Source organism: Gasterosteus aculeatus, chromosome 16 (genome assembly GCF_964276395.1).
Source record: "Gasterosteus aculeatus chromosome 16, fGasAcu3.hap1.1, whole genome shotgun sequence".
NCBI lineage: Eukaryota > Metazoa > Chordata > Actinopteri > Perciformes > Gasterosteidae > Gasterosteus > Gasterosteus aculeatus.
In genome coordinates this window covers 8,399,906-8,970,570 of record NC_135704.1, presented here as the reverse complement: position 1 = coordinate 8,970,570, position 570,665 = coordinate 8,399,906, and the positions used below count along the sequence as shown (strand labels likewise).

The window sequence follows — 570,665 nt, the reverse complement described above, 5'->3', positions numbered from 1 at the left end:
ATGCAGGACTTGATACTCCCTGAATGAAAGGACCAGATTACTCGTCCATCCCTGGACCTGAGCTCACTTCCTGTTATCACCGCAATGGCCTCAGCCGTGGAAGCGTAACAGACTCGTGTAATCATAAATCCTTCTCGTTAGGAGGCGATCTAATCACTCTCGCCTCTGATTAGTCATTAACCGTCCCGTTAGTGAAATGGTGAGACGCAGGTGGGTGGGCAAAATGCTCGGATCTCTGGGGTTTGCTTTGACTCCTTAACGATTGCTTGATTAACATTGTTTCAGTCCTTCGGCATGTTTACACTCACCTGCCGCCGGGGGGGAGGGGGGGGAGTCAGAAAACACCGCTGCAGGGGGACAGCAAACATGGGGATGAGGGAAGGAGACTGCGGGCTACAAAGGGAATAATGAGGTGGCATCGAAAAAATCCACGCAAAGAGAAACACAACACCGTTTAGAAGAGGAGAGGACTGGCTGTGAAAAGTGGGGGCGAGAAAAAATGAATAAGAACATTTTCTGACAGAACTGTGGACATCTCGCTGCATCGACCATCATCGAGGATGCGCGGGGCCGTTGTAGTCTCTGTTACTCATAGCAACACTGCATACCATGACCATAGGCTGACTGACGATTGGTCAGGCTGCCACGCTCTGGTAAGTGACCTCACCGCTGTGTGACTGAGCTATTTTGATAACCCAGCCGGTCCCGGCGTTCCACGTCGGCAACGCCACCGAGCCCGTGAATGAACAAGCCGCGAGCTGCCGCCTGCTGACACGCAAGGGGCCCGAGAGACGAGGGACGTGCCCCCTGCCCCTGCCACCAAAACCCAGCAGGCCCCCTCGTGTTCCTCCAGCCAGCGGTCTGAGATCACTGTGATCCGTTAACATTCAACATGTTACCTGCTGCCCGCAGCGATAGAATGCACGGCCCCTCCTCTCTGTTCCTACACTGTCTGCACCGTATGAGACTGTTTATCGCAGCTTTAAATAATGCAGATGGTAATATGATAAGTGAACAGCCGATGTTAGTGTCCTGCTCAAACACACACACACACACACAGGTGATGCACACGCACACCCACAGGTGAAGGCCGACACGTGAGCAAACAAACCGCACATAGCGCTCGCGGTGCAATCAATAGGATTGCGTTTTTTCTCCAGTTGTTTTAACGTAAGAGTGGGCAGATTTGGGGTTTTGTGTTCCCATCATGCCCAAAGCGCTCTGCGTTAGTCATGCCACAGAGTTTCAGGGCCGGAGAGCCAGAACATCGACCTGCAGAGCTTCCGTAGTGTGCATGTCTAATGCAACCCAGTCTGGGAATACTGCCAGTCTACTGTTACTCCAGCAACAGGGTTTATCACACACACACACCCATACACACACACACACACACACATACACACGCACACAACCAGAGAGAGCGGGAGTGTAAGACGGGGAGAGAAACAGAGCTTCGTGGCGTGTCCCTGATCTCTGCTAGCGTGCGCGAACACGTCCAACGTAGACGAGGCCTGCTTGTCAACAGTCGCAGATATGCGCCGCTCATCCCATTATTTTGTGTCCCGCGTAGCGCGTGTCATCCCAAAAAAAGCTCCCTGCCGTAAAAAGGCCTCCATGTTGCTGATGCTCTACAGTCGTGTCGTGCATCTGCAGACAGACTCAAAGGATGAGAGCACACCTAACAAGGAAAGAATTGTCAAACAAACCAAATAATGAAGCGGGCTTACAACGATATCTATGTGATATTTTCAGTTAAACGTTCAAAAAAATCAAGCGTTTGCTGGCTGTAATGTGAGTATACGTTGGGTCGTAGTCATCTATGAGGTCTATGAACCCCTTTTTAGATTTTGACCGCATCGGTGTGATCAAACAAGCAATTCTACGCTTTGGGAAATCGCAAGGATCATTTTTTACTTTCTGACATGTTATTGACCGAGCTAGAGAAAAGAATTGGCTTCTTTAGTCAATAAAGAAAATAATTGTCCGTTGCTGACCGAAATGACGAATGAAATTAGTGGGCCCAAAACAAGCCGACCCAAACAAAGGTTGTATGTGTTCAGTTAAAATCGACTGTTTCATGTGAGCCTATTTTTGCATTTTGAAGATTGGGAGCAAAAGAAGTCCTGTTACTGACTTAAATTTTGTGATGCAAATCCTCCTAAAATGTATAAAGATGTAATACACTCTCCTCGTACAAGTAGTCTGCTATTCACACATAAAACAGCCCTCTCCCTCAAACCGCCTCTTAAAGAAGAATGTCTCAGTTGGAAAATACATCTTCACTTTAAGAGTCTAAAATCAGTTCTCAGAAAAGTCACACACACACACACACACACACACACACACACACACACACACACACACACACACACACACACACACACACACACACATAGTTTTAGTACCACGAGCCTCAGGGGAAGAGTGTGAAACATTACGAACACGCTACGTAAGAGTGGTCCTTCTCAATATTTAATCAACATACATTCCCAATCTAACCCAAATGTTTAATCATGACAACTGGGGATTGAATGAATTGGTGCCTAATTGCTCACAATATTAGTTGGCCTAAATGTGTGTGTGTGTGTGTGTGTGTGTGTGTGTGTGTGTGTGTGTGTGTGTGTGTGTGTGTGCGTGTGTGTATGTGTAACCAGACGTAATTTGAATTGTCAAAGGTAGATCAGCCTATTTGTTCATGCCATAAGTTACTTTGCTAGTCGTGAACACTATTAAAACTTGATGTAAACCTGCATAAAGAAAAGGAAATGAGAATCCAACTTTTACTTCTACCTCGTATTGATATTAGTTTGTTTGGACAAAATTCAAACAAAATATTACAAACATCCCAACAGCACCACAATAATTGTTTCTAATTGTAAATGCTCAAAGGGCCTTTATACTTTCTTTTATCCTTCTTTTGTTCACACATCTTTGAATAATTACAATTTGCATCATATCAACCCCCACTATGATCCTTCGGGGTCCATCAGCCCAGCAGAGTACAAAAACTGATACTGATGTGTTTGTAAGTGTCTTCAAGGGAACTCTAACTGATGTTACACATTAAAGGTCAGTTTCATCAGGGTTATCTAAGTGTGAGCTTTATAAAAGAAAACATGAGTCACAAACTGGGGGTGGAGTTTGAAATACATGGTCATTTGCCAAGCAGGGAGGATCAGTGAAGGGATTTGCATTGTGGGAAATGTAGGATTAAAGGTTTTTGTGAACCTATACTCTGGACCAAAAAAACAACAGCTGGATTACTAGCCTTTGCTGCTTTGACTTCAGATTTTCACTTATTGGAAGTACAATAGTAAATGTATGTATCCAGTTAAAACAAATGCAAATACAGCCAAGTAAGGGCTTAAAAAAACGGAATAAACAACCAAGACACTGGATAAATGATCATGAATGTAGAAAATCATAATGTCAGCAGTGACATTCAAATCAATCTTGAATTGTTCTTCCGGATAAATAATTAAATCAATATATTTATATGGCCCCAAAACAAGTGACATTTCATCTGTTAAACAACAAACCTTAAGGAGATCATCAATTTTAATACAATAGTCAACTCTTAGTTATTTGCACCAGAGTTGAGTTATTTCTTCATGTGCTTCTATAATTAAATATTTCACTGAGTTAACTTTCCCAAGTTTGATTCATATAACTAATGCAACGTTTTTTGATGGGAAGTATGACATCTCCACAAAAACATGATATAAATCCCGAAATAATAATTGCATTTTTTTTAAAACAACACAATTATTTTGTAGTCCTCTGTATACTTGTATGTCGGCATACATAGTGTGTACCGTATAATACGGAGTGGACGTCTCGCTGCTGTCCGACAGTAACATGCTCACTGGCACACAGACCTGACCTAGAATTGCTACTTAGAATTCGGGCTAAACCATCGAGCAGAAACGGAGGGGGGTGGGAGAGCCGACAGGAAATCTTGACTGGGATGTAATGGAGTAGGACCACTGGAAAGCTCGGGCAAAAGGGGGGGAGGCATATTTCTATTTTATAATGTTCCCGTGATAATGTTGTGATTTGATTAGTGTACGCTATGAATCCGTCGTTCGAGGAAAGGAGGAAACCCAGCTAGCACTCCAGGTGAGTGTTCGCTTGTTCGAATTCAGGTGGAAAAGTCTACGGTTCCACGGCTCGCCTCCTGGCAACGGGCACACGCGGAGTCCTCCTCCCGGGGACATCTCACTCCGGTATCCGTTCTTCCGTGCCTCTCTCCCCGAAGGCTGGCTAGCTTAAAAAAAAAAAAAGAGAGAAAAAAAAAAGAAAAACCCTCGTCGTGTCTGGTGTGGCAGACGGGGAGCATCCCTTTCCACCGTAAATGCCGATTTCTGCCCCGGCGCAGCAGCAGCGGATTACACAGGATGTTTTCGGCGTGGCGTAAAAGCCGCGGAGAAATATTGTTTTTTACCCCATTATACCGGAGGACCGCCCGTGCTTCGTGAAAATGAGAAAAGGATACAATGCAGCATGCATGTTCTGCATTCTTCGGGAGTACCGCGCCGCTGGTATTGTATTTCCTTCTTTATTATTTTCTAAATAAATACATCTTTTGATATGATTTGTGGACGCGCAGCGGCGTTACAGGCCTCTGCTGCTGATTGTGTCGACCAGTCGTATCATCCGCCGAGCGGTTTAATTGTTACATTGTTACCGGAGCACTACTTGAAAAAAAAAAGAAGCGTTTGCCCCGAAGAGGCCCGGATTGTTTTATCGGCGGATGAAAGCCCCGAAAGGAATCCCATGCAGTGGGGTTTGATTTATTTCTTTATTATTTTGCCCTTCTCTCTCTCTCGACGTGCTTGTGGCCGACGTCGTTGTTCTCTCGCTCTCCGCCGCCGTCCAGTGCCTCCCTCTTCGGGGAAGACTTTGTTTGCGCTGGCCGACGCTCCATGAATGCAAGTGCTGAAGTCCTCCCTTCCCCCCCACTTCTCTGGCGAAACAGGAACAACTTCTTTTAGGGGAAAAAAAAAAAAGGAAAAAAAAAGTTCCTGGAGTTTTCAAGCGCCATGGAATCACTTTGTCCGCCGAGTTGTCCAGTGAGGCGCCGAGATTTCATGCGGGAGTCTCTTTGGTTGTTGTGTGCTTCAACATCAACGTTAAGGCAAACGTTTATTTACAGAGTTTTAGGTTTGCGTGTGTGTGTGCGCGTGTGTGTGTGTATTTTAGGAAGACTTCCTCGAGTTAAGGCACTTTTCGAGAGCAACTCCTGCTGTGCATGTGAGCAAAAGATGGCAAAGAATGTGTTGAGTTTTTGTTTTTACCCACATTTGTTTTTTTAATGTTTCTTTTTCTTTAATAGCTTGTGAGTAAACGAAATCCACAGGTCCTAAGTATACACGTACTTAGTAAATGACACCTGGTGGCAACCAGGCGATAGTAAGTGTCACCCAATTCCTTTTATTTTCCTGTTTTCTTTTTAGAAAACATTTGGCATGGACTCAAAAGGTGTATTCAGCATCATATTGCCTTCGTTACTGCTCTGTTGTAATTCCGCAGAGAAAAATCTCAGTGGCTTTTGTGATTTATTTTTCTTTGTGTGCAGTTTGCACGGTGTCGTCCAGAGTGACCTCTGGGTTAACAGGTAGGGGCTCAGTATCCGGTCCCGGGACCATCCTGGAGCATACCTGCCGGTTGCTGGGCCCGATGTGCCGACCTTCCCAATGCAGGACTCTGGTTGGTCTCTGATTGCTAGGCAACACTGCTGTCTGCCATCGAGTTGTATCTGTTGCATTGGCTTTGTCCTGTTTCATTAATATATATATATATATATAAAATCTTCAATGGCCACTACGCTTATTTGAATTATTGAGGTGTCTCATTTTCACTCCCACAGTGGATATTTCGAGGGAAGTCCTCTTTGATGCAAAGGAGCAAGGAAGCTCTCAGAAGAGTATCATACGCTGTTTTGTAGTCCCTTATGTGTACACGGGTCGATAACTAAAGTATAAATGAGTGTCTGGGTTTAAAAAAAAAAGGCGACGAGAAAGCGCGGCTGCCCCTAATGACCCGAGCTTTCGGGCCGGTTATGTTTGCTGCATGTTGGTCTTGTCAACATGAGCGACTGAGTGCTTTTCCGTGCTGCTTTCCCTGTTTGCGTTGCACCCGATGAGCTGAGTTGTCTCCCTCTGTTCCAGGTGTGAATGACTTGTGGCTGTAAGGTGTCGTGAGTGGCCCAGGTTCCTGCACGGCCTCACTGGCTGACTGCTGGGAGGAGTCAAGTGGAAAGCAGACATCCGTGCCCAGGGGACCCGAGGCCTGGTTCTCCATATGAGGCCCTGCTGAAAGGGCAGGGGGGCTTCTGAGGTAACCCGGCTCAACTCTCGCTTTTTATTTTTTTCTTCTCACTTTATCACAGAGTTTCTTTCATTGCAAACACATCTACCCTGTTCTCAAAAAGCGTACGCCCATAACAGACTGCACATAAATGCCGTTCTATCATCCCCGTTTTTTTCATTGCCGTAGTGCTCATAACTCGGTCGACGGCGGTCATATTTGGCGACGGTTTGCAACAGACGAAAGCCGATGCGCGATGCACTCCAGCGTGGGTTGCATTGTTGGAATATGTTCTATTTCGTGACTGTTCCGTGGCTTTTGAAGTGCTGGTTTTACTTGTGTCTGCATCCTGTTGCATTGCCGAATGCCACTCTTATCCATCATTAATATTGTTGCCTATTCCACGGGGTAAAGACGATCCCAGAGCTCTGCATTCAATTTCATGAATGGGTAGTTACTTGGTTGGATTATTTCTAAGACAAATTAACTCAAACAGGTCAGCTATGACATGAGTACCACTTGTCAGCTCGCCGAAAAATCTGCATTTTATCCCCCGTTTCTTATTGCCAGAATGATACATTTTTGCATGCAGTGGACACTTTCTGAAAAGAATGTCTAAATAACTAAAACATAATCTAAAGACTGACATTCATTTATAGCTGGAGTGCACTGTGCCAGTCTAGCTTCTCTAATAAGTGTGTGTGAGATACTCTTTTGCATGCAACTGTATGCTAAAATCAGTGCAGATGCAAAATTACAATGTCCAAATTATTTCACAGAAGAGTAAACTGCTCACTATCATAAAGGGAGTAGTGAATTGGTGAATGCGGTAGTGATTTGACACATTTCTAGCAATAATTGGTTTTCATCACGTGTAGGAATCGCCATGGCAGAATGCAATCTTTCTGTCTGGTACTCTACTGTTACAGTTTACACCTCTTCATTACATTACAGATCATTTAGCAGACGCTTTTATCCAAAGCGACTTACATTACACTTTAAACCCATGGCTTTTTCACATTTTTGCCCAGGGAGCAATTAGGGGTTAGGTGTCTTGCTCAGGGACACTTCGACATGGAACATGGGGCAGCCTGGACTCGAACCACCAACCTTGTGCTTCCCAGCACACCTTCTCTAACACCTGCACCACGACGACCTTCATAAACTATAATTTCTTTCTATTCATATAACCAATATTAACCTTTTAATTACGTTTGGCAGCAAAGACCAACTGGCGCCATAAGTTACCGACAGGTCAACGCTGCTGCAAAGGAGCGCTAAGAAGCCGGGCACAGGCTTACCCTGACATCCGTCACTATCTCGTTGCCGTGTATCTCTGGATGTGCCCACACGCGGGGCTGCAGTCCGATGAGCGAGGCCGTGGTTTCCTAAAGCGGTTGCTCCTGCTCCGCTCTTGACGCTGGAGGAAAATGACGTCACTGCTTCGGTCTCTCAGCGCGATGTTTGGTCTTAGTCTCCCGTCTTGCACATGCTGAGGACACAACGCGCTGCATATTTATCTGCTATCTAATGCAAAGCGCGTTGAAGCAAAAACCACCGTGAGGTGAAGGGCTCGGGGAAATGGATGCGGACGCGTCCTCGTGTTTCCATGCGTTTGTTTGCTTTAAATGAGTTTTAAATGAATTAAAACTCGCCCACCTCGTGAGTCGCCCGGGTCGTGAGTGCCAGCAGGTTCAGCGTGATGTTGAAAGGTTGCTTTACTTACTTTACTCAAGAACTGTAAGTTAAATTGTCAATATACAATTATTTACAGTTTACTTTTGATATCGGCAGCATGACATGAAAATATGTGAGTATGAGAAACAAAAAGAGAATTCTTCGCCTTCGGGAATCGCCTTCTCCCAGTTCCAAAAAAGTATTGCATATAAATATTGGCGAGTGGATTTATGCGGCAAATATGATCAATGGTCCTTCCAGTAGGTGGTGATGGTAGTAGTGGTCAGTTTTCACGTCTCTTCAGAATAGGCCAAATGGTGATCTGATCTAATACATTAAACCAGCATTGACGCCTTTATTGTATTTATTAAGTAAATTAGGCATCGACCAGACGTGACCAAACAATATTAAGTTTTATTGCTATTACTATTCCTGTAAAATGGACACCAGACAGTTTTATAACAAGCATGTAAACGTAAACTATTATAAAAATCAGTCGACCGATTTTGAGAAACAAAAAGGTTCCGTCTCAGACAATAAGATCTTGATTTGGTATCAGAATTAATATGCAGAGAGAACAAGTGGAATCAGTTTTCCCTCAAAATGAACACATTCACAGCACTTGTGAAAGACCAAGGTTCAAATTACAGAAGCGATACACGGCAAAATACAATAACGTGTCAAATGAGATAAGACGATACAGAAAATGTGATGAGCATTTGGAAAGCACACATATGGATATTATGGTTTTATTAAAGTAACAATCAGAGTGTTCATTAAAAAAAGCCTCTCTGAGACGTAAGTTATTCGAAACAGACTAGTATTAAATGCTTTAGAATGGTTAATATGAAATATCTCATTTATGGCCACGACCGGCAAAACTTTCAGCGAGTAGACAAATAAGCGCACAAGTTGTTTGTGTTCTCAGTTACGCTTTTAATTTACTCAAATTGTAAGCCGTCTGATATGGAGCAGTCAACACAGATAAATTATGATTATAAAGCCAGTCGGCTCCACGTGGGCCCTCATTTTTAAAACCCATCTTTCAGGACCAGCCATTTGTAGTGCGTGTTTAACTGCTTAGTGTGCCTTTTCCCAAACAGCCACAGCTATAAATACGGTTGTGTTTTTCTACCAGCTGCATTTCATATCTTTCTTGGTGCAGGCGGCGGTCGCAGTCTGTGTGGACGTGCGGTGCGATAGTCGTCCCCTAGTGGCTCCCCGGGGGTGCGTCTGACTCCGTCACAAAGTGCCCATAATTCTGCTTTCATGTTTCTCTGCCGTGATTGACAGCTACTGAGGGCGGGAGGAGGAGGAGTCCTCTCAATCGGTGCCACTCTCTCAGGTGGAAACCGCGGGGCTTCGCTGACCCTCTGTCACCTCCGGCTAACTCGAGCTAAAAGCAGCCACCTCGCCACCACCCCCCCCCCCAGCTGCCAGATTGGCCGGTTAGCGCACGATAGCGGAGCGCAATAACACGACAATAACCAGCGGAAGTTCAGAGAGCCGGCTGCCGTCAAGCTGTACTGTTTGTCTGGGGATTTTTGGGGAAGGAACACAAGATCTCAGATTTTCTGCCATTTGTCAAATTCCCATGAAGCTACGTACACGGAGCACATTTCAAAAAGCTCGCTTTGAATTCCAAATCAGTTTTGCTAATTTCACAAACCTGCGATAAGCATCTATCAACCGCCGCAAATCCTCATTGTCGAGTGTTCTTTGACTGCACTGCCAGTGTAAGTCCTTTTTAATTTCTTTGGTTTGTGATCTTGATAATTAATGCTCTGCTTTGCTCAGAGTCACATTTGGTTTGTGGGGAAAAACAAACGGCTTCACAGACTACTCTGTACGCAAGTGGTGCCGTAACCAAGGAGACCACTACAAACGGGTTGATGTCAGACTTTACAATTCTGGCTTTGCAGCCGATTCGCCACCAGTTTGTTGACACTTGCGTCGTTCTGTCGGCAAAGAGAACCAACTGTAGGCGACGGACGTAAAGGCCGCTTTCTGCTCACCTGCACGCCGTTACAGTCTGGTCAATACGACGCGACCGTGCGGCCGTTCTCTCGGTGATATCGGCCCGACTCAAGGGGCGGCGATCCGCAGGGACCTCCCGAAAACATACGATATTGATCCCTGCGGTGCTGATGCTAATGCGCTAACATCTGTTGTGAATCTTTGAATGCTCCAATTCTGTTATTTTTTGGGGGGGTTTTCTGGTCGCTTTTAAAATATTGGATTATGAAGAGCAGATTCCCTCCTTTCTGCTTCTGCCGGGTTCAGCTGCAAAATAATCAGTTTGGTTTTACAAACGGCCGCACTCTTTTTAAACGGCGGGTTTTAAAACTAGATTTGAACTGTTCAAATCTCCATCTTCGTCTTCTGTGTTTTGTCGGTTTGCTTGTTGTCTAGTAATTTGAACCCTGTCCTTATGCTCATACCCATAAACACATAATGTTAATGTATTCTTTGCCTTTTTTAATGAGGTTCAAACACCTTGAATGTAATGAAACACACTAGAGCCTAAATGTAAATTCTAGACTCCCAATCGTGACCCCGAATTGTTACATTCACCCCCCCCCACCCTCTTTGTAGCCACCTTTTTAGAAAAATCGGCTACCAGAACTACAGTATACAACCTCATGCAAACTGAGGTGTGACTGACACCACCACCACCACCACCACCACCTCCACTGAGAAGATGAGCTGTTGAGGGTGAGGGAGGTTCAATTCCTCTCCAGTCTGAGGACTAATAGGCAGATTGCAATTTCAGGCCACTTGGGTTACATTTACTACCTACATCATCATGTGGGTAAAAGCCGGGTAGACGCGTCTCGTTTCAGGAGCGTTCATAGTTCCAGAGTCACGCAAGCTCCGACTCATGGGAGCAGCAGCTGCCATAAACTCGCCCAGCAGTTTTCAGTGCATCTCGGCCATTTTTAGGACCGCTAACTACTGCCGCATGTGGGTGTTTCCGTGTGCAATAGCATGAGTATGTGCATGTATGCTGCTCTGTGCCTGTATATATCTGATTGGGCCGGCCTTAGCCAGTGTGTTTAAAATTCCACGGCAATGACACACACACACGCACACGCGCAAAGTGGGGTAATTCAGGGACACAATCTGGCTCATATTCTCTCCAAAGTGCTAATTTTGGTGTACAATTGGAGACGAAACGGCATTTGACTCGTGTAGTCTTTTTCTTTGCCGCTGTGATTAAAATATGTCTACGCTCGTTTGATGTCATGCCAGGTCAGTGACGGCGCCTGAACAGGGTCTGACAGGTTGAGAAGTCTTAAATCATTTGATGCTAGGGGAAAAAAAAGGATTTCGGGCCCCACGTCTTAAGATTGAATTAGTGCTATAAACGGTTGGTTTTATTTGCATGGTGTAGGCGTTATTGACTGCTGCCTCTAACGTGGGGCTGCTGCTTCTGTGCCGTCTGTTGTGAGCTGCTACATCAACGCAAAAGAGGCTTTTGACCACAAGCGAGGCGCGTTCCCTCAATGGTCCGCTCGGCCTCTGAAGGCCCGTTGGGATTTCCCACAATGCACTTAGCCACAGGGAGACGTCCTCCCAGCGTGAACAGGGGAGGAATTTGGCCCGAGTGTGGGAGCGACCGTCGCAATGGAGGGTGGGGGAGGGGGCGGGAGGGGGTCACGGACCACAGAGCATGGTCAAGGGGAGGGGAGGAGGGAAGGGGGTCTGCACAAAGAGCAGCAGACTCATTCTGAGCAAATGGAGTTTCTGTTTGGCTTTCTTCTTTTGGCCACAAATCTGAAGAAGAGAGCGTCTCTGTTAGTGGTTGTTAACCATTTTTAACCAGCGGTAACCTGATATGCATAAAATATTGTAGCTTAACGCAAAAAGGTTTAATTCACTAGATCTGAGGATGATATGGAGCATATGCCGAGTGCTGTAGACCGCAAGAAACCCCAAAAAGAGGCCGCAGACAGAAAACCGGTAGTGCAGCTTGGACCACGAATCGACAAGTAGCTGGAGCTCTCTCAGCTCTAAAAACAAATTCTTTGTCAGTTTGACACGCATGGAAACCAGAGCTGATTGCAACTTTGCTAGGATCCATTTCTATATTAGACATATAGAAAGATCTACGTGGACCCACGTTTCACTCAAACCTAATGTGAACCAGTCCCAACATGTGTCCAGGGTGGGGTCTCACTCATTAGACCGGGGAGGTACTCTTGTTACTGCTGATCAGTCACAGTGCAGAATGCCATTGTGCTTAACAGTAGGACGGTCACCATCAACTTCTAGCTACTGTGGCCATGTCCTGCTACGCTAACGTTCGCAACCCACCGAAGCGCAAGCAGTTTGTGGTGCACTGAAGTGCTAATTGTAAGCAAAAGGAAGCATAGTTTTATGTGCCTGACTAAAGGAGAAATCTGCATCCATATGTGTGCTTCACCTCATTTAGGCCTTTCCTTTAGGCTTTTATGGCTCACACATCCGCTGTTCGCTGCAGGAGAGACTTTAAAGTTATTTTCCACTCAGTTGTCTGAAATTGACCAACCTGGTGCTTTATTGCCTTTGCAGTGTCCCAAAAGTTGCAGTATATGCTTCACTGTTGTTGTTTTTTTACATCTAATACATGCAAGTAAATGTGTTTTCAACTACCTCTTATCATTACACTTTGTAAACACTCATTGTCTTTGGCATTTCACACTAGTAGGCGTCTGATAATAACACACCCTGGATTAGAACCCACGTTTGTCTTGCACGAGGTATTAATGGCATGTTGTTGCCATTTTTTGCAGTCTCTTTGTCTTGTATCTAGCAGAAAGGTGTGTGTGTGAGTGAGAAAGACACACCCACTTAGCCGGAGATCCAGAGACGTGGGGCAGATGGACAGTGATGGAAGTGCAGAGTGAAGTGTGTGTGAGACGGAGATCAGAGCCGGCCGGAGTGCTGAGTGCCAGTCCTGCTGCTGGCGCTGGCTGCCACACATGGCCCCGTGCCCAGGCTACCCCCAACAGATGTGTCGCCAGTGAGTCAGCTGTGTGTGTGTGTGTGCGCGTTTCAGACACAAACACCCACCCGAGTGGCTTGTGTAAAAGCCCCGCCCCCTCCTGCCGCAGCTAAATCTGTATCCCACCCTCCTTCCTATCCTCCCGCGTTCACTGCCGCCTCCATCATTGTGATGGACGCGGCTGGGCTTCTGTCACCGCGATGTGACATGACCGAATGTGACGTTACACACATGTCGCCTCCCCGGGGGGCGGAGGAGGGCGTCGTCTGCGGACCGGAGGAAAGGACAGACCGGCAGAAAGACTACCCGGGTGGAGAGGGATGGTTGATGTGCAGCTATCGTACTCTAGGATCAGTCCGGAGAACGCGGAAATGCTCTTGTGTTGTGTGCGTCGCGGCCGGGTCGTACTCGTGTGAGTGTCTGTACGTGCGTGGTGCGTCTGCCGTGACAGGGCCCCTATGTCAAATGTTCACTCTGTGGCGTCACGGCGCTTTCTTTAGTCCCACTTGGCATTCCGGACATTCCGTAAGTAATGAGTCACGACTGCTGACTGCAGGGTGCGGCGTATTTCCCTCAACAGATGACCACACAGGTGTTTTCATCAGCCTGGCAACCGGCAGGTAGATTCTTTTATTTATCTTTTTTAAAAGTAGAGTCAACGCAGTTCCTTCTGTATGCGGTCGTTCACTAGCAGCCCGACAGGTACGCGTGGGAAGTAGTCCTCAACGAGGTAGAACAGGAGATCTTATGAAACTACTCGCAGCTGCTGTCCAGGATGTTGTCGAGTTTTGAAAAGTATCCGGGTGAAAAACGCAGCTCACTGATGCTAAATTTCCCTCCACTGCCCCCGAAACTATTGCTGGGGGAATAAACGTGGACGTCAACGTGGCTTTGGTTGGTAGTCGTAGCTTTCAAGCTAGCAGCTTTATCAGCCATTTCTCAAATCAAGAAGCACTCCATAGAAATATGAAGTTGGCCCGTGGCAATGGGCCGAATTACCCGGCACGCTGTCAACTTTTTATTATGTTTTAATATTTTATTTTTTTATTTATGGCGAGTCCCATAGGAAATAAAATGCATGATTTTGTAGGAATACTTCATTGTTTTTTTTTAGCTTTTGATCCTCTTACATCTTTTTTCTACAAAGCGTTGACTTCATTCAACGGTAATATGATTTTAATGAATATGGGGTGCGTGTAACTTATGTCCTTTTATAGAAAGAGATTAAAAGGCTTTTCTGTTTAAGAGGGCTTGCTGCTCCTTCCTTCAGACCGCACAGTTCCTTGCTGATGGCTTTGCATATTTGTACATTCTCACAGAAAAATATGAGGAGAGGTGGAAACAATGTGTCTGCTATTGGCCTAAACAAATAATGGGAGAGGGAGAAGGGGAGAGAGAGAGAGAGAGAGAGAGAGAGTCTCTTCATTGTGACTGCAAAATGGGATTTGCATAAATAAGGCTGAAACATCAGCAGTCCCTTCACCAGCGGGGCTGAGATGAGGGAAGAGAGTTGCTGTGTGGATTGGCAACACGGTCTCGGCTTCCACCCCCACCTCCCCCCATACCAGTGGACCCTCTACTGGTATAAAGCGCCCAATCTGCCTCTGGGAGGAATTTGGGTGACGTAGCAGGGACGGTCTGCTCTCCACAGTGCGCTCAGCCAGCGTACCACAACTGTTACATAAGCAAGAAAGGAAACGCTCCCTTTTAATGCCACCCGCGTTCGGGAGAAAAAAACCTGAACCTAATTGAATTGAACTACTCTGTGCCCTCTTTTCATGTGGAACCTCATATTGATATCAGAGGCAGGAAGCTGGTTTTTATAGCCTCATTATACGGTTTCCCCACTAACTAAGTTCACTGCGGCTCCACTTGTGCGCTGTGATGGACAGTTCACCGTCTTTACTGGAGACGGAGAAAAAAAACCTCATTCTGTGATTGCCTCTACGGCGGTTTGTTGTGGATGGCGTGCGCGTCTAGTGTGTGTACGTACGTGTGCGTTCCATATGACAGTCATGTCAGCAAGCTCCCCAATTAGTGTCTTGTTAGCTTCCGATCGGACCGAGCAGGCGATTGACGGCTCATGCTGGTTGCGGCGGCATGCGTGCACATGCTCACTTTGCACACATTTGCGTGTGATTAGGGTTTAGGTTCAGATATCAGCTCTGAGGGCCGGCGTGCCGGCTGGGGGCAGAATGCGGTAGCAGCGTGGTTTGCCTTTCAATAAAATGAGATCTCCTCCTTTTAGCAAACTGAACACACGTCCCAGTGGGCCGCAAAGGGCTTCCCACCGTGCCTCAGGGCCCCCCCGCGGCACATCGGCTCGGACGAATGTCTCCACCTGAGTCAGGGCGGCAGAGTCACCACGCCCCCCCCCCCCACCACCACTGTCTTATGATCGAATGGCAAGGGGGGATTTAGTGCAACAATTTTTCATTTTTTTGCAAATAGCTGAAATCTAGAATCCAACATTCAATCTTACTAGATTTAGGGAAGGTGTGCAGAGCTGGAAATGTGAGCGGGATTCTAATTTTGTCCTCAAGCTCTCTGGTTGAATTCATTTTTATTTATTTTCTTGCCTTAAATGTCATTTAGGAAATGAAGTTTGTCATTGTCACCATATTTGAGCAATTATCTGCCCACGGCAGTATTTCATCCTTTTTAATGTGGCCATTTGGAATAGCTCTGAACATTCATGTCCTGTGGTGGGAATCAGTCTTTTTGAAGCAAACCATGGCCGTTACATAATTAAAAACTATATATATATATATATATACACACACACACCCTACCCTTCTTTCGCAAAATCCTGGATGTTATTATTGTCTGTTTTGCTTAGTGCGCTTGTCTGGCGGCTCTTTTCTGCTCAAGTCAGTGCTTCAGTTTGATGAACAAATTATAGTCAACAGCACAGTTAAGTGGCATCTATGTTTCTTCTCACACGTTCCTCGACTTCCCCGTATTTGAAAGTCCGCTCTGACAAAAGAACCCAACTCCAAAAAACGCCACTGAACCCTCGCGAGCAGAATGTGTGTTTTGCTGATGGTGTTCGTTATTTAGACCCACTATAAGGACTATTTGAGCCAAAGCCCTACTTTGGCATTTCCATCAGTTTCTGTGAGGTCAAAAATGTTTATATTTTGCCGTTTGTATTAATTCTACACATCCCAACGTCCAGCAATCAATAACATGCCCATTGCTCCACCGTGTGTTTGTACAGTTAAACATGTACACCAGTGCGATCACACACGGGGTGTAATTTGGATACACAGGGCCCCTTTGTGCTTCCCCCTCCGCCTCTGCAGAGCCGACGGCCTCCGCGTGCGGTGGTGATATGTGGACCCTGGTGGCTGTAAATCACTTCTCCTCAGACCGGCGAGTGCTGCCGCTGTAGCAGGAGTCAAGTGTATATGTCTGGTTCCCAGTGCCCCCGCCCCCTCCCTCCCCATTAACCCCTTCCCCCTCCCCCCGGAACACTCCACCTCCTTCTCCCCAAGGGAACTCTGGAGCCAGTTACAATGTGGAGTGTTTTTGGAAGAGCTCCTAAATATTTTCGGGATGACAATGTAATCCAACCGACTGCTTCTCTCTCTGCGACGCGGTGCTCGTACTGGACTCACACAAGCGGGATCGCGTGGTCGGTCGGCGTGGCCCTCGACGCGGCTCCCGCTCTCCCCCGTTTGCTACTGTCACGGCTCCGCGCTGGTGTTTGCAAAGTTAACGTGATATCCCGCCCAGAGCAGTTTTATCAAGGATTAACCCGACGGACGCGGATTAAGGGCTGACGCCAATGTTGATATTTAAGAAGTCAGAAATTTTGAGAATGGCAACCAACCGTTTATTATTCTATTTTTATATGAACATTACAAACTAATTAGTACGATAAGGATCCCTCCGATGTAACTGTGCTGTGTAGCTCACCGTTGGACCCAACACACACATTTCTGCTGCAATTTCTTTATTATCAGCCAACATATGCAGTATACAGGCAGTTGTGGCCATTTTATCCGTTTAGCTCCATGAAACATGCAGTGATGTTACTATTTTATTCTAAAATATTGTTCCCTACACAGATTCAGTCCTTGCCATTAGCTGTTGATGATGGTCCCTTGTCATATAAGCCCACTATGGAGATGGAGATATTACTGTAGGACACGTTTCTGTGAGCATTGTGATGTACACTACAGAGACGGCATTAACCCACATCAGTACAAACCGTGTCATTGTGCCATGGTATCGTCCAGCTTGTTGGGAAAGGGACTGAATAATGCATGCAGTGTTACTGTGTTGTTTTCGACTATTATAAAATGGCGTTATTAAATGTGTCTGCATAACGGGCTCCCCAAAAAGCTTGGAATTGCAAAAATGATGCAAGAAAAGAACAATGAGAATCAGAAGTGCTCACTCTCCAAAAAATGTAATTATTGCAGAAATCTCCAAATGTCATTTTGGTACCTTAACACAGCATATAATGTTCCTCAGGTTTAAAAACGAATTTACAATCAATTCTAAAGTGGTAAAAAACAAATCTCTGTACTCACTTTGGGTGTGTTCAGACTATGGCCTCCTTTTTCCAGTTTTGTTAACAGTTCCATCTCCTCTCTCTCTCTCTCTCTCTCTCTCTCTCTCTCTCTCCTCACAGTGTGCCCGAGGGCCGTTGAAAGCCCCCTTGGGGGAGTTTCATAAATACACACCGAACAAGAAAAGACTTCTGGACTATCGGAACGTCTCTACACACCTTCTCTCACACACTCACACACACACGTGCACAAACCACCCACACAGACACGGACATAGAGAGAATGTTGGAGGTCCAAGAGGAGAGGCCAGCGGCGGCAGGTACAGCAGCGACACATTTCAACAAGAAGGAGCGAGGGAAGAAAGAGCGCGAGGAGGCCAAGGACGGTCGGGGAAACCTCTCCAGCATCGGGAACCCGGTTCCCGGCTCCAGGAACGTGCGCGCCAAAGCGCCGCTCGCACACACCGGCAGTCCTCACCAGCTCATCACTCCACCCTGTTCTGTAGTCCTGGGAGCCCCTTCAATGCACTCCAATAGGCTAAAGAACTCCCCGTCCACCAACACGCAGAGGTGAGTGTACTGTACAAAAACCACCTACGGGGCGCTGTGTGCTGTTGGTAATTGTGTGTGTGTGTGTGTGTGTGCGATCCTGATGATTGTGTCCTTATCAGCGAAACACTGAAGGAAATGTTGATTATGCATTTGGTCCAGACTTTCAGCAGCACAACCGCTGCGCAAGCAGAATTAGTTAAGTCAGTCATGTTTTCCCACTTCAACTCCACTAAAAAGAACCTGTGACCAGTCATTTCTCTGCTTATTTAATGCAGAGTTAAGCAGCGGTTGAGTTGATATGATGATGGTTGCAGATTGATTGCATCCTTCCTGCCAGTGTTTGGTATGTTCTCGCACATATTTATCATTTGCGAGGTGCATATTGTGTTATGTTTTGAATTTAGTTGCATGTGTGGAGAAAACGTCCATGGCCCTAAAGATTTCTTTCCCCCTACTTATAAAACTCAGGGGTAAATGTGAGCCATCCCAACTATTAGAGTAAAGTGAGTGAGCAACCACCTTTAAGGCCTTTTGTTATTGGTGGGTTTGTACACATCCGTAGTGAAACTGCGCATCATTCTTTTACCTGCATGGTCTTTTAAGGGTAATCCAGCGCTGTTCTCGGGTTAGGGAGTACACCAACGTTAGAGGTTTTCCCTGCTGACTCATGGTTCTGAGCCTCTGGAAACGGCTGTCTGGACTGCCAGAATTCTGCTAGCTGTGTGTCTGTGTGGACGTACAGAAAATGGGCTCAGCTGCAACTCTGCTCTTTGGACATGTTGGCATGTTATTTCATGCTACTTACTACAAGTTTGTGTGTGTGTGCGTGCATGGGTGTGCGTGCTTGCTCACATTAAGAAGAGGAAGAGTGAGACAGAAAAAGAGATCAGGGTGTGGTAAGGTAGTTCTCTGCCAGTTGGATGTGTCCTGCCCTCCGTGCACTCGCAACCAGTAAGCTTTGTAAATAGTGTCTTTACTCTCTGTTCCTCCATGTTTAACTGTGCACAAGTCATTTATAATACTAATAGTGTTTCTACGTATCAGTGCAGGAGGTCATAAAGACATTTTACCAGTTGCAGAGGAAAAAGTAATTGCATTTTTGCATTTTTCTTTTGGCTTTTTAAATTATTATTAATGATGTCTTATGTTTTTTTCTTTCTTTCTTTCCTCTGTCTGGCAGCCCTAAACCTAAGACGGAGGCCATGGTACGCTCACCTCCCGTCATGTCCCCCTCCACCGCCACCCAGATAGACTCTAAAATGCCCAATCAGGGTAAACCTGGGAGCACTGGCAGCCAATCACAGGCCTCGCCCTGCGACCCCAAGACCCTGGGTTCCAAAGGGGCTTCGAATATGACCGGCGGCATGGGGCTGAAGAATGGCCAGGGTCTGACCTCTGGCCCGAGCTCCAAGGTTAAAGTCAAAAGGGAGAGAAGCACCTCAGTAGAGTCGTTTGAACAGCCAGAGAGTGGCACACCCACCAGTGAGGAAAAAGGTGAGAACCAACCAGTGGAGCCAGTACTCTGTATTATCCGACTACATCCTGAAGGAAACTGGGATGAGAAATGTTGATCAGTTCAAATCTGAGACTATGAATGTTTTTATTCTCACCAGAATGATCAAACAGTTGGATTGAGCCTGGTGGGAAAGACTCGTCAGTTACTTGATGACGTCTTTACTTGCTTTTATGCTTTTCTTTTTTTTTTAAATCCCGTACTACTGCGTACCTTTTATTTAGAAAAGGCCTGTAGATAGTCATTTATTTTCTTATTGTCTAGCAAAGGAAACAGCCGGAGACCATCAAAAGATATTCTTTGTAGTCACACAGATAAACCGGGGCCCACTGATGGTTGTGTGTGTGTTTGTGTTCGCAGACAGCAGCAGGGTGAAGAGGATGTGCGTGGCAGAGAGGAGGCAGCCGTACAGTGGAGCCGACTGGTGCTCTGGGGGAGAAAGTGACGAAGATGACAAAGGATTCTTCAGTAAGTGTGTTAGCGTGTTCATTCGAGCATCCACAGAAGCCGCGCCGTTGATCAACTTGACAGATGGCAGCGCCTCGGTAGAACCACATTACCCATCGGCCAGTCCTGGTCTTAAAGCCGTGGTCCTCTTGTCTCCCTGCAGACTGCAACTCCAGTGACGTGAAGCCCCAGGACTCTGTCACACATTCTACCTCCAATGCCGGACTCAGTCGTTCCTCCACGCCCTCCCATAATGCACTGGGAGGCCAAGGCTCGACGACGGAACCTGCGAGTGGCCAGAAACCAGGCACAAAATTTGTTTATGTCTTCACCACGGAGATGGCTAACAAGTAAGGAGGCTAAGACTAAAAGTTTGCATGTGTCCTGGTTTGATTCATACTATTGTAACTCTATTTTGCCATTCAATGTTGATTTTGAGTGCATTTCTTGTACATATGTATAGCATACTGTTATGTTTGGGCAATAGTTCTACAGTTAAAGCTTATCTCTGCACGTTTGAAATGTGTTTATGTAGGTTAATTTATCTCGATACACCCACAAATCCATTTTTGAAAGTTTAGCTCAAAATGAAATGAAATGTAATTAACAATGCCTGAAGTTTATCTCTGTGCCTTTGTTGTTTGTGTGTGGCACTAAGATGCTCTCTTCCCACCACTTCTCTTCCTTCCTTCTCCCAGTCATAGCCTAAATCCATTGTGTGTATCTGAACATGACGCATGTATGTTCCTCAGTGGGAGCTAAGTTCCTACACGTAGATCAACACTCCATTGGGGAATTAGCGATCAAAGATGTGTGGGAGTGTGTGTGGTGATAGAAATAGTTTGCTTAGTTTGTTGACCTTGGCATTGTCCCATTTAGTCTTCATTCATTCAGCCCACTGTCGTTCAAATGGGAGCTTACAGATACACTTATTGTGTCTGATGACCGGTATCTGACTGTCTGTCTTCTTGTCCACAGGGCGGCTGATTCAGTTCTAACTGGCCACACAGAAAACATAATTGCCTTCCACATGAAGAACATCTCCAACAGCAAGGACAAAGCTCACCTCCTGCTGGTAAAGATTCCTTTCAATGCGCATGTATGTCCTTTTTTCACACCAGCATCTAGCATGTCATAACCCAAACCCATTTCTGTCACTTTTCTGCTATAGAACAATGCAGCAAACGCCCTTCGAAATGACTCCAAGGCTCCCCAGCAGCCCCCGTCCCACGCTCAAGATCAGAGCCACCAGCCCGGATCCAAACCGTCCTTAACTGGCATGGCAGAGCCAACCACACCCCAGCCTTCCAACCAAGGGAACCAATCTGGTGTTCTTCCGCAGGAAGGGTCATCCTCTGCAGGCATGGAATCCAAAAATCTTCCCGGCAGTAGCCCCAGTAATGCTGCTGCCCCAGGTGACCAGGCCCCCATCGCCCTACCTGAGGCAGGCCTCAACCCTCAAGCAGCAGTTGAGGGAGGGCAAGGTGGAGGCTCTGGTGGTTCTGGTCTGACACCCCAGCAGCAACAGCAGCAGCAGCAGCTGGCCCAGGAGCTGCTGAACATGGAGGCCAACACAGAGTGTCTGTCACAAGAACAGTTGGAGCACCGCCAGCGCTCCCTACAGACCTTGCGAGATATTCAGCGCATGCTTTTCCCGGATGATCGGGATGCTCCACCAGCTGTGCCCCCACAGTCCCATGGTGGGCCCCACGATGGAGGCCCTGATGGTGCACCCCGAAGGTCCGAGCAGGGTCCCTTACAGGCCATGATGGCGCAGTCTCAGAGTCTCGGACCGCCCGGCGGGCCAGGGGGACCCCGCCCACAAGGTCCACCCTTTGGCCCACCCCATGGCCCACCCCATGGTCCCAGGGACATGCCCCCATTTCCGCAAGATGAGATGGGGGCGCACATGGGGGGTCCAGGGGGCTGTGGAGAGGGAGATCAGATGACGCCAGAACAGGTGGCTTGGTTGAAGCTACAGCAGGAGTTTTATGAGGAGAAGAGGAAGAAGCAAGAAATGCAGCACCGCCCCCTCCCTCCGGACATGATGATGCACCCCCATGGTCCTCGCGGCATGATGCGAGGCCCCCCGCCTCCCTACCAGATGGGTCCGGGAGAGATGTGGGGAGGACCAGGTGGTCCTCCAGAACACTACCAGGAGCGCATGGGCATGGGCCCTGGCCCGGTCCCTGGCCCCCGGGGAATGCCCCCACATATGCAGAGAATGCCCGGTTTCTCTGGCATGATGAATCCTGAGATGGATGGACCCCCGAGGCCTGGAATGGGCTGGCCTGACGACATGCCTCCCCGTATGGGGGATGCACGAGGCTTCCCCGGAGGACCTGGGGGAATGTTTGGCGGTCCAGGGGGCCGTGGCGAGCGTTTTCCGAATCCTCAGTCAGTCCAAGAAGCAATGTTCCACCAAGGTATGGGTGGGGAGAAGGGCATCCCTCCAGGGATGATGATGGACATGCAAAGGATGATGGGGCACCAAAGAGGCGGAATGGAACCTGGTAATGGCATGGGGATGTTTCCCAGAATGCCCATTGATGGTCCAATGAGTCCGTCTTCTAGGCTCCAAGGGATGGGGGGAAGGGAAATGGGACCCGAGTTTGGCATGGGGCCTGGCCCCGGGCCAGGACCTCATATGCACCCTGCAAAGCTACGAGATCCCTCCATGAATATGAGTCCCGAGGAGATCATGAGAATGAGAGGTGGAGGACCTACAATGGAGAACATGGGTCCACAAGGCCGGCCCATGCAGGGTCCTCCCTTCCCTGACCAGTCACAGCAGGGAGACTTCCCTATGGGGCCTGGGCGGCCCTTCCCAGGGGGCCCTGGAGGAATGCGGGGTCCGCATGTAGATCAAGCTTTTGGTCCGGAGCACAGATCTACACCAACAGGAGGCAATGGCCGTATGAACCACCTCCCTCCTGGTGGTGGCCCCTCACAAGGTCAGAGGGGCCGCAAGCCAGCAGATCTGAATGTCCAAGCAGGAGGGGGAAACTCTCCCAGTATCAACCCACTCAAATCCCCCCCTCTGAGGCAAGTGCAGTCCCCCATGATGGGCTCTCCATCCGGAAACCTTAAATCTCCTCAGACGCCGTCCCAGCTGGCTGGCATGCTCACTGGTCCCACAGGCCCCGGTGCCCCTCCGCCTCCGCCATCTTCAGCACCAATGAAATCCCCCCACTCCATGATGGGCTCAGCTGGTGCCTCTCCTGTTCATATGAGGTCTCCTTCTCTTCCAAACCCCTCTCCAGGATGGGCATCTTCACCAAAGCCACCCATGCAGAGCCCTGGAGTACCACCTCAGGGTGGCAAACCCCCCCTCAGCATCACCTCACCAAACATGATGGGTGGCATGGAGCAAGGTAGGAGTCTCCTTAATCCATTTTCTGTTAGGAAGCAACTGTTCTTTTTTACTTGGTTAATATATATCCAATCCCCGTCCCCCTCCAATTTTCAGAGCATATTTGATTTAAAAATTGGGCTTTTGTAAATGGTTTGACGTTTAATTGTATTCCCATCTTTAGTCAAACATTTGATTTTTAATATTGCATAATTAATGTATGACCCCCTGTTTTAAATCTGTATTCGATTATTTTACAATCGTACAAAATACAAATGTGGAAGCTGTTTATCAAGTAAATGTCTAAGTTACCACATCTGTATGAGGGTGGGGTTGGTTGGGTTATGGACCAGCGGCTCCCTCTTGTGGCAACACGATTATATTTCACTGAGCCTCGAGTGGCACATACTACCACTCCGTCTTTACAGATAATAACAATCCGCCAGAGAAGTCTCAGCTATTTATCATCTCATGTCTTGTCTTCCCTTCTCATCATGCCGTCCTCCAGGTGGTAACGGCCCTCCTTCAGCCCCACCTTCAGGAGGGCCCTCATCTGGCCCCATGTCCCTCCCAGGCAATGTTCAGTCTGGCAGTCCGTACGCCATACCGCCTGAGCCAACTCTATCCCAGAACCCTCTTTCCATCATGATGTCACGCATGTCCAAGTTCGCAATGCCCAGCTCCACCCCACTCTACCATGATGCCATAAAGACTGTTGCTAGCTCTGACGATGACTCGCCCCCAGCTCGCTCCCCTAACCTGCCTTCAGTGAACAACAACGGTGAGACATCTGAAATATTTGTTGTTTTAATTTGCTCTTTCAATTGCACCAGCTCAGTGCATGCAGAGAATACACAATCACTTATTTTTGTCTTGCATTTACAGGTATGGTGATGAACCACCAAGGTAATCCACGTATGATGGGACCAGGAAATGCTGGACCCATGTCTGCCCTCAGCCCTCTGGGCATGAATCCGATGGCGTCTCAGCCCCTCTCCCACGGCATGCCCCCACAGATGCCCTCTCCGAATGCCCCCAATATGGGCCCAGGCATGATGCCTCATGGCATGATGATGCCACAAAATCCCCAAGACCCCGGTATGGGAAACCCCCAAATGATGCCCCAGGGACGCATGGGTTACCCTCACCGAAGCCAGGCGTACCCTCTCACCCAGTCCCCTTCCCAGCAGGGCCCTTTCTCCCCGCACAATGGTCCTGGTCCCCAAGGCTTCCCTGGCCACCCGATGGGCTTCCAGGGAGAAGGAGGCCCCATGGGAGGACGGATGGGGAACATGCCTCACGGCGGAGGGGTCGATGGGGGCATGTGCAAGCCCAATAACTCTGGAGGGCCAGAGTTCAACAGCATGCAAGGTGGATTCAGTGACGCGGACCTTCACGAGGTGATGCGGCCGGGAGCGTCCGGTATTCCCGAGTTTGACCTGTCCAGGATAATCCCATCAGAAAAGCCCAGCCAGACTCTGTCTTACTTCCCCCGAGGTGGGGGGGACAACCCCGGAGGGAAACAACCGCACCCCGGAGGCTTTCCCATGCAGGGCATGATGGGAGATGGTCCGCCGAGGATGGGGATGTCGATGCAGGGGATGGGGGGGATGCCAGGGGGGCCCGGTGGGGGAATGGGCCCCCAAGACATGCCGATGGGCAACCCGGGCCACAATTCAATGCGGCCCCCAGGATTCATGGGCCAAGGCATGATGGGCCCCCAGCACCGGATGATGGGCCCTGGGGGTCCAGGAGTGATGATGCAGGGGAGACAAATGGCCCACCCGGGTCCTGGCGGCTCACCTAACATGATGATGTCGCTGCAGGGCATGGGCGTCCCTCCACAGCAGACAATGATGATGGGGGGTCAGATGAGGCCACGTGACATGGACATGGGGTTCAGTCCGGGCCCCGGAATGTTTTAATCCTCCAGAAACCTTGTACGTAGAATGTTCTTGGACAATACACAAGGATGGAGTTAAGGCGATTGGTGTGTGGATAGTGTTCAGAAATAACTGATGAACTCAAGTAAAGGAAGTATAATGCAAGAGCGAGGACGTACGCAGAAACGAACACAATGGAGCTACGCAGTCAATGAGCGATGTCCTGTGGGAACTGTTCCTATGGAGACTCGGACAGGCCCACACCGGAGTACTTTTTCCACAAGAACATTGAATTTTGACTCATGAACTTCAGAATGTATGGGATTGTTGTGCATCAGTTTTCGCAAAACTCTTCTTGTGTTTTTTGATTATCTGACTATAAAGATGACTTTCAACATCGAAGAGGAATAAACCTAACTCAACGTCAGCGTGGAGATGCTACAGTATATGTCTACTTTTTTGAAATAAAAAAAAAACAAATTTGTCATGAAATGGTATAGAACAAGAGAAAGGAATAAGAATTTGTGCTTTGTGAAGACTTTAGTGGAACTCCATCTTGTCTCTCGCTCCATTGTTTTGACTGTTTCTGTACAGTATATACGTGAGCGCGCGTGTGTGTGCGTGAGACTGTATGTTTGTGTGGTATGTATGTGGTATGTGTCCGTATGTATAGGCATTCTATCAGTGACCTCTCAACTCCTCTCACCCAACTTTCATGGGGGGAGGAATGCCCCCTAAAAATACTGTACTGTTTACCATTGGTGGGCTATTCGAATTTTAGTCTATTTTAATTTCCTTTGTAACTCCAGTGTATAACAAACCAAACTATGACCTCATTAAGATAATAGTATTATTAAAAAAGCACAAACATGGAACGTCTGCAGAAAGCGTCTTCTTTCTCTATTTTTCACCATTGAGCGCAACACAATTAGTGTGAGCGTCCCGGCAGCTTTGCAGCACAATCACCCCCGACCCCCATTTAAAGTTGTCAATGACGTTGGACTTGGTGCACCAAGAATTTCAGGACTCAACTTGTGCCAACATGAGTAATACTTGCTAACACCCAGACGTGCTTTGTGTGTTCTTGTTCCTGTTTTGCTCACAACTCTTGTTGACTCTGGGTAATAATCGTTCCCACAGCAATAATCCCCCCCAATGGTCAGCAGAATGGGACAGGAGCGGCTGAATGCCACAGCAAGTACGCCAGATATTCTAGAGCTGGTTTGGTAGATCTGACACAACTTTTAGAACGGGAAGTGTGGCGCCCAGTGTGAAGACGTACTGCTGACCATCCAGCTGACTTCCTCTTTTCTCTATTGTATACGCTTCTCATGTGTTTCTCCATTAGCTTTGGTGCAGAGAAGCCTACCAGGGCTGTGGTGATGGACTACAAATAAAAGATATTGTTTTGGTACATACATGTTGTCTACGGAGTGTGTGTGTGGGGGTGTCTGCGTGGCTGTTGACTTTTCACATCTTGTTGCTCACGTGGAACAAGTGGCGTCTTTCATGGTACACGTCGAACCGGTTTACCGAAACTGGGCTTGACCAAAGAGAGCAGGTCACAAAGAAGCAATGTTGCCAAGAGGACCTTTTATCAGGAGCTACTTTCACAGGACACCACGCTTCAAAAATAAGTGCGAGCATGGTTGTTGCATTCGAGCTCTACTATTTGTACTTTTCTAATCCGTTTCAAAATTCACCAAGGCCAAAAAAAACAACTTATTGATATCATTATATTCATTGAAATCTTTGAGTGCATAATGTTTGCTTTTTATACAGCAGGGCACTGGAAAGTCTCATAGAGGAAGTACAATGTGTGTTGTAACAGGTTAATGTGATGGGAATTTATTCCTCTATAAATTAATCCCCACATTAAGGCAGCTTAATTTTTCATCCTCCAAACTAAACGTAACAGAATTATTCCGCTTCAGCAGATTCTACATGTTTATGAAGACATTCACCTCCGACAAATGAAGAAGCCCCTACAATTGATCCAGTGTATGGACTCATTAGAAACAAAATGATTGAATATGAAAGATTTTATTGTCAAACCAACCCAATTGGAAGAACTATTGCTCCAGATTACGGCATTGGCGCCACATAATTCAAAAAAAAAAAAAAACCTGTTTAGCCAACCCTGAAGTAGTTTATTACCCTGTGCCTCAAATGAAAGTAAACATTTGTCATTTTCTTTTAAAGATTCATGACTGTTAGAAACCGGGTCGACGTTGATGGTATTGGTGTTTTTTTCTTTTCTTTTTCAGAGCCTTGATTGTTCAGTGCCTGCAAACAAACCTGGATGCACAAAGCATGTCGTGTCACACGCAAAGTTTGCGAAAAAATTTTTTTGCTTATACTTGTCTACATGCCAGAGCCATCAAATCCATCTACTTGAATCTGAACATTTCACTGCCTTGGTTACACAGAGATGAGGAACTATGACATAAGAGTCTGATGCAAAACATGATGTGCTTTCCCTGCAGGTGGTGAAGGTGGTGGCCGGATGGAGTGAGAGTGGAGGAAGTAGACCAAACATGATGTGTGGTTCCCGTCAGAGTGTGATGCAGTGATAGCGCTGTGCTGAGGGTTCAGGATTCAGCCGCCCCCTTGGTGCTGTTACACCGCGAGCGGTGGACCTCGGAGCTCAGTGAGTACGCTGAGAGGACCTGCTTGAACTGTTCCAGGGGACAGTAGACTCCACTGCAACCCGGGAGAAGTTGATCCTACCAAGAGATAACCACCGTAAACGTGAAAAGGGAAGAAATGTAAATGCTAAACAGACGCATAGTCAGACCCTACCTGGCCTACGTAGGACACTTTAACAAAGGGCTTGTTGGTCTGCCGGTGTTGGTGCAGCTCTACGGTGATGTCAGCAGCAAACGGTGGCCATTTCATGTCGAAAATCCCCAGAGCCATCAAACACGGAATCAAAGTGGTATCATGTGCGGAGTACAAAAACAGCTTCCTGATGGAGAGGGACGTTCAGCAGACAGCTTAAAAAAGGACCAAAACCACAGTGGAGTTCGAAGCTCACAAGTTAGTTGGTGTGTCCACCCAGAAGGGTCCAACCTGTCTGCCTCTGATGAAGTGCCCTCAAGTTTCCCCTCAATGTTGGTTAACAGCGAGTGCAGAAGGGGTCCCACACACAGCTGCAAGTTCTCCATGCTAAAAACAGAGCACAAGATAGTGAGCTGGTCTGTGTAGAGAACTTTTTTTTTCTTCTCAAAAGCCCCTCCTACTTGGTTTAGTCTAACCTGCCGTTGTGTTCATAGACATGGCACATCATGTCCACAGCTCTCTGCTCCACTTTGCTCTTCCAGGTGCCCAGCGCTGATGGACAGGGCAGGCCGTGCGTCTGGTAATGCGCAGAGACGCGACAGTCAGAATAACCTCTGCAGCGTAGCAACACAAACCTCCAAAAGAAAAAACACGCCTGAAGATTCATTCACTTTTGTCATGAGATATTTTGCTTTACAGGGTACTACCTTCATCGTAGTTTTTCCCCCCAAATCAGCACCTACTGTGGGCAACTTACAGTCAAAGCCTGCTGACTCTGTTATTTCAGCTTATTAAATTGTCTAGGAACCCATCTTGCATAAGCAGCGGCTTGCCAGGGGGCCGAGTGTATTAACCCCGTGCATGCTGATGGCTTGTGGTGAGACCTAATAACAGTCATACGAATCGTGACGCGGCGGTGTCACCTCTCTGGCGACCATGTCGTCCCTAATGAGGATGAAGTCGACGGGCAGGCGAGGGGCGATGCCCAGCGCGCTGTGGACGCTCTGCAGGTCCGCTGCGATGTCTGGCAGGGTGGAGGCCTCTGCCCAGCGGGGGCTGCACACAGAACACAGACACAGCGGGACAACCTGTCAGGGGCATCTCAATTCTGGATTACAGTTTGGGGTTAGCGAGTGCAAAGGATGTTTAAGTCTTGTGTAAAGAAAAAAAAAAAAATATATATATATATACACTCAATGTACAGTACCTTGCAAGGATTTTGAGCAGCTGGCATCCGTGGTAATTCGGGTAGAGGATTTCCGAACCGGCGTCCGTTGTGAAAATAGGGACAGTTTCTACATGTAGAAAAGGAGATTGCGATCGCTGATTGGATGAGATCCAGGAAACCGAAGAGCATCTTGCACGCGCGGCTTTCTAACACTACCTGTCTGTTTTTGCAGGAAGAGCCCTGCTACGAGGCACCTGGCGGATTCAATGGTCCTCAGAATGTTTGTGGAACGCACACTGAAATAGAAATACAGTTCATGGACGGCAGCCAACTGATGCAACGCTTAAGAGCACAATGCATCATGGCTGTCGTGTACAGGAAAGTGCAATGACCCCCGCTGGCCTTCACGATTGGCAACACTTACTAGACCTCAGCAGGGCTAAAGGTGGAGCTGAGGAAATGGGTCTCCTCAACGTACGTCCTCCTCAGCCTCTTGCCCAGCTCGTACAGCTGCTGCATGCCCACCGCGGTCAGCTGACCGGGGAACGTGCCACCCTGCCAATTGCGACAAACAGGATCAGGTTGTATTTATTTTTTTTACTCATAAGCGTGGCCTAACACACACACACACACCTGCGATGGCATGCAGGAATCCAGAGTGAATGTGCTACGGGGGATGGCAGGAGTCCATATTGTAGGATTTAGTTAAACCCAGTGCAATAAACCTCTTTAGCAAAGCGTCTAACGGAGCGCAGAAGGCTACTCTATAAGTACCATTTCTACGGGCAGCGGCTGGCCAACACGTCTCGCTGGAGAACGCGCCGCGCACAGTCCAGCAGCGGCACAGAGAGGCGTTCAATGGCCGCTTTAATGTCATTTGTGAGGCTTTGTAATGAATCCTGAAGGCCACTAGAGGGAGGGAGGTTTCTAAACCACAAGGGGCTTCACATCAATGAAGCAAAAAAATAATATTCTAAAAACACACTTCAACTTCAGGCCTTCGACAAAGCATATATTAACTGAGCAAGTTGGCATCTGGCATGGCAGAAAAAGTACAGTGAAGGTTGACCTGAACTATGGCAGATTGCTTAATGTCACAAAGCCCACCTACGTTCAGAACTATGGCAGATTGCTTAATGTCACAAAGCCCACCTACGTTCAGAACGTTCTTCCGATAGCTCTCTTCTACTGGAGCTGGTGGTCTTGGGCCCCCATGAAGGTCTGTCACCTTGTAGTTGATTTGGGTGTGTGCCGGAGGCTCCAAGAGGGTTGGCACCCATTGGACCTTGACCCAACATAGAATATTATACACAGAAGATGCAACATTAGATCCTTCTTATGTAGATATAATGTAATGTAATGTACTTGACGATCTTGTAAAAAGAGTTATACCTCCATAACACCAGGTATCGACTTCAGCGGCGTTCGTGCACCATGTCGGAACAGGACTTGAACCAATTTCAGTTCGTAGGGAGAAGGGGGATTCGTATCAGCAGAGGTGTGACTGCAAACCAGCTGGTCCGATTCAGCTTTCTTCTGGTACCACAGCATTGAACCAAAAGCCACCGACATCGAACCCAGAACACTTGCTTTGGTCCAAAGTTTCTTCATGGCTGAACTGGGAAATAAAAAGACACTTTGTATGAGTATCTGAATTAACTACACCTGCTTTACTGTTTATATAACAGGAAAGATTAAGAAGAACTTGTTTAAGGACAGTGACGTCTTGCAGGAACAACACCTGTGTCTGTGTAACCCCAACCCATATCTGTAAAACGGGCACTTACTGTTTAGAACACATTACATTCTTCACTGAAAAAGCTCTGACCTCGTATTTGTAGAACTAGTTCTTTTCCCTTGGCTCACATTATCTGGGTGAACCAAAGTGGATTTGTCCTCTACCTTCTCTGGTACTTGGCTATGCTCATATCACATCACACCAAATGGAGCATGTTACCGGTTTATAATACTTTTATACAAACACACATATTGCTTTGTAGTTTATTAAACTTGAGGATGCACTGATATTGATATCGCTGGATCAAGGACAATGAGGCTGATCTATCAGATTCAATGATTACCTGCTATAGTGGAATTCTACCATCTCCAAGGATCAAATATAATCAAGCTATAGCAGATATAGTATGTTGCAAAATGTATTTGCTTATATAAGTGAACCGGGCATATCAATCAAACCACCATAAAACCTCCCCAGTTAATTATATTAAGACAATTTCTGCTTTCTGGAAGTGTAACTATGCAAAAAATACATTGAATGCCAACTCTTGGTCAATTTAGGATGTAACGTTACAGATGTCCAGAAATAACATGCGTTTTTAAAAATGGACATTTAAGGCACATAATACCATAAATTCTAATAATACTACAAATAGGTGGTACTTTTTAACCCTTGTAATCATCGTCAAATACAATTGTATGCTCACTGTACAAACTCCTATCCACCTTCTTAGGTATGCAACCTTGCACGCACCTTACAGCAACCTTACACGCACGCGCACACACACACACACACACACACACACACACACACACACACACACACACACACACACACACACACACACACACACACAGGGTACTTACAGCAAATGTTACGTTAACTTCCTCTTAAAAAGAGAAAAGGAAGTTACAGCTACATTGCAATAGCTACACGCACTAGACTAAGTTAACTGAATAAAAATAGCAGCATATAACGTTACCGTTTGTTTGGAAATGCTCATGACAATCTTAAACTAAAGGAATTCTAATTAAAAGAAAAAAACACTCAAATCTGAGAGCTAGGACCAGAGATAAATGGTAAATCAGTCGTCACCACACTTTTTAAAAGTTTATATAATGGACGAACCTGTGGCACGTTATAACCTCCCGTAAAGCCCCAACGCGTCGCAGAGGAAATTATCCATTTAACGGTTCTTTTCACACTCGCAGGTTTACCGAAAATACATATTGAGTTTACACAACTCCCCCTAAATACCGGACCATTCGCGCTATCTCAAATCAAACATTGCGTCACCCGTTTCAACACGAAGCCGTCGCTGAACGAAGCGCGTTGAGAGAGAGAACATCTTTCCACGCGACACCGGCTAACGTTAGTGGCGTGACAGCGTGAGGCGGTGACCTCATCCTAGCTAACCGCACCATGACAACGAAGCGCACAAGTTAGCCCACTAAGCTAGCGACTTACTTTCTGAAGCGGAGGTCTTTTACTTCCCGTAACTGAGAACACGCGGCGCTAGGTGAATTATATGTTCTCTTGACATTAAGCCAAACTCTCCACCACCGCTTCAAGTCGATGTCATGTCGGGAACTGTAGGGAAATACATGGCACTGTACGGTCAAAGTGAAGGTGATTTTTGTGCGAAGAGAACTACATTTCCCAGCCTGCACCATGGGATTGGTCTTCTTCTTCTTCTTCTACTTCTAAAATAAAAGATGGAAAAGGTTACGCCATCTATAGGTGTATCTGCAGGACGTTAGATAAGGCACAAAATTACAAACAAGAGACTTGTCCTCAGCAAATGTACATTTTCTATTCATAAAACAATAATTATAAATAATATTTACATTAATAAAAAATCTCGATTTATTTGATTGGTTAAAACATTGAGGCTTTTAAATTATTCGTCATATCATTTTATATGGGGTAATAATGACACACACGTGTACATTAAGTGTAGAGAGATTCAGAGTTATGACTTTTGAACATTATTAATCATTTTGAATTTTAGCCTCCTTTGTGTTGTATTATTTACACTTTTACTCGTTAACATTCGAAAGTCAATATTATCATTTTTAATTTGACTGCCACAGTTACTCATTGCATTACAGATTACAATTTTCCAAAAATATCATGTATACAGCAATAAAATAGTGAGGAATATCTACTACTGTTCAATGCATCCTGGATGATAATTCTAAAGTCCAGAGAATGGATTTTCTGCTTTTTTTGCTCAAATGTTGATTCATTTTTGATAATGCGATAATCACTTCTTCCACCAAATATTTCCTCCCAGAGAAGGGGGATTCAAATTATATTTAAAAGGGACTAAATGTGTGTTAGCACTGAATATTATTGTATTATTGGGGTTACAGTTTTGTTGTTAGTAGCCAATGGGAGTGTATAAGAACTGCATTTGTAGAAGCACTTTAATTAGTTGTTAAGAGTAAAAACTGCTTTTACAAATGCAGTCCTTTTCGACAGCATTCACACACGCACACAAACACGCGCACACATAATTTTCCGGTGGCAGAGGATACCATGCATGGTGCTTGTTTGTCCCTGATTACATGAATCTTACAACAATTTGGGATTTACTCTCCTGCCCAAATACACTTCAACATGTAGACCAAAGTCTTAACCACCAACCTCCTGATCATTTTACGACCACATAAAATCCTGAGCACAGTGGTACTGATATTCGGTCGTAGCAAATACCTCCATCAGGTACCATAAAGCGTTGCCTCAGCTTTGCCATCGTTGATAGAGAGAGACGTTTTTTTGGCAATGTGAAGTAATTACTCCGCTGCAGCTCTTGAATATAATCTGTGTGTAGCATGATGTCATTCAGTGATATTAAAATGCGGATAACATTGTAGAGGTGAATGTGATCCGCAACAAACAAATGAAATGTCAGCATCTACTGGAGCTTTTCTTTTGAATCAGCTTGTGACGGATCAAGTTGGATACCAGCACTCAGCTTCCTGGCAATGACGGCGAGACAGTCTTAGTTTGTGTAAATACTGCACACCCCGGCCCAGTCTGTCCTCTGCAGGTCCTTCTGACAAAAACAGACTGGAAAATTCATGTGGTGATACTGAAATAAAACTTCAGGAAACGTATACTCAAATATGCATGAACATTATAATCTCATCAATTTCCCCTTTATAATTTAGTTCTTATCAGTTCTTTTAATAATAACAGGAATTTCTGTGCAGTAATAATAATAATACTACTACTAATAATAAGTCAGTCAATTAGTAACACAAATCAGATGTTTGACAAAGATCTAAGAAAAACTTGCTTTAATCACACCCCTTAAGGACAATAGAGCAGAATGTACAGTTGATGATTTATTAATTTGTGATGAGTTAATGATGACATTTATTGCGGTCTGTGTAAAATAACAAAAAAGAAAAAAAAAGATTTTTCTTGTTTCATGTGAATTTACTGTGCAAGATAAACTTAACCAACCTGTACATTGATTTTTGCAAAACAACGGAAATGAAATAACATACAACATAAAAAGATATCAACCGAAACGTACAGGACGAGTTCACTATTTACATCAGGACAGAAACTGAAAAAGTGCAATGTTTCCACCTAGTGGCAGGATCTCCTCACATCCAGGCAGGACCTCCTGTTTCCTCTTCAATCCCCCTGGATTGGGAACATCTCAGGAGGCTATTCTGCACACATTGACTCCTGTCACAGAACTTATGAATACAGTTTTAGTCACTTTCTTTTAGATTGTAAAGGGATTAAGATGCATTTTAGGACCTGTATTGTGCCATCAGGTAACAAGTCTAAATGTACAGTTTTTGCAATGGCTTTTTCAATAAATCTTTTAAAAAACATCATATGGACTATATTTATTTTTACGCTCTTTAAGGCACTTTACCGTGACTCACTGTGCTCTGCAAAACAACATAATAATCGCGGCAAGCTTCACAGTTTATTGCATATTGTGTCCCGGTGTGCCTCAAAATATCTCATCTCATTTAGTTTGCAGCGTCAGGGCAAAACTATTGTAATTCATTGAATAGTTGAGGCGTGATCCATATTTTGCTTTCCAAGCGGTTTCCCTTGGTCATTTCCCTCCAAGTAATTTTCAGTCATTTCTCTTTAGAAAAATATCACTTCATTTTTTACTCTTAAAAAATCTTTGCACTAAAACATCAATATGCAACAGCCATTCACACACTCATTTAGAAAATATTTTTCTTTTTTGCAGTTTGGTTTTAGGAGGCAGATCTTTTCCCAAATAACATCTGCTCACAGAGCGCACATCAAGTCCACACAAGTCCTCCGACAGACCTGTGTCCCTCCCTCCGGTGAACCTCCAGTCCGTCCTCTACGATTGTGCTTCTGGTGTCAATGCCAGAATTTCCACAGTTAACCTCATGCTTTTGACCCCTTCCCTCATAAACAACCCTCAGACTCGTTCTAAACTTTCTGTCCCCTCCCTTTTGTGTTGTGAGCCTACACTGCCAGGTCGTCCTGCCGAGCCCGGCTGCTGGTGCCGCTGGTCTTGCTCAGGCGGCGTTTGTCCTTCGTGTAGCTGGAGTGCAGCAGCGGCGAGGGGGAGCAGCTGGGGGGCACCTCTGGGGGCGCCTGGTCGAATCGCATCCTCTGGAAGTCTTTCTCATCCTCCAGGTCGTCGCAGCTGTGGTGCCGCTCCGTGGCCAGGTTGGCGGAGTTTTGTTGCAGCGCCATCCTGTTGCTGAAGGGGTGCGAGGCCATAGAGGTCATGGGCTCCATGGAGCTCGAGGCCGCCAGGCATTGGCTGAAGTCAGGAGGCGGGGTGCAGGAGGCCGGGGGCAGTGGGGGGCTGTTGGGCTCCAAGGCCGCGGAGACGGCCGCCGTCACAGCTTTGTGGCTGCTCTTCTCCATCCTCTTCTTGCGTAAACACCTCCTGGCGCCCTTCCAGCTGAGGTGGTAGAGCTCCAGCACGGAGAGCAGCAGGGACACGCCGGCCACCACCAGCATAAAGACGATGAAGACATTCTTCTCCGTGGGCCGGGACATGTAGCAGTTGACGGGGTTGGGGCAGGGCCAAGACTTGCACAGGTACAACGCCCTGAGGAACACCCCGTAGATCATGTACTGCACCACGACAAATGTCACCTCCATCACCGTGCGGATCATGATGCTCAGGATGTACGTCTGCAGCAGCGCCCCTTTCAGGCGAACGCGGCCGGTCCCGTCAGACGCCACCATTCTCCCGCTCACCTTCTGCTGGAGGTACTCCTTCTCCCCCCCCAGGTCTTCTCCCCCTTCCCCCCTCTCCTCCCTCTCCTCCTGCTCCACCCTCCGCTGCTTCTCCTCCCGACGCACAATGTGCATGGCGTGGCCCATGTAGATGAGGGACGGCGTGGAGACAAAAACAATCTGCAGCACCCAGTAGCGGATGTGGGCGATGGGGAAGGCGCTGTCGTAGCACACGTTGGTGCAGCCGGGCTGCTGGGTGTCGCACAGGAAATCGCTCTGCTCGTCGCCCCAGGACGACTCGGCCGCCGTGCCCAGCACCAGGATGCGGAAGATGAAGAGGACGGTGAGCCAGACCTTCCCGACCGAGGTAGAGTGTTCCTGGACCTCCTCTAGGAAATTCCCCAGGAGACTCCAATCCCCCATCACTGCTCACAGGCCGAACACACACCTGAGACACAGAGACTGGAGCGGGAGGAGAGGAAGTGCGAGGAAAGAGGGTGCACGAGAGGGTGAGAAGGGGAAGTCACTGAGGGGGGGGAGAGGTGGAGGATGAACTGAGCAGGGAGGAGGGCAAAGGGGAGAAACATGGACATGGTCAGTCAGTAGACGAATGGCTCCACTACATTGCTGCAGATGAAATGACCTGAGTGTGCGGGGCATCACAAAAATAGCTTCTCTGCCTGTGAATTGCTTGCGGACCGGACAATGTGGCATGAGAACAACCACTTTCCCATGAGCGAGAGAGAGGGGAGAGAGAGAGAGAGAGAGGAAGGAAGGCAGAGGGAGTTTGAGAGTCATTTCAAAGTAAATAATGAGGTTGTTTTAAGAAAAATGACTCAATATTACAGTATGTGTGGGATTACATTCCCCATGTGCGATTCCAAATGATGTACGACTGACAGTCAGAGAGTGTAACAGGCCGCCACGGGGCGAGTCAAAGCTAGGGGACTTTGTCCTTTAAACGCCGTGACCCAGCCTGAGCCGATCGTGCCTGTGGCCCGTGGCCGGCAGACTTCACCAACAACGACAGCTTTGATGTCCGCTGTCCTCTCTGCGACAGTGAAAACCTCCTACGCGCTGCTTTCTGTATCTGTCTGACAGCGTCAATCTAACCGATGTGTGCGTGCGCGCTTTCACCTGCAGCATTAGTAAGAGTTTGGGCGAGACCCAAACATGGCAGTGACAGGCTGGCGAGTCTCAGCCAATAATTACCCTACAAGGCAGCAGACCAGACAGCTTTATTAGTGCAATAAAGTGACCCCTATCATTGGGGAGGGGGTTACGAAAACCCATCAAGCCCCATTGAAGGGCCGCCTCTGACCTCTGAATGCACCACGTCCCTCTGCCTGCCGCCAACTTTTACTTTGAGATCCAAGCCAGATTAATTAGAACATACTTTAAGGAGGGCTGAAGGTAAGTGGTTGACAGCTTTTTCCAACACGTCACACATCTGAAGTTACTGCCCCACTTGGCAAGGTTATGGAGAACATTCCTGAAAGGCCGTGTGTCAAGACAAACTGTTATTTTAATGGTCTGCCCCGAAGGATATACAGTATAATCACTACAATCACAGCGTGTGAAAAAAAGGCAAACACTGAGTTAATATTCTCTCTTACCACCTATCAACTCCCTCCAAGTGTTTTCCACCAGCAGCTGCTCCCATAACCAGTTCCTCCCATTGTACAGTCCACCGCGCGGGGCTTCGACTTGTCTCACTGACACTGTGTGAGAGACAGATGGTCTACACGGCCCTCAGTCCGTCTCACCCCCTCCCTCAGTGTGTCTGTGAAGTATATATATGGCAATAAGAAGGAGAATCAGAGTGTTGACCTTGTAATCTGTGAAGTACAAAGAGGCAGGAAACAACCCCCCCCCCCGATCAGGACACGTGGGAGAGGTTCGATCTCTATCCACTCACGAGGCCGATGCACAGCACGGGGAAGTTTTACTGTCTGACACTTGTTTTCCAGCGTGCACGTGGGCCCGTTCCTACTCAGGGAACTGGTTTGAAGCTCCCCTGATGAAGCTAAAGATCTTTACAGGCAGTAAATCACTGAGGCAGAGAAGTGGGGGAGGAAGGGAGTGAGAGTTCTGCCAACACAATAGCAGGAGCTACAGCCATGTTCTTATCAGCGCACACTGACAACAGGCTTTCCTCACTCGTGCAGACCCTGGTGACAACAACGTACCCCCCTGGGCTCGCTCAGAGCTAACCTTACTGATAGGATCACTTGGAGTTTGGATCAGTTTCATGACGACTATTCATTTCACATCAAACACGGAAAGGAAAATCTGAGTAATCTCGGTGGGAGACAACCTACTGCAGTGTGTTCATTTGGCGTCTGTTTTATGAGTTTAAGTGTGGAAACTTTAATATAGGGAAGGATTTACTAATCTGTCACTGGTGCAATACAAAGATTCCCAGATCCTTTAGCAGCTATATTAATATCTAACAATATTCTGCAACAATGTATAGCCCTTTAAAGAAAATATATACAAAAAATAGGCAAGTAAAAAGAATAGAAGAAGAAAACAGTACATCTAATCATTTTGCCTTAGTGGAAATGAAATTATGTCATTTTGATTTTCCCGAGTTGAACATGTCTGCAACAAGTGAACTGGCTCATTCAAGTCTTTTAAAACCAGACCAACCTCATGTTGTATGTAAATGATTGGGGGACACCAAAGTTGTCCGAATTCATCCTCATGAACGAATGCACCATAAAAACAACATCTCATTGCTTATTACATAAAATACACAATACTATATCATAGTAGACAAAGTGGTGCTGAGGTAAACTGGGGAGAGGCCGTGTTTCTCTGTCTCCTTCCCTCAACAGCGTCTTCCCCTCCTCAGAGGAAGCAATATCAAACAATGTGATTTTCCGAAGGACGAAAAGGAACGAGATATTAAAATGTTCCAGCCGAGACCTTCCAGTCAATTCCTCTTCTTTAAAGAGTACCTTTTGCCGTTGATTGTCGATCAAACCCATGATCTCGTTGGTCCTCTGGCAATAACCAAGGATTTACTGGGGTGCATTGTGCCCTTTGCTGAGTGGTCTGGTTCGCTGTAAACCATCATGGCTGTCATATTTGTTTATAATCGCTGTGGGAGAGTAATGGAAAATCTGGTTGTAAAGTAACGGTAAACTACGCAAATGAGGTATTCTGCACCTCTGAGTAATTTACGTCTGACGTTATACCCGAGCCTCCTTGTGCGTTTGTGTTGTTGAGTTAAAAGGTTTCCACGGAGACGAGGTGTGAGGGGTATTATAAACAGACTGAGCATGAGAGATGACTCTGTTGTATCAACAGTAGCCAACGCCAGTGTCCACTCTGTCCAAACTGGACCAACCACTTTTATATTACATGTATTTCAATTTCAAGTCAGACGTGCATGCTCGACGTTTAGCACATCTGGATGGCAGCCAGGCAGCTCGGGGAAGAGAGAAATTGCCGCAATTAAACTGCATCACGGCAAAATGACGGCTGCTGCTGCTGCGGAGAAGAGTAAAATGATTATCTGTGTTTCTCCCGCCGCAACACAACAATAAATCCAGCGGTGTGTTGGAGCGGCCTCATCGTTGCCTTAGAGGGCAGTGACTCTGGTTGAAGAATCCATCGGGACTCAGGCTGGAGAAACCCCCCCCTGCACAGGACGGAGGTTTTATAGGATCATTAAGCTGTGTTTTTATTGCCGTATGATGGCACATGGAGCAATGGATTCATATTTATGTCTCTCACATCTCTCAATGTGTCAAGGTTGTGACTGAGACGCCGCTTTTAACCCTCGGGGTATAAAAACGTATTTTCAGACCAAATAAAAAACTGATGATGATGATTTCTCTTTTCAAATTGAGTTGATGTGTTTAAAAACACAAACTCTGCCAACAGTAGCCGGTCGTCCTGCGCCTGCAGTGTGTCCACGGGCCGGAGACAACAGGGGGCAGGGTTGAATCAAACATTTATTCAGTGATCTGCACCTTTCAGCACTAAGCTGTGTATGACAGACTCTGCATCCTCATTCAGGACCAGCACCCAGTCACTGCTCCGCCTTGTCCTCATAAACAAATGGAGCATTAGGTGGAGGAGCATACATTTTAATGGGGGATGTTTAGACTAACATTAATGCAGGAAAAGCCTTTACAGAGCCTACAATATACTTGTTATAAGTGTCTGAGAGGATTTGCTTGAGATGTTGAAATGTTTGCAAAATGAGGGTTTAAAAGAACCATTCTCCGACAAACTAATTGTTTTCATTAGAATGTAAAACACATTAAGGAAGCTCATTTGTTTCCAGGAAAAGTGTCGTCATTATTTGACATTTTCTAGAGGGATACACTAGACACACCTGCGTACGCTGGAGGGGCCTGAAGTCAGATACTAAAAACACCTGCACAGCCAAATTTGGGTCGGCGAGGAGGATTCTGGTGTAGGACAAATGTACAATAACACGATCCTATTGTTACAAATTAGACAAAAATTGTATTTCTGGCCTGCTTCTTTGTATTATATCTGCTGTGAGTGGATTACAATAACAATAAATAACTAGAAATGAAATGAAATACCTGACATTCACTGAGGTGTGTTTTTGTGAACCAACACTACGTTGCAGGAGGGATTTTTTGTTTTAGTTTTTCAAAATGAAGCTGAAAACTGGTTTTACTGCATCTCTGCTGAATTTTCAAGAAAGAACTCAGTTTTGTTTGATGAATAATTCATATAACTTACCAACTGACTAGTAATGGCTGAGAATAATGACACCATACTGGTATAATATGTTGTGCTCCCATTGCTTTAACATGAAACTAGATGGCTTTTATGGAGTAAACATGTTTTGAGGTTCAGTTATTATAGGTTTCCCTGTCATCATTGCTCTCTGTATCACAATCAGGATTAAAAATGAATGGTCATCTCACGATTCCAAAGGTACGCATCAATCAGCTAGTTTCAGGTATTATGGACCTTTCAAATAGCACTGCATGCAAACTTCCCCCATGATACATTTAATTCACCTTAGTGAGACGTTAACACTTATCTGAAGTTTGTTCATCATCAGTGTTTCTTTCTTGTTTTATTTCTCACTTAATTGTTGGTTATCAGATCTCTTCTATGCCGGTTGTGTGGTCATATAAATCTTTTTCTCCAAAAACTCCCCAATAAAACAAAGTAACTAACTTAGATAAACTCTACATTTCAGCTCATATGAAAGGACCACTTAACAAAAAGCCCCTGACAGCAGCTCTGTAACCAAAATATCTTGGTTGCTGTGAGAGCTCAGTGACTGTGGAAACGCCACGGCAGAGTAAGAGAAAGCAGCATCAGACCTGCCACACGGCTCCTCCGGGCCGGCACACGTATTCAGGGTTTGCATCCGTCTCAGCTGACCTCAAGAGATCAGACATACGGGATGCCGAACATACCCAGCATTCAGTTACTAAGCTCAGTGATGGTTATTTTTACTCTCTGCTTGATTGAGGCAGCTTCATGGCATTATCTGGGACACAATGGAAGTAAATGAAGCCTATTTATAGACTGTGATTATAAATAATCAGTGCACATAAGTGTAAAAGTTCACGTTTAAATATGACATGGCTTTTAAACTGGGACCCAAAACCTTTGGTGGGTAAATCCCAGCATATACTGCAGAAGCTGTTCGGCTGCAGGGCCTCATGGGTGTGTGCGTATCCCTCCCACGGGATTACGATAAATGACGAGCATGTTTAAGTCCAGCGGCATTGCCGTGGTGGCGTGGTGGGTTAGAGACAGAGACATCCGATGCGGGATGAGGGCGAGAATGCTTCCAATTCACGCGAGTCACCTGTTGCCACCGCTTTCAGGCCGACACGGATCCAGGCTGCCATACATCAGTCTCCCCAGCGTGAAGCCGGCGGGCCGATGCGCTGCCTGCTACCTTACATGGCTGTCTGGGCTCTTCATCTGCCCACTACTGTACACAGACTCACAGCCCTGCTATGATCTATTATTTCACTGCATATGGCATCAGACTGGAGCCCTCAGGACCACCAGCTGTGAGGTGTGGAGGAGGATTCTCCTGACCGGCACCCCTGGATAGCTGCTCTTATTCAGGGGGTGAAAGATTGTGACTTGTTTCAGTTTAGTTTTTCTTAACTTATATTTTTTACGCAGATCTTGTTTATAGGTGATGTAAGATAATTATTGGCAATGGACACAATTTAGTTTGTAAAGTGAGCCTGACAGCTTTTTATTCTGAGGGATATTTTCTTAAATCGTCTGTTGTGTTTAATTCATTTGAAATATAGTTTTTAAATCATATTTTAATGATTGTGCATGAAGGTGGGATTCAGTATAATGTCACAGAGCGGCTTCATTTTCGGGTTGAAACAAACAGAGATTGAATCGGCTTTGTCTTTGATTTATGATGGAAACTCATTTGAGCTCCTGCAGTTTCTTTACTTTTTGAATAATTTGTTAACTCATTTACTTCAGTATTTGTCATTTTTACTACTTTTTTACTTGTATTTCATTGGATATATCGTGATTTTGACCACACTCTGTGTATTCAATATCTACAGTTACTTTTCAAGTTAAGATACCAAAAAGGCGGTTGCATTGCTAATACTAATCAGGTGATATTATATATAAGGCTGTACTGAGACCATTTTACCAACTAACTTTACTTTTACATTTGCACCTACTCCATTGTAAGACTTTGACACTGTTTGCTCTGGAGCCAAAAAACCCTCAAAGTGTTCAAGGTGTGTGCACACATTGCTGGTGGCCCTGCGTGATTCTCCAGTGCTGCACTGTTTAATACATTTGTCTCTTTTGAGAGTTATGAGGCGAGACGATGAAGAGAGAGAGAGAGACATGCAGAGTGAGACGAAAGCAGGAAGAGCGATTGAAGCGATGTCTTTACCTGCAGTGGACAACAAGGACACTATAACGTCTCACCTCGCTCTCACATATTTCATCGCTAAGAGTCTGCTGCTGTGGTTTTGTGATAAGATGCTCAGTAGTGCCAAGTGTTGATCTAAATGTCTGCGTCCACCAGTCGTCCACCCGAGTAAGACTTGTGTTTGCGTGATAATTGATGGCTTACCTGCTCTCCTGCTGTTTCCTGGAAGGCTGTTTTTTTTCTCCTGATTTGTGCTCTGATGAAACAAGTCTTCCTTGAGCTCGGAGGACAAGCGGCAGGTGATGGTGGAGATGGTGGAAAACCGGGCCTCAAGTTGATGGCGTCTGAGCTGAGTGCGGACCCAACGCCAAACTGTTAGTCCACGCGAGGGGCAGGAGAAGAAAAGCCGTGGCATCACAAGAGTGTTTCCCCCAAAGGCCCTCCCTTCTGTCTCTCCTCCTCCATCTCCTCCTCTCCCCCTTCACCCCCACCTTTTTGCTTACATCCCTGGTGCTCTATTTTTTTTGCTGGGAAGCATTCTTCGGCAACGGGAAAGGAAGTGGAATTGTTTTCTGGGATCAATAGCAAATCCGCTCGGAGTGAAGTTGCAGAGAGCTGTCGTTTGCTGCGCGGTCCTTTAGGTTTACAGCTCGGTTGTCTGTGCTGTGTCCTGTGCCAATATTGAGAGGAGTCTATATATATATATATATATATAGAGAGAGATATAAGCCATTAAAGTAAGGCAAAGACAAACTGGTGACGAAATATTACAAATTTGCTTTTATCTCTACTTCTGATACTGTATTTCCAAAGGTTAAAAAGAAAAGAGTAGAAACAGAAGAAACAGTCATGAAGTCAGGTGTTTGGAGCCATGAGATCCAAAACCATCTGCCGCATTTTGGGACGCAAACAAAGAGTTACAGACAAAAGTGAAATAACTCATTTTCCTCCTCGTTTTTTTTTTTTTTTACGGGCTGTTGGTTTTAACCCGGAATAATCTCTCATAAACGCAGAATGCCTGGAGATATGCTGCGCATTATATAATAGGGATCTTTTAGGTTGCATTTGTCCTTGCTGACGGGCCAACGTGCAGTCAAATGGCTTTAATTTTGTGGTGAGGGCAGGCAATGGACACTCAAACACGGACAGACAATTCTATAGAACATGACAAATGATGTAACTTTGTTCCTACATTGCATTGTTGCACATGTCTTCTGCTTAAGATGTGTCAAATTCACTCTCTGGACTTCTATTCTAGGTGTTTAATTTAAAGAGAAATGAACATATTGGCTTTTTTTCTGATAGAGGAATGATACCACTTTCATGCTTGTTGGGTGGATTTCAAGATGATGGTTAGCTTAGCATGGCTACTGGAAACTATTCTTAACCATTATGTTTATCTAATTTTAGTTAAGTCATATCTGAAACCAACCAAACACTCAACACTAACTGTAGTGGTTGAAGTTCAAGGCTGTCCAGGAGGGTGTCTGATTAATGTTTGTGCGTGGCGGACGAGCGCACGTGTTGGTGCGTCCCCCCCCCCCCCCCCCCCCCCCCTCTGTCTGTCGTGTACTCGAGTGCTTGATGGAAAAAGCCAGCATTGCCAGGACGCATCAGCGTGACCCTCCCCGACCTCCGCCTGCCGCGCTGCTCCTGACACCGTCCCATTTCAGCCTCGTCCAAGCGAAGGCCGGATTGATGGACATGTGCACTTGATCGGTCACCTCGACCTCACATAAACTCTACAACTCATCTCTGCGATCCACCGGAGGTTGATTCTGTGACAGCAGCTCCCGAGCGGGAAAGCGCGAGGAGGGAAACTTTTGTTTTTCAGCCGAGGTGAACACGCAATGTCGGCACAAACTGAGTCACGGGCCTGAAACGCAGCACTGGCATGTTGTCATTGCATTTACTGTAGTTGATGGTGTGTAAGTCGGCTGTTGACTTGTTGTTTTTTGTCGCCTCCTTCATACTTATTACATACATACATACATACATGTTAAAAATCATGAGTTGGAAAATTCTGTTTTGTTTTGTTTTTTTGCACATTTGTCTTCTCCTTAACAGTTTCCTCAATGACATTTAACGCTGCTTGTTTAGAAAAAAAATAAAACAATACATTGGAATACAGTTTTTTCAGAAGCTTTTAGGCCAGATTTATTTTATGAATCTCTATGCATCCATTTTTCTTTGTAACTCAGTGATAAATCATCTTAAAGTCCACAATAAGCTTTTTGTCTACAAATCAACAACTCAAGCGGACAGGTTGAACACACAAACTGAAGATTTTCAATAAGAATTTATTTTCAACTTTTTAAACTGTGGACTAAGCAGTATTTTTGAAAAATTGTGTCCATTTGCTCCAAAGGTGTCTATTTGAGGTGTATTCCTGAAAGATTAAGAGTTAAAAGATCCGTGGTGTTAAATGTCTCCGTACCTTTCAACTGTCGGTGTCTGTGAACTCGGCTGAATAAACTGGATTGAGGGGCAGGGGAGTTATTTTCAGCCGTGCATGTGTTCACCCGCAGCTACTGTGCAGCTCTCTGATGTGCTTTAGGACAACGAGGGAGCTCTATGACACGGAGGCATAAGCCTTTGACTACACAGGCCATCATTGTTAGTTGTATCAAGTAAATGTCAACTTGCAGCTCTTAAAGATGGATTTCATTCATTCATTAATAATGCAGCAATTCATAATTTAGTTAATTTAAAGTATTGAGAATATTTTTTTAAAGGTCTCTCAGGTCAACACAGGACAAGTTAAACAAACTGTATCAATGTCTATTTGGTTTAAGAAGATTCAACAGCATCAATCCCCACTCTCCTCTCACCAACGCATTTCACATTGAAGCCAAGTTATTAATACACACTGCGTTTTCTGACAGAGAATCGAGCCCATGTTCATTGGTAACGTATAAGTATTCATGCTGTTTGCTTATAATGAGCCGACAGAGCTGACAAAACAGGTGAGGGATTGCGCGTGAAGCTGACACGGCGGACATGCTTTGTGTATTTTAGACTTCTGTCTATCTGTTTCCAACTCAGATTTAGACTGATGTTATTCCTACCAGCTGCTCTTTGACCTCGCCGCTGAGTGAAATGCAGTACCACAGTGAAGGCATAGATGATGATGATGAGCTTGTGAAGTTATGTATGAGTCACACGTGCATTACTGTGTGTGTGGGACCCAAATAATGCACATTTTCCGCCGACCTGCAAACGGTAAACTCAGCATTAGAAAGGCTTCAGTGGGGTGGCCTCCTCTTGTACCCATCAACACGGCTCGCAGTCACAGCTTATTGGAACACATCAGAGACATTGCTTATTTCTGTTAAAATGTCAGCTGTGAAAAGAACCTGCTGTATCGCTCAGGCTGTAGATAAAACATATTGATGTTTTTATTCCAGAGGTTTTTATGAGATTACTGTGTTTCTTTGTGCAGACTCGGTTTAACAAAGGTTTAAGAAATTGAAAGCAAACATAACCTCGTTGGTTCCTCCTCCACCTTACCGAAATCAAGGTTATCAAGATATGGAGCGTGCCAGAGGAAACATGGACTCTTGTATTCACCCCCCCCATCACCACCGCGGACTTACAGCATCCCGGTGTGCAGCGGCGGAGAAGGAGCGGTCTAAACAAATGCAGGAAGAGGGATATCTACAAGAACCTTCCCCCAAGACAACTCACTCACACACGAGGACAGACGCCTGATGCATTTGTGCGCGCGCATGCGTTTGTGTGAACAGATTGACTTTGTCCGGCGTCCACGTTTTATGTGAGTGTACGAGGATTGAGGACAGACATGGGGTGTATGCGTGTCTGTGTGCCCAACATACATCCCCGAAAACAAACAGTGAATGAAAGGGCCGTATTGTTCATCAGGTCCAGCAGACTTGAGACACGCAGGCAGCAGCCAAGGGCCACGAGAAGCCCATTCAGGCTTTCAATGCAGCCTCTTCCTCCTCGCTGAACCTTTGACTGGAATCATTCTAAACCAAACAAATAAGAGATTTGTATTTTCTATAATATACTATACTGTGAGAATGTTAAACTTTTTTTTCCCCCGTTGGTCATGTTCACTGTTTAAGTGGCCGCTTCATTTGAGGAAGCAACAGTAAATTATAAATCATTTCTCTGGAACGCGTGTGAGAAACTTCTTTGGGCGGTCGCCAGTGGACGGTTGACCGTGTGTGCCGGCACTCCTATCCGCAGATAACATTGTGTTGGGCGGCCGACTGACTTTGGGGACCCGGAGGCCTGAAATCACCCCGTGCCGGACCATGTGTTGCTCTGATAGTGACAAGGAGGGTGTTTCCCTTCTCTGAAATCTACCTCCAGCCCTTCAGACAGCTCTTCCTGTCCCGAGCGATATGTAGACCGACACTGTTCCCTCTAACATGGCATTTCTCAGGAGCCCGGGACACCCTTCATGCAATAATCTCAATTATTCTGATCCTCCTTTTGTTTTGTTCCCTCGTAGGTTTAGAGGTCTGTTAACACCTGACTTCCTACCAGGGCCAGTATTGTGAGGATCAATAAATAATCAAGTGTATCCTATTAAATGACCCGAAAACTTCACGCATGTGCAAAGGGCCACAAACAACGCATGTGCAAAGGGCCACAAACACGCACAGAAAGTCCATTCAGTGTGAACCTTATTTCAAACATAAAAAATATTTCCCGGAGCTGATGGTGAGAGAGAAACAAGTGTTTGATCCTGTTAGATTCTGCTATGAATCACACAACAACCAGCAAGCCGAGCAACACCAAGTGATGACAAGTGTGGTTCCCTGATCTCTTCCTCACAAAAATAGTTGATACTACAAACCTACAACAATTTGCAACTTTCTTAACCTGTCGTTGCTATGGTGATTATGTTTGTCAAGACACCCGTAGCAAGTTAAATGTTGACATACACGTTGCGGTATTTCATTGATGTCTCCCCTCTTAGTTTATTTAAGGCATTTTGTTCTGAACCATTTACGGCCTAGAATTTGATTTTTATGTCTAACATCCTGAATTTATTCAAATTGGTTGGTGGAATTCACTGATACCACATGCGTTCAAACCATTCAGACGAGTGAAATGTAAAATCAAAGTATCTCACGAGACTCCATCCACCATACAGGCATTTCAGAATGTTTTTGTTTTTCTCCTTAGTAGTGACTCATTGTGAACTACATCCCCAAATATCCTTGACGGTTAGCTTAGTGCCAAATGTTTCTATTCAACAGCATTCAAAATCAGTTTTTACTCTGTGCAATGACAATAAAGTTGAATTTGTAACACAAATCAATGTTAATCTACAGGAGTCCAACAGAGGAGACCATTCACTTTCCTTTCTGTCCAACTATCATCTCGAGGGCTTACATCCTAATCATCCTAAACCTCACTCTTTCTCATCCAGCCTCTTGTATCCAGGCAGCACTTACATCCTCCCTCCATTAACGCCCATGTCCGCCCCCCCAGCCCTTCTCCATTGTGTGCATGTCGATTCTCCTCTCCCTCCCATGGATGCCGGCGTTAGACAGAGCGGAAGCTGCCCTTCCACTTCCTTTCTTCACTGGTGAGAACAATTCATGCCTCGTCTCTCACCCCGTCTCTCTCTGTTTTACACCCAGACTACATGAAGCTGCCAGGTTGCTTGGTTTCCTGACGCATGGTCCGATCTAAATAGTTCTGGGAAAGGCTAAACAAATTTTTAAATACAGAAGTTTTCTTTTAGTAATAATGTCTGTGGGACCAGCATGTTTGTAGAGGTGCCTTTGGGCAAACTAAAGATCCTTTGTAGGGCACATATGGGAATAGTCACACAGCTACAATTACACACAAGGCCCCTCAGACATGCGCAAACTGTGTCTGATGTTAGACACCACAGGTGGCAGCAATACACAGTAATTGGATTGATTAGTCAACAAGTTGATCTGGTGCAAAACATTAGGACCAGGAAATCGAAAGGGCACAAGAAAGCAAGTAAATTACAGCAAACTGGACAAATGTCTGGTTTACAAAATTGAGAAGCATCATATCATTATTTAAAGAGGTCCTCGAAAAAATTCATCACATTGGCAGCAGGAAGAGTCACTGAACGTGTCAATGATTCACTGACGACATACACAAGAACACAGAGATAACCTGGCCCCAAAAATAATCCAGTCAACCGATGAGCCTTAAACCAGTTAAACCCCCAGTACACCATACAAATCCCTTTCCCCTGCTATTGTGTATTTTATGCTAAATAACTTACGGGAACAGCCGGTGTGAACAGAACACAGGTTCACCAAAACTTCCCGTGTGACACACCATAAGCATCAGAGACGTGAACACTGGACTCACACACCCGAACGAACGCACAAGACAATAGTGGCGACTATAAACAGAGTCCCTTTCACAGACACAGGAGGGTTGTCTGGGTGTTGCAACAGGACGTGGAAGTGGAAACCTTAAGCACAAATGCAGGTACTGAGTCCAAACAGTCAAATCTTCTCACCATTTAAACTCACCACTCTCTCTTGTAATCGTACCAGCGATCAAGTCGTATTTAACTCTCGTGCAAACTGTCATACAATAGGCGGTGAAAAATATTTATGGAGGAACAAACTTCAGTTTTTTAAGAAAGACACTTTTCCTTTAAAATGACGCATTTTACTTTATCAGCTCTCCAAATTGTATGTGTTAAGAGTGCTTTTGTGCACCAGTTCCTGTAGAAAACCTCAGTTCAGAAGGGACAGCGTGCCGGACCCAGTCAAACAAATCCAAGACCAGCTGGATGGCAAGAAACCTGCCCTCAAAAACACCACGCTATGTCTGCGGAACAGATAGGACACGTGTGTGCATTCATCTTACTCAGATTTTTGTGAGTTCAGATAAGCATGCATCTAAACTCAGTTTAACATCAAGCTCTAAAACTGTAGCTTTTAACAATCTTCTGATCAGTTTCCGTTGGCTGTTACAGCAGCGAGTGGCCCACAGTGTCCCTGTTGTTTACTTTGTACAATTTACATGCCTTTGAGGCTAGTTTCAAACTTTCTCACCACCGCAGGAAAGAAACAGTTGCCTGGTTCTCAGAGGAAATGAGAAAGTGCCCGGAGACAAATGTGTGAAAAGGGTTCTTATAACAAAGTAAGCTGTTTTTTGCTTGTTGGCGTTTAAAATCTCCGTTCAAAACAAAGGGAAGTGCTCTAAACAGATGACTCATGAAAAAAAAAGAAACTAAAAACCTATGAGGAGGAGAAATGAGGGCTTTGTCACTGAGGCAGCAGGTCACTAATCCACAAAGAGAAATGGTGGCACGCATATGGGCAAAAAATATGTATGGAGGTTTCCACTCTGAATAAACAAGTGTTTGGAAACAAGTGTCTCTCTGTCTTTAAGCGTAAGCCTCGTGCCATTAAGGTCGTGGTTTTTCGCTCAGTCATGGGACCGCGCTGCCCCCAGGTCACCACCTATCTGTGGAGGCCATCGCTGATATCATCTCTTTAAACCTGCTGTGAATGCCTCCTTTCTGTGAATGTGAACCTCACACAGACAATTAAATTAGTGACTGAGGAAAAAGATAGAAACATCAAGGGCTTGGAGTCATGACGTTTTTCTTCAATATGCTGTGTGGTCATCTGAATTTTGAAAGACTATAATCCAATAGAAGCCATTTGATGGTTTCGTTAAAATAATACCTGGAAGAATGATTCCTGATACATCGGATACTCACATATTTATTTTAGGGAAGGACATTTACTTGTGGTGGAGTATTTGCGCAGTGTGGTTTTTGTACATTTAGTCGGACACAAAGTACACAATACAACCTGCACAGCACGAGATGTTTTAAAGTGAAAGTTGCTTTAATCAACATTCACACACAAGTCTCCATTCACAGAGATTCTTCTGAATAACGTTAAAAGCACATTGCAGTTCCTTGATTGCACTCGCTAATTATGAGGCACGACCGTATGCAATGTATCGTCCTTATTGAGAGGAGGACTATTATTAGTTTTTGGTGTTTTCACAGCATTCAGGTGCTATAAGAACATTTGGGTTAATGGCAGTTATTTTTTGTTGTATAGGGACTGCTTTTCTGATGGTGTACTATTAAGCTCTAGGAAGAATTGCTGTCCACCGAAACTGCTGAGGTCATAAAATACAGCAGTCTTCATGCATTACACACTTGAGACTCAACATTACTGAATAGAGGACTTAGAGCAGATTTTTGCCTGTTCGCTAATGAAATGGAGTTTCAGACTTATTTTAAGACCTCTCAAAATATAAGTTAGTTGTGAGCATATGATTGATGACGGAAGTCAGAGGGATTTCCCGCCTTTCATTAAAGTTTGTATTCGCTCTTTTAAGCAGAGGTCAGAGCTGAGTCAAAAAGCCCACTTTAAACACTATCAACTTCATGCAAATATACCATACATGTAACCTTTCTTTCAAAAGGCGCCACATGAATAAGCTCAGCAAGCTTGCAGTTAGTAACGGCCGGTTCCCCCTTGCGGCAGTCCTTGTTGCTGATAACGCCCTCTGTTGTCCCGAGAAGAGTTCAGACGGAGAACCACGGACCAACCACGAGCATCAGCAACGACACGATGAGGCCAAACCCGAACTGCAAAGGATTGAATCCAGAACCCCCGAATGATCAGAAACTACCTTGTAATTTTAGTATTAATCCATTATCATCCGATCACGAGAGGAAATCATTGCTGCTCATTATTTGGCACATGGGTAAAAGAAAAGGTTATTTTCAGTGGAAAAACACACTCGTCCTGAAAGGTGTTTTTGGGTGAGGGAGCGGTGGGACATTGTGTGAGAGGTTACCACGAGGCCAAAACAAACCACGTGTTGGATTCAGATAATGCATATTGTTGAACGAAATACGTGTCTGAAATTGCGTCAGATTGATAAGGCCTTACGGCAGTAAGATTCCAGCTGCTGCCTGACTCTCAAAGGCCCTGCGAGCAGGAAGCGCACGGCACCATCGCACCATAGGCAGATCGCGGCACGATATGCTTGTTAGCGTGTTAGCATTCTGATTAACGGCCATTTGCTGCCCTGCTTCGGCGGCCTAATCTGGCCTCACGCCTCACTGCACCTGCTCAATAGAGTCCGCACCCTGCATCATGACATCATGTCTTTATGTGAAATCCCGGTGCCATTCACGGGCCCACCGTAGGGCTTAGCATGCAAGCGTCCACTATAGCAACACACAGCTCTTTAAAGGGAGTCCCCTGCTCCCCCGGCTCAGTGGATACACCCTGATGCCTCCACAGAGCTCTGAACATGGCTTCCGTACTCCAACCCGTCGCGCTGAGCCCACGTGCCGCCCCGGGGCCCAGAGGAGCCAGTATTTGGGCTTTTTGTTGAGGACATTTGTGTGTAAGATATCACTGCTCCTGGATGTATGGACACTAGCTTTAGCTATCCAGCTAACACAACACACTCATGTTCCTGGATGTCATTCAGAGAGGGACTGTAGCAAACATGTTGGGCACATTTAACAAGATAGAGCCTCACACTGGTTCTAAGATTACATCATCCATTTGTGAAAGGCTGCGGGATCAGTGAAGCTCAGTGTGGAGGCCAAACCTGCCACAAACCAACCAATCAGAGAGCAGACATTGAGAGGTGGCGTCTCCAGTTCACCTGCCCAGTGATGTCACATAGGACAGAGAACGCTATTGGTTGAGAGACGGGCGAGAGTCGGCTGTAATAAGATCGGCAGAGTGGAGATGCGTCCATAAAAGGAGTGAAGACTATTAAATGATGATTTCTGATTTTGTCGATGTCTACATGTGGCCCGTATGAGGTCACCTCCATTGTAGTCACACAAGGAATTGAAAAATGTCCCTGTTTTGTCAACACTGTATAAGTGTATATAGTATACAGTGTTGACAAAACAGGGATATTTTTCTAAATTACAAATGAAAAAGATAAAGAAAAAGCATCTTTTAATAATTCAACATATTTTAAACAATTCCTTGTGTGACCACAATGGAGGTGACCTTATACGACACATTTTCTATCCACACAAAACCAATCTCCAAAGAACAAAATATTAAGCAATAGTTTTTATTTCTAATAAAAGGTCATGTTGAATTGATGGATTATATTGGTGCTTTGGATAGATATACTCAAGAAATCTCTGTATCAAAGGGAAATCAGACATCAAAGAAAACACCATGTTTCAAACTTTATTGGCTCCTGGGAATAAAGAACAATCATGGAACCTGGAAATTAGATTGTGCAAAGGGAAATGTTTTGTGTGACCATAAAAAAATGTCTCTGACTGTTTCAGACTGCCATATAATTGCTTTTTTCCTTCCTTTCAATATGATGCATCAGTGGGTGCCGGTAATTTGGATAAGAGGAAAACAAAAGCTTTCTTCAAATAAGCTTGACCAAACATGTGGTTTATGATGAAACAAGTTAATGTTGGCATAAGGAAACCACATCATTGTAGCATTGTGCATTCCAACAAAGTTTGTACTAATCAAATGTGGGTAACAATATCCTGTTCCCCATTTGCCCAGAGTCTAATATAAAACATATGGACATGGAAAGACTTTTGTTTAACGTTAAATATGAGTTTTTAAAACCATCAAAAGCTTAAAATGTGACCAAATGGAAATCTTTTCTTCAACAGAAAAGCCACAACAAATAGGACTTCCAGCAGTGGAAGCTTTAGTGTAAGCTTAGTTTGATTTGTATAGTTAGTTTCTCTTTTATATGAGACAGAATTTAAAAAAGGCATGAGAACAAAAGAAATTCCCCAAACAATAAAATTAATTGATGCAAAACTTTAGAAAAAAAGTTTTAGAAAAAAAGTTAATTATTTCTTGATTTTATTAGTATGTGATCATGATAAGATACAAACATGATAAACGGCATAGTGTAAAAATACCATTGGCGTGCTTGTGTGTGATTAAGTGATACTTATCTGGTAAGGTATCAGATCTACTAGTCAAAATCCATGAAGACGATTTTTACATCATTCATTTCATCCCTAATATTTTCACTTGTCAAAAAAATATGTTGATTGCATTTGTGCAAACCTGGAGGGGTTTCACAAAGAGTGTCGTCTCTGCGGTCTTTTTCACTCTGTTCAAACATCAGCGGTGATTCAGAGATCAGAGACCGCGGCGAATGTTTTTCTTCTCCGAGTTGGGAAAGTTTGACTAACCTCCATAATAGAGACATTTCAGTGTGCGCTTTCACTCAATAGCTCAGATTCTTCACATTCCTGTTGAGTGACACAGATATACATACATACACACACACACACACACACACACACACACACACACACACACACACACACACACGTGCATACAAACACACACAAGGCTTCACTGAAAATGAATCCAGATGTACTGTTTAAATGAGAAGAAAAAGATTACAAAAAAGAATTAAAATACGTAAATGGGATTTTTTGAAAAAAAAAGGGGGAAAAAAAACAATATGTATATTGATTGGTTTGTCACTGAATCTAGTTAAGAAATGGTTTCCATCCTTTGGTTATTGAGTTTTGTAAATTAAAACATTTTAACAATGAGAACAGAATGTGTGAATTTCTAGGAGAAAACGAGTGTGAGTCCAATTTTTCTATTGAAAAGAAAACAAAAGAAACAAACGCCACCATTTAATTCTGAGGAGCTAACTTTTCTTGGAAAAAAGAGAAAGAGAGAACTATAAACGTATGATCAAAATGTTTTTTGTTTTATTTTGTTGAAGAATACTGTCACAAAAATCACATCAATCTTTCTTATATACATTTTTGATGTCTTGTAAATTTGAAGCAGTGTGGAAAAAAATGTAAACAAAAATATTAATTGAAAAAAAAAAAATAACCCCGCCTTCCAGTAAACAAAATCAGAAAATAATTTTTAAGGCTCAACGTTCGAGCGTTCCTGTTATTTTAACCCAAAGTTTAGATCAACCTGCTGCTGCCAGAACTCAACAGCCGAACAAACAACAATGTGCTGCATTAATGCAGGAGCACATAAAACTCTCCTTTATCGTCTCCGAGCTGGAGGCACATCAGCTGCTGCGGTTGTTTCATGCCTCTACATACATGTGTGAGGACATTGCCCGCGTGCAGCCGGCCTGCTCTGCTGTGGACCCGGTGCCCCGGCCGCACTGTGTCCATGTTGGTGTGGGAGCCTGAGGCCTGCTCCCATACATCCGCGCTCTGGCTCTGTTGATCCTATTGTCTCCTGCGTCACCACACGTCGCCCGGCAAATAAAGGCCGTCTGGCTCCAAGCTTAAATATTGCAGCAAACTAAAAACCAACCATCAGAGCCGATTCATTCACATCTGCTCAGTGGGGCGACAAGGACGGGGCTTTAGGTGGGAAAGAGGGCAGAAAAAAGTTCACTTTTCCCTGCCGGGTGCCAAGAGAACGGGACAGGACTCAACTTCGCGGGAGCCGCAGCTGTGGCAAGTTGCCCATTTGATTACATTTAACCTGTGCCATACATTAAAGAAGAAAGGATAATTTATTATATATTGATCTCTTTTTACATTTTTAATTTAAGAATTTTCTATAAAAAAACTTAAAGAGCTAAACAAGATACTTTTTAGTTTTCACCACTCTTAATGTAGCTAATTCTTTTTACATTGAGAACAAGAAGCCGTCCAGCCGACAAAAACTATATTGCGCAAAACATTCTTTATTTGATATATCAAACCTAACATGTTTTATTCCAATTTAATTAAAAAAAAAATTGACACAACTTTTAGTTTGAAATTTGTCAGGCTTTGTATATGAATTGCGTGTGGTGGAACAGAATTATGACTTATATTTGATTTTTGACTATTTTTCCGACATTCCTTACGTACGGACCTCTCTAATCCCGTCTCCCTGTCTGCCCCCCACTGCCCCACCCTCCCCGTTCGTCTGCCCCCTCTGTGTCTCTTCCTACCCCACCCTTCATTCCGCAGTGCTACGGACCGATCATGGGTGACTGGAGCTTTCTGGGTAATATTTTAGAGGAAGTTAACGAGCACTCTACGGTGATCGGCCGGGTGTGGCTCACGGTGCTCTTCATCTTCCGTATCCTCATCCTGGGCACGGCGGCGGAGTTTGTGTGGGGCGATGAGCAGTCTGACTATGTCTGCAACACGCAGCAACCGGGATGTGAAAACGTGTGCTACGACGAGGCCTTCCCCATCTCCCACATCCGCCTGTGGGTGCTGCAGATCATCTTCGTGTCCACGCCGTCTCTGGTGTACGTGGGTCACGCCGTGCACCATGTGCACATGGAGGAGAAGCGCAAGGAGCGCGAGGAGGCGGAACTCAGCCGGCAGCAGGAGCTGAGCGAGGAGCGTCTCCCCCTGGCACCCGACCAGGGCAGCGTCCGCACCACCAAGGAGACCAGCACCAAGGGCAGCAAGAAGTTCAGGCTGGAGGGCACCCTGCTGAGGACCTACATTTGCCACATCATCTTCAAAACACTGTTTGAGGTGGGCTTCGTGGTGGGACAGTACTTCCTGTACGGCTTCCGCATCCTGCCGCTGTATAAATGCAGCCGCTGGCCCTGCCCCAACACGGTGGACTGTTTTGTGTCCCGGCCCACGGAGAAGACCGTCTTCATCATCTTCATGTTGGCCGTTGCCTGCGTCTCGCTCTTCCTCAACTTTGTGGAGATCAGTCACCTGGGCCTGAAGAAGATCCGCTTCGTTTTCCGCAAGCCGGCCCCGGCCCCGGCTCAAGGGGAGGGCACGGCCCCCCTGCCGCCACCAGGAAAGAACTTGCCCCCTCTGGCTATGCCAGCCCTTCAAAGAGCGAAGGGTTACAGGCTGCTGGAGGAGGAGAAAGCTCCCATGACTCAGCTCTACCCGCTTACCGAGGTGGGCATGGAGGCTGGCAGAGGGCTCCCACCCTTCCTGGGGCTGGAGGAGAAAGCGGAGGAGGTGCTGCCAATGGGGGGCATCTCTAAGGCGTACGACGAGACTCTGCCCTCCTACGCCCAGACCACCGAGACGGCGGGGGTGACGCTACGCCAGGAGGCCGAGGAGGTGCAGCCGGCAGAGGCAGAAGCAGAGAGAGTGGAGAAGGGTGCGGATGAGGATCTGGAGGTAGAGGAGGCGGGGAACGGGGAGGGGGTAAATCCAGAGGAGACAAGGATGGAGGTCACGGATACGATAGAAGACACCAGACCGCTGAGCCGACTGAGCAAAGCCAGCAGCAGGGCCAGGTCAGACGATCTTAACGTATGAACATGTGACACAGAGAGAGAGAGCACATGTACACCTGCACACACCAAATGTTCAACTAAAGAGAGAGCACGCACACATCTAACTCAAGACGACGCACACTCTTGAACAGGCAGGTTGACAACCAACGCATGAAAAAACAAAATCAACAGGGATAGATTTAAACCTTCAGAACACAGGCTACAATTCTAATTGAGGCAAAAATCTGCGTGTTTGTGATCAGATGAAACATAAAGTAGAGGTTAAAGACGGCAAAAGGCACGGGTGAGACTGCCCCCAAATACACAAATCACAGTCACAGCTGGTACATTCAGAGGTAAACAGCGCATTGAGAAGAGGAAGAAAATTTTCATTTTCAGGTTGAGGAGAGCGTACCATTTGTTTTTTGCACAATCGGCGGTTTAGACTGTGTGCAAGGCCTTCGACCCTCGTAAAACCTCATCTATGCACCACTTACATGGGATTATTTCAAGTGAAGAGAGATGTGCTTACATTTCACGGCATCTCTCCTTTTCATGTTTATATACTTGGCAGCACGGCCAAGAACTGAGTTAGTGAGGAAAACCCCCGAAAAAGACCACATGTTGAATGTCTTTTTCAATGTGATGTGTACATTCCTTTATTTTAGACGCGTGTTTTGTAGCCTTTATGTAGAACTGTGTACTTTGGCAGCGAGCAGGGCTCATTTTGACCTATCAGAGAATGAACCATAGTAGCGACCTCAGGCCAAATCCTCTCTTTTCGTGCTGTACAAACAGGCGTCCGGGCGATAAAGATCGTGCACCATCAGCACAAAGCATTGTTGGAGGCCAGACAATAAAAGAAACCGTGCTCATCGATGAAAACAAGCATCCTTGACCTGGCTGTGAAAAAATGGTTCTACTTAATTTCACGTGATCACAGCATGTCGTTACCTCACGAGAAAATAACAATACTCACTGCATGCTTTCAAATGCAAAGAGAAACAAACAACTAGGGGTGACTCCCGCTGTACATAACGCCCCATCTCGTGTCTGATGATGTGCACAATGTGCAGAGCGGCTGGTTTCAGTTATTTCACTGTCTGGAGGAATCACACAGGCTATAATTGTGATTACAGAATTTAGTTAATCTCAAAAAACACAGCGGAATCATGCATTAATCAGAGTAAAGATACATTTCTTTGTGAACAATGAGCAAGAATTTCAATACAAAACTTGTCAAGCCTTAAAGCCTTAAAGTATGCCTTGGGTTTCTCACAAATCTTCCTCTCACATTCTCCGGCTTTGTTTATTGGAACAGCTGCCACTGTGGGATTTCCTGTGCCTTATTTGCGATTGTAAATCCTCAACAGTCGGAAGATTGTAACACGTGCTTATTTTGCTCTGGTACCTATGTGAACTTGATTTATTTTATATCTTTTTTTTTGAGTTTCCTTTTGTATGCGTCGCCTCAGCACCACTTACTAATCCCCAAAATCCGCTACAGACATGAAAACTGTCTCCATTATGCAGCGCTGCTGGTTATACAACAAGATTTTAAAGTAAACAGCTGATAATTGAATGATATTCAGGCGATATTAGGGCATTAAGGTTTATGTTTGCAGCAATGAACAATGTGACACAGCGCAGACTCACGCTGTGAGACACATTTTAGCATTTGACCTTCTCACAGTTTAAGGGCGACGCTGGTTCTTGTGTGCATTGATACGACCGTTAATGTACGTTTTTCATATTTTAAGACTGTTGCATTGACTGTATGTTTGTAAGAAGACATGATTAATTTTTGGAAAGAACAAAAAGAACAACATTTTTACTAACTTGTAGTCTTCTTTGCTGATAGATGTGTGGCAGTATCTTCTTATGGAATGTGAACCAAAGCAATAAAAAGTCACACGTGGTCAAGAAGTGTTGTTTCAGTGTTTTCCTGCTTTGCACACACACACACACACACACACACACACACACACACACACACACACACACACACACACACACACACACACACACACAAAGAGGGCATCACCGTAGCACTCAACGTATTATTATGACACGGTTAAAGTTAAAAAGTTAAATCATTATGGTTCCCTTTGTTTTACATAACCGACAGTTGTTAAACGACAAAATGAACACGGATCTTAAATTGTGGCTGAAGAGTGGTAGGAATATATTTTCAACATTTGAAAACCAAGCAAGATATAGAAAACAGGATTTCTTTTAACAGAGTTAGGATTGATTCTTGAGGACTGATGGAAGCTTGAGAGGTAAATTAATAAACCACCACTATGAGGCAGTATTGTTCAAGGTATTTATATTGCCGGACCCGTTCTTTCTCTATTGAATCAAACGCAGGTTTGGTGGTTAAAGTGTGCAGATCAATATAGTAACTGAGCGTATATGTATTTGGGTGGCCGGATGAGTTTGGTAGAATTCTAAACTTGGTCATGTGGTAAAACGTTGGGACGATTCTGCCACGTTGAAAACAGTCAAACCGAAGAGAAAAACGTTGACTGGCAGGAAGGAAACTATCTCATTTTACAGATAAAAGTACACAAAAATGTGAGAGAAGAGAAATGTCAAAGCTGTAACATAATGATATCAAACTGACTGCATTAACATTGTGTTCCAAATCACACATTATTTGTGTTTTTAGAACACACTGCAGCGTCATAACTTCCTCATAACATGGCACCTTGAAGAAGATCAGGTTAATAACGGCCCAAACAAGCGAGGTGGCTTGATGCTCTGCAGAGTACGACAGGGCGACGTACTCCACAGTATGGTGGGATGAGTATCGGAACACACAGCAGACTGTAATCGGTGACACATTAGAAGGAAAGGCTTCGGGTTTGTACACCCACACACTAGCCAGACTTTTCCTTTTTAGGCCTGTGATTGAATTCTCATGCGCATGAAGCTGTAGTGTAAGTTCTGTCGAGAAGATTTCACTTTTGCATTTCTAGAACTGTTGTTTATTTTGCATATCTGCCACCCACCCCCCTCACGCATGCTCACTCATTATGTCCTTGCTGTTTGGGTCTGTCAATCAAGACATCAGCTTTTCTGACCAGCTCGTCTTTAACAGTCAATAGCAAAGCGACACAATTAAGCCCTTACCCCATCGTCTTGCTGATGTCTCTTTTTAAAAAGGATTTCTCTGATCTCTCCGCCTTTGGTATGTTCGTGTTTGCTGTTACGCACCCTCTTTGTCGCCTCTTCTTTTCAGCCCTTCACTAATTTATAACCTTCATCAACTCATCATTCTATCGGCCTAATCTGCCGCCACCATCGCCCATTTCTGGAGTCCACGTTGCGGCTGCTCAGCCCTCGACCGCAAATCTCCCTCTACAATCAAACAGGTTCGGCCTAAGTGAAGATGTTAAGTACATTTTACTTTTAAAGTTCAGAATTATGATAATAAGAGAAAGGAACCATGCTATTTGATCCAAGGCCTCACACACTCTAGAGCAGTTCAGTACATGGTGAGCCACATTTCTGCAATATACTGTATTCAACCAAAATCTTGATGAAGAGGTCACAACACACTGTGCATCCCCATAAACACACACAAACAAAGGGCATACTGCTCACACAGCCATAGACCACCGTCACAAGATCCGCTTCCTGTGTAAAAGCTGTTGCATGTGTCTGAGGGGGAGTGCTGGCCTAGTGTTCTTCACACTTGAACACACCAGCACATGCTGCTAATCACTACTAGCGAGTAAGTGTAGTTTCTTTATTCATTATCCTGCGTCTGGGTTTGCAAACTATATATTCTTAACGATTCTTATCAGCACTCCTATTAATGATTTACGTTTTGTGTTTATGTTTGTTTAGTTGCTCTGCACATATTTTTGCGATGTCACATTTCATTTTTCATTCTGTAATTTCTGGTTGTATCTGTCTATTTTGGCCAGGACTCTTTAAAAGAGGACTTTTAATTTCGGTGAGGCTTTTTCTGTTGAAAATAAAAAATGAAATATTTAAATATGATGTTAACAATAAAACTATCTTTTTGTCTAGGTGGGATGGAGAATTATTTCTGCATCAACTGGAAATTTTCTATCATATGTTGCATGTCCTGGATTTCCTCACTAGCAGGTAATGTTCATTTACAACCCTCTTACCCTGACAATAGATGTGAGCAGATAACTTGACAAATTTGGGAAATAGGTTTATTGATTGTCTTTCCGAGAGTTATCTGAGACGACATGGCAAGAAAACCAAGAAACACTTTCCCCAAAAGTAAAATTTTAATTTTAGTAGGAAATGTAATGGTGCCAAAGTGGTGAAATCTAAAATGTGTCTTTCCCAACACAGAGAGAAGCACCATCTCAAGGGAGGTTGGCAGCAGGGTGATCCTGCCCTGCAAGACCGAGTCAAACGTCACTCTCGTTCAGCTGACGTGGAAAACTAACGGGGTCACGCTGTTCAGTTTCCAACCACCGGACAACTTGCACATCAGTAATGAATCTACCCACCGCAACATAAACATAACAGACAGTCCGCCGAAAGCACTGCTCATTGAGAACGTCCAGGAGTCTCACGCAGGAAACTATACCTGTGAGTTCAACACGAACGCAAGATTTCAGGAACAGAGATGGGAGTTAATAATTACAGGTGAGCTGATTCAGTCCTAAACAAATTAGGGAAAAGTAATCCCAGTGCTGGGAAAGAGTAAAAAAATGTTACTGGGCAACTGATTCTATACGATACAACACGTACACAACCCGAGTATCTACAGAGTAAAGACAGATGAGACATTCACTCGTACCAAAGAGTCTCACAGGCATCACCAGGGCTGACTTCATCTTTGTTGTGCACTGTGCAACAAAATAAGTTGTATAACTCCCTTCACTAAAACGTGTTTTTCTTATGCACAGTGATGTCGTAGCACACAACGTTAGCGTCTGCGGCCTATTGAAAGGCAACAGGACATGCAAGCGCCGCCACCACTTCCTCTATGAAACTATGAGCTCACACGTGCAAGATCTTCTGATGGGTCTGAGCTTTATTTAACTTCCTCGTAGACTTACCGTATGGTTTAATTCCGTTTTTTTCAGCTCCGGGAAAATCAGAAAACACGCTGATCATTACAGTGGCATCTGCTGTTCCATGTGTGTGTTGCCTGATCTTTATATTAGCTTGGATCATTCTGCACAGGGTCCGCATTCAACATGCAGAGTAAGTTGCATCCCGCCATTCTTTACCACGTGATCCTATGCTCACAATGACGTACGACCAGCTGCATTAAGCATACATATAAAACAAATGTCACTCTCTTTCAGGGGTCGTTCTCCCCCTGCAGAAATGGTAAATATAATAATTAGCAATTTTCCATTTGAGATGTTGACAATGAATTAAAATGCTAAATAACATCACTACAGGAGAACTATTGCAATATGTTCTGCAGGATTACTGAGATCAAACTGAACTATAATTATGCTTTGAGTCAGAGTTAGCATTTTCTTTATTTTTGCTGTTTTTTTTAACACCAGGAGAGAGAAGAAACTATTTATGAAAACTGTCTGAGAATTGATGTTCGTCAACAAGGTAGCCACAATCATCCTCACCGTTGCCAACACAGGCCTCGATGATCTCAGCGCCGTACAAACATCTAAAAGGGAAGGCAGTGGAAGTGTTTACCTGTGTTTGTTGATGGGTTGTATGTCTTTCTGTACCATACGTCTACCAATACCTATGTGTTAAGACCATAATGTAACTACACAGTGTGATTAAATAGAGTTGTATCAACATCTGCATGTAATCAATACACGAGCGACAAATCGAATGAATTCAGACGATTCAAAACTATTACTAAGACCTGAGTATAAATGTATGACAGCAAATAGAAACAATGTACTCTTAATAACTCTTAATTGGAAAAGTCATTTGCAATCCAATTAATGAAAAGTAGGGCTGCATTTCAAAATAAGAGAAAATAAATAAAATGTTAAATGTTAAAATTGTACATGTTCATACAAAGTGTTTCAATTCAGAAAAATAAAGTAAAGGGAAGTAAGGCCCCTTTTTCTGTTTCACATTTGGATTCATTCATTCATTCTCAGAAAATGATATATCTAAACACATTAGAATATTTTCATTCCTCCACTATTTTGGGGGAAGTATGAAGAGATTAGTGTTCGTCCGTTATAGATTAAATGCTCCACTTTCATCTTTATGGTTACTTACTTTTCTTTCACTTTCTATCTCACTCGTCTCCTTCAAAAATATTCCTATTTCTTTTTCTTCCCTGCGTCTTTTTATTTGTAATATGCCGCTATCTGTCTTATCGAAGGTCGAGCCCAAAAGTGAAAGTACTTTACGACTCTGAAATGATATGTCACTCATAAACTTTAATCATTGAATGGCTAAACTGCTTAGACACCTATTTACTATTTGTGAAAATGTATTTTTAATATAATTAAAAAATATACCATTTGATGTGCAAAGCCTTTTGATTTTGTGGATGAACAATAGTGGGGGTGTCAAAATGTATGTCATAAGACATTTATGCCTTATTCTACTAACCCATTGCATTAGCATTTCATTTTACTTTATTTTATTACTTGTGCACTGCTGTCTTGTTGTCTATTGTCACATTGTCTGTCACGCACCAACCGCAAAGACAAATTCATTGTATGTTTGACATATTTTGGCAATAAATGTTTCCTGATTCCTGATTTAGCACAATATTCTCAGGTTTTAATTCAATAATCTCAAGGTTCTTAATTCTCACGAATACATTGTTGATCAGTCACATATTTTATTTTGGGCATGTAGACATTCTTCACAATCCTTTGTTGATGAAGTTGATGCTGTTGTTGTGAAATCACACAAGTGGTGTCAGCAGTGGGTCCTTTGCAGTGAGACATCTGTCTTCTTGTTGCCTCCACGTTTATCCACAAGGTGCCTACAGCAAACAATTTGAGACATTTGATTAAAATAAATTACAAATGAGTCTGAAAGGAGCTTTACGTTATCTGCTCTTCATAAAATGGAAAAAACATTTTTTTAAGTAGAGGGTTTTTTGTACATTATTATCGGTGAGAATAAAGGTTAGAATTTGAAGGTTATAAAAACAAATTTAAAAATACATTTTTCTTCTCCCTCAACTTCAAGTCTCTGCTTCTTGGACAGTCATGGACATGTCTGTCCACTCCTGTCCTGTCCTCAATTAACACACAAAAGATTTCCAGAAAATATTTTTCTACACTTAGCACTTAAACTTATGTGTGAGCAGTACTACTGTTCTCCGTACCTTAGAAAGGTCGCCATATCATACATGCAATGACTCCAAGAAGCAGGATAATCAAAAGCCCAAATAGCTCCACCAGTTATGGGGTTCTGAGGGGAGACAGGACACAAAAGCCAAAAGGAAAAACTCATATACTGCACATTCCCAGTTATTGCGGTATATCTACATGCATTTTGTTTTTGTTTTGCGTTTTTGCCAAACCATGTGGTATCTCAGCTTCTTTTATCAGATAAAGTTAGACCAGGAGGTTTGAAAATAGTCTTTCTGCCTGCTTTAATGAGCAAGTCATGACTGATGAATGTCCAGCTTTAAATGTCAATGCGCAACTGATGATTCCTTGTGAAAACATTTCATTTTTATAGAAGAGAACCAACGCTTAGGATGGGAAAGTCAAGACATGCTTTAACTTCTCAGCAGTGATATTCTGAGACGTTCATTATTTATTGTTTAGCTGGCAGCGTTTCCTCTCCAACTGTCTGGGTTGTTGGTAAACCGTCTCAAGCAGCGTTCCTTCAGCTTCTGGATACAAAGACGTTCCACAGCCTGGTTTCCAAATATCTGCTGAGATTCAACTCCAGGCCGTGATATCAGAGTCTCGCACATAGGTTTACCTCCATAAATTATTTAACGGCAATCTCTCTTTTTGTTATTGACAAAAATTGAAACACACAGGAACAAAAACTCAGATCCAAACTAAACTCAACCTCACCAGGAGTCACATGCACATAGATGTAGCTGTGTTTTTTTCCATACAGGTTGGATGCTTCACACTGGTAGAGGCCATTCAGGTCAGAGGTCATGCTCAGAAACCGTAGCGTTGCACCTTCTACTCTGACAGCAGACTGAAGCCCAGAACGGTCGGATCTGAAAAAGACAAACAAGACTCAGCAGACAGCTAAATAAAGACTTACAACCAGCAGTCCGATCAATGTTGAGTTGTGCCGAAAGTGGAAAGTTATGATTATTTTTTGGAGCTGTAGCATTGGGAGAGAAGGTGAGTGTGAAGAGCCGACCAGTGATGAACATGAACTGTGACTTTGTAGAAAGTGTGTGAGAAAGACAAACATACCTAAGTAACTACTTGAATGAATTCAGACGATTCTAAAACTCTTGTCTTAATAACTAAATAAAAGTAGGGCTGCCTTTCAAAATAAGAGAAAATGATTCAAATTAAAATGATAAATAAGTGTTTTAATTCACAAACAGCGTTCAACATGAAAGTATCGTTCGGTAAGATTGACCGATTAAAAACTGGTTCATTCAGCTACTGTACCTGCTCCAGGTAAAATGTGCATGTGGGTTGGCTTCAGTCTCACATTCAAATACATCCTCCGATTTCCTGTTGATTTTCACTTCAGTGGGTGCAACTGTGAGAGGAAATGAGCTGTGTTATTGAAACCCACAATTATAACTGTTAATTAGCTTGAAGCGTTCACAAATGTATTGTATTGATGTATTTGTGCTCATAATATTACAAAAAGCTCTCTAGCTCTGTAACTTGAATCTAAGAAGAGCCGTGCCATAGCCGCCTTAGCGACATTTAATTTTACCTGAAAAATGACAAGAAAACGTATTTATTCTAGTCGTATAATATTCATTCCGGGAATAACTTTGAACCGCTTCAGCCTCAGCAGAGACCCAATCAGCCAAAACAACTGAGAGCTCATGTGATGGTGAACAATGCAAACATTGTCTTCATCCACTACTCTTAAACAATTCATTTAATTAATTGAATAACCAAGAAGGACAATGATAAATGAAGATGAATACGCCACACATTGTAAGGGAGTGATGAAGCGTGTGTGTACTCACAGTACATCTGTATGTTGAAAGGCAGCCTCTCCTCTTTTGACAGGGCTGCATTAGTGACAATACACTCGACCAAGTGACCGTGGATTTCTCTGCTCGGCGCTCCAGACAGCGAGCTGACTGTGGTTGTCGTACCGTTGTCATGACGGGTGACGTGAGTTGTTTCTGTCACTTTTTCTGCCAAAGTACCTTTGAGCCAACGCACCTCTGCAGCAGGTTTGGAACCAGCTGCCTTGCATGTAACGAGGGGAACTTCTTCTTCACCCAAAATAGGACGATTATCCTCAAGGCTTGTGAGCGGAGGCACTAGCAGAGTAAGAGCAAGTAAGAGACGTCCACATGTGAGCATGAAGGTCAACACGGTTTCCTCTCACACACATTTATACAATGAAACATACCAAGCACGTTTAGAAGTATCTTCGTCTGGACATTTCCGATGGGGAACAAAGTGAAGATACACGTGTAGGTGCCTTCATCTCTCAAAGTGATGTTGGAAAACCGTAGCGATCCGTTGTAGTCGCTAACGTTCCCTAAAAAATCTAATTGTTTATCCACTCCGTTGATGAACTTCATTCCAGTTGCAGGGTCAATCACAATGAAATTCTCCTCCTCAGGTTCCTTCCTCCATGCAATGTGGCTGAGTACAGAGTCATCAGGATCGATGAGTTTGCACGGCAAGATGTCCGTCCGTCCTTCCACCACAGTCACATTTCCTCCAATCACCTGGGGAGCTGTAAGGTAAATAAAATCACATCAAGAATCAGATTCCCAGTTAGGAAACACAAACCAGTTGAAACACATGGATTGATTCACACCAGTGCTGAGCAGAATCTCTCACAAGCCTAAACTGGCAAAAAAAACCATCGGGCTGGAATTGGGTTGGGAACCATTGCAACAGACTACCTGTTCTTTAGCATGTTGGACACACCAGCATGACGATTGTCCCTCAAAATGTATTTTTTTTTGAGTTGGCTGAGTTACAGAACTGTGATTTTCTGAAAGACGCATTCAAGCCCAATCGGCTCATTGACTTCTATGCTGCCCTCCTAAACGACATGTACACTAACATAAAAAAAACATGCAATGAAGATGTTTACACTTTTTGGCAGCACGTATATTTGGGAGCAAACCTTTTCACACATGAAACACCTGGAAACACTGATGAAATCAAGATTGACAGATGAACATCTGCATCAGTGTTTGAGACTGGCTGTGACTAGAATGGAACCGGACATTCAGCTTCTTACCATGCAGGCCCACAGTTCACACTGATGAACATAAGCTCACTTTTCTGACTTGAATGAGTCATTCAGAGCATAAACAAATGTAATCATAATAAAATCTACTGGGATGAAATCCATCTCCAAGAACTTTGAGAGACTGCTCATTTGAGTCATTTAAGTAAGAGATTCTGCTCTGACAACTAAGCTAATATTTTACCTGTTAAGCTGAACAGAAAGTTAATGTTCAAAGGACTTTTTTTCTGTGAGGGTTATTAATATTTGGTTATGTGTGGCTTTCTGGAAAACAATAAATGTTTACACTTAGGCACCCCTGCGATTGTCACACTTTTTTTGTTACAAACTGACCCCGGCCCCCGTCAGAGGGGGGAAAAGTTATGTGGCCCTCACAGGAAAAACTGCTCTAAATAGTGAATGGACTGTATACTTGTATAGAGCTTTTCTAGTTTTCCGACCACTCAAAGCGCTTTAACACTACATGACATCATTCACCCCTTCACACCCATCCATACACTGATGACAGGAGAACCATACACAGTGACACCTACCATCAGTAACTAACATTCACACACTGTAGTCGCAGCTACAGGAGCAATGTTGTGTTAAGTGTCTTGCTCAAGGACACATCGACATGCGGGTTAGCAGAGCCTGGGATCGAACCGACAACCCTCTGATTGGAGGACGACCGTGCTCCCCACTCACCCACAGTCGTCCACAATCGCCCACACAATGTCACACCCTCCGTCAGACCATACTGTGTAGTTTAACGATTTATGGATTTTGTTATTGCAAAGACCAATGTTCTGTGGCCCTGAAGGTCAAAAGAGAACATCACTGCTTCAGAAAATCAAAAAATTAACAAGATATGTTCCATTGTATTTAGTGAAAAAATAAACAGCGAGTTAATTAATAAGTCCATGCTAGACTTTTCTTAACAGATTTAAAGATCCTGGTGGGCTGACTAGATAGAAATGAAGTTACAAAGAAGGTGAATTACGTCCTCGTTAGTTGTTTAAAAGAAAAACATGTATCAAGGCTTACATACCTTCAACAACTGTGGTCAGGATGAACGCAGTCCAAACTAAAAGCCTCCCGGTACTAAGGAATGAGTTATCCATTAGTTTGCTGTACTGTAGTGAATGATAAAGTCGCATTGCAAGCCATAAGCTGGGGTCTGCACGCACCTCCCTCTTCACCAGATTTATGGACGTTTTGCAAACTCACAAATTCACTACCGCCGCCAACTATTATGGTGTTTATTATTTATTAAAATTGATAATGTTGGTATAATACTTTTTAACGACTAAGAACTATTAAAGGTCTGGGATAGGAAAAGGGGACACATGAATCCAAAGTGCCTATGTTTTAATCTTATAAGAAGGACCAAACTTTTTGATAAAATAATCACCCATATTATGGAGTACATATAAAAGAGATGCTCTGTAGTTTTACCTAAAGGCTTAACCACGGTATTATAAAAAGTATAAAGTTATCCTTATTGACACACCTATATATGTGCAGGTGTTGGTTTTTCTTAATTTATATGCGCATGTCACCTAAAACTGTAAAACGCAAAATATACATGTTGTGATATATGAGATGTGTTTGTGTAATGGACCAAAGTGACAGCAGTTCTGCGAGGAGATGTGATGCACAAGTGCAGGTGGATGCTTCCCTTCTTTGTGTTTTTTTTGGGGACTTTCATGAATCTCCGGACTTTCTGGTATTATAAAAGGGAGAGTCCAACCGGAGAAGAGAGGATTTTTGGGGTTGTCGGACTCCGGTGAGCCGCTGGGTCACGTGAGATAAATCCACTACGGACACTAGCACGCACTCAGTCCACACCTCACAACACACGGGGAGGGACACAGACGTCCTCAGGAGCTCCGCTCCAGGCCGGGCAGGTCCCGTGTAGCTTGGAGAAGATGTACAGTGGTCCGCTTTTAGCGGAGTCTAAATTGTCTTCCGAGCCCTTTCCTCTTTAAGCCTAATTTATGCTTCTGTGTTTTCAGAGAGACGCAAGGACACGCAGACGCAAGAGCCCCTTGCGTGTCCCTTGCGTACCTTTTCACACCTCCTTGCGTGCTTCAACCCATTTTTCTAGACTAGCGCCAAAATCTACGCAAGCTTCTCACAGCCCGCAAGGCTGTGATTGGTCTGGTAACTACATCCTTTATGGAGTCTCACAGAGTCTCTGCCATTATTGAAACGAAGAATGTTTATGAGAGAACGGATCAGATTGAAGAGCTTTTGTCGGAAGAAATCCGTAAATATGACCACTTCTACAACCCGTCATTGGCGGACTATAAGGACGCGCGGATGGCCTCCTGTTAACATATATGAGTATATGCCCTCCATTGTCACAATCTGTTATATTTACTGGTAACTATACATTATATACAGTATTGTGTGTTAAGCGGTAGCCAATAGGATGCCCCTGAATGGACATGTGACCTAACAGAGGTCAAGTGAACCTGCGTTCAATAAAGACGACTCAGTTCAAGTCAAACAGCCATGATGCTCCACTTGTGTTATTTGTACTGCGATAATATTCGGTCTAGCATTGGGTATGAACGCCGGGACCGTTGAGCGAACCATCTCTGCTAACACCTCCGATTCATGGAGGGAGATCTCCGCAAACGTCGGTTTTGTCCACTGATCAGTGATAGAAGTGTAATTATTAGATTCCAATCAATCCGGTGATTGTTATAGTCAAAATCGCTGAATTTGTGTATTTTCCTGCTCAAATACGCAATTGCGCAACCCCTCATAAACCTGGTTGAGCTGCTCATGTTTTTGCTCAATTTAAACACGTGCAATGAATGTCTCTATACATCACCAATGTAATGCTTGTACACAGTTGTATCACATGTCCTCACATCCCATAGTCTGGGTCCTGTATTTCACATGTGTTAGTCTTGCTAATCTGACATAACGGCGGAGTTAAAGAGCAGTAAGGAGGCAGCTGGTCTGGAGCCTCCTTCCTGCTTGTCACTGCTGTGGGGGCGGAGTCAGTACCTCTGCCCGCCTGAAGGGGGCGTGTGTGAGCACGTGCGCTCGTTCTGCAGTTGTTTTTCTTCACTATTACAGACTGATAGCATAGTTAGCATGAGCGAACGCTTGTAGCGAACGCCAAGTGCTCATTATCGCTCGCATTAGCCGCACCGTCGTATAAGCCGCAGGGTTCAAAGCGTGGAGGAAAAAGTAGCGGCTTATTGTCCGGAAGTTACGGTAAAATATTTTGTTACCTGTACAGATGACAACTGGGTTACACAGTTTGAACTTTGTGAATTGTTCAGTTCCAGATGTTGCACCCGGCCAGTTCTTCCCTACAAGACGACATTGGTGTCAAACAGGCAGAAAATCTTCCAACGTTGCAGAGGAGGAACAGTTCTTTATTGTTTATTGAGCACACATTGTCCAGAAAGGTTTGTTCCCCCTTTTTTGTTTTAGCTTTTATTTTTGTTTTCTTCTTTAGGAATAATCATTTGAGACAGTTCTTTATTATAACCCGTTTCCTTGTTTTTGTTTGATTCCACATGTTATTACTCATCCAATGAGCAGGTTTGTGTGAAGATAAGGATGTACTGAAGGAAGTTGTACTCATAAGCTCTTAATTTTTGATGAAGTTGAGGTTTTGTGTGGATTGAATGTTTCACTCTTTCCAACATCTTTCATTTCCTGTTCGTCTTTGCACTGAACTTCATCCTTAACGGGAGCCTCTTAAAGTACTGACTTGTGATTCTTACTGTATTCTACACAACTGTGTGGTTGGAGTGGAGCCACCTGTAGAGACAGAAGTGCAAATAAACTCATTATTGCTCCAAGAAACAAAAAGGCGGATGTGCTGGAAATAGGAGACATTAGAACGGAATAGTTTGAGTAATGAAAAAGTCCTTCTGACCTCTTTTCCACACTGAAGATGAAACGTGACGTAACTCAGGGTCTTTCTTTCCTGGTCCTGGTCTGGGATCTTGGTCCAGCTTCTTAATGCAGAAATGAAATTGAGACCAGTGATGAGACTCCAGTGCAGCTTCCAGTTGATTCAGACACATTATTATTTGAAGCAGAGACAAACATTAATACTTTTTGTAAGTAAACGATCTAATTCATAAAAGTTTAGGGTTTATATATTCCATCATGCGTTTAAAAGGAAAAGGTTCTTCAGCTAAAAGTGTTACTTTAAGAATGAAAATTAAATAAATTGTTCTGAAGAAACACTGTGAGTAAGATGTGTGATTGTGACTATATTAGTAGGGCTGCAACTATGGTATAACACATATATTAAATGGAAGTATAAACATCAGAAAATACCTTCACAATGTTCTATTTTTTGTAATAGTCAAAGGTTCTGTTTCGTCCTTTATTCTCACAATTATAAATTTGGGGACAATATGTTGATATTTTACCTAAAGTAATGACTTACTGTATTTGATAAAAAACAATGTACTATCCATTTCTAGTGATTGATCAATTGTCTTATTTTTATTGTATAAGTAGTGGAATTGACATAAACTGAGAGCCAACAGCTGAAACTGTGGCAGATGTTTTGTTCCTGCATCTTTCCATCAGGTTATTTTTCTATTCCTCTTATTTCATCTCATCCTTCTCTCCTTTCAGTTCATCTCCATCTCTCATTTTCTTTGAACATTTACTGATCTCTTTTCCTTTGAGTTTGTCGCCCTCTGTCTCTCTTTACAGGTTCTTCTACCTTTACCTCCAACTCTCCGTCCTCTCTTCTCTTTTTCTCCTTATTGTACCTTTTCTTCTGCAGCATTTGTTGCTAAAAAGTCAGATGTATTTGCTTCTGACCTGTAAAACTATATTCAGGAAACTTAGAAAAAATATTTCCAAAGTTGTCTCTCTGCAGACTCGTGTAATATATTAACGCAAAGAGGAAGTCCGTATTCAACCTTCTATAAACGCTTCTCATTCAAGAGCCGCTTAACGATCGATGTGCCTGTAGCTCATGAAACGTTAATAAAAACATGTAAAATGGGTTAATATGTAAAACTTTTCTAGTAATTAGAAACTCTCCGCTCTGCATCTGCCAAACTACTCGTCCCTCCCTCACTGAGAGCAAAACACTCGACTAGATCTCGACGCTTCGCTGTCCTTGCTCCGAAATGGTGGAACGAGCTCTCTGAAGACATCAGGACCGCAGAGAGCCTTCACATCTTCCGCCGCAAACTAAAGACACACCTCTTCAGACTCTACCTCGACTAAAAGACCAACAAATAGTAGCACTTAAATTGTACTTATAACGCTATCTATAGCAAATTGTAAATTGGCTTATTTGAGGAAATTGCACTTTCTTGTTTCTTGTTCTTCTGAGTTTGTAAATATATTGTTGTTGCAAATAGTGTTGTGTTCTGGTATTTTGTCCATATTCACTGACTAACACGGCCTACTGGACACTTCAGGGAATAAAGCTTTATGCTTCATGTTAGTCACATTTTCCATTTCCTGCTTTGAAAAGTCAAAAGCTGCTGTGGCTTTTTGCGATAATTCATCCACTTCATTTCAAATCTCCATGATGCAATAGAAACATTTACTAGAATGAAGATTAACATTATCACAGAATTCAGTAAATGTAGAACATACAGAAATGTCCAGCGATGTAACTGTCACACTACGATCACACAATGTGCACAGATGGTGACGAGGAAGTCATTGTCCACAAAGATGAAGAGGAAAGGACTTGTGTTTATAAACTGCTTCAAAATGAAGTCATAGTGAATAAAACACATACAATGTGTAACTTTTGTCATGTTAATTACTGCTACTACACTTTCCACACACAGCAATGAATGAAAACTATTACTCACCTGTAGAGACAAACAGCTGTGATGAAGAAACTAAGAAGAGATTCAGTTGCAGTTGTGATATATAACCACAAATAACTGAATTCTGCACAAAATCACATGTGAATTAATGTAGGTACAGTTTCAGGTTTGAAATGCAGTGTGTCTGTGGAGGTGAATAGTTTTGTGCTCTACTTACCTTCATGTTCCTCAGACACCGTTAAATTCCACTCAATACTCCTCGTACCTTTATAGTCATATAAAGTACATCTGTAGATTCCTCGATCGTCAGGCTGAACGTTTGAAATATTCATCTTTGAGGGGAAGTTTGTGTCTATTGTCAGTCGGTGTGAAGTGAAATTTGAAAAACTCTTATTCAATGAGACATGAAATACAAAAGATGATCCGCCTTTGGTCCAATGGATTAGCGATACTTTTGTCTTGGACACGTTGCAGGTGAAGGTGACGGACTCTCCTCTGTACACCGATATTTTCCTCTGCTCAACTGCATTACTATCTAACATTGAAAGAAACAACCAATCAATACAAATACAATCTGTAATTAAATGTAGAGAATGAACATAAATAACAAACACAAATGTCCTCTGTACCTGCAGAGACTTGGCACATCGTGAACAGTGTGATGGAGAGAAGAGCTGCTTGGTTCAGGTGGAACATGATGACCATCAGACAGAGAAAGACCGACTGCAAGTTTCACACCTCGATGTATTTGTGGAGGAGGCGCAGAGAAAAGGAAGTGGTTAGTTGTTAGTTCGGCTGCTCACAGCTCAGCTTTGTGCTGTAAGTCAGAGGAACAAAGAGACATTAAGTCAACGTGGGAACCAAACAATTAGAAAGCTGAGGAACAAACTCCAATAAATATATTATAAGTAATCTTTATGTTCTTCATTATTGTTATAAACACAATTTAATTATTACAATTACATGAAATGCTCAACTGCAGGAAAACCACTTCTGATGGTTCTAAACACCTTTTGGCCGCATCGTGACTAAACTACTGAGTGGCTTCTTACAAGTGATGGACGCTAAAGTAATGGATGCTTTTCATGTTTTAAAAAACAGTAACATGGGACATTTACAAGCGAATCATTTTCCAACATTTTTGTTGTCAGTTACACACGCCCTGTGTATTGAAATTCTTGTGCTTGCCTTTTCTGGAAATCCGACCAATTTTAAAATAAAAATACAATATTTACATAAATGTAAAAATTAGGTAAGGATAAGGCAGAAATGAGGTGCGGAGGAAAAGTGAAAAACTGAGCAGGTTGTAAAATAAAAACTTAAATGAAATGAAATGTGTGCAATATAAAATAACAGTACAGTAACAGTAAGTGAAATCCTAACAAGCTAAAGTGCAGACCAGTTGTGGATTAGGTTATAGAGTCCTCTCAGCTGTTGATGGCTCTAATGGCAGTGGGGAAAAAAGAGTTTTTCAGTCTGGTGGTCCTGCATTTGGCACTTCTGTACCTCCTGCCTGAGGGTAGAAGCGTGAACAGACCATTTTGAGGGTGGGTGGGATCTCTGAAAATGGAGGCAGCTCTCCTGCGAACCCTGCGGTGGTAGATGCTCTGCAGAGAGCATTGTTTAGTTTGTTTAAATGATTTATTATTATGTATCTTTTTTTCCCTCCACGGATAATAAATACCACTATTGCATTATTTTTGTTAATGTTAAAAGCTTTTAAAGTAGAACATACTTAATCAGGGCGGCTTGTTCTTAATCGTGTCCACTTAGTTTTCTCTGTGTTCTCTGACTTCCTGCTACAATCTAATAACAAGCAGCTCAGGTCAAATAGTTTATCTGTGTCTACGTGTTATTCTGTGATAGTTTGTCAACCTGTTCAGGGTGCGCACAACGTTTTCCTATTTTCTACTGGGATTTGCTCCTTTTCAACCTTGTAGATGAAAAGTGATCACAGACAATGGATGGAGAATTATTCTTTAAAATATTGTAAACCTTAAAAAAACCTTCTGTATTTTCCTGCATCATCATGAAGAGTATTAAAAATTCAGTTATATTGCTAATAAGAATAGAAATAGAATACTTGCTACATGTGTGTTTCCCCAACGGAGTTCACAGCTTCTACTTTGAAATATTTTATTGATTTGATCACAAACAACTTTTACAACCACACATCACTAATTACATGAAGTCCTTTCTCTCTGCAGATGTCATTAAGATGTCTCCTCTTCATCGCCCTTTGTGCTTAAACCAAAGACAGTGAAGACATTCTAACAATCTCACTGTTTACTCTTCAGTGTGCTCGCATACTATGACTATGAATCATATCAGCAACACACACTCAGAGACGCCACTGAAATGATCAGAGATAAACCTGTGCTGAGGTCTCTGAATGTGATGCACTTTGTTTGAAAGGACCTTGTGTAATTCTCTCATGAGACACTAGAGGGCACCGACCCCCAACTGAAGCCTGTTAAACTCACATCTTTGCCTTCACAATAAACCACAAACATGGAAACATTCAACACATCACACAACAGATAAACCATTATGAACATTAGGAAACACAAAGAGAAGCATAAATACACAAGTGGAAACACAGTCCTTGAAGTGACCTACTGGTTTTAATGTAATAACGCACAAAGGAATCGGTGTGATTGACGTCCTCTGAAGCTCTTGGTTTCTTGTCTGTTGTTTAACGCTCATTGAAATGTGTCGTCAGCTCAGTGGAGCCCATAGATTGAATTGAGCCTCTCTGTGTACTGACTCCGCCGCTTGTTGTTTCCTGATGGGGGCATCCTTCCGGGGGGTGACTCCATCCTTTTTTTCCATAGAGTCCTTTACAACCATTCTTAGTCTGTCCCCTCGCCTAATTCAAGAATTCTTATAAAGATAGCAGGAAATTCACCCAAATATCTGTCAAGAAAATAATAATGATGACATTTTGGACAGACTTGGATGTAAACTGCAGCTTAACAGCAACAGTAATTCAGCTTTATATGCCTATTCTTCTTATATACATATTCATGGTATAAGACAAAAGGGGAAGCAAAATAATCTAGACACGTAAATTATTAATTGTAAAAGAGTGGGACATTGTTTAGATAGGAGGATGGATGAGGGCACGGCCGAGCTGGGCGGAGCTACTGTTGAGCTGGGCGGAGCTACTCTTGACGTGACAGCCAATTGCTGAGAGCTGTAAAGAAGCTGTGACCACCTCCTGACACAAAACACACCACTTTAAAAAGAAAGACACATTCTTCCAGAAATCTCGACTAAACTAACTAGTTGTTCAGGAGGAGGGTCTCTATAACATTACATTACATTACATTACATGTCATTTAGCGGATGCTTTCATCCAAAGCGACGTACAATAAGTGCATTCCACCATAGGTTACAAACTCAGGAGAACAAGAAACAAGAAAGTGCAATTTCCTCAAATAAGCCAATTTACAATTTGCTATAGATGAGTGACGTTACAAGTACAATTTAAGTGCTACAATTTGTTAGTCTTTAGTCGAGGTAGAGTCAGTCTGTCAGTCTGTTCTGGAACATACCACTATCAATGGACCAGTTCATTTCGTAATTGTACCTTTTTCTGTTGGTTATTAAATCTGTGTTGATTTTAACTTGAGCTGGCTGATTCCTTTGATCTTGCACCACCGGCAAAATTGTGCTGGGCCACATGATCTGATCGATGTTTTGATCCCACAGAAACAAAACTCTGGCAGCTTATTGTAAAAATAAACTGGACTAAAACGAACCACATCCCACACAGATTCCATTTAGTGAGCAACGCCCTTTGATTCCAGCGATGGAACATTAGTGGGGATGTCAACATTTAGATCATCACAAGACCTTTACTTCGTCGTTTTAGGACATAATCACAAATTAAATGGAATATTTTTATAATCCAATTGTATTAGTAGTACTAGCTGTAGAAGTAGGTTTAGCATCAATAGCAGTAGAAACAGCTGTAATACTAATAGCCATAGTAGTATTTGTAATAACATTAATAGTAATTGTAGTATTAATAGCTGTGGAAGTACTAGTAGTATGGTAGTAGAAGTATCAGTTGTAGTACTACTATAAGTACTAGTAACATGCTTAGTGATTGTAGTAGTATTTGAAAGAGCAATACGTATTTCAATGAAACCGCTTCATGGTTAAGGTACAGATAATCATTGAGGCTTTTATTTTGTAATGATGGAATTGGGTGAGGGGGGGTTGGGAGACAGAATGTTTGTTATTCAAACTAAGAAGTTTTTAATTAATAGGCCTCATCACAAACATTACAGTAAGAATTCCCTCCATGGGGCTTTTATTTTGAAATTATTGGATTGGGTGGGGTGGTGTAGATAGAGGGAGAGGAGGAGAAATAGACAGACCGACTGACTGAGTGATTAACAGTGAGAAGAGGTCAGGGGGGAGGAGGGGCGAGTGTCTTTATCATATTGGTCTGTTGACAGAAAGCATAGCTGCGTCATGTGACTCCACTAATGAGGTAATAAGAGCAGCTGTGAGTCACAGACAGAGATAGTGCAGCGTGTGTGCGAGTAACCACGGCAACGGTGCACTTATTGGATTGGTGGGGTGGGGGGGTGTAGATAGAGAGAGGGAGGGTGAGAGGGTGAGGAAGGGAGGGGTGGTGAGGAAGAGATAAAGAGAGAGAGAGAGAGGAGGAGAAATAGACAGACCGACTGACTGACTGAGTGATTGACAGTGAGTAGAGGTCAGGGTGGAGGGGGGAGGGGGGGCGAGTGTCTTTATCATATTGGTCTGTTGACAGAAAGCATAGCTGCGTCATGTGACTCCACTAATCAGGTAATAGGAGCAGCTGTGAGTCACAGACTGTAAATGTAAATGTTAAATGTAGATCTAAATGTTCACTCTACATATCAGACTTGACGACTGAACATGACAATATTTACGGCGCGGCAAGACAAGCTGGCAAGTCTGGATGAATTAGCTCTTGTTTTAGAGCAGGGGTGTCAAACTCATTTCAGGTAGGGGGCCACATACTGTCCACGTTAAAGTCATGCGGGGGTTCACGGGCGTGCAACGTTGCGCAACCCCCCTTTGACGGGACCATCGGCAATTAAAGACAAAAATGTAGTGTTGAGTTCTAATTAAAGTGCAAGTGCAAAAAAGCAATCCACATCTAAAAGTAGCACTTCAAATCTTATGAAGCACCTGTTGAAACAACACTCTTCAACAAAGCTAGTAGCGAAAGACCACAGCCCTATGGATGCTGACAACCAAGGCTAGAATTGGAAAAACTGCAATAACGTCATGTCAAGAAGGGGTGTCTAGACAACGAAGTGAGCGCAGCAGGAGGGCCGCAGCAGAAAGTCACGGAGAGATGGCGATGTTTTACGAGTGTCTTAAAAGTGTCCTACTAGTGTTTCACCACTGTTTTGTTGTTCAATTTGACACGGGCGTGTGGCGGAGCCAAATGCAGCACAACGGCACGGAGTGTTTGGTTAACGCTTTTATTAAACACGGCCTCACAGCAGGCGTTCGGGCACAATGAGAGGCAGAGCAGAGTTCGGTCCTCAGGATCGGGGAGGAGATGCCCGGAGACAGCTGGTGCGATCGCTGGGCCGTTTGGGGATCCGGAGCACAGGAGCAGAAGCACCGGGCAGTCCAAGGAGCAGGCAACAGAAACCCGAGGCGCTCAGGCAGGACTCGGGGTCGGGGACAGAAGGCTGAGGTGCTCACCGGGGCGGAGACAGACGAACGGGTCGGGAACAGGCAGGGTCGAAACCGGGAGATCAGTCCAAGGTAGAGTGCTGGAGAGACTTGCATAACGCGAAGAACAATCTAGCAATGACAGGCTGGGTGTGCAGTGCTTATGTAGCGGGGCTGATTGTGAATGCGAAGCAGGTGTGGAAGGCAGGAGAGTGACTGATTGTGGATGCGGGGCAAGGAGTCCTCCGTCTCGTCAGGGCCGGCTGTGGATGTAGCAGTGCGGGTATTGGGACGGAGCCTCTTGGCTGCTGGGCAGGTCCTGGAGGGCTGGTCCGGGTGTTGCTGGTGGAAGCTGGTGATAAGTCGTGGGTCGACAATAAAACCGGCGGGGACCCAGGATCTTGTCTCCGGACCATAGCCCTCCCAGTCGACCAGGTACTGGATGCCCCTCCCCCGGCGGCGGGAGGGGATGAGGCGTCGGACAGAATAGACAGGACCTCCATCTACAATGCGGGGAGGTGGGGGGGCCGGGATGGCGGGAACGAGAGGGCTCTCCACCACAGGCTTCATCTTAGAGACGTGGAATGTAGGGTGGACACGCATGGTCCGCGGAAGCTTCAGGCGGACTGCAGCAGGGTTGATGATCTTGAGAATCTTAAATGGGCCAGTGAACTTCTGGGCCAGTTTCTTGGAGTCGTCACGAAGGGGAAGGTACTGGGTCGATAACAAGACCTTCTGGCCTACCCGGTAAGTGGGCGCAGTGGAGCGTCGGCGGTTAGCAGAGGCGGAGTATCTAGTCACCGACCGCTGGAGGTTGGCCCTGGCCTGGGCCCAGGTGCCCCGACATTGGCGGATGAAGGTCTGTAAACTTCAGGGACGGGAAGCGGGTGCAGGAGTCCAGCTGGAGCCTGGTTGGAGGACTTGTTCCGGTTACAGACGGGGCAGGCTTTTACAAACTCCTGGACGTCTTTGTTCAGGGACTCCCACCAGAACCGGCGCCGGAGAAATTCTCTGGTTCGCTGGATCCCTGGGTGGCAGGTGAGATGGGTACTGTGGCCCCACTGGAGCACCTCAGACCGGAGTTGCCTCGGGACAAAGAGTCGGTTGGGTGGGCAGGCGCTGGGACCTGGCTGCTCCTCCAGAGCTGCCTGGACCCTCTCCTCGACTCCCCAGGTGATGGCAGCCGCCAGGCGAGCCGGGGGAAGGATGGTGTCCGCCTCTGTAGTACCCTCCTCCTCCCCCATCAGAAATAGGCGAGACAGGGCGTAGGGCTTGATGTTGCGGCTACCTGGTCGATAGGAGAGGGTGAAATTGAAACGGGTGAGGAAGAGTGACCAGCGGGCCTGCCTGGAATTTAGTCTTCTGGCCGTCCTGATGTACTCCAGGTTCTTGTGGTCGGTCCACACCAGGAACGGCTGTTTGGCCCCCTCCAGCCAGTGCCGCCACTCCTCCAGAGCCGCCTTTACTGCCAGGAGCTCTCGGTTGCCGATGTCGTAGTTTCTCTCTGCGGGGTTCAGTCGGCGAGAGAAGAAGGCGCAGGGGTGGGGTTTCTGGTCGTCGGCGGCCCGCTGCGACAGGACGGCCCCTACGCCAACATCCGAGGCATCCACCTCCACTACAAATTGCCTTTCTGGGTTGGGCATGCGCAGGATGGGGGCGGAGGTGAAGCGGCTCTTCAGGGTCTGGAAGGCGGAGTCGGCCGCAGGTGACCATCGGAAAGGGACCTTGGGGGAGGTGAGAGCCGTGAGAGGGGCTGCCACTGTGCTGTACCCTCGGATGAAGCGGCGATAGAAGTTTGCGAACCCCAGGAACCGTTGTAGCTGTTTTCAAGACTCTGGCACCGGCCGGGCGGTGACAGAGGATACTTTAGCCGGATCCATGCGGATGTCCCCCTGACCGATAATGTACCCAAGGAAGGACACAGAGGGGGCATGGAACTCGCACTTCTCGGCCTTGACGAAGAGCGAGTTTTGCAAGTCTTTGGAGGACCGCCTGGATGTGGTGGATGTGGTCCAGGTATAAAAAGACAAACTTGTCAAGCATGTCCCGTAGGACGTCGTTGACCATGGACTGAAAGACGGCAGGGGCGTTGGTGAGGCCAAAGGGCATGACCAGATACTCGTAGTGGCCGGTGGGCGTATTGAAAGCCGTCTTCCACTTGTCCCCTTCTCGGATGCGGACCAGGTGATAAGCGTTTCGAAGGTCCAGTTTGGTGAAAACGGTGGTCCCCTCCAGCGGGCGGGTATCGGTTCTTTATCGGTTCTTTACCGTGATGTCATTGAGGCCCTGATAGTCTATGCAGGGTCTCAACGTTTTGTCTTTTTTTTGGACAAAAAAGAACCCAGCCCCAGCCGGGTTGGGTTCCAGGAGGGACGGATGATGCCGGCGGACAGAGTCGTTGATGTAATCCTCCATTGCCTTTCTCTCTGGGGCCGAGATGGAGTAGAGGCGGCCCCGGGGAGGGCTAGTGCCAGGGAGGAGGTCAATGGCACAGTCATACGGCCGGTGTGGAGGCAGGGAGGTAGCCTTTGACTTGCTGAAGACCTCCTTGAAATCGTGGTACTCAGCCGGGACGCCCGCCAGATCCGGGGCTGGAGTGGGGCAGGATGGGGGCTGGGGAACGAGGGCTTGTTTCAGGAAGACTTGATGACAGGCTGTGTTCCACCCCAGGATGGACCCTGTCGCCCAGTCGATGTGCGGGTTATGACGGCGAAGCTAGGGGAACCCCAGGAGGAGCGGGATCCGAGTTGAGTCCAGGATGTGAAAAGAAATCGACTCATGGTGGTTCCCGGAGAGCAGCATCTGGACAGGGACAGTCTGGTGGGTCACCATTCCGAGGGCGTGACCATCCAGGGCATTGGCGGGCACGGGCTGAGGCAGAGGCACTCTCTCAATCTCCAACTGCCGGGCTAACTCGCTGTTGATAATGGATACGTCGGCCCCCGAGTCAATGAACACCGCCAGGGTGTGGGAACCCCCTGGCACCAGCAGGCGGCAGTGGCAGATTGGTCTCTTGATGGGGGACAGTTTGGAGGGAGGGCTCACCGGTGCGTCCCCAGTCACTGGTGAGCCTTGGCTTTTCCCGGGCACTTGGAGACAAAGTGTCCCTCTCCCCCACAGTACATGCACAGATTCAGTCTGCGCTGGCGCTCCACGGTTGACAGGGTGGTCCGGCTGAGTTGCATGGGTTCCAGGTCCTCCACCAGGGATCCAGATCGAAGGGATGAAGCCTGGTGTGGCGGACTGCTGCGGCGGGGTTGGAGGCGTCCAGCCCCTCCCTGTCGCCTCTCCTCCTACCGGGCAAGGATGCGTCGGTCAACTCGCCGAGTTAGGTCTATGAGCTCATCCAGGGAGGTGGGTAGGTCGGACATCAGAAACAATTATATTTGAACAACGGCTCGGGGACCGGAGTCCGATTCCTTGGTGTGAGGAATTGGATGTGTGGCGGGAGTGCGTGACAATAGACCGAAATGCGGGACCGTCTGAGAGCCCTGTATCATTTCCCGTTAAAAGTCAGACAGTCTGTCTGTCCCATCAGAAGGGTCCGTCCTCTGCTATAAGGCCCTACCCTTTCCGTAAGGAGTTAATTTCGTTGTGCTTTCCTATTTGCGTTGTGCGTTCCTATTTGCCATTGTGTTTCGCACTTAAGTGCCACCGTCCCCACCCACTCCTCTTACGTTTGCTGCTTATTCCTGATGATAGCGTGCCAAAGAGTAAATTTTTGCGTGCTTCCACTTCGGAAAGTAGCACTTCCATCTCGCTCAAGTTATTTTTTTACCATCTTACTCATTCTTTTTTTCTATATCTTCTGATCATGCAGAGAGGGGAACCGCAGATGCAGGGCTCATTTAAATATTATTTGCATATTTAAGTAGGGGCGTGGACAGGGAGGAGTCGGGTACTCCGACATGTGCGCTCAATTCCACGTTGATTGAGATTTACAAAGGAAATGGGCTTGGATTCATGCGTTCTCACACATTGATACATCCGGATATTTTTGTGCGTGCGAGGGCATTTGAGTTCGATCGTACGCCATTTTTCAGTAAGAAATCCATGCAAGTCTTTGTACATCAGGCCCCAGGTGTCGAGTGAGAATTTTTCTTACATTCGACTTTGCACGGACTGCAGTGCAGCCGATAAGATGGTCAGAGGTGAATAAATTGATTGCTTAGGTATGTTGTTGATGACATGCCTCCTCTGTCAACTGTCGAGTCAATTGCCTTCAGGCAAATGATGTCTGGAGCCACGGGTGGCAGTGTGTTATTGTGACAGGGAGTCTACATATGGGGGCACAGGTGTAATTGACACAGGTAATGATGCATGGGGGACGGGGAGATCACACGGTTTTTACCGCTAGTTAACTTTGTTTTGTATATTTGCACAATATTCTCAGGTTTTCATTCCATACTCTCAAGGTTCCCAATTCAAATTATTCACGAAAACATTGGTCAGTCAGCTAGTTTCTTTTGGGCCTGTAGACATTCTTCATAATCCTTTGTTGTCATCAACAGTTGATGCCGTTGTTGTGAAATCACACACGTGGTGTCAGCACTGGGTCCTTTGCAGTGAGACAACTGTCTTCTAGCTTGTTGCTTCCACGTGTTCCTACAGCAAACAATTTAAGACATTTGATTAAAACAAATTACAAATCGCTCTAAAAATAGCTTTAAAATATCTGCTGAAAAAACATTTTTATCATGAAACTGAAAAAAAACTAATACAGTAAATAAAACAGGTAAAAAACATTCTTTTAGTAGATGTTTTTGTACATTATCGTTGGTTTCTAAAAGAATTAGTAATAAAAAAGGTTATAATTTGAAGGTCAAAAAGCAAAGCACAAATGCACTATAACAAATTTAAAATACGTTCATCTACCTCTACCACTTCCAGTGGCTCCAATTCTTGGACTGTCGCCGTCTCTGCACGCGTGTCCTCTCCTGTCCTGTCCCTAATAAACACACTAAAGATATAAAATACATAATACAATACATTATAAAATACATTTTCTACACTTAGCAGTATATTAAACTTAAGTGTGCAGTACTACTGTTCTCGGTACCGTATAAATTTCCCCGTCTTGTACATGTAACACAGAGCAGAGACTCCAACAAGCATCATGATGATCAGAATCACAAATAAGATCCAACAGGCACGGCAGACTTCTGAGGAGAGACAGGACACAAAAAAAGTATTAAAAAATGATATACTGTACTGTATTGCCAGTTAATCACGTGTACCTACTTAAATGTTGTTTATCCTACTGTTACGTCCCCCAGCTTGTGTTTGTTGCTACATGTGTTTGGGTTCATGCAGTGTCTTGATTACAGATGAGCCACACCTGAGCAGAACCTGTGTTGGCGCTACAAAGGCTTCCTGAGCGTTCTCGGAGGCGCACACAGATCCTTGAGAATGCATAACGGCGCTTGCTGCTGCCAAGATCGCCGTTCAGCCGTCCACCCGGCAGTGAAAACGTTCCGCATTTGTATTTTGTTTTAGTTTGTTGTTAAGATACCTTTAATATCCATTTTGTTAAATAAAATACCCCTAGCTTATTGTCACAAACAGACGTTCCCCGTCTCCGGAATACTAAGGTCCGAAGCTCGGGATATCAGTCACCCCTCTGTGGCACGTGACAATGGTTTGTGCCACTCAGGATCAGCCCACTGAGCGGGCACGCCCACTCCTGCTTAAGGAAGTTTTTCCTTTAGTTAGCACATCCTTATTAGATATTATGAATCTGTCTTTGTTGACAGGACATGTACCACAGTCCTTCAAGGTAGCTGTAATTAAACCTCTTCTTAAGAAACCTACTCTTGCTTCAGAGGTGCTGGCTATCTACAGACCTATCTCTAATCTTCCCTTCCTCTCTAAGATCCTTGAGAAATCCGTCGCAAATCAATTATGTGACTTTCTACAAAACAATGCTTTGTTCGAGGATTTCCAGTCAGGATTTCGAGTGCATCACAGTACAGAAACAGCACTGGTGAAAATTACGAATGATCTTTTACTTGCATCGGACCAAGGACTCATCTCTTTTCTTGTCTTGCTGGACCTCAGTGCCGCATTTGATACCATAGACCATTGTATCCTGTTGCAGAGACTAGAACATTTAATTGGTATCAAAGGAACTGCACTCAGCTGGTTTAAATCCTACCTATCGGACCGATCCCAGTTTGTGCTTGTAAACGGTGAATCCTCAAAGACCACCAATGTTGGTCACGGAGTCCCACAAGGTTCTGTACTTGGACCGATCTTATTTACCCTCTATATGCTTCCTTTGGGCGATCTTATCAGGAAACACCGCATAAACTTCTATTGTTATGCAGACGATACTCAACTTTATCTGTCGATCAAGCCAGAAGAGACGGACCAGTTAGTTAGACTTCAAGAATGTCTTGGAGACATCAAAACTTGATGACCGGCAACTTCCTGATGCTAAACTCAGAAAAAACGGAAGTTATCCTGATAGGCCCAGAGCGCCTTCGAAGCCAGCTGTCACGTGATACAGTTTTTATGGATGGAATTGCTCTGGTACCCAGCAGCACCGTCAGGAATCTGGGAGTTCTCTTCGACCAGGATATGACCTTCAACTCGCATATAAAGAAGACTTCAAGGACTGCCTATTTTCATCTACGTAACATATCAAAAATCAGGAACTTCCTGTCTCAAAGTGATGCAGAAAAATTAGTTCATGCGTTTGTCACTTCCAGACTTGACTACTGTAATTATTTGTTATCAGGCTGCTCTTGTAAATCTCTTAAGCCTCTCCAGTTGATTCAGAATGCTGCAGCACGTGTATTAACAAGAACTAAGAAAAGGGATCATATCACTCCTGTATTAACTTCTCTGCACTGGCTCCCTGTTAAATCAAGAATAGATTTTAAGGTACTTCTCCTCACCTACAAGGCACTTGCTGGTGAGGCACCGTTGTATCTTCAAGAGCTTGTAACACTGTATTGCCCTACAAGGCAACTGCGCTCCATAGATGCTGGGTTACTTGTTGTTCCTAGGGTTTTAAAAAGTAGGCTGGGGGCCAGAGCCTTCATTTATCAAGCTCCTCTTTTGTGGAACCAGGTTCCACTTTCAGTCCGGGGGGCAGATTCTGTCAGCTCTTTTAAAGTAAAACTTAAAACGTTCCTCTTTGATTCTGCCTATAGTTAGGGCTGGCTCAGGTTAGTCCGGACCAGCCCTTAGTTAAGCTGCTATAGGCTTAGAATGCCGGGGGAATTCTTAGGACACACCAAGCTCCTCTTGCACGCTCTTGTTCTACCATAATTCACGTTTTATTAATGCACATGACTAATTCAGCTTCTTTCCGGGAGTTTTTTTTTGTGCTTTCTTCCCTATCAGGTCTCCGTAGATCATGGTTCCTTCGGGACCCTGGTCCTGACACCTACCGTGGCCATGCTGACGCCTGCTGCTGCCATCATCATCATCATTATTTTAGATATTAATCATATTACTTTACTCATAAACCGACATTACCCTCTCCTAAAATCTCTGTGCTCTCCCTCCCCACAGGCTTCTGTGGATGGTGGTTCTATGTGATGGTGGTTCTATCTGATGGTGGTTGCCCCTGCAGTGGTCCTGCTGTGCGCCTGGCTTACTACTCACAACTACTTCATTACTATCATTTCTGTCATAGGAATTGCATGTATTATACATTGTTCATTCTGTACACATGGCATCCATTGTAGTCTGTCCATCCCGGGAGTGGGATCCCTCCTCTGACGTTCTCCCTAAGGTTTCTTCCCTTTTTTCCCTCTTGTAAGGGTTTTTTCATTTTTTGGGGAGTTTTTCCTGTGCCGATGGTGGGTATCGGGGCAGAGGATGTTGTATGTGTACAGACTGTAAAGCCCTCTGAGGCAAATTTGTAATTTGCGATAATGGGCTATACAAAATAAAATGACTTGACTTGACTTGACTCCCACCAACGCACCTGTGGCTCGTCTCTCATCAGGAGAGGTTGGGCATTTAAGCTGCCGAAGCCTCAGAAGCTGGTGCGAAGTCTTGTGCATGTTGCCATCACATTCTGAGCGTTCTCTTGATATCCTGTTTCTGCCTACCTGTTATTGACCTCTCGTTTGTCCCAGACCTCGTTCACGCCTGCCTGACCCTCGACGGTACCTCCGCGCTCCCGGCTTTCGACCCCTGCCTGTTCACCGGACCCTACCACGCCTGATCCTTGTCTGTACCCCGCTAATAAAACTGCGCTCTGCGCTTGAGTTCACTCTGGTCTCTTGTGGTGCGTTACACTTATTTTGATACGAGCCGGTTTGTGTGTGTCTCGCCTTTATGTTAAGGGTGGTATGCGACCGCCCGTAACACCTACTCTACTTTCAGTGGTTTCTCAGCTCCTTTTATCAGATGAAGTCAGACTAGGAGGTTTAAAAACATGATGAAACCTGAAAGGAAACAATACTTGCTTACTGAATCTTTCTGCCTGATTTAATGAGATTTATAATTAAGTAACTAATGAATAATGAATATTCACCCTTCCAATTTCAGTGTGCAACTTGGTCATTCATTTCACTTCATTTTTTTTTTTTTAGAAGAGAGCCAACGGTCAGGAAGGGAGAGTAAATACATGCTTTAACTTCTCAGCAGTGATATTCTTACACTTTCATTATTTATTGTTTAGCTGGCAGTGTTTCCTCTCCAACTGTCTGGGTAGTTGGTAAACCGTCTCAAGCAGCGTTCCTTCAGTTTCTGGATACAAAGACTTTCCACAGCCACATGTCATACGTATCAAATGCTCCAGTGTGTCCTGGTTTCAAATATTTGCTGCAATTCAACTCCAGGCCCTGATATCAGAGCTTCTCCATAGGAGCTCATAGGTTTACCGCCATCGATTATTTAACTGCAATCTCTCTTTTTGTTATTGACGGACAGAAAAAATGAAAACACATTTTGACTCGAAAATCGAAACACACAAAAAGGAACAAAAGAACACTGACACGAAAACTCACATCCAAATATAAGTCGACCTCACCAGAAGTCACATGCACATAGATGTAGCTGTGTTTTTTTCCATACAGGTTGGATGCTTCACACTGGTAGAGGCCATTCAGGTCAGAGGTCATGCTCAGAAACCGTAGCGCTGCACCTTCTACTCTGACAGCAGACTGAAGCCCAGAACGGTCGGATCTGAAAAAGACAAACAAGACTCAGATGACAGCTAAATAAAGACTTAATAAAATAAACCAATTAGGACTCTGAATAATGTTATGTTGATAAAAGTGGAAAGTTTTGATTATATTTTGTAGAAAGACAAACAACGTTTAACATGGAAGATAATAGGGGTGTAACGATTCATTCACTGAATCGATTAATCGATTTATATTCCTGCGGTCCAACTGAATCGATCTTTGCAAATCGGCATTCCGGACGACATATATCGATTACAAATCGATTGAAATGGTACATAATCGATTGTATCGATACTTGGAAACTGCACATTGGATTTAAGTACAAAAATGGTATGGATGTGTGTTTGTTTGTTTGTTTTTTAGCACTTTAGACACGGTAAACGTTACTCGATTCAGTCTGCCTGTCTGTGACGACATCAGTACGCAGCGGCAGCCGCGCGAAACTCTGAACAACAACAAAACACGGCGTGGAGGAGACGACTGCGAGCGAGACATTTACAAACCAACTTATCGATCCAGCGTGTGGAAACATTTGGGCTTTTGCAAACACGGAGGTGTTTTAAATAAGTCGGTGGCTGTTTGTAGAATATGTAGAAGCCAAATAAAAAAACACGGAAACACGACAAATCTTTCCGGCCATCTGCTAAGGCGCCGTGGGATTAAACAACGCCGACAGTCAGGACCTCTAGCAGCGTCACCGCTGCAGCAGCAGCAGGTAACTCCAGCTTTGCAGACACCTCAGGCCTCCCCAGCACCAAACTCAACATCACAGTAACAATTGCCAAGTTTATCTGTAAAGATCTGCGACCCTACAATGTGGTTGAAAATCCGGGGTTCTGTAAATTGATCCAAACATTGTGTAATTATTGTGTAATGTTTACATTGAAAATGGCACTTGATTCAAATAAAAAGGTTAATACATTTGCCATCAATTGTTGTTTGCTTGTTTATAATAATCCATAACTAATTTAAACCTTATTTTCTTACAAGAAACAACAGGGATCTCAGAAACTTTGCCTGCACTGTCCAGTAAAGTTAGTGAATCGATTTCAAGTCACTGAATCGAATCGAATCGTTCTAAATTAACCCAGATCGTCCATGAATCGAATCGGCAACCATGAATCGCGATTCGAATCGAAGTTAAAATAAATCGTTACACCCCTAGAAGATAAGTATTATTTGGTTAAGATTGACTGTTGAAAACTGGTTCATTCAGCTACTGTACCTGCTCCAGATAAATTGTGCATGTGGGTTGGCTTCAGTCTCACATTCAAATGCATCCTCCGATTTCTTGCTGATGTTCACTTCAGTGGGTGGGACTGTGAGAGCAAATGAGGTGTGTTATTGTTATAATAACCACAAATAATATAAATATAATGAGAGAGAAAGAGATCTACAATGACCTTTACAGCTGGTTACAGCTCCTCATTTAATAAAATACATACAAATATATATGCAAACTTGTATTCTCGTTAGACGTCTGATCCACCTGCGGGAAAAGAGCTCCACCCATTCAGCTGAATTATTTCCCTATATCGGTTTAATGAACTGGCCGTCTTAATAGTTTTTATAGATATTCTTTTCGAGCAAAAAAATAATCCAAAATATCCTAATTAGTCCAAATTAGCTTCCAGGTTTAGGCTTTGGTTTTGTGAAGAGAGATTTTGAATGGCCTGGGGGACATCAACTCAGAAAATTCCTTCAATAATTACAATAATATATTATTATGTTACAGAACTGTGATCAAAGAGTAGTTCCTATGCTCAAGAGAGGGTTTTGCCTCTCGGGTGTATTAGAGGGAATTTATCTGGTTTGTAGTGAAAAGAATGTGGGCGTGGACGAGAAAAAAAAGGAAAACATCTGCCCACCAAGTAGATTTAGTAACTGGTTCTCAACACACGGACAAGCCATTCCTTTCTTCCTAGTTGGATTAGATTATTAGGGGTTTCAGTTTTGCCACATACAGTGACTGATAATTACAATGCGTAATAAGATGTGGCATTAATTACATTTATTTGGCTTGAGGAACAAAAATACCACAAGCTAAAAATGTGTGTCACCGTGATCAGGGAACTAAAGAAAGTTCAGAACCTTGGTTCTGGAACCTGAAAAAACAGATTTAAAATCCTTTTAGTTATGTGAATTAGAAAGAGGTTCAGGCACTAACAAAGAATCGTAAGTAGTGAATGGCTCGTTCGCTTGAGTGTGCAGAGTTTTCACGTGACATTTTATTTCTCTTTAAATGTTACAGTGTTATGTGAATATGAGGTGTTCATACAAATCAAATAGTAAGCTGTAACCGTGGCGTCATAATGAGGTTATTCAACTACAGTAAGACAGAACAGAAGACCCAGGTATGAAATGCACGGCCCCATGCTGATATTTAGCTTGTTTATTGTTTAAATGTCTGTTTTTAACGTTTTAATCAATGATCTCAATTGTTTTCCAATTTCCTTTTGCTTCCTGTTTTGATGTTTTTACCAGTTTTATGTGAAGCACTCTGAACTGCCTTGTTGTTGCTCTATAAATAAACTTGCCTGCCTGTGTTAAATGTGCCAGTCAGTAAGAAAAACAGCTGGCGATGCTGCTGTGGTGGCAGGTTGTGTTTGGCTGCAGAGGAAACAGGAATAGAGTAGTTCAGGAAATGGTGCCGATGAAGAGGAATAATTGCTCATTGAGTTTAACCATTGGAAAAACCAGAGGAAGAGGAGTAGAAAAATAACATTCCAGTAGGTCTCCATGATGGAGCTCGTACATTCTTGGTTACCAATCGCTGTCGGTGTGTACGGACATTTTTGTGCTCAGAGAACCAACGAGTAACCTGAGCGTGTCAACTGACTTCAGTCCTTCTACACTGGATCAATGACATGGAACACATGTTGCTCTTCCTGGATTGACCAAGTCCTTTGTCTTAATTCTGTCCTCATGTAGTCTTGACCCTTTACTTTCTTTCACAGGAATGTGAAGAAACACTAGCAAGAAAACCACGAGACAAGAGGAGAGGTCATAACAGCATGAATGTCACGAGGAAGAGAACTGTTGATCAGCATCAAGAGCTCACAGAGGTTTTGTGCTCATAATATTACAGACAGAAATCTCTCCAGCTCTGTAACTTTACAAGTAGAGACGTTTTTTTCTTGCTGCTTTTACCGCCTCAGCAACATTAAATAGTACCTGAATAATGTGAGAATGTAGGCTTTTTTAGTCGCATAATATCCATCCCGGGAATCGTTTAGAACCTCACAGCGACAGCAGAGACCCAATCAGCCAAAACAACTGAGAACACATGTGATGGTGAACATGCAAACATTGTCTTCATCTACTGCTTTTAATTAATCCATCCATCCATCCATTGTCAAACCGCTTATCCTGCACACAGGGTCGCGGGGGGGCTGGAGTCCATCCCAGCCAACTTCGGGCGATAGACAGGGTACATCCTGGATTGCTCGCCAGCCAATCGCAGGGCCAACACAGAGACACACAACCATTCACACTCACATTCACACATCTACGGGCAATTTAAAGTCCCCAATTAACCTGATCCCCAGAGCATGTCTTTGGACTGTGGGAGGAAGCCGGAGAACCCGAAGAGAACCCACGCAGACACGGGGAGAACATGCAGACTCCACACAGTAAGGCCACTGGGTGGAATCGAACCCAGGACCTTCTTGCTGTGAGGCGACAGTGCTAACCACCACGCCACCGTGCCGCCCCCTAATTAAATGATTAAATAATTAATAATAATTAGTTAATAATTAAAAAAATAATTAAATAGGAAATAAATTCCTAAACGCCAATGATAAATGAAGAAGAATGCTCCACATTGTAAGTGCGTGATGAAGCGTGTGTGTACTCACAGTAGATCTGTATGTTGAAAGGCAGCCTCTCCTCTTTTGACAGGGCTGCATTAGTGACGATACACTCAACCAAGTGACCGTGGATTTCTCTGCTCGGCGCTCCAGACAGCGAGCTGACTGTGGTTGTCGTACCGTCGTCATGACGGGTGACGTGAGTTCTTTCCGTCACTTTTTCTGCCAAAGTACCTTTGAGCCAACGCACCTCTGCAGCAGGTTTGGAACCAGCTGCCTTGCATGTAACGAGGGGAACTTCTTCTTCACCCAAAATAGGACGATTATCCTCAAGGCTTGTGAGCGGAGGCACTAGCAGAGTAAGAGCAAGTTAGAGAAGTCCACATGTGAGCATGAAGGTCAACGCTGTTTCCTCTCACACACATTTATACAATGAAACATACCAAGCACGTTTAGAAGTATCTTTGTCTGGACATTTCCAGAGGGGAACAGAGTGAAGATACACGTGTAGGTGCCTTCATCTCTCAAAGTGATGTTGGAAAACCGTAGCGATCCGTTGTAGTCGCTAACGTCCCCAAAAAATTCAAATCGTTTATCCACTCCGTTGACGAATTTCATTCCAGTAATGGGTTTAATCAAAATTAAATTGTCCTCCTCAGGTTCCTTCCTCCATGCCATCTGGGTGAGGGAGTCCTTAGCGTTGATGAGTTTACACGGCAAGATGCTCGTCCCTCCTTCCACCACGGTCACGTTTCCTCCAATCACCTGGAGAGCTGTAAGGTAAATAAAATCTCATCAAGAATAGGATGCTTAGTTAGGAAGCAAAAAACAGTAAATAATGCCAAATAATTTTGCTGCACCAATTAATAGATTCATCCAAAATAGTCTTATGTACGCTGACTTCCAAACAATGACTGATGTGTAATTTCAGAATCTCCAATCTTAGTATAGGAAGGTCATTTAATTTTCTGTAAAAGTGCATACAAGTCTTGAACGCATATACTTTCAGCATTGTGGGGACCTATTGAACAGTAAATGTATCATACCTTTAATATTCAAAAACTAGCTTTTTGATTGTACACATGTAGAACATTTGGGGGGGGGGGGGCGTGGCAAGGCGTCTGTCAGGTGTCAGCAGAAACACTCATTCGGCACTTGACCTACCCACCAGCTTCCAATTTAGAAAAAACATTTGTTTTCACATGCAGCTCAGAGAGAAGACAGAAAATAGCAGAGAAAGTTGATTTTGAAGCACTGAGTTGAAGGAGCAGCGATCAAAGTTCACAGAGCCTCAGATCTTCATGGATTAGATTAATATGATAAAGATGAATAATAAAATAATAGTGATCCATTTGAACATGGTTAAGTGTATTTACAGACACAGTGTGGTGGGACAGGTGAAAAAAAAGTAAACTAAATAGTCAGTTGTGTTAACATACGTTAGGAAATGTGTTCAACTGTTCCATTGTCCTGTACAGAAACCGAGATGTGAATACAGTTTTATCGCTTTTTTCATTGAGTTCCAGTGCGCAGAACTGATGCCCAACTGTGTTTTATTCCTCTGAAAGTATATCCGGGCTAGAACAGCTTACATCCGTTAACAAGTTGTTTCCGTTTTGTTTGTATGTATATACTACATGTGTAGTTTGTGTGTAAATTGTTGTAATGGTAATTTTTTATTGTGAAACATAAAAACATGCACATTGTGTAAATAATGAATCATGTTAGAATTTTATATATAGTAAATATATGGTTTGAAATACAATACTTAATCTTAATGAATCCTTTGTACACATCCCATGAAGCTTGATCTGTAATTTTATTTAACATTATGGTGAAAGTACAATGAAAGGCAAAACTTCAACTCAAATGAATGTGAATACAACATTTATCTACTATTTAATCAATATATTCTATTACTGTTGGGAAGACACCATGTAAGTAAACCAATCAACCAATCAAGCACCAAAACAGTTTGTCCGCAGGAGTTGTAGGATATTAGAAAAAAATACACGACCCGGTTAATAAAATTAATAAAAATGCATATAGTGTAAATCAGAATACAGCCATGATTTTGAAACTGTGTAATCAATAAAGTAATGACAATACTGTAAAACCACTGTAACTCTGCAACTGTAATAGAATAATACCAATGTACAGTTATTATTGTATTTGATGTAATCAACTGGAATGCATGCATGTAATACTTAAACAACAACTGATATTGACTAAGGATCATTCGAAATCCGAGTTACATTGAACTCACCAGAAGACCACTCCCAGAGGTGTGGACACTGACTTTCACACCTTTAAGCATTGTTATAAATACCTGTAGGAACCATTGTTCTAGTTCGCTGGTGGAGGCAACAGACGGGCACTAGGGATGGTCAAAGGACTGACCTGGGGCCTGTTGGTTGCTGAGATGTTCTTTTTACCACAACAACATCTCCTTTATTAAATACATTTGATTTTAACCTTTTGATCAGCGATGACCTCTGTCCGTCCGGCGTTTCTTCATTTTTGAACACAACAGAGTAAAGATAATTAATTAATGTATCTGCACATGTAGATATATATGGTTGCTGCGAAGGTGCCACGTCATTAAAAGCTCATCGTTTCCTTGACGTTAGTTGTATAAAAGAAAATCATTTATTCATGGCTACGTACCGTCTACAGCTGTGATCAGGATCATTGTGGTTAGAAATAAGAGCATCGCGCTCCGCCGCAAGATCACGTCATCCGTTACACGCGATCCCGATCTGCCTCCTTCCGCACCCGCGGAGATTGAGGCGCGCACCCGCTTTAGTTCATTCAAATCATTGCGTGTTTGGCGGCTCTCTGGTAGACATTTGAGCTAATTTGAGCTAACCTTTAGCTGTTCGTTAGCATTGTGCTGACTAGGAATTACCCACAAGTCATTGCAATGGGACGTCACGTCCCAAACGGCATGATTTTTTTTGTGAAAGCGCCTGAAAGACGCTTGAATCATAGAGTAAAAATTAAATAAATACCCTCAGTTGTAAATCATATTTTCTGACGTTGTCTTTGTGACGTAACATGTGGAAGCAAAGTGTTGTCCCCTTTATATCCACACAATTTAAAGCCCTCGCCCACAACGAGTAAACAGGTGACGTCAGTTGAGTCTCTGAGGGGTCGGCTGGGAGATGAGAATTGGGCCTGTCAACATCTTTTTTGACATTGTCAAGGTGATGTGGTAAGTTGCAGCAAAGAGCAAATTTACACCACGACAAGCCCTTCTGTCGCTTGACAGCAGAAGCCCTTTAAGGTGAAAACTCACATGAAACTCACATGGAAGTCATTTAAGTTGTTTTGTGAAAACATTAAAAACCTAATCCAAAATGACTGCTAATTTCATGAGGAAAGAGCCTGGAAGGCGTTTAAACATGGAGTAAAAGGTATGAAATAAATACCCTCAATTATACTATTATATACTTTTATCTTGTTATGGTGACGTGATATGTTGCAGCACAGAGGTGTCCCATTTATATTTACGCTATTTCAAACCTTTACACACTCTGGCTCGACAGGAAAAGCCTTATAGATCAAAAACATGAAATGGAGCCAGAGATGCTGATCTTATTATTATTATTTAGGAAGATATGCGTTACCTTTTGAGCATTTATTTTAGACCGAGAAAATACCATTTTCCGTTCATTTAAATTAAATTAAAATAGCTTCTTTTAGCTAAAAGTAATGTAGCAATTCGACTGCAGAAGACATTTATCAACACAGTCAACAAAAACTACTGCAGCAAAGAAAACATGGTCTGTGTACTCCTCCCTCCTGAATGTGTGTGTTGCGGACTGAAAGATAACATCTTCTTATTTATCTGTTTGCTACAATATGTTGGATTCATGTTAAAGACAATACAATTCTGATTCAGAAGACATTTAAATTTGTGGGGAAAAAAAGATATATATATATATATTTACCAAATGGTAAATCAACCAAACATCCCCCAATCCCCCTGCAGTACGAGCGCAGACGCCCTGTTGAAGACCTCTGCAATAAGCTATTTTTGGCAAATATTAGTTCTCTTTTTGCACAACTTTCTTTGCATGGTTCCAACAAAGTGATTGCACATTTTATTTGTTTTTGTCTGATGGACCAATCTGGTTTACATGAAATCAGCAATCAGCAACACACACTCAGAGACGCCACTGAAATGATCAGAGATAAACCTGTGCTGAGGTCTCTGAATGTGATGCACTTTGTTTGAAAGGACCTTGTGTAATTCTCTCATGAGACACTAGAGGGCACCGACCCCCAACTGAAGCCTGTTAAACTCACATCTTTGCCTTCACAATAAACCACAAACATGGAAACATTCAACACATCACACAACAGATAAACCATTATGAACATTAGGAAACACAAAGAGAAGCATAAATACACAAGTGGAAACAGTCCTTGAAGTGACCTGCTGGTTTTAATGTAATAACGCACAAAGGAATCGGTGTGATTGACGTCCTCTGAAGCTCTTGGTTTCTTGTCTCTTGTTTAACGCTCATTGAAATGTGTCGTCAGCTCAGTGGAGCCCATAGATTGAATTGAGCCTCTCTGTGTACTGACTCCGCCGCTTGTTGTTGGTTCCACTGGCTGTGCCGGCCTGCGGTGGATTGAGGGTCGTCTACGGAGGAAGGAAGTGAAGAATGTAAGTTCAACGCCGTAGCAGAGACAGGAAAGGAAAGAGGACGACAAAGTTCTTCTGACCTCTCCTGCTGAGTGGAGAGGAAACTGGTCGTGACTCTGGTTTGATTTTCTGGCTCTGATTTTTCTGAAAAGATCAAGTTCAAAGTTAAATACAGTTTTGTGATAACAATTTATTCACAGTCAATGACGGAATTACTAGTCAGATTCTTTACTTTCAAGTACTAGCGGTACAATCTTGAATGACTTTGTCAAATTACAGAAGTACTTTCACCGTGTTGTTCCCTAATTCAAACGTTTGGGCTGGAAAGTTGGATCTGTATTGAGTTCAAAGCTACTTGAGTAGGCATGCAAAAATGGTAAAAGAATAATAATATAAACAAAAAGAGCTAAGTTTCCCCAAGTGGAGGCAATGACCACCTTTCATGTGTGTAACTTAATTTGTGAGCTTTTGTATCTTCCACTGTGAACCAAAGTCACACAACCAAACTCCACCATTGTTGAGTTGAGTTGCAGACCGAGCCCCTCTCTGGCTGGGAGGTAGGTTTAGGTGTGTCTCTCAGGCTGGAGGCTGAGATTTTAATGCACCAGGTGGAGAGGATCTGGCGATCAGGGGGGTTGGAGGCACTCACTCACAGGACAGTGAAGAGCGAGCAGTGTGAGAAAGCGAGATTGAAGAGCTTGGAAGGAGGAGACTGCAGGAATAAAGCTTGCAAAGACTGAAGAAGGAGCCGGTGAGCTTTTGAGTGGCTGACTACTTATGGCATCAAATGCAAGATCAAATGTTCATATGTTCAAATGTTCACACATTTAGTGTGTGTTTTAAAAAGTATTCAAGCTAAAAGTAATTGGATAAAAATTGATTTGTGTGTATTCAGCGGAGTTAAAATCTGCTAAAGTTTAAAGGTTAAAATCATCATTAAATAGTGTTTTAAAAATGTATTTAGTATTGGGATACTTTAAATTTGGGTTGTCTTTCTACTTATTTTGAGGTTAATTTCCAGTAGATTATAAATTAACTATGTGATTTTGGGTATGTGAATTGATTATGGTTTCTTGGGTTATATTTCTTTGACCTTACATCAAATACAAGCAAATCAGCTGTTTCATAATTGGTTTGTTTCTTCAGATGATGTCGATTACATAACTTGTTATGGGTCAGCTGCGGTTTTCTCCCCATCCTGTGTGTTTGTACCTTCCTTTTCCCCGGTGTGTCTGTCTGTGCTGTTTGTCTCCACCTACAAGAGGCGTGGCCAGTCATCCAGAACCGTCCCCACACAGCTGATCTCCATTCCACCATTCACCCCTACAGTATTTTAAACCCGGGCTTTCTGCTTCTCCAGCGCCAGATCGTTATACACCCCTGTGTGGTAACTTGACTTCGTATCCTGGCTCCCCACGACTTTGAGTATTCATACTGTTCTTGTGCTGATCCCTGATTCCTTTGTCCAGATTCTGCTGTCCCTCCTCTGACCTGCCGTGCCACCTGCCTCCGTCCCTCTGGCGTCCCCACCATTGAAATCCCCCGTCATTAAACTCGTTCTACAGATTATCAGTCCTGTGTGATCTCTGTGTGCTGGGTCAAATCTCCTTCCTAACATAACTAATAATTAATAGGTACGCCCTGTGCTGTGTTTTTGACAGGAGGTTATTTTTGATGTGCTAGTCGGTATTCCTCGTATGTTAACAGTGTTGTTTGTAGGAGGACTAAAGCAGAGCATTAAGCTACTCGGTGAGATTCTATTAACTGCTGTATCAAAGGTCAGGACGGACACAATGTCAAGAGCATCACAAAGGGCATTTTTGATTTTTCATGGGATGACACCAATAAGTCAGGAATTGAAATCCACCTCATTTTCCAGAACAGACGACAGCTCTGCATCAGGAATGAGAAAGATTCTCCGAAAAAATTAGGAGAAAAGCACTTTTGTTGTTAAAGTGCTTTTTAAATCACCGGCACCTCCCCAGTGTGTTAAAGCCCTTTGTGTACTTTGTTCCTTGTCGCGTCATTTTATGTAGTTGGTGTTTGTGAATGTTCTATCCTGAACATCTTGCCTGTTCCTGGTCCGTGTCTGCGTTTTTCAGTGTCCGTGTTTTTTTGGATTTCGGATTTTTGGATTAATTAAAATGACCTTTTGTTGTCAAAACTATGCGTTTGAGTCCTGCCTCTGCCTACCCGATTCGTGACAGTAACAGTTCGGGCAACCCTACTACAATTTCACACAATGTGCACAGATGGTGCTGAGGAAGTCATTGTCCACAAAGATGAAGAGAAAATAACTTGTGTTTTAAACAGTTTCAACTTTTGTCACAACAATTACTGCTACTACACTTTCCACACACAGCAATGAATGGAAACTATTACTCACCTGTAGAGACAAACAGCTGTGATGAAGAAACTTAGAAGAGATCCAGTTGCAGTTGTGATATATAACCACAAATAACTGAATTCTGCACAAAATAACATTAGGAATTAAGGAATTAATTTAGGTTTGAGGTTTGAAATGCAGTGTGTCTGTAGAGGTGAATTGTTTTGTGCTCTACTTACCTTCATGTTCCTCAGACACCGTTAAATTCCACTCAATACTCCTCGTGCGTTTCTCTTCATATAAAGTACATCTGTAGATTCCTGCATCGTCAGGCTGAACGTTTGAAATATTCATCTTTGAGGGGAAGTTTGTGTCTATTGTCAGTCGGTGTGAAGTGAAATTTGAAACAGTCTTATTTGATGAGACTTCAAACACAAAAGATAATCTGTCTTTGGTCCACTGGATTTGCGATACTTTTGTCTTGGACACGTTGCAGGTGAAGGTGACGGACTCTCCTCTGTACACCGATATTTTCCTCTGCTCAACTGCATTACTATCTAACATTGAAAGAAACAACCAATCAATACAAATACAATCTGTAATTAAATGTAGAGAATGAACATAAATAACAAACACAAATGTCCTCTGTACCTGCAGAGACTTGGCACATCATGAACAGTGTGATGGAGAGAAGAGCTGCTTGGTTCAGGTGGAACATGATGACCATCAGACAGAGAAAGACCGACTGCAAGTTTAACACCTCGATGTATTTGTGGAGGAGGCGCAGAGAAAAGGAAGTGGTTAGTTGTTAGTTCGGCTGCTCACAGCTCAGCTTTGTGCTGTAAGTCAGAGGAACAAAGAGACATTAAGTCAACGTGGGAACCAAACAATTAGAATGCTGAGGAACAAACTCTAATAAATATATTATAAGTAGTCACTTTTCTCACTTTGTTTCTCATTATTGTTATAAACAGAATATAAGAAACACACATGAAATGCTCAACTGCAGGAAAACCTTTTAGCCACATTGTGACTCTGAACTACTGAGTGCCTTCTCACAAGCGATGGATGCTATCAGGAACCATAAACAGGTCTTGAGGATAAAACTCCAATGGTGCTCAATGTGAAATAAAAGTGTTACCTGCTATCACCCAATTTCTTCTGGGATCTGCTCCCCTGCAACCCTGAAAATACAAGCAGTCACAGATTTAGGACGTAATTCAGAATGTCTATACATGTCTTTACGTGAAGTAAATCTAAATAATGAGCATTACAAACAACAACAAATAATATATAACGTGTATTCAAATATTTTGGTAATGCACACAAAGTGATGGTGATTGATGATTGATTTATTGATTGATGATGATTAGTGATTAGAGTTATTCAAGCAAGTGATAACAAATAGAGAATAACGTCATTGACTTGAAATGACATGTTTACCTTTAGACCATCAAACCTAGCTGATGATGTCACAGAAGGCTGTTATTTTTATAAAACAAAATAACACATTCATTTGCTTGGAATGACTCACACACTCTGCAGAATGTCAACAGGAACCGGAACTCACACTTAGCAAAGGCGTCAGAGGTGGACAGGTTTCATGTACTTAACGCTACACAAAGATAGAGCACTCTTGATCATAACTGTCACTCGCATCGATCAGGTTTTAGTTAATGGGGTTTTTCTTTCTGTTTAGATGTCTGCTACATAAAGCATGACAAAGGCCAGGCAATGTATTTCCCAGTCTTTTCAAAGGAGAGTTAATTATATATAGAGACAAACAGGGAAACACTGTCATTGGTGAATAGTTGAGCAGGTGCTTTAGTTGTTTCATTGCATCAGCAAAGGCTGCTGTGATTATCTGTTTCCACTCCTCTTACATCAACAAAGCAGTAGGACATTATGCATTGTGTGTGTGTGTGTGTGTGTGTGTGTGTGTGTGTATTCCATTCCTCTGAATTGCATTCCCCATCTTTTTTTCTTCCATTGTAGCAACATTTAGATACTATTGAGAACTGGTGAGGTTTTTTATCACTCGATTACCATGAATACAATGAAATATACAATACAATAAAAATTGACGCAATGGAGTTACACTGTGAATCTTGAGATATGCTATAAAGTGCCCAAGCCCGCCCCCCCCCCACTCTCTCTCTCTCTCTCTCTCTCCTACAGTAATGGCGATCAGCAGGTGTCTATAAGTTATATTCACAGGGGACTGAGTGAGAAGAGGCCGACGAGCAAGAAAAAGAACATCAACATGCTGCAGGCTCATATGATTCCATTGATGTATACAAAAAGTCATCTCCAAATAATTTGTCTTTAACACATTAACACTGAACCATGATTCCCATTAATTAGCTGGATTCATTGCATTCGTTTCTTCCTGCTCTTCAATATTTGCAACTAGTGAAACATGAGGCCACATACATGTTATCACCACTACAGAGTGAAAGAGGGCTCCTTAAGCGTGACCATGTTTTCAGATTCTACACGGCTCGCCCACACACAAACACACATACAGGAAGCCTCAAGAATACATCCTTTTTGTGTGTCTTTGACTCTTTCATTGATGGATGTTTGAGAGTATTTGAGATGCTTCTCAGGTAGGAACCCTGGCAGAACACACTGTGTGTGTGCTTGAGTGTGAGCGCAAACTGAAAGAGCGTGTGACAGGATGACCCGTGCATCAGCTTTGCATTACATATCAATCAAGCTGCAGTCAGAAATATGCCCTCATTTTGTGTACATTTTTTAGAAAGGCATGAAGAGGCGAAAAGTGTACTGAATTGTGTGTCAGTGGTTAGGAAACAGATACATGAACTGTTCTACAATCAATCATTGATTTCAACTGGTCTAAATTCAATGTCATATAAAAATTGTTTGACACGTCTGATGGACAAGTACAAAGCGCAGGCGTCGAGAGGGCGGGTCTAGCACCCTGAGTGCTGCGTGTGGTTAAGTGCCAGACTGTGGTTTCAGTTAAATGTTAATAAAACCAGTTGTGTTGTTGTGTCTCTCTCTCCGTGCTGTGTTGCATGTGTGCAATATGCTGCAGGTGAGCTCTGCTGAAGACTGAATGGATGATTGACAGGCAGCGTGTTCTCTGTCAAATTTTCATATTCTGTCAAGGAGAACTTTGAACAGGAAAGGTCGTTGCACCAGGCTTTCCCTGGAGCGAGTTGTAACATCATGGACCTCAATGCCACAGTGCTTCTTTTGCAAAGGAGTCCCCCGTCCCTGGTAGCCATTAGTAAGAATGCAAGTTTGAAGCACTTACGTATTCGCTTTCCAATTCAAAAAGAATAACATTAGCATTTGCAATGGTTAAGTCATGTTCAGAAGCATAAGAACGTGTGAATGGGAGTTAGTGGACCAGGACATTCGAACAGGCTCCTCTCACTCATGTTGGGTGAAACCCTGTGAACACACAACGCAAAGTCTCCTTACACGCAGCTCGGATAACACGTTGGATGACAAACTTATTTGTTTGGTTCAGCTGTTAAAGTTGGCGTGTTTGCTAGAAGACTGATATTTTCTTTTAAGTATTAACATTTTGCATCTGGAAAGTCACAACAGTTTAGTCGTGTCATCAACATGCTGACTTTAGTTCAGGTCATTGTTTCAGTGGAAGTTTTGTTTTGAATCTCCCAAAGGACATTACAAACCACAAAAAAAACTTTTCACCTCCTTTCATACGATATCCTGCATCCAGGGAGGCAAAGAATGTAAAAAAATATGAAAATAAAAGATCTCACAACAAATACACAATATTCAGTTTTTCCCTGTTTGTTTTTCAAGCTCTGACTGCCCTTCATTATCACACCAGCAGGGCTTGACGTTAACATTTTTGCTCACCACCCACTGTGGCTACAGTGGTTTTCCAGTTACTAGTAACCACTCAGCAATTTCATTAGCCACAATTTTTATTGTTGGGAAACTGAGTGTAATTTAATTTAAGTCAACTACAGTTTGCTACAATTTACTTGAAGAACTCGACTTACAATCGTTTCAAATGTAAATGACCATTGTAAACACCCAAAGACTATCAAGACTACGTCACCTGTACGAAAGGAGCTTTACCAAGTGTGTAAAGCTCCTTTTGTATGAAAACATATGCTAAGACAAAGAGAAAAAGAGTAGCTTGTTGTATATAACTGGTGCAGAGGTACTTTGTTGTCTTTGTACAGTTCTTAGTTGCAATGCTTTTGATGTTGCCAACGGAAACTTCATGGTCCTATTGTTTCCGCTGTGAAATCCCTCGTCCCAACAACAAAAAAGACCTCTTAACATTTCACTCCCGCCCACTTTTCGTTGAACAGTCTTTTCTTTTTCTTTGTCTCCACTTCATTTTTTGGTTTCATCACCAGTTTTTCTCTTTTGTGTGTTTTCCCTCTGGGTTTTCCTACACCTACTCTGTTCCTCCACATCCTTCACTTGAACCGCCACCTGACACGTGTGTTCACGCATCTATGTTGCTTAGTAATGAGCGTACGGTGGCCGAGAGGGGAAAGCGACATGTAATGTCAAAAATGTATGTTACCCTTCACAATTTTTCCTTGAACGAACAAGGTTATAGATTGCGGGGAAGAAGAATTGAGCTGGAGTGGCTGGAGGCAACGCTGAAACTGTCACGGTGTGGTTTCCTGTTTTATTTTGTAGTTTCCTGCCCCTTGTGTCCCTGGGTAACTTCACTTCCTGCCTTGTCCTGTCATTCCCTGTGATTGTCTGATTGTTTCCACCTGTGTCCAATCACCTGCACCTCCCAGTGTATTTAAGCCAAAGTGTATCATGTGTCCTTTGTCGCGTCATTGATTGTTCAACACCGAATGATGATTGTTTGCATGTTATGCCTGCTTGTCATTCCCTGAATGTCTTGTGTGTTTCTGGTCCCTGCCCGCGTTTTTGTCCCCTTGGCATTTTTGATTTTGACGATTAAAGTATTTTTCTTATCAAGTCTGCGTTTGGGTCCTGCCTCTGCCTACATCCCGTTCGTGACAGAAATAACAGAGGGACAAATGTATCAACCGCATGCTACGTAACAGACAAAACCAGAACCCATTTTTCAGTGAGGCTAAATGACACGAGTCGGAGGACATACACACACGTTGTTCCCTATTGATTAGGCAGACTGCAGTGTCTCCCCTATAGGTTTACATCTTTATGTGGGGCGCTCCCCTGTTATATGGGAAACAGTGAACTGGCAGCGCTTGGTTATTAAAACATTGGCCAAATAACCTGATTTAGACTTAATGAGCAAATACAGAATCCCTTTGTGTTCATTTCTAAAGTCTCGCATTATATCTCAGTTTGGTTTGTTATAAACGTCAGAGATGTAGTTATGACACTGCATACCAAAGCAATAAGGTACGAGAGGCTGTACTTTATAGCCAATAATGTAACAGTTCGCGGTTGTTGTTAGGCCTGACACGGATTATAACCCATGATTATTGTAATTATTCAAAGGTATGCAGCGTCATAACTACATCTCTGTACAGGGTGGGTATTTCAACATGCAGTATTTCCTGATGTATATTTGTAAAGGGAAATCTTGTACCTATTTTAGAAAAGTATTCTATTTTTAGAACATAATGTAATTATTCATATTATGTATGCAGTGTCAAAACTACATTTCTGACGTTCATAATAAACCAAATCGTTCAAAAATCGGTTGAAAATTGAGCACATTACGGTTACTTAAAAAGTACATTCATCAACACCTACACAATGTTATGGGTGAGCGAGCTGACTGTACCAAGATGGCCGCCATATGAGGGACGTTCATTCGCGGACGAGACATCTAGCCGTTATATATATATCTATGATGAAGGTCCTCATTTAACGTTTTAGCCTATGTGGAATTTGCATGAGGATGAGGAGGCGGGTCCATGTCGCTAAATACACAACTAAGATGGGCTTGTGTCCTTATGAAAAGGATCCTACCACCGACCACCGAGGAACCGACCACCGACCACCGGAAGAACCAACCACCGAGGAACCGACCACCGAGGAACCGACCACAAACCACCCAACCTGACGTTCTAAAAAGGAACGTGCCACCGACCACTTTCGCACCCGCGCTATTTATCTGGGTAGGTTTTTTTTTGTGTGCGTGTGTTTCTGAACGACGACAAGCCGGAATGAAAACAAGTAAAAAAGAAACAGGGGTAAAATAAATCAAGTAAAGATACCCAACATTTCTACTTAAGGTAACAAAGTACTTGTACATCGTTACTTGACACCTCTTATATTTACACCATTTGAAGCCCTTACGCTTTACAGTAAAAGCCTTATAACTCGAAAACATATTAAATGCAGCCAGAGATGGTAATGTTCTTATTATTTTATTTAATTTAGGAAGATAAGTGTTCTCTTCGAAGCATTTATTTTCAGGCTGAGAGAAGAACGTTTATTTTAAATTAAATTAAAATAGCTGCCTGTTTTTACATGGAACATACCACTATCAATGGCCCAGTTCATTTTGTAACTGTAGCTGCTTCTGTTGGTTATTAAATCTGCGTTGATTTTAACTTGAACTGACTGATTCTTTTGATCTTGCACCACCGGCAAAGTATCAAATTGTGCTGAACCACGTGTTCTGATCGAGGTTTTGATCCCACAGAAACCAAACTCTGGCAGCTTCATCTAAAAATAAACTGGAATAGTTCACCTAAAATAGAATAATTGTAGCTATTGCTTATGTTGTAGATGTGGAAAAAAACGAACCACATCCCACACAGATTCCATTTAGTGAGCAACGCCCTTAGATTCCAGTGATGGAACAATATGTCAACATTTATATCATCATAAGACCTTTACTTGAGTCCTTTTTATGGGCCTAACGTTAATCGTTTAGGAGATAATCAGAAATTAAATGGAATATTTTTAGAATCCATTCAATCATTGAATATTAAATACAACATAAAACCAATCATTGGAAGGGACGGCAGGTGATGCACCTCTGTGCTAAACACGGCCGCAAGGTGGAACCACAACCCCAAAGGTGACAGATATTTACACTTGATCATCTCATTTGAGGGAACGCCTGTAACCAAGATAACCTGATATTGGCCTCAGGTACACAAAGACTGCAGACTGTGAATATAACATATACCAACATATAGATATTGTATCTCCTTGTATCAATAAATGTGTTTTGGGATTAATTAGTGGAACACAGGAAAAGGCACTTGTTCCCTTCCTTATGCGTCCTTACATGGCGCTCTATGGGGGAGGTGCAGCACAACTCTCTCAGGGGAGAATAGTAGTGTGGCCTTTTACACTGTAGTCAGGCTTCACATATGATGTGGTTTTGCACTCACAAGCAGCAGATTATTTATTAAAGACACACAGTAAAAAAGAAGCCAATGCCCAAACATCCACAGTGTAAAGTTTGGTAAAGGACGGGCCAAGCTTCAACATGAACACACCCATGAAGACACACATCTACAGGCCCCGTCTTGAGGGTGGAGTCATACATCCTGCTGTGGTTTACAATGTCCTGCTGTTGCCAGATGGTGTGATAACTGAACCTTCCAGTTGCTCTGCTGCCGTAACACTCTGTACGTATATTGTTGTATGTGTACACACTGTATAGACCATGTTTTTATATTATAGCATGTGGGAATAAAGAAGAAATGGTTGATTGTTGTGACCGCAGTAAGTCTGTCAATGTCTCTACGAAAGTATTGTAATTAAAAAAGCAGACGTTGAAAAAAACCTGCCTCCATAGTAGTGTGTAATGAGATGAGATGAGATGTTTAGATCACTGCATGCCCCCATGGCCGTGTTCACAAGCCTTAAACAATTATGAATGATGAAAACTGGGGTGTTATTAAATTATATAAGAGATACAAAGTAACAGCAAAGACATTGTTTTCCTTCTCAACACATATGCGTTTCCATGGGAGTGGCCTTGTGACAGCTGCTGGTCTAAACGGTTGTAACTGAAACCCCCCAGCTGTCGTCTGCTCAACTGCTTATTGTGTACACACTGTAAAGACCATGTTTAGACTGACTATAGTCAGGCTTGAGGCTTCTGCATAGCTTTAACTCACAATTGTTTAATTCATATAACAGCTAACAACAATGTATAACTTATTAATCTAAACATAACAAATATCTAATAACACGCAAACTACAATTCTAACACTATTCACCTCACATTTAACCCTTCCACTAAGCGTTCTTCTGCTTAAATTACACTAAACACTACTACTGCGTACACTCACACACACACACACAGCAAGAAACAAATGGCCACTAACATTTTCATTCGTGAAGTATTCATAGTCCAGAGTAATTGGCTTGATTAATTGAAAACTTAATACAACATAAACTTGAGGTTATATCTCCTAATACAACCTCTCACTGGTTGTCATGCAAGCATCAAGGCCTCAAGGGATTAAGACAAACTTTTTATACTTTTATTTACTAGTATTTTTTAAATTACTTCTCACTACGCAGCACATTCGTATTGTGATTCTGATCACGTTACATCTCACGTAGCTGCATGAACAAACCGCTTCCTCCTTTTTACACACATAAACTTTTAACACGGTATAAATATGTTTGCAGGTTGTAAAGTTGACAGTGTTATTACAATATGAACTAAAACAAAGAACCCCACTCATCCCACACACCGTGTTTCTCACAGTGAAAAAAACTAAATCAGACTTTGGTCCGAGCCGTGTTGGTTCCTCTTTAGCCTCCCCGGCAGTAGGTGGCGCCCCCGTCGGCCGTAGCGCTCCCCCACAAATCCCGCAAATTATCAGTTTCGGACAATTAAGGTGGACGTCATGAGCAACCCAATGCTGTTTACGTGCCCGTATGGGGACTATTTTATCTCTACACCACTGAAAAGGGATCGTCGTGGCGCAGGGGGTAGAGCTGGTGTGCTGGGAACCGCAAGGTTGGTGGTTCAAGTCCCGGCTGCCCTATGTTTCAAGTCGAAGTGTCCCTGAGTAAGACACCTAACCCCTAATTGCTCCCTGGGCAAAATGTGAAAAAGCCATGGGTTTAAAGTGTAATGTAAGTCGCTTTGGATAAAAGCGTCTGCTAAATGACCTGTAATGTAATGAAAAGAGATACACAAGGTTTGGTGGCTACAACTGTTTTGTGCTGAAAGGCAGATATTTACTTACTATTTGCCGGCCCTCCGCTTCGCGTCACCAAAGAGAGAGTAACAAACTCATTTAAATTTCAGAATTGTAATTGCGTTACTTGATTTAAAAAAATACTTCGTTACATGCTCGTTACTTTTAAAAGTAGTGGAATTACAGTAACACATTACTTTATAACATGTTCCTCCCAACTGTCTGGGTTGTTGATAAACCGTCTCAAGCAGCGGTCCTTCAGCTTCTGGATACAAAGACGTTCCACAGCCACATGTCATACGTATCAAATGCTCCAGTGTGTCCTGGTTTCAAATATTTGCTGAGATTCAACTCCAGATATCAGAGCTTCTCCATAGGAGCTCATAGGTTTACCTCCATCGATTATTTAACTGCAATCTCTCCTTTTTTTAGTGACGGACAGAAACAATGAAAACAGAATCAGACTCAAAAAAAGAAACAAATATGAAAAATAGAAGAACACATTTGACAAAAACTCATATGCAAATTAACTCGACCTCACCAGGAGTCACATGCACATAGATGTAGCTGTGTTTTATTCCATATAGGTTAGATGCTTCACACTGGTAGAGGCCATTCAGGTCAGAGGTCATGCTCAGAAACCGTAGCGTTGCACCTTCTACTCTGACAGCAGACTGAAGCCCAGAACGGTCGGATCTGAAAAAGACAAACAAGACTCAGCAGACAGCTGAATAACGACTGGTTCTTTCAGCTACTGTACCTGCTCCAGGTAAATTGTGCGTGTGGGTTGGCTTCAGTCTCACATTCAAATGCATCCTCCGATTTATTGCTCACTTTAATGGGTGAGACTGTGAGAGCAAATGAGGTGTGTTATTGTTATAATAATTAGAAATAACATAAATATAATGAGAGAGATCTACAAGGACAAAGACCCTTCACAGATGGTTAGAGCTCCACATTTAACAAAATACTGTGAATATATACAAACTTTTGTTGTCGTTAGACGTCTGACCCATCAAGGGAAAGAGCTCCACCCATTCAGCTGAATTATTTCCTCATATCTGTTTAATAAATTGTGATTTGAGATCAATGTTATTTCTCACATGGAGGTTGAAAAGATTATTTTCCCCAACGGTTAAACCAAGGTCAGAGTGATGCTTCACACAGAGATGATAAGAGGCAGTTGAAACTAAACACAGGATCCTTTTATGCAAACAAGGTTTCTCATTGGCTCAACACTATCAAAGGTGTCCTGTTTGCATTCAGACATAGAGGTGAAGGGGAGTTCCACCAGTAACTGAAGAGCAGGTGTGGAGCCAAAACGGCAAAAGACAAAAGTCCTATTGTGCTCAACCAGATGGCAGCTTTGTACGTTTGCAATGGAAAGGTTTTAGCGTATCAAATTGCCAGTGGTCATTTGCCTGGTTATTTGCATTGAGCTATCCTCTACCATGTAGTTAAAAATAAAACACTAACATTTAACCTGTACTTTGTCTTGTTTGGTCCCCGTCTTAATAGTTTTAATAGATATTCTTTTCTAGTGCAACAAAATAATCTAAAATGTCCCAATTAGTCCAAATTACAATCCAGTTTTAGACTTTGGTTTTGTGAAAAGAGATTTTGTAACATAAACTCAGAAAATTCCTTGAATAATTACAATAATTATATTATTATGTTACAGAACTGTGATTAAAGAGTAGCTTCTATGCTCCAAAGGGGTTTTCCCCTCTCGGGTGGAGTAGAGGGAATTTATCTGCTTTGTAGTGAAAAGAATGTGGGCGTGGACCAGAAAAAAAAGGAAAAAATGTTCCAACCAAACCTTTCTTGGGAAACTCGTGACTTGACTATGTCCACAATGGCATCCTGTTTGCTTTGCCTTCCTGAACCTTCAGAGATGTATAAAAGCTCCCGTTCTCCCCCAGAAACATCTGGCTCCTCTTGGGAGAAAGAACCATCTGCCCCTATTCAGCTGAATTGTTGTCATTTGACTTCTGTTGTACTTACGACTTGTGATTTCTGTATTCTTTTTCATTTTTCCTATATTCTAGTTAGTAAAATACTTAATCACAAGCGAGTCTCTGATACTTTTGATTTCTCACAAGGGCTAAAATCCACAATTTCCACCACAGTTCTGAAGACAAGTGAAGAACTTTCCTACATACGGACAAGCGTTTCCTTTCTTCCTAGTTAGATTAGATTATTAGGCATTTTACATTTGTCCACATATAGTAAAACTACACTTTAGCAGTGTGATAATTACAATGCGTAATAAGATGTGGCATTACACAATTAGCACAGCATCGGTGTTTTGTGGCCATACCATTCACACATTTCATGTCGTTTTCACACAATATGCAGTCAGTGAACACATGTCCACAATGCTTACATTTTTCTTAACAGACAAGTCATACCTCCCAACAAAACGATGGATTGTTTTAGTAGTATTCACAAATATTAAAACACACCATCCCACAATAGCAAAAACAATATCCCAAAATGTAGATACAGTATAAAAACCTCTGCTTCTGCAATGATATCAGTTGAAAAACAATATATCTCAGCTGATAATGAACAAACTATTGAATAATTGACACACAGCTGATTTATGTTGGGTAAATTGGGCCAACGACAGCTGATTCCAGTCTGGCTTATTTAAGGAGGACTTGGACTTGTTTTTGGAAACAGAAACAGAAAAAGAAAAAGACAAACACTGTAATGTCTGGACGAGGAAGAGAAAGAGCAAGGGGCCCAGGGAGAAGACCAGTTCCAGTGAGAGGTGCAGGTGAAGAAGGAGGTGCAGGAAGAGGTGCAGTGAGAGGTGCAGTAGGAGGTGCAGGTCCAGTGAGAGATGTAGAAGGAGGTGCAGTGAGAGGTGCAGGTGCAGGAAGAGGAGCCGGCCCAAGGAGAGAGCAAGGTAGTAAGAATGTGTGGTGGTGGCATTCCAAGGGCTACAAGAACAGTAGTCAGTGATGAAATTTGTGCCACTATCATTGACCATGTAATCAACCACGGTCTCTCACTAAGAGAGGCTGGTGAAAGAGTCCAACCCAATTTGAGTCGGTCAACGGTTGCCTCCATTATTCATCTTTCAACAAGTATTGCATTTTACATGGTTTGTTTCTATTCTCATTTGACATGTCAATAAGGTCATACAGTAATGTACCTTCTTTGGTAAACAGTTAAGAAAAAACAACTGATTTGCTTTTTACTGGAATGCGTTTGAATGTGAACATTACTGTACATGTGCACATGTTTTGTTCTGCCCCTTTAACTGTGTGAGTGGGGGAAGAATGCCCCTTTCTTGATTCACAGGTGTGCGGTGCTGGTTGGCTGTTGGCGAGGAGGCGTGGCCGCTGAAGACCTGGGGACTAATCAACTAACTAGCTGGTGGCCTATATAAACCAGCCTGGTTGCTGCAGAAAAGGAAAAGGAGAAGGCGAGTGGTTTTGTATGGCCTGTCAAAGATGTTGTTTTGTTGAATCCTGTCGGGTGAGATCCCGTTGTGCTCTCCTGGAGTTCTGGAGAAGGGGTGGGTAGATCTGCCCATGGGTGTACATTTTCATCACGTAGGAAAATCTTTGTTACACACACCATGTTAGCTGGGTGGGGGTCACCCCTGTAGTTTAGGCCATAGAGAGGTAAGCTGGTTGGGGATAGACTGTGTTAGGCAGGGAGAGGTGTTTAGAAGACTACTGATTACTTTGACCCCCGGTCCCCAAATTCTCTTCTCCTCCCTTCCTTGGTTGTGTGCGTGCCTTTGTTTTGGTGTTGTCTTTTTGGTTTACTAAATGTCCCACAAGGATCAAAAGTGCGTTTCGTGTGTCACGTCCCTTTATTTTTGGTCAACTGCACGTCACACTCCTTCACCGTCCACCGCTGGTTACACTGGGTGCGCAGGCACAGGCATTATGTTCTCCACCTCCAACGAGCTCCACCGGAGGTGAAAACATAACATGGGGGCTCGTCCGGGATCTTTTTGAATCAGCCCGTGCACACACACTGTGTTTGTAGCTTTGGATTGTGTAAATGTGGTAGTGCAGCGGTTCCCAAACTCAAGAATGCCGCGGCCCGCTTTGAAATCTGAATCTTTTGTGGCCCACTCAAACCTTTTAATCACAACTCTGATCAAAACATAAACTAGCGATGATTAAATGACCGTAAGAATTTAATTTTGATTCAAAATGTATTAACCGACAATGTATGTTTTGTATACCATTTTCTCCGGAGCTCATGTGCTGTGTTTTCCGCAAAATAAGGCGCATAAGATACTGCAGTCTATCAGCGCAAATCGCTGTCAAAATTCGAGAGCGCAAATCCGGTTGATGCGCGCGCGTAAATCAAACATCTGCCAGCAAAAGTCTGTCTCGCGCGAGTTATTTGCTCGCTTGCGAGACGTGAACTTCGTGTGCTCGGTGTCCTTTCTGACAGTGAGGGGGCGGAGCCAGTCACCATGGTCTCTACACGTGATTGGTTACAAACCCCGTCTTTGGATTGGCTGGAGCGATGCAATCACACAACTATAGAAGCCCATTTCGCACTGAAGAAAGGGGATAGAAAGTCGAAATTATGAGATAAAACGTTGTCAAAACACAAACGACACCTTTATGTAACCGTAGATGACAACCAGCTACAACCATCATTACCGGCACATTAAGACCAATGCGTCCAGCTCGCAGACCGGCTGGTGATTTGCCGCCGTAGCAGTCAAACGTTTGGCGTCGGGGCAGGTGGATGGGGGGGTGTGGGGAGGTGGAGACGGTGCTTTCAGGGTCCGACTTTTTGGATAACCCTACATGGGAGGGTTTTGAGAATTGTAGTGGATTTAGAATCCTTGGCCGTCCAGTTGGGTGTCTCTGTGCCAAGCGGTTTTGTTAAGGCGGATGCACGTGCTTTGGTGTTGGCCGCACTGCTTGAACAGCAGGTGCTAGTTTTGGCTCAACCTGTGTTTGAGGAGGGGGTGGATACTCCGGGGTCCCCGCATAGACCTCCTGATAGTGATGTGTCAGTTCATTTTCTCGTGGCCACGCATCGGGACTTGCATAGGCTCAGCCAAGGAAACAGAAATGATTCGTTGAATGCAGGTCACGTGGAAAATGATCCTTCTGCCAACCAAGTGGTACCAGTGCTGAGCCTATGCAGGTCACGTGAAAATTGAACGATGAACAAATCATTGACCCGAAGACACAGCGTTAAACATCACAACACTGTCTGCATGAGAAGTAGAGCGTGGATACCCGACCCGAGCCAGTCGGTACCCGTCGGGACCCGACGGGTCGGGCCGGGTTTGGATAAATATTTAGAAAATATAGTCTGACGTTCGTGAATGTGTCATTATTATGAACAGTTGAGGCATTGACTCCGTGGGGCTCAGGTCGGGTTCGGACAAAATAATTTAAAGGCTGTCGGACTCAACTCTGTCGGACGCAGGGTGGGCTCGGACAGAAAAAGTCGGCCCGATCCATCTATGCTCTAACGAGAAGGCTTCACGCAGCCACTGCGCGGCGACCTGCCGCCGCCAACTTAATTAAGCCGCCCGCAACTAGTGGCGGCCCTCGCACAAAGTCCTCAACTCGCCAACACTCCGAGAATCCCGCACACAATCTACAAACCATAGTTGGACGTCCGCATGGGGCCGCACCACTTCACGCGAACACAGACGAGCATCGGAGACGTGAATCCAAAAAGTAGACCTCTTGAGCCGTGAACGATCCTTCCGTCGCATCAAATTAAATCCCTGCAGCAAATGAAGTCCCGGTGGGTTTCTCTCGCTGTGGTTGGAAGCAACAATCCCGCTTGCAGAGTCTCGGGGTAGAAAAATGAACGATGAACGAATCATTGATCTACTCGCTACCAGTGCTGAGCCTATGCAGGTCACGTGAAAAATGTACGAATCATTGACCTGAAGGCTCGGTTGGCAGATGAACAAAACATTGACCCGCAGGCTCGGTTGTCAGATGAACGAAACATTGACCCAAAGACACGGTGAACGGTTCGTTCATCTGCCGGATAAAGATCTTGAGATCGTTTTTCACGTGACCTGCATTGGTTTAGTAGAGGAAACCGTTACCTTATTCCCTTTCGCGTGACCGCTGTTTTTAGTATAGAAACGTGAATTATATTCGTTCACAAGTCATAATGACTGGTTTTGTTATTTTCACTTTACATTTACACTTACAGTTTAGGGCAGTGTAATTGTTTGCCGTGATAATTGAATGCTAGTGTGAAAATAAATCATCCAGACTGTCACAATACATTATTTTAATGCAGGAATTTGATTCTACTTTAGTGCATTTGAACGCATAGCAGTGGCCTTAAATTGGCCTAGGGATGTGTGGCCACTATTACTTCAGTGTAAATTGTCTGGTAAGGCGCAGGAGGTGCTGAGTACCCTCTCCCTCAATGATAGTCTTAACTACGACATTGTTAAGGCTACTGTGCTCCATGGATATGAGCTTGTGCCAGAGGCTTATTGCCAAAAGTTTCGACGGCACACCAAATCCACTATAAAAACCTTTGTCAAATTCGCTAGAGAAAAAGAGTCACTCTTCGACAAATGGTGTTTGGCAAGTAAAGTTAAAACTTTTAAAAGTCTTCATGAATTAAGTTTATTGGAGGAATTTAAAAACAGCCTTCCAGAGCGGTTGGTTGTATACATTAACGAACAAAAGGTTTGTAAGTTATCAGAAGCCGCGGTGCTGGCCGATGAATTTGTGTTAACACATAAAACAGTGTTCCCCACTCATGGTAGTGAACCTAGACCAGTTGTTTCTGCACCTGCCTATAATTCCCCTCGTTACGCGGTACATGCACGGCCATTTCAAAAGGAGGAGCGTGCATGTTTTTACTGTCATAAGGTTGGGCATGTCATTGCAGATTTGTGTGACTTTAAAACGCAAGTCCCCACCTTCAACCCCTAAACACCCCAAAGGGGTGGGGTTGATCAAGATGGCTACCAAGGGCACGGTACAGGAGAGTTCTGCAGTTCAACCGAGTGGTTGTGACCCAACGTATGACCCGTTCATATTTAAAGGCTTTGTTTCCTTGACTGGTGATTCTAGGGACCAGGAGCCCATTTTGATATTGAGAGATACTGGGGCGGCTTAGTCTGTAATTCTCTCAAGTGTTCTGGCTGGTCAGATGAATCTTATTGTGGTTCTAGTGTATTGTTGAGGGGGATTGAAATGGATTGTGTCCCTGTCCCCTTACACACTGTCCATTTGGTTTCAGATTTGGTGAGTGGATGCTTCAGAGTTGGGGTACAGTCCCACCTTCCCATAAAATGGGTTGCTCTAATCATGGGTAATCATCTAGCCGGAGGTAAAGTTGTGCCGGTGTTAGAGGTGCAATACAAGCCAGATGTGCCGTCTTGTGGAGATGTTTTGGCCACTACATTTCCTGACGCATTTCCGGCGTGCGTAATTACGCGTGCCCAGTCGCGTCGCTTGGGTAGCATGGTTGACTTAACTGACTCTGTGCTTGCCCCTATGTGGACTGGAGAAGAAGTCCCGTGTCCTAATTCTGTGATCCCAGGTAGTTCAGATAAGGTTGCTGGTGAGGTAGAAAAGACAATGGTTTCCTCTGGTGACGGTTTAAGAGTGCCGTTGACTAGGGAGAAGCTAATAGCTTCCCAGAAAGAGGATCGGAGCTTAGCTAAATGTTTTGCCACGGTTGTGAAGTTGGAGAAAACCACAAGACAGGTGTGAAATATTACATTGAGGACGGTCTAATAATGAAAATATGGAAGGGAAGGATTGGAAGGGAAGGATTGGAGTTCGGTTTTCCAGATTGTAGTTCCAGCCTTGTTTTGGACAAATGTAATATCTTTAGCTCATGATATTCCCTGGTCTGGTCATTTGGGGGTGGCTAAAACGTATAATCGCCTCCTCAGTCTTCTTTTTTGGCCGGGAATGAAACAGGATGTAGCTTGTTTGTGCCGTACATGTAGTACGTGCCAAGTGGTAGGGAAGCCTAACCAGGTAGTTTCCCCGGCTCCTTTATGCCCGATTCCGGTGATGGGAGAGCCATTTGAGAAGGTGTTGATTGTGTTGGTCCCTTACCACGGACTGAGTCTGGAAATCAATTCATAATCATAATAATGTGCACCGCTACTAGGTACCCTGAAGCAATTCTTATGCGTACAGTCACCAGTAAGGCAGCGGTGAAAGCACTGATTAAGTATTTCTCTACTTTCGGGTTCCCAAAAACTACACAAACGGATCAAGGAACAAATTTTACATCTAAATTGTTTGAGTGAGTGTTGAAGACCTTGTCGGTGACCCATCAGTTGTCTAGTGCTCACCACCCGGAGAGTCAGGGTGCGCTGGAACGTTGGCATCAGACCCTAAAGGCCATGTTAAGTAAATACTGCACTAATATGTATGTATGTATGGTAAATACTGCACTAATTTGTATGTATGTATGTGTCTCCTTAAGCTTCTTATCATCTGCTGTGAGGCTAATGTCGTAGTACTCTGCCAGTACCAATTAGAGACAAGTCTCCCCCCGGATTAACGCCAATAAACCCCCACCAAATCAACAAACAATCAAAACACTAAACTTACCAGCGGTCTTTGGTCACAGTGCGCTTCACACAGAGTAGAGTAAAAAAAAAGTTCCAAGTTGTTAATAGGAGTTGTTAATGGACGAGCCCCCAATTTGTTAGGTTCCCTACTAGGGTCCGGCAACATAACAAAACAAATGGGATAGAAAATAAGGAGCGTAGCAGCCAATAGTAAAGAATTTATTGTTCTTGACATGGTGGCAGCCACATGCTTACTTTTCTTTTTCCCCCGACCCCGCCCTAGATGATCTGCTTTTGATGGGGCCGGCTCTGATGGTGCACCCAATCCAGATGAATTCCCAATCAAGTTGTCTGCTGGGCTGCCTGCAAAACACGGAAAGACAGATACAGGCCACCAACAATGGCCAGGGATGTAACACCCCCACCACTAAAAATCAACATGTACAAAAACCTGAAATTTAGCAAAAAATTCTTATTGATGTGTGCGAGACAGAGTGTCTGCCAGAATGTTAGCACACCCCTTCTTAAAATGAATATCCAAGTTGAACCCTTGTAGGTACAGTGACCACCGCATGATGCGCTGATTGGCATTTTTCATCCTGGAAAGAAACACAAGGGGATTGTCTACAGATAATTCCTTGGACTTCATGGCTTGGTTTATGCTCTGATATGCACTTCTTCTTCTTCTTCTTCTTTTCGTTTACTGGCAGATCGCAACCAACTTAAAAGGTGCAAATACCGCCACCTACTGCACTGGAGTGTGAGGCCGTTCACGGCCTCCCTTCTATATTCTCAACCCAATGATCATAGCCACCATCTCTGCTGTGTACACCGACACATTATCAGTGACTCTTTGACAGATACTCACACGGAACTCAGGAACATGCACTCCTGCACCCACTCTACCACCATTCACTACCTTAGATCCATCAGTATACGCCCTTACAAAACCATAAAAACGTTTACAGACATACCCCTCCACACACACACTCACGTCCCCCTTGCCCCACTCCCTCCTCTCCTCAATCATGCCTACATCCACTCTTGGCATCGGGAACATCCACGGAGGGATGGGCCCCAATGCAGTCGCCGGCCTTATCTCTATCCCCTCCAAGCCATGCTCTTTCACTTTCTGCCCAATTGTCCACCCATACATCCTCAAACTACTTTTGTCCCTCTCCCAACACTCCCTAGTTGCCACAACCGTCGTGTGGCTTTCAGCACACCCCTTCAGCCTGCCCCAATATGCCAGTGCCAACTTGTCCCTCCTCAAGCGCAATGGCAATTCCCCTGTATCCACCTGCAACACCACTACCGGAGTGGTCCTGATAGCCCCCACACACAGCCTCAGTGCTCGTGATTGCACCCTGTCCAATCGCTGTATCACCGTCTTGGCCGCAGCTCCATAAATAAAACACCCATAATCTATTGTGGATCTAACCAGTGCCTGATACATACCCAACAGTGTCCTCCTATCTGCCCCCCAGTCTACACCTGCCACAGCCCTCATCAGATGCAGCACCTTCCTACACTTCTGTTCTATAAACTCCACATGTTTCCTGTCCAAATTCCTGTCCATACATATGTAACCGAACCTCCCCCACCCTCCTCCTCGAGTACACCATGAAACACGATTTAGTCACAGACATCCTAGAACCCCATCTCTTGGACCATTCCTCTACCACATCCACCGCCTCTTGCATCTTCCTCATTACAAACTTCTCATTCTTACCGCTCTTCCACAAAGCCCCATCATCTGCATATAGTGCCATACCCATACCTCTCCCTACATCCCTAAACACATCATCTATCATTATTGTAAACAACACAGGGCTAATCACACTGCCCTGTGGGGTGCCATTAGCAACCTCATACCTCTTTGACAATATCGTCCCAACCCTCACCTGTATGTACCTGTCAAACAAGAAATCCAGAATCCAATTATACATTCTGCCCTCAACTCCCAATGCACTTAACTTCATTAACACCCCCTCTCTCCACATAGTGTCATACGACTATATCTATATCAAAGTACACCACCACCATCTTCTCCTTCATAGCAAGTGGGGGTCATCGTGGCGCAGGGGTTAGAGAAGGTGTGCTGGGAAGCACAAGGTTGGTGGTTCGATTCCAGGCTGCCCCATGTTCCATGTCGAAGTGTCCCTGAGCAAGCAAAAATGTGAAAAAGCCATGGGTTTAAAGTGTAATGTAAGTTGCATTGGATAAAAGAGTCTGCTAAATGACCTGTAATGTAATGTAAAAGTGCCTTGGCTATCTCTGTGCTAACCACCACCAGTGCATCCATAATAGACCTTCCTCTCCTGAACCCACTCTGTGCTTCACTCATCAATCCCTTACTTTCCAGGTAGAATATCAATCTTTTCACTATCATCTTTTCCATCAGTTTACATAAGTTTGAGGTCAAAGCTATTGGTCTATAGCTATCCACCTTCCCTGGATCTTTACCCGGTTTAGCAAACGGCAGTACTACCGCCTGCTTCCACCCATCCGGCAGCACCTCAATCCTCCACACCTTGTTAAACAGCCCTACTATAGCTTCCATTACATTATCAGGGGCCTTCTTCCCCATCTCATAGCATACCCTATCCTCTCCTGGTGCCGAACGCCTGCATCCCACCAGTGCCCTCGTCAGCTCAAACTTAGTGAATTCCGCATCCATCACCTCCTCCGTCCCTGCCTTCTTATGCAAGACTTCTCCCTTTTGTTTTAACATCTCACATCTCCTCCCCTTACTCTCCTCACATAGGTGCTCGCCACTGTGAACCTTCCCAAATGCTACCCCCAACGCATCCGCCTTTTCCTTACCTGTCATAGAAATTGCATCCCCCCACCCCCAACACTCGTATTTCCGCATTTCCTCCTTTTACCCAACATTTTCCGGAACATTTTCCACACCCTACCAATGTCCGTCCCCCTCCCAATGGTAGAGCAGAACTCACGCCATGCTTCCCTTTTAGCTCTCTTTATCGTTCTCCTAGCCTCTGCCCTTTTACGTTGATACTCCAACACCTTCGTATCTGTCATGCTTCTCCTCAGTGACCTAAACTCCTTATTCCTCTCACGTACTCTTTTGGAACATTCATCAGTCCACCACGGTACCACCCTCCTCCTACCACCTCCCTTACTGACTGGAATAGCCACCTCTGCTGCTGCCACTAGCATACTTGTCAGTTCCTGAGCACATTCATTCACTGATCCCTCCATCGTCAACTTCCGTCCTGCCCCCTCACACAAGTACTTGAACTTGATCCAATCAGCCTTCTCAAAACACCACCTCTTGCCATGCTCTCTTCTCTGCATACACACACCAGCCTCAAACCTACCAACAATAGGGTAATGATCACTCCCTACAGTGGAGTCTCATCACTCGCTACTCACACCTCCCTGCCATAGACGCAGACACCCACATTAGATCTAAACAGGATTCAGTCCCTTTCCCTATATTTACCCTAGTACCACCCCCCTCATTAACACATACCATCCCACAACCCTCCATATATTCCTACACCACTGCCCCATTACCATCCGTGTGTCCACTTCCCCATATCTCATTATGTGCATTAAAGTCCCCACACCAAATCACCTTTCCACCCCTACCACACCTACCCATTACATCTAGCTGCTCTGCACTTAGAGGCTTACAAGGGTTATAAAAATGTAACACAACTATGCCGCCTTCATTCCTGCACACCTCTATCCCAACACACTCTGCATCGTTTACTTCCACTACTCCGTATGCCAGTCCGTCCTTAACAAGCGTAGCACATCCCCCACCTACACCCACTATCCTATCCTTCCTTACAGCATGAAACCCTGGAATTCCAAACTCTAGCATTGGTTTTAGCCACGTTTCCTGCACACAAATTACATTTGGCACCACATCTAACCCATATACATATCTCTTAAACTCCTGCCCGTTAGCTACTAAGCTTCTTGCATTCCATTGTAACAGCACCAGTGACATCACTTACTACTGCTATCCACATCCCCACTCTTGGGCTGTGCCAACATCCCATGTAACATCTCCCCGGTTACTTCCATAATCCCCATAAACTCCTTAGCAGCCCTAACAACCATCTCAATCCGTGCCGACTTTTTCTTAACCTGTTCACTCTTATTAAGAATATGACACATAAATGCCAAAAAATCCACCCGTTTCACCACCAGTGTCTCTTCTGTAACTGGGTTGACACTTGAAGCACCTTAGCGGCGCCGGCACATACTCCCTCACAAAGTAGCTCACATACCCCCGACACACACTACTGGGTATATGCCCATCAAACTCCACAATCACAGTTGGGCTCTCCTCTCTGTTCACTTTGTTTTTATTTGTCATTCCTTTTGCCTCCACTACCCATCCTCCCTTTACTTCTTTTTTGAATTCCTCCATTGTTATATCCAGCGGTACCCCTGTAATCACCCCCCTGCTCTTAGCCCTTCCACCCGGTACATGATACTTCACCTTCGCTCCATTCAGCAACGTCAACGCCATTAACTTGCCTTGCTGCGCCCAATTAACAGCAAAAATCAACACTCTCCCATGCCCAACACACCTCGCATCTCTAACATGTCCGGATTCAACACTTTCCTCGTAGGGTCATCGAACACAGCCATAACTTTCCATTCCTCCACCTGCTCTCGCCTCTTATCCCTTTTCATTCTCTCCGCACCCCTCTGGTCATCCCCATCCGACATTGACTCCCTGTCTTTCCTACTACGCTTCTTCTCATTCTTCACCTTCCACTTTACATTATTACCCGCATGCATTTCTCCCTCCTCATTGTCCGACCTCTCACTGCCCTCCCGCATATCCACCTCGCTTCCACCCGAACTACCCGCCATGCCAACCTCAGTCACAGCGCAGCTGTGCAATCAACCATCCAGGCCGCCTGTCGGATCAGTTCTTCTCTGATATGCACTGTCAACTGTGATACCTTTATATAGACAGGTGTGTGACTTTCTCAATCATGTCCAATCAACTGCATTTAGCGCAGGTGGACTCCAATCAAACAACAAACAGGATGCACCTGAGCTAAATTTTGAGTGTCATGGCAAAGGCTGTGAATACTTATGTACATGTTATGTTTTCGTTCTTTATTTTTAACAGATTTGCAAAGATTTGTAAAAAACAGTTTTCACTTTGTCATTATGGGTTGTTGTGTGTAGAATGTTGAGCAAAATAATGAATTTAATCCATTTTGGAATAAGTGAAGTACTGTGAATACTTTCCGGATTGGGGGTGGTGTCTGTGTGTTCATGGGGCAAAGGGGGAAGCAGAACAATCTGGACACCTAAATTCTTATAACGTGTCAAAGTTATTTGGGGCGACAAGTATAAACAGGCTGGGTGTGACATTGTTTGGATTGGAGGACGAACGACAATTGTACCTGCTTATGTTGGTTATTTAATCTGTGTTGATTTTAACTTGAGCTGGCTGATTCTTTTGATCTTGCACCACCGGCAAAGTATTAAATTGTGCTGGGCCACGTGTTCTGATCAAGATTTTGACTCCACAGAAACAGAACTCTGGCAGCGTCTTCTAAAAATAAACCATTAAAAATAACCACATCCCTCACAGATTCCATTTGGTGAGCAATGCCCTTTGGTTTCGGTGATGGAACAATAGTGGGGATGTCAACATTTTTATCATCATAAAACCTTTAGCTGAGTCCTTTTTATGGGCTTAACTTTACAGGTTTAGGACATAATCAGAAATAAAATTAAATTGAATCCATTCAATCACAAGATTTTCAATGTGACTTTGGGTACAAGGGTACAAAAATATAGAAAACATGAAGATAATTGGGGATCAGCTGAGCCTCAAGAGATCAAGAGGATATCCAGCAGAGCTCAGACTGTAAATGTAAATTATAGTGGTTACAATAAACACAACTTGTGTTCTGGGAAATCACCACCAACTGAAGTGACTCATCAAATCCCAAATAGTTCAGTGGCTCCAGAGAGGAAACTATTTCACCAAGTTTGGCTCGACAGGGTCTGTGGAAATACTTCAGTAGTTTGTATTTATAAGAAGGCATGTGGTTGGAAAAGCACTTGTTTCCTTCTTTAGACGTCCTTACTTAGTCACAGAGGAGACTGATAATCAAAAGTTCTTTTCATGGGCTTAGTCGGGGGTTCGCTGTCTTGTCTTGATTTAAGAGTTAGGTAAGGGGGGAAGCAGGATGTGCCAAGCAGGCAGACACGAGTCTGACAGGATGGGGAGTCAGTTTATGTCCTGGCTGAGGAATGTAAGGTCTGCGGGTCAACTAGAAGATTTACCAGCCAAAGGGGGGTTAGAGACACACCAACACTATTCAACATACACACTCTGTTTACGATGTTTACGTTAAGTCAGGAGTCTGGACATTGGATGTGACCGGATCTTTAGATGCGGGAGGTGGAAGGTCCTCCTCTACGCCAGTTTAGGGCCAATAGAAATCTTTCCTTCTCTGTCTTTCAAGGGTTATAAAACATGATGTTCTTGCTGATGTTAGTGAGTTGTTCTTCCGGCCTGTGTGCTGCCTGAACTGCTCCTGCCTTTGCAAACGCAGCGCTGATACTTGACCTGTGATCTGACAAATAAATTTCCCAGAACGAGAGAAGTCATTCGGCTGAATTTTTGATAACCCCGACCAGGCTCCAAATCTTGAACACGTATTCTTACAAGACGGAACATAGCGCTCTATGGGGGAAGTGCAGCACAACACTCTCAGAGGAGAATAGTAGTGTGGCCTTTTACACTCTAGTCAAGTTTTACATGTCATGTGGGTTTTTTCACTCAGCAGATGATTTATTAAAAACACACAGTAAAAAAACTGGCAATGCCAAAACATCCAGTCAGTGTAGACGTAGTAAAGGATGAGCCAAGCTTCAACATGAACACACCCATGAAAACGCACATCTAAAGACCCTGTCTTTAGGGTGGAGTAATGTTTATCCTGCTGTGGTTTACAATTTCCTGCTGTTGCCAGATGGTGTGATAACTGAACCTTCCAGTCGCTCTGCTGCCGTAACACTCTGTACGTATATTGTTGTATGTGTACACACTGTATAGACCATGTGAAGTCAAACAAGGTTTTTTCTTCATTGAATATGCATGGAGAGCAATGGTAGGTAAATTGATGGGAGGGAACCCAAGTAAAAGGTAGGGGGCGGAGCTATTTACTGAACTTTGAACTTTGGCGGGCGTGGGGGGTCAAAGAGAACAAACAGCTGACGGACAGGACGCAGCTGATACAGCGTTCAACCGTGCGGAGTGAGGTCCCTGAAGGGCAGCTGCACGTTCTAAAATCCTGCGCAGTTTTGCTACATTTAGATTTAACATTTAGATGTACCTTTAGATATAACATTTAACATTTAGATTTTACATTTACATTTAACATTTATATTATTTAACAATTTTGTGTTACTGCCAAACATTATCCTTGGAAAAGTTATTGCATGAATTTACATCAATTTCTCTCTAAATGTTTGTAAAAGTGACATATGTATATTGTCGTGCTTTTGTGTTCATATGATAATGCTAAATGTAGCAAAGCGGCGCAGGATTTTAGAACGTGCACGGAAGATAGGAGCACGGGGAAGAACTTAACAGACCATGTAGAGGCTGACTATTGCCATACTTCAGGCTTCTGCATAGCTTTAATTCCAGTAAAAAGAAATGAATAACGACAAGCTGAACACTGCATACAATAAAAGGAATGATTTAAAAGAAAACCATGAAAACATTTCAATGGGACAACAAGACTGGGAACTACTGCTTTAACCAACCACTACTACTAGTACTACTAGAAGCTTCAATAAAACAAAATACAAAACACAAAATAATATAGCAAAAGTAAAGACATTTTTAAAAAAATTAAAAGAAGGATTGACAACTTTCTATTGGGATGTCCAATCAGTGTTGAAGGTAAATGTAGTTGACTGTAATAATAAGTTCCTCAGTGTGTGACATGGACCGAGAAAGCTGACTTCACGCTCCACAAACTTAGTTACTTCCTGCCTCCTGAGACGTAGTGGGAGGAAAGAACATTACAAACTACTTCAGCTTTCACCGCTCTGTGTAGCCAGTAAGGTGTCGTACTCTAGACCGGCGGGAAGTTGTGTAAATAAAATGGAAAAAAATCCATCAGGGAAGGTTGAAGATCCTTCCTCCAAACAGAACATCACATAATGGCTGGATGTCATGTGTACACTAATTAAAGAGTTTATAATCTAACATACTAACATAATAACTAATATATAATAACACACTAACTACAATTCTAACACTATTCATGATCTCACATATAATCATTACATTTACATTACGCTTTTATCCAAAGCGACTTAAATTACATTTTTACCCCTTGGTTTTTACATTTTTGCCCGGGGAGGAATTGGGGGTTAGGTGTCTTGCTCAGGGACACTTCGACATAGGACACGGGGCAGCCGGGGCTTCAACCACCAACCTTGCAGTTCCTGGCGCACCCTCTCTACCCCTACACCATGACGACCCTTCCGCTAAGCGTGGTCTTCTGGTTAAATTCCACTAAACACTCCTACTGCACACACACACACACACACACACACACACACACACAGCAAAAAACAGATGGCCACTAACAATCGTGAACTCTTCATAGTTGAGTAGAAAAATTGGCTATATTAGCATGTAGACCTAATGAAGTCAAATGTATTGCTTCTTAACACGCAGCAAAATAACATTGTGATTGTGATCATGTTTGTATACTTGCATCAGCTAGTACATCTCACATGAACAAACTTAGCTCAGGTAAAGACAGGTTTTATATTAAATACAGAATGAGTATGTTTCCTTCTGTAAACAGTTACAATTTCGATACAAGTGCAACGTTTTACACAATATTTTTGCAGTGTTTGTAACAGAACTTCTTTTTACCTTCATGAACCTTTAATGTCATAAAATCCTCTTTTGCTGACTTTTGAGTAAAAACGAAATGAAAATACGACCAACTAACATTGAGGTTGTAAAGTTGACGTTGTTATTAAGAATATAAATTGAAACAAAGAACCACATGAGATGTGTCATGAAGCAGCCGGGTGGTCGACTCATAGTGGCACAGATTATATTGGACCGATATTCATACTGTTACTACTACATATAAACATACATATGTATGCCATTAGGTTCAGGAAACTATACATGAGAAAATGTAACTGAGATAACGGAACGACATTTGCGAAATACAGACTTCAATCAGGAAGTATGGAAAGAAAGATGATGTTGAAACAAAACACTAGACAGACAACATGTTTTATCTCAGGTAGGTGATCTTAGCTCCTCTGACACAAAGCTACAACGCACACCACTTCTTTCAGTCAACGACAAATCTATCACAACATAATAAATAAAATAATAACCAATAATCAAACAACCAGTAAAAAACTAAACTCATCAAACTCCTTCAGGACGTCGTGGTCCAACAGAAAATGTGTGTAAATGTTTAACTGAATAGTTAATTGAGTGGTGGCCGATCATTTAGAGAACCACCATCATACGTATTAACACACAAAGACAACAAGTCTGCAAACACAAAATAGTGTGCGTTGTTGTCGTTTGTTTAATAATTATACAAACAGTATTTTTGGTTCTACACTATATTCCATGGTAGCCGCAAGTTTGATGCCCTGCAGAACTCTCTTTATATAAGATGTTCACGAAGTCTCAAACAATAGCACTAAAGTGAAATACATTTTTAAAAAGTAGTAAGTAAGTAGTAAGTTTCTTAATTAACTTTGTTTTGTATATTTACACAATATTCTCAGGTTTTCATTCCATAATGTCAAGGTTCTCAATTCAAATTCTTCATGAATACATTGTTGTTCAGTCACCTATTTTCTTTTGGCCGGTAGACATTCTTCATAATCCTTTGTTGTCATCAACAGTTGATGCCGTTGTTGTGAAATCACGTGGTGTCAGCAGTGAGACAACTGTCTTCTAGATTGTTGCTTCCACGTGTTCCTACAGAAAACAGTTTAAGACATTTGACTAAAATAAATAACGAATGAGTCTGAAACGAGCTTTAACATATCTGAGAAAACATCTTTATCGTGAAAATGAAAAAACTAAAACAGTCAATCAGGGGTCTTCAACAGGGGGTCGCGGAGGTACCGCAGGGAGGGGGGGGGGCTCAACATTTTTGGTTGATGAGACAATTTTTTTATATTTCTTTAATTAAAAAAAAAAAAAAATCTCCAAATTGAAATGTCTTCAGAATCAGAATTGTATTTATTGTCTTTAAATACACATTAACATGAATCCAACATATTGTAGCAAACGGACAAATTGATGTCCGCAACACACATTCACCTACACACAGCAGCTCTCTCAAGCTGGGCACCGGTTCACTCACAGCTCCTTTCATGCAAATACCACAGCACTGGCACCAGCCAATCAGATCGCATTTATGTTCACATCTAGCGCGAAGCTCAAAAATCAAAGATAGCGGACCAAACTCCGTACCTAAAAGTTGTTTGTTGGACTTCTTTTGGGTTAGATTTTTTTTTAAATACCGAGAAATAGACACTTGTGGCCTGGCCACCCTGTACCTTGCACATGTTAAAAATAAAAATGTTAATGAATATATGAACCTGTGTATCATTTGAATAGCTTAGTATTGAACGCACAATAACATGGTAGCTATGTTTATACATGGCACTAGGCCCAGTATAATATAAACACAATTTCATGCAATTTATATAGGGGTCCCTGCACCTCGCATACATCTCGCCATCAGTTTGGGGGACCTGGGCCTGAAAAACGTTGAAGACCCCTGCTGTAAATAATACAGGTAAAATATTTTTTTTTTTTTGTAGAGGGTTTCGAAACGAATTGGTAATAATAAATGTTATAATTTGAAGGTCATAAAAAAGATCCCAAATTCACATTTTTCTTCTACCTCGGCTCCCAGTGGATGTGATTCTTGGTCCGTCGTCGCCTTTGCACGCAAGTCCTCTCTTGTCCTGTCCCTAATAAACACACAAAAGAAGATGTACAAACTACAAAATATATTTCTACTCCACACAGCAGGTATATTCAACTTAAGTATGTGCACTACTACTGTTCTGTACATTCGAAATTTCCACATCTTGTAACACAGAGCAGCGACTCCAATGAGAATCATGATGATCAAAATCCCAAATAAGGTCCAACAGGTACGGCAGACTTCTGAGGAGAGACAGGACACAAAAAAGAATACGGTGAAAAAGAAAAAAATATACGCTGTACATTGCCAGTTAATCACATGTACCTACTTAAATGTTGTTTATCCTACTCTACTTTCAGTGGTTTCTCAGCTCCTTTTATCAGATGAAGTCAGACTAGGAGGTTTTACAACCTGATGAAACCTGAAAGGAAAAAATAGTCTTTCTGCCTGCTTTAATGACCAATTTTGCCGTAAAGATTTATTATTAACTGACTGATGAATGATGAATATCCAATATCCAAATTTCAGTGTGCAACTTGGTCATTATTCATTTTGACTTCATTTTTATAGAAGAGAGCCAACGGTCAGGATGGGAGAGTAAATACACGCTTTAACTTCTCAGCAGTGATATTCTGAGACGTTCATTATTTATTGTTTAGCTGGCAGTGTTTCCTCTCCAACTGTCTGGGTAGTTGGTAAACCGTCTCAAGCAGCGTTCCTTCGGCTTCTGGATACAAAGACATTCCACAGCCACATGTCATACGTATCAAATGCTCCAGTGTGTCCTGGTTTCAAATATTTGATGTGATTCAACTCCAGGCCCTGATATCAGAGCTTCTCCATAGGAGCTCATAGGTTTACCGCCATCGATTATTTAACTGCAATCTCTCTTTTTGTTATTGACAGACAGAAAAAATGAAAACAGAATCAGACTCGAAAATAGAAACACACAAACAGGAACAAAAGAAGAACACTGACACAAACTCACATCCAAATATAACTCAACCTCACCAGAAGTCACATTCACATAGATGTAGCTGTGTTTTTTTCCATATGGGTTGGATGCTTCACACTGGTAGAGGCCATTCAGGTCAGAGGTCATGCTCAGAAACCGTAGCGCTGCACCGTCTACTCTGACAGCAGACTGAAGCCCAGAATGGTTGCATCTGAAAAAGACAAACAAGACTCAGCAGACAGCTAAAAAAAGACTTAATAAAATAAACCAATAAGGACTCTGAACAATGTTGAGTTGATAAAAGTGGAATGTTCTGATTATTTTGTAATAATAATAATAATGTAGCATTGGGAGAGAGGGTGTGAAGAGCCGACCAGTGATGAACATAAACTGTGTCGTAACCTTTGTAGAAAGACAAACAACGTTTAACATGGAAGATAAGTTCTGTTTGGTAAGATTGACCGATTTAAAACTGGTCCATTCAGCTACTGTACCTGCTCCAGGTAAATTGTGCATGTGGGTTGGCTTCAGTCTCACATTCAAATGCATCCTCCGATTTCATGCTGATGTTCACTTCAGTGGGTGGGACTGTGAGAGCGAATGAGGTGTGTTATTGTTATAATAACCACAAATAATATGAATATAATGAGAGAGATCTACAAGGACAAAGACCTTTACAGCTGCTTAGAGCTCCACATTTAACAAAATACTGTGAATATTTATTAAACTTTTATCGTCGTTAGATGTCTGACCCATCAGGGGAAAGAGCTCATTCAGCTAAATTATTTCGTAATATCTGTTTAATAAACTGCATGGAGATATTTGATAGTTTTTGCATCAGTGTTATTTCTCACAGGAAAGATTCCAAGGTCCGAGGTCAGAGTGATGCATCACACAGAGATGATAAGAAGCAGTTGAAACTGTAAACACAGGATCCTGTTATGCAAACAAGGTTTCTCACTGGCTCGACACTATCAAAGGTGTCCTGTTTGTATTCAGACATGGAGGGGAACTCCACCCGTAACTGAAGAGCAGGTGTCCCTGAGGGCAGGTGGAGCAAAAACTGCAAAAGACAAAAGGTTTTGTTGTGCTCAACAAGATATCAGCTTTCTACACTTGCAATAAAAAGGTTTTAGCGTATCATTTAGGCTACTAGAAAATTGCCAGTGCTCATTTGTTTGTTTATTTGCATTGAGTTATCCTCTATTTTTGCAACCAAACTGTCACGGTGTGGTTCACTTCCTGATATATTTTGTAGTTTTCTGCCACTCGTGTCCCCGGGTAACTTCACTTCCTGCCTTGTCCCGTCATCCCCTGTGATCGTCTTAATAGTTTCCACCTTTGTCCAATCACCTGCACCTCCCTTGTGTATTTAAGCCGTGTGTCTCTTGTGTCACTTGTCGCGTCATTGTCTATCGTCGTGGATGTGCGTAGTTTCCTGCCTGCTGTTTTTCCCCTGGTTCCTGTGTGTTTTTGCCTTTTGACTATTAAAGTCTTTTGTTTTCCGAGAAGTCTGCATTTGAGTCCTGCCTCCCCCACGCATCCTTGACACAAACAACACCATGTAGTTAAAAATAAAACACTAACATGTTTTTCTCTTTTTACCAAACTGAATTTTGTCTTTTTTGCGGTCTTAATAGTTTAGAGAACTTCAAGTGCAACAAAATTATATTGATTTGAAGGTGTTGAGCTTCACGTAACATTTTATTTCTTTTTAAATGTTAGTGTTATGTGAATATGAGGTGTTCACACAAAACAAATAGTAAGCTGTAACTTTGGCGTCATAATAAGGTTATTCAACTGCAGTAAGACGGAACCGAAGACCCAGGTAGGAAATGCACGGCCCCACGCTGATATTTAGCTTGTTTATTGTCTAAATGTCTGTTTTTAATGTTTTAATCAATGATCTGAAACGTTTTCCAATTTTATTTTTGCTTGTGTTTTAAAGTTTTTAGTAGTTTTATGTGAAGCACTTGTTGCTCTACAAATAAACTTGTCTGCCTATATGGTAAATCTTAAATGTGTGAGTCAGTAAGAAAACTAGCTGGCGATGCTGCTGTGGTGGCAGGTTCTGTTTGGCTGCAGAGGAAAGGGAAGTAGTTCATGAAATGGTGCAGAGGAAGAGGATAATTGGCTGGTCATGGTGTTTTCTCTCCATGTGTTTAATCGTTAGGACGACCAGAGGAAGAGGAGGAGAAAAATAACATTCCAGTAGGTCTGCATGATGGAGCTCGTACATTCTTGGTTACCAATCGCTGTCGGTGTGTACGGACATTTTTGTGCTCAGAGAACCTACGAGTAACCTGAGCGTGTCAACTGACTTCAGTCCTTCTACACTGGATCAATGTCATGGAACACATGTTGCTCTTCCTGGACTGACCAAGTCCTTTGTCTTAATTCTGTCCTCATGTGGTCATGACCCTTTACTTTCTGTCACAGGAATGTGAAGAAACACTAGCAAGAAAACCACGAGACAAGAGGAGAGGTCATAACAGCATGAATGTCACGAGGAAACCCAGAACTAGAACTGTTGATCAGCATCAAGAGCTCACAGATGGTTTGTGCTCATAATATTACAGACAGAAATCTCTCCAGCTCTGAAACTTTGATTAGTCTAAAATAGCTCACAGTAACATCCTGGAACCTCTTCAGCGACAGCAGAGACCCAATCAGCCAAAAACACTGAGAGCACATGTGATGGTGAACATGCAAACATTGTCTTCATCCACAGCTCTTAAACAAGTAATTAAAAGGTATTTAATAACTAATAAATTCCTAAACGTCAATGATAAAATGAAGAAGATTGCTCCACATTGTAAGTGCGTGATGAAGCGTGTGTGTACTCACAGTAGATCTGTATGTTGAAAGGCAGCCTCTCCTCTTTTGACAGGGCTGCATTAGTGACGATACACTCGACCAAGTGACCGTGGATTTCTCTGCTCGGCGCTCCAGACAGCGAGCTGACTGTGGTTGTCGTACCGTCGTCATGACGGGTGACGTGAGTTGTTTCTGTCACTTTTTCTGCCAAAGTACCTTTGAGCCAACGCACCTCTGCAGCAGGTTTGGAACCAGCTGCCTTGCATGTAACGAGGGGAACTTCTTCTTCACCCAAAATAGGACGATTATCCTCAAGGCTTGTGAGCGGAGGCACTAGCAGAGTAAGAGCAAGTTAGAGACGTCCACATGTGAGCATGAAGGTCAACACGGTTTCCTCTCACACACATTTATACAATGAAACATACCAAGCACGTTTAGAAGTATCTTCGTCTGGACATTTCCAGAGGGGAACAAAGTGAAGATACACGTGTAGGTGCCTTCATCTCTCAAAGTGATGTTGGAAAACCGTAGCGATCCGTTGTAGTCGCTAACGTCCCCAAAAAATTCAAATCGTTTATCCACTCTGTTGACGAATTTCATTCCAGTAATGGGTTTAATCAAAATGAAATTTTCCTCCTCAGGCTCCTTCCTCCATGCGATCTGGGTGAGGGAGTCCTTAGCGTTGATGAGTTTGCACGGCAAGATGGCCGTCCCTCCTTGCTCTGCGTTCACGTTTCCTCCAATCACCTGGGGAGCTGTAAGGTAAATAAAATCACATCAAGAATCAGATTCCCAGTTAGGAAACACAAACGAGTTTGTTTCATTTTGGAGATTATGGTGAACAATGTGTTTAGGATCCACGGATTCCCCCAAGACATTGTGTCGGATTGGGGACACCAATTGGTCTCACGGTTCTGTAAGGAGTTCTGTAAGCTCATTGGAACCTCCGCTAGCTTCACATCTGGATACCTTCCTTGCCCTTCCTCATGTGTCTCCAGTCTGATTGTCTTTGTGTCCACCTGTTCCCACACATGTGTTCTTGTAGCGTCTCCCCTTGTCTTGTGCCAGTGTGTCCTTTTGTCTTGCGCACCCGCCTCATGCTAGTATCAAGTCCAAGTTGTACCGCATTTTCCGCACTTTAAGGGTAATTCAGGGTAGTAGTCGCTCTGTGTTCGCTGGTCGTGCACGGTAAAAGGACAAGAAAAACGCCTGGTGACGCGCGCACATAATTAGGAGAAAATCCAGTCAATGTTCAAAGGCTCTGCCTCCCCTGTCATCATGAGCGGGGAGCAAAGCTGTTGCTTCACTGAATAGGCCTATATGCTTAATCAATTATTTTATTATTATTTTAAGTCATGAAAGGTGTAGAGTAGCCTGTAAGCGTTAGAAAACAAGTCAGTTCTCAATGTAAAAACAAAACATGCTGTGCATGCATATGCATGAGTGTTCCTTTAACTTATGTTGTCAGTGTAATTGACAGGCTGCTTAACTGGTTAACTCTTAAATTCAACATATTGTTTCAGGCAGTGAGAGGACAGGCAATGATGCAGAGAGCACAGGGAGAGGAGAAACACAGAGGAGCCATGAACCCCAGAACGCGTGTTCTGGGGTTCATGGCTCCTCTGCAAGGCAGGACCTGACGTGGAGGACAAGGAGGCCCTCTGGGCACTACTGTAAAAAGGAGACTCCGTATGTAGATAGTTCTTTGTGTTGTTTTGACATACTTTTCTTTACTGTTTTCTTAAATTTAATAAACTCCAAACTACTAACACATGTATTCATTGTCATTGATTGTATATGACTTTTACTGATAACATAATGCAATATAGCCAGGACAGCCTTACAGAGTCGCAACGCTTTGTGTTGCGTTGCTTCGCATCGCGTCGAGGTCTGTATGATCACAAAATTCAGAGTTTACCCACCTCTAATTTTACCACTACAGCACTGGGTGCGCCCTGTGCATGTGTGTTACCCTCATCTTAACCTTCTTCTTATCTCAACTCGGTTTGCAACTTCGTGTACCTGCCCCTGAGAATGGCCTTCCTATGTGTATAAAAACTCAGCGTCTTTACTGCATCTCCACAGAGGACTGTAATACGTGCTCGTGTATTTGGCCTCCTGCTTAATAGCAATAAATGGACTTTTTGCAACTTTGATCATTGATCAACAAGTTTTATTGAAATATTCCACAACAAAAGGCCCAAATACGAATAGTAAAACACAACTATATGTTGCTTTGCAGTTCAGTGTGTCGGCTACAATGAACAGAGGAAGGTTTGTCGGTTTTCACTGCGTTATATTTCCCGTTATTACTTTACTGTTCAGTACTGTAACTAATGTACCGCAACAAAATAATCTTTAGTTTCTATTTTTCATCATATTTACCACGCTAGACTTTCTTAACAGATTTAAAGATCCTGGTGGGAAAGAAAGAAAATAAAATACAAAGAAGTTGAAGAACGTCATCGTTATCGTCATCATTTCCTCGACGTTGTTTGTTTAAAGAAAAACATTTATCAAAGCTTACATACCTTCTACATGTGTGCTCAGGATGAAAGTAGTCCAAACTAAAAGCCTCGCGGTAAAAAACGAGTCATCCATTACTTCATATACAGTGAACGAAAAGTCACACAGCGAGATGCGAGCTGCTCGCATCTTCCTCTTCATCGAACTTTTGGGCGTTTTACAAACCCAACAATTCACTAGCGCCACCAACTGGTTGTTATTAGGATGTTTAACACTTCTAATAGTAAAGAGCTCATAGATTCTTTATCAATATTACTTTCGACTTTCTAACGTGTAAGAATACGTGTTCAAGATTTGGAGCCTGGTCGGGGTTATCAAAAATTCAGCCGAATGACTTCTCTCGTTCTGGGAAATTTATTTGTCAGATCACAGGTCAAGTATCAGCGCTGCGTTTGCAAAGGCAGGAGCAGTTCCGGCAGCACACAGGCCGGAAGAACAACTCACTAAAATCTGCAAGAACATCATGTTTTATAACCCTTGAAAGACAGAGAAGGAAATATTTCTATTGGCCCTAAACTGGCGTAGAGGAGGACCTTCCACCTCCCGCATCTAAAGATCCGGTCACATCCAATGTCCAGACTCCTGACTTAACGTAAACATCGTAAACAGAGTGTGTATGTTGAATAGTGTTGGTGTGTCTCTAACCCCCCTTGGCTGGTAAATCTTCTAGTTGACCCGCAGACCTTACATTCCTCAGCCAGGACACAAACTGACTCCCCATCCTGTCAGACTCGTGTCTGCCTGCTCGGCACATCCTGCTTCCCCCTTACCTAACGCTTAAATCAAGACAAGACAGCGAACCCCCGACTAAGCCCATGAAAAGAACTTTTGATTATCAATTCCCCCTTTTTACATAATTCATTATGTAAACCAAAAAAATCAAAAGAAACCACTAATCTAAACGCTAAAAATCTATATCAGTGAATACGGGTGAATGCAGCAGTCATGGAAATCCCTAAACAGTACAAAAAATCTAAACCGAGTATAGAGCTTGCATAGTTTCTCTCTCGGTGTGAAGGAGGGAAACCGGAGCTTCTTCCTTCCTGCTGCTGTCACACTTAAAGATCAACACTTCTTAGTAGATCTGTTCAATATCCTCTGCTAAACATTATCTAAAATTACCTCTCATTCATGATGGAAGACATAAAAGTTAGTAGGAAGTATAAAAGAAATATCATATATTTTTACATTATTATTACATTACTGTCCCATTTATATTTAAACCATTTCAAGCCGTTACACACTCTCGCTTTACAGTAAAAGTCTTTTAACTCAAAAACATATAAAATCCAGATGGTAAACTTATTATTTAATTTCATTTAGGAAGATAAGCGTTATCTTCGGAGCATTTATTTCAGGCTGAAAGAAAAACATTTTGCGTTCATTTAAAAATAAATAAAAAATAGCTGCATGTTCTTTTAGCTAAAAGTAATCTATCAATCCTAAAACAGAGAAGATTTATCAAGACAGTCAATTAAAAACCACTGCAGAGAAGAAAACATGTTTATTCATTTGTAGCAACATAGACTTTGTATTTTATGCATAAAGGATAATAACCCTTTATGGCCCAACATATCCCAAGATGCTCAGCGGGCAATTACAATTTTCTCATTTTATTTATTATTGGCGACAGGTGAGCACGCAGCTGGAGAAGAGAGAGCATTTTTGTTTAAAAGAAAGAAAAGGGTTTCAAATCGCTTCACAGAAGAGCAAAAAACAAAGGGAGGATTTACCTTCATCAATTAACCTTTAAAACCTTTAACCACTTCCTGGTTTCCCTGAACAGAAAAACATCCACAAGCAGACATAAAGACGCAGGTGGGGGTCGGCTGGCACACTAATGTATCAACACCAAATTACCTTTAATAGTAATTACAATAAATTGTTACCTGAACAGATTCCAGTTCTGCAAGCAATTTGTCAAGTTCTTTGGGCCCGGACCAGAACGTATAAGCACAGTTTGTCTTAATTCTGCCTCTGTGGGACGTTTGGGACACATTCTGAGCCATAAAGATATGTTTATTGAAACACTTGTCCAAATGTTGCACCCAACGCCGCTCTTCCCTACAAGACGACACTGATGTCAAACAAGGATCAAATCTTCAATGTTGCAGATGAGATTATTGAGCACACATTGTCCAGAAAGGTTTGTTCTTCAGGGACAGTTTGTCTCCATGTCTCCCACTGCTTGAGGGAAACTGACTGACCAGAATTTTAATGCTCATATCTCCCTTTTTGTTTTATTTCTATTTTTATTTCTTCTTTAGGAATAATCATTTCAGAGATCTCGGTATTAGCTCAGCAGGTTTGTGTGAAGATAAGGATGGACTGAAGGAAGTTGTACTCATAAGCTCTTTATTTCTAAACGTTTGTCATTTTTCATGCAGTTGAGGTTTTGTGTGGATGGAATGTGTCGCTCATCCCAGCATATTTTAGGGTTCCGCTGCGCGTCGGGCCTAATTATTGGATGTTAAAGTACAGCCTCTAATGCTCATATCTCCATTTTTGTTTTATTTCTATTTTGCTTTCTTTCTTCTTTAAGAATAATCATTTGAGACAGTTCTGCACTATAAGCCATTTCCTCGTTGTTCTTTGATTCCACACGTTGCTGCTGTGGGTTTTTGCAATAATTCATCAACTTCATTTCAAATCTCTATGACGCAATAGAAACATACTTTACAGGGAAGATGATTATTATTATTATTAGAAGAACATTATCATAGAATTCAGTGAATGTAGAACATACAGAAATGTCCAACGATGTAACTGTCACACTACGATCACACAATGTGCACAGATGGTGACGAGGAAGTCATTGTCCACAAAGATGAAGAGGAAAGGACTTGTGTTCATAAACTGCTTCAAAATGAAGCCATAAATAGTGAAAAAAAAACACATAATGTGTAACTTTTGTCATGATAATTACTACTACAACACTTTCCACACACAGCAATGAATGAAAACTATTACTCACCTGTAGAGACAAACAGCTGTGATGAAGAAACTAAGAAGAGATCCAGTTGCAGTTGTGATATATAACCACAAATAACTGAATTCTGCACAAAATCACATGTGAATTAATGTAGGTACAGTTTCAGGTTTGAAATGCAGTGTGTCTGTAGAGGTGAATAGTTTTGTGCTCTACTTACCTTCATGTTCCTCAGACACCGTTACATTCCACTCAATACTCCTCGTACCTTTCTCGTCAAATAAAGTACATCTGTAGATTCCTGTATCGTCAGGCTGAACGTTTGAAATATTCATCTTTGAGGGGAAGTTTGTGTCTATTGTCAGTCGATGTGAAGTGAAATTTGAAACAGTCTTATTTAATGAGACTTGAAACCCAAAAGATAATCTGTCTTTGGTCCACTGGATTAGCGATACTGTTGTATTGGTCACGTTGCAGGTGAAGGTGACGGACTCTCCTCTGTACACCGATATATTCCTCTGCTCAACTGCATTACTATCTAACATTGAAAGAAACAACCAATCAATACAAATACAATCTGTAATTAAATGTACAGAATGAACATAAATAACAAACACAAATGTCCTCTGTACCTGCAGAGACTTGGACCATCGTGAACAGTGTGATGGAGAGAAGAGCTGCTTGGTTCAGGTGGAACATGATGACCATCAGACAGAGAAAGACCGACTGCAAGTTTAACACCTCGATGTATTTGTGGAGGAGGCGCAGAGAAAAGGAAGTGGTTAGTTGTCATTTTGTTTAGTTTAAGTTATTCATTAGTATGTATCTTTTTGCTCTCAGGATAATAAATACCACTATTAAAGTAGTACAGGGCGGCTTGTTCTTCTTGTGTCAACATAGTTTTCTTCTCTTCCAATACAATCAAACAATGTAAAAACAAGCATCTCAGGTCAAATTGGTTATCTGTATCTTCGTGTTAGCCTAGTTTATGCTTCTGCGTTTTCAGAGCGACGCAGACGCAAGACCCCCTTGCGTGTCCCCTGGTGCCTTTTCACACCTCCTTGCGTCCTTGCGTGCGTCGACCCATCCCGCAGCGCACCAGGCTGCGATTGGTCCGCTAACTACGTCCTTTACGGAGTCTCACATTTCCGCTTTCATGGCCCGATAGCGCCATTATTAAAACGAAGAATGTTTACGAGAGAACGGAGCAGATTTAAGAACTTCTGTCGGAGGAAATGCGCAAATATGACCGCTTCTACAAGCCGCGGCTTGTAGAAGCGGGTTGGATTCACGGAGGGAGATCGCCGCAAACGCCGGTTTGCCGGTCGAGAGGAACAAAGTTGTGGAGGAAAATACGGGACAAATGTGTCCGCGATAAAAGCAGCAGTGGCGATGCACGGGGCAATAAAGTCTCTGATAAATAAATAAATAGACGTGACTGTAGTTCGTCTTCAAAACACGTCACTCCGCCTGTTGTTCTGGCGGTGAATTGCTCTGCAACACACGCAGAACCGTGAATTGAAACGAGTGCGTCAACGCAGACGCAGATGCATGCGCCAGCCTTTAGTCTGAATCTGTTCAGGGTGCACACTATTTTTAACTGGGATTCGCTCGTTGCAACTTTAATTAAACGTAATTTTTTGGAATTTGAAACAGTCAAGAGATCTCCTTTTGGTCCATTGATTTGCATTACGTCAGTCTTGGAAATGTTCCAGCCGAAGATGACAGAGTCTCCTCCAGACAACATTATATTCCTGTGCTCATCAATCTCTAACATTTGAGGAAACAAGCATCAGTGCAGAATATAATACATGTATTTAATTAACAAAAAAGATATCAGGAAAACCACCTATGAGACATTGAAGCTCTCAGCCAGTGTGACCAGACTGCTGAGTGTTCTTTCTGTGCGTGTTGAATAGTCTTAATTGCTAATAAGAAGCAGAATACTTGCTACATGTGTGTTTCCCCAACAGAGTTCACAGCTTTTACTTTGAAATACTTTTACAACCACACGTCACCTCACAAATACATAAAATACTTTCTCTCTGCAGATAACCTCAAGATGTCTCCTCTTCAAAGATTCAAGATTCAAAGATTTTATTGTTATTTACACACCGTTTACACCCTGTGTATTGAAATTCTTGTGCTTGCCATTCCGGAAAACCGACCAATTTTAAAATAAAAATAAGAATACAATATTTACATAAATGTACCTCTTGGTCACAAAGTGCTTAAACCAAAGACATTCTAACAATCTCACTGTTTACTCTTCAGTGTGCTCGCTCGATACTATGACTATAAATCATATCAGCAACACACACTCAGAGACGCCACTGAAATGATCAGAGATAAACCTGTGCTGAGGTCTCTGAATGTGATGCACTTTGTTTGAAAGGACCTTGTGTAATTCTCTCATGAGACACTAGAGGGCACCGACCCCCAACTGAAGCCTGTTAAACTCACATCTTTGCCTTCACAATAAACCACAAACATGGAAACATTAAACACATCACACAACAGATAAACCATTATGAACATTAGGAAACACAAAGAGAAGCATAAATACACAAGTGGAAACACAGTCCTTGAAGTGACCTACTGGTTTTAATGTAATAACGCACAAAGGAATCGGTGTGATTGACGTCCTCTGAAGCTCTTGGTTTCTTGTCTCTTGTTTAACGCTCATTGAAATGTGTCGTCAGCTCAGTGGAGCCCATAGATTGAATTGAGCCTCTCTGTGTACTGACTCCGCCGCTTGTTGTTGGTTCCACTGGCTGTGCCGGCCTGCGGTGGATTGAGGGTCGTCTACGGAGGAAGGAAGTGAAGAATGTAAGTTCAACGCCGTAGCAGAGACAGGAAAGGAAAGAGGACAACAAAGTTCCTCTGACCTCTCCTGCTGAGTGGAGAGGAAACTGGTCGTGACTCTGGTTTGATTTTCTGGCTCTGATTTTTCTGAAAAGATCAAATTCAAAGTTAAATACAGTCAGTGATGGAATGAGTACTCCGATTCTTTACTTTAAGTACTATTGGTACAATCTTGAATGACTTTGTCAAAGTACAGAAATACTTTCAGTATAATGTACTTAATCAACACATCACAAGTCAAAGTCCTCATTCTTAGAAATTAGGCCGAGTGCTGTGTTCCTATGAAGAATCAAACAATTTCACAGATAACAATAACAATCGATGGTCGATGGTGGCACAGGGGCAGAGAGGGTGGGCCGGGAACCGCAAGGTTGGCGGTGCCCCGGCTGCTCCATGTCCCATGTTGAAGTGTCCCTGAGCAAGACACCTAACCCCTCATTGCTCCCCGGGAAAAAATGTAAAAAGCCATGGGTTAAAAATACAATGCAAGTCGCTTTGGATAAAAGCGTCAGCTAAAATGACCTGTAATGTAATGTAACAAAAAGCTGTGACTGACTAAGAAACTTTTTATTTTTTATATTTTGTAATGCATTACTGATTGCAATAATTATTATAGTTATAAGTACTAACATCTATTGATCCTTACTTACTAGTAATACTGTTTTGTTTGGAAATCTCTATTGTCTGTTCATGTTTCATTTTGATCATTTTTCTGTACATTCTATGTCCAAATTTAAAGTCTTCAGCTCTACCAGCTAACAAAAACTTAATTGTTGAGAAATGGGGATAACTACAGGACAGTATCAAACATAAGACTGCAAACCTTCAACATGTCCTTGAATCACAGGTTATTCTTTGTCGTCTTTGATAACATGTTTCCTCATTCATTCAGGAAACGCTTCTAACTTCAGATTATAGTTAGTGGGGGGAAAGCTGTTTATATATTTAGAATAGTTTTACTAATAGTATCTGTATTGAGTTCAAATCTACTTGAGTTGGTATGCAAAAATGGTAAATAAGTAATCATTTAAACAACATGAGCTTAGTTTCCCAAAGTGGAGGCAATGACCTCCTTTCATGTGTATCACTTAATTTCTGCCCCTTTTGTATCTTCCACTGTGAACCAAAGTCACACGACCAAACTCCACCATGAATCTCTTTAATCCTCCCAACTGAGTACCTGCAGACACCAGAGGTGCACATGTCTTCTCTATCATACCTATATGTTTTCATTAGCTAGGTGTGATTCTTAACTGCTGTATCAAAGGTCAGGACGGACACAATGCCACGAGCATCACAAAGAGCTTTTTTGATTTTTCATGGCAAGACACCAATAGGTCAGGAATTTAAATCCACCTCAGTTTCCAGAACAGACGACAGATCTGCTTCAGGAATGAGAAAGATTCTCGCAACGATGAAGAGGAAAGGACTTATGTGTATAAACTGCTTCAAAATGAAGCCATGAACAGTGAATAAAACACATACAATGTGTAACTTCTGTCATGACAATTACTGCTACTACACTTTCCACACACAGCAATGAATGAAAACTATTACTCACCTGTAGAGACAAACAGCTGTGATGAAGAAACTAAGAAGAGATCCAGTTGCAGTTGTGATATATAACCACAAATAACTGAATTCTGCACAAAATCACATGTGAATTAATGTAGGTACAGTTTCAGGTTTGAAATGCAGTCTGTCTGTAGAGTTGAATAGTTTTGTGCTCTACTTACCTTCATGTTCCTCAGACACCGTTACATTCCACTCAATACTCCATGTACCTTTATAGTCATATAAAGTACATCTGTAGATTCCTGTATCGTTATGCTGAACGTTTGAAATATTCATCTTTGAGGGGAAGTTTGTGTCTATTGTCAGTCGGTGTGAAGTGAAATTTGAAACATTCTTATTTAATGAGACTTGAAACACAAAAGATAATCTGTCTTTGGTCCACTGGATTTGCGATACTGTTGTATTGGACACGTTGCAGGTGAAGGTGACGGACTCTCCTCTGTACACCGATATATTCCTCTGCTCAACTGCATTACTATCTAACATTGAAAGAAACAATCAATACAAATACAATCTGTAATTAAATGTAGAGAATGAACATAAACAACAAACACAAATGTCCTCTGTACCTGCAGAGACTTGGCACATCGTGAACAGTGTGATGGAGAGAAGAGCTGCTTGGTTCAGGTGGAACATGATGACCATCAGACAGAGAAAGAACGACTGCAAGTTCAACACCTCGATGTATTTGTGGAGGAGGCGCAGAGAAAAGGAAGTGGTTAGTTGTTAGTTCGGCTGCTCACAGCTCAGCTTTGTGCTGTAAGTCAGAGGAACAAAGAGACATTAAGTCAACGTGGGAACCAAACAATTAGAATGCTGAAGAACATAAACTGCAACATATAAGTAATCACTTTCCTCAATTTATTTTCCTCAATCTGGTCATAAACAGAATATAAGTGTCAGGAAAAAAAAAGCAGGACTCAAACGCAGTGTTTCTTTAGAAACAAAAGGGACTTCAATAGTCAAAAAAGGTTTTCAAAATCATAAGGCCAAAAACGAAGGCAGGAACAGGCACGTGGACAGGACTTCCAAACAGTTAATGACATGACAAGAGACACATGGCTTGAATACATTAGGGAGGTGCAGGTGATTGGACACAAGTGGAAACAATCAGACAATCACAGACGATGACAGGACCAGGCAGGAAGTGAAGTTACCCAGGGAGACACGAAGCAGAAACCACAAAATGAGACAGGAAATAAACCACACCGTGACAGTACCCCCCCCTCCCCCCTCAAGGGCCAAATTACAGACGGCTCAAACTGGCAGAGAGCGGACAAGGGGCGGGAGGGAGGGAATCCAGCGACATTGGTCGGACTGCACGGCAAACTCTGGCGGGCGGCCCGGGGGGCGGTCAGCAGCCGACTGCAGGGCACTGAACGCCACCGAAGGCATGAAACCTGGAGTGGACTGGAGTCTCGGGGCCAGATCAGGAGGTCGTTGCGGCCCAGGGCGGGACTTGGTGCGCTGCGGCCCAGCGTGGAGGGAGTAGGTGGCCTGGAGTTGGGCCGCCAGTTCAAGCACCCGCTCACAGTGTGACCCGGGAACTGGAGACCAGGAGATGGCCTCCACCTCCGGAGGCAAAGTGGTGACCAGAGGGCGGCAGCAAAAAAATCAAAAAAGGTTTTCAAAATCAAAAGGCCAAAAACAAAGGCAGAAACAGGAACCAGGATCGGGCACATGGACAGGACTTCCAAACCGTTAACAACGACGCGACAAGTGACACAAGAGACACACGGGTTAAATACACTGGGGAGGTGCAGGTGATTGGACACAGGTGGAAACGATCAGACGATCACAGGGGATGACAGGACCAGGCAGGAAGTGAAGTTACCCGGGGAGACACGAAGCAGAATCCTCAAAATAAGACAGGAAATAAACCACACCGTGACAGTAAGAAACACACATGAAATGCTCAACTGCAGGAAAACCACTTCTTTGAGCCACATCGTGACTCTAAACTACTGAGCGCCTTCACATAAGTGATGGATGCTAATAGAAATCATAACCAGGGCTTGATGATGAAACTCTGATGGTGCTCAATGCCAAATAAAACCACATATATTATAGCAGTGTGAAAACCCAGCTGTTAATTGACTTTCACAAATGTGTAAAATATCAAGTGAATGTTGACTTTAATGGGAGAACTATAACCTGAATGGTTGTAGATAAGCAGCAAAGTAAATCTAAATAGTTAATATTTTGGTAAATAGCAAGTGATGAAAGCAACACATTTGAGATTCTTTGTCCGTACAGAATTGCTAGAATTGAGGCAAACTCATCTGGATGTTAAGAGAAGATTTGCTAGATTACAGTTATTCAAGCAAGATTTAACATTTCAAGTCAATAACCATCAAGTTATTGACTTGAAATTGCCATGTTTACCTGCAGACCACATCATATCTAGCTGATGACAGTACAGAAGTCTGTAACTATTCTAAAACAAAATAACACATTCATTTCCTTGGAATGACTCATTAATGGTAAAATATAATGAGTATAAGTAGTAGTAATAGTAATAATAATAATAGTAAATCTGTGTTGCTCTCAAACATTAAGAAGAAGCTTGCCACTGCCTGTCCATACTGCCTGTTGCAGACCTCTTCTTCCTTGCAAGAAATAAACGGAAAATACAACTTTGTTTCACAAGAGACTTTATAACAGAGTCTCGATTGCATGAGAAAATCTTCCACAACACTCACACACTCTGCAGAATGTCAACAGGAACAGGAAACTCACACGTATCAAAGGTGTCAGAGGTGGACAGGCTTCATATACTTAACAGTAAACTTCATAAATATAGAGCACTTTCGATCACAAATATGTCACAAGCTGTCACTGGCATCGATGAGGTTTTAATTAATCAGGTTATGCCTTCTGTTTAGATTTTTTCTTTGATTCCAGCAAGGGCTACATAAAGCATGACAAAGGCCAGGCCATGTATTCCCCAGTCTTTTCAAAGGAGAGTTTATCATATGTAGGGACAGAGAAACACTGGCGTTGGTGAATAGTGAGTCAATAGCTGAGCAGGAGCTTTAGTCATACTGTTTATCAGCAGAGGCTGCTGTGATTATTTCTTTCTTCTCCTCTTATGCATAAAGGAGTATAACAAAAATGTGTGTGTGAGGTACAAAAACATCATATGTTGTATAATTTATTTTATCACTCTATTACCATGAATACAATGAAATATGCAATACAATAAAAATTGATGCAATGGAGTTACACTGTAAATCTCATATGCTATAAAGTGTTCAAGCTGTCTCTCTCTCTCTCTCTCTCTCTCTCTCTCTCTCTCTCTCTCTCTCTCTCTCTCTCTCTCTCTCTATCTCTTTCTCTCTCACAAGGAGGGGCCTGTGGAGGAGAATGGGATCATGGGTTGAAGATCTATTTAGATGGCACAGGTTTGTAAGGTCTGCAGAGGCCGGGTGTCCCAAAAAAACAGATGCAAACACAAAACACGAGTGCTTTGTGTTTGCATGTTCACGCCCACAGATGGTTTTGTGTCTAAATGCCAAGTTATTAATGATGTCTACAGTAATGGCGATCAGCAGGTGTTTATAAGTCATATTCACAGGAGACATTGCTGCAGGCTCATATGATTCCATTAATGTATAAAAAAGTAATCTTCAAATCATTTGTCTTTAACACTTTAACACTGAACCATGATTCCCATAAATTAGCTGGTTTCATTGCATTCGCTTCTTCCTGCTCTGCAATATTTGCAACTAGTGAAACATGAGGCCACATACATGTTATGAGCACTACAGAGTGAAAGAGGGCTCCTTAAGCGTGACCACGTTTTCAGATTCTACACGGCTCGCCCACACACAAACACACATACAGGAAGCCTCAAGAATACATCCTTGTTGAGACAAGAGCCCTTAAAGGGGCCCAAAGCCTCAAAGACAAACCCTGAATCACACTTCGTACCCAACAGAGGAAGAGTTATGTAAAAAAAAAAGTGATTGAAGGATATTTCAGGAGCAAAAGAAAGCAGAATTTGAACCCTGGCAGCACACACACATTTAAACCAGTAGTATCAGAGACGGCTCAGAGGGGAAATGCGTGTTGTTTGTCCGGCGTTGCAGCCAGAGGAGAGATTATTAACCAGTTTGTCTGATTAAATATTCATCGTCTCGTGGCTGCATGCAGAACATGTGAAAGCAAATCTGCACTAAATGTGTGTCCTTTTGTCTAAGTCTGTGTTTAACATTTCACGCACATCTGTGTGTGCTTGAGTGTGTTTCTCTGTGTGCTGATGCCCACAAGAGAGGAGACAAAAGATTGTTAAAACTGAGCGTGTGACAGGATGACCCGTGTATCAGCTTTCCATTACATATCAATCAAGCTGCAGTCAGAAATATGCTGCCCTCAATTTGTGTGCATTTTTTAGAAAGGAGGTGGACATGAAGAGGAAAAAAAGTGTACTGAATTGTGTGTCGGTGGTTAGGAAACAGATAGATGGCGTCCAGAGTCTAGCACCCTGAGTGCTGCGTGTGGTTAAGCGCTGTAAGACCGTGGTTTCAGTTAAATGTGATGAAACCTGTTCCTACTGCGTCTACTTACTTTTGACTTGATGTGTAAAGGAAAAAAAAAGAGTAACAAAAATGAAAATCGGTCTCTGGCTTTTTGTGGCTCCCAAATTACCCACAATGCAACTATGTTTCCAAGCATCCTGCGAAAACCAATCTGGCAGTCGTAACAAAAAACTCTATATGTCAGTCTTTAGGTTGTAAACCGGAAACACGGATAACTGACCTAAAAAGCGCCGTAGGTGTTGCAGCACCCTGCCAATCTAAAGCCAAGCTCAGGAGAATACCCTGCACGGTACATGTTACTCTAATTAACATCTTTTAACAAATTAACATCATACTTTATTGAATAATTCTTGAACATAGCAATTGAGCAATCATAAACTCCTGTTAACAATGTATTGTCTGAAAGTGGGTTTTCTTTGCTTGCTTGTATGTTGTGTTGTGGGTCTCTCTCCCCCCGCTGTGCTGCAGGTGAGCTCTGCTGAGGGATGAAGCTGCAAGTGGAAGGAGCCAGACTCTCCTCTCTGTGCACAATGACAGGCAGCATGTTCTCTGTCAAATGTTCATATTCTGTGAAGTGGCACAAAGCTTTGAACAGGAAAAGTTTCACTTGTCATGTTGCACCAGGCTTTCCCCGGGGTGAGTTGCAACATCATAGACCTCAATGCAACCATGCTTCTTTTGCAAAGGAGTGAGAACGTTTGAGGCACTTCTGCTTTCGTTTTCAAAAAGAATAATATTAGCCTTTGGAATGGTTAAGTCATGCTCAGAATCATAAGAACGTGTAAATGGTAGTAAATGTCATCACGTTGGAAAACAAACTTATTTGGTTTGGTTCAGCTGTTAAAGTTGACGTATTTGCTTGAAGACATGGATATTTCCCAAATCACGACTGCATAAAATGTTTATACATGGACGCGTGAACACACCTGTACGTATACAAAAGGAGCTTTACTAAGAGTGTAAAGCTCATTTTGTATGAAAAGACAAAGAGTAGCTCACTGCATATAACTGATGCAGAGGTACTTTGTTGTCTTGTCGGCTTTTGACTAACTGACGGAAACTTTATGGTCCTTTATCGTTTCCACTGTGAAATTGCTCGTCCCAACAAAAAGAGACCCCTTAACATTTCACCTCTGGACGTCCTACAATCAGTGCAATACATCATTTTCTTGACTGGATCATAAACCAGCCTTTCTCGGCTGGACCTTTACTTTTCTTTGTCTCCTCTTCATGTTTTGGTTTCATCACCAGTTTTTCTCTTTTGTGTGTGTCTTGTGCCCCCACATCCTCGCGTTGCACTGAGCAAGTTTCCGCACGTTTTATAAAACGCATCCACGTGTATTCACGCGTCCATGTTGCTTAGTAACCAGCGTACGGTGGCCGAGAGGGGGAAACGACACGTGCGCAATACATCGTTTGCAGGACACGACAAGTTGTTTTGCATTTCCTTCTCAGAGTGTGACGTGTGAACTGGTTAAGATGCGTGTGTCTGAGAAGCCTGTAATGAGTTTATGCTTTTAGTAAACGAGCAGGCGGATCCACGTGGGGCGAACAGTGCTGGCTGTTAAACGGGTCTTCATCCGGCGGCGCTGAACTCTCTGAAGCGGATTCAGCATGCTAGCTAAACTAGGTCATGTGGTTTATATTCTAATAACAAAGCCACCGTTCCAACCTCAGTGTTAATCAGTCATGTTTTCATTTCATTTGAACTCAAAAGTCACCAAAAGAGGATTTTATCACATTCAAAGTTAGTGAATATAAAATGGTTCTTTGTTACAAACACAAAAATATTTGTGCAAGTGCATAAAAAGTTGCACTTGTGTTAAAAACTTAACCGTTTACAGAAGGTGACCTTACCTATGACTTATTTAAGATAAAGCCTCATATTTTAACCTGAGCCAGGTTTGTTCATGCTGGCAGCTACGTGAGATGTACTAAATAATGATGCAAGTATGCGAACATGATCAGAAACACAATGTTATTATGCTGCTTGGTACGAAATGATCTTTAACATATTCACCATCTTGCTTAATTACATCAATATGCTAGAATTTGAAAATCACTAGCAAATAAAAGTAATATAATATAGATGTAAATATGTGTGTGTGTGTGTGTGTGTGTGTGTGTGTATGTGTGTGTGTGTGTGTGTGTGTGTGTGTGTGTGTGTGTGTGTGTGTGTGTGTGCAGTAGTAGTGGGAGTGTTTAGTGGAATTCAAGCAGAAGAGAAATCTCATTAGGGATTATCACAAATAGTGTTAGAATCATCAGTCATTACACAGTAGTTATGCTAGATTAATAACTAAAAGGAAAACATTTAAAATCTTAATGAGTGAATGAATTATGAAAACGGCTGTGGGATCAAAACCTCGATCAGAACACGTGGTTCAGCACAATTTAATACTTTGCCTGCGGCCGATGCTGCAAGATCAAAAGAATCAGCCGGTTCGAGCACCTACTCTCATTCCCTGAGTTCACCTAGTGAGTCGCCTGCATAACTTACTTAAGTATGACTACTCATTCCATCACTGACTGTGAATAAACTCTCATCACAATACTGTGTTCAACTTTGAACTTCAGAACAATCGGAGCCAGAAAATCAAACCAGAGTCACGTTCAGTTTCCTCTCCACTCAGCAGGTCAGAAGAACTTTGTCGTCCTCTTTCCTTTCCTGTCTCTGCTACGGCGTTGAACTTTCATTCTTCACCTCCTTCCTCCTTAGACGACCCTCAATTCAATCTATGGGCTCCACTGAGGTGACGACACATTTCAATGAGCGTTAAACAAGAGACAAGAAACCAAGAGCTTCAGAGGACGTCAATCACACCGATTCCTTTGTGCGTTATTACATTAAAACCAGTAGGTCACTTCAAGGACTGTTTCCACTTGTGTATTTATGCTTCTCTTTGTGTTTCCTAATGTTCATAATGGTTTATCTGTTGTGTGATGTGTTGAATGTTTCCATGTTTGTGGTTTATTGTGAAGGCAAAGATTTGAGTTTAACAGGCTTCAGTTGGGGGTCGGTGCCCTCTAGTGTCTCATGAGAGAATTACACAAGGTCCTTTCAAACAAAGTGCATCACATTCAGAGACCTCAGCACAGGTTTATCTCTGATCATTTCAGTGGCGTCTCTGAGTGTGTGTTGCTGATATGATTTATAGTCATAGTATGTGAGCACACTGAAGAGTAAACAGTGAGATTGTTAGAATGTCTTCACTGTCTTTGGTTTAAGCACTTTGTGACCAAGAGGAGACATCTTAAGGATATTTGCAGAGAGAAAGAGCTTTATGTAATTATGGTAGTCTGCTACTTATTAGCAATAAAACATTCTTCATGATGATGCAGAAAAACACAGAGGCTTTTTAATGTTTACAATATTTGAAAGAAAAATCCTCCATCCATCGTCTGTGATCACGTTTCAAGGTTTTTTCCTTACAAGGTTGAAAAGGAGCAAATCCCAGTAGAAAATAGGAAAACGTCGTGTGCAAACCTGAACAGGTTCACAGACTATCACAGAATAACACGTAGACACAGATAAACTATTTGACCTGAGCTGCTTGTTTTTAGATTGTAGCAGAAAGTCAGAGAACACAGAGAAAACTAAGTGGACACGATTAAGTGCGTTCTACTTTAAAAGCTTTTAATATGACAAAAATAATGCAATAGTGGTATTTATTCTCCTTAGAGGGCAAAAAGATCCATAATAATGAATCATTTAAACAAACTAAACAAAATGATTCGCTTGTAAATGTCCCATGTTACTGTTTTTAATGTGTTATTTGTAAAACATGAAACGCATCCATTACTTTAGCGTCCATCACTTGTAAGAAGCCACTCAGTAGTTTAGAGTCACGATGCGGCTAAAAGGTGTTTAGAACCATCAGAAGTGGTTTTCCTGCAGTTGAGCATTTCATGTAATTGTAATAATTAAATTGTGTTTATAACAATAATGAGGAACATAAAGTGAGGAAAGTGATTACTTAAAATATATTTATTGGAGTTTGTTCCTCAGCTTTCTAATTGTTTGGTTCCCACGTTGACTTAATGTCTCTTTGTTCCTCTGACTTACAGCACAAAGCTGAGCTGTGAGCAGCCGAACTAACAACTAACCACTTCCTTTTCTCTGCGCCTCCTCCACAAATACATCGAGGTGTGAAACTTGCAGTCGGTCTTTCTCTGTCTGATGGTCATCATGTTCCACCTGAACCAAGCGGCTCTTCTCTCCATCACACTGTTCACGATGTGCCAAGTCTCTGCAGGTACAGAGGACATTTGTGTTTGTTGTTTATGTTCATTCTCTACATTTAATTACAGATTGTATTTGTATTGATTGGTTGTTTCTTTCAATGTTAGATAGTAATGCAGTTGAGCAGAGGAATATATCGGTGTACAGAGGAGAGTCCGTCACCTTCACCTGCAACGTGTCCAAGACAAAAGTATCGCAAATGCGGTGGACCAAAGGCGGATCGTCTTTTGTGTTTGTCTCATTAAATCAGATCTTTTCAAATTTCACTTCACACCGACTGACAATAGACACAAACTTCCCCTCAAAGATGAATATTTCAAACGTTCAGCATAACGATACAGGAATCTACAGATGTACTTTATATGACGAGAAAGGTACGAGGAGTATTGAGTGGAATTTAACGGTGTCTGAGGAACATGAAGGTAAGTAGAGCACAAAACTATTCACCTCTACAGACACACTGCATTTCAAACCTGAAACTGTACCTACATTAATTCACATGTGATTTTGTGCAGAATTCAGTTATTTGTGGTTATATATCACAACTGCAACTGGATCTCTTCTTAGTTTCTTCATCACAGCTGTTTGTCTCTGCAGGTGAGTAATAGTTTTCATTCATTGCTGTGTGTGGAAAGTGTTGTAGTAGTAATTGTCATGACAAAAGTTACACATTGTATGTGTTTTATTCACTATTTATGGCTTTATTTTGAAGCAGTTTATAAACACGAGTCCTTTCCTCTTCATCTTTGTGGACAATGACTTCCTCGTCACCATCTGTGCACATTGTGTGATCGTAGTGTGACAGTTACATCGTTGGACATTTCTGTATGTTCTACATTCACTGAATTCTGTGATAATGTTAATCTTCTTCCTAGTAAATGTTTCTATTGCGTCATGGAGATTTGAAATGAAGTTTATGAATTATTGCAAAAACCCACAGAAGCCATTTTGACTTTTCAAAGCAGGAAATGTGAAGCATAAAGCTTTATTCCCTCAAGTTTCCAGTCGGCCGTGTTAGTCAGTGAATATGGACAAAATACCAGAACACAACGATATTTGCTCAGTTTCTACTTACAACTAGAAAAGTTTTATATATTAAACCATTTTTACATGTTTTTATTAACGTTTCATGAGCTGCAGGAACATCGATCGTTAACGCTCCTCATTCAAGACCCGCCTGTTTAACAGAAGTTTGAATACGGACTTCCTCTTTGTGTTGTATATGCAATCTTAACTTAATGTTTCAGAGTTTACAGTTTCAGCCGTTTGTTCAACTTTTATTATATTTATTATTACAAATTCAGCATATTGTGAAGTCTTTTTCTCCTTTTTAATTTTTTTCTGATGTTTAAACTTCAATTTAATACATGTGTTCCAGAAATAAATTAACTGATTTATCCATTTTAAAATATAGTTGTAGCCCAACTAATATAGTTACCCACATAATCACACATCTTACACAGTGTTTCTTCAAAACAATTCATTTTATTTAATTTTCATTCTTAAAGTAAGACTTTTAGCTGATGGATTTTTTCCTTTTAAACGCATGATGGAATATATACCGTGGTATTGGTCCCTAAACTTTTATGAATTAGATCCTTTACCTGACAAAAGTATTAATGTTGGTCTCTGCTTCATATAATAATGTGTCTGAATCAACTGGAAGCTGCACTGGAGTCTCATCACTGGTCTCAATTTCATGTCTGCATTAATAAGCTGGACCAAGATCCCAGACCAGGACCAGGAAAGAAAGACCCTGAGTTACGTCACGTTTCATCTTCAGTGTGGAAAAGAGGTCAGAAGGACTTTTTCATTACTCAAACTATTGCGTTCTAATGTCTCCTATTTCCAGCACATTCGCCTTTTTGTTTCTTGGAGCAATAATGAGTTTATTTGCACTTTTGTCTACAGGTGGCTCCACTCCAACCACACAGTTGTGTAGAATACAGTAAGAATCACAAGTCAGTACTTTAAGAGGCTCAATTCAAACCTTCTGGCCCGTTAAGGATGAAGTTCAGTGCAAAGACGAACACGAAATAAAAGATGTTGGAAAGAGCGAAACATTCAATCAACACAAAGCCTCAACTGCTTGAAAAATTTGCATTTTGGAGATATGAGCATTAAAATGCTGGTCAGTCAGTTTCCCTCAAGCAGTGGGAGACATGGAGACAAACTGTCCCTGAAGAACAAACCTTTCTGGACAATGTGTGCTCAAAAATCTGAACAATGAAGAACTGTTCCTCCTCTGCAACATTGAAGATTTGATCCTTGTTTGACATCAGTGTCGTCTTGTAGGGTAGAGCGGCGTCGGGTGCAACATTTGGACATTTGGAACACTGCTAGTTAGATAGAAGTTTGAAAAATCTACTTATGTCAAATTGATGCAATGTTTCAATAAACATATTTTTGTGGCTTGTGTCCCAAACGTCCCGCAGAGGCAGAATTATGGGGAAATTCAACTGTTGTACATTTCATCAAACTGTGCTTTTTTCGTTCTGGTTTGGCTCCAGAGAACTTGACAAATTTGCAGACAACTGGAATCTGTAACGAATTTACTATTAAAGGTAAGTTTGTGTTGATGCAGCAGCAGTGAGCTTGTTGATGTTTTTCTGTTCAGGGAAACCAGGAAGTGGTTAAAGGTTTTAAAGGTTAATTGATGAAGGTAAATCCTCCCTTTGTTTTTTGCTCTTCTGTGAAGCGATTTGAAACCCTTTTCTTTCTTTTAAACAAAAATGTTCTCTCTTCTCCAGCTGCGTGCTCACCCGTCGCCAATAATAAATAAAATGAGAAAATTGTAATCGCCCGCTGAGCATCTTGGGATATGTTGGGCCATAAAGGGTTTTTATCCTTTATGCATAAAATACAAAGTCTGTGTTGCTACAAATGAATAAACATGTTTCCTTCTCTGCAGTGGTTTTTAATTGACTGTCTTGATAAATTTCCTCTGTTTTAGGATTGATAGATTACTTTTAGCTAAAAGAACATGCAGCTATTTTTTATTTATTTTAAAATGAACGCAAAATGTTTTTTTTTCAGCCTGAAATAAATGCTCCGAAGATAACGCTTATCTTATCGCTTATGAAAGTAATTAATAAGATTGCCATCTGCATTTTATATGTTTTTGAGTTATAAGGCTTTTACTGTAAAGCGAGTGTGTGTAACGGCTTGAAATGGTTTTAATATAAATGGGACAGTAATGTAATAATAATGTAAAAATATATGCTATAAAGGTATTTCTTTTATACTTCCTACTAACATTTATGTCTTCCATCATGAATGAGAGGTAATTTTAGATAATGTTTAGCAGAGGATATTGAACAGATCTATAAGAAGTGTTGATCTTTAAGTGTGACAGCAGCAGGAAGGAAGAAGCTCCGGTTTCCCTCCTTCACACCGAGAGAGAAACTATGGAAGCTCATTTCCGCCTCAAAAAAAGAAGCGATAGAAAGTCGAAAGTAATATTGATAAAGAATCTATGAGCTCTTTACTATTAGAAGTGTTAAACATCCTAATAAGAACCAGTTGGTGGCGCTAGTGAATTGTTGGGTTTGTAAAACGCCCAAAAGTTCGATGAAGAGGAAGATGCGAGCAGCTCGCTGTGTGACTTTTCGTTCACTGTATATGAAGTAATGGATGACTCGTTTTTTACCGCGAGGCTTTTAGTTTGGACTACTTTCATCCTGAGCACACATGTAGAAGGTATGTAAGGTCGAATAGAGAGAGGAGAAGCACAGAGGAGCCATGAGCCATGAACCCCAGATTGTGTGTTCTGGGGTTCATGGCTCCTCTGTGCAAGGCAGGACCTGACGTGGAGGACAAGGAGGCCCTCTGGGCACCACTGTAAAGAGGAGACTCCGTATGTAGATAGTTCTTAATCTGCAATTGTGTTGTTGTGTTGTGTTGACATACTTTTCTTCACTGATTTCATAGATTTAATGAACTACAAACTACTAACACATGTATTCATTGTCATTGATTGTATATGACTTTTACTGATAACATAATGCAATATAGCCAGGACAGCCTTACAAGAGTCGCGACGCTTTGTGTTGCGTTGCTTCGCATCGCGTCGAGGTCTGTATGATCACAAAATTCAGAGTTTACCCACCTCTAATTTTACCACTACAGCACTGACGTCGAGGAAATGATGACGATAACGATGACGTTATTCAGCTTCTTTGTATTTTATTTTCTTTCTTTCCCACCAGGATCTTTAAATCTGTTAAGAAAGTCTAGCGTGGATTTAATAACTCGCTGCTTATTTTCTTTCAAAGGAAAATAGACGTGTCAGTAAATATGATGAAAAAATAGAAACTATAAAAAGTATTTTGTTGCGGGACATTAGTTACAGTACTGAACAGTAAAGTAATAACGGAAAATATAACAGACAAACCTTCCTCTGTTTATTGAACACTGAACACCGAACTGCAAAGCAACATGTAGTTGTGTTATTATATGTTCTACTATTCGTATTTGCGCCTTTCACATTTTCACATTCATCAGCTGCTGCTTTGTTTCCATCCATTCATCGTCAAACCGCTTATCCTGCACACAGGGTCGCGGGGGGCTGGAGTCAATCCCAGCCTACTTCGGGCGAGTGACAGGGTACATCCTGGATTGGAAGAAGGTTTTGGGTTCAACTCTGTGTGCTTTTTCTCTCAGATTGACTCCATGACCCCGTGACCCTGTATGAAGGATAAGCAGCTTTTAAGATGGATGGACGGTGACGTTGCGTTTTGATCTTCGGCGTCACAGTCACTATGGTCCTTGGTCTCTAAAATAACAAAATCCATAGTGCAGCTTATAAATCATTACACTAATATATAATTAGACAGTAAAGTCTGACATACGGTGTGACATTGTGTTATTGGAAAGTTGAGCCACTTTCGATGTCATTGTGATGAATCTGAAGATTACACCGTTTAGAGAATACCAAAACTAAACCTACATTTCCAAACTATCAGCATTTTGCAAAAGCCTCAAATTCTCCACCTCAAACCTCAAAAGGCAGCATGTCTTTTTTGCCAGTTTAGGCTTGTGAGAGATTCTGCTCAGCACTGGTGTGAATCAATCCATGTGTTTCAACTGGTTTGTGTTTCCTAACGTGGAATCTGATTCTTGATGAGATTTTATTTACCTTACAGCTCACCAGGTGATTGGAGGAAACGTGACCGTGGTGGAAGGAGGGACGGCCATCTTGCCGTGTAAACTCATCAACGCTAAGGAATCCCTCACCCAGATCGCATGGAGGAAGGAACCTGAGGAGGACAATTTAATTTTGATTAAACCCATTACTGGAATGAAATTCGTCAACGGAGTGGATAAACGATTTGAATTTTTTGGGGACGTTAGCGACTACAACGGATCGCTACGGTTTTCCAACATCACTTTGAGAGATGAAGGCACCTACACGTGTATCTTCACTCTGTTCCCCTCTGGAAATGTCCAGACGAAGATACTTCTAAACGTGCTTGGTATGTTTCATTGTATAAATGTGTGTGAGAGGAAACAGTGTTGACCTTCATGCTCACATGTGGACTTCTCTAACTTGCTCTTACTCTGCTAGTGCCTCCGCTCACAAGCCTTGAGGATAATCGTCCTATTTTGGGTGAAGAAGAAGTTCCCCTCGTTACATGCAAGGCAGCTGGTTCCAAACCTGCTGCAGAGGTGCGTTGGCTCAAAGGTACTTTGGCAGAAAAAGTGACGGAAAGAACTCACGTCACCCGTCATGGCGACGGTACGACAACCACAGTCAGCTCGCTGTCTGGAGCGCCGAGCAGAGAAATCCACGGTCACTCGGTCGAGTGTATCGTCACTAATGCAGCCCTGTCAAAAGAGGAGAGGCTGCCTTTCAACATACAGATCTACTGTGAGTACACACACGCTTCATCACGCACTTACAATGTGGAGCATTCTTCTTCATTTTATCATTGGCGTTTAGGAATTTATTAGTTATTAAATACCTTTTAATTAATTGTTTAAGAGCTGTGGATGAAGACAATGTTTGCATGTTCACCATCACATGTGCTCTCAGTGTTTTTGGCTGATTGGGTCTCTGCTGTCGCTGAAGAGGTTCCAGGATGTTACTGTGAGCTATTTTAGACTAATCAAAGTTACAGAGCTGGAGAGATTTCTGTCTGTAATATTATGAGCACAAACCATCTGTGAGCTCTTGATGCTGATCAACAGTTCTTTTTCTGGGTTTCCTCGTGACATTCATGCTGTTATGACCTCTCCTCTTGTCTCGTGGTTTTCTTGCTAGTGTTTCTTCACATTCCTGTGACAGAAAGTAAAGGGTCATGACTACATGAGGACAGAAATAAGACAAAGGACTTGGTCAGTCCAGGAAGAGCAACATGTGTTCCACGTCATTGATCCAGTGTAGAAGGACTGAAGTCAGTTGACACGCTCAGGTTACTCGTAGGTTCTCTGAGCACAAAAATGTCCGTACACACCGACAGCGATTGGTAACCAAGAATGTACAAGCTCCGTCATGCAGACCTACTGGAATGTTATTTTTCTCCTCCTCTTCCTCTGGTCGTCCTAACGATTAAACACATGGAGAGAAAACACCATGAGCAGACAATTAATTCTCTTCCTCTGCACCATTTCATGAACTACTTCCCTTTCCTCTGCAGCCAAACAGAACCTGCCACCACAGCAGCATCGCCAGCTAGTTTTCTTACTGACTCACACATTTAAGATTTAACACAGGCAGGCAAGTTTATTTGTAGAGCAACAACAAGGCAGTTCAGAGTGCTTCACGTAAAACTATTAAAAACACCAAAACAGGAAGCAAAAGGAAATTGGAAAACAATTGAGAACATTGATTGAAACATTAAAAACAGACATTTAAACAATAAACAAGATAAATATCAGCGTGGGGCCGTGCATTTCATACCTGGGTCTTCTGTTCCGTCTTACTGCAGTTGAATAACCTCATTGTGACGCCACGGTTACAGCTTACTATTTGATTTGTGGGAGCACCTCTGTGGTGGCGGCCGTGGTTTGGCTCGGCTGCAGAGGGGACGGTGCCAGGTGGAGGCAATTGGCCTCAGCTGAGCCGATTGCACACTAACTGTTTGTATTGTGGTTTTAAAATGCAGTAGCGGAGAGCGGGAGTGGAGTTCGACGGCGAGAGAGCGAGACGCCGGGAGAGCTCGCAGATTCTGCATAAAGAAACCAAAATAAGCGTATTGCATCTGTACCTGCTGTGTCACGCCGACTCTGTACGCCCCCCCAAGAATCCGCACCGTGACAACCTCATATTTACATAACACTGTAACATTTAGAGAGAAAAAAAATGTTACGTGAAGCTCAACACCTACAAATACACCAACTGCAGACACAACAATAACGGGAGGCTGCGTAATTAACGGGAGATTCATACAATCAAATCGATATAATTACCTCAACGACGAGAGGAAACTCAAGGACCAGTCGCGTGTAAAAACAATCCATCAGAACTGCAGCACTAAAACTCTGCACACTAAAGAGCACGAGCCATTCAAACACTACTTACATCAGAGGGAACAATATTAATTAAATAATAAAAACAAGATGGACAGTGTGGTTTATGAAATATACAGTATTACATTGAAAGAGAAGTATTACTTTGGACTTTTATGTTACTGCCTGAACCTCTTTCTAATTCACAGAACTTAAGGATTTGAAACTTTTTTTTTTCAGGTTCTAGAACCAAGGTTCTCCCCTTTCTTTAGTTCCCTGATGTAGTCGACTGTGTTGGACATTTCCTCAGCGCCGGACATTTTTTAGCTTGTAGTATTTTGCTTTCTCGAGCCAAATAAATGAGTCTTGAGAACCAGTTACTAAATCTACTTGGTGGGCAGATGTTTTTCTGGTCCGCATTCTTTTCACTACAACCAGATACATTGTTGGTCACAGTTGTGTAACTTATTGAGCACAATAGAACTTTTGTGTTGGCTCAGGGACACTTCTGACTGGTGTAACTCTCCCTCCATGTCTGAATACAAACATCCTTTGATTGTGGAGAGTCGAGCCAATGAGAAACAGCTACATGTGCATGTGACTTCTGGTGAGGTCGAGTTATATTTGGATGTGAGTTTTTGTGTCAGTGTGTTCTTCTTTTGTTCCTGTTTGTGTGTTTCTATTTTTTAGTCTGATTCTGTTTTCATTTTTTAAACTAACAAATGTGTACTGGCAATGTTGGGTTTGCTGCCCCTTTAGCCGGCTCGTTCTTGTTCTTTGCCATCAGGCACAGGTGGGAGTGATGTTTCGACGCAGACACACAAAAGATTTTCCAGCGATGATTGTGGTTGAGGTTTGTAATTTATTGCAGGCAATTGTATAAACAGATGAACATACCGGTTGAACGTGCTCCTATTGATGGTGGTCTGTCATCGTGGTCTGGTGAGAACTGTCTGGTGCTCCCCTACCTGTCCCTCGCTTCCTGTCACCTACGTCCCTTATGTACACCCAGGTGCACCTAATCACCGCCACCTAGTGGCCAAAGTGTCAATACAAATACAGTCTAACAAACAAAATATACTTTGCCAACAACAACACATAATAGCCCCTACAAAATGAGCACTGGTTTCTAGTAGCCTAAATAATCAGCCTGATCTCCAAAACCTGTTTGGAAAAATGTATACGAAAATCTTGAACATACAAATTCGTAGTGATACATACGAAATAAATACGTACTGCAACCGATGACGTCACCCTATTCAAAGTGAACGGGGACCTGCACCCCGTAAACACACTTTGTGAAGTCTAAATAAACGTGTTATGATTGCATTTTTAACGAGAAATCAATGTTAACTTGTAAGAATAGAATACTAACCCTAACCCCCTCAAAAAATCCAACATGGCGGAGAGACGTTGGTCAACATGGTCCGCCATGTTGTTCACTCAAGGGACGTGGTTAACCACCGCAGTTCGTATGTATTGATACGAATTTGTATGTTCAAGATTTTCGTATACATTTTTACGAACAGGTTTTGGAGATCATGTTGAAATGATACGCTAAAAACTTTTCATTGCAAACGCAGAAAGCTGATTGTTGAGCAGGGACCCCTGCTCTTCAGTTACGGGTGGAGTTCCCCTCCATGTCTGAATACAAACAGGACACCTTTAATAGTGTCGAGCCAGTGAGAAACCTTGTTTGCAAAACAGGATCCTGTGTTTACAGTTTCAACTGCTTCTTGTCATCTCTGTGTGATGCATCACTCTGACCTCGGACCTTGGAATCTTTCCTGTGAGAAATAACACTGATGCAAAAACTATCAAATATCTCCATGCAGTTTATTAAACAGATATTAGGAAATAATTCAGCTGAATGAGCTCTTTCCCCTGATGGGTCAGACATCTAACGACGATAAAAGTTTAATAAATATTCACAGTATTTTGTTAAATGTGGAGCTCTAAGCAGCTGTAAAGGTCTTTGTCCTTGTAGATCTCTCTCATTATATTTATATTATTTGTGGTTATTATAACAATAACACACCTCATTTGCTCTCACAGTCCCACCCACTGAAGTGAACATCAGCATGAAATCGGAGGATGCATTTGAATGTGAGACTGAAGCCAACCCACATGCACAATTTACCTGGAGCAGGTACAGTAGCTGAATGAACCAGTTTTAAATCGGTCAATCTTACCAAACAGAACTTATCTTCCATGTTAAACGTTGTTTGTCTTTCTACAAAATATAATCAGAACTTTCCACTTTTATCAACTCAACATTGTTCAGAGTCCTTATTGGTTTATTTTATTAAGTCTTTATTTAGCTGTCTGCTGAGTCTTGTTTGTCTTTTTCAGATCCGACCATTCTGGGCTTCAGTCTGCTGTCAGAGTAGAAGGTGCAGCGCTACGGTTTCTGAGCATGACCTCTGACCTGAATGGCCTCTACCAGTGTGAAGCATCCAACCTATATGGAAAAAAACACAGCTACATCTATGTGCATGTGACTTCTGGTGAGGTCGAGTTATATTTGGATGTGTTTTTGTGTCAGTGTTCGTCTTTTGTTCCTGTTTGTGTGTTTCTATTTTCGAGTCTGATTCTGTTTTCATTTTTTCTGTCCGTCAATAACAAAAAGAGAGATTGCAGTTAAATAATCGATGGCGGTAAACCTATGAGCTCCTATGGAGAAGCTCTGATATCTGGAGTTGAATCACAGCAAATATTTGAAACCAGGACACACTGGAGCATTTGATCCGTATGACATGTGGCTGTGGAATGTCTTTGTATCCAGAAACTGAAGGAACGCTGCTTGAGACGGTTTACCAACAACCCAGACAGTTGGAGAGGAAACGCTGCCAGCTAAACAATAAATAATGAACGTCTCAGAATATCACTGCTGAGAAGTTAAAGCGTGTATTTACTCTCCCATCCTGACCGTTGGCTCTCTTCTATAAAAATGAAATGAAAATTAATTATGACCAAGTTACACACTGAAATCAAAGGGTGGACTTTCATCAGTCATGAATTATTACTGAATTATCAGTCAGTTAATTATAAATCTTTGAGGCAAACCTGGTCATTAAAGTCTGACCTCATCTGATAAAAGCAGCTGAGAGACCACTGAAAGTAGAGTAGGATGAACAGCATTTAAGTAGGTACACGTGATTAACTGGCAATGTATCATTTTTAATACTTTTTTTGTGTTCTGTCTCTCCTCAGAAGTCTGCCGTGCCTGTTGGACCTTATTTGTGATTCTGATCATCATGATGCTCGTTGGAGTCTCTGCTCTGTGTTACATGTACAAGACGGGGACATTTCCATGGTACTGAGAACAGTAGTTCTGCACGAAAGTTTAATATACTGCTACGTGTAGAACATTTTTTGTAGTTTGTATATATTTTCTTTTGTGCGCTAATTGGGAACAGGACAGGAGAGGACAAACGTGGAGAGACGGGGACGGTCCAACAAGCAGAGAGACAAGACATTGAGGCAAATTCAATATTTGTTCGAGTGCATTTGGGTTGTTTTACGACTTTGAAATTATAACCTTTATTATTACCAATTCTAATACCAAAACAATAATAATGTACCAAAAAACATCTACATGTTTTATTTACTCTTTTCAGGCTCATTTGTAATTTATTTTAACCACATGTCTCATTGTTTGCTGTAGGAACCTTGAGGATAAACATGGAAGCAACAAGCTAGAAGACGGTTGTCTCACTGCGAAGGACCCACTGCTGACACTTTGATTTCACAACAACGCAATCAACGGTTGATGACAACAAAGGATTATGAAGAATGTCTACAGGCCCAAAAGAAAATAGGTGACTGAACAACAATGTATTCATGAAGAATTTAAATTGAGAACCTTGAGATTATGGAATGAAAACCTGAGAATATTGTGCAAATATAGAAAACAAAGATTGTAAAACACATTATACATCTTATATAAAGAGAGTTCTGCAGGGCATCAAACTCGCAGCCACCATAGAATATAGTGTAGAGCTAAAAATATTGTTTGTATAATTATTAAACAAACAACAACAACACACACTATTTGTGTTTGCAGCCTTGTTGTGTTTGTGCGTTAATACGTATGATGGTGGTTCTCTAAATGATGCATTAATCCTTAACCTGTTAACAAGAACAGAAATGAGCCACCACTCAATTAACTATTCAGTTAAACATTTACACACATTTTCTGTTGGACTACGACGTCCTGAAGGAGTTTGATGAGTTTAGTTTTTACTAGTTGTTTGATTATTGGTTATTATTTTATTTATTATGTTGTGATAGATTTGTCGTTGACTCAAAGAAGTGGTGTGCGTTTTAGCTTTGTGTGAGAGGAGCTAAGATCACCTACCTGAGATAAAACATGGTGTCTGTCTAGTGTTTTGTTTCAACATCATCTTTCTTTCCATAGTTTCTGATTGAAGTCTGTATTTCTCAAATGTCGTTCTGTTATCTCAGTTACATTTTCTCATGTATAGTTTCCTGAACCGAATGGCATACATATGTATGTTTATATGTAGACACACGTATGTATGTATTTAAGTTTGAGGAGCTTCATAACTGGTGCAGGTGTGTTACAGTATGAATATCGGCCCAATATAATCTGTGCCACTATGAGTCGACCACCCGGCTGCTTCATCACACATCTCATGTGGTTCATATTCTAATAACAAAGCCACCGTTCCACTCCTTCCTCCATTGATTGGTTGGTACAGAGGACATTTGTGTTTGTTATTTATGTTCATTCTGTACATTTAATTACAGATTGTATTTGTATTGATTGGTTGTTTCTTTCAATGTTAGATAGTAATGCAGTTGAGCAGAGGAATATATCGGTGTACAGAGGAGAGGAACAGTGTTAATCAGTCATATTTTCATTTCATTTGAACTCGAAAGTCACCAAAAGAGGATTTTATCACATTCAAAGTTAGTGAATATAAAATTATTCTTTGTTACAAAGTGTCAAGGTTGCTGGGTGGAAGGCAGGACTCAAACGCAGACTTGCGGCAAACAAAAGACTTTAATAGTCACAAGGATCAAAAAACACAGGAACCGGGAGGAAAAACAGCAGGCAACATGTGTGACGAAAGACAATGACGCGACAAGTGACCCAGGAGACACACGGCTTAAATATACAAGGGAGGTGCAGGTGATTGGACACAGGTGGAAACTATTAGACGATCACAGGGGATGACGGGACAAGGCAGGAAGTGAAGTTACCCGGGGACACGAGTGGCAGAAAACTACAAAATACAACAGGAAGTGAAACCACACCGTGACACAAAGACAAATATTTACAAAGTGTAAAACGTTAACTTAACCGTTTACAGAAGGAGACCTTACCTATGACTTATTTAAGATAAAGCCTCATATTTTAAGCTGAGCCAAGTTTGTTCATGCTGGCAGCTACGTGAGATGTACTAAATAATGATGCAAGTATGCGAACATGATCAGTAACACAATGTTATTATGCTGCTTGGTACGAAATGATCTTTAACATATTCACCATCTTACTTAATTACATCAATATGCTACAATTTGAAAACCACTAGCAAATAAAAGTAATATAAATAAAGTAAATAAGTGTTTGTCTTGTAATACTGTGTGTGTGTGTGTGTGTGTGTGTGTGTGTGTGTGTGTGTGTGTGTGTGTGTGTGTGTGTGTGTGTGTGTGTGTGTGTGTGTGTGTGTGTGTGCAGTAGTAGTGGGAGTGTTAAATTGAATTCAAGCAGAAGAGCAATCTTATCAGAAGGGATTATATGTGTGATCTCATATTGTTAGAATTCTAGATTGTGTGTTACTACATTACATTACATTACATTACATGTCATTTAGCTGACGCTTTTATCCAAAGCGACGTACAATAAGTGCATTCAACCATAAGGTACAAACTCAGGAGAACAAGAAACAAGAAAGTGCAATTTCCTCAAATAAGCCAATTTACAATTTGCTATAGATGAGTGACGTTACAAGTACAATTTAAGTGCTACAATTTGTTAGTCTTTAGTCGATTACATATTAGTTATGCTAGAATAATAACTAAGACTAAGAATGGTTCAAGACTCCCATGAAAAAACGGAGGAGGGAAGGAGTTACCCGGCCCGGAGGAAGCCCGGGGCCCCCATTTGGAGCCAGGCCCAGATGGAGGGCCCGACAGCGAGCGTCTGGTGGCCGGGTTTACCGCGGAGCCCGGCCAGGCACAGCCCGAAGGAGTGACGCGGCAGCCCAACACTCTACTCCCCATGGGCTCACCACCTGTGGAGGAAACCGATGGGGTCGGGTGCGCTGCTACAAGGGTGGCAGTGGCAGTGGGGGGTCTAGACGGAACAGACCTGGGCAGCAGATGCTGGTTCTGGGGACATGGAACGTAACCTCTCTGGGGGGGAAGGAGCCGGAGCTTGTGCGGGAGGTGGAGCGTTATCAGTTGGATCTGGTGGGGCTTACCTCTACGCACAGCCTTGGCTCTGGAACCACACTCCTGGATAGGGGGTGGACTCTATTCTACTCCGGAGTGGCCCATGGTGTGAGGCGCCAGGCGGGTGTGGGGATACTCATAAGTCCCCGGCTGAGCGCTGCTACATTGGAGTTTACCCCGGTGGACAAAAGGGTCGCCTCCCTACGCCTTCGGGTGGTGGGGGGGAAAACTCTGACTGTTGTCTGTGCATATGCACCAAACAGCAGCTCAGAGTATTCGGCCTTTTTGGAGACCCTGAATGGAGTCCTGCATGGGGCTCCAGTAGGGGACTCCATAGTCCTACTGGGAGACTTCAATGCGCACGTGGGCGACGATGGAGATAACTGGAGAGGCGTGATTGGGAGGAATGGCCTCCCTGATCTGAACCTGAGCGGTTGTTTGTTACTGGACTTCTGTGCCAGTCACGGATTGTTCATAACAAACACCATGTTCGAACATAAGGATGTTCATAAGTGTACGTGGTACCAGAGCACCCTAGGCCAAAGATCAATGATCGATTTTGTAATCGTATCGTCTGATCTGAGGCCGCATGTTCTGGACACTCGGGTAAAGAGAGGGGCAGAGCTGTCAACTGATCACCATCTGGTTGTGAGCTGGGTCAGAGGATGGGGGAAGACTCGGGACAGACCCGGTAAACCCAAGCGTGTAGTGAGGGTGAACTGGGAACGTCTGGAGGAGGCCCCGGTCCAAAAGATTTTCAACTCACACCTCCGGCGGAGGTTCAAAACCTCCATTGCTGAAGCCGCGGCGGTGAGTTGTGGCCTCAAGGTCTTAGGTGCATCAAGGGCCGGTAACCCTCGAACCCCGTGGTGGACACCGGTGGTCAGGGAAGCCGTCTGACTGAAGAAGGACGCCTTCCGGGTTATGATATCCAGTGGGACTCCAGAGGCAGTTGCAGTGTACCTCTGCCGTGATGGAGGCAAAGCAGCGAGTATGGGAGGAGTTCGGGGTAACTATGGAGAAGGACTTTCGGTCGGCACCAAAGTGTTTTTGGAAGACCATCCGGCACCTCAGGAGGGGGAAACGGGGAACCATCCAAGCTGTGTACAGTAAGGATGGGACCCTGTTGACCGCGACTGAGGAGGTTATCGGGCGGTGGAAGGAACATTTTGAGGAACTCCTGAACCCAACTACTACGCCCTCGTTGTTAGAGGCGGAGCTGGAGGCGGAGGAGGGATCATCGTCAATTGGCCTGGTGGAGGTCACTGAGGTAGTCAAACAACTCCGCAGTGGCAAAGCCCCGGGGATTGATGAGATCCGTCCAGAGATGCTAAAAGCAATGGGTGTTGGGGGGTTGTCTTGGATGACACGCCACTTCAACATTGCGTGGAAGTCTGGGACAGTGCCAAAAGAGTGGCAGATCGGGGTGGTGGTACCCCTCTTCAAAAAGGGGGACCAGAGAGTGTGTGCCAATTACAGGGGTATCACACTACTCAGCCTCCCGGGTAAAGTCTACTCTAAGGTGCTGGAAAGGAGGGTTCGGCCAATAGTCGAACCAAGGATTGAAGAGGAACAATGCGGTTTTCGTCCTGGTCGTGGAACAACGGACCAGCTCTTCACTCTTTCCAGGATCATAGAGGGGGCTTGGGAGTATGCTCATCCAGTCTACATGTGTTTTGTGGACTTGGAGAAGGCGTATGACCGGGTCCCCCGAGAGATACTGTGGGAGGTGCTGCGGAAGTACGGGGTGAGGGGGTCCTTGCTTGGGGCCATCCAATCCTTGTACGCCCAAAGCGAGAGCTGTGTTCGGGTGCTCGGCAGTAAGTCGAAGGCGTTTTCGGTGGGGGTTGGCCTTCGCCAGGGCTGGGCCTTGTCACCAATCTTGTTTGTGGTTTTCATGGACAGGATATTGAGGCGTAGTTGGGGGGAGGAGGGTCTACAGTTCGGGGGGCTGCGGATCACATCGCTGCTTTTTGCAGATGATGTGGTCCTGATGGCATCTTCCGTCTGTGACCTCCAACTCTCACTGGAGCGTTTCGCAGTCGAGTGTGAAGCGGTCGGGATGAGGATTAGCACCTCTAAATCTGAGGCCATGGTTCTCAGCAGGAAACCGATGGATTGCCTACTCCAGGTAGGGAATGTATCCTTACCCCAAGTGAAGGAGTTCAAGTACCTCGGGGTCTTGTTCACGAGTGAGGGGAAGATGGAGTGTGAGTTTGGCCGGAGAATCGGAGCAGCGGGGGCGGTATTGCACTCGCTTTACCGCACCGTTGTGACGAAAAGAGAGCTGAGCCGGAAGGCAAAGCTCTCGATCTACCGGTCAATCTTTGTTCCTACACTCACCTATGGTCATGAAGGATGGGTCATGACCGAAAGAACTAGGTCACGGGTACAAGCGGCCGAAATGGGTTTCCTCAGGAGAGTGGCTGGCGTCTCCCTTAGGGATAGGATGAGAAGCTCAGCCATTCGCGAGGAGCTCGGAGTAGAGCCGCTGCTTCTTTGCGTCGAAAGGAGCCAGTTGAGGTGGTTTGGGCATCTGGTGAGGATTCCCCCTGGGCGCCTCCCTAGGGAGGTGTTTCAGGCACGGCCAGCTGGGAAGAGGCCCCGGGGAAGACCCAGGACTAGGTGGAGAGATTTTATCTCTGCACTGGCCTGGGAACGCCTTGGGATCCCCCAGTCAGAGCTGGTAGATGTGGCCCGGGAAAGGGAAGTTTGGGGTCCCCTGCTGGAGCTGTTGCCCCCGCGACCCGACCCCGGATAAGCGGTTGAAGATGGATGGATGGATAGAATAATAACTAAAATGAAAATATTTAAAATCTTAATGATTAAATGAATTATGAAAGTATCTGTGGGATCAAAACCTCGATCAGAACACGTGGTTCAGCACGATTTAATACTTTGAGTTCACCTAGTGAGTCGCCTGCATAACTTACTTAAGTAAGATTACTCATTCCATCACTGTCTGTGAATAAACTCTCATCACAATACTGTGTTCAACTTTGAACTTCAGAACAATCAGAGTCACGTTCAGTTTCCTCTCCACTCAGCAGGTCAGAAGAACTTTGTCGTCCTCTTTCCTTTCCTGTCTCTGCTACGGCGTTGAACTTTCATTCTTCACCTCCTTCCTCCTTAGACGACCCTCAATCCACCGCAGGCCGGCACAGCCAGTGGAACCAACAACAAGCGGCGGAGTCAGTACACAGAGAGGCTCAATTCAATCTATGGGCTCCACTGAGCTGACAACACATTTCAATGAGCGTTAAACAAGAGACAAGAAACCAAGAGCTTCAGAGGACGTCAATCACACCGATTCCTTTGTGCGTTATTACATTAAAACCAGTAGGTCACTTCAAGGACTGTTTCCACTTGTGTATTTATGCTTCTCTTTGTGTTTCCTAAGGTTCATAATGGTTTATCTGTTGTGTGATGTGTTGAATGTTTCCATGTTTGTGGTTTATTGTGAAGGCAAAGATGTGAGTTTAACAGGCTTCAGTTGGGGGTCGGTGCCCTCTAGTGTCTCATGAGAGAATTACACAAGGTCCTTTCAAACAAAGTGCATCACATTCAGAGACCTCAGCACAGGTTTATCTCTGATCATTTCAGTGGCGTCTCTGAGTGTGTGTTGCTGATATGATTTACAGTCATAGTATGCGAGCACACTGAAGAGTAAACAGTGAGATTGTTAGAATGTCTTCACTGTCTTTGGTTTAAGCACTTTATGTGACCAAGAGGAGACATCTTAAGGATATTTGCAGAGAGAAAGAGCTTTATGTAATTATGGTAGTCTGCTACTTATTAGCAATAAAACATTCTTCATGACGATGCAGGAAAACACAGAGGCTTTTTAATGTTTACAATATTTGAAAGAAAAATCCTCCATCCATCGTCTGTGATCACGTTTCAAGGTTTTTTCCCTACAAGGTTGAAAAGGAGCAAATCCCAGTAGAAAATAGGAAAACGTCGTGTGCAACCTGAACAGGTTCACGGACTATCACAGAATAACACGTAGACACAGATAAACTATTTGACCTGAGCTGCTTGTTTTTAAATTGTAGCAGGAAGTCAGAGAACACAGAGAAAACTACGTGGACACGATTAAGTGCGTTCTACTTTAAAAGCTTTTAATATGACAAAAATAATGCAATAGTGGTATTTATTCTCCTTAGAGGGCAAAAAGATCCATAATAATGAATCATTTAAACAAACATGTCCCATGTTACTGTTTTTAATGTGTTATTTGTAAAACATGAAAAGCATCCATTACTTTAGCGTCCATCACTTGTAAGAAGCCACTCAGTAGTTTAGAGTCACGATGCGGCCAAAAGGTGTTTAGAACCATCAGAAGTGGTTTTCCTGCAGTTGAGCATTTCATGTAATTGAAATAATTAAATTGTGTTTATAACAATAATGAGAAACAAAGTGAGAAAAGTGACTACTTATATTTATTGGAGTTTTTTCCTCAGCTTTCTAATTGTTTGGTTCCCACGTTGACTTAATGTCTCTTTGTTCCTCTGACTTACAGCACAAAGCTGAGCTGTGAGCAGCCGAACTAACAACTAACCACTTCCTTTTCTCTGCGCCTCCTCCACAAATACATCGAGGTGTTGAACTTGCAGTCGGTCTTTCTCTGTCTGATGGTCATCATGTTCCACCTGAACCAAGCAGCTCTTCTCTCCATCACACTGTTCATGATGGTCCAAGTCTCTGCAGGTACAGAGGACATTTGTGTTTGTTATTTATGTTCATTCTGTACATTTAATTACAGATTGTATTTGTATTGATTGGTTGTTTCTTTCAATGTTAGATAGTAATGCAGTTGAGCAGAGGAATATATCGGTGTACAGAGGAGAGTCCGTCACCTTCACCTGCAACATGACCAAGACAAAAGTATTGCAAATCCAGTGGACCAAAGGCGGATCATCTTTTGTGTTTGAAGTCTCATCAAATAAGACTGTTTCAAATTTCACTTCACATCGACTGACAATAGACACAAACTTCCCCTCAAAGATGAATATTTCAAACGTTCAGCCTGACGATGCAGGAATCTACAGATGTACTTTATATGACTATAAAGGTACGAGGAGTATTGAGTGGAATTTAACGGTGTCTGAGGAACATGAAGGTAAGTAGAGCACAAAACTTTTCACCTCTACAGACACACTGCATTTCAAACCTGAAACTGTACCTACATTAATTCACATGTGATTTTGTGCAGAATTCAGTTATTTGTGGTTATATATCACAACTGCAACTGAATCTCTTCTTAGTTTCTTCATCACAGCTGTTTGTCTCTACAGGTGAGTAATAGTTTTCATTCATTGCTGTGTGTGGAAAGTGTTGTAGTAGTAATTGTCATGACAAAACTTACACATTGTATGTGTTTTATTCACTATTTATGGCTTCATTTTGAAGCAGTTTATAAACACAAGTCTTTTCCTCTTCATCTTTGTGGACAATGACTTCCTCGTCACCATCTGTGCACATTGTGTGATCGTAGTGTGACAGTTACATCGTTGGACATTTCTGTATGTTCTACATTCACTGAATTCTGTGATAATCTTAATCTTCTTCCTAGTAAATGTTTCTATTGTGTCATGGAGATTTGAAATGAAGTTTATGGATTATTGCAAAAACCCACAGAAGCCATTTTGACTTTTCAAAGCAGGAAATGGAAAATGTGACTAACATGAAGCATAAAGCTTTATTCCCTCAAGTGTCCAGTCGGCCGTGTTAGTCAGTGAATATGGACAAAATACCAGAACACGACGATATTTGCACAGTTTCTACTTACAACTAGAAAAGTTTTACATATTAACCCATTTTTACATGTTTTTATTAACGTTTCATGAGCTGCAGGAACATCGATCGTTAAACAAACAGGCGGCTCTTGAATGAGGAGCGTTAACAGAAGTTTGAATACGGACTTCCTCTTTGCGTTGTATATGCAATCTTGACTTAATGTTTCAGAGTTTACAGTTTCAGCCGTTTGTTCAACTTTTATTATATTTATTATTACAAATTTAGAATATTGTGAAGTCTTTTTCTTCTCCTTTTTAATTTTTTTCTGATGTTTAAACTTAATACATGATTTCCAGAAATAAATGAACTGATTTATCCATTTTAAAATATAGTTGTAGCCCAACTAATATAGTTACCCACATAATCACACATCTTACACAGTGTTTCTTCAAAACAATTTATTTTATTTAATTTTCATACTTAAAGTAAGACTTTTAGCTGATGGATTTTTTCCTTTTAAACGCATGATGGAATATATACCGTGGTATTGGTCCCTAAACCTTTATGAATTAGATTCTTTACTTGACAAAAGTATTAATGTTGGTCTCTGCTTCATATAATAATGTGTCTGAATCAACTGGAAGCTGCACTGGAGTCTCATCACTGGTCTCAATTTCATGTCTGCATTAAGAAGCTGGACCAAGATCCCAGACCAGGACCAGGAAAGAAAGACCCTGAGTTACGTCACGTTTCATCTTCAGTGTGGAAAAGAGGTCAGAAGGACTTTTTCATTACTCAAACTATTCCGTTCTAATGTCTCCTATTTCCAGCACATCCGCCTTTTTGTTTCATGGAGCAATAATGAGTTTATTTGCACTTTTGTCTCTACAGGTGGCTCCACTCCAACCACACAGTTGTGTAGAATACAGGAAGAATCACAAGTCAGTACTTTAAGAGGCTCAATTCAAACCTTCTGGCCCGTTAAGGATGAAGTTCAGTGCAAAGACGAACAAGAAATAAAAGATGTTGGAAAGAGCGAAACATTCAATCAACACAAAACCTCAACTGCTTGAAAAATTACAAAAGTTTAGAAATAAAGAGCTTAAGTCATAAGATCATTATGAGTACTCAAGAGTTTATGAGTACAACTTCCTTCAGTCCATCTTCATCTTCACACAAACCTGCTCATTGGATGAGTAATAACATGTGGAATCAAAGAAGAACAAGGAAAGGGCTCGCAATGCAGAACTGTCTCAAATGATTATTCCTAAAGAAGAAATAAAACTAGAAATAAAACAAAAAGGGAGATATGAGCATTAAAATGCTGGTCAGTCAGTTTCCCTCAAGCAGTGGGAGACATGGAGACAAACTGTCCCTGAAGAACAAACCTTTCTGGACAATGTGTGCTCAATAATCTGAACAATGAAGAACTGTTCCTCCTCGGCAACATTGAAGATTTGATCCTTGTTTGACATCAGTGTCGTCTTGTAGGGGAGAGCGGCGTAGAGGTTTTTGCCAAAGTTCAAATGTTTTCATAATTTATTTAAATTTTTCAATAAACAATATTATAAACATTTTGGCGGCTCAGAACGTGTCCCAAACGTCCCAGAGAGGCAGAATTATAGACAAACTGTGCTTTTTACGTTTGGGTCTGGCTCCAAAGAACTTACTGACAAGTTAAGACAAATTGTTTATAGAGAATTGGAATCTGTTCAGGTAACATTTTCGTATGTGTGCAGACTGTAAAGCCCTCTGAGGCAACTTTGTAATTTGTGATTTTAAAATGAATTGAATTGAACTATAAGGTAACTTGGTGTTGATGCATCAGCGTGCCAACCGACTCACTCAAAATATGTGTCTTTATATTTTCTGTTTGTTTGATTGATTTAGACTTTGTCAGCTGTGGCCTTTATTATCTTTTTACGAAATTCAGTTTGAACATTTTGATTTGAAGGTTTTTACCATTAATCAAAGGATGCTTTTCCCTTTGCTAATTGACTGCAAGGGTAAATACTCCCTTTGTTTCTGTTTTAACATTTGCATCATTAGATATTTGAGATGAGTAAAAACCCTTTTCTTACTTTTGAAAGGAAATGTTTTCTCTTCTCCAGCTGCGTGCTCACCTGTTGCCAATAATAAATAAAATGAGAAAATTGTAATCGCCTGCTGTGCAGCTTGGGCCCCAAAGGGGTTCTTATCCTTTATGCATTTATGCATCCTGTGCGCATGTTGCTACACATTAATAAACATGTTATCTTCTTTGCAGTGGTTTTTAATTGACTGTTGATAAATGTCCTCTGTCTTAGGATTGAAATATTACTTTTAGCTAAAAGAACATGCAGCTAGTTTAATTTAATTTAAAATGAACGGAAAATGTTTTTCTTTCAGTCTGAAATAGATGCTTGAAGTTAACGGTTATCTTCCTAAATGAAATTAAATAATAATAAGATTACCATCTATGGCTGCGTTTTATATGTTTTTGATTGATACGGCTTTTACTGTAAAGCAAGAGTGTGTAAGGGCTTGAAATGATTTAAATATAAATGGGACAGCAGCACTTTGCTGCAACATGTCACGTCAACATAAAATAAATATATTTATTGTTCTTGTTGTACTAAAGCTAATATTACCATTAAATGTGCTTTGACTTTAAATTGGGGGTAATATTCAATTATTAATTCCTATTCAGTGTTTCTCCACCAGGGGTTGAAGTAAAGCAGTAATTATTGAAAGATCTGCTTATATACTGCAGAATAATTTTGATTGGGAGGAATAGTCAATACCATAACTTTTGAAAAGTAGCAAGACCATGGCGTAGATCCATGGCCGTGTTCTTATTGTTGCTATTGAGTAATTATTCATATTAATGTTCAATATTTATGGCAAATAATATTCAATACCTTCACTGTTGTGAATAGTAGTATCCCACAAATCATGTCATTGTACTACACCAAGAAGCAATTTTAGAACAAAGTAGAAGGCTACTTTGTTTTAAAATTGCTTCTGAGTATTTTTTTTAAATAATATTGATTTGGCATTTAATATTATCATTTATTTATTGCAAATAACGTTCAATAACTCCACTGTTATGGATCCTAGCATCCCCAAAATCATGTCATGTGTCCATGAGCGTGTACATTTTGCACTACACCTTTAACTTTGTATAGAAACTGCTTTTGAGTATTTTCTATGAATAATATTCGATATTTATGGCAGATAATGTATAATAACTCCACCGATATAGATTCAAGCATCCCCAAAATCATAGCATATGTCTATGATAGTGTATCCATTGTACTACACCTTTTACTTTGTTTGAAAATGTCTTTTGAGTATTTTTTCTGAATATTATTCATTATTTATGGTTATTCTGCCCTCTGTTGACCGAAAATAAACTACACCTCTAAATTACTGGTGAAACAAATCCGTCCGTGGGTAACTATGATCTACACAACATGATAAAAAAGATACCAGCATGATTACGTGATCGTGTCTTTCTTCTTTAGGACTCATAATAGACCATTTAATGAACTAATGGAAGCACGTGATCCGATCTGAAGTGATCCTGATCAGGGTGAAAGACATCGAGGACACGTGAGGCCAGTATCGGAGGGATGCGTCCCTGGATGAGCGCACACCCGGTCCCACTATAAGTTAGGATGTCCACGCGTACACACACACACACACACACACACACACACACACACACACACACACACACACACACACACACACACACACAACAGCAGCAGCAGCAGCAGCAGCATTCACCAATGTGTGTATTTTTGTGGGGGTGAGATGGTTTCGCACACGCACACGCACACACACAGACACGTAAACGTGGTCTGGAGACTGCGGGCGTTTTCATTGGCCGAGGCGGTGAGCGAGGAGGAGGAGAGACTGACGGATTTGCAGGAATTCCTCCGCGCTCCTCAGATTTCTTGTAGTCACACGGACCTCCTGCTCGCCTCCGCCCCGACAAACATCCAGACCGGTTCCTGTCCTCCTCGCGGCACATACCGAAACATCGAAAGACAATGGTAACGTACGAGGTCTAAAGTAGCCTTTTCCTCAAGTTTCCTTCTGGTGTGCGGCGGGTGAAAGGATGGAAATGTGAAACTCTTACCTTTTCTCTTCTCGTGTCCAGATGTTGCGAGGTGTCGCTGTGCTCCTTCTGCTGGCCCTGGCCGTCTCTGACGCGGAGGTAAGTTCAGCTTTATCTTTCACTCTTAAACTATGGTCATTTCTCCAGGGGGTTCAAATGGGTCCCGGATGCTGCTTTTCATCTGTACCAAACACTTTCCGCACAGAACTGTCCCTCTGGAGTAACTTGCACGGCGAGCTAGAAAACATCTGGAAAAAGGGTCTTAAGTCTGTTATCGGGAACCAGCACGGCACTGTGGTGGAAATATGTCATTTGCAGCTGATTGTACTGCGCCTACAGCTTGTTAGACTATTTATCTTATTAAGGAGAAACCAATTATTCTGTTATTGTAGCTACTCGTGCGCAACGATGAGCTCCATTGTGGAGACAAACATGCTTAAACTAAATTGCCAGTTAGACAGTTTCTTCCAATAGAGGCATCATTATTAATCCTGAAATTGCTACGGCTGTCTGAGCATTGGTATTTCCTGGATATTGAAACACTCAAATTCTGTATATTCTGTTGGACCGCGCTGAGAAACATCCTCCCACGAGTCTCATTTGCTTATTTCTTCTGTGTGTGGAAATTTTGAGTGAACACAGCGGAAGCTGCCGTGAGGCGTCAGTAGTGTGACAGACAGCTGTGAAAAGAGAAGAAGGCCCACTGGTTTGTGTGTATCGTTTGCTGCTTGTCTTTGGGGTTGATGTCCCTCATAATCAATATTGTAGGATGCTTGTGTGCTGAACGCTCCGCCGAGCGCCAGCTGCTCTAATGGCACACAGACACACACACACACACACACACACACACGCACACGCCGTGTTTGGGTGGCCAGCGAGGGAGCATGTGTGTTTGTCTGTCTACACTCGGGAGTTGTGAGAATACTCACCTTACGGGTCTCACACTGCAGCGCCAAGCAGTCCCGTACCTCTGAGGAAGAACCGGGTTAATGTGCTGTGTGATTAGCTGGCCTGAGCGCACATCTCGATCTTTAACCCTCGGCGAGAGAAATTCAATGAGAGCATCCCCCCCCCAAAAAAAATGTCCAACTGGATAGCGTGAGACACAAAGAACAGGTGGTGGTTAATGGGCTTAGCCCGGACACAGCTGTTGAACACCTGGCTTTGTGTTGACTCCTCTGTTGACCTGCACAACCGCTGCATGCTGAGGAAACAAACAAGGGGGAAAAGCCGGAGCCTAATTAGAGGACAGATTTTCCAAGGAGCCTCGCCAAACGCGAAACACGAGATCAACCAAATGTCCGCTGCCATGCTGTCACAACGGCATCACTCGTAGGTGATCCCTCCCCCCCTTTCCCCTCCACTGACCTTCCACTGCTTACCCTACCTTTGCTCCCTGGCTAGTAAATGTGCCGTTGTTGGCGCCTTTATTGGATTGGCAGACGTGATCTGTGAGGTATGGCAGAGCACACAGCACAGCCTGTTGAGTCCACCCACAAAGTTTATGTGGAGGCATTAGACAGGCATCTATTCTCCAAAGGTAATTACCCTGATAATATATGGCCCATTGACTGGGCGTGGGAAGGGCCTGAACTGGCATTCCTGTGTGCCGTCCAAAGGAGGTCAACAAGTCGCAGCGAAGCTGTATCTGATGAGCCTGCGGGCGTGTATTAACATCATGTGTGGATGAAGGGATGTGTGTTACATTTACGGCATTAAAGAGCAGGAAAGATGGATTCTATTGCGTGTGAACTGGTGTGTATATTTTCTGGTATTAAACCACGTAAGACCCGTGTGCTTCATGAGGTGAGAAATTACAGCGTTTGATGACAAGCAGCTTGGAGATAGCGCAGTCGAAGCCGGAGCCGGGACTGTCTGCAGGCAGGAATCGAGATATGCATCTGGTGAAGAAAATGTTGACTCTTTGCTCAAACACACTCGGAGGTTGATATGCAAAGGAGGTGGAGGTGCAGGCACAGTGGGAGTCTAAAGAGTCTGCAGCCTAAGGGGACATGTGAGCACACGAGAACAGAGATCATTACAAGGCAGCTGGACAAGAGTTGATTAGCTGAGGATTAAAATGACGAGTTGAAGAGAAGAAGACGCCGCTTCTCCCTTGAACCTCGCCATGTTGCCATAATGATGCCTGTTCTCCCACATTCAAGGGGGGCTAAAAATATCTGCCCAGGTGGAGCAGAACACAGGCATGAGGGGACGCGGCGTCCTCTGTCCGTGTCCGCCTGCTCTAATTACTGTAACCCAACATCCAGGCGTGGATCCTGCGCAGGGATTGTTTAGGGCGGTGAGATGGAGAGTGATGTAAAGCAGAAAAGGAGATGGAGCCACAGTCATGCAATTATAGCAGGGAAGATTGGGGTTGAGGTAAGACTTTGTGTGGTGAGACAAAAGGAGGGGGGGGGGCGTGTTTCATGTCCCTGCAGTGTGTTTTCTTCACTCTTGGCTGGGCTTTAAAGGAGTCCTCATTTAGCTTAGCAGCTGTACTGGTGTCTTATCATTACCGCCACTCTGCACTCAGAGGCACAACACACATAAATTAACACACACTCAAATGACAAAGAGCAGCATGAAAGTCTACTGGAGGGGTTGGTGACACATAATGAATACACCATATTTATACATGCTAGAGGTTAAAGATATCTATGGGGGCAAGACTGGAATAAGTTCGAGACACTCAGGAAAAGATGTTTGCTGGTTATATACAGTTTATAAAAAGTCACAATGACTATTGTTTTCCTTTTTGTGGGTCCCGGTCCAATTAATGTGTTAGATTTCCAAAACAGTTTTCTAAAACAATTTTAAAAAAAATTGCAGTTGCATTTGCTGTCACCAGAAATGTTTTGTTCTCTTTGTTTTCTTTGTTCAGAGATGGTTGTGTTTCCGTTGGCCGGTGTGGAGGACGCACCCTGAGATCAGGCCCTGCATCTAAAATGCAGTTTTTCTCGGTTAAAAAGAGGTCACTGAAGGATAAGTGATTTGTCAAAAAGGAAATGCATTCAGTAGTTATGGAAGACAAAGAAGAGCAACGGCTTAAAAAGCTGTGCTTAAGAATTCTTTAGCATTTGCTCTTAAAACATTAAAAGCCTATCTACGCCTATGGCTGACTATATTTCCTTTCTTCCCATCGCTTTAGTGATGAACTCACTCATTTCTACGGGTCCAAATATGTTATGAATAGTTGGACCTTGAAGGACGTGATCTCTGTCACAGATTACATTGCGTGAATGTATCATCCCCGTCTAAGCGCTCAGAACAGCTTCTGCAGTCTTTTCCTTCTTCAAGCATTTCCCCAATACTGGCCTCAAAGAGGGCGAGGAATCTACTCATTCCCTCGGCCTGAGCCTAGCGGGGACCCTCCCAGCCTCCCTCCCTGCCTCCCTCCCTCCCTTTCCTGGCAGTGGAAAAATGCCCAGAACAGAGCAGGGGTGGGAGAGAGGGGGGAGGGGACAAAGAGGGGAAAGGAGAGGAAGAAAGGAGAAAAAGAACATGGGGAGAAAATAGGTACGCACCAAGAATTAGTGAACACACGATCCCTGCTTCCTGCAGACACAGATGACATGAGCAAAAGGTTTCTGTTTGGAGGTTTTGGTGGTTAAAGGTGGGTTACTTCTGCGTGGGATTGTTGTTGTTGTTGTTGTCTAGTGTTGGAGAAAGGGTGACAACAGGGTGCCCATGGGAGGGGGGGGGGGCTGCTTTATGTTCTCCGCTGACGTTTTAACTGCCAGCAGATGTGTCTCCACCCAGAGCATGACTTATTTCCTGTCTTTCTTTGGAGGGTCTTATTCTCTGTCTTTTTCTCACATTTTCTGTGCTTTCTGTCTCCCTCCATTCTTTCTTTCTTCTTCTGTTTATCTGATCCTTTCTTTCGGGGTGTAGCTGTAACTTTCAGCTCTTGAACAACGGGGCCTCTGGGTGTAAAATAAGAGGCTGCCGACTGCGGTGACATCATCCTGTCCGTTGGTGCATTCCTTCCAAACTGAATGAGAAACAGGGCGAAGAATAACAGCCCCGATCGGAGTAAACTGCCCGTTACCAAAGGTCCCTTTGTTTCTGCAGGTTTAGTCTTAGCGGGCAAGCACCACTAACAACGTGTGAGACCACCCGTACAGATAGCTCAGTTCTTTACTATACACTCAAATTAGTCTTACCTTGGCCTCATTATTTAAAGGACACAGCCTGTTCCAGTACCAGCTCATTGGTGTATAAATACATGAAACACTAAGCATGCATCTCGGCCCAAAGGAGCCACGCAGATGTCGGTTGGATGAGTGTTTTTTCTATGCCTGATCTCCAGAGGCTGTCAAGAAGAGAAGAAGTGAGACTGAACCTGATTTCATATGCATGTGCAGAGATGTAGTTGAGTAGATTCAAAACAAAGAAATGCCAGAGATTAGAGGACGGAGGCCATTTCATTATTGAGGGCAAATGCTATAACTTTCTGCAGCGAGCCGATGGCGGTCTGTTGTGTTTCTCCCCTGTGCGATGCATTTAGCCGCAGGCTTGTGAACACTCAAACTGCTCAGGAGCCGGCGTACGGCGTCGGAGTAAAAGGGGACTTCATTGCTTTTCTTTTTGACTGTGCTCCACTTCCCTTCTTGAGCGGCCCGGTTAGCGGGAAATGGAAGCTCTTTGGGGTCGTAGCCCAGCGTTTTCCCTTATCATCGCTCTTGGCGTGAACCCACATCTCATGGAGTGGAGGAGGGTTGGACAGTCTGGAGCTGGAGGGACAACACAGGGCGGAGGGGGGGGGGGCACCTCTCTGACCTAAATACTGAGGAGATTCTGGCTCAAGACGAACTGTGCAGGACCCCGGCTGAGGCCGAACAAAGCTCAGGAATGTGCACCCCCTAAATCCTCATTTGGTCTCTCGTCCATGTCCTTCACCTGCCTTCTTCTCTTCGCACCTCGCTTATTTTGCCTCCTCCTCATCGAAGGACTAGCTTGTGAACATGCAACAGGCTGTTGGAGAGAAGTCGCTCTGCGGGCGTTTGTCTGTCCATCCGTCAGTCAAAGACTTCCTGCTGTGTTGACAGAGTACACAATGTGGAGATTGGCATCATTGTTGGTAACAAACAAAGAGTATTTCTGCTTTCAGTCACATCGATTCTCACACTCTTAACTCTTTAGACACAGCCTAAAGAAGTAGTTCCCCAAAACTTGACTCGAATGACTTCCCCATCTGCTGATGTCATCGTTTTCCCTTCCTGATGAGTTTTGAAATAAAATTTCTTTGATAAAGAATTCACATCTTATCAATTGTAATAGCCAAGCTTTTTAAATAATTCTCCCATTGATACTAATTCACAGTATCAAATATAAATCGTGGTTGTATTCTGATTTTATAGTTACAAATGTGATGGAGAATCAGCTCTGAGAATAGAAACTGAAAGGCTTTTTTGAGCATTAGTGGCCACAATAAAGGGAAACCGGATTACGTATCTATATTCTTGCACCCTTCTGAGACGATTTTACTTTAATATTTCATGTTGTCAAATAGCATAATATTTTATTCATAAAACACTCAACTGACCTTCAGCAAAAAAGGAACACAATTTATCAAACCTTTGCGTCTTTTACACAGATGTACCAGCTTACTAGAAACAATCTGTCTACATCCAAATAACACTAACGTCCTGCAATGTGTAATATCTTTATTCATCACATTCTGTATTGTTTAAATCCTGTCATAGGGAGGCTGATGACATTCAAGGTGAACCACCCTTCACCCTTAGGTTATGTAGTACAATTCAACAGCACCGAAAAGTACAACCTTCAGAATGAATCAACATCTCTCTCACGTCTTTAGAAAAGCTCAATATGAACAGGATTTATAGCTGGGCTGGTTGTATTGGATTGTACTGAATGAAGCTCGAATAAAACCATCAAGCTGATTCAACTGATCTTGATCACCACACAAAGTCACATTGTTGTCGTCAGAAAGGTTAAATGCAGTATTTAATGCATTTTATTTTGAAAAGTGATGTCCATTATGCTCTTCGTCACTGCAGGCACATTATTATTGGCGTGTTTACAATCCGAAAATCAATGTTTTCCATGTTTGCGAGGGACAAGGTGCATTGTGGGAATGGATTCACAGTGGCTCTAAAGCAACACCCACAGCAGAGAGACATTGATCTGTCTGCAGGATCAATGGACCATCACCGTCACACACGGACACACACACATGCATAAACAAGTGGATAGATAAGCTCCATTACTCATACTTTAGTTTGAAACTCAGATAGACGATCAGATGCAGATAAACGTTCTAATGCGATTCTAATGCGTCAGTCGGTGCAGATTTAGCACCCCAAATCCTGTGCCCTTGATAGCGGTGGAAGAAGGAAAAGGCTTTTTAATTTTTTAACTGAAGCAAGAATACTTTGCCCTTTAACTCTATTCTGTCTCAGGGTGGAGCTTTTCAACACGTGGCAGAGGAGTGATTGACTTCAGATCCGCAGCCGCATTTTTTGCCTCTTCCCCATCTACCTCCATCCAAATAGTCCGACTTTCTGCACACGGCTTCCTCATCTTGTTCTTCCTCCTCTCTCTGTGCTCACCTATTCTCTCCCCAGACTTCCATCTTGCTCTGAAAAACTAGTCTCGGATCACTGATGCTCATCTTGCAGCCGTAGAAGGGCACTGAGAATCAGAGGAGTTACAGCAGAGGAGAAACAACAGTACATATGCAGAGATAGGATGATATAATTATGCACTGAGTGTTTTGAGAAATATTGCTTTGAATCTTCTTAAAGTCAAGTCAAAAAGACAAAAGCAGAAGAAAGGAAAATGGAAGAAAACGGGCAGGAGTCAAGGAAAATGATCTGTGATATGTATGCGATCCGTTTAGTGCTCGAGGCGTCTTTCTGCACGAACGCCTCTGCTTAATCTGTTATGTTTCACTATCAGAGGTCCTCCTCCATGATCCGTTTTAAATGGGGGAGAAGGAAAATGTAGCGTCATTTGTTAGCTCTTGTAAAAAATTGCTGTCATTTAAGTAGATCAGCCACAGCGGGTTTGTTTGTTTTGGTTCGTGCTGAGTTTGTACATTTTTTACAATATCCGCTCTGATGGAGATTAGGTTAATGAATGTGTTTACATGAATTCCAGAATCCCAGTCGCTCTGGGCTTTTAGTAAATCCTGCTTATGTTTTTGCACGTCAACGTCTTGATTTCAACCGTTAAATGTGTGAACTCGGCCAATTTCTTGGGAATGGGTGTCGAGAATGGCACAGTTAGAATAATGTGCACAAGGAGATGATGGTGCAGGTCTGCACACCCGTGTTCATGGGAACCACTTCATGCAGGCATGATTAAAGACCACGTAAGGCCGCCTCCCTTCCCCGTGTTGTTCAAGGTCGGTTGGGTGACATTAGCGCCACTTTGTCCGTTGTTTTTGTACCATGTGCGTCAATCATAAACTCTGAACAACACGCTGTGCTGTGATCTCATTAAGAGGCTCGGTGCCTGGTTTGATTGACACCTCTGGTGATCTCGCCACAACAGGAGCCTGCGCATGCTCTCACCATGGCAACAATCCACTTGAATCAGCTGAAAAAAATAGAGCTCCGTGCCTCACTGTTCATCAGCTAAATGTCAGGGATGCTCGGCTGTTTCTAGTCGGAGAGAGATGGACTGACAAAGCTCTCCGCGTTTACACCACATTCATCCAAGCGTCCCATCCATTATTCATGTTCTCATCCAAGGTTGCTGCAGGTTTCAACAGGCTTCTATTACATCTGTGTCTAACAAATTGAATTGTCCAACATGCTCAAAGCCACAGGGATTGCTTTGAAGATTTTCCGTGACCTCAACCTTGAGTGCGAGTGTGCGTGTGTGTGTGTGTGTGTGTGTGTGTGCGTGTGTCTTTAAAAGATGCATAGAAATGAACCAAAACCCTACGATCTCTCTCCTCTCAACACTGCTGCACTGCGATGCTTCTGTGTGACAATCTTCCCTCTCACGTCCGCGTCCGTCTTGTTATATTCCGTCGTCAGCGAGCTTATGAGAGTTTGGTCACAAGAATCCAGTTTCAGTTTAATCCACATACCAAACTTAGGTCTCACACACACACACACACACACACACAGCGGCTTGGAAGCAGCTCATGTGCGCTCACACACACACAGAGGGCCAACTTTGTGTCTGGCTCTTACAGGAAACAGCAGCTTAAGGAGGAGGAGGGGAGTCTAGAGAAACAGGGAGGAGTGACTATTCAGAGGAGCATTGGAAGGGGTCCAAAGGAAAACGCTGCTCAGACTCCAGATGTGGGAACACCATTTACACACGCGCACACACACTTATACAAAGACACACCAATGGAGAGAGGAGGATGTAATGAGGGCCGGCTTAGCTGCGCCTGGCGTGTTCTGAGTGGTTTGGTTTGTTGGATTGGTGAGGCGTTTGTAGCCCAAGTGAATTCATTTTTTGGCAAATCCAGTCCTCGGGCGACATTCTTCAACAAACAAGCAAAGACAAAGAAACAAAAGGCAAATCCCAATGTTTAACTGGCACTGAAATAATAGAAACCTTGGATTTCTTTGGTTGATTTTGAGCCAATGCTAAAGACCTCAGATTTTGTGAGCAGGGGACAATCAGACGGGTTGACATGGCAACTACTGGCAAACATGACTGGAAAAAAAAAAACAGACAGGGGTAAAGCAGTTACTAAGATGTTTAACGTTCTAAATGTGATTTTAAAATAAGGGAAATCTTTAGATTTTAAAATCTGCATCTTCATCTATATTTTAATCAAAATACGCAATAACATGTAATCCTGCCGATTGAGAGAATGAAGCCATATTTCTTTCTGAATTCTGCTGCTCGGAAATATTAAAGCTTTTCCTGAGAAGTTATTATGGCCATTTTAATTTATCAGTTCAGGTAGTGTCTACAAGAGGGGAAATCCAACAACGACACAACGTGTCCAAGAATTAGAGGAATGTGTTGAGGGAGAATATCTGCTGGAGGATATTTATTAGATACTTGTGAAGAAAATCTGAAAAGTCTTACTGTTGATAAGAGTTAAGTGCATTTTCATTTTGGATTTCATCCGGGGACGAATCATATACATTCTCCCTGGATCTATGACACAGGATTAACTTTGATGAAACTATATGAAAATATAATAATTAGGGTTTGAATCCAACAGCAAATTCGGGTTTTAAAATGTGGTCAGCACCTTAGTGGCGTTAAGCGGGTGTTCCGTTAGTAAAGCAACAGCACCACCCTGAGTGATCTGTAGAAATGATCATGACTCTTTGCTGTCCTTGCTCCGAAATGGTGGAACTAGCTCTCTGATGACATCAGGACCACAGAGAGTATTTACATCTTCCACCGCAAACCACAGACACACCTTCACTAAAAACACTAACAAATTCTACTTATAATGGCTCTTATCTATAGCAAGTTATGAATCAGCCCATTTGATGAAATTGCACTTTCTTGTTTCTTGCTCTTCTGGGTTTGTATCCTCATTGTAAGTCGCTTTGGATAAAGCGACAGCCAAATGACATGTAAAGTAATATAATGTAGAAACAATGCGTTTCCTTTCTTTTTAGGAGCTGCAGAGCAAGAGCAAAGTGTGCGCCAACGTGTTCTGTGGGGCCGGCAGAGAGTGCACGGTTACAGAGAAAGGGGAGCCCAGCTGTCTGTGCATAGAGGTGAGCGGCAAAGGTGCATCACTTAAATTCCAAGACAGGGAAAGGTAATGTGCACAGTTTTAAACAAGTGACTGAAGTGACTGTGACCGAGTTTTTCTTGCCCTCTCCCTCCAGAGCTGTAAGCCCCACAAGAGGTCAGTGTGCGGCAGCAATGGTAAGACTTACAGGAATCACTGCGAGCTCCACAGGGACGCTTGTCTCACCGGCTTGAAGATCCAGGTGGCCCACGACGGACACTGCCACGGTACGAGAAGCAGCAGCAGCACGAGCACCAGTCTCCCCACAGGGTCCACTGAGGAGCTGTCGAGGAGCTTCCCTTTGCGTCCGACTTTATCCCTCGTGAGATGGAGTCGGACCAGTGCTCCTGCAGACGTTAAAAGGAGCACTTCATCAACTTTAGAGTGAACGCTCTTTCTTAATCTCTGTGATAACATTGTCAACTGTTGTTCCCAGTGTCACCTTTACGACTCCAGTAAATTACATTTATTGGCATATATTAATAATGCTGAGTAGAGGGATGCATTAATCTGCCGCCGCCAAGAAATACCAGTACTCTCTTCTTAAGTAGTACTCCCTTCAATAAAGTACATGTACGATGTTATGAGACTAGGACCTCTGACAATAAAAACTGAGGTGCTTAAATAATCCAAGAGGTGAACATTTTGTAATGCAATCAACCTAGAAACTGCCCCTATGTAACAATGTCAGAATTGACACCAAAACCAACGTAGCATCTCTGATCAGTCGTCCTCAGTGTTCTGTTGTCAGAAGCTTCAGACCCAAAGTTTATTGCACTAACAAGACTTCCTACTGACCCCAAACTATGACGTGACCCTTTTTTATTTCACCACAGTTTGTTATGGATTTGAACTTTTAAATTGGAAGGAATTTGGCTCAGATGTTACACCTTCTGATAACACTTAATTACTTATTAATTACTAATAAGTGTGTGATCCCTGAACTAGAAGGCCACCCGCATTCTGCACTCCTGGCTCCCACTTATCTATTTATGATCTAATGTATAATTATAACCTTATCTCCTCTGAACTTTCACTGCTCACACTTTCAGTCCTCACATGTCACAGTCATGCTGAACATTGATCAGCTCTGTGGCAGAAAACGTAGTCGGGGAAAAAAGTTACATCACACTCTTCTCTTTGCAAACCTTTGGCCAAGTTCTAGGAGACAGTTTCGCTCGAATTATCTAATCCAATGAATGCTGTTGAATTTAATTATATATATTTTTCTTTAAATGTTGTTCCTTCCATCCTTGTTTTTTAACATTTAGAGAAGAAAACCGACCAGTCAGCTGCCAGCCCAGGTGAGTTTTCTGTGTGTATCATTTATATATAAAATTGTGAATGTATTATTTGTATGTTCTGTTGTAAAGAAAATGGAAATACTTGCGCACAAAAAGACCGAAATGAATCGTTTTCGTGTTTCCTTGAATTATTTATTAAATGCTTCCCCCGCTGCAGTGGTCTGCTACTCTGCTGACCGTAATGAGCTGAGGAGTCGGGTGATCCAGTGGCTGCAGACTGAGGTGGTCCCAGACGGCTGGTTTGTCAAGGGATCCAACTTCTCCGACATCCTGCTCAAGTACTTCAAGGTTTGGCTTCTTTTCTCTGGACGTAACCGAATGGACACTGGTCTTCATTAGTGGAAACACTTGCTGGTGGACATTCTATTTACAAAGAACCCCGGTTCAGTTATCCGTTTATGGGCCTCATACAGGCCCCGTGCCTTATGTTAGTTAACATATGTTGGGAAAACTTAAATAATGTTTCACCTTAGGCAATACCAGTTAGACGACAGAGAGTCTGTGCCCTCTCACACGGAGGAACGTTGTGTTCTGGGTCATCTGATAATCAAGAGGTTTGTGATAATCAAGAGGTTTGTGCATCGACGTTCATAATCTCAGTGTGTGCGGCACTTATTCCGCCTCATTCCGTTAAAGGAGGGATTTGGATGGAGAGGCCAGGATCGGCTTGGGTCCGCTCACTGGTGGGCTGGATCGACATCAGAAAAGAGAATGATAAGATCCCTTTTCTACCAAATGGGACATGTTTTTCGTTACGGATGAAAAAGCTTTAGACAGTCTCTGGTTCTCGGTTTAGGAAAGGTTTTTCAAATCCTTGTAGAACATTTTAGGAGAAGTTCTTGTTTTGCCTTCAAGCTTTTAGTAAACATTGTTTTTCCTTTAAACTTTTGGTGGAACTAAGATTCCTTTCTTGTAGATTTACTAAAAGATTTCTTTTGACATGTTTTAGTACTGAAAATTAGAGAGGTTGTAATATTTAACCCTAAGTTCACAAAAACATGAAAAAAAGATGTAATTAATGGGTTGTTCTATTAGCCGTGACTGGTGAGTCCTAAAATTAGTTATTCGGTTGTTCTATTAGCCGTGACCATCAAGTCCAAAAACTAGTTAATGGGTTGTTCTATTAGCCGTGACCGCTGAGTCCAAAAAATAGTTAATCGTTTGTTATATTAACTTAACACAATAATTATTCAACAATGCATTTTGTAAACCACTTAAAAAAATGCAATGTTGAAGATGCATGAGAAATATGCCAATATTATTAGAATATTTCATGCTTCAACACCCCTCGCTGGTCAAGCCCCATTTTTAGATATTACATCGGTAGTAGAGGCTGTATCTGTGGTGCTTATGCGAATGGGATTTCTCTTAGTTGTATTTATTAAGTTATTCAGCAAAAGTTATATTCGTATCAGGAAGTCTAAAAGTTATGGAAAGTCTCACTGTTCATAAGAGTCAACGGTGCCTCTGCCCTTTTCCGTGTGATTCTGCAGTCCTACGACAATGGGGATTCTCAGCTGGACTCCTCCGAGCTGCTCAAATTCATCCAGCAAAATGATTCGGTCGTGGAGTTGCAGTCCTACGCTGACAAGGAGAGCAACAAGCTGCTCAAGTAAGTGTGCTCGCCAGTTTGAAACGCTCACAAGAAGGTTTACGGGGGGAAAGGATGGAGGAAAAGTAGAGACCCTTTGCATTCTTCTCCTCTCAGTTGTTTTTCTGAAAGTCTAACGCTTGTGCACACCGATTGATATCTGGATGCTGCTGTGCTATTTTAAGCTGCGCAGCTGCAGTTGTTGACCTACAGTTAGCCTTCACTCAAGGCCTCTTGTGGGAGTCCGCGATGGCAAAAATCACCTGTGCACTAAAGCTGATTCTTAACAACGGTTTAAATTTGTTAACTTCACTTAACAAATCTAAACCGGGTCATCCAAGTTAGCACAATTTTTAACCGGGCTCAAACAGGCGAGTATTAATTGTTTGCGTGTTCGTCTGTGCTTCCCAGGAGCCTGTGTGTCGATGCCCTCATTGAGCTCTCTGATGAGAACGCCGACTGGAAGCTGAGCTTTGACGAGTTCCTCAACTGCCTGAAGCCCGGCTTCAATCCACCAGAGAAGAGTGAGTCTAAAGTGACAGTTTACTTTTCCATAGCGTGAAATGAAGTTACACTTGGCATGAACTCGCTGAGGCCGCCCCGACACCCAGCAGCCAACTGTGGGAATGAGTCTCAGATTGCATTTCTGGATAGAGCTTTCGCATAGTCTGCTAAATCATGTGATGCAACAATATCTGGGATAAAGTTCACTGGATCACAGAAATAGAGAAAGAAAACATTCGCAGCAGAGGACTGAACCCTGCAGCTCCACCAGGCTCAAGGACACACACACGTTTGGTTTACTTTGTGTGTTTGTATTCATACATTCCAGGTTTACCACAGATACCAGCTCCTTGGATTATGTAATCCATGCATTTAAAGCCAGGAGGAGAATGATAAACATGTTAAATGTTTTGGAAAAGTTTATTTATTCATTTTAACCTGGCAGAGCGGCCATTTAGAAGCTGTGTCTTTCTCCGGTTGTTCCTATCGGGCTTTAGAGTTTGTTTTTGAGAGTACTCAGACTGTTTCTCAGACCCTTGCCAGCACTTTTCCCACAGAAAACAGAAAACTGAGGCTGCTTGGCGGGAGTGTGCGCAGACTTGCTTACTTTTGAAGAGTAAGAGTAAGACTTGCCAAAGGCTCGAAAGAAGAAACAACCGGGTGAATGATGCGGCATTTTGAAATGCTGACAGGCCGTGGTCATGGACACGGGTTATCATTCTTCTGCAGTCTATTATCTGTGGTTTGAGCTGAGTGGTTTTCCGTGTGTCTTCATGCAGAATGTGCCTTGGAGGACGAGACATATGAGGACGGAGCAGAGACCCAGGTGGAGTGTAACCGCTGTGTTTGTGCTTGCGGCAACTGGGTCTGCACCGCCATGACCTGCACTGGTGAGTTGGAACACTGAAGGTTTTCTTCACGCTATTGTATCCCCTTCTTTCTAGTCATTGAGGCGAATGCCTTGAGGCCATTTTTCACCATTGTGTTGTCCGTGCAGACAAGACGGCAGCCGTGGATGAGACAGCGGATGCCGGAGCAGAGATGACGGAGGAGGAGTGGAGCCTCCGTGTGGCTGAGCTCAACAAGCACCAGGTCTGTCTTTGCCGTGAGCAGGTCAAACGCGCAGTGGGCTCATACTGTTGTCGGCATAAATCAGATTCAGTAACCCGACCCAGAAATTCCCCACGGGAACAGGACAAACCCCGGGGCCAGCTTTGGAGTGCATGTCAAAGCTGCTGCTCGCTGGCCTCTGCTTATAAGGCCTCGACTTGTTTATTAGGTCCTTGAAATACCAACGGCCTGAGTCGAGGGTTGGCTTCACGATTCCTTCGGGACCCACACAGACATCTGCTCCCACCAGCACAAACAAAACACAGACGAGTTGGTTGGTGTACATTTTTATGTGACTGCGCACCAAGCAAACATATCTCACTGAGCCGGGGCGTAAACAGCTTTATGGTGCTGGCGTGAAATAAGAAACAATAAATCAAGGTGGGAACTGAAGACGTGTTCTCTAAATTGGGTTGATAAATCTATCAGATGCCCCGCGGATGTGAAATAAAGGCAGATGCCAGGAAAAAAATTATCAGCAACATTCTCCTTTTTATGAGTCGTAGAAGTGTTTGTGTGGATGATTCAGAGTCATGTAGTCAGCCGTTCCTAGAAGTGAATTTGATTCTTCGAGCTCTTAAAGGGAACCTGCGCCTGCTTTTCACAATAAAGTCTCTTTACAGTTCTGTGTAAAAAAAGAAGGGGGTACAAAGCCTGTGAAATCCAATACCTCTGAGGACTACGAGTTTGAAAATGAAAAAAGCCCAAAAGTGGCGTTAAAGTGGAGTGTAAAAGTGGAGTTAGAAAAAAGAGAGTTTACTGGACCACTGTGGCCTGCGGCTTGTTCCTGCTTGGATTGCACAGCCTGTTCTGAATCACAATAGAAACACTCGCCTATAGAAAGGACTTGTCGATTTTAGAATGTAATGGAATACCTGTGTTGAGGTTCTGGAGCCTCCCTAATAATAAATAAAGATGGTGGCCATTCTAGTCCCTCTCTAGACAAAAAACGGCAGTCTAGAACCTCTTCAGCCAGAGAGCGAAGCTCTAGAACTGAACCCTTTCTGCGTTCAGAATATCTCCTAGCATGTCTGCTCTTGTGTGTTGGGAGGAAGGAAGGTCACGCACTCCAGAACGGCAGCTTTTAACGCCACTGTAAACAAAACGTGGCCCTGTGGGTTCAGGTTTGGTGTCACCAGGTGTCCGCTACACTCAACTAAACTAAAACAAAAAAAGAAACTTATTGATATATGTTCTCAGGTCCTTATATGCTCAGCGGTAAATTATACCCTCTCACTTTTCTGTCAATTTTGTTTTATTGTTTGAAATACAGGAAACAGTTGAGAAGATGAAGAGCAGCACAAAGGAGGCCTGAGCGAGGAGGCGAGGAATGAGAGGTTGCACGTCATCGCCCTTCCTCCACACTTGATTTACTTTGCGTCCGTGTGTTGTTATTTTGACCGATTTTTTTGTGTTATTTCCTACTTTGGTATGTTAATTATCATACGTTTCTACAGTGTTGATGTTTGTTAGATCCAGGGGCTATCAAAGAATGTTACAGGATCCCATTATAGTCAATCCTGTCATATCTCATTGTGTCACTGCGCCTCCACACCAGCCCTGGGGCTATTTTTTAATACAATCTTTATACTTTTTACAGTTATTATAAAACAAAAAACTGTCACGATGTCACTGTGTTGGAATGTGGAGAGTCATTGTTCTGAAACGGTAGCGAGGTGAGGAGCTGGGAGAGTCCTCCTGTAGACGCGAGGGAGCCGTCGGAGCACACAGGGAGCTGACTACTTGACACCGGGTGCGGCGCGTGTCTCCGTACGTCCTCCTACGCGCCTTGTGGACACAGGAGCTTGGTTAAAGAAGCTGGGACAAGAGGGTAAAGCTACTAGTGATTGTGATGCCATTTAGAACTGCCACCGTAGGCCGATACTTGACCCCCACGCGCTTCTCTTTCTTTTCTATACATAGTTTTAGTTTTAGTTTGGTACCAGTCCGTTTTGTTTGTACCTTAGTAATCATTTTGCTACCAGATTGTTTGCTTTTGTGTATTTGTATGTTATCGGCTTGTGTTGGAACTCGTCTGGTTCCCACGTTATACTCGGGCGAGTCTCTCCGGTGCCCATCGGTTGAACCGGCGTCTGGCATCTCTTGAGACAGAGACGTAGCGCGGAGCGGCACAGCGGCGTCCAGGAGAGGCCTGATCTTTGAATATAGCGTGTCGACAACTGAAACCAAAGTATTGATGAAGTGTTTGAATGACGAACAAACGTATCCAGGTAAAACATTACTGTGGACCCAGCAACAACATTATACCTGTGCTTTCAAAATCGCTCCTAACAGAAGGACTAGCCTCCCTGTCAGCTGAAGTAGTGTAGACGCACCGATGGGTGCATATAAGTTATGTGTGCTTGTGCGTGATTGTGTGCGTGTGCTAGTAAAGAGTGACGCTGAGAGTTTGCTTTGTTGAATGTGTTTCGTCGTTACAATCCTGTATCTTATTTATCAGGATTGACAATAAAAATCAGTGCCTTAGACCTCCAGAAACGACTGGTCTCTGCCTTCGCCTGCACGAAGGCTCGTGTCTTCGTTGTGTGTTTCTCTGATATTTGTCTGTATGAAAGTAGCATTATAGGTTCAATCTAAAACTTTATATTCCACTAAAGGTGCAGTGACTGTAAGGAATATTTATGTACGCCAATAAAGCCCAAACAAAACAAAGCTCTCTTGTCCACTTGTACGTCTGAATTAAAAAATTATAAATCCAAGCTATTCCTTCTTCTAACAACTACAAAGTGTACGGAACCTATTTAGATTATCTTGACTGCCGGTGTGGTTTAGAGATGTAATCATTTTTTTATTACCGATGAGACACGTCCCCCTGAGTCGTGCTGAGAAGGAATGTGTCCATAAAGCAGCTTGACATCTCTCAGGTCATCTTATCAGTGTTTACAGGATGTGCATGCAGCTTAAAAGTACAGCACTGTGCTTCTCAACTTAAGAATACTTTTCTCACACTAATACGTTATTAAAATTACTTTGATGTGATTGTTTTTTCATTAACAAACTCATTTTTAATGAATAATTCCTTGTTTTCCTGATGTTTTGGTCTTATTTCTGATATTTCTTCTTGACATTGGGCCAAATCCTGTGCACAGGGAATCACTTTTGATTCTGATGAAGTACTGAATAGATACATAGCAATAGATACTTAATGTATTTGGGCTTCACATTGTAAGAGTATAATGTATATTGGCACATTACAGTCTTCTTTATAAATCCATGGAAACAATACTGCAGTGTGTAGCTGGTCCAGGTGACACACATCACATTTTTCCACTCACTGTTTAAAGGTTTGAACCTGTCACACTGCATCATGTGAATATAATTGTGTTTTTAATTTCAATATCTAATTCTAAACATTAGCCTTTCGAGTAACTACAGCAGTTGGCGCAGCTCCTCAAAACTCCATATACAGTGATGCTTTAGAAAATCCTACTTACCTCACCCTAATTTCCCAGGAAATGGTGTCACGATTAGAACAGAGGTGTGACTGTTTTATGGGAAGAACCAAATCATCCTGTACGGTTTTTTAAATCCTGCAATGCACACATGCAGGGTATTGCATAATGTAACAGAGGGGGGGTGTTGCATAATGCAGACCGCGCGGGGCAGCTGGTATGTCCGATGATCGGACTCAAATCCTCCCGTTGCTGCAAGACTGAACCAGACTACACACAACGACCCGGTAATATATGCGCCTACAATAAAAGTCGAAACTGCAATAAACTTTTTACAAATTCCGTGATGAAACTCTTTAGTAACGTGACAGATCGGGAGACTGACCAATCAACGGTGGCGTGGGCGGGGTCTGTCTCAAGAATCAGCCAATCGCCGAACATTTAGGCAAACGCTCTGGTCAAAGAAGGGATTTATTGAGGCGCAGCGCCTCCGCATTCAATGGTGCTCCGCGTCCCGGCAGCTGCGCGGCTTGACCCCCCCGGTATCGACCCAGTGACCCGGGTTTTCACCAGCGATGCGGTCCCGCGATACCAGCCGGCGTTCAGCGGTCCCCACCTTCTCCGCGTCGCGGAGCTAACTCGCGGCTCCACGGGGCCGTTCAGCCTCGCGGCGGAACCTCTGCGCAGGACTTCCAGGGTCTGAACCTAAACGACGAAAGCGATAACGATGGAGATTCCCGAAGGGGCCGCGGCGGCGGCGGCGACGGCGACCGCGTCGGGCGACGGCGTGCTCGACTTTTCCCGCTTGAGCCTGAGCAGCTTCAGCGCGGACGGCGTCAGCGACGAGCGGAGGAGGGACGCCAGGCAGCTGTACCTGAGCTACAACCGGCTGGCCTCGCTGCCCTCCTCCGTCGGCCTCTTCTGCAACCTCGAATTCCTGGACGTCAGCAACAACGGGCTGTCGGCCATCTGCGAGGGCGTCACGCGGCTGACCAGGCTGAAAACGCTGGTGGCCAAGAACAACCGGCTGGACGAGTTCTCGCTGCCCAAGGACTTCGGCTCCCTGCAGCTGGAGGTGTTGAACTTCAGCGGGAACCGCTTCGAGGAGATCCCGCTGCAGTGCATGAAGCTGCTGCGCCTGCAGTCGCTGTCGCTCGGGGGGAACCGGCTGAGGAGTATACCTGCGGAGATCGAGAATCTGACCAGGTGAGGAGGGCCGAAGCCAGGCGCCGCAAGGGGTTAACGTCGGGTAACTTGCACGGTTGTTGTTGTTGTTAAAAGTCTGAGTTTCTGTTTCTCACGCTGTCATTGCAGCCCCCCGTATTACGTCTATTGACGTCCCCGTTAACCAGGTCATTTCGGTTGAATACAGCCGCTGTTCACCCAACTGGTAACGGGGTCATACGAGTTACCGGTGATTCGTCCCAACTGGTTTCCAAACCAGCTGGTGTTCCGCTGCGTGGTGTTCGCTGAGCGCAGCCATTGTTGGGGGCCTGTCGGCAGATTCGTCACACTTTCACAAACATGTTATTGGTTGCGGGGTGTTTACGTCTTTTTCTCGTAGTGGATCGTAGGGGCTGTGTAGTGGTCGTAGCCTTGAGAAAACCCGTACTGGTAAATATATTTCAATATTGTCTAAAATCCTATCAAGCTAGACGTTTTTTCTGATCGGCCGAGCACAAAAAGTTGCGAGACGCTGACGTAATGTATCGTTACCTGGAAACGCTTAATCTACTATTGATTTGCTCCTGTGAGATCGTTTCCAGCTCCACGCGATCTTACGAAAGCATGCATGTTGCAGATGCATGCTTGAAAATGGCCAAACACCCTGTTCGTGAATGTGTGACGAATCTGTTGGCCGGTGCACCTTGTTGCTGTTAGATAAAACGCAATGCTACGGAACTCCAGTTGGGGCGCAACACCGGTAAGAGCGGATTTATATTGGTGTTGACATTTTTTACTGGAATTTTAAACTGACAACTACAAGCCAGTCATAAAAGTAAAAATATTAGCATTCAAGGAAGTTGATTTGACCACTTTTCTTGCCTAATGTGTTATTTAATTATTATTTAATTAACAGCTGAAATAAGACCCATAAAGCGGATACACAAAATGTTGACTGTACATTTTTATTATTTTTGATTGGGAAAATTGCCAATAGCACATTTATCCTATAAATGCTACTAAACTAAATAATTAAGCACTCAGGTCACTTGTAGAGTTTTTGAAATGGTAACTTAATCTAAACATTAAGTTAGATTAATGCTAAAAGGGCCACTCTTTAAAAATTACCTTTTTTTATGGATTTGACGGTGTTTACTTCACTTTACCATCCTGTTACGTTGATGTGTGTGACCAGGTCAGTTCCAGGCAGTTTATCTTGTAGAATCAAAGTTGGAGCAGGAAGTTCATTTCAACTGTTCTAGTCGTTTCTCAGAATTAATTCTGCAGATGAACAAGTAGTAGTTATTAATGTCAGGAAGGCCATATAGTGCCACTTATAGTATTGTTGTGCCATATTCCGAAGAAAATAGAAAAGACTGCTATGATTGAACAGAAGAGAAGCTCATTCAGTAACAATTCTGTAAAGAAAAGTAAAGATACGGAGAAAGAACGTGACTCATGATGACGCAACCAAGATAAATTGAGCAAAAGACATTCCTTTTCAAAACAACACTCAAATGTCAGCGGCAGCCAGTTTAAGGCTTCAAAAGATGTTTATTTGCTGTGGAAGACATCGACAGAGCAGCCATGACATCATTTGTTATCTTATCATTTCCTGGGTTTAACAGTAGCAAGTCACAGTGACCCACTGTCAGGTCAAAGATCAAACGAGCCTCCTCCACAAAGGCACCAATGTGGCAAATTGAGTACGGAATTGAGCAAGAGGCTGACGAGGAAAGGAGCCACGTCGTTTATAGTCACATGTGGCCAACCCTATTTCACTTAACACTATTAGGGTAAATAAATCCAGATATTGTTTTTTTTTGTTTAATTGAGACCAAATGTTGACTATTCTCAAGTTCTGGATTAGCTTTAGTTGACTTGCAACAATGAAGAAGTTAAACTCCAAAACCGTTTAATTTTTTTGTAGATTGAGTCCAACCTGAGTTACTATGTTTCCATTTGGTTTTCCATGGTCTCAGGTAGGCCCTCCGCGGTGCAGGTTGTCTAACGTTGGTCCTTCTGCCGATTGCACTCACGCTTCAAAAACCTCCATAAAAGAGCCATTATCTGGTTGAACAAGCATCATAAACTTGTGTTTGCCAATAATCCAAAATCCAATGCAAATTGCTTATTGTCCAATCGCATAACCAGGAGCTTTATAGCGTTTGTCTCTAGCTGCTGATTAGCGTCGCTGCGTGGGAGGTGGGCAGGGGGGGGGGGGCAGTGAGCAGACCCTGAATGTCTCACAGCGCTCGGCCACCAAGCAAAGTGTAACGCTGTCGCTGTGTTATCTGTTGCAGCAGGCAGGGGGCCCGCCGGCTTACTTTTGCTCACCAGCTATTTGTCTTTTGCCCCATTAACCTCCCAGAGTCTCAACGCCACAGCGAAGTACGCTCCATTTCGGCCTTCGAACTTTGAAGCGGAGACTTCAAAGTTCTTTATATCATCGCGTACTTGATGTTTGTAACAATCGCAATAAAAAATAAATCTGATCTCTGATCATTTTGAACTCATCGGCCCCACAAGCAAACGTTGTTTCGGCACAAAGAGGCACGTGCACAGGGACTCCCCCATGTAGCCGTGCATCTTCAGCGCCCCCTTGTGGTATTCATTCGTTGGACGAGGTCACTCAGTTTGCCAGAGGAATTCCCCTTTTGTATCTTTACCTCCTGTACAGAGCATCTAAAAAAATGCATCTTTTATTGTGGTCTGTGTCATGAGGTTAACTACTTATTAACATATGTTGTCCTCTTCTCTCCGTTAGTCTGGAGCTGTTGTATCTGGGTGGAAACCTCATCACAGCCATTCCTCCTGAAGTGGCCAACCTGCCCTGGCTCAGCTACCTAGTGCTGTGTGACAACCGCATCCAAAGTGTCCCCCCGCAGCTCACCAGGTAATTAAACAAGATAATAATCAGATCAAATAAAACCAGACTTGCACGTGTCCCGTAGTCATGTTCCTTTGGTCTCGCTCCAGGCTCCACTCGCTGCGATCTTTGAGTCTCCACAACAACTTGCTGACTTACCTGCCGAGGGAGATCCTCTGCCTGGTGCACCTGCAGGAGCTCAGTCTCCGCGGCAACCCGCTGGTGGTGCGCTTCGTTAAGGAGATGACCTACGACCCCCCGTCGCTGCTAGAGTTTGCGGGACGTACGATCAAGAGCCGAAATATACCCTACTACCCCGGCGACCTGCCCGCAAACCTGCTGAGCTACCTGGACTTTGCCAGCAAGTGCCCCAACCCAAAGTGTGCCGGTAGGATGCGTTTTCACAGTATTTGAAGGAAATGCTCAGATTATAGTTTTTATTTATAGAGTGTAAATATTAGGCATTCTTTTTTTTTTATGCAGCCCTCTCATTGGTTCTTGACTTAGTTTATCAAACATTCTTCTGGCTTGTGAGACCCCCCCATCTTGTTTTATTCAAATACTTATTAAAAACTTAAAGTAAACACTATCCAGTGATTTACCAGAGGAAACTACAAGGTCTAGAAGAAAGTCTCAGGGAACTTCTTAGCCCCCTTGTTTCCCAATGCCCAAATTCTGCACCAATTCAATCCAGTACACTGTACCAGGACCAAAGGCAAAGTTTGAAACTATGTATTCACACATTTACACACATGCTGTCTCCCCCCCCCCCCCGTCACTCTGCTCCATCCAGGCGTGTACTTTGATTCCTGTGTGCGCCAAATCAAATTTGTGGACTTCTGCGGGAAGTACCGGCTGCCCCTCATGCACTACCTGTGCTCCCCAGAGTGCACCTCCCCCTGCAGCTCCAACCCGCAGAGCGACGCCGAGTCGGAGGACGAGAGCAGCGTGCCCGCATACCGCCTGCAGAGGGTGCTCCTGGGATAGGACGACCGCACCGGGGGACCCGCTGACCCTCTGCGTCGGCCCCACTGCGTCCCGCACTCGCTCAGACATTAACTCTCCCGTCGGGCTGAGCACGAAGCCAGCGCGCAGCGGTAGCGCTGCCTCACAGTCTGCATCTGTGGCCGTTTTGCAGGCCAGAGGCCTCGCGGCGCCCTGGAAACCCGTCGACTCGATTTTAAAGGAACTTTTTTTTTTTTTTAAAGAGGAGAAATCGTTTGCTCGCTCGCACCACACGTCACTCTAACGTAACATGAGCAGAGGAGCCCTGTAGCCGCGTGAGTCCGTCGACAGGGTTCTTTTCATAACACACTCGGTGCTTTTTGCTTTTCTGAAGCTTGGATACAAACACTTTATCTTCTGTCTGGCTTCTGGTGACCGGTAGCTTCTTTTTAAAAATGTTTCTCACTTGGTGAGCACCAAAGCTGCTGTGCCAACTAAAAGGAGAGTCTGGGATTTCTAAAATGATATCAGCTGGAACATTTAGTTTAAGACCACAGTGTTCTAGGTTGATTGAGTGTGTTGTGTGAGACGGCCTCATTTACTCTGCGGTCGGTCCTTCTGGGCAGTGCTCTCGCACAATATTAAAAGATCCAGGTTTATCTGTTTCACCACGGTGGCCTAGTCGCCGTTAATGAATCTAGAATATGGCTTACGTGAGCTTGTCCCTGCCTGCTGACAGGAAGTGGATGTGGGCTGGACCAGGGAAAACCGCTCGCCGTGTTCACACAGAAACAATGGCTATTCAGCAAAACAATGACACACATGTATACGTTCATGGCTGTTGGTTCTCTCTGCGATATAGATGTGTGTGAATGGAGACTATAGAGGTGTGTGTGTGTGTGTGTGTGTGTGTGTGTGTGTGTGTGTGTGTGTGTGTGTGTGTGTGTGTGTGTGTGTGTGTGTGTGTGTGTGTGTGTGTGTGTGTGTCAATGGAGACAAAAGTCAAATAAAAAAACAAACACCCAATATTTTGGAATGGAACTGGTTGTTTCAGGTCCTGGTTCCATCTCTGAGCTGTTATTTCCTCCCAGACAGGTTGGGTGAGGAAGGACTCACTGGCTGCACGTTAGAGCCCGATGTTTAGAAAACAGAAGAAAGCTCCAATGTTTGTGATACTTATACTAAAACATTAAAGTGCCTTAACAATAGAGACTTCTACCACGGAGAAATAAAGTGTGAAGAAATGTGAAATAGGCCTTTGGACCCTCAAATGTGACAGCATTAACATTATGATTATTAGGATTTTTGAGTGATTTTTCTTTTTTTATACTCATCATCTTAACAGCTTTAAAAAAATATATAACTATAAAATGCTTTTATAGAAATCCTTTTCTCAAATGTTAAACACTACATATTTAAATGACCTGCAAAATAGATGGCACTTGAACATAATATATATGAAGACATTAATTGTATTTACCTGTACCCCATTCATATAATGTAAGTAGACTGTAAGGTATATAATGCCAATAATAAAACTGATTGTAATAACTTTAAACTGCTTCTAACCGGACCTTTTGTCATTTGATTAAAGCCGTGAGCTGCTCCTCAGATTTCACACTTCTCATCTCAGCTTCTTGTTTCCATTTCTTTTCACCTCACGGTTTCTTTCTGCCTGGCTGGCAGGACGGATGCTCTGAGTTCTATTTATCTGCTATGTTTTGTATGGTTGAAGCTTTGTTCCAGCGTTTTGTGGTCTTGCAGCAGAAGGATGCTGTCTCTGCAATATAAACGCACCTCTTCATCATCATACTGAACATCTCGCACGTCTTGCTCGCGTCTGCTGTAAGTTCCGATGAGCTCCTTTGTGTTTTTTGGCTGCCGATTTGTTGGAGTACCTTTTTCCTTCACTGACCAGTGACCATCGCGTTTACTAACGCAGGTGGTCAGAGAACAAAGCGCTGTGGTACAGCGAGCGTTTGATGCTGTAAGCCTCTTACCGCCCTCATGCAGCCAAACATCAGCTCACTGTTTTGCCAGTGAGCATTAACGTGCATGCCGGACCCCACACATGACCGATTTACCCCCGCTGAGCCTTCACACGCGACTGCCACACACACTGCAGACGCCCTCGCAACACGCCGATGCTGTCTTCATTTATACAGTTAATCCTTCAAGGGGGAAGTCTAGTTGGAGCCCAGAGTGAAATGAGAAATGAGGATAATCAACTGCTGTGTTAACAATATTAACAATATTTCATTGTCACTTGAAACTTGACTGATGTTTCCTGTCACAGTCGCTCTTCACCCAAAGTCATTCCCTCAATCATTCAGCTCTACAGACTGTGTGGTGCATTTCAATGTATTAAGCATTACTTTTTGGACAATTTGTAACAGATATAGAGATATAAATTGAGTCGATGGAATTACAGTATTTCTTTTCCCACCATCTTACAATTCCCGCCAACATTACTATGAACCAATTGCATCTCTTTCCTCGCTGTGGAGATTACACAGATATTTGAGGAAAGATGAGAAATGTTGCTAAAAGCAGAGGAAAAACTAAGTGGACTCAGTTTAGTTTCTGTAAAATCACCGTTTGTTGCACACTTTTAGATTCCCCCACTTACACATTATTATTAACCGACATTGCGATTGCAACTTTAATCTAAAAACTTGAGTTGCTTTCATTGATACTGTTATTTTGTAAAAAGATCAAATTATTTTTTTAATCCTCTGCAAGAAAAAATAAAATATCAACAAGCCAATGAATAGAATGAAGCATTTAGCGGTTAAGAGTTGCTATTGTGTTCCTGCCCTGACTGATCACGTGTGTATGACATCCTGCTGTCCGTTAAATAACACGCCTGCTGGTCTCCACTGCACTTAAGTCTCTGTACTGCCTTTTAGGTCCTTTTACATAATGGCGTAAATATCAATAAATGCATAAACAATTATGTACAGTAATGAATAAACCAATTCATTAATAAATGTTTGAATACAAAATAAAATCAATTAAGACTGAAATAAATGCAAAGAAATTATTATGAATAAATAAATGATTTTATGATAAATACAAGAAAAGCTCAAATAAATGTACATTTAGTCAAGGTCATTGACATTTGTTTTTAATGCTGGTTTATCCATTGCATCGTTTTAACAAGCTTTTCTCAAATGAATTGGGATCATTAGCGAACGATTTAGAGAGCCAATGTTCTGCAACGCTTATTATAGTTATAATATCAACTCGACTCATTCACAGGCTCATCCATCACCATTCATTCATGTTGCGCCCTCCGCCTTAGAAGCACAACCACTGGGGCCCGCGGGGGAGCCCTGATCGGGCACGGCTGCTAATCCAGGTCCATGGCAACGCGGCAGGAGGAGCCGCAACCTCCCACAGGGAGATTTGCCTTTGATTATGTTAGCGGGCAAACCCGGGCATGTCGCGGGGGAGCGTCCAGGCTGTGGCAAGGACAGCGTGTAGGGCCGCGGGGGGTTGGTATGTTGCCCTACTGAGTTCACACCCACACAATCTCCAACACGGAACGGTGGGGCCGGCTGCCACTGTGGTCAGATGTTGATTTACAGATGTGGATGCTTCCACGTCAGGAAGCGGCACGTCAGGAGTGGCTCTACAGGAAGTGGTGTGTCACCGGCTCAGAAGCTCTGGTTGTTTATTTGGGTTGGTGGAGTTCCAGCTGATACATGAGCGCGTTGTGGCCGTCCAGAAGAGCGCAACTCTTTGTGACTCCTGCATCTATTGATTCAAGCATCTTGATGTTAGGATTGATCCCCAGTGACCAGACGTGATGTGTCCTGTTTCATCCTCTTTGTCCCGCCTGCCAGCTGCTGCTCTTTGACTTCTGCTTCATCAACAACAGTGTCCCCAGATGAAATATTCAAGATCCTGGTAATCTGAGGATCGGTGGCGTGCGGCTGCCGTTGGTGCGGTCCGTCTTGAACCTGATCTCGAGGGAAACCTGAGAGTGATTGCCACGCTATCTGTGAAACAGAGCTGGACGCTCAGTCACACCCTGTGCTGTCATTTGATCTGAGAGCATAAGGGAAAATATTGAGTTTAGCTTATTGCCTCATTTCTCAAATCTTTTTAAACGTTTTTTGATCTTGGATAAATTTCCTGATTGATATATGTTTTTTAAAGGACATAACAATAGAAGGATCATATATTTGGGGAGCCCAGTCGTCAGGTAAAGAGTGGCACTTAATGCTGAATCATTGTTGCCCATATTGGGTTGATCGTCGTGCATAACCTGATTCTTACATGTTAACAGCTCCTTAGATTCTTGAACTAAAAAGCAACTCTGCATTGTGTTCCCAAAAATGGGAAGATGTTGCGAAAATTCATAAGGGATCCCTGTGGTGTAACGTGGACCTCTTTGCACAGTATTTAATGAAGGATTTGGGGTTTACTTAAAGCAAACATTAGGATGAGAGCGTGTCAATAACTGCAGAGGTCAGTGACAGGGTGAATGAATGCTTGCACGATCGCTTCCTTACACTGACTGGTTTCCGCTCCCCGCTAACATCTGCTGTCAGTGGTGGTGACACTCCCTCGTCAGGAATGACCCAGTGTGAATGCTCCCGCTATAAATCTCCATGACGTGTTAATAACACCTTTATGCTTCTTATGGCTGCCGGGACAAAAGCAGACATATTTCTTCTGGCTCACCGCTGCCAGAAGCTAGTTTTTTGATGTGTTTCACCAGCCGACCACCAACCAGCTCGACAAGCTCTCTGCCACCCGTAAGGGAGGCCGGCTTTTGGAAAGTAAAACAGAGATAAAGTGTGTGTTTGTCTTTCCATTGGAACGAGTGCTGTTATTCACTATATATATATATATATTTATTTTTTTTGCGCTGTGAAAACACATTGTTCGCCCCCCAAATGCCACCCGGTCCCCCGGGGGTCCATCTGCACCCACACTGTCACCTCGGGCCTCCTGCACCACATGGGGAGGGAGGGGGGGGGGGGGGGGGAGAGGGAGAGAGACAGTATGCACACACCTCCTGTCCCTGACACACACACACACACACACACACACACACACACACACACACACACACACACACACACACACACTCCTCCCTCCCTCGCAGCTCAAATGAAAACTCCGGCAGTCTGGTAACTCGTGTCATGAGTGGCAGGATCTTTTCAGTGGGACAGTTCTACACGGGACGCATTGTGTCGTGGGATTAATTACCAGCCTGCAGCGATGGGACCTTTGTAGCGATGCTGGATAAAAGCACATTATTCTCTCATTTATTTCCGGTTATCAATCAGTTTCTCAGCCTCGCGCGATGGAGCCCGAAGCGGGACGAGACGACGGGACCCTCCGCGCGCTCTGGAGACCAAGGTTTGCTTTTTTAAATGATTTTTCTTTGAATACTTTTCCTTTCTCTTCGGGACGTCTACGGCCTGACTTCCTCTCCAGCGAAATCATTGGTTGAATTAGCGCGCCGCTGAGGCGCAATGTGGAGACACATGTTTTACGCATCTTCGCACCAATTTCGCTATTGAGGGACGTGAAACCTACATAAAACATTAGTTCGATATAGTTACAAGTTTGTAATATGCTTCTTAACACATTATTATTATAACAAGGTATTATACTGTGACGCATTCCTTCAGGTGTTTGAGATGGCCACCTGGTTTCAAGCAGCAGTGCAGACAGTCTTTAGATATTAGGATTACTGATAAAGCGTTGGGTTGTAAAATGTAAATGTGCCCAGAAATGACGTGGCTCTGAGGCGGGATTTCACTGTTCTAACATTCTAACTTTTTACAGACTAAATGTATAAACGGATTACTTACCGAGGAGGAATGTTCCAATATTGGCCCCTGAACCCGGCTTTACACCAGGCAGGGCCTGTGGTTTCAATCTTAAAAGGGAATCAGTGAGACTGACAGGACGATGAATGAGCTTTGCTGCGTGCGGTATATTAAAGGCTGAGAGCAAAGGTTTGTCAGGAATGGCTGAAATATTCCAAATACACAAATGAAAAGAGAAAAAAGAACTAAAGAGACCCACGGACAGGGTAACAAGTGAAAGCTAAACTACACGCACAAGGCCTCCCCTCCCCTACAGAGATAGCTGATGTGCAACCTGCAGTTAAGCCTTCAGCATTTTCAGAAAAACTCCTCAGGACTAAACTGTAACTCAGTCCGGGTTCTTGACTTCTGCGAGGTGGCGGTTTTTCTCCCAAACTGAAAGCTACAAAGCCGGAATTTTTTCAAAAACAGCGGAAACGCCTATCTCAGCTGTCGTTCCCTGCGGAAAGCTCCAAAACCGTGATCTAAACTTGGAAAGTGACGACAGGACATGAACAGGAACTCCAGACGTTTCCCAGATATGCTGCCCATTGGGCTCCATTGTTCTGTTGACACCATTCATTTCTGGAAATGTGTGCTCTCATGTCGGGTGGATTAACTATATTAACCTCCAATATTCAAATGCAATTCAAAGATGCTTTGATCGGATCCCATAATGCAACTATCAATCAAAGTTCTCTTACATTGTCTCGACAGCATGCAGCTGAGTCACTGCAGCGAATGCATCAGACGGTTGGTTCTGTTTGTTTTATAGCTGCAGAGTATCGTCTGATACCGTGCTGCATAATTGAATCTGCAACATGTCAGTGCAGCACAGGGAGCCTGGTGAAAATGCCTGTGGCAAGAGTGACAAACGGTTTGGTGATACTCTCCAAAGTTTGTCTTCGACATGTCCTGGATTTAATGGCACGTTACGTGGCCCTCGGAGAGTTCGGGTGTGCTACTCGTTTTATATTATCTTTTGTTTTGCTCAGCTCTCTGCGCTGTGCACAGATGTTTATCCCCAGCAGAGTGTTCCTGCGTTGAATGGTCGACTTTAGGGGTGACGTAGTGCGAGTGGAAATCAAGGATAAGCAGAATCCCACAGGCTTCCTGTCACACAGTCTGAGTCCTGGCTCCTCTGTTTGTTCTGTGGTGGTGAAATATCGACACTATTTGGGCATTTCCATTTTGACCTTAAATTCCCCCTTTAAAGCTTTTGGGTTGATTGTGCTTATCGTCTCAAGCGTTTTACTTGGTGAAATAACACTGAAGTGAAAAATCACTTCCTCGCTTGTATAAATTCTCCTGTCAGAGGTTTTCATCATAGCACCACACTGTGGTGGCCAAACGTCCTACATCTAATCTGTCAGACCTCGACATAGAAGCAGGAATTTGCATAAGATTGGCTTCTCTGGGCTCAGCTGCCTGTTCTTCTTTTGGATCTTAGTGAATGCTCCAACTTTTAAAGACATTTAAAGGTGCAGTAAAAACCTTTTGACCAAAGCAGGTACAGAAATTATGCATTTTCAGTTTCACAAAGAGAATCGTTCATCACATCCGTCGTCTCATCTGTGTGTTCTTCAGGAGGCGTGTATGAGGGTGGACGGACTGGCTTCAGTCATGGAGCCTGAGCTGAACTGCAGCTCCCAGTGTGATTCCCCACTCTGCTTCATCCACTCAGGAGTCAACAGGCAGGACGGCCTCCACATTCTGCAGAGACTATGCACTCTCAGCTCGGTAATCACACACACACAGGCAGACATCCATCTTATTAACACAGTATGTTTGGTCCTTCAAAACATTGAAGGTTTAAAAACATTTGTATATATAGATACATATGCTGTCTATTATATCGATAGTGCTTGTAATAAAATCACATTATCGTACATCACCGAAACCACGCACAGAAATGAGATAAATTGGACAAAAGCATTCAGGAAATGTGTTATTTACCACTTGAGCAGTCAGTTCAATAGCACAGAGCCAGACATGTGGAGCCACTGGACTAGTGAGGCTATCTTTAGCACCATCACAGTTGCTGGTGCCTTTAAGAGAAGGTTGAGCGAAGACCGGCGACATGAGGCGGGCACACGCATGTCTAATGTTACTTTTCAAATAGAAACTAAATGAGTAGAGCCACTGTGCCAGGGAACACTAGCACTCTGCTGTAGACTACTTTCGTCTTCGTGCTACGCCACATAAAGCGAGGTAAGTTGTCTCTTTGATTTATTTCATGCTTTATGATGTTAATTCATTTGTCAGTCTTAACATACTCAAAAGGGAAGGGAACAATGCGACGGCCTTGGTTTGCTTCATGGTAATGATGTGATATGATTGTATTTTAATGTAGTGTAATCTGTTTTATTCTAATGTCATAACAATGCCTTTTTATTAGTTTCCGTAGAACTTTGTTCATAAAGCTTGTTCAGCTAGAAGGAATTATCCTGTGATGAAATGTAACACCGGGCATGTGTTACTATTTGTGGACGTAGACAGCTCACCAGGCCCAACTGTTCCTTATAGTATAATAAAAAAAACTCCTAGAGTCAACTTTTTCTATGAAATCCAACCTGCTTTCCTTCTGAATGTCTTGCTAGATATGGCTGCTGCTGGCACCCTGCTGACTAAGGAGCAGCTTCTGTGTCCCATCTGTCTGGATTTGTTCAACCAGCCAGTCTCCACTCCGTGTGGGCACAACTTCTGCAGGGATTGCATACAAAGATACTGGCAGAGCGCTAATCTGTCACAGTGTCCCATGTGCAAGCAGAAGTTCTACAGGAGGCCGGAGCTCAAAGTTAACACCTTCATATGTGAGGTGGCTTCCCAGTTCAAGAATTCATTGGAAAAGAAAGACAAAGAAGAAGCCAGTACAGTGGACCAGTATTCAAGCCTCAAAGGAGACGTCTCATGTGACGTATGCGTTGGAAAAGGAGTCAAGGCTCTTAAATCGTGCCTAGAGTGCTTGGCTTCCTTCTGTGAAACTCACCTGGAGCCCCATCATGTTTTAGGCACCTTCAAGAAACACCACCTGATCCACCCCACAATGAACATGCAAGACAGAGTGTGTAAGAAGCATGCAAAACTGCTAGACCTGTTCTGTAACACTGACCAGACCTGTGTGTGCCAGGTCTGTATCAAGAGAGACCACAGTGCTCATCGCACTGTGTCTGTAGTGGATGAGAGCAGGGACAGAAGAGCTCAAATCCAAAGGATTAATGCAGAAGTGGAAGAAATGATTAAGTGCCGGCTTGAAAAAATCAGCGAAATCAATCAAACCGTTGAACTCAGCAGAGGAAACACAGATCGTGAGATTGAAGAGAGCATGCAAGTCTTCAACAATCTGCTCCACTTTGTCCAGAGAGGTCAAGCTGAGGTGGTGGAGGCGATTGGTGCAAAGCAGAGGAAAATTCAAGGCAAGGCCAGAGGTCTCATCGTGGAGCTGGAGCAGGAGATCAATGAGCTGAGGCGGAGAAACGCCGAGCTGGAGGAGCTCTCACGCGCCGAAGACGACATCTTTCTCATCCGCAGCTTTCCAGGTTCCTCCACGCCTCCGGCCACCAGGGACTGGTCCACCACCTGCGTAGAGAGTGCTGTGTATGTGGGCACCGTCAGGAGGGCGGTGAGGAGGGTGGCGTGTCAGCTCGAGGAGACGGTCAAGGCTGAGGTGAAGAGACTATGCGAGACCGAATTTCAGAGGGCCAAGCAATGTGCTGTGGATGTGACTCTGGATCCTGATACAGCTCATCCCAAACTGGTGCTGTCCGAAAACAGGAAGCAGGTATTTCACTGCGACGTAGCGCAGAGCTTTCCGGACAACCCAATGAGATTCTATCCCGGTGTCAGCGTGCTGGGGAAGGAGGGTTTCTCCTCAGGCCGCTTGTACTGTGAAGTCCAGGTGAAGGGCAAGACCGAGTGGGATATTGGAGTCGGGCTTCAGTCCGTCAGCCGGAAAGGAGGGACTATCGTGAACCCTGAGACGGGCTTCTGGGCCCTGGGGATGAGGAAGGACAGCAGCTACTGGGCGCTCAGCAGCACTCCCATTCGCGTGCCGTTGGTCGGGAAGCCCCAGAGAGTCGGGGTGTACGTGGATCTGGACTGGGGGCAGGTTTCTTTTTACGACACCGATTCAGCGTCTCACATTTACTCGTTTACTGGATATTCATTCAATGACAGACTTTTCCTCTACCTTAACCCTCGCCGCAATCATGGCGGCGTCAACTCCGCTCCTCTGATCATCGTGCCTGTCGGCGTCTGACATCCGACGTTTCATCCCTTCGTGTTTCCTTTTTCAAATGAAAGTTAGCAAAGGTCCACCATGTTAACCGCTGCTCTGTTTTGCCTGAATAAAATCTGTTAATTCATCTGAATCCTTTGTGCTTCTTTTTGTAGCTTTTTACGTCCGTATGTGTGTGAGCTGTAATGTTTTGGACTGGATTTTGAAGGGCTTTCATGTGCATATGTGCGTGTAGACGGAGCTCCCGAGGCGGCCTGTCTCTCCGGTGTTGAGCGCTGTGGTGTGGACGCTGCTGTCCTGTGGCATCCTGCTGGCTTTCTGCTTCCTGCTCTTTACCCTGCGCTTCAAAAACAACAGGTAGTCTTTTCAAAGCGAAACACATCTGGAAACAAAGTTTACTGGATTAACTGACGATTGTGTGTGTGTGCGTGTGTGTGTGTGTGTGTTGTGTGTGCACATTTGTTGTACTATCAGGATAGTGAAGATGTCCAGTCCCAACCTGAATGTCCTGACTCTCTTTGGAAGTGTCCTCACCTACAGCAGCGGCTTCTTCTTTGCCGTTGGGGAGCGATCACAAGGCGGCGCCTCCACAGCTGTGCTGCAAGTAAGGCCCGCAGCCTCTGACCGTCGCTGTATTTGTTGATGGATCATTGCTGGATATTTATGCGCCGCTGTCTCCTTCAGGCTCGGATGTGGACTCTTTGTGTCGGAAGTACCCTGATGTTTGGCCCAATTCTGGGAAAGACGTGGAGACTGTACAGAGTGTTCACCCAGCGGGTGCCCGACAAGAGAGTGGTAGGAAGGCTCAACCAGCATTTGTGTTCCGACCGACATATTTACCGGATAACTTTATTTATTGTTACTTCCCAAAAAAGCATATTATTGACCTTGTTCTGGTCTGCCAGAGTGTTAGAAAAGGATCAACGACAGTTCAATTTTTGTAGGACATTGATGTGATTGTTGACTTCTGGCCCAGATCATCCGAGACATCCAGCTGATGGGCCTGGTGGCTCTGTTGGTCCTGGTCGACATGCTGGTTCTCACCACCTGGAACCTCACAGACCCGATCAGGTGTTCACGGACCGTCAGAGCCGTCGTCACGGTATAATTCAATCGTCATTTTCTGTGAGGCTGCAAAGAAAAGTCAAGACTGTTTTTGTTTGATTACAGAAATGTTTTGTGCATCACACATTAATTAATTAATTGCCAACACGTGTTTGCGTCCAATTGTTTATTGATGTCAAATAACAATTTATAGATGGTTTCGTTTCAACGTGTAAGAAGGTTTAACTTTGGGACTGCAAAACAAACGTCCTAATCCTTGAAGCTTAATTTAATTAGTTATTATTAGACGTGATGGTGACATGATCACATATTCAGGTTACGACTCACTGATACTATACATGTTTTCTTGATCTAGGTGGTAGAGAGAGACATTTCCTACTCTTTGTCTCAGCTGGACACCTGCTCATCTGTATATTCAGCTCTATGGATTGTCATCATTGCTCTTCAGAAGGTGAGCCATTTCTCTTTTTGTCGAAAGCAATTATAAGCTTCATTTGAATACAATAGAGATTCCTTCATTTTCATGGTAATAGGATTTATTTACATTTTCCTTTACTGTGACCCCACATTTCTGCTTAGGTCGGTCTTCTCTTCTACGGGACTTACTTAGCAGGGTTGACCAGCAACGTCAGCCACCCTCCCGTCAACCAGTCGCCCACCATCATGACCACCGTCACTTTGGTCACCCTCTTTTCGGCTGTGGCCGTGCCTGTGTCCATCTTCCTGCAGGCCTGGCCCGACCTGGTTTACATCACTGTGGCCGGAGCCATCTTCATCTGCACTCTGGCTACCAACTGCATGCTGTTTGTGCCCCAGGTGAGAAAACACTCATGCATGCAAGAAAGTACAAAACGGTTTCTGGGGGCAGGTTTTGGTTTCTTCCTTATCTGTTTCTGTGGATCACACTTATATTTAAAGGAGGAACCACTAGGGCGGGTGATTTTATTTTTCAGGAGCAATTGTCATATATTCATAGAATACCATGTCTGGAAACCAGCCGTAAATCTGACGGGCAAAAATCTAGATATGTCATATCTGTCATTTAAGATACACTTGAATGACAGATATGACTTTCTCTATTTGTCTTAACAAAAGTAGTCAAATCTATGAATGACTATGATGCGGGACCTCTATTCTTTATACGCGTATTCATTTGCCATGTCTGTCTGTGAGGTGTGACTCACACAGAAGGTGTGAATGAGTCAAAACTACATAGGATATTGCAAACAGGTTTATGGCCCTTGTGTCTGGCGGTGGGTTCATGTCAGAATAAAGGAATGCGTCTTCAATGAAAGGGAAGGAAATATCTGAAAGGTGAGTAATGTGCTCAAACGCACCTGGCCCAAGCGTCTCGTGGGAAACGGTCGTGGTAAGATGAACTGGTGTGACACACTGTTTCACCGACACACAGCTGACTCAGTGGCGGCAGTTCGAAGAGGACCAGAACAACCCGAGTCAGATGGCCAAGTATTTCAGCAGCCCCAGTAAGAGCCAGCCGTCCGTGTACAGCCAGGACGAGATGTACTACATCCTGGGGGAGAACGACTCCATGAAGAAAATCCTAAGTGAGGTACTATGTCTATGTGTTATTTCATTTTTACTAATAACCTAAAATATTTCATGAGTTTGTGGACCTGGGTCTTTCATTGAATGCAAAACACAGTTTCTTCTTTTTTTGAACGTTTTGCCGGGTGCCTGTTAGATGGGACTTGCCTCCCTTGGAAATTGGTTGACACGGTTATTTAAACGCTATTGTGTTTTCTGATACAATCTCCAGAAGGACGCCGTGATTGACAGTCTGCAGGAGCAGGTGAACAACGCCAAGGGGAAACTCCTGCGACTGGTGTCAGCCAGCCAGCCGCCCGAGGACCAGCACCTCGACTCGGCCGACAGCAACCTCAACTCCACCTCCACTCAGACCACGGAGCTTCAGGCCGACGGCTCTGCTTCGTCTTCTTCTTCTTCTCTACCTCAAAGAGACGCTAAATCCCAACTCTCGCCACCGCATCTCTACTCTCGACTCACGGCCGCAGCCGTGGCGCCGTCCGCTGGGCCTCCCTCGGCTCCTGGCGCCTCGGCCCCCGCCGCTGCTCCGTCTCTTCTCCCCGGGGATGTGTATGAAAGTGAGAACATGAGGGGTGTTTCTGCTGCCGGTCTCCCGAGGGAGGATCTCAAACCTCCCTCGCCCCTCGCGTCCCCTGGCTCGCTCAGGACGGCAGCAGAGACGGTTCACTTTGTCACTTCCCTACAATCCCGCAGAGGGTTAAACCCTTCTCCCTTAGAGGCTTTCAACCGTCAGAGCGGCGCGCTTTCCCAGCTCGCACCAAATGCAAGACCAGCGGGTTTTGTCAGCAGTGAGCAGTTGCAGGAGATCCTCCAGGAGCTGAGTGTGGATGCAGTGATGGAATTTGCTCTTCGTTCCCCTGGTCAGACGTCGGCAACGCTAAAACGTACCGACGCCTCGGCTCTTTCCCCCCTCTCCCTCCGCACGCCGCACTCCCCTCATCCGCCGGCCTTCTTCCGCTACCCGAGCATCTCCCCCTACGCGATGAGGAAACGTCGGCCGCCCTTCCACCCCTCCAGGAAAGGGTTGGGCCCTCCCCGTTTCTATGCAGGTTCAGAGGCTGCCGGGTGTGAAAAGATAAGGGACAACTGGGAACATGAAGATGCAGGGAAGCATCGCGGCGGGATCCCTGTGGACGGCCCCCTCCTCCAGGTTCACAACCCTGACCTCCAGCTGGAGGAGGAGGAGGAGGAGGAGAAGGAGGAAGGAAATGAAGCGATAAGGAAAGGTCAGAAGCGAATCTCAAGGTCTCGCAGACTCTCGGCCTTGCACCGTGCAGATCCCACGACTCCACCCGATGTGGAGGCGGGTGGTGGTTACGAGCAGCGCCGCAGACGCATTAGAGACTCCTGTGGCTACTGGGACTCCGACTCTAGCAGCTCAACAGACCACGGCTTCTACCACCGTCCCTACTGTGACTCCTGCCTGCAGCGAGGCTCCCTCATGTCGTCAGAAAGCTCCTCGGACTCCTCCGACAGCGAGTACGGAGGCTACACCAGCCTGTGCCGCTCGCCGCTCCCTGTGGTGTTCAAAGAGGACATCAAACCCACCTTTGTGTGAGCACAGGGTGACTGCACTTTACCATTCCCTCCGTTTCCATCGCTTGAGTTCATGTCCTAAGAAACGTTGAACAAAATGAGTAAGATGTTCATTGTGTGTTAAGCTATTGTGGAGATCATCTGACTGTAGCTTTCAGGTGGAACATGTTTGGGGTTCTGTATGACAAGGGCGGTAGTATTCTTGAATAAACAAATAAAATGTTTTTTTATTATTAGATTTTTCAGTGGCTCACAAGCACACCATGCTGTTTGGTTTGGTGTATTACTTGTGGCCTAATGTGTAATATTCCATCATTCAAATTACATCTCTTACACAAACAAAGTCTCAGTCTGACATTTAGAAAAAAAATGAGTATGTGTCTTTCACAGGACAGCTGAAATGTTATATATTATCTATATATTATCTATTGTGTGTATGTTGTATTTATTTTAATATTTATAGTAAGATCTGTTAATGTATACAGAATTCCTCTTTGTAACATTTTTATTGTTTTGCATTATTTACACATAATTTAAAGTGTATTCCATTTTATTGTGTGGTCAGAATTTTGTTGTTAAAGCTTAATGCTTTACATTTGTTGTCAGATTATTTCAAATCGACATGTGGCTGTTTTGAGGGACACCGCACCTTTAAAGCAACTGGAGAAAATGAGTCACTGCCATTGCTTTGAGCCATTTCCTATCATCTCAGTATTACTGTCCTGACTAATGAAGGGTATTTAATGAGCAAAGCGCTTTCATATCTGGTGCGTGTGTGCAAGACAATTTTTTTAAATTGTTTTTAAAGAAACATCACATCCCTTCACTCTGCATTTGCTTCTGTTTTAAACAGTGGAGATCTGTAGGCACGGATTAAAAGCCTGGGGGCCGCGGGGCAAAAATAAGTCCCTATTAGGCCGCCCACACTAGCATCCCCTCAACCCTTGTTTCCCAAAACCCTACAAACCAATAGGCTGCTGTAACACCACACTGGTTTGTTACCTTTTGTCGTCCCTGTCTTGGTCTCTCTCTGTCTCCTCCACTATCTCCTTTCCGTCTCCTTGTGACTTTTCCTTCTGCTAACGGGACAATGTGTTTTTGCCTGAGGAGGTATTGCTATGAAGGCCAAACAGCATCCTGCGTTACTTCTGCTCCACTGCCTTTTTTTGAGACACTACTGCTCTCTGTTCTGCATATGAACCATTGAAGGGAATCCTGGGGGAAATTCCTTAGAGTATAAATAACCCACACTAAAGAAAGACTACCAGCCTCCCTGTGCAGCAGGAAAGACGTTCCTGGCAAGTGATTCGCCTTTTATTCAAGATGGGAATAACTGGCGTATAACGTGAAGCAGTTGTCAATTACATTTATTTTGTCCATAGCTGTCCGCTACCTTAACATGTATTAAATTATGAATAGAATAATGACATTAGATAGCAGAGTTGTACCCATTATAAATGGGCTTTATCGATGGTAAATTGATAATTTACCTGCTCTTTTGAACAGTTTAAAGCCGTTACTGTAATAGACAGTAACAACTAATGGGCAGAGCTGCCAACTTTTCAAAAAAACTTGGAGTGAGATTTTGTCGGGGGTGACCAAGATTTTGCCGCGCACGCAGCCACACACATTGGTGGCTCATATCAGGAAATTGGAATTCATTTGGCGTAGTACCCATGTTGTACCCTGCATTCTGGTGGTTTGTGGGGCCCAACGTCGTTGAGAGGGGCGGCCTGCTGGAGGTGGACAACATTGGTTACATTCTGAGAAGCAGAGACGTAGCTGATGGTCCACCCCAAGGACATTCTGGTTTAAGTAGATGTCATTTCATGCATTCCAGTGGATTTTTGGGTGGTATGCCTGAACTTATTCTGATTCATGTTCATCTGCTCATGACTTGTGGGGCCTTCTAGACTTGAGCTGAACATTCATCCAGAAAACTATTGCTGTGCCTCAATGACTGTCTATGTACCACAACATAGCCTAATTAATAGACCTGTGTTTAAGATTTGACCAATTTAGGTTGTTTTGATTACAATGGTATTCAACTAACTCTTAACTAAAACCTCACCTATATTGTTAATAATTATATAAGTATTCTTAAGAGCACTTAATGATTCATGTTCAGCAAAAAATGACAAGTTTAGTTAGGGAAAAATATTTTTCATTATCAAACAAAAAAGTGCAAAAAATAAAGTGCTTAAACAGTAGCCTTTCAAAGCAAAACAATGTATACACATAATATAAATACACATAAATAAAATAACAAAATATGAGGTATTAAGAAGGAGATCAGAAGCTGGTTAGTATCTTTTTTTATCAAGCATTGTTTATTAAGGCTTAATAAACAATGCTATGATGTTTTGAGCGTGCAGTACACCAAGAGGTTAACAAGGTGCTCTCCTGCTGCTTGTTGTGACAGTTTACATTCACCACTCAAAATCACACAAACACAACTAATAATGTCTTTCAAGAATTAAAGTTTAAGAGAGTGAGTACTTAATTGAACCACATGTCATTAACGTACCTTAGTCTTTGCTCCTCCTGAGTTTCTCCCGCGGTTGAGTCTGTTTGAAAACCTTCTTCCGTTGCTAACTCCGGGACTCTTCGGGGTAAACAGGATGTCTATGCAGCGAATAGGTTCACAGACGCGCTCCTTAGCGCCGTCTATCGTCGGGGAGTTTGTGTCACACGGCGAAACCGTGAGAGTTGGTAGATCTGAATGGGACAGTACGACAACTTCACGTGTAAAATGGGTTTCCACTGGATCCAGGCCAAAGCTGACAGCTCAATTATTACTAGCAGTATGTTCAGTATCATTGGTTTACCAAAATTTACTACATTACACCACAAAGAGTGAAAAGGATTTTTCACCAGAAAATGTGTTTTCACTAACGGCATCTACTGGGTGAGTAAAGGTTCAAGGTTCAGCTCTGTGTCATCAGGCAGGTACGGAGTAATACAGTGACGGGATCAATGATTTACTCTTAACACAGCAATCACTTCGAAATTATAACCCCTTCATAACCTAATTATCACCCTATTACACGTGTAATTTAACGTATAAACGATCAAGGGTGGGAGATAACTTGCATACAGAGTTTTAATGACGGGCAGCGATTCACATACGCACGTGCACATAGTTCAAATGGTTCTGCGTGACGCCACTAAGCTAATGGTGCTCGAGGGCTGCGTGTGTGGAAAATGTGGAGGAGAGACAGACAGTGGACGGTCTTCTGGGACTAACATAGCAACAGCGCTGCATGAGCACCGGTCCTCTGTGACAGATGGGTCCAAGTTGAACTGACAGTCTGCATTTGGAGCGCCATTGGCTGACAAACTTATCAGTCGTGGGAGCCAATACGCCCATTGTCCCCGTCGCGGCATGGGGGAAAAAAGAATCCTCTGACGTTGTGAGGGCGGTGCCGCGAAACTATGTCATGTGACGCTGAAGAGCGGCGTTCCTATTGGACCGCAGGAACCCAGCTCACGCCCATTACCGACGGATACCGTAGCTGATTGGCTACATCGGCGACCCCAGATTTCCCGTATGCGTGTTCACAGTTGCTCTATCCCCCATGCACGCCTACGTCAACAGCGTGAACCTCCTTCCACCACGGCGGAGCAATCCCTGTAACCTCTAACGGAAACGGCGCAAGTAACGTGCGTAGCGACAAAGACAGCGAGCCCGAAACCTATGGGGAAGGAATAAAAAAAAGAGATTCGGTATCGTCTCACTCTGTACCTAAAACCCGCCGGCCCGGAAGCCTCGGCGAGGACACCGACATTTGACAGCAACGAGGGCGGCCTTTGATTCCGAATTCGTTGAGGAAAACTGTGACAACTGGCGGATTTTCCGTTGGACGGTGCGCAGGCTAGGCTATAGCGAGGGAGCCGCCATGGCAGTCGGGTCGCCGAGCCTCCACATCGGGATATGAGGAGGAACCGCATGTGTCCCGAACCGTCGAGGGAAAACCGCCGCATTTAGACCGCAGAACCGCGCCGGGACCAGCCCTGCTAGCACCCGATCTCACCCTTCTTTTGTGAAGGAGGATTCTGCACCCAGAAAGCAATCGGGATTGGTTTTATTGGAGGTGGGGGCGGAGGAGAAGGAGGGGGGGCGCACACAGGGAGAGGCCAGATTCATGACTATTTTAGTCGGAGACGTGTCTTCAAAAGGTCCGCCGAGAGCCACAAACGGGGATTTAAGGAGGAAAAATGCTGCTCTGATTGTCCGTTGACGGGCAGGGAAGGACTCGATTTTGTTTAGGGTGGTAAGAACGTAACGTTGGCAGGATAAAGGGATTATAGTGCTTTTCAATTTACTCTCATCCTTCCTTCGGATGAGAAGGTTCGGACAAGCGACCAGTGCTGCCGATTAGCAAGTCACAGTCTCCCAAGTCAAGAGAGAGAGAGCGAGAGCGAGGAAGAACGCGAGAGAACCGAAGGGATCGGATCATGTCTGGTCGGCCCAGGACCACATCCTTCGCGGAGAGCTGCAAACCAGTGCCGCAGCCCTCGGCATTCGGCAGCATGAAAGTCAGCAGTAAGTACCCCCCCCCCCCCCATCTCCTCCTCCCTCCCCCCCTGCATTTCTAGTCTGCCTTACCTTTGCTGCATGCACCGGGGCCCGCAAACCGGGATTTTTTTTTTGGAGGGGGGGCGTCCTGTTAGCATAGCTTAGCCCTGTCATGTACCGGTGTCACCGAGACCGGGCGGTTCTAGATGGGACACGCACTGACATGCACGCGCGCAATCCTGCCTTGGTGTTAAGAAGACGCCGTTGCCCTCTGACGCGCGATCCCGAGGCCGGTCAGCGTGACCAGTGTTAGCAGGCCGCGCCGGGCCAGACGGCGGAGGAGGAAGGGAGGGGGGGGGGGGTGCGCTTGGCACTAACCCAGGTTCAAAAATCGAGCCCCTCTCTTGTTACTGCAGACCGGGCCGGATTATTGTCCACCTTGGATGCAGATTAGGTGCCGGAGCGGTGCTACTACGCGGCACCAAGCGCCTGCGTAATTGAGTTAAAGCGATCCGGCCGATCTATTACGCAACTGCCAACGCGGGAGGTGGCGCCCATGGGTGACTCAGGCGAAACTGACGTGATCCCCGGAGAGGGCTGGTTCTCAGCGATCATATGGGTCGTGTCCAAGTCGGCAGGCGGGAGGGTGACACCCAGTTTGTCCTGTGCACGTAGACACGTAGTGACACCGTGCCCGAGGCTGGTTTTAGACTGCAGAGATGGAGGTGGTCCTCACCCGGATCTGGACCTATTTTGGATATCCGCTTTATGTTATCTCCTCTAGTCACAGCTTTCACCCTGCCCGATAAATGTCTCCTTTCCACTTCACAAACTGACTCCTTAGCATTTTGTCACAGTGCCTGTGTGACCATATGAAATCTGGGTCACAAGACTACATTTTTGGGATTGGTTTTAACATAATATAACTAAGATCAATATTGACAATATTCACGAGTGATCCGGCTGAAGTGATGTCCATTGTTAATGTCTGGAGACACCCGGTGTACCGACCCTTTCTCATCCTGCAGGCAGGCACACATTTGGGCGTGTGTGATGGGAGAAATTCAGTCTGTTATGGAAGGTGCCTCAGACCAGCGATGGAGATTATGATGTGTGTTATTGTGGTGAGGCTTCAGGCTGAGGCTCTCCTCCTGAAACCACTCCGACTAGGACACACACACACACACACACAGGAAGATGCACACCTGTCCCAAATGTTAATACGTATCGTGTCCCAGATTTGGCTGTTGAAGCACTGGTGTGTTGGCGGTGATGCTCTAAATGCTCTGCGGTGTAAAAGGCCTTGTGCCCATCAATAGGTCAGCCAAATGGCTGGAGGACTGTGAGTCTGTGGCCCAATTTACCTTCAGATTTAAGCTACTGAATTAGAACCAAATGGAAGACTGATCTTTTGGACTTCACATTACTTGAGCTTGATCACAGTGTCTCGCTGTGGTTTTCTCAACCCTTAATGTTTTTAAGGGACACATCTGGTGGGCCAATACATCATTATAAGTCTGATCATTTGATTTGTACTAGCAGGTGGTGTTCACCACCCTGCTGGATTGAAGGTACTTGTCCTTAAGGCTGGCCCCTCGCTCTCATCTGAGGGAAGATGCCTTTACAATATACACCAATTGTATTTTCCCGTTTGGGAGAGAAATGATGTTGCTATACGCTATAATCGTTCAAGACAATGGAAAGCACCAAATCGTCACTTTGAACTCATGGAGTGTAGGGATTGCTTTTGCAGGAATAATGAGTTTTCGTTCCAACAACTGATTTAAAAAAAAAAAAATACTGTGAAATCAGATTAGTCATCCGGAGAAACACAATTTGCAATTTTGGCTGCGTCACGATTGTACTTTGAACTCAATTGATATAACCCTTCTCACCTGGTTATTATCTACCTAGGCTTGTTTTCTCTCACTATGTCATCCACCCTTACCCTGACCTCCACCAGTGTGTGTGTGTGTGTGTGTGTGTGCGTGCGTTTGAATAACGGTAGATTATCTCAAGCAGCTGTAGCTGTATTCAGTGTGCAGAACACTCTTACCCCTCCTACGCAGACAGACAAGAACACACACACACACATCCGTTTGCACACCCACATGAGCTCTCTTTGATTTTGTTTTTTGGGGTGAGGCAGCTGGCCAAGAACAATGAGCGGCCTGTTTAGCATTTCAAAGCTGCAGCTCCCTCCCACCCTCCCTCTTTCCATTTTTTCCCCCTCCCCTTTCCTCTCGGCCCCTCTTTCTCGTCGTCGCGATTGATGATGGGAGCAAAATGAACCAACTATTATGCGCCTTTGAGTTCTAAATGAAACCGAATGCAATTCACAGACGAGACGAGAGCCGTCGGAATCCCTCACAGGATGCAAAACCTAGCTTCCTAGAGTCTAGAAAGGAGGTGAACGCGAGCAGATGATCGGCCTGCGTGGCGTCTGCAGGGTGTAGTATGCGTGTCGGCAGGGCAGCCGGGACTCTGCAGGCTGCACACCGCTGCCATGTCTCCAATCTATCCACCCACAAGGTTGTCTGGTGGAAAAAAGAAAAAACCCACCAATACCTTGATGTCTTAATCCGAGCTCTGCTCAACATCCCTGCGACTGGATGTTCCAGTCGTGTCGAGAATGTCTTCAGCCTTGCAACGGTGCTGGAACACTCTGCTCTTTGCACGAGTGTGTGTGTGTGTGTGTACCTGCACAGATTAACACCGTGCATGCTTTGCTCCTCCGTTTTGCTGTCCAGGAATCTTAACAAGTCGGGTCATACAATCCTGACAAATGTCCATTTGCCCCGCAGCCCAGTTCGTTGCGTCTTGTAGTCTGAAAGCTTTAATGTGTTCAGCACACTTAACGTGATCTTAACCCAATTACGTGAGTGCATTCTGAAGTGATTGATGGTGATGTGATCGCAATCGGCGTTTGAGGTCGCAGCGCCGTTCGGTGTGTGTGACGTGTGCGACTGCCAAACAGTTGAAACATTGATGCACGGAGGATTGTACGCGTTGGCCAAACGTGCACATCTCGTTCTGTGAAACTGCCTCAACATGAAGCGTGTGAAATGACTCCTAAATGCAGTAAATATACAAATACCACTGCAGCCTGATGGTGCCTCAAAAGGGCAACGATTGAGTCATACTATTAATGATTCTCTGGGTATTAATGATAAGTGGAATGCAGAATATCTGACGTTGAGTCTCTTGAATTTTAAGAGCTATCGTTTCAGACTGGCGTCAATCGCAAGGCAGTTTTTAAATGAATTAACTATTTTTTTTCCTTTCCTTTTTTGACCCCACATGAGAATGCTGGGGCACATGGCTTGGTGAGCGAGCGCACTGCATACTAGAAAGTCTTCCACTTCTAGAAGCCAAACATTTATGGGCTTGCAAGGCCCAATGAAATGCTCAGCTTGTGTAATTATGTGCTTAAGTAGTTTCAAAGGACGTGACCCTGTATCCCTCTGGTGGAAGTTCATGTTTGCAGGAGTAGAAAATATTTGTCGGTATCATGTACAATATATTTTGAAAATATATCCACATTTTGACTATAATAGAGTGGAATGTGCCTGTTTTGTTCTCCACTTAAATCAGTGATTTAGCTCCAGCATTTCGGTCATTTCCTTCCGAGCTGTCTGTATTTAGAGATGCTCGCCGGTGGCGTTCTTCCGGCCCGGTCGGGCGCGCGTGTTGGGGGCCCAGCTAGTCTGGTGACGCCTCTGGCTAGAAGTCGCAGCAGCTGTCTCTCCTGTGTCACTCTCGGGCTGAGTGATGTCGACATGGAGACGAAATCATGCAGCGGGATTTGTCACACCAATTATTTCCTCGTGACCGGCTAATGGGCAAAGTAATTATGGTAGTGCTGCAAGCACATGTTGCACTGTGGTCTTGCTCTTCGCTGTGAAGGCTGCGAGTTACATTTTTTTGTGGGATTTCTTTTGTTTTACCAACTTGCACATAATTCATTTTAGGCATTCAGTTTAGTAAAAAAAAATGCTTTTACTTTTAAAGAAGCTAAATTTAATTCAAAATAAAATGAATAATAATTAGAAATTACGATGCATGCTGCTTAAGTCTATATCAGACTAGTGCGGGAAACTGCGCTCCACGCGGGCTTCCAATCGTGGACGTGCAAGAAAATCAAATGCAATCTGATTGCTTGGTCATTTCATGGATTGCATCCGTGTGAGGACAGGAAGTGCCGAGGGGTCCTAAAAACAGCGCTGCCAAGTTGCACCCCACCGCGCCCCCCTTCTTTCTACAGAATCCGTGACGCTCTGTCGGCATCTCGGACCTTTCGCTTCTACCCCCCCTCCACTCTCTTCCCTATTCCCTGATCATAATCACATCTTCAGTAACAGGAAGTGGCCACATGTCCCCGTTGGATGGTCACGACCTCCTCACGTGGACATCCCGCCGGTATCGTCCGTCCTCCTGGACTGCGTCCACGCCGCGCTGCACGGACTCTATCAAACTTCCCTGTGATCTGGTTATTAAGCGGCACAAATCCACGCGGCGACGTGATGCGGCGACGTGATGCGGTTTCCGCCGCGCGCTGTTATTAACAAATTACGGTCTGGTCGAAAACCTAAATTTAGAGCCATTTCACGATTTCATTCACAAAATGCCTATTTGAGGTGCGTGGGCGCTTTTGGCTCGAGGGCCACTTTTCTCTGCTGCGAAAGGGGATTATGCTAATACGACTGGTCGTTTTAAAAAGGGGGGGCGGGGGGGAGCAGGTGTTGCCACACACGTTTTAGTCACAAGTTTTGTAGTTAATTTGAGAGCTTGTCGAGACAGGAGCAGGCCCACGACACACACACACACACACACACACACACACACACACACTGTCACTTGGTTGTCATGTTGACTGCCAGCTAATGTGAATTTTGCTCCTTGACACTTCGGTGGGGGAAGGGGGGAGGCTGAGGGAGAGAACCACTTAACCAGGAGAAAGCCTCCACGTGGAGATCTCAGGGGAGCCGCTCCTGACTGACAAGAGAGGAGCGCGTGCAGGGGGGGAGGATGCAAAAGCGGTTTCCAATCTACAGTGCATTAGCATCATAGTCGGCCTTACTAGCTCGTGCCTTTACAGCGATGATAATCCTGGCATTTTGCTCCCTGTCTGTACGCGTTGGTTGTAGAGCGATCACATGCGTCCGATTGTTTCCTCCCTGAGGTTTAGTCTTTATGGTCTCTCCCCCACTGCAGGTACACAGCGCACGTCCTCTGAGCTCAGCAATGATTCACAGCCAGTCAGCTGGGAGCTGATCAGTACGAGCACAGCTGTTGACCACGAGTACTGCTGGAACAAATGTGGGGGTGGTGGGGAACTGGGGGGGGCGACTGTGGCTAACGACGGAGGCCAAGCATTCAGTCGGTGGGAATTCAATGTGTGAGATCAAATCTCCTGAGCTGGCACTATTGGTTCGGCACCATAAGCGATTTGAAAATGTCACAATAGAAAAAAAACAATCCGTTTATCCCTCTTGTTCACCGAGCTTCTTATTAGCAAGTTATCGGTCTCCTTAAACGCCCCTCGTAGATTCCTAGAATTTGCATGCCACTACTTGTGGTCGTCATCTTTTATTTCATCTGTCTCTCTGTCTCTAGGAGATAAAGACGGCGGCAAGGTAACAACAGTGGTGGCCACACCAGGCCAGGGCCCCGACCGGCCACAGGAGGTGAGCTACACGGACACCAAGGTCATCGGCAACGGCTCGTTCGGCGTCGTCTACCAGGCCAAACTCTGCGACTCCGGAGAGATGGTGGCCATCAAGAAGGTCCTGCAAGACAAGCGATTTAAGGTAAAGATGAAAACCCGCCTCCCTCAGCTCACGCAGCTCTCTGACTCGTCGACAGGAAAAGACGCTTAAGGACGGACCGAAAGCAGCGTTTACAAATACTCCTCTGAATGCGATTGAAGTAACTGTGAAAAATGTAGAGATCCTTCACAGGAACATAGAGACACTAACACAGGCAGGCTTTAAATTGTGTGTTTGAGGGAAGTGTGTGTGTGGTAGCGGTGGGAGATCCTTTATTTAATCTCTTTCCCACAAACTAAACTTGAACCCGCTGACATCAGTCATCTCGTAACGGCCATCCGTCCTGTTCAGTTGCCCCTCGTAGAAATGTCCCGTTTCCTTCCACGCCGACCGCTGCAGGAATTCCTCCTGTGCTTTGAATAGATTTGACTGACGGCTTGTTGTTCCTCGGCGTGGGCGACATTGCGGGGCCCCCAGCGGCCCCCGCTGCTGGCTTCCAGCTCACCGATAAAAGGTCCTGTGACTGCCGAGCCTGCAGGGCAGCTGCTCAGATTCTCATTAGGTGCAGAGGCTGCAGGGCAGAAGGGTAATGACTGCAAAGCAATCGCAACGGCGCCGATCATTTTGTTTGTGTGTAATCCTGCAAACACGTTATCAAACTGGGATCTGTGTCAAAATCCCGCTTTAGCTTTTCTTTAAAGCGTACACTACGTTCTTAGGTACGGCTAGCTAAACCCGATGCAAGTACAGCAGCGCTGCAATAAATCCCACCTCCGTTAAGGTATTATTATGAGAGGAGCCGACAGCCGCTGATGGGGGGGGGCGGACAAATGCTCACTACATTAGACTATAATTTGATGGCACCACAAACACCTTGAAACGGCTCCAACAAATGCTACTGTGATAAAGAAAAGACGCATCACACCACTGCTGCAAAAGGCTCTATTCGTTTTTAGAAATTCTTTTTGCGTTCTGTTACGTGTCACTTTCTATTACAACTCATTACTATTGCATTTTTTTGGAAGATGCAGATTTCTCCTTTTTTCGTTATTGGCTTTAGGCAAACGTGTGTCGGTCAACATTTGTCCAAAGAGGTTTTTGAAGAAAAAAAAAAAAAGCAAGGACCAAGATGTTTTTGAAACGTTGCGTTCAGGGTCATGTTGATCCCTTCCACACACGTGGCACTTTAGATTGTTTTGTCTCCATCACACATTTCCTGCCTTTCACGGGCCGAGCAACGGCACATGAAGTACACAGTTAGGATGAAGCAAAACTACGTGTGTCTATAATGTTTTCCATGTGCGCTGTAACACCCACACACTTTTACTCTGATTGCGGGTCATTTGAACATCATGCAATTTATAATTGCGGAGAGTAGACGTAAGCGGTAAGAGGCGGCTTTTTAAAGGGTTTGTTTGATACTTTGGCAAAAGGCTTCGATGCGTAAGTAACAGAATTCTTCAATCAGCCGCAGCTATTAGCCGGTCTTTGTGCCGACCGGCTGCAAGAAAAGGAATGGTGTGTTCTAAAAGGACGAAATAGTCCTTTCTAGGGGACATCCTGGAGCAGGGCTCTGCTCCGTAGGCTGGTGCACTACTCGAATAAAAAGGCAAATGAGATTAAATCCGATCGTACTTGCTGTGTTCCGTTATGCAAAGGCTCATTTAGGGGCAGGCATTGGAAACTGTCTTATGAATGCTGTGGTTGAAGTGTGGCGTTTGTCCATGTGATATATTTGTCCCCGTTGTGTCGTTCATCAATGAATTATTATGATCTGAATTGGTAAGACAGCGCTGACTTACGGATTCCCTCCGCTCCGAGGGCAGTGCTCATTATTTTGTGTTCCTACTGTCGTTCCTCTCGGGCGAGCAGGGCTGTGTGGAGGGGGAGGACGGTGGAACACTGAATGTGTCCCTGGTTGAACTCCAGCGTGGGACTGTTGCGTTTAGCCAACCGGTTCCGCTAAATACTCCAGCAGCTCAGTGACCTCAGGCGTAACCTTTTTTTGGGGGGGGGGCGGGAGGATCAGCAGTTTTTAAGCGGGTGCTCGTCGTTCGCTGTCCAAAACCAGACTAGATAAAAGATGTTCCCTTTTTTTAATGGTGTCGACCATCTGTCACAGAGAATCCTCCGTTGTTGTGGAGGGGAGCTATCTGTGCCTCTGCGTGCCGCTGGCCGTGATAGTCATATCCTGTTATCCTGTGGTTAGCAGGGCACACTAGCAGATTGCATCTTTACGCACTCTGCTGCTGAAGATCTTCTCTTTTCCCTTCGAGCAGAGCGTCTGCCGTCTCTGCACAGCCGGTTCTCGGTGTCAATAGCTAATAATAAAAAATAATAAAAAACAGCGACTCCTCACGTGACTGCCAAGTGTGCGTATCCGCCCCAACGCACAAACCTATCCAAACACCTGCCTTCCATTTTCTTCTCCCCGCCAAAAGTTTTCTCTCTGGTTTTCCCGTCTGATGAGGCGTCCATCTGTGCCGTGAGGCTGAGCCAACGGAACCGGCCCGGTCCTACATGTGTGCATGCTGTATTTTCTCCCAGTAGCACAAACACACGGGAGTAATCCTGTGAATAGACCCTGTGTCAGGATGTACATGATAGATATGTGAGGCTATGTTGGTGGGCTGCTGCTGCTGCTGCTGCTGCTGGTGCATTATGGGATAGGTCCTCGTCCACTCCCATTAGAGGGATCCTGTATCATACTATTGGAAAATGGATGCTGGCATTGGAACCATCAATCATCCACACACATTAACTCAGAATGATGACACACGCATAACGTTGTCAAAGGACGGATCTGTGTTCTTTCTGTGTTTCCATTGTGTTTGTGACTAAGTGTTGTGTTGCCCGTTGCGGCCTGCTGCTCCTCCTGCGTTACATTCTTCTCCTGAATGCGTCATTGAGCCACAGGGTGACATGTTTCCTTAAGAGGGACACAGTCCCACATACGTCCCACATGCTACTGGGATTACTCGCCAGAGACACGAGGCACACGGCTTTCCCCACGGACGGCTCAGCGAGGTCAAAGTGCCGAGAGGCCCTCTCAAGGTGTGGCTGACGGGACAGACTCATTCACTAGTTTACAAACTGAGTCACCGCATTCCGTGTCCTTTAACCGTAGCTGTCATCAGTCCTCACTGCACATACTGCGTGTGTGTCTGGGCTCTGAATCATTTTCTTAGCTGAAAGTGTTTTTTTTGTCTCACCGCAAGCATCTCCACCGCCTGAATTTGAGGTGTTCTCCCTGTCTTTGCCCTCCGTTTGTCTGCGGCTGACGCGCTGGAGGATGACAGGTCAGCAGCACTGCCTGCAGTATAAAGTGGACCGACCGCCACACGTACACACACACACACACACACACCCTGAAACAATCCCGCTAAGCCACTGCAAGAAGACCAGGGCGTTGCCTGCAGTGCACGTTGCCTTTGATGGCTGGTCAGTGACCAGGGTAAGCGATGATGTCACTACGTGGCGCGTGCGTGTGCACTGGAGGTATTTGTGTGAAGGGTGAAGAAGCACGAGGAGGAGGACCGTACCATTAGTCTCTGAGTGAATCGGTCCGGGGTGAAAGTCCACACCAGGACAATGAGTTGGAAGATGCTGCGGCTGAGCTGATGAGGTCCTGCTTCAGTGGACAGACGGACTCACTCTGCTCTGTTAATACATAAATGAGAGGGGATTAAATCCTCATAAAGTGGCAGATAAGTCTGGAGGGACAGCAGCGAATCGCCCTGCGCAAGTCAGCATGTCCCTGATCCACGTAACCGGGGGATCCCATTAGTGGCCCAATCAGTGGCTCAGCCAGCCGCCTCATCAGGCAGCTTCTCAATGGAATCTCTCAAAGCTGTGGAGCGGAAACATTTAGCCAACTAATTGATAATTGTGATCCCATTATTTATAATCGCTTGTTCATCTAAATAAGAATTTACTTCATTTGGGTTTAATTTCAAGGATTCATAACTGGTGAGGACAATTTATTTCAGTTTTTTAAATTATTTTACGGTCCCAACGATAATGTATAAGTACATTATCTTTATCTTGCGACTGATTTGTCACCATTTATCCCGTCTTGCTTTGGACAAACGATTAGAACCTGGTGAACAAAGGCTGATCCAAAAGGTTCAAACCTGATCACGGAGCTCACGTGACCCGCTGGGAAAGTGCAAACACATCTGACCGAACATGAACTCAACCGTATTTTCCATTTCCTCTGGCAGTAATAATACGTATTTATTAACAAACAAGCAGAATCAATGAACTACAACGAGAGCTGAGCCTTTTCCCACCCGGAACCCCACACACGGGCTGAGACGTTGGTTTGAAGAGGCGATGTACTCGCGTTACTGCTCATTTAATGAAGCGGAGACCTTGGTATCCAGTTTTTGAGCTGATTTAGTTGGCGAGCTGCTGGCGGGTTCCTCTGTCAGTTTAATTGTACAACAGAAGTTTCTCAACAGATGTCGGCTGGAGGCTGATCGCTTTATGCCCCCATACATTATTTATGCTGCGCACTCTAATTAGTTCTTACACACTGTGAGGTTTACAAATACTGAATATAAAAAAACAGGAATGATAGTTCCATATTATGAGGAATTTAATTGAATGTAAATCCCACATTCTGACGTCCTTGCTGTAATGACCTCCTATTCAGAATTCTATTCATTGCACTTATGGATTGGCTCTTTATGGAGTTATGGTACAATCAGTAACCGTACAGAATCCCATCCTCTTACTCTACAAGTAGCTAAAAACAAAAGCCCAACTGGTGTGTAGAGGCGGCGTTAACACAACCTCCCTCTGACTTTTGGCCCTGCGTCCTGCTTTCTTCCTGTTCTCTGGACTCTGACAGTTCTCCATTCACCTTCTGCAGTGGAGCCCAAATGTTACACAAGCACTTTAGTTCAACACAAAGCACAGTGAGGAGGGGCAGAGAGAATGTGAACTGTATGAAGCCGTTAGAGCTTTATGTAATGTAATGACACGCTGCACGACGAGGTGCTACAGGGTCCACTGCTTACATCTTGTCCTTGTGGCCCTGTGAGCGGTTACTTTAACATCTCTTTATCAGATGGGTTTGTGTTGTGGACTAGTTTTGCTTTTGTGTTTTTTTTTTTTTTTTGTGTGTTGTAATTGTCGCTTCCTCTCAATGCTTAATTGTGTCGCCATGTTTCAGCCCGTGGGATTTATTCCAGCTTCTGGCAGTGAGAAAAAGGCCCAACGGTGTCCCTTCGTCAACCATCAGCCTGAATCTTGATGTAATATGGAAAAAATGTAACGTGTCCTTCATGTTTTTACTTTGTGCAGAACCGCGAGCTGCAGATCATGAGGAAGTTGGACCACTGCAACATTGTCCGCTTGCGCTACTTCTTCTACTCCAGTGGAGACAAGGTCAGTTGACTGAGTGTGTCTGAGGTTTGTCTCTGGACTGCATTATTAACTGTTTCATACAACTTTTACTCATGCATACTATTTCTTTTTAAGTACTCATTTACATTAAAAAAAAGCAAAATTAGGTTGACTGGACTTTTAATGACCACGCAGTTTGCTGCAATCTGAGTTCTGATATAACTCCCATGTTCAGGACCCTGAGTCATGACTACATTTATTTTGTATTTAGCTGTGTCGGCTTTTGAACTCGCTTCCTGTCAGCTGCACGGTTTGACGTCCTTCCCCCGGCCTCAATGGGGAAGTCCCCCTCTCTGTCGGCCATTGGTGTTCTCTCCTGGAGACGACACGGCTGGACTGTGTCATTGCACCAGCTGAGAGACATGCAGAGGTCCACGTGTCAAATATAGACCTGGCAGACGGGCAGTTGGGACCACACCATGACTCTGCAGTCAGGAATGCTTCCACGTTGCGCACCTACTGAGGCCAGGGAAAGCTGTGGGGGATTATAGAAGGGGGGTTTATTATAGACTCACCCTGCCTCCCATTTGTGCTCTAAGCTCCACTCAGTACCGCCCCCCCCCACCCCCCCTCCCTCCCCTCTTGCCTCATCCCATGTGGTCACTGACCTCTGGGAATCTCGCCGCCGCTACACGTCCCAAGAAACAAGCCATGCAGCTTCCCAACATGACTTCTGCAATCGCAGGGGTTTGCTATTTTGATAACCCACGACGCTCATGCGTGTCTTTCATTACCCCTTTCACCCCCCCCGTGTGTCCTCCGCTCATGTGTCCGTTTCTTCCCCCTCACCAAATCGCTGTGGTCTAATTATGGACACTGGCAGTGTGCTGCTGGAATGAGGATTTACCTCCCGCAGAGCCAGAGAGGAGAGGAGAGGGTGCTGGGGGGGGAAGTAGGCAAAGGGTGAATCACCTGGATGGGGAGCTCAGCGGGTGGACGGAGCGTGGCAGACACAATGAGGTATAGGGTGAGGGTGCTGTTGGGGTCCTGATGGGAGAGTCCATGCCAGGCGCAGCTGCGTGCACGTGGCACCCGGCACGTGCACAGGTAGCCTTGTGTAACCGTGTGCTTTTTGCTTTTACCCTTTAACCACTCGTATAACGCCGTTCAAACAGAAGTCCTCGTGTCCAAACAGCGTGGGCGGGTCGGCAAATAGCGGATTGACTTAGAAATATGCAGTCGCCGAGATAGTGCAGGTAAGACGTGCTGACACAGTTGCCCTCCACTGTGGTTACTTACTTACATTCCTGCCTGCTCGCCATAAAGCTACCGGCCTCGGTTGTAACTCCATAAATATTCATCCTCTTCAACGAGACCCAGAAGTCACCCAGTCATTCTACGCTGGAACGGCACCGTCTGTCCTCAGGCTCCGTTTGTGTGCGAGTGGTAATTTTATTAAATACACCTTTTCTTTACAAATATGCAACAGTACAGAACACTATTAATGTCTACACCGCTACTTAAAAATGCCAATACTGTTGCAAATTTCAATATATCTTTAATATGCTATAAATGGACACCGGGGGCTTGTGGGGCCCGTGTAGAACTGGGCTCTGAGGCAGTGGTACACTGTGTGCGGTTGGATTACCAACCACACCCAGTGAGATCTGTCTGTGCTAGTCAGCTTCAAGCCGAAGTGACAGCTCTATGTTTCCATGTGGGTCCACAGAGCTCTCGTCTTCAGGCTGGATAGGCGAGCAGGCGCTGCCCCAAAACCTGGAGGTTCACCCTGAGTCCATAATCGCTGTACTGGGCCGGTTCCGAGGCTTCAGGCGGAGATAGTGTAGTGTGTGTGTGTGTGTGTGTTGCACCTAACATGGTGGCCACAGTGGAGGGTGAGAAACGGTTGGATGGGCCCATCGCTTAGTTTTTCCCCCTGGTGCCCCCCAGCAGGTTAACGTGACCCTCACAGCCTCCATGTTCTCTAGTTGCAAGGCAAAGCCATTTTATTTGTAAAGCACATTTCGGCAATTCAGAGTGCTTCACACAAAACTATTAAAAACATAAAGCCAGGAGATTTAAAAAAAAAAACAATTAAGATTATGATTATAATTGAAACATAAAAGAAAAACATTCATTAAAAAGATGTCTTAAAATCAAATTTTCAGTTTTTAGTTTAAGATGACTATTTTAGTATTTTAACATGAGTTGGTTAAACAGCATTGCTTCTGCGTAATAATCCAGCAGGTGTGTAGTCCAGCAGAAGCCCACATGCTGGTATGAGGCACACGTGTGGAAACAGACACGTAACCTACATATTACTGCTCCTCTCTTACACGACGCTGCTGATGACATATTGCTGAGATTGTTGTTCAGGCGCAAGCAGTTTTTCACAGCTAATTAAATGCTGAATTATTTAGCTGGGAGGCGAACAAGGAGCTCAATCAGACCCCCCCTGGTTCAGCATTTGGGAACGAGCCGAGGAAGTGGCTTTGTAGTCAGGCAGGAAGTGAGTCATGGCTGTTGCTAGGCTAAATATAGCTTTGGTGGCGCTAGCAGGAGGCGGGGCGCGCCTTCTAGTCGTCGCAAATGTTATCAATGGGAGTTTGCTGGTGGGTGCACTGCACGCACACACATGGCGCTAAGAGAGACACACGCAGAGCGTGTTGGGGGGGACAAAGCTACCCTCTCCCCAGAGCTTTAAGAGGCTCCTCCTCCTGAGCCGGTGTTTCATTCTGTCTCCATATATCTGTGTACACGTGTCTGACGGGGAGCAGCACAAAGGACCACACACACTGTCCCCTGACGCCGCTCAAAGGTGGACACACGGCTCCACACCGAAATTCGAGTCGTAGGCCCTTTCCATTTAGTCTCGCAGGTGCTTTTTAAACCACCCACTGATAATTCCTCCCCACAAAGGGATGGTTAACATTCAAAGACTGTTATAGGAAATTACTGCGCATGTTTAAATAGATTGTTTGTGAATCTGTTGTATCTAAACGTGTGAGCAGCCGGTTTCCTTTCCGTACGCGCTACGAGTCCAAGGGGGGGGAACCTTCAGGCTTCACATTCAGCTTCCTTTCAGGGTCGCTGTGCTCCAGAGTTTCACGAGCACAACTCTGCCTTCCCATACAGGCCGTTGTCATTGTCTGCCGGCGCGTGGGCCGCTGTGACGTGCAGTTGTGTGTTTCCTGCCCTCCTATTGTACGATACACAATAGTTCCCCAGTTTGACTGTGAAGAAAATAAATGAGCTACATCAGATGGGGTCGACGTACCCTAACTGGGGAGGAGGAGACGCTAGAGGAACATATTTGGCAGCCGACGTAGACGTGTGCATTTGGAGTGCTATTTTTATGTTCTATGGTCACACTCAGAGTAAAGGCATCTGTTCTGCTTGACCTGTAATCATTTATACTTGGCTCATGTCTCTGCATGCTTTTGCTCTCCTCCAACAGAAAGATGAAGTGTATCTGAACTTGGTTCTGGATTATGTTCCCGAGACGGTCTACAGAGTGGCCCGACACTACAGCCGAGCCAAGCAGACTCTGCCCATGGTTTATGTCAAGGTGCGTGTGTGTGTGTGTGTGTGTGTGTGCGTGTGCGAGAGACTTTAACCATCACAGCAGGAAGTGGTGTGGGCAGCTCTCTTTTCATTTGAATTTCCAGAACTCTTTCTAAAAACGAAAAAAGAAATGCCAATGTGAAAATAAAATGTCACTTCATTTGTTTAAAAAAATAATACACGCAGTAAAATGTTTATAGTTAGCTTGCACGCTCTGTGCAAAGATTGTGGCAAACGTGCAAATAATTTGCAAAGGCAAATAAGTAATTGCACATTGCCTGCTTCTTCAGCCTGAATCATTTCCAGTGAAATACTAGAAAAAAGGCACACAATTTATTAGTTCCACCAAACAAAGGAAGCAGTCAGCACCAGGATGAGTATCAATCAGTGTTTTGCTTACGTTTATTCCAATAACCCAAATCACCAGTTCCTGACAGACTGAGGGGAGAGAATACGGTCTTTGAGTTGCAGACGCAGCTTTTCTTTATCTACACGAGGCTTTGTTCACCAGGTCCAGGAATTTGAAGAGGAAATGCGAGACGCTATTGTTCAAACATGAAAAAATGTAACGTTCCCGACTGGTTGTTGTTGTGCTGAGCCTTGTGTTTGTGTGTTTAGTTGTACATGTACCAGCTGTTCAGGAGTCTGGCCTACATCCATTCTTTTGGGATCTGTCATCGGGACATCAAGCCCCAGAATCTGCTGCTGGATCCAGAGACCGCTGTGCTCAAGCTCTGCGACTTTGGCAGGTGAGACTCGGTAACCCGGTAAATGTTATGAGTCAACAGTGGTCTCTGCTTGTTGCCTAGCAACTTCATAGTAAAAATAAGGTCCCGGGAGGCTACGTGTAGTTTTTCCGACTTTAGGCGCTTTATGTGTTCTGATAGTTGTACTACTTTGCCTTTTTGGATAGCGCCGTTTCCCTCCGTCTCCAGTCTTAATGCTAAGCTAAGCTAATCATTGGTTTAAATTCAGCATACAGACAGGAAATATTTACTAGTCTCTCCATCTAACTCTCAGTAAGAGACGGTCAAATGTCAAACTACTCATTTAGAAGAAGTTGGTCTCATGCTGAGCTAAATGATTCCTGTTAAGGAATTAAAATTAAAATGTTCCATCACAATTTAAGGGGTTGACTGAAAAAAGTTTTAAGTAGGCAGCATTTTTAGCTTCTCTTATTTTCTTTTAATCAGAAAAGCACTCCCTTATTTTTGTGAATCTTAATCACAAGGCCTTTCTTTAGGTCCACGTTTGTAGCAGAATGTGATGTGCTTATCATTTCCTGTGCAGTGCGAAGCAGCTGGTCCGCGGGGAGCCCAACGTGTCTTACATCTGCTCTCGCTACTATCGAGCCCCTGAGCTCATCTTTGGCGCCACCGACTACACCTCCAGCATAGGTAGGATGACTCCAACGGTCCCCGTCACACTTTAACCCCTAAGCCGCTCCATAAGCTTCACCTCAGCTCATGAGTTGCTGCTAATGACCGATCGTATGTTACTCATAAACGTATCTGATTGATTGTAAAGATAAAGACGTAGTGTGGAAGAAGGTAAAAGCTTATCAGAAATCTGTCATTAAATGTTGCTCATGCAGACCCATCCAGGTGGTTGAGGTCATCTCTGCGCTTTTGCTTGTATCTGACATTTCTTTTCCTTTTTTTTCTAGACGTGTGGTCAGCTGGCTGTGTTCTGGCGGAGCTGTTGCTAGGACAACCGATCTTCCCCGGTGACAGTGGAGTCGATCAATTGGTTGAAATAATCAAGGTAATGATGGTTGGTGACGGAAGTGGGTGTAGAAGTCTTCATATATGATAATATTAATTTTTCTTTTTCACAATCTGATGAGCAATTCAAGTTATTGAAACAACGCTCTTGTTCTTGTGTTCTTTTTCCAGGTTCTCGGGACCCCAACCCGGGAGCAGATCCGTGAGATGAACCCCAACTACACCGAGTTTAAGTTCCCCCAGATTAAGGCACATCCTTGGACTAAGGTGAGTCAACAGGTACAGGAACCCTTTTTACTTCTCTAAGATCCACCGCTGCTTCATCTCTTGTCTTCATGCTTGTGTTTCTTTTGTCGCTCCGCAGGTATCCAACTTCCTCAGATTCACCCAACTGAGATGCTTTGGGCCTAAAGAGTCCTGCCCGTTTTAGCCCCCATGAAGGGAGACTGATTAAACACAGGCTCAAGACTGTACAGAATCCGTTGTCGTACGATTATCTAAACGCCACGATTCTTTAAAATCCAGCTAAAAAATAGGATTCGTAGTTCTTGACAATTTGTTGCTCAAGCTTTTCACCCTCCAACAGCGACATGTGAGATTTCCTTTACATTCTAGCATTAATTTAAACCGGTGTTGCCTCAGAAGCACCAAGAGCTCAGTGCTTTGCCTTGTCTGTTAGTTCATCAAAGACGGGTTGCACTGTCGACACCGGACACATTCATTCTCCACTTCACGCTCTCGTGGTTTGGAAACGGTGGCGAGACATTTTCTCGCCCACAGATCTTCCGTTAATGGATGATCTTATAGTCAGTCATCCAACGCGCAGGCAGCCCCTAAAAACAAATGATTACATTTGAGCACGATGGGCTTCATAGAACACACTGGCGTTTCTGCATTTTTTTTGTTGTCATTTACAAGTCCATTGTTTGTGCGCGTGTTTGTTAACGGCATTGGAATATCTCCTTTTGGTGAGCGTGGACTTCACGTGGTCCCTGCTGACATCCGTATTTGTGTCTAACTGTCGTTCAGGTGTTCCGGCCGCGTACGCCTCCGGAGGCCATCGCCCTGTGCTCCCGCCTGCTGGAGTACACGCCCACGGCCCGCCTCACCCCGCTGGAGGCCTGCGCACACTCCTTCTTCGACGAGCTGCGCGACCCCAACGTCAAACTGCCCAACGGGAGGGAGAAGCCCTCTCTCTTCAACTTCACCACCCAGGGTGCGCACACAGGGAACTAAGTCAAAGTGTCGGTGTCCAGGACTGAAGTAAACCAGTGGATGTTAACGTTTTGAGCTAAAACTGAAGCGTGAATAAAACCAGGGGGAAAAAAGGATGCAGATGAACATAGTTGAAGTTTGCTGTTTTCTCTTGCAGAGTTATCCAGTAATCCCTCTTTGGCCTCCATACTCCTGCCTGCCCACGCCCGCAGCCAGGCCGCCGCCTCCACCCCAACCAACACCTCTGCCACCACAGGTCCGAGCCTCGCTTCCTTCAGCCGGCCCTGTTTTTGACGCAGCTCGAAGGCTCTATTTAACTGTTAGAATTAGCAGCCGCAGAACTCACAACTGGTAACTTCAAAAAGCTCAATGCAAACCGTTTGAACTTGTTGAAGGTGGCGTATAGAAAGGACCGCGGACGTTTAATGCTGCCACATGAGTTGCGTTTGGCCGGAGAGTTGACTGCTTGCTTTTTCCGCAACATTGAAAACACCTTTCACACATTCATACCCGAGGCCGCCCAAAACAACCGGGGACTGTTGTACACGCAGCGGCTCCAGCTGGGTGTTAAAAGTCCTGCTGATGAGCTTGGACTCGCAGTAGCAGCTGAGGGAGGGGAGGAGCCTTACTCGTTCCCTTTCTCTGCCTATACTTTCCCATCCCAGGGAGACCCATCGCTCCTCTTTGTGTCTCCTGTCCCTCACTCACCGATCTGCCCCACAAACCCGACACAAGTAACTGTTTGACTTGAAGGACCCTCTCCTCTTCCTGTCCGCAGATGGCAGCAGCACAGAGCGAGGTCCCAGCACCACCACCATCGCCTCGGCCTCGGCCTCCAACTCCACCTCCTGAACCCACAGACGCCCCCGCCCCCGAGTCTCAGCCCCGGCCCGCGGCCTCTCCATCGCCCCGGCCAGGGGGTGAGCTCCGCTCAAGCTCCGCCCCCCCCGCTCTCCTCCCTGACCGCAGCGGAGGGATGCTAACGCTGTCCGGGTTCAACGCCCGGCCAACAGCCCCCCACGCCACCACCACAAACACAGCATCCCCACTCCCGCCTCCTTTATCGCCCACCGGCCGCTCACCCGGCATCCAACTCTACTCCATCCTCCGTCAGAGACGCCTCTCTGAGCCCTCAACGGGGAAAGAAAGCGCAGGGCCACAGCTGTTGTTGACTGTACTATTGATAAAAGTACACTGTACATGTATACACAATGCTAGCCTGCTAATGTTTGTAAGAGGACAATCTGTAGAAAAAGTCCTACGCCCCCTCCCCCACCTACTCCCTCCCCTGTGTCCTCTTCCACACTGTCCCATTCTTCTGCATATGTGTCTCCTGGCCGATCCCACCTCTGGTTCCTCCTGTAGTGCATGGCCTGAGTATGGTTAGGATCACCCAGGGGAGGGGGGTCATCCGCCCCTTTCACTTCTCAACTCCACCTCTACAGACAAGGCATGAGGCTCGCGCACGGGTACACACACACACACACACACACTCATAAAAACACGCACATGGGTGCATGATGATCCTGATGTATGTGGAAAGAATCAGTCCACTTGTGTGGGTAAAGTTTGGACTTTATTTTTGTTTTTCTTTGCCTCGGGTTGTTTTTAAATGGTCAGAAAAGCTGTTTTACTCGACCTTGTTTTTAATTTTTGTTTTGTACTCCTAGGCAGATGTTTTCGGATTGCCATGTGCAATGGATGTGACGTGTATCTGGTCCTGTGTGCTTGTATAATATATACATACAAGAACAAACATGCATACATACAGTTTATATATTACTTTTCCTTATGTATAAAAGTATATATAGATATATGTATATTAACTGCAATGATTCAGAAATCATTTATGGTGAGCTCATATCTGGCTGAGCAGTGGCAATATTTGCCGCCGCCTAAGGACAATAGATGTAGACACGGTGGTGTTTTTGTTTTCTTTGCTGGAGTGAGGTTAGATTCCAGCTGTCTCATCCATGTCTCTTTTTAAGGCTGTAGATGGACTTCTCCCGTCTTCGTACATGTGCTGTCCCGGTCTCTGTGAAGAACTCAAGGCGTTTCTCCATCCTTGTCTTTCCTCGACACCTCGCGAAGCCTCGGCGGTGGTCGCTCGGCTCGTCCCCGGCTGTCTCGTGCGTTGTGACCACTGACTGCAGTGTTAGCGTAGCCTTCTTCCTCACCCGCCCGCCGCACATAGAGCCGCCCGGTACAGTCAGTCCAAGCGTCGTACCCACAGAATACTCACTACGTTAAAAAATAATAAAAAAGAAGAAATGAAAAAAGCAGAATTTGTATATACAGTATAAATGCGCCTCACCAAAATTCTGACATGTATGACTTGTATGTTTCTTTTTTTCATGTTTTTATTTTATTTTATTTTTTTATGTTTAAGGTATGTATATCTGCAGACCCATGTACTGTTTATGAGCAAAAACAAAGATGAAAAAGGGTAGACGTGAAAAAAAAGATTAAAAAAAAAACGGCATCAGGGCGAACTGATGTTTGTGGATATTGTAGAGATGATGATGATGATGATGATCAGCTTTATCCAGCCATATGTTCAATCTTACCTGTACAGTAGATGACCGCTGTATTATTGTAACAAGAACTAGTCATGTATAGTGTAACTATAGTTTGGAGTGCCTTTGCTTTCATACACCTTCGCCTTGTTTCCCTCCTCACCCAGCCGCCATCACCCTCTCACCCCCATTGTGACTCTCCCTTTGGTGCTGTTGAAGGTCCTGCTATCCTGCAACACACACACACACACACACACACACACACACACACATTCTGTACCCACTTGAATATCAGCTCCCTCCATTTGCACCTCTTTCCCCTTTTCCCATTGCACATTACTTGTAATATACAGACATTGTTAATTATAAGATTTTTGTTTTTGTTTTGGTAGTTTATCTTGGGAAACATGTACGCACAGACATGTACACCATAGTTGTGGCATGGGCTCCGGGCTGTGAAGTGAGGCGGGGGGGGGGGTCCTCCTATACAGTGTATGTGACTGTATATACACAGACAATAGAGCACCGTTCCTGTGTTAATCACAGTGTTGGTTCTGTTACCAAAGCCAAACCAGGATGTAGTTGTGATGAGCCATCCTCCTCTTCTCTCTGGATATGTTGTTAATCTGCCCTCTTGCCTCTTCTCCTTCCTGTCAGCATCCTTGGCCGGTGGGAGGGATTCAGTAGCACCGAAGGTCGAGTCATGTAGCCTCTCTTTCTCCTGCTTGCTGTAATTTTGCATTCATAGATGTGTTGCTAACAACCACAGAAAGGTTTGAGCACCTCACCCTGCTCCTAACTCCACTTCAAAGCACCACAAAGGTTCCCAAAACAAGACAAGCAAGCATACATGCTAGTATAATATATTACTATATATTATATAATACTAATATATATATTACTATATACTAGCATTTACAGTATGCTACCTAGGGATAAAAGACAAATCATGGAAAATACCACAAAAGCATCCTGTATAACAGTACTACTACTTGAATGCCTCCGTTTGTGACTGAAATGGTTTCTTTTTCTCTTCTGTTCTGTGAAGGTAAGCTAAATGTGCACCTCTGTAAATATTCCCCTTGCGTGCTCTGAGGAATAGTTCCCTGGTACTGTAATTTGCATTAAATAAAGAGTAGGATAGCCTGGAAATGATCGAGCTCTTTGTCTGTTCCGTATTATTTTAGTGCAAAGTGGATGTTGTAGATAGTGTGTATTAGGCCTGAATGTCTGATATGCATTAATACATAAATGTTCCAGAGTTGGGACTTGGTCTCAAAAGCAGAACCAGCAGCTACACGTTTAACATACTTTGGAAAATTGCCATTAAGTTGGTACAAATGTACTCTAACTAACTAATACTTACTGTCAGTAAGCTATATCCTCTGAGTAACCTAAATGTTTAAGGTAGAAAGTTAAATGACTATTAAAAATAAAACAACACTGAGTTTGAAAGACAAATAATATAAACCGAAACAAGTTAATTGATTCTAAAATATAAACCAGCTTTTTGGAATTCATTTTTAGGTGGTCCCTCTACTTGACAAAGCAATCCTCTGGCTTAGTCTGACCACAGCGGGGCAGTGTTCAGAGGACTTTTATTTACGGTATGTTTAGAGCCTTTTTCTGTCACACGATGGCATCAAAACGCTAAACAGGGACGTGAGGGAACTTCAGGTATGAAACGCAAAGATTGTCTTTGCATCTAAGGCTCTTTTCGTTGTATGAGAAAAGTTCATGGTCAGACAATTCTGTGTGTGACGTTTCGAAAAAAATGAAACCTTGAAACGTGACAACATTCATTGAGACGGAATGTGAACTTACTGTAGGCAAAACAAATAACACATAAAGTTACATGTCAAATCCCCCGTAATCCATCTGTTATAACCACTTAATGCCAGCGGAGCCACTTTGACCTTTTCAACCAGCGCGGAAACAAGAGAGGAAGCAAAAGAGTTTCAGAAGTCAGAGTGAGTGAACTGCTGAGTATTTCACTGCACTGTTTCTTCCTCTTGAAGTCAATCCAAGTTTCAATCACACTGTGTCGCTGCGCACCCGGATGGTCTGATCGGTCAAATAAAAACCAACCCGTGCCTGCGTGCTAATGCTCTCTGTTTCTAGGGTTGAGATGTTCTGTGAGGAAGTGCTGCTACCTGGAGAGAACAGGGACGTGTTTGGCATCAGATCGTACTCTTGGTCCTGCAGACCAGCACCATGTGCGGTGAAATCTGAGAAGAGGCTCCAGCAGGAGCTGCAAAATGATTTGATGACGTCTAACAGCCAATAATAGAACATCAGTGAACCAGATTAAAAAAGGAAGTTTGGAAAACTGCCTTCTTAACAACTGCGCCACAATAGACACCAACCAGCTTTAATGTGAATATAGTCTTCTTTGTTGAATATTTCGGTTTTTGTGTGTATTAACTGTCAATTAACAGTAAATTATGGGAAAACACCGTATGATCATTATTTTCCAAAGTATTGATGTAGTCAAAGTATCATCTAATCGCATTTAATACAGACGCCCCTGAATTATTTCCTAATATTATTGAAACTGTCCCACAATCATTTTGAGAGACAAACACAGCGGGTGACGAATGTCACGGATAATGTCACAGATAAAAAATACTCCTCCACTAACGACAAAACAAGTGCAATGAGAAGCTCAGGCCTCGTTCACCCCTTCACCAAGTAAAACGTTTCCTTTTCACTGCGAATCGAAAGTACTCGTCTGCTCTCGGGCTGCTTAAGTGTCGATTACTTTGAAACGGTGTCACTTAGATTCCTTCCACTCCTTCCACGCCTGTGCTGCTCACTCTGTAATTAACATAAACCATATTTTGGCCTTTGATGCGGTTTCACTTCATCTAATCGCATTGAATGATTTGGTTTTTCCGACCCATGCCACTTAAGATGCCACTGACACTGATTGTATTTAGCGTTGATGGTACTCAGCCTCCATAAGCTGCTATAATCAATCAATCATTCATCTTCTACACTGCTTATCAAGAACATAATACTACATAATGCTACATAATGTCAAGTAAAATAAGAGTTTTCAGACCAGGCGAGAGGTCAGAAGTCGGCAGAGCATTCATTTCTTTTTTTGTAAATCTGCGAAAAAAGAAAAAGACTGTCATCCCTTGCTGCATTTATGACAACTGCAAGCAGTAATTTAAAAATGTAATTAGATTAGAGAGCTAAATTATTGGACCGATCACTGCCACTCCCACCTTGTGTACCATCATTAAGCACTTTATGCCACAATAGGAGAAGAATGCATTACAGTTCACTGTAAAGTACACTACCTTTACACCTGTAGCTGTAAATAAACCACTGCATTAATCAGTCTCTCTGCCTGAAATAACCTCAGATTTCTGTTGAATAATAATGATACGTGCTTCATTCTGGCAGAGAAAAGGAATCAATTTATTAAGGGTGCACTACATGCAGGCCTTCTATCGGGCACTCAGTACCCAGAGAGAAGTGGAGCTTGTACTTGGACCCCGTCGAAAAAAAGGTGGGAATATACGGCACATAAAGATAAAGATAGATAAAGTACTAATAATCAAAAGGCTGAACAACAAATGTAGGTATCAGACTGCATTTCTACACAATATATTTCTATGTATTTGTTTGAATGGAGTTGATTAGTTTTCTTCTCCTCCTCCTGCTCCACTTGGCTGATCATCTCCTCGGTTGGAGGATCTTTCAGAGGGACCGGTCAACAAGGACGTCCCGGGAGTATTAGGAAGGATCCCGGAGCACTCAGCGGTTCCCTGAATGATGCTCCGAGCTGCCTGCAGGTGTCTAAGCTGCCTCTGGCGCACTGGGGAAGAGAATTCCCACGGTTGGACCAGTGGGCAAAGCTATCATTCAACATTATCGCTACATACTCATCATTTTAATTATTTAGTTTTTTATAATAGCAATGCGTGAAAACAGAAAAAATCTCCCGAACCTCTTTGCCTGACAGCGATCTTCTCGACCTCTGGGATGAGGAAACTGTACATCAACTCAGACACAATCTCCTCCGACTGAAGACTGTTTCGGCTGCTCACGAAAACACAAATGATTTAGTTCACTACTTCTGAATTTTCTGAATGTAAAACATCAGCCGACCTGCTGAGGTATCCGTTACCTTTCCTCCACGGCATAAGCGATGTCGTTGACCTCCTTTGCCCTCCTGTGGATATCCTCTCGTGCCTGCTGGTCAGCTGTCTGCTCCACGGCCCCGAGGATGATGTCCTCCAAATACAAATCCACAGTCTCCTGGTGCACTCGCACCACCTGTAACGTTTGTGAAGGACACACACGAATGTGACGCGTTAAAACAAGTGCACCCCACACATGCATACGGATTATTATTATTATAATAAGTATATCCGTAGCATGCTGGTAGCTAACAAATGACACATGTACAGACCTGTCTAAAGATCTCATCTTCTTCTCTGCGTCTGCGCTCCTCCATCTGTCTCCTCCCGCTCTCCTCAGCCTCTCGTAGGCGGCGGTCTCGCTCCGCCAGCAGCATGAAGGCATGGATCCTGCGCTCCTCCTGGAGGTGAATCAGCTCCTTGGACAGGGTGTCGAAGAGGAGTTCAAGCTCGGCACCCACCACTCTGGCCTGGGAGGCCTCCTCCTGGGAAGCCTGGGAGGGGAGAGAGGAGGCACGATAATATTTTATGGGAATTGTTAAGATTCTGTACGCGGATGTGTCTCTGTTTTTCACCTTGTGCCTGTGTTTGTCCATCTGTATTTTAAGGTTCATCACGAGCCCTTTGTCAGCATTCAGTCGCTGTTGCTCCTCTCCCTGCAGGGCGTGGACTGTCCTCAGTTCCCGAATGAGCTCCAGATTGTTCTCTTTTCCCTTTAACATCTGAGAAAAACACAGAAGCCAATGAATAGAGAGTAAATACAGTCCTTACAATTTAGGAACATGCACACACATATGCATGCAGACCTTGCATTGGACACTTCTTCCTCTCAGTAGTTCCTGCAAGCTGATGACTGCGAGCTCCTTCTCCTCATCCCCCTACAGCGGCAACCATGAACGAGTTGACATTAAGAGGACACAAGTAGGATGAGCGAGGTCAGTGTCAAGTTTGAGTCAGAGACATTTGCGGACCTCCGGTGGCTCCTCCACTCTTGGAGTGACGGGACGAGCAACCGGCTTCAACTTAACAAGATAACGGGAAGACTTCTTAGGCGCTTTCTCCTCTGCTATCAGGGCCTGCGGAGCAACAGTAAAGAATACTCCTGTTTATACAATGTAATGTTAAGCTTGATGAACACATTTCTTCTACATTTTCTTACCTTGTACTTTTCTATCAGTTCTACTTCTGTGCTTCCGGGTGGACTGATCACACTCTTGATCGGTTTATATGTTTTCCCCAACGACTTGAAGACTGAGGCAGGGAGTCCTGCTTCTAGCTCCTGCAAACCTAAGGTATGATTGACAAGAAGTTTATGGTTGCCGTGGAAATAAATGGATATGGTAGCCTCTGAGATGCTTTTATGGAGATGATGTACACCTGTACTTGTCAAAAAAGGATTCAGACCTTCATATGTGTTCAAGTAGTGGCTGTTTATCTCAAAGTTGCAGGTGCTGCTGTTGGAGAATGGATCCCTGCGGCTCCGAGGGGCACGTCTCTGAATATTTGTATAGTTTTTGACACTGCCGAGTTGCTCGATCTCCCCCTCCACATTTTTCCGCTTAGCTTCCAGTTTTCTGAGCGCTACACATAAAATAAACAATTTAAACAATAAACAATAAATTTAACAAAGAGGCTTGAATGATACATTCACGATTGGGAAAGATGAAGAGCAGAGGGGGCAGCTGTCTTACACCTGACGTAGTCATTGTGAATCTTGTGTAGCTTGGTCTCTTTGTCTTTTTGGTGCTTAGCATATATGTGGTTGAGTCTCTCGTTTGTGACTTCTTTCTGGGCCTCATCTCTTTGCCTCAAGAGGTCCTTCAGCACCGTGAGACGGGCCTCTTGCAACCTGGTCGCCAGCGTTTAAGAAAAACAAAGAGCATGACAGAACTTTCTGTGGCAAATGCTTATAATGTAACTGCAATGTTTCCCAATCTGGGCAGTTTTAAGCCAATGATAAAAATGATGATGCAGTGTTTTGCAGTTGATTTAATGGTGGTAGCTACCACAATTTAGCCAACAGGTAAATAACAGGTGGCTGAAATCTGTGCAAAACTGCCCTAAAACTATTTTAGGCAAGTAGTGGCTTACTATCTTTTCCAGTTGGAAATAAAACGTTAAATAACAGTGGCAGAGGTGCACGCTTACTTCTGGATTTCTCCTTCCCTGAAAGCCCACTCTTTGACCTCCATCTCCTCCATCATCCGTCTCCTTTTGTCAAGCTGACTAAGGTCATCCAATGGAGGAAGGGTGGCCTCCCAAGCTCGTTTGGCCCGTGCTCGCTCTATCATTTCCACTTCTGCCAGGCCTGCAGGCAGACCACGACCTGTGGGGAATTGTCATCGGGGAGGGATTAATAAGATGTGTTGGTAAGCTTAGTATGAGACACTAAAGGGGACACTAATGACCTGGTAGATACCGATAGACTACTTTGCTGACCACCACTGGGACAGGTGAATATGGCTCTAAAGAGGTAATTATACATTATAGTCTTCATCTGGTGAAGATCTTAACAGTTGATCATTTACCCCAAGTCAAGGTGGCCAGTTGCAGGAGTTCTGACGGAGTTCTCCCAGGTTGCACTGTATACTCGGGGCTGTACGGGTCTGTCTGTGTTTCACTTTCCCTGTAGTCTGTCTGGACCCCCACGGTGAAGTGGGTGCTCTGTTCAGAATGCTCTGCATTCTTTCCACCGGAAGATACAAAGTGTTCTCTAAAGAAACAGAATGAAAGGTGCCCCCCCCGCCCCTTTAACAGATAGATGACACAACAGATTTGTCTGGAAAATGAAGAAGCGCTTACCGCTTGGTACTTACTTAGGCAACGCAAAAATTGCATCGGGTGGAATCGGCTGTGGAAAGGGAATCAGGGGCCTAAATGAAACAGAACACCTCATCAGAGACGCAGATCAGTGGAAACTGTGGGAGAATAGTGGTTATCGTTCATAATGTCGTGCCTAGGAAACTACTGCACGATTCATTCAATACGTCAGTATTCCGCCCCGTTCGCAGTGGTGAGTGAATGCGGACAGGCTGATCGTACCGTTTAAAGTATTTCCATCGATCAGCTCCGGTCACGTGGCACTCCTCCCGTTTCAGCCATGACGGAGCATTTGGAATAACCCTGTCATAATGTCACGGGACCCGGTGTATATTAGAAACCAGTAACGTGGTGGAGTAAACACTGCTGGTTGAACTGGTTGTCTGTTAGTGTTACCCGGCCAGCTGCTGCAACGCCTCTCTGCGCTGCTCCTCGTGACCTCTGTGACCTCGCCAGCGGCCGTCCACAGAGGCCGGTACCGGGTCTCTGGTGTCCAGCTGAATGGTGTACCGTGGATGGTGGGGCAGTTCACTGAACATTGACCCAAAATTAATCAGTCTCCTCTAAAAAAAAAAACGCAGAAAGAAAATTTATTAACAGGAGACGAGAAAAATCTCAGCCATGGGTGGGAAGTGCAGAGGGGAACAGAAAGTGGGTCAATTATGTTGTTTTTTTGTAGTTCTGTTGTGTGAAATGAAATGCATTCATTTAAGTCAGTACACGCTCAGGCTTGCTTTTGTATGCTCTAGTTTAATACGTGTACGTGTCAGCTTAAGACAAACCACACATTAGTGAAGTGTGATGTTTCGTTAGCAACAAAACCAATATGTTGCCTGAGGACAAATGGGGGGACGGGACTCACCGTTCGGACTTTGAGGTGGCACCTGGCCCGGTCCACCTCGGATGACACCGTGTAAACCGGATCTGTGGTACAAACCCTTGAGTCAAGCTCGATGACGTCAGGCTGGCTAACGTTAGCTGCTAGCACCTTCGTGACGCGGTATGAGGACTCACTTACCATACAGGTGGTCGTAAACACGTTGCTCCCTCGCAACTTTGGAGGAATCGTTGCTCTTAAGAGTCGTGTGGGTGACGGATGAGCTCATTTTCTGATTTTGATTAAGACAAAATCGCGCTTTCTCCCAACGAAGTTCTCTTCCGCGGCGATGTCACCGCGCTGTGCGTTGCGAGGTAACCATGGAGGTAACCATGGAGGTAACCATGGAGGTAGCCATGGTGACGGTAAACTTAAGCGAGACGGCTTATTTTACTTTTTACTTCTGCTGTCTGAAAGAGCTGAAGAAAACAACCCTCTTCAAATGACGAGGTGGTGCAATAAATGTGCGTTATTCTGGGTTTGCGGAAGTGATATTTCGAAACAAACGAAATATATAAAATATGTTATGTTATGTTATATGGGTGCATCTTAATAAATGTATATGTAATGTATGAATGTACATTATAAGGATCAAATTATGCGCCAGTGATGTAAAATGTAAGAGATAATAGTGGTTCTGTTATATGTATACACCTTGCATGTCAACACATTTTAATACAGTGCCAAAAAAATGTAGAAAAAAACTTGTCCTACAAAATCAAAGACATGTTGCCTATTGTTAATGCCACTAGACCAGGAGATGGAAAGGTATGTTTCTATGTTAATGTGAAAATAAAACATATATATGTACTTATCCTGCTACGGTGTTTGTGTTTCCATCAGTCACTTTGTAAGTTGTACTAGTTCCAAATGTACATCATGTAGATATCGTTTGAGTTTGACAACAACAGGAAGTCTGTTTTATCAGCCAGTCACACATATACACACACATCTACACACAGTGTGAAGCACACACGAGTATTTTTAAAATTAGTTTAGGATTTGAGGAACACGACTGACCAAAGCAACCTTTTTCGCAGCTGAAAGCTTTTTGCAATTTATTTGGAAAGGCCATTTTGGTGCCAAGTGTGCCAGCTCAGAGTCAGCTGAACCGATGTCATTTCTGCAAATATCACTTCCTCACATTTGTGTCAGCTGTAACTTTTATCAAGACGTTCAACCGAGTGCCCGCCGAGTTGTGGGTGAAGATTGTTCTTTTCAGAGATTGTACATCCTAATCTAATGTTGACTGCCACAGTTGTGGGCAGAGTGAGAGCACGCTCAGCCAAGGGAGTTTTAATAGTTGATCCGCAGTTAATACCAATGCGTCTCCCTGCATGGTGTTCTCATTAACCACAGAGTGCGCATTGAGCTTGCAGATCCTAACCACATGGACACGATAATGCGTCGTTGTCAGTTTTAATCTGCAAACCCAGGATGGAGTCAGCAGCTCTGCGTCGTTTAACCGTTGTTTAGCAAGATAAGAGCATCTTGCCCCACCACAACATGACACTTACTCAGCACAAACAGTATCTTCTCAGTAATAACTTTACGTTCAGTGACACGATTATCATCAGACCTTACCAAACAACCAATTTAAGTAGTCATTTTTGTGTTTTAAACCTTACCAACAAGTGTTTTTCAACTGTATGGTAACTTTGACCTCTCAGTAGAATGCAAGCGAGTCAACGAAAGCATCTCCAAAAGGCCTATGAAGAATCAAGACATCTCTTACTTTGAAGAACATCTGAACATTTTACATGAGGGAAAGTGGGATTTATTGAAAGGTTGTTGTTTTACACTGTATTAGATTTACAGGCGTTCATATATTAATGGAGTCTATGGTATTACAAAAACAAACTACCTGTGCCGTATGTACAGCTTGGCAACGTTGTCTTTCTAGCTGTACACACATACTGGTGACTATAGCAAGAAAGGAAACCGGTATCTCTCGTCAGACGTCATCCTGTGGGGGAGAAAATAGCAGATGTTTGGGTGGAAAGCGGTTTGGAGCGGGGGGGAAGAGAACGATGAAGGAAGGAATAAGTGAGTCACATGTCCTGTATATTCTTTCATCATCAGGAGTGACAAGGAAGTTCTGTTCGTCTGGATGGGCTGAAGAACTCACTTTAAACTTTAGAGCGAGAGCGAGAGAGACAGGGAGAGAGAGAGTGGGAGAGAGAGAGAGAGAGAGAGAGAGAGAGAGTTGGGTAAATGGTACCCAGGGAACTTACTTGTCACTGTAGTCAGTTGTAGGAGTTCAAGCCTGAGGATTCGGTTACAGACTTGATGTTTTTCTCACTGGCGCCGATGAGGGACGCGATGTGGATCTACGCAGTGTTTACCTTCTTATTATCTGAAGCATGGAGCATGGAAGGTATGAACATATACTCATTTAAGCATTTTACATTATTTGTTGTTTAACTAACTTTTCTTTTTTTGATAATGTCCAAATGCGTCATACGTGCTTCGTGCTTCTTTATGGACTCGTATATGAATGTTGTGTGAGCGCATATTTACGAATCTAATTTAAATTGTATACACCCATAATGGTATAGTTAATTACTGTATATTCCATGAAGTAATCTGAATTTAACTTGAGTCGTAAAGTGTAGGTGGATCAACGCTCTGCGTTTTCTTTTAAATTGTCTGTGGTGTGACTCAGACAGACAAACTGACACTATTTTCCTAAGTGGAAGTCGTGGTCTTCGATCAGGGTAATCCCTTGATGGACATTTTCTCCACTCGGTAACAACAATGTTTGTGGTTTTGCACAGAATAGACGGAAACAACTACTTTTTAAAAATGTTTTCTTTACTGTTTTCCTTCCTTCAGCAACTGTTTTTTCTATTTTCGATAAAATATCAAAGTAGTGCATTTTGTGCCACAGCTGTTAGTCATGTCAACCAAAAACCTAAAACTAATCACTAATCAACTAACTGCTGATGTCTGTTTTTACTAACGTTTTCTCACATTTACTTAAATCTCTCTCAGGAACTAATCAAAACACCTCTGTGAAGTCCAGCATATTTAAGGGTAAACACATTGTCCCCTTTTCACACCAACTGTTTTTTCAGTACAAGTAAAATCTCGCCTGTAAAATTAAGTAATACTAATAGCACGGGAAGATGATAATCCATCCTTTCCCAATCCTAATCCTAATATCACAAATGCTTCTTTTAGTTGAAATATAGTAAAAGTTAATAAAATGCTCTGACAGAAGTTATAGGAAGGAAGAAAGCATGGATTAGTCATCTTTTTTGTTTTATTTTGGAATCATAGAGGCTTTACCAAATGTCACTTTCATCTTTACAGTCATTGCACCACTATGTGCATACACTAAATCACACAACTATCCCTTCTTGTTTTCAGTTGACAGCCATTTCAACCAGGGGAGTGAAGTTAACCTGACATGCAGCAATGAGACGAGGAAGGAGATGCTGTTTATTAGATGGAAGATAGAATTAAAAAACAAAAAAACATGTCAGATAGGTTCTATTGACGGCAGAAGCGATGATGACTGCAAGGATGGCAAATCACTCCGGAACACATCCAGCGGCTTGTCCTACCTTCACATCCCAAACATCTCAGAAACTGACGAGGGGAAATACGACTGTGATTCGACTTACACCGGCGGAAACGACCATCATGTCATTCATGTGACTGTCACAGGTAGGACGGTTCCCTTATGGAGATTTATATTGAGCGCTGTGCAACCGATGAGGTAAGTAACTCATTTCTTTTATCTCACCCGGCCCAGTTCCTCCAAGTGTATCGGCCTGGATGTACCATCAAGACAACAAGGTGGTTGCAGTATGCAAGGCCGAGAGAGGAAAACCCGCTGCCAACATCAGCTGGAATCATGTGGGAAACGTATCGTCTGTAAAAAGTGGCTCAAATGGATATTTTACTGTAGAAAGTCGCCTGGAGCTCCTCGAGGAAATGGACACAGAAAACCTAAGCTGTGCCGTCAGCCACCCGAGCTGGAAAAGGGAGAGGATAATTGTACCGAAACTCCAAAAAGGTTAGACTTTTGCAGTGTGGAGAGTGTGAGAGAAAAATGTAAGCTGTCTTCAGAGAGGTTGTATATTTAAAGTTGTTTTATCATGTTGTTTTACATTGTATTGGTTATGAGACATTGTGTGCTATTGATACTAACAAACCTCTTCACTCTCTCACAGCAGATCACTCCCTAAGGCTGTATGCCCTTATTGTTGGGGTAATTATTGTGATCTCAGCAGGATTTTTGTTTTTTGCATGGAGGAAAATAATGCCATTCAGGTGAGACTTCACGTTTGATAAGCAAAAGCCTTACATAGACTACACACATGCTTTTTAAAAATAATGAATCACTCAGCTTGTTGACGTATCCACTTGTTACCAGGCGATGCCGGCAGTCCGACACCACACAATCCAAATCTCCACCAGTAAGTGATTCTCTATACCTGCAGTTTGTAGCTCTGTGTGTTTCACTGAACAACGTTGAGTTTTGTGCCCAACACGTTTGTGGTTATTACAGGCGGAAGAGGTGGAGGAGGTGGAGCCCTACGCCAGCTACGTTCAACGTGTCAACTCTATCTATAACTCATCTGCAGATTTGTTCACATAAAATCCTGCACACACATCACACTCACCCGCCTAAATGCACTCGCCTCTTTGTGAGAAACTGAGGGTTGAGAAACTGAGTAATAGTGGCGTAAGAGGAGAGGGAGATGAAGGATTTCCGCTAAAGGAAGGAAATCTCTCCGTTTAAAGTCTTGACTGACGGATCAGGGCCGGTTTCTGCTGCACAGGCAGCCCACGGCTCTCTGTGTGTGGGCGTCATCAACCGGAAAGAACACTGCCTCCAGCCGGACTCGGGACTGCAGAACTCATTATTAAATGTATAAAGTTATCATACTTGCCCTTGTTAATATAACATATTTATCAGAAAACTGTAAAGAGATGCTCACTTTTTAAACAGATTACAGCTTTGGACAACTTGATAAAGTTGTAAAACTGTAGAACAGTTCATAGTCAAATTGCCTCAAGATGATGCAGACATTGTTTTGTGAGGCATTCATGTAATGTATTATTATGTTATTGTGTGTATTTAACACACGTTGGAACATGCTGGTTCCATTCTAACAAAATACACTAAAAAAGTAGTAGAAATAAACCAGCACAGGATGTTCGTTCTAGCTGTTTTTCCACTGTGCTTAATAGCTCAAAAGGTGTAAAGTTTGGCACCTTTTGACCACAGTTAACATTGCCCATTGCAGGAAACTGATACTTTCATTTAGAAGAAAATGATTTGGAGGAAATGAAAAAAAAGGACTATCCTGCCATCTATTGGTGGAGACCAGAACACACACTGATGTATTTTCATCATCACAGCATCAAAGCCCGTGTCTGAGGGCCGCTATTCAACATCCTGAACATTTCTGAAAATATATAGTGAATTTCAGTGTACCTGAGCAGAGGGAGAAGTTTGCTCCCCCTGTGTGGCTCAATACTCGAGCTTCTGCCTGCTGAGCTTCATGGCCTTCGCCCACGCGTAGCTGTTGGCTGTAGGCGGTACATCCCCCCCCCCCTCCCCCAGGGGTAAACTGCTTCCTCTGATGCTTGCGATGTTATCGCTGTGAGCTGTAAGCCGATGCTGCGCTACAAAGAGCATATTAATGGTGTCTACATGTACATGAAAAACACTTACGCTTGATGTAACAATTGCCCCGATGAACGTGGACTCGGGATCTTCTGCAACTAAGGTTGTTGGCTGCAGCAACTGTAATGCTACTCTACATGACACTTAAATACTATAGTTTAATAAGTTGAACAGAAAAGAGAAAACTGCTAAATGCATTTCTGTCCATGACACACTTCAACACACTGAGTTTTCATCTTGTCTATTTCTCCTGGACACAGGATTTGGTATTAAATGTATTTAATGTAAGAACCATATCGAAGGTTTGACCTTAAAGGAGATTGTTGCCATTATGTCTCAAAGACTTTTTCAGTGATTCAGTTGATTAATACAACTGAATAATGAACAAATGTGGCAAAAAGGGGTTTTAATAACTGTAAAATATCAATAAAAACAAAAGAAACACACTCGCAGTAAATTAGACGTTTTTTTCATATGCATCTCGTTTAGAACATCTTGTAGGTAAATGCCGGCATTTTGAAAATGCTTGAAAAAGCAAAACAAAGAGTAATTCTAAAGCCTTAAATATCCACGGTTGTAAAACCTGGAGCGCAGTTTTTCTCAGGAACAATGTTACAAAATATGCACAACCTCTTGACAAAAGTGTTTGTTGTGTATACAGTTGTGTACACAGTTGCATATATACGTGCTCTGTCCCACACTTTCACTCACTTCCATCATGGATTATGTGGCAAAGGTCATGAAGGCAGAAAACAATTCTGCAATTTTACTATGCAAACAGTCCAGTTGTTAGGGAAAACTGGTTATGTCATCTGGACGCTGCTTGCCTGTGGATACCGAGCAAACCTTTATCTGCAATGGAAAATATTAGTGACAGCAGATCTGTTTAAATATAACGGTTTTCTCAGTAGCGGAGCCAAATGTGTTGTTTCCGCAATCTCCTGCCGCTGAATGTGTCACTCTGTTCGCTGCCACAGTTTCTTCACTGAAGATCATGATTTGATTAACAGAAACTTTATTCTGTCTGTGGTATCTACAAGTCCTGCACCTTGCAATAGTTCTAATGAACTTCCCCTTGTTTTCCTTTTACCCCATGAGCACGTAATCTTCTGCCCCTTCGTCTTTAGACGAGCATTCAGAAACGTCTGCGGCTGCGAGTGCTGCCGGGACGTAAACGGTGGCGTAGTCACAATCGTCATCCGCGGAGGTTCTGGCTCGACTCGGTCCTTTGGTGTTGCCGTGGTCAATGGAGGCGTACGTTACATCCTCCTGAGGCTGGGGGGAGATGAGTGCAAAGATTGAGATCCAACTCCTCAACGTAATTAACGTCACACATCTGCATTTATTCTTTTTATAGAAACAACCAACAAGTTGTTTTTTTGCACTGGTGCGCGTCGTGCGTATGGCTTCCTGTTGCTGATACTCTTTTACAACAGAATCCTCACATTAATGTTCACCCAGAATGCAAATCTACCCAGTCTGCATCTCGGCCTGGGCCATTGTAAAAGCACAGGAACACCCCTATGTCGCATGAAAAACTGCAGCTGATAGCCACAAAGGTTTACACTCTACAAAAATAGACCAGTGACGGGGGAAGGACTACCTTGTTGTGTGTACTGCCGTTTCCATCTGCAAGAGGAAATGTAAATATATAACACATGCAACAACGTATGGAAATGAGTATGAAGTCTGTGTGCTAAAGATAAACACTATAATAAATGTACTTTTACCTTTCCCGTTCTTCTTTTTCCTGACGTGAGAAAAATAATGAAGACGTCAATAAAGAGCATTGAACAGAAATACAAATCCTGCTAGTGTGGGATTAATAAACGTAGTAATATTTACTTCTGCACTGAGCTGGTTATAATGCATTTTACACCATAAAACATTATATCAAGATACATTTAATTCCATATATAATGATATGACAGTAACAGCTTTTTTTAGGGGCACAGGTTTTACCCCACAGCAGCATTTCCTTAACAGTTTAAACGTTATCTTTGCTGCAACAGGAAACTCTTCAGCTATTTCACCCACAGCAGTTCAACCAAGTATCTATTTTAGCAACTCACAGTTGCACTTTCCGTGCTTCTAGCTTGACATCGACGTGTTGTAATGCTACAAACAGCACTGTTAAATAGTGTCAGTTCTTTCAACTTTGACACTGAGACAGCCCTGGACACCACTATTTCCTCATTGAAGCAAATGCAGACGCTGCTTGACGTTCATATACGTGCTCTGTCCGACACTTTCACTCACTTCTACCACTCTGTCTGCAGCATACACAACACTTACAGGACATCTTTAAAACATATGAACCAACTGCTGAAAAAAACTGCCGTGAGGTATATGAGAGCGCTTTCTGCTACGTGCATCTCGGGATGATCACCTACCTTGAAATGCAATTGCCCATGATGTGGCCACAGAGTGTAGATGCTCACACTGTATCTGTGTGGCGGTAGGTTGAAGTTCCTGTTTGCCAACCCTGAGCCTGACACTGACAACTCGCTGATCACTGTGCTGCACATGGGCTGCAGAGAGAGAGAGGGAGGGAGGGAGGGGCTGCATGGGCTGCAGAGAGAGGCGGAAGGGGAGGGAGGTGGGTAGACAACAGCCTTTTGTTTGCCTGCACACACACACAAATACACACACCAACTTTTATGTGTTACATTGTCACAATAGGAACTTATTGTGATCTGTGCAGTTGTCTCTGATGTCTTTTGACTTGAGAAAGATGTGTTATTAGCGCGTGTGTGTATTAGCAGCAGAGATCTCAGAACATCTGCAGGTAAAATCCATGCATGGCTTCTACTACTGCATCAACTGGGTAAGCAAATAGAGGTGCAAAACTCTTCCTGCTGCAGTGTAGACTCTACTGCAGGACCCCGGTGAAGAAAAGTATGAGGAAGTCACTGGCATTACTTATGCCAGTTTACTCTACAAACAGACTGTTAGAGTTATAATGATGATCGTTCACTGATATTTTTATGCGTAAGAAGGCATCAAAAAGCAGTTTTTGAAAGTCAATAAAACAACCCAACTGACAAATATCACAACCTAGTTTTGATGATTTCATCTGTGAGATATACGATGTTTGGTATTCCATGTATTGAAATGCAGTAGCTGCTGACATGCCGTCCACTGGAGGGCACTGCGGGAGCAGCAGTCGTGATTCTCAAACTACTCAGAACGAACATGACCTCAATATGCTACAGAAAGATAAAATGTCATCTGGTTACATTATAACAAAAAAAGTGCCATCAATTGAATACATTCACATCCAATAATCATCCACCCACGTGAGGAAAGCAAAAGGTGTATAAAAAATGTTTATTTTCATCCAAGGCTCCTGAGTCCCTTTGGCAACTTGAGACAGAGATGCTCACAAGTCTCTGAGCTAGAGTCCAAGTCAAATCTCAATTCTCTGAGTTAGAGTCCAAGTCAAGTCTCAAGTCTCTGAGTTAGAGTCCAAGTCAAGTCTCAAGTCTCTGAGCTAGAGTCCAAGTCAAATCTCAATTCTCTGAGTTAGAGTCCAAGTCAAGTCTCAAGTCTCTGAGTTAGAGTCCAAGTCAAGTCTCAATTCTCTGAGTTAGAGTCCAAGTCAAGTCTCAAGTCTCTGAGTTAGAGTCCAAGTCAAGTCTCAAGTCTCTGAGCTAGAGTCCAAGTCAAGTCTCAAGTCTCTGAGTTAGAGTCCAAGTCAAGTCTCAAGTCTCTGAGCTAGAGTCCAAGTCAAGTCTCAAGTCTCTGAGTTAGAGTCCAAGTCAAGTCTCAAGTCTCTGAGTTAGAGTCCAAGTCAAGTCTCAAGTCTCTGAGTTAGAGTCCAAGTCAAGTCTCAAGTCTCTGAGCTAGAGTCCAAGTCAAGTCTCAAGTCTCTGAGCTTGAGTCCAAGTCAAGTCTCTTGTGGGTATAATAAGTGTTGCCACACGTATATTAGCTTACAATTATATGTCCAACAAAGCCCATCTGATACCACAAGTTACGAACTGAAAAAATGGTACTTTGGGTATCAAGAAAATATTGCAAAATGTATAAGCAATGAATTTGTTTTTCACTATTATCGGAGGGAAACATCTGATGAGCTCGCTATACCGAGCTCATCAGATGTTTCCTAAAATCAAACATTGTTCACGAGTCCCAAAGTTCGAGTCCGAGTCGAGTCTGAAGTCTTTCGAGGACGAGTCTCAAGTCAAGTCTGAAGTCACTGTGTGTGCGACTTAAGTCGCACTCGAGTCCGAGTCTCAAACTCGAGTCCCATCTCTGACTTCGGAGTGTTGTTGGTTGAAATGAATCTGTGCACATGGGATGTTCTGTGCTCTCCAGCTCCCTGACGAGCAGCCTCAAGCACACGCAACAACCTTGTGTCTCAGTTTGCGCACTGACAGCATCTGTGTGAATCAGTACTCATGTAACTCGGTATTGCAGAATAAAAATGCAAAGACAAAACACAATGGCACTTTTGAACTGTGTGCAGAGCGTTGACTGCATGTGCCCGCTGAGACCCGTGCGCCGTGTTACACCTACTCTCAAAGTGCTGCAGAAAGGCCACCGCGCTCCCACCACCGGCCCCCCCCGGCGACCGCTGGGAACACGGCGGACGGAAGGCAAGCCACAGCGGACCGTGTCGTTTATGCCGTTATCAACAACCAACAGGGCGGGAGAACTAAATAAAAACGCATCTGTGTGAATCAGTACTCATGTAACTCGGTATTGCAGAATAAAAATGCAAAGACAAAACACAATGGCACTTTTGAACTGTGTGCAGAGCGTTGACTGCATGCGGTCCAACGTGGCCTGTTGATATACCCACGTGCGGGCTCGTCTTCGGAAGCGAGTGAGGGGACAGGAAGTGGTGAGCTTGTAACAAGTGAAACAAGCACAGGCGGTAACTAGTTCTGGATTCTCCCTGAGGTGTAAGATGTCACGCACCAGTCTGCGGACATTATGCTGTTTTACATTTATCTGCATCTTTTGCCAAAGTCAAGGTAAGCCTTAAAATGTTATGGTGTAGTATGAATTTAAAGAGGAAACATTTTGAATAGATTTAAATCATGAAGTGAGAGAAGCGTTTAGATGACAGCCCATGAGGGACAGTTTGATTATTGAGTAAATAGATCATCATTGTGCGACTGTACAAAGGAAGAAGACGGCAGGTTTGTGAATGGGGGGTCAAGAGTGCGTTTCAGAGGGACTTAAATTCATCAAGCGATCAAGACAGAAAATATATTTTAAAAGGAAATTGGTCGCAGTGTGCAAAGCAAATGATAATCTAGTAATCAAACAAATAATCATATCAATTTTGAAAATGTTATTACGTTTATCGCAGGAAACATGAAAACTGTGATTACAAACGTCAAAGGTGTTGATGTTAATGATTGAAGATAAAATAAACTGACTTTTGGGGGAAATGTGATTTCTTTTTTGTTTTAGACGTGTTTCCTTGTGATGTTGAGGTGCTGGTCCCAAGAGGCACAACGGTGAAAACTGTCCCCCAGCGACCCGTGACGGTCCGGTGTCCTGTCCAACACTGTGGGGAATCAGTAAATGTCACCTGGTGTAAAGTGCTCAACACAAACAAATGTGAACCCGTTAGTTTCAAAAGAAACTCAGAAATAAGACAGAGTGACGAGCGTGTTGAGGAAAAACTCATCTCATGTTTGACTTTCACACGGATTTCCATTCATGACAGCGGCTTGTATAGATGTACTGTAAAAGGCTACGAGTATGAGTCGATCAGTCACGCCATCAACATCTCAGTGTCAGGTAGGCGCTTTTTGCTCTTAGTGGCAAAATATAGATTTAGATCATCTAAAATCAGGTATGAAATATATATATATATATATATATATATATATATATATATATATCCTCTAATATGTTGCAGATTCAAACCAAGGGGAAATTATCTCTGACCATGATGCAGGTAAGAAGCGTTATTTGTTAAACCCTACATACATTTCATTGGGTAAAGACTGGATCCACGTGCTTCTTCTTCTTCTTGTAGACGAGCCACGCGGCCCAGCTGATGATGAAGATGTGCCTTCGCTGTCCTACGTCTTCATCTGTGTCACCATCGCTGCTCCGCTTGTCACACTGACGGCGTTATGGCTCCTGGGTTATTATTGTTGTATACATAAGAACATTTAAGAACACTTACACATGCTCACAGTCGACGACAACAACATCTCCAGATTTAACCAACCTTTTGTTTTTCAGCATTAGTTTTAAATCTTCTGGAAAAGACACCCGTGAACCTCACAGAGGGAAACGCGATGCAGGTAATGTATTTTATAAAAATAAACTTTCTTTCTGACAATTAGAGGAGAAGATGGACACCGCTAATGTTACACTATGGTCAATAGCCAGTTGAATTATCCCTAAACTACTACTTGACACCTTTATACAGTGTATGTTGTTGGTTTAACAACAGTAACATTTGTGGCTGCTCGAGGAAAACCACAGAAAGAACATTTTTTTTAATTTTAAACTGGAGAATGGTATCGATCTTGCAGACGTGTCGCACTTTACTTTTATCAACGCTTTAAAGCCATCTACAAAGAGTGAGTCAAGGCGTTTCTATGTCGGATCGATGTTGTGTGTGTTGTGTAAAACGCTCGTGACAACGGTCGAGTGGGATGGAAACATTTTAACGACCAACACATTGTTTTGGTGTCACAGGAAAAGTCCACTCACATGATACCCGGCCTGCCCGCTGAGACCCGTGCGCCGTGTTACACCTACTCTCAAAGTGCTGCAGAAAGGCCACCGCGCTCCCACCACCGCCCCCCCCCGGCGATCGCTGGGAACACGGCGGACGGAAGGCAAGCCACGGCGGACCGTGTCGTTTATGCCGTTATCAACCACCAACAGGGCGGGAGAACTAAATAAAAACGCTGCATGAAGCTGCCTTTTCTTTCTCGAGTGTATTCCGTTCTCTCACATTTGACAAATGCAGTTGAGAACATGGATGGAAATATGTACACACGTGTGCGGTCGTGTCGTGGAACATCAAGCGATTGACCTCAGTGCGAAGTAGGAACGGAAGAAACTCGCGGTCGCACAGATGCACAACACACTCGTCACCTTAACCACGCTGCTACCAGAGTGAGCTTTGAATACATAATGCATACATCTCAATACACTGCTGCCATTATTTCTTATCATTTATGCTTTTCTCCCTGTACAATAATTTGAGGACGGCCCTTGAATGGTCATTAATATGGGCCTTGATATTTAATGTGGGAAATCCTCTCAGCTCAGAGGACTGTTTCAATAAGAAAGAATTGTTTGACCAGCTTGCCTGTAGTTCTATGTGGAAGAATTCTGCTATAATACTTTCAGAGACTGACAGAGGAGAGTAGGCGCAAACTTACTTCATTAATCTGGTATTTTATCTCCTGTCAACATCAGTGTTTTTTACAGCCCGCCACGGAAAAGTAGAACCACGCCCGTCGACCTCACCGCCGGGCTTTAATCTTGCAGTGAAAGTGCAGCAGGTCAAAGATCGAAAGATTTCTAAACATAGTTCGTGGTGGCAGACGACTCAACTCTGCTCAACCGAGGCCTTCGTTCTGAGGTCTCATCACTATGGTGGGCACACATTGAGCTCATTATAAACATAAAATAAAGAAAGTAAAAGCCCAAACCCATTCATCGTAACAAACACATTGAAGACAGTAGGTCATGGTGGTTCTCGACCCTTTTGGCTTGTAATCCCTTACAGCAGACATGTCAAACTCAAGGCCTTGACTTTGACATGTCTGCTGTAGACCGACAGCAATGACGGTCAGTAAATAAAACTACATAGAAACAATCGTCTACTTCTATACACGTCTATTGAAGCATCAGTATTCAACTGAGATGGTTTCATAACTAAATAACCTCACAGAAACATTTAGTGTTCAGAAATTTGTTTTGAGCAGCACCGCAGTGACATATCTTCAAAAATACAGTTTTTCTTTTTTATTTGTATTTTTACAATCCGATGGATGTAGAATGAATATTTCATGATGTGTGTATAACTGCTGAATAATGCTTTTCGCAATATTTTTTTATGCTGATAAACACAATATACATCATCTGCCATCTGAAAGATGACAGAATTGAGAACAGAAACAGAAAAGCAGGTCAGGCAGCTCCGCTTACACAACCGCACATTTCTTATCCCTGTCCATGATGCTGATGACATAATTCCGTTTCCTTTTGGTGACTGTCCCTCATGTTGTAATCAATTTCAAGATCCTCACATGTTTCTTACAGAACGCTCACTGGAGTGCACTCAGGAGAGGAATGTGGAAAGTGGATTGAGTTCATCTCAACAGTTAGTGGCCGCGCACACGAGTTCTGCTTCTTCAGGCTTTCTCTTTTCCTCACGCTCGCTCTCCCCCACGCAGGCAAAGGTAACTGTGTTTCGTCTCTGGGGGACCAAGCCGCGGCTCAGGCCGCCGCGGCATGGAGAGCATGGAGGATTGTGCAACGGCAGAGTTTGAGGTGGACCTGATTAGATCGAGCCTGAGGTCACGTTGACATATGAGTCATCCGATAAAGGGGAGAGGACTGACGAATGTGTAACTTACGCTCACAATACCACCACATGTCACGTCCTCACCACAGCTTTACATTTGCACTCATTCTCACAGAGAGCAATGTGACACACCTTTCATTGGCATCTTAAAGGAATAGATTTCAAAAATCTGTGTAAACTAACTTTTAAAACTCATGGAGACATATTGTATCACACTACAAACAAATCTGTGATTGTTTTCAGAGTAGTTCAGAGATTAAATTACATGCAGGAACCCAAAATCCAAATTCCAAAATCCATGTATTTATTTTGAATAACCAACTAAATGATAGCGGATCGAGCTTCTGAGTTGTGTTTTATCCTGGAGTGTATTGTCCATCAGCACAGTGATGGTATGTGCTGCGGGCTCAGGGATTGAATGTGTGCTCAACATGTGTGTTTCTCCGCGCTGCGAAGTTCATCGTGATCCATCTGGCGCAGGATGAAAAAAGCACCCAAAAATGAGCATCTGGCAGCAAGGATCACAAAGGAATTCTGTGTTTTTCTAAAGTACCAAGCTGAAAACTGAAAATGCAAGACAGTGGCGATAAAAGATTTTAATTTGATAAAGCTTCAAAAATTCAAATATTTATTTTCATATATTTGTTACAATCATCACATACACTTTATGTTGTCCATCATTATGCATCATTTCATATTTAAATCCTTTTACGTGACTGTAGTTTCTAAAAGGCCAGATACTCACATTTATTTTCAACAAATGTTCTGAAAATACATTCATAATTATTCTACTGTAAGCTCCGAGCTTTAAACCACTACACAGACAGAAAGATGCTTCCTGAAGGCTTGTTAATGGTGAGGAATGTGACGAGCCCGACTGAAGCAATAAGTTTGAAATCTGATAACCAGCATGTCATTCATTTATATGCTTTGATATGCAAGACCGTTTCAGCATCAAGCTTATATTGTTCTGTACAGATGCACCCATGACATAATCTAAAAACGTTTCTATATTTTAGGTATTTAGGTGCCACTTTGATCCAGAGCAAAGTACGAATGCGCATTTAACCATTATCAAACCCATAATGCAATTCTCCACGCCCCGACCTGTTTACTCGCGCTCACATTTTCACACACACGAGGTTCCCTCACTCTGCGCTGCAGACGAGCAGCGAGACATGCATTCCTCTCAGGGGCACCAAAAAGGTTTCTGTGTTGCTTCTGCAGGAAATTGATTCAAGCTACTTGACCACAGAATTCAACCCCTAAGCCATGAACACACACACACACGCACACACATATGCACACTTTGAAACATGTTGAAGAGTTTGCAATAGATATTACACAAACAATACTGAAGTATGCAGTCTTCTTAGTTGAACTATTTGAACAATACTTAGTTGTTCTATTTAATTAAAGACATCACAGAAAAATACAGAAAATGACCTCCACAATACTCGTTTGTCAGGGGAACTACTGTAACTAAGATGTGAGTTTTTAATGAAATAACCATTCACTAATTCACTGGGAAAAAAGGTTTTTAAAACTTTTACTGAAAGTGGGGTAAACAGGAGGAGATTTCAGCCGTGTAATAAGTGACTGTGCTTATGTTCTCGTCCTGGTGCATCTTGGCTCATAGTGAGTTTTTGTTAAGCGCTTTTGGATAGAAAGGGCCATGCTACATTAGACTGGCTTTACATATAATGGTTGTTATATAATCAGTTCGTTGTTGGTTTTAGTCTTCTCATCGGATCTGTTGAATAAAAAAGAAATACAATATCACCACACATCTGAATCCAGGTAAAAGATGGACAAACAGAGGGAAGTATTTGAAGGGCAATAGTGGACTTTAATTTGCTATTCGGTGTGTCGGGGGGGCCATCTGCTCAATCAGTTACAGAGTCGGGGGGGAAATGTTTCCCTGGTGACTTAATGTGAGGGCAGTCTGGAGATGAAGAGTCAGCGGCATAACAGATTCATAATGTACAGTTTTCATTCATAAATACAATTTTATTTTTCATCCAATACATGTGTGTCAGATTATCTTCCCTTTTCCCCAAGATGTTGATGTTGATGATGATGATGATGATGATGATGACGATGATGATGATGATGATGATGATGATGATGATGATGATGATGATGATGGCGATGGCGATGATCATGAGGCAGGGAAACAATTCTGCTAAGTTGGCTTGGAGAAGCACTGCCCCTTCTTATCAGTCTCTGGTCTCATCTGAGACATTAATCAGCTGAAAAGAAATACAAGGAGAGTAATTGCACAAATAAAATAATGAATTCTACATGTGTTAACAGTAGTATTCTTGTGAATAACATGACTTCAAACCCAACTTAGAGTAGCATATCACAGCACAACAACAACTTGGACAATGAGCATCCCAAAATGTTCTAATTCAGATGCAAACTTAAAACTGTTTGACTGCTATGAAAAAAAACACATCTGCACATTCTGTAGCTCTACATAGTGTTGAGGCACTGTTATGTGCATCTATAGAACTATTATGTCTCAGTGATGAGGTCTAGATGACACATTTATAGTCAAAGCGTTTTAGCAAATGTGATGATTTTTCAACACGAAGCCCTTATTTGAGTAAAAGGAGGAAAATGTAAGAATAATCGTATTTCAATTCAACGTCAACGCTGAAAGTGTTTTATCCAATGTGCTGTTAAAGACTCGGCGGGTGCCAGAGTTGATCAGCGGTGATCCTTTACTAGTTCACCAATTAAAGCACCAGAGTTGATCAGCGGTGATCCTTTACTAGTTCACCAATTAAAGCAGCAGATTGATCGCTGGTGGTGCCAATATGCAGCGTTATCTTGTAGTCTACTGTTAGTAATACTTTTTACTTTTAGATCCATGGATGCTTTTCTTCTTGCAGACGGAAAACATTGATTGAGCATGCAAATAAAGTGCAGATGTGGTGCAGTTAAAAAGGCAGATGATAAAAACACGATATTATGGAATTTCAACAAGTTAGTTTTTATTTGGTTTATCAAACCAAAAACAGCTGCTAGTTGCAACTAAAAGAGACTAAAAGGCTCAGTAGAGCTGAACTGGACACCCAGTGATGATTAGAGCATGAAGCTAACTCTTACTATAGAGTTAGCTTCATGCTAACATTACGGCAAGTTCCGAATCTCTTTCTTTCAGCAAACCTCTTCAATCTTCAAATGACTTGCAAAAAGAATGAAAGTAGCAAATCTATAGACATTTTATGTAAGTTGCCCAGAGGGTGTGCAGTCACAAAATGTACCATTTGGCAAGATAAGTTGTTCATGAAAAATATGACCTCACCTTCTTTGTGCAAGAAACACTTCCAAAGGCAGAAGCAGAGGGACATGACCAGCAGGGAAGCCGCCGTAGTGACAGAGATCAAGATGGTGAGAGCCGTCCCAACTAGGAGGGAGAAAAACAGTAAATGATCAGCATATGTATTATTTTGCATATTTCTATTGACTGGAATATGCAAATCAGAGCCCTGCAGGAGCCAGAGTCGACATACGTGTTGTTACTGTAATTTACAATGTTACCATCTGTAATCTCTCGGATGTTCACACTCCTGATCCATGAAACCAAGGTGAATAGTTATTAGCAAACCAAAGCCAGCAACAATTAATTTAATTCATCAAAGCAACAAATTGATCAAATAGAGATTGTTGTCAGCAGTCAAATAAAATAAATAAACACAGCATGTGACGAATAAAGATTCAATATGGCCTTTACAGCCCCTCAACCACCTCTGCTTTATTCAGTATTCTTAGTAGGCTTCTTTTTGCAGCGAGCTCTCAGGGGATGAAGGCATCCAGAACTTGGAGTACGGCAGGAAAAACAAAGCAAAAGCTCACTGAGACCAACTCACTTTTAGTGTTCATGGATACAGCGATCGGCGACTCGAGCCCTTTGTGGTGCACCAAGCATTTGATGGACACGTCTTTCAGCAGCCCTGATTGGACGGTCAACGTACTGATGACCAGAGTGGTCCCGTCGCCCTGCGGGAGCAGCGTCGTCACGGGGGGGCCCACGGTGCGGTTATCCCGCTCCACGTTCCACACAATCTCTGCTGGAGGCCGCGACACTGAGGTGCAGTTGGCTTCGATCACACCAGGAGAGGTGGTCTTGTAGCTCACCTGAGGTTTGGGCAGCACTGGTAGGAATACACAGAATAAAGTGTAAATCTCCAAGCACACTGATGTACGCTTACACACACACAAACTGATTCTACACAAGTATTTGTTTAAAATGCACTGGGTCAATGATTCACGTAACAATCAAACATGGAAACATGGAAATTGTTCTTTTATTCTAGAAAAGTGCCATTCATGTTGTAGGGTAGTTTGTTTTGTACACAGGTACAAAGTGTCTTTGGGTAAATCTTTGAGATGATACCTGAGACCTTGAAGCCTTGCAGCCTTTGGATCAGGGAGGAATGTGAATTCCTCTACTTCTGCGTTCCATAACTCAATCTTTAGCTGTTTTCAATTTTCCGGGAATGAGCAAAGAATGTGATGCACTGGAACCAAGAATATTTTTGTTGGCAAGAAGACGTAGTCATTTAATGAGCTTCATCCACTATTGCTCTGGATTGTATCTGATTTCCACAACATGAAAAATCCGTATAACGATCTAAACCATAATGACCCTTTTGCGTAGGGGCAAAGCAAGTTGTTATCAAAAATGAAATTCCACAGACTTTCCTCACTCTATTTCTCACTATAAAGCTCTACAAAGCTCAGGGTAGCCGTATATTCGGGTGATCATTTTCTGTAAGTTCATCATACTACGGTTTCATTTTGACTGAATCTAAATGTAAATGTTGTGAGATCATATGTTTGTGAGAGTACAGCAGGGGGCATCACATCATCCCGGGTGGGATGAGGGCAGAAGACTAATCACTAATCACTAATCACGCCTACTGTACTTTACAGCTCAATTTCAAACAAAAGCAACTTTGTTTTTTTGAAATAACTGTGAGAGAAAGGGAGCAGGAGAAAATGAGCAGAGAGATGGACAAAGCACAGAAGGAATCTCTGTCTGCAGCAAACACAGACACAGTCATGCATCCGGACCTCCCTCCCTGCCTCCATCATTCTTTCGAGCGCTCCATTCTTCACACGGACACACTGTTCTGTGTCTGTGTGTTAACAAATCAACCGACAGCTCGGCCTCGCAATGCCATGAAAAAGTTCAGCAGCTACAATAGTAAGAAGAAAAAGATTCCCGTCTAGATCCCAGAGGTACCTGCGCCTGACTCCATCATTTCCCCTCAAGCTCCTCTCTTCCCAGCTCACACGTTGACCGTAGGTCACTCATTACTAAACTAAAGTGTGTCTCTTAACAACACTTACTTACTTAAAAAAGACGGGTTCTACCAGTGAGTTTAAAAACAACAGCGTCATTTATGTTGAACAAAGCAGCATAAGAGATGACTGTAATAACAACAAAACAAATCAATATATCTTCCCTCAATGTTGAATGTTATCAGCCTGACTTTAGAGATGGAGGTGTAGGTGAGTCCAAAATATACTTAGTCAATTTCATGGTTTGACAACTCATTCATTTAAGGGATGCCTCAACAAGTTGCCAATTAACTCCCATCAGCCTGATGTGTATTTTCTGAGTAAAGGATGGATTCTGTTATATTTTTGGAAAAACTAATAGTCGTCAAAAGTCTGAGTAAGTCAAATGAAATGTCGAGCCATTCCTGTTAAAAGTAATTCAACGTATTAAACGTATAATTAAACTCCTTAAGACCTTATTCAAATGTCCCCTATACAACTTTATGACACAAGCATTGAGAGACAGGATGCATCTTGCACTCAACCTGCTCTCCCCTTGAGTTTCTGTGCGGTCCACACTTTTATAAAACGCAACTTTAGACAATCGTCAATGATGGGAGCCGGGTAAAGACAAAGTTTACCGTAGGTGACGAGGCAAACTGTGGACATCTTGGGCCCGTCCGAATGTGTGTTGTACAGGCAGGTGTAGCAGCCCTCGTCCTGGACGGAGACGGGCTGGATGGTGAGCTGACTATCTGACAGGGAGGCACTCAGCCAGACTCTTCCCTGGAACGATGGCTCTATCATGGGGTCGCTCCGCTTCGCGAAGGAAGCCACCTCCGTGGAGTCACCTTTTGCTGACGTGTGTTTCCACGTGATCTGTTGGACCTTCTCAGGCAAACCGTAGGAGCACGACAGCGAGGCCTTCTTGCCGCTCACCGCTGTCTTGTTACTTTCGACCGTGACTTGAGCTGGGAGAGAGAAAAGAGCCCACAATCCAGTGCAAGAATGGGGGGTGGGAGGAGTGGACATTAGAAAAACAACAGGGGGACAGAGGGAGAGAAACAGGCCGATGCTAATATTCAGAAATAAGAGGAGGCCAAACAGAAACCAGTCACGTGAATCCGGTACAGCTGTTTCTGCTTAGAAAAATAAGCCCTCCTTCTCCCTCTGCTGCACTGCTCTTTATTAATACGGTCGACTGAGCCTCTGAGAGGTCATGGTGGTTACATATTTCCTAGTAAAGCTCGTGGATTCAAGACCTGGTTGAAGACCTTCTCAATTGTATCACAACAGCTGAGACACTTCATGGAATTCTTCACAAGCTAAAAATATCATCTCAACCTCTTCTGACACGGTTAAATATAGGTTGAAAACCCGTGTCTTGATTTTGCTCCAGCCCTACATTTTGAGATCTAGGCCCACTTGTAACAGCACATGGTTTTAGACCTTGGCACTGGAGAACCAAGAACCTGCACCCTGATAGTCATTAAATTGCTTATAGGCACCAACAATACCATATATGCATCTTGTCTGTAACTAATTACCGTTTTTCTTTTGTAGAAACTAAAGCCAAGATGTGTAGAGGTCTCACTCACCGGTAACAGTGAGGCACGTCAGTCCCTGCTTTGACCCAGAAGGATTCATGTCAAAGATGCAGGTGTAGCAGCCTTCATCACGGAAACCCACCCTGCGGATGGTGATGGCCGAGGAGTCTTTGGGGGAGGAGGCGAGCTCCACATGCTGCTGTCCGCTCACGCTCTCTCCGTTGCCGGGTTGGTAGGTCAGCAGGGTCTGGTTTTTGACATCCAGCCAGCGCACCTGCCTCAGAAGCTCACCTCGTTCCCTCGAGACACTGCAAGTGAGCGTGAAGGGCTTCTCCACGGGAGCTTCCAAACGCTCCGGCGCCGTTACCCTGCCTGAAAAACCCACCGAAATAACACCATTATATCATGTATACAATTTACAGTGCATAGCTTTTCAATGGCATGGCAGACTCACCCTGGAGTCTTTCCACCATCAGCAGGAGCAAACACACCTGCAGACCTTTCCTATAGCAGGACTGCATCATCATCTTCTTCATCACTCATTTACCAGGGAGGAGAAAGAGCGGTACTGAGAATTTCATAAGAAACAGTCAGCGCCAACTTGAACTTAAACTCTCCTTCAATTTGATAGAACTGGTTGTCCCACAGTGTCACAGGAAGAACTTTAAAGCCTCTGATTTTCCCTGCGAGAGACCTCCGTTGTTCACTAGATGCTGCCAACACATTGCAGGGATCTGGATGTTTTATGCAATTGAATGGCAGCATTTAGTTAACAAATGATCCGAGATGCAAAGCAAAATAAATCATCATGTGCTACAAAAATATATTTCAATATCCTATAAAGAAAGCTACTCATACGTTCTTTTTTATTCTGCTTCATCACTGACACAGTTAAAGTTGCCATGTGCCTACAAGCATCGTACTCAAATAATACCAGGGATACACAGCAGTAAAAGTATTTTTGTTTTGGACTATGTTTTTTTATTTTTTATTCCCTCAGTCATATAAACTTTGACATAAATGATGACACTCACCTCTACTTGTCCCGATGCAAAAGGTAAAAGCCAACAGTCGAAGAAGTTCTACCTCTGCAACATTTTGTTCACCCTTACAACCCGGCGGTCTATCGAATCATCACTCCAGACCAAGCGACTCACTGTGTTTACTCCTCCGTGTGTTTTCTATTGTGCGCTTCTTGGGCACAGTGAGCTCGGGCAGCAGCTTCAGTGGATGCAGCGCGAGCGAAGCCGCAGCGCAGTTTGATTGACAGGCGCCTCCCAGCGGTACTGTGTGTGTGTGTGTGTGTGTGTGTGTGTGTGTGTGTGTGTGTGTGTGTGTGTGTGTGTGTGTGTGTGTATGTGTGTGTGTGTGTGTGTGTCTCAATGGTTTCATCGAAAAATCATTTTTCAGTGGCCGTTGAGTCTATTAATTTGCATTTCTTTGTGGCCCATGTTGCAACTTTCGTTTTAAACACATTTCTCCGGAGGAGATGGACATTAGGGTGATATATTTGAAACGCGTTTGGTTTGTATGCATTAGGATTGATTAGAGTGCACTGTCCAGCAGAGAAAGGATGAAGCAAACATTTTAGAGGCATCGGTGGAATAACCAACACAAACTTTTGTAACTTTGGGAGAAAATTATGTCTAAATTTGGAGACTCTGTTTTGTCGCCCTCTACAGGTAAACTACTCAAAATGACTATGGACTGAATAAAAATATTCACCACTTAACCGGAGGTACCGTTAACCAAGTGTATGATTTACTATAAAATAGACCTTCTTCTAAAAAAATGTTTAAAAAGTATTTAAATGAACTATCTATGAGAATCGTGCGTTTTGCGTTTAACTTGTGAAACGTCACAGTTTTGCGACGGAAGTGTTTTCATCGGGCTCATTTAGGTGACGTCACCACATGGGCTGCCGTAGTAATTTGACAGCTGAACAACAAATGCTCTTAAAATGAACTCATTAGTCTCATAAACACTTCGAGTTCGACTTTTTGTCCATGTTAGCATGAAGTTAAACTGTCCTCTAGCGTGCTACACCTAAACGGCCAGTCTCCTTTGCGGACTAGAGGCTGTTTTACAGACATCACCATGTCGTTCCTGGTGGACTCGATCATCATGTTCACCTCGCAGGTAACGTCAAAATAACTTCTACACATCGTAGCGTGTTAAATCTGACAGAACCCGCCCTGAGCTGCACGGTCCTGTAGGTTGTCCTCAATCTCAATTCAAAATTGTACTGTTTCATAGTAGATTACACAGTTTAATGTACTCAAATTAGATTGAACTGTGATGAACTTTTCAACGTTTTTACTCATGGATATTAAACCATTTGTTAACTGCTTACTTACTCAAACTATACAGTCTATCACTCAAACTCAAACATCAGCAACACGCTGTGTATTACCTCTTCATTTAGCCGATGTTTAAATACAATTTTAGAAATTAGTAGACATAGTTTATACGCTAAAATAGCAACGTTGGATGTACATTTGCTCTACACAGACCAGATTGTTTTCATAATTTACTCAAACTTGTGAATCTCAGGAAAAATTTAGTTTTTGTAACGTGCATTTCCTAATAAAAAAAATGAGACAATGTAATATTTTCCCTTTGAAATAATTCACATTTATTTCAACACAGGTGCTGTTCTTTGGATTCGGCTGGTTGTTCTTTATGCGGCAGCTGTTCAAAGATTATGAGGTTGAGTGTTATTGCAAAGCCTTTTATTTACACTTAGAAAAGTGCATCTTCACTTGGTCGCAGAATACATCGCTGGATCCACTGGAAGTCCTAACTGTTTTTGTGTTTGTTGACAGGTGCGGCAGTATATTGTCCAGGTGGTTTTCTCCATCACTTTTGCTTTTTCATGTACCATGTTTGAGCTCATCATCTTTGAGATCCTGGGTGCTCTGAGTAGCAAGTGAGTACATTCCTGTGGAGTATAGCTCTGTTTTATTGCTGCGTTGCTGCAGATGAAGATTTCCCATTTTTCTACTGTCTTTGCCACAGTTCGAGGTATTTCCACTGGAAGCTGAATCTGTATGTGATTCTGCTGGTCTTGATATTTGTGGTGCCTTTCTACATCGGATACTTTGTTGTCAGCAACATACGCCTGTGTAAGTATTTCTATTTAGCTGGGTGATGAAAATTAAATACTTTAACTGAACGAGAATTACTTTTTGACGCTTGTAACTTCAAACATTATGTCACAGAAACCTGTTTTCTTTGTGTCTGTCCGTAGTGCAGAGACAGAAACTTCTGTTTGCTTGTATGGTGTGGTTTACCTTCATGTATTTCTTCTGGAAGTTGGGCGACCCGTTCCCCATCCTGAGTCCGAAACATGGTTAGTGTGCATCCTCCTTCTCTCCTCTTCATGCCTCGTTTCTGCCTTTTGTCCTCTGCGAGACTCCTTTATTTGTAAAGGTTGCTCACCGTAAAGTGGAACACTTTTGTTGGTCCGTTGTCTTTTTGTCCAGGCATCCTGTCCATCGAGCAGCTCATCAGTCGTGTCGGTGTGATCGGAGTCACCCTCATGGCTTTGTTGTCTGGTTTCGGTGCTGTCAACTGTCCCTACACGTACATGTCCTATTTCCTTAGGTAAGATTAGCTTTGGGGGGTTTTCTCAGGTTTTCAGCAGCCGTATCAATGCTTTTCCATGCTTGTTGATCCAAGTCTGCTTATGCATCAGACAGTATTATCGGGAATAGCCTCCCGGTTTTCATGACACACGCTGCCATTGCTTTGATGGTTCCTGCTTGGTTATTTTCAAAGGAATGTAACCGACAGCGACATCCTTGCTCTGGAGAGGCGGCTGCTCCAGACTATGGACATGATTGTCAGCAAGAAGAAACGGTTAGTAAAATAAAGATTTGTTCATCCCGTTGATGGAGTGAATAAAACACATTATTTTGCTTCCACAATGTGATCTGTGTGTGTAGAATTGCCATGACACGAAGGCAGATGTACCAGCGTGGGGAGGACCAGAACAAACAGACAGGATTGTGGGGCATGATCAAGAGTGTTACCTCTACACAAACAGGCAGTGAAAGTATCCTTTATACTTACCTTAACTTTGATTTAAAAAGGTCCGATTTTTATTGTTTAATTATGCACAGTATTTGTTCTAGACGTCAGCCTTGACTTATTCCCCCCCAGATCTGTCTCTTATCCAGCAGGAGGTTGATGCTCTAGAGGAGCTGAGTCGGCAACTCTTTCTCGAGACGGTGGAACTGCAAGCCACTAAGGTAACTCCTGTTCGCACGCACGCACGCACGCACGCACACACACACACACACACACAGGGCAGTAGATGCAAAACTAATGATTGATTGACAGGGTTGCAACACCTCCATGTACTGCGTAGCTGTGACGTGTTTAAAGTCATAACTTTCAAGATCAGTGCGCATTACCTCACTCGGACAGGCACAGTTATCAACTTTTCAAGTGTCATTTTTTAATATATTTTTTGTAAGGGAGAATATATGATCCAAAGAGCAAGATATTTCCCTCAGAAGTTTCTGGGGAACAAAAACCGAGTTTGAAGGAGTTAATATTTGACTTTTGACCCAAAGAGGAGAAATAATCTCAATCCATTGCTACTGGATGTGTAAATAAATAACTCCTTTGCCATGAGGCGATGATGTGTAAACATTGTGTTGTCACAACTCCGACAATGTTTGTAGCTCCGACTATCATATGACACTAAACTAAATGCTCATTTTAAGTTTAATCCGAGGTCGGTCAAAGACTACAGAATTTATACACCCTTACATAAATACATATCTGTTGTATGACGACTATATATTTTATGACATGCAGTACAACATCAGAGGACCGTATGAAAAATAAGATAATCTGAAGGCGAGATCTGCCTCTGACTTATCTCATTGTTTGTACTGATCAGATAAAAACTTTCCTCTGCAGCTGCTCATATTTGAACTGTTATTTGGACTAGGAAGCACTATGGTACCTGCTGACGTAATCTACACACCCGTTATCTATCCAGACTACGCCCATTTGGATGATCTCAATTAAAAACAATTTCTTAATTCTTGTCCACCTTTCTTGATCTTTAGGAGCGAATCGAGTACTCGAAGACATTCCAGGGCAAATACTTCAATTTCCTCGGCTACTTCTTTTCCATCTATTGTGTTTGGAAGATCTTCATGGTAAAAACCTGCGCAAATATATTCTGGATTATTGTCTTTCCCTCACCTCACACACATTGTGTTGTTTATTTTTTCATTTATTTGAGATACAATTAAAATAAAAAGCACCTTTTTTATTTCTTAATGGCTATGGTGTCCACCATAGGCCACAATAAACATTGTGTTTGATCGAGTTGGAAAGACGGATCCAGTGACGAGGGGTATTGAAATCACAGTGAACTACTTGGGCATCCAGTTTGATGTAAGTCTCTCTCACACACACACACACACACACACACCTGCAGAAGTAGTCACCTGTCACTTCATGACCTCCTGTAAAGATAATTGCGAGCTCATTATCAACTCTGTGCCGCTTTCTCTGCTGCACCTGGTCATGATCGCACTCAATCTTTTCCCACTTTAATACTCATTTGATTCTTTTTTCACTTTTTTTCCACTTTCACTCTGAATATGACATTATGTTTGAGTTTACATTTAAATACATACCCGAACAACGTAGGTTCACAGTTTTCATCTTCTGTCCTTAATCCTAATTTATTTATTTTGTTCTTAAACTCTTTCTCCCGTTCTCAGGTAAAGTTTTGGTCCCAACACATCTCTTTCATCTTGGTGGGGATAATAATCGTTACATCCATTCGTGGCTTACTCATCACCCTCACTAAGGTAAAACTATCACACGATACATGTGGGAATGGCTACAGACGCCTATTTTTATTTTTAATTATGGTGTTTAACTAAAGATTTAATGCTCCTTTGTTTTTTAGTTCTTCTATGCAATATCAAGCAACAAGTCCTCTAATGTCATCGTGCTTGTCCTTGCGCAGATCATGGTGAGTGTGTTGCTTAGTGTGTAATCTTATTACTCAGAGCACAGCCTGCAAACAATCGATAAACTAAAACCTTGTACTCCACCAGGGGATGTATTTTGTCTCCTCTGTATTGCTGATGCGTATGAGCATGCCGCTGGAGTATCGCTCCATCGTGACCGAGGTTCTGGGAGAGCTGCAGTTCAACTTCTACCACCGTTGGTTCGACGTCATCTTCCTGGTCAGTGCCTTGTCCAGCATCCTCTTCCTTTATCTTGCCCACAAGCAGGCACCAGAGAAACAAATGGCCCTCTGATCCCCCTGCATTTCTTCCCCCCCTGGATTTGACTACTAGCCCGTGGGTGACTCTGAATGTGGAATTTGTCCACAAATCAGTTTTTTAAATGTTTTATTATCTCGACTGCTTTTTCCTGAATCAGGAATGGCTTATTGTTGGATGCAAATGTTGGAGGAAATAACTTTGAGTGAACTTTATTGATTTAAAATATTTGCAAAAAATACTTTCATGTTTCCAATTTAATTGTACTTGCAAATATAAACAAATTCATATTATTTTGGCCAAACAAATGTATTTCCTTAATTTTGGCTTAACACACTGGAGTTGTACTTAAGAAACACATGAAGATGTTATTCATTATCTCCAGCCGGAATCAAAATTAAAATGTCTAATTGTGAATAAAAACAAATACTCATGTGAGCACAATTCAGATAGTAGGTTTTGATCTATTGGTCTTTGTGTACATTTTGATTCATTTCATTCTCTTAAAACTGGGAGAAAATTTTTTTTTTCATGTTTTGTTCTTTAAATAAAGGCAGTAGTTTTTGCATTCGGTGGGGAAAAAAGTACATGAAAGGCCTCAGTATTTACTGTTGGCAATAATAGCAGTAGCTTAAGCTCTTAAGTTTTGGTAGATATTTTACATTAGTTGTCTACAAGTAAATTGAATATTTTCATCAAAGGAAGATCGAAGTATCCACAAAAATGTATTTTCAGCTCTTTAAACTTGCAATTATCCCACCTGAGTTTAGATATCAAAGGTCTGGACTGTCCACATCGCTGGTCTCCTGTGATATCGATTGCATGTGTGAAGTCCTCAGAGCTGATTGTTTAGAAAATGATGGATACACGTTAGATTGAGAAGGCCATTATAAGGCCGAATTGGAGAGTGGGTCGATTTGGTGATTTTTTTTCAGAGTCTCTCGTCAGAACTGTCTTCAGATGAAGTTGATGTGGTCTAAAAGAGGGAAAAAAAAACACTTTTAGATAATGAACATTTTTTATGTGAAGTTTAAAAATATATAAAACCAACGAAGCACTGCGAAGACTCATGTGAGCCTCCAGCAAGTATTTGGTTTCAACTCTGACAGGACTGATGAAATGTCACCAAGTCTTTAAGGGAACATAAATGTCTGCATGAAATGTTGTGATAGTCTCATCCAAAAGTTGGCAAGACATTTAAAAAGTATAAAGGATGTGTTGTTTGGGGGGGGGGAGGGGGTTGTATGAATATCATTGCAATCCATCCAATAGTGTTTGAGATATTTCTGTCTGGGTCACAGAGGTGGACGACACAATATTGCCGTCCCAATAGATCAAGTGAAATATTCAATTCCTTTTATTTATTGTTTAGCCCCAAATCATGAATTACAGATTTTCTTCAGAGGCCTTACAGAATGTACACATGCAACCACCTCTGCCCCAAAACCCTCACGTTGGCACTGGAAACCCCCCCAAAAGAACCTCCAAGAGAAAAAAGCAAACCTTAGGGAGAAACAGCAGAGGGGGGATTCCTCTCCCGGGATGGACAGAATACACCAAATATGAGAGGCTTTAAAGAGCGCCACTCACCCTCTCTCTCGCTGGTTCCGTTGGGGTTTGGGGTCTGGCCTCCTCGCGTTCCCCGTGTTCCTCGTGGGTGTCTGCAGTGTGGACCTGAGCATAAGAGGTCTGTCCGAGGAGCAGGCGCGTGATGGTCACTCCTTTGGCTTTGAAGTGGTCGTAGACGCTCTTGTCAGCCACCAGCATCTCCAGCGAGCTGCCGCTGCCGCGGATGATGGCCACCGCCTCCTCGTGGCTCCTCTCCTCCACGTTCACCCCGTCCACCTCCACCACAATGTCGTCGTCCTGCAGACCCGCCGTGTCAGCTGCTCCACCTTTCACCACCTGAAGCACAGTGTTTGTCAACCAGCTTGATGTGACAGTTACGGAATAGTGGGGATTGCTGCACTTTGTACCTCCTTGATGTAATGTCCAAATACCCCCTGGAGGCTGTTCAGGTGAAAGCCATAGCCACTGGAGTCCTTCTCCATCTTGCACAGTTTGGGCTTTAGCTCCTCCTGCCTACTTTGTTCAGGTGTGGCTTGTTGGGCGGGAGAAGGTAAATTGAGGGCTTCTATGTAGCTAGGCGGTGGGTTGGAATCTTTCATCTCCCCCAAGAAGACCATGGGAGACACTCCTCCCTGTGCGGGACACAACAAAGACATGTGGATTGTCTGCATTCTGAATTGAAGTTACAGTGGCACCGTGACTCACCAGCTTATACATTTGGTCCGTGACTTTGTCCACCACCAGGAGGCGGCATGCGTTTCCCCTCTGCCTCATCTTGTCCACCACCTGCTCGTGGCTGCAGCTTTGAACCTCCTCGCCATCCACGGCTACCAGTCTGTCCATCTCCTGCAGACCCGCTCTGTCCGCCGGGCTGCCTCGCTCTATGTCCTTCATGAAGTGGCCTGCACGGAGTACAACGAGCACGCTGTTAAAACAACGCCGGCATCCGAACACACAGTCGCTCGTCGTGTTTACGCGTGGCCTTGCCTTTCCGGTTCTTCTCCTGCTCGAGCAGGAAGCCATAGCCATCGGAGCCTCTGGTCATTTCGATGATGCGCGGCTTGTGCGGGAGATGCTGCGCGGTGGCAAACCACGCTGCGATCTTCTCCTGGCGGTTCTTGTAGTGCCTGTGCGTCTCCTCGTCAGCCAGCAGGAGCATGATGCTGCTGCCGGCCAGCTTCATCTTGGCCACCACCTGATCGTGCGTGGAGCCTTCTACGTTCTCTCCGTTGATCTCCAGCAGGCGGTCGTTGGCACGGACCCCGGCCCTGTCGGCGACACCTCCTGGGATCACCTCGGTCATGAACAAACCGTCCTCATCTAGGAGGATGTTTTGGAAGACATGACAGGAGCTTAAATTTGCAGTGATTGAATCAAAAGTTCACTTGTATAAATAGAAGTTAATTCACTTTGTGGATTAGTTACAACACATTAATCAGGATTTTATTTGGTTGCCAGGATGTTCGAATCCGTCATGCTTGTTTTCTACATCAATATGTCCCTTGTTTTCCCTTTAATGTTGCTCCAACGGGAAGCTGCATAGAAATTGATCCAAAACACTAGAGCCCTTGAGTTACAAAGACTACAGCTACATTCGCTTTCATCTTCCAGTCGACCCATATGAGCAAACAAATGAAACAAGGTCAGGTCATTATTTAGTTCATTGTCATCCGCCCATTCCCTGAAGCGGACTCCTCTTCTCACTTTTGGCTGAGCGAATGGAAAACCCGTAGCCTGAGCTGGACTTCACCAGGTAGCAGAGTTTGGGTTTCAGAGGCTGTTTGGCCGAACCGTTGGCAACCGGAGTGCTCCGACGATCGGACAGGTTCACTCCGGCTGCTTTGGCCTCCATGTAGGAGGCTTCATCCAGGGTGTGAAATGTAACCGATGCTCCGCTGTTCCTGATCATGTCCACCACCTGTACCAGAGGAAGACATACACAGCAGGAGCGTTTTAATAAAGGGGGCTGTAAAAGTACAAGGCCATCATTCTATCATCAACTGTCCAAATTCAACACTAATATATATATATATATATATATATATATATATATATATATATATATACACATATACACACACACACACACACACACACACACACACACACACACACACAGTCCAATATACAATGCACAAGAGAATACACCCATATAAAGTGCTGTTTGTTTAATGAATAAAATGGTGTATAAAGCTTTTTACCATTTTATATTGCATCAAATACTTGTTTACATTTCTACTTGCTTTCTTATTTCGTTTTTAGACACATTTAATTGTTTACACGTTCTATCTTCTTTGCGTTAAACCGCTATGATGTTCCTCACCACTCACAGTATCTAAAACAACACTTGATTCATCTTGACAATCTTCATTAAGGACTACAGTGGAAATACGTCTTATTTGGGATATGATAAATGTTTATGCAAAGAATGTCTATTTAAAATATACCAAGAAGAAAAAAAGGTTTAGGTGTTAAGCTGCTGAAATGGTTATCCAGATCTCATTATCAAATTACCTACAGGGAACTAGAATTGGCGCATTGGCGTGAATAAATCAAACTGTCTTTTAATATTCTCTTTAATACAGATGAGTGAATTTCAAAATGCCTCACAGATTACTTTTGAAAGGGTTACATTTCTTATTTCAAGTTCTACTGCATTTAGTTAACCTCAGAGCTCCGAGTACGTTTCTTCTTCTTATAGATGAATCGCACTGTGGCGAATCCACATCCTACTTACTTCCGAATGGGTAAGTTCATCAACAGGCGTTCCGTTGACCTGCAGAACGCGGTCTCCATCCTTCATGCCGGACAGCTCAGCTGGACCTCCCATTTCCAGGCAGCGGATCAGGTGACCCTCCACAGCATGCTCCACCCTCAAGTAGAAGCCAAACGAATGACCCGGCCTCTTGGTTAGAGAAATCACCTTTGGCTTGTACCCGGCCATGTCCTGACCAGGAGGAGAGGCTTAATAACACACACACACACACACACACACACACACACACACACACACACACACACACACAACAAGAAATAATCTCTTTCAAGGTGCTACATGACACAAGTTGCTGCGTGTGTCTCATCACTGCGTTTAAATATATGTCCCGTTTCTCCCGTTTCCCCGGCACCGTTTAAACAGCAGATGAATCTGTACCTGAAGAGACCAAGTGCTGATAAAAGTAGTCAGCACTCTTGTGGCGGTTAATTATTAACAGCAAGCACAGCTGACGACTCTCGACGGGTGACAAACCTGTTTAATAAAAGACCAGAACCTGGAGTTTGTGGGCAGTTGTTATTTTTGAGATTGTTTTCCACCGACTTGAACTCCCATGTGATGTTCATCACAATGACAACGTTACGAGTACAGTTCACGCCATTTTATCAAAACCTCGAAAGCGTACATCCTTCATTTTGCATCTATATCATTTTTACTCAATTGAAAATTTAAAAAAGACCCACTATACAAGAATTTATGTACATTGAATCCAGCAGCCAGATACTGAACTGATTGATGGTCCTCAAGAACGCAGATGTAGATTATGAGGTTAATAGATAGATTGTTTTCAAACACAATGTTTGTGGTTTCAAATCTTTTTCGAGCTTGTGTCACAACTTACGATGAAGAAACGTGTAACTGTGACCTTTTATCACAATTGTAACCAGAACTTGTAAAGCTAAAATGTTAATAAAAAATAAAACAATGTTTTGTTATTTAACGCATGTTTTATGTATTGTTCCTAACGTCCTTACTCTTCATATTTTGATAAATTCCAGGAAACTACATTCTGCGCTTTGTTGTTTTAGGATCTGCGATCATAAACTCTGTGTTTTCAAACTCACCAGCTCGTCTCTGCTCAGTGTTGCAGTCCGAAGGAGGAGCTCACCTGTCCCTGCTCGGCTGTGATCTAATGTGTCTTCAACCTGTCCTCCTTCTGCTCCCTCCCTCTCTCTGCAGGGACTTTGACGGGCCAAAGGTGAGCTTAAAGAGTGAGTTATTTAACTTGTGTCTCGTGTCTCAGGAGGCGACGGCCCAGAGCACCGTGTGCTAGGAAATCAAGAGAAAACCACAAAAACAGTCATTTGTTTGGTTGACTACATTAACTGAAATGCATCATGGGTATCCATTTGTTTATATGTAATTTATATTAATCTGAAAATGAAAAACATGTGTTTAAATATACTGCATCTTTGAAGTTTCACATTGCAAAGCTTTATTTTGTATTTCCCTACATCTATAGACCTTGTAAATGTTGGATTTTGACCCCTGTACACAGTTGCCTATTTATTAGGTAAATCTAAGACCAATTCAACAGCCCTTCGTAAACGCTCTGCATAAACACCTGGGAGGTGTTGATTTGGTCTTATGATCACTTAAGGAGCTGTAGTTTGTGGTTCTTTTAAACGGAATTGTGTTGTACTGTATGTTTTGATTTTGTATGATCCCCTGGGGAAATATACCGTGTTTGCAGTATTAACATAAACAACTAAACAACAACTTGTCAGCCACAGAAACAAAATGTGTGAAAGCAGATTCTGTTCTGCGTGGTTTTGTTTCTTCTAAAACATGACATCAGTTATACTACGGATAAAACTGGTATCGCATTTCCATGTCAATACAGTAGTAGGTAATAAAAGCCCATTTATTCAACCCTCTACTTAAGGGACTAAATGGAAATGTATTTTCAGAAAGACAACCACAACAGTTAAAGTTCAGGGTGTAGTTTCTGACGGTTTATGGTTGCTGTGGTCTGTAACTACATGGCAGAGTCCTTTGGTTATAAAAGGCTTATTACGATACTGTGATACGTTGGATGGGACAAAGGTGACAAAAGCTCAACCAAAGCCAAGAAAGACAAATCTGCACTATTTATTCATCACTGTGCAAGACTGGATCTCCCGCTTAAAGTTGTATTTCCGTCATCTACTGTGGTTATGACGAACATTTCAGGGCATTTTACAACAAAAAATATGCACGCACTATTTGTGGAGAGGCGCTGGTCTAACAGAGAGAAGCTTAAAACGATTCATTACCAGTACCACCAGAGAGGCGAAAGTCCCGCCCAACACCAAAGAACAGTATGGGTCTGTTTATTTTTATGTTACCATTGAAATCGTGCCATAAATTACAGATGGATGAAGAACTTTTTCAGTTTGTTATTACTTTTCACACAACTGAAAGATCCACGTACTCTACTAACTAAGTTCCCTCAGAATGTCGTCAACTGATAATTATTCTGCAGTCTTCTAGAACTGGTTGCTGTTTCGGTCTTTGGTGCTTTGCAGGTTGTGTTCAATGTTGCTTCAGAGCTTCTTTGCTTAAAGCAGCTGCCTGCTTCATCACTAGACAGAGACGGACCAACATGGTGACGTTTGGGGTTCGACGGTTTAATCATTCTTCCGCCTAATGGAGCAAATTGGGTAAAATGTGTTCCTGCCCACCTTTGTGGACAGGAACACATTTGTTTTCTCAGACATGAAGGCGCAGAGACTTTCACACACAACTGAATGTCCCCTGCAGACCCGCGCCCCCCCCATGATAACACACACACACACACACACACACACACACACACACACACACACACACACACACACACACACACACACACACACACACACACACACACACACACACACACACACACACACACACACACACACACACACACCACTAGCTCGGGGTACCGGCCTCGGGTTGTTTGAACAAGCAATCCAGGATCTGCAAGCAGAGGACGGATGAAGCCGGTGGAAGGAGACAGAAATGGTCTTAGGCTCGGCTTAGCATTGACGCATTCACCATCCATTACCCGCAGGCGTCACCCTGTGTTTGCCAGAGAAAAAAAGATATTTCCATGACTCCACCTGGATTACTGAGTCTTCCAGCGCTGCAGAGGTTTATTTGAACTGGAACCTCATCCTAGTGGTGTTTACAGTAACGGCAGTAGACTATGCACGTACTCAACGGCACCAGATGAGACAGACGTGAGCTGTAAAGCGCCAAAAGTTATTATCATCAACATGTCATCATCAGCAGTGGAGTCTCAGTAATCAACACACCAACGCCGGTTTGTGATTACAGCACTCCAGCGCTAGTCTCTCTCTCCTCACCTCGATTTACATCCTCACATGGCGTGTTTATCCGGGGTACGTGGCCCTGCCCGCGACCCGGCAGAGTCAGCTAATTAGACCAGGAGGGAGATTAGAGTTGGGTTGCTCCAAAAGATGAACCCCTTCTTCTTTTCCTTCCCGGTGTCACGAATTCTCCATCTAATTAGTTTTTTCCTCCTGCTTGTCAATTAACTCTCTCGTCATTGCAGATCCCGTCATCAACACGAGATCGTCTCTCATTCCCTTCAGCTGGTCCTCATGCTCTCCCCACCTGCAGCCCGTCCCCTCATTAGTCCCTCACTATTTAGGTCCCCCCCCCCGCCCTCTGCCAGATTGTCTCATGTGTCACTGCCAAGCGCTCCAGCGTGTCCTGCGTTTGTGCCTGAGCAGCCTGATTACTCGGCCTATAGGATTTTTGCGTGCCCCCTTTTTGGGTTTGTTTTCCTGTTGGACTGACATCCTGTATAATCAGATCTAAGGCCGAAGAATTTAAGGAAATTGATCAGATTTATTTTTTAGGATTATGATGCAACGGGACAATTCCCATTGCATCATAATCACAGGGCCGACCCTTCCTGTAGGCGACCAAGGCGACCGCCTAGGGTGCCAAATTGGTGGGGGGTGCACTCCAGTGGTGCCCCTAATCATACATCTTTCTCACAACAACATTGATTAACGAAATAAAATTCAATAAAACCATCAATAAAACAAATGAACATGGCGCCCCGCCATATGTTGAAATTAAATTCTATATGTGTGTGGCATCGCATTGGACCTTATGGTTGCGCGTGTTGCAAGGCAATGAGCACGCTCTGTGTGGGTCTGTGGGATTGTCACCAAGGATTACAGGAAGCCCTCTCAGCACCAGTGTCCCAATATCAGTTGGCTCTATCTTTTGGGGGAAAACACAAGTTAAACAGTTAGAATGGCAAGAAATGAATGGAAAGCTGAACCAACTGAAGAGAATTGTGATTGTAACTACAGCAGCGCTTTCTGTGTCATGTCGGCACATCGGCTGTGAAAAAAAAATTAAATGCACGTGTACCAAACTTGGTCTGTTGAGAAAGCTGTGCCAACAGCTGCCCAACGTTTCCCCGTTTAGATCGAAATATGTCAATTAGCCGAAGACTAATCTCAATCTTAAGTGAACAAGAGAAGAAATCAGTCATTGTATTTCTATAATGTATCTGTATTAAAAGATGAACATGAATTGCAAATTTTAGTATCGCGCGTAGCCAATGGGCTAGAGCCGGCCCTGCTTCCTCAACACCACAAAATAATTTAATGGTAAAGCAAAGCATCACATTACTTGTTCATCAAGAGGATGGTTTAATTGTAATTAAGAAGAACAATATATAATGAAGATAACCTTACTGCGACCTAAGAAGAATGATTCTCGTTTTCGTGAATGCTCGCAACAAAGCACGTAAGAGTAAGAAGGCGTTTGATCATTCACCAAAGTGCACGCACACACCACATGAGGGCGGCGGTGCGCATGTAAAAACACCACAGGCCCTTTTTGCCTCTGTGCACGCGCTGATGCTGGAGGGTTTGCACACCTGAGACAGTTTACGGGGCTGACACATGGAGACAGACACGTATTCACACACATTCACTCCTGTAAACAAGCAACTTGGACTTAAAATAACCTGCACGCAAAAGGTCTGTTCACAGTCACATATGCGTCATTTCTTTTTCGTTACAGAAGTCTTTTCTCGGAATCCCAGATCTTATTGATTTAAATCGCGCCTGAAGATGCAAGACTTTTGTCATCATCATTGCTCACTAAAATTGCAGCGATACAGGTGAAGGCGCGTCAGGCCTCAGGATGAAAGCTGAGGCGAGTGATGGTCGTCACGATAATAACGGCATTATTATTCACGGTGTGCTTCGAGCTCATTAACATCCTTAATTCCCTGTGTGCTTTAATAAATTCATTGACGATTAACATATTGTTTTCAAACAATATTTCTCAAATTCACATTCAAACTATAGGTGACCGGTTTGACGGAGGAAACAATGTCATTTTATTCAGCCTTTGTCTGATCAAAAATAAAAAATAAAACTTCTCCATTCCCATCGTCACTTTTAATCATCAATTGTACATGATTTCAACTCAAGCCACTTGACAGTTATTTCAAACAGCTGTTTGAAATAACTGTCGACGTCGAGTGTCGAGTGTCCACAAACTGATCGATGGACCGTGTTTCGCTGTCCCGCCCTCACACACGCGCGCGCGTACATGACAGTGTCCCCCTGCACCGGCGCTCCCGCGCGCTCTCCATGCGGCTCACTTGGCGAAGGCGCAGAAGAGCGCCGCAATCATCACTCCTGTCTCCTGGAGCGCTCCGGTCTTTGATTATTAACCAGTGTAAGTGTAAGATATCTCTACGGGAAAAGTAAACGAATGAAAAGAAAACATATTGAAGTTTTTTATTGTTTTAGTTTACAGTTTGTAAAACGAAGACTCAATCTCAAGTGTGAAAGACCGTAGATGCGGTCCAGTTAGACCACTTGAAAGAAATTACACGGCGCTTTGCAAACGACCCCAATCGGACTTTTTACAACCTTGGAGACACAACTGAGTCAAAAAATGGATTCTTACGTGCGAAATGAGACATTTACGTCTCCCAGGTGTCTCGGAGCGCGGAGCGATGCGCTGCAGAACGCAGCCGATGACGGCAGCCTGGGAACATCAAACAGCACGTGCGGGAACGCGTCCACGGACCTCATGCCAAAGCTTGTGAGGGACAAAGGTGAGTGGACACACTACCTAAAGGTTCAGTCAAAATAAAAATAAAAGACGTCGTGTATTTAATTATTTTCCAGCACATGGAGACAACATTCCATGACGCCTCCTATTAAAGTACACATTGGAATGAAGATTAATTGAGAAGAAAGGTCAGATGAGCTCTCAATTGGACTGATTTACTGATATTTCCTGCACTCAAAAAAATACGAGTTTGTGTGGCTCATAATTATTGAGGTATGCTGTTGATTTTAATACTCTCAGAGGAACATGCTTAATTTAAAGCCATATTGGTGAAACTTACTTACCTTGAGCTGGTCAACAAGAAGTGCGTCATCAATCTTGAAGTTTCCTCTCAGTTCGATCTCCACCTCCCATCTAATTAAACAGCACCTGCTTTTTTCTCATGCTGTTAACAGTTGTTTCACAATGCTTCCATGCATCAATGATGTGTGTGCGTCATTATGATGCCGTAAGCTCAAGGTCGCAAGTAAGAGATACACGTTTCTTAATTGGATGATTTCTTGATGAGTTCGGTTATTTCTCCACCATGTTGGGTGATCTCCTCCGATCCCTCTTTCCATCACTCTGACCCTCTGTGTTTGTGGAGCAGATGAGTTTCACTGTCACATTCTCACTAGCTCAGGGATACTGCAGCACTTGCCTTGGACCACTATTTAGAAAATACCTTTATAAGGGAAAGGTATTTATGAAAGGTCTTTTGGTACCAATGTAAAAATGCAGCATAAATGTGGGAGGCTTTAAGTGGTCCTTCGCATATGCTTCGAGATCCCTGGTCTGCAGGGACACTATGGAAGTCTTGATCAAACAAACTCCCTCAAAATAAAACAAAACAGGCCTACAAAGTTTCCAACTAGCCTGTTTTTATAATCTGACGCCATCGTTTAACTGTGCTTTCAAAAAATTGTTTTGAATCACTGATGAAAAATAGGTCATGGTGCAAGATCCATCACAATGTTTATTGATTTCTCTTTCAAACAGTTCAATGTTTAAACATGTCATTGCTTTGTGAGACTTTCACCATGGTTACTGGCATTCATCCTTGACACAAACTGAGTCTTCGCTCATCGCCGGGAGGAAACGTGCCGTTCAATCTCTCCACCTGCATTCACACTTGATGCAGGTCAGCAGTTAGTTTTGATCCCTGCACGTTTCCTGGCACATCACCAGCTAGACCTGTTTTAAAGCAAGCCTGTCCCAATATTCAGATACATGACTTTGTATATTTTTGGAATGAGTTAGAAGTTATTAAGCTTACTGGCTGGTTGCAGCGCAAGTCATCATGCAACATCAGGAGGTCTTTGCTTTGGAGGTGATGATGACAGCAATCACTGGAATAAACAACCATTACCAATCCATCAAAAAAGATGAACCCTCCACTGCATTTAATTTCCCTCATCGCTCCCTCCACTTCTCTCCCGTGTCATTTTTCCGCATCTCCATCGCTCAAACCCTCTCATCTCACTGCCTCGAGAGCTGATGTGTTTAATACATTCCTGCACGACGTGCTGAGCAACCAACATGTTGTTTTCTTGTGCGACTGCAGTGGCCGGGGGCCCTGCGGCTCGTGTGTAGTAGCCCGCCAGCCGACAGTAAGTGGTTTCGTTTGGTGCCTCCATCAACCGTTCTGGGGTGAAGTTGGCTTATAGTGGAAAGGCTTAGTTGACATTCACTATGCTGGATTCGCTACAAGCTGTGACATTTACCAATATCTTCTCACGAGGGTCTGAGCCGGCTTTTCCCTCATTGTTACGGCGGCACGAAGGCCAACTGGAAGCGATGCACGCTACATGTGAATTAGAAACAGAATATATGACGAAACGAATAAGAGAAACCGATGAAACCCTAAATATGCATAAAGGGAACCCATCCCCGTTATTTATTAATTTGCTATTTCACTACAAATCTACCTATCGACTGCAACTGCGGCCACATTTCCACTTGACTTATTTTAACGTAAATGTCAGCAGTGAATCTGTTCAGCAGCCTCTCAGATGCAACATTAGAGTCTAGACGTTGGAACGGCGTTGGTGCTCACAGTGCTGCTCGTCTGTAACCAGAGAGCAGACGGTGTGCCAGAGCCGATAGTCGGACACGATTGATGTGCATTGCACGGACACACTGAACGAGTGAAAACGTCTCCACACTGCAGGCCTCCCTTCTGTCATTGTGAAAATGCAACATGGGCATCGTTGGTTTCTTTAATGTCGGTTTCTCTTGTTACATTTTTGTTGTGCAGTAGCTGCAGTGTTGAGTTTTCAATAAGAGTCTGTGCATCTCTAGATGCTCTCCAGAAATATCAGGGGGGTTCCTGCCAGTTGTCACACAGGTGGTGAAACACTAAAAACTGGTGGAATATTCATAACACACCCACCTCAGGAGCATCACATGCACCACAGCTGTGCAGATCAGCGTTAATAAGAGAGTCAGAGCTACTGAGGAGAATATCCAGCTCCTTAGCTGCTGCACTATGTTACCCAGCTCCTAATTTGTCTGGCAATCAATCCCAGTCTCCCCGTTGTATGTTCACTTGGTGATTTGCTAACGCAGTGTGGAGGTTCACGACTGGGTTGTTTGTTTGATGTTTGTTTGGAGGGTTTTTGTATAACATCCCTTTCTTCGTGTAAAGCAGAGTGCCCTATTGTTGGCAGGCTAAGCGCCTGTGGTGGGGTCCCTACACCTTTTGCATGCATGTTAAAGGGTTGGTGAGTTTCACCTGAGGTGAATAAATAGCGGCACACATGCATGGGGCCTTCTCACTTTAGTCCGTCTCCGTTACAGGGGTCTCGCCTACGAAGGCCCATTATTCTGAAAGGTTAAGTCTGGAAAAAATCGGAACCTTTCAGTCCACTACCCTGAAAACAAAACTACCACTCGGATGAATGCTCGTTTACAACAAATAGAAGGAGAAGGCTAAATTTTATGATGCAGAATGAGCGCAAACATTTGTCAAATCGCTTCATCTCATTAGACGCAAGACTGTGAGTTTCTGACCAAACTGAGCCTGAATCCATCGATAAGCCTGCAAGTTAAACAAATACATTTCACAGCGGGTGGTCGGAGGACGGAACGTTAAATCAATTACATGGCATCACGCCTGCTTTCATATACTGTACAGTATCAACCACACATCTTCAGATGTGTGTGTGTGTGTGGGGGGGGGGGGTCCAGACTCAAGTTTTCAATGCTCCACTTTAACCTCCTTCCAGCAACCTTGCTTGGAAATTCAGATTCTCACGGCTCCACCTGAATGTGTTAATCACACACATTACAGCCAAGCTGTGCATGATACATACATTTGCATATGGATCATTCCAGATCAATGAGTCAACGGAAATATGTGTATTACGTTTTATGTTTTGTGATAGAAAAAAAAAGAATCACCATGCTGCACAAGCTGAAAAGCTGAAAAGCTGGTCCTTTCTTCAAGGCATTTGACAAAACATTCAATCATATATGAGTCACTAGCTGTGTGCCTGGCTGGGCTATGCTTTGTGTTCCTTTGAAATCCCTCTTTCTATTGAGAGCGGGATGAGAGGGGATGGACCACAAAATAAAGGAAAGAAAGCCAAACCGAGATGGAAAGAGGGTAAAGATCCAGAGGGATGCCTGAAAGATGAAACTGTGCTTTGAAAACATAATCAGAGAAATGGGAGTCTCGTAAGCGGAAAGAAAAGACGGCGATACCAATACACCTGTTTGGTGTTTTGCAGGGAACAGAGTCTATGTCCAAGTGTTGTTTTTGACAGGATTACGACTTAAGTGGGTTTGCTTGCACTTGACCCTACAACTGTGTCAATCATATTACAGTGTGATGGATTTCTTATCCTGCAGATGTGGTGCACGTGGGTGCTTCTAATCCCGAGGATACAGAAGGTGACCATTTAAAAACGTGTCGGGTCCGAGCAGGGGGTGAAGATAACTGAGAAAACCGACAACATGGACTTAATTGTAAATCGGGTGGAGCTGCCAGTGGCCGAGGGAGCAGACAGTGTTTGCGCTGCAGGACTCACTGTATTTTGAGGTAGAAAATATTAATGTTGGTAACTGAATTTCACACACAGAATAGGGCACGGCTGAGGTGGGCGGCTCAGTATGAAAAACTACACAGTCATATAAAATAATGATCTGAATGAATGATCATTGAGTTTTGACATTTTGACACTTGTTGCCCTGCCATTATTATTTATGCAACAACCACTTTAAAAAAAACAAAATATCTAACAGACAACCAGTTAGACAAAAAGGAGCAGCAGGTTAATTTTGTAAATGTGTTTATGATCTGGTCTTATTTTGTAATGTCATCATGCGGCATTGCCAGTCTCATTTTCACCAGATTGTGCAAGTTTAATACAAAGTAAGCCCAGTTAGACCATTTGCTCCTCTTATAACATTTTGTCCGTTTCTCCCTGTTACATGCATACGCTCTTTACAAAATACATTTCTGTGGTGGCAGGAAACAACTTTATAACTACAAAAATATGCTTTACGATAACGGCGTATGACACCAGTTGGATTCAACATAATTACTTTTAAAAACTATTTTACTGTATTCAGCATTGCGTTTTAAACAAGAATCATGTCACAAGGAAAATACCAGATTTTTTTTAGGTTGTCTGAGGCATAGAAGCTGGTGTTTTAGGGAAATAAAATGAATAAATCTTTGTTATATAGCGCTGCTGCTGCTGCAAAAACGAAGTCTCACAATTTTCTGGATCGATAAAGACTTGATCGTATCGATTGGCATGTCACAAAGGACTGGCAGTTCACATGGGGAACCATGTTCACACTTTGACATCCCCCCCCGTTCTTTCTCTGTACCAGATGACGACCACACACTGAGGATCCTGCTCTACTCACTCATCTTCTTTCTGAGTGTGTTCGGCAACCTGCTGATCATCGTGGTGCTGACGGTCAACAAGCGCATGCGCACCGTGACCAACACCTTCCTGCTGTCGCTCGCCGTCAGTGACCTTATGATGGCGGTCTTCTGCATGCCCTTCACCCTCATCCCGAACATCCTCAAGGACTTCATCTTCGGAGCCGCCATGTGCAAGATAGTGTCCTACCTCATGGGTGAGAGAAGGCGGAGTAATGAGGCAAATATAAGGACGTCCTATCTGTATATTTGCCAACCGTGTCTACATTCAGTATCCTAATATACCCGTCTCCTAAACACGACCCTGTTCACTTGTTCACTTTTGCTAATATGCTTTCAGACGCCCAGCGTTTGCACTCCATAGTGAGCTGTACATGCAGATTTTGGATGACCGTTGTTGAAAAAAATGATAATCCACTATTACTTCTTGAATGAAACATTTGCATTGATCTTCATGCCACACAACCACACAAGATGGCATCAACTGATAAACAACAAGTTAAAATTGATAATAAAAACATTGTTAGTTGCAGCCCTGTCATTGATATTAAGGATGCACAAGAGGCATTGTGTAAATCATTACCTTTTCTCAGCAATTTGTTCAACTCGTTTATTTGTCATCATTATTGGGAACAAAGGAACTGTAGTATTGTTATGTGCAAATATTTTTTAACAGCTGGTAAAGACAAAACCTCCCGGTACACTAAGATATCATGTATCTTTCACAGCTTTGGTGGCTCAAAGTGGTTCTATTATGTTTCTTTTTTTTTACTTTCATCAATTTTCATACAGGAATCCCAGTAGACCACAGCAAACCTGACCTGACCTGAATCGCTGCCTACATCTTTAATTTTGTTGTGGGATCTACATGCAAAGAAAATTACATTTTAGGTTTAGGGTTAGATTATCGGGATAATCCCATATTACCTTGAGAAGCGGTTGACTAGCATCCAATTGAAAATGAGAAATGGTGGCTTTTGCTAGAATTAGTTCTGGTTTCTCAGCTGCTTTCCTAGTTTCCAGTTTTCATGCTATGCTAAGCTAACCTAAGCTAACCTGCTGTGGCCTCAAATTGACCATTCAAACAGGAGAACAGTATTGATCTTCTTATCTTACTTTCTGAAAATAAACCTATTTCCCAAAACTTGCAAAAGTGCTTGTAAAAATACTAGTATATGTATTCAAATTCTTTCTCAAGTATAAATCTACAAGAAGCATCATTACTATACACAAGTATCAAAGCACAACATTTCATTTCATTCTATATAATATCTATATCTATACATTGTTTTGATCCTTTTGACAACTGTTTAATATTACTTATTAGCTGGACTTTGGGTTCTAGTTGACAACAGATGAGGCTTAAAGGTAACAAAGTACAGCACTTAAAGTACCATTACTGTTTTTTAGTTAAACTTGGTTCAGTATAGTAGTTTTGAATACTTTACAGTTCTGCTCATCATGAGCTATTATTTATTCTAAATTGAACAAAAATATTAGAGTGAATGGAGTTTGTTTCCCTTCACTTTTGACTACAGTTGCTGCATCTAAGTGCACACATCCATGTACCCGTGAACGGAAACACACGGAACGCACACACCGACTACACAACATCAAAAACTCAAGACCTCCATTACAAAATGAAAAAATTACTTTATAATATATTATAATAAGTTTATTCTCCCAAGTGTGGGCTTGGACCAAGTATAAGCGAGTGCCACCTCACACCATTCAGACAGGAACTCTACTGAGACTAGTGATGTCATCCATCTAACGATTTACAAGTCATGCATCTTTTTATGCACCTAAGAAAAATTTAATTGAAGCATAAACACAAACATGTAGAGGTAAGTAAATAACAAATTGAAGTCAAGGCGAGAAAGAGAGTGGCAACACGCACACATACACACGCAGCGAGTATTGTGTACTTTCCCGCTGAGGACATGAATAAGAGAGGTAAAGAGTAATTTCCCGTCTTGCCCTGCAAGGAGGGAGATGAAAGATTCAATCAGTGGTCCTGGCTAACATGATTTCTTCTTCCAAGACTAATAACCAGCCCGACCGGCCATCTCGAGCTATTCTCATCTGCAAGCACATCTCCTCGGAGCGCCACGTTTTGTTCTCCGTTATGATGCCGATATCAACAAACATGTTTTTGTTACTTTTTTTATTACAGGCCCCACACTCCATTCTGAGCACGGAGCGATGATAATAACTTTACATTTATCAAAAGTAAAGAACTGTTCTAGTTAGAAAAAGAAAAGATAGCATTTGTAAACTTTCATTTTGAAATAACCTGTCAGCGTTTCATTTTTCTGCAGGAATATCCGTGAGCATATCCACATTTAGCCTGGTTGCCATAGCGATCGAGCGCTACAGCGCCATCTGTAACCCCCTGAAGTCGCGGGTGTGGCAGACCCGTTCCCATGCTTACCGGGTGATTGCTGCTACATGGATGCTAGCCTTCGTCATCATGATCCCCTACCCAATCATCAGCCACTTGGAGTCTTTTCAAGGTCCTGAAAACACAACAGCTCACAAGTGTCGCCACATGTGGCCCGTTGCAACAGCAGAGCAGACCTGGTGAGTGTGTAGGTACAGCGGATGGTGGGTCCGCTGAGCCGTCCCAGTTCTTTATGGTAGTTTAATGACGTTCAGAATGTCTGTGTAAACATGCAACCAAGCAAAGAATCATAATATCTCTTTTCAAAGGTTACATACACTCAATTTTTATCAACATTCTTTATATATTTTTCAAAAGTGTGTATAACCCCGTATTACGGTCTACATCGGAGGATATTTTCACCTGTGATGTGTGTGTGTGTGTGTATACTGTCAAACATCACATTTACTTCCATGTTAGGAAGCCTGACTTTAGCAGCTCTTACTTTCTGTGTCTGTGTATTATCTACATATGTCTGACTGTGGACTTGCTTGTGGTTGTGTAAATCCGGGCACGAGCACCAAGTTTGTGTCTCTTGTGTATTACCGTTTGATTTGAATTCACCAGGAAAATCATTATTTTTTTCTGAAACCAATTAAGATATACAAAAGGTCAATTTTCAACATTTACAGCTGTGATTGAGTCATAGCCACATTTCTCAAAGACTTACCATCTGGGCGAAACACTCCTCTGATAAAAAAACCTGTTAAATGTACATTTGGTACATTTTAAACCTTTATTAGAATGCAATAGTAGAGTCTTTTTTTCTTTCAATAGATATTTCGATCGAGGTCACTGTAAATTACATTACATTACATTGTACAATGAAAAAATATTATTTGGGATTGACAATAAAAAATACAAATACATATTTGCTGTTTTTGGACACATCAGACACACTTAGCTGGGACTAATGTGGTATCTAGTTTGCATTTTCCTTTTGAATTAAGAAAGTTGGTTAACAAATCTTCTTTTTCATGCAACGGAAGGCGTCAAGACCCTTGTAAACGTCTTTTGGGCTTGAGGGACAACAATCAATTTTGCTTCATGCCGTTCTGACAAAATAAAAACAATGCTTGGTTGTGTGACTCAAGGTGATGTATTAATAAGTGAGATGTAGAAATTGGATGAATTACTTAATTCATGGACGTTGGGATCTTTACCTTCTCGTCTGTCTCTTTTAGGTACATTCTGCTGCTGCTGGTGCTGTTTGCAATCCCCGGCTTGGTGATGATTGTGGCCTATGGATTGATCTCCAGGGAACTTTTCAGAGGCATCCAGTTTGAGATGGGCCACAAAAAAGACTCTACCGGTGAGGACATACACTGCATGTGGAAAACATACAGAAAATAGTAGGGTTAATGTCCCTGCGGGTATTTGGCTCACAGACTGCAGGGATTTATTTATTTAAGTGCAGCAAGGAGTAAAAAAACTACTAATGCTATGAGACGTCTGGCCTGACAAACGTGCAGGAGCGAGGGGGGAAACTAATTAAAAGTTACATACGTTTATTTACATGTCTGGATACACAATTTTAAAGAGGTTTATTCTCGCTTGAACAGAGATTACCAAACCAAAATTTTCCACACGGACCTGAGCAAGAACAACTTTTCAAGTTGTAGGAAAATAAGACTTTAAGGCTTTATTAATATGTGAGAGAGGCTGATACTGTACGCATGAATACCTAATAGATTGCCTAATAGAACCCTAGATGTTCATTAAAATTAATAACTTTCTCCAGAGGGATGTTCCCATGCAACAACAAATGTGAGGCAAATTAGTCACACTCTCTTCACGTCACTCTTCCTCGACAACAGCAGGACACATGCTGCGTTTTCAGTGGGCCGCGAGTCTGGGCATGTGCAATTGATTCACAGTCTGAACGGAGGGGTTTGTCTGCGTTATAGGTAACTACTTACTTAAAAACTTAATTGCATATTTGTTTAAAAATGAACAAGTACATGTGTATGTATATGAGAGTTTTGGAAGGAGCACGGGTACTTAATGAATTGCATGAGATCCCATTGCGTCACTTTGTGTCGCCAACCAGACGCTAATGTTTGCATTTACATTTATTTTTATTTATGTGAATGATGATGAGGAATTTCATTTCAATAGCAACGACGTCATTAGCGCGTTCTAGCGCATTCTAATGTGTGCAGGTTAGGTGGAGCGTATTCTTTTGTGGGCATGTGAGAGTGTGTCTAGGACGATAGCAGCAGTGAGGTAATTTGCTCCATTTGATGATGGAATTGGCTCGCAGCGACGGGCCTGAACATCAACATATGTTTGTGCTCAGAATAGGTTGCCCCCCACCCAAACCCCCCCCCACTACAGAACTTTAAAAAAAAATAAAAAATCTGTTTATTTAAAGAAATCCAGGATTGGTTTACTACCGTACCATCTCCTGTTGCTTTACTCAAAGCTCTTCAATCAATAAATAGCTATAGCGCCTGAAATAGTTGATATTTACTTTTCTTTCTATCAAAGTGAGCTGCTGGTCTGTAAAGAGCTACGATTGAAGTGTGTTATCACTGTTCTGTGCTGCTTTGGCTTATTTGTACATTTTCTGAAATTAACTTTCTGTAGGAAAGCTCCTGTTCAATGTATTTTTTAATCCGGTAGCCGAATGAAGTCATTTTAGAGTTTGGAAAAATATGATAATTAGTTTGACAGTGTTACTGTTACTTTACTCCCACAGATGTGAAGAATGGACTCACCTCCACCGTGTCCGGCGGCGGCGACGACGGAGACGGTTGCTACGTCAACGTCGTCCCGCGGCCACATTCGATGGAGATGTCCACCACGGCTGCGTCCAGTAGGGCCATCAAGGTGGAGAGGCCGCGCAGCAACACGTCCGAGGCCAAGCTGGAGGCCAAGAAGCGGGTCATCCGCATGCTGGTGGTCATCGTTGTCCTGTTCTTTCTCTGCTGGATGCCGCTGTACGTTGCCAACACCTGGCGGGCTTTCGACAACGTCTCCGCCAAACGGGCCCTCTCAGGGACGCCCATCGCTTTCATCCACCTGTTGTGCTACACCTCTGCCTGCGTCAACCCCATAATCTACTGCTTCATGAACACGCGCTTCCGCAAAGCTCTGCTGGCCACGTTCGCGTGCTGCGCTGCCCCTTGCCGCCGCCGCCGTCGCAGTGGGCTGCGGGAAAACGAGGAGGACGCCATGGCAACCGGAGCGTCCATGTCAAAGTTCAGTTACACTACGGTCAGCACCATGGGAAACTGCTGAGGCGAAAGGATGAAGGCACATTCCAGATGAGACAGTTACTACGGCAACACAGCATCCCACATCGTTTGTCTTTAGGACAATTTGGCACTCGTAGGTGCGATCATTTGAATAGGGAGAAAAGGCCAAATGTTGTGATAGGGTAGAAGCTTCACCCGTGACTGTGAGTAAAGTTCTACGTGTTTTATTGAAACCCAATCTTACCGTCTAAGTACCTCCATAGCTATTATTGAAGAAAGCACAGAAAACCAGATTGTACATTTATCTTTTGTCACAGTGGGCTGACGCAAGGTGGCCGTTGAGGTGTCTGCCATGGGGCATGTATGTGTGTGTGTGTCTGTTCGGATGTGGACTGTGAGCTATTTGAAGGAGGCAGTTTAATAACTTAGTAGTCATTATATAGCTTTTTAAATAGGACTGTTATGTAACTTTGAAATTGTTTCTGATAATGATAGTAATGTATTTGCCTTGTGGACTAAGTGCCTGGTTCTAAAATCGATGTCATATTTGTCTACAGTTGATTTGTGACACTCATCAGGGGCACCATTATCACAGGAAAATGTTAAAATCAAGTTCCTGTTTTTAGTTTAAAGACAAAAAACATCTTCTCGACAAACTGAAAATCCTCATAAAATAAGAAGGCATTTGAAGGAAGCACGAGACGAGTGCTGGTAATGTGCTTTCATTCTGCAGAGCCACCGATGTGTTTTTGAGTTTTTAAGAGACAGATTGTTCTGTGTGTGCGGCAATATTTGTACTGTCTCCTTGGAGGGGAACACAGTAGCATATATGAGCAGGAGGACTTGGCATTTGAATTATTTCTTTCTCGTTATTTAACAGACCATTTAACAATTATATTAATTATAAAGTGCAGCAGGAGGTTCAGTATATTACTATAGCTCAAGCAAGTAAGATTACAGTTGACACATATATGGTATATTTGTTAACCATATGTTAGCCATATGACGTTTACTTCCGCCTTATACAGGAGACAAGTTCACTTATTCCAGTGATTGTTCAGTGATTTGCATTCCCAGTTAAATTCACCTTCTGGGCTGCCAAAATGACCGGCAGGTGTCAGAGGTCGGTGTTGATCAGTCCCTGACTCAGCCTCCCCTAATCACTTTGCACTGATTGTATTACAACCTCAGCCCTGCCAGGCTGAGCAGATGAGCATATTTCACTGAGTGCACCAAAGCAGCAGGCGGTCAGCAGGGTGAGACGTCCTGATGTGCAGCCCGATCCACGGCGCCTCGTCCCCCGTCCACAAACCCACATGTGCAGAGTTCCCACCTTCAACACGGCATACGTTCATTTACACACTTTCACCAATTACAGACATAACCCATAAAGTAATCCAACTGTACATTTTATGTACATTTTTTGTGAATATATGGAGAAACTTCTAGCTGCTTAAGACACAGCTGGTTGAGGCCAAAACATAGTTAAAAGGACAGTAAACATTAGTCTTGAATTTGTTTGGTAGCTACAAAATTAACTCTGAATGTAAACATGTTTGCTTTATGAATAAATAGACATCTGTTTGCTAACATTTTACCAATAATAACAGAAAACCTAATAGGTTTATAAATCATCTTCAGACGCTTGGAGGTTAGTGTTGAATTACAGCATCTGAGCTCAAACGCTGGACAAATAAAACTATCAGCAGAAAGAAAGAGATGCTGCCAACAAAATGTGTGTGTTTTTTATAGTTGGGTGATAAATGAGACCCTCTAAGTTCATGAAAGAGAATAAGCTATTTCAATTCATACTCTGGTATGTAAATACACCACACATTGTCTGGGTGATGAACGTAATAACTGATCACTGGCAGGGATCCTCCATCAATCATGCTCAGTTAAGACAATGAGGTGGCCTTTACAGACTGACAAGTCCTCACTAGTCATTCCTGTGATCATTACGAGACACAGCGCTGTTACCGGCTGTGTTCATTCCTTTTTCCCTCCGCCACCATGGTCCCAACCCTGATTAGCTTCCATTTGCGTTGTTGATAATGACCTCTCACACCTTTGCATTACGTGCGCTCTTATCTGATATGTCGGTTGTGCTCTTTAGGGCTTTATTGTGCTCTCAGCTGGATCTGTCGTCCCTGCTGGGATTGCAGAGTCCTTTCATAACCAGTTATGAGAAGGCAGACATGAAAGAGTCGACAGGGTCACTGGCTGCTGAATGATAAGGACACTGTTCACGTGTGCAGCACGGGGCGTCTTTGGGGCTCAGGTGTTGGCAGGTCTGTAATTGTTTCATGTCAGGAAAGCTGATGTTTGACTGGGCTACAAAGCCGGGTGGAGTCATGACAAATTGGCTCAGCAGTGGCAAAATGAAACGAAAAAGAGGCTTGTTTCTTGGATTTGGAAACAACGCTGCTTCCCAGAATGCACTGGCAATGTACCTCAACTTTAACAGTTACTATTACAGTGATTCATATATGTTTCAGGTTGCAATGCCAGAGAAAGTAGTAATATTAATTATAATCTTACACTGTCCCCTTTACTGTAAATGGTTGGATTAACCTGTCGGGAGGTATTTCCAACCAATTTTGTTAATTTTGTCAATATATTTCAGTCAAATATATTGACTGACAAGCTCACATGTATAAATCTGTTCTATGCTGCAACAATGCAATGGTTATGGGTTGTTTAGGTTTTATTTCAAGTGTTGCAAGCTTCTTAATTTGGGAAAAATTACTTTTTAATTTAGTTTAGGGGGAACGTGGTTAAGTTGAACACAATGTGCGCTGGTGGACACGTTGTTTTGGTGGACCTGCTCGAAATGATCAGTGCTTTTCTTCATCCTCTCAAAGCCTCTGTGCAAAAACATTCCCTGTCGGGCCACTATTGACCCCCAAGTGTTATGTAATATGTCACAAGGGTCCAATTATTGTCAGAATCAATCCATGAAGCCATTTTATATTATTGTTGAAAAACTCATGTGAGGGATGATGTGAGCACATTATATTCTGAAATAAAACCACAAGTGAGGTAACTGTCTACAAGATGGCCACAATGTCACATAATAATAGTAGTTTACGGTCCTACCTCTGCTGATGTTGTACCTTTCGGGTACAAATGCACTCACAAAATCTAAATTAGTCAAGTTTCAAAAGCCACTCCACACTAATGTGGCCCTCGAGGTCTGAGAGCCGTTAACAGATTTGACCGGTAATCCAACCGGTCTTCTAATCACTTTTACATATTTACTTATAAAATAAGGAGCTCATTTTCTGGCAAAACAAAGGCTTTATTGTCCCCTTGAGAGCACCGGAAAAACTCTACAATGTAGCCTATTATAGAAGAATGACAAATCCTCGTTGTGGAGTCTGTGACCGATCTGCTGCGCATATACAGCGGATCGGCTATGTTATGGTTAAAAGTAGTCTTCGGTGTTGTGTCATAGTGAAGATGTATCGGTCATTATAGCCAACAGATCAACATGATCCAAGCAGAGTTTGTGTAGAAATAATAATGTGTAACGTAATAAAGAGGATTGAAAATGTGTCGTCTGGGTATTGTTTCATTAGTGTTGATGTTAACCGTCTCTGAGGTGGATTTTGGATTACTGCTGCAATATTCCTGTGAATGTCAGTGACGATACTGTAAGCAGAGACACGAGCCTCCTTCAGCAACATGCAAATATAAACCGTATCCGCTCCATATCCACGCTCACACCTGCTCCTCTGTATCATTATGAATGTACATATCGTACTCTGAATTGTGGTGAGATCAAGTGTTAAATATCAATATGAAGTATTTGCTCGTGTGTGTTGATGTTTTGTCGAGGACGAAGCTGATCTCGTGTTTCCGGGAACTGTAGTTTTTGCTCCGTGTTTCCAAGCGGCTCGTTCTGGCCGGGGGCTCGCGTACGGGATGAGCGGGGTTGAAGGGTCGCTGGGGCACATTTAGATCTACTCCAGTGGTCACAGTTGCCAGGCCACCGTTGCCTTAAGTGTGTTATGTGGTGTACAATGTGTGTATGTCTGTTTGTGCATGTGTGTGAATGGGAACGCGTCCCTCGTGCATTCACTGTGTGTATATACGTGATTCCATTTTGATTGAGGCAAAATGAGAGCTGGAGATGAAAGCATTCGGCCGCCATGTTTCCCCATCCATGGTAAATACACAGGCAGAGCTTTGGGTGACTGTATTGACCTTTGAGAAGAAAAAAAAACTCGAAAAAAAGAGTCGATGTGCTTTTCTTGGCTGCTATAATCTTAACAAGTATGTTCTTGCTGCTACGATGTTATAATGCCTTAGTGTAGTTTTAATTCCTGTTGTATGTTCACAGGGGATCTTGAACAGGTCTACCTCCCTCATGACAGGGTAGATTCATTGCTATTATGATTGTCAGTACAGAGACTATCATTCATTGTTGCTGACTTGGCAGAGGAGGGAGGCGCTATCTGACAGCATGAGGATCATCTGGATAACATTTGTGTATGTTGAATATGGAAAGTGTGTGTGTGTGAGTGTGTCAGAGAAGAATCCATATTTATAAAGTAGAGGCGGATCATGTACCGTTCGATGGGTGTGATCTTTGAGATTTCAGCCCGGCTGCTGAATGACAAAACAGCCTGCTGTACTTTGCTTTTTCTGTAATGTTACGAAAACCTAATAAAGTCCAATTGTACCTCTCCTTGTTTATTCTTCATCACCCCCCCCCCCCTTCCCTCCTTTGCTTTGGGTTCTTTTCATGAATTAGAATCTTCTTCACTCGCCCCGTCTCTCTGTTTCAGCTCCTGTGAGCACTTAAAGGATTTAAGGCCATGCCTGAAACTCGAGGAGGTAAAGTGCACAGGCAACGCCACTAACTCATTCGCTTGCTTACTTAGTAGTTTCGCTCGGAGTGGTCTTAATGGAATTAAAAGAAATCATGTTGGCTCAGAGTTACTCTTCACATAGCTCCTGTATTGCCTCTCGAAAACGCCAACAACACACACTGTTTATTCTAAACAAATCTGTATCCTTCCCCACCCCAAAATAACCGCTGTGCCTTAATAGACAGTGAAGAAAACTGCTACAGGAGCATTTCATCACATGCAGTAATGAAAGACTTCATGCACGAGAGCTCAGCAGAGATGTGCTCGTTCAGCTCGACCTCCAAAACACGATGTAATGGATGACAGCATTAGCATTAAAGGTTACTCACTGAGAACAAAAATATATAAATATATAAAATAGCTCTATTGATGAAACACTGACTGCTAATTCATGAATGGACGAGCACAGAAATCAATCGAGTTTAAGGATTTTATTGCCTGTCAATAATGACAGAAATCCTTTCAGTTCCAAAGGAATAGAATCACACTCGTCTTGCGTGCTGCTGTCATCCAGACACAGGTTTCTTAACACAAACATAAAAACCCTTGTTTTTGTTGCAGGCATCCTACATTGCAGCCAATTTCTTAAAATAAAAGATATATTTTAAATAAAAACCTCATCAATATTGCCTCGGATCATTAGTTACCGATGCGATAATTGACCTAAAGAGAGGAAATTTCCGTGAGCAATTATCAACGATGGAGATTACTTCCTGCTTCACATCCTCCAGTCATCACCTCCGTGCAGGAGAGCGCTCTCCTTTTTTAGGGGGTTGGAGGTGTGTTTCTGTCAATGCACAACGCCACACAAAACGTTTATCTATACAAGTTGCAAAGTGCAAGGAAGACAGAAAGAAATGTGTGCAAATGATGATCACAAATACTTTTGATCAGGTGGTACAAATATACGTCACATTACATACACATACAGTACAGTACATATATATATATATATATATATATATATATATGCTACCAGTCCAACATTTGAACACACTTTCTCATTGAATTCAATGATGACATTTTCACTTCTTGGTTTGCATTTTATTCCTATTATCATTTGGCAAAACACCCAAACCAACATTCTTGAGTTCAGTCTCTTCAATGTAGAAGTCCATTGTTTCTGGGAAAGCAGAGGATGAGCAATAGTGTAACTCTGACTGACACAAATCCTCACACCCTCTGACCTTCCTTGTACTACGGACATATTGTCAAGTGTGAATTGAATGGGGATTGCACTTTTGCCACCCTAGAAAGAAGTGAACCTGCAGTGACATAATGAACTAAAGACGTGTAAAGATTTTGACTGTAGCGACTCAAGAAGTGGTTCCCTTTACTGACTGTTCTGAGGTTTGAATTTGCTGTCCTGCGAAATGCAAACACCCTTTTAAAGAGAATTAAACGCAATGAGAAGAATAAATGAGAGAATAAATAATAGAAATAGAAACACAAAAGCATTTGTTTTTGAATTGCACATTTCATCAGTCAATTCCAGTAACTTAGCAACTAACTGTAATACATAGTGAGAAAGGAGATTGGCTGCTGGTGTCACTGGGAGAAAAGGATCTTACCAGTCATACAGTATAGAACATGATTATGCAGCTTAAACAAATAACGAGGTAAATTAAAATGCTAAAATTAGCATTTCATTTCAACTGGATTCTGGAGCACTTCTGCTCGTGACAACAGTGTCGGTGGAGTTGGTCTGTTGTGGAGAGTTTCTTTATATTTCAACCAGGACGGTACCAGCTTGTGTCCCAATTTTAGGTTAAGAAACAGTATGACTAAGAGACAATTTACATTGTGAAAAGGACCTAATTAGAAGAGACTTTGGGGCTAATATTGGACCAACCAAAAAGGGACTTCACGGCTCTAAAAAGGAAAAAAGGGGCCATTGTTTAGTGTTACTTTTGTCTCCTCTTTCCTTTGTCACATTAAAAGACACGATGGAAAAGCTTCAGAGAGCTTCAGAGAGCTTCAGAGAGCCGTGTAAATAGAGGCAAGAGTGAGTTTTAATGCAACGTACAGCAATCCCATGGATCTGATGGAGCTCATTGTGGATATTACTTCCCCATGGCTGAAAGCTAAGAGCACACGCAGCGCTCTTGTTCTCCAAACTACTACTTTGAAATCCATTACGGAGCCATTGCATTTCCTGCCTAGAATGTAGACATACTCCAAAGACATTTGCAAAATGAGTCCGTTGGAGGAATTTGACAACTTCTTTTCCAAAATTAAAGCTGGAAAAAAAAATCAAAGGGACTCTGTCATGAGGTGTGATTGGAATCAGAACTCAAGCTCACTCTTAAAGCCAGTGGTTCCCAAACCAAGCCCCCCTCCCCCCCCTTTGAAGATATAGAAACATAAAACTACATTAATTCGTAAACAAAAAATAACTTAATGTCTTCAAGTAAAAACAACGTTTATTAAAACTGAAGATGTTCGTTCATATGGACTTCTGTTTGGGCTTCATAATGTCTGCCGCCATTAAGACACACAGAACACACTGGGGTCTCTCTCCTTCGCCGACCATAGTGCTCATGTGCTTTGTTGCATACAATCGTGCTTTTCCCCTTTTTTGTGCCGTTGTTGTGGTGGCTGCGTCCGCTTTTACAGATTTTACAGCTTTTACAGCTTGCCATCTGATTTGCGCTTTTATACCTTTTATACCAAAAATTAGTCCTTCTTGGAACATCACTTCCCCTCTCTTCCTCTCTCTGTCTCTGTCTCTCTCTCTCTCTCTCCCTCCCTCTCTCTGTCTCTCTCTCTCTCTCTCTCTCTCTCCCTCTCTCTGTCTCTCTCTCTCTCTCTCTCTCTCTCTCTCCCTCTCTCTGTCTCTGTCTCTCTCGCTTGAATGGTTTACTGCATGTAAGTACATTTAGCGGCTTCAGTACCATTTACACTTGGTGTCATTGTTGATTTCCTTTCAGCAGTGCCACATACCCAACTATTTATGAAAAGGCTTCTTTTGGGTTTCGAATATGCTTTCAATGCATTGAAGTAGATAAAACCCTCACCCGGATATCAGACAACATTTAGACTTTATGCTCTGTAGAAAGCTGCCAGGGCCGTGGAGAATCCTGTCCCTTTTTTCAAAACATCAGATAAAACGGATCATGTTTTGGGGATACTGTGGATGGCAAATATTTCATTTTATGTGGAAGAGCGCTTATCAACTTTGCTTAGTCTTCACAGCTCAAACAATATTGGCCTGAGAGGATAAATTTGTTATTTCATTTCCTCTTTCAGTGTTAGATCACTTAGGGCAGGTTCCAGCTCCTTATTTAATAAGCCGAACTTTAAGGTTGAAAGATGATAAATTAAACTTTGACTCTTCATCTAGATAATTTGATAGCAAATACCAGACAGTTAAATTGACATGTGATTAATTATTGTCCAGAGAGGCGCACACACCAACATGGTGAAATCTTTGTAGAATTGTAGAAGGAAATTCTTTGTAATTACTGCTGTCACCTGTACTGGATTTCATCATAATGACTGAAGTCTGAAGTACGGAATGAAACCAAGAGAAGGAAATGAGAGAGTGCATTGTGGCGGCTGGATGTGTTGAGGATCTTCTCTGTGTGCTGCTAAACGGCTAAACGACAGAGCAGCATTCTAACATGTTAATTAAAGAGTGAGACCATTTCTACCAAAGGGAAATTAGAAGTTAATTCCGTACTGAGGAAAAAATGCTCCACTATAATCAAGCAAGTGCTCAGGAATGCATTCATCCAAACAGAGAACATCTGGAAAGACTCTCATATTTTTCAATACAGTACCTGGTGAAAATGCTCCAAACTTAGTTTCACAATAAAGACATTGCAGCTTTAAATGTGATTTCATCACAGGGTCTAAAATATTGTATCATTGCATAAACGAGTGACTCATTATGCCTCATGATGCATAAAAGCCTGATAAATTAACTCAGTCATGGTATCTTGTTTTATTAAAAATGAATATGTACCTCATGCATAAATGATCTCATCAACCTTCAATTAACCTCATCTCCTCCGCCTCTTTCCTCTTGGCCCCCGAGAGGTGTGGACGGGGCTGTTTTGATAGTAAGGATGATTACTCAGGTAATCAAATATAGCTGCGCTAATTGCTGACTTCTCCCCAGTGCCTCTGCCTGGAAGCAGAGTCCCTTCCAGACTAAAAGACTAAACGCAGCACGGATGAGTCCCCCAGTAAGCATTAAGGAAGGGTCTGTTGTGTCAAACATTCTGGTTCCAGGCTTCATAAGTGACACAGTCCGACACTTGGTTGCTGGACAGCTGGGGTTTAAATGCTGGAGAGGTCTGATGATAGAATGAAACACAGGCAGGGAACAAAACAGGTGGCAAACTAAACAAAGACAGGATGTAAAAAGTTGGTGAATGAGAAAATAAAACAGGGAGTGACGTTAGCAAGTGGTTACTTACTATAGACATGTTTCTATCCTCCCCTATTCTCTAAAATCCTTGATAAGAGCTGATACCAGTCAGTTGTGTAACTGTCTACTTAACATTGTTTATTTGTTACCCTGTTAAATTATGAATGAAACCAATAAATAAATCACATCAAACAAAGAACTAGACTTGTTGTGTCTTAGTGTGTTTAGCAACACTGACCTTCTGATCAGACGGAGACGGGGACGTTTAACAATCACTAAAGGAACCGTAACAAACTGCTTTGAGTCTAATGTTTCCGATCAATGTACGTTAACAATGAATCCTCTCCAGTCTAATCATCTTACAGGCAGCATCATTAGAAGTTCATAAAATGTAATTGTTATGAATGAATGAGTCTAATCTGTTTTTTAGAAGACTCGGTTGCCCTGCAACTCTTGATGTTAAACTCCTCATGACGGTTTACTGATTCTGGGTTTTTATTTAGTAGATAATTTGATGGTTGTATCTCAGCGTGTAGTGATGAGCACTGTTACTCGTAGCGAGATCACTCTGGGCTCCAGCCTGGTAGCCGACCCCCCTGTGTGGGGTTTGGATGTCTCCCATGCATGAGAGCTGATATTATGTTATTATATTATTATATATCACAGGCTTCCTCCCAAAGTCCAAGGACGTGTTTGGCTTATTTTTTATTCTAAATTGGACGCAGGTGTGAATCTGAGCGTGTATTGTGTCCGTCGGCGTCAAACATAATATGACGTCCTTTTTCCTTTAGTTCTATTTCACATCTTTACTGTATTGTTTAGTTTATGGAATATTGGTTCCACCAACAGCGGTTATTTGAGCCTTTGTAATAAAAACATTACTGGATTCAATTGATCCCATTTTCTCTGCTGATGTTGGATTCGTGGGAGAAACATGTGTCTCTATTTGTCATCAAATGCCAACTGTATCACTGTTAAATCTATTAGTTAAAAAACAAGTAGGCGGTTCAGTTTACAAGGACACGACTATTGAGGGTTTTCCAGGTGTACTGAACACACGCTGGAGACAGTAACACGGCCTCTGCCTCCTGTTGACCAGCCTGACCTTGAGACCTCTTATCCTCCCTGATGGAAAACAGTGATGGTAACACTGCAGACTTTGTGTGATAAGCACTGGATGAGTGCTAAAGTTTCCTCATTTTCAGTCTGAAAGAGTGTTGATCCGGACAACGCTCAGCCTTGAGGGGTAAGCGTCCACCCACAGCAGCTTATCTGATCTGAATCTCCTGTTGACGCACTGATCTGGGCGGGCTTAACTGGTGGCTCAATGTAGCCAGCAGAAGAAACAGGAACACGTCCAGGAGGCTTTACCCACCGTGTCCCGTGGAGAACGTTCACACTCACACACAGCAGTGCGCTCAGAAAGGAGCAGAAAGGGACGAACACGGAGAGACAGAAAGAAGGAGAACACACGTGTAAAGTGCATGTAATAATAACAGACAAAAGATTGAGTAACAAAAGAGACAGTTAATAGTTATAATAAAGGATAATTGAGAAGTCTCGTAAGCTTAAGAGGAATTCATCAGACGGGGTCAACGACCTCAGCTCCTAGATGTTTGACGTGCTTTGATGAGATTCAGCTGACTGGCGTCGAAGCGATTGTTATATTCTTTCTGTTCTACCCTTTGGGGCACTGTTTGCAGAATAGGCAGTACTACTTTAAATAAGCACACTGATAATAATAATAATAAGAATTAACCATGAAGTAACAAGGTATTATCAATGTGTAGAACTGGGTAATGTTGTGTTGTAATGCATTTACTGGTAGATTTATCAGTAACTAATATTTTAGGAACAATATAAAACAAATATATATATAGATAGATTTGTAGTTTCATAAAATAGAATAGTGCAAGTTTAAAACCCAAAAAAATCCCATTCACAATTTTTGAAAGTCAAACTTGGCATTTTCCATCTTGTATTACTGATTACTTATTTTCCAAACATTACCTTTTGTTTTAAGGTAATACATTAGAAATGATTGGTGACATGTTATTTGTTTCACCTGTGTGTGTATTAACCATGAGGGCTCCAACTTGTTACGTTAACAATCACAAATATCATTACATTACAGGTTATTTAGCTGATGCTTTCATCCAGAGCGACTTACATTACATTTTTAACCACTGGCTTTTTACCAGGGGCTCGAACTACCAACATTGCGGTTCCTAGCGCACCCGCTCTACTCCCGCGCCACCGTCGACCCCAATAGCACATGATATTCTTTCAAAGTTCAATATTTAAAATAGGTATGAGGCAATATGTTTAGTTAAGAGTAATGTGAAAGTAAATGAATCAGGTAGCAATTTTATTTGGATAAAATAGCACTTGATAGATCTATCAAATAAAAAACGGAAATCTTGCAATGGAGCTACAAACTGAAAAATTGATATTTTTCTGCAGAGGAAATCACGGAGGAGGAGAATCAAACTGTTTTTGCCGGCGCTGATATTTAGAAGGTCTGCGACGGGGAGCGCTGCACTTTGAGCACAGCAGGGGTCAAGCAAACACACATGTTTCTATTTTTACTCACCAAGCCTCTTACACATATTTCATAACATCAGATCATATTGTTACACTCTAAGCAAACATCTGTTTTATTTAGTCACTGTCCTTTTCAATTAAATTGGTTCTAAAGGTTGAACTTCAACTATAGGTTGAAGGGTCGTGTTCTTGTCTGCCTAAATATTTCTCTCTTTCTTTCTCTAAAATGTTTCTGCCTGTTATTAATTTGAGCTTTGTGAAGAATTACAACACATCAAGAAAATAACCTGGAAGATACTTAGATGAAATACAGCCATTAGGTAATTAGAACAGATCGGTGTATCCAGACTACACATTAAGGACATTAATTTTGCTTTCATACATTTTTTGAAAAAGCCATGTTCTGGTCATCACTTGTTCTCTCTTGATTGGCATCACAGAGTTACTCGGTTTGAAAAACCTGATGAGAGGGGATAACCTTAAACATGTTGACCTTTATTCAATCAAGAGCTGAATGACTCCCAGTAATTAAAACAAAGGTGTCGTCTCAGACTGGGCGAGGCTGAGCTGCTAAGTCTATAAATGCATCAAATTCAATAAACTACACATAACAAATGTGACAATTAACAACAAAACCAAGAAGCAAGATGATCATGGACTTTGTGTGCATACCGACACAAGCCTGAGAAAAGGTTCGATAAACTCACACAGGTGTTTACATTTGAACATTTCCATCTTCTCTGATAAAAAAACTGTAGACCTTTTAATTTTGTTGCTAGCAAAACAGCTTTTAAGTCAAACTTACTTCCTGTCAGATGCATTAACAAACACTGCAACAGGAAACACAAAAGGGCTCATTTAGATAATGTCCTAAATTTGAAAATGTATACTGGTCCTCCACTTAACAACAGATATAAATGTTGTACAATATGATAATTGGTTTTATATTAGGGCAGTTTTGCAAAAATATAATTTCTTGGTTGTTGTTTTAACCCTGTGTGTATGTGTGTGTGTGTGTGTGTGTGTGTGTGTGTGTGTGTGTGTGTGTGTGTGTGTGTGTGTGTGAGTGTGTGTGTGTGTGTGTGTGTGTGTCCAATGGCTGCATGGCCTCGCACAGATACCCACATTATGCATGAAGTTCTCTACCTCAGCTTTCCCTGGTGCATGAGGCAACGCCAGTATGATGACAATACAAAGGAAACATACCCCCACCGATGCCGCCTCCCAAGATGACGTAAAGGAATTCAAACAAAGAACCCCGTCAAGCCGATTGAACCGAGCATGAGGGTTTTTGATGATGCTCCTGAATTCAGGGCATCCTTTGCTTTCTCTGTATTAGATTTCCTTTGGATTAAGGAAACTCTAAAGCTTCGCTACCATTCCACTTACACTTAGGTAAACAAGTAAAGCAGAATAACTGGGTTTACATTATCAGCCTGTCTGTTTAATTTCATTTTTTTTGTGTGTCTATGCGTCACTCTGCCATTAGTAGATTGACTTTTGGTTAAACGTTCCGCTGTTACCAAGGACAAGTGGATGTAGCCATCGTTACGTCACCCATTGGTCAGGCACCATGTTGTTATTTTTCCAACCAATGAACGGGAGTCACTATAATTAAATAAATTCATGTTTACATTGTTTACTGAGGGAATACATTTATTGGATGGTAGTGTAATTTCCTCAAACATTTCAAAAAGATCTGACTTGTTTTTGCGACCACAAGAGCTGCTGCTGGTCAGTAGAGATGTTGCTTTAAGCTTAATGATGCTTTGATGATGCTGTTACAAGCAACCAGTGGCCTGACTGTTTCCTCAGCAATTTAACCGATATTAGATCCTGGAATATGAATATATATTTTTAGATATATCTTGTCATTCATGACACCAGAAACTGAATTGAATTGGCAGGAAGAATGAATATAGGTGATCATAAACCCCTAAAGCCCCCTGAGGCCATGTCCTATAACGTATCTGGTAATTCTTTATTCAAAGTCCAACTTAACATTCACTTAGCTCATGAAACTGAGTTGCTTACATATATTGTTCATTTTTAAGAGAAAGTTAACAATTCACAAAAAGTCCACAGACATACCTTTTTTTCTGCCTTGAAAATGTTCACATTTTTCACCTTATTTTGTGTTGCTTACAGTGATCAGGGTGTGTTTCACTTAGTTTCATCGGTTCTGAAGATATGGTCAATGATATTGGCTCTAGTACTGCATCATTAGGACGATTTGAGAGTTGTCAAAACTGACAGGAACATGGTGATGAATCAAATGTAGTATTGTATTGGTATTCTTTTCCTGACACAAATAAACAGAACTAACTGTGCTTTAGCTTTGCCTTCTCTAGCTCGGTTTTTATCCTCTCATGAGCAGTACTCACACGCAATATTTTTTCAAGCTACATTATCATGTCCAATATTTACGCATGACACCCTCTCACAGGATACATCATAAGTAGGTTGATGGAAATATCCAGAACTTGTGTACACATGAGATTTTGCATATGATGTGCGTATTATTCTAAGTCACGCTCCCGCTTTCCTCCTCACCTTTCATCACTCAATTCAAGGAGAAGGCTCAACCTAATCAAGATCAGATCCCATGTGATTGGATTGATATCCTGTGATATTTTTTTTTTAAAGGTGTTTTATGTTCGCTGTATGTGTTAAGGTTGTTAGCGTAGAAGGTTATGCTGAAAGGATGTCATAGACAAAGGAAAGATATTGTAATAGTTCATGACTGAGCAGCCGTTTCTTTCAGGACGGTTGTTTAACATGATGATGACTAAAGCTCTTGGTGTGTTATTTACAGTACATGATTCAATGTTTAAACCAGTTCACCTGAGGTCAGACAGGCTGATTGCGTCTGAGCCAGATGTCCCTGATGTGTGTTGCTGGGCACATTGTACATACACAGTATGCTGAATGAACACTGAAAAGGTGTTGATGCAAAGGTAACGTCTTTTGTTTTGCTTGTTTTCTTTATTTAAAGTGTAGTTCTGTAAAGTCAAAAGTGCCGAGCATCAAGTTTGTTCTACTTATCCGGTAGGCTACTAGTAGCTAGAGAAATAAATAGACACTAGGAAGCCGAGCTTGTTAGATGACACTGCACACTGGTTGATCATATATTATTTACTATTATGGAGCCTTATCAGATCAACAATCCCTCAACTATCCCTCATTTCAACAATGGAAATCGCTGACACATTTTGCTTAAATGTTAGGATTTTACTTAAATGATGGGCTTGTGTTTGAACTTTAACACGTGTTTGATCACACATATTTACCATGGAACCTCAGAATAATTTAGCATTGGGACGTTTGTCAGGGCTCTGACTTAATTGCTACTTTAATCATATGACCCTGTAATTGAAATACATTTTCAATTATAATGAAGCAGTTTATTAGATTCAAGCCACCGCATTTTATTATTAACAGCTCGATGTTTTCTGCTGATCTGTCAAAATTTCTCCAAGTACAATGGCACTTGGAAATCTATCCGTATACAAAACACATACAACAAATATCTAATCTGCTTTCATGTTTTTCTTCAATACGGAAACTATTCCATGCGAGTGCCGCCGTGAAAGCGTCTAGCCTATTTATTGTAGACACAGTCGGTCCATCATCAGACAGCCGGCTGCTGCAGATGGCATTAGAAACAGATGCCATCAGTCAGGGTTCAGCTCCATTTGGGTCTAATAACTGATGCTCCATGTGCCCTCTGCATGCATGTGCGTGTGGTAATGTGCGGATACATGCATGTGTGTGTGTGTGTGTGTCTGAGAGACAGAGACAGTTGAGTATCTGTCTCAGTGAATTTAATCCCTCAGCTGCAATTAAGACAACTAAAAACGGATCACATTGGCATGGGCATGTGTGTCTGGCTGTCCGCTCATACAAATGGCACGTGTATGTGTGCAGGATTAGATTACTATAAAGCCATCCATCCAGCAGCAGAGAGCTGAACAAGCGACGCTGTTTTACCCCATTACCCACTAACTCTTAAATCTATTTTTCCATCCCATCTGCGTGTGATGTGACCTCATCAGCGACTGTGATACGGCGTGCACACCGGCTTAGTAATCGCAAAATTAACTGCAGCCGGACGTCAATGCGAAGAACATCTTGTTCATTGACGAGAAAAAGAAAAGTAAAGAACACCACGTGATTTTGTCCAGTGGTCTTGCTCTGGAAATTGTCACATGTTTTTACATTTGTGACCCAGAGGTGACACCAAGTAAAACAATGAGGATGTGATATCGCAGTAATTGGACAGAGGTCGTACGTGTGTATTTCTTATTAGGGAGAAGTAATTGATTGCACGTCGCTCCTCCTCCATCATTACACAATGACGTGCACATCTGTTGTAATGGATGCAATTACAACAAGTATTACAGAGCGAGTTGCCAATGAGTAGTGTAATGTATGTACTACTTGTACAGGTTGTTTTAATGCACAAATACAACCAAGAGAATGCAAAACACTGTTTTCCAATGTTTGCAAATTCTGGGTATCTGCAATCCACGGGCATACAATTGATCAGAAAGATGGGTAAGACTAAATAAGCATATTAAACCATAGGACATTGTCCGCCATAATATTTGTCTCACAGCAAGAGTAATCATGGGATAAAAGAGATTTGAATTAATCTAATAGCCTGAAAATACCAGCGTGAACTAATTAACTGCACAAAGAAACAGATTAAATAAAAAAAAGTACTTTTTCCACCAAATTATGTTGCAGTTGTAATTGTTGTGTTATTTATTTAGTTTTTGGCTTTCACTGCATGAAAACTACCACTGATGTATTTCTAACTACGGTAAAACTAAAAATGTAAAACATAGAAAAGAAACTAGATAAACCAATAACTTTCTTGCCTAAACATAGTTTTTAATAATATGAGAGAGAAAATTATAGAACCCTCGTCATAGCAACCGTCCTTTACCTTGACTGATGTGAGCTGTGGATTCTGGGGTAAGCAGCCCGCATGTGTTTGTCCAAAGCGATGCATTGCAGAGGCTTAGGAGGCCTCGGGCCGGTCCTCCGGGGGTCGTGCTCTCTGTCTCGGTTCGGTCCTGCCATCAATCCGTGGAGTAGAGGGCACAACTCGCACACCAGCACACACAGATATGAAAACACACATCAGCACCAAGCAGGCAAAATGTAACCTTTGATTTTTTAAAGGTAGTGAAAAATGCAGTCCTGTTGAGGAATACATTATGGTAGACAGGCGGATGGCTGGACGATGCAGATAGAAGGTTCTAATGACTAGTGTATATTAGCTCCACGTTTGGGGTACTACCTCTTACTCCGAATAAAGTTGCTATTTTGCAATTCAGAAATATCATAGGACACCGATCCAGTCAAACACTTTTGGTCTTTCATTTATTTCTTTGTTACTGTAATTACCCTTTTTGCACCGTGGATTCTAAAGCACTGCAAACGTTTTGATGGGATGGACCGACTGTACCTGCACTCATTGCATAGGAGGTCTACAGGAGGACAGTTAAGGTTAAAAAACTAATGCGTGGGTCTGAGAGTCAGAGGGAAAAGGGCAGAAAATCAGAGCTCCAGAGGCTCTTCTCATTATCTCTTCTCATATTCCAATGTGGATGTGCATTGTGTGGGGGTGCGAAAACAGCAAGATCAACCACAGCAGCAGAATATGTGATGGTTCAATTATTGGCATATAGTATATTTAAATGGTGGAGAGGGATGCATGATGGAGAGTGCACTTCTGCCTGGCAATCATGTAGCATCCTGGATTGTTGGATTGTTGGTTTGATCAAAATTGTATACATAACTTGCATACAGATGATGCACCTCGTCAGTAACCGGGGAACAACAAGGAACAATTAGTGTTTAATTGGGCTTATCTGTCTGTCACTGACACACAAGATTTACAATCCAGTCAGCAAAAGTAATTCGCTCAATCCGTTTAATTGTGCCTCATCCATCAAGTATTTAACGATGGGTCAGAAACAGTGAGGCACGATGAAAAGCCTCACCCCCCCGCACCCACATGTCAGCAATGGTGGGAATGACAGCGCTGTGTTAGATGTGCATGATTTTCCACTGAGGCCATGTTCTTAAATCACCGCAGCCCTGATGTTGCTTTCCTCCTCTTCCCCGTGTCATGAAACCGGAACACACACATTACACACACTCTGCCACAAAGTGGAGGGAAACCGGAGGATGCGCCAGAGACTAGACTTAAAAACTGTTACGAGGAGTTGTTACATAAGGACTTATGTATTATTAAAACCAGGCTCTTCTCACGAGCCCACCCAGCGAACACCCAAGTATCAACACACCCACAGAGACAAAGTAAAGCAAGTGGTGGTGAAAGAGGGATTCAAAGCTCATCTGAAATGTTTATTAATTCACATGTTCTTCCGCACACTGACAAAGCGCCCATCAGAACTGACAAATTGCTGTTCTGAAGGATTATCTGACAACCTATCATTACGAGGGCTGCTGGAGAGAGAGAGAGCGAGGGGGGGGGCGGCTTAGTCGGTTTAGTGGTTCAGCCACACAGCCTACCTGCCTTTAGATTTAAGGGTTGTTAAAACGCACAATAATAAGGCTTTATTATAGGTATCTCCAAGGGATGTTCTGTGTCTTTGAATGGAAGCATGCTGACCTCTTTTGGGGTGTATGTGCCAGTACATCATTGACCAACTGCGTTCAAGATCTTCTGTCATGAAATACTCTATAAAGCCTTTTTTTTCACTAAACACACTAATCATATCTAATAGGATTGCTGTTAAAATCAGAATCCGACCTATACCTCTTTGTTCTACTGTCACTAGTCCATCAGCACTGGATGCTCTTCATTAGCACACTCACTCAGTGTCGTCTGAATGACAGAATATTGGATGTTGACTATTGGCGGGCTAAACGAGGATTAGTCAGATGAGCTCATCCTGAAAAACAAGCTGAAATAGAAATGAGGGCTTTAATCCGAGAAAGACAGGCTACTGTGAGGTATATATAGTGTGAGGTATATATGCACTTTGGTATTGTCGCCCTGTTTTATATCACAATATTACAATAGCACTACGTTTTGAGCCTGTGCATATTCACAATGTGAATACCAGTGGAAAAATAAAGCTCAATAATTGAAATCTTGCAGGATGACACGGTTAATGGGCCACAAAGAAGCAATGGCTTCAAATGGTGCATTTTCAGGTCTTGGTTAGCAGGTTTTATTCAAATACAATTTTAAAAAACAGTGTGGTGCATATTTAATATAGTAACAGTCAAACAGGGGATATTGCATACTAATCTATATACACTGCTGATGTGAGGAAGCACCGAGTTCAGCACTACATTTATCCAGCAAATACAGCATTCATTCATTCATAATCCCCGTGGTTACGTTGTTTCCTTTTTTCCATTTCCATTCTATTTCTGTACTCATACAAGCACAGTCACTTCTAACAGGCAGACACTGCCGTTACATGGTTGCAATGGGAACTGCAGGCTGCAAAATGTGGAGAATTTGTTAAGAATGAAAGAAATGTAAAGAAGCTACTTGACCGTCCTAGTTTTATTTTATTTAATGTATTCTGAGTAGGGTTTGCAATGTCAACCCCGTTGGTTTGTGCTCAGAGTTTGTGCGTTAGAAACAGAGGTCATGGAGTTCGACCTGCATCAATATGTGTCCTTTACCAATGTTACACAGTCAGACTGCAGCGTATCGAATAAACTACTTATTTACCAGCCCGCGTCTTGTCTTAAGACCTGTGGTGACCAAACATGCTCCGCCTTCACCCTTCCTTGTAAATTAGTAGTCATGTATGGTGACTTTGTGTTTTATATGTCTAAAATATTGCTCATGTTAAACACTTTGTAATTTATGTCTTTGAAACTGGTGTATAAATATATTTTACGTACTTGCTTACTTGATCACTTACCTTTGGTTAAGATAAGAAATAAAGCTCCACACTGTTGCTGACTCTTTATAACGGAGCAAAAGAGGATCTATTACAAATAGTTCCTGTAACTGCAAACTGTTTTGTGGCTCAAAGCTGTTCCAGGTATATTATGTACATATATATATAATATGTACATATATATAATATGTTAGCATTATTACAAGTCTAATTTATTTCAGTTTGTTATCAAAAAAACATACTTGACTTTTGTTCATCTTCATTCAAAACACAATGAGTGCAAATCCTAGTGTATTACAAATATTATATTATACATTCTAAACATTTTTTTTTGCCATTCTGATGATAGAAATCTTTGTGTGTCTGCAGCCAAAAGGTTTAAAACAATTCTGCATTTCACACACACGTCCACCCTTCAGGTATCGGTTTATGAAAGCCAGTTACATGAAAATATAAAAGCACGTCACGTAATACAAAAACACAACAGAGGAACAGATTATATGTCTGTATTTATTTTCATCAGAACACTTTTGTAATCATTGTAGCATTATTTTTCATACTTTTCGAAAAGATCATGACTTGTGAGACTGTTTTATAAATCATTTCATCAAAGTTGTTTGTAAAAAAATTAAAGAAGTTACTTGAACTAAAGCATCTAGAATATTACAATATACTGGTAGTATAATAGTAATCATAATAATCATAATCGCAATGATACTTCTATATGACTTTGAACCTTTTTCCTCTCTATAATCATAAATCTTTCCCTTTCACACACACAGAACCTCAAACTTTCATAATAAGGTTGTGAAGTTGAGGACGAGTCTATTGGTTAAACCTCACCACATTCTCTTTTAACATCAAGGATTTCAGACACTCAAAATGAAATTAAAATAATTAGAAGAAGAAGAAGAAAGTAACAGCATGACATCAACTTAAAATACACAAGGAAACCTGGACGCAAAGACATACATTGTTCAGCATACTAGGGAACGTATTTACAACCAAAAATGGGCTTCTGCATAGATCCACAGGATGGAGAACGGAACTATTGTGAAAACACAGAGAGGGTGAGAGGGCGTTAAAGAGGGTCATCTCTGATTGCGTACCATTCGGTCGACTGGGGGTGAAGGGCAACGGGCATATAGTCTGCTTGTGTAGGGGGTAAACATGACATTAGTTTGTGTAGGTTGGTGTGTTCATCACAATTTTTTCCATCTTTGTTGCAGTAAAAAGTGACACCCAGAGTTACCTGTTGGGTGCATTGCTGCATTGCCGCCAAACATCAAATCAGTCATTTACATCTGTAAAAATCCAATTCTATTACAGTCTGGAAGAAACCTTGCACAGAAGGATGTGTCAGTGGTGTTGACGTGTCTGCAGCCGCATGAAGGACAACACACATGCACGGCATTCGCACCCATGCAACCTCAGTGAGGATGCATCCCTGCAGGTGGAGCAGACATGGTTTGTTGTGCATAACGAAGGGTCGCTATGGGGATGGCTGTAACATTACAGCACGGACTGCTGACGTGGGAGGCAGAATCAATGTTTGTCTTAAAGAGATGCCCTGGACCAACATGTGTGAGGCTTATGGGATGGAATCTGTATGTCGCTGACATGGCACGTTTCTCCGTCACTGACCTTCCCCGTTTCCTCCTGTTGCCCCAATACGCCCGATCATGAAAAACAGCGCGTCATATTATAATTGAATTGGGTTTATTTTACTTATTATACCTGGTATGCTTTGGCACCAGTTTTAGCTTGTTGTCCACCTACATTCCTTACACATCCTTACCTACCTACCATGCACCATCTAATGTCAGATAGCGTTTGAGGGAATATTGTATCAAGTGCAGGGAAAAAATAGATCCACCCCGGCCCTACATTGTTTTGGGTCTTGGGGGTATGACACAGTTGTTACACATTGTACAGTACAATGGTTTTATACTACAGTCCATGCAGCTATGGGGCCGCGGTGAATAATGAGACAACTAATGTAGGAGGTCCCTGTGGGTCTAAAAACAGTGGCCCGCCATACCTGTCCTGCAGGCCCCAAGGTCGTAGCAACACTAATGAGCTCTCCAGAGAACGTAGCAAATGAGAAACAGATATGAACACACACACACACACACACACACACTCATCTGCACACACCTGTGCTCACAGGCCTATAACTTTCTTCTTCAGAGCTCAGCCTTCCTAACTCGTCGTGGGAGAGTCTTTGTGTGATAGATATAAAAGAATATGAATATCTCTATCTACTGGCGGCCAATAGAATAGCAGCATTTTTCTATTACTGACTGCGGTCATCCGAGATGGGCATGGGTGCAATGTGCAAGACAAGGAATAATTATGTATTTCATGCAAGCAGAAACCTTCGTGTCTACAGTGGAGCAAGTACAAAACAGAATATGTGTCAAAATGAGCCAATCCCCTGGTTGGGTTGTATAGACATGGTGTGAATAAAGATGCATTTTAATATCCTCATATAAGCTGTATAATAAAATTCTTGACATCAGATATCTTACTGGACATATCATTTAAGTAATCAACACACTGGATAGAGGGAAAGAAATGCATTCAACAACATCTGTTCATCTACAAATACCTGATCTCACAGCCTGTTGCATCAAATAGACAAAAGACAATGTAGAAACCAAAGAAGAAGTCAGCCCTTAAGGTCACACCATTCTATTCTGTTCACTGGTCCACAAATACAAAATAAACATGAGTGTCAGGTGACTCGGACAATTCTCAGATTATGCCATTAGTGCCTTCAAAAACCGTGAGGCGATCTTCTCTGTGGGTTAGTTTCTCGTAGCCTTGAACTGTCGCCCAACCATTTGGATGTGCGTGTTGTAAAGACTGTGTCTGACTGTGTCGATGATGATGTTTGTACCGTATATCTTAATAAGCCCTTTACTTAATGAGACATCAGTCTGATGCCTTGAGGAGAAAGGTACGAGACAAAGGGGGGCCGGGGGGGGGGCATGCTACTGGAGCTGAATTGGGATCAGTGGAATGTGGAGCGGCGCTGAGGACAATTAACCACCGAGGCTGTCCTAACCTTGAAAGAGAGCCTCCACATGCAGCAAATGAAAATGGATTACACATTGATTTAATAGAAACAAAGCGACATTAGAACAAATTGTCTCCGTGTAGCGGAGCATGTGTAGCGGTGCCTTCTCTGCGTGCCGCCGGGGAGCGGTGTCATTGTGTCACCTCATTGGTAGACTGGGGATTTTCCTTCACGCTCCTACAGTGAGTAAATGCAAACTTTCCAACTTAAAATCCGTAACAGTCCTTAAAGGGGACATCCAGCCATCCTGTTTCCTGTGAGTAAAAAGGCCTGAGGTTTAAATGACTCTACTGATAAAGATGTCAGTATCGGTTAGGGCGAAACTCTTGACTTGATTTTTTCTTTTCAAGAAGTGATGAGAGTATAAAATGATTTATACTTCAACAGCAAGGAGAGAGAAAAGAACCAAGGGTCCTTGAGGCAGAGGAGATAAAGGAACCAATCAAAGTACCTTAATTCTGACTGGATAGTCCCTTTACAATTTAAGATAACAAAAGACGAAAAACACATATTGATCCAGTGCAACAATCCTGATGTCAGTTAGCTTTGATGAGCAATGTTGCTAAAATGTGGCCACAATCTTTAAAGGGTTCCGCCTGAAATATTGTCTTTAAGACAAGCCTAACACAGTTTCATGTTTTGTTCTATGAGATAAAACCATCTGTGCTTTCCTTAACGTCCTGTGCAGTGATTAACTAAGCTAAATGCTAACGTGTGGCTGGGAGGGCAACAGGAGATTGATTGCAAAATGTTCATGCTACTGCCTGGCAGCTATTCCAGGTATAATATTGTATTGTTATTATTACAAGCCAATTAATCAAAAAGGTAGATGGCTGCTAAAGAAAAATGTTGTATTTAAAAATGGAAAATGTTTTACGTGACATGTATCATTATCTCGATAATATTTTGTTCATCTTACTCAGCTCAAGGATACGTTTTGGGTTTGGTTTGGCCATTCTGTTTTAATACACATTGTTCCTTAGTTTTATAGTTTTGGCCATCAGTTTGATTGCGTATAGTAACATTGAATATATATAATATAAGCATTTTTAGCCATCCAGGTGATCTAAATCATTGCGTGTGTACTAAACATGTTGATAATAATTCCGCATTGCACAGAAAACTGCCTTTATTCAATCTGCTATATCAGTTTACTCTCCTTCTTCCTTCTCCCTCCGCAAAAGATTTGATGGTCCAAACTATTAAAAGAGGTCCTAAGCTGTAATAAAATTGACATACCCATAGTGATATTGGAGGAATGCTTCCTGTTTGTTCCTGTTGTGTTTCACAGATTAGCCAGATGAAAACCTTTTATTGAAGCGAATTACACAACATGTTTTGATCCTTCATTACAGAGTTGATAAATTATCTCACAAAACAAAGTGTTGCGAAAACACTGAACTTGTGTTAAACTCAGTGCCAGTTGTGGATAACAGAACCACATTCAAAACCCAGTGCAGTTCCAATGGGAGTGTGGCCACAACAGGACAGAGCTAAGTGACATCTGGGGGGCGGAGGGGGGGTCCATAAAAACATCATTGCTGCACCTTCCGGTTAACTAGACTTTTATGGTACATGTCAGCAACAGACTCTCATCCTCTCATACACACACATACACATGTTTAAAGACACGCATGCAAGCACACACCCGAGCACGCTCGCACACATACAGTAAATCCCCCCCCCAAAAAAAGAAAGAAAGAAAACATCTTGTACACACACACACAAACTTGCAGCATTTTTTTTTACACATTATCTGTCTGAATTAGCAAACGCATTTTCTTCCTGTATGAGAGAAGCGGAAACAAACACAAAGGATGAACGTTAGAAAGAGAATATGATTGTGTTATTCCATAGTCAGCCAGTGCAACAGAAACCATTAATTGGAACACAGTGTAAAAAAGCGTAGTGAGAGAAAATCAGCCATGGGGAAGCCGACCTTTCCACTCAACAAAGGCTGTGGCATTGTCCCCTTTCTATCTAAGGGACTGGTTGAGCCCCTTAGTATGTCTGTTTGTTTGTTCATTTATTTATTTGTCTTGATTGATTTATTCCCTCCGTCTCAAAGCGTCCCACACATTCCATCTATGTGTTGCAGAATGTCCGCAGGCACACAGCTCCCGCTGTCGGAAAAAACTGTGGCTGTATCATTCCACATCGGTTGCCATGGTGAGGGAATCCCCCACCCCAACGACCTCACCTCCTCCTGGCAGCTCCATCACTCCTCGTTGGCGGGGCTCTCCTCCAGAGGCGCGATGGCGGGGAGGACCAGTCCTGTTGCATTGTGGGATGCAGTGAGGCTGGCAACAGTATGAAGGAGGACGAGGACCAGCAGGCAGAGTTTGAGCCGGCTGTTACACAGTCTGCAGGCTGCCGAGGAGCTGAGGGAGGTACGGTGCTGGCACGGCGGGTGAGTTCTTTTCAAGGTCCCCCGGGAACGGTTGTCCACTTTCAAGTCCCACCGCACGTCACAGCACTCTGCATCTGGGTCAACACCTGACGGATAGTCCTCCAGCAGCCCTGGGGGTTGTTTGGAGGTGGAGATACAAACAGTAAGCCGATACATGTGGCATGTTTAATAAAGCCTGCACAAAAAGAGCATTGTTGCTCGTCCAGCGTTCCCCATAACTATATATAAGTAATAACTATAACTGACGGAGCTCAGTATTACTACACCTATGAACTTGCCAAGACACCACACTGCAATGTAAGTCAACATAAACAAATGGACATCTTTCATCTGAACAACATTTTGTAGTGTTTATTTATGGTTTGGTCTTGTTTTTTTAATGGTTTTCTATTTTGTTTATTTGTAGCAATAAACTGAAACAATTCTAAAGTTATTTGTCTTTGTATTTATTTTAGTTATTTGTGTTAGTTGTTTTCTTCATGTGCGGCCTCACGCTTCAGTGTAGCGAGTCACCTCACAACCAGGAACCAGGAATATGTGAGTTATTTATCTACATATCCCATCATCACAGCACAGCAACATTATTGTTGTTACCTCTGTAACTACGCCTACAGGTGCACACAGAGGTACTTTTGATGTTTGAATTTCACACGTAGAAATGGTCCACAAAAATACAGAATTTTAGGCTTTTTTTTTGTAAGCCTTATCCTTCTTTTTAGTTTTCCACATAAGCAATATCAAATAATCAAACAAAAAGGTGTGTAACCTTCTTGTTTGATCATTATTACATTATCAAAAGAAACACGTGCAATGATTTTAATTGAATTCGCCATCCTGTACCTGGAGTTGACATGACGCTCAACATGAGCAGCAGAGGGCAGCATCAACATGTGATGTGATGTGATGACTGTGTGCCTCTGTTTGAATCATGTGGAACACAAATCTGCACACAGCAATGCTATCAGTAATCCACTTACTCATCTTTCATGAACGTGGAGACAGAAACCTGGTTTTTCGTTAAATATTTATTTAGGATTCAGATATGTGTGTGTGTGTGCGCGCATGTGTGTGCGTGTGTAGGCGTAGGAGATAAGCATGTTCACGCACACTTACACTTCCCCCCACAGTGCTGTTATGTTCAGTACAGATACTTATTGTCACTGTCCACCATCCTACAGATGCCTCTGGGTGCTGTGAGTAACTGGCAGATTGTGTTGTTGTGTTGCATCACACTGTTAGTCTTGTGATTAAAAAGAACATCCTGTAACTGTAAAGTTAATTGTTTACTGTGTAACCATCAGAGGTTGGGTGCCCTATTAAAGTATGATTGACCGGGACACTATGCGTATTCCCTCTCTGACCGACAGCATGATCTGTTGTGCATTTGTTACACCCGTCAGTGACGGTTATAAGGATAATAAGCACCAGGGCTAAAAACAATCAGAAGACAGCAGAAACTGTGGGTTGATTTTTTTTTGTACCTGTACATATAAAACTGGGGCTGCCTCCATGAATGAGATCGTCATTGTCGGGCAGGACGAAGGGGCACCGCTGCTGCACCTCCAGGCAGTACTGACCGCAGGGGATTCGCTTACTGCAGTGCATTTGGGTGGTCTGGAAGTACTGAGAACACAGCCAGGGCTTATAAACCATCTAGGACAGAGAGACAGAGGTGAGGGCAGGGGAGGGAGAGGAGACATTCGGGGGGGGGGGGTTCAAAGAGAGGAAATCAATGAGTTAGGGAGGGTTGCAACTGGATGAAACGCTCACACACGGGCAGACATGAACGTGCATCATCGATGACCTCCACAGCTATTGATTCCCACTGAGCAGATATCCTGTTGATCCCGATATCTGCTGTTTAACGGATGTGGCTGCTACAGTTTTACCCAACATCCTCCGTAGAAACAACTCAGCGTCTTTTGTCTATTTGTCTATTTAGGATTTGTTGTAAAATGAGAATGAAACAAACTGAGCAGTCGTTTTTCCACTAAAAGAAACCATAACATTTAAAAAAGTAGGCCTTCAAGAATAAAAAAAACGCTTGACAGCTCTTTTAACACAATGCCAAAGGTGGACAGCAATCAGAATTATTAACAGTATCTGATGCAAACACAGCAGGAAATTATTTCATATCACAGTTCGCTAACATTAAATAACACAAACACTAGTGTTGTGTTAAAAGAAATAGCTTATTTTGTATGTGACATCAGTCCAAATATGCTGTTTGTTAACCTCGGTTTGCTTGTGTTTATTTGTAAAAATGTCATTTTTTCAATTTTTAGGAGGGCACAAGTGGGGACAAATGAATTACTTAGCACTTAATTTGTCTCCTCTCATTTCATAAGCCAGTCGCTACGCAGTATAATCACCTGCAGTAATTTGCTGCTATTTCCTGTGAAACACTCCAGGGACTGTGAGGCGAGCTAGCACCTGCTACAAGCTAATCATCAGGCTTTAAAACAGTGCAGCAGACCAGATCGTAGCATGCGGTTGTGAGCCAGAAAGAAAAGACTGAAGATTGAATGTGCACGAGGATATTTAGTAATGTACAGTTGGTCTCATCTGGATCTCACACATGTTTACAAAAACCATGAACAATTTCCAGTGAAAAAATAAACGTCCCATTATTTGGACAGGTGCTAAAATTTCCTATCATATTACTTGATGATGCTTGGTTGATGCCCGCTCACATTCTGCCGCAAAAGTGTTCCTTGAATGTGGTAAATGGTCGGTACTTGGTTGGCGCTTTTCTAGTTTTCCAACCACTCAAAGCGCTTTGATGCTTTGTGTCTTGCTCAAGGACACACAGCGACACGCCCGTCAGCATCGAACCGCCAACCTTCGTATTGGAGGATGACCGTGCTCTCCACTCCCCCACAGTCCCCCAATAGTATGGCAATAGCCATCTAATGCTGTGTCATTTCACAGATATTGCTGCATATAATTGGGACATTTCCAAAGTATTTAGTGATTCAAACAAGAATGAAAATAAATATGTAAAAAAAAATGCATTGAAAACTATTCTTAGAAATGGTCTTGTATTGATCTTTACAAATGATATGTTTTAGGTCTGTTAAAATGACCTGAGATAATGAGAAAAAGTTAAACAGTTTACTGTATTGTGACAATAAATTGCCAAAATATCCCTTTACGCTACTGAAGGACACACTCAGATGTCATTTTGTAGCATCAGGAATGGACTGTTCCATTACATCATTATGTACATGATGCTTTAACTTAGTAACTGCTCGACTGAATCTTCTGTCACGCTCATTGTAGGCTGAGAGACACACGTGTTTTACTAAGGACCTGCACACACTGACATTCTGCACACATGCACAGACACTGTACATGTAAATTGCTGTGCGCTAATAATTGGATTTCCTGTTGAAGATAAGGTTGGTTCCCGTGGACACCGCACACACACACACACACACACACACACACACACACTGCCCTTCTCTCTAATCTACCCCTGCATGAATGTCGCAAATGAAAATGTGTCTGCATTACCTAATGTCACATCTTGTACAGCGTTAGATAAATATTGCCCAACTACTCGCAGGTTGATGTACATTTGGACACGCTCATGTCCTCCCGATGCCTGTGTTTGGATAACTAAGTTTGGACAAGTGACTGTCTACACTACACCAACAATGTCCCTCACAATGTTTGTCAAATAGTGAGCCGGTTTTGCTATTGGCCAGATATTTCCTCCACACAACAGAATCTCAGAAAACAATGTTAAAGTCGAGGTCTGATGGATTATTTGCATTGAGGCTCAGACAAAAATAATAAAAAATCTAAAGCGGAATCATAGACAACATCACAACTGAAGACAAGACAACAGCAGACAAGGTCTCATATACCATTTGTCAACCTCATTCCCATTTGTTTCACATTACAACAGAATTCAGAATTGCTTGATGCTAATGCTTATTTAGAGGGAGAAAGAACCACCGACCGTAGGTCAAATAAAGGTAACACCCAGACCATGTGATGGGAACAAATGAGGGGCGGGCGAGTCCTGTGAGGCTGATCAGTCAGCAGATCTTCTGTGACAAGTGAACAGATGCGGGGTAGAAAACTTTTTGGCCCTTTGCCACACAGCCGTGTCCTTTTTCACTCAGCTAGTGAAGCTCAGGGCTGCAGCATCCGAGATCCCACCACCGCCGGTCAACTGTGGACGCGTTACTGGCGTCCTGCTGTCTGATCTCAGAGTGCCTGACAGCAAGTGAGAGAGATAGTGGGACGAGTGCAATGACAGAAATAGTTGTAGAATGGACTCTTTCTCTCAATTCTGTACTGAGAGTCAAATACTGCCTTCTTCGACTCGCCGACTCACCGACTCAGTGAGTTAGAGGTCAGCCAGCTGGCTCTTGAATTTTAATTATCCTTCGCCTGTCAACCTTCCCCTCCTTTTGATTTCGCTGGCTGAACTCCTGTCATTGTGTCATCTTTCCAATTAAGGATGCAAAGTTGACACAGTATCACGATATTAGCAGGGATTGATGACCTTTAATCATGTTGTACATGGCAAGCCTTGAAAAATGTATTTTCATACAATGGCTGTGAACTGCAATGTACCATGATGGATCATTCCTTCAGTATGTATTGATCAAGGGTAGCCCATAATAATTTATCAGTGCAATGTAAATATGCAATATGTGTTGCAAATGATCAGCCTGATCTCACAGAATCACATGATGGATGGATTGAGAACCACTCAACACCACATTGTGTTGCGGTGATGTAATATGCTGGCAGGCTAACTCAACCCCAACAGTCACCTTCAACATTCTTTAACTTTAGGACAAGAACACAGCACATCAGCTCAGTTTCTCTTTGTAACAGAGCTCCTGTTGTCAATCACCCCTTATTTACATCACCTCTACTATGCTGTTCATCCAACATTTCCATGCATTTATGTGTGCCGGAGAATGTATATTGCTTTGGATATAAACATCCGTTAAATGTATAAAGAATAGGTATAAAGAAACAAACACATGTAAATGAATAGTGTAAATTAAATGCAAGAGATAAAGAACACATTTCCACAGCAAATGCTTTAGTTCAGTTGCAATCTCACTGCACAATGCAGAGATGTCTGGCAGCATGAATGCAATCAAAGTCAATGGAATGAAGGGATGCAGATGCTCAGAACAGATGCTCAAGGCACTTTAGGAAAACAAATCTGTTAAACTTGAAAATGACAAGAAACTCTGTGATTGCTGTAAAAGCAAACATCAGTTAGGAAACTAAAAGCACTCCTGTGGTCAAGGCGCGCTCAAAGTTTGCTTTTGAAATCAGAAAAAATATTGGAATATTGGAAAGGTTCAGGTTGTACCAAGACATAATCTGCAGCTCTGCTGTGGACATCGTTTTACCATCATTAAAAATAATGCCACAGTATTCCGCTACATCGCCCTCCCCTCCCTTCTCTCCACTGGTTTAATTGCCTGTTGTTTATCGGCAGAGTCTCAGCTGTCCTCTAGATTGGATTATTTCATAACGATTAGGCTAATAAGGTTGTAATTGATGGAAGGCCCTATCCTGCCCTGTGGTATTGGCTTTAAGTGCCCTCGGATGGCTCTGCCTTGTCAGAGCCTCATCTTTAATGTTGTGGTTGTTGCAAAACTGCTGACGGAAGCTGAGAGAGTTGTTAGCAACACACCAGATTACTGTAACTCTTTTCCCTTCAGTATGCAGCACAGCAGCGGTGCGTCGAGGCGCAGACACACCAACACATGCAGAGTCTCAGGAGCCTCCTCGGTGAATTACAACTAACACAGCCCCTCACCGCGTCGACGATATGTGCTGCTTTTTCAAAATCCTCCTTCTACTCTTCTTATTTTAATCCTCGGCTTAAATAATAATAAAACAGTTCAAAAAAATCTTTGGATATTCACTCTGACTATGTTAATGACTGCAAATGGTTGCATTGAAGAATCCTTTTTGATTTTGACAAGTGTATAAATATTCTCAGACGAGGCATTTTGAAATGTAATTTTCTAGTATTAAAATGAATTAATGGACCCTATGCACGGTATTCTGTCCGCTGAAGATAAATGCAATTTCCCCATGAGCACAGATTATCATTCTAGAAAGCTCTCTACGGCGTTGGATGAAATGAGCAGTCCATTCAAGCAGCGATCAAAAGGCAGTCAGACATGTAAGGAATCAAGTAGATAACGAAGGTTAAACGCCGATGATAAAAAAGAAACAGATCCACAGTCACATATGTGAACAAGTGCTTGACTAAACACACCAGTAAGTTTATCATTGTAATCAACGGGGAACTCAAACAGAAAGAAAAAGTAAACCACGGGTCACTGCAAGGAAAGCACAAGTATAATAAACTTAATCTCAGTGCAGAACATTTCACTGCCTGTTATGTTCTTCTTCTGCAATTCCTTTAATGTACATGTCCAACATATGTATACATATGTGTGTATGATGATTAACTTGGGGCTCCAGCACCTGGCAAGCATTAAAACAGTGTCAACTGCAGATGTAGCGTAGCTAATGACCTAAGCAACAAACACACAAGTTTAGCCAATGCTGTTAATGTAAATATAAGGGCAGGCGAGGCTGCCAGCAGACTGAAGCCGCACAAAATACATTGACTGGAAGAAAAGTGATGCAGAAAGCCGTCATTGCAACTCCCTCAGAGGTACATGTTCAATTACATTCAGGTTATATTTTGAATCACTCCGTGGACACAAGAGGCCTGTTTTTAAATTATGATCCACTGGCTGTTGCAAAAACATTCACATGCAGCCACAGACACACACACACACCCTCATATCTTTTATTATAGGCTGTTTATTTTGCAATGTTAATGCAATTACCATACACCAAGGGTGTAAATTATGTGTAATGAGTTAGATAATTAAAGGAGAATAGAGGTAAACAAACGGACAGAGGGGGGCCGTGTGCAAAGGCAGAATAACCTCAGACTCCAGACAGCTCCACATGTTCACCGGACTGGTTGTGCTGAGACATTTGACAGGCCGTGTTTTGATGTAGTGAGATTGACAGTGAAAAGGGAAAAATGCAACTATCTTTTTGAGTGCTGAATTGCCAAATAGCAGCGGTTCAGGGGTACATGAAAAAGTCATGAATGAAAGAAACGGTCATGGCACTATGCGAATTATTAATGAAATGGTCAGGCGGTGCAGGTGTGAACCTTTGAGACGATCCGTTTCAGGTCCTATTGTCAGCATGTCATTCTGTCTGGACCAGTAGATCAAGACATCGGCTCGCTCCCATGACACACATTTATGAATACGAACCGTGTAGAGAAACAAATGTTCTGGGTTCAAACAGTAAAGTACCTGCCATTGTTACTTTATGAAGGGGAATAATAATACGGTTTGAGAGAAAACAACTACCGTTGGTTACTATGACGTCCCGCTGCTCCCTGAGCTCTGATCCAGAAGCTAAAGAAGCACAATGCAACACAAAGTATCCCTCCCTTCACCCCAAATCAAACATGCTTTACCAGCATCTAATTGGCTGATATGGGGGTCAATCTGATTGGCTTTTCATAAACTGGCTACCAGTCAAGCTGACTACTGGGGCAGGAGTGCTATTCGTTTAAGTACCAGAGCACACATACAACGCATGCACACGGTCACAGTTTGGCAGAAAGTTAACATACATTAGTCAACTATACCCCGCCCCGTGAGGATGGTGATGAAGAAGAAAGACAACATTTTCTACAGGGAGCACGTCCCTATGAGCAGAACATTTGCCCTTATCTGAGGTTATCTGAGTGTAATTCATCGGCTCCGTCACACTGATCATTCATTTGACAAAGATAATTATCAGAAAGATGTACCTGCTGTGATGAATCAACACCCACAGCAGCCAAACAGCCTTCTGCTAGCTTTACTGGGCCATGCATGTGCATGCACCTCTTTCTGCCTCCGTGGGGTCCCATTCCTGCATCCTTGCCATGCAAACCTGCTTAAAACTGTAAAAAAAAATCAAATCCGCAGCCAACTGTTCGCCATATCCGCACAATTTCACAGGACAATCCCTTTCTCTGTGGAACTGTTATCTCTCCTGCTGCTAAACATGACCCCCCCCCCCTCGCATCTCGCTGTCCCTCGTCTCCCTCTGCAGTGTGTTCTGCAGCAGTTGGATGAAGAATGGCCTGGATGGGGGGGCCTGGACGGGGTTGCCAGCAGAACATAACAGGCGTGCACAATCAACCTTCTAGCTTCTCAGTGCTGCATTTGCTTGCTATGTTTCTATCTCTTTCATACAGATAAAGCACACGCAGCCACGTGGAGAAGAGTTGGAGAGAGAGAGGACGGTGGTGTCTCCAGAGGTTGTTTATCAGCTTGTTATCAGAGGGCTTTTCTTATACAGGTTCAACTGACCCAGCCAGGCCTGCCGTGTTAGACCCTGAGGATCGGAGCCCTCAAAACACATGTCCAAATATTCCGTCTAAAAGGCACCTAAATCCAGTGCCCAGTTATTTGAGTGTCCCCCCCCCCCCCCCCTTAAAATTGTTTGCTACTTACTTCTTCAAAAAAGTGTGTCAATAAAGTTTAATCTCTGCCTCAGTACTCGTTTCTTCTTGTAACGATCCTAATGATGCCAAGGTCACACAGTAGCTGCTTGTTAGCGTATTGTTAACCTATTTGTGTTAAGTCAGCAAATCATTCCCACTGCTGCCACTCTTATATAACTATGTATTAGTTATATAAAGTAATATAGTCCCAAAAACGTTTTGCCTGTTTAAAGCTTTGTCAACATGAGATACAAAAACAAACACTGTACTGTATGAACGCGCTTAGTTACTGCACATAGAATCACACGCACACACACACACACACACACACACACACACACACACACACACACAGCCAAAAAGCAGGAATGACTGTTTAATTATCAGACAGATATGCAGCTACCAGAGCTGAGAAGGTATTGGTAAGGGAGGTCTTGTCCAGGCGGGTCCAGCAACAAGCTGACTGTGAAACCAAGACTAGCTGCTATAGTACAACACACTCACACACACACAGACACACACTCACACACCAAAGACCCCGAGTAGAGGCCAGCTCCACTGATAATAGTTTTGATTCTGAACCATAATAACTCCAAACCTCTCAGAGAATTGAATATAATTTTGATCATATTCAATGTTGAACGCAATTAAATGAAATACTGAAGACAATTAAAAACCGTGTGTGCTTTCACAGTGATTAAATCAAATTGTCAACAACTCATTTTATGACTTAGTCAGCCAGACATTTGGTATGGTACTTGGTCAATAGGATGTATGCATGAACTTGAAAATAAACTAATCATTTAAAATGTCCTCCCAGTCTGTATGGGAGGACATTTGGCAAATAGAATCAATCCCAATTGTTCAGGGTCTCGTTAGAGCCACGGAGTTCAATTGGGCCTGTTTTCCACCTCGAAGATTCAATAACATGAATCACAACCCCACAATCGCTCAGCATGTCTCGTCTTGCAACCTTTGTATACGTTCCTTCTCACATAAAGCACATTCGTACACCACGTGTTTTACTTTACACAGGTAGCCTTCTCTCTGCCGCTGTCACCTCATTGTTTACGCCCTGTTAAAGCTTTCCATCTACTCGTGTTATCTCTGATGTCACGGGCGGTGAAAGTGGGAGAGGATTGGCCAACGTTTGAAATGCAGGACAAAATTCACATTGTCTGGGCCGGGCCTGAGATTTAGCCGCTTTGCTGCCCCCCAATTAGGCTAAAAAGTACAGGCAGGAAGCTCGAGCCTGATACATTCAACCAGGCCGCATTCCGCCCCTGCTCTTCTCCATCTGTCAGAGGGAAAAAGAAAGTGTGAGAGCCGGAGAGAAATGGGGAGATACTGAGAGACTGAAGATAAATTGGTCAGCCCTTCCCCCAAAACCCCCTCCCTCCGCCTCCCTATCTTGGGACTGGTGTGCGCGAGACTGCAGATGGATTCTGATGTTCTCATTTATGTCTTAATGATTGGGTTAGTATGCAGCTTGTGCTCTGCGATGCTGCGTGCGCTAAGACAGAAAGCAACGACTGCAGAGGCACCAAAAGTATACATGGGCGCCCACACACGCACGCACGCACACACGCACACAAACACACACACACACACACACACACACACACACACACACACACACACACACACAGCAGGGTCAAAGGATTTGAACAGATATCCAAGCACACAGACATGTTTCAGCGGAGCCAGAGATGCAGACGCTGCACAGACGTACAGTACGTGCGATCGTATGCGGGAGGTGGGCTGAGAGAAGGAGAGGAGGCGGGAGACAGACGTCGCACTTGTCCTGTGACACGTCGCGTCATCATGGGCGGCCGGCGCTTGGAATTCCATGATGAGTGTCCTTTTAGTTAACAGTCGTACCACTTGACTATTTCCTTGCGGACAATTACTCGCTTGTTTATTTATTAATCTGATGGCTGCTGCCAGAATAAGCAGCAGCTCTGTATCACAGGGAGAGTTGAGTTTTTTTTTTTTTTTCACAGGCAGAGGAGAGCAGGAGAGAGCAGCCCCCACACTGCTGGGGAGGCCTACTGCAGGGGAAAGCATCACTTTGACACTGAACCATAATGATAGCTTGGAGAACATTATCATGATCCGTTTATGCGTTTAAAGCCTTGTGCACCCGGATGCAGACGCAGTGTGAATCCACGACCTCTATGTACTGTAGATACAAAGCACAGGCTGCCCTGGACGAAAAAAGCCAACCGTTTACAATCACACAAAGCAACAGACCGTTTGCTAAAGGCCTCCCACCGAGCAACCTGTGTTCTGTTGCTGTAAACAGACACGGTTTGTGCGCCAGGCTCTGGGTTTCTAAAGGCTTGAGGACCATCAGCTTTGTGCTTAAAAATGTAAACATTATTAAAGTCAGGGTGGGTGGAAGGCAGGACTCAAACGCAGACGTGGAGTAACAAAAGAAGACTTTAATAGTCAAAATTCAAAAAAGCAAAAGGCCAATGGGCAAAAACACACAGGAACAGGGGGAAAAAAGACAGGCAGGAACGAGGAACATCCAGGACGATAGACAATGACGCGACAAGTGACACAAGAGACACACAGCTTAAATACACTAGGGAAGTGCAGGTGATTGGACACAGGTGGAAACGATCAGACAATCACAGGGGATGACAGGATAAGGCAGGAAGTGAAGTTACCCGGGGACACGAGTGGCAGAAAACTACAAAATAAGACAGGAAGTGAACCACACCGTGACACTTACAATGGTCGTATACACACACAAACACAGGTACATACATCAGATATGACCTGTGTGTTTCACCACACTTTAGGAGTAGTGCGCTGCTGTGAAGCACTAAGCCACAGCTGGCGTCGGGCTCTGTTTGGATTTGTGGAGGTTCACCCCGAATAAAGAAGTCATAGTCCTCAAAGCTTTTTCTCATGCAAACGATACGTTCAGTTTTCAAACATAAATGCAACTTTTAGGTTGCTCGAACACGTAATTAAGTATCTCTGTATGCAGACTACTTCTGTTTACTTAACAAGCAGCTTCTTTATCTCTCTGTTTTGCACATGATGTAACACCTGAAGATACTGTTTTTACACAATTGTCCGTTTTTATTTCAACATTGCAAAAAATCGATTTGAACTGTAGGCTACATGCAATGCCCGGAATGTCTGGTGAATCTGGACAATATGTTCACACCAAGCAACGACAGTTCCATCAATCTAAGTTTACACGTCCCATTACAAGAGGCTGTGTAGCAACAGCTGCTGTCTCATTGCAGTTCAAGGGCCCACTCAAACCACCTCTCTTTTCATCATCTATCTACAGTGTGTAACAGAATACATGTTTTACCCTCTAATCCAGAGAAATAAACTGAGATAATGGCCGAGGATGGATGAGAATGGTGCGCTGTGGCGTTTCGAGGCTTCCCTCGCCACATCAAATATTCATCTTAGACCCGGGCAGCACTGTGATTCCACTGGGCTGTGTTAACAAAATGCACTTATATCATCAGCATCTTTATAGCGTGATCGGCTGGGAGAAAGCGAGCCTCTGGGCCGAGCTCCATGCTGCTTAGGGGAGTTGATGTCTGAGAGGATGAGAGGATGAGAAGGGAGCAGTCGGGAGGAGAGGGGCTTATGGACAGCAGCGGTTTCCAATAATAGTAACACTACAGTACCTGAAACACCCATGATCACTATGTTGTGTGTACAGTGCAAGTGCGTATGGGGTGAGTAGAGCATGTGTCTAGCGGTCTGTGTGTGTGTGTGTGTGTGTGTGTGTGTGTGTGTGTGTGTGTGTGTGTGTGTGTGTGTGTGTGTGAGTTCACATCCGTCGGGCTGTTCATAATCCAGAGATTTTCCACTCTGCTGCCTCTATTGTGAGGAGAAGAGAACATTGGAACTCTTGGTGCACTCTGCTCCACTTCCATGTAACAGAGGCTAATACTGCACTTCAGTCTCATCAAGTATATGTGTCCTCCTCAGCACTAATCACCCACTCATAGAGGGCTTGCTTAATGAGGAATCTTCTCACCAACTGTCTGCGGTGATAAAAGTGCACCCATCTTTTCTGTGCACAGCAATAATAGATCTCATTCTATATCTTGCTTCAATAATTGATGGCCCATATCTCCCCACGGTTCAAGGTCTGCTCAGCTGGACATTGGAGCTCAGCGCCCTCTCACATAAATCTTCCAGGAATAGAAGTTTGTCGCAATCGGAAGTAGAATCGCTGGTCAGTTTATGTGACTATTTATTTTAGAATCATTGTTGGAATGCATTAACGATGCATTCCAAGTATTGTTCTTCGAATCTTTATTTCCGACTTATTGTTGGAATGCATTAGATGCATTCCAAGTATTGTTCTTCGAATCTTTATTTAGTTGGAATGCTTTAAGCATTCCAAGTATTGTTCTTCTAATCTTTATTTAGTTGGAATGCTTTAAGCATTCCAAGTATTGTTCTTCTAATCTTTATTGTTGGAATGCATTGAGATGCATTCCAAGTATTGTTCTTCGAATCTTTATTCCGACTTATTATTCTATTTCTTCCGCGCCCCCTTTCAACTCCTTCACATTTTCAGCTATTAAAATCCTTCAAATATTAAAATGTTCAGCTCCTTTCTGGCTTGAGGGCTATGACTTTTCAGCTTTCTACCTCTTATGCTTGAATTTATATAAATCAATAATCATTAATATTTTAACATGGTTTTCAAATGGAGTTTGCTTTCAAATCCTCCTAAACTTCTTCAACTTTCAGATTTTTCAGCTTTGCAAATCTTTCAGCTACAGACACCATTTCAACTCTCAAATGTTCACACAAGTCTCAACTATTTTATGAAAAAACTGCTTCTTGATATCTATTGTACTTTTTTCATAATCACTGATTAAGTTTCACTAGTTTTTCGCTCCGTTTCTGACTTTTACATGAGTGTGTATTGCGTCTGCTAGAGGCGGGGCCTCGCAGGCTAGAGTGTGGGGCATCGCAGAAATCTGGTTTAAAAAGTATGGAACTTCTGTCCTTGCAGCCAAAGTATACACTCTAGAGGCTTCATTTCTTCAGATTAATGAGGGTATGGTTGTGCTGATTGGATTAATGTGTTCATGGAATCCCAGAGTTCTTTAGTTTTGGCGCAAGGTGTGTTTGAGTGACACAACCTCTGCCAAAAGCCCCATAGGCTCCAATACAAATCTGCCGACATATTTCTCACAAAAATCCACAAGGTACACGTTCTGTCAACGGCCATAGGAGCCGTATTTATTACCGGACAGACATAAAACGCACATCCACGCGTTCGGTAGAGTCTTGGGTCTCATACAAACGCCGTATTTTTTAGATAGCTGTTATAGTTTTGCGCTGGTTCTCATTTGTTTGAGGTGTGGATTCTGTGTAACTCGCTGTCCTGTGTCTGCCCCTTTGCAGCCGCACAGGTGCGGCGTTGTCGTGGTTACGAGCACTCACATGCTGCAGGATCTGTCTGTGGCTCACAGCTGCTCCTTGTGACCTGATTAGTGGAGTCACATGACGCAGCTATGCTTTCTGTCAACAGACCAATATGATAAAGACACTCGCCCCCCCTCCCCCCTCCACCCTGACCTCTACTTACTGTTAATCACTCAGTCAGTCAGTATGTCTGTCTATTTCTCCTCTCTCTCTCTCTCCATCTATCTCTTCCTCACCACCCCTCCCTTCCTCACCCTCTCACCCTCCCTCCCTCTATCTACACCCACCCACCCCACCCAATCCAATAATTTCAAAATAAAAGCCCCATGGAGGGAATTTTTACTGTAATGTTTGTGATGAGGCCTATTAATTAAAAACTTCTTAGTTTGAATAACAAACATTCTGTCTCCCAACCCCCCCTCACCCAATTCCTTCATTACAAAATTAAAGCCTCAATGATTATCTGTACCTTAACCATGAAGCGGTTTCGTTGAAATACGTATTGCTCTTTCAAATACTACTACAACCACTACAAATATTACTAGTACTTCTAGTACTACAACTGATTACTTCTACTACCATACTGCTAGTATTTCTACTGCTATTAATACTACAACTACTACTAATGTTATTACAAATACTACTATGGCTAATAGTATTACAGCTGTTTCTACTGCAATTGATACTAAACCTACTATTACTGCTCTACTGCTAGTACTACTAATACCACAATTACAACTATAACTACTACTACTAATATTACTACAAACAATTTTAAACCTCTTTTTATTCATCTCAGCTTTTGTTATTTCTGTACTGTTTAAAATTCAATTAAGCTCCTGCAACTTCTTATAAAATCTGATGGAATTCAGCTTCCCCACTTCCTGTATTTTCAGCAATTCTTTAAAATAATTTCAGTTTTTCTTATGCCTCTATTAACAGCAATGTTTTAATATTCATTTCTATATTATTTTTTTGCAATATTTCACATTTATTTCAGCTGTTTTCATTTCTGATTTTTCAGCAAATCTGTTGAAATTCCTTTCAGCTTCTCCCATTTCTGTATTTTCAGCAATTTCAAATTCATTTCAGATGTATTCAAATTCCCTTCAACTTTCTGTATTTTCAGCTATTTTTAAATATTCATTTCAGCTTTCAGCTTTTTGCATTCCAACGCATTTTCAGCAGGAAATGCATTTTCTAGTTCAACTTATTATTATTATTATTATTATATTTCTTCCGCGCCCCCTTTCAACTGCTTCCCATTTTCAGCTATTTAAACCGTTCAAATTTTAAAATATTCAGCTTCTTTCTGGCTTGAGGGCTATGTATGTTCAGCTTTCTAGCTCTTAAGCTTGAATTTATATAAATCAATAATCATTAATATTTTAACATGGTTTTCAAATGGAGTTTGCTTTTCAAATCCTCTTCAACTTCTTCAACTTTCAGATTTTTCAGCTTCGCTAATCTTTCAGCTACAGACACCATTTCAACTCTCAAATGTTCACACAAGTCTCAACTATTTTATGAAAAAAACTGCTTCTTGATATCTATTGTACTTTTTTCATAATCACTGATTATGTTTCACTAGTTTTTCGCTCCGTTTCTGACTTTTACATGAGTGTGTATTGCGTCTGCTAGAGTGGAGAGCTCGAGGCTAGAGTGTGGGGCAGCGCAGAAATCTGGTTAAAAAAGTATGGAACTTTTGTCCTTGCAGCCAAAGTATACACTCTAGAGGCTTCATTTCTTCAGATTAATGAGGGTATGGTTGTGCTGATTGGATTAATGTGTTCATGGAATCCCAGAGTTCTTTAGTTTTGGCGCAAGGTGTGTTTGAGTGACACAACCTCTGCCAAAAGCCCCATAGGCTCCAATACAAATCTGCCGACATATTTCTCACAAAAATCCACAAGGTACACGTTTTGTAAACGGCCATAGGAGCCGTATTTATTACCGGACAGACATAAAAACACATCCACGCGTTCGGTAGAGTCTTGGGTCTCATACAAACGCCGTATTTTTTAGATAGCTGTTATAGTTTTGCGCTGGTTCCCATTTGTTTGAGGTGTGGATTCTGTGTAACTTGCTGCCATGTCTCTGTCTTTTGCAGTAGATCGTTAATGATCACAGGTGCGCCGTTGTCGTGGTTACGAGCACTCACATGCTGCAGGATCTGTCTGTGACTCACAGCTGCTCCTTGTGACCTGATTAGTGGAGTCACATGACGCAGCTATGCTTTCTGTCAACAGACCAATATGATAAAGACACTAGCCCCCCCTCCCCCCTCCCCCCTCCACCCTGACCTCTACTTACTGTTAATCACTCTCAGTCAGTCAGTCAGTCTAATTCTCCTCCCCTCTCCCTCTCTTCCTCACCACCATTCCCTTCCTCACCCTCTCACCCTCCCTCCCTCTATCTACACCCCCCCACCCCACCCAATCCAATAGGTGCGCCGTTGCCGTGGTTACTCGTAAACACGCTGCAGTATCTCTGTGTGTGACTCACAGCTGCTCCAATGACGTGATTAGTGGAGTCACATGACGCAGCTATGCTTTCTGTCAACAGACCAATATGATAAAGACACTAGCCCCCCCTCCCCCCTCCCCCCTGACCTCTACTTACTGTTAATCACTCTCAGTCAGTCTAATTCTCCTCCCCTCTCCCTCTCTTCCTCACCACCATTCCCTTCCTCACCCTCTCACCCTCCCTCCCTCTATCTACACCCCCCCACCCCACCCAATGCAATAGGTGCGCCGTTGCCGTGGTTACTCGTAAACACGCTGCAGTATCTCTGTGTGTGACTCACAGCTGCTCCAATGACCTGATTAGTGGAGTCACATGACGCAGCTATGCTTTCTGTCAACAGACCAATATGATAAAGACACTCGCCCCCCCTCCCCCCTCCACCCTGACCTCTTCTTACTGTTAATCACTCAGTCAGTCAGTATGTCTGTCTATTTCTCCTCCTCTCTCTCTCCCTCTATCTCTTCCTCACCACCCCTCCCTTCCTCACCCTCTCACCCTCCCTCCCTCTATCTACACCCCCCCAACCCACCCAATCCAATAATTTCAAAATAAAAGCCACATGGAGGGAATTTTTACTGTAATGTTTGTGATGAGGCCTATTAATTAAAAACTTCTTAGTTTGATAACAAACATTCTGTCTCCCACTACGAATATTACTCGTACTTCTAGTACTACAACTGATACTTCTACTACCATACTACTAGTATTTCTACTGCTATTAATACTACAACTACTACTAATGTTATTACAAATACGACTATGGCTAATAGTATTACAGCTGTTTCTACTGCTATTGATACTAAACCTACTATTACTGCTTATACTGCTAGTACTACTAATACCACAATTATAACTAATACTACTACTAATATTACTACAAACAATTTTAAACAAATTTAAGCTCCTGCAACTTCTGTTTTTAGAAAATCTATTGAAATTCAGCTTCCCCACTTCCTGTATTTTCAGCAGTTCTTTAAAATAATTTCAGCTATTCTTATGCCTCTATCAACAGCAATTTTTTAATATTCATTTCTGTATTTTTTTTGCAATATTTCAAATTTATTTCAGCTGTTTTCATTTCTGCTTTTTCAGCAAATCTATTGAAATTCCTTTCAGCTTCTCCCATTTCTGTATTTTCAGCAATTTCAAATTCATTTCAGCTTTTCAGCAAATGTATTCAAATTCCCTTCAACTTTCTGTATTTTCAGCTATTTTTAAATATTCAGTGCAGCTTTCAGCTTTTTGCATTCCAACGCATTTTCAGCAGGAAATGCCTTTTCTAGTTAGTTGGAATGCTTTAAGCATTCCAAGTATTGTTCTTCTAATCTTTATTAGTTGGAATGCTTTAAGCATTCCAAGTATTGTTCTTCTAATCTTTATTCAACTTATTATTATTATTATTATTATATTTCTTCCGCGCCCCCTTTCAACTGCTTCCCATTTTCAGCTATTTAAACCGTTCAAATTTTAAAATATTCAGCTTCTTTCTGGCTTGAGGGCTATGTATGTTCAGCTTTCTAGCTCTTAAGCTTGAATTTATATAAATCAATAATCATTAATATTTTAACATGGTTTTCAAATGGAGTTTGCTTTTCAAATCCTCTTCAACTTCTTCAACTTTCAGATTTTTCAGCTTCGCCAATCTTTCAGCTACAGACACCATTTCAACTCTCAAATGTTCACACAAGTCTCAACTATTTTATGAAAAAAACTGCTTCTTGATATCTATTGTACTTTTTTCATAATCACTGATTATGTTTCACTAGTTTTTCGCTCCGTTTCTGACTTTTACATGAGTGTGTATTGCGTCTGCTAGAGTGGAGAGCTCGAGGCTAGAGTGTGGGGCAGCGCAGAAATCTGGTTAAAAAAGTATGGAACTTTTGTCCTTGCAGCCAAAGTATACACTCTAGAGGCTTCATTTCTTCAGATTAATGAGGGTATGGTTGTGCTGATTGGATTAATGTGTTCATGGAATCCCAGAGTTCTTTAGTTTTGGCGCAAGGTGTGTTTGAGTGACACAACCTCTGCCAAAAGCCCCATAGGCTCCAATACAAATCTGCCGACATATTTCTCACAAAAATCCACAAGGTACACGTTTTGTAAACGGCCATAGGAGCCGTATTTATTACCGGACAGACATAAAAACACATCCACGCGTTCGGTAGAGTCTTGGGTCTCATACAAACGCCGTATTTTTTAGATAGCTGTTATAGTTTTGCGCTGGTTCCCATTTGTTTGAGGTGTGGATTCTGTGTAACTCGCTGCCATGTCTCTGTCTTTTGCAGTAGATCGTTAATGATCACAGGTGCGCCGTTGTCGTGGTTACGAGCACTCACATGCTGCAGGATCTGTCTGTGACTCACAGCTGCTCCTTGTGACCTGATTAGTGGAGTCACATGACGCAGCTATGCTTTCTGTCAACAGACCAATATGATAAAGACACTAGCCCCCCCTCCCCCCTCCACCCTGACCTCTACTTACTGTTAATCACTCTCAGTCAGTCAGTCAGTCTAATTCTCCTCCCCTCTCCCTCTCTTCCTCACCACCATTCCCTTCCTCACCCTCTCACCCTCCCTCCCTCTATCTACACCCCCCCACCCCACCCAATCCAATAGGTGCGCCGTTGCCGTGGTTACTCGTAAACACGCTGCAGTATCTCTGTGTGTGACTCACAGCTGCTCCAATGACGTGATTAGTGGAGTCACATGACGCAGCTATGCTTTCTGTCAACAGACCAATATGATAAAGACACTAGCCCCCCCTCCCCCCTCCCCCCTGACCTCTACTTACTGTTAATCACTCTCAGTCAGTCTAATTCTCCTCCCCTCTCCCTCTCTTCCTCACCACCATTCCCTTCCTCACCCTCTCACCCTCCCTCCCTCTATCTACACCCCCCCACCCCACCCAATGCAATACGTGCGCCGTTGCCGTGGTTACTCGTAAACACGCTGCAGTATCTCTGTGTGTGACTCACAGCTGCTCCAATGACCTGATTAGTGGAGTCACATGACGCAGCTATGCTTTCTGTCAACAGACCAATATGATAAAGACACTCGCCCCCCCTCCCCCCTCCACCCTGACCTCTTCTTACTGTTAATCACTCAGTCAGTCAGTATGTCTGTCTATTTCTCCTCCTCTCTCTCTCCCTCTATCTCTTCCTCACCACCCCTCCCTTCCTCACCCTCTCACCCTCCCTCCCTCTATCTACACCCCCCCAACCCACCCAATCCAATAATTTCAAAATAAAAGCCACATGGAGGGAATTTTTACTGTAATGTTTGTGATGAGGCCTATTAATTAAAAACTTCTTAGTTTGAATAACAAACATTCTGTCTCCCACTACGAATATTACTCGTACTTCTAGTACTACAACTGATACTTCTACTACCATACTACTAGTATTTCTACTGCTATTAATACTACAACTACTACTAATGTTATTACAAATACGACTATGGCTAATAGTATCAGTATTCCAGCTGTTTCTACTGCTATTGATACTAAACCGACTTCTACTGCTAGTACTAATACCCAAATTACAACTAACATTACTACAAACAATTTTAAACCTCTTTTTATTCATCTCAGCTGTTTCTACTGCTATTGATACTAAACCTACTATTACTGCTAGTACTACTAATACCACAATTATAACTAATACTACTACTAATATTACTACAAACAATTTTAAACCTCTTTTTATTCATCTCAGCTTTTGTTATTTCTGTACTTTTTAAAATTCATTTAAGCTCCTGCAACTTCTGTTTTGCAATATTTCACATTTATTTCAGCTGTTTTCATTTCTGCTTTTTCAGCAAATCTATTGAAATTCCTTTCAGCTTCTCCCATTTCTGTATTTTCAACTATTTCAAATTAATTTCAGCTTTTCTAATATCTTTTATTTCAGCAAATGTATTCAAATTCCCTTCAACTTTCTGTATTTTCAGCTATTTTCAAATATTCAGCAAATGTACTCAAATTCCCTTCAACTTTCTGTATTTTCAGCTATTTTTAAATATTCAGCAAATGTATTCAAATTCCCTTCAACTTTCTGTATTTTCAGCTATTTTTAAATATTCAGTGCAGCTTTCAGCTTTTTGCATTCCAACGCATTTTCAGCAGGAAATGCCTTTTCTAGTTCAACTTATTATTATTATTATTATTATATTTCTTCCGCGCCCCCTTTCAACTGCTTCCCATTTTCAGCTATTTAAACCGTTCAAATTTTAAAATATTCAGCTTCTTTCTGGCTTGAGGGCTATGTATGTTCAGCTTTCTAGCTCTTAAGCTTGAATTTATATAAATCAATAATCATTAATATTTTAACATGGTTTTCAAATGGAGTTTGCTTTTCAAATCCTCTTCAACTTCTTCAATTTTCAGATTTTTCAGCTTCGCCAATCTTTCAGCTACAGACACCATTTCAACTCTCAAATGTTCACACAAGTCTCAACTATTTTATGAAAAAAACTGCTTCTTGATATCTATTGTACTTTTTTCATAATCACTGATTATGTTTCACTAGTTTTTCGCTCCGTTTCTGACTTTTACATGAGTGTGTATTGCGTCTGCTAGAGTGGAGAGCTCGAGGCTAGAGTGTGGGGCAGCGCAGAAATCTGGTTAAAAAAGTATGGAACTTTTGTCCTTGCAGCCAAAGTATACACTCTAGAGGCTTCATTTCTTCAGATTAATGAGGGTATGGTTGTGCTGATTGGATTAATGTGTTCATGGAATCCCAGAGTTCTTTAGTTTTGGCGCAAGGTGTGTTTGAGTGACACAACCTCTGCCAAAAGCCCCATAGGCTCCAATACAAATCTGCCGACATATTTCTCACAAAAATCCACAAGGTACACGTTTTGTAAACGGCCATAGGAGCCGTATTTATTACCGGACAGACATAAAAACACATCCACGCGTTCGGTAGAGTCTTGGGTCTCATACAAACGCCGTATTTTTTAGATAGCTGTTATAGTTTTGCGCTGGTTCCCATTTGTTTGAGGTGTGGATTCTGTGTAACTCGCTGCCATGTCTCTGTCTTTTGCAGTAGATCGTTAATGATCACAGGTGCGCCGTTGTCGTGGTTACGAGCACTCACATGCTGCAGGATCTGTCTGTGACTCACAGCTGCTCCTTGTGACCTGATTAGTGGAGTCACATGACGCAGCTATGCTTTCTGTCAACAGACCAATATGATAAAGACACTAGCCCCCCCTCCCCCCTCCCCCCTCCACCCTGACCTCTACTTACTGTTAATCACTCTCAGTCAGTCAGTCAGTCTAATTCTCCTCCCCTCTCCCTCTCTTCCTCACCACCATTCCCTTCCTCACCCTCTCACCCTCCCTCCCTCTATCTACACCCCCCCACCCCACCCAATCCAATAGGTGCGCCGTTGCCGTGGTTACTCGTAAACACGCTGCAGTATCTCTGTGTGTGACTCACAGCTGCTCCAATGACGTGATTAGTGGAGTCACATGACGCAGCTATGCTTTCTGTCAACAGACCAATATGATAAAGACACTAGCCCCCCCTCCCCCCTCCCCCCTGACCTCTACTTACTGTTAATCACTCTCAGTCAGTCTAATTCTCCTCCCCTCTCCCTCTCTTCCTCACCACCATTCCCTTCCTCACCCTCTCACCCTCCCTCCCTCTATCTACACCCCCCCACCCCACCCAATGCAATACGTGCGCCGTTGCCGTGGTTACTCGTAAACACGCTGCAGTATCTCTGTGTGTGACTCACAGCTGCTCCAATGACCTGATTAGTGGAGTCACATGACGCAGCTATGCTTTCTGTCAACAGACCAATATGATAAAGACACTCGCCCCCCCTCCCCCCTCCACCCTGACCTCTTCTTACTGTTAATCACTCAGTCAGTCAGTATGTCTGTCTATTTCTCCTCCTCTCTCTCTCCCTCTATCTCTTCCTCACCACCCCTCCCTTCCTCACCCTCTCACCCTCCCTCCCTCTATCTACACCCCCCCAACCCACCCAATCCAATAATTTCAAAATAAAAGCCACATGGAGGGAATTTTTACTGTAATGTTTGTGATGAGGCCTATTAATTAAAAACTTCTTAGTTTGAATAACAAACATTCTGTCTCCCACTACGAATATTACTCGTACTTCTAGTACTACAACTGATACTTCTACTACCATACTACTAGTATTTCTACTGCTATTAATACTACAACTACTACTAATGTTATTACAAATACGACTATGGCTAATAGTATTACAGCTGTTTCTACTGCTATTGATACTAAACCTACTATTACTGCTAGTACTACTAATACCACAATTATAACTAATACTACTACTAATATTACTACAAACAATTTTAAACCTCTTTTTATTCATCTCAGCTTTTGTTATTTCTGTACTTTTTAAAATTCATTTAAGCTCCTGCAACTTCTGTTTTGCAATATTTCACATTTATTTCAGCTGTTTTCATTTCTGCTTTTTCAGCAAATCTATTGAAATTCCTTTCAGCTTCTCCCATTTCTGTATTTTCAACTATTTCAAATTAATTTCAGCTTTTCTAATATCTTTTATTTCAGCAAATGTATTCAAATTCCCTTCAACTTTCTGTATTTTCAGCTATTTTCAAATATTCAGCAAATGTACTCAAATTCCCTTCAACTTTCTGTATTTTCAGCTATTTTTAAATATTCAGCAAATGTATTCAAATTCCCTTCAACTTTCTGTATTTTCAGCTATTTTTAAATATTCAGTGCAGCTTTCAGCTTTTTGCATTCCAACGCATTTTCAGCAGGAAATGCCTTTTCTAGTTCAACTTATTCTTATTCTATTTCTTCCGTGCCACCTTTCAACTGCTTCCCATTTTCAGCTATTTAAACCGTTCAAATATTAAAATATTCAGCTCCTTTCTGGCTTGAGGGCTATGTATGTTCAGCTTTCTACCTCTTAAGCTTGAATTTATATAAATCAGTAATCATGAATATTTCGTCTAATGGTTTTCCTATGGAGATCGTGTTTAAATCCTCTTCAACTTCTTCAACTTTCAGATTTTTCAGCTTCGCAAATCTTTCAGCTACAGACACCATTTCAACTCTCAAATGTTCACACAAGTCTCAACTATTTTATGAAAAAAACTGCTTCTTCATATCTATTGTACTTTTTTTATAATCACTGATTATGTTTCACTAGTTCTTCGCTCCGTTTCTGACTTTTACATGAGTGTGTATTGCGTCTGCTAGAGGCGGGACCTCGCAGGCTAGAGTGTGGGGCATCGCAGGAATCTGGTTAAAAAAATATGGAACTTCTGTCCTTGCAGCCAAAGTATACACTCTAGAGGCTTCATTTCTTCAGATTAATGAGGGTATGGTTGTGCTGATTGGATTAATGTGTTCATGGAATCCCAGAGTTTTTTAGTTTTGGCGCAAGGAGTGTTTGAGTGACACAACCTCTGCCAAAAGCCCCATAGGCTCCAATACAAATCTGCCGACATATTTCTCACAAAAATCCACAAGGTACACGTTTTGTAAACGGCCATAGGAGCCGTATTTATTACCGGACAGACATAAAAACACATCCACGCGTTCGGTAGAGTCTTGGGTCTCATACAAACGCCGTATTTTTTAGATAGCTGTTATAGTTTTTCGCTGGTTCCCATTTGTCTGAGGTGTGGATTCTGTGTAACTTGCTGCCATGTCTCCCCTTTTGCAGCCGCACAGGTGCGGCGTTGTCGTGGTTACGAGCACTCACACGCCGCAGGATCTGTCTGTGACTCACAGCTGCTCCTTGTGACGTGATTAGTGGAGTCACATGACGCAGCTATGCTTTCTGTCAACAGACCAATATGATAAAGACACTGGCCCCCCCTCCCCCCTCCACCCTGACCTCTCACTGTTTATCACTCAGTCAGTCAGTATGTCTGTCTATCTCTCCTCTCTCTCTCTCTCCCTCTATCTCTTCCTCACCACCCCTCCCTTCCTCACCCTCTCACCCTCCCTCCCTCTATCTACACCCCCCCACCCCACCCAATCCAATAATTTCAAAACAAAAGCCCCATGGAGGGAATTTTTACTGTAATGTTTGTGATGAGGCCTATTAATTAAAAACTTCTTAGTTTGAATAACAAACATTCTGTCTCCCAACCCCCCCTCACCCAATTCCATCATTACAAACTAAAAGCCTCAATGATTATCTGTACCTTAACCATGAAGCGGTTTTGTTGAAATACGCATTGCTCTTTCAAATACTACTATAACCACTACGAATATTACCAGTACTTCTAGTAGAACTACAACTGATACTTCTACTACCATACTACTAGTATTTCTACTGCTATTAATACAACTACTACTAATGTTATTAAAAATACTACTATGGCTAATAGTATCAGTATTCCAGCTGTTTCTACTGCTATTGATACTAAACCGACTTCTACTGCTAGTACTAATACCCAAATTACAACTAACATTACTACAAACAATTTTAAACCTCTTTTTATTCATCTCAGCTTTTGTTATTTCTGTACTTTTTAAAATTCATTTAAGCTCCTGCAACTTCTGTTTTGCAATATTTCACATTTATTTCAGCTGTTTTCATTTCTGCTTTTTCAGCAAATCTATTGAAATTCCTTTCAGCTTCTCCCATTTCTGTATTTTCAACTATTTCAAATTAATTTCAGCTTTTCTAATATCTTTTATTTCAGCAAATGTATTCAAATTCCCTTCAACTTTCTGTATTTTCAGCTATTTTCAAATATTCAGCAAATGTACTCAAATTCCCTTCAACTTTCTGTATTTTCAGCTATTTTTAAATATTCAGCAAATGTATTCAAATTCCCTTCAACTTTCTGTATTTTCAGCTATTTTTAAATATTCAGTGCAGCTTTCAGCTTTTTGCATTCCAACGCATTTTCAGCAGGAAATGCTTTTTCTAGTTCCGACTTATTCTTCTATTTCTTCCGTGGCACCTTTCAACTCCTTCACACTTTTAGCTATTAAAATCCTTCAAATATTAAAATGTTCAGCTTCTTTCCGGCTTCCGGGCTATGACTTTTCAGCTTTCTACCTCTTAAGCTTGAATTTATATAAATCAATAATCATTAATATTTTAACATGGTTTTCAAATAGAGATTGTTTTCAAATCCTCCTTAAACTTCTTCAACTTCTTCAACTTTCAAATATTTCAGCTCCGCCAATCTTTCAGCTACAGACACCATTTCAACTTTCAAATGTTGACACAGGTCTCAACTATTTTATGAAAAAAACTGCTTCTTGATATCTATTGTACTTTTTTCATAATCACTGATTATGTTTCACTAGTTCTTCGCTCCGTTTCTGACTTTTACATGAGTGTGTATTGCGTCTGCTAGAGGGGGACCTCGCAGGCTAGAGTGTGGGGCATCGCAGGAATCTGGTTAAAAAAATATGGAACTTTTGTCCTTGCAGCCAAAGTATACACTCTAGAGGCTTCATTTCTTCAGATTAATGAGGGTATGGTTGTGCTGATTGGATTAATGTGTTCATGGAATCCCAGAGTTCTTTAGTTTTGGCGCAAGGTGTGTTTGAGTGACACAACCTCTGCCAAAAGCCCCATAGGCTCCAATACAAATCTGCCGACATATTTCTCACAAAAATCCACAAGGTACACGTTTTGTCAACGGCCATAGGAGCCGTATTTATTACCGGACAGACATAAAAACACATCCACGCGTTCGGTAGAGTCTTGGGTCTCATACAAACGCCGTATTTTTTAGATAGCTGTTATAGTTTTGCGCTGGTTCCCATTTGTTTGAGGTGTGGATTCTGTGTAACTTGCTGCCATGTCTCTGTCTTTTGCAGTAGATCGTTAATGATCACAGGTGCGTCGTTGTCGTGGTTACGAGCACTCACATGCTGCAGGATCTGTCTGTGACTCACAGCTGCTCCTTGTGACCTGATTAGTGGAGTCACATGACGCAGCTATGCTTTCTGTCAACAGACCAATATGATAAAGACACTGCCCCCCCCTCCCCCCTCCACCCTGACCTCTGCTCACTGTTAATCACTCTCAGTCAGTATGTCTGTCTATTTCTCCTCTCTCTCTCTCTCCCTCTATCTCTTCTTCACCACCCCTCCCTTCCTCACCCTCTCACCCTCCCTCCCTCTATCTACTCCCCCCCACCCCACCCAATCCAATAATTGTTGGAATGCATTAGATGCATTCCAAGTATTGTTCTTCGAATCTTTATTTGTTGGAATGCATTAGATGCATTCCAAGTATTGTTCTTCGAATCTTTATTCAACTTATTGTTGGAATGCATTAGATGCATTCCAAGTATTGTTCTTCGAATCTTTATTTCAACTTATTATTATTGTTGGAATGCATTGAGATGCATTCCAAGTATTGTTCTTCGAATCTTTATTTCTTCAACTTCTTCTATTTCTTCCGCGCCCCCTTTCAACTCCTTCACATTTTCAGCTATTAAAATCCTTCAAATATTAAAATGTTCAGCTCCTTTCTGGCTTGAGGGCTATGACTTTTCAGCTTTCTACATCTTATGCTTGAATTTATATAAATCAATAATCATTAATATTTTAACATGGTTTTCAAATGGAGTTTGCCTTCAAATCCTCCTAAACTTCTTCAACTTTCAGATTTTTCAGCTTCGCAAATCTTTCAGCTACAGACACCATTTCAACTTTCAAATGTTGACACAAGTCTCAACTATTTTATGAAAAAAACTGCTTCTTGATATCTATTGTACTTTTTTCATAATCACTGATTATGTTTCACTAGTTCTTCGCTCCGTTTCTGACTTTTACATGAGTGTGTATTGCGTCTGCTAGAGGCGGGACCTCGAGGCTAGAGTGTGGAGCAGCGCAGAAATCTGGGTAAAAAAGTATCGAACTTCTGTCCTTGCAGCCAAAGTATACACTCTAGAGGCTTCATTTCTTCAGATTAATGAGGGTATGGTTGTGCTGATTGGATTAATGTGTTCATGGAATCCCAGAGTTTTTTAGTTTTGGCGCAAGGAGTGTTTGAGTGACACAACCTCTGGCAAAAGCCCCATAGGCTCCAATACAAATCTGCCGACATATTTCTCACAAAAATCCACAAGGTACACGTTTTGTAAACGGCCATAGGAGCCGTATTTATTACCGGACAGACATAAAAAGCACATCCACGCGTTCGGTAGAGTCTTGGGTCTCATACAAACGCCGTATTTTTTATATAGCTGTTATAGTTTTGCGCTGGTTCTCATTTGTGTGAGGTGTGGATTCTGTGTAACTTGCTGTTCTGTGTCTGCCCTCTTGCAGCCGCACAGGTGCGGCGTTGTCGTGGTTACGAGCACTCACATGCTGCAGGATCTGTCTGTGGCTCACAGCTGCTCCTTGTGACCTGATTAGTGGAGTCACATGACGCAGCTATGCTTTCTGTCAACAGACCAATATGATAAAGACACTCGCCCCCCTCCCCCCTCCACCCTGACCTCTACTTACTGTTAATCACTCAGTCAGTCAGTATGTCTGTCTATTTCTCCTCCTCTCTCTCTCCCTCTATCTCTTCCTCACCACCCCTCCCTTCCTCACCCTCTCACCCTCCCTCCCTCTATCTACACCCCCCCACCCCACCCAATCCAATAATTTCAAAATAAAAGCCCCATGGAGGGAATTTTTACTGTAATGTTTGTGATGAGGCCTATTAATTAAAAACTTCTTAGTTTGAATAACAAACATTCTGTCTCCCAACCCCCCCTCACCCAATTCCATCATTACAAACTAAAAGCCTCAATGATTATCTGTACCTTAACCATGAAGTGGTTTCGTTGAAATACGCATTGCTCTTTCAAATACTACTATAACCACTACGAATATTACTAGTACTTCTAGTAGAACTACAACTGATACTTCTACTACCATATTACTAGTATTTCTACTGCTATTAATACAACTACTACTAATGTTATTAAAAATACTACTATGGCTAATAGTATCAGTATTCCAGCTGTTTCTACTGCTATTGATACTAAACCGACTTCTACTGCTAGTACTAATACCCAAATTACAACTAACATTACTACAAACAATTTTAAACCTCTTTTTATTCATCTCAGCTTTTGTTATTTCTGTACTTTTTAAAATTCATTTAAGCTCCTGCAACTTCTGTTTTGCAATATTTCACATTTATTTCAGCTGTTTTCATTTCTGCTTTTTCAGCAAATCTATTGAAATTCCTTTCAGCTTCTCCCATTTCTGTATTTTCAACTATTTCAAATTAATTTCAGCTTTTCTAATATCTTTTATTTCAGCAAATGTATTCAAATTCCCTTCAACTTTCTGTATTTTCAGCTATTTTCAAATATTCAGCAAATGTACTCAAATTCCCTTCAACTTTCTGTATTTTCAGCTATTTTTAAATATTCAGCAAATGTATTCAAATTCCCTTCAACTTTCTGTATTTTCAGCTATTTTTAAATATTCAGTGCAGCTTTCAGCTTTTTGCATTCCAACGCATTTTCAGCAGGAAATGCCTTTTCTAGTTATTCTATTTCTTCCGCGCCCCCTTTCAACTGCTTCCCATTTTCAGCTATTTAAACCGTTTAAATTTTAAAATATTCAGCTTCTTTCTGGCTTGAGGGCTATGTATGTTCAGCTTTCTAGCTCTTAAGCTTGAATTTATATAAATCAATAATCATTAATATTTTAACATGGTTTTCAAATGGAGTTTGCTTTTCAAATCCTCTTCAACTTCTTCAACTTTCAGATTTTTCAGCTTCGCGAATCTTTCAGCTACAGACACCATTTCAACTCTCAAATGTTCACACAAGTCTCAACTATTTTATGAAAAAAACTGCTTCTTGATATCTATTGTACTTTTTTCATAATCACTGATTATGTTTCACTAGTTCTTCGCTCCGTTTCTGACTTTTACATGAGTGTGTATTGCGTCTGCTAGAGTGGAGAGCTCGAGGCTAGAGTGTGGGGCATCGCAGGAATCTGGTTAAAAAAATATGGAACTTTTGTCCTTGCAGCCAAAGTATACACTCTAGAGGCTTCATTTCTTCAGATTAATGAGGGTATGGTTGTGCTGATTGGATTAATGTGTTCATGGAATCCCAGAGTTCTTTAGTTTTGGCGCAAGGTGTGTTTGAGTGACACAACCTCTGCCAAAAGCCCCATAGGCTCCAATACAAATCTGCCGACATATTTCTCACAAAAATCCACAAGGTACACGTTTTGTAAACGGCCATAGGAGCCGTATTTATTACCGGACAGACATAAAAACACATCCACGCGTTCGGTAGAGTCTTGGGTCTCATACAAACGCCGTATTTTTTAGATAGCTGTTATAGTTTTGCGCTGGTTCCCATTTGTTTGAGGTGTGGATTCTGTGTAACTCGCTGTCCTGTGTCTGCCCTCTTGCAGCCGCACAGGTGCGCCGTTGTCGTGGTTACGAGCACTCACACGCTGCAGGATCTGTCTGTGGCTCACAGCTGCTCCTTGTGACCTGATTAGTGGAGTCACATGACGCAGATATGCTTTCTGTCAACAGACCAATATGATAAAGACACTCGCCCCCCCTCCCCCCTCCACCCTGACCTCTACTTACTGTTAATCACTCAGTCAGTCAGTCTGTCTAATTCTCCTCTCTCTCTCTCCCTCTATCTCTTCCTCACCACCCCTCCCTTCCTCACCCTCTCACCCTCCCTCCCTCTATCTACACCCCCCCACCCCACCCAATCCAATAATTTCAAAATAAAAGCCCCATGGAGGGAATTTTTACTGTAATGTTTGTGATGAGGCCTATTAATTAAAAACTTCTTAGTTTGAATAACAAACATTCTGTCTCCCAACCCCCCCTCACCCAATTCCATCATTACAAACTAAAAGCCTCAATGATTATCTGTACCTTAACCATGAAGCGGTTTCGTTGAAATACGCATTGCTCTTTCAAATACTACTATAACCACTACGAATATTACTAGTACCTCAGTAGAACTACAACTGATACTTCTACTACCATACTACTAGTATTTCTACTGCTATTAATACAACTACTACTAATGTTATTAAAAATACTACTATGGCTAATAGTATCAGTATTCCAGCTGTTTCTACTGCTATTGATACTAAACCGACTTCTACTGCTAGTACTAATACCCAAATTACAACTAACATTACTACAAACAATTTTAAACCTCTTTTTATTCATCTCAGCTTTTGTTATTTCTGTACTTTTTAAAATTCATTTAAGCTCCTGCAACTTCTGTTTTGCAATATTTCACATTTATTTCAGCTGTTTTCATTTCTGCTTTTTCAGCAAATCTATTGAAATTCCTTTCAGCTTCTCCCATTTCTGTATTTTCAACTATTTCAAATTAATTTCAGCTTTTCTAATATCTTTTATTTCAGCAAATGTATTCAAATTCCCTTCAACTTTCTGTATTTTCAGCTATTTTCAAATATTCAGCAAATGTACTCAAATTCCCTTCAACTTTCTGTATTTTCAGCTATTTTTAAATATTCAGCAAATGTATTCAAATTCCCTTCAACTTTCTGTATTTTCAGCTATTTTTAAATATTCAGTGCAGCTTTCAGCTTTTTGCATTCCAACGCATTTTCAGCAGGAAATGCCTTTTCTAGTTATTATTATTCTTCTATTTCTTCCGTGCCACCTTTCAACTCCTTCACACTTTCAGCTATTAAAATCCTTCAAATATTAAAATGTTCAGCTTCTTTCAGGCTTCCGGGCTATGACTTTTCAGCTTTCTACCTCTTAAGCTTGAATTTATATAAATCAATAATCGTTAATATTTTAACATGGTTTTCAAATGGAGTTTGCTTTTCAAATCCTCTTCAACTTCTTCAACTTTCAGATTTTTCAGCTCCGCCAATCTTTCAGCTACAGACACCATTTCAACTCTCAAATGTTCACACAAGTCTCAACTATTTTATGAAAAAAACTGCTTCTTGATATCTATTGTACTTTTTTCATAATCACTGATTATGTTTCACTAGTTCTTCGCTCCGTTTCTGACTTTTACATGAGTGTGTATTGCGTCTGCTAGAGGGGGACCTCGCGGGCTAGAGTGTGGGGCAGCGCAGAAATCTGGTTAAAAAAGTATGGAACTTCTGTCCTTGCAGCCAAAGTATACACTCTAGAGGCTTCATTTCTTCAGATTAATGAGGGTATGGTTGTGCTGATTGGATTAATGTGTTCATGGAATCCCAGAGTTTTTTAGTTTTGGCGCAAGGAGTGTTTGAGTGACACAACCTCTGCCAAAAGCCCCATAGGCTCCAATACAAATCTGCCGACATATTTCTCACAAAAATCCACAAGGTACACGTTCTGTCAACGGCCATAGGAGCCGTATTTATTACCGGACAGACATAAAACGCACATCCACGCGTTCGGTAGAGTCTTGGGTCTCATACAAACGCCGTATTTTTTAGATAGCTGTTATAGTTTTGCGCTGGTTCTCATTTGTTTGAGGTGTGGATTCTGTGTAACTCGCTGCCATGTCTCTGTCTTTTGCAGCCGCTCGTTAATGATCACAGGTGCGCCGTTGTCGTGGTTACGAGCACTCACACGCTGCAGGATCTGTCTGTGACTCACAGCTGCTCCTTGTGACCTGATTAGTGGAGTCACATGACGCAGCTATGCTTTCTGTCAACAGACCAATATGATAAAGACACTAGCCCCCCCTCCCCCCTCCCCCCTGACCTCTACTTACTGTTAATCACTCTCAGTCAGTCAGTCAGTCTAATTCTCCTCCCCTCTCCCTCTCTTCCTCACCACCATTCCCTTCCTCACCCTCTCACCCTCCCTCCCTCTATCTACACCCCCCCACCCCACCCAATGCAATAGGTGCGCCGTTGCCGTGGTTACTCGTAAACACGCTGCAGTATCTCTGTGTGTGACTCACAGCTGCTCCTTGTGACCTGATTAGTGGAGTCACATGACGCAGCTATGCTTTCTGTCAACAGACCAATATGATAAAGACACTCGCCCCCCCTCCCCCCTCCCCCCTCCACCCTGACCTCTTCTCACTGTTAATCACTCAGTCAGTCAGTATGTCTGTCTATTTCTCCTCCTCTCTCTCTCCCTCTATCTCTTCCTCACCACCCCTCCCTTCCTCACCCTCTCACCCTCCCTCCCTCTATCTACACCCCCCCAACCCACCCAATCCAATAATTTCAAAATAAAAGCCACATGGAGGGAATTTTTACTGTAATGTTTGTGATGAGGCCTATTAATTAAAAACTTCTTAGTTTGAATAACAAACATTCTGTTTCCCAACCCCCCCTCACCCAATTCCATCATTACAAACTAAAAGCTTCAATGATTATCTGTACCTTAACCATGAAGCGGTTTCGTTGAAATACGCATTGCTCTTTCAAATACTACTATAACCACTACGAATATTACTAGTACTTCTAGTAGAACTACAACTGATACTTCTACTACCATACTACTAGTATTTCTACTGCTATTAATACAACTACTACTAATGTTATTAAAAATACTACTATGGCTAATAGTATCAGTATTCCAGCTGTTTCTACTGCTATTGATACTAAACCGACTTCTACTGCTAGTACTAATACCCAAATTACAACTAACATTACTACAAACAATTTTAAACCTCTTTTTATTCATCTCAGCTTTTGTTATTTCTGTACTTTTTAAAATTCATTTAAGCTCCTGCAACTTCTGTTTTGCAATATTTCACATTTATTTCAGCTGTTTTCATTTCTGCTTTTTCAGCAAATCTATTGAAATTCCTTTCAGCTTCTCCCATTTCTGTATTTTCAGCTATTTCAAATTAATTTCAGCTTTTCTAATATCTTTTATTTCAGCAAATGTATTCAAATTCCCTTCAACTTTCTGTATTTTCAGCTATTTTTAAATATTCAGCAAATGTACTCAAATTCCCTTCAACTTTCTGTATTTTCAGCTATTTTTAAATATTCAGCAAATGTATTCAAATTCCCTTCAACTTTCTGTATTTTCAGCTATTTTTAAATATTCAGTGCAGCTTTCAGCTTTTTGCATTCCAACGCATTTTCAGCAGGAAATGCCTTTTCTAGTTCCGACTTATTCTTCTATTTCTTCCGTGGCACCTTTCAACTCCTTCACACTTTTAGCTATTAAAATCCTTCAAATATTAAAATGTTCAGCTTCTTTCCGGCTTCCGGGCTATGACTTTTCAGCTTTCTACCTCTTAAGCTTGAATTTATATAAATCAATAATCATTAATATTTTAACATGGTTTTCAAATAGAGATTGTTTTCAAATCCTCCTTAAACTTCTTCAACTTCTTCAACTTTCAAATATTTCAGCTCCGCCAATCTTTCAGCTACAGACACCATTTCAACTTTCAAATGTTGACACAGGTCTCAACTATTTTATGAAAAAAACTGCTTCTTGATATCTATTGTACTTTTTTCATAATCACTGATTATGTTTCACTAGTTCTTCGCTCCGTTTCTGACTTTTACATGAGTGTGTATTGCGTCTGCTAGAGGGGGACCTCGCAGGCTAGAGTGTGGGGCATCGCAGGAATCTGGTTAAAAAAATATGGAACTTTTGTCCTTGCAGCCAAAGTATACACTCTAGAGGCTTCATTTCTTCAGATTAATGAGGGTATGGTTGTGCTGATTGGATTAATGTGTTCATGGAATCCCAGAGTTCTTTAGTTTTGGCGCAAGGTGTGTTTGAGTGACACAACCTCTGCCAAAAGCCCCATAGGCTCCAATACAAATCTGCCGACATATTTCTCACAAAAATCCACAAGGTACACGTTTTGTAAACGGCCATAGGAGCCGTATTTATTACCGGACAGACATAAAAACACATCCACGCGTTCGGTAGAGTCTTGGGTCTCATACAAACGCCGTATTTTTTAGATAGCTGTTATAGTTTTGCGCTGGTTCCCATTTGTTTGAGGTGTGGATTCTGTGTAACTTGCTGCCATGTCTCTGTCTTTTGCAGTAGATCGTTAATGATCACAGGTGCGCCGTTGTCGTGGTTACGAGCACTCACACGCTGCAGGATCTGTCTGTGGCTCACAGCTGCTCCTTGTGACCTGATTAGTGGAGTCACATGACGCAGCTATGCTTTCTGTCAACAGACCAATATGATAAAGACACTGGCCCCCCCTCCCCCCTCCACCCTGACCTCTTCTCACTGTTAATCACTCAGTCAGTCAGTATGTCTGTCTATTTCTCCTCTCTCTCTCTCCCTCTATCTCTTCCTCACCACCCCTCCCTTCCTCACCCTCTCACCCTCCCTCCCTCTATCTACACCCCCCCACCCCACCCAATCCAATAATTTCAAAATAAAAGCCCCATGGAGGGAATTTTTACTGTAATGTTTGTGATGAGGCCTATTAATTAAAAACTTCTTAGTTTGAATAACAAACATTCTGTCTCCCAACCCCCCCTCACCCAATTCCATCATTACAAACTAAAAGCCTCAATGATTATCTGTACCTTAACCATGAAGTGGTTTCGTTGAAATACGCATTGCTCTTTCAAATACTACTATAACCACTACGAATATTACTAGTACTTCTAGTAGAACTACAACTGATACTTCTACTACCATACTACTAGTATTTCTACTGCTATTAATACAACTACTACTAATGTTATTAAAAATACTACTATGGCTAATAGTATCAGTATTCCAGCTGTTTCTACTGCTATTGATACTAAACCGACTTCTACTGCTAGTACTAATACCCAAATTACAACTAACATTACTACAAACAATTTTAAACCTCTTTTTATTCATCTCAGCTTTTGTTATTTCTGTACTTTTTAAAATTCATTTAAGCTCCTGCAACTTCTGTTTTGCAATATTTCACATTTATTTCAGCTGTTTTCATTTCTGCTTTTTCAGCAAATCTATTGAAATTCCTTTCAGCTTCTCCCATTTCTGTATTTTCAACTATTTCGAATTAATTTCAGCTTTTCTAATATCTTTTATTTCAGCAAATGTATTCAAATTCCCTTCAACTTTCTGTATTTTCAGCCATTTTCAAATATTCAGCAAATGTACTCAAATTCCCTTCAACTTTCTGTATTTTCAGCTATTTTTAAATATTCAGCAAATGTATTCAAATTCCCTTCAACTTTCTGTATTTTCAGCTATTTTTAAATATTCAGTGCAGCTTTCAGCTTTTTGCATTCCAACGCATTTTCAGCAGGAAATGCTTTTTCTAGTTAGTTGGAATGCTTTAAGCATTCCAAGTATTGTTCTTCTAATCTTTATTCAACTTATTAGTTGGAATGCTTTAAGCATTCCAAGTATTGTTCTTCTAATCTTTATTCATTAGTTGGAATGCTTTAAGCATTCCAAGTATTGTTCTTCTAATCTTTATTCAACTTATTATTATTATTATTGTTGGAATGCATTAGATGCATTCCAAGTATTGTTCTTCGAATCTTTATTTCCGACTTATTCTTCTATTTCTTCCGTGGCACCTTTCAACTCCTTCACACTTTCAGCTATTAAAATCCTTCAAATATTAAAATGTTCAGCTTCTTTCCGGCTTCCGGGCTATGACTTTTCAGCTTTCTACCTCTTAAGCTTGAATTTATATAAATCAATAATCATTAATATTTTAACATGGTTTTCAAATAGAGATTGTTTTCAAATCCTCCTTCAACTTCTTCAACTTCTTCAACTTTCAAATATTTCAGCTCCGCCAATCTTTCAGCTACAGACACCATTTCAACTTTCAAATGTTGACACAGGTCTCAACTATTTTATGAAAAAAACTGCTTCTTGATATCTATTGTACTTTTTTCATAATCACTGATTATGTTTCACTAGTTCTTCGCTCCGTTTCTGACTTTTACATGAGTGTGTATTGCGTCTGCTAGAGGGGGACCTCGCAGGCTAGAGTGTGGGGCATCGCAGGAATCTGGTTAAAAAAATATGGAACTTCTGTCCTTGCAGCCAAAGTATACACTCTAGAGGCTTCATTTCTTCAGATTAATGAGGGTATGGTTGTGCTGATTGGATTAATGTTTTTATGGAATCCCAGAGTTTTTTAGTTTTGGCGCAAGGAGTGTTTGAGTGACACAACCTCTGCCAAAAGCCCCATAGGCTCCAATACAAATCTGCCTACATATTTCTCACAAAAATCCACAAGGTACACGTTTTGTAAACGGCCATAGGAGCCGTATTTATTACCGGACAGACATAAAAAGCACATCCACGCGTTCGGTAGAGTCTTGGGTCTCATACAAACGCCGTATTTTTTAGATAGCTGTTATAGTTTTGCGCTGGTTCCCATTTGTTTGAGGTGTGGATTCTGTGTAACTCCTGTCCTGTGTCTGCCCTCTTGCAGCCGCACAGGTGCGCCGTTGTCGTGGTTACGAGCACTCACACGCTGCAGGATCTGTCTGTGGCTCACAGCTGCTCCTTGTGACCTGATTAGTGGAGTCACATGACGCAGCTATGCTTTCTGTCAACAGACCAATATGATAAAGACACTCGCCCCCCCTCCCCCCTCCACCCTGACCTCTACTTACTGTTAATCACTCAGTCAGTCAGTCTGTCTAATTCTCCTCTCTCTCTCTCCCTCTATCTCTTCCTCACCACCCCTCCCTTCCTCACCCTCTCACCCTCCCTCCCTCTATCTACACCCCCCCACCCCACCCAATCCAATAATTTCAAAATAAAAGCCCCATGGAGGGAATTTTTACTGTAATGTTAGTGATGAGGCCTATTAATTAAAAACTTCTTAGTTTGAATAACAAACATTCTGTCTCCCAACCCCCCCTCACCCAATTCCATCATTACAAACTAAAAGCCTCAATGATTATCTGTACCTTAACCATGAAGCGGTTTCGTTGAAATACGCATTGCTCTTTCAAATACTACTATAACCACTACGAATATTACTAGTACCTCAGTAGAACTACAACTGATACTTCTACTACCATACTACTAGTATTTCTACTGCTATTAATACAACTACTACTAATGTTATTAAAAATACTACTATGGCTAATAGTATCAGTATTCCAGCTGTTTCTACTGCTATTGATACTAAACCGACTTCTACTGCTAGTACTAATACCCAAATTACAACTAACATTACTACAAACAATTTTAAACCTCTTTTTATTCATCTCAGCTTTTGTTATTTCTGTACTTTTTAAAATTCATTTAAGCTCCTGAGACTTCTGTTTTGCAATATTTCACATTTATTTCAGCTGTTTTCATTTCTGCTTTTTCAGCAAATCTATTGAAATTCCTTTCAGCTTCTCCCATTTCTGTATTTTCAGCTATTTCAAATTAATTTCAGCTTTTCTAATATCTTTTATTTCAGCAAATGTACTCAAATTCCCTTCAACTTTCTGTATTTTCAGCTATTTTTAAATATTCAGCAAATGTATTCAAATTCCCTTCAACTTTCTGTATTTTCAGCTATTTTTAAATATTCAGCAAATGTACTCAAATTCCCTTCAACTTTCTGTATTTTCAGCTATTTTTAAATATTCAGCAAATGTATTCAAATTCCCTTAAACTTTCTGTATTTTCAGCTATTTTTAAATATTCAGTGCAGCTTTCAGCTTTTTGCATTCCAACGCATTTTCAGCAGGAAATGCCTTTTCTAGTTGTTGGAATGCATTAACGATGCATTCCAAGTATTGTTCTTCGAATCTTTATTTCCGACTTATTATTATTCTATTTCTTCCGCGCGACCTTTCAACTCCTTCACATTTTCAGCTATTTAAACCGTTCAAATATTAAAATGTTCAGCTCCTTTCTGGCTTTAAGGCTATGACTTTTCAGCTTTCTACCACTTATGCTTGAATTTATATAAATCAATAATCATAAATATTTTAACATGGTTTTCCAATGGAAATTGTTTTCAAATCCTCCTTAAACTTCTTCAACTTTCAGACTTTTCAGCTTCCCCAATCTTTCAGCTACAGACACCATTTAAACTTTCAAATGTTGACACAAGTCTCAACTATTTTATGAAAAAAACTGCTTCTTGATATCTATTGTACTTTTTTCATAATCACTGATTATGTTTCACTAGTTCTTCGCTCCGTTTCTGACTTTTACATGAGTGTGTATTGCGTCTGCTAGAGTGGAGAGCTCGACGGCTAGAGTGTGGGGCATCGCAGGAATCTGGTTAAAAAAATATGGAACTTTTGTCCTTGCAGCCAAAGTATACACTCTAGAGGCTTCATTTCTTCAGATTAATGAGGGTATGGTTGTGCTGATTGGATTAATGTGTTCATGGAATCCCAGAGTTCTTTAGTTTTGGCGCAAGGTGTGTTTGAGTGACACAACCTCTGCCAAAAGCCCCATAGGCTCCAATACAAATCTGCCGACATATTTCTCACAAAAATCCACAAGGTACACGTTTTGTAAACGGCCATAGGAGCCGTATTTATTACCGGACAGACATAAAAAGCACATCCACGCGTTCGGTAGAGTCTTGGGTCTCATACAAACGCCGTATTTTTTAGATAGCTGTTATAGTTTTGCGCTGGTTCCCATTTGTTTGAGGTGTGGATTCTGTGTAACTCGCTGTCCTGTGTCTGCCCTCTTGCAGCCGCACAGGTGCGTCGTTGTCGTGGTTACGAGCACTCACATGCTGCAGGATCTGTCTGTGGCTCACAGCTGCTCCTTGTGACCTGATTAGTGGAGTCACATGACGCAGATATGCTTTCTGTCAACAGACCAATATGATAAAGACACTCGCCCCCCCTCCCCCCTCCACCCTGACCTCTTCTCACTGTTAATCACTCAGTCAGTCAGTCTGTCTAATTCTCCTCTCTCTCTCTCCCTCTATCTCTTCCTCACCACCCCTCCCTTCCTCACCCTCTCACCCTCCCTCCCTCTATCTACACCCCCCCACCCAATCCAATAATTTCAAAATAAAAGCCCCATGGAGGGAATTTTTACTGTAATGTTAGTGATGAGGCCTATTAATTAAAAACTTCTTAGTTTGAATAACAAACATTCTGTCTCCCAACCCCCCCTCACCCAATTCCATCATTACAAACTAAAAGCCTCAATGATTATCTGTACCTTAACCATGAAGCGGTTTCGTTGAAATACGCATTGCTCTTTCAAATACTACTATAACCACTACGAATATTACTAGTACCTCAGTAGAACTACAACTGATACTTCTACTACCATACTACTAGTATTTCTACTGCTATTAATACAACTACTACTAATGTTATTAAAAATACTACTATGGCTAATAGTATCAGTATTCCAGCTGTTTCTACTGCTATTGATACTAAACCGACTTCTACTGCTAGTACTAATACCCAAATTACAACTAACATTACTACAAACAATTTTAAACCTCTTTTTATTCATCTCAGCTTTTGTTATTTCTGTACTTTTTAAAATTCATTTAAGCTCCTGAGACTTCTGTTTTGCAATATTTCACATTTATTTCAGCTGTTTTCATTTCTGCTTTTTCAGCAAATCTATTGAAATTCCTTTCAGCTTCTCCCATTTCTGTATTTTCAGCTATTTCAAATTAATTTCAGCTTTTCTAATATCTTTTATTTCAGCAAATGTATTCAAATTCCCTTCAACTTTCTGTATTTTCAGCTATTTTTAAATATTCAGCAAATGTACTCAAATTCCCTTCAACTTTCTGTATTTTCAGCTATTTTTAAATATTCAGCAAATGTACTCAAATTCCCTTCAACTTTCTGTATTTTCAGCTATTTTTAAATATTCAGCAAATGTATTCAAATTCCCTTAAACTTTCTGTATTTTCAGCTATTTTTAAATATTCAGTGCAGCTTTCAGCTTTTTGCATTCCAACGCATTTTCAGCAGGAAATGCCTTTTCTAGTTATTCTATTTCTTCCGCGCCCCCTTTCAACTCCTTCACACTTTCAGCTATTAAAATCCTTCAAATATTAAAATGTTCAGCTCCTTTCTGGCTTGAGGGCTATGACTTTTCAGCTTTCTACCTCTTAAGCTTGAATTTATATAAATCAATAATCATTAATATTTTAACATGGTTTTCAAATGGAGTTTGCTTTCAAATCCTCCTAAACTTCTTCAACTTTCAGATTTTTCAGCTTCGCAAATCTTTCAGCTACAGACACCATTTCAACTTTCAAATGTTGACACAAGTCTTAACTATTTTATGAAAAAAACTGCTTCTTGATATCTATTGTACTTTTTTCATAATCACTGATTATGTTTCACTAGTTCTTCGCTCCGTTTCTGACTTTTACATGAGTGTGTATTGCGTCTGCTAGAGGGGGACCTCGACGGCTAGAGTGTGGGGCATCGCAGGAATCTGGTAAAAAAAATATGGAACTTCTGTCCTTGCAGCCAAAGTATACACTCTAGAGGCTTCATTTCTTCAGATTAATGAGGGTATGGTTGTGCTGATTGGATTAATGTGTTCATGGAATCCCAGAGTTCTTTAGTTTTGGCGCAAGGAGTGTTTGAGTGACACAACCTCTGCCAAAAGCCCCATAGGCTCCAATACAAATCTGCCGACATATTTCTCACAAAAATCCACAAGGTACACGTTTTGTCAACGGCCATAGGAGCCGTATTTATTACCGGACAGACATAAAAAGCACATCCACGCGTTCGGTAGAGTCTTGGGTCTCATACAAACGCCGTATTTTTTTAGATAGCTGTTATAGTTTTGCGCTGGTTCTCATTTGTTTGAGGTGTGGATTCTGTGTAACTCGCTGTCCTGTGTCTGCACTTTTGCAGCCGCACAGGTGCGCCGTTGTCGTGGTTACGAGCACTCACACGCTGCAGGATCTGTCTGTGGCTCACAGCTGCTCGCTCCTATGACCTGATTAGTGGAGTCACATGACGCAGCTATGCTTTCTGTCAACAGACCAATATGATAAAGACACTAGCCCCCCCTCCCCCCTCCACCCTGACCTCTACTTACTGTTAATCACTCTCAGTCAGTCAGTCAGTCTAATTCTCCTCCCCTCTCCCTCTCTTCCTCACCACCATTCCCTTCCTCACCCTCTCACCCTCCCTCCCTCTATCTACACCCCCCCACCCCACCCAATCCAATAGGTGCGCCGTTGCCGTGGTTACTCGTAAACACGCTGCAGTATCTCTGTGTGTGACTCACAGCTGCTCCAATGACGTGATTAGTGGAGTCACATGACGCAGCTATGCTTTCTGTCAACAGACCAATATGATAAAGACACTAGCCCCCCCTCCCCCCTCCCCCCTGACCTCTACTTACTGTTAATCACTCTCAGTCAGTCTAATTCTCCTCCCCTCTCCCTCTCTTCCTCACCACCATTCCCTTCCTCACCCTCTCACCCTCCCTCCCTCTATCTACACCCCCCCACCCCACCCAATCCAATAGGTGCGCCGTTGCCGTGGTTACTCGTAAACACGCTGCAGTATCTCTGTGTGTGACTCACAGCTGCTCCAATGACGTGATTAGTGGAGTCACATGACGCAGCTATGCTTTCTGTCAACAGACCAATATGATAAAGACACTAGCCCCCCCTCCCCCCTCCCCCCTGACCTCTACTTACTGTTAATCACTCTCAGTCAGTCTAATTCTCCTCCCCTCTCCCTCTCTTCCTCACCACCATTCCCTTCCTCACCCTCTCACCCTCCCTCCCTCCCTCTATCTACACCCCCCCACCCCACCCAATGCAATAGGTGCGCCGTTGCCGTGGTTACTCGTAAACACGCTGCAGTATCTCTGTGTGTGACTCACAGCTGCTCCAATGACCTGATTAGTGGAGTCACATGACGCAGCTATGCTTTCTGTCAACAGACCAATATGATAAAGACACTCGCCCCCCCTCCCCCCTCCACCCTGACCTCTTCTCACTGTTAATCACTCAGTCAGTCAGTATGTCTGTCTATTTCTCCTCCTCTCTCTCTCCCTCTATCTCTTCCTCACCACCCCTCCCTTCCTCACCCTCTCACCCTCCCTCCCTCTATCTACACCCCCCCAACCCACCCAATCCAATAATTTCAAAATAAAAGCCACATGGAGGGAATTTTTACTGTAATGTTTGTGATGAGGCCTATTAATTAAAAACTTCTTAGTTTGAATAACAAACATTCTGTCTCCCACTACGAATATTACTCGTACTTCTAGTACTACAACTGATACTTCTACTACCATACTACTAGTATTTCTACTGCTATTAATACTACAACTACTACTAATGTTATTACAAATACGACTATGGCTAATAGTATTACAGCTGTTTCTACTGCTATTGATACTAAACCTACTATTACTGCTAGTACTACTAATACCACAATTATAACTAATACTACTACTAATATTACTACAAACAATTTTAAACAAATTTAAGCTCCTGCAACTTCTGTTTTTAGAAAATCTATTGAAATTCAGCTTCCCCACTTCCTGTATTTTCAGCAGTTCTTTAAAATAATTTCAGCTATTCTTATGCCTCTATCAACAGCAATTTTTTAATATTCATTTCTGTATTTTTTTGCAATATTTCAAATTTATTTCAGCTGTTTTCATTTCTGCTTTTTCAGCAAATCTATTGAAATTCCTTTCAGCTTCTCCCATTTCTGTATTTTCAGCAATTTCAAATTCATTTCAGCTTTTCAAATATCTGTCATTTCAGCAAATGTATTCAAATTCCCTTCAACTTTCTGTATTTTCAGCTATTTTCAAATATTCAGTGCAGCTTTCAGCTTTTTGCATTCCAACGCATTTTCAGCAGGAAATGCCTTTTCTAGTTATTAGTTGGAATGCTTTAAGCATTCCAAGTATTGTTCTTCTAATCTTTATTGTTGGAATGCATTGAGATGCATTCCAAGTATTGTTCTTCTAATCTTTATTGTTGGAATGCATTAACGATGCATTCCAAGTATTGTTCTTCGAATCTTTATTTCTTCATCTTCAACTTCTTCTATTTCTTCCGCGCCACCTTTCAACTCCTTCACACTTTCAGCTATTAAAATCCTTCAAATATTAAAATGTTCAGCTCCTTTCTGGCTTGAGGGCTATGACTTTTCAGCTTTCCACCTCTTATGCTTGAATTTATATAAATCAATAATCATTAATATTTTAACATGGTTTTCAAATGGAGTTTGCTTTCAAATCCTCTTCAACTTCTTCAACTTTCAGATTTTTCAGCTTCGCGAATCTTTCAGCTACAGACACCATTTCAACTCTCAAATGTTCACACAAGTCTCAACTATTTTATGAAAAAAACTGCTTCTTGATATCTATTGTACTTTTTTCATAATCACTGATTATGTTTCACTAGTTTTTCGCTCCGTTTCTGACTTTTACATGAGTGTGTATTGCGTCTGCTAGAGGCGGGGCCTCGCAGGCTAGAGTGTGGGGCATCGCAGAAATCTGGTTTAAAAAGTATGGAACTTCTGTCCTTGCAGCCAAAGTATACACTCTAGAGGCTTCATTTCTTCAGATTAATGAGGGTATGGTTGTGCTGATTGGATTAATGTGTTCATGGAATCCCAGAGTTTTTTAGTTTTGGCGCAAGGAGTGTTTGAGTGACACAACCTCTGCCAAAAGCCCCATAGGCTCCAATACAAATCTGCCGACATATTTCTCACAAAAATCCACAAGGTACACGTTCTGTCAACGGCCATAGGAGCCGTATTTATTACCGGACAGACATAAAAAGCACATCCACGCGTTCGGTAGAGTCTTGGGTCTCATACAAACGCCGTATTTTTTAGATAGCTGTTATAGTTTTGCGCTGGTTCTCATTTGTGTGAGGTGTGGATTCTGTGTAACTTGCTGCCATGTCTCTGCATTTTGCAGCCGTTAATGATCACAGGTGCGGGGTTGTCGTGGTTACGAGCACTCACACGCTGCAGGATCTGTCTGTGACTCACAGCTGCTCCTATGACCTGATTAGTGGAGTCACATGACGCAGCTATGCTTTCTGTCAACAGACCAATATGATAAAGACACTCGCCCCCCCTCCCCCCTCCACCCTGACCTCTGCTCACTGTTAATCACTCTCAGTCAGTCAGTCAGTCTAATTCTCCTCCCCTCTCCCTCTCTATCTCTTCCTCACCACCCCTCCATTCCTCACCCTCTCACCCTCCCTCCCTCTATCTACACCCCCCCACCCCACCCAATCCAATAGGTGCGCCGTTGTCGTGGTTACTCGCTCACACGCTGCAGGATCTGTCTGTGGCTCACAGCTGCTCCTATGACCTGATTAGTGGAGTCACATGACGCAGCTATGCTTTCTGTCAACAGACCAATATGATAAAGACACTCGCCCCCCTCCACCCTGACCTCTGCTCACTGTTAATCACTCTCAGTCAGTATGTCTGTCTATTTCTCCTCTCTCTCTCTCTCTCCCTCTATCTCTTCCTCACCACCCCTCCCTTCCTCACCCTCTCACCCTCCCTCCCTCTATCTACACCCCCCCACCCCACCCAATCCAATAATTTCAAAATAAAAGCCCCATGGAGGGAATTTTTACTGTAATGTTTGTGATGAGGCCTATTAATTAAAAACTTCTTAGTTTGAATAACAAACATTCTGTTTCCCAACCCCCCTCACCCAATTCCATCATTACAAACTAAAAGCTTCAATGATTATCTGTACCTTAACCATGAAGCGGTTTCGTTGAAATACGCATTGCTCTTTCAAATACTACTATAACCACTACGAATATTACTAGTACTTCTAGTAGAACTACAACTGATACTTCTACTACCATACTACTAGTATTTCTACTGCTATTAATACAACTACTACTAATGTTATTAAAAATACTACTATGGCTAATAGTATCAGTATTCCAGCTGTTTCTACTGCTATTGATACTAAACCGACTTCTACTGCTAGTACTGATACCCAAATTACAACTAACATTACTACAAACAATTTTAAACCTCTTTTTATTCATCTCAGCTTTTGTTATTTCTGTACTTTTTAAAATTCATTTAAGCTCCTGCAACTTCTGTTTTGCAATATTTCACATTTATTTCAGCTGTTTTCATTTCTGCTTTTTCAGCAAATCTATTGAAATTCCTTTCAGTTTCTCCCATTTCTGTATTTTCAGCTATTTCAAATTAATTTCAGCTTTTCTAATATCTTTTATTTCAGCAAATGTATTCAAATTCCCTTCAACTTTCTGTATTTTCAGCTATTTTTAAATATTCAGCAAATGTATTCAAATTCCCTTCAACTTTCTGTATTTTCAGCTATTTTTAAATATTCAGTGCAGCTTTCAGCTTTTTGCATTCCAACGCATTTTCAGCAGGAAATGCCTTTTCTAGTTATTATATTTCTTCCGCGCCCCCTTTCAACTGCTTCCCATTTTCAGCTATTTAAACCGTTCAAATTTTAAAATATTCAGCTTCTTTCTGGCTTGAGGGCTATGTATGTTCAGCTTTCTAGCTCTTAAGCTTGAATTTATATAAATCAATAATCATTAATATTTTAACATGGTTTTCAAATGGAGTTTGCTTTTCAAATCCTCTTCAACTTCTTCAACTTTCAGATTTTTCAGCTTCGCCAATCTTTCAGCTACAGACACCATTTCAACTCTCAAATGTTCACACAAGTCTCAACTATTTTATGAAAAAAACTGCTTCTTGATATCTATTGTACTTTTTTCATAATCACTGATTATGTTTCACTAGTTTTTCGCTCCGTTTCTGACTTTTACATGAGTGTGTATTGCGTCTGCTAGAGTGGAGAGCTCGAGGCTAGAGTGTGGGGCAGCGCAGAAATCTGGTTAAAAAAGTATGGAACTTTTGTCCTTGCAGCCAAAGTATACACTCTAGAGGCTTCATTTCTTCAGATTAATGAGGGTATGGTTGTGCTGATTGGATTAATGTGTTCATGGAATCCCAGAGTTCTTTAGTTTTGGCGCAAGGTGTGTTTGAGTGACACAACCTCTGCCAAAAGCCCCATAGGCTCCAATACAAATCTGCCGACATATTTCTCACAAAAATCCACAAGGTACACGTTTTGTAAACGGCCATAGGAGCCGTATTTATTACCGGACAGACATAAAAACACATCCACGCGTTCGGTAGAGTCTTGGGTCTCATACAAACGCCGTATTTTTTAGATAGCTGTTATAGTTTTGCGCTGGTTCCCATTTGTTTGAGGTGTGGATTCTGTGTAACTCGCTGCCATGTCTCTGTCTTTTGCAGTAGATCGTTAATGATCACAGGTGCGCCGTTGTCGTGGTTACGAGCACTCACATGCTGCAGGATCTGTCTGTGACTCACAGCTGCTCCTTGTGACCTGATTAGTGGAGTCACATGACGCAGCTATGCTTTCTGTCAACAGACCAATATGATAAAGACACTAGCCCCCCCTCCCCCCTCCCCCCTCCACCCTGACCTCTACTTACTGTTAATCACTCTCAGTCAGTCAGTCAGTCTAATTCTCCTCCCCTCTCCCTCTCTTCCTCACCACCATTCCCTTCCTCACCCTCTCACCCTCCCTCCCTCTATCTACACCCCCCCACCCCACCCAATCCAATAGGTGCGCCGTTGCCGTGGTTACTCGTAAACACGCTGCAGTATCTCTGTGTGTGACTCACAGCTGCTCCAATGACGTGATTAGTGGAGTCACATGACGCAGCTATGCTTTCTGTCAACAGACCAATATGATAAAGACACTAGCCCCCCCTCCCCCCTCCCCCCTCCCCCCTGACCTCTACTTACTGTTAATCACTCTCAGTCAGTCTAATTCTCCTCCCCTCTCCCTCTCTTCCTCACCACCATTCCCTTCCTCACCCTCTCACCCTCCCTCCCTCTATCTACACCCCCCCACCCCACCCAATGCAATACGTGCGCCGTTGCCGTGGTTACTCGTAAACACGCTGCAGTATCTCTGTGTGTGACTCACAGCTGCTCCAATGACCTGATTAGTGGAGTCACATGACGCAGCTATGCTTTCTGTCAACAGACCAATATGATAAAGACACTCGCCCCCCCTCCCCCCTCCACCCTGACCTCTTCTTACTGTTAATCACTCAGTCAGTCAGTATGTCTGTCTATTTCTCCTCCTCTCTCTCTCCCTCTATCTCTTCCTCACCACCCCTCCCTTCCTCACCCTCTCACCCTCCCTCCCTCTATCTACACCCCCCCAACCCACCCAATCCAATAATTTCAAAATAAAAGCCACATGGAGGGAATTTTTACTGTAATGTTTGTGATGAGGCCTATTAATTAAAAACTTCTTAGTTTGAATAACAAACATTCTGTCTCCCACTACGAATATTACTCGTACTTCTAGTACTACAACTGATACTTCTACTACCATACTACTAGTATTTCTACTGCTATTAATACTACAACTACTACTAATGTTATTACAAATACGACTATGGCTAATAGTATTACAGCTGTTTCTACTGCTATTGATACTAAACCTACTATTACTGCTAGTACTACTAATACCACAATTATAACTAATACTACTACTAATATTACTACAAACAATTTTAAACCTCTTTTTATTCATCTCAGCTTTTGTTATTTCTGTACTTTTTAAAATTCATTTAAGCTCCTGCAACTTCTGTTTTGCAATATTTCACATTTATTTCAGCTGTTTTCATTTCTGCTTTTTCAGCAAATCTATTGAAATTCCTTTCAGCTTCTCCCATTTCTGTATTTTCAACTATTTCAAATTAATTTCAGCTTTTCTAATATCTTTTATTTCAGCAAATGTATTCAAATTCCCTTCAACTTTCTGTATTTTCAGCTATTTTCAAATATTCAGCAAATGTACTCAAATTCCCTTCAACTTTCTGTATTTTCAGCTATTTTTAAATATTCAGCAAATGTATTCAAATTCCCTTCAACTTTCTGTATTTTCAGCTATTTTTAAATATTCAGTGCAGCTTTCAGCTTTTTGCATTCCAACGCATTTTCAGCAGGAAATGCCTTTTCTAGTTAGTTGGAATGCTTTAAGCATTCCAAGTATTGTTCTTCTAATCTTTATTTCCGACTTATTCTTCTATTTCTTCCGTGGCACCTTTCAACTCCTTCACACTTTCAGCTATTAAAATCCTTCAAATATTAAAATGTTCAGCTTCTTTCCGGCTTCCGGGCTATGACTTTTCAGCTTTCTACCTCTTAAGCTTGAATTTATATAAATCAATAATCATTAATATTTTAACATGGTTTTCAAATGGAGTTTGCTTTTCAAATCCTCTTAAACTTCTTCAACTTCTTCAACTTTCAGATATTTCAGCTCCGCCAATCTTTCAGCTACAGACACCATTTCAACTCTCAAATGTTCACACAAGTCTCAACTATTTTATGAAAAAAACTGCTTCTTGATATCTATTGTACTTTTTTCATAATCACTGATTATGTTTCACTAGTTTTTCGCTCCGTTTCTGACTTTTACATGAGTGTGTATTGCGTCTGCTAGAGGGGGACCTCGCGGGCTAGAGTGTGAAGCAGCGCAGAAATCTGGTTAAAAAAGTATGGAACTTCTGTCCTTGCAGCCAAAGTATACACTCTAGAGGCTTCATTTCTTCAGATTAATGAGGGTATGGTTGTGCTGATTGGATTAATGTGTTCATGGAATCCCAGAGTTTTTTAGTTTTGGCGCAAGGAGTGTTTGAGTGACACAACCTCTGCCAAAAGCCCCATAGGCTCCAATACAAATCTGCCGACATATTTCTCACAAAAATCCACAAGGTACACGTTCTGTCAACGGCCATAGGAGCCGTATTTATTACCGGACAGACATAAAAAGCACATCCACGCGTTCGGTAGAGTCTTGGGTCTCATACAAACGCCGTATTTTTTAGATAGCTGTTATAGTTTTGCGCTGGTTCTCATTTGTTTGAGGTGTGGATTCTGTGTAACTCGCTGTCCTGTGTCTGCCCTTGTGCAGCCGCACAGGTGCGGCGTTGTCGTGGTTACGAGCACTCACACGCTGCAGGATCTGTCTGTGGCTCACAGCTGCTCGCTCCTATGACCTGATTAGTGGAGTCACATGACGCAGCTATGCTTTCTGTCAACAGACCAATATGATAAAGACACTCGCCCCCCCTCCCCCCTCCACCCTGACCTCTTCTCACTGTTAATCACTCAGTCAGTCAGTCAGTCTGTCTAATTCTCCTCCCCTCTCCCTCTCTCTCTTCCTCACCACCATTCCCTTCCTCACCCTCTCACCCTCCCTCCCTCTATCTACACCCCCCCACCCCACCCAATCCAATAGGTGCGCCGTTGTCGTGGTTACTCGCTCACACGCTGCAGGATCTGTCTGTGGCTCAAAGCTGCTCCTTGTGACCTGATTAGTGGAGTCACATGACGCAGCTATGCTTTCTGTCAACAGACCAATATGATAAAGACACTAGCCCCCCTCCCCCCTCCACCCTGACCTCTACTTACTGTTAATCACTCTCAGTCAGTCAGTCAGTCTAATTCTCCTCCCCTCTCCCTCTCTTCCTCACCACCATTCCCTTCCTCACCCTCTCACCCTCCCTCCCTCTATCTACACCCCCCCACCCCACCCAATCCAATAGGTGCGCCGTTGCCGTGGTTACTCGTAAACACGCTGCAGTATCTCTGTGTGTGACTCACAGCTGCTCCAATGACGTGATTAGTGGAGTCACATGACGCAGCTATGCTTTCTGTCAACAGACCAATATGATAAAGACACTCGCCCCCCCTCCCCCCTCCACCCTGACCTCTTCTCACTGTTAATCACTCAGTCAGTCAGTATGTCTGTCTATTTCTCCTCCTCTCTCTCTCCCTCTATCTCTTCCTCACCACCCCTCCCTTCCTCACCCTCTCACCCTCCCTCCCTCTATCTACACCCCCCCAACCCACCCAATCCAATAATTTCAAAATAAAAGCCACATGGAGGGAATTTTTACTGTAATGTTTGTGATGAGGCCTATTAATTAAAAACTTCTTAGTTTGAATAACAAACATTCTGTCTCCCACTACGAATATTACTCGTACTTCTAGTACTACAACTGATACTTCTACTACCATACTACTAGTATTTCTACTGCTATTAATACTACAACTACTACTAATGTTATTACAAATACTACTATGCCTAATAGTATTACAGCTGTTTCTACTGCTATTGATACTAAACCTACTATTACTGCTTATACTGCTAGTACTACTAATACCACAATTATAACTAATACTACTACTAATATTACTACAAACAATTTTAAACAAATTTAAGCTCCTGCAACTTCTGTTTTTAGAAAATCTATTGAAATTCAGCTTCCCCACTTTCTGTATTTTCAGCAGTTCTTTAAAATAATTTCAGCTATTCTTATGCCTCTATCAACAGCAATGTTTTAATATTCATTTCTGTATTTTTTTGCAATATTTCAAATTTATTTCAGCTGTTTTCATTTCTGCTTTTTCAGCAAATCTATTGAAATTCCTTTCAGCTTCTCCCATTTCTGTATTTTCAGCAATTTCAAATTCATTTCAGCTTTTCAGCAAATGTATTCAAATTCCCTTCAACTTTCTGTATTTTCAGCTATTTTTAAATATTCAGTGCAGCTTTCAGCTTTTTGCATTCCAACGCATTTTCAGCAGGAAATGCCTTTTCTAGTTATTATTCTATTTCTTCCGCGCGACCTTTCAACTCCTTCACATTTTCAGCTATTTAAACCGTTCAAATATTAAAATGTTCAGCTCCTTTCTGGCTTTAAGGCTATGACTTTTCAGCTTTCTACCACTTATGCTTGAATTTATATAAATCAATAATCATAAATATTTTAACATGGTTTTCCAATGGAAATTGTTTTCAAATCCTCCTTAAACTTCTTCAACTTTCAGACTTTTCAGCTTCCCCAATCTTTCAGCTACAGACACCATTTAAACTTTCAAATGTTGACACAGGTCTCAACTATTTTATGAAAAAAACTGCTTCTTGATATCTATTGTACTTTTTTCATAATCACTGATTATGTTTCACTAGTTTTTCGCTCCGTTTCTGACTTTTACATGAGTGTGTATTGCGTCTGCTAGAGTGGAGAGCTCGAGGCTAGAGTGTGGGGCAGCGCAGAAATCTGGTTAAAAAAAGATGGAACTTCTGTCCTTGCAGCCAAAGTATACACTCTAGAGGCTTCATTTCTTCAGATTAATGAGGGTGTGGTTGTGCTGATTGGATTAATGTGTTCATGGAATCCCAGAGTTTTTTAGTTTTGGCGCAAGGAGTGTTTGAGTGACACAACCTCTGCCAAAAGCCCCATAGGCTCCAATACAAATCTGCCGACATATTTCTCACAAAAATCCACAAGGTACACGTTTTGTAAACGGCCATAGGAGCCGTATTTATTACCGGACAGACAAAAAAAAGCACATCCACGCGTTCGGTAGAGTCTTGGGTCTCATACAAACGCCGTATTTTTTAGATAGCTGTTATAGTTTTGCGCTGGTTCTCATTTGTTTGAGGTGTGGATTCTGTGTAACTCGCTGCCATGTCTCTGCATTTTGCAGCCGTTAATGATCACAGGTGCGGCGTTGTCGTGGTTACGAGCACTCACACGCTGCAGGATCTGTCTGTGGCTCACAGCTGCTCCTTGTGACCTGATTAGTGGAGTCACATGACGCAGCTATGCTTTCTGTCAACAGACCAATATGATAAAGACACTCGCCCCCCTCCCCCCTCCACCCTGACCTCTTCTCACTGTTAATCACTCAGTCAGTCATTCTGTCTAATTCTCCTCCCCTCTCCCTCTCTATCTCTTCCTCACCACCATTCCCTTCCTCACCCTCTCACCCTCCCTCCCTCTATCTACACCCCCCCACCCCACCCAATCCAATAATTTCAAAATAAAAGCCCCATGGAGGGAATTTTTACTGTAATGTTTGTGATGAGGCCTATTAATTAAAAACTTCTTAGTTTGAATAACAAACATTCTGTCTCCCAACCCCCCCTCACCCAATTCCATCATTACAAACTAAAAGCCTCAATGATTATCTGTACCTTAACCATGAAGTGGTTTCGTTGAAATGCGCATTGCTCTTTCAAATACTATAACCACTACGAATATTACTAGTACTTCTAGTAGAACTACAACTGATACTTCTACTACCATACTACTAGTATTTCTACTGCTATTAATACAACTACTACTAATGTTATTAAAAATACTACTATGGCTAATAGTATCAGTATTCCAGCTGTTTCTACTGCTATTGATACTAAACCGACTTCTACTGCTAGTACTAATACCCAAATTACAACTAACATTACTACAAACAATTTTAAACCTCTTTTTATTCATCTCAGCTTTTGTTATTTCTGTACTTTTTAAAATTCATTTAAGCTCCTGCAACTTCTGTTTTGCAATATTTCACATTTATTTCAGCTGTTTTCATTTCTGCTTTTTCAGCAAATCTATTGAAATTCCTTTCAGCTTCTCCCATTTCTGTATTTTCAGCAATTTCAAATTCATTTCAGCTTTTCTAATCTTTTCACCAAATGTATTCAAATTCCCTTCAACTTTCTGTATTTTCAGCTATTTTTAAATATTCAGTGCAGCTTTCAGCTTTTTGCATTCCAACGCATTTTCAGCAGGAAATGCTTTTTCTAGTTGGCAATATTATTTCTCTTTCTGTATTTCTATTATGGTTACAAATATCATTTTCAGATGCCTCATCCGTATCTCAATGCTTTTTGACTCATGTGTTTGTGTCTGTCAGCCCATTCATTTCTAACACATGGTGTTAAACACGCGCCTGAATACGCTGCACACATTCATTTAAACTCAAGTCAATAAAATTTACAATATTTCCAAATAAGACAAGCTAGAATTGGAACAAATATAGGCAAAGTTATTCCAAAGATATCGAGAAAATCCCCAAATCTAGTTAATAGTTTTAATGAATGGGTGAGGCCCAATGAAATTACTGCGATTTAATCAATTATTCATGTAAAGTCACCAACTAATTATTCTGAACGTTAATGAACTTTGTTTGAAATTTGCTTTCCTCAATCTACCTAAAGCTAGATAATTCAAATCACTCTTCCAAATAAGCTCAGTAATGGACACCACACAATTATAAATCTCTCTTATTCCAGTGGTGGTTTCCTCCACTTCTTTTATTTTTCTTTCCTTCTGACCATTGCTTCATTCAACCCTCCTTTCACAATCTAGATCTCAATCTAGTAGAATCTGAGCATGTTTTGCTTTAACATGACAATGTTTTTTGTGAAAGAGTTGAACCATGTTTTGTACAATCTCCAAAGAGTACACAGTTCCTGTGAGCTTGTGAATGGACAGTAAATGAAGTCACACTCGTTGTTGTCCCACAGTGCGTGACCTTCTTGAGGACATTCTCTGGCGGCTGCAATGATCCCACCAGGTCTTGCCCTTGAATATCTTTACTGACGACAACAAAAGGTAATATACTCCTCTAAACATCCCTCTACAAACATACAAAGCTCCCTTTCCCCTCCCGTCCTGCTGGCTTTGGACTCTTCCAGGAGCTCACATTTCCAACATTTGCATTTAAATTGAAAACAGGGTGAGTAATTCCTTAATTCTCTGAGAATCCAGGGTCCCAAATGACCCCACTCCACAGCGTCCTCCCACACATATCTACAAGAACAGAACGGGAATATTTTCCCGGATACCGCTGTGTACTTGACACCTCTTCTTCCTCCCCCACATGCACAAAAGAGTGTGCATACAGGTGCATTCATGTACATACATGACTAAAAGGACTGAACATGAGTACACGCACACACCAAGCCATGTCAGCATCAGAATGGGGTGTGAGAGGATGGGTGCTGTCATGAGGGGGTGCACAGTGACTCTTGCACTGCTCTTCCCTATCTCATTTATGAGTCTGTTATGTCGGCATTGGATTTGTTCTGAGGACAAACTTTGTTTCCTGGCTTCCATCTTGCAGAGAAATAATGCTTAGGGGGACGCAATTAGTCCACACTGAGAGGATTTTGAATGGATTCAATCACAGAGCAAACATTGCCATGCTTCTGCTTTTAAACAGAAACATCTCTTTACCCTCATCGGAACTGTTTTTCTAAGCAGTTTGACACCTGTTTACTGACTGAAAACAGTACACAGAAAAGGGATCCAAAGGCAGACAGATTAGTGTCTCCCGTCAGCTGATATTCAAACCTGTTGTATGCAGAAATTAAATAAAGGTCAAGGGTCGGTCGACCTTTTTATCATATCTGGCGACTATAGTTTGACTAACATGGATAGTGTTCCTATTTCAGAGGACTCACAAGGGACAGATTGTATGTGAATGTAGATTTACAGCATCAGTGTGTGCCGACCAAGCTCAGATCTTGTCACTCCTCACAACGAAATTCAACACTTTCTCATTCCCAAATGGTCGCGTCCAGACGAGCCAGGACCCGTTGGTGTCACTCAAGCAAACAAAACCACTTGGCTATGTTTAGTCAAATATAGTGGTCTGGTTTTAAAATTACCACGTTAATTATGTCATTTTTGAAAACCTGTGAATAAAAACATGAAGCGCAGCACGGCAGGGAATGTAAAGCCAAGAAGCCGACGTCCCTTTGCAGAAAAAAGATGTACTCAGACCCTTCAGGCTCATGCTGGGGTGGTGATGAGGGATTTCAAATAATGTGTGAAAAGTATCAGTGGGTGTATGGCAGCAGGCTTGCAGCTTAAGAGTGAGTAGAGCTCTGGGTTAAGGACACTGACATTATAAAAAGTGTGCGTCGGATATATGCGTGCGTGCAGCGGCTGCGTGAATTACCTTGAAGGCGTTGCTATTTTTCAGCATATTATTGTATTTCAGCCATTGCATTACATCTTCACACGTGCATCTGTGGCCATGGCCTTAAATGTTCCTCAGTATAAAGCAGTCGCTGTCATTGCTGGGCCGGGACCCGGGACCCCCCAACAAGCCCCAGGGGGGTCAGCTTTACCTTGGTGACAGAACAACACAGATAAGGATTTCAAGGATGTGAAACATGAACTTAAAATAAATGATACACTGCAGGTACAGCACAGTAATTCTCCTCTTAACCGCAGCGTTTTCCTGGTGACTCTTCTGTAAACGATGCAGCGATAACAAATAAGTGTGATAATAGAGCAAACAAGCTCGTCTCTTGTGGATTCACTCTAATCCACATTATTGCCTTTGATATTAGGACTTTTGTCTGCCAGTTTACAGCCGTATCCTAGAGTCTCCATCATCTAAATAAGGTCACTGACACCCCGCTCGGTTAAATGTCATCGGCTTGTGAGTGTGGTAACCGCAAACCTCCAGCCAGTGTCTTCTGCCTCTGCGCCTTGGAGGAAAAGGGTTCGGTTAGTAGGCCAGGTAAAGATTAGCAGCCCAGTGCTATCGTGGCCTGTATCAATTATGAATAAAAGAGCTGAGAGGTCCACTCCCTGGAGTGCTGATGCTGAATTGCTAAATGAAGTTTAGTGTGTGTGGGTTTGAGCGTGTGTTTATGTGTATGTTGAAATGCTAAATGTGTAATCGTTGTTTACTTTACAGATAAGGGCGTGCGTGACCTGTTATAATGATCATGGAAAATGTGAAGAAGAACATGATGATGAAGTAGATCAAGAGGATTATGGTGAAGAAGAGGACGATTACATGCTGAGAGAGATGGTGCATTCATATCTAGACATTCTAATGTATTGTTACTCTACGTGCAATTCAAAGAAAATGCATCTTCAGAATTTGATTTGCTCGCCTGTAACATGTGTCGGGCCACGGATCTTGTAACTGTTTTAGGAGGGTTATTGGGGTTTGTTGCAGCAGCCTGGATGTACTGATATTCTTCTGTAAAAAAAACTAATGTAACAAATATATATACTTATTCTAATTTTGCAGACTCACATATTTGAACAAATTTTTGAATGTGGTCAGAAGTGAAGTGGAAACTATTGTCCACAAGTGTCTTCCCTTCTAAACGTCTCGATAGCACCCATCAAGAACTAAAGAACATAAATAATTATTCTTACTCATGGACCGAGACCAGATTAAATTTGTTTAAATGTTTTTAAACTGCCGGCCCACTCTGCTGGCTTTTTTTGCACTAAACAGACATGAAAAAGGCAATATCATTATAAAATTTTAGACAGGTCTTTGAATGAGGCTGCTATTGTATCAAAACTTCAAAAACTAATTGTAACAGCTCAATCAGTACTTTGGTTCTTACAGTACAATTCAAACAAGTACGGTAAGTAAGTAAGTGGCAAAGGAAGACCGGCCTGAGTTGCAATAGCAACTAGAAAATGCATTTCCTGCTGAAAATGCGTTGGAATGCAAAAAGCTGAAAGCTGAAATGAACTTTTTAAAATAGCTGAAAATACAGAAAGTTGAAGGGAATTTGAATACATTTGCTGAAATTATAGATATTAGAAAAGCTGAAATGAATTTGAAATTGCTGAAAATACAGAAATGGGAGAAGCTGAAAGGAATTTCAATAGATTTGCTGAAAAAGCAGAAATGAAAACAGCTGAAATAAATTTGAAATATTGCAAAAAAATACAGAAATGAATAGTGAAAAATTGCTGTTGATAGAGGCATAAGAATAGCTGAAATTATTTTAAAGAACTGCTGAAAATACAGGAAGTGGGGAAGCTGAATTTCAATAGATTTTCTAAAAACAGAAGTTGCAGGAGCTTAAATTTGTTTAAAATTGTTTGTAGTAATATTAGTAGTAGTATTAGTTATAATTGTGGTATTAGTAGTACTAGCAGTAATAGTAGGTTTAGTATCAATAGCAGTAGAAACAGCTGTAATACTATTAGCCATAGTCGTATTTGTAATAACATTAGTAGTAGTTGTAGTATTAATAGCAGTAGAAATACTAGTAGTATGGTAGTAGAAGTATCAGTTGTAGTACTAGAAGTACGAGTAATATTCGTAGTGGGAGACAGAATGTTTGTTATTCAAACTAAGAAGTTTTTAATTAATAGGCCTCATCACAAACATTACAGTAAAAATTCCCTCCATGTGGCTTTTATTTTGAAATGATTGGATTGGGTGGGTTGGGGGGGTGTAGATAGAGGGAGGGAGGGTGAGAGGGTGAGGAAGGGAGGGGTGGTGAGGAAGAGATAGAGGGAGAGAGAGAGGAGGAGAAATAGACAGACATACTGACTGACTGAGTGATTAACAGTGAGAAGAGGTCAGGGTGGAGGGGGGAGGGGGGGCTAGTGTCTTTATCATATTGGTCTGTTGACAGAAAGCATAGCTGCGTCATGTGACTCCACTAATCAGGTCATTGGAGCAGCTGTGAGTCACACACAGAGATACTGCAGCGTGTTTACGAGTAACCACGGCAACGGCGCACCTATTGGATTGGGTGGGGTGGGGGGGTGTAGATAGAGGGAGGGAGGGTGAGAGGGTGAGGAAGGGAATGGTGGTGAGGAAGAGAGGGAGAGGGGAGGAGAATTAGACTGACTGACTGACTGAGAGTGATTAACAGTAAGTAGAGGTCAGGGTGGAGGGGGGAGGGGGGCCAGTGTCTTTATCATATTGGTCTGTTGACAGAAAGCATAGCTGCGTCATGTGACTCCACTAATCACATCATATAAGCAGCTGTGAGCCACAGACAGATCCTGCAGCGTGTGAGTGCTCGTAACCACGACAACGACGCACCTGTGCGGCTGCAAAAGTGCAGACACAGGACAGCGAGTTACACAGAATCCACACCTCAAACAAATGAGAACCAGCGCAAAACTATAACAGCTATCTAAAAAATACGGCGTTTGTATGAGACCCAAGACTCTACCGAACGCGTGGATGTGTTTTTATGTCTGTCCGGTAATAAATACGGCTCCTATGGCCGTTTACAAAACGTGTACCTTGTGGATTTTTGTGAGAAATATGTCGGCAGATTTGTATTGGAGCCTATGGGGCTTTTGGCAGAGGTTGTGTCACTCAAACACTCCTTGCGCCAAAACTAAAGAACTCTGGGATTCCATGAACGCATTAATCCAATCAGCACAACCATACCCTCATTAATCTGAAGAAATGAAGCCTCTAGAGTGTATACTTTGGCTGCAAGGACAGAAGTTCCATATTTTTTTTACCAGATTTCTGCGCTGCCCCACACTCTAGCCGTCGAGGTCCCCCTCTAGCAGACGCAATACACACTCATGTAAAAGTCAGAAACGGAGCGAAGAACTAGTGAAACATAATCAGTGATTATGAAAAAAGTACAATAGATATCAAGAAGCTGTTTTTTTCATAAAATAGTTAAGACTTGTGTGAACATTTGAAAGTTGAAATGGTGTCTGTAGCTGAAAGATTTGCGAAGCTGAAAAATCTGAAAGTTGAAGAAGTTTAGGAGGATTTGAAAGCAAACTCCATTTGAAAACCATGTTAAAATATTAATGATTATTGATTTATATAAATTCAAGCATAAGAGGTAGAAAGCTGAAAAGTCATAGCCCTCAAGCCAGAAAGGAGCTGAACATTTTAATATTTGAACGGTTTTAATAGCTGAAAGTGTGAAGGAGTTGAAAGGTGCCGCGGAAGAAATAGAAGATGAAGAATAAAGATTCGAAGAACAATACTTGGAATGCATCTCAATGCATTCCAACAATAAACTAGAAAATGCATTTCCTGCTGAAAATGCGTTGGAATGCAAAAAGCTGAAAGCTGAAATGAACTTTTTAAAATAGCTGAAAATACAGAAAGTTGAAGGGAATTTGAATACATTTGCTGAAATTATAGATATTAGAAAAGCTGAAATGAATTTGAAATTGCTCAAAATACAGAAATGGGAGAAGCTGAAAGGAATTTCAATAGATTTGCTGAAAAAGCAGAAATGTAAACAGCTGAAATAAATTTGAAATATTGCAAAAAAATACAGAAATGAATATTGAAAAATTGCTGTTGATAGAGGCATAAGAATAGCTGAAATTATTTTAAAGAACTGCTGAAAATACAGGAAGTGGGGAAGCTGAATTTCAATAGATTTTCTAAAAACAGAAGTTGCAGGAGCTTAAATTTGTTTAAAATTGTTTGTAGTAATATTAGTAGTAGTATTAGTTATAATTGTGGTATTAGTAGTACTAGCAGTAATAGTAGGTTTAGTATCAATAGCAGTAGAAACAGCTGTAATACTATTAGCCATAGTCGTATTTGTAATAACATTAGTAGTAGTTGTAGTATTAATAGCAGTAGAAATACTAGTAGTATGGTAGTAGAAGTATCAGTTGTAGTACTAGAAGTACGAGTAATATTCGTAGTGGGAGACAGAATGTTTGTTATTCAAACTAAGAAGTTTTTAATTAATAGGCCTCATCACAAACATTACAGTAAAAATTCCCTCCATGTGGCTTTTATTTTGAAATTATTGGATTGGGTGGGTTGGGGGGGTGTAGATAGAGGGAGGGAGGGTGAGAGGGTGAGGAAGGGAGGGGTGGTGAGGAAGAGATAGAGGGAGAGAGAGAGGAGGAGAAATAGACAGACATACTGACTGACTGAGTGATTAACAGTGAGTACAGGTCAGGGTGGAGGGGGGAGGGGGGGCGAGTGTCTTTATCATATTGGTCTGTTGACAGAAAGCATAGCTGCGTCATGTGACTCCACTAATCAGGTCATTGGAGCAGCTGTGAGTCACACACAGAGATACTGCAGCGTGTTTACGAGTAACCACGGCAACGGCGCACGTATTGCATTGGGTGGGGTGGGGGGGTGTAGATAGAGGGAGGGAGGGTGAGAGGGTGAGGAAGGGAATGGTGGTGAGGAAGAGAGGGAGAGGGGAGGAGAATTAGACTGACTGAGAGTGATTAACAGTAAGTAGAGGTCAGGGGGGAGGGGGGAGGGGGGGCGAGTGTCTTTATCATATTGGTCTGTTGACAGAAAGCATAGCTGCGTCATGTGACTCCACTAATCACGTCATTGGAGCAGCTGTGAGTCACACACAGAGATACTGCAGCGTGTTTACGAGTAACCACGGCAACGGCGCACCTATTGGATTGGGTGGGGTGGGGGGGTGTAGATAGAGGGAGGGAGGGTGAGAGGGTGAGGAAGGGAATGGTGGTGAGGAAGAGAGGGAGAGGGGAGGAGAATTAGACTGACTGACTGACTGAGAGTGATTAACAGTAAGTAGAGGTCAGGGTGGAGGGGGGAGGGGGGGCCAGTGTCTTTATTATATTGGTCTGTTGACAGAAAGCATAGCTGCGTCATGTGACTCCACTAATCAGGTCACAAGGAGCAGCTGTGAGCCACAGACAGATCCTGCAGCGTGTGAGTGCTCGTAACCACGACAACGGCGCACCTGTGATCATTAACGGCTGCAAAATGCAGAGACATGGCAGCGAGTTACACAGAATCCACACCTCACACAAATGAGAACCAGCGCAAAACTATAACAGCTATCTAAAAAACACGGCGTTTGTATGAGACCCAAGACTCTACCGAACGCGTGGATGTGTTTTTATGTCTGTCCGGTAATAAATACGGCTCCTATGGCCGTTTACAAAACGTGTACCTTGTGGATTTTTGTGAGAAATATGTCGGCAGATTTGTATTGGAGCCTATGGGGCTTTTGGCAGAGGTTGTGTCACTCAAACACTCCTTGCGCCAAAACTAAAAAACTCTGGGATTCCATGAACACATTAATCCAATCAGCACAACCATACCCTCATTAATCTGAAGAAATGAAGCCTCTAGAGTGTATACTTTGGCTGCAAGGACAGAAGTTCCATACTTTTTTAACCAGATTTCTGCGCTGCTTCAGCCTCTAGCCTCGAGCTCTCCACTCTAGCAGACGCAATACACACTCATGTAAAAGTCAGAAACGGAGCGAAGAACTAGTGAAACATAATCAGTGATTATGAAAAAAGTACAATAGATATCAAGAAGCAGTTTTTTTCATAAAATAGTTGAGACTTGTGTGAACATTTGAGAGTTGAAATGGTGTCTGTAGCTGAAAGATTTGCGAAGCTGAAAAATCTGAAAGTTGAAGAAGTCGAAGAGGATTTGAAAAGCAAACTCCATTTGAAAACCATGTTAAAATATTAACGATTATTGATTTATATAAATTCAAGCATAAGAGGTAGAAAGCTGAAAAGTCATAGCCCTCAAGCCAGAAAGAAGCTGAACATTTTAATATTTGAAGGATTTTAATAGCTGAAAGTGTGAAGGAGTTGAAAGGTGGCGCGGAAGAAATAGAAGTTGAAGATGAAGAAACTAGAAAAGGCATTTCCTGCTGAAAATGCGTTGGAATGCAAAAAGCTGAAAGCTGCACTGAATATTTAAAAATAGCTGAAAATACAGAAAGTTGAAGGGAATTTGAATACATTTGATGAATATTTAAAAATAGCTGAAAATACAGAAAGTTGAAGGGAATTTGAGTACATTTGCTGAATAATTAAAAATAGCTGAAAATACAGAAAGTTGAAGGGAATTTGAATACATTTGCTGAAATAAAAGATATTAGAAAAGCTGAAATTAATTTGAAATAGTTGAAAATACAGAAATGGGAGAAGCTGAAAGGAATTTCAATAGATTTGCTGAAAAAGCAGAAATGAAAACAGCTGAAATAAATGTGAAATATTGCAAAACAGAAGTTGCAGGAGCTTAAATGAATTTTAAAAAGTACAGAAATAACAAAAGCTGAGATGAATAAAAAGAGGTTTAAAATTGTTTGTAGTAATGTTAGTTGTAATTTGGGTATTAGTACTAGCAGTAGAAGTCGGTTTTGTATCAATAGCAGTAGAAACAGCTGGAATACTGATACTATTATCCATAGTAGTATTTTTAATAACATTAGTAGTAGTTGTATTAATAGCAGTAGAAATACTAGTAGTATGGTAGTAGAAGTATCAGTTGTAGTTCTACTAGAAGTACTAGTAATATTCGTAGTGGTTATAGTAGTATTTGAAAGAGCAATGCGTTTTTCAACGAAACCGCTTCATGGTTAAGGTACAGATAATCATTGAAGCTTTTAGTTTGTAATGATGGAATTGGGTGAGGGGGGGTTGGGAGACAGAATGTTTGTTATTCAAACTAAGAAGTTTTTAATTAATAGGCCTCATCACAAACATTACAGTAAAAATTCCCTCCATGGGGCTTTTATTTTGAAATTATTGGATTGGGTGGGGTGGTGTAGATAGAGGGAGGGAGGGTGAGAGGGTGAGGAAGGGAATGGTGGTGAGGAAGAGATAGAGAGGGAGAGGGGAGGAGAATTAGACAGACTGACTGACTGAGAGTGATTAACAGTAAGTAGAGGTCAGGGTGGAGGGGGGAGGGGGGCGAGTGTCTTTATCATATTGGTCTGTTGACAGAAAGCATAGCTGCGTCATGTGACTCCACTAATCAGGTCACAAGGAGCAGCTGTGAGTCACAGACAGATCCTGCAGCGTGTGAGTGCTCGTAACCACGACAACGCCGCACCTGTGCGGCTGCAAAATGCAGAGACATGGCAGCAAGTTACACAGAATCCACACCTCAGACAAATGGGAACCAGCGAAAAACTATAACAGCTATCTAAAAAATACGGCGTTTGTATGAGACCCAAGACTCTACCGAACGCGTGGATGTGCTTTTTATGTCTTTCCGGTAATAAATACGGCTCCTATGGCCGTTTACAAAACGTGTACCTTGTGGATTTTTGTGAGAAATATGTCGGCAGATTTGTATTGGAGCCTATGGGGCTTTTGGCAGAGGTTGTGTCACTCAAACACTCCTTGCGCCAAAACTAAAAAACTCTGGGATTCCATGAACACATTAATCCAATCAGCACAACCATACCCTCATTAATCTGAAGAAATGAAGCCTCTAGAGTGTATACTTTGGCTGCAAGGACAGAAGTTCCATACTTTTTTAACCAGATTTCTGCGCTGCTCCACACTCTAGCCCGCGAGGTCCCCCTCTAGCAGACGCAATACACACTCATGTAAAAGTCAGAAACGGAGCGAAGAACTAGTGAAACATAATCAGTGATTATGAAAAAAGTACAATAGATATCAAGAAGCAGTTTTTTTCATAAAATAGTTGAGACTTGTGTGAACATTTGAGAGTTGAAATGGTGTCTGTAGCTGAAAGATTGGCGAAGCTGAAAAATCTGAAAGTTGAAGAAGTTGAAGAGGATTTGAAAAGCAAACTCCATTTGAAAACCATGTTAAAATATTAACGATTATTGATTTATATAAATTCAAGCTTAAGAGCTAGAAAGCTGAACATACATAGCCCTCAAGCCAGAAAGAAGCTGAATATTTTAAAATTTGAACGGTTTAAATAGCTGAAAATGGGAAGCAGTTGAAAGGGGGCGCGGAAGAAATATAATAATAATAATAACTAGAAAAGGCATTTCCTGCTGAAAATGCGTTGGAATGCAAAAAGCTGAAAGCTGCACTGAATATTTGAAAATAGCTGAAAATACAGAAAGTTGAAGGGAATTTGAATACATTTGCTGAAAAGCTGAAATGAATTTGAAATTGCTGAAAATACAGAAATGGGAGAAGCTGAAAGGAATCAATAGATTTGCTGAAAAAGCAGAAATGAAAACAGCTGAAATAAATTTGAAATATTGCAAAAAAATACAGAAATGAATATTAAAAAATTGCTGTTGATAGAGGCATAAGAATAGCTGAAATTATTTTAAAGAACTGCTGAAAATACAGGAAGTGGGGAAGCTGAATTTCAATAGATTTTCTAAAAACAGAAGTTGCAGGAGCTTAAATTTGTTTAAAATTGTTTGTAGTACTATTAGTAGTAGTATTAGTTATAATTGTGGTATTAGTAGTACTAGCAGTAATAGTAGGTTTAGTATCAATAGCAGTAGAAACAGCTGGAATACTATTAGCCATAGTCGTATTTGTAATAACATTAGTAGTAGTTGTAGTATTAATAGCAGTAGAAATACTAGTAGTATGGTAGTAGAAGTATCAGTTGTAGTACTAGAAGTACGAGTAATATTCGTAGTGGGAGACAGAATGTTTGTTATTCACACTTAAAAGTTTTTAATTAATAGGCCTCATCACAGACATTACAGTAAAAATTCCCTCCATGGGGCTTTTATTTTGAAATTATTGGATTGGGTGGGGTGGGGGGGAGTAGATAGAGGGAGGGAGGGTGAGAGGGTGAGGAAGGGAATGGTGGTGAGGAAGAGAGGGACAGGGGAGGAGAATTAGACTGACTGACTGACTGAGAGTGATTAACAGTAAGTAGAGGTCAGGGTGGAGGGGGGAGGGGGGGCGAGTGTCTTTATCATATTGGTCTGTTGACAGAAAGCATAGCTGCGTCATGTGACTCCACTAATCAGGTCATAGAAGCAGCTGTGAGTCACACACAGAGATACTGCAGCGTGTTTACGAGTAACCACGGCAACGGCGCACCTATTGCATTGGGTGGGGTGGGGGGGTGTAGATAGAGGGAGGGAGGGTGAGAGGGTGAGGAAGGGAATGGTGGTGAGGAAGAGAGGGACAGGGGAGGAGAATTAGACTGACTGACTGACTGAGAGTGATTAACAGTAAGTAGAGGTCAGGGTGGAGGGGGGAGGGGGGGCGAGTGTCTTTATCATATTGGTCTGTTGACAGAAAGCATAGCTGCGTCATGTGACTCCACTAATCAGGTCATAGGAGCGAGCAGCTGTGAGCCACAGACAGATCCTGCAGCGTGTGAGTGCTCGTAACCACGACAACGGCGCACCTGTGATCATTAACGATCTGCTGCAAAAGACAGAGACATGGCAGCGAGTTACACAGAATCCACACCTCACACAAATGAGAACCAGCGCAAAACTATAACAGCTATCTAAAAAATACGGCGTTTGTATGAGACCCAAGACTCTACCGAACGCGTGGATGTGCTTTTTATGTCTGTCCGGTAATAAATACGGCTCCTATGGCCGTTTACAAAACGTGTACCTTGTGGATTTTTGTGAGAAATATGTCGGCAGATTTGTATTGGAGCCTATGGGGCTTTTGGCAGAGGTTGTGTCACTCAAACACTCCTTGCGCCAAAACTAAAAAACTCTGGGATTCCATAAACACATTAATCCAATCAGCACAACCATACCCTCATTAATCTGAAGAAATGAAGCCTCTAGAGTGTATACTTTGGCTGCAAGGACAGAAGTTCCATACTTTTTTAACCAGATTTCTGCGCTGCTTCAGCCTCTAGCCCGCGAGCTCTCCACTCTAGCAGACGCAATACACACTCATGTAAAAGTCAGAAACGGAGCGAAAAACTAGTGAAACATAATCAGTGATTATGAAAAAAGTACAATAGATATCAAGAAGCAGTTTTTTTCATAAAATAGTTGAGACTTGTGTGAACATTTGAGAGTTGAAATGGTGTCTGTAGCTGAAAGATTGGCGAAGCTGAAAAATCTGAAAGTTGAAGAAGTTGAAGAGGATTTGAAAAGCAAACTCCATTTGAAAACCATGTTAAAATATTAATGATTATTGATTTATATAAATTCAAGCTTAAGAGGTAGAAAGCTGAACATACATAGCCCTCAAGCCAGAAAGAAGCTGAATATTTTAAAATTTGAACGGTTTAAATAGCTGAAAATGGGAAGCAGTTGAAAGGGGGCGCGGAAGAAATAGAATAATAATAATAAGTTGAAATAAAGATTCGAAGAACAATACTTGGAATGCATCTAATGCATTCCAACAATAATAAGTTGAATAAAGATTAGAAGAACAATACTTGGAATGCTTAAAGCATTCCAACTAACTAGAAAAGGCATTTCCTGCTGAAAATGCGTTGGAATGCAAAAAGCTGAAAGCTGCACTGAATATTTAAAAATAGCTGAAAATACAGAAAGTTGAAGGGAATTTGAATACATTTGCTGAAAAGCTGAAATGAATTTGAAATTGCTGAAAATACAGAAATGGGAGAAGCTGAAAGGAATTTCAATAGATTTGCTGAAAAAGCAGAAATGAAAACAGCTGAAATAAATTTGAAATATTGCAAAAAAATACAGAAATGAATATTAAAAAATTGCTGTTGATAGAGGCATAAGAATAGCTGAAATTATTTTAAAGAACTGCTGAAAATACAGGAAGTGGGGAAGCTGAATTTCAATAGATTTTCTAAAAACAGAAGTTGCAGGAGCTTAAATTTGTTTAAAATTGTTTGTAGTAATATTAGTAGTAGTATTAGTTATAATTGTGGTATTAGTAGTACTAGCAGTAATAGTAGGTTTAGTATCAATAGCAGTAGAAACAGCTGTAATACTATTAGCCATAGTCGTATTTGTAATAACATTAGTAGTAGTTGTAGTATTAATAGCAGTAGAAATACTAGTAGTATGGTAGTAGAAGTATCAGTTGTAGTACTAGAAGTACGAGTAATATTCGTAGTGGGAGACAGAATGTTTGTTATTCAAACTAAGAAGTTTTTAATTAATAGGCCTCATCACAAACATTACAGTAAAAATTCCCTCCATGTGGCTTTTATTTTGAAATTATTGGATTGGGTGGGTTGGGGGGGTGTAGATAGAGGGAGGGAGGGTGAGAGGGTGAGGAAGGGAGGGGTGGTGAGGAAGAGATAGAGGGAGAGGAGGAGAAATAGACATACTGACTGACTGAGTGATTAACAGTGAGAAGAGGTCAGGGTGGAGGGGGGAGGGGGGAGGGGGGGCGAGTGTCTTTATCATATTGGTCTGTTGACAGAAAGCATAGCTGCGTCATGTGACTCCACTAATCACGTCATAGAAGCAGCTGTGAGTCACACACAGAGATACTGCAGCGTGTTTACGAGTAACCACGGCAACGGCGCACCTATTGCATTGGGTGGGGTGGGGGGGTGTAGATAGAGGGAGGGAGGGTGAGAGGGTGAGGAAGGGAATGGTGGTGAGGAAGAGAGGGAGAGGGGAGGAGAATTAGACTGACTGACTGACTGAGAGTGATTAACAGTAAGTAGAGGTCAGGGTGGAGGGGGGAGGGGGGGCGAGTGTCTTTATCATATTGGTCTGTTGACAGAAAGCATAGCTGCGTCATGTGACTCCACTAATCAGGTCACAAGGAGCAGCTGTGAGCCACAGACAGATCCTGCAGCGTGTGAGTGCTCGTAACCACGACAACGCCGCACCTGTGCGGCTGCAAAGGGGCAGACACAGGACAGCGAGTTACACAGAATCCACACCTCAAACAAATGAGAACCAGCGCAAAACTATAACAGCTATCTAAAAAATACGGCGTTTGTATGAGACCCAAGACTCTACCGAACGCGTGGATGTGCGTTTTATGTCTGTCCGGTAATAAATACGGCTCCTATGGCCGTTGACAGAACGTGTACCTTGTGGATTTTTGTGAGAAATATGTCGGCAGATTTGTATTGGAGCCTATGGGGCTTTTGGCAGAGGTTGTGTCACTCAAACACTCCTTGCGCCAAAACTAAAAAACTCTGGGATTCCATGAACACATTAATCCAATCAGCACAACCATACCCTCATTAATCTGAAGAAATGAAGCCTCTAGAGTGTATACTTTGGCTGCAAGGACAGAAGTTCCATACTTTTTAAACCAGATTTCTGCGATGCCCCACACTCTAGCCTGCGAGGCCCCGCCTCTAGCAGACGCAATACACACTCATGTAAAAGTCAGAAACGGAGCGAAAAACTAGTGAAACATAATCAGTGATTATGAAAAAAGTACAATAGATATCAAGAAGCAGTTTTTTTCATAAAATAGTTGAGACTTGTGTGAACATTTGAGAGTTGAAATGGTGTCTGTAGCTGAAAGATTGGCGAAGCTGAAAAATCTGAAAGTTGAAGAAGTTGAAGAGGATTTGAAAAGCAAACTCCATTTGAAAACCATGTTAAAATATTAATGATTATTGATTTATATAAATTCAAGCATAAGAGGTAGAAAGCTGAAAAGTCATAGCCCTCAAGCCAGAAAGGAGCTGAACATTTTAATATTTGAACGGTTTAAATAGCTGAAAGTGTGAAGGAGTTGAAAGGTGCCGCGGAAGAAATAGAAGAAGAAGCTGAAGAATAAAGATTCGAAGAACAATACTTGGAATGCATCGTTAATGCATTCCAACAATAAAGATTCGAAGAACAATACTTGGAATGCATCGTTAATGCATTCCAACAATTAAATGAACTCAAATGGACCTATTACATTTCTCTTCAACAATAGATGCTACCGTTTGACTACTGTTGAGCGGTGTGATGTGAATGAGGAGCAGATAAGAATGCAGCATGGTCAAAATCAATAAACCCGTGGGTGTTTTTTGCTGACATAGAGACCTGCTGCATGCCCATAAGACATCTCTCCACCAAACATCCTAACACAGATGCAATCTGGCCATCCAGCGTGATCTGCTGCTGGAGTCGTGTGGAAATGTGAGCTGCAGTAGCACGTTATCGCTCCCCAAGCAAAATTGTTTCTCCTTACTAGAGTAATAAGGAGAAAACATCCGAAACTTATTTAAAACGTTCTCTGCGATAAATAAAACAAAATATTCTTGCCGACAAAAAATGTTTCAGCTTGATTGCAGGATGCCGCCTGTTCAACCTTTTTTCACGAGGTGACAAAATACATAAACGAAGGCCTGCGAAGCAGCAACAGATTGTACCCAGCAAGCACGGGGCTGACCCACGGGTGTAATACCAAATCGCAGCCAGCAACTCATTTCTTTCAGTATTTTGCTGTCGATGTGTAAGGAAAGTGTAAAAATAACAGCCAAAACTCTCAAGCGGCTTAATGAAACTCAGGCAATCTTTTTGCATCAGCAAAACCAATATGAGAAAGAATTTCCAAACATTTATCGCAAAAACTGAATTGCCGTTTCCTACACACATTCAAGCCCCCTTCACGATGCGTTCGCACCACGTCCAACACACAACTTTCTCCAAGTCATCTAAGTCACAGCATCCCAAACTTTGGGTTTGCTGGCAGATACCGTACAGGCAAAACTAGAGACATCGCCATCAGCCTCCCTTGTGGTTTGACTGTAGTGCCAATTATCAAGTATTAGCGAGCTGCGTTCAAGCTCAAGAGAGGGAAGATGCCCTCACAGAGCTGCTAGAATGGCTACAGACGGCTTTTCCACAGCCAGTTGTGTCCCCTGAAAGCACTGAAACCAAACCACGCGCTCAGCTTTCTTGAAGGAGACACCGAGCTTGTGATTAAGTGGCGTGATAACAAATCAGTCAACTAGTCACATAAATAAGGTCAGTACGGCGCGTCAATGCATCTTTCAAATACACAGTGAGCATTGTTTGAATGTGTGCCTGTTCTGATGTATGCGTTTACCCGCTGTGCTCCACATCCGAGTGTGAGCGAGGGTGATGCGTCTCTGTGGAGCGAGAGAGAGAGAGAGACACGGAGGCGGAGAGAGCGATGGCGGCTTGGCTCTCACAGAACAAGCATACACCCTAAGAGTGTTGCCTGGAATACCTAAACGCGGTGGCAGTAGAAGACACAGTAGGACAATCTCAGCCTTGAGGTGTGTGTGTGTGTGTGTGTGTGTGTGTGTGTGTGTGTGTGTCTGTCAGTGTGTGTGCGTGTCAGTATTACAACAGCTTATATGTCAACAGCTACCAGCACTGACGGCACTTCCCAGACACTCATAACGACAGAGTGACATCCGGCGCTCTCCCGGCACCTTGCAAGGTCAACTCACAATTTCCATGTCATCAAAAAGCTAAGAGGTTCAAACTGTAAGACGGCAGTGGGACAAATGACCAGTAAATACAATCAATAGACTGACAAACACACACCGGAACGCACGTGTGCAGCTCTTGACTGAGCGAGCGAGGCAGATGGTGACTCATGCCGCACTTCAGAATGCCAGCACTACATTTCCCATGAGGCCACTCGTAACGCCTGCTGCCACAAGCAATGTTCTTCCTGTTTTTCTGTGATTGGAGTTCGGCCTCGTGGGAAAAGGTCAGATGTCAGGACGGGAGAGGGTGACCACGGGCGACACGTCACACAGGACGATTACAACAAGCATCAATTAGTTATGTTCATGTTCAGCACAGAAGTTATTTTCAAATTAACACGTCTCATTTCTTTTTTTTTTTTTGCTAGCCTCAAGTAGACTTTCGACTTTCAGTGACCTCTAAAGAGAATCGGCCCACTTGTCCCACTTTGCTGCGTGTGACCGAGTGCCGTTAGCTTGATGTCGCATTGCACATTACTGAATGCGACTGAGTACATTTTTGACAGAGTAAAAGTACGAGGGTTTTATATTTTTATTAGGTTTTGGCTGTTTAGATTTACCTCATACAGCGGTTTATTTGTTTGTGAAGGTCAAGGCCCTTATTCAAAGAGTCTTGTGGATGGGGTCTCTGGCGCCGCTGTCAGCGTGGAGGGATGAGCATCACTTTTGCATCTATGATGGCTTTGTCCCTTGAGTGGAACCAACTCATTTAAACTGTCATTTATTTCCAAGGCAGGAACATTGCAGGAACCCATTTGATCAAGCTGTAGCTGCGCAACGTGCAGCACCGGTTCAGGGGTCATCTCGTAGACCGGGTGGCCTGCAATGCTCGGGGAAATGCAAAATACGTTTAATACGTCGATAGATTGTGTTCATGGACTGTTTTGCAGTCTGTTTTGTTTTTATTGTCTATCATTTGTTAGTAGAGTAAATGAAGGACAATAACTGATTAGCGGATTAATTGTTGCTTGCTTGACAGCTGTAAATTCAGACAATGTTCATATTTTGAGGGGGGGGGGGGCTTTCATAAACTATTTTCACTGGAAAATACCTTTTCAACAGCAATATTGAGTTTTCTGTTGGATATTTAAAAATATATAGCATATTTTTGCTATTTCTTCACTATTAGCCACCATAGATTTAGATTGTATTTTTTGTCTTCCAGCTTTGGATGACATTTAACTCTTTAATACCCAAGTTTAAACCCTGAGTTTTAAGGCATTTCGCATAATTCACTTTAACAAAATGATATGTTATATGTTATCTAAATTACAAAAGGCCAATATGTACACGATAAGCACCATGTTCACCAAACACATGAAGCAGTCGCTACATTAAAGCAAACATAGCAGCCTCATTAGCCTACTTATTTATGTCACTACACTGTTTTATGCTGTTCCATTACCAGTTGAAAATAAAAACAACGTTTTGCTAGGAATGAGTGACAAACAAGTAAACAGAGCAGAATGTAAGAACGTAGCCAGTGGTTTTTTGTTAAACTCTATGTACTCTTAACAGTTTCTTATTATTTGAATGTTAGCTGATGTAGTCCACCTGCATGTTGGCTGTGGCTAAAGGCAGCCCGAAAGGTCTTTCTTGCCACCTTGTAATTCCCTGAGGCCATTGCTTAAAACTGACTTACAAATCCCTCACAGGGAGAGAAGGACTGATGCACCGGCAGCAGGAGAAAAGTGTGTGGGCTTGTTAATGTGTGTGTACGGGTGTCAAATATGTCCAGAGGGACGGACAGATCCTCCACCTCAGAGAGCTGACAGCTGCTGGTCAGATACTTTGAGCACTGAAGACATTTCTCAACCTCCTTAAAGGAAATGGAATCCGCTGGATCCAAAATAACGTTTTTAACTTGTGTGTTCGTACATTAGATGCGTTGCTTTTAGTGCGTGCTGCCAAACTTGTTTCATATTTTACCATTGTCCTGTTTTGAGACAATTAAGCTGAAATGTCCAAGAGTGGGGGGAGTAAACAGGAAGCAGTTGTACATCACCCGGTATGAATAGAGGTTTCCATGGCAACCGTCAGACCTAGTTTCACCAACAGCACTTGTTAGGAAGAGTAGTGAAATGTACGACCATGTTTTCCATCTTTGCACATTCATGTAAAGGGGTGAATTTAAAAATCTATGGAGACCACATTTAATATGGCGCATGGATATTTTTTGTTCCAGTGTAATGCTCTGAACTTTACAGTTAAATGTAAAATTGCAATGAGCTGAAGCCATAGGCTAGGATTCATATATAAGTAGGATACAATATAAAATACATACATACGTATTAAAGACACATAAATACAATTTTATTGGCCAGATAGTAAACGTGTGGACAAACAACAAATGGTGGTCAAACCACTGGATCTTCCTGCATCTGGTTGAGGTTTAGAGAGGATTAAGTAAAGATGAGTTTACCTTTGCAAAATCCTAAAACCAAACACATGATTTGCAACTGAAGATTTTCAAACAGATTCATAATATAGACTGATTCTAACGTGTGCTGTTGACACAAAGGCAGCCATGTGCCATGTCTACAGTCTACTGTTACACCCCAGCAGGAGAATGTGCACCACCCCACCCCAAGGCAGTAAAACAAATGCAGCTTTGAAAATATTGATTTTAAATGGCTAATAAAGGATGAAAAGCATTCAACAAATAGGAAAAGGTCCAATTTGAGACATGAGCTTGACTCAAAGAGGTCGAGCAATAAAACACAGACATCAGGCTAGGAAGATCAATACCAGGCTCTGATGATAATGTTAAATGCTGTTAGAGGAAAAGTAAATGAGCCACATTCGCCGTGCATTTCAGCCACAAACGTAATAGTGCTTCTTCAATGGTAATATTTTATTATTTGTTTTATACAATGCCCACATCTTCACTAGATTTAGTAAACTAGCTTTTACCTTTAACAATAAACACTGTAAATGTACGGCTTCAACATGACTAGTTTATAGAGTGCAATTGCACTCTGCAATGAATTACATCACATTGAATGATTGAACACTTGTACATTGTAGACAGACCCACATGTGCCTATACAGCAGCTCTCGCTGAGAAATGAGCAGCGGGCTCGGGTAATAGGCTCATCTGATAACATGGTTCCTCTGAAATGCAAGTACACACAGACACAGATAAACAACGCTGGTCATGGTCTTTCCAGCAATCTCCTCTTAGATCAGTCTTGATTTTTCTGTTGCAGTCTGGTTTAATACCAGTTAATAAACTGATCCCAAACAAATGCACCATAGGATTATCGCATTTCCCCTCATTAATGTGCGTATTTCTGTGTGCCTGTGTGTTTGTGTCTTCAGGGGGAAGCGAGTGAGAATGAGAGCGACACAGCGAGAGCGAAAAAAGAAGAAGAAGAACCAAGCTTCTGTGCTGATAAAATATGTATTTCTATTGCTGCAGTTATGGATTGTGGATTCATCTCTTCTTCTGGGACCAGGGTTTAAGAAGGCCCCTTTCTTAAATTCCATATTTTACTTTTCCAGTTTCCTTGCCTTTATTCATAATGTATGCAGCCGCCATGTTGTCAAATTCATTTAAAGGATTTTAACATAAATACAGTTTTTCATAAAAAAGTGTAATTAAAAGGGACTCCTCAGTAGAGGTCAAATACTTATTACCCGTATTGCTTTGGAGCACGTGGCTTGGCATTACACATTGCCCCTTTCAACAACAACTGTGTTTTTTATGTCCCTCACCATAGTCCGTCTTTAGAGTTACATGTAGACTATGTGTCAGGAAACCAGGTGGCTGTAAATAATGACTTAAGGCACATCGGTAGTCTTTAGCAGGACGAATAGGCCTGATTGCAGCCCAGGGATATCAATGGCTTTATCAAAGTTTCTACAGACAACCAACACTAATGTCTCTGTGAGTTTTTAATAACTTTAATAGCTTTGTCACTTTTTGACCACCCGCCAGAATCTGTGATATTTTAAGCTCAACCTGAACCCACCAGGTGTTTGTGTGCCAACCTGCAGCATTACAAACAGGATCTATCTGATTTGATGTTTAAATGTAATATTGGCTCAAGTTATCAACATAGTGTTATTTTATTTTGTATAAAGTTAGCAACAGACAACCAAACACATCATAACGGCTCTTGAAACGAAAACTCATCATCTCACGCCGCAAGCACAAGATTTTTCAACCTTCTGAGAATAGCTGATTGAATTACCTGTGAAAATGATTAGTTTGTTTGGAGCAAAAACACACACACTCAGATAAACTGCACAAACAAACACATATTCATCCAAGTGCACACAGGTGCTCCAACCAATGATTGAATTTACCGCGGCCTAAGCCTGGTGAGTGGAGCCCAGAGAGCATCCATAGCTTGGCTCAGAGGTCCCCCAGGACTATTAAATCAGCCCAGAGTAGATCATCGCCATAGCGACCGGGAGGCCCTATTTACAGTGGACCCACCAGATGCTGTAAACTCATCTCACTATCACCATCAGTCACACAATATTATCACACACATGCAGAAAGACTAAAAATCCTGGTCCGTCCCTTTATCCATCAAATGTTGGGCATGATGGTGAAGAAGTAGTGTGATTTGGTTCAGTAGCTCACGAGAGATCAGCCTGACTCAGCTGCAGCGGAAGCCCTAGACTTTGTTTTATCCAGTTGGTCAAAATTGGACTACAAGGGGGTCGATGGGTATTTTACACCCTACAAAATAATATCCTGTAACTATAGTGCATCCATTAAATCAAAATGTCCTGCTTCTGCTGCAGATTATTAATCTACTCTCCCCAATTTGTCTGATTCGGTGATGTCAGATGCTTCATGTGTTGTTAGTGTGAGTCGTAAAGGAAAACTTTATTAAACGAGCGATGCTAACGGTTAGTCACATGATCACCTGCGCGAAAGAGGGCAGGAAACTGAATTTCACCCTCCTGCTCTCTGCACCTCGGCCGACACACACGACCCGCCCCCCATGTCAGTCACATGCATGCCACGTTCACTGGACAAGCACACAGTAGGAAACCAGAACATCATAACATGTCCCACACAGCAGCTGACAGTGGGGTTACAGTATAAAACTTGCGGGCCGCACTAACATTACACTTTCATATTAAGGATGGGGCCACAAAATATCGTCCCGAGGGCCGCAATTGGCCCGCGGGCCGCGAGTTTGAGACCCCTGGTTTAAAGGCACTTTTATAGAATATCCCAAAAAGTGGCACCCTTTCAAAGTTATTTGACTCGAACTTTTCACCTTGAAAAACACGCGGAAAAACAGTCACAACATTACAGGCCCATTAAAGTTTTTGGCAAGCTACGTGTTGCAGGTGGTACAAGTTCCTGCCTTAAAATAAATGCCACTATTTTCCTCGCAGTAGTCGTATGTAGATGTACATTTGCTAACAGGAGGAGTCCCATCCTTCATTTGTCCTGAAGCCAGCCCACACCTGAGCACACGTGAATGAAGCCCTGCAGTGGGAGAGAGAGAGAGAGAGAGAGAGAGGGAGAGAGGGCGAGAGAGATGGAGGCGGGAGGACTCCAGAGCACAGAATCTGTAGGACAGGAGGAGATGTTAAGTTGGAGGTGAGAAATAACTGGTGCAATGCAGGTGAGTGAAGAAGAGGGGGGGGGGGGGGGGGCTGCGATTATGGCCTCTGCAGTGCTTTGCTTTGGAGAACATCAATCCAGAGCCCACTTAATTGCCATCTCTGCCTTCAGATTCCAATGGGACCACGTATTCAGAGAACACGGGAGACATGAGCCGGCCCTGCAGCAGTCTACACCAATAACTGTACAGTGTAACATTAGTCACGGTTATTATTGACCCCATGTGTGCATTGCAGTAAACACAATTACCTTGTATTCAGTCCTTTAATCACCCCTCAGTTGCATGTAAGCAATATCTACTGGACTGTGAAAAGGGTTGGAAAACAGGCAATGAGGCTCTTTTTTTTATCAACATGCCACAATTCAGTTTATAAATCATGATGTTTTTTGTTTTGTGCATGAGGTTTATTTAGTGTTTTCAACAGTTCCGGCTGCAGTGACCCTTTAAATGCTGCCCTGCTCCTGAGACCAAGCTGCTGCATTTATATTCTCATTACAATTGACACAGTTTGGCCTCTTCACACTGAATGTTAAAAGAAAAGTCCTCTCCAGCTGTCCAATGCAGATCATCTGAAACGAGATCCATTATCAGCATAACTCACAAGTCTCCCATCTGTACAACATTGTACATCAATTTGTCTGTGTGTGCAGTTTGTATATATTCATGTCGCCTTCCCTCTGTGCTGTTTGGTTTGCCTCCCATTAGAGTGTTGACAGACAGCGGATGCTCCATGCTGTGGTGATGCAGAGGGCGTAGGAGTACAGGCCTGCATCTTCACATTTAATCATCATGGAGAATGCATCGCAGACAATCTATTCTGTATCAGGAAAATCCTACTTCCATTCAATAATATTTATTTCATATTCAAGAAAGGCAGTTAGTTATCCTTTTTGTATACTGTGATTTCATTTGTATTTCGAATGATCTGAATAATAGAGAACTAATACATATACATATATATAATATGAGGGATTTGTTTACCTTTTTTCTGATGAGTTATTCATAATTGAATGTTTAGTACATATCATCCCAAAGTAGTCTGTTATTTTATATTGCTCTGCTCAAGAATGAATATCTTACTTTCACCTTAACCTGCAGTCTATAATGCATAAATATTGTGCCAAAAATATCAGCCTATTAATGCCTTACTCAGTTGAGCCTCACACTTACAGTGCATCTCGACGTTCCTCTTCATCTCCCACTCTGCACATTAACTCAGGCTGTTATTCTTAACCTCTCATCCGCTGGCCTCCCTTCTGCTTCTGTTTTCCTTGTCGTCTCTCTAAAAATGTCTCTTTCTGCTTTTTATCTGATACTTTAACACCACTCAGATACGAATACACAATAAGGCATCATTATTTCTCGCCAGCTTGTCAGGTTTAAATTAACGGTGGCTATATCGCGCCTTAGGCCGCATCCACACTAATACACACTCCTTTATAAACAGAGCTGTATGGCATAAACGATTTCCCTCCACACAGGCGTTTCAGCATCGTTTTCAAAATGATCTTTGTCCACACTAGCGAGCAGGAAAACGACTATCACGGGACTATTCACATCCGCACGCGGGTGCCGGTGTTAACAGCAAGTAGATTGAAGGTTGTTTGGCTTAACGAAGACTTTAGTAATGAAACATTGTGATTGAGACTTGAGGTCTTCCTCTGAAATATTCCTCCGCAAACTCAAACAGCCAATTTTGACATTTTATTTTTCAGCCATAGTTACAGTTACTCTCTCACACACACACACACACACACACACACAGACCAAAAGGTGCTTCAAAATGAACACTTAATAAATATGGTCAACAAACATCTCTCCCTGGTTTCCTCGATTTTGTTGTCTGTCCTCACACTCGTAGCTCCGCGGGTGTCTCTGAATGCGTTTGTTCCTTTGCACTTTATGTGTGTGGACTTTACGCCTCAAAACGATAAGAAAAGGAAAGTCCTCCGTTTTGTGTAAGTCGCCCGAATCAATGCCACAAGCCGGTACCTCAGACATCTGCTCCGTGGAGCTGATTACGCCTCTGGACACCCAGCTCGCTAATCGGCCCAATATCTGCTGGTGAAGACGACATCGTCAGCGACGCCTCTGATCAGTTGTCCGTGTCAACCTGGAAGTCTGTCGATAACGCTGAAACTCTGGCAAAGTGTGGACGCAGCCAGAGGAATGCCTTTTCAAGTGGGAATGCGGAGTGTTTTTTGCCAACAACTGTCCCGGACGACCAGAAGGCCACAAATGCAGTAGCCTTGAAAAATTCTGCCTTTGGTTCCACGCTGGTCCACGGATCGCCAGTCGGTGACGGTGAGGAGCTAATTCATTTTCAGCCCGTGAGCAGTGAAAAAGAAGCCTGAAAGCTAGCAAGCACGGGGAACAGGAAACAACGTAGGATTTAAAAGAATTTTAGAAATTTCTTTTTTAAGAAACACAATCGACACGTTAGTTCTCAGGCCTCAAGCCTTAAGACAATTACAATTATCTTCTCTGAACCGCCTTTAATCAATGACAAGTGTGAGTGACAATCATCACCTGTGCTCACTAGTCTAATCAACCCAGAGATCCTCACTAATGTTCTCCAGAAGAATTACAAAGAGAACAACAAATCCAATACGCAACTCAGAGGTCAAGTGTTGTATATATCGTTTTCAATGATAATTGAATGTCAAGATTCCTACAATGATCACAGAAGGAGAAAAGGGCCCTCAATCGTTCATTCCTGCTCTCTGAACAGCATGTTTATTTAACAAACATGAAACAAAAAAAACAGCGATCACATATTTGTTTCGAGGTTTCCATCTTTCCTGCCTCAGCAGCGTGTTTAAAGACAGCTCATCTAACTCATGCCATCTTACTCCCATTGCCAAAACAGTTTTCCTTCTCCTAACTGGATCATCGGTAATCAATAGTGATTATGCCGTGGAGCCGCTCTGGACTATGGCAGGGGGGTGTGTGCCAGTCAGGAGTCAGTAATCAGTACAACACAGGGTTGGAAAGAGCCTTACAGTATTTTCTAAACCAAATAACACAACTGTCAGGTCATCATTATCTACTCCAGCAGCAGAAATAATCCCAGTTACTGTTTCCAGTGACAGACTTTTGATCAGTCGAGATATCGTGTATCTTGTAAAGACGCGTATGTAATAATATTTGCACAAGCACACACATACACTATTGCACACATTTATCAGATAACGTTGTACCTCGAAGCAACGTACTGATCTGTGCAAAAAAAGTATCAACGTGAGTTATCACTCAAGGTTATTTTCAGATACCCCTGAGGCTTCTTTCATGCCACGAAGACAATTAGTAGTCCTGAGTCATAACTGGCTAGAACCAGGAGTGTAGGAGTTAAAGCTGCTAAAAACAGCAGCAGCAACACCCTGAACTGAGGGTGAAAGCCACTGTAGAATGCTAATGCCCCAACGTGAAACCCTTTCTGCTCAGTAAACGTTACAGGGAGAGACTGCAAACCTGCAAGCCAAGAACGGATAATGGGTAAGGGAGCTGCAGCTCGCGCTTTCGCAGCCGTTTAAAATACTGAAGGTGTAATGCATGTGAAAGGGTTGCCTCGGCTACAATAAAATTACTGTGTACTGGTTGCATAATGCCCTCAAACTTCTGCCATGCCATGTATTTTCCTCAACTGCGGCTACGCTCCAGGCTCACGACCACTGCATTGAAATTCACAATATGAGAAAATGCCTGCAGGACAGTTGCTTACTCATGTACACAAGCCACGTCACGTTACGCAAGTCATTCATCCCCCCCCAAAAAAAACATGTACACTGTTGGATTCTGTCGGATGCACTTTGGCACCAGCATGCAAAACATCCCCATTTTAGAGCGTGATATCAATAGAAACTATTGTCCCACAATGCATTGCATTGCAGTGCAAAAAAAATTAGCAGCAGGGATGATAATAATACGAACCATGCATGTTTTTAAATTTCAAACTTGCCAAGGTCGAATATTAAATTTATTCTAAAATGAAAGTTGAATGAATTCTAAAATATTTTTTTAAGACTGATTAAATTAAATTGACATATATACATATGACGTAGGATGACGTTTCTATCTTATACACATACCATAATATATAACACTTTCATTATTGTGACTGTTATTTGTCTCAAAGAAATGAGCTACTTACAAAAATGTTGCTACCAGTTTCTTATTTGTGAAAAAAATCACAAACAACATTGAGCTTAGACAGACAGAAAACATCACTGGTTGTAACTATAAAATCAATTTTGATGCATAACCTTTATATTTTTTAAAGATGCCTCATGTGAGTCCTTTTTCTGAGGAGGCCATTTGTTTTTACTCCATAATAATAAAGTTTTTGTGGTATAGGACCGACATATCAGGGGGACAAAATCAACATTTTGCATTCTAAATATGCCAAAACACTATAAACCAATCGACCTGCTCCCAAGCACCATGAACTCATTATTCCAACAACACACACACTCTCTCCGTTGTGATAACAATGACTCATCAATGAGACATCTTTTTGGTGACATCCTCACTGTGGGTGAAGACAGGGAAGACACCTTCTCACCTCGGCTCTAACATGTATTCCTGAAATAACAACAAAACTTAATTAAGAATTGGCACTCGTTTTTAGCAACCATGTGTCAAAAGCTAAATCTATCCCTCCAAATGGTCCTCCCTGTCTCTCTCTCTCTCTCTCGCTCTCTCTCAGTGTTGCTCCCTGGAAGCCTGAGGTAACTCGTTGGCATTTCTATGGTTTCTCTCTGGGGAAACCAGTCCTTCCCTAAATGCTGCCCTTGTGCCCACTCATGTCCTTACTTTCTCCTGCTTCGGGTCTCCGGGCAATATTTTCATGCAGATGCAGAGCGCGTACAACTTGACATGCATGGTTATATATGCCTGAATTTCTTCCGTATCGTGCATTACTGGTTTAAGCCCATGTTTTCTCCTAATCGTGTCATATTGAGGAGGAGGAACACCTGTTTTGTATGTTGTGCATTTTACCCTGACTATGAATCAATAAACACTTTCAGATGTAAAGTGGAAATGAAAAACAAATCCAATCACTTTATGGTAATAAGCCCAGCGGTATACGGTGGAGTTAAGGCAAATGGAAGAATGATGATCTTATGTTTACCGCACCAGATGGCTGCAAGGTAACCGGGCACACATGTATAATCTTGTGCACATCAAACCTTTTGGACATACATTAATAGCCGTCCAGTCCACTAAGAGTTACTTATGAGACATGTGCTGAGGGAGATATCGTCAGTGCAATGTTGTGACCGATACCCAATGTTTAATAAGGGATTACCTCATATTCCTATCTGTCCATGTGTGCTTAGATGTGGGCCACAAAGATCCCAAATGTATTGTTCGTTGCATGCTAAACTGCACCTTGATTTCCAAAAACCTTTAACTTAACCTTGTTGAATCCTCATCCCCTCGGTCCACGGCAAAATAACTACCCTACGCCAGCTACTGTATTTGTTTTGAAGTGGAGGCCATCGGAAATAGGCTGGTACAGTAAGTGATGACTGTGCCGGCCACAATGACACCCAGGAGCCCGGAGCTACAGCACACTCCCTCACAACGTAGCACAGTCTTTAATTAACTAATGAAATATTAAGCACCTCTTCATTCTCTTTCTATTCTGTCTGCTCCCTTCTACACTTTTCTTTCTATTCCTATTACCCGTCCTTCTCCCCCACCGTCCCCATTTTTCACATGTTTCATCTTCTAATGTACTGATTAGATGATGTCAAACGTCGGTAAAATGGAGTGGTGTTTTCAGTTGTTCTGGTGTATTCCAGGTTCCCATTTTCCATGGTATTGATCTAACATCCCAATTGAATTATTTACATATATAAATCATGGCTTCCAATGATGAAAGGGACGGAGTATGAACAACTTAATACTTGATAAACAGCTACTTTCCAATGCAGACCAATCTCCTTTTAGGCTCACTTTGTAGAAATAAGTGTGTGTGTGTGTGTGTGTGTGTGTGTGTGTGTGTGTGTGTGTGTGTGTGTGTGTGTGTGTGTGTGTGTGTGTGTGTGTGTGTGTGTGTGTGGGACACTTGGTGAACTAGGTTTCTGGATGATGGAAAGCATTTTTCTTACACACCACAAAAAGGCTTCCCAACAAAGATGAAAAACATAATTAGAGCAAAGTAAATGTGACACAATATAAAGACACATAAAGTGAACGCACACACACACATCGAACAACAGCCACTAGGTCCACGTGCTGCTGTGATATTGACAGCTGGGCCCGGAGCCCATCAATAAAGCTCTGGAACAGGCCAGAGGGCCCGGACCCCACACTGCTCTCCCAGGTGCCTGATCTATATTAAGGTGGGTCTCCAGGCCAGCTGAGCCGGCGGGGGGTGCACAGTGAGGGGGGGCGAGGCTGCCTGAACAGTAGTTGGCTACCTCCTGCCACGGCACCCGCAAAGGAAAGCACTTATAAGCCTCACAGATAAAAAAAAAGAGCAAACAGGTTAATACAGGGTGCAGACATTGCACTCCTTGTGACGGGGGTTTGCTGGAGGGAGGCGGAAGCAATTCAGACAAAAGCGCTACTTCTCCACCACAACTTATTATGAGAGCAAGTGCAAATATCGTAGACATGGAATTCAATAGTTATTTTTTGCATGTGATGATGTTTATCTGAACAGTAAATGCACATTGTCTTTATTAAATCACATTATTTTTTATAGACCAGCTTTGACTGGGATGCAAAAGAAAAACACTGTGTGCATTCAATGTATTATTACGTTTAATATGAGGCTCGAGCTATTTTATTAGCTTTGCTTTTGGTTGGTGATTTCTAAAAATATCATGTAATCAAGTGATTTTAAATATATCTCAATAGAGTATCCCTTAAACCAATATTCAGGCCATCAGAAGACTTCATACGGCAGTTAAGTGTAAATAAATATTTAAAACCCCTTTCTTAGTCAATACAAATGAAAAGGAGAAGGGAAAAAAGAACAATGTTTATTGAGAATGTTTCCAGTACTACACATTGGCATAGGGTCTCCCTTACAGCCTACTCCTCATAGCCTCCCCAGCAAGAAGGCAGTTTCACAGAAATCTTCAGCAGACCTAATATACTCAGCGTCCTGAGAGGTAGCAAAGTGCCTGAGTTTTGAGTTGTTCCCACCTGGGGCCGCATACGTCACGCTCACTCGACGTGGATGCTGCAAGATGTGAAGGACCACAAAAACATGCAGGTCTTCTCGGGGTAAAAAGCAAATGGAAGATGTTAAGGAGGATGAATTATTTGAGGATAAGGACGGTGTGTTTAGTGCAGCCCTGTTTGAACCTACTGATCCCCCCATCGCTCATCAAAAGTTTGCTTACAAGACAAGATGATTTTTATGTCAGCGGGTGATTTCTTTTAGCTGTTTTTTGAAGAATAGCAGACAACGGGCTGCAAACCTCGTGGGGAACTACTCATCAAGATCACCGACTTTATTATGTCCTGATGTCGTGTTTAAAACTATTCTTGCTGGAATCACAAGAAAATAAGACTGCGGTTGTAAATATTAGTGACCAAGTTCATTTCACTGCACTGTAAACAGATATCCCTCATGCAGATTGCACAGCGGTACAAGAACTGCCAGTGCTCGCCGTGTTGTGGCCTCGTCTCTAGGGACATTTGTTAAATATTTCCTTATATTTTTCACCTGACAGTTATCTCAAGAGGGAAAATTGTACTTTTCCAGTGATTATATAAAAGTATATACGCTGTGTTGTATGTGTATCATTAGTCTAATTAACAACCCTAAGACTGCATTTATAAATCGCTTTTTGTCTTAATGAACTCTCAAAGCTCCTGACACCAGTATTTATTCAAACAGTGGAAGGCAGAGGTTACCATACAAGGTTATAACTGGACCAGGAGCAATAAACACACAATCTCAAAGTATACTCTTTAGTATCTGGCCCAAGGACTCTTGCACGGGTCACGAATTGAACTATCGACCATCCCGCTAGTGGAAGACCACTGTACGTCCTAAGGGGGATGACTAAAAGATTTACAAATTGTAGCACTTAAATTGTACTTATAATGGCACTTATCTATAGCAAATTTTAAAATGGCTTATTTGATGAAATTGCACTTTCTTGTTTCTTGCTCCTCTGAGTTTGTACCCCTGTGGTTGACTGCACTTATTGTAAGTCGCTTTGGATAAAAGCGTCAGCTAGATGACATTTAATGTAATGTAATGGTTGTGCTTAAAATTGTTGTTAAACTTAAAATTGCATGTAACCCACAACCGAGCCCCCTTTAAACCACCAAAAACGACAGTAAAAAAAATGAATAAAATTACTAAAACTAAACTAAAAACCAAAAACACTTCAATTGTGTAGCCTGGCGTACCAAAGAAGTCGGCAGACGGGTGTATATTCCACACGTTGCACCAGTCTAATAAGCCAGGCATTTCACAAAATCAAAAGACTGAAAGAAATCCAGTTGAGAGGACTTTACTCATGAGTCACATGGTGCTTTATTATGAGTGTTAAAGGCACTTGGTCCTGTGAGAGATTAACGTGATGATAATACAGTAAGTCTAAAGGGATTTAAGATTTAGATTAGCATGAAAAAGATTAATACAAAGCCAACGTTCAGCCAGCCCCGTGGAGGACTCTCTCTCCACTCCTCTTGTACCAGGGACACCTGGGAAGCACAAAATCTACCTTTCATCACCAGAGGCTGATACCATCGGGCTTCAGAGAGGCCACGCTGACACGGGACTAAACATAAACAGGTGCACAGCTGATATTGACTCTCTCTCTCTGTCTGTGAGTTTGCAAAGCAACAGTAAAAAGTAAAAGTAGGCACAAACAGACACAGTCGGGCACTGTGGGCAAACCGCTGACTGCTGAGGTGTAGACCTCAAAGCAGCTGCAGGAGTTTTAACCATAAAGCTGCTCTCACATCCTCTTTCATTAATAGTATTTAATGGTGTAAACCTTTAATCTAATAATGATGTTACAGTATTTGTAGTAGCTCTGACATATCCTCAGTCAGGCTTAGCTATGTCAACAACAAAAAAGATGTACAAAAAGATTTATAAGTCTAGATGGACGATAGTGTAATTTTATATGCACCATGTCGTATTGGGGGATTACCTTGAAATGTCAATATCTACAGTATATCAAATTTTCGCAATGTTCGGCAATGTCTGCCTTTGAAACTGCCGTTGCAGAAAATAATATCAAGCTTTTGCATGAATGCAATATGCATGTAATGTAATTACTTCAATCGTGACTTCTTTTCTCTATTTTGACCTGTAGTTTTCGTTATATGGTTTAAATCACGGCGTGATGCTCAGGAATGAAGTTCATGCAATTGTCTTACTTGGATATGTAGCAATAGAAAGTTTGTGTTCGGTGTGTTTTGTGGATTCTTCTGTCAGACACACACTCATTTGTCTGGTTGACAGAAGATTGCTCTTCATGTTTCTACAGCCACACATCACCTGATCCCTCCAATAATATAACATTTGTTCAACTACATTTACAAGCAAGCAATGAAGCAGTGTAGGAAGACTTCTTCAATTCAGTTGAGTAAAACATGAGGGCGATCCACCAAAAAACACAGCAATGGTGAAAATATATGACTTGTAGTGTAGTTTTTCAGCCCGGATGGTCGTTGGTTGGTATGTAGGAAAGCCCTTGAACATATGCTCAGTGGGTTTTTTAATTAACCACGAGCTGATACCCAGTGCGATGAGGAAATTAGAATGATAATTATCTTCCTTCCTGAACTTACACTAAAAGCGACATTCATTTAGCGGTTAATTAGGTGCATAGGTAAGCTTCATGAGGGAGTCATGGAAGCAGTGACAATTACTCAAAAAAACATTCGGAAGTTGTCGAATGTAATGAATCATTCTGCGCTCAAACTGCCGTAGGGAGTAATGGATAAGATGAGGTAAGCTGTTCATCAGTGTGTTCCTTCCTGGCTCCAGAAATATGTTTTCAACTATAGTATTATGGCGCTTTAACGCTAACAAACCGAAACATACCTGCGTTCATACAAAAGGTAGAAATTCAGAATCTAGAGAGTAAATGCAGTTCACGTGCTCTCTATGTGAGTGAATTATTATAGTATTAGAGGAAGAAGCAAATTCTTTATTCCCTTGTAGAATATGTTTAGTAAAGGCCTGGTCGTCTTTTTCTACATTAAATATGAATGAAACAGATATTAAACATAATGAAAGGGAATGTTTAACCAAAGGCCCTTGTATAGCAGGATTAAGTGTTCCAGCTTGAATGCATTAACCTTTATTAATTAAGCAAAAGTTTGCAGCAGTTCATTTATAGAACCACTCTAAATGGATTAGATAAAAGATGGCTGCTTAAAATTTTAAACAGGCAGTGAAAAAGTATACGTTTAATGAACTCTCCAACATTAACTTTACACAGTGAAAACACATCTTGCTTCATACTTATTTTTTATCTTGAAGTGTAATAACTTCAGAAACAAATACTTTGTCATGCTGTAATTGCATTGATTGTGTCTTCTGATCTTTTGTAACTCTTTCTCTTACATTTGTCTCGAGTTTCATGACTCGAAACCTGTTTTCTATTAAGTGTCCTCATGACAAGCACCTCTTTCGGTTGTGCACTGCTTGAAGACGACTACCAAATTTTTACTAGAAGAATAGAGTTACATAAAATTTCAGTAAGTGATATTTTAATTTGAAACAATTATTGGATTTATTCACTAAGCACTACTATGATCAATATACAAAAAAAGCAGGTACACCACCGGGAGATAAAATCCTGGGTACATTAGGAAACATAATAATATCATAGTAATGTTTTCATGTGCTTTGATCGACAATCTAAGTCCAATTTACAGAATTAATATTTGTCATTTTCCAATGAAAATGACAAATGTTATTTTAGAAGTTTATTTTCACTTTTTTCTTTTATCTTTGTGCTATAAAAGCGGTACATTAAATCAAAGAAATATGGGAACAAACAGTGTTAGCAGTAAAAGTGAGCTGCTGCATGCTCAAGTGGCAATGTGCTGCTGTAACAAGACCACCACTCACCAGGTGAGCATAGTGAAGAGAAACACGTTGGCTGTCATCAAATTACCCGCTATTTACTCCTCAAGCAGGAGAATATAATCATTTTATCGCATTATTAAGTTCTCTCTTTCCGTTTGATGAATGGAAAAGGGTGTTTTGGTTTTTTTAGAGGGGGCAGTTGATCTTGTAGCCCAAAATATTAGGAGACATTTTTATTTTGTGTAGTGTAGCTCAGCACTTCACCTCACATTTCCAAAAATGTCAATTCATTTTAACCAGCTCTATCCTTTCTTTAATCCTTGCAAAAACGCTCAAGCTCAGTTCCTAAAATGTAGACCTGGGTTTTAATCGCCCTCCCTCTTAGTCATACAAATACAGATTTCAAAAGTCAAATTTAATGCTTTTTAAGACCTTTTTAAGACCTCAACAAATATAATTTAAGATCCAAAAATCTCACAATTTCTTTGGAAAACGCAATTTATTGCCTCCTACAACGGAAATCAAAACTTTTTTTCAAATTAGGAGACAGTGTAATAACTGACAATAACCCTTCCAACACTGGCCAATATAGATGTAAACAAACAAAGTGATTCCTTTGTGATGCAGAACAGAGCCAACATAACATACATAAGTTTGGATTACACTAAACAACACAGTGCATTGCATTAAGGAACCATATCGAATAAGGAAAATAATAACTGTTTGAAAACGCAAATGTGATCCCATAGATTTAAATGAATTATGCCTCGTCACAGTATGGAGAAGCCACAGTACCTCTGCCTTTTGGGTGTCTGGTGTTGAAATGAAACTTGTTACAGCCGACTGAGAGCGTCTGAACTGCAAACAATGCAGGGATTAACCTGGCCCCGCTATGGCTAGCTGCTGCAACGTATCGCTGGTGCTTTCCTCCTTTCATGTGCGACTTGACGGCTTTGAGCCCCGTGGTCCCTAATGAAAAGGTATTTTTACATAGTTTACACATTGCCACATTGTTTTCAACCACCTCCTAAATGCACCCTCTTCCATCCACTTGTCGTTAAATTTGCACTTCCCCATCTTCTTTGCATTTTCTCACATCGTCACATCGACAACCGCGTAATGGCGACACGCAGCCTGACGTCAGCGTCTGTAGCCGACGTACCGTAAACAGCTATTAAATTGCGCAGACTCATTTCGCATAATACTAAATTAATCAACTATTAGATGTTTTACGATGCGCCACTGTGCTTTCTCGTCGTCATTAAGCGCACCGGCAAAAAAATGAATACCTACAGCAACTTTACGTGAAATTTACGTTAATTTAACGTGACAATTTAAATTGTCCGAATTTTAATTTAAGACATTTTAAGACTTTTTAAGGACTCGCGGGAACCCTGAAATACTGTACACACACCATCAACAACAAATACAACATGGCTTTAGCCTAAGGGCAAAATAAGAAAGGAGTTACAACACCCAAGCAAGTGCTACTGACAATGGGGCTAATATTTGCTGTACAGTTGGCATCGCAGCTATGATGCTGCATAATGCAAATCAGAGACCCCATTTCCTACAGAAACAAAGGAACTGCTATTGCAGCCAAGTCCCACTGCAGGTGCAGATTGTTCACTGAGCTACAGTGTTTTTCCTCTGACCCCTGGAAAGGCATTATTTAGGGACTATTGCACATGCATAGCAGAGAGGATATACCTAGACACCCTTTACATACCCCTCTCTCCCTTTCTCTCTCTGTTGTTCCTACAGCAGAAAATCTGCCCGCCGATTTGCGTCACCAAGGACACCAGAGACGAGTCTGATGGATCCGCTATCACTCTCACGACTCCTTATTTCATTCACTTTTGCAGCCTTTTTGACTTTGCTTTTGTCTGTAACAGCTACATCCGAGCCACAGCGGAGTTAGCCGACACTTGGCCGTAACACGGCCCAGTCCACTGGCTACCTGGGTAATATGTATATTTAGGTCTTTTCTATCTAGGAATCGAATGTATTGTATTTTTTCCTCAACATCAAAAGAATTTTTATTTTCTGGGGAGTTTTTCCTGTGACGATGTGAAGGTTGTCAAATGTGTAGACTGTAAATCCCTCTGAGCCAACATTTTTGGGCTTTAGAAAATAAATTGAACTGAATTGAATAATTGTGGAGGGCGGCACGGCGGTGGTTAGCACTGTGGCCTCACAGCAAGAAGGTCCTAGGTTCAACTCGTCCCAGTGGCCTTTCTGTGTGGAGTCTGCATGCAGGTTCTCTCCGGGTACTCTGGCTTCCTCCCAAAGACATGCACTGTTGATTGGTGACTCTAAATCGCCCGTGTGAGCGTGAATAGTTTTATGTCTCTGTGTCAGTCCTGCGATTGGCTGGTGACCAATCCAGGGTGTACCCCGTCTCTCGCCCCATGTCGGCAGCCCCCCTGCGACCCTGTGTGCAGGATAAGCGGTTAGCAGATGGATGGATGGAATGGAATTGTGCCAAAGCGTGGTAAAATATCAAAGACAAGTTAAATGCATAACTTTTGGGAAAATGTATACGTTAGTAAGTGTTAAGTGCCTCATCACTCACATGATATTTTATTAGATGGAATGCATCATCGAATGAGATCTAGCTAGCAAAAATAGTTATCTCAACTCTTTCAGAATACGTAGTGTGACATCACACGGGGCCAAGTGGTAGATGGGTTCCCTTTAAGGGGAAGCAGCCACCATACAAGATGGCGGCCATGGACAGAACTACAGCTCCCAGAAGGCCTCACGACTCACACCAGTGTCGGTGTTCAGGCCACTTGATTGAGGCTGGACTTAAGATCGGGACAGGCAGAAGGAAAGGGAAGGTATACGGGGAGGAAACCGTCAGGCAGGACCGCACGCAAAGGAATTAGTAGCAAGGAGTCAGCCCGGTTAAGTTTTTGTGTGATTAAGAAATTGTTTTTTTCCTGCGGGACGCTTTAAGTTTAAGAATAAATCCTTTCTCATCATTTAAAACACTGGACAGTGGTTATTTCTCACCTCTCATGCACTGGTCCACCGTAGCTGGCCGTAAGGACCGCCCGTCCTTATATTAGATAAAGGCCCAAAGAGTATCTAATAGGAATTAATAGTTATGAGGATATATGTACTGTATGCGCTTAAGTATCATACGTGTATACATGTATGTGTAGATGACCATGGAGAACTAGGAGTTTGAATATGCGTGTGCGAATCTAAGTTTCTTCAGCGCCAAATAAACTTTATGAACAGCGCGGTATACAGCGGCTTGCCCGATGTTCTCTGCATCGCCGATACAATACAAACATGTACCTCTCGCAAAAAACTGCAGGGCTTTGCATGCAGTCTGTAAGAAAGTCACTGCCCGTCTGCAGCGTATGGTGTTCGCAATGTATGGCTCAAGAAAGCCTTGGAAATAAATGGGGCAGCATTGATTGCAAAAGCATAGTAAGTCATTGTGATGTGATTACGGATCTTGCTAATCTCGAAGAACTCCCTATCAACCGCTAATCTAACTCATATTGCTCCTTCGTCAATGGGATCTCTATGGAAGAGAGCTGCTATTTTTTTCCGGGGAGTGGCAAGCTTATCGAGCTAACTTACTGGAGCAGTTTCAAGGCTATGGCTGTGTTGCTGAGGTGATTTTTCCCGAACTTTCTTCTTGGAACCAAAAGGCCTGACGCAATCACACGAAGGCAAGGCAAGTTCTTTCTGCAAGTAAGAATACCTAAACATGACGTGGACTTCCTCGGATTCCTGTGGTGGCCACATGGCGACACCAACCAACCAACCGCTAGCAGAATACCGCATGTCTCATCCCGAGTGGTGCCAATTTTGCACTGAAGGGGACAGCTGATGATAATGAAGGAAAGTGTAGCACGGAAGTTATTAACACGATTCGTCACAACTTTTATGTTGACTATGGTCTCAAATATGTCCAAAACAAGAGCCAAGTAATCTGTCTGGGGACAGAGTTCAGATCAGTATGCACCACAGGTGGATTTAAACTCACCAAATGGGCTGGTTACAGTCGTTTAGTCTTTGCCTCTGTTCGAGCTGAAGAGAGACAAAGACGAACTGCCCATAGACAGGGATCTTAGCACAAGATTGCACATTGAGTCAGACACATTCTTCTTTTCGATCACCCTGTAACAACCATCAGTCACCCGCAGAAGCATTTTGTGTTGAACTCACGTGATCCACTTCATAGCACCGGTCATGCTAACAGGGGAAGGGATACTGCAGGACCCTTGCAAGCTAAATTGTGGATGAATCAATACCAACATCTTACACAGAGAGATGGACGGAGTGTCTAAAAGATCGAAACCTGATTTCCAGCCTAAGAATCAGGAGACGCCTTAAACCACCATAATCTGAAGATAGAGAACAGATGGACCACTTCTGCGATGCAAGTGAGCGAGGTTACGGAGCAGTCAACAGTTTGAGACTAAGCAGTGACAGTGGAATACCTCACATAATGTTTGTGATTGGGAAAGCAAGAGTATGTGTGTGTGGCCTCCCAATCACGCCTCTCCAGTTATCTTCAGATTTCTTCCTCAGTGTTGCTATGAGGTTTCTGTGGTCTTTCTCCTGTGTCTCCAGCTTGTCAACACAGTGGCCCTTGGATGTTTTTCAGCTGTAAAGACAGTTCCTGAACGTGGAGACACTCCTTTTCCAACTTGTCTGTGATGCTTTCTAGGTCTCTCGTGATCTCGATAGTCTCCTGTCTCTGTTGCAGAAGCGTGTTTCGGGACGGCGAAATGTTTTCAAACATAAGCGCAGTCCCATCCTCCCTTGAACCAATGTCATGTGCCTCAGCTTGGTATGATAGAGTTACTCGTAGAGTTTCTCCAGCCTGGCTTTGAGGGGAAACTTCTCCTGCTGCCACTCGATAGCACGACTCTCTGCCTCCTGCTCAGCCTTCTCCTGCTGACACTCGATTGTACAACTCTCTGCCTCCTGCTCAGCCTTCTTCACAGCAGCAGAGAGTTCCCTGTTCTTTTTCTTCTCACATGCAAGATCAACCACCAAGAAGAAGTTCCTTTCCAACACGAGTTTCTGCAGGGAAGCTTTTTCCTGCTTCCATTGACAATGTTCAGACTCCAGCTGATGGTCACATTTGTTCTTACTAGCTGCAAGGTTCTCTTTGTCTTTGTTTGCTTCATACAGCACTGAAGTCCTTCTCAAATGTCGTCAGGTACTCCAAGGCTTCTTCTTATCTCTGCAGGCTAATTTCCAAACTGCACTTAACTCGATGAACTGTCCAGCATGATTAAATTCCCTGCATCCTCTTCCATGAAAAAATCAGCTTTTCATTACGGTCACAGGCATCTTCACGTTTGGCTGTGAGGAAAGACTTCTCCTTGTCATACAGCAGATGAACATCCTTCAAGTCCTGCTCAGTCTTATTGAGAGCAGCCATGGTATTCTTGTTGATATCTCCCCCTAATTCTCTTGGTGGGTTTTCTGCTAATGGCTCTGAGTCTTGAGCAAGTCCTGTGATGCTTTCAAGTCCTGTTCAGACTTGTCAAGAGCAGCCTTGAGCTTAATGTTAACATCCATCTGTTGGTTGATTTTAGTCTCACAGAAGTCCCGAAATAACTGTATTCCCCCTCGTTACTGAGGGTTTTTTGATAGGCGATCTGGAGCAGGTCCTGTGATGCTTTCAGGTCCGCTTTGATGGTGTTTGTCTCCACTCAGTTTTCCTGTCTGGATGTTATTGAGGGCAGTCAGTCTTAAGCTCAGCGGCCTTTCTTTCCCACAGTGCTTGAACCTGAGAGCTTGTTCCATCTTCCTCAACTCAATGTCTTGTTTCTTTGTTTGAGCCCTCTCATTTTGAAGTTGTCTCTCCAATTCCATCTCCGTGCTGGTTTTGGCCGGTGCGATCAACTGGCTTTCAGCGCACGGTTTTAAATTCTTGGCCTGAACCCGACGCTACAAGATATGCGTCGGCTTGGCTCCAGTTGCCAAAAGTACTGCGCTACAGGGCTACATACTCCTCCGAGTTCAGTTGAAAACTGGTTGACGATAAACCCGGGTTCCAAGTCTGAGCCACAACAGGCCCATGTCTCACATTTGACCGCATCCGAGGTAGCCGACACTTGCACGTGCGGCCGAGTCCGCTGGCTACCTGGGAATGAGTAGAGAGACTGATCCCTGGGTGATGAGAGAAAATAAATGTATAAAGCCTGCTACCATGGCAACCTATCTCTTCCTTCTTCCTAACTCTTCCATCTTTCATTCATCTTGGCTTACATCACCATAAGCTACATGTGATTGCGTGCATTAAGATAACTGAAAAATGTGGTGCAGCAAGAAAGTATTCATCTCCTCCACTAGATTCCATGACGTTACTTTACTTAGAATTATTCCTCAACTTTTTAATAATGCATGCGAATCAAGCACTTCTGTACTGTTTAATTACATTCCATAAAAAACAACAGCACATTAACAGTAAATAAGAAAAGAGAATGAGGATAGTGGGTGTAAGAAATCGTACGATATGCTAACAAAGCTTTTACTTTTTTCCTTGCATACACTTTGACACGCACATGCATAGACGTCCATACATGGAAAAGTGGTGGGTGGTTTTAGCTGCAGTGGATGTTTCATTTGTGTCTTCACAGCGACATTGCTGCTGAGTTACAGTGCTAATGAGAACTTTAATGTCACCCACACACAGACTCCTGGCAGACGGATTGGAACTGTGATTACACTGAGCCCAAAGAACACAAACACACACACACACACGTACACAGAGAGAGACACACATCACGCGATGCCCAGATTAAGCTCACACGTGTCTACAAACTGGCATAAATGGGGTTGAAGACTTGTAAAGACATCCTAAGCTCCGCCCGCAGTTTAACTCCTCCTGGACTGCGTTCAGCGGGGATACTACCGATTTCACCAAGCAGATCACGTAGGTCAAACATCACTACTTAAAGAATTGTTTACTGTTCCACGTGATTCATTGGGAGTGGTATGCTAATGTCCATAAGGCTCCCACTTCCTGCATGTGCTTCACAAAATGCATTTTGCTGTTGTTTCCTATGAAACCAGAAGTGTTGACAACAACTTTAGCAGCATGCATTGCTGTTGGGACACAACCATGTGGACAACGACTGAGGCCTATGTGGAAAAAACAAAAGCCTAACTTTGTTTGAACGGTCATTTAAATCTCACTTGAGTGTAACATTGGGTTTTAATCACAATCTTGGTGCCTCATTGGATGAGCCCCTGGAACCCCAGGAAAGATCACGGAATTGCTTACTTTAATTCTGGAATAATGTAGAATGGAAAATTCTTTTTTCAGTGCACACAAGTAATTAGTCATTTATTTAAAGGAATAAGTCTTACTGCTGTACAGTGTGGCATGACCACGAATGCTTTTTGATAGTAAGCATTCAAACGACCCGAGGGTTAAGAACCAACAACGTATACATATTACTGATACGCCGGTTCATGCTGTACAGTAATAAACTGTATATCCACACTGCACAACAGAAACAATAATGCTCGTTTATTTCCATGTCAGCATCAGCTGCTGTGGATGTGGTGCTATGGCCTCGGTTGGGGGAGGTGAATGAAGGACTGATGGAGTCAGAGATGAAAGAGAGAGCCCAAGTAATTCTGTCAGTAAGAGCCCTGCTGTCCTCTGTTCGGCATATGACCCTCATCGTCCCCTATCAATCAATCACCATAGTTCCCCATGCCCGAGCTGTGCTACGAACATCTGTGTGCCTTGGCTACAATCATTAATCTTGTGTGGTGTGGATGGGGGGTTGTAAGATCAAGCTATAAACTCCCCATCACCAGCCCTTGTGTTTCCACTCTCCTTCTACATGTGTGTCCAGCTCACTCCCTCTCCAAACACCATTAGTATTTAGTTTGTTGTCAATCTCGAGCGCACCCCCTCTCGTGTCGTCCTTTCTCTTGATGACTCCACCTCTCAATCAATCCTATCCAAAACCTCGCCCCTGCCTTTAAATGGGAAATCAATAAGTCAGTTTGTGAAAGTCGCCCTTACTCTCTCTCACTCACCCTTTTCCCCTTCTCACTCACACAGACACACACAGACACACAAGCACAGTCACATCTGTGCTTTTCCTCATGTCCCACCAACACTTACACACAACAACAAAGGGAATCCTTACAGTAAAGATTTGGAAAAGACAATGTACTGCAGGAGGACTGCAGGAATGACGGTATGTTGAAGTAAAACCAACAGCACAGGCAGGAGGACACAGGCAGAATTAAAGTGAGGACACATTTAAGAATATGTCCAATGAAAATGAATATAAAGCACGTAGGCTTTGGTTCCCATGGAAAAGCTCAGGGAAGTGAGGCGGTTGGCCAGATGCACAATCGTCCCACACAATCATTGAAGTCCTTTTTGAACACAACCACTTTTTTAAACACTCTAATTTGAATAAAAAGTATAACTTTAGACTTTGTCTGGTTTACCCGATACTATAGCAACTATAGCGTCTTCTTCACCTTGTTGGAGAAGAATATTCAATGAGTCGTATTGTTCAATGTTACTGATGACAGTTGGTTGTCATGTAGATTTAACCAATAGGAAGCCCTAGGCTGGTGAGCTGAGGACCAATAGGATGAGGCAGGGAATGTGGGATGGGGGGGTAGAATACGGAGTGAGCGGTGAAATACAGACGTCATCCTTAGTGCACAGTCTGTCTCACGCGCATTATTAACAAGTGACACAACAGAGAGATATACCTCCTCTCAGGGGTTTTCAAACAACATTCATTTTTAGTGAGACTTCTCGGCCTAGTTCCCCATCTCTGACAGTGGGAACCTTCTCTTCAACGTGAGACTATTTTTAAAGCTATGCGATAAATCATTTCAATTTAATTGAACCATTTAATGTTGTGTTCACTTGGTGTTTTTCAGACACCTTTAAGGTCTTCCAACCGAATCTTCTGCTCTCCAAAGAGCACTGCCCTCTAACAGTGGAAGCTACCTTAAGAGTCCTAAAAGGGGGATATGATGGGGTACTGCTGTAAATCCTGCCATAAAGTGAAAGGATGGAGACAGCTTTATCCAGCTAAGAGGTTGCACGGGAGGATTAGGGCCACGGGAGCCAGATAGGCAGCCGGGGTAGCGATGGTGTGACGTGACTTGATAAAAACTGAACGAGGAATGGAACAAGGTTTACAGTGAGGAGCAATGTCTGGACAAAAAGCCCAGTTTTATGTAAAGCTTCTCCCTACTGTGTCAATACTCAACGGCTGCTGTCTCAGTTGTGGGAGTCTGTGCACATGGGTGTGTGGTGATGAAACACAGAGGAGAATGAAATGTGTCCACAGGGAGCCCACATTGCGACACATTATTCTGATCAAATGGTCTCCGTACCTGGGTGAAAAGTCATGAATTGAATGAATATTCCAATACCTGCAAGGATTGAGCAGAATAAAAAAACATCGACCATGGCAAAGATACTTTTGAAATACACCTGAAACACTAAAGAGGTTGTATTTGCTCACAAAAAAAAGGCGAGGTGCAGGCGTGACACAGGGGACAGGGGAGCAACAGAAGCCCCTTGAAAGGTCGATGACAGATAAATAATTTAAAGGGGCTGTCAACGGCACTGCAAAGCAAATGTGCAACAAAAGAGAAGAGGCAGGACGGGACTAAAGCGCCATAAATTCTATACACGCCGTTCCAAGCAGGGAAAAGGTGTGAAGACAAACACTGAAAAAGAAGAATGAAGTCTAAGAGTGGGAAAAATTGAGTAAAAGGATGACAAATGAATGACAACGCTGCAGTTGATGAATGGCAGATAGTTGGGCAGAGGACAAGTAGACAAAAGGGTCTTTGACAAAGAGGGAAACTTCATAAGGTGGAAAACCATAAACCCCTCCGCCACCCATCCACACACACACACATACAAACACACTCCAGGCCAAACAACCTTGCAATGAGGTGCAGATAAGACCCTCATCTTCAGGTCAAGCTCTCCTCCATTGCTCTTCTAACAGGCTTTGTTCATTTGCCATTCTACCTGTTCCCACCAATAACCCCTCTGTCTCTCTTTCTCTGCACCTCCACGCTTCGTCCACAATCAAATCATTGCTTCAGGCGGGAGGAGGTGTGGGAGTCAGGACACTACTTGCTTTGCTCCCGCCCACTCACAAAATCGGATCCCCAAACACTGTAGGCCTCACATACTTTAAAGGGTGGCACATGCTTCTGCTTCTGCGTCTTTACGCACCGTTGTGTCTACGCACACGTTCCAATTCATGGTTCTAAAAGTCTTGCGTGTGTTGCAGAGCAATTCACCGCCAGAACAACAGGTGGAGTAACGTGTAATTTTGTTGAAGACGACCTAGAGAGTCACGTCTTTGTGTGTGGAAAGGAATTGGAATTGCGTTGGTTGGTTTATTTATTTATCATAGACTTTATTGCCCCGTGCATCGCCACTGCTGCTTTTCATCGCGGACACATTTGTCCTGTATTTTCCTCCACAACTTTGTTCCCCTCGACCAGCAAACAGATATTTGCGGAGATCTCCCCCCATGAATCAGAGGCCATCCGCGCGTCCTTATGGTCCGCCAATGATGGCTTGTATAAGTGGTCATATTTACGGATTTATTCCGACAAAAGTTCTCCAATCTGATCCGTTCGCAAACATTCTTTGTTTTAATAATGTCGGTATTGTGCTATGAAAGCGGAAATGTGAGACTCCGTAAAGGATGTAGTTAGCAGACCAATCGCAGCCTTGCGGGCTGCAGGAGGTTTGCGTAGCTTTTGACGCTAGTCTAGAAAAATGGATCGACGCACGCAAGGAGGTGTGAAAAGGGACGCAAGGGACACGCAAGGGGCTCTTGCGTCTGCGTGTCCTTACGTCTCTCTGAAAACGCATAAACTAGGCTTAAGCAGTTTATCCCGCGCAAGGAAAAGATCCTCAGGTGAGGCTGTTGCTAGGTGCCACTGGAATAATGATGTGAATGATAATCAGCCTCTTTGGCTTTCTAATGAAGGCTGTGAGAAGGACAACACAAACTCACTTGCATCCGTTTGAATGGATGCATTAAGTGCAATATTGCTTAAAAGCTATTTTATGGGTTTTTTCCACCCCCTCGAAAAACATTTTTAGGAGAAACAAAGAGCAATGAATAAAAAGATGTTTGAAAAAGTTTGTCATCCTACTGCCTTTGAAACATGAAAGAATTGCAATATTATCTTAACTTCTATTATGACCAAAAAGGGCAAATATATATATAAATACAATATATATACATACTGTATTTAATCCAGAAAGAACAAGTTTTTCATTTAAGAAAGTCACCAATGGTTGATTGGAAAAATGCAGAATGATGCATTTAGAGCTGACGGAATTAATGTATTATTTGATGGGTTTATTAGCAGAAAATGTATTGGTATCTACTTCAATGAGGTTTTGTAGATTCTATTATTTTTCAAGCAAAAATAGTAAATTCTCCGCTCCCCGGGTGCTTCTTTATCATTCATGATGGTAAATTGAATATCTTAAGGCTTGGACTCATAGTTGAATAAAACAAGCAATTTGGATCCGTCCCCCCGGCTCAGGGTAATTATAAAGTTTCCATTCACTTCTGTCATTTCATGGAGATAATAATAAATTAGTTTGTCAAAAAAGAACCAGGCAATTATTAGAATAAATATTTAACTAAATTACCAAACAAAATTAAAAAACAGAAAAAAAAAAAGATACATGAGATAAAAATGACTAGTTTTGGGAAATAACCTTATTCCAAAAAGTGAGATGAGAAGATCAATAACACTGCCGGTATAGTAAATATGAAGCTAATGTTAGAAACAGACATAGCTGCTTAAAACAGTTCTGAATCTGTCCACAGGTATCAAAATGAATGTACAGCACGTCTGAAGATCTCATTTCTTGCTTTTTACACCAAAACAAAAATATGCTTTAAAAGGTTTACAGCTGGTTCACTGAGTATTTGCGTAGCTGATATCGCTGTGAAAACAATCAACTCAACATTTTGGCTTGTAACGCATTACCTGACTTAACGATTATATATATTGTAATTTCCGAGGTCCTATTAGTCGCGTGTCACTGTATTACTTTATTACTGCTTCAAGTAATTCTCATCTAACTCTGTGTAAGAAAGCAAATTTCTCAAAACTATTTGGTTGAGACTACTCTAATTCTTCATTCTAAATTAAAAACAAAAGCCGCCGTGCACTCAAGCATGCAAACACGCGCCGCAAATTCACTCACACTCATCCATTGACAGAAACACTAGCCTGATTGAAACTGGAAGGATTAGGTAGGACCAGGTGCTCAAATGAATTGTTTGTACAACGCGCAGAGAAAATACAGTACGTCGCAGGATCTGACAGCGGCACATCATGCCGCACACGTCGCCGGGTTTTCCCTATTTAACCCTCCGTCTTCCCCCCCCTCTTCTGTCGGCTTTCGTCACCTACTTCCCTCCCCATGTGTGCCATGTTGTGGTGTTATTCTACAGTGCGTCTGTACGTACAGTATGTGTGCGTTTATGGCATTAAAAACTCAATGTTGGCGTGTCCATCTCCCCTCGCTGCTCTGCCGTGCTCTCCCGGAATCAGGACATGCTGTGATGGGCTGATGATGCCGATGACTCAGTAATGTGAGAATGTCACCGCCAGAGTCTGGGAACTAATACTGGTTTCTGTCTCTCTGCCAGTGATGCTCGCAATGTACTGAAGCTTTCTCAGCACACTTCACTTTTGCTGCTCTCAGTTTCTTTTTGATCTCGGTGTTTATTTCCACATGTCTGGTGTCTTTTAGCCAGGTGACAGGTGTGAAGGATTGATGTGGACGTGTGCAGTATATGAGGGATAGATCACGCAGCAATGCAACAGCTATCCATGCATTCAAACTCTCACTCACACTTCCTCACCGATAACAGATCAATGCTCCCTCACCGTCACGTATCATTCAGTAACCGCATTGATCAGGGATCAGGCGAATGCCCCAACACCACCTTAAATGTAGGAAACGCTGGCCTGTTTTCTTTGCTGGTGCTTTTCAACTCGACAGGAACAATTGCAGCTCTTTTCCGTGCTTTTTCAGTGTCCCTCCAGCCCCTTTAACACAAGACCTGTGAGCACACGTTCACACGAAGCTCCATGATGTAGTTACACTTCAGGGGGGGAAATATGCTGATTTTGTTTTGGATAAATTGATAGATTGTTACTTTTTCAATTTGTGGTGAAAAGGGTGTTTTTAATGATCTGTTTTTCAGATTTGTATCTGATACATCCGACCGCATTAGGTGGTTGATACGTCAATGTTTACTGTGTTGAGATGAGCTTTTGCTTTTCTACTAATTTCCCAACGTCGTCTCAGTCAAGCTGAGGATGTAGGAAAGAGACTGAGAAGAAGAGTACAGGAAGTCACATACGCATTTATCAGATCCCGATTGAAAAAGAAAAACATACATCGGCCTACACAGCTTTTGTTCACAAACCACCGGCTGAGTCTCATGGTTGTTTTTAAAATAGCAACGAAACTGAAATCGTCTCCGTGGCCACACATTTTTGTTTTTGTTTCTCAGCACTAAAACGATACCAATGGAATTCTCCCTTGGTAGGGGCACACAAGTTAAACACGGCCTTGTGACTTAGCCGCAATAAGAACTAGGGACGTAATATTAGATATTAAGAAAGACTACGACGGACACATTTAGCATTGGACTAGTGTGGCTTGTAGGTCTATGCGCTAAGTGCTGCCAGTTTGTCTGGGGAGCTTCATGTTACGCCTCCAGCCGCTGTCGTTTCAAGCAAAGGTGAGGAACGGGCAACTGGGGTCTGGTAAGGTCATTTCTTTCTATAACTATAACTATTCGCTCAGAAACCTCGAAAGGCTTCATACGTTCTACAGGTATGCAGCAATATTTCCCAACGTTTTTTCACGTTTCATGTAAAAGAAGTTCAGAATTCAAATGCCTTTAGCTCGAGGGGAGATTAGAAATTTTATTTGATCTGCTTTTCTATTCGTTTTTTTGTCCAACTCGAGTGATACCATCAAACAGCCCACTGACATTACTCTAAATATTATTGTCAAAATGGCACATTTGAACTCTGTGCTTTAAAAATGAAATGCAGAGCAACTAATTTCCCTGAAAGCCACTTTCTCTTCCTTTTTAAATATAGTTTCCAGTTTTTAGATTGATGTCACGCTCACGCAAATAACTGTATCAACATTTGCAATTCAACAGTGAAGAGAAAATAAAACCAGGTCTGTGAAGGGCTGTCATGGTAGCACCCTGCTCCTCTATTTCATACTAACATTTCGTTCATTCAATCACATCTTTCATTTTCACAACCCACTAACACTGAAGAGAAAACTGAAGTGGCAGATCCGGATCTTGGGCACAAGTGCAAAAGTCTGTTGCAAAGATGCATCAAGCTTTTTCTCCTTTAGTTGTGAAGACACTGACCGTTTTATATTCTGTAGGCTGTAAACACCACCAAGAACAAATACATGCCGGAGTTTAATGCGTTTGGTATGCAGTAGGTTATCAATAGCAGCCATTTCTGTTTTCTTTAGCCCCTTCCCTCTTTTCACTTGGTCACAATAAATCAAACATAACACATCACCCACTCATCAAATCATTCAACTAAGCACACCGGAGGAGAAATGAGACGGATTGCAATTGTGTAAAAGTCAGAATCCGTTTTCGTCACAGATCTGATCGAATCTGATGCATTAAAGGGAATCATTGCAGAGTTTATCTCATTGAGTACAGCTGATGCCGTGTTTAACTTGTGTGTCCACAGACTGGATACTGGATACGTACCGTTTGCTCTTCAGTCACACACACGTGGACCACGTTGCTGTGTTCACCAACTCCATGGTGCAGCCATGCACCAAGCTAACAGGACCGCTAACACATTGTAACTGAGGGATGGGATTTTTGTTCCAGTGTAGTGGACGGCGGTAGAGAGAAAGGAAAATACATGGGGGGGGGGGGGGGGGAGTGTTTGATTGGAGCGGAGGCCCGATGCAGCAACGGGGGGAGAAGTATACGGCTCTCTTGTGCTTCGTCGACGGGGAATAGAGGAGGACGAGGAGGCGTTTCCATGGGAGTGCTGCTGTGTTCTTCTCGAACGGACGCGTTCTCTTATCTCCTGCCTGGGGAGAAACAAACACTGGCCGCTCATATGTAGGGGAGTTTCCCTGGATCTGTTTGTGCTGCGCAGAGAAGCAACGCAGCCCTAATTGAATTTGTGGGAGAGAGAAAAGGGAAAAGTGCAGTACTTGCAGTAAGGACATACTGTCTGTGCCGATAGCGGGACTATGTGGACGTTATGTGCTGTGTCAAAGCAGGGTTTCATCTAATTAACATGAAAAAACATGTCCCGTTGAAGAAATATGTAGCACAATATTCATTTGTGTTGACAGGAACGTATCACAAAGTTTTCCTTCTGTATTTGTCTACCTGTCCCAAACTTTGTAAATTTGTAAAATTGTAAATAAAGTTTGTAGGCTGAATGCCTTTGTAGATATTACAAATACTTTTGACACTTTCTGAACTATCAGGGATACTGCGCTACATGTAGCGGACATGCTAGCAGTGTGGCTCTGTATCAGCCTACTGGTTGGTCAAGTAGCAAGTATTGAGGATGACTGACATTACATTTTGTGAAGGTATCTATCACCCAACCTGACAATGTTTTCCACTGCTAGTCCCCTCACTTTGTTTTGATTCAAAGCGTATTTTGTCTGTTGTGAACATTTCATTCATATCTCACAACCTGATACAAGGTCCTCAAAGGATTTAGAAAAAAAGGAATGGAAAAAATCTACGATTATTTTAGAACTAGACAATCTCCTTCTTCGGAGGAAAAACTAATGATTGAATCCAATTCTTTGGTTTATACCAACCCGCCAACCAATAACATTCCCTTGAGCCTTAGCTGTACTTTTTGTTTGGAGTTAATTAGTTCATTTTAGCTTGTTACCATATATAACGATATAGACAGATCTATATATATGCATATGGATGTAGGTATTGTTCTTGCTGACATTTTAAGTGAGTTCAATGCCCCCCTTGTGCCTTGGTACGGCCTCACAGAGCTGCCAGCATTACTGTAGGCTGGTTCTACTGTATCACTGGCCTTGTGATGCTAAGATGCAACATTTCCCACCCGGGGGTCAATAAAAGGGCATCTTGTTTCTTTCCTTTTCTTCATTTTGCTTGGACATGCTCAGCCGGGACTTTGGGTAATTGTCTTTTATTTAACGGAAAACCCAATCATCCTGTCCTCACTGTAGAGTCAAAACAAACAGCTGAATTAAACAGGGGCTTAATTGAATAGTCTTGTGGAAATGGAGAGTGATAGGGAGGGAGGCGGTGATTGAATAAGCAGGCCGAGTGAGGGAGCACACATTGGGATTTGTGCGGACAGGCCTGTAATTCAAGGGAAGGAAAGCACCTTAACCTAGATCAGTATCTATCACTCCGGGAGGAGAGGAGAGCTCAACACCCACATATTTGGGAGAGCAAAACCGAGGTCCCTGGAGAGAAGCGAGTCTACGAGGAGGAGGCGGAGAGGGGTGGAGGTGATGTTGAGATGCGTGATGTTGATTCCTCAGAGCTCTGACACCAGATGGGGTAAAAACAAAGGATGTGAAAGTAAGAGAGGGACAATAACAGACAGAGGGAGAAAGGAGATCAGCATGATGAGGCAGCGCCCTGGAGACACAGCCGCCAGAGAAGCAGAGTGAAAATTAAATTACACCGGAAGGGACAGTCAGGTCTGGATCTGCAGGAAACATTGCACATGGGGCTCTTTGTGAGCGTGTGCGTATATGAACGCATCTGTATTGGTATAAGCAGGTGCGTCGAGAGATCAAAAGGTGGAAATAACACAAGAAGAAGCAGTAAAGTAAGAGGTCATCATGTCAACAAGGGGCCTCATTGGCTGTGGCTGAGATTTCCATTATCCGATATGAGAGTCCAAGGACAGAGAATGTTGTGTGTTGTATAGATTGTAAAGCCCTCAAAGGCCAATTTGTGATATTGGGCTCTACCAAAGAGAATTCAAAAGATTTGAAAATAACAGGAAGTAAAGAGTAGGCATTCTGTACATCTGCCTTTTTCACATGACATTTTGACCCCATTGTCGTAGGAGAGGCACACATATTTTTGCAATGAATGATTGCTGTTTCGTTCAAAGCGAGGCGTGACCATGTGACAGCGAGCCAGCATTCTCCTCCACACCAGGACCCTAAAACCAAAGCATCCACATGGAATATGGAACATCTTTCCCCATAAAGGCTTCCAAACGATCTTGAAGAGGAAGAAGTGGCTATGATGAGAGACTCATTATTTAGCAAAGGTGGCTTGATCTGCACGACACGCCTTCGGGAAGTGGAGTCTGACAGCCACAAGTTGGAACATCTAAAGACCATCCTCAGTCAAAGGCCGCATCTGGCACTCGGCCGCGAGCCCATTTGTTCCTTCTGAAGTTGTACTTGTTTTTTTAAACGGGTAACACATCCATTGTATTTCTTTTTGTAGAGTGACAGAAATAAAGAGTGCATTTGCTGGGGACTATTTTCAGACATGCGTGAGTACGCATCTGGAGTGCTAGCGAGTAGTTGGGACAACAAGAAGGGAAATGTGCATTGACTCTGAATAAACTACGCCGCCCATTTTCACAGTAATGAAGAACACTGATTTGTTTTTAATAGTTTTCACGGGCAACAATGTAGATCTGTCACCCAGATGAACGAGGCTTTAGCTACACGTTTTTGGGGTGTTCTAAATCAGCTGACTTTCCATCTAGGCTCCACCCTCCCACTGTGTGTCACTAAGCTGTGATCAACCTGATAAGATATCAGGTTGATCACGGGGTGGGGCTGCTGAGGCTACATGAAGGAACAGCCCATCCACTTCAGTTGGGTCTCCCGACCTCTTCTCGGGGGTAAACTTTGGCGTCGGCAGTGTGACTGGTCTGGCGTGGCTGTTGCAGGGCCCAGCGAGGCTCAACTTGTTAAGTCGTGGCGGTTATAGACTTTTAGGTAAGTTTCGGGCAACGTTGCATCCAATTCTTACGGTAGGGTGTCTCATCTGTACTGCTTAGATGCACATGGGCCTCGTCCAGCTGTTTCATAGACGCCTCTTACTTTTGATTTGCAGCTAAAGCGGCGTCGTTGTGGTGCACCACCCTACGTCCCACCAGTGGCTCACCTGCTGAAGCGGGCCTCTAAACAGTGCGGGACCCCCCCCCACCACCACAGCTGTTCTGTCTGGGCTGTTTTTCTGTTTTGTGATTTAATCATTCATTTCTTTGTGTGTGTGTGTGTGTGTGTGTGTGTGTGTGTGTGTGTGTGTGTGTGTGTGTGTGTGTGTGTGTGTGTGTGTGTGTGGGCCTCCTGGCCGGTATTACATTGCTAATGGTTGTTATTTCTTGTTTTGATGTACAGGAGCTGTTGGTGCCACTGGTAGGAGTGACTGGCTGATCCCGGTGGTGGTTCCCTTCATTTTTTCGTTGCAGTGCACCTCGGTGTAAATAGTTTATGGTTTGTTTTGTTTTTCACGTGTGGTGGAACATTAGGCCCCTTCCCCCTCAGCAAGTCAACTCCGCCAGTGAGCCCTCAGTCTCAGCCCCCTCCTGTATGTTGCATCTCATGGTAACCTGAATGACTGAGAACCTGAGAAAGATTTTATTTGAACTTTGATCGCGACTGTATTTTAAGAAAATAAATTAATATTAAAATAAACTTGTATAATTTTGTTTATGGAATTGCGTCCAGTGCCTGTGTTGTACGAACCTGTGTCCTGTCATTGACCTCAGACTGGTGGTCCTTTTTTAATTCCTGGGGTGAAATTCCCAAGGTGGCGTTTAATAGTAAAATTCCAGATCTTCCCTCTTAGCATTGCCAGTAGTATATAGCCTCTACTTTTGCGCGTGCATGTGACCTTTGACCTCAGTCACATGCCAGAGGGCGTGCAAGAGGGAACTTTTGGGGGGTAGGAGGGGTGGGGGGGTGGGCATGTGACCGCCGCCATTTTGACCGGAAAAAATGCGTCATTGAACTTTTGGGGGGTAGGAGGGGTGTGGGGTGGGCATGTGACCGCCGCCATTTTGAAGTCATGCCCCGGAAATGCGTCATTTTACGAATGGATACGTAAACCATTTTTGACGATGATGTGCTTGGTTTTGATTGGAAATTTGCCATATCAGTGGGTGTTTTATGCGATGGGCGTTAGTTTTGACCGGAAACACGGGACTGTAGGAGGGGTTTCATCATATATATAGATGTGTTATTCACCTCCACCACCAACGCACTCATTTTGGCCTCATCCGCTGTTGCTGCTGCTGTTGCTGCTGTTGCTGGTTCCGCTACTATTGCTGTGCACACGGATTCTTTGCAAAATGCAGGCTGCATATTGCATGGAGCAGGCCGCAGAGACTGACATAGGTATGTCTACAGAAAATAGCCCATGCTATACAGATGTAGATGCTTCCCAGAGCCGGAAAAAGCGTGAGGGATGTCTTTCTAGAGAGCCGGCTGTAGAGCTAGAGCTGGAGGGTGTTTATGGGTACGTGTATAATGTTAAATACTATGATGGCACGGTCACTATGATTTCTAGAATCAAGGCCCAAGACAAGCTAGGAGGGGGTGTTGGTGAAACAGTTGATGATGAGGCTGCTGTGGGGGGTCGACATGGGTGTATGTCTGTAAAAGATTGGCAGCAGTTTCGATCAATTGTCTGCATAGATCTTGAACAATCAGGTTTTCTAGAATCTCTATACTCTGTTCAGTGGTATAGTACAACCGGGCCTAAAATACACCATCTCATGGCAGATCGGTACAACAGACGCCCTGACGATTTCATTTTTTTAAACGTTTGTGAAGACAGAGAGTATGTGGTAGCTCAAAGAGGCCGCCGAGGATGGAGAGAGCATCCGTACCCTCTTACCATTGAAGAGTTTAATATATGGTTCCCCCTCGTGTTCTTTGTTCAGTGGTGTGACTGGCCCGCTCTGCAAAAAGTGTTTAGTCAGATTGACAAATCTATCCAGAGAGACAGCGTCAGTAAGGCTTACGGGGCTGTTAGAAAACGTCTTGTTTACGACAATACACCGAGCGGTGTGCAACCTGGTATATCTACTACCATGTGTAGACCGAAAATAATTCACCCCTCAATCATCTAAAAGAATGACAGGTGGGTTATGCTAATGTTGTGTGTATATATATATATATATATATATATATATATATATATATATATATATATATATATATGTATATATATATTTCTGTCACTGATGTTAATTCATGCAGAATCATAAAAAAAGAAAAACATTTTTTGTTTAGTCTCTGAAATCTCAGGGACCCAGGGGGGATGGACCCCGCCCACTTCTCCTTCACCTCCAGCTCTGATGGTTCACACCCCGCCTCAGACTCCGCCTCCCGGACCGACGGCCACACAAGAAAAAGAAGAAGAAAAGAAGCTCTGTGAACCTCACGAGGTGTTTAAGGATACTGCACGGTTCCTAGAATACCTTAGAATCGGGGTGCTACATCTGTTGAACAAGGTCTGGGTTAAATATAATATAGAGATCTGCTACGGCTGTCAAACAAATAATCCCAGTCAGAAAAACCATCCGTGTTTATATCCATGTGACTGGTTCTACGAACTACACTTTGATCCGCTGATGAAAAGGCTCTGGAATGACAACTTCATATCCGCCATCCTCCTGTTTATGGATATGAATGACCTTCAGGTCGATGCAGACCGCATCCAGGGGGGTGCGGAAGTACTTCTTGACGAGCTGAAATCTGGAGGCAATGCGGCTGAAAGTATCCAGAAAATGTATGATACACTGATCGGGGAAGATGAACTCAAAATGAACCAACTGAAAAAGCTTGGCAGGTTGTGGGGAGAAGTATCAAACCCGTATGAAGCATGGGAGGTACCCGATGATGATGATGATGATGATGATGATGATGCGACAGACATTGATGCGTAAAAACAATCTAACATGCTAAAAACAAAAACAAAATGAAATCGAAAATGAATGAAGTTCTTGAGTGTTTTTATAACTGAAAATGTATTTTTGCTTTTGCAGTGGGGCGAAATACTACTATACTATCAATCTGCTTGTCACATGTTGTACAAGAGAAATAAAATATGTTGTAACGAATGAACTGTCGGGCATTTATACTTTGGTATTATCATGGAAGGGACTCTACAGAAGATTTATCTAGACCCAGCCCATCCGGGAGGGTTAGGCAGTGTGTCTAAACTTCGCAATGCGGTTGGAGAATGTACCGGGGTGACGCCGTCACTATCTAGTGTTAACGAATACCTACTAGCGCAAGACGTGTACACATTACACGCCAAGGCAGCCGTACATTTCCCGAGGAATAGGGTTTTGGTCAGCGGCATTGACAAACAGTTTCAGGCTGATCTAGTTGATATGGGTGAATATGCTGAGGAAAATGATACTGTGCGGTATTTACTGACGTGTATCGATGTATTTTCCAAATATGCGTGGGTTAGATGTCTTTCTAACAAATCGGGCCTCACAGTCACAAAAGCCTTTAAAGACATTCTGAGTGACGGACGCATACCTGTGAAACTTCAAACAGATGAAGGTACAGAGTTTTATAACAAACACTTTCAGCGGTTAATGTCACAGTATAAAATTACGCATTTTTCAACATCGAACGAGACCAAGGCCAGCGTGGTGGAGCGCTTTAACAGGACTTTTAAAACCCGCATGTGGAGATATTTAACATCCGTTAATTCACGAAGATATGTGGATGTAGTACAGGAGCTTGTCGAGGCCTATAATAACTCACACCACAGGTCCATAAAGATGCAGCCATCAGCAGTCAATAAAGACAATGAGAAGACGGTCTTCATCCAACTGTACAAGTTGTACCCTCAGAAGCCAGTATGCTTTAAATTTAACAAGGGCGACACCGTGAGAATATCAAAACTCCGCGGGGGATTTAGGAAGGGTTATAAACAAACATTCACCGATGAGCATTTTACAATATCAAGGTGTATAGCCAGAGATCCTCCGGTTTATAAACTAACTGATTGTGCAGGGGAATTGTTGAAAGGTACGTTTTACGAACCGGAGTTACAAAAAGTAATTATAGGTAAAAACAAGATGTTTAAAATAGAAAAAATTATGGATAGAAAAATCTCCAGAGGCAAGAAGCAGGTCTTTGTGAAATGGTTGGGATGGCCCGAGAAGTTTAACTCCTGGGTCTCAGAAAAAGACATAACGGATGCTTGATAAAAGACACATGCATGCATCTTGAGAGTTCACTCTTAAACCGGCCACCATAGGACACGGCACGATGACCCAGAATGGTTTTTATGTTACACTACCTAGTAACGCGTCTGCTCAGGTTTATCCTAAAAATCAGATATGGAACTACAGGACAAAATTAGCCAAGGCCATTGTTCTGAGCGAACCACATGAGGTGGGGTTGGTAGAATTCCAGTATCCGAGAGTGTGGTACAGTTTTCCGAAAACAGATGCGGTTGTAAAAGTGTACAATGGTAAAAATAGGGTTAAATCGGCCTTTACTATGGACATTGGGGTTTATGAGTCTATACAGGCTATTGTTAAAGCGTTTAATGCTCGAATCAGCACTAACACGCAGCTGGAGGGGGTATCTATGCATTATAGTAGTGTTAAAAACCGCGTATACTTTCTGGGGTCAACAGAGGATTCAACTATAACCTTTGTAGGACGGCTCGCGACAATATTGGGGTTTAAAGATGGGGAGGCTTTTCCCCTACCGACTACTGACAGATCCCACATCACCCCCTATCCCGCCGATATACATGCAGGTTGTTACACATTTTACATATATAGCGATATTGTCGACTATCAATTAGTGGGGGACAGCCATGTACCTCTTCTAAGATGTATAAATGTGGCTGCCGAACAACGACGCATACCCACTCTGACTTACGACAGGCCGCAATACACATCTCTCTCCAAAAACGTTATTGATGATATTGAGATATCCATAAAAAACGATCAGAACGGATACATACCCTTTTTATACGGAAAGGTCATAGCGAAGCTACATTTCAGACCTATAAAACAGCGTTTCTAAAAAGAAGAAAACAAGTGGAAGATGAGGAATAGCCACTACACACACGACGACGGCCGATATATGGCATATTATATGAACCAAGCCGGCGGAGAACTACCGGGATTTATAGGATCTCAGACACAATATGGCAATGGTTTGGGGGGTATATTTCGGGGGCTGCTCAGGATGGCCCTTCCTCTTTTAAAACGGGGGTTCAGCCTGGCTAAACCACATTTGAAAACAGCCGCTACTAACATCATCGGAGACGTTGTATCAAATATAGCCAAAGGACCGTTCTCTGGGGCTCAACAACAACCAGAGCAGCAGCAGGGTCACGGCATGCTAATACACACCCGCAGGGCTTTGAAAAGACCCCCCACAGGCAGGGGCGGTGCGGGGCCAGGGACCAAAAAATGTAAAAGGGATGGTAGGAACAAGGCGGGAGTCAAAAAGAAATCTGGCACAGCCCGAAGAGGTTCTCAGATAAAACGCGCCCGGATTTTGGCTAAAGACATATTTTAGAGGTAGAAACTATGGCGCTCATCCATAATCAGTCGGCGGAGTGTGTAAAGTCTGAACTGGATCTCTTTACTGTTCCTTATACACAAACGTCCATAGAGAAATATTCCTTCATCGAGATCCCGCCAGTCTCATCCATTACAGACAGAGGCCCTTTGGAGTTTCATATTTCGGCCAGCGGGGAAGATTACCTGGATCTGAACGATACCTTTCTGTATATGCGTGTAAAGATAACTAATGCGGATGGGTCCAATTTAGCAGCCGATGCTGATGTCGGCTTCATAAATTACCCCGGATGTACCTTATTCTCCCAGGTTGATATCATGCTAGGGGACAGGCTCATTTCACAATCTTCAAACACCTACCCATACCGAGGCATAATCGAATGTTTGCTTAATTACGGGAAAGACACCCTGGAGACGCAGTTTAGTACAGCTCTGTTTAGTAAAGACACCGCGCAGCATATGGACGAGACGTCTATTAAAGGGGACAACGAGGGGCTGGCCGCGCGAGGAGGACACACCGTTGAAAGCCGTATAGTGGAGTTAATTGTACCAATACATGCCGATTTGTTTTTTCAAGAGAAGCTGTTGCTTAACGGCGTTGATATTTCCTTGAAATTTATACGGTCAAAAGACGAATTCTCTCTGATGGCGGCTGCAGCGGCTCAATACAAGGTCAAGATAGTCGCCGCTAGTGTATTTGTAAAAAAGGTCTCCGTAGCTCCGACGGTCCGACTGGCGCACAGCAGGGCTCTTCAACACACAAACGCCAAGTATGCCATCGACAGAGTAGCGCTGAAAACATTCTCCATTCCGGCGGGGACCCGAGTCTGCAACCAGGAGAATCTATTCATGGGACAGATCCCTAAGTTTATTGTTTTAGGGTTTGTTGACAACGAAGGATACACGGGTAGTTATACACGGAATCCCTTTAATTTCCAACACTATGACACCGAGTTTTTAAGCATTTACGCTGATGGCCACGCATATCCAGCGAGACCGCTACAGCCACTCTTCCAGAGCGGCCAGTACGTGAGAGAATATTACCACCTGATTCAAACAACAGGTCGACATTTAAAAGACAGATCGCTGGCTGTAACACGGAGTGACTTTGGTCACGGTTACTCGCTGTTCTGTTTTAATCTGGAGCCTGACGACGGGCAGTCGGGGAACGTGTCACTAATCAAGACGGGGAATGTGCGCCTGGAGGTCCGCTTCAGAACGGCCCTTCCTCGTACCATAAATATCATATGTTATTCTGTTTTTGACTCCGTTATCGAGATATCAAACCAACGACAAGTCTTGGTGGATAACTTTTAAACACCATGAACACCATAGAGTTGACGAGTATTGTTCGAAAACGGGTTGTTAGGGGGGTCGATTTTATGGGCGTGTTAGCGTGTGACCAGCTGCCTATGAAGGCTTTGCGCAAGTATCCGGTGATGACTATTGTAAATACGCACCCGTCCAGCAGCCCCGGAGAGCATTGGTTGGCGATTTATATCACAAAATACAAGCATGGCTTTTTCTTTGACAGTTTTGGAAACCCTCCTGATTATGAACAGTTTCCAAAAGAAATAGTTAATTTTCTCAATTATAACTGTACGACTATGTCTTATTCTAGGAAACAGGTTCAAAATAATTTTACTACAACCTGTGGCCAACATTGTGTGTTTTTTCTATGTTATATACAAAAAGGCTGGTCTTATTCACGAGTTTTAACTTTGTACGGACCTAATCTAGTCAATAATGATGCGATGGTCTGTCGTTTTGTTAACAAAATCCAACCCTCAGGGTGTTGTGAGGATGCTTTTACGTGTGTACAATGTGTGATCTAATGATAAACTATCCTGTGACGTTTTATGAATAAAATATATAAAGACAACTTTCAGCAGTGAACACCAATTTTATTTTCCATCCACAAAGAACAGACTAACAGATAATACAAAAGCATTACAAACACGTGTAAAGTTAAAAAACAAAATAATAATAATACAAAATAAAATAAAAATAATATGCATCCAGTACAAGCTTAAAAATAAAAAAGACATGTGTCACACAGTAATAGCCAAACAAATCTTAAAAATCTTCCCACGAATCATCACTCCTAAAAAATTTGGTCTTTAGGGATTTAGGTGTCTTAAAGGGGGTGCTGTCTATAGATCGGCTGGTCCTAGTTTTTGTTTTGAATGACCCCGAAACATTAAAACCCCCGTCATAAACTGCATCACCACCCTTATATTCAGCAATAGACCTCCTAACCTGCGTGTTGGGGATAGCGGATAGGGGGATATTTAAATCAGCTAGCGTTTTTAAAAATATCTTCCAACCGATAGGTCTAGATTCGTCTAAAACATTATACGAGGACGTGACACTTTTCACCAGATCATACAGATGGGTGCCTTTGATCGTTTGATTGTTGACAACGATCTCCCCTCGGTCTGTCCAGGATATGTCGTTTTTTGCGTGGTTCAAAGCATCCAAAATATATTCGGCATGTTTTTTACTTTTTTTAGGTATGTGCCTGATCACATTGCCTAAAATCACATCTTTTCCTGGTACGTCATCTGCTGAAACGACAGGATTTGAGCCCGAGTCACTTTCACCGGAGGGTAGTGGTAAAGGCAACGCCCCCTTCTCACGCTCTCCCTGTCTCACCACAGCCAAGTATCTTTGTAAAATAACGGAATATTTTTTGGCTTTTTCGTACATGTCTGTATCAGGTTGATTCAACACGTCAATCATAGCTCTATCAAGCTCATTTTGCACCGCCTGTCTTATAGACTCTCGTTGATCCTGCTGCTTATAATGAGGCTGCTGCTTTACCAGGCCAAGCTGATGCTGGGGGACCAGAAACATTTTTTGGGTGTGCTCCATTTTTAGCCCCTCCTATTGACAAGACTAATTATAAACGGAATAGCAGCCCCTAATAACGGTAATAAAAAGCCCCCCGACTGGTTGAGGGTCTTTTTCTTCTTGGTCCGTTTAACTTTTTTATCCGCCACCAGCCGGATAATCTTCTTCTTCTTCTTTAAGAGGGCGAATTGTTTGTCGGTCAAAGGAATGTTACCTCTCAATACATTGAGTGCGATCTCACACAGAGAGTCGATAAAATCCGTGCTGGCGTTATTAACAATGACACGTCGCACACGCGGCGTAGATTTATATATCAACTCCAACAATGACAAATTCCTCTGCATGCGTGATGACATTTTAGCGTTATTAACGCCTGTTTGTTTTTTTGGGGATATACACAACCTGTTGGTCCGATAGCAAAGCCGTTCTGAGTCTTAAATGTTCGGGGGTCAACGCTTTATAATCTATGAGAAGATAGCCATATGATTGTTGGGTCGCATCATTAAAGGCCTCTAAAAAATATTTAGTATTACCCGGAAACATCTGTCTGGCCAGTAGTGTGATTTGATATTTATCCCTAGGGTTTTTAAACAGAATGAGATAGTTGGTGTTTAAACTAATAGTGCGACTAGATTTACCCTGAATAAATAAATTTTGTACTAAATATATACAGCTGAGATTTCTATGATGTACATATTTGGTAAAAACATTTTGAACTTCTATATTATTCCCGGCATCATTCATTAAATCGTCTATAATGAGTAGATTGTTTTTGGCAGGAGGTAGTAAAACATCATCGCACAGAGACTCTGGTAAGCCCTCTACAAAGTTAATGTCTCTGGTTTTAAGCAGTTGATCATATAAAGGCTGCCAGCATGAATAAATGTAGACGACATTGTCAATACGATGTGAAATAACCCTCTCAGCATTTGCAATAATATCCTTGACAAAAAAAGTCTTTCCACAGTTTGAAGGCCCACTCACTACCAAACTAAAGGGGTGTTGTAGTCGTGCATCAAATCCCTGATCGCTGTTAGTATCCATAAGGAAGGGTCGTATAGTCAGACAACACCCTCCGCTTATTGTACACCACTCTGACTTGCTTAAAAACTGTCTCGTTTTTAAGATGGAACTTCTTTTTATCACGCCTGATAGTTTCAGACACTGTGGTCAAAGTGTGTGTGTTGTGATTGGTTACATAAGCCTGTACGAGACCAATCAGTGACTGGGGGGTGACGACGGAGGCGTTTCTAGCGTTTAATGTGACGCCTTTACATTTGACAGCTGTTTTACCCTGTACCGTGTTATAGGCATAGCATTTGGGTCCTCCTGATACAAACTCTGTGATGTAGTCTTCACTAGGCAGCCCGCATATGTCTCCGCTGTTTAACTCATCAGTCAGGTCACCAAGATATGCCCCCAGGGGCGGCACCCAGTCGCTCCCTCTCGATGTAAAGACAATGCTGTCTGTGTCACAGTACAAGACCCTCTCCTGCAGTTTGTCTAACAAGTCGTAGAGCATCAATCTGGCATGGGCAGTTGTCAGGGCTCCTATAAAGACGTTTACGTCTTTTATACGGGAACCGCGGGCGTCTGCATGTCGCCACTGTACCAAAGCCACGTCATCTGAGATAAAACAGAATTGTCGCACATCAAAGTGGTCACTAAACATCAATTGTGTGAACCGAGCCGGATCTGTGATCAGCTCGCATGCAGGCATATTATTGCGCATACTAAAACGGCCCCACAAAGAGTTTAGGAGGAGTTTGTTGCAGCTTCTCATGGCTTTGTTGACCCTGATTTTGTCAGGGTTTAATTGAATGCCTTCCTTTTCAAAATAGTCTTTGACATATTTCTCCTTGTCGTCGGGGGTTTTAACATGGCCAGGGTAGCCTGACGCTTCCTGTTTACACTTCATGAATGTCTTCACATACCCGCTGAACAATGTGTCTGTTTTGTTGGGGAAATGCCAAACTTCATCAATGGACACAAGCCTGTATCCCTTTTCCACAGCCTTCTGCAGTTCAATTGACACCCAGACCCCCGCCAGCAGTCTGTCTCTGTCTCCGTGAGTGCACTCGCCACTCTGATTCAAATCCTCAGCACATTTGCCACACAATGGGAACATGAGTTTGTCATGACATCTGTATGGTAGGACCGGGTGAAACAGCCCTCTGGGCGGTAGCACTGTGCACTTTATGAGTCCAAAATACTTGTCAATAGACTCAAAATCCTTCAGGATAACCTGAGGATGTCCAACTGGATACTGCTTTTTAGCCTGAACCGTCGGATAAAGACTGGTGAAGTCGTAGTACCTGATTTTTTCATCAGCACCGATCTTGTGGTACAGCTTCATAGCGTTTGTACGTCCCCCAAAGAGGGCCTTTCTAGGCTCTAGACGCTCACGCTTTTTGTAAGTAACCATAAATGCCTGTACAGCCCCGCTCGTCCGTTTTAACGACGACCACTCACACTCCCACATCACTACAACTCGCAGCCCGTGTTGTTTTTGTAGAGAATATATTTTGTCCATGAACACCCTGTATTGTCTACCGTAGGTGATTTTTGTAACAGGGTTCATGTCGCTCTGGACGTGGCATTTGACACATCCGTGGAAAAAACATCCCGCAAATTCATAGCAAGTGTTTGTTACAGAGTTATAGCCATCCACATAGAACGGCTCAAAAAGCTGTTCACCGTGATTGAGAGCATGTTTAATCTCAATATTCTCTGTGAGGGCCACATATTCAAGCCATTGCATCGATACATCAGAATACGTCTTATTCTGAGCAGTGTATGCCCCCTCAAACGTTAGAGCAACTGTGTCCTTTGGGAGAAACAGGGTTTTGAACACCCCCATGCAGCTGGATGCTAGGGTGGTAAATGAGAAGGGGTCAAGTTCCGTGCACTCTATGAATGTCTCACGATAGATGCTGCAGGCTTTTCGCAACACTTCTACATCGTTAACACAGTAGCGTCCGATTTCTTTTTGGAAGTCAAATGTTCCTCCTGAAACGGTATTATACCATTCCATGAATCTCGCTTTATCGCTATCACTCATATCGTCAAAGCCGTAGTAGGACGGATCAGGATATTTACCGACATAATACTCATGCTCCCGGGTGTTGAACTTGTGGGGAAAATAGCCTTTCTCGACATCACTGAACCCTAGGGCAGCGGGGGTTTTTGACAATCGCATGGGAAGGAAACTGAATGAGTCAATCCATCTCTGCCGGTATGACCTGTCATACATCAGTATCACCCGACTCCCTCTCATGGTGACTTGCGGAGTGATCTTTTGTTTGACAAAATATTCCAACAGAATATAGTTGTCAAAGCCGGATGCGTTGTGGGCGATAAACGTGTAGCCTTTGTATCTAGGTCTTCTGTAATACTTCACAAAGGTGTCCACACAATTCAAAGTACTGAAACAAAACTTTTTTCCCTCTAAATCCATAGCACATACATAATTTGCCTCGTGTTTTCCGTTATGAAACCTTGTCTCAAAGTCAAATAATATGTAGGTTGTTTGCGGCTCTTTCTTTTCAAGAGGCTGAATAAAACACTCATGTTTATCATTGCTCTCCAACTGTTGCTCACCACAGTGGACGCAGACTTTTGGCGCGCATTTGTGCGCTTTTTGTCCTGCTTTGTATGTTTTTCCACATGCCTCACAGTATTTCATAGCATCACAGGGGATGAGGGCATGGACGCTTTCTGGCCGCTTGTGCTGATCAAAACAATATTTCGACTTACATATGCGTTTACAATCACCGCATTTCTGTGTTTTACCCAGCTGTGTACGACACTCTAATGTAAAACACACATTACACAGCTGTTCACAGCTGTGGTATAATCGATGTTCATAGGCTTGGTAGCAATACTGGCATACTTGTTTTGCCCCAAAAAAGCCTTGCTGGTTTTCAATCAGGTGATAATGGTCATTGTGTAGATATAACCAGACTGTCCGGGGATGAGGCGCATCGTGGGTTTGGAAACACTGAAGTCGTTTACGACCTGCTGCTGCATGGTGGAAGATTATGATTTTCACACCCAGATGTCTTTCGAAAGCATCTACATCGGAGAATGAGACCTTGTGCATTGGTCCAAAACCCAACGATCTATGTAGTTGAGTTGCAAATCTCACTTTATCTTGCAGGGACATGTCTGGATGATTAAAATGTGCTAAACAGAGCGAAAAGCACAGGTTATTATCAGTATTGTCAGGGGTGTGCAGAAACCGACCCTTCTTTGATAATATCACATCATATGGGACATTTGCTAATTTTAGATAACCCCCACCGTTTCTGTTTTTAGCTACGGTGATCACTAATTCCAATTCATCATCCGTTATAGTCTCATCATTGCTCTGTATCACTTGTGCAATTTGCTCCATAAACAAGTCAGAGTTGTACGACTCGTTTACGCGTAGAACAGCTTGTATGTCACTAGCCAATGAAGGTCCCCGTAACAAAACGTTCAGCACACTACCAGCCGGAGAGGCCTCTACAGCTCTATCAATTACACCCGCCACTATTTCTCTGACCATGTAGGGGATTTGCTCGAGGTCAGTAAGATCCACGTTTCTGAAATCAACCCCTTGTCTAAGCTCAAATGCATTGAATGAAGGCATCTCTCTCATGGTGACTGTCCTTCCCTCTATGCCTGAGGAGGTCTCACCCCCCCTCATTATCTCCCCTCCTCCTGTTAGTGTATCATCATGCCCCCCTTCTGTTCGGGCCTGCTCCCATGACCATCCCTCATGACCCTCAGCAGGCCCCCCAACCCCCTGTTCATGCTCCACATCTCCATTTGCCCCCATCTGATTCAGCCGGTCGTCACATATTTCTGCCAACACACACCCCCCAGCCCCTGCATCATTGTCTGTGTACACAAGTGGGCCGTCTGCATGATCCAACACGTGGCTATTTGCGCCTGTGGTATTAAACCCTGGGTCTAGGACACTGACCAAGTCTGCATAGCCGCTATCTAGATACGATGAATGTTGTTCCGTATAATGAATTCTGTCAACATCATGAAAAGCTTCGGCAGGGTATGCAGCAGCAGCAGCAGCAGCAGCAGCAGCATCAACGCGCGATCTCTCCACCAGTGCACGTAGGCTTTTAAGCTGTTTCTCTGTATTCTGTAACATGACCCTATACCCATCATCATTATTATTATGGTTATCCCCTGATCGATGTATATCACCCGTGCCCCTCTTCAAAACTTTTCTGGGGGGAGGCATACTACACGTCTGTATTGTTTATTTAGACACCACCCCTTATAGACACCATGCCTAGTAGATCACCTTGGATAAAATTTATTTGTAAGTAGAGCTATGATAGCTTCACTGGATGCATTCTGAGCTATCAGGTATTGTTTTATGGAACAGCCGTTGGCGTCCTGTGTTTGTCTAGCCTCCTCTTGTTTCTTACATAGATCGGTTACTATCTCTTTTAATGCGGTGTTGGAACGCCGCAGTTCACTGATTTCATTTATCAACTCTACATATAAGGGGTTAGCTGTGTCCCTCGGGTGCACAATCACCACCGTGGGTTCTGTGGGTATACCTGCTCTGTTTTGTTGAAATGGGGTTACACACTCTGCCGATGTTGCTCCTATTGTAGTACTCTCTTCTTCATAGTCACAGACCGCCTGCAGCATTTCCTCGTCAGTCAAACATTCTGGATAGTACCATGTGTCCTTTGTTGGTGTAGACCGGTCAATCTGCACCCTGCTGTACAAGCATACATGGTCAAAACATGTTATAAAACAAATGTCTATATATATATATATATATATATGGATGATGTCACATACCTTGTAGAAGGTCTCTCAGACTGGACACCCGTATGTACTTTTTTTTTTTTTTCACTGGGGTGAGCATAGAATTATAAAATCATTTGAATGATTCGTCAAATAATAAATATATAGAAAGCTTATATCATACTGTCATTTTCCCTACCTGTGCCAGCTCCCTGGTTGGGGCACGTAGTCGTTGTTGGTAGACAACTGAGTGCAGCAATCTCCTTTTCCAGTTTTTCAAGACTCCCATGTATAGGATGCGCGCTGTCATCTATTTCTAAAAGGTATAAATACCTATTAAAAAAATATATATAAATATATAAAAACAAATATGAATCACTCGACATAGTACAATCTTTAAAGCTTTCTATTTTTAATTTTTTTAATTTATACCAATGTATGTGTGTGTGTGTGTGTATATTTATATATATATATATTTGACAATGAAATAAGTACTTACCACATATCTGGTCCATTGCTCCCCCCTTGTAGTACATCTGGCTCTCACTGGAAATGTCTTAAATGTGAGGATGCACCAGTCTGCCAGGGTGTCAAGAAGGGAACCGTGGCTGTATCTATATAGGAGACCCATACCCCCCGAATGCAACATCATTACCAACTAAGGACCCTGTTTTTTCACACGCCAGGGTCTCAGTGGGGGTGAGGGTTCATATGTTGCTTAAAACTAAACAAACTGCTCACTGTTTACCACATAAGGACTCTGTTTTTCTCCATCCCTGTGGGGCTCTCAAGCTATTTAGGGTTTAGCACCGTTTGGGTGCTGCGTACATTATGCGACCCTAAGTCGACACGCTTGTTCCTCGTTAAAACTGTATGTTTTGCTGAGGGGTTTTTCCTCTGTTAGGTTACAATGTGTGTCCTGTTGGCTAAGAAGAAGATAGCCCCCTAGTTCATGCATTAAGCTGTTATTTTTGAATCTGAACAGAAGCACCAGTGTCTCACTGGTTTGTGGTGGGACCTCTCATACAATTGAAGAGAAGCAGAAGAAGACGTTTGGGGGTTGGCCCCCGGCTTGTGTACTGTGTCACATAATGCTACACTAAGTCGGCATATGTGCTCCTCGTTAAACCTTAAGATGTATGTTTTGCTGAGGGCTTTCCTCTGTTAGGTTACAAATTGTGTTCTATTGGCTAAGAAGATAGCCCCCTAGTTCATGCATTAAGCTGATATTGGTGAATCTGAACAGAAGAACCAATGTCTCACTGGTTTGTGGCGGGGCCTCTCATACCTTTGAATAGAAGAAGAAGAAGACGCCACTGGGACCACACTGGGATAGGCCTCTGCTGTTTCACTAAGAATCCTGGAGCGTGAACCATTCCAAAAGGAAATTTCGATCGAGGCGCCAAATAACACATCTATATATATGATGAAACCCCTCCTACAGTCCCGTGTTTCCGGTCAAAACTAACGCCCATCGCATAAAACACCCACTGATATGGCAAATTTCCAATCAAAACCAAGCACATCATCGTCAAAAATGGTTTACGTATCCATTCGTAAAATGACGCATTTCCGGGGCATGACTTCAAAATGGCGGCGGTCACATGCCCACCCCACACCCCTCCTACCCCCCAAAAGTTCAATGACGCATTTTTCCGGTCAAAATGGCGGCGGTCACATGCCCACCCCCCCACCCCTCCTACCCCCCAAAAGTTCCCTCTTGCACGCCCTCTGGCATGTGACTGAGGTCAAAGGTCACATGCACGCGCAAAAGTAGAGGCTATATACTACTATTGCCACATTCAGTAACACATCGCAGTGTGACGGTAAAAACAAGGAACACCCAGCGACATACAGTACACCATTCTGATTAACTAACACCTACAGCGGACAGAAACACCACGAGATGTTAGTTTCAATTTGAATACAACCCTTTGAAATGGAGCCTTGAGCAGTTGTTCGAAATCTGGACGAGGAAGTGGAAGGAGGTTTGAGAGAAACCCGAGCGATAAGAGTGAATAGCAACATGTATTGTTTCAAGCTTTCTAATGTATTTGCATTGTCCAGCAGAGTGCTTCTTGAAGGAGCGGTGGTTTGTGATGCAGGCCCGAGGAGCTGTGTTTCCACAAAGGTCACACGAACACTGGAGGGAGATTAGCAATTCAGATTGGGCTAAAGGGGCTAAAAGGCTGCTGTAGCTCTGCCTGAGTCTGATTACATTAGCAAAGAGTAGGAGTGCAAATGTACCATGGTGATTAGATGGCATGAAAAGGGAGCAGCTATAAGATGTTCTAAGAAACGGGTTTATGAACATAAATACAACACAGACATCACAGACCGCGTAACCGATGGCTCACAATGAAACCTCCGTTGCACCTCAGTAACTGGCCTCCCTCGCGTTCACGTGGATTATCAGCACGCGCGGCCCGGCCTCCTGACCATCTGCCCGTGTTCAACATCAATCTTGTGTAAAAGGGGTTTGTTTTGTTGGATCATTATTAGGGCGGTTTTGAGTGAGGATTTCCTGCTTTCCGTGGTCTGTTCCCCGACCCGTGTGGGACGTGGTGCCACGGCACAGGTGAAAAGTTGATCTGCTGATTATAAATAAAGTTCTACGGTGGATACAGACGAATGCGTGTGCTGTTCTTTACCAGGGGCACGAGCCAGATGACATCATACGGCTCTATGGCTCTTTGGTCAGGCCAGACTCCCACATCCTTACTGTCATTAACAATATTCCACACTTCTCATAACAGCATTCTCAATCCTGATTTCCCCCCCTCCACACACACACACACACACACACACACTGCATGTCTCCCATCAGGTGTGTTCAAGCAAACAAACATGAACTCTTAAACCCCCCTGATAAAGGTGGAGGTAAGATGCAGCGCTTGAGGTTGTTCATGGTCTCTGTTCCAGATTAATAATTCAAATGATTCATAAGTACACAGCTAAAAAAAAGGCCTTCTGGTGAGCTTTCTCCCTGCAGGATGGACAGTGAGCACGCGAGGACACACAACTGCCTACGAGAAGAAAAAAAAACCTGTAACAGCCCAGTGCACAAATGAACAATATTGAAGTGTAATTCAACCAGCGTATCTCCACCATGTTACTATCGACCGTCAGGTTGTCTTTGTTCAGCGCAGGGTGAGTGGGCCTTGATGCCCAAAGTAACACAAGACAAAGTGTGTGTCTGTGTGTGTGGGTATGGACATATGTTGACACATGCACAGTGTGTACAGCCAGAGGTATGTGTGTGTGTGTGTGTGTGTGTGTGTGTGTGTGTGTGTGTGTGTGTGTGTGTGTGTGTGTGTGTCTAAGGCTACTGTATTATTCGAAACAACAAGCAAACTGGGAACAACACATTGTTAGATGCAGAAATAGCAACATTAACATTACTGAAATGAGCCCCACTGTGCAGCCCCTCTCCCAGGCCTGGCCCTCCAAATGTCAAACGCCACAGGTCACAGGTCACAGGTCAGGTTGATATTATGGAGAAATACCGGCGACCTGTCCTCTAGTCCCCTTATGCCATTGTCAGCGTGCTGCAAACTGTGTGTTCGTGCAAACCTCGACAGGCCAAGTGATGACCACTGGTAGAAATAAAAAAAAAACATACCAATACACCGACGAATGTGCCCAACGGTTGCCGTGGTGACAATGAACCCGCCCCCCTTAACGCACTTGTGCGCGCGTGTGTGTGTGCGTGTGCGTGTGTGCAGCCACATTAGTCCTACCTTGCATTCCTCCATGCACGTCCTAACCGAGTAGGCATCCGTCTCGTATTTCTGAACCAGCAGTTCAAACTCCCGGTAGTTGTCCTCCGCCCGCCGGTCGAGCAGCTGATAAGCCCGAACGCACTCGCTGCATCCCGGCAGGTCCACCCCCATGGCCATATCCAGGGTGCAATTCAAATCGTCCGGGCTCGTAAACCCGTAAAACAAATCCAAAAGTGAGTAGGAATTACAAAAAGAAAGGTACAAATCGCTCAGGTTGACGTACGCCGGCCGCGTCCCCCCGTCCCCTCCGCCGGAGAGGCCCAGGCACACGCTGCGCGCGTCCGTGAAAGTAAAGCAGTCCTTGGACAGGCTGTCTGGATGACAGGTGTCCATTCGCCACAGAGGTCTGGTAGAATTCTCTAGAAAAATAACATCTTGCTTTGTGGCGAGACGGCGGGGGTCTGGTGGCGGCGGTCTGCGCTGTCGCTGGAGGGAGTTGGGGTACTCGCCCGTGTCCGTAAAAGCGAGCCCCCTGTCCGACCGCTTGTCCCGGGTTCGCGTCAGCTTCGCCTCGGCGCAGAACCACAAGTGATCAGACAGCAGGACGGTGATGAACAGCAGAGAGGCCAGCGACAGTCGCCATCTCTGGGCCCGCTCCGACTCGGCGAACGGCTTCTCGTTCTCTCGGGGTGCGAACCAGTATTTTAAGCCCTCATCGTGCTGCCGACGCATCCAAGCGCCCCTGGTCATATTTTAGGAAAGTGCTGCCCTGGCCGACTCCACCGCGGGGGCTGCTCTGCCACAATACTCATTGACTTGGGGGGGGGAGACGGACTCCGGTTTGTTCTCCTCCGTTTAGCGGTGGGTCGCCGTGCCTGCGCCGGTCCAGGGCGCTCCTCTCTCGCGCCCGCAGCGCTCGGCGCCGCTACTCCGATCCAATTAGCGCGCCCGCACGGATTAAGCCTCGCGCTGCCGCATCCTGGTTCTCCATGGCTCCTCTGGGGGGAAACGGCGCCCTCTTTGACCGCATGCCCCCCCCTCTCCCGACCGTCCCTACCCGGGTTTGTTCCGTCGTCGGGGGGCACGCAGGGAGACCAGCTGTTGCGAGCCTCTCGGTGCTGATGCTGCGCGTCTGCCGCCGGTTCGGTTGTGCGGATTCGCTTAAAGGAGAGCGGCGAGCCCGTTCGGTGCGCGCACACTGTCCGGTACCCGGGTGGGAAGCCTGCAATCCTTTCTCCCGTTGGCCATTGTCATCTTGGACCGCGGTTAAGTTGCCGCCATGTTCGTCTTGAAACACTTTTTCGGAGAGCTGGGTCGGTTTGCGTCATCTCCATCGTTGCGATAGCTCCATCGTTGCGCAGTGGCGGAGCAGCTTATTACCTATATGCACACACGCGCACACACACACACGGGGTGGGAGGGAGGAAGCGTGAGAGAGAGAGAGGGAGGGAGGGGTATGTTAGGGATGTATAGGTATATCCTCTCTGCAACAGTCCCTAAATAATGCCTTGACAGGCCACACACAAACAGTTTGGGCGACATCTTGCTTTTGGTGCAGAAGAGACGCAAGTCCTCTCGCAAGAAGTGCAGGTAAGACATCCCTCTGACTGTTTCCATATTGTCATCAAGACGTATCCATCAGGCCCATTTCATACAAGTGGCACATGTCCTAACTCCTCACATTGCATTGCTCCTTTTCTTGCTCGGAAGAGATATTAAGAGACATTTAGGGCTCAGGCATCAGGCTTCTGTGTGTGTGTGTGTGTGTGTGTGTGTGTGTGTGTGTGTGTGTGTGTGTGTGTGTGTGTGTGTGTGTGTGTGTGTGTGTGTGTGTGTGTGTGTGTGTGTGTGTGTGTGTGTGTGTGTGGTGTGGTGGTGACAGGGAGAACGAGGAGGGAGGCAGAGAGAGGAGGTACTTTCTCTTAAGGTGCTGAATGTAAATTACAGTGTTTATCCTGGTTCTTCGAGCTACTAATCATTGTCAGCATGGCCCGGTGTGCTACCAAAGAGAGAGTTACTTAATGTTAATGCCTGTATATTGGGGATGTGACAAGAGATGATTACCTGATTCATTCGTGCAGCCTGTAAAACAGGGATAGCTCCGTATTTGCTGCTGTGTGTAAGCTGTAGTTTACTCAGTTTCATTTCACAGTTTTCTTTGTAAAAATGCTCTCGAACACAACAGAAATAGATGTTTATTCCCTCTTGTTGATGACATTGCACCTCACGTAGAGTGTACTTGACAGCTGTTTAACTCTAAAAATCAGAAAACCCTGTAATGTTGGCCACTCGTATTATGTCCTGTGTGGAGGTAGCAAGTCATGTCAATAATGGGATCTGCTTACTTATCACCAAAGGTCAACGGGCGCCCACACAAGGGGGTTCAATTGGCTCAATGTTGGCCAATGAAAATCCACCATGCATTGCGTCAATTCCACTGGGAATCATTCCTCACTCATTGCTCATATTGTGTTAATACAGGATACTGCGGTCACGTCTCGTGGGGGTACACGTCCTACTTTGGCTCTGATTGTCTAGTCTGCCTTTAGTGGTACTTTCCTGCTATGTCACAAACTGTATCTGTGTGTGTGTGTGTGTGTGTGTTTGGACATGTGGGCCCACCTGCACTCTTGGTAGACATATGGATATAGGGACCCTGCCAGGAGTTTCATAATACCATTTCCAATTCTGCAATTTGATTTGTGTTGAGCTGAACGCCTGACTTATGTCAGCACTTGAAAGGTGGCCAACCAACAACATACGGAGTGTGTGTCTGGCACAGCGGAGAGTTGTAAGTTTCACACCACTCGAAACACTTTTCCCTACCTGAATTTGTGTGTGTGTGTGTGTGTGTGTGTGTGTGTGTGTTTGTGTGTGTGTGTGTGTGTGTGTGTGTGTGTGTGTGTGTGTGTGTGTGTGTGTGTGTGTGTGTGTGTGTGTGTGTGTAGCGTGGGGGCAAGAGGGAGACAGAGTAGAGAGACAGAGCCAGAGACACGCAGGAGGGAAAGTATTGGTCGGTATTATGAGGGAAGATAGCTGCCCCTTTAATCTCCAGCTGTTACAGTAACAATTCGGCTGGCAGACATGACTCCCTCTCTATGATGGGGAAGTGTGTGTGTGTGTGTGTGTCTGCATCCACTGTCTGTATCCACTGTCTGTATTTTCTCACTGTGCTTATACAAAAGATCTTGCCTAATCAAAGGTTATTTGCCCACTTTCTTTTCAAGTACGTTGGAAACGGAAATAGAGGAAATATCGCTGGCGATATCTATTTTTACTTCATTTCTTTGTCTGTCAAAGCTCAATCATCTGAATATCTATTTAAAAAGCTTTAATAACAGAGTCGGGGGCTCATTGCCTTTTCACTACTCTGTTTGAAGCTTTTTTAAGGCATGCCGACGGCAGTAGCTTTGTCCATTGGGACTTGACTTGGGACAGTGTGCAACAGAAGGGGTTGCCAAGTTTTGGCAAAGCCTGTTTTTACTTTGTGCCTCTAGCTTTCCTGATGGAGGGAACCAGGGACAAAAAAGGAGGTGGACCAGACTCTGCTCGACCTGACGACAGTCAAAAGAGGAGAACAAGGCGAAAGAAAAGAGACTGGTGACATACAATCCAGCACCGCCATACCTTCTGCACACTGTGTCAGCGTGAAGCTACATTTAAGATGCATCTGCTGTGCCTTTCACTTTCCTCCTGATTTTTATTTGTCTGACAGCATTCTGTTTCTATTTCCTGCTGCCGCCATTTCTCACCATCTTTTTCTTCACCGCTCTCCTAATCAGCTGACCATATTTGACTGTTCACATATTGCTCCTCCTTCAGCTTCACCATCACCGTTTCTTTCTCCGTTTACAGTAAGGTCAATGGATGATCCCAGTGTTCATATGTGAGCATACATGTTACTGTGTCTGTACAGTCTGCTGCTGAGTTTATTCCACTGTGTTGGTATTGTTATTAAATGTTCATTCTTGACATCAAGGATTCACAGTTTGACAAAATAATTAATAAGCAACTTCAACCACTACTCATAGTTTCCAGCGTCACATTGAGTTTGCCCTGTCATCATCACTTATGTAATTTGGTCATGTGACAGGTAGTCATTAGGGTAATACTTACTGTAGATAAAGGGAAAAGGCTCTGACGTATTTCGGTAATTTTAGATCTTCTTCAAACCAGGTGTAATATACAAACTCCTTTTTGAATTAGAAATGTTGTATCAATGTCTGGCATTCTGTACGGAATGTCTTACTTCTTACTTACTAACATATATTTCCAATTTTTTTTTCATGTTATAGAAATCCATTAAAAATATTCTAGAAATTGTCTTGAATGGTATTTTATTGCATGTATAAAAAACTATGCACTAAACTGTCATAACCTTGACAAAAAATGAATTCCCAGTTGTTATATGAAGGATATATTTATATAAATAATATATATGAGAGCCATGGAGCCTGGAATGTAAAGAAAAAAACATGAATCACTATTAAACACCTCAAGTTGGCCAAATAGTCATTAGGGATGTAAATGATATACATTTTCCCTGAATAGAAGAAACTATGCAGCCCCACTGGTCCTTGCATGTGTGCAATAAAATAAATTAGCATTATTCAGACTTTTGAATTGAAGGGGGATGAAGCTGATGATGGAGATAACATCACCCAATTCACCCTACCACCCCACCCAGCACTGCCCCCTGCTCCGCCTCGAGGTTTTACTCTCCTGATCGATTGGCTCATCCTGTCTCCATCCCAGGAATCACTCAGCAGCTGATCAGCACAGCTCCCTTTCCCAAGGACACAGCTATTCCCATATCCGAGATGCTGGATTCCTGGCCTATTCCCACGTGCACCCTTCAAAGGAAATGTCCCTGGGAAGGCAGCTATTACCATGGCAAGGAATGCAGAAAAGAAATACATAGCACGGGAGACATGTTTGTGTTAGAATAAAATCTACTGGTATTTGTGTTATGCGTATTATTAGCATTGTTTGACAGCTGATGTTTCTACGTCCTTTTGATCAACATCTGATTTAAATATTGCGCAGATTACAATTTTTAAAGCATTCTTGTTGAAATTTTTTAAAATAACAGCCATATGAAACACTGTTGAATATGTGCATAACTTCCTTATATTTGTATTTGTTAGTCACCCTCTCTTACCCTGATGTTACATCACTGATGTCCTGGGACTATAATGAAGGACCAGAGGGCTGTAGAAATGATGATCACATGTGGGTTCAGCATAACAGCATGACATACTCTGTGTCTTTAAGCAACACGTAAATGTGAATTTGTAGGATTATGATGGTCATAATGAATTGATGAGGAGCATATGACATTAGGTGAGTCCTCATAATGTTTGGTGTGCAGAGACTTGGTGTGCATTAAGATGTCTTAATGTTAAGCCACGCCGAGCAGCACACCTCTAGAGAAAGTGTGTTTGCCCTGTTTTTCTGAGATAACAAGATCATTATCTAAGTATTGTGGTCTTTTTTTGAATGGACGTGACAAGAATACTTCGATTTGAGCAAAAGCACAATCATTTGTTGTCACATAATTCAGAAAAACAGCAGTTATTTCACAATGAAGATAATAATCTCACTATTTCAGGGAAACGGATCCGTCTGCCAGTCCACAGATTTAAACTGATGTCATCAACTGTTGGATGGATTGCAAGGACATTTTGTACAGACATGCATGGTACCCAGATGATGAAACCTAATGACTTCAGTGATCTTCTGACTTCTCCTCCAGCGCCACCAAGAGGTTTGTGAGGTTTCAGTGGAATGTCTAGACAACTGTAAAGTAGATAGAATGCAATCCAACCTCCCTCAACAGAATTTGTGATCCCTTTTCCTCTACAGAGCCAACCATCAGGTGCAAATTTAAATGTGTCCAATACTTTGATTTAGGACCAGGTAACAGAAAAAAACAAGGACCTTCCAGTCTGCGTCAGCTGTACTTTAGCATGCTAACATGCTGGACTAAAATGTTGAATATAATGTAAACTATATAGCTGACACTGTAGGTTGATTTTACAATAGTGGAACCAGAAATGATAACATTCTACTTACATTGGCCGGGCACACATTTCTTTCTGAGGCGTTCTTGAATTCAAGGAGTGTCTCGATCAACACCAAAACCGGGGGCCTGCTTCGTCCAGATGGAAGGAGCGGCTCTCTGTAACATTAGCTTCAGCCCGAGTGTAAACAGCAGAAGGCAGGATTTACAGGAACTCCAGGGCTGAGACTGAAGCTCCACACTCCAGCAGAGAGAACGCAACGTGTTTTTGTCACCAAGCACCCCTGCTGCTGACTCTAACCTGAGCTTAACCCACAGTGCCTTCCCCATCTGTCTCCCCGTCCTCTTCTCCTACAATGAATTCCTCTTACTTCACAAATGGAGATCGAACCGATTTGAATTTTCTTCTGTACAGAGCTGTTGGTGTCACTCAAAGTTAATCCCTGTGCTTACATAGAGATGTTGTACGGGTGTAATGCGCGGGACAACAGATGGAGGACCTGGGATGCAACATTTATTAATGCAAAGAAATTGGTGAGGCCTCGGCGTGTTAGCAGGTGAAATGAGGCTGGCATTTCCAAATGCATTTGCCTCCCAGTAATTTGTGCTGTCAGAGAAAAGCATCTCCGGATGAAAGGGATACGTTTGAATCCAACAGGAAAATGTGTGCGTGTGGGAGGTGGGATGGGGGGGAGGGGGGCGTGGGGGGCGATGAAGCCTTTGAAGAACTGTGAATGAAGTCAAATCCTGGCTAACATAAAACCTGAGAAACATGAAGATGTGACTGAGATCCAGTCGCCTTTCATCCCGGAGAAGTGTTGTACAGCCATAGCTGCAGCCGAGGACGGCCGGGGCAGCTCTGCTCCATTCAGCAGGCCCCTTCTCTTCTGCATGAACATCTCAGGTCTGCCACTGTGTTACAACACACAGCTCACCGGTCCTGTCCTCTCTTAGATATCTGTCTCACTCGTAACGGTCTTACCGAGTAATTGCAACAACTAAAAAAGATCTTTAAGAGAAATTCGTTGAATTGGAGAAATTTTATGATCAAAAGCAAATAATTTTTAAATAAATGTGCGATTGCTGCCTTTTCGGAGCCTTTTTACAGAAAGGTTGATGCTCCCAACTCTACACAACAATCGAGCGGATTGTCACGTAACCACCATTTTGAAATCAATTGGCATGGCGAATTATTCAGCTCATCAGCTTCAGCTGCAATGTGTCGAGTGCTGATTTGCAAACGTTAGCGTGCCAACTAAGATGGCGAACATGGCAAACATTATACCTGCCAATAAAACTGTCACTTTGAGCATTTGAGTTGACACATGAATGAAGCTCAAAGCACCACTGTGTCCAAGCGCACGCTCGCAACATTGTCTGCAATCGCTTAGCCTTGATACCTGCCTTTATGTAGCCACGTACTTCATGTTACACGCTTTGTGTGGCTTTCTTCATTGCAAATGAAGCCCAAACTAGTTTTGTATCGTCTTTGTCATTCAGGTGGTGCGTTGTGCGTGCAGGTTCGGACCCGCGTGGCGCTGCGCTGTGCTCGGCCTGAGTCCCCGTTCTCTGCGTCATCCCTCTCATCACGCAGACTGGCCGACCTCAGATGACTTTGCAGACACACTCTGCAGTCCACCGGTCACGTGCGAATCCCCCCCCCCCCCCTCTCTCTCCCCGCGGTTGCTCGTTTTACTCCGGATCACAGCGGTAGTGCTTCTCCTGGTAATCCACAACCTTTACCTAAGTGAGTCCATCAAAGGAGGAGGGCCATCCGTCTGCAGCTGTTCACTAGTTGCTTGTGACACGCTCCACTGTAAACGAAGTTAACCTGCGGCCGTGTTGAAGGTACAGATAGTGTCTCTATTAACTGAGTTATCCGCCTATTTGAAGCTCTGTTAATTGCTGCCTGAAAGCTGCTTTGATGTGGCGGATGCTGTGGGATGCTACAGTGCTAAGTATTAAGTCCCAGCACACACACACACACACACACACACACACACACACACACAGTGTGACCCGCTATTCTCTCACTTTCTGTCTTTTTCCATAAGTTATGCTCTTCTCTGTAAATATCGATGCAAATATATGCTGAAGAGTCAAGTTCAGGAAGAGGTCAAATGTGATGCATTTCGCTCTACTGCTGTGTCTACAGTTTCATAGTAAAACCAGTGTTTGAGAAGGTGCCCTGTGCTCCATCTCAGGTAACATGGAGTGATCCGCTGAGACTATAAGACAGCACATGATCTGCGTACATTTTTTAAAGCATGTTCTGTAAATCATGGCTTTTAAAATTAAACAGAGCCTCTCAGCGATGACGCATGGAGGAACATCAATCCTTTTTGTCGTGCTCCTTCAGGCTCACTACACCCGTGATGTATTACACCAACGAGATACTTGAATTTAACGGAAGGAGACATGGGAGAAATAAATGATACAGTGGAATCAAATAAATCAGCTCGAGAGGATCGGCATCATCTGATTTTGTGATCTCTCATCATGCAGTGGGGCTAATTTACGGGGTCACGTCATGGTCATGGCTGTAGCTGCAGCGATGCACTGTAATCAAGCCAGGGTCTGCAGAGCGGCAACCTGGGGAACATAAATCAGCCCCGTAGAACCGCCACTGTGTGGTGAAGTAACACGCGTGCACACACAGCGGCACAAACAAGCCGTGCCTCCGTTATCCTCCAGGTATCATCCACTGCCATCAGGATGCACACGTTAACACGCCGATAGCAACAGCCGGCTTTCTGCTAATCCCTCCCATTAACAGTGACATTCACAGATATCTCCCTAGCGCACAGCCGCCAGTGTACAGTACCTTTTCATTAAGGTCGTTCTGTGTGGGCCTCAGGGTGGAGGGGGGGAGGCGTCTGGGACAGTGTGTGTCCCTGTGTGTGAGGGAGGGAGAGAGAGAGGGGGGGAGAAACAGCTTGAAAAAGCCAACAACTAAGGTCCAAGTGTGGAGATAAATAAGGTAACAGGGAGAGGGATGGGGGGGGGGTCGTCCAGATTCACAGTTTGAAACTCTTGTGGTTAAATCTTAAGGCTCCCTGTGCAACGGCTGTTACCCTGACTTACTACATGTGACTGGGGAGGGCGAGATAGAAGAAGCCAGACACATGTGTCACTACATGGAACTGTATGCTGGCCCGTCCTCTCATTTGACAACAGTTCTTGTGCAGAAAGGTCTTCTGAAAACCCAGTTTAATAGCAATCATTTGGGATTTGTTGGTGGAAAAAGAGTCCTTGTACACTCACGTACACCCTCACTTTTGAGTGTTGACTTGTGCAAAATAATCTGTTATATCATTTTTTATAACTCTACAATTGTCTATAGTCGATAGTAATGGTCTTTATAAATAATTTCCTTTTTACAAAGCAAATAACCGTTTGTGTGTTTTTTACATCCACCTTATATTTGTTATAAGGTGATATATAATATAGCAGTAGTGGTAATAATTCACTTTTTGTTCCACAAAAGAATACAAAATGCATCTGATAAGGCGTTAGCTAAAGCTTAATTCTACCTACCCAACAGGCAACCGCTTTTGTTGAAATTTTTGTTTTTACATATACATTTGATAAATTATCAATTTATTTTCATACACTTTTTCAATTTGAACATCATTTATCCTAAACTTTCCTTGATTACTGATTCTTTCGATAACAACATATTACGGTCGTCAGGCATCCTTGACTTAGTTCTGCCTTTTCATTTTGTGTGTGTGCACGCTGCATTCTCATTGGCCTTTTAAGGAGATTGGCAGGGCGTTTACATACAAATGTTAATTTTGATCAAAAGAAAAATTGGTTACATTGTAGGCGTGCCCCAACTATTGTCTTGTTTGAGAACACATTGTGGATCTGACGGGGACTTTTTTTTCTTTAGATCACATCACCATAGAACAAACATATTGGTAATTGAGGCCCGATCCTTCTTGTTCTCTCTTTCTCACCCTTTTCACACAAAATCACGCGCTGTGCTAAATTACTTCCAGGTCAATAACTGATTTTTATAGCAGCCTCGCTCCGTGTTTGATGGACGTATAAATGCCTTTCAGTCTGTCCAGCATTCATGAAACGAGATGGTAATTGGATGGATAGCTGTTACCAAAGTATTGTTCCATTAGGAGGAGACTTATTTTCCCCGACTAGTCTTCATTTACACACACTGCTGCAGGTTCTCTTTAGAGACCTGCTGACACAAACTAATGAAAAAGTGCACTTTTCTCCCACACAAAGCTTTAGTTTCAGCAACATTCCTGTGTCAACTTTTATTCAGCCATGTTTAATAAGTTGTTTTCTAATTTAATCTTTTCATCTTATAAACAAAGATCCATTTTGTATGATGAAAACATCCCAGACTTTTCTTTTTAATGTAATATTGATCATTCAGTTTACCAACTCAAACTCTCACACCACATCCTTATCAAAGGAGAAATGACAGGTTGCCTCTCCGTCCTCGCAGGATAAAACAGGAACCTTTCATCTGGACATCAACCCCCCCGGTCTTTTTCTCTCCCGACCACATGTCCTCTGGTATCAGCGTGATTTCGGAGTGATCTCCCTAAACAACTCAATAATCACTCATTATGCCCACTGGTCTGACTGACCTTCACAAAGGGACTTAGTATTCTGTAAATTGAGTGAATTCCCTCTTGGTGGATGGAGTTTAGCAACATGGGCCGTGAATATGCATCGCTAGAGTTTCCCCCACCTTTAGAAGCCTTGTGACTTCCCTCAGAGGTGTAAACGTGGCGCCATTTTTCAAGGACAGTGGGTTCTGACTCTGACTGTGCAGGGAGGAAAGTCTCCACAGGCTGAGTTGGACAAATTGTAATTACAGCATGCCCTTGATATTGCACTTTTATCAAACAGGGCTTGCTGCTGACACTCGTGTTCTTTTAAAAAGAAAACTTCCTTCACAGAGAACCGTGTTGAGGATTCTCCCGATGTGGTTTCACTGTAACAATGTTTCATTACAAAGTTGAGGATGTTGAGGATCGGATCATTATTATGGTGGCTGCTGATGTGGTAATTTCCTCAGAAGAAGGATCGGACATTTCATAAAATATGAGTATTTGCTTTTCTGTAAGAGTAGAGAGTAAGAAGAGAAGATCGATCCCACGATCTGGGATCAGCTCTGCATAAAGACTGGGAGCAGAGAGGAAGGCCTTAGGTCTTAGGTTCACACCGTGTTATTGGGTCACCTTTCTACCCAAATGGCTGAACTTTGGAAAGCTCACTGTTTCCAGTCTTTGGGCTTTGGAGTTTCACACTTAATGCGCGATCGGAATCGAAGGTTTACCCACAGCAGGTGTCACAGATTATGGCCCCTTGAGGCAAATGACTAATTTGTGGTATTAGACTATTATATAAAATGTCAACTTAACTTGCTTTGACAAAAGACGGCATTCACACTCCAAAAAAGACACTTAGATGAATTGCATTAGGAAACCACTTGAAGACTGCTAGATTTAAGCTGCTGGTAACTGATGTTACCACTGTGGAGATGGTTCGAGGTGCCTGGAGAAACCTTGGGAAAGTCATCTTTATTTTTGGCACGGTGGTTAAATGTGCTAATTACCTATCTCTACCACCAGGAGGAAAGTGGGCAAAGACCGGAAGACTAATGACATTTTAGGATAAGACTATTTACGCTCTACAGACGCTGCAGGCGTGATAAAATAATTTTAGCCAGAGTGGAGACCACTTCCTTAATCTACTTTTCATGGTGGGAGTATTTAAAACTGTCAGGTGTGAACAAATGGAGCTTCAAGTTCTTCATTATGGAGCTCAGAGGGCACTGTGTGGCACAGTGACGTATATGATACGCGTCAACATATATGAAGTATATCTGCGGGTCAACATACAACACCCGATCTTGATAAACCTTAACCTTACCTACTGACACAACAGCCGTGGGAGCTACAGCAACTCTCATGTTGTTAATTATGAATCTGCATGAAATAAAGAAAGGCAGTTTAATGTTGTATTGGAGTGAAAAGTAACTGGTTGGAAATGAGGAGTTGCCGTTATGTAGCCGTCCTCTCCGGCGTCAAGCAACGCTCTGTCGCCAAGGTGACAACACATTTATTGTAGCCATGAACACCACATCTATCACCCCCCCGTGCGAGGCATTCAGTGACTTGCAAATCAAAGAGCCGTCCCTCATGATGATGTCACATGAGTTCAGCCTGGTCTTTCGCACATCGAGCAAAAATGCAGTGACAGCAGCACTTGAAGATATAAAGTCCCAGCACCAGTCACAAAAGATGCTGACTGACAGCGAAATCAATGTGTGTCAATTGCTTGGCTACTGGGCGCGTAGCATGAGGTGAATGACAAGCGTGTCCCCTGGCCTGATGGTATGATATTCCCAGCGAGGTCGTGGCGGCCTCAGCCCGTCCCGCCGCCGCTCTCAATTCGTATTATTGTGCTCAAGCCCTCCAGCTGTTTGGAGTGTTATATTTCAAGTAATTGAGTGGTGGGATACGAGAGCTGAGCCGCAGAGTGTGCGTGCATATGTGTGTATGGGCTTCCATGTGTGTGTGTTTAATATATATGTTTTGACTGGCATGTGAAAGGTAATTGAGTTGTAGATAAGAGCGAGGGAACTCGCCAGCTGTCAGTTTCTTAATAGCTGAATCCATCAGAATACAGCACATATGACCTAAAGAGACGAGCGTGTGCGTTTGTTTGCGTACTTGTGTGAGATGCATTCTGCAGGACTAGGATTTTTGCATAATTAGCTCTACCCTTCATTCTTTGTTTCAACAGTGGCAATTTAAACACGCGCATAATCTGTTGAAAAAATATATTCCCTTACCCCTATTTCTTATTTTATTGAACCAAAAACATTTTCCCTTTAAAGGCCATTTTCCAAGTGAGCATAAAATTGAATTTTGTGAGTTTTACTAACGAAAAAATAAACAAAACACCCGTTTTTGCCAAAGGCTTTTGTTTAGCTTCCTATGTCTTAATGTAAAATCCTGCAATTTTCCAAATAGATTTTGCACAGGGCGACCACAATATACAGATTCACATCTTTCTGTCGAGATAACAATTTGTCCGGCGATGGTAACACAATTGTTCACGTGTGGACAGAAAAGTCCCCGACCTGCATCTGTGCTGCAGCTATGCGGCTCACTATTGCCAGCGTCACCATTTCTGCCTTAACTATAATCGAATGAACCACATGTTTTCACAGACAGACATTATTTTCGGAGGCCTATGAAGTTTTTGTCAGACGGAATAGAAGGGGGAATCCTGCCAAGGTTTTAATACAGCGCCACAGAATCAAATCAACGAACCTCAAGGACAGAGCGGAGCGACCCACAGCTGTGCTGGTCTGCACATAATATGTCTGTCTCATCCAAGGTCACACTGAGTGTGAACGAGATGTTACTGCAATACCAACCGTCAAGAAGAGGGGAAAACACCAACGTACAAACAGACGTGTATCTCACAAGCCTTTGTGTCCATATCCCCCCACTTAAGTGATTGCCAGTGTGAGACAGTTAAAGTCATTTCAGATCCTTAGTTATTTGGTTTTTGTTCATTTAGTTGATCTAAGTGGATACATCAGAATGTTTTGTACAGGTCAACACGCTTTCTGCCCTCTCCGTTTTTTAACTGGGGACGTTTCTCTCGGTGTGTCAGCAGTGTTTTTGAAACCTTTTTTTGAGGGAATCTAGCTTTTTAGCTGCGAGATACTTGAGGCCCGACATCAACAAAACATACCAACTTCCTGGTTGGCTCGACGTGGTGCGTAAATGATAGCTACTTTCCCCCATGTCTTCCTAACCCAACACGTAGGACTATTCATGAAGCATCCCATTAACTTTCATTTGGGGATTTTACTCCTAACCTGTAAAAGTAACCTACACTTAATGTATTTTTCGGATTATAATCTTTCCAAGAGCAGCATCTGGTGGGCCAACATCAAATAGCACACAACTTCAGATCAGGACACTATACATAGCACCCAGTGCTTGACATGATTTGTATGAGACATGTAGACATGTATCCTCCCTCTGTTTTTTTAGCACACTAGAACACACACAAAATGGGTGTTGACTGTATTTTCAGCAAAACTTTGACAGGTTATTTTTTACTTTGGTGGTTCAATGTAAAAAGGTTGTGGTCCATGTGAAGAGAAGCCCTGACGGGTTGCTGTGAGGAACCGATATGATTAAAACTGATATAAAACACACATGCAGCATAGTTGCATCAAGGTTAAATTATGGGAGTGTGGGTTTTGGATTTGGTTCTTACATTATTTAAAGGAGCAAGAAGAACATCACACATGTCCTGCATGTTCAAAAAGGAGAAATGTCATTGTGTTTATGCAGAAAAACGCTATCAAACTATCGGGTACATTTGAGAAGCAATGGGGGAAGTTAACAAACAACAAATAAGTGATGAAATGAAAGTGAGTCCATAAGACTTTTTCAGATATAAGATATGCGGAAGATTCAATGACCAATAAGAAGGATTTTGCAATTGGAGATGAAATTAGACCCAAAATAGAGGGGAAGTAATAGGAAGGGCAGAGTAATTTGAACGGCACACTCCATGTTTCAGGTGTTTGCATACATAGTCAGAGGATAGGAGAGGATGCATCAGCTCCCAGCACCAGACTGAGGAGAAAAATGAGGAAAAACTCCACCTAGTAGACACATTGTAGGAGTTATTTAACTCCAGGAGGTGTCAGTAGAGCACAATGCGGATGCCAGCTACTGTACAGCTTCAAAGAACAAGAACCAGAAGGAACCTTTCTCGTGCAGTTAAGACGTGTACGGAGCTCTTGACGGGTACACACATTAATGCTGTTAATGCTAGCAGGAGGTGCAGCTAAGTTAGCCTCACCGGCTGACACTAGTTCACATTGTTTATCTCACTAGTTTACTGTCAATGCAATTCACTTAACGGCTGAGGAGCTGCGTGACAGTGAGGTGCTTTCTACGTGCCACTGTTTGGTGAAACATTCATGCGGCTGAGGTGCTAAAGAAATGAGAGGAGGGTGAGTATGTGGCTACCTTGCTAACCATAGAAGACACAACAGAGGCGGTGTTAGCGTTCATTTATACGGTGAAGCAGCAGCTGCGATAGCTAGCTAGCTAGCTAGCATACCTATTATGGTGCTAACTCGCAGCTAAGCTAGCTAACGTCATTTTTTGATGGTGATTCATTTGTCTTTCATGTCCAGTCACGTTAACTTAAATTCCCGGTATGTCGCCGTCTCGGTAGCCGCTCGTGTTTTTGACAGCCCGGACATAACGTTACAGTGGTCGGTGCTGATTCATCATTTAATACTGACAAGCAGCTTTGTGCCTGAGAAGCATTCTATTGAGTTTGACGGACGCTTCCTAACGTTAACCTGCTTACGCCAGCTGCCGAGGCTCCGGTGTCGGTCGCTGCCTTCCCCCAGGCCGGCAGCAGCAGCTTTCTCCGTCTCCACCTCCCGCGTGGGTGGGGTCACGACGTGTTTCAGTCTTGTAATATTCGTTAGCTTCTGTTTCCCCCATTTCGTACCGGGCTTCGTTAGTTTAACGTAACGTTAACCCCTCAGTTGGTGCTCATCCGTTGTCCTGTGGAGCCCTAGTACTGGTTAGTCTGCTCTTTCACACCTGACCACACCTAGCAATGGATCAATGAATCAATGAATTCACTCAGCGAGGGCTGAGAGCAGTTGTTTCAGTGGCTCTTTAACTATGATTCATATTACCTACAGAAGCAGCATTGACTGCATCTGACCTCTGACCTAACTCATAGCCATAGCAAGCTGCACACTGAGTGAGTGCATCCTCTGGAGGAACATTTACGCGTGGCAATTTAATAAAGAGTCATTTCTGACATAAATGTACCAGATTTTAGTATAATTACTTGATAGTAAAGAGTCTCTAATGTGATATATTCCTTCCTCCATTGGATTTGGCAACCATCACTTTGGACACTGATGGTTGGGTCATTTTTAATTTGAAATAATCACAAACAAATTCACTAATTAATGCGGTAATGGAGAGCGTTCTGTATCCCTTTTTTAAATGTATATTTAGTTTTCTTTTTGTTTATAGAATCACTCGATCCTCGGCTATGTACATTTAAACTGAACCTCTCTCTTCTCTCCCCCGCGCTTTCTTTGCTCTTTATTTGCAGAGTGTGTGTCGTCTGACTCCGCTCTCGGATCGCCATGGAGAAGCCCTGGAGGCTGTGGGGGGCGATCGAGCGTTGCACCCTGACTCTGGCCTCCTGGTCCTGGGGTGCTTGTCGAGTCTCTCTTTTGGCCCTCATCCTCACCTTCCACCTGTATGGGGGATTCTTCCTCCTGGCTCTTATCCTGGCCTCTGTGGCAGGCATTCTCTACAAGTTTCAGGACGTGCTCCTCTATTTCCCCGACCAGCCCCCCTCCTCTCGCCTTTATGTTCCCATGCCAACGGGAATCCCCCATGAAAACGTGTACATTCGCACCAAGGACGGTGTGAAGCTTAACCTCATCCTGCTCCGCTACACAGGAGGCGACCAGCCTCCTGGAGTCAACCCTGGCAATCAAAGCAGCCCCACTTCCTCTGCTCCGCCTACCATCCTTTATTTCCATGGTAATGCAGGTAATATTGGCCACAGGGTGCCAAACGCCCTGCTGATGCTGGTCAATCTGAAAGCCAATGTGGTGCTGGTGGACTACCGCGGCTACGGGAAGAGCGACGGCGAGCCCAGCGAGGACGGGCTGTTCCTGGATGCCGAGGCCACGCTGGACTACGTCATGACCCGCCCTGACCTGGACAAGACAAAGGTCGTGCTCTTTGGCCGCTCGCTGGGGGGTGCCGTGGCCGTGCGCTTGGCGTCGGTCAACCCTCACCGCGTAGCCGCCATCATTGTTGAAAACACCTTCCTCAGCATCCCCCACATGGCGGCTACACTCTTCTCCTTCCTGCCCATGCGCCTGCTGCCCTTGTGGTGCTACAGGAATCAGTTCCTGTCCTATCGACAGGTCGCGCTGTGCCGCATGCCCTCGCTGTTTGTGTCCGGTCTGTCGGACCAGCTCATCCCCCCCGTCATGATGAAACAGCTTTATGATCTGTCTCCCACGCGGACTAAACGTCTTGCTATCTTTCCAGAGGGCACGCACAACGACACGTGGCAGTGTCAGGGCTACTTTGCTGCTTTGGAGCAGTTCACAAAAGACCTGCTGAAGAGCCACGCGCACGAGGAGAGCGCTCAGCCCTCATCTAGTGTCACCATTATCTGAACAAAATCATTTGATTTGTTGACTTCAAGTGATGAGCCGGAGTGATTGCTGTCAAAGGCTCTTTTATTTGGAAAGAATGTACATTTGCTTCTGTTTTTGTCTGGATTTCACTTTCTTCTGTTTCACTTCCTGTAAATATATCTTTTAACATAATTTGACTATTTCATGGCGTCAAAGGAGGGCAACAAACTTCCCTCATGGCTTATTTTGTGTTGTTGCTATGAAGGCATGTTTATGCCTTTAGACAAATGAAGCCAGACTGCGAGACCTGTCACAACCGCAGACGACTTGCTGTTATCAGGGTCTTTCCTGAGTAAAAACCCCTGGAACATTTGCTCATAGTCTGATGACTATATGAGCCACTACGATATTTCAGTAAATACTGATTTGACTGGAATTGGGAAAAAAAAACACTTGTTCTGGCAACCAAAATAAGACACTGACAATATTTAGGCCTAATCTGTATATATCTCCATGAATACATACCTTTTGTTGTGTTTTACCCGAGTAGGCTAACATCTCCTGTGTAATACCTGAGGAGGATCAGGATGGTTTTTTTCTCTGAAATTGTTGAGGATCATCATTGCATCTTCCTGACAAGACATATTACTGATCAATTTACACATATATGGTTAACTTTCCCCTGTGGTTTGTTGAGGACAATTTTGCTCTTGTGTTTGGTTTTGTTAATAAATGATGGGTGCAGATCTATTCAAGTCTATCTTGGCTCGACACTATAACACATGATCACTTGTATACTGACATATTGCTGCTTGCTGTAATCTTCCTGTCCTTACTGATCTTGACGAAATGTTGGTCACTTCCAAGTCGTCTCTTTAATGCAAAAGAATATTCCAAAGTTGAGCAGAGGACAATATGAGACTTAAGCCGTCTCTGTAAGAGACGAATCAAGTGTACTTTCCCATGTGTTATTGTTCCTCCAGGTCAAAAGAAAATACAGTCCAGAAAATCCTGAATATACATTTTGTGTTGCAAAAAAGCCTTTGAACTGATTTAGATTGAAACTCCCATCGTACAATCCAACATAACCAGGAAAATATTTCTTGATGGCGAGTATAGAGCATAAACAGCAAATTATGTGAATATCTAAAGTAGAAACTTCCTATGAGCATGAATTTCGGGGGAATCTTCTGCAATGAAAAAAGAGTTTGCTGGTATTTTACTTACTGTACTGATGCAGCTAGAAGTGCACCCTTATCCTATCAAATGCAGACAAGATTCCTTCATCTTTTACAATGGTATTCTGCTAAATGAACCTTACATGTGATATTCTGCAGGGCATTTACAATTCAATTGGACCACTTGACACGGAAAGATACTCAATGGTACCATAAATTAAAAAAGAAAGAAAAAGGAGGATCAATAACAGTCATCATACATGCAAGTTTTGGTATTTGAGTATTTTACTAAGATAGTCCTGAAACAAATATCAACATTCTTTAAGAACTTTAGTTTTTGGTGTTAAAGCCTTTAAATGTGAATCTCTTCAGCCATAACTGATTGTTTCTGACGAGTAAGAAAACTGAAACTGAACAAACACATTTGTTTGTCTCTGAGCTTCAAACGGCCTCGAGGCTGCTACGAACCGGTTGTACAGAAAGAAGTGTGCGTTACAAGAAGTAACACATAGATGCTCTTCTCTTCCTCCTCGTGACTTTTCGGCCTCGAGCAGGAAACACGAGTGGGATTTCTCCCAACAAATGGTTGTCATTGTGTAATCTAAGTTCAACCAAAGTAGGATTGAGGCACTCGGCTGCAGATACTTCGTTTTACTCGCTTCTCCTGTGCTCTCGGTTTAAGAAAAGATGCAACTCATCATTCATTTGATTTATTGTTCAGTTGGCTTTAAGAAAAATTATTTCTTTCTTTGATTTTCTTTTCCTATCCAAGTGTATTGATACTGTCTAATGTTGACAAAAAGAAATGGAATCAAAATGAATGTCTTCATTTTTTTAATTTACCGGGTACCCTGCAAATGCACTATGGAACATATTTAATATGTTCTTATGATTGTTAATAGTGAAATGGATGCTGTCCAAAGTGTTGCCATAACTTAGGATTTGCAGGCCGGCATGTGACATGTTGAGTCTGTAACGCACCTGAACAGTGTCGACTATATTTGTGTTCATCTACAATGACTCACAGAAAACACGTGACGAGTCGGACATGTGAATGATTCATCTTCAGTATGAAGCCGTCTGTTTGAGTGATTTTTTTTCCATTTCACTTACGTATGTTTCTTTTCTATTTTAAAACAATGTCGACTTCTTTTGTAAGTGCACATTTTCACTTTCTATTTTCTGTACTGTAAAGCAATAAATTGATACATTGAAATTGCTCGTTCTGTTAGATCTTTATTTTATACAAGCTTTTTAAAAAAATGTTTTTGAACAGTTCTAAACTCATTTATTTAACTTGGCATCACTTCACTTTTTTAAATTCTGAGAATCGCCGTTTGGTTTTGCCGAGTAACTTTGGTACTTCCTTCTTTCAGTTTGCGCCGGCTCCTCTTAACTGTCAAACTCAGACTTGACCCCGCCATGGATAATATGCATTTCTGCCCCCCCATCACCCACCCCCCCCTCCCCTCAACGGACTGTCACTTATCTCACTGCTGTCCTCTCCTTCCTGTTTACGCCCTGCAACAATCAGCCGGCCTGTTTGTTGGCTTGCGGAGAGGCCGCCATGTGTTTACACTCAAAGAGAAAGAGGTCAAAGACCCATCAGGGCAGGAAGCTGTGAGTGTGGTTAGCCGAGCGGAACAGTATAGGGGAAGCTATTTTGCCCCCTTTTTTTTTGTACAGTGTTTCCTCTGCGTAGTCCCACAGACTAAACCGGAACCAGCTACTGGAGGACGAGAGTGAAGCAACACTTAAGAACGCTTGTTGAGGTAAAGCTGGGGACAACATTGATGCCACCGCTTGTAACCCGGGTCAGCGCGGTTCGGTGTGCGTGCGTGAGCACTCGGGAGACTTTTGTCATGGGCCCGGCGATGGCCGCTCTGGCGGGGAACGGGCAGAGGACAGGTGAAGGCAGGCTGTCCTGGCCGGTGTTCCTGCTGACGCTGGCTGCCGTCACCACCTCCTCCCTGTCGGCCCTGTCGCTGTACCAGCTGGTGGCCCTCAGGGCGGAGGTGGAGGGACTCAAATCGGAGCTGGGCCGCAGGAGAGAAGAGGGCCGGGAGGCCGAGCACGCGGCCCAGGTGAGCGACGGCGAGTCACCGAGGACGTCCTCGCCCGCGCGGATTCGTGGAGACGCGTGGTAACGTTGTTCGTTAGTTTTTCCCCCCCACACACACTTTGTTGTGTCTTTTCAGACTGAGGATGTCAGTGGGGGAAACAGCCAGGAGTCGCTGCACCAACCTGGCCCTCGACACGCCGTCCCCCCGACGAGGAAGAAAAGATTGGTGCCTGGATCAGAACCACTTAGTAAGTCTGAAAGGTCGCTGTGAACATGTGCTGCAGGAACCGGCTTCTTTTAGTTTGAATAGAGTGAAGATTAGTGAGGGTTTTTTTTCAAAACCATGAGTCATTCTGAAAAAGCTTTCCAGTGTTTAATGTGGTGATTAAGTTCTTTAATCCATTCCTTATTCTCATGATATTTTGTATGCCAACATTTTCCGTTCGATTATTTATATTGCTCAAATGAGCTTCACAATTTGTACGGACCCTGCAGAAAAGGAAGGAATCCCTCCCACGAATGCCACTGTAGACAAAGCTGAGTCGGATGACCTGATGACCACTTAAAACTTAAAGTCTCTGATGCTCGACCATCAGCTCAAGCCACTTAATAGTGCAGTTTGTCAATGGAATATGGCCCAGAAAAGGGAAAAAGAGACCAACATGGGAAAAGCAGCATGCAGATTGTAAGGAACCCTGTGACCCGCATGAACATGTTCTTGTATATTTTCTTACAGTTGCTCAGCCTTGCTTGCAGTTGTTGGCAAACAATAGCCGGAGAACCTTCAGGAAAGGTGCAGTATTTCTTGTCCTTTTTTTTTTTTTGCTGATAGTGAATTTCATATTCGCTTTGGACCGATCACAGTTAGAACTTATTTGTATGAATTAAATGCAATGCAGTCGTGATGATTTGACGCGTTCCCTGATGGACTCGTTGTTTTCCCGGGTGCAGAATATAACTCTGAGCCGCACACGGGGATCCCCTGGCAGGCCGGTCTGAGGAGGGGCTCGGCCCTGGAGGCCGATGGGGACAGCATGCTGGTCAGAGAGGAGGGCTTCTACTTCGTGTACAGTCAGGTCAGTCCGTCTCGGTCGCGTCGTTCCACCGACTCTCCACTCGAAGGCGCTGCTGCTCCGCTCGCCACCATCTCGCACACCGGGGGAGGAGGGGGGGGGAGTGTCTATCACACATTGCAGGGGGGGGGGATGATGTGCTCGATTCCAAGCGCGCAGTGGTTTAACAGACCTTGAAGAAAGGTCAGATAAAGAGGAAATGCTAATGATGTATGCATAATAAATGATGTACCCCTCACCTGACTGTCTCTCCGCGTTAACCTTTAGGCACTATAATTATGACAGGCCATATGGTCCTTTTTTTTCTATAAATGTCTCAGAAAATGTCCTTTTTTGTGAGTAGTTGTCATTATTATATGTTGCAAGTGCTTAAAATCCTTTACCTCACTGCATAGATTGAGCCCAGTGTTTGTGACGTGCTCAGGTCTACTACATGGACAGCACCTTTGCAATGGGTCACGTGGTGATCCGGAGGAAGAGGAATGTGGTGGGAGACGAGCCTCAGTATGTGATCTTGTTCCGCTGCATCCAGAACATGAACCCCGTCCACCCTTACAACACCTGCTACACAGGAGGCGAGTTATTGTTTGTGTCGAGCTGTGCTCACCCGACTTTACAGCAGCTGTTACGGGGGGTCAGCCGCTGTTCTCTAGTCAAGCTTTCAAGCGAGTGTCTGTGTGTCTGTGTGTGTGTGTGTGTGTGTGTGTGTGTGTGTGTGTGTGTGTGTGCACGCGTGTGTCAGTGGTTGTGGGATTGTAGCAAGAAGAAAAAAAGAGGAATTGCAGTTCAACATCTAATGTGCATTTGAATTGCTCAGGTATTGTGAAGCTGGAGGCCGGGGACCACGTGGAGCTGCTGATCCCTCGGTCCACAGCCAATGTGTCCCTGTTCGGAGACACCACCTTCCTGGGGGCTGTCAAATTGGCTTAAAATGCGTCACCCGATTTTGGGTCCGGAGGAACACTGTGGCGGTGGGGTTAGGGGCCGCGATGGGAGAGAGAGCGACGCAGCGCCGGGACGGTGACCTCGTCTGACTTTGGCTGACGTGAATCTGTGAGGTGAGAAGAATACAGAAAGCAGCCATTTCTGTTACGGCTGAGCGAGAGACTGAGCAGGCTGCGCCGCCCGAGGGCACACGAAGGGGACTATCAGTCGATGGCACGGCGTTTACTCTTCAAATACATGTAGCTACTAACTGTATTATGCTCATTTCTAAGAAAATCAAGTACTTTACCTTCAAATAATCCCTGAGACGTGACTTGTACTTGTGTCATTCTCATACTGCCCTGATCCATAATCTTTCCTCCTGTAGCATTCCTCAAGGTTTTACATATTTCTTCAGGTATTCAGACACACTTGTATCATCTGATAGCCATCATCTGATTTCACGTTATTCAAATTAAAATGCAATAAAAGTGACAGTTCTGTGCAAAAGATTTGGCGTCAACTAGAATCTGGGTTGGAGGTTGTTGCTCATCTGTCGGCCGTGAGAAGGAGGAAGGAGAGAAGGAGAGAAGGAGGGACTTCCGTGTGACAGAACATCCTGCCAGGCAGCAGAGAGCCGAGGCCGAGCAGGAACACTGGGTCTCAGGTAAAGGTGGCTATTTTTAGATTGAGGCTGTTCCACGTTCAAAGGGGCTCCTGAGGAGCACGGAGGACCTGGTGAAATGTTCTCAATGATTCTTTTTGCTATTGGCAGAGGGAGACTTACACCTGGGATTCAGACGCATTTTGACCAATTGGTGACCTAACTAAACATTCTGTGAAAATTACCTGTAATGGAGTTAAAGGAACCTCTATAATATTAGAGTACGCTGTAAAGTATGGCTGTAATACGTTATTTTCATACGTTATTTTCATGGCGTTATTATTTTTTAGCGTTTTGCCGAATAAATGATCGAATCGGAGCAAATGTTCATTAACTGAACTACAAAATGATTTACACAGCGTACATTTCCCTAAATTTTATTAGCAACACAACAGTGGAACACGGGACAATGGGAACTTACATTCTGTGATATTCATTTATTTAACAAAAAGGTTTGTCTGATCTAAATGTGTCGCTCTAATCTGCTGTCAGGGATCAACTTAGACCACTAACACAATGCTCACTTTTGGATAGAAATGTTTGTTTGGTGGCAGTAACAACCGTTTTAGCATATTAAGAAAAATACAACGCCCTCTAAGGGTTCGGGGCAGAATGCCTGAAAGGGACATCCTCCACATCGCAATATATAATGCTACAATTAATGTTCAGATGAAATTGATTAATAATGAATGAGAATAAGTAGGAATAAATAAGTCATTAAGTTGGCTTTTTAATATGATATATTTAAAAAAGAGACGTCCCAATATCACAACATTGTGATGTTTTTTAGCCAGATATACGTTTTTACTTTGAAGATAGCTGTGTGAATATATTTCTGCCTAAGAGTTCTCCTTTACCTAACTCTCAAACACACACAATGGCCATCTGTCTGGGGCAATTCTCTGGGGCAAAGAGTTAGACAAAGCCCCCCTGGGTGGCCACTCCTTCACTCGGCATGTTGCCCTCGGAGTCATGGCTCCATTCGACAAGAAGAGACCAGAGGGGGGGAGTAAGAACGTCTAAAATAGAAGGCCGAGCAAGAATGATTGAAATTGGACTTAATGGATAGCAGGGTGTCCACTAGAGAGGCCGTGGGGTCTGAAGCAGCGATGAACAGAGTGCGCGGGCCAGACTCCCTGCACCATGCCGACACGGAAGTCAGAGAAGCTCTTTGATGATGCAGTAAACAAGAGCAGGCTGCTGCACAAACACACCGGGTTGCACGGACCGCTCCTATAAACGTGTCAAGCATGATGCTCCCCCCTCCCTCTGCGCCAGAAATGTCTTTGTGCGGTGCCATGGAGACGGCTGGTGTGTTGGCGGAAGCTGATGTCATTGTGGGCTGCCGTCTCAAAAGAGAAACCAGCATCTGACCGGAGAATCAGGAAATGAGGCCTGCTGTGTACACATGCTGGCACTGTGTGTAGTTCACACACACACACACACACACACACACACACACACACACACACACACACACACACACACGTGATGCGAGTTCACAAATTTTTACATGCTGAAAAAAAGATGACAGATGTCCCATATTAGCATATATATTATACCAACACAACACAGTGAGTTTGTCTCATTAAACTATGGAGTGAACACCCATCTGCATTCGAATGGTAAACATTTTATTTCCTTTATTTTTTAGCTGAACCTCAGAAAGAAAAAAAACAAGTCTAAAATGTTGACACACTAATATAAAAAAACCTGACATGGGCTCAACGGGGTGTTCGACACGGTGGTTCCGTGTACCTTCTCTAGTATTTGGGGATTACTTTGATCTGCTGCGGTCGGACCAAAGTAATCAGGCTGATCCAGCGGCCTGCAGCTCGACTGGCAGCGGCACTGCGTGCATTTCTCACTTAAGTGCGGATTTGGTTTACCCGCTCCTCCAAAGTCTAAACGCCATGTTCTGTGATTTTAAATTTTTTTTTCCAATCAATTGAGCTCGAGACACAAACTGTGCTTGAGCTGAAAAACGTGACAGAATTAGTGGTTTGTTCGTTTTGTACTGCGTTAACATTGGAGCTGGTTTAGATTATTGTCCCCTGAATGCATCTTTTGGAATATAAACTGATCATCTCTCTGTCTCCACATTCAGCTTCATGGCTCCATGATGGAGCTTTGGCAGAGTCAGCAACATTCATCTCTGTCTGTTTATGTGTTGTACACATTGTCATTGTTTGTAGGCCTGTATATCCCTGCGTTGTTCGTTTGTTGATGTCACAGTCGCTAAAAACCTTTTAGTTGACTGTTTAGACTAATTTCATGTCTACCTAAAAGGGAAGTGAAACCTAATTCAGTCAACCAACAGTGCCACAACGTGCCAAAAGGTTCTTTTTTTAACTTCCCTGCTGCCTGCGACCAACCAGTCATTAAACACATCATTTTCACCAAATAACTAGATGGCCATGTTGAATGCTCTGAAGTATTAATAAGAGCATCCTCGTTGGACTACAATCCTGAATATGCCACTTCTACACTTTAGGTAATTAAAAGGTCTAAAACCGACACACTGTCCCTTTAATTAATTCCCGCTTTGATGAACGACCCGGCCGGCGCGCCAAACGACGCAAATCAAACACCCCCACAACAGGTGCACTAATTACGCTAATGTCGCGTGGTGGAGACCCACGTGCTCCGGTGGATCCCGCGTTTTGCCTTCCGTGTGACGTCACCGCCGCCAAACGGCGCAGACTGCGAGGAACGCGGCGTTAATTCGTGGAGCGGGGAAATGACCGCGTGGAGAAACCGCACCTGAAGCACGTTCAGGAGGAGGACGTCGCACGAGGCCCCGTGAGACAGGTGAGCGACGTAAGACACACGCACTCCGTTTATAAACGCAGGTAACGTTACCAGTCTGCAGAGAGCGTGACCTTCTTACGTTGCGGAGGGAGGAGGAGGCCTCGTGTAGGTAGGAGTTCTCCACGTTCTCCTGTTTCCACTGTAGGGTTCCACCTTCAGTGCGCGCGCGCGCGCGCACACACACACACACACACACAGCCTGCACACGAGATGCAGAAGAAACAGAGTGCTGTTTGTGTCTATCAAGGGTCACTCATCCTGAAAAGCTGCTGATGGGCTTTTGATAAGCGGTTGTAATTAGAGATTCATACTCGTGTCCTACTCACATTTTCTTTTTCTTTCTTTTTTTTGAAAACAAAAAAAAAACAACCACTTCTAAATTTCTCTCCTTTTTAAACATTTCACGGATGGGATGTCAGTGGAGGATTGCACCCTATGGAATAGTAGAGCTGCTCTCTCTCTCTCTCCCCTCCCCAGATCTTTGCAGCTTAGATCAGCTCGTCTCTGGATTTTATCACCAGGCTGGAAAGAAAGCGCCACGGTCGAGACATGTTGCAGTGAGGTACGTTGGACGTTGTTTTGCTCTTTGTGAATGTGTGTGTTTAAGTTCCTCTTGTTTACCACTCACGCAGCTGATTCAACGCACAGCTGGCGTGTTGTCATTCGGATGCTTCATCCTTTTAAATGTGTTTCCGTATCTGCGCTGACATCTCGCGGACAGCACAGTGTCTGCATCGATTCTGCTTTGTTTGTTTTCAAAGAGAAAGGCAATTTCTTCTCCTCTAATGGTCACAGTCTTAGTCCCCCCCCCCCCCCCCCCCCAATGTGTTGCTGTTGTTTGGCCTGAGATCTTTCATGTGTGCCTGTTGGCAGCACAGAGAAAGCAAAACAGGTTTGTTGGCTTGATAGCATGTGTGTGCACACACTCACACACACACACACACACACACACACACACACACACACACACACACACACACTTCAAAAAGCCTGAAGGATAATGGATGTCAGTTGGGAATCGCTGCAGATTCAGCGGACCTTGGGCAGCTTTCACCCAAACGCGTGCGGCTGAATGACATGTGCGCCGTCTGGTGAGAGTGAGACAGTTGAGAGACAAAGAAAAGAAGCACAAAGAAAGGCAGTAGAGGGAGGGAAGGGAAAAAGTGAGAGGCTTTTGGGAAGTATTGCGACAGGCAGACAGTCTGTTAACCTTTTTACTGCTTGGTGTGACAAACGACATTACTCGCCCTCGGTCAGCTCACGAAACGCTGCTTTTGTTTCACAGATGGGCTCATTCAGAAGGCTGAGGTGTATGCGTCTGTCCACGCGAGAGAGAGACTTGAGTCATTGGGGTTCAACCCTTTGGAAGCAGATCTGTAACTGTTTTTTTAACTCTGCGTTTAAAAAAACAAAACAAACCAATCCCGGTAAACTGATGTACAAGGAGGTCTAGCCACTTCAGTCCCAAACCCCCTTTTTCTACAAAATGTTTGTGTGTGTGTGTGTCCTACACCCATCTGTCCTCCTGTGCAGCCAGATTCCGGGTCTCCGTGTATGGCAGCGTTGCACGACGGTACTTCTCTCTGCAAACTGAGGAGATTATCTCAGCCACATGGTTCCATGATGCTGTTTTCCAGCAGCTTCCTTCTGGCTCGTCGTTTCTTTCCCATTTCTCTTTTGGCGCACGCCAAAGCGTGTCGCGTTGTTCTTTGAGAGTAGCCCGGCGAGATCTCTCTAAACCGTAGTCCGTCGGTACGCAGCCCAGTCCCCTGCGCTGTGGTCAGCTGTTTCGCCACATGGTCTCAAGACTTGGTCCCCACCCTCCCTTGTAATTTATGGGTTGATTTATTGAGGATGACTACGCTGCCCAGGGGGGCCGAAAGGACGACGACGGCGATGATGTGGAGAAAGCGTTTGGGTGGATGTGCTGCTGTCAGAGCTCCAGAGGTGTTCAAGGAATCTACAGCCCCCCCCCAGGGTTTGACTTATGTAAAGCAGCCCACCGGCTGCGCTGAGACGCTGAGGCTCCGTGGCTTTGGCAAGATTTAAATGAGAGCTTTTTTTTATGCATGATTAAGGAGGAGAATACTTGTTCTCACGGGCGTCTGTGGCGAAGGTCGTGAAAGTCACAGCTGGAAGAGCTACAACCCCCCCGCCCTCCCCCCGCCCCATATACCTGGAATATTTCCAACGCCCCAAGCCATCCAACTGTTGGCCAGAGGTTCATCCGCATTTTTCATGTCTAACACTTGGTGTGGCCACAAGCTCATCTATTCTTGGATGGGACTGGCTGGTGACCCCCCCCCCCCCCCCCAGAAAAACAGCACATGACTACAAACCCTGAGCAGATAGATGCGTCTGAAGGCCGACAGCTGACGAGGCAGACGAGGAGGAGGAGGAGGAGGAGGTGCTGTTCAGGAAGCCTTAGATTACTTTCACCTCTCATCTGATTAGTGTAAATTGTAATCCACACAATGTGTAAATGCCAAACTTTGACGAGATAGATATCTAACTGGAAATGTGCAATATCTGTGAGAGGCATGCATTTGAATTGAAGCAAAAGGGATTGTATTTGGGACTATTTTTAATAAGTATAGTTTAGTCTGCATTTATATTATGAGCAAATCCTCGTGCATAAAGCAGTGCTCCACCAAATGAGCATAACACTCTTCTAATTGGTTGGACTAACGATGGACAATTTAAAAAGAAAATCTATGCAATTATTTTTTTTTATACCGCATGACCTAAAATCCGTCTAAAAATACCAGCGCCTTCTTTAGCCACACACGTATGTGGACAAGCAACATTTAGGTCAGAGACTATTGTAGCTGTGAGCGGGTAGACCCCAAAAATGTAAACAACTCTGATATGCACCAGTATCTCCCAAGGCTTGTAAACATACATGTACAATCCGTGGAAATCATTTTAGACAACTTCAATATTTAAATGAAAGCAGAACTATATAGACTTCAAATTCCGTTGATCAATTCAAGAAATCTTTATTTCATTTTTTTCACTGCAGATGATTATGTGCTGGACATCAGTTGTAGATGCTCTTGATTCAAATTCCTCTTACATAGAAGTGAAATAAGCCAAACACTTCTACACAATACATAATTGCCATTTGTTTTCCCTGAGTTGAATGATCCTGTGACTAAGATGACATCCCAGACTATTCTTATGCGTGCCTGACTCCATGTGACTGGGCAGTTGGCAGCCTCAAACAGCAGCTACAGACAGGTGGTGGGAAGCGCTGCTGGCAGCCGCCACGTGTCATTTGGGTGTTGAACACTTTCAGCCCAAAATGAAATCCGACCCTTTCGCTCGGAGGCTCTCTGATAAAACGAGGTCACCAAAGCAAAGCGGTCCTTGTGGATCCGACCCGATAAAGACCCTGGACCAAGCCCTAATATGAAGGTGGTCTATGTCAGTGGAGAGGGAGGCTGCTCCCCATGTGACCCCCGTCTTTCTATATTAATAGTGGCCTGCTGCCGCTGGCATGTGGCCGACGGGCATTGCCGACTTTGTTTTTATTATGGGAAACGCTGTCAATAAGGGACATCAATGTCGGGGTCAAGTCTGGGCTTGCCGTGTGTGTGTGTGTGTGTGTGTGTGTGTGTGTGTGTGTGTGTGTGTTGTACGGCTGCCCACCTGTTTGCGGTCGAACTGGAATGAGGCCGCTGTATTTCCTGTGAAGGCTGAAGCGGAGCGAGCCGTGCTGTAATTTGTGCTTGAGGTAAACGACTACGAGGCACTCCACGGGGTACGCCAATGTTGTGCAGCGAATTATGAGCGGAGGAGTGGATGCTGGAAGGAAAATGGATTGTGTGACACTGCAGAGATGGGGACGGGAAAATGGTGAAGGTCTCAGAAGGCGGTGGGAGGGACGAGAGTAGATCATGAAGCCGCTCCTTATCTCCCCTCGCTGGAAGGTGCAGGTGCGTGAAGTGTAACCGCTTCCCTGTTCCCATCACAATCAAATCTGTGCGTACTGTTCCCCCCCGAACACACAAACCTGTGCAGCTACGTGGTTGTCGTGCCTGCAGCTCGACGGCGTATTCTAGCGGGCTGCGTGTGAGCCCGGCTGAGGGATGCAAATGATGTGAACAGATCTGGTTAAGCATTCCCTTTCAAAAAAAAAAAAAACACTGCTTTGATCTATCCAAGAAGCCATGGGGGGGGGGGGGGGGAGTTTACCCAGAGATGAAAGATCACGTCTGCTTGATTTGAAACATGTCATCACTCACACTCAAGCCAAATCAAATTAGGTCCATACTTAATGGGGCATGATTCCCCCCCACCCTCTTACAATGCTGGGACTCACTCTCAGCTTCTATCAGGCTAATCTTCGGATGTCTGTCAAACAACTCCGGGGGATGAGAGAGCCGCAGGATGTGTGCACGAACCAGTGAGGCAAGAAGTGGAGTGCCAGGCAAATGGGTGTGAGAAAGATTAACACACAGCGTAGCCTGATTGCCGGTGGAATGCAGTGATGGGAGGGGGGGGGGGGAGGTGGCGGCTTAAACCGCAACAAGGAAGCGGCAGTATAGGAATGTCTGTCTCGTGTATTTCATTTTTCTGTCCTTATTTTTGTGAGCGCAGATAAGAGTCCACAAAAGAGGATATTCTCTGTGTGAAGCATCAGTTCATAGAGTGCAGAAGGGATCGCTTGGGCTTGCTGGCAGATCACAGGTTCCCTCCTCAGGCGTGTATGTCCGCCTGTGACTCGAGCCAGAAATCTGGTTATTTCATTTCCCCTGATGCACCTCAATTGAAAGGTTTAATCCACACGCTCCCCTTCACCTCCCTTTTTGCGTTCTTACACTTGACCCTGTTCCGGAGTAGATGGGGTTTAGCTCGACTAGAGCCGCGACCTTACACGTACCCCACTGTGCTGATGAGCAGATGCGTCCTGTGAAGTCACGGCGGTGATTCGTAGATCGTGAGGAGCTGAAGGCCAAATGCAGCCAGAGCTTCACGAAAGGCCGGAGACTAATCCGCTCCCTGTATCTGCGCCTGAGAATGAAGGTCTACCAGTCTGACTCTTGGTATTAATGTTAGCGGTTGCTCCAGGGCGGATCTTATAGATTCAGAGACGTTAAGAGACTTCAGTGTTTGAGTATTCACAGTCACACGCTTTTACATTTGGCCTAATCTGGCCAGTTATGTAACCCATTTAATCTAGCAAAATGAGCTCCTGTGTTCATCATGGTCGGTGCACAGACTAAGGGCATTACATTCCTCCCAAGGAAAACTGCCCCTAAAACTTAAAGATGCATATGTTGAAATCAGAATTATTTTTGACTGACATTAGTTTAAACGGTTGAGGTACAGAGAAACAAGGTTGAGATGCCGGTTGGGTGAAAAGCACTGTTAAATGTGTGCGAAGCAACAGAGAGATTAGGAAGGACGAGCAGACGGATGGAGACACTTTCTGGGAGGAAAGCGCGAGAAACTAATTGATAAACAGATGAGATCTGTCTATTCCAGGGACCCCCCCCCCCTCCTCTCCCTTTCCTAATGGCGCCTTGATTTACTTGCTCATTGTGTGATTACTTGTTTAACCGCTGCCTCTGTCTTTTATCCTCACGGAGCATCTGACAAGTGGACGTTTTTGAAGCCCTTGAGTGTCTCCCTGCTTCATCGGCTGCCTTTCAGCGGCTCTCTGTCCTGCAGGTGAAGATGAGCGCAGGCAGGAGCAGACGTGCAGAAAGCAGATTTGAAATATGGAAACAGCAGGGTGGTGATTGGTCGGCGGGCACGGGGGAGGAAATGGTTTAAGTGAGCGGCCGATGCCTGTGGAGTTTCTGATGCGAGGGGTGTGTGTGTGTGTGTGTGTGTGTGTGTGTGTGTGTGTGTGTGTGTGTGTGTGTGTGTGTGTGTGTGTCAGTGACCACATTTTCAACCTCCCCTTTTCCAAGGTCAACCTGGGGAGTATTAGCAGAGAGGCATCATAGTAATTAACTATTCATCACACACACACGCGTGTGTGCGTGCTCATGTGTGTTGGTGTTTTCGGGGGCATCAGCGTTTAGGCTCCGCATTGTGTGCAAATGAGACAGCTGGCTCCCGTCTAAACACGAGGTTTTCCAGGCGCTCCCCTCCGGGCTCTGTGGCGTCTCCCTCGTGGTCCACTTCTCATTGTGTGCCGGCGCTGTTGTTATGGGCAACCTTGACCAATGTTCACCCGTTTTTGACCACCAACTCTCCAGGGCGTGTTCCCTACATGTGGGGGATTCAGGCGCCGCCTCCTTCTGTGTATTTGTACCCTCCTCCTCGTTTTTTTTTTTTCTTTTCTTTTCTTCTACTCCAACATTGGGGTAGTAGAGAACAGAGTGCCGGGCAATTGGGGGTGGGCGCGTGGTGTAACTGTACCCCTTCAGGCGGAGCAAGTGGGCTGGGTTCACTGGGGTCCGGAGAGGGGGGAGGGACGTTGACACGCCGAGAGAGAGACGGATTTAAAGAATTAGCCGCTCCAAGCGGCAGAGTTGCCATGGCTACGGGGGAAACGGATGAATGAATGACATCAGTGGCGGGGAGGTGAGAGTGTGAAATTGATTTGGTGGCGGCCCACGGGGGGAGGCGGCGCTCGTTGGGTTTTCGCCGTGCAGACCCATTGCTCTCTCCTCCGCACGCCGGTGTCTCCTGTGGACGAGCTCTCACCGGTAAGGCTCCGCTTTCTCTCTCCCTCCCTCCCTCCCGCCTCGTCAGAGGGAAGGCTGATCTTTGAGGGTTAGAAGTGTCGGCAGCATTTTCACTCTTGATAACTGTCCTCACGACCTGAGAGGGACTTGGGGAAACCGTGTTTTTGTGTGTGTGTGTGTGTGTGTGTGTGTGCATGTGCGGTAGTGATTAATGTCATGGGGTTCTCCCGGCGTGTCACTTAGAATGAAGGGAAAGGCAGATGTGCCATGCAGTTGTTGTGTGTATATATGTATGTGTAATATATATATATATATATATATATATATATATATATATTATATATATATATATATATCACATGCTTAGTGTGGAGGAATGTGTGTGTTTCTGGAGGAAGGAACAGCTGATTGTGCGAGAGCGATGTGAATGTGCGCTGGGATCCTCGCTGTAATGAGAATTAGCATCCGTGCAGCGGCTGTCACACTTCAGAGCCGCACACGGACACGAAACCGGCCTGCTCGGCCAGTGGCGTGGAGCGCTGCTGTCCCTCGCCACGGGGAGGTGAAACCGCGCGATCACTCCGTGAAGAGGGCACTCGCCGCTGGTAAAGTCTCGTCAAATAACACTCCTCGCCCGGACACTGCAGCGCGGGTCGGATGGCTCTGACATGGCGCGACCCTGCTGCGAGTTCACAGGCGGAGCCGTCCCCATTTTTCTGGCCGGGTGATTAATTACAGAGTTGACCCGCGTCGACCCCTGTTGGACCGGCGGCCGGAGTTGAAAGGTGTGGCTTGAGGTCACGGCGAAGCCAATCAGCCTGCTTAGATCAGTGCCCCTTCACTCAGGCCCGCGTCCAGAACAGGGGAGCAGATTACATTGGGGATCAAAGGCTCAAAAACGTAAGCTAGATTTGGGAAAATGTAATCCATTACTAGAGCTATCAACCAGGCTGCCTGTGGAGCGCAGCGGGGAGGGGGATTTGGGATGGTGTTGGGTTTAGCATCTCTTTAGTGGCTACTGGCTAACATCAAGGACACTGGACTGCAGTCCAATCTAGTGTCATGGCCTTCAAGGGAGAATATTAGAATGGAGGCATTTGCACCTGATTCAGCTGCTGTTCCAAAGCAGTCTTGTTCTTTTCCAAAAGTCCCAGCGGCTGAGTACCTAAAGTATACGGTTGAGCGGTCTGAGAGTTGGTGAGACAAGGTAGCCTCCGAGCATCAGTCTGAACCTGGGAGGAGAATTTGTCATTAAAGGGCTCTAGTCCAAAGCATCACCGTCATGTCTTTTCAACTGGTTGAGTGAAAGGCTGGAAGCTTTTTGGATGCACGGTCGGGGGCACAAGTGGGTCAGCAGTGTGTCTCCGCTCAGAACAGAACTGCCCTGTAGCACGACGCTACTCAACATTTGTTCTTTTTCAGTGTGGAAAGTACCTCGTCTAAGCCACTCCACTCTGAACATCCTTTCTTTTGCCTCTGGTTTTGTGGCTTATGCTTTCAGTTCACTCCTCTCACTCACCGTTCGCGGCTACTGGGAAGGTGGAGGCGTTCCAATGATGTTGATAAGCGCGGCCCTCTTGTGAGTCAGCAGTGGTCCGATATGGTGACTGGACCGTTACGCAAACTCTCCCACACGCCAACGTACACAGACTGTGTGGAGGTTGCTGGCATGTAGATTGAGTTTAACAGAGACTCGGCCACACGCTAGGATTGTTTTAGTGACTTTTGTTTTACTCCATTTACACCTGCTGGGTGGAGGAGCATGTTTGTGTGGCGCACCCTGATTATGTAATTCTGCCTAGTGGCCAAACTCCCATCACGTGAACCCGGGGACACGAGTCAGTATGAGATCTTCAGATGGCAAGTGATAATAATAAGTGATATAATGTTATTGTTGTATAGGTATACTGCTGAATTGGGAGATATTCTGATAAAATGAACCTTTTGTTGAAATGCAAAAGCCTTTCTTTCTTTTTTTCGTTCAGACGACCTTTCTTTCTTCCCTTTTCTGCACAGTAGCTCCTCAAATCAGTTTATAGATTCCATGGAACAGAATGATAAAGGACTCTTTGCTGCTGTCCGGTCCTAGTGGCTCAATGAAATCGGTCACCATTTGGAATAATTCATCGGCTTGCATGCTGCCCTTCTCCGTTGCTTCTAACAGTGTCTTCATTCTTTCTGTGTACTTTCCTGTTTATGTTTTGCAGAAGTCCGTCACTTCCAGTAGGCTGCAGAATGTATCTCAACCTAAAATTGAAATGCAACTGTTGTTGACGGCAATGTGACCGAATTCAAATCTTTTTGTTAAAACCTGATTTTCAGATTGTGGAATTTACAGCAAAATAGGAAGATCTTTGTTTCCCTTTTGTAACAACTTAGCAAACTAGCAACCTTGTCTTATCCACTTATTAGGTCAATATTTGTTGAATATCTGCATCATTTAATTTCAGTGTCCTATTTACAAGTAGTCACAATTTGCAACACAGATGGTCCCATGAAGTGAGGTCGAACAATAAATAAATTATAATCGCCATTCCAGTTTGGGCATCTCCAAATTAAACACGTGTGTGTGCTTCCTAAACAAACAGCTGGCCACGGAGGGGCGATCAAAGCGCTCTTGCTTTTTGCAGAATGTTGCTGCTGAAGACAAAAACAAACTAGTGAATAACAAGCTGATTTTAAGTCGTAGGATGTAGCCCAGCATGGAAGTGAAAAAAGTAGTTTGGTCCTTAAAATAAAATATAATTTCCATATTAAAATCAATAATTGTCCTGCTTTAAAGTTATTTTCTTCACATCCTGACTATCAAACCTAATTATTATTACACTGATAACTATGTAGACTTTATCCAGCTGCTCTCCCCCACTACCCGTTTGCATCACTCAATAATGTCAATTTGTCTTTTCTTCCCCCCCCCCCAAAAATATAAACTGCTGTTTAAGTATATTTGTTTGTTGTTTATGGACACTCCTCACATACACAGCACGTATTTGAGGGCATTGCGACTTGGCTTTGAGCAGCTGGATGGCACCGTCGTAATAACATAAGCAGCGTGGCGACGTGGGTCCGGAGTTCGACCCAACTGGGCAGTCGTCTGTCCGCCTCCTGAGTGGTGCCAGTGGGCCTGGTCCTCACTCTCAGTCAGCCGAGACCCAAACGAGCTATTCGGGAGCTCCTCACATCGCGCCGCGCTTTTGTTGGTCTAGTTATTGATTGTCTCTTTGGCCGAAGCTCGCAGCGCTCCTTTGTGTTCCATTGTGCCTGTTGCTTTAAACTGTGAGCTAGAGGAAGAGGCCGGTACAGGGGAGACAAAAGAGCACAGAGGGAGTGATGCACCTGCCTCCAGCTCTCGGGGTCGACGAGATGAGTGGAGGCGATTTCGGAGGGACACAATTATAGGCGAATAGTAAGTCGTTCATGAAGTGTGAGGGGGAACGAAACCGGCTCAAGCTATTGATTCCCACGTCTCTCCTTTTGCCTCACACTGCCTTTGTCTGATTCGAATTCCCTTCATCTGTCTGTCAAATGGACGGTTTTCTTTTTTCTCTCTGCTCCCCCTCGCTCAGGATGGCATCATGTGCTTTTCTTATCACCCCTTAGCCCGCAGCAATAATGAGCCTCGTCAGTCTTCTAGGGCTCCATTCGTAGCAATCTGCCGACTGGAAGAGGCTACAGATGTTACACCTCTGTCCTGCACTCACCTTCACCGCTGTGAGATTACAGACGATTCCCGCGGCCGCTCCCTCGTCCGGCCACGCCTCGCTGTCGCGGTATACGCCGGCCACCTCATATTCTGTGGTTGGCTCCTCTGGAAAGCTACTGGATGAATCGTGATCTTGAGGTTTCCTTGATTTAGAGGGAATTTGGGGAGTTCATCTCTCTATTATTTTGTATTGTATTTGCCATGTTCCTCGCGTAGTTTGCTACTTCTCAATAATATTGCCGATACAAACACTCCTCACATGCAAACAAAAAGAAGCCAAACTACCAAAACGATAATGATAGTGGTTCATATGTGGAGCTGCATGAACATGTTGCCTGAATAGGATGCAGACTGAATTCATTAAGTGATCCGAGGATCGTCTGTGCTTCGGACACCTTTCAGTTACCAAAAGAAGTTGACGTTAAATACCCTGAATGACTGAGACAATTTCTACCTACACAAGTATCGATGTCATTGAGCACAGTGTCTCTTAAAAGGATTAACAAGGACAGCGTGTTTGGGTTCTTTCTATTTGAAACAAACAGCAAGCAACGGGGACGTCGCCGGCCGCGCGTCAGGCGATGTCCATAAAGCGGATTTACGGGCAGGAAACTCCGCCGTGCCCGTTCGATCAATGCCTGCTCAAAGAGACACCCGGCAAAACTACAGTACTACTACTACTAATACCACCTCCGTCATGTTTCACCACTAATGCATTCATACGTTTTCTGTGACTCAACGCTGAGTTGTAGCTGCAGAGGAAATACTCCAGTGGGATGCAAAGTATCTCGTTTCTGGACTCATCAGCAGGCCGCCGTTATCCACGAGAACGGTCTAGGCTAATATTTTGTCAAGGCTATAACTTGCTTGTGGGTTTTTCTGCCCCTGAACGCTCATAAACTGCACGGTGCAGCTTAATTAACATCGATATGGACCTGAGCAAGGCACATAAACCTCTATTTGATTCAGTGGAGTTTCTCGGTGCTCTGCAGCGTCGTGCAGAGAAGCATCTAGATCTTTGCAGGCAACAACCCACCCTGGACCTCACCGACACAGCTGCTATAGGCTTTTAACTTCTCTGCTGTTCAGTTCAAACCTGGATTGAGCTTCTGTTTTGGATTGATAAATGTTTGGATTGCAATATAATCATTCTAAAGGGTGATGCAGATTATTAATAGATTCCACTGTGTGCATAGGAAACCTTATTTCTTTTTTTCAAGCTTTTATAGTAATTCAGCATTTGTTAAACATCCAAGCAGGCGGTTATATACTGCATGTTGTTACTGATCCTCCAAAAAACAAGCATGTGACTATAAAGATAAAAAAGTACTGTGTGTTTTTAACATAAGTGGACAGAAGGAACCGGCAAGACGGAAAAATAACGTCTGAAAATACTACAGTGTAAAATATAATTTGGCCGGAGACGACATTCGGTTTGATACCACACATTACATATAGACAGCATATATTCAATTCAATTTTCCAGTTGGTTAAAACCTTAAAGACAATCTAACACAAACAATAAATATTGTGTTGTGTATATGTTTCGTCAGTAGCATAATTAACACAAACAGCCGTGTTATTGGCAATAAAACCCAATGTAGTCCCAAAAACGCAAGCTGTCCTCAGAGTAAAAACCGCAGCTCTGTATTGCAGCAGATTTTAAATGGTAAATTATTAACTTCACTGTGTATTTAAAGGAGAACAGGTTCTTGTTCCCCTGATAGCAACAAATGAGTGTAAATTCTCAAATCCAATGACTTGGACCTTGAGGCTACAGAGGAGAGCGGTTAAGGTACAGACGGAAGGAGACAATGGAGATAAGTGGCTACGTTGGAACTTTAAATCGGTCATTGTCTCAAACCTTTTTTTATGAAGAAACTATCTCCACCTGCACTTGGGCATCACATCTCCTCGCAGAACTGCTGTCACTTCTGTCCATAACACACACACACACACACACACCGCAACACCAACGTATATATTTTGCGCTTTACAGTTTTAGATGACATATAAAAATAAGAAAAACAAAGAACACCTGCACATATATAGGTGTGTCAATACGGATGACTTTATACCTCTTATAATACTTTGGTAAAACTACTTTTATTATGAAAAGGTTTTTGGTCTTGTAAGGTTAGAACATGGGCACTTTATGTCCCCTGTTCTTATCCTAAACCCTTATATAGTTCTTCGTCCTTAAAAGGTCCTATAACTATGTTATGAATTTTGCACATCATGCTATCCCCTCAACACTGTTAAAGTCTTTTGGTGGTCTGTAGCCGGTCTGTTTTGGTGGTCTGTAGAGAGACACTGTGTATATCAAGCCAGTGTGTCAATGTAAAATGTTAAATAACACAAGTAAATAGTACTAAAACTTGCAATAAATGAAAAGCAACTTGTAAAATATATCCCATTTGGTTAATAATGTAGCAGAATAAATGTCTTCATGTTTAATAAATCCCACCCCGTAGTAGAAAATGTCCTTCATCAAAGGTCCCTCGTTGTCAGCGTCAGTGCCCATAATAGAATCGATGTATTTGCTCTAAAAGGGTTTCTACAGTATAATTGCTGCATTTGTAAATGGCCCATTTAATGAACCACTTCTCTCTATTATTTATAAGAATTTCATACAATGTACATCCACTCTGTGTACCTCACGGTCCAAGTGCTTCACCCAAATGTCGTCGAGGGGTAGAAATTTGGAGGACACGCCCCCCTCCCGCCCCCTGCAGATATAGACATAAATGTGTATGTGCATGCGTGCGCATATAGACAGACAAGAACTTGTCATCTCACTTTCCTCTGGTCCATGTTTACGTTGCTCCGGCAGTGTTACGCTGAACATGCAGCAAGTTGCTTCGGTGACCTGATTTTCTATGAAAGGAATTACTCTCATTCAGTCTGACGCACGCACGTCTCCTAGTCTTTGTCAACCTGTCTGCTGCTCCGTCTCCGTTCCGTCCCCTCGCCAACCTGCTTCTCTCAGCCAATCTCCTCTCCACAGGCCCCCCACCCTCCGCCCTTCAGAATTTGCAGCTACATGCAGATGTAGCTGCAGATGAGCGAGCGCTCGGGCTCAGATTTCTAAATGTTACAAGCTTGCTTCGGTCCCACTTCATTAAGCCATCTTTCTTGATCCGTGGTTTTCCCCGCTTCTCTCTCCCGGCTTTTCTTTTCCGCCCCCACTCTTCCTCACTCGTTTATCCTCAACTTCTCACCACAAAAAAAAATCATCTTTCTAATCAAAGCCGTGGTATTCATATATGCAAATTAGCCTTAAAGCAGAAAGTCAGATTTCCGCTACTAACACGGCAAGCACACACTGTGTGTGTGTGTGTGTGTGTGTGTGTGTGTGTGTGTGTGTGTGTGTGTGTGTGTGCGTGTGTTTGGCTCAACGCATGGAGTGTGCGTCAACGTGCTGGTTCTCGGCCCCTTACCTACTAAACTACACTTAGTTAATTTGTACTTAACATGTCGCCACCAAAAGCCGCACTGCAGTAGCGTCTCACTCTTTCCACCTATTCAACACACTCTCTCTCTCTCTCGCTCTGTTTTTTTTCCTACTCTTGCTCCCCCTGCTGTATCTGCATTCCCTCAATTTCCCATCTTAACCCGTTTCCTTTCCGTTTTCACCAATGACTGCCCATGCGCTCTCTCAGAATTCCTCCTTCCTAAATGTAGACTAGCAGGAATGAATTCCTCCCTCCTTTTTTCTTTGCCTTTCGATGGCAGATGTGTGCGTCCTTATCAGTCACTGCGCGTGCGTGAGCGAGATGGGAGACTGGAGCGGGGGTGTGTAAGGAGGCGAAGAGCATTACGTCATTGGGGGTGTGTTGAGCGGGTGGGGTGGGCCGAGCCGGCTGTCAGTCAGTGACGCGAGAGGAGCACGTGCGTCGCTTCTCGGCTGGGAAGACGCTGCGCGGTGCTTATCTGGCTGTGGGCGAGCAGAGCTAGAAACACCGAAGCTCCCCTCCGCTTGATCTAGGGAGTGAATGTGTTTGCGTGTGTGTGTGTGTTTGTGTGTGTGTGTGTGTGTGTGTGTGTGTGTGTGTGTGCGTGCGCGTGTGCGTGGTTGGGTCAGGGTCTGTGCACATGTAGATGCCGCATGGGCTGCAACCGGACCTGCTGGTGAATAATGCAGACAAGGAAGCGGCGTATGGACAGCATGCTGGGTGCCAGATTAGTAATGCGTCCTGCCGGGTTCCGAGCGCTGCGTTCGTCCTGCAGGGACCTGTAGCTGCCCACTGTCTGCCTGCCTGCTGCACCGCCCGGCTTCCCGCCCACCTTCCTTCCTTTCTACCTGACTGGCGAACTGTCTGACTTATCAGAAAATGTCTCACTACCATTTCATCAAATGCTGTAAGTAGCCTTTCGCCGTGTCTTTCTGTGCATGTCGGCGTGTGCAGGTGCCTCGTCATATATGCAGTGTCATTATACTCTTTATACCGTGAGCTTATGTGCTGAGGAATTCTGCTCCCCGGCTGTCGTTGCAGCAGCACGACCTGAACTTCAAATGTCTACCTGTGTGTGCGTGCAGCATGTCTGAGTGTGTGAGGGTGCTGCAGAGAGCTGCTGCAGATGTGTGAAGTTGACCGGTGAATGCGGCAGGTACTGGCAGAGGGAAAGAGTCCTGCAGACGCAGATCCCATAAGACAGCAAGGAACGAACAGAGAGAGAGAGAGAGAGAGAGAGAAGGAAAAAGGGAGAGAGTCTAAGGGGGATTTAGTGTTGCAGATATAAGGGTTGCAGGATTGGGAAATGGAAAGGGGGGGGTGACTTATGACGGAGTGGTGCGGAAAAAGGATGAGCACACTGGTGGAGGACTGAAGGAGAGGGATGCTGATATTTAAAAGGATGATGAGAAAGAGAGGGATCGTTTAAAATATATATATATATATATATAATTCTATCATGGAAGTGATGCATGTTGCCAATCTATCTAAACATGCATGATATCTATATATGTATGTGTGTGTGTGTGTGTGTGTGTGTGTGTGTGTGTGTGTGTGTGTGTGTGTGTGTGTGTGTGTGTGTGTGTGTGTGTGTGTGTGTGTGTGTGTGCCCCCACATGTCTGTATGCGGTCTTCTGCATTTACAAGGTCCTGCAGTGTTACAAGCCGGAGTCTGCATGGGATGTTCGACAATGATCCAAACTGAGGTGAAGGGAGAAGGAAGCTTCTGCTTTCAATTCCTCTTTGTGTCTCGTCTACGTCGCCCAGATACATTCAGCCCTGTTTCACATTAAACAACGCTCTTTTCCTCTTTCTATTTTCACGTGGCGATTCAAAGTAGATATTATGTCAACGTTTATTTTTTCAAATGTGGAAATTAAGTAGGAATAATGTGGCTTTTCATGGGGAGGGTTGATGGGATATTACATACATTTAAAAACTGGATTTAAAAAAATTCAAGTAATCATTGACTCAGGGCAAATTAGTATTGATCTTTGTTGCCTGTACTGGCTGTATTTGATGTCTTCATCTAAAAACAAAGGATAACTAAATACTCAGGACTGAAATCTATTAACCATGAACTCCGCCACATCGCATGAAGCAACACACACCTCGAGGGGAGTTTTCCGTCTTCACACATTAAGACATTTAGTGCCACGTGTGAACTGTATCGTTAAAGTCAACCTTTTACTGCACAGACCATACATCGTTAATTATTTATTGAGACAGGGTTTATTACGCAACGGGGACAAGCATTTCTTGATGTAGGAAACGGATGTCCCTCTACTATGTCCTGCACATGCCTCGCGAGGGACTCCTGTTTGTATGTAATATGAGTTTATGGGAGGTCGATGTGGCCGGAGCCTTGAATGCCTGCGCAGTAGATGATGCATCTACATGAGGTGGACAGAGTGTGAAGGACATACCAAACCAGGGAAGAGACGACCGTCACACGTGGGGAAAGTTGCGTGTCAGCATGCAGTAGATCATGGCAACATGTACACTTGTACAGGTGTGCACTGTGGACAGATTGAACACACACACCACGGCTACTCGTGCAAGTTGCCTTTCAAGATGGCCCGAGTACAAGAGGTGAGCAGAGGGAGGAAGAGGTGGGCAATAATGTGATCTGAGCCAGCCAGGCTGTGGGGGGACGGAGTGGTATTTATTAAAAAGCCAGTCGTTGTTTTTTGTAGTTTGGTTTTCTGCTCGATGTGCAGACAAGTTACCGAAATAAAATACAGTTGAAGCAGACACCTGGCATGAACAGTGAAATACAGACCACCCACCCCCTTGTCTGCAACATGAACACAAAGAACCTTTTTCACAAGTCTAACCAGAGCAGATGGCTGTGTGTCCGTGTGTGTGTGTTTGTGTGCGTGTGCGTGCACACTTGTGACAGACAGCGCCTCCATTTGTCTGCCTGGACGTCTTTGTCTCTGCCCGGTAAAGATCTAGTCCAAACACACCTCAGCAGCTCCTGCAGAGAAGAAACGCCAGTTTATTGTATAAAGACAGGGTTGTGGGACAACATGGAGGACTTCAAAGGTGTCCCACTGACGACACTTTCCACACGTGCGCTCAGTCTCCCTTCAAAGGAAAATAAAGTAGAAATCCAGAGAACCTCTGGAGATTATTGGAGAAACAAAGATGGTCCCAAAAAAATGGGAACGAGCGCAACATAGTTGAGTTTGACTAAAAAAAGGAGGTTAGACACCGGGTGTCCGTAGAGGGATGAGGTGGTGATTCAGAGAGACAAGACGTCCTCCTCCTCACATTTTGCTCGTGCTTCGGGGGGTGACTGTGACCTGAATTTGTATTTGTCCGATCATCAGTGCTGTAAGTGACTCACATCAATTCACTTTAAACCTCTTGTGTAATACGTTTTTCTTTGTATGCGTCCCTCTTGATTTTTACTCGTACCAATTTGCCAAAACAATATTTTTATATCTCATTATAACATGTGAAATTAATAAATACCAGGATGTCCTGCTGCATCCTATGACATTTTGGTGGTGTGCAAGCATCATGCTTCTCCGGCTCCCACGATCTCTTGCACAGCAGAAAGTAGGGCTGGGCGGTTTGGCCAAAACGCCTATATAGTTAGTAAGATTCTGACGCTATCACTGTTTTTAATCTTTTTTCCTAAATTCATTCATTGACCCCCGAAAAGGACCGCTGTTCACCGCTCGCTGCACAACTCTCGATCTAGCTTGTTAGCATGTTAGCTGTTGTGATCCTGCATCGCCCTTTTCCGCGTTTTCATTTAGAAGTCAATTACTCCTTGTTGTGTTCGGCGGGGTAATTTTATAACTGTACAATTATTAGTGTTACAAATTGTTTGTGTCATAAACATTTGTGCCGTGGTGTTTTACCCTGTTAAAGAGCGTTTGTTGTTGTGGGTTATTAATTGTTGTATAGCGTTATATCCATGACTCAATCTTGATACACGCGAGACAAGTAGCTCCGACCGCTGCAAGCTCAGCGCTGAGGTGTATATAAATTCTGCCGCCTGCCGAAGAGCAACATCATGTGTTACGGCTGTACACCGGAATGACGCCGTGTGAAAAATTCATACCGTATGGAAATTTGAAACCGGTATACCGGTTGAAACGGCAACCTGCCCGCCCCCATCAGAAGGGCTCAGCAACATCAAAGGATGTGATATGGAGCCTTTCTGAGTCTGAACTACTGCACAAGCTCCTGCGCATCCGAGTCATCCGAGCGGACCTCAACGGGTTCAGCAGATGCCTCGGATGAAACCTGCTCGCCGAGAGTCGGGCGAGACGACTCAATAAACGCTGGGATGCTTCCATCAAGACGCCCTGAGGCGAAACCCACCGCAAACATCCTTTTTACAGAAAATCTACTGAATGGATGCCACAACACACAACTGCAGACAAACATGTGTGCACGTGCACAAAACCATTAACCCAAGTTGAGCCTGGAGAGGAGAGTCTCCACTTAATGAGACCGCAGCAAAGGGTGTAGTGAGCGAATGCGTTTTCACCGATTTCCCCCCTCTTTGCTCCTCAGGTTGTTTCCAGCTATGTAATGTCTTTCGTCAAAACATGGAGATAGACCAGTGTCTGCTGGAGTCCCTCCCCGTCGGCCAGCGGCAGCGGCTGGTCAGGAGGATGCGCTGTGACCAAATACGGGCGTACTACGAGAGGGAAAAGAGCCTTCAGCGCCAGCAAGGCGGGATCAAGGTTCGAGCGCCGCCCACCGGCCCCGAGAGGCGACACGTCCGCTTCAGCCTCGCCGACTCCGTGCAGGACGCCGTCATTCGCCATGACGACAGAGAAGGTGGGTGCATGGTCGTGTGAAACGGTGGTAGTGTGGATGTGTAGGAGGGAAACATTTGGGGGTGAGACCTTTTATCTGGACCTTTAAATTGAACGTATTGTAAATCTTTCACGTTGTTCATTCTGTACGTCCATCGCAGTCTGTCCCGGGGGAGGATCCACCTGTTTCAGGTTTTTTACCTTTTATTCTCCATCAATGGCTTTTCTTTTTCTTTTTTCCTGTGTCGATGTGAGTGTTTTGGGACAGAGGATGCCACATGTGTACAGGCTGTAAATCCCTCTGGGGCAAATTTGTGATTCTGTGCTATAGTGAATTAATTGAATCAAATAATCATGGCACCGACTGACACCGCCCCCCCTGCCAGGCTACAAGCCTGACAAAATATTGCAGAGTGAAAGTTGAATGCGCAAGTGTTGGGAAAATGTAAGTGCTCACTAATCAATCAGATTATATTTCTTTAAATGTGCCTGCTTGCAGGAGGCTTCATGGCTGCATCATCATCCAATGAGAATAATGATCTCAACTCAGAACTCAGAACTTTCAAAATACTGTATGTAGATGGAAACAAGCCCAAAGAGTCTAATTGATTCAGTATGTATATCCTATTCATTCGTATCATCTTATGGATCATATGTAGATGACCATATAGAACTAGGAGTTTTATTATGTGTGTTAATGTGCGTATGGGAGAATCATTATATATATATATATATATATTATTCATAATCAGAAATTTGATTAATGGAAGCAGTGAAACCTCGAACATCCAGAACTTTATTAAGGGCCGAATGAACCAACAGAACTTTACGAAGACCACAACATGCAGCGGCTTTCCAGATGTTCTCTGCATCGCAAGACTGTACAAACATGTCCACTGTGTTTCCCACTGTGTGGGACGGTGGATGCTCGGCTGCAGCGTGTGGTGTGCACCACGTTGCCTTACGCCTCGAGAAAATCTTCTTGTAAATAAATGATTCCTTGTCTTCAGCATCGGTAGGGGTCGTCCAGGACGCCATCGCGATGTCATAACAGATCTTTGATGTCAGAGAACTCTCTCTCTCTACAAATCGTGAATCTAACCGATATCGCTCCTTCATCAATGAGGAACAGAGCTGCCCTTTTTTTTCTGGGGGAGTGGCGAACTAATCCAGCTGGCTCAAATGAAGCTGCGCCGGAGCAATCCGTATTGCTGTGCGTAGCTCTTGAGTGGATCCGTCCAAATTTCTTTAACGTAACACTTGGGCACAAGCGTCAGCACTTTAAAGGCCTTTGAAGTAAGGAGGACACACGCGTAATAGAAGATTTGCATTGGACTCATCGACCAATATGCCAATATACTGCGGTCTTTGCTGCAAAGCCGACCTCTGCAGATGCATTAAACAGTGAGTGCTTGTTTCTTGTTTGTTAGGAAACTGTATCCTAAACACTTTATAGGTGCCGCTGTTCGCTTGGACACCATGACGTCTTTAATATTGCCGTTATGAACAAAACTGGGCACGATGATGATGATGATTTATGAAAAAAGGAACCAAAAGACCTTTGTGCGAATCAACATTGTTTTTAATAACTTGTGAGTGTGCAAAAGAGGAGGAGGAGAAGAAGAAAGAAAATGATGGCTCGGAGGACAGAACACAAAGGCGACGAGAGGAGAATAGAATAGAGAGAATTAGTGAACCCTTGTGATGTCCTAATTAAAGACGTTGTTAGTGAGTGAGCTTGAGAATTCAATTAACAGACCAGAAACTCTGCTGGCAAGGCAGAAATATCACACATGCAGCCATTCGAGGATTTCTTTTGTCATCAGTTGTATTGTACAGGAAATAAGATGAAGGGGAATGAGATGAAGAGAAGCAGGATGGAGAACAAAGGAAATACTGAACATTGGGGCGGGAAAATGAAAAATTGATTACGGGAGATATTGTAGGTTTAAGGTGAGTATCCCACCAGGAGCACACAGCCATATATAAAGATGGTAGCACACTATATTTGACTATCTGTTGCATGCAAACATCTGGCTCACTTGCATTTTGACATTTGGTGAAATTGCTTTTTCCAAAGCAATCTCTAAACTTGATCAAAACAAGGCGCATGTGGAACAGCAGCAGCTGTTTCTTTGTAGCCATGAAACCAACAGTCTGTTTATTATGTCTTCCCCATTCTACAGAATAAAGACGGTAAGTAGGACATTTTGCTGTCCGTGGTTCTTCCTTGCAAAACACGATGTGATAAATGCTCAATGTTGATGTAGATCATTTGTTAACACTTAAGAACGGTGAGCAAGTCGTTCGGATAAATCTGAGATGAGTTGAAGCCTGAAAGTGGACTGTTGCATCGCATCATCTTGGAAGTGCTTGGTTTGAAAACCCCTCTTGTATTAACGTAAAACACCACAAGAGTGACCACAATCCAGTGAGCCACACGTGCGCTCTAGTATTGCATTGCAGAGAATGTAGTGTCGTCAGACATTGCTGTAGTTTCGCTTCAGTGTTCCAATGCTTTAACCATGTGAAGTTATGCTTCTCCGTAGCGAGAAAGTGAAACAAGTAGGTGGTAATAGTTTATAGCTAATAGCTTTCTGTGTCTTCACTGCTTCAGACACAATTCATTAACTTGACACATTCTAAAATAAGAAAAAGATATTGCGCCATGTCGAGTGTTATATAATGTTCAGCCACGTATGTTGAGCGGCCCTCGCCTCCAGCAAAGCTTCTCAATAAACGGCAGCGTATGTTCCTGTAGTTTTAAATGGGCTTCGTCCTGTTGAATTGAGCCCTTGAAATACCTCTTAATTCAGATAAATTTGTTATGGTGTGTGTCTATCAAAGAAAACTGTAGAAATTCTCTAAACCTGCTCTTGTTAGTGAAATGGATGTACAAGATGTAGAAATATAGGTGATTGTGGAGGAATGTTGTCATATTTCTCTGCTGGATTAAAGGCATGCGAACACATGTCATGTTTTGACAGAACGGGGCCGAGGCTCACGCAGGAGGTAGAGAAAGATGTCATGATATCTGGAATCCAATTTAAACCATAAGACTTACCATGAAGGGAACCGTGTCTGCCTTCCCTGGCAGCGGTGTTAAACTCTGCATTTATTGGGTCACTTGATGACTCATCGGTCAATCTTTTTAATATGTTTAATGTACTAATAATTGAAAGAGGCCGTAGCATACGTAACCCCTACGGATGCTTTCAGGGGAAACACCCTATTTTAACTAATACTGCTTCGTTGTGAACAACACGTCTTTGTTTGAATAAAAAGAATGCAGGACTTTAATTTGTTAATTTTTCAGATTTATATACAGCACGAACATCATGACCACAACGAGAACATTTGCTATTCTTTGTTGTGGGTCCCTGGGACTCGCCTCATTGAAAACCTATCCAATCACCATCACCCAGAGCATGAAAAACAGAAGGGCTTTGTTAATAAACACGTGGTTGTGAGTGAACATTTCATAGATGTTTGGTATCTTGTGAAAAGGCATACCTACCCGCTGACAAGCTGTTCATTCCATAAAATTGTCTCATTTCTGAACAAGTATACTACAGAACCCTGTTCCATTGTAAAGAATTATTGGAAAACTAGACTGCTACCTTTTTTTTCTTCAAGATCGAAACCTTGGAAAAATGATAAAGCTCATCTCAGAAACAAAGGGCGGTGAAGTGAGACGGTGCCTCTTGTGGCTATGACTGTGTTATTAAGAGTGTGCCAAGGTACGATGCTGTAGGTCTCGCAAATGTTGAGAAAAGGGCACATTGTGGAGGATTTATTACAGGGGTTTTATTAAATTCACACAACGGAAAATAAAAGTCACGGTTCAGATCGTATCGCGTACTAGAGACACTGATCGAATCACAGGTCCGATCGGTACAAAGAAAATTGGAGTCCATACTCATGTGGATCATTGATCATTCATAATGGCGATTCAGGTCATTGTGTGATTATAGTAGCTGGTCTACTAGGCTCATTACAAGATCACATGTGAGGAAATTGTTCATTTACCGTTGGCAAATACTTGTTTTCACTGAACAGAGCCTGAACACATCATAATGTAACGGAACCTTGTTTGTTAGCTGTTAGCGATGCTTCCACTGGCCTCTGTTGATTGTTTGCAATGTACCATTATTGGAGATCAATAACTACATAAGCATTCATGCAGATATCCATATTACATTGAATGTTGTCAGTGAAACTATATTTTGACTGATGATGCAAGTTAAAATTAAGCAATTAATCAGGTTCACATGCCCAAAACAGGGTTGTGCATTTAATCCCCTACTCGGTCCACAGGTCATGCTCGTGCACGTGCACATGCACAATATCTATTTCAAATTCAGTCAAATGCGAATAATATGGCGTTGTCACCGACACTGCTTGATGTGGAGGTTTGTGGTATTGTTTCTTTGCATCACCTCTTTTCGCTAGAGGAGAATGACAATATTTTTCGACTTGAAAGTGTACTTCAGATTGTTAATTTAATACTATATGTATTTCTTAGGTTTCTCCTTTTAATCCGCTTCTCTCTTTTCCACTATGCTACCAGTTCCTGTCTAGTTGCCATGGAAACACCACATACGTTGTGGCTGTTTTGCAATTTTCCACAAAATGACACCCAACTTTGCGTTGCTCCCACTCCTGTCAACAGCCTCCTAACGCACTATAACAAACACAAATGCGCCCACACACACACACCGCGCCACAAAGAAACCAAACCCAAAATCAGTGTGCAATTAAACCACCAATTGACAAATAAATTTAGCATGGAGAGAAAATGGAGACACCTGCTGTTCTTTTTCCATTTCAGCTGGAATACAAGAGATGAACATTCTTCAACGTAACCCTTCAACAACTCTGCTTCCCCCGATTGTATAATTAGGCCTTGTTTACTCTGCATATGAAACTTTACCATATGACAACATTAACTTCAGTAATACTATATACTGTTTTTCATATTCAGCTGCTCTAGAGCTTAAAGACAACAGTGAGTTGTATCCATCCTGGTACTGACCTGCTACTTGACATGCGGCCTGGTTTAAATCCCAGGAGTGCAGGCTTTGTTTCCTCAACTGCTTGGGGGGTCAAGACTGCGTTCCTGACTGCTTGAGCGCTCTTTAATCCGATTAAATGTGTGCCCTGGAACTCTAGTAGGTTCTTCTATCAAATACTAAGATGAACTGGTTCTAATGGATGGGGAGTTTCACATGCAAGAGACATCTCCAGACCACTTGCACTCATCAATAGTTTATTTTGGCAAGGAAGCGATTCACGTGATACCGCACTTCCTTATAAAAACCCACTGCTCCACATTTGCTAAAAAGCAGCCCTGTGAAATACGGTTTGATGGATCATTATCTATTCCCTGGTAAGAACTTCAGTGCTAGATTAGCCTTAATTGAGGGTTTACACTCTGAGCCCCAGCAGTGTATTGCGGATACAGGAGATAATTGTGCTGATTGACTGAAAGGTTAGCCAGCCTGTTTCTCCATTTAAAGGCCATTAAGCACTGAAGGCCATTAGAAGGGTGGGGAAACGTCTGTGTGCACTGTGTTTGGCCCAATGGTCTGGACACTGATTAGTCAACAGGCCGAGAAGGGACTGCTGACAATATTTGGAACGGGTGAAAGTCGTATCTTGAATCAGAATACCACACGTTAAGATATGAAACTTTGCTTTTTAATCAAATCATTTTCGTAATTCTTGAATCATTTGGTCAGACAAAATGCATGGCATCCGACAGTTTAAAAACCAAACCTACTACATTGTTTCCTCACAGAATCACTTAGTAGATCGAGAGGTTTGGGTGTGAAAAGGCGTATTTGTCTGTATACAAACTGAACAGTTACATATTGAGGCTGCAGTTCGTGGTGCTGTGGAATCATAATGTTTAAACGGCACTTTTCAAACCCTGCTTCAACCAAATTCAACAAACATTTATTTCTTGCAGAGATGCTCTTTATTAGTTTTACCCAGATGTACCAAAGAAACATTGTTGTGCTCAACAATAATGAAACATTCAAAGGATCAGTGAAGTTCGGTGTATATTTAGTGTAACGGCTGTAGCGTGTTTTCACGAGTCGTACAATTGAATTTATTAATATTATTATTATTTGGATTGTAATATATGCACTTTATTTGGGGGCACATTTTAGTTGTATTGCATTGATCGTATAGTGTTATATATGAACTCATTATTAACCTTTGTATACAACAGATGATTTATCAGTAGTCTGATTATTACCATCATCCATTTTAAGACACTCTTGATGTATTCTTGTGTCTGTGTGCGGTGTTGGATGAGGTCATCTAAGCCTGCCTGTCTTCAGAATTACCCTTTAAGTGAAAAGACCTTGTGGGGGTCATCAGCAGGTTTCATTAGCTAGAATTATTACCGCTGTAATTACCATGGTTACCGTCATCAGAGCCATTTTCTTTGCTCAAAGACTCCTGTGTGTGTGTGTGTGTGTGTGTGTGGTGGGATTGCGTGACACTGGTGGCTACTTTGCTGGGAGAATGTCTTCCAGGGTTTAGTCAGTACCCGTCTAGTGCTGTCAGTGTCGGTCAAATTGCGAATGTCCAAACCACAGCGCACAGGCCCCTCTTTCTTGTTTGTCCACTCTGCTCTATTCATCTCTCTCTGTCGTATCCATTTTTGGTACATGTTGAATAAATAACTCATGAGTGGTAAAGTGAAATCTCTGTGACCCTTTCTCAGACTCTGACTGCCTTCGCGTGTGTTCACGGCCGACTGAGTCAACCTGTTTGTGGGTCTCCGTGTCGTCTTCAGTCGATCCGTATCAGTGTGCGAGTGCGTTGAGAGACTCGCTCCGGCTTATTCTGTGTGCGTGTGACCAGGAGCTGGCAAACACGCACAACTTTAACACTGATGCCCACCGGCATGGCGAGGACAGGCGGCACGTTGGTTTTGCCAGTGACTGCTGCTGATCAATGTGTTTATTCGTGCTCACTATTTGCCCTGAGCACCCGGTCGGTCTTCACATACAGCAGGTGTTAACGTTTCGGATGTTTGTTGTGTTGCAGTATTGCGGCTCCTGAAGGAAGGAGCAGACCTCAACGCCCCCACTTCCTCCGGGGGGTCCTTGCTACACCTGGTGAGGCCCACAGTGTTGTAACGTTAAACTGACTTACATTCATACCTTGGAGTAAATCTCAAATTGAATTAACTGCAAAATGAGTTGCCTTTACCAAAATCTACTTAAATGAGAAAGGGTCCAAACCAGACTGGCACTGTATGTTCATCATTTCTGAAAAGTAATAATAAGGAACCTGTTGTGGTTGCATTCCTCAGTGTGCTCGCCACGGCAACGTGTTCGCCGCGGAGCTTCTGATTGAGCGCGGCCTGAGCGTCGACCTGCAGGACGAAGACCTGTGGACCGCCCTGCATGTGGCGTGCGTGTGCGACCATGCGGACGTGGTGCTGCTGCTGCTGCTGGTGAGAAACATGCGTGCAAACATCAACCTGTGGCTTATTGGGAGGAGGGGGGGCTGACAAAACGTATACACACGTTCTCACGTGCAAGCTCACACAATTTGTGGTGTAGTGCTTTTCCTGTTGATCCTCGCAATTTCCAGCGTGTCAGCTGCAAATTAGATTAGTGTTTTGGAACGCGTCGGCGTGCTAACGTCGGGTTTCAAATCCGCTTTGGACCAGTGGCTGCGTTCGCGTTAGTCATCCAGAAAGTGAAGCGCTTTCCGTTCACAAAGGGGGTTAGGGATCGAAAGCCGGCTGCTTCGTTGAAAGCGAGAATATTCAGAATTCGTGCATTAGCACGATATCAACAATAGGGAGCCCACTCTGCGGAGGACGCTTACCCGCTCTTGATGAGTCTCTGTTGACAAGAGCTGCGGTTGTACTGATTTGGTCTGGAACGAGAGCGGGGCCGGCTGCAGGGGAGGGCTTGCACACCCTGTCTGCTCGTTCTTGCGTGCTGTTCCGCTGGTGTTGATTGGACCCACGGAGGGTTTAACGGTTGCAGTGCGGCCCAGTACAGCCTGGTTCTGCTGATTGGGTCTTGAGTGATTGCTGCCTGTGTGCGGGGCGGGAAAGACGTTCCTGAGAGGAATGGATCCGTTTGAAGAGCTGCCAGGGAGAGGATGTGCAGAGAGAAAAACTGTCAGCCTGTGACTGCTGCTTCGTGTGTGTGTGCGTGTGTGTGTTGTGCGTTTGCATGTTTGCAGGCATTGGAATTCCCTCGAAGCAAAGATTGATGCCGGCTGCCGAGCTCGTCGAGCAGGGTGTGACATGGATACGGCAAATGGAATTTATGCAGTGAGTTCTGCTCTCATGATGGGCAATGCCACGAGAGCGAGAGATGCAGTGCTGCAAGGAAGTAACTGAATGTCTCCCATACACCATAAAGAGGTCATAATCCAGAGAGCTGAAGAGGTCGAGGGTTAGAGAGAGAAAGACGAAACAATCTCAACTTTGTGAAAAGTTCAAGATTATTCCAGTTTAATTAGGCAACACCAAAATATGTCCCAGCCGCAAAGTACTTTAGATGGTAAGCGCTCATTTATTTGACTGAATATACCCATGTGGATCATTTTGCTTTTGTGACAATGTTTTTCGGTTGTCAGGAGCCAAATTGGAGAAGCTACTTGAAATGTAACAATTGCTCTTTGTGTCTAAGGGTAAAGACAAAGCTTCAGTCGATCCACCATCCCCCTTTACTGCAGGCCCTGCCTGTCATTCCGCTCCGCTGCAAGCTGGAGCCTTATCACAGCTGTAAGTGGCAGATCTTCCCTCCCAATATAATGAGTTTGCATTTTAATGAGAAGTGGAATCGTAGTCTCGACCGGCAGCTTTATCTCACATCGGCCCAGGAAGGAGAAGTGCTCCTAATATGGAATAATCTATGTGGTCCCACTTGTCCCACTTCCCATCCACTCGTCCTCTGCATCCCGTCTTCATTTTTTTTTGTTGTCTACAGTTCCTTCATCGAGAAGCCGATATTGTTTTGCGGACAGATGTTACCGGGCTCTGCTTGTGGGCGGAGTGTTGGGGGGGCTGGGCGCCATTGTTGCTCTGTGTTTGGGTTGGCACTGATGTTTTCGCCTCTTATCTCCTGCCTCCAAACGGCAGGAGAAGCAGTAAGCCATTTCTAAACTGTCTGATTCCCGGCCCATTGCCAAATCCAACGCTCTGCTTGATGTTGGTCACTGAGACTCACTGAGAGCATTAAATGTCCATTTAGAGACCCGGTGGATTGTCTCTTATGTAGATTTCACCAGAGTCGAACACAAGCGAGAGCGAGGGCCTTGATTTTAACGCGTTACATCCAAACCTGCTCCATCTTATGTGGCTCAATTATGTCTTAATTTATGTCCTAATTTGGTTCTTTGTAAAATTCTGTCAATTAGATGATTGGACTTAATTACATACTGAAAATATGGACTCCTGAACAACAAACTGTTTACAACCAAAGCATTTCAATTGATTTTTTTTTTTTGTGTTCTTTGTCTTCTTGGTCGTATCGTAGCTCCCTGTGAAATACTGTTTCTGTGTGTAAACTTGCGCCGGGGGAGACGTAGTAATGCAATAACTTGATGCCTGTAGACGGGTTCTGTCCCAAAGTGCGTTTCTCATCTCGCAGTTTAAAACCTAACAGGGTTACACTTCTTCAAGTGACCCACTTTCCGTGCTGGAAAATGATGAATTTAAAACGTCTGACTGAGTGCTTTGAAGTCAAGCGGTTAACAAGCAGGCGCTCAGCTGCATCTCACACTAGTTTGATTTTTGTGGATTTTCTGTTGAAAATACATCCCCCCCTCCTTCCAAAAAAAAACCTGAGCAACTGTGGCACGTTATCCATTGATGGCCACAACGTTGTGAGTAAATATTGAATGTTGCCACGACGCATTTAGTTTTAGAGTGGTCTGCAGGGCAATAAATCATCTTATCACAGCATTAGTATCTGCACCACAATCCACAGAATGTGCAGACAAAAATACTTTTGAGGATTCAGATGTGGGATGATTACGGTTTCTTCCAGCCGCCTCCGCTGTTTACAAGAACAACACTGCAGCAATCACAGGAGAACAATAATTGCTCAGTTGCCTCCAGTACATTTCCTCGTGACATATTTTTGATAGTCAGGTGTGAAGGCTCGTGGGTCACTGGATTGACATGTGACCTTTTTTTTAAAGAAACACGAGATTGCGTGGGGACCCATATTTGGGATGAAATCCGCCGGGCTGTGACTAACAGCGTGACGTCCCGAGGGGACCCTTTCAGCGCGTATGTGCTAGTTGATATTGATTCCGTGGGAGTGGCTGCATGTAACCGCTGACATGCAAAACCCACGTGCAGCGTAGAATGAACAGATTTTCCTGCCCGGGACGTCCGAGGTGGATTCATCATATCGTGGCTTGGGAGCGCGTCGGGGGTCAGAAGTCAACTTGTTAGCGCCGACTCATTTATAACTGCCAGCCCTTATCTCGTTAGCTGTGACACATGATTAATGTCTTTGGATCAATGGTCGACGCACGCCATGCATCCTTCTACGTAATCTGTCTGCTGGTTCAGGCACTTTGTGTGTGTTTTGTGCCGTTTGAAAGATGTTGAGATAAATTATTGCTGTTTGTGGCGTTTTGCCGGTTATTTGTGCACAGCAAGGTTTTTCTTCTGTTTTATGTTGATTACTGGCTTGTTATTGTTTTAAAGGGCATTCTGGTGTAAGACGGAAGCAAATTTAACATTTTCACAGAACAATTCTGCACTTCCTACATTACAAGGTGTGTAACTCTGATGGGAGGGACGGCAGAGCAAGATATATTATATATTTATCATTCAGCCGGATCTCGTTGAGTTTTACTGGACCTTTTTAAATGAATTGTCTGGGTTCGCACACCTTAATCCCCACTAAGTAGCACACACACACATATTTAACAGCGGCACCCTGGGGGGAGCCTTCAGGTTTATGTGGAAGTTGATTACCGTTTGGGTGCTAAGTACAAATCTGAGGAATATTGATGGCGTGTGTATATTGATGATGTAGGCTATATCTGAAAATAGAGGGGAGGGGTAAGAGGGGCATCATAACGCGCACACTGCCTCACTCATCATCATTTGCTGTTCAAGCTGTGCATCCCGTCCTCGCGATAAGGTTTCTTGTTTTCTCATGAATAGTTAATTAATTCCCTTTGTTAACCCCTTACTCGCCCCTTATGAGGGAGCAAAAACAGCTCCCACTAGATGATGGGTGCACAATTAACCACATATTGATTTGACTGATATATTGGAATTGCCTGCATTGTGCTGCTTTTATCGCCCTGTAACAGCTCTTCATCTCTCGTTTCCTCTTGAATACCTTCAAAACGCTATTATTCTAAAAAGGAAGGAAAGGGAGAAAACGTTGTTCGCTTAGAAATAAATGACCATTGCAAGGTTGCACGGATGGTTTCAGGCTCGGCGTCCTCTCCGTTAACCGTTCTCTGTCGGCCGGCTTCCTCCTGTTTTTTCTCTTTTCTGTCTACTTACGAACTGGGTCGTAAATCTCTCTGCCGCTCTTCAACTCTGCTGTTAGAATTCTATTAGCTGTAAATATTCAGTAAGGATCCTCGCTTGGAGTCGCTGTTATCAGACCTGGTCCAGCTTCCATCGTTACACCCGCTTGTCTTTTACGCTTGAGTCAGACAACCGGACGCGATTTATGGCTGGATGCTGACAATTTCCTCTTGAAAGGATGTATGTCACTTTTAGTAGCCAGTCCCACCGGAGATGATCCGAATGGAAAGGACAACAGTGAAGTCCACACGGGTGCATTTTGCACGGCTTGTACACATTCACTGGTAAAGGGTGGCAACGTTCTCACAATTAATAAGTGCAGTGGAGTTTGTCCGAAGGGAAGCATTTCATCGTTTGGCTCATTGTGACCGCCGACTGTGCCGTCAGAGTAACGGTCATTCAAGGAGCCCGAGGGGGGAGGGGTGGGGGCGTGTTATCTTGTGTTATAACATACTGCTTTGGCGGGGCCTTTGTTAAGTAAATACACAATAATCTTTACACATGCAGACCCGCTTCCTTGGCCCCGCCCCCCTCCCCCGGACGTTATTTAATGAGTTCTTTAATTCACTGTATTGTCTGTTAATGTCTCCATGCTTCTGCTCAGGTGTGCGCCTCTGGGAAGCCACGATAATTGTGCCCACGTCAACAAAGTCTGATAAATGACCCGCCGGCTAAAACTAATTTTCTTTCTTATGCGCGTGGAAGACGGGGGCTAATGTTCTGCTGCAGGACGTCAACGGAAACGTTCCTCTGGACTACGCCGCCGAGGGAACAGAGACCGGCTTTATTCTCCGAAAACACCTGGAGGAAAAAGGTAAGAGCTCTGCGCCCCTCGTCTGTTCCATGAAAGAGCGAGAGAGAGAGGCAACATTAACGTTTCACTTTCCACGTAACATGGCTCCGTTAAAAGTGTGATTCAATGCAACGCAGGGGCTCATTGACATGTTTCCACAGAAGGAATGAAATCAAGCTTACTCCGTGTCCTTTCCTTTGCTTACGAGTCATCGGGGTGGCGTGACTGGTTATTATACGGCACACCAGCGGTTAAACTGGTGTGTTCTTTGCGCGCGTGTGTGTGGGTTTGTGTTTTGTGTTTGAAGGAGAAGTACACCCACAGGCCCAATGATGGTGGACTACAATTTGGACACTTGTCTCCCACAGAAGGGAGAAGGTCAACACGGGCGCCGCACATAACAGAGATGAAGGCACAGGAGAGTTGGAGGCACACATGGAGCGATGCAGGGAAGGCTCAGTGGCAGCGGGAGAGGAAGGGAAAAGTGCCAAAACACAGAGACGGGCGCAGAAAGGGGAGCGAACATCATGCTGACAAAGCTAGACACAGATTTAGACTGATGGAGGATCTTCCCTCCCCCATCGGCCTCCAGTTCATATGAGAAATTCAAGACTGTACAGCGACCGCTAACTCACCAAAGCCAATACCACCCTGCACACACACACACACACACACACACACACACACACACACACACACACAGGCTGACTGATTATTTTGAGAGCCAGCCCCCGTGGTGATCTGTCCCTCCCGTGTGCCCCCCTGATACCCGTCCCCAGCCTCTTCTTCATCACGCTGGGCTTTGCCGCCGTGAAACACACTCTTACTCACTCTGTTGCTATAGCAACTTGGCTGTACTCTCGCTATCCCCATCAGGTTTGTGGGGAAAAAGAAAAGGGAATTCTGGTTTCTCTTTTTGTCGCAGGAGAGTCATTTATTTTTCATGTAATACTGGAACTCACCAAGCGTTGGCCTTTCAGAGAATAGGAATTCTCTTCTGTTGGGGTATTGTTCCTAAAAACTACTCGCCCTTTGCCTTTCTTTTGTTTTGTAAAGACAAAGTTATTAGTTTTGCCGTGTCAGCCTGAGAGATGGCTACAGCAGCCTTGCTCACTTTATTACTTTATTGGATATCCTAATCAAGATCACTTTTGCCCATCACTTGATCTGCCAGACTTCAATCTCATCCAGATGTTTCCTGTCTGCTGGACGTTTTTAGTGTTTTATTTTTCCCTTGTTCTTCCCTCAAGTTGCGAACTGAGGTTGTGCTGGAATTCAGCACTGATAACGCACCACTGCTATCGGGGAGAGCGCCGTGCTGACCTCACGCCAAATCCTCTCCAGAGATTTAGTCCCGCTGAAGCTGTAGAATCTTTAATGTAAAATGTGTCAAAACGCTGTAATTTAATGTCACTACATTTAAGTTAAAATACAAGAGGCACACAATGCCCCTTTTGACCGCTGCGTAGGCCAGTTTCCTTTAGACGGAGCCGAGCTCGCGGTTTCATCCTTTTTGGTTTCATGGGATTCCAGCTTTAATTATAACGCACGTGCTGTAAGTGCCGTAGAATGTCTCCAATGTCAAACGGGGTCTCAATTGCTTTTGTGTGTTTTCAGGCGTGGACGTGTCATCTGTGCCCACAATGAAGATGCAGAGCGCCAGCACCATGCTCTCTGATGTCAGACAGCTGGTGGCCACCGGAGGAGGCCTCAACCTGCCCAACGACGACGGCGTCACTCTGGTGAGCGCAGTCACATGTGTTTATTCTCTTTCTTCACCTCTGACTTAACGAGATTCGGCAGCTCCCGCTCACCTCCTTGTTTGCTCTCTGTCTCTGAAGCTGCACATAGCGTGTGCCAGCGGCTACAGGGAGGTGGTGTCTGTGTTGTTGGAGAGTGGAGCCGACCCTCATCCAGCCGACAACCATTTCTGGACCCCTCTCCACCTGGCTGCTAAATATGGACAGGTAACTCGCGGGCGCTCAACAAACTGTCACAAGGTCATTGACGTTAACAGAGTAGTCCCCTCATTTCTACTCATCTAGTTGCATTGATCCAATATGATTGTGGTCATCAGTTGTATGAACGGATGAAAGAAATAACAAGGAAGTTATTGATTGAGGAGTGCTTCCTCTGAGGACGTTGCCTCTAGTTACTCTGTACATGCTCTGATAAGCTTCTCTTTTTGGGCATATCGATTAGCAGCAGTCGCACTGCTGGCGCTGAGCTGTGTACTGCACATGCATTTGTTACAGCATTGTAGATTAGCAGTTTAATGGTCTCTCACAGAGAAGGAGATTGATTTCAAAATGGGGTGGAGGTGCGTTGTTGGAGCGATGAGATCTGGTTGGGAAGGAGTCCAACTATGAGGGAAGGGAAGTGAACGCATTCTGATCTTGCTGACCCAACTGGATGTGTGATAACATCTCTGCTCTGTGCTTGGGCTGCTAAAAAAAAAGGAAAAATAAGAAATCGAGAAAACTACAGAAAGATATGATATTCAATCCTCTAATTGGAATAAGCTTTTTGTGACTCTTGTTTTTAAGACTTTGTGCATAAGCAAATTTGTGTGTGTGTGAGAAAGAGATGTGAGTGCTTCCGACTTGAGAGTGGCATTCCAGAGGATTGCAGAATCGATTAGTTTCCCTTGCAGCGCTAAATCACCTCAGCCATCGACTCTTCCCTGGTGCCGGCGCTTTGCCTCGTGCATACCAACAACTCGCTGAGCCGTCTGAACACTCGTTTCCTGTCACCCTTCCCTTAAACTGACAGTGACGTGCCATGGCTTCCAGGCGTGTAAATGCATCCAAGCAACTCCATCGTCGGTCCGCCAAGAACAGGCTCTGCTTGTAGGAAGCAAACTGTTGGCTGGAAACACTTGCTGGCGAACGGTAACGCGAGCTGGACCGTTGAACCCTACAATCCCCGTCAGCAGCGTTGGACACGCAGGACACTGACCCTTTAAGAAGATGCATGACCCCATCACTGCAGCTAATTAAGCCTGGCCGTCTCAGTGCGGGGATAAGACCGACCCCGGCGCTGGGTGTCCTCTATTTCATTGTAGGCTCTTCAAGGGGTTTTCTCTTAAGGGAAGGATTTTTAATAGTTTTGTGTGTTGGGGTTGGATTAATTAATCCGTTTTTAGAAGGTACATGTGAAAGCTGTGGCAATTTATCAAGCATTTCAATGTTAATCTCATAATCTTAAACCGAAGCATATTTTTAAAAGAAATTTGGGCCTTTAAAAAAAAAAAAAAAAAGAAGACTTGGTCTATGTGAATCCGCATCGGTAATGACGTTTGCCTGTGACTGCGGAACCAATGTACCGACCTTCTCCTCGTCCTCCCGACCGATTAACGAGTTACGGTTGTGTGGTGCCACTGACGCGTGTGTCGTCCGTATTTAAAGGGTGCGGGTGAAGCTGACACGGCCTGTTGGCAGAGGAGATGCTATCGACTCACAGACAGACAGACAGACAGCTGTTGATGTTCGTTGAGTCCGCTGAATGTGCTCAGTCTCGCTCTCCCGTACTGCAGGCGATGCCTCGCGCTCTGCTGCAGCGCAACCGAGTTCTGCTACTTTGGAACCGCTGAGGAAATGACACAAATGTTTGTCCACAGGCTGAGTGGTTTCTGCACAGGATGAATACATTTATCTTGAGGTGTAAAATCAGTGCAGTGCCCTTTTATTGTAATGGTTAAATGAGCATGTCTTAAAAAGTCCATTTTTAGTTTTTATGCTGTGGGTTTGTTTCTATTGAAGCGTCTCAGAAGCCTTGTTGATGCAGTGAACTGTTGACAATCGGTAACAAGTTAAGGATGACACTGTGGTTTACTGCTGTTTGATAGTCACTTGTGAAAGTGAAGTGAATTACTTGATTAATAGTGGAAATGTGTTGAGTGACCATGGAGACCGGTGCTTCGTTTCGTTTGTTCATACAACTTTAAGATTCAATATATCCATGGTTTGCAGAACCATGCAATGCAGATGTTTTCATCTGGTGATTGGGTGGCACAGTGAAAAGCAGCAGCCGATGTCTTACGTTTGTTTTCCTAGAATGTTCTGGGTGAGACGGTTCAGGCTCTTTTTTCATTTATCTCCTGAGATAGTTCATGTCTTATATGACCAAGAAGGGGAGATTCTTGTCCATTATCAATGAATTAAGTCACACTTTATATTCACAGATCACACAGTGCCTCACACGTCCTTACAGCTGATCCCTGGAGTCAAAGAGCAGTGTTAATAGTCAGAATGTAAAAAGGAATAGAAAGGGGCCAATGAGCAGGAAGGGGGAACGTGTCAGACGGAGACCCTGACAGACTAAAAGGAAAAACCTTGACAGAACAATAGAGGACAGAGGTGACAGCCATCATATGAAAATGAGTGTCGACGACTAGGGGTTCTTCCACCGTGACATGTGGTGGAGGATGGGCTTATTATGGAAGGATCTGCCCAGTCAGGGACAGTGGTTGAATAGACGTGACATACGTACATTGTTTGCATCATCCGAGTGTTCAAATTCCAGGTCTGCATATTCTACATCCTGTAGCAGAAAATGTGGGAAAATCTCCTACGACTATTCATTATTTTTTTTTTTATCTGTCACTGATGGTTTGAATGTTGCTGCAGTTAATCGTGCTTTTCTTCTGAGGATGAAATGGAAATGGATGCGGGCGTTTCTCCCTTCTCCTACAGACGAGCATCGTTAGTCAGCTCCTGAGGCACCGAGCGAACCCGACTCTGTTGAACTGCAGCCAAGACAAGCCCTCAGGTAACACATTCATGCAGTCATTCAAAAATGCACATGTACACACACACACACGTACAAAAGGTTGCTGCTGGAATGGTCCCGACGTGTTTTTATCAATCAGAAGTTAATGAGGCAGTGAAGCGGATTAAGTGGATTTTGACTTATTCAGCTGCAAACGCATTAATAATCAGTGATAATACGGAACACACTCGGCACACAGTGGATGAGGTTACGTCACAATCAGTCACCGCTGAGCTTTGCTTATCTGAGTGCGTCTCATTTATTAATGAAAGAAAACACCGTACTCATGCATACACACAGTCACACATTCACACATGCGTTGATTAAATGGAGTGTCGGCAGTAATCAAAAAGAGGCTTGAGTGATTAATTTGCTTACGGGCATTAATGTATCGTATCATAATGAAGAGGGAATTCATCCTTTTTTTAATAATCAAGGCATAATAGATGTAAATAAAGACTATTTGCCCCGATTCAATGTGGGAAAAGTTGTTGTTTGAGTGTAGAGTTGGAGGATTCTGTTTGGACTGGTTGGCACTAAAGCAACTAGTATCGCAGGAATGTTCTCCAGCATTACAATCCTATTTGAAATCAAGAACACCCCATAAATTCCGACCTTCTTAGATTTAAATTAAATGTACTGCCAATGTTTTTCACCGTAAGCAGTTTTTCGCTCTTTCGCAGAGATTGATGATAGAAAGTGAGGGCAGCTCCATGCGGCTCTCCGCTCAGGGGGAGAATTTTAGCCAAGTCGGTGCGTACAGAGCGCTGCAACCATCAAGCGTAATCTGCTGTTAGGCTGATACAGCTGTGCGGGGTTCAAATGACGGAAAATCCTGTCATAATGGTCTGTCTGTGTACAAGTGGAGTAGGCTGTAAAACAGTAGATTTTAATGTTTTGTGTAGGCAGAAGGCCCATCTCAGGCTCTATGAAAGCTGCAGGAATGTGATGTAAGCACATTCCTGATGCAGAGGGTGGTGTGTGTGCAGGCCATAATCCACGAGCAAACGCAACCCCTCAAACAGACTGGAATCATCTCATTAATTTCTAGAAGATGAACACTGCAGTTGTAGTGAAAGCCGTAATTGGCCCAATGATCCTGAATCTTCTAAATTCCACACACATACACACAGACGCAGAGCAAGGGTAGAAGTCTGCATCTTAAACCTGAATCCACTATTAGACCATTTACTGAACCGGGCTGCTGGTGAATGCCGTGTATTCGTTGTAAATGTCAGCGTGATGGTGATGAGGGGGATATAATACCACAGCTGCCTCTGACTATTTACTCCCATGGCTTCATCACACCTCTGACTTCCCCGGTCCGGCTTCAATCGATTGCTCCTTCTAGCATGTAGGCTCAGAAAAGATGTGAGACGAGCCCTCAGAGACTGAGACAATTCCCTCGTTCTCACTTGAAGCCCCACGTTCCTCCTTCAGCGGTCACATGACGAGAGAACGCGAGAAGAGACGGGGGTCCAGGGGGTTATCAGTCGTACTTAAATGAAGCCGTTCTCCTCCCCGGTGCCCTGTTAGACCTCATTACAGATGGGGGTCTTATCTCCCCCTTCCCTTAAGCACAGTGGGATGATCCTCAGCGGGGTTCACTTTGTATACCAGCGTCTGCTCGTTCACCCGGAGAGGGAAGCAGGGTTGGCATGCTGGGAGACCAGTGAACAGAGAGATGTGTCTGTTGATTTTAGTGTAGTTTAATTTAGATGTTTAGCCAACAACATCAATAACTGTATGTTGTTGTTTTTTTGATGGCACAGAATGGAAGAATATAAACTATTTTCTATTTCACCAGACATTTCCACATGTGAGCCCATTGCTGATATGCTGCAGAATGCAGAGGAGAGCTGGCTGCAGAGACTAAAAGACCCCTCCGCTCCTCTACCTTCCACTGACCAACGCTACGATGATGGCTCTCACGACCTCAACGCTCCTGTCAAGAACTTGTAGGTTTCATTAACACAATTTTATCTCATGGTTACTTCATTAATTGTTAATATTGTCCCCCTGCCTCATACATTTATCTCATCCCCCTGTATAGTATTAAGTATACTTCCTGTTTATTTACTCATTGTCTTTTCTCATTGTATCGCACAGGAACCCTCTGGGTCTCTCTCTCTCTAAGCGGGACTGTCTGCTGGAGCGCTGTGCCATGTTCAGAGAGGCCAGCGGAGCGCTGAGCCGACAGCCCTCTCAGGACAACGGCCTGGACGGACCCTCGAGCTCTGGAGCCAGCAAACTGGAGCAGGTACCTTCTCCTCCTACAGCTCACGTACCATAAAACACAATAAGGCAGTAAGGACGTGGAGAAACTTCATATGATGAATGCGTTACTCTGTCCCGTTTTCATGATGAAGAAAACGCAACGGCGGACATTACATCAATCATTTCTTTATATTTCAGGCTCAGCATTTCAATTAATGCTTTTACTGTCACTTTTCATTTTGAGCATGTGATTTTATGACAGACCGAGGTGGGAATCTGACTCATTTAATTTAGCAACGATGATTAGGAAGTAATCGAGTCTGTACTAGTTAATAAGTATGTCATTAGTAGTATGCATTTAAGACCCGAGAGCATTGCAGATATTCTCAATCCGAAACATTTATTTGCCAGGTGTGTTGGACATACAAGTGTAATAAAGTGTTTTCTTTCAGCGTCAGCGGCATTAACTGAAGACCACTGTCCAACTACTGAACTACTCCAACTTAGCCTGTTCAGGATCAGGAAACGTTTATTGCCATAATATGTCAGACATGCAAGGAATTTGACTTGGCTGTTGTTCTTTCCTCAGGTCAAGCTGATGCCTCCCGCTCCCAATGACGACCTGTCGTCCCTCAGTGAGCTGACCGACAGCAGCCTGCTCTACGAGATGCAGAAGCGCTTTGGAAACGACCAAATCTACGTAAGAAAAATCAACACTTGTCATCGAGCCACTGAACCAGGAGGCATAGAGACACGGAGCGCACAGGACAAATACAAACGCATGCAAACTCTTTAAGGCATAACTGGGCTGCTGCATTGGTTAATTTGTAGTGGAGTGTTGTTGTTGTTTACAATTTCAGACTGTGATGTTTGGATCACATGACACCATCTTTATACCCATGAGCACTGCTGCAGGTTTCCCTGCACTCTGTGAAGTAAAAACCGTGCAATACAAATACTGTACCTTCTCTCCTGAACGCAGCGGTGATTTATGACTAAAAAGCAATGTTGCTTTTTAGTCATAAATCCCTGGTTGAGTTCCCTCCCCTCTCTTTATTTGGCCTGCTGACTTACAGGGGCAACCAATTCATAAACACACACACACCCGCAAAGGCCCACATACGTACACTGGTGACAATTGAAAAATGTCACCATCCAATCGATTGGAAGATGAATCTATAGCTATCATTCCGGGGTAAAGTGCCTTAATCTCCAACAATTGGTCCCCTTTTGTTGTCCTGTCATTTTCTCCCTTCCTTTAAAACTGTGTTCTGGCTCATTCTTCTCCATGGCGACTGAGCGCTATGAAGACTGGATCCAGATCAATGTGGAGCTGCTCTTCTCTGTGAAGAAGCAGTAATAGTCTGTTATTATAGAAACCCAGATGGGCGACAGACAGCGCGGTTACCCACAGCGGGGGGCAGCAGATAAGAGGAAGACAATAAGCGGAAGCAGAGTGTCGGATGAAGGAAAGAAATGAGAAGAATTCCGTATAATGAGCACTAGAGGTGCAGTCCAATTTGGCAGAAGAAAAGTGAAGCGATCATCGGGCCGTAGGAGCATTTCAGATCTGATTGTGTAAAACTCCTCCTTTATGGGTGCTAAATCAATACATTTGCTGTATTTCTGCCCTCCTGCACCTTCTTTTTATGCTTGAGATATGACCGTATACACTCGAGGGGAAGGCATTTCAAAAAAAGTGGTGAAGAAAGCAGAGATTTGATGAAGGACAGAAAGAGGTGAGAGGACAAAGTTCGGTGAATTCTCCATATGTTCCCAGCAGGGGGCTCAGAGGAGTGTTCTGCTGCCAATGTAGAAGGACAAGTGCACTGCCAAACCCCTGAGGGGAGCGGCAAGGAACCAGGGGGAGGATATGACACTGTTGTCTAAACTTGTGATCTCCATGTCAAGGTTTACCCAGTTAGTGTTGAAGTTTCATTCTCTCAAAAAAAAAAAAAAGCTAGCCGTGCGGTGTGAATTTGTGATATGTTCAAGTCGTTGACCTCGAGTTGGAGCCTGAGGACGGAGCAACCCGCAACACGATGTCTGCCGTCTCCCGGGGGAAGAGTATTGCCTTTCAAACGCCGTCTGGGGCTCTGAGAGAAACGGAGGGCTAATGAAAAGGGTCTAAGTGACCTCCGGGTTTGTGTGGGAGAGCAGGTTCTCTGTTGGAGGTTAATGTTGAGGTTATTGTCGGAGGTCACTTCTTTACCTTTCTATGGCCTGTCGCTGAAATTTAAAAGATTGAAAGATTAAGATTGAAAAGAAAACCGGGCAGTCCGACGATAATTGTAAACCAGCTTCAGTCTGTTTGCATGTCAAAACAGTCAGCTTAAAAAAAAAAACTAAAAAAAAACACCAAAAAGAAATGCCTCAGATTTATTAAAGTGAGTCAGGTGTGTTTTCTTTGTTCTCTTTCGTAGACTTACATTGGACACATCCTCCTGCTGGTCAATCCCAACAAAGAGCTGCCCATCTACTCCACTTTGGTAAGCAGCTGTTTCAAATGAACTCGATTTCAGAAAGTCTTAAATTACATGCCGATCTTTCTCTTAATGCTTAATATGCAGGTCTGTGTTCCGCGATCTCAGCTTGAAACATGTGGCTCTATTTTTATTAGGATATATATTTTGAATACAAAAGCATAATGTAGAGCGTATAATAATGCTGTATAATAAGCAGGACATGAACAGATGAAATGGACCTTGTAGTTGATAAATAATGCAGTCTTCCTGTCAGTGATACGCAGCACAAGCCTGACTGCATCCGCATGGGGAGGGAAGTATCCAATTTAGCTTACGGACACAAAAGCTCACACGCACACAAACAAAGACAGAATTTATTAGGCTTCTACAACAGCTCAAAGAGACAGTCAGTAAAAGACATCATTAAACATCATATTGTTTTTAATGTTGTGATGTCACCTTTATTTATAGCAGTGGTTGGCTCATTTTGAAATGGCAAAATTAAACGGCAGCTTCGTGCTTGCCCATGTGGACCCAGGGGGGGTCGGATGGAGGAGGACACACCTCTTTCCTGGCCTGACAGAATGAAGGCAAGCCCCCCCCCCCCCCTCTGGCTGTCCCATTCCTGCTTTCGTCTGGACTCTCTCCAGGCGTCCACACTCGACTGAGAGGATGTGTGGACGAGCAGGGAGGAGCCAGAGTGTGATGGACATATGTTACAACATGTGTGTTCTGCTGGCCATCTGCCCCCCCCTTCTCCCCTCCTCCAACGCTGGTCTGGTGGTCCAAAGCCCATCCTCCTAGTACTGGTACACATCTTCTGGGGGTTTTCCAGGAAGACTGCGTGGTGCATAGTTCTCTTAATGGTTACATTGGACAATTCAGGTGGTAAAACCTAACTGAGAAACAATACTATGCAGATAAGAACCTCCTTAAGAGTAAGAAAAGCAGAACTGTACAGCATCCGCGGTCTTCCTTCCAAACTCCAGGCTTGGAGAGGTTATGTTCAGCAAACGCATCATCCTCTGTGTTGCTGAGCTCTCACATGTGTCCCTGTTACACGAGGTTGTTGTCAGATTGTTTGCGGACTCTCTACCTTTTCTTCCTCTCACAGGTGAGTCAGTTGTACCTGAGCTCCACGGGTCGTCTGTGCTCCTCTCTGCCTCCTCACATCTTCTCCTCAGCAGAGCGGGCCTACCACATGATGCTGCAGGAAGGACGCCCGCAGTGTTTCATTTTGAGGTACACACACTGAAGTCTCTGCCTCTGGATTGTCAAACAAAAATCTCAACTGGGTCAAATAATTGCTCAAATTATAGTGACGTTGGGCCGGCCACCTGGTTGAACGGAGGCAGCACCTGGATAGCAATTAAATCCCGCTCTGGCTCTGCAGTGACATTCCTGCTGAGTTGTAACCAATCCGGCGGAGAGTTAATGTGCCCTGGCCACAGGCTGTCCATCTCACTCGCACAAAGACACACATGCTGGGTCATTGCACAATGCGCCGTCATGTGCACACTCCTTTCGTTTAGTTTCCCTGCTACGCTTTAATCATCCTTTCTGTTGTCTTGTGCTCTTTATTTCCTGACATAGACACACACACCTACACATTTACAGGCCATTATCCCCCCGAGGCCAGTGCTCTAACAAAATGCCCTTGAAATTAAATAAAAAGTGCTAAATGAAAAGACAGTGGAAAGGCCTCTGGACTTTGCTCTCAGCAGGGCTGCAAGTAGGAAATCGAGTAACACACAAGAACGCACTGCGTTCATTAGTGCGGGCTGCTGACCTTCTGAAGCCATCTGCTTGCTGCTACCATGGCGCTCTGTGCATGTCGCTGGGTGGCAGAGCGTGAACTGCTGAGGTACCTTATGGACGCCCACCGCCGGATAAGTTGTGGCTGCAACGCCATGTTGAAATTGAGGACCAGCGGAGCAACGTCAGTTGAGTCAGACCGAAGGAATAGATTGTGATGGGTGGAGGTTCCTCGGGGGGGTGATGTATGGTAGGTGGAGACATATAACGGGGAACAGATGTGGGGAAACACCCTGATGATTAATTGCATCTGTTCTTTGGAAATGCACCCAGAGAATGGTAACGCACAGCCATGATTGATGTGTTTTTCATTGTCAAATGAATGGCAGCTAATAACTTTATTTCATTAGTTTTTCTAACCCGTTGTCCAGATGTTTTGCAGGTATTGCAATATAAAGATTGAAATATTAAATCAACATGCAAAGTGTACATGGGGAATTTGTACCCTGTCACTTATTTTGGAAGCGCATAAGGAAATATCACTAAATGTTCAGTATGAACCCGAGGAACAAGCAATGTTCTATTGCTTTAAAAAAGACGTGACAAATAACGAGCATCATTTAAGGTCGTTGAATCAGCCTTTCTTCTGTCTCTCCAGTGGTGAAAGTGGTTCTGGGAAAACGGAGGCCTGTAAGCACATCGTGAGACACCTGGCAGCCCGCTCCAGCCCCAAAGGCTTTACGCTGGAGCCCAGAATGAAGCATGTAAGTCTGGTCCTGATACAACTACCACTTCAAACAGTCACCGGGTGCCTTGTGGGCTTAAATGGTTTTGGAATACGTGATGTAACGCACAGCTCTGAGCATGAGTCTTGAATCCTTTTGTTGCTCTTGTGTCTTTGCGTTGGATTTGCAGTACGACTAGATCAACAGTTTTTATGGTAGACATCTTTTTCATCTCAAATTCAATGCTCCGCAAAATCGGTCCTCATCGAGAAGCTCACGACGTTCATGTTTTCTGTGCGTATTATTTATTTATGTTTCTTTGTTTATTGTTCCCTCTCATGTGTCATCTCTTGTCGTAGCGCTGTAAATATCTCCCGCTGTTCTCCTCGTGGCCGTGCTGGAGGAGAGAATAGACGGAGGGATTAGTGGAGACACAGCGGGGGGGAGGGGGGCGGGGCTTTGCTGGTCGTCTTTTCTTCATTGCCTGTTAGCTGTTCTATCGTCAAAGACCGCATCCAGACATTGTGTTTGATTGCGTGATGAAGATTGCCATTAAGATGATCTTTACTGTTCCCAAGAAAAAACCCATTTGCAGCCATCAAATCACTAGAATCATTTTGCGGTTTTCTTAGAGGTCGTCCATTTGTCTTGAACTTTACAGCCTAATGAAGGTGTATTGATTTTTTTTTTTGGTAGAGTACAATTGAATGTCAAATAGACGTATCCGCTACATGGTCGGTTTTCCAGTGAATCAAGAGAGGCTACAATAAATAACCATTCTGACACATTATAATATTGTTTGCAAGGCATTTGAGGTGAGAGTTCTGTGTCCTCTGTAGTCCTGTATGTCAACAAGAAACGAAGCACTTGCATCATTGCCTCCTCGTGTATTCCCCGATGTGTAGACGGAGGTGCGACGTGTTCGTGGTGTCTAACACATGATTCACTGCTCTGCACTAACAAAGCAGTGTGTAGCTGGGAGTACAAGTGTGTGTTTGTGATGAAGTCATCGTTTTACAGTTGATATATCTGGGTCAGCTCTGTCTGATCATCCTAGGACACACAAAACACCAGGCTCCCATTTACCGGGTGCATATTGACATCTAGTGGTGGAAATGGACCTTTTATTTTCACACTAGATATAATATCATTATTTGGGGAGAAAAAAAGGGCATAAACACTGTGCAATGAGGATATTCAAACTCACTGTTAATATTTCCTCTGGTTTAAAAAAATAAAATGCAGGTTAACTGCATTCTGGAGGCCTTCGGTCATGCAAAGACTCTGAAGAACAACAACTCCAGCCGCTTTATCAAGTTGTTGACCATCCAATACTGTGACAAGAGGAAAACCCTGCTCAGAGGTAACATGCTCTCCCTTCAATGGAAAATAATTTTCTATACTTAGAATACTCACTAGAGAAGGATGATGCTTATAAGTGTCATCTTCAAAATGTCTTTATTCTGGTTTAATTTAACGCATTTCATTTTATGATTCCACACATTTTAATTCATAATAATTTAATTAGATCAAATATCTGTTAAATGAAGGCCGAAAAAAGCTGTTGTTTTAAAAGTCTGGATCATTACTTTACAGTGATGTATTAGTCATCACATGAGCGTCCCTTCCTCAGGGCTTCTGGAGTGACTAATATTGTGACAAACAAATAGTTGATGGACATAAACCAAACTAGTTTCACATCTGTGGCACAGACTACTTTGCGATGACACCAGCAGGGGGCAGCAAACGCCCATTAGTCTGTCCTCAGAGCACTTCTTTGTGCTCCGTTATTTAAAGTCCTGTTTACCGTCTCTTACCCAAGTTCATTTGGTCAATGAGCCCTCGTTGGATGTTCAGTTCTACTACTAAGTATTAAACAAATCTGATGTTTAAAGCCCGTGTGAACACCCACATGCTGGAGAAGTCTCGCCTGGTCCACCTGCCTCCTCACCAACACGGCTTCAACATCTTTTATTTGATGGCTGAAGGCCTTTCGCCTGAGGAGAACAGCGCACTTTACTTCAACAATGTCCTGGCTCATAGGTTAGTGTCTGTCAGCTGCATATGTATATTATATCCACTATCAAAATGTGAACTGAACTGATTTGCTCTGACCTGGGAGGTTCTTGCCTCATCATTTTGGGGGATTTAGGCCCACATGTTAACATGAACCAATGCCACACTATGTCCTTTATGATCATTTTGTTTCTGTGGTTTATGAACTATTGTTGAACTATTGGTCCAATGTTTCTGTCCTTACTCCAGGTACCTGAGTGGAGGACTTGGACAGAACCCTCCCATGGCGACAGCGTCTGCCCACAGCAGAGAACGCCTCGCAGCAGTGAAACAGGCCCTGCGAGCCCTGGGCTTTAACAAACAGGTATCGATTAGCACTGCGCATGGCTTCTGGTATTGACAGCGGGGATCATTAAAAGTGTTGACCTAACGGACCCTGAAGTAGCCACATATGAGGTCATCAATGCCGTTTCACAACAGGTTTTTCCTTCACACAGTCTGTAAGTTGGCGTTCAGGCGCTGGCTCTTCCAAAGTGTCTCACCTCACAGACGAAAGAACTACTGACCCATTCTACCAAAACACACGCCATACCGGTAGCACCTGGTAGATAACATCACGGTCAATGGTTTTCATTTTCAATTGACCGCTGCGGGAAAATGAGTGATGCAAAGGACACAACAGTGTGTCCTCCCACTTCAGGCACGAGACGTATTTGAAATGACGGTCATCTGTTCCCGATGACATACCCTGCCTCGATACTTTGATCTCTTTGATCCCCCATTTTCTATCATCTATCAAGACATTGATTCATGCCTGCTGAGTGCATGTAGTGTGTGGGACGGGCCGTCCTGTGCACCACCAGCTGTGCTGCCAGGCCGTTATCAGGTCCTATTCTTAGGCTCCCAGTCAGCATCTGTCAGCGGTGAGTGACCACCAGCTCACCTTTTAATCCAGCAGCAGTCAATACATGGGAGGACGGGGGGGGGGGGGGGGGGTTAGGTAGTGCGAGAGACAGGCTTATATTAGAAACCACTAGTGTCCACTGGAGAAGAGGGGAGGGGCAGGGACTAAGAGTGGAAGCGATAGACCACCTATTGGTCTTTGTCTAGTCTAATCAGAGGGAGACTCCTAGTCCAGACACACAGGTCAATCGCCATTAACGCTCCTTTTTTCTCCCTTGTGTCCTTGTTCCCTTCCTTCCCCCTTCCTAAGTAGGGGGAGTCTGTCTGTGTATAGAGTGTCAGACGGAGACTAATGCTCGTGTTTATCTCCCACATATCAGCTCCAATATCCCGCCTTGAGAGAGTGCACAAGGAGACGCAGCGAACCACACACACACACACACACACACACACACACACACACACACACACACACATGCAAGCACACGCCCTCAAACTGGAGCGTCCCCCTCTCAGAAATTCAGAGCAGTGGGTAATAGGGTATTCCATTAAGCGTCCTCTACCCAAGGGCAAAGAGGAAGGAAGAGTCGGACGCAGCAAAATAAATGTGTGAATGAAGGGAGGAGGGTTGATCTGTCTTTAAAAAGCATTGGATTTGGGTTTATTTCTTTCTTTCGTGGAGTTTGTGTACTTTAAGATAAATGTCCTGATTGTGTCGTGCATGTTGGAATTCACGGTCGAAAACGGTGAAAATGATGTTTTTGATCACTATTTCAAAATGTCCAGTTCCTATTTGTTTCCCACTATTTCCCCTCTCTCTCTGCTAGGAGATTGACTCTGTGTTTATGCTGCTATCGGCTGTGCTCCACATTGGGGACCTACGTTTCACTGCACTGCCGGATGCCAATACAGCCTTCCCTTCTGACCTCCAGTTGCTGGAGAGAGGTTAGTGCCCTCCGTCACATGACCGGGTTCACAGCGGGGGTGCATCTCACCCCCTCTGTGTTTACCTTTCTCTGCCTCCTTGAGTTCTGCTCGGCAGTTTGCCACCTGTTTAGTGAGCTGCACTTTCTGCCAGAGTGTAACCACGGCGAGGAGACGGCCTCCGCTTTAACGCTTCTAAAGCCTCTATTGGTGTCTCAGCTTTCTTTTCTTACTATCTCTGTAATTACGCAACCGCTGACCTCCATGTGATGGTAAACAAAACAACATCAGCGTCTGAACGGGAAAGAGCCAGTTGTTGTCAAGGAGATGTGATATAATGGTGATGTCAGCAGATGTATTCTGGGTTGTTGTCACCTGTTTCTGCTTGTTTATGGGTTCTGCTCGGCAATCCACTGATGACTCATTGCTGCCAGCTCTGCTGATCGATTAGCTCAGAGTCATCTGAATTGGGCCTCAGCTGGTTGTGCGCATTTGTTCCGTGGATGTCATCAGCGCTACCTTTCTGACATCCTAATTCTCAATGCTTAATGCTATTTTGATTTTCATACAGTCACTCAGTTCTTCTCTCTGCGCTTTTGTTCTCTGCACAGTTGCCGGCTTGTTGCAGGTGTGCTCCCACGACTTAAGTACCGCCCTCACCTCTGACGTTCAGTACTTCAAAGGTATCCGCTCACCAGCCTCCACCTTCACCTCCCTAGTCCACGTGCATAAGCAGAATTAGTCCATTACTTATCACTGGATTAACCTCAGACTGTTCCAAGTAATTAACGGATCTCTTACCAAGTTGCACTTTTCAACAAGGCATATGTCAAAACAAAACCATTTCTTTAAGTGTTGGCACCTAAACTGAGCAAATTAACTTTACGGATATTGTTTTCTGTGCTATCAACTTAATCATTGTTGCCATGTCCCTTTTGTTTCAGGTGACGTAATAACTAGAGGCCACACAGAGGAGATGTCGGAGCAGCACAGAGACCAGCTGGCAAAGGCGATCTATGGACGCCTCTTCAGCTATCTGGTCAACAGTATCAATGACTACCTACATGGACAAGATGACGGCATCGGGTATATCTGTGTGTGTGTGTGTGTGTGTGTGTGTGTGTGTGTGTGTGTGTGTGTGTGTGTGTGTGTGTGTGTGTGTGTGTGTGTGTGTGTGTGTGTGTGTGTGTGTGTGTGTGTGTCTTTATTTATCACATGTTGTTTACTCCTTCAAAAAAATATATTTTTGAGAGGCCAGGTCGTTGATAACAAACTTCCCTGATGTATTAGTCATCACATGCGAGGCGTCTCTCCCTCCGGGCTTCTGGAGTGACAACACTAATATTGTGACAGGCAAATAGTTCTGTAGTGAAGGTTTGTAATAGTTTGCATAACAGTTTACATAACATTCAGGATTGGCATGTACACTCGAATGATAAATGCAGAACAACAAGGTAGAGGACACGCCCAAGGTTTCTCTGAAGGTCTTGCACACAACAACATAAACACGCACAAACACTTTTAGATGGAGGTTGATGGATCCTTGGTGGTGTTGATGTTATGAGGTTTTATCACAAATCAGATAACCGTCGCTCCATCTCTCGGAATGTGTCTGCTATGCGTTGTCTACACACAAACCACACCACATAGTTGATTTGCCAACGCTACTAACTACTGGCTCACCCTCTTCAGATGTGTTGTTGCACGCGCACAAACATGATAACTCATCAGGATGACACAAGCAAGCAAACCAGTCATCACATTGATCCTGGAGTTAATGTGATAATGTCATACCTTTGCTCTCTATCTGACCCTTTCTTCTAGTGACCCCGCTATGGAAATCGGGATCTTGGACATATTTGGGTTTGAAGAAGTTCAGAGGAACGGATATGAGCAGGTTGGACTATGCCTAGTTGTGTGCATCAATGTTGTGACCCTGTCAACTCTCAAGCCGACACATTTGTTTTCCTAATCAAGCCAAATGCATTCATGAAATTCCCTGATTAACAAAAGCATTCATGACATTCCCTGATTAACATCATTGGCTTGGAAGGCTGCCCTCAGCTGAAAATGTCTTTATGCAGTGTTTGGTTTTTGTAGTTTTAAACGGATCTTAATCAAATTGTGAAGATATTTGGCTGATCATATTTGACTTTATCTATTTTAACCCACACATTTTATTCTCTAATTGTAATGAATGAGATGAGGTCTGTGGCTAACGGTGGCTAACGTTGGCCTGATTCCAGCTGTCCTTAAGCGACCTGAAGGGCCGAAACAAATGCTCCTCTGTGTGTGAGATGTTAGATTGATGGGCTGCTACAAACCTGCGTGTGTGTGTTTGTGTGTCTGAATCTTATTTTTACCTTCATGATTAAGTGTATTTTCGGTGTCACGATACAAATCATTATTGATTCTTTTTCAGAATCAAATCTTGTTCCAAAAAAAGATGGCTCTTTTCTACAGGAAATGTTAACGTTTGTTTCAAATGGCAACATTGTTCACTTCACAAAAAAAGTAAAGAATTGTCAATATAGTAAGCAAATTTTCCAGTTATGTTTGATAATCACCAGTCTCTTAGAGAGGTTATTTCCCCCTCTGTCCGTTCTTTTACTTTACATAAATGGCTGATAAATGATGTCTACCCGGTTCTCATCATGTCTGGGTCTGGTATTACACGGCATGGCATGTAGTACGTACGCAGCTCACCTGTCCTGGGCTGTAAATCTGTCATGTGCTGATCAAGCATTCACTGTTAATAGACTTGACCACTCTAAGACCAGCACACAAGTGTGTGCATCATCGCACCCGCGCACACGCTGTGGTGTTTTAGAGTGTAATTCATAGTTCGCAAGAGGCTAAGTGCTTATTCCTTCTACTTAGAGCTTACGTTCCCTCCCTCAGGATCGTCCAATCTCCTCCCCGCCTTTATTAAGACCAGTGTGTGTTTGTCTTTGATTTCCGTTTGTGTGTTTGGCAGTAAGATGTCAGCGTCTTGTCCGTCCCCTGGATATTCTCTAATCTAAGTGGAGGCGAGGGATTGTGCAACCTTTCCCCTTCGGGTCTGGCATGTGCCAGAATCGAAGAGGAGGGGAGGTGGTTAATAAAACGCAACGAAACAAAGGGACGGCCCTCGCTGGCTGCCTCTTTCTCCCAGACATCTTCTACATTAATAAATGCTGAGACATTATTCGCCTCTTCCAATCACACGTTACCCACTCGATGATCCCTCACAAACGAGCACTCGCACTCTGACATGTTTGTACACACGCGCACTCGTACGCGGGCAGGCTCCACATGCGCCGCATGATCAGGGTCATTACGGCTTGTTAATTAGAGCTGTGTTTGTCAGGGGTCTGTTGTACCTGCTCAGCACTTTGCTAATGAGCTAACTCAATCAACCACCTGCTGGGACTAAGCCTTTAATGTACTAGACTAGCTTGAAGACTAAGAGTAGACGCGCCTCTAGATCAGCACGGCTCAATCAGCGAATGTGGGTCAAGTTGTGATTGTTCCGATTCGATCGCGCAGAGAAAAACTAAAGCATGTTTATATATTTTTGCACTTTTCCCCCCAAACATACATTTTTTTTTTTAGTGAATGGATGAAGAAGTAGATGCAACTGCTTTTCTGGGGGCACAGAAAACAACATGATTATTAAAATATTCACTCCCTCGGTGAGCTCGCCATGATTACCTGAGAGACCACATTCATGCTTCAGACAGCATTGGTCTGGCATTTGTTTTTGAGTCAGGTGGCACGACGTTGGATGACAAAGAAAATATGCATCAGATTTTGGGATCAAAATGAGGACAGGGACCCACTTAAGTACAAGAATGGCAAGTTAATTCCGAGACAAGAACACAGTTTTTTTCGTGTTCCGCTTTGTGACACATTTGGGTTCAGGAGAAGTTCAGACAGGCCTGCTGCTGCCAACTATCCTGTGTTGTTCCACTTCATATTCTGTCTGTCTTCTCATTACATCAATGTCACAAGTCTCACTTGAGTCCCCCCAGTGCTACACGCGCCAGCAAAACCATCATCTAATTGACTCCTGTGCTGTGATTGGTTGACTGCTGGGTTAGGAAGAGTTTATGTGTCCCAGCTGGAACATCTATTACTATGTATACCACGCACATGGTGTACCTCTAAAGAGCTCTGGGGTCTGGTGTGCTGATGCGTGTTGTCAGTTCATTTATGCCCCATTGACTCCCCTGTTGGTGCCACAGCAGGTTACGTTCCAGGTTGTATTTGTGCATGTATTTTTTTCCCCACTAAAACGTTTAGTGCCTCTAAAAGGGAATTTCGTTCAATGTGCATCAAAGTGTGAGTTCATAGGTTGTTGTTTTCTTTGTGTGCATTCCAGCTGTGCATGAACATGACCAACGAGCGGCTGAGGCAGTACGTCTCTGAGGTGCTATTCCAGCAGGAGCAGTCTGAGTGTCTGCAGGAGGGCATTGCCATGGAGACCCCTCGCTCCCCCGGCAACCAGACAACCGTTCTGGACTTCTTTCTTCAGGTAGGCCTCATGTCCGCTGCTTGTTTAGAACAGTTCGGTCCAGTTTGGTGTCCCGTGATGTAATTCAACGTTGCAAGCCCAGCCAGAGCTTTGACAAAAGCTTTTAAATCACACTAATAAAAATAACACTTTTTAAAAGTTGGAAACTGTTTCTGCTAACAGCTGTTTATTAATTATATATTTCAATATTTTATTTAAAGGTGTATATATTGATCAAAAATAAATCTCTGCCTGGATCATTACTGATCAGACTGAGTGGGTCAGCGGTTAGGATGTTTACAACATAATTGCAACCCATATTGCATGATACCCTTTTACCTCTATTAATAATTTACCCCCCAAAAAGTTATTTCAAATCACATGGATAGCTGCACCCTGTAGGGATCAATAAGTGCCATGACGGAAATAGATTGCTCTCATCAAGAGTTCGTTGTAACGACCGACATAAATAACTATAGCTTTATGTTCGTTCCTCCCCCAGAAGCCTCAGGGACTGCTGTGCGTGTTGGACGAGGAGAGCCAGAGCCTGCGGCCGGCAGAGCAGACCCTGTACAAGAGGCTTTCCACCCAGCTGGACTCCAATCCGACCCACGGTCTCTCTCTCACAACCAAGGACGGCAACGGAAACCCGCCGCCCAAAGACCAGGCCCCGGCATTCACCGTCAGCCACTATGCCGGACAGGTCTGTCTGCATTACAGGAAGGTCTTCATCCCATCTATCGGAAGCCAGCGACTGTTATAGCATGAAATCTATCACGACTCATTACAATAGACCTCTAAAGACACGACATAAATCATGAACCTTACAACTTGATCGAACTATAATTCACCCTCTTACTGTTCTCACGAACAAACCAGCAGTTGCTACGCAGGAGAAATTACCAACACTAAAACCATTATCTTTAAACTAATAACTATAGAGAAAACAATACATTACTGATTCACGAATGCTATAACAATGACATTTTCCTATAGGAAACAGGAACCAAATTGTAAGGCATTATGCAAACTTTATTTATTTATTTATTATTATTCATTTATTCATGCAATGTACACCACTAGGTGGGATTTGGCCATACAAGAAATAAAAGGTTTCCACAAATACTGGAACATGTAGGTTTTCTTTTGCAAATATACATAATGTTTTTATGCAGCTATAGTTGCTGTGGTACGTTTTATAACGATAAACTTCTGCGGGGGAAACCACAGAGGCGGTTGTGAGTTTGAAAATGCTGTTCGGCCGAGCGAGGACACCTTAAGTAGAGGCTGGATCTCTATGCAAAACTATTTAAGATTTAATACACCGAATATCCATGTGTGTTTTTTTTATTTATTTTTCCCAGATATGCTATGATCTCACAGGATCCCTCGCTAGAAACAAGGACTCTCTCCCTCAGAACATCCTGTTCATGATGAAGTGTAAGTACCCAACACATACAACACGTGTGACCACATTGTGGCGTCAGAGCAAACCCGATCACAAAGATGCACTTTTGTATAAACCAGCGCAGCACACACAGCCACTCTTTGTCCCAGTGTGGTTGTTTTTGTTTAATGCGCGTTTCATCCCATATGTGGCGGACAGCACCGCGCGCGTGTATATTGTCCATAGAAGATGCCAGATGTGGGGTGTTGTGGTTAGCGGGGACAGAGGGCGCCGTTGTGTGACTGCCAGGCCGGCCACGCATCCAGCAGCCTAATTGCTGTAATTTCCATGATGAGGCTAATCTACTAAAGGCTCGCCCTTCACTCACACTTGGCTGTTGTCTGACCGAGACGATGCGTCGTCGCCATTCAGCTGCACACATTAACATACGTACTACGTGGTTTCCTCTAACGGATGTCCTCACCTCCCGGCTTGGAGTTTAAGCCTTGAGCTAATGGAGGAAAGGGATCTACGCAAGTCCATATTCAGGTGGTGGCAATGATTGCTTTAAATGGAAAGACAATTGCCCCCTTGGAGCTGAGTGTAGTTAAACCCTTAACTGAGTCCAGACCTCGTGTTTGTTTTTCTTTGCTTGGTACGCCCACCTCCCGTCATCCTTTCCTCTTTGACTCTGACAGCCTTTCAGAAGAGAGCCACACGCCCACGTTCACACGCACGTCGTTTGGTCCGCTGAATGGGCTCATTGTCATTGTGGAACGCTCCACGTGTTTGTCCAACCGCTCTTGTTGCCTGACCTATTGTTTACGTGGTGCCTAACTTTGAACCTCCTCCCCACTTCTCATCCGAGGCTCCTGTCCTCCCTTGTTTACATCATCCCTGCCGTTCCTCCCTGCTTTCTTTCCTTCGTTCTATCGGTCTTTTCTCTTTTGTTTGTTCCACCTTGCCCTACTGCCCTCCACCCCCTCGTTTCCACCAATGCTGTTGCTTCTTTTCAATCCCCTTTTCCCCCTTCCTCTGCTTCTGTCTCTGCATGTGATTGGGGCCATGCAGCCAGTGAGAGCGTGTTACTGCAGCAGCTCTTCCAGTCCAAGCTGACTCAGACTGGTTCTCTGGTGCCAGCAGCCCACGGCCGTGTCGGGTTGAGGGGGCCCAAAGCTGCCCAGTTGCTCCACAGGGGGCCACCGGCCTCCCTGGTCACTGCCAACTTTGTGCCACAACAGTCCCAAAGATGCTATGACTATACCAAGGTACAGTAGACGTTTCACAGAGTACTGAGCATGTGTTGAAGGCCATGTGAATGCAAGCTACGTCAGAACAGGCTATATATAAACCTGTGGGAATTGGATTGGTTTCGAATAGAAACCACAAAAGCTTGCAAACACAGTCATGCAAAAGCAGACTTCTGATCTATTTTGATTAGAAGGCATATTGTAATAGGGCACCTGTGTAACTAAACAAAGGCTTCCTGGTTGTGTAATCTCTTGGGGTCCCACCTGCTGTCGATGTGCCCGATAGCTTCCAGAGAACATTCTGACATTGGACCCTTTTCCTCTTGCTGACTTGTCCGAGCAGCCTTAATCGGTTACATGAGACTTGAGCATTGAGACCACTGATAAAATAATGGAAGACAATGCTGGGCGGACAATAACAGTGAGTCACACTGTGAAGCGAATCATTTGGGATTGACCTAGAAGTGGTACATTGGTGTGCTTATCAAACATTCTGCACAGAATTGTGACAATTTGATTTCAAAATGATGTTCTTTTTCCCTATTATATTGTTCTTTTGCCAGATCTTGAAGAAGAAAGGCTCGAGCTCCTTCCTCCAAAGGCTTGAGCGCTGCGGGCCCATCACAGTGGCCGTCCAGCTCAGGGTAAGAAACACACATTGTAGTTTTTCACAGATCAGGTCTTATTCTATAGGTCCCTGAAATATAAAACACGTTTGGCTCTTTTTTCCATAAGCGAGGTGCCTAATTGGATAGCACGTGTGTTGTTTGAATGTCCTCTGCATGGGTTTGCTTCTGCACTCATTTCCTCCAACAGTGACAAGGCGTGCCCCTCAGGTGGTTGCACTCTATGTTGTCCACAGGTTGTGAATGGTTTTGGCTGTCTGAATATGTTCTGTGCCTGTAACAGATTAACGTGCAGCTACCACGTCCCTTGCATGGATTTTGCAGGTCACAGTCCCTCAGTCCTTCTGCAAAGCAGTAAAGAAGTTTGAACGAATAATGAGTCTTCAAAAGGGTGCTGTTGAAGTAGTATTTACTGCAGCACACTGTGGGAACATTCAATAAACTAACTGAATTAACGGTTTTGAGGCCAATAAGCCAAAACCAGCATGTTCATCTCACTTCTGTCTTTTTTTTTTTTTTTTTACTGAATTCAATACATGACGTACAGCCAAGCATCTGGCTCAAATTCTGAATGAATACAAAGATTTGATAATGAAACCTGAGGTTTTGTGTAAAATGAGAAATGGATTTCCTAACTTTACAAACCAACAATACTATTCAGTCAGAGCAAAGTGGTCCAGTGTCTGCTGGTGACGCAAAGCGGCTGAAATGTGGCTCAGAGAATCGGTACCTTTTTTCCTTGAATGCAGCCACTGTGTTGCACAATCAGAGTTGTGGGCTTGTGGTGGACAAGTCCCTCAGGGAGGAAGAGAGTGGGCTGAAGAATGATGCTGTACCAGGCCAAGCATGAAGCCCTCCACGTGAATGAATGAATGAACAATGAACAACCACCACCGCGGGGCCTGCGCACAACTTTGTGAGTGAACATGCGCGTGCTGGGAGGGAGGACAGCAACGTAGATGCTGGTCGTGACTTCAAAGACCCGGGGTGGGGTGTTAACGGATCTTTGTAACTAACAGCATGCGTCAGTTTGTGGTGTGTGTGTGTGTGTGTGTGTGTGACCTTGTATCCAATGGATGTTTGTTCGTTTAGGGCTTGAAGGAAAAACTCGCTCACACCTTTCAAAAGAGCTCTTTGTGTTTCTGCTTCCTCCAAAGGCAACCTCCCCCCCCCAACACTCACTCCTCTCCCCCCAAATCAGCCTGCTTTATCTCAAACACAACTTGATCACACATCAAAAGCAGAGCCCAGCCCCTGTGGTCAATCAAAGCGTGACATATTGCTCATTCTGTTATGATTGTAAAATGACCAGTTTGACTGCATCACCTCTTTTTCTTTCAGAACTCTCTGTCGGAGGTGATCAGTAAGCTGCAGGCTTGCACTCCTCACTTTGTGGAGTGCGTGCGCCCCGACGCCAGGGCTCAGCCCGACAGCTTTGACAGCTCCCATGTGTCTACCCAGCTGCAGTACATCGGGGTTCTCGAGATGGTGCGCACGATCCGTTATGGATACCCCGTCCGCCTGTCCTTCCCAGGCTTCCTCAGCAGGTCGGTCCCAGAGCATGTTGCATAATTAACAGTGCACTAAATAACTTTTCTCGTTGGGCTCCGTCTGTGAGGGTTGCTTCTTCTTCTGAGATGACGGATTCCTCTGCTTCCTCAATTGTACAGACACATCAACCTCCCAGCAGGTCACGGCGATCTCTATCGCTTCATAAGTGACTGGGCAGGCAGGTCAAAGCAAGCATACAGTTTGGAAGCATATTCCTCCTCTACATCCGCAAAGCAGGGGTAGATATTGGACAGGATCATGTGTTCACGTGCAGATGGACACATTCGCATTTACATGTCACTGCAACCCTTGCTGTTGGCAGGACGACGTGACCTTGAATGGCTTTTTTAGAGAATAATGGGAGTCTATTGCCGCTGATGACTGGCACGATCACATTTCCCATGTCAGCCTGACACACACACATACACACACACACACACGCACTAACCAGCCAGTTGTGTGTCAGGTCTCTGTGCCCCCACACTTGAATGCCTGTGATTATTTCTCCCCATCACTGCTTTTCATATCCCTCTCACTGCGTTTCCGCCTTCGAAGTGGTAGATCCATCTCTCAAGCCTTATTTCCCCCCATGTCCCTAATAGAATCTGTTGCTTTCACTGTCACCTCGCTCTGTGAAGTCTAGGAGGAACAAATCCCATTTCTTAAAGTATTCCACTCTAATGCATAAAACGTTATGAGACTGTCTGCCAGGCTGTCTCACTTTTTCCCCATTAGAAAGGGATCAAAAAGAACATTCCTGCCAGATAATACGAGAGGGCAAAGCTGGTCACGTGACCTCCCCAAAAGTTTCCACTCCCCTGCTGTAGATATTGTTACGTCACTCCACACGCACATAAGCCTTGAAACACACAATGTAGTAGTTTCCTAAAAGATGGATGAACACAGATCTGCGTTTTATGTAAGAATTATTGTATTAACTTTAAATAAATCAGTTTACCACCCAAGTAAAACAAAGACTAATGGTTCACACTTTTATTCTGTAAACATAAGAGTTTCTCTTCACGTTCCTCATCCTGAATTCAAATTTTTATAATAAAAGAAAAATAAGGCACTCAAAATCAGAAACCAGTTTACAGCCATGGAGCTTTTCTTGGTATTTTGGTGCATAGCTGTCAAGATAAACAGTTAGAGAAAAGAAAAAAGAAGTACTACCAGAGGGACTAATCAAAATATAGAACAGAAACTGACAAGGTAAGATTTAAAAAAAGAGCTGCACCAAGAGGAGAAAAACGCACACGACGAAGTGTGTTGTATTTATTGTCTGACACCTGATAGTATCTGGTCAAACAAGTAAATAGGTCAATAGATCTTCAGAAGAGAAGACTTGAACAGGGAATTTAATCTGGAGAACCATGTCAATTGGTGAAGTGAATCCACTATATATTCTGTTGTCTAGAAGCATCTGGCTGTTCCTTTGTGTTTTTGATGGATATGCCGTGCAGAGACAGCACTGTAGATGGTATTGAAAGATTCCCACCAAGGGTTTCTGAGCTGTTTAAGTCGTCGGAAGAAGAGTCAGTCTGAGTGTCAAATTAAATTGGGAAAATGGAAATGTCCATCGGATAACTGAGTAAGTAAGGACCGTAAATGAGACTTTCATCCTCTCGGTGAAACATTTGTACTTCCAGCACTCTGAAAGTACTGTTGTCCATTGTTGGGCCACTTGACATAGTGTTAAGCTCCTCCCCAAATAGTCTAGAAAAACACTCTTGACTTGGAGAGGCATGATGGGCAGTCTATTGGTCGAGTGACCTCTCTGAGAATTGTCCGATTCTGTAATGCAGTATATACGTTAGTGATGTGAACAGGACCAAATCTCAATCAATGCAAATTAGTATGCCAATGGTTACGGAGGCAGAAGAATAGGCCGACAGAGACAAAGCTAGATGGAGAAGACAATTTTGCTTTTAAGAATTAAGGGAGTAAAACACGTTGCCGGGATTAGAAACGGGATTTAAAATTGTAATCAAAGCGTTTTTGAGTGTTTCTCTTTATTTAATTAATGCCTTACTCAACAGCCCTGGTTGCTGCGCATTGCGAGCGCGTGTTCTCTCTGCAAACAAATGGACCTTTTTGGAGCGCTGCGTTCGTCTGACGTGCGTCCCCGTCCTGCTGTGTATACATTAATGCCGTGGCCGTTTGGAGTCGCCGCCACTCACAAAGACACCAGTCAGTCGAGCCCAAGTGCCATTCATATCTAGTTCAACGCCACCACGGCCGATGAATGAACACAGCCTTGGCGAGCGAGGGGGGCCGCTGCTGAGCGGGGGTGGACTTCACTGGTGTCTTCACAGAGCTCTTTCTCACTCCCATGTCTTATCATTTCCTAACAAGCTGCCTCTTGTGATCCACCATTTCCTTTTTTTTTTTTTATCTTTAATGTTCCGTCCTTTCGTTTTTTGTATCTTTCCTCTTTTCCACGCCCTTTTTCTCTCGCGTGCGCACACACGCTATTGCAGTCTTGTCCTGTTATTTCAAAACAGGCCGCGGCCCTTGACAATCAAACTGACGGAACAATAAATCCGCCGTTAATCTCGAGCTTGCTCTATTCTTATTAACACAAGAGCACCAATGTTTACACACAAATGCAGACTTGCCCGCTTCAACCGTGGAGGCCGGTACACCGTTCACAGGTCACACTGGACACCTGAAGCAAACTACACCATTGTCCCAGTAACCAGCGTGATTTATGAGGAAATCTATTTTACTGTGGCCTTTATTTGTCTTTTATGGTGCCCTGTGTGTTTTGTGGGGGGCATATATTTTGTGTCCAATATGTGAGGTCACAGGCTTCCACTTCCTAAGATCTTTACTCTTAAAAAGTGGACTCATAGAGCAGGTCAGAAACGCAGCTTCCAAGCACACAGGTCAGGATTTCTATGAGGGCAGTGTCAAGCCATAATTACCCCCCACTGGTGGATGAACACACACGTTTGTAGGTTGAGTTACCTCAATCATTTCAGACCGAACACTGGGATGAAAATGGGGAGGTTGCAACAATTGGCGGCTTTACGGAGGAGGTTTAGATTCAAGCTGCTTTGCCTTCTCCTCCTTTTGTGATGCTCACTACCGGCTATCGGATGTCCCGTCGGTCGGAGACCCGCGTTAACCCCCCCTGTCTCCTTTTAAACTCTTATCAAAGGGGTCATTTCAGTTCTTTGACTCCACGTGAAGCTCCTTGGGGTCTTGTAAGAGTAGACCCTCGATGGTTTTCATATCGTCACACAGCGGAGGTCATGAGTTTACAGAGTTCCTTTAGGTTTTATGGGCCATGGGGGACCGTGTGTGTCGTCTGCAGGACTGGTGTTACCGTACACACAGAGAGGACAAGGGAGAGTTCAGACTGAACCCACGTGTGCAAATGAAACACATCCCACATTCACGTGCACTTACTTGGTCACTATTGACAAAACAAGTGGTTCCAACTGCTTGTTATATATTTATTTTCTTGTGACATCCGGTTGCGTTGCTCTCGTATCAGGTTTCTGTTGCCCTCATTACAGTTTAACACAACTTTATTTGTGTTGTTAGAATTCAGGGTAATTCTGATGGAGCTGCATTACGAGGCTGTACGTGACCCACTACAGATGTACTGCTGAGAATACTATACTTTTCAGATTAATCATTTGAGGCAACTTGTTGTGCTTGATACTATACCGTTACTGTAGTTTAATTGAGTATTTCTGCATAGTGAATAGTTTCTGTGGTAGTTATTCAAGAGGAGTTGTTCTTCGACTTTGTTTAACACAATGACCAATTCATGGCAGTGTGACATCACACCCTGGTTGTCAGTGGAAGCATGTAGATGGGAAAGAACAAAGGACTGCACCTGATAAGTCTGTCAAATTATATTTCGTCTAAAAAATTAAAGAAGATGAAGAAGTGCGTCTTCTTCTTGAGCCTTCTTTCTCTTCCTCCTCTTTTTCCCTTTTCTTCCCCTTCCCTCATTCTCCCTACTTCTTCTCTGGAGTTTTCAGTGTGACCTTTGTTGCTGCTGACACAAAGGTGGAAGGAGCACTCCGTAGTAGAAGTAACTGCAAATGGAGGGGAAATGTATTTTTTACATTATATTTTCTATGTCTTGTCCTAGCACTCACCTCATAAGCCACCATTACTGTAAGGACACAATATTCAAATATAATATATATAAGTTCTACAGCTATCCACATTTCAAGAGCCTGCTTTTTCTCCATCTATTTTTTTCTGTGTCAACATTGCTCCTGCTCACTCCCCCGTTCAGCCCCACTGTCCCCGTCACAAACAAACCCTGTGTCCGTCCAGCTGACCCTTCATAGCAACAGTTGCCTAGGGCAACACCAATAGGAGCAGATGCTGTTTGGCTGGTCTGCCGTATGACCCCACTGACCTTTAAACCCATTGTTTCTGAAAAGAGGAGGTGTCGCCGTGTCCCGTCTCGGTTTTTAATTTCAGCTTCAAAGTGTTTTCTCGTTATTTGTATTTCAGATATAAAGACCTTGTTGTCCCAACTTTGGGGGACAAGAAGAAATTGTCACCGGAGGAGAGATGTCGCTCAGTTCTGCAGCAGTCCAAACTACAGGGATGGCAGGTGTGTGTGTGTGTGTCTCTTGCTTCTTTTTCTGTCTGCCAGCAATAACAAAATATTTGCCAAATGACTTAATCCCTGACCCTCTGTTTGAAAGATCCCATGGAATTTTTTGCAACTCACTCCAGCTGTCCCACCTCATCATCATTCTCCTCACAGACACACAGCAGCACCCCCACACCCCCATTCGCTGTCCTGTCTGCCACACTGCTGTTGTGTCTGAGTGTGTGACCCTACAGGTCACATCAGCCCCCGCCTCACACTCACGCACATACACTCTACACAATGCTCTGCAGACACCTTTTCATGCAGTTCTGCTAGACACACTCACAGACCCCTCCCTTAAGTAGCGTGTGTTGGAATGCAAGTTTGCCCCCCCCCCCCCTACAGTTCGGTGCACCTGGTATCAAGGGACCTCTGACTCCCCCCCGTTCCCCTACACGCCCTCTAAATGCGGTCAACATTTAAACTCCATACCCTCCCCACGCGCCCCACCCAGTCTATTATGCTACGTCTTTGCTGTCCCGCAACTAGCAGGACACACTCTTCTCAGATCCCCAACAGAAGACCGCCAGACTCCCAGAAGCTGATGATGGCGATGTGGAGAACAGCAATGACGGCTTGTGTTGTTGTGTTGTTAGATGGGCATCAGCAAGGTCTTCCTGAGGTATTGGCAGGCGGAACAGCTCAACGACCGCTGCTACCAGTTTCATAAAAAGATCATCACCTGCCAGAAAGGTAATATCCAAAACGATGAACCAACAAGCCATGTTTCTCCTTTGGGTTGATCTGTATCGCATTCCCTGAGGCCGTTGCCGTCTCTTCCCCGTGTCAGTGGTCCGTGGCTGGCTGGTCCGGCGGCGTGTTCGTCACCGGCTGTCGTTGCAGCAGAAAGACGAGTGCAGTGTGCAGCGTTTCCTGCAGGGGACAGAAAATATGGGGCTGCGAACCTACGACCACTTGGTCATCCAGAACGCTTCCGACATCGCACGAGAGAGCGACCGCCTACGCTGCCATGGCAACAGCCTTCCCAACGCCCTGGGCAATAGCCCCCCGCTTGGCGAGCGGCCCGAGCCGGTGGGCAAGGAGGAGGATCAGCCTGTCAGGAGGTAAATTAGCAAACGCCCCCTTTGGTTCACACGCCTTCATTCAGTTCTCAAGGTGAAGATACAAAGCAACATTGATGTGCACTTATTCATTGTTTCCCAATGTTGTTTTATTCTTGTGATATATTGTATGTTCATTACACTGCATAATTCATGTGCTTATTTTATTATCATATTTTTTCTCTGCCACAATATGAATACATTTCTTTTAAGATTTATTGTCCAACTCAATAAAGCACGTTTTCAACTTTAAAGTGGCCGTAAAAGTATAAAATGATTCACCATCGCGTATAATTTGAATGAAGAGCACAAGTTGAGACCCAACACTGCACTGACATTTTTCATAATTTTGACACACAAATACTGAAATTAGTTGGTGTGCTTGGAACATCACATCAACATTTGTTTTAACTTCAGGAGTAAGAAATATATCCTTAAAGAAAAATATGCACACAGTGATATCTGTGTCCTCTGTGTGTCCTTGTGCGTCCCTGTGTGTCCTTGTGCGTCCCTGTGTGTCCTTGTGCGTCCCTGTGTGTCCTTGTGCGTGTAGCATCTGCTGCTGGGGGTGAAAAACAGGGAGGCTTCCAACAGGAGGACTGTCAGTAGTCAGACTGGGAGAGGAGTCACGGTTGTTTCATTGTAGAGGGGATTATATCCACCTAATTTCTCTGCAGGTTATTAAAATGCCTTCCCCCATCATCTACACACATGCTCATCATCTACACACATGCTCCCCTCCCTGCCTGCAATCCTGCAACCAACAGATGGCTCATACAGATTAGCAACCGAAATATCAAGCTTGATGTTTTCACTGGAAGAAGATTAGATTTAAAGCATAATCTCTTTGGTTTTTATCCTTCAATTGCCCTCCTTAGCTCATATTTGTGGTGTGACAGTTGAAGCAGGACTACGCTGGGCTTGAGCATGTTGATTTAAATGACATAATTAACTCAATCTGGATCACAAAGCCAGTGGATGAGAAAAAAGGTTGTGCCTGTAATTTTAATGTTTTTTTAGAGTAAATCATGAAGCAGAAGTGATGGAGATGGTCAAATATTTTCTTTCTGCCACTTAAATATAAATTGTTATTTTTCTTCTATTTATAGGGTTGTGGATAAAAGCGTGAAAGTCTATGACGGTCCTGTCAATGGGGGCAGTCGAGTTATTCGCCACTTTCGCTCCAGCTCAGTTCCCATCCCCCTCGCCATGGAGAGCTTGGTCCATTCCTCTGCTGGTCCATCCATCAAACCAGCCCTGCAGCAGGCTGCTCATACCAATGAGGACACAGCATGCGGGGGAGGTCTTTCCTCTCCCCGGAAGCAACCTCCGCCCAAACCAAAGAGGGACCCCAACACTCGCCTGAGTGCATCTTATGAAGCAGTCAGTGCAGGCTTGACGATGGCAGTCAAAGAGTGCCCCACTCCAGAAGGGTTTGGTTCGCCAGCCGGAAGCCCTCCTAAGTCCCAGCTGTCCCCCACAGACCCCGCAGGTAATTAGCTTCACCTTTTCTTTAAAACGTGCAGACGATGCTTTTCCGTGCCCTAACTTTCTCTGTATTAAATGGCATTCTTTGTAATTTCCTCAGCCCTGTCCAAACCCCGTCCCCACAGCGATGACTACACAACCATGAGGAAGGTGCCTCCTCCAAAACCGAAGCGCAGTCCCAACACCAAGCTGTCGGGCTCCTATGAGGAGATCAACGCTGTGGCCCACCACATCCACCAGCTGCGTCCTGCCGACGTAAAGCTAGCCCTGCTGTCCCGTGCCGGGGGGTTCGGAGGGTTCGGCGGTTTGCTGCAGAAAGCGGCCTCTGTGGACGCCCCGCAAGGCTTAGGGCTGAGCCTTTACCAGAGCCGAGATGACGAGGACGTGTACATCGAGATGGTGGGCTCCCAGCCGCGGGCTCGAAGTCTCCAGGAGCCCCCCGACAGTCCCGAGCCGGCCGACTCCGAGGCCGTTTATGAGGAGATGAAATACTATCCTCACGAGGACGGTGCGAAGCCGTCCGCTGTGGTTAGCAAGGCCGCCAAGTTGGAGGCACTCGGCTTGAGCCTGGTTGGATTGGGGCCCTCTCTTTCTCAGACGGACAGCAAACGGATGGCGGACATTTCTCACTCCCGGAGCGCCCCCAACGGTGGAGTCCTCAAAACCCATGGCAAAGACAGCGGCTGTGACATCCCTGCTCCCTTCCCCAACTTGCTTCCCCACCGTCCACCTCTGCTGGTGTTTCCCCCGTCTCCCGTCACCTGCTCCCCTGCGTCAGACGAGTCGCCCCTGACCCCGCTAGAGGTTAAGAAGCTGCCTGTGTTTGAAACAAACCTGAACTACGCCACTGGCCCGGACAGCCCCCTCTCCCCACAGTTTTCCCGCCAGAGGGCCGACTCCTCCCCCAGCCTCACCGTCCTCATGCCAGAGAAAAAGTCCACACCTCCTCTGACCCCTCCACCTCCGCCACCTGCTCCGAATGCTGCTCCTCCTCCTCCCTACAGACCCCCTTCATACTTCCCCTTCCCGCCTGAGGCTAACTTTCTTTCTCTGACCCGAGCAGCGTCCGTCACGGGCAGCTCGGACGCCCCCAAACTCGCATCCTCTAATAGGACAGGCGGGGAACCCCTTGGCAAGCCACCTCCCTACTCCCCTGCCAAGATGTCACGTCCTGAACCCCGGCGAGCACACTCTTGCTCCTCCTCTCCCCTGCTGTTCAACCCAGCCAACGGCAGACCCCTGACCAGCCCGCTGGATGAGCTCAACACTCTGTTCAGCTCCGGGCGCAGCCTGTTGCGGAAGTCCACCCCAGCGCGCAAGATGCGAGACGGAGGTTTGTCAGTAACACACTGTGGGTGCGCGCGCAAACATTTGGGCAGCAGTGCAGGAGTCCGTTATGTGTTCTACCTGCTGCGAGTCTCAGGCTGCTCGGTGGCACATGATTTATTGGGTACTGGGTGATTACCCCTTTGTCGTGGGGTTGTAGGTGAGTAATAACCCCTGGTCTCGTGTGGGGGTGTGGGTTTACACACATGCTCTGTTGAAGTGGTCGAGAGGTGAGATGGAGGCACCCCCCCCCCTCTCTTAGAGACTTCTTCCATTGATTCAAGTGTTGTAACCAGCCACCCTTATTGGACCACTTGAGGCAACGCGTCTGTTCCAGAACCCGGAGACGTAACACGTTACCAAAAGAGCTAGCTGGTGTTGCCCATTAGGCTCCATGCTGCACTAAAATATGGATCTAGCTGCGTTTGTAGCTCTATGCGCTACATTAAGAGCACATACACATTGATGAACAGGTTGTCCTTTGCAAACGGAGGCCTGACATGTTTCACACGTAAAACCATAAAGGGGGAGGTTCCTCAGGTCAACGGTTCCAAACCCACAAAGAGACTTACTTTTTGGTTGGCTTTATGAGACTGAATTTTTACCGTCAGCTGGAGGAAGCACGGGCATTTGGGAAAAGAAACTGTCTTGTCCAACTCTGTTTTTGTCGCAGTCCTTGTTTGCTCCAAGTGTATTTGTTGTGGCCGGGTGAATAATACATGAGCAGTAGTGAGATGAGTATGGATATCAAATATTGAACAGCTCATTCATGTTCTACTGAAAGCACTGTCACTGCTGTTAAAATCTAGTGAACGTGTTGCTCTCCATAATCGCTCATCCTGCTTGAGTCTCATACAATTGTGCTTCTGCCTAATTTAGATGAGACAAAGTGGTGTGTGTGTGTGTGTGTGTGTGTGTGTCGTAAGTAAAGTAAATCCCGAGGCCTCAAATGACATCTCGCTCTTACTCTAAGAACCTGGACGTGCACAGGAGGAGCCCTGGCGTCATGGAAACGGTGTGTGTGACCGGTGAACATGGCACTGGGGTTCACGACCCAGCTGTTATTTCGAGCGGGCATAGCGAGGCGCTCCACTTAGATCAGAGCGTGTGGGGGATGCCGACGGGCTTAACGGGATGGCGTACTTCCGTTCCGTTTCGGCGGCCGGTGTGATACCTGACGCTGTGGGAGGGGCCTTGGGGTTACAGTTGCTATCCCAGACATCTCTGTGAAGAGCAGCTGCCTCTCCTCCTCCTCCTCCTCTCAGGGAGTGACGAACCCACAGGGATGCCTGTGGACGCTGGTCTTCAGGCTTTAGGAAGTTGCTGTCAACGCCCCCATGCCTCGACAGCGACGTACAAATTGGCCGAAACTGTTAAAAAGTCAAACTTCTCCCTCATAGTCCACAAATCCCAAATAATCACCATGAGGCCTCACGAACATGCAACGCTCCTGTGGAGTACCTGTCCTTGGGTGCCTCAGAAACACACACCGACCCCGTGGGACCCAAAGTGGAGTTTGGCGAGTTTATATTTAGGCATCTTGTGACCATGGAGGGACCAGGAGGCACACATTCTCAGTATGGGACAGCAGCTGACAAATTCCCATTCACACTCTCATGCACAAACAGTATGTGCTCAGTCTTTTATTCTTACGGTGTGTCACAGCATGTGGGCCTTGAGGCGCAGAGGCAGCTCATGTGGCGTCACCGCTCTGCCAGACAGAGCCGATGAATCATTTTTTAAATACTTCATAAGCTAGAAGGAGTTTGAGTAAGTCGAGAAGATCCTGGAAATTGACACATGACTCCTTGTGCGGTTTTGGATATCTGTTATGCCTTATCCATTGTAAACTTTATCTGATGTCTACTGCATATGACATGTACTGACATGTAGCGTGTGTTCTATTCCTCCCAGGATTCAATTCTAATATCAATCTGCCAGGGAGGGAAGATTATGGCTCGGCCCCCACCTCGCCATCTCTGCAGCTACAGGACAAGAACGCTAACAACCACACGCATCCTCGCTGCCCGAGCCCCGCCCCCATGGAGAACGGCAACCAGATCTCCAATGGTAAATCGTGCACGTTTACATGCATAATTCAGGAAGCAAGAAAACTGTCCTGTGGAGTGAAGTAAGCACCTTCTGCCCAAATCACAACATAATCACATCAGCACTTAAATACTTTTCACATAAAGAGAAGGAAAGGTTTGACATGGTTGGAAATTCCTTGCTTTTTTTTTGACATTTATTTGTTTCTGCTTGTGTTCGAAGGGAGAGATGTGCGTCTGTGTGTGAGAGGACTCGCTCTCGCATTCTTTTGCAATGTAATGTATTTTTGGTTTTGTGTGTTCAGGGTCACGAGAGGACGAGAGTCACAGCAAGTCCAACACTTCCAGCGCCACTTCTCTGCACAGACACATGGACAGCCATCATACTCAGGTAAACGCATAGACACACACAACAGTGCAAACTGCGCACACTAACCCGGAGACAATGGCAACACAACTGTCAGGCATGTATTTTTTTGTGGGTTGGTCGACATTTTGAATGGACAGGAAAGTGACCTCCTTTGAGCAACATGTTTCACGGGTGACATGTGATCTTTCTCTGGCTCTGCAGACAGGTGTCTGGTTACAGGATTCAATTAAATGTCCCGCACAGGTGCTCACGTGCACACACACAAACTCGGCCCCTGATATATGCAATTTGATAAAAGTCTGATGACCACCTAAAAATCATCATGAATTAAAGAACTTTTGGGAAAAAAGACACCACAAACTGACAACTCCACGTATTTTAAAAGGCCTTAATAATGTAATCCGTTATAAGCATAGAGGTGTTTGATCTCACTCAAATGACTAACAACTCTTCAGGCACGGCGTCACAACGTGGAGCCACAAAGCTCTCATGACAACTATCTGCTGCATCACCGCAAGCAAAAATAGATATTTGATAGGATTGTCTTTTATTAACAAAGCCCACCTTTATATTCTTTTGATTTGTGCTTTCTTTTGTTTATCCATCATCAAACTAAAGTATTCCCCCAAGAAGTTACTACAATATTGCATTACATGTCATTTAGCTGACACTTTTATCCAAAGCAACTTACAATAAGGCCATTTCAACAACAACAACATGTAATTGTTTGTAGACCCATACTGAATTATTAGCTTGTTGAGCAAATCATTCTGTTTTGGATTTATATCTTATTATAACTTCCACTTTCTTATAATGTATCTAGTCCACCTGTAACCTGTATTTACGGAGAGACAAGATGAGATCTGTTTGCAAACAATACACTCAGTACTAATGCGCGTGTGCCTCCAACGGCCCGTCTCAACTATCTTTATGGTGGATGTATTCGTATAGACCAGCAATCATTACCGGTCAGCTGAGCTCTCGATAAAATCCCTTTTATTAAAATCAGTAATGCGTTACAAAGCGTAAGCACGAGTTAATAAAAGCGACTGCAGTCGTTCTATTAATGTTCGGCCACAAAGCATTTTGTACACTAAATGTGTTCATATGCTTCTAAAACATGAAAGAAGAGGGCAAAACTTAAACTATAAAACTATATTAAAAATACCCCCCAAAAGATCCTTAGCGCGCACACACACACACACACACACACACACACACACACACACACACACACACACACAGCCTCAGACTTCCACTGTGTTGTTACTAAGTTCATGTCCACAGGCTCAGCAGTGAACCCACAAACTCAAACAGGAAATTTGATTTATTTAAGACACCGGCTGTCATAACAACAATCGATCTACTGATATTAACATTGCAGCCTTTTCTGCAGGTTATCCAGTTATTCAATAACTGCATCGGTTTCACCTGGAAGTCGAATTACAGCTAAAATGTCAATCACAAAGGAAATTCTCTGATCAATATTCTGTGTTGCTGCATCCATTATTACAGAATACAGTCTTTTCATCCCGCTCCAGAAAGTTTTGCCACACAAAAACTGATTCAGATTCATCACAGACTGCTTCAGTCAGTGGTTTGGTATCACTGTCAGTGGTGCATGAAGCACAAGAACGAACAAAGCACATAGTGTCCCTCTTTCAGGAGCTAAGGACATTCATAAGATACTGCCACTAGAGACGTGGAGGGCATGAAATGTACCCACTTCACAATTCTCAGGTTGCCTACACATTAGGGATGAACTCAGCCGCTTGAGGCTGCCGAGAAAGTCTAAAACACATTTGTGCTGCAAATGTAATGGTCCAGTGTTCCAAATTCTGACTATTGAGCTATCAGGCTGCATGGAAATGACTTTCTCTCTCTCTCTTCCTCCTTTTGGTTCTAATGAGCTCTGCTGTTATCCTCACTCCCCTCTTTTATCTTCCAGAGGGGTCATCTCAACTTTTCTCCGTTCGGTGCGGGGGCAGCCCTCTAAAACAGCGAGGAGGGGGGATCGGGGGGGGGGTTCACAGGAAGCCCTGTTCACATGTAGGGATGTGGTGAGTGTACGTCCTTGCTCGCTACTCTCCGGCCCCAATAGCAGCGCTTTTCATAGACCCTTTGTGGGATCGTGAAATGAATGATCACGCATTAAAAACGAGCCCTTTCTTGGTAATACTCCACACAGTCTATTCTTAGGAAGGAGTTACCCTCCTAAAAATGTTTAGTTGTCTCCTTCGTGGATAATGAAGAGTATGGTCATCTTGCATTTGCTAGTTACTTATCTTTCCAATTATAAAGAGCATTTGAAAGGACAGTTCTCCCCTAGATACATATTTTTCCAACATTGGAAATAAACAAACCAACAATGTGAAACGGCACCGTTAATGCAGGGAGTTTATGTGACGAATTTCTGGTTACTTTAATCTGAAGATTCAGATGGTGGCCCCTCAGAGGAAACCTCTTGAAAACCGCTGCTTTTTGGCTTCCCCGACTTCCCTTGTTTACTGTGCTCTTTTTTTTTTTTTTTTTAAACACTGGTGTTTAAACACCAATGTTTAAAAAAAAAAGAAAAGGAAAAAGACCTTATCTGGGATCAACAATCGGATGCAAGAATGAGTGACACTGCTGCTCCGCCCTCCTCTCTCTCATCTGTGTACCTGCTCATCATTTCCCCTTTTCATCCACATTATTAGTTGTTTGATTCTTTTAAGATTTGAAAAACGATCTACGTTGTTCTTGTGTGAGAGGATGGGTTGCACTTCTTAACATTTAGGTTTTTTCTCAGTGCTTTTTTGTCAGTGCAGTTACTTCTGACTAAAAGTGTCCCAATCTAAGGAGCCTGCATCTGTCTGACATAAGCTCACTGTAGAAAACATGAGAACTAGTGGTTGGTTGCTGGTATCCTTTAACTTGTATCTTGATTCTTTACTTCAGCAATGCGGTGTGTTGTCTGGAACAGGTTCATTACCATGAGTTCATTCAAAAGATGGGGAACGACTCAGTGACCCAGAATGCCTTTCAATTAGCTGCATTCCACACCGTGTTTGTATAGGATTAGCAGATCTAATGGGATAAATGACCAGGAAACGATGCAGGAAGACCAGGGGGATGGACAACTCCATTAGGAATGAATGGACTGGCCTGTTCTGGTTCCTGTAGTTAGTAGTCAACAGCAGTCTAGACTAAATGACGGGTGATAGACATTAATATTCTTAGTTTTTCTCCTTGGCTGTAATTCTGATTCACGTGAGAGGAGGATTGTGCCACATATTTGCTACTTAGAATAATAACCATAAAGATGAGAATGACAGACAAGGATGGTGTTCCGTGTTTGTCAGTGCTAAAGTGTTTGTTTTGAATAAAAGTATCATAGTGAAATCTGAAACGTAACTCATTCCAAATTTCCCAGAACCATCTTGCGCGACCAACGGCATCACTTCCTTGCAGCAGAGCCTCTTTTTTGCCGCCATTTGCTTTACTCCTCGTGGTTGTGGGGCAAATCTAGAAATACACACTATTTGGTAAAAGATGATGTGATGTTTACACCTGGAGCTGTTCATTTTCTGCACCAATATATAGAAAATAATGTGCATTCAGGGTGTTTATGTGATGCGTGGATTAGAAAACACACGTGTTTGTCGGTTTTCTGAGCCACACTGTGGCCTCACTGCATTCTGTCTTTGAGTGACAGTTTGAAGTGACCACTACACTTGCGACATTACCATTTTATTAGCATAACATTACCAACCATTAACATGCTGGTCAGGACATGGGCTCCCTCCCCCACGCAATTGTAAGAGAGGGCGCGGTTAAGAAGTGAGATGTATGAGGATGTCTGGGCTGCTTTATTAAATTGTTTCAGCAATTTCATATCAATTCATATCAGTTTTGATAGATGACACCTAATAGGGGAACACAATTAAAAATATAAGGAGCTCAATTGGAGTGTTTCGGGTACCAGTAAGAGAAGAAAGAACTAAATTGTCATACAGTCTGAGTAACAGAATACTGAATGATCTCTCAGGATGGATATGTGATCTGTAAAAAGTTGAGCTTGGCCTCAATACTTTTGCCAGATGACCTTGCGTTGGGCCACAAACTATGAATCTATTAAAATGTTCTCTCAGAACTATTGCATTGTAATGTCCTGGTATCTGATGTTGCATTATTGGGAGAGTGTCTGGGTGAGAGTGTGTGTGTGTGTGTGTGTGTGTGTGTGTGTGTTTGTGTGTCCATGTACAGTCATGCATCGCAGGACACGGTGTTCCTACTTGTCTACTGTTCCAGTAGCTGGTGTTCCTGGCCGGCGCCAGAGCAGAGAATAGCCTGGCAGGGAGGTGTAAATTATGGATTAGGTCACTGGGTACGGTGCTTGTGCAGTCAATCAATGTGTATGTGTGATTGAGTGCGTGTGCATATGGACACTCACAGGTGTGCGGTTGTCCAAATATGTGCACATGATCCTGCTTATGTGTTTATGTCAAAGCATGTGGCAATATGCGGAGGAAATGTTCCAATTTATTTATTGCTTTACTTTATTTAGCTGAAGGCGAAGGAGGGCGGTAGAAGCAACGCCCGGCACAGGGAACAATGCACGAAACTGAGATCAAAGCATCGAGTACAGATTAATAGGTTCCATCCATCCATCCATTGTCAAACCGCTTATCCTGCACACAGGGTCGCGGGGGGGCTGGAGTCAGATTAATAGGTTTCATGAGAAATTAAAAAAATACATGACTGGTGATACACTGTCACAATGAAATGACTCCTATCAAAATACTTTAATCAAAAATGCATTTACATTACTGACACTATATAGGAGATAATACAGCGTATTCCTTGTCATAGTGTCATTGTTGCACAGGGGGACATTCAGGATTCATACGGTTTTATTCTGAGCAACATCCTTCAGCTATAATCACTCACTAGTGCAGTTAATGTGTATTAATCCTTGACTAAAACACTCTGTGACGAATATACTAGTTAGTCCTGTTGGAATCACATCTATTGAAAACCACAGCACGTGTTTTAGGAATTTACGTGACCTCTCCGTAATGAACTATATGTTTCTTAAAGATTTCCAGCTTCAGGAGGAATCAATGGGCTGTGGGGCTGTGCTGGGGCAGGATAGGGAGGTCAGCGTAAGAATGTTCGTAGGAATAATGTAAAGTATAGTAATGCCCACCTGATCCTTTAGATCTTCTCTCCGGCCATGAGGGAACCGTTATTTGCACTTTCACAGCCCATCAAGTGCCCCCATTACATCCTCTGCTTCCAGAAAGAGCGTTCCAGAAAGACGCCGATTTGAATTCCTGTCTGATCAGTTTACACGGGGGTGTACTGGCAGATGACAGATGATGTTCTTTGCACAGAACGATAGCCGTGTGTGCACCTTTTGAGCATTTGACCCGAGAAGAAACCGGAGCCACTGGAGTTGCTCGCTGCACAAGGATCCCCTGTGTACTTCACAGGACCTTCTTTCTAGTGCGTCCAGGGACAGAATATGGAACGGAGTAGCGCTGTCAGTCAAAGGAGGGATCCCCCAGTGCTTCCCTCTGTTACCGGTTAACTTTGATAGGAAAGGCCAGCCCAGTGATCGCCGCCTTATTCGATGATGGTATTTTTGAATATCTTGGTCCGTTTTGGGACTCTTTTGCAATGAAATGAGCTACTTTTTCTTTTATAAAAACATTGTCATTCACACTTCCTTTTCCCTACTTCCTCCGATCCCAGCGTAGTCATTTCACCTTTCTGTCATCCATTTCTTTACTGTGTGTTTTTAAATGTAAACATGCTCTGTTTCTCTCCTCGGTGCTCCAGGTGTTCCAGCGCCTGCGTCTGTCCAGCAGGGACCAGAGTGTCACCCTTGGGGAGCTTCTGCGATGGCGGCGAGCGCAGTGTGAGGGGCGGGGTGACTGGAGGCACCGTCCATCCCAGTCCCCGCCCCCCACGCTGCTCTGGACCAATAGGAAGGCCTCTCCATGACAGAGGTTGTGAGCTGCACTCTTATGCATCGGCCCTGCTTTTCTTTTTCTTTTCTTTTTTATACGTGGACCATCCGACCTCGATGCTCAGGGGCGAAGTCGTCGCTCCAAGACCCAAAGCATGAGCCTTGTCCCTGGGCCCAAAGCGCCGCCTCGGCACCTCTTGACTCGAGGATTGCCCCGAAGATCAGCCCTCTGTAGCGCCGGCAATTGTCTGTAAAAAAAACCCCAAACAAACAAAACAACATGTGGAATTCTGACACAGCAAAGGTCCATGAGGTTGTGATTTAAGTCATTCAGATGATTTTTCTTTTCAGTTCTGCTGAGAAGTATGATGTCCAGGCTGAATTAAAGATCAGACCAGCAGTGTTTTAATAGTAGTCAGATATTAAAGGGTCCTTTTAGTCTCTTTGTATCATGTTGTTCTGCTGCAGACAAAGAAGTTGGACCCTTGAATATGGTGCTGATTCCGCTGGACGTGCTGTCCTGTGCTGTTCCCATGAATGCTTGTGTGTGTGTGTGCGCCGCAGACGCTCAGAAGTTTACATGTCAACAGACGTCTTCGTACGCCTCCAGTTTTTAGCATCAGTGGACTGGCTCCGATATGGGACCTTTTTGCAACCAGAGGTCAGAGTAACCTCAGTATATCCCAGGGTGCACTTCTCTCTTTCTCTCATAGTGACGACCAGCCTTTTGAGGAATAAAAACCTCCAGCTTCAATGGCACCTACTGCGCTAACCTTTACTAGGAAACAGAGCCAAAACCAGTCCTGCTTTGGTTTAAGGTGTGACGGCAACGCCAAAGTTACAGAGCTTTAGCTGGCAGGTATACAGTTTGTTGTGAACAAAGACTGTGCCAAAGTGACACAACTTGTGAAAGATGCGTCTAAACTAACAAGTATAGTTCTAAGATCAAATATATACACACATAGTCCTCGAATATAGAAATGTACAGACTGAGTTTAAATGACCAAATATAGGTGGTGCTGCGATTCAGTGGTGTTTCTAGATCGGCCAGAAGGAAGAAAAATAAATAAGAATTGTGCGTTGTTGTTCAGGAGATTGTGCAGAGCTCAGGAACTCGCGCACGGACAAACCCTATTGTACAGATTCCTCCACCTTCCACGCCCTCCCCTCATCTCCGCCCTTAACCCGAACTAGCAGACCCCTTCCCCCACTTGGTCATTGACCCCCACCCCGCACACACACACCTTCTCAATGGGTATAACCTGCTCTACTGGTGTTTCCATGGTAACTGCTTTGTAAATAGTGACCAGTGTTGTATGTTCTAGCTTTCACTACAAGAGGAGAAGCACAGAGATAGAATTAAAAGGTGAGGAGGAGGTAAGATAATACTGTCTATGATGGTGAAACGAAGATTCCAGAATGTCTTGGGTTAGATGCAATGACTAAGGTAAAGAGAAGAGGTTTATTTTAGGATGGAATACCTTTTTTTTCTCAGAATGATTGTCTACTATGAAATTCTCTATTCGCTATCCATCCTTAGTTGTTTGGTTGTAGTTCCTCTGATGCGATGCAGATGTTTTAGTGCACAATGTTGATGTGGTTTCTTGTTGACTTCTCAATGGGCTGGATGTGTCTCAACGAGCTGTTTGGTCAGCGGAGATCGGTTCGGATTGTTTAGAGCCACAAAGTATCAATGGCTGTAATTGATTTCTCATTCCCACTGATTGATTCAGCCTTACGAATTAGCAGTCCCATCACAGGATCGATCTCGGCTGCTGTCACTGCGCCTTGGTGCACAAATATTCAAGAGGAATTAGAGAAGATCGCTGATATTCAAGAGATGGCGACTGAGCTGAGCTGTGCTTTCGACTGACTGGCTGAATGTATAGACTTTTATTTTAAACTGTTACTGCCTGAAACCCTGTGTAACTTATTACTGAAACATGCACCTGTATCTTACAGTGTACCTGACTCCTCAATGTGATTCTTGTCTTCAGAAGTTATGCGTCAAGTTTTATTATATATTTTTTGTCTTTTAAGGGGCTAGTAAGGATGCAGCATTTTTTAATAATCTATTGATTTGCTCCATGATTCACACTTTGGATGCTGCTATTGGGGTTGCATGAATAGTGCAGTAATGCAATGCAGAACTATGTCAAACATCCACATCATAGTATGGTTCAGCTCGTTCACACAAGGACTCAAATGTATCCGCAATCAAGCAAAATAGAAAAGAACCAAGAACAAGCCTATGATCCACGCCAATAAAAGAACTTACATCCTCTCCATTGGCCCTTCATTATGATAAGTGTTCGCTTACTCATGTTTATTATGGATGTTTACTGAAACGATGAAATGAGATGAATTGTTTTTTTTATTGTCTTTTAAAGAATATCAGCGCTTGTATGCATGAGAATATGTGCTCATGCAGAAAAAGACTGTCTAATGTGAACTGCTCCTTACTGCACTGTGAATTCCCACACTGTCCATCCATCTACATCCACCTTAGCATATCGGCTGCATCGGATACGATCCCCGGCCGTAGCTCTGTTGTATGCGTTGGTCATCTGCCAGTCGCTTCCGTTAGTACGGAATCTAAAACGCTCGTCTCTGAGATCCGCTCTCTGGTGCTACAGCCAGTGCCGATTGGCCAACTTGTTGTCCCTAGTCCACTTACAGCCGTTTGGAGACACAATATTTTAGCATCTGAATGGGGGCATCTCACTGCCTTTCATAGTGTTCTTTTTTTTATTTTTTTATTTTATGGTAATGTTTCTTTTGTACATGACATTTTTAACAGGCATAATATGTGGTTGTGGATAGAAAAGATTGTATGTGATGTTTCATCATTATGTTTCCACTGTTTTATAAGTCTACCTGTACAGCAATAAAGCACAATTGTGTCAATGCCAGCGTTAATGTTTGTGCATGCACACATAAAATCTAATTTATTTAAATTCAAAGATTCTGATGCATAAGAGTCTGTATCCGTTGGGTAGTTTTTCAGATTCTGTCATCATTGGGTCTCGCAAGCTCACTATTATTTTTGTCACTTTTCCTCACTAATTTTTATAGTAGAAACTTGATTCAAATATTTCGTCTAATTTATATACATTTTCATACCATTCCTATGGTGGAAATATTTCTAATTTCCCTGGAAAAATAATTTAGTATTGAAAATGGACAAATTTCCGAATTTGTGCATAAAACATTTGTTCAAATCTTAAGTAATCATTCCTACTTTCAGCTGGAAACTTCATTAAACACTAGATAAAACCATTGCTATTCACATGTTGTGCTTTGTGGGTTCGATTAAACTTTAATAGTAACTGGTGTTAACCGCAAACTCCCATTTTCACAGCATTCACACCCAAAAAAAGTAGTTGTTACCAGTGCGAATCTATTGCACTCCGCTGTGCTTTTGTTTCCAAACTGCCACACTTCATCATTTACAAACTGTAAAAAGGTCCGTGATTGAGTAGATATGTGGGCTTGATGTGTGTGTATTTCACTGTGAAGATTGTGATGCGTGGAGAAAAATCAGCTATAGTTGTTAATTATAACTAGAACAATGTAAGAAAAGACCCTTCTGTTAAATGTGGGTGGACCGATCCGGTGAGAAGTTGAATACGTTTGCAGGGCTGATAAGAGTGAAGGGAGCCGGACAAGCTGCTGCCTCCTCCAGGTGTTTACTAAACTGTCTTGTTTTTCACTTGGAATCAGGTCGAGACAAGCCGCAGTCGTTTCAGCTGGAAAAACTGTCTTCCCACATAAATTATCCGCTAGAGTAACTTGGAGGAATGTTTCCCCGAAGCAGTAGTTCCTAGGAAGCTTCCCGACGAGTGTGGGAGGTTGGAAGGTTATCCGTCAGTGTGTGTCATGGTCTTCTACCGGAGGGGGGTGACTCACACACACGTGTGTGTGTGTGTGTACAGTGTTTCCTTTGAGTGAAACAAAACTATATAATAGTGAAAAATGTCTGACCTTGTGTCATCTCCTCTCTAATCTCATCTTTAACAGCTTACCCCGGGTGGGTCGCAGGGGACAACATTTCCGGCAGCGGCCCCCAAACCTTTCCCGGCTACCAGCTCTGACTGAGGGATCCCAAGATAAATCCCCAGATATGAGACATTTATGTTCCTTATCTTTGTCCATCGTTACTACTGATACAGCTACCTGGAATTTTTGTGATTATTTCTTTTGGAAACTGGAATCAGGAACTTTTATTGCCAAAATATGTTAGTCCTACATGGAATTTGACATGGCGTTTGTTGCATAATAATACATAAAATTACAGCTCATTTAGCTGTCGCTTTTTTTTATTTTTTGAAGATTTTAAATGACTTTGACCTTTCTTCAGTTTTTTAAACCTGCACTATATGCAGATGATCATGTATAACCACACGTCTAAAATAGCACCCATATTTTACCTTTATAAAAGCTCCTTTCATTTTCTCATGCCGTATATGTTCTTCAAGATAGAAGCAAGATATCTGTGAGTGAGTGTTTGATTCAGAGTTTGGGTTGAAAATCTATTGACAGTTTTATAAAAAATAACATTTTTTTTTTTTCCACTAAACTGCACTGTTCACAATGCTTCCAAATAAAAAAAGATCATATTTGAAGTCTTAACACACGGACCCACCCGACATAGGAGGGTTGTTTCCTTTTCACTCCCCCCACTAGACAATGGGGTCACTTTGTCATTTGACCACAGCGGGAGGGGGGAAAATGGCCAAAATGATAATTTGGACCGAGCCGCCTATTGATGCTACACCAGTAAGCCCAGGATCAAACACACATCCCTTCCTCCAAGCCTTCCATTTAGAGCCCTGGTCTCCATCGCTCCCTCGGGGCTTTCCTCAGGAGCCGTTTGTACCACAGTGTGGACCGCATCCATAAATAGCCCCTGCGTGTTTAAAGGGTCAACAAAAAGAAATGAAGGATGGTGGAGATGGCCAGCAATTGTCAGACCTGGCCTCAATGAATGTGTCGACTAATCTGACCACAGGCAGAGGACGACAACAGCGACAAAACACAAAAGCGCCCGCAAATGGCCGTTTAAATAAACCGCTGTATTTGACCACGAGAAGAAAGGTCGGTTTGAATCACGCCAGTTTAAACCCAAACTCTAGGAAGCACAAAACCGAGTGTGCACACGCAGTGTGAAGGAGAAGACAAGATATTGATCATGTGTTCTGGCCCTCGGCCTTCAAACCACCTTTATAAACCCACCAGCGACACGCTGACATACAGCACAGTTTGTCTTTGTGTCTACATGTTTATGTGCTTGACAAACGGAGGCGGCATGATGGAGAAAATGAAAAGCGGTGGGAGCCTCTTCATCTGCGACATTTTAAAGGCCATGGAACACAGGAGTAAACACGATTCCCTCCTATATTGATTACTTGAGAACTGGTTGTAGGGTTTGTGGGTTTATGTTGACTTATAAACAGCCTGGGGACCTGCTCGCTCCAGGCTGATCGATGCAGTGGAGAAAAGGCGCAGGTCAGCAGAGCTGCTCCCTCAGCTGTGAGCCGTCATTGGCTTCGTGGTAGACGGAGGTTTAGGGTTATTCTCCTGACGTAAAAGATGCTGCTCTGTTCCCAAGCGTTTAAAGGCCCCGTAATGTCCATCCCTCAACCCCACTTTTACCGCATTCCCTCACCTCATGATCCTCTTCTCTCCTCTGGTCCTCTTCCTCCACCCCCATCCCCCATTTCTCCATTTTCTCTTTCCTCCTGTGAGCCCGCTGTTGTTCCCTCGTCACCGCTTCGCAGCCCCCCCCCCCACCACCCCCTCGATGGCCCCGGACTTCCGCACGCTGCTCGCTCAAGTATGGAAATCAATAACATCCTCTCAACACTGTCTCAATTTTCAATTAACGACTTTGAGGTCCGTCTCTCCAGACACATCCATCACATCGCATCAGATCAACCTGCAAAGCACCCGATTAGACGTGAACTCGTTAGGCAAGAATCTTACACACACACACTCGGCCAAACAACTACGAAAAACAAGTGTTCTTAAAGCTAGAATAAAATGAAAAGCCTTATGTTTATTATGAAAATGGTCACTAGCAGTCTTCATCCTCTGCGTTTATTCTCTGTAAACATTTTCAGCATTTTGCTTTTGCTCCCAACAACCTTGTTGATGTTTTTGGAGGAAACATCAACGTAAACTCGCACCAAACATGAGAACTAAAGAACTGACGAGTAGCGGAACAATTAAAGAGCCAATTTAGTGGCGACAAAAGCAGGAGAGGATATATGAGATAATCAATATTGGACTTAAAGGTTACTAGAAAATACGCTCATTTTTCTCGATGTGGGTTCAATGTGAAACGTGGGATCTGTTTTCAGTGCCTCTGTAGTATCTTGTACTAATTATATGTGTAAATGAGTGCATTTCCTTCTGCCGTGTATGCTATTTGAGTATATATATATATATGTCATTACTCTCCACTCACACTGTTCATCAGCTCCCATGCCGAGGCATGTTGTGGCAATAGCTCAACAAATAAATGCCACTTAATATACCAACATGAAGATTCCTGTCCCTCTTACGTAATAAAAAAACACTATCTGTGTCCTGATATAAAACCACAATGATTTCACAGCGCTCATATGCTTTAAGAACAGGACGAAAACAAAGCCATGAATCATTGACAGCAGATCAGTAACAGAAGATGAATCCTGTTTGCTCACTGAATCCAAAGGGAAGCCAGAAAAAAAACACCTTTCCCTTCCAGTTTTTCCCAGCAGTCAGCACTGCGGCGCTCTTTGATGATAAGGCTAATTAACGTGGCAATTAACTAAGCGCCTCGTTGCTGACGAGGTCAGATGGACTGAGACGTTCTCTTTTTGCTCCTGCACATACGCGCCTGTGAGGTGGTGTCATCATGGAGGGAGTAGTCGGGTGTGATCGTGTGCTGTCGACTAGGGCGTCTCTCTGAAATATAAACATCAAAGGAAAAAGGACACAATTATGTATATGTACATAGAGAGATTCATGGCGTCATTGACCTCCGCGTGGTGTTCTTGGCAACGTGAGGCCTCGCCGTACCTTTTTCCCCCTCGAGCCGTCTCTTCAAAGACCTCTCTTTGCCGCGCGTGTCGCGTTTACATTAACGGCCCACGCCGCCCCCCAAAAGCATGGCACTCTATTCAGTGGTCTGTAGGTGTGCTTGAGGAAGAAAATACCATACGCCTTCCCAGCTTCTATATGGAGCTGATCAATTCTATGGATCTGTACATTAGTGAGTGCGATTAATTATGCATCCCACGAATTCAGGACATTTATACGGTAAAATCTCAGGAGTAAGCAAACGCTCTGCCAGCAACAACGCCTGGACGAGGGGGGAGCGTGAGGAGTGGCTGGGCCTCGTCTGGTGGGCCTCGCCTTTGTGTGGTGGCCAAGCTTTCTTGCTTCATTCGTCTCCGCTGTCAGCTGTAAAATGAAAGATTAGAGAAAACGCTGTAGCACCTTTCTAATCAAGCTTGTGTTAACTATCTAATCAACCACTCGCCAACCAATTAAATCCTATAATTGCCCTACTTAAGAGATATAAGTAATTGAATTAGCATGGGTTGACTCCTACGTATGAGTGACAGAGGAGGTGCAACAATGAGATGCATGGCCCTTTAATTTACCTACGAATCACCCACAAGCCATCGGTATTTATGGTCTGTCAGGAGAATTAAAGGTTAAGACCTGACAAGCTCAAAAATACACACAACACCCACAACCACGCGCACTAGCCAGTATTTTTGATTGTGTGTGGAAACTAGAGACGTCATATGTGTGTGCGCATTTGCATGATGGTTGAATAGCACGACTCTGGCATTGAGAAAGATGTTTGTTTTCATTTGTTCCAAATATCTTATTATAATTAAAGACAGAAAGGCTGTTGAAGTTACATCTTCAACGGCGAGCCCGCCGGCACATGCGTTTAGAAGCATATTAGCATCACCGGCCTAAGAAATGATATTTATCCATGTAGTCATTACTCTTCATGTGAGGTGTGTATTAGTAATGGCTCCATTCCACCTCATGTCATATCAAGTGATGGTTCTCATCTTATCAGAGCGGTCTGCTCCTAATCAGCAAATCCCCACTAAATCTTTATATGAATATACAGCCAGCAAAGCACGAGGCTCTTCTGTTCCAAACGGGGAGGTGACTCAAGCACACACACACGCACACACACACACACACAGGATCACTCAGGCTATTTCAAATCCTTGGCCATCTAATTCCTGTCTCATTGGGATAGCTGCTCTTTATATATAAGTATAAGTATAAGGTATAAGAAAAAAGGTTTGGATTAAACAGTTGGATTTGCCGTATTATGTATTTGTACAAAGTATTATAAAAGTAAACACAAAGCTGAAGTGAACCACATCTGCAATGTTTTGAGTGTGCTTGAATTAAAGTGTTGCACTTTACAGCACTGCCCTTCCACGTGGCCGTTACAACCCAGCTGGTAGGGACACTCGATGGGGGGTTGGGAGAGGATGAATATATCCAAAACACATTTTAGTAATGACAATCATTTAAAAACATTTCAGACTTTTGCTTCCAAGACATTTGAGGCTTAGAGGCTTCCTCTTGTGAGAAATAGTTTAGAAAGACAGAATGAAATAATTGTTAAAGATCACAGTTGGCCATTTTATAACACCTTACTTGTAATGAATCCTCACGAGTGTCTATTGTCTTCTCGATATTGCGATCCAGACATTTTGACAACTTCTGCTCAACAGACACAGACAAAATATCAAACAGGAATTTTGTGTATTTACATTACATCACAGGTCATTTAGCAGACGCTTTTATCCAAAGCGACTTACATTACACTTTAAACCCATGGTTTTTCACATTTTTGCCCGGGGAGCAATTAGGGGTTAGGTGTCTTGCTCAGGGACACTTCGCCATGGAACATGGGGCAGCCTGGACTCGAACCACCAACCTTGTGCTTCCCAGCACACCTTCTCTAGCCCCTGCGCTACAACGACCCTGTTTAACATAAGGTTTCAATCCAGGTGTAATATGAGTTGTTTATTTTTGTGCTTGGTCTCGTGAGTCAGGTGATGAGTGGTAAGGTTAGCACCATCATGCTATTGGGGAATTGTTTACAAGAAACATGAGGGAAGAACAGCAATAATGGTAGTTAGGGAACCTAAACAGTGCTACAAGCAGGTTGTCAAAATCCAAGTTATTACTCTCCGCATGTTTTGGACATAATATGTCCTTTAGAAACCAAATGACGTCATATTATCCATTGGCGTCCACAACAACCGACGCAAGCGTTTTTGTTGATTTGCGTCATTTGCCAGTTTCTTCGAAAATTCAGCCACCTAAACGACGTAGTTCATTATAGGAAACGGTCATCGTGGTTAAAGGTAACAAAGGCCGACCGACAGTTAGAAACAAGGAACAAACAGCAATCGTCTGTCAGTGTCGGGAACCTTACACACTTTTATGGGATTCAGTTCTGCAAAGTGATCAACGACTTATTGCACAAGCAATTCATTTAGTTTTTCTTAATCTCTAATAAAACTTTCTTTGTCGCGCACACACTTACCCGTTATCCTCCACGTCGCTGCATTTTCATTGTACGGGTATATCAGGAATCAGGAACATTTATTGCCAAAATATGTTAGAATACATGGAATTTGACATGGCGGTTGGTGCACAACAATGGACAGTAAAACAATGAGGCTACGCACGACAAGACAAATAACAAGAAAAAGGACATTGACATGGTCCAGACAGTGAGCGTGTTTTGGAACTTGCAGAAGCCCCACCGTCACATACAGCAGCTCCTCCACATTCCAGCGCACAGCTCGGGGGGTAACGGGCTGAACTTCTACTCGCTGTTGAAACGTCGTGGCTGGTTTCCGGGCATGTAGCCACATTCTTTGAGGCATTAACATGTTTGCTCTGTTTTCATGCAGTACTCCCTGTTTGTAGCTCCTCTAAAACACACGCACTTTATCAGCAATCAAGAAGCACACTTTATTACCTTTAACAGTAACGTTTTCACAAACGTCACAATGACAAACCTGACGAGAAGACGTTTTGAAGGCTGTGTTTTTCCCGTTCGATCGGTTGATCAACATGTTGTGTGAATGTGGATTATCTTGGCTCAGGGTTTATGTTTTATCAACACAATATTGTACTGTGTTATTGTTGTGGGCTTGAGGTGGACCATCACCTATTCAGTCACCCAGCTGCAAAGCTTGCATGACATTAGCAAACAGTTTTAGCCAGCAGTGTTTGCATAAAGCTGTTGCAGAAAGTCCAATTATTTTTACAGATGTTGCACACAAATGTTACATTTTTGGAAAATATCTCACACATGCACGACACACACTTCACAAGGAGAAAGTCGTCCTCTCAGGCCTCGAACAAACGGCTGACATGACAATAGAAGGTCACCTTGCTCTGCGGGAAGAAGGTGTTGAGAAGCACTCAAACTTCTGTTTGTCAGTGTGCCAGGAGGCTGAGCGTTCCCGGTTTGGGGACAGAACGTTACGCAGCTGAAGGCGGGTTTAATTTGGACTGCTTAGCACCTCGCGTTCCCCCCGGGCTGCCGAAACAGTTTGGAGAACGCGCGCTGAAGCGTTTGCCACACGCACACACAGAGGAAGATTAAACTTGGAGCAACACAGTGTTCCTCACTCATAGACATGGAAAGTGTCTGCCCCCCCCCCCAAAAAAAAACTTTGTAGAGGTCCCTATGAACTCAGTGACACGTTCACTGAGCATAACTCTCATCGCACAAATGTCCTTTATTTTTCCTCAAGAATTCTGTTTACGCAACCTGTGACGCTACCACTGTGTACACACATGCATGAGTAGCCAAAGTCACACACACACACACACACACACACACACACGCTTTTATACTACAATTCATAGCCATGTGCTTTGCAAAGCAGAGTAGAGTGATAACACACACGGCCTTATCCGTAACCATGACAACCCTCTGAAATCACTGTGAGCCCTCTGACGCCCGTTCCGAATCGGCAAAGTGCCGTGAATTTGGCTTGGATAGAAACAGAAGCCTGCTGCTGCGGGGAAACTGTGAGATAGCAGGGCCTCTGACAATGTCGAAATCCAGAGAGATTGCGGGTGCATTTTCTGTTTTGATGACCTTGGATTGGGTCGCTTTGTACGTCACTGAGCGCCCATTCAAAGCTAAAAATAACAGTTGCCCTGGACAACTAAAGTTGATGTATAAAATACAGACTAACCTGCAGAACACGCAATCATAAATAAGCTGTGGTGCTAAGAGGACTGCGGTATCAGCTGGGGGCCAACGGATGCTCATAGTGGCCATTGTGTGGACCTGAAATAGTGTTCTTTATTTGAGTAAGCCATAACAAGAGACCATCACCCCCCCCCCAACCCCCCCACCGATTGCCGTCCTCTCCAGACTCAAAGGTCAGCTGGAGAGCACCATAAAGAGGGGTAGAGCGTGGTCCTTGAGTTCCTCTAAAGTTCAATCAGATTCAGCAGAGTACTACCGCTCCCCCTCTCTCCCCCTCTCCCCCGTTCTCCATGTGGCTGTCTGTGTGCGAAAGAGCAGGGCAGCCAAAGATATTGAGATTTTAAGATTGTGTTTATTAAGCAGAGGGGGGTTGGAGGGGGCGGTGGATACAATGATCCTCAAACAGACTGACCCTAGGGTGAAAACAACAGGAAGGAAGTCACATGACCCATTTAAGTGTCACGTTGAGCACAGGGTCACTGGGGCAGAGGGACACAGACAGACAGAGAAAGGGAGCAGAGGGATGAAGGGAGTGGGATCTGTTCTTTTCACTCTTGTTTTTCCCAGTCGGTCTGACGCAGGTGTCTGGAGACCTGCTTGGCGCCTTTCCAGGTGTGGATTACAACATCAAGACCACTACAGGGGAAAACAAGCAGCGGGGTGAGACCCACTGAGGAGCGAGTGAAAACGACGGACCGACACAGAAAAAGAAAAAAGCGAACCTGCTTTCTGCTTTTGAATAACTCCTTGTATGTTGTTGTTGCCTCTAATCAAATAGCAGTATTTGTTTCCAAGATAAACAGCATCATAAATAAGTATCAATAAGTGTGTGTGTGTGTGTGTGTGTGTGTGGTCAAGCACGCAGAAGAAGGAGGTTGGTAAAGCCATTGGGCTGCACGGTGAAGAAGAGGGGGAGATGCGTCCAGCTCGCTTTCTTTCTACCTCTTTCACGAGAGATGTCCAGGTCAAGAGGCAGAATAAACAGTGGTCATTAATGACACAAGTTATCGCTCCCTCAAGTCCTCGCTGAGTGGTCGTGTGATATTGGGTCATATAAAAGTGGTCTGTAACAACTGCTGCTTTATAGCTGGGTTGTTAAACTTTGGCCTTTTTGATGTTGTGTGTGTGAGATCCCCCACAATTGGACCAGTGGCTCATCTTTGTGTGTCAGAGCTGCTTTCAGGAAGATATTAAAGATCAGGCTTTGTGTTATTCTTTATTTTTGCCCCCCTGCCGATCAACAATACAAGTCAATCATCGTTCCTACTGGAAAATCCTGAAATAAATAATAAAATACTTCTCAGAAAAGGCCATGTAATTTCCTGTCGAGACAATATAAAACCATGCGTATGCCCCACACGTACACGGGTCTTCATAAGAACAGAATGTTCTGTGAGAAGGTATGCATACTTCAAACTAGATGAAAAGTCTACTTTTCTAACGCCAGTCCACGGTGCTCAGAAAGGATGGAGATGCAAAAATAAGTTACACTCAAGTAATGAACCTTTTTTTTTTTTGAAAGTGATATTGTTGGGGGCAGGATGTGGAGGTCAAAAGGCTCTCTGCCCGTGGATCCACCAAGGTCAAAACTCTCCATTAAAACTGGCCTGACCTTCAACCCTCTGTCACAGGGACTTGGTCTCCGTAGTCTATCACTCCTCTTATCAGCTCCCGATGATAATTATTGTGTGTGCAGCCAAATATGTGCACGTGTTTCTCTGACTTCGTGTGCCATTGTCCAGTGTGTGTGTTTGCACAGCAAGAACCGAGAGGTCAGGTCGCCCAAACAAGGTCATGATGGATCTGGGGATTTTCCTGTGACCTGAAGTGCACGAGAGGAACGACACAAGTTGGACCGAGCGTCATCGGGCAGGAGAGGACAACGGCCCCGATAGGAACACACGCTGTATGTGCTGACGGGCTGCACTGCTGGAGACGTGAGCTGATCCGAGGGTGTCCGCCACAAGTGTCTATTTTTCTTTTCTCGTCACATGTATTTCAAGTAGCGGCGTTGGGTGGAGTCCGTGCGGTTTATTGTTGGGGTAAGCTCGTCCAGGCCGCCATTACCACAGAGAAAAACAGAAAAACACACATTCACGTAGACTTGTGTAAACACAAACACATCCCTCTAACTGTCTCTTTCTCTTATGCACATTTGCCAAGTTCTGCCCCCCCCCCCACCTCCTCTTTCCCGGCACAGCTTTGTTCCAGCGAGCAAGTGGATTTAAAAACAAATGACGTGCTTGGCCGTTTATTATGTTCCGGACTGTTTTTCCTCAGGCTGGAATGCGGACAGGAATGTGTTGTTGCTCTGCTGGGGCTCGGAGGGAGAAAAACCTATCAGGCTTTCAGGCTTTCGGGCTTTCATGCTCAGGGGAAAGAAGAAAGAAAGACGGGCGAGAGAGCCCAGTGTAGCAGGGATCCAAAGAGAAGAAGTAGGGGGGAGGGGGGGATGTAAAAGAGAAAGGAAAGCAGCCACAAGTAGTTGTAGAAAAACAGCTTGTTGCTGTTAAGGGTAAACCGGGGGGGTTCTCTGGTGTGGTTGAAGCGGTGGAGAGCGGAGTTTTTTACTGGCCTACTCTCCCTCCGTCTCTGCTTTTCATTACAGCTGTTGTGGTGCTCTGTGCTCAGGCCTCTGATGCTCTTCTGCTCCGTCAGGCTCTCTTCCAGACAGTTGTTGCTCGAAGGCTCGTGCACTGCAGGGAGGATGAGTAAATGCAGGAAGTTTAAACCCTCCTCACTTTCCTACCCCTGCACACCTGGTCGTTCCCTGTGTGGAATGGGGGTGGGAATGTTGGCTTGTCAGTTACGGCAGGCTGCAGGAACTGATCCGTTGTGGCGTTAAATAGGTCTGGAGGAAGGAAACGTGAGACGCTGTTCGTTCATCCATCACACACTTTGGTTGAAGCATACTGACGTATTTCTAGTCCTCCGTGTCAAGTCCGTGGTTGTGAGACAACGGTTGTCCAGTCCTGTCGACGCTCGCCTGCACTCTTTAGCCGCCCATTCAGCCTATTAAAAAGTGAGAAACGGTATTTAATTGTGAAACATTGATTCATCAAGGAGGTTTTTTTATTTGGTATTTGGTCTAATCAATGTAATCAGGTCTGGCTTGTTGGTTTTGTTCACCTATTCGCAATGACTTGGGTTATTCCATCTCGTGCATAATGCATACAGGCAGTAAGTTACTTGGTCCTATTTTATATATAAATAGATTAATACCACAAAGTGCAACAAACTGCCAGGGAAGGCAGACAAATTGTTGTTATTTGTCGTTAAAAGATCAGAGAAACATGCCACATCGTCTGTCTCATGTGACAGCATCAGGGTAAAGGGAGGTAACTGTGGACACATATAGTTCTGTTTTTCATTACGCGACATGTGTCCTCCGAGATTGCGATTTCAAATTGTGTGCTCGATGTTCAAACAGCAAAAATAGGTTCATGTTGAACATTGTGTATTTCTGCGGGATACTATTATACTTTCCATGATTATATGGTCCATGTAAATTAAACAAGTGTACAGGACATCTAGCTACATCTAAAAAAAACACTTAATTATAGAGCCCATTTATGCATCTGTACAGAATATGGGAACTGAGTTTGATGTTATCTGAAAATAAGAGTGCATACATGAGGGAGCAACGATGAATTAGCAAAGAAACAAGTGGCTGTATGTGTCATCCGTCACCACAGGCACGAGGGGACCTCGATTGGTCCCAGCAGGGAGGGGCTGGTGAGCCATGAGGTCTCGTGCCCCCCCGTTGAGGACAGGGCTAAACGAGAATGGGTGGATCAGCGAGAGACGCCAGAGAACAGGAGCCGGGAGAGGACAGGACGAGGGGAAGAGGGGATGAGCGATGGGCGGACGGCCTTTCTTTTGATCCATCAATGAGTGACGCTCCATTCAATCTGTTGACTGAGACCACCTGGGGGGGCTGGGGGAGGCTGCGTGTTTGTTTATTAGCGCCGGGGGGAGGGGTATCGCTCGCCTATGTGCGGCTGTCAGCCGCACAGCCCTCCACATTAGGGTGATTGAAGGAAACTGATGGCCCACTTCCAGACGGTGTCAATGTCTTTGGAGCGCTCAGTAAACCTGCTGTGAGATCTCCGGGATGGAGAACAGCTTTCATTACGCTGATACAGGAGAAGCCAAACAACACATATTTGGTCAATCCAATTTTGTTAATGTTGCCAATGAACATTGTAATGATGTGGTGGTCCCCAGATGAGCCCCCCCCCTCACAACGTAAGCTCTGCTCTCTGCTGCACTTATCCTGTTTGTCACTTGCTTGTGTGTTTCTGTGGGTGACCCTCTCACACAGACACACGCTTAAACACACACATGACCTCACGCGGGGGTCAATTTGCAAGCTAAATATGTATTTTCTTACCAGAGGTGTTATAACTCTAAATGTAAATGTGAACATACATGCAGAGCATTTTCCTTCGGCTCTCGTTCTACGCATTGGTCTCAAATATGGAAACATTTGAAAAACGAACGAGTCATTCATCGGTGATTCTACGGGTGTAGGAACCGCGTGTCCTTGCTCTTTGCTCTGCGTCATACGAAAGCGGCGAGATAAGACAAGAGCCTTGAGCTATTACCATTATCAGAGATTAGGAAAATGGAGATAGAGGCAACACAAACGGAACCATGCAACAACAGGTCATCGATGACAAATACATTTTAAGAACAAGTGGGGTAAAGAAAGAAGTGTACGGAGAGATTACACAGATGTACAGCAGTACCAATAGGTCGCATTAACATTAATTCTACGTCTATTGGTCTCAAAATAAATCTTTCTGGGATTTTCTTGAATATAAGGGACAAATTAAAGTCTCTGAGATGGGAATTTAAAAGTTCCACTATTCTCGCGAACACAATACTAATAGTTGTTCTCCCTTAAAAATCATGCTCTTTGAGGTTGTGACACTTTGCACGGGTAATATTCCAAACTGTTAGAGGTACAAGAATCTGACAACAGCAACAAACAGCCCATTGCCTGGTGGGCTCATGAACAAGTACGTTGTCCCCCCCCCCCATTTCATAAAAGAATAAAGACAAATTAGTGATGAAAGATGTTGATGCGTATATTCCTTCAGAAAGGATTCACACAGAACACTGGCACATTAGTGCAAAGTAACCAAATGAGTTTGAATGAGATTGACTGATTTTTATTTATTCATCAGATGCTCCAGATAGGACACCTGTTCCAAATGGATGATTCAATTAATATATACAACCAGGGTAATGGATTTTCCTTTCCAGTGAGTATGACACGCGTTACATCTGAGGTTTGAGTTTGATCGGCAAACGAAACGCACAAATGCAGCTCATTAACACTCATGGGACTGCGTACTCAGGAGTTTACACAGTTGTAATCCTTACATCATACACTCTGCAGGGCTACTGTTTTCTAAATATGAGCTCGGGGAACGTTGTTTGTCATATTCTTCTGCTGCTCACAGTCACGTTCGACGAGGCCGAGCAGCGGCGCAGTAAAGCGACAAAGCTGTTGAAACACTAGTATGATGAATAGCTCTACCTGTGCTTGAAGAAACATGTTTCCCAGCGGTGTAATGAGGACACACCCTAAACTGACCCGCAGCTGGGAACACACAAGCTGACGCACCTGCTATGTATGAGTCACGTTACAGTGGGCGGGGCCAGCAGAGAGCATGAGCTCATCGCCTCGGTTCCTTTACATTTCCCCATCTCCTACCTGCCCTCCCCCCAGGGGGTGCGTAGGTAAGAGACCCCAGTCCCCAAGCTCCCTCTGACCTCTCTTACCCTCCTGCTTCTGCCTCTTCACCACTGACTTGTTCCCTCGTGCGTTGGTCCTGCAGGTGACTTATGTGGCGGCCGCCTCTCTATCATCAGCAACAGGAAGGGGTGTGTGAGACAGTGTGAGGAGGATTTTTGTTCAGGTAAAAAGGGGCGGGGCAGTGTGTCTAAGTGTGTGTGTGTGTGTGTGTTTACGTGTGTTTGCGTGCATGTGCACGTGTTGGAAGGGATTACAGCAGCAGCAGTCAGCGTGAGAAACAAGAGATGCACAAGAAGCGTGAGAACATTATACCTGGAAAACAACCGGGGGTGTCTGCTGAACAGGCTGACCAAACACTCATTCACCGGCTATTTACAAGGACAAACACACTCTAGTTCATGCTAGTGCACAACATGCACTCCCATAAAACACATGAAGAACAATACTTACTGAAGTGTCTTTTGCTTTCAGGGTCCTGGTAGGAAAGCTAAAGAGACGCTCCGCTTTTAACTATTAGTTAAACATGAAACTTTGATTAAGCATGATGTTGGAAAACATCCGCCTGAACCCCACCGTCCATTCTGTCTACTTCATGAATAAAATACATCTTGATATAGACAGGCTTAGCTCATGTATGTACAATATATTTATTTTGTTATTGACAGTATACAAAAGGTGTTTTGGTTAGTTGTACTGTATGTGTGTCTGTGTGTGCGTGTGAGTGAATTTGAAATCGAAGGAACGTTACTGCATTATCGCATTTCACTGGAAAGAGGAAGTTAACTTACTTGTTTACCAAACCTCTTCTGGTCGATTATGCAGAACTGAAAGGATGACACAAGCGTGCTCCGGTGTGCGTGTGTGCGTGTGTGCGTGTGTGTGCGTGTGTGTGTTTGAGGGAGAGAGTGAGCGATAAGATGGTGATAGCGACCCCACCATGCCGTAAACGCGTACATGCAGGAGGCACTATTCGAATAGCTACACACAGTTAAAGAGAGACCGGCGATACACCCCAGAACACACACACAGCAGACAAGAGTCACATACGGAAGGTGTGTCATGCCCCACCCCCCCTTGAGCCCCTCTTCCATTCTCCACTAAGCAGAATACATTAAAAAATGATGAAAAGGATCCCGTGTGCCAAAGTGTTTGTATTCCTCCTTGTTAGATCTGGAGGAAATATCGGGGGATGAATGTAGATCAATCTGCTGGGGACCAGACCACATCTTCAGCGAGCCGGAGGAAAAACAATTGTTTGGCCTGTGATGAGATAAAGGAAATCATTCTACTCTTTTTGCCCTTTTTGTGTTGTCACCTGTGTGTCCAGTTTGTCAACTTAAATATTGGAAAATAATTCAAACATTTCATGGTGTCTCTCTGCTTTTGTTAATTAGTCTCTTATGTCTGATTTAAATTGTAGCATTGCGATACCAGACATGTCGCTCAATTCACGTGGTACCGTTGCATCCGAGCTTTTATTGCTCCCATCTCAAAGTGTAGCATGCAATAAAACTACGAGACTGCATTCATCAAGCGGCATCGAGGGCAAGGTTTCGCCTCATGGACATTACGATGTGCATGTTGTTTTTAAGGAAAAATACACATAGCTTTGTGTATGTTATGTGTTTCTGTTCAAAGTAACCTTGTTTGAGAGAAATGATGTTGCACATCAGCCGAGGCCGATCGCACAAACCAATTAAAGACTGTTGTTGTAGGGGACATGCACAAATCCTTTCAAAAGCACACAAACACACACACACACACAGCTACACACACGCACTACATTAGTGGCCGTGTCCCAGACAGCTTTCCGGAAACATGCCATTTCCTGTGGAGCTACTGCAGGTCTCTGTCCATAAGGCTGATGACTCCCTGGGGCTACTGGCCACTTTACGCTCATATGGACCAATCCGCTGTTGCATGGCCGAGCTCCCCGCCTGACAAACACGCCCCCCCCACACACACACACGCACACACGCACATGTCACAGGCATACACAAGCACTCACACACACACTAGCTGGCTGGCTGGGTGAGTTTGCATTATCTTACTGTAATAGTGATTTGCATGGTGCATAAGGGCATCTCATCTTCTCTTTGACTCTTTCAGAGTAATGCAAGTATTGTGATTGGTTCTTTCCCCTGTTCAGTCTTTGATAGTGAGCAGTGAAGGATGGAGGTGACAGACAGAGAGACTAATGGCCTGCAGCTTACTCACTATCCCTTCTTTACAATTTAACGAGATAATTAGAACCTTTAATCAAACTTCAGAAGCAAGACAGAGAACAGGAGCAATGAAGAAACCAGTGAGGGATGAAATTTGGTTTACGGAGAATATGTCATACTTTGCTCTCATCAGCTTCCTTTTGCGTATGCTACAGAGACAACTGTGTCCACCGGGCTCCCACTCAGCTCTTCCTCTTGCAGTTAACCTGCACTTTTCTTTACAACCTGTCCCTTCTTTGTGTTCCTGTCCATCTCTCCTGCACACATACTTAAGAACAAACCACTCATGCCCCCCCACCCAGCACATGCAACCTAAAAGCCAGCCCGACCACCCATGCAAACATGGACCCCTCGCCAGACAATTAGAACAATTTCTTAGCATCAATTGCCATTTTAATTAGTAAGGCTGTGAGAGAGAATAATCTGACATCATATGTGCGAGGGTGCAGAAATCATAACCCTATAACTCTATCATTTTCTCCCTCCCAGGTCCAGGGGCTGTTTCAACACGCCGGTGTAATTGCTGTGGCTGGGGGTGGGGACTGCGACCGGGAGTGAAGCACAGAAAAACAATAACAATGCTAATGCTGGAGGCAACGCTAGGCTAGGCCGACACCCAGTTTCTCTTGCTCAATAGGGAGCAGGGCTTTAAAAACAAGGAGGGACATGGGAAATGAAAGAGCAATCTAGACACATCCTCCCTTTCCCAATATGAGTTTTCTTAATGAAAGAGACAGAAAGCTGAATTGAAACATCTGCTCCGGCGAGGGCCTGTTGTAATATTGTATTGTAAAGATGAAAAGCGAAGGCGTGTTTGTGATGTGGAGGAGAGAGAGACTGGAGAACGGAAACACAGAGGCAAATGGCTTTCTTAAATAACATCATTATTTATTGCATGTGTCTATAAAGAATCAATACAATCTAAAGCAATGAACTAAGTTGAAATCAGCATCTCTTAGTAGCATCACAATATGCAAGATATGAAGTATTCACAATGAAAGACACAGCAAGAGAAATCCATATTGTAACCTTTAGATGCGGAATAAAACCGTGAAACATTATCCAAATGCAAAAACACTGCTCAAAACACCAAGAGGCTTGATTAGCAAAAAATCAAATTTGGAGAAAGAAATTCACAAATTTAAAGGTTTAACAAACATTATTAACAGTATTTATACATTTGGTACATCTTGTAAACTAATTTTTCAAAAGTGTAAATATTGCATATATGCCATTTGTGTTGTACCTAAGTAACAAAAATTAATTTTGTGAAGTATTGATTTCTCTTTAAATCTTTTTTTTCAGAATTACAGCATTAGAAAATGTCTCCGTAGTGGCATCGTTTTCACAAGACAATCTCTTGTTTAAAAAAAATCTAAGCCAAACCATACTGGTTAGCCTATAACTTAATTAGTGTTTTGTATCATAAAATGCACTCAAACACATACTATGTACAGTACAAACAACATAAGTTATTTAACTTAACATTTCTCAAAGTTTCTAAGCGTTTGTTTAGATGCAATTTATCGGTCGCTATTTACAGTATGTTGCAACAGTTAAGTACCAGTGAATTCAAAAGAAGAAAGAGAGGCTTGTGTCTGCGTCTTAGTTTCGCTTCAGTACCGTTGCGCGTTTCGTGGTTATTCTTGCAGTTACTGGGTTTTTTTGTCGGGTCGTGTGTTCCCAAGCCCGGAACACAGCACGTATTACATTCAATGTGTCTTGTGTTACAATCTGGAAAGTTTGTAAGTGCAAGACCATGCATTAGCACTGGCGCGTCTCTCTCTCTCAGCCCAAAGTGGTTTCAAGCCATCGAGCGTCCGACCGCGTCATGCATTGCCCAGCAACGTCTGCATCTCACAGCCAACCGCGAGAGCTCCGCGATGAGGCATCAGGTGAGAAAACTTAAGATTCTGAGCTGTCAAGTTACTTTGTACAAATAACTCCTAACATTCATGTCCTCCGTCCCTTTTCCTGACAGGTCATAACTTCCTGCAAGGTATGTGGTTTGTGCAGGATATCACAGGTGAACAGTGGCTTTGTACGTAAAGTGTATAAAGGTGCCGAGACTTGGGCTCAGACAGGCCACAGATCTGGTGGTCAGGTCCAGTTGGACCTGGTTCATGCTGCACTGTGTGTGTGTGTGTGTCTCACTTCACCTGCATTCATGAGTTATGCAATGCAATGTCGGGTACCCGTCTAAAGTCCTCTGGGTATTAGGCTAGCGCACGCATCCTCTTTTTCAGGCATATTAATAAATATATTACTCTGGATCTTTAATACATAATCCTGTCATAAATGATGGGGAGAGAAAGAACTTAATCTCAGAGAGGTCGTCTCTCCTTCGGCTCTGGTGAACATTCAGTCTACAAAACGATCGGTTCACACTTTGATATACTGCGTGTTTATAGGTCCAAACTTAAAAGGGACCATCAGATTGGGGCTGATGGCTTGAGTAAGGCTTTGGATTGGTGATTCAAAAAAAAAAAAAAAAAACCATTCACCTCTTAAAATAAATAAATATTTCATATATAATTGGTACCAACCTGGGTTTTGCTGAGGTAGTTTTTTTTTTTCTTCTTTTTTTTTTAGCAAAATGTTAACTTTTATCTTTAAATGTTCATAAATGCCGGTTCTTTTGCAGTACAATCTGTATACAAATTCTCACACACACACACTTCATTAAATGCATACATACACGATAAATAAATAAATATATGTAATCTGTATGCATGAAAGGTTTTTTGCGTGTATGTGTGTGCACACTTTCCTCTGCAAGCGTGGTTCACAGATTTTCAGGTGAGTGGATCTGACCACAAAAGACCAGTTGAAAGTGTAAGAATGATAATAATAATAATAATAATTAAAATAACATTAAACCGCAGAATGATTTTGCAGGCCTATGCACAGAGATAAATAGTTAAGTATCTGTGGTTAGAGGTAATAGTCTTTAAGTTCTTGCTATTTGTTAAGTAATCTAGTACAACTCCAGAATTAGCGTCTGAATGTTTTGGTTCCGAGAAAAGCGTAGGGAAGATTTGGAGCCAGGGGCATAGGTCAAGTGTCCGTGTTTCCATGGGGATGGCCGTCCTCGGGACCCTCAAAGCTGGCAAAGAGGTCAAAGGGCATCGACTGCAGCGTATGGTCCAGCTGTCGCTGTGGCAACATCATCCCTCGGCTGCAGTGAAATCCTCCGTTCGCAGGAGGAAGAGGGAAGAGGAGGGGAGCCTTCATTCTGAAAGAAGAGGGAGGAGGAAAAAAAAAACACAAGTGAGTTTCTTGTCATGTGATTTACAGACCTGAAGTTTAATCTAACTGAAAGAGATTTGTTGGTCAATACTCCCATCTGAAACTTGATTTAAGTGTGTGCACATACAGTTTATGTGATTTATTACGGAGCAGTAGAAGGGAAGGGAGGGGGGGGGGGGTTCAAATGGATACCCCCACTCTGTTACCAAGTAAGGAAAAAGTGCTCTCCCAGCAGCTTGCGTGTGTGTGTGTGTGTGTGTGTGTGTGTGTGTGTGTGTGTGTGTGTGTGTGTGTGTGTGTATATTGCTCAGCTGGTAGTCACTGAAGTGGCAGGTGCTTTCATGGCGAGGGGAAAAACAGAGTGGCATTTAGCGCGAAGCAGCTGACACGGGACGGTCTCCAATGACAGCGAAAGACACGGCAACAGTCCCACGCGGCGACAAACATTCACACAGGTATTCTCGATCGCACACCTAGTAAAGTTAAATAAACTACAGAATGCCAGGTCCACTCCCAGGCACGGCACAGCTGTGTGCTTTCTCATACCATAAACCCCGCGTCTTCACAGTGTCCCATTTCTCCCAGTGGAAAGCGGGGCCGACCCTTGCCCCGGTGTGCTTGTTTGTGAGGTTTCATTTGCATGCAGAGCTGGCAAATGAGAGCGGAAGTCTTGGCTGACACAAACACACACACACACACAAACACACAAACACGCGCTGTATTTCTTCCCTGATTCTCCGTCTCCTCTCCCTCCTCCCTAACCCAGCTACGAACAAGAGCTGTTTGCACAAAGCTGGATGTCATGGTCATTTTCTAAAACAGGCCTTTCATTCAGACTCAACTACCCCTCCATAAACGTACGCGCACACACACACACACACACACACACACACACACACACACACACACACACACACACACACACACACACACACACACACACACACACACACACATCTGTTTTCTGTCTTTGGCCTATAAATATACGTCAAAAGGCTGATGTCAATACTTTACAGACACTTGACGCAACACTTGCAAATGTCCAAAACATCACGTAGTGGGGGGGATGGGGGGGAGGGAGGGTCTTGGAATAGGCTGTTGTTTTTTCACACATCCTCAGGGATGTGTGGCATGCAAAACTATGCAACCAGATCATTTAGAAAAATGTAAAACAGTTCAAATAGATTATCCTCCTGAGGCCACCTGTGCTGGCTTAACTGTGTCTCGCTATTGAAACAGGAGAAAATAGAAAAAACACCGGGGCTGCACGTTGTGGAAAAAACCACAGCAACAGAATAAACCTGACAGAGGAGACTGGGAATGCAGTGAGGTCATGGGACCACCGGTCCATAATAATCTGTGTGCGTGTGTTTCTGAGGGGGCTGCGCCAGGCATTGGCCGACACTTGGGTGAGAATTAGTGCGATGTGCCGGGAAGGAGAAATGAATCACTGCTGGCTGAGACGTGTGAGCAGCTGTAGCCATGTACAGATCAGCATTGTCATTATTATTGTATGAACAAGCAATAGTGCAACTAGACAATGTGCCGTATGGGGACAGACCGACCACACACACACACACACACACACACACACACACACACACACAGCTATTCAAACACATGGCCATTGGAGAAAAGGGTGGGCGGGCAGAGAGATTTGGGGGTGGGATTGACAGAAGGGAGCTTTGGTCCAGCGGGGGAAATGAACCCAATGGCTTCTACCCCTCCTCTCTTTTTGGAGCACATGCACACACCACTCGGCCCCTCCCTGTGCCTGCTGTCCCAACGCGCGCGCACACACACACGCACACACATCATTATTTATTTAGATCTAACAGGCTAAATTTAGCCATGCTCCATTGAGGATTAGGACACACACACACACACACACTTCTCTGACTGTATTTCTGAAAAGCAACAACGGCAGAGGATTCTCAGCTGAGCGGTAACGCTAGAAAATGAGTTTCCGCGAGCAACGTAAACAGATGTTACGAGCAGGCTTCCTCGCTCAGATGTGCTCGCTTTACATTCCTTCCCCGCCGCCTCCTCCCTGATCTACAGCGGTGCTCCTCCGAACCGACACTGACTCGTCACCTCTGACCTCCCACACCGCTGCCTGAACCAACAAAACAAAAACAAGTTAACTCTGTTATCCTGTTGACTCATTGACACGTGTTCCAGATAATCTCATTTTTTCCCTCAGAATAAAATGCTAAAGAAGGAAGGGTTGCAACCGCCTACCAGCTATTTGATCATTTTCTATTTGGTCCACAACGAGTGTGCAAATTGTGAAATAAACAACAGTGAGTCAAAGCTGTTGAATCAAAATGTTTTGTCCGACCGAAAGGGAAGAACTCGTCATTCAATCGCTGCACTCATGTCACACACATAATCTCTCTATCGTCTTCCTTCTCAGGACAAAGCAAGTTACTCAACTACGTATAATCCTGAAGGGAACGTAACCTTTATTTACTCCAAGCTTAATCGGGCATATAAATTGTTGACTTTTCATCCCGCCCTATTTTACTCAGAGAGTTATGTACCAGAAGGCCCGGCGCCCTGTGTTTGTTTGTGTGTACCTGTAGGGGAGAGGGTTACAAAACCAGTGGGGAGGAAGACGGAATGTTCCTGAAAGCCAAATAATCAAAGTAATTGACGGAAGCGTTTCTCCGGTTCCCCCTTGCGATAAAATATTCTGCCGGGGGGGGGGGGTCGGTCGGTCGGGGGATTTGGCTTCTTGAAAGTGGTCGGCCACACCCCCACCTTCTCCCTGTTGTTGTTGTGGCAGATGGTGGCCACTCATTAGAGTATTGTCACTCTCTTCTGCAGAGCCTGATAACCAGTGAGGACTGCTTGGCAGGGCAGGTGCAAAAGCCCTGACCCCCCCCCCCCCCCCCCCCCCAAACTCCCTCTGCCATCTGCTGATGGCTGCGTACACGACAGGAAGACGCACAGACAAAGTGGGCATTACTGTGTGTGTGTGTGTGTGTTTGGGTGATGGTGAGACAGTCTGAGCCCACAAATGAAAGGCGTGGAGAGCGTGAGTCCGTCTGCACCGTTTAGCCAGAGAGAGAGACACATTAGATAGACAAGGACCAAAGTGTGGGGGGGGGGTGGAATGGCATAAAGCAACAATCACGGAGGAAAGAGAAGAAGTGGACAGATCGACTAAAACAAAGGGAGGTGCGATGAGGAGAGAATGGAAGAAGGAAAAGAAAAGGTGGTGTGTGGATTTGCCTCCCGGCCCCCCCATTGCAACACACACAGACACGCACAGTAGCACACAGCGCCAGTTCAAAGGTCAAGTAACTGACATTGCCAACAGGGCCAGAAGGCGTGCACCCCTCCGCCCCCCCCCCCCATGACGTCACTGCCAAGAGCCAAACAACGACAGTTGAACCGCTCGGCTCACGGCGCCATATGAAAACCCTGGCAGGTCATTTGACTCCCTAATGCTCCCATTTCCTGTTCCTGTAACGTCCGTGCACTGCAACAATAGTTCAGCCGGTGATGAGCAGAGAATGCGGCGCAGCCTTTCATCTGGTAGTGAACAGTCACGCCCGCTTTATCCTCTCACACACACAAGCAACACAAGCGTGTTTGCGTTTTGATGCGAGTATCAATGACACGTCCCTGATCAGTAATTTACGCGAATGCAGTAGCAAAGTTCAACCCTCACTGGAATGATCTTTATCTCTTTCTGCGTTTCCTTTCTTCCTTTCCTTCTTACTCCTCCCCCTCACTGACGGCTCAATTCTCTACTTTTGTTGTACATGAAAAAAAACAACAACAAGTAATGCATCTTTCACCATCGTTCCTGCCCTGCTCTTGTAACCTCAGTGGAGAGAGAAATGCAGTATTTGAGCCCTTTTACTGGATCCATTGAAGTCCAATACATGCGTGTGCCAGATGCCGGTCATATGTGTTTAAACGCGACTGTCGCCGTGACTTTAGTCCTTGTGGCTCATGGTTGATGACTCGTATGCTATTTCATACAGACCAAGATGTCTCCTACATCTGAGTCTGTAATAAATAGTGACTGACGAGAGCAGGCTTAATATACTCACAAGGACACTGTCCACTAATTTACACCACAATAACACGAGTGAGTGGCCCCTTTCTTTGGAAAACAAATTCTTCAGGGTGTCTGTGAAGTGGCTGAGAGTAAAAAAAAAGAAAGAAAGATTCTTCTAAACCCCCCCACACCCGTCCTCTCAGAGTCCATCCCACCAGGTTAGAAAAACAAGGGTGCATTCACCTCTCCCGGCAACCTTTGCACACGGCCCGCATTCCAGCCCTGAAACCCAGAACCTGACAACTGATAAACAACTGACTCACTTGTTTTTCTGGGGAACACGATGACTTGCACCGAACCCCCCCGGCCTCCTCCTCCAGCCCCCCGCTGGCTGCACTCAGAGAGCCAGCAGAGCCGGAGGAGACAAAGAAGGGACGACTAGGTTGTGAAGCCGCAAACGGCAATTAAACTCTTGTATTTCATCACCGGGGGGAAAATGGCCGACAAAAATGGTGTGAAAGGCAATATTTTCATGGCAACGTTTCCCCTCCCAACAAAACACCCTAAAAAGGATTTCACGGCTCATTCACATGCACACCGGCCTTATAAAAGCTGCAACTCGGTTGCGAAAGGAAGAGGCAGAGACGCAGAGACGCAGCCTCAGCTGCTCCCACGTGCGCATCACGTGCAGCGCGCATGCGTCACCGGATCACACCGGAGGTTTTTCAAAATACTGACGTGGAATAAAACTGCGTCACTGAGGGGGGGGGGGGGAGACTAGAGCGGACCATTCACGGGAAGACACAGCAGCAGCAGCGATTACATCCGGCCACAACTTTTCAAAATAAAACGTTACAAAATAAAATCCACCCAAGGCAAATAACCCACTGAATTGGAAAGACGGAGGCGGTTTTCCTTGAAGAAGATCAGCTTTTATTTGGAGGGAAACATTCTTGTTTGTGCATGTGCTCTAATAGCTCGGCAGTTTCACAAGGATCAGGGAGCATGTGAACCGCGTGGAACGACCGTCAGATTCACCAATGCGTCATGGGTGTGACGGGGAGGCGACTAATCCTGTCTTAACATCGCAGCCTACACCCAACAGCAAGGTTCACAACAACTTTGCTCCCCCAGGCTCCGGGAACTTTTCGGACTCATGCTGTTCTAACACACACATGTGTGTAGCCCGCCCGCTGATAATGTTAAACAAACATAGCTGTCATGTTGTTAGCCATGCCATTAGTGGTCACTTTGACTAATAACTAACCAGAGTGAGTGGTTTCAATCCATAACCAGTCAAACACTAAATGAAACTGTAGAAACATGAATAAATAAAGCTGATGTTGGTCTTTAAAGAAATACCCATTATACTCAACTTTGAATGAAAGTATGCTCAGCAGCGCTGCTTAGCAACGAGTAGCCTTTCTCTGCAGAGCACAGTGGCCCTGAGGCGGATCTCTATCCTACTCCTAAGCCCTGACACCACTCCCTTCATGAATGAAAGTCTACTGCATGAATGAATTTTTCTGGCACACGGAAAACACTCACCTTTCACAGCAGTGGCCGTCTCCTTGAATCCCATGCTGGCGTAGGGGATGGTGTTGAAGCCATTCAGGCCCCCCTTGCAGCCACAGGCTGTCGTCTTGAACGTCAGGAGTCCATCACAGCCCCCTAACCGGCATCCTCCGAGGTTTCCCTCCATCAAATTTAAGGCAATGTAGTTCAGTCCATTTTGATAACCGGCTGACATCTCCCTGCACATGGGGCTGTTGCTGCCGTAGTCCTCGTCGGACCCCTCGGAGCTGCAGACAGCGTGGGATACATTCTCCACGGAGGCAGAGCTGTGCCGCTTAGTGTCGTGAGCGAAGGACGGGCACACCGGGGTGACGGTGGTGGTGGAGGAGAAGGTCTCAGAGCTGTGCCGCCGACGCCCCTGAGGGTCAGCCCGGATCACTTTGGCCCCTCTGTGTGGATCGACGAGGGTGACGGATAGCGACGGACCCCCCAGGAGAAAGGAGTCCACTTGCGAAGGGGGACCCCCGTTGACAATGCTGCTCTCGAGGCTGAGTCTCTTGACACCGGCGGCCAGGCTGGTGGGGAGGGGAGCATCTTCAGTGCTGCGGACAGCAGGTAGAGGCGCAGTTGCCAGAGGCAGTGGACTGAAAGTCATCTCGGTGTAGTCATCCTTGACTGGAGCAGGCTGACGCACCAGGCTCACCTGCTGTTGATATTCCTCCACCATCCCCCTCTCCTCTGCCTGCCTCTCTGGGCTTTTTTGCTCCTCTACTTGGGCGTTCACCAGACTAGGACAAGCCAAGACTTCGGGCGTTTGGTTCAAGCGCCTCTCAGTGGGAGAACCCCTGTGCAGCTGTGAGTCAAGGTGACCCGGGGAGCCGACGTCAATATTAGCATAGTCTGAGAGTGCAAGCGATCCCTCCTCTGCACACATTGAACTCACAGAGCTTGCCGACACTGTGGATGCAAGCAGGTCGTGAGCAGCACTACTATAGTCAATGTTTATGTACTCCCCAGGGCTGCGTGGCTCTGAGGGAAGCGGGTGTTCGCTCATACACGGTAGTGTTCTGAGGGATTCCAGAGCCAAGCGGGTGGGGCGGCGCAACCGACTGTGGTGCACCACACCTCCATCTACCCGAGCAGCTCTGAGAGGAGACGGGGCAGAGGAATGGTTGCTCGGTACCACCGGTGATCTGCTGGCCACAGAGTCTCCCGGAGTGACAGGACAGTAGTTGGACTCCTCCTCGATCCGCTGTCCCTGTAAACACATCAACACATACTGGTCTTTGTCTGTGGACCCATTGCGCTGCAACTGGCCTTTGAGTGAACGCGGCAGAGAGCTGTAAGAATAAGGCTGTTTGTGATGTTGCTGGGGGTGGGGATCTCCCCCTGGAGAACTAAGGATGTAGTCCGGGGGTGTGAGGGGGTCAACAGGTGACATGTTCAGGTACTCTCCGTTAGTGAGCTTTCCATCGGTGCTCTCCACCGACATCTTGGTTCCGCAAAGCATCCGCATATAGCCACTGTCCTCCAGAGAGACACTCCCGGGGGAGTCCGTGTGTGGGGTCAGGCCCGCTGACGAGTGCGAGCGGGGGTTTATGATCTGCTTTGGCGCGGAGACGCACATGGGGCTCATCGGCATATACGGGTCATGCCTGGACCACGGGGACTGCGCCGCCACACCCGGCATCATGGGCATATAGCCGCTGTCACCTCGGGGACCGCCAGCGCTGATCTGAACGTCCCTGATATCCTCAGGATGGACGCCTTTGGGGGAGCTAGTGTGACATCTTCGGGAAGCCTGGCTTCCACTGTTGTAAGTGGCCCTCATTAGAGTATACTCATCCAGAGAGGCGGACGATACTTGGGGGGGGCCTCTCTGCTGGCGGGGGGTAGTGAGGGAGTATGTTCGCTTTCGGTGAGCCTTGTCCAGCTCCGCTAGCCGGCGGTAACCATTCTGCCGCTCCATCACCATGTAGCCCTCGAGCTCACTGCCGTCCCGGGAGGGGGGGGTGTCAGCTTTGAGGGACTCGGGAGTGTTGCTGCGTAAGGTGAGCAGCAATCTCGGGTCCCGTGCGTCTGCCGGGCTCGAGCCATACTCCTCACTTGATATGAAACCTGCATCACTGGGGGAGCCGGAGAAGGAGGCCGTGCAGCTGGAGGGGCGAGGGGCACCGCTGTCCGGGCAGGAGGACACATTCCCCAAGCCGTTGGAGGCTATGGGCGGGGTGGGCGATCGGGGCATGGACATGGACTTGCTGTGCTGGAGGGAGGAAGATTCAAACGTCCGACAAGGGCGCATGGAAATCGTGTGGGATCTGGTCAGGAGGGTCCTGCGGACCCCCGGGCTCAGAGGGCTGCCGGTCACCGACATGGGGCGCGCCATGGTGCCATCGCCCTCGCTGGCCGTGCGTATTCGACACGAGGAGAATTTGCTCACAGGGGAGGTCATGGCCGCGATGTCGGTGCGCGACCGCCGGGGGAGCCCAGTCTGGCTAGGGGGCGGGTGGTGGTTCAGGTGCCTCCGTGTGGGAACCGAGATGGGGTTGGTGCCGGACGACTGGCTTTTGCTGCGCGGGCGGAATTCCGACAGCTCCTTCATGGCTTTCATCGCCTCCAGGATAGTTTCGTGGATGTTTTGCGCCACCACGGAGTCGTCGGCCTGCATCCAAAACTCCCCCGGGCCCGTGGTCGCGGAACGCCCGACCTCGATGAAGAAAAAACTGTCAGAATGACCGCACCTGCGGATGTTCATCAGCTGCAAAACGACGGAGGCGACCTCGGAGTTGAGCTTGACGAAGCTGATGGTGCGGCTCGAGAGGCAGAGCCGGTACACGCCGGTCAGGTTCCGGCTCTGCCCCAAGCCTTTGGACTTCAGGTTCACTTGCCACATCTCCTTGTAGGCGGCGGAGAGCGGCGCGATCACGCCGCAGCTCGCCTCGTCGAAGCCGACCAGCGAGGACGCGGAGTTGGACGCCGCCGACCCGTCGTACACTTTCCCCTCGGCCATGGAGTCCGTCAGCACCCGGTGCCAGCTCTCCTGCTCCGGCTCGCTCTCCGCCGCCACGGCGAAGTACTCGTCCTTGGTGTAGAGCGCGATCAGATATTTGTGTTTGGCGTCGGCTCTCTTGTTGATGTTCAGGCAGCAGTCCAGAGGAATAACCCTCTTGGCGGCCGACTTGTTTTTCCATTTCTTCTCGCTCTCGTAGTACTCCAGTCGGGCGGGCAGACCGTCGCTCGGCTCCCTGAGGACGAAAAAGCGCTTGTGTCCGTGCTTCTGCTTCTTGAGATATCCGCACTTCTTGATTTTCTGGCTCGCGTTCGCGTTACCGGGCGACAGCGGCGGATCTCCCGCGTTTGGCGGACTCGCCATTCTCTGCGCGGGTCGCTGATCGGAGACGCGGCGCTTCTCCTCTACTCGAGTTGCCGAAAAAGAAGCGACGCGCTTTAAAAAAAAATAATAATAATAATAAAATCTTTATTCTAATCCTCTGTATTTCCAGAGCCGGTTGCGCCGTGCGTTCGTCTCGTCCCACAGCTGAGCAATAAATAACACATGTCTGCTAGCACCCGGAGCGAGGAGGGGAAACAACATGTGACGATCTACAAATCCAATCCTGTTGTAAAAGAAAGAAAAAAAAAGCAACGGGAAGGAGGAGAGAAACTACACACATCGCCAGTGGGCGGTGCGCGCTCGGCTCATTGGGCTCATTGGTGGAAACGTGGTGAACGCTGGAGTGAGAGGGGCGGAGGAGACCCCCCCCCCCCCCCCCCACCGCCGCCGCGCTGCCCCCTTCCGACGCGTTTGAGCGCAGTCTTTATTTATAGCAGCTGGTCCTGTGATCCAGCATTTGACTACTGTGATTTTTCTAAATATGCCAAACGAAATATTCCCGTTCCCCCTGCGTCACTGGATTACGGCATATTACAAAACGGAATAAGTAGTAATGAGTACCTATTATATGCACACAGTACAAGGAATATGTGTTTATTATGTTTATTATGCGTAATGTATGACAATCCGTGTCCTTTTTTTCGGAACCAAGGTGAACATAGTTCTTGTTTTATTCCCCTTTAGTTTATCATTGTTCTTCCACAACCGTGTGTCCATATTTAACGATGTCCGTAGAGGGAGCACTTCCTGTCCTCCTCCCCCGGTAAACAAGCATCGCCTGGTCGGGACTGCGGCTCCGTGGACGGACTGAAACGTTGACGGTGCGTCGCTTGTGGGACTACGACCACCAGCTAGACACGCTGCACGGAGCCGACGTAACGCGGGGGGATTTATTGCGTAACGCAGTCAACCACTTCTTTCACACTTGTTTCCGTGGAGCTGCGTGAAATGCAGTTGCTGTCCGCTTTGAGGTGACGGCGCGTGGCAGAATCTACACCGCGCAACGCTGAAGGTACAAGAAAAAGACCTCCCCCTATCAGTGAAACCGAGTAATGACCCACATATGGTTATGTAAAAAAAAAAAAAGACAACAACAAAAAAAAACCATGATGACGCAAAAATATTCTCCTGATCTTCGTGCGTCAACGTGCGTAATGATGCGGGAGCCAGTGGGAACCGCGGTGCGGTGGGGATGGGAGCGTGTACGTGACAGCCAATAACCTTCTACTTCCTGAGCGGAATGAGGTCACATCTTCCTGCCCAACACTGAGAAAAGTGACTGAAGGCCTTTAGAGTGTCCTGACTCGCAGACAGTAAATGAGATTTAAGTAATTCATCTGGGATTAAT

At 43.6% G+C, this 570,665-nt stretch overlaps 29 protein-coding genes and 8 long non-coding RNA genes across 118 annotated transcripts; 20 read left to right on the top strand and 17 right to left on the bottom strand.

The window, feature by feature from the left end:
- The first annotated feature begins 3,787 nt into the window (after positions 1-3,787).
- bcl9 (BCL9 transcription coactivator) lies at positions 3,788-26,657 on the top strand. 5 transcript variants are annotated; one of them, XM_078090335.1, is made up of 11 exons: positions 5,103-5,412; positions 5,579-5,709; positions 6,171-6,339; positions 17,616-18,062; positions 19,225-19,538; positions 19,918-20,025; positions 20,168-20,354; positions 20,983-21,079; positions 21,176-23,378; positions 23,865-24,137; positions 24,242-26,657. In XM_078090335.1, exons 4-11 carry the CDS (start codon positions 17,776-17,778, stop codon positions 25,279-25,281), a joined length of 4,509 nt encoding a protein of 1,502 aa, XP_077946461.1. In that variant the 5' UTR covers positions 5,103-5,412; positions 5,579-5,709; positions 6,171-6,339; positions 17,616-17,775; the 3' UTR covers positions 25,282-26,657. The 5 variants fall into 5 exon arrangements, with proteins under 5 accessions (XP_040057173.2, XP_040057171.2, XP_040057170.2 ...); XM_040201237.2 differs by lacking the exons at positions 5,103-5,412; positions 5,579-5,709 and adding an exon at positions 3,917-4,119; XM_040201236.2 differs by lacking the exons at positions 5,103-5,412; positions 5,579-5,709 and adding an exon at positions 3,917-4,541.
- A 609-nt stretch (positions 26,658-27,266) lies between these two features.
- Positions 27,267-32,595, bottom strand: acp6 (acid phosphatase 6, lysophosphatidic). Of its 3 annotated transcripts, none has more exons than XM_078090336.1 (11): positions 32,394-32,595; positions 30,581-30,806; positions 30,345-30,473; positions 29,613-29,743; positions 29,405-29,484; positions 29,228-29,315; positions 28,944-29,076; positions 28,497-28,597; positions 28,312-28,407; positions 28,042-28,207; positions 27,267-27,965 (listed from the first exon to the last, which is right to left on the bottom strand). In XM_078090336.1, the coding sequence occupies exons 2-11, from the start codon at positions 30,797-30,799 to the stop codon at positions 27,831-27,833; spliced, it is 1,278 nt and encodes a 425-aa protein (XP_077946462.1). In that variant the 5' UTR covers positions 30,800-30,806; positions 32,394-32,595; the 3' UTR covers positions 27,267-27,830. The 3 variants fall into 3 exon arrangements, with proteins under 3 accessions (XP_077946462.1, XP_077946463.1, XP_077946464.1); XM_078090337.1 differs by having other exon boundaries at positions 32,055-32,403; XM_078090338.1 differs by lacking the exon at positions 32,394-32,595 and adding an exon at positions 32,223-32,363.
- A 1,608-nt stretch (positions 32,596-34,203) lies between these two features.
- gja5a (gap junction protein, alpha 5a) lies at positions 34,204-43,425 on the bottom strand. Of its 2 annotated transcripts, XM_078090339.1 has the most exons (3): positions 43,222-43,391; positions 37,754-37,920; positions 34,204-36,691 (listed from the first exon to the last, which is right to left on the bottom strand). In XM_078090339.1, the coding sequence occupies exon 3, from the start codon at positions 36,558-36,560 to the stop codon at positions 35,409-35,411; it is 1,152 nt and encodes a 383-aa protein (XP_077946465.1). In that variant the 5' UTR covers positions 36,561-36,691; positions 37,754-37,920; positions 43,222-43,391; the 3' UTR covers positions 34,204-35,408. The 2 variants fall into 2 exon arrangements, with proteins under 2 accessions (XP_077946465.1, XP_040057180.2); XM_040201246.2 differs by lacking the exon at positions 37,754-37,920 and having other exon boundaries at positions 43,222-43,425.
- An 11,281-nt stretch (positions 43,426-54,706) lies between these two features.
- Positions 54,707-59,109, top strand: LOC120834312 (gap junction alpha-8 protein). Its single transcript, XM_040202231.2, has 2 exons — positions 54,707-55,444; positions 55,949-59,109. Exon 2 carries the CDS (start codon positions 55,964-55,966, stop codon positions 57,224-57,226), a length of 1,263 nt encoding a protein of 420 aa, XP_040058165.2. The 5' UTR covers positions 54,707-55,444; positions 55,949-55,963; the 3' UTR covers positions 57,227-59,109.
- Positions 59,110-60,834: 1,725 nt separating this feature from the next.
- LOC120834320 (uncharacterized) lies at positions 60,835-63,884 on the top strand. 4 transcript variants are annotated; one of them, XM_078090334.1, is made up of 7 exons: positions 60,842-60,922; positions 61,119-61,147; positions 61,225-61,302; positions 61,522-61,821; positions 62,265-62,385; positions 62,490-62,514; positions 62,700-63,884. In XM_078090334.1, the coding sequence occupies exons 3-7, from the start codon at positions 61,230-61,232 to the stop codon at positions 62,796-62,798; spliced, it is 618 nt and encodes a 205-aa protein (XP_077946460.1). In that variant the 5' UTR covers positions 60,842-60,922; positions 61,119-61,147; positions 61,225-61,229; the 3' UTR covers positions 62,799-63,884. The 4 variants fall into 4 exon arrangements, 2 of the variants coding, with proteins under 2 accessions (XP_040058191.2, XP_077946460.1); XR_013452985.1 differs by having other exon boundaries at positions 60,885-60,922; positions 61,236-61,302; XM_040202257.2 differs by lacking the exon at positions 61,119-61,147 and having other exon boundaries at positions 60,835-60,922.
- Positions 63,124-134,223, bottom strand: LOC120834313 (nectin-1). 41 transcript variants are annotated; one of them, XM_078090311.1, is made up of 10 exons: positions 133,814-133,973; positions 131,708-132,037; positions 131,313-131,615; positions 128,960-129,053; positions 128,522-128,676; positions 127,656-127,752; positions 127,484-127,553; positions 127,300-127,337; positions 126,515-126,546; positions 63,124-64,075 (listed from the first exon to the last, which is right to left on the bottom strand). In XM_078090311.1, the coding sequence occupies exons 1-10, from the start codon at positions 133,947-133,949 to the stop codon at positions 63,930-63,932; spliced, it is 1,401 nt and encodes a 466-aa protein (XP_077946437.1). In that variant the 5' UTR covers positions 133,950-133,973; the 3' UTR covers positions 63,124-63,929. The 41 variants fall into 41 exon arrangements, 34 of the variants coding, with proteins under 34 accessions (XP_077946437.1, XP_077946435.1, XP_077946433.1 ...); XM_078090309.1 differs by having other exon boundaries at positions 127,300-127,360; positions 127,484-127,752; XM_078090307.1 differs by having other exon boundaries at positions 127,484-127,752.
- On the bottom strand, positions 63,946-68,692 carry LOC120834316 (nectin-1). The gene is made up of 7 exons (XM_040202250.2): positions 68,555-68,692; positions 66,667-66,999; positions 66,272-66,574; positions 65,733-65,826; positions 65,169-65,323; positions 64,463-64,548; positions 63,946-64,114 (listed from the first exon to the last, which is right to left on the bottom strand). Exons 1-6 carry the CDS (start codon positions 68,661-68,663, stop codon positions 64,514-64,516), a joined length of 1,029 nt encoding a protein of 342 aa, XP_040058184.2. The 5' UTR covers positions 68,664-68,692; the 3' UTR covers positions 63,946-64,114; positions 64,463-64,513.
- On the bottom strand, positions 70,939-73,497 carry LOC120834321 (uncharacterized). The gene is made up of 3 exons (XR_013452986.1): positions 73,338-73,497; positions 71,414-71,495; positions 70,939-71,295 (listed from the first exon to the last, which is right to left on the bottom strand). It is a non-coding gene; the product is annotated as an uncharacterized LOC120834321 (long non-coding RNA).
- On the bottom strand, positions 95,994-100,103 carry LOC120834317 (uncharacterized). The gene is made up of 6 exons (XM_078090333.1): positions 100,066-100,103; positions 99,576-99,684; positions 99,164-99,481; positions 98,985-99,066; positions 96,679-96,742; positions 95,994-96,595 (listed from the first exon to the last, which is right to left on the bottom strand). Exons 2-6 carry the CDS (start codon positions 99,649-99,651, stop codon positions 96,494-96,496), a joined length of 642 nt encoding a protein of 213 aa, XP_077946459.1. The 5' UTR covers positions 99,652-99,684; positions 100,066-100,103; the 3' UTR covers positions 95,994-96,493.
- A 4,597-nt stretch (positions 134,224-138,820) lies between the features above and the next one.
- On the bottom strand, positions 138,821-141,882 carry LOC120834319 (uncharacterized). Its single transcript, XR_013452975.1, has 5 exons — positions 141,747-141,882; positions 141,339-141,656; positions 141,164-141,245; positions 139,626-139,689; positions 138,821-139,542 (listed from the first exon to the last, which is right to left on the bottom strand). It is a non-coding gene; the product is annotated as an uncharacterized LOC120834319 (long non-coding RNA).
- Positions 141,883-149,055: 7,173 nt separating this feature from the next.
- Positions 149,056-155,219, bottom strand: LOC144388748 (uncharacterized). Its single transcript, XR_013452978.1, has 2 exons — positions 155,099-155,219; positions 149,056-149,968 (listed from the first exon to the last, which is right to left on the bottom strand). It is a non-coding gene; the product is annotated as an uncharacterized LOC144388748 (long non-coding RNA).
- Positions 149,847-152,745, top strand: LOC144388747 (uncharacterized). Its single transcript, XR_013452976.1, has 5 exons — positions 149,847-149,974; positions 150,069-150,383; positions 150,477-150,558; positions 151,678-151,756; positions 151,873-152,745. It is a non-coding gene; the product is annotated as an uncharacterized LOC144388747 (long non-coding RNA).
- On the top strand, positions 153,502-167,186 carry LOC120833873 (nectin-1). 7 transcript variants are annotated; one of them, XR_013452972.1, is made up of 9 exons: positions 153,502-153,660; positions 155,106-155,435; positions 155,528-155,830; positions 159,466-159,559; positions 159,763-159,917; positions 160,624-160,726; positions 160,830-160,893; positions 161,078-161,231; positions 166,967-167,186. XR_013452972.1 is itself a non-coding variant. In XM_078090299.1 (8 exons), the coding sequence occupies exons 1-8, from the start codon at positions 153,591-153,593 to the stop codon at positions 161,084-161,086; spliced, it is 1,128 nt and encodes a 375-aa protein (XP_077946425.1). In that variant the 5' UTR covers positions 153,502-153,590; the 3' UTR covers positions 161,087-162,105. The 7 variants fall into 7 exon arrangements, 4 of the variants coding, with proteins under 4 accessions (XP_077946425.1, XP_077946424.1, XP_077946427.1 ...); XR_013452973.1 differs by lacking the exon at positions 166,967-167,186 and having other exon boundaries at positions 159,763-159,940; positions 161,078-162,105; XM_078090299.1 differs by lacking the exon at positions 166,967-167,186 and having other exon boundaries at positions 161,078-162,105.
- A 1,248-nt stretch (positions 167,187-168,434) lies between these two features.
- On the top strand, positions 168,435-171,832 carry LOC120833875 (uncharacterized). Its single transcript, XR_013452977.1, has 5 exons — positions 168,435-168,543; positions 168,638-168,955; positions 169,049-169,130; positions 170,264-170,345; positions 170,464-171,832. It is a non-coding gene; the product is annotated as an uncharacterized LOC120833875 (long non-coding RNA).
- Positions 171,833-173,259: 1,427 nt separating this feature from the next.
- Positions 173,260-190,556, top strand: LOC120833872 (follistatin-related protein 1). 2 transcript variants are annotated; one of them, XM_040201434.2, is made up of 11 exons: positions 173,260-173,612; positions 173,720-173,776; positions 183,256-183,357; positions 183,472-183,601; positions 184,646-184,678; positions 184,836-184,966; positions 186,172-186,290; positions 186,681-186,793; positions 187,553-187,663; positions 187,771-187,865; positions 189,157-190,556. In XM_040201434.2, the coding sequence occupies exons 1-11, from the start codon at positions 173,610-173,612 to the stop codon at positions 189,196-189,198; spliced, it is 936 nt and encodes a 311-aa protein (XP_040057368.2). In that variant the 5' UTR covers positions 173,260-173,609; the 3' UTR covers positions 189,199-190,556. The 2 variants fall into 2 exon arrangements, with proteins under 2 accessions (XP_040057368.2, XP_040057367.2); XM_040201433.2 differs by having other exon boundaries at positions 173,507-173,624.
- A 915-nt stretch (positions 190,557-191,471) lies between these two features.
- LOC120833876 (leucine-rich repeat-containing protein 58) lies at positions 191,472-197,832 on the top strand. 2 transcript variants are annotated; one of them, XM_078090302.1, is made up of 4 exons: positions 191,472-192,502; positions 195,228-195,356; positions 195,440-195,717; positions 196,123-197,832. In XM_078090302.1, the coding sequence occupies exons 1-4, from the start codon at positions 192,024-192,026 to the stop codon at positions 196,314-196,316; spliced, it is 1,080 nt and encodes a 359-aa protein (XP_077946428.1). In that variant the 5' UTR covers positions 191,472-192,023; the 3' UTR covers positions 196,317-197,832. The 2 variants fall into 2 exon arrangements, with proteins under 2 accessions (XP_077946428.1, XP_077946430.1); XM_078090304.1 differs by having other exon boundaries at positions 191,704-192,502; positions 196,216-197,832.
- Positions 197,833-201,389: 3,557 nt separating this feature from the next.
- gpr156 (G protein-coupled receptor 156) lies at positions 201,390-211,330 on the top strand. The gene is made up of 10 exons (XM_040201422.2): positions 201,390-201,650; positions 203,693-203,845; positions 206,578-206,699; positions 206,817-206,946; positions 207,027-207,137; positions 207,319-207,444; positions 207,763-207,858; positions 207,987-208,223; positions 208,819-208,977; positions 209,185-211,330. Exons 2-10 carry the CDS (start codon positions 203,702-203,704, stop codon positions 210,529-210,531), a joined length of 2,472 nt encoding a protein of 823 aa, XP_040057356.2. The 5' UTR covers positions 201,390-201,650; positions 203,693-203,701; the 3' UTR covers positions 210,532-211,330.
- LOC120833867 (zinc-binding protein A33) lies at positions 204,035-206,481 on the top strand. Its single transcript, XM_040201425.2, has 2 exons — positions 204,035-204,316; positions 204,706-206,481. The coding sequence occupies exon 2, from the start codon at positions 204,708-204,710 to the stop codon at positions 206,361-206,363; it is 1,656 nt and encodes a 551-aa protein (XP_040057359.2). The 5' UTR covers positions 204,035-204,316; positions 204,706-204,707; the 3' UTR covers positions 206,364-206,481.
- A 2,586-nt stretch (positions 211,331-213,916) lies between the features above and the next one.
- gsk3ba (glycogen synthase kinase 3 beta, genome duplicate a) lies at positions 213,917-236,326 on the top strand. 2 transcript variants are annotated; one of them, XM_040201427.2, is made up of 11 exons: positions 213,917-215,055; positions 220,645-220,838; positions 226,107-226,190; positions 229,606-229,716; positions 230,331-230,461; positions 231,003-231,109; positions 231,379-231,476; positions 231,608-231,703; positions 232,466-232,652; positions 232,809-232,907; positions 233,430-236,326. In XM_040201427.2, the coding sequence occupies exons 1-11, from the start codon at positions 214,968-214,970 to the stop codon at positions 233,501-233,503; spliced, it is 1,269 nt and encodes a 422-aa protein (XP_040057361.2). In that variant the 5' UTR covers positions 213,917-214,967; the 3' UTR covers positions 233,504-236,326. The 2 variants fall into 2 exon arrangements, with proteins under 2 accessions (XP_040057361.2, XP_040057360.2); XM_040201426.2 differs by having other exon boundaries at positions 231,608-231,715.
- Positions 236,327-238,575: 2,249 nt separating this feature from the next.
- On the bottom strand, positions 238,576-243,505 carry cfap91 (cilia and flagella associated protein 91). Of its 2 annotated transcripts, XM_040201423.2 has the most exons (17): positions 243,160-243,505; positions 243,004-243,065; positions 242,538-242,704; positions 242,364-242,444; positions 242,138-242,194; positions 241,850-242,034; positions 241,470-241,647; positions 241,013-241,170; positions 240,726-240,902; positions 240,481-240,608; positions 240,293-240,397; positions 240,128-240,199; positions 239,897-240,043; positions 239,594-239,815; positions 239,309-239,457; positions 239,129-239,220; positions 238,576-238,996 (listed from the first exon to the last, which is right to left on the bottom strand). In XM_040201423.2, exons 1-17 carry the CDS (start codon positions 243,245-243,247, stop codon positions 238,818-238,820), a joined length of 2,247 nt encoding a protein of 748 aa, XP_040057357.2. In that variant the 5' UTR covers positions 243,248-243,505; the 3' UTR covers positions 238,576-238,817. The 2 variants fall into 2 exon arrangements, with proteins under 2 accessions (XP_040057357.2, XP_040057358.2); XM_040201424.2 differs by lacking the exon at positions 243,004-243,065 and having other exon boundaries at positions 243,160-243,364.
- A 1,507-nt stretch (positions 243,506-245,012) lies between these two features.
- LOC120833869 (cell surface glycoprotein CD200 receptor 1) lies at positions 245,013-249,108 on the top strand. Of its 4 annotated transcripts, none has more exons than XM_040201429.2 (7): positions 245,157-245,395; positions 246,013-246,054; positions 246,391-246,690; positions 246,779-247,042; positions 247,200-247,299; positions 247,403-247,445; positions 247,538-249,108. In XM_040201429.2, the coding sequence occupies exons 1-7, from the start codon at positions 245,308-245,310 to the stop codon at positions 247,625-247,627; spliced, it is 927 nt and encodes a 308-aa protein (XP_040057363.2). In that variant the 5' UTR covers positions 245,157-245,307; the 3' UTR covers positions 247,628-249,108. The 4 variants fall into 4 exon arrangements, with proteins under 4 accessions (XP_040057365.1, XP_040057363.2, XP_040057364.2 ...); XM_040201430.2 differs by having other exon boundaries at positions 245,166-245,395; positions 247,203-247,299; XM_040201431.2 differs by lacking the exon at positions 246,013-246,054 and having other exon boundaries at positions 245,013-245,395.
- LOC120833870 (uncharacterized) lies at positions 249,054-251,209 on the bottom strand. Its single transcript, XM_040201432.2, has 4 exons — positions 251,056-251,209; positions 250,393-250,412; positions 250,266-250,291; positions 249,054-249,937 (listed from the first exon to the last, which is right to left on the bottom strand). Exons 1-4 carry the CDS (start codon positions 251,073-251,075, stop codon positions 249,749-249,751), a joined length of 255 nt encoding a protein of 84 aa, XP_040057366.1. The 5' UTR covers positions 251,076-251,209; the 3' UTR covers positions 249,054-249,748.
- A 2,297-nt stretch (positions 251,210-253,506) lies between these two features.
- On the top strand, positions 253,507-255,570 carry LOC120833948 (B- and T-lymphocyte attenuator). Its single transcript, XM_040201613.2, has 6 exons — positions 253,507-253,644; positions 254,090-254,422; positions 254,544-254,582; positions 254,664-254,774; positions 254,876-254,937; positions 255,338-255,570. The coding sequence occupies exons 1-6, from the start codon at positions 253,578-253,580 to the stop codon at positions 255,545-255,547; spliced, it is 822 nt and encodes a 273-aa protein (XP_040057547.2). The 5' UTR covers positions 253,507-253,577; the 3' UTR covers positions 255,548-255,570.
- Positions 255,571-257,788: 2,218 nt separating this feature from the next.
- On the bottom strand, positions 257,789-265,316 carry LOC120833947 (OX-2 membrane glycoprotein). Of its 8 annotated transcripts, none has more exons than XM_040201612.2 (7): positions 265,063-265,316; positions 264,483-264,596; positions 264,080-264,400; positions 263,123-263,452; positions 261,065-261,349; positions 260,500-260,601; positions 257,789-259,435 (listed from the first exon to the last, which is right to left on the bottom strand). In XM_040201612.2, the coding sequence occupies exons 2-7, from the start codon at positions 264,562-264,564 to the stop codon at positions 259,428-259,430; spliced, it is 1,128 nt and encodes a 375-aa protein (XP_040057546.2). In that variant the 5' UTR covers positions 264,565-264,596; positions 265,063-265,316; the 3' UTR covers positions 257,789-259,427. The 8 variants fall into 8 exon arrangements, with proteins under 8 accessions (XP_040057546.2, XP_040057545.2, XP_077946420.1 ...); XM_040201611.2 differs by having other exon boundaries at positions 257,789-258,936; positions 265,063-265,293; XM_078090294.1 differs by having other exon boundaries at positions 264,483-264,555; positions 265,063-265,279.
- Positions 265,317-265,877: 561 nt separating this feature from the next.
- Positions 265,878-270,741, top strand: LOC120833946 (Golgi pH regulator). Its single transcript, XM_040201610.2, has 14 exons — positions 265,878-266,167; positions 266,678-266,737; positions 266,854-266,957; positions 267,047-267,153; positions 267,279-267,380; positions 267,514-267,634; positions 267,809-267,889; positions 267,976-268,085; positions 268,193-268,281; positions 269,113-269,205; positions 269,351-269,446; positions 269,779-269,868; positions 269,970-270,035; positions 270,121-270,741. The coding sequence occupies exons 1-14, from the start codon at positions 266,126-266,128 to the stop codon at positions 270,325-270,327; spliced, it is 1,368 nt and encodes a 455-aa protein (XP_040057544.1). The 5' UTR covers positions 265,878-266,125; the 3' UTR covers positions 270,328-270,741.
- Positions 270,488-278,103, bottom strand: pdzk1 (PDZ domain containing 1). Of its 4 annotated transcripts, none has more exons than XM_078090286.1 (9): positions 277,969-278,103; positions 275,701-275,905; positions 274,598-274,824; positions 273,565-273,778; positions 272,848-273,180; positions 272,566-272,762; positions 272,268-272,492; positions 271,882-272,196; positions 270,488-271,267 (listed from the first exon to the last, which is right to left on the bottom strand). In XM_078090286.1, exons 3-9 carry the CDS (start codon positions 274,802-274,804, stop codon positions 271,223-271,225), a joined length of 1,536 nt encoding a protein of 511 aa, XP_077946412.1. In that variant the 5' UTR covers positions 274,805-274,824; positions 275,701-275,905; positions 277,969-278,103; the 3' UTR covers positions 270,488-271,222. The 4 variants fall into 4 exon arrangements, with proteins under 4 accessions (XP_077946412.1, XP_077946413.1, XP_040057540.2 ...); XM_078090287.1 differs by lacking the exon at positions 277,969-278,103 and adding an exon at positions 275,015-275,110 and having other exon boundaries at positions 275,701-275,824; XM_040201606.2 differs by lacking the exon at positions 277,969-278,103 and adding an exon at positions 275,015-275,110 and having other exon boundaries at positions 274,598-274,807; positions 275,701-275,824.
- Positions 278,104-280,267: 2,164 nt separating this feature from the next.
- Positions 280,268-295,952, top strand: cckbrb (cholecystokinin B receptor b). 2 transcript variants are annotated; one of them, XM_040202102.2, is made up of 6 exons: positions 280,268-280,339; positions 280,421-280,724; positions 285,563-285,814; positions 287,939-288,200; positions 289,245-289,372; positions 290,762-295,952. In XM_040202102.2, the coding sequence occupies exons 2-6, from the start codon at positions 280,562-280,564 to the stop codon at positions 291,301-291,303; spliced, it is 1,347 nt and encodes a 448-aa protein (XP_040058036.2). In that variant the 5' UTR covers positions 280,268-280,339; positions 280,421-280,561; the 3' UTR covers positions 291,304-295,952. The 2 variants fall into 2 exon arrangements, with proteins under 2 accessions (XP_040058036.2, XP_077947558.1); XM_078091432.1 differs by lacking the exons at positions 280,268-280,339; positions 280,421-280,724 and adding an exon at positions 284,691-284,762.
- Positions 295,953-311,452: 15,500 nt separating this feature from the next.
- nalf1b (NALCN channel auxiliary factor 1b) lies at positions 311,453-440,439 on the bottom strand. Its single transcript, XM_040201778.2, has 3 exons — positions 439,054-440,439; positions 317,934-318,105; positions 311,453-316,562 (listed from the first exon to the last, which is right to left on the bottom strand). Exons 1-3 carry the CDS (start codon positions 439,783-439,785, stop codon positions 316,261-316,263), a joined length of 1,206 nt encoding a protein of 401 aa, XP_040057712.1. The 5' UTR covers positions 439,786-440,439; the 3' UTR covers positions 311,453-316,260.
- Positions 416,788-421,840, top strand: LOC144388746 (uncharacterized). Its single transcript, XR_013452971.1, has 2 exons — positions 416,788-421,115; positions 421,234-421,840. It is a non-coding gene; the product is annotated as an uncharacterized LOC144388746 (long non-coding RNA).
- LOC144388744 (uncharacterized protein F54H12.2-like) lies at positions 422,134-428,576 on the top strand. Of its 2 annotated transcripts, none has more exons than XM_078090284.1 (2): positions 422,134-422,519; positions 423,420-428,576. In XM_078090284.1, exon 2 carries the CDS (start codon positions 426,704-426,706, stop codon positions 428,009-428,011), a length of 1,308 nt encoding a protein of 435 aa, XP_077946410.1. In that variant the 5' UTR covers positions 422,134-422,519; positions 423,420-426,703; the 3' UTR covers positions 428,012-428,576. The 2 variants fall into 2 exon arrangements, with proteins under 2 accessions (XP_077946410.1, XP_077946409.1); XM_078090283.1 differs by having other exon boundaries at positions 422,134-423,267.
- Positions 428,578-434,286, bottom strand: LOC144388743 (uncharacterized). Its single transcript, XM_078090282.1, has one exon. The coding sequence runs from the start codon at positions 434,235-434,237 to the stop codon at positions 430,581-430,583; it is 3,657 nt and encodes a 1,218-aa protein (XP_077946408.1). The 5' UTR covers positions 434,238-434,286; the 3' UTR covers positions 428,578-430,580.
- On the bottom strand, positions 434,316-436,972 carry LOC144388745 (uncharacterized). Of its 2 annotated transcripts, none has more exons than XR_013452970.1 (4): positions 435,813-436,972; positions 435,513-435,646; positions 435,368-435,421; positions 434,316-435,284 (listed from the first exon to the last, which is right to left on the bottom strand). It is a non-coding gene; the product is annotated as an uncharacterized LOC144388745 (long non-coding RNA). The 2 variants fall into 2 exon arrangements; XR_013452969.1 differs by having other exon boundaries at positions 435,513-435,629.
- A 13,222-nt stretch (positions 440,440-453,661) lies between the features above and the next one.
- abhd13 (abhydrolase domain containing 13) lies at positions 453,662-458,669 on the top strand. The gene is made up of 2 exons (XM_040200818.2): positions 453,662-454,088; positions 455,225-458,669. Exon 2 carries the CDS (start codon positions 455,259-455,261, stop codon positions 456,312-456,314), a length of 1,056 nt encoding a protein of 351 aa, XP_040056752.2. The 5' UTR covers positions 453,662-454,088; positions 455,225-455,258; the 3' UTR covers positions 456,315-458,669.
- Positions 458,670-458,951: 282 nt separating this feature from the next.
- Positions 458,952-462,022, top strand: tnfsf13b (TNF superfamily member 13b). The gene is made up of 6 exons (XM_078090281.1): positions 458,952-459,537; positions 459,652-459,763; positions 460,252-460,308; positions 460,467-460,591; positions 461,013-461,163; positions 461,406-462,022. Exons 1-6 carry the CDS (start codon positions 459,247-459,249, stop codon positions 461,516-461,518), a joined length of 849 nt encoding a protein of 282 aa, XP_077946407.1. The 5' UTR covers positions 458,952-459,246; the 3' UTR covers positions 461,519-462,022.
- Positions 462,023-462,039: 17 nt separating this feature from the next.
- On the top strand, positions 462,040-540,784 carry myo16 (myosin XVI). 6 transcript variants are annotated; one of them, XR_013452968.1, is made up of 37 exons: positions 462,040-464,987; positions 465,465-465,549; positions 483,326-483,595; positions 490,639-490,709; positions 490,907-491,050; positions 495,830-495,938; positions 497,535-497,659; positions 497,759-497,884; positions 500,612-500,687; positions 502,495-502,645; positions 502,797-502,947; positions 503,494-503,604; positions 505,328-505,393; positions 506,484-506,611; positions 507,783-507,888; positions 509,095-509,212; positions 509,745-509,892; positions 510,115-510,229; positions 511,596-511,713; positions 512,304-512,375; positions 512,637-512,778; positions 513,517-513,589; positions 516,056-516,208; positions 516,690-516,890; positions 517,552-517,627; positions 518,646-518,842; positions 519,388-519,468; positions 520,792-520,997; positions 525,487-525,589; positions 526,228-526,324; positions 526,422-526,695; positions 527,802-528,184; positions 528,281-529,513; positions 531,421-531,576; positions 531,860-531,945; positions 533,873-533,984; positions 537,748-540,784. XR_013452968.1 is itself a non-coding variant. In XM_040200816.2 (36 exons), the coding sequence occupies exons 3-36, from the start codon at positions 483,361-483,363 to the stop codon at positions 537,910-537,912; spliced, it is 5,796 nt and encodes a 1,931-aa protein (XP_040056750.2). In that variant the 5' UTR covers positions 462,040-464,987; positions 465,465-465,549; positions 483,326-483,360; the 3' UTR covers positions 537,913-540,784. The 6 variants fall into 6 exon arrangements, 4 of the variants coding, with proteins under 4 accessions (XP_040056750.2, XP_077946406.1, XP_040056751.2 ...); XM_040200816.2 differs by lacking the exon at positions 533,873-533,984; XR_005714354.2 differs by lacking the exons at positions 462,040-464,987; positions 465,465-465,549 and adding an exon at positions 479,211-479,696.
- Positions 540,785-550,355: 9,571 nt separating this feature from the next.
- Positions 550,356-555,049, bottom strand: LOC144388742 (uncharacterized). Its single transcript, XR_013452967.1, has 2 exons — positions 554,946-555,049; positions 550,356-552,164 (listed from the first exon to the last, which is right to left on the bottom strand). It is a non-coding gene; the product is annotated as an uncharacterized LOC144388742 (long non-coding RNA).
- A 2,962-nt stretch (positions 555,050-558,011) lies between these two features.
- Positions 558,012-570,384, bottom strand: irs2b (insulin receptor substrate 2b). Its single transcript, XM_040201501.2, has 2 exons — positions 565,957-570,384; positions 558,012-560,379 (listed from the first exon to the last, which is right to left on the bottom strand). The coding sequence occupies exons 1-2, from the start codon at positions 569,294-569,296 to the stop codon at positions 560,375-560,377; spliced, it is 3,345 nt and encodes a 1,114-aa protein (XP_040057435.2). The 5' UTR covers positions 569,297-570,384; the 3' UTR covers positions 558,012-560,374.
- Between the last annotated feature and the right edge of the window lie 281 nt (positions 570,385-570,665).

What these genes read in the sequence shown, in the direction of transcription:
- pdzk1 (XM_078090286.1), bottom strand. Translation starts at nt 274,804, where the DNA reads ATGGCCGGGTACAAGCCAAAGGTGATTTCTCTAACCAAGAGGCCGGGT. An exon ending in TTCCATTCGCTCAGCCAAAA is followed by an intron (nt 273,181 to 273,564) that starts GTGAGAAGAGGA and finishes ACATCCTCCTAG; the next exon opens with ATGAGGACGGTTTGTTCATG. An exon ending in GCAGGAGAAGAACCGGAAAG is followed by an intron (nt 272,763 to 272,847) that starts GCAAGGCCACGC and finishes TACTCCGTGCAG; the next exon opens with GCCACTTCATGAAGGACATA.
- LOC120834317 (XM_078090333.1), bottom strand. Translation starts at nt 99,651, where the DNA reads ATGGTCATCATGTTCCACCTGAACCAAGCAGCTCTTCTCTCCATCACA. An exon ending in GATGTGCCAAGTCTCTGCAG is followed by an intron (nt 99,482 to 99,575) that starts GTACAGAGGACA and finishes TTTCAATGTTAG; the next exon opens with ATAGTAATGCAGTTGAGCAG. An exon ending in ACAGCTGTTTGTCTCTACAG is followed by an intron (nt 96,743 to 98,984) that starts GTGAGTAATAGT and finishes TGATCTTTTCAG; the next exon opens with AAAAATCAGAGCCAGAAAAT.
- cfap91 (XM_040201423.2), bottom strand. Translation starts at nt 243,247, where the DNA reads ATGAGCTCATCCGTCACCCACACGACTCTTAAGAGCAACGATTCCTCC. An exon ending in AACTGATAGAAAAGTACAAG is followed by an intron (nt 240,398 to 240,480) that starts GTAAGAAAATGT and finishes GTTGCTCCGCAG; the next exon opens with GCCCTGATAGCAGAGGAGAA. An exon ending in GAGTGGAGGAGCCACCGGAG is followed by an intron (nt 240,200 to 240,292) that starts GTCCGCAAATGT and finishes TTGCCGCTGTAG; the next exon opens with GGGGATGAGGAGAAGGAGCT.
- LOC144388743 (XM_078090282.1), bottom strand. Translation starts at nt 434,237, where the DNA reads ATGAGGGGGGGTGAGACCTCCTCAGGCATAGAGGGAAGGACAGTCACC.
- gja5a (XM_040201246.2), bottom strand. Translation starts at nt 36,560, where the DNA reads ATGGGGGATTGGAGTCTCCTGGGGAATTTCCTAGAGGAGGTCCAGGAA.
- LOC120833872 (XM_040201433.2), top strand. An exon ending in TGGCCGTCTCTGACGCGGAG is followed by an intron (nt 173,777 to 183,255) that starts GTAAGTTCAGCT and finishes CTTTCTTTTTAG; the next exon opens with GAGCTGCAGAGCAAGAGCAA. An exon ending in CCAGCTGTCTGTGCATAGAG is followed by an intron (nt 183,358 to 183,471) that starts GTGAGCGGCAAA and finishes CTCTCCCTCCAG; the next exon opens with AGCTGTAAGCCCCACAAGAG.
- LOC120834320 (XM_040202257.2), top strand. Translation starts at nt 61,230, where the DNA reads ATGGAGAATTATTTCTGCATCAACTGGAAATTTTCTATCATATGTTGC. An exon ending in CTGGATTTCCTCACTAGCAG is followed by an intron (nt 61,303 to 61,521) that starts GTAATGTTCATT and finishes TTCCCAACACAG; the next exon opens with AGAGAAGCACCATCTCAAGG. An exon ending in GTCCGCATTCAACATGCAGA is followed by an intron (nt 62,386 to 62,489) that starts GTAAGTTGCATC and finishes ACTCTCTTTCAG; the next exon opens with GGGTCGTTCTCCCCCTGCAG.
- cckbrb (XM_040202102.2), top strand. Translation starts at nt 280,562, where the DNA reads ATGGATTCTTACGTGCGAAATGAGACATTTACGTCTCCCAGGTGTCTC. An exon ending in AAAGCTTGTGAGGGACAAAG is followed by an intron (nt 280,725 to 285,562) that starts GTGAGTGGACAC and finishes TCTCTGTACCAG; the next exon opens with ATGACGACCACACACTGAGG. An exon ending in GCAACAGCAGAGCAGACCTG is followed by an intron (nt 288,201 to 289,244) that starts GTGAGTGTGTAG and finishes TGTCTCTTTTAG; the next exon opens with GTACATTCTGCTGCTGCTGG.
- LOC120833869 (XM_040201429.2), top strand. Translation starts at nt 245,308, where the DNA reads ATGTTTTTCTCACTGGCGCCGATGAGGGACGCGATGTGGATCTACGCA. An exon ending in CATTCATGTGACTGTCACAG is followed by an intron (nt 246,691 to 246,778) that starts GTAGGACGGTTC and finishes CACCCGGCCCAG; the next exon opens with TTCCTCCAAGTGTATCGGCC. An exon ending in CACAATCCAAATCTCCACCA is followed by an intron (nt 247,446 to 247,537) that starts GTAAGTGATTCT and finishes TGGTTATTACAG; the next exon opens with GCGGAAGAGGTGGAGGAGGT.
- nalf1b (XM_040201778.2), bottom strand. Translation starts at nt 439,785, where the DNA reads ATGACCAGGGGCGCTTGGATGCGTCGGCAGCACGATGAGGGCTTAAAA. An exon ending in CGTGCATGGAGGAATGCAAG is followed by an intron (nt 318,106 to 439,053) that starts GTAGGACTAATG and finishes TCTCTGTCCTAG; the next exon opens with ATGGTTTATAAGCCCTGGCT. An exon ending in CCCCAGTTTTATATGTACAG is followed by an intron (nt 316,563 to 317,933) that starts GTACAAAAAAAA and finishes AACAACCCCCAG; the next exon opens with GGCTGCTGGAGGACTATCCG.
- irs2b (XM_040201501.2), bottom strand. Translation starts at nt 569,296, where the DNA reads ATGGCGAGTCCGCCAAACGCGGGAGATCCGCCGCTGTCGCCCGGTAAC.
- LOC120833873 (XM_078090298.1), top strand. Translation starts at nt 153,591, where the DNA reads ATGGATGACTCGTTTTTTACCGCGAGGCTTTTAGTTTGGACTACTTTC. An exon ending in GATACTTCTAAACGTGCTTG is followed by an intron (nt 155,436 to 155,527) that starts GTATGTTTCATT and finishes TTACTCTGCTAG; the next exon opens with TGCCTCCGCTCACAAGCCTT. An exon ending in CTATGTGCATGTGACTTCTG is followed by an intron (nt 159,918 to 160,623) that starts GTGAGGTCGAGT and finishes GTCTCTCCTCAG; the next exon opens with AAGTCTGCCGTGCCTGTTGG.
- acp6 (XM_078090336.1), bottom strand. Translation starts at nt 30,799, where the DNA reads ATGAAGAAACTTTGGACCAAAGCAAGTGTTCTGGGTTCGATGTCGGTG. An exon ending in CGATACCTGGTGTTATGGAG is followed by an intron (nt 30,474 to 30,580) that starts GTATAACTCTTT and finishes TGTTGGGTCAAG; the next exon opens with GTCCAATGGGTGCCAACCCT. An exon ending in CTTCCTGCAAAAACAGACAG is followed by an intron (nt 29,316 to 29,404) that starts GTAGTGTTAGAA and finishes TTCTACATGTAG; the next exon opens with AAACTGTCCCTATTTTCACA.
- bcl9 (XM_040201239.2), top strand. Translation starts at nt 17,776, where the DNA reads ATGTTGGAGGTCCAAGAGGAGAGGCCAGCGGCGGCAGGTACAGCAGCG. An exon ending in CCGTCCACCAACACGCAGAG is followed by an intron (nt 18,063 to 19,224) that starts GTGAGTGTACTG and finishes TCTGTCTGGCAG; the next exon opens with CCCTAAACCTAAGACGGAGG. An exon ending in ACCCACCAGTGAGGAAAAAG is followed by an intron (nt 19,539 to 19,917) that starts GTGAGAACCAAC and finishes TTGTGTTCGCAG; the next exon opens with ACAGCAGCAGGGTGAAGAGG.
- LOC144388744 (XM_078090284.1), top strand. Translation starts at nt 426,704, where the DNA reads ATGGCGCTCATCCATAATCAGTCGGCGGAGTGTGTAAAGTCTGAACTG.
- LOC120833947 (XM_040201611.2), bottom strand. Translation starts at nt 264,564, where the DNA reads ATGAAGAAGATGATGATGCAGTCCTGCTATAGGAAAGGTCTGCAGGTG. An exon ending in AGTTTGCCTCGTCACCTACG is followed by an intron (nt 261,350 to 263,122) that starts GTAAACTTTGTC and finishes TATTCCTACCAG; the next exon opens with TGCTGCCCAAACCTCAGGTG. An exon ending in GTGTTTCTTGCACAAAGAAG is followed by an intron (nt 258,937 to 260,499) that starts GTGAGGTCATAT and finishes TTTATTCAACAG; the next exon opens with ATCCGATGAGAAGACTAAAA.
- LOC120834316 (XM_040202250.2), bottom strand. Translation starts at nt 68,663, where the DNA reads ATGCGACTTTATCATTCACTACAGTACAGCAAACTAATGGATAACTCA. An exon ending in CCTGACCACAGTTGTTGAAG is followed by an intron (nt 67,000 to 68,554) that starts GTATGTAAGCCT and finishes TTTACCTTACAG; the next exon opens with CTCCCCAGGTGATTGGAGGA. An exon ending in TTTCAACATACAGATGTACT is followed by an intron (nt 65,827 to 66,271) that starts GTGAGTACACAC and finishes TTCCTCTCACAG; the next exon opens with TTGCACCCACTGAAGTGAAA.
- abhd13 (XM_040200818.2), top strand. Translation starts at nt 455,259, where the DNA reads ATGGAGAAGCCCTGGAGGCTGTGGGGGGCGATCGAGCGTTGCACCCTG.
- LOC120834312 (XM_040202231.2), top strand. Translation starts at nt 55,964, where the DNA reads ATGGGTGACTGGAGCTTTCTGGGTAATATTTTAGAGGAAGTTAACGAG.
- LOC120833948 (XM_040201613.2), top strand. Translation starts at nt 253,578, where the DNA reads ATGTCACGCACCAGTCTGCGGACATTATGCTGTTTTACATTTATCTGC. An exon ending in CATCTTTTGCCAAAGTCAAG is followed by an intron (nt 253,645 to 254,089) that starts GTAAGCCTTAAA and finishes TTTTTGTTTTAG; the next exon opens with ACGTGTTTCCTTGTGATGTT. An exon ending in CATCAACATCTCAGTGTCAG is followed by an intron (nt 254,423 to 254,543) that starts GTAGGCGCTTTT and finishes AATATGTTGCAG; the next exon opens with ATTCAAACCAAGGGGAAATT.
- gsk3ba (XM_040201426.2), top strand. Translation starts at nt 214,968, where the DNA reads ATGTCTGGTCGGCCCAGGACCACATCCTTCGCGGAGAGCTGCAAACCA. An exon ending in TCTACTCCAGTGGAGACAAG is followed by an intron (nt 226,191 to 229,605) that starts GTCAGTTGACTG and finishes CTCCTCCAACAG; the next exon opens with AAAGATGAAGTGTATCTGAA. An exon ending in CGACTACACCTCCAGCATAG is followed by an intron (nt 231,110 to 231,378) that starts GTAGGATGACTC and finishes TTTTTTTTCTAG; the next exon opens with ACGTGTGGTCAGCTGGCTGT.
- myo16 (XM_040200814.2), top strand. Translation starts at nt 479,669, where the DNA reads ATGTCTCACTACCATTTCATCAAATGCT. An exon ending in CAGCCAAGACAAGCCCTCAG is followed by an intron (nt 500,688 to 502,494) that starts GTAACACATTCA and finishes CTATTTCACCAG; the next exon opens with ACATTTCCACATGTGAGCCC. An exon ending in TGCCCATCTACTCCACTTTG is followed by an intron (nt 505,394 to 506,483) that starts GTAAGCAGCTGT and finishes TTCCTCTCACAG; the next exon opens with GTGAGTCAGTTGTACCTGAG.
- LOC120834313 (XM_078090305.1), bottom strand. Translation starts at nt 133,949, where the DNA reads ATGAAGAGGAAGATGCGAGCAGCTCGCATCTCGCTGTGTGACTTTTCG. An exon ending in GATACTTCTAAACGTGCTTG is followed by an intron (nt 131,616 to 131,707) that starts GTATGTTTCATT and finishes TTACTCTGCTAG; the next exon opens with TGCCTCCGCTCACAAGCCTT. An exon ending in GCACAATTTACCTGGAGCAG is followed by an intron (nt 128,677 to 128,959) that starts GTACAGTAGCTG and finishes TGTCTTTTTCAG; the next exon opens with ATGCAACCATTCTGGGCTTC.
- LOC120833870 (XM_040201432.2), bottom strand. Translation starts at nt 251,075, where the DNA reads ATGGGCAATTGCATTTCAAG. An exon ending in ATGGGCAATTGCATTTCAAG is followed by an intron (nt 250,413 to 251,055) that starts GTAGGTGATCAT and finishes TTCTCACGTCAG; the next exon opens with GAAAAAGAAGAACGGGAAAG. An exon ending in ACGGCAGTACACACAACAAG is followed by an intron (nt 249,938 to 250,265) that starts GTAGTCCTTCCC and finishes ATCTCCCCCCAG; the next exon opens with CCTCAGGAGGATGTAACGTA.
- LOC120833876 (XM_078090302.1), top strand. Translation starts at nt 192,024, where the DNA reads ATGGAGATTCCCGAAGGGGCCGCGGCGGCGGCGGCGACGGCGACCGCG. An exon ending in GAGATCGAGAATCTGACCAG is followed by an intron (nt 192,503 to 195,227) that starts GTGAGGAGGGCC and finishes TCTCTCCGTTAG; the next exon opens with TCTGGAGCTGTTGTATCTGG. An exon ending in GTCCCCCCGCAGCTCACCAG is followed by an intron (nt 195,357 to 195,439) that starts GTAATTAAACAA and finishes GTCTCGCTCCAG; the next exon opens with GCTCCACTCGCTGCGATCTT.
- LOC120833867 (XM_040201425.2), top strand. Translation starts at nt 204,708, where the DNA reads ATGGCTGCTGCTGGCACCCTGCTGACTAAGGAGCAGCTTCTGTGTCCC.
- tnfsf13b (XM_078090281.1), top strand. Translation starts at nt 459,247, where the DNA reads ATGCCACCGCTTGTAACCCGGGTCAGCGCGGTTCGGTGTGCGTGCGTG. An exon ending in AGGCCGAGCACGCGGCCCAG is followed by an intron (nt 459,538 to 459,651) that starts GTGAGCGACGGC and finishes GTGTCTTTTCAG; the next exon opens with ACTGAGGATGTCAGTGGGGG. An exon ending in CCGGAGAACCTTCAGGAAAG is followed by an intron (nt 460,309 to 460,466) that starts GTGCAGTATTTC and finishes TCCCGGGTGCAG; the next exon opens with AATATAACTCTGAGCCGCAC.
- gpr156 (XM_040201422.2), top strand. Translation starts at nt 203,702, where the DNA reads ATGAGGGTGGACGGACTGGCTTCAGTCATGGAGCCTGAGCTGAACTGC. An exon ending in GACTATGCACTCTCAGCTCG is followed by an intron (nt 203,846 to 206,577) that starts GTAATCACACAC and finishes ATGTGCGTGTAG; the next exon opens with ACGGAGCTCCCGAGGCGGCC. An exon ending in GGGTGCCCGACAAGAGAGTG is followed by an intron (nt 207,138 to 207,318) that starts GTAGGAAGGCTC and finishes CTTCTGGCCCAG; the next exon opens with ATCATCCGAGACATCCAGCT.
- LOC120833946 (XM_040201610.2), top strand. Translation starts at nt 266,126, where the DNA reads ATGTCGTTCCTGGTGGACTCGATCATCATGTTCACCTCGCAG. An exon ending in TACACAAACAGGCAGTGAAA is followed by an intron (nt 268,086 to 268,192) that starts GTATCCTTTATA and finishes ATTCCCCCCCAG; the next exon opens with ATCTGTCTCTTATCCAGCAG. An exon ending in TACTCATCACCCTCACTAAG is followed by an intron (nt 269,869 to 269,969) that starts GTAAAACTATCA and finishes TTTGTTTTTTAG; the next exon opens with TTCTTCTATGCAATATCAAG.